Genomic DNA, 514330 nt, shown 5'->3' with positions numbered 1-514330 from the left:
ATTTGTAATAATGTGTTATACTTGAAGTAAAGCTTTCCATGAAGGGTAAAATGTTTACATGACGATTTCCCGTTTGATGATAACAAAGCGACCAAATACATTTTTCCCCGTTTTGTGAATATCAAAGTATGTTTTTTTTTTAGTCTATGTATTATTATTATTATTATTATTGTAATAAAAAAAAACATATTTAAGAAATTGTTGCAATTAAATATAAAATGTGTGATAATGTTCTACGAGTTTAAGAGTTTCAATATTAAAAATTTATTCGCATAAATATAATAACAAATTGTGTAACATTATTTGTCAGTGTAATTAAATATGTTTATTATATTTTAAATACAAATATTGTAAATATTTATATATATATATATATATATATATATATATATATATATATATATATATATATATATATATATATATATACATACATACGTAAAAATTGAACGGGATAACGGCGATGAGATGAGACGATGACGTACATGTAAAAAGTTTATAAACAGTTAATATTTATATATATATATATATATATATATATATATATATATATATATATATATATATATATAAATATATATATATATTATTATACGGTACAATAGTGATGCACTTTGTAAATGTACATAGTTTGCGTTTGTGTGTATATTATATACATATATATTTATATATATATTTAAAAATATATTCTATGGTGTAAATGTATACAGAGAACGGAAACTAATTAATGGCAATATCTAATATTTCGTAGTTGTAACAAAAATTTTAAGGACCATTTTTACACATGTGCGTGTGTTGTATTTTAAAGTCTTCATTACAAATGTTACATGGGAACGTGCACGTATGCATATTGATATGTATCGCTCATGGTTTTGTTAAGGTGTAATTCTGCAACATTGTATTTGTATGAGAAAAATTGCCAGGTGGAAAAAACTTTCCCTTGTACGATTTATTTTTGGCCATAATTGTAACACTTTGTATTCAAATTTTTTTCATATGCCCTGTCATTGTTTTCTAGTGTATGGAAGAAAACAATGACAGGGTTACAAACAGTTACAGGAAAACAAACAGTTACTATCGACCGTTCGGATTTAAATAATACAACAACACTTGTTAGTATTTTTGTTGGAGTCTAACGGAGTATCTTTTGTTGTCACCATCGAGACAACAAAAGATACTCCAGATTGTCATAGGACTCTTATTATTTTAATTGATAATCAACTGGTGACCGACCAACGATAAGTTAGCCATTGTAGCCACCTGAAATAAAGAACATTGCAAATCTTTTACGCCATTTATGTTGCTCTTGTTCACTACTAACTAACAACAATACGTTATTTTGCCTCTAAATACAGTTAGACCGGCCCAATCAGGACATGAACATACAATAAACTCAATTGGTACAATTGTGTGGTGATTAAACGCTTTGAAATTTGGTTATAATATGATAGACTCTATCATAAACATATATAATACTAGTGGTTTTACCCGGCTTCGCTCAGTATTTATAATATAAACAGCTTAAACATGGCTAATCTAGTAGTAAACATTCATTTGTTTTTTTATTAAATTTATTTGAACCGAAAAAAAAATATATTCAACGATATTGATATCGTCGTCATGGAAACTTTGATTTATTTTCGATGCTCCCAACCACACCTTACATACAAAGTCTCTTTCGAAATTATATATTACTAGTTGTTTTACCCGGCTTCGCTCAGTATTTGTAATAACAGTTTAAACATGGCTAATCTAATAGTAAATATTCATTTGTCTTTTTATTAAATTTATTTGGATTGAAAAAAATATAATATTCAACCAATTGAATTGTCTTTATAGAAACTTTGTTTTGTTTTCGAAGTTCCCAACCAAAAATACTTACATACATACAAAGTGTCTTTCGAAATAATATATTAGAAGATTTTGTCTCTTTCTTCGGTTTTTTTTAACAATTGAGTTCATGTTCTTACCATTTTGAGTGGAGCCGGTCTAATATTAATACTAAAAACGACGAGCGATACATTAAGTATTCATACTTATACAGAGAAATGTAATAATAAAAGTGGCTTCAGGCGTTATAATGACGTAAGATAGCGGTATGGCTATCGCCATACATAATTAGTTTCCGCCACAATCGTGTACCATGTTTGGTCTTAGACGTATGTTTGTTCATATTACTCACAAGATGGGGAAGTGCATCGTTAAAAGTTGCACAATGCACACCAAACATGACTGTGGCGGATACTAATTAAGTATGGCGACAGCCATACCCAAAGTTTTCAACACTATAACGCCTAAAGCCACTATTATTATTACACTTCTCTGTGCTTATATGTAAGTGTATAAAATATTTTTGTTGAATGTACATATTTTGAGTTTATGGGATTAGAATGTGTGTGTGCGTGTGTTGAGGATCATATAAATAAAATATAATAAAAACAGTTTTCAAGTCAGTGCTTTGTAAGCCGTTCCAAAGTTTGGTCAAATTGAATCATTTGGAAGTTATTGAATACAAAATGCTTTAGTTTTGGATGAAATGTGAGAACACAGTATTTGAGTGCGTACCAAACATTAATTAATTTAAATATATTATATTATCCGCTCTTCGGTAAGTGTGTGTGTATACTAAGTTCATTCAAAATGAGCTATTAAATGATAAGAACATGTTGATTATTGGGAATATGAATGATGCGTATTATAGTATTCCGACGTTGTTGTATTATCGATTGTTTTTTTTTTTTTTTTGCAGTATTTTATTGCTCGTTGTCGGTTATTTTTGTATTTTTTTTAGGTTAGGTTCGCAGTACATGTTTATCGAACGATTAGGAATTTATATGCATATATATTTTATATGTCCTTGCTGTGTTTAGTCGGATGTGGATTGAGTGAATGAATGCGTGATGAAAATGACGACGACAAAAAGAGATGAATAATAATGAAAACAAAAACATGATATTGTACATTTTAGAAATGAGTCCAAATTGTTTTATTTGTTTAAATAAATATCTATGTTAGATATGAATTAAGATTCAATTGTTATAAGATAAGGGACACAAGCCGTGGGCGACATGATCGATGGCAGACTTTTGTATAGGAACTTTATATAAACAAAATACATATATTTTACAATAAAAATGAATTAATTTAAGAAAATTCAATGCTGTTTTCAATTCTCTCACCCCAACATATCATGTTTTTATTTATTTATTGAAAAATCAACAGGCCTCAGATGTAGAAATTCATAAAAACAAAGAATAAATATAACAAAATTACATCCGAGCCCACTTGTAGATTTTTTCAAAATACATAATATATCTAGTACATATAGACAAACAAATGAAAATGAAAAGAATAAAAACTAAAATATATATATAGGACAACGCATAATTAAAGATAAAGTCATATAATATTGTTGCGTAGGGGTGGGTGGAGGATCCAAGTAAAAGGCCAAAGTCGTGGTACAGCATTGGTTGGTGATTAAGGGGATACACGCACTGCCCGTGCTCTATCCAGAACGTTTTGATATGGTCTAAGTACCTCCGTATAAAGGACAGGTTGCTCAGAGCATTTCGACGTCCGGTTACTTCTCCATTGTTTAGTCATGTAGTCGGATATGCAGTCCCACGCTTTCTCGTTGTCAGTTCTAAGAACTCCACGGGAATGCGACCGAGTGCCGTTACCGCCGCTAAGTGCATTAGGGGGTCTCCCATTGTTAGCCGACTTGCACTTAAGCCTGGAGATAATCATCGATACCAATTATAACGGCGGCTCCTTTTGGCATACGCTACAATATAATTGGATAAAGAATATGTTATAGAAATAGAAATGGGTCAATCAATCAAAACTCTCCTGATGGCAGTCCTGAATTGATGTAAGGAAATACCGAATAGATCACCTCAACACGCTGTAAATAGGAATGTTTTAGGGAATTAACAATTAATTAATTAATGAATTAATGCACAGAGACTTCTATGGATTTAGACTTGTATATAAATTTTTACATATTGTACATAAATCAAATTCAGATATTTGTGAAATAGCCTGTAGGATGGATTTTGCCAATTTGATGGAGGAACCGTTTCAACAATGAAATCAGATAAATTGGCAAACTCTGAAAAGAAACGATCGACTTGGAAACACAAATATCCAAGTCTAACCAGCAGTATTAAAGATTAGCACGGGATCAAACCCGGTAACCTCTCGGTGCTAAACATAAACATACTACTGGCTATGTTTATTATCTGTCACCAGCCTAAATCCTAGATAAAAGAAACATGGTATAATGGGCTGAATATAATAGCTCCGATTGATGAGTACCCGCCTGATATCCAGCCGTTCAGTCTGCATGTCAAGATCTTGAATTCAATTAAAAACTACGAGAAGCTTCACGGCTCGTCCATGACGAGTGCCACTTTCAGCTTTCCGCAGCCAGGGTATTGCACCATTTAATATGAATATTTTGGTATGACAAATATACAAAATAAATGTGTTTTGTATAATAATCATTCATACAATGTTTGTGTAGATGCCAGAACTCCTCACACATCATCTCCATTGCGTCCAAGAAGAAGACGAGATTCAACTCCGGCTGCAACTCCGATTCTGACAACAGCTCAACCGTCCCCTACATTTTCGTCTTTAATGGTTTGTTTTGAATATTATTTGATCATATCCACACATATAAGTAAGCATACATATGGATATGTAGTGTTTTTATTATATCACAAATTCCCATTTCTATTCTATTGAGTGGGTTAATTCGAATAGAAAAAAAATAAGTGTATCGACAAATAATTATAAAAGGATGTGGCTATTTGTACATACAGTATCGACGAATTATTGACTATCTATACATACAGTACATAGTACATAAGAATTAGGATTTAAGATTAATAAATTATAAGATTAGAAATTTAAAGTTGATTAAGAAACTTTTCCTTCGGCCGTTGCACATAACCTAAAAGCGCAAAATTTGACAGCGAAAGTGACGTTTGGTATAAACTTTTTAAAAGTCAACAAAACAGTTCAAAAACCGTATTCAAGACTAAGATTCAATTCAATCTCACTTATTTGATGCTCCTTTGCACTGCTGCCATAATATTACAGTGAAATTTTGGACGAATTATTGACTATTTGTAGGTACAGTACATATGAAACTTTTTCTTGACTTGATATTTTAGGAGTTTATATGCTTAGGAGTAAATTTAGAAATCAAATATTACAATAATAAATCAAGTTTATTTGTTTCATAAAAGACAGTTTACAAAAATCAAAAACAATATAAAGAAAATATGCATATTTTACCGTTATTATTTATGAGATAAAAATGGTATATGTATAGAATATAGAGGAAATTGTATTTGTAATACTTCTGAAGTCCGGGTACTTATTATATATAATCAAGATGTTGCAAGAAAACAAAGTCAGCAGATTTTGTATATACATTTATTGAATGCAAAATTTAATACGTACATATATATTAGTCAATTTTAAAATGAATTTATATTTGATATAGAATTACACATTAATATAAATACTTGATAATAATAATTATTTGTGCATTAATGTCGTCATTTTGTCCATCTTCGCTATCATATCATCCAAACGAGTTGACATTTCGTCTATTCTCTTCGACAGTTGATAAACAGTATTGTTGAGATCTGTTGAGCTATCGTCTTTCTCGTGTATTTCGTCAGCTAATACTGCCAACTCGTCCAAATTCGTCTCGCTCAACATCGCCAGTTTACTTCTAACTTTCAGCGGGAGTCTGTTTTTCCAAATTTTCTTCAGAATTGGTAAATTAAATTTGGTTTTCTGTTTTAGGCATTTCAGGAATTCAGATGGTTTTTGATTTTTCATCATTTTTTCATGTGTCAAGAGATCGCTGCACTCTCTTTCCAGTTCGCGCTTTCTCTTCGCTCTACGTCGCACGCCGTCCCTCAGTTCCTGATACGCAGTATGATCCACGATTGTTGGGATGATGTTAATGTATTCGAGCAAGTTTTCCGGGCTCATACAGAAAATAGCATTGCGGTAGCGTTCTGAATCTTCTAGTTTTTCCTGATCGAATTCTAAATCTATTCGAATTAACCATGCTTCGGGATAATCAGTCCAGAACGGCGTAAATCGATTAACCTTTTGTTTACTTTCGTCGGTCATCTTGTTTGACTGCAGGACTCAACAAATTGAGTTTCGATGTGGATCCGTCGATGACTACACGATTTCTGTTTGTTCGGTATGCCTTTTATATTGGGGCTGTCAAACCGAGGGCCCCATCCAGAAAAATAAAATATTATATTATATATATATATTCTTCTTCTTCTTCTAATGCCGAATCCGTATTCAGACGAAGGCGACTACCATGGGCAGACATCGTTTATGACCCGTGCGAATTCTTCCCTTCCCGGAGCCAAGAGAGCTTCTTTCTCCCAAGCCACCGTTTGCCTTCTATGATTGTAGGTAGAAGGCGATATTTGGGGCCGCGAATAATGTGGCCAAAGTATTCCATCTTACGGCGCTTCACCGTGTCAAGAAGCTCACTCTTTTTATGAAGAAGCTGGAGGACTGTTTAGTTTCTTACATGCTCCTTCCACGAGATCTTTAGCATCCTCCGGTAACACCACATTTCAAAAGACTCTATCCTGTTCATGGATGCCACTAACAGTGTCCACGTATCGCATCCGTACAGCAACACCGACCAAACATAGGAGTGCAGGACTCTTAAACGCAATTTCATAGACAACCTTCGACAACATAAAACATTTTTCATGCTGCCGAAGGCATTTCTTGCTATTTCGATCCTTCTTCTTATCTCCATTTCGGAACTGACGTCCGTATTGATATATATATATATATATATATATATATATATATATATATATATATATATATATATATATATATATATATTACATTATCAAAAGGACTAATAAAATTTTGTAAGAATAAAATATTATGAGGAAAACTAATCAAAGTTTTTATTGAAACAGTAGATAAAATATAATAATTGTTTATTCAATTTGAATGAAAACTTAACTTGGAAAAATCATATTTCGACTATTCTTGTGGATTAATAACATTAACACTCCGAATCTCGAGTCAATCAACATTTTTTTATTACCAGATTCGTGTTTACTGGGCATAGATCTATAAGAAAAGTCATATCTCGTCTCTGAACCATTTTTTGTGTCGAACAGAAAATATTCACATACCAAAAAAATTGTAGTGGTTCGTGGGCTGTTCTTCCGTCAAATACTAAATAAAAGTACGATTATTGAGATTTTCGAATTAAAATTTTTAATACTCGTTGGTGGATCCCACAAAAGTGGTCTGCGGGCTACAGTTTGGCAGTCCTGTTTTATATATGTATTTTGCTGACCGTGGAGTTAGACAACAATATACATATGGATGTACGTTGTTGTATACAGTATACGAGGCATTATATTTCAAAGACCACTTTCTTCATTTTAATATATTTAACATTTCGCGTTTTACAATATTTAATAAATTTATTTACTAAATACTGTTTTTGCAACTGAAAATTGACTTTCAACATTTTTTCAGCTATAATGTAACTAAAAAAAAAAAACAAACTACCGCCGAAAGTTAGAAATAAACTGGCGAATATGAATATATATAAAACCCAAGTATAGTTTTATACTGTAACAAATATCGATTAAAAGAAAAACATATACATAAATAAACATTTTTTTAAGATTATATAGAAGCTTAATACTTTATACAATTACATATCTTGAGCAAAATTTGTGTTTCATTACCGGGATCATTTTTCATTAATAGTTTTTATTTTATTTTTAAAAAGCTAGCCAGTTGTTACATATGTATAAGCACACTTCTGCATACACAATGTACACACATAATAGGGGTCTACGTGACGAGACAGAATGTTAAATGACAGAAAACGCAAATATCGGAAGGCAAAGATCGAAAATCGAAAGATCTTAAGTCGAAAGATCAAAAAAAAATGGTGCATGGTAAACGGTACATACTCACTTAATTTGCGCGAGCAGGATACAACAGGAACAAGAGGAACATGCTTTTCCTCCCGTATTCTGCGCGCGCACATTAATACAGGAGGAAAAGCCTGTTCCTCTTGTTCCTGTTGTATCCTGCTCGCGCAAATTAAGTGAGTATGTACCGTTTACCATGCACCATTTTTTTTTTTGATCTTTCGACTTAAGATCTTTCGATTTTTGATCTTTGCCTTCCGATATTTGCGTTTTCTGTCATTTAACATTCTGTCTCGTCACGGAGACCGACATAATAGGTATTGAATACGAATTTTCTCAAGAAAACAATACTTCATTTACTGACATTATGTATGAACATATATTTGATTTATTTATTTTTTAATTAAAAAAGGATAGGATATAATGGTATGTATAATGAATACTTCTAAAGTCTGTAGTGTACATGTGTAATATATCTATATAGTCAAGATGATGCAAGAAAACAATGTTCGGAGATTTTTTGTATATTTATTAATGTGCAAAATTTGATACATACATATATTATATCAATACCAATTTTAAAATGACAATTTATATTCAATATGGAATTACACGTTGAAATTCTTGATAATTATTTTTGGTTTCATTTCATCATTTAGTCCATCTTCGCTTCAACATTATCCAAATGAATTTCGTCCATTCTGTTTGACAGTTGTTCAACAGTATTGGGGACATCCACTGGGCTATCGTCTATCTCCTCGAATATTTCGTCGGCGAATACTGCCGACTCGTTCAAATTCGCCAGTTTATTTCTAACTTTCGGCGGTAGTTTGTTTTTCCCAATTTTCTTCAGAATTGGTAAATGAACTGGTTTGATTTTCTGTTTTAGGCATTTCAGGAATTCAGATGGTTTCTTTTTTTCATGTGCCAAGAGATCACTGCACTCTCTTTCCAATTCGCGCTTCATCTTCGCCATACGTTGCGCGCCGTTCCTCAGTTCGTAATTCGAATCAAAATCCACATTACTTGGTATGGTGAAACTGTATTTGAATACGTTTTCCGGGCTCCTACTGGAAATAGCATTGCGGTAGCTTTCTGAATGTTCTTGTTTCTCCTGATCCAAATCTAAATGTATTCGAAAAAACCATTGTCTAGGATGATCAGTCCGTAACGGCGTAAGTCGATTACGGCTGTGTTGATTTTCCTCGGCCATCTCGTTTGAGTGCTGAACTGAGCAAATTGAGCTTCGATGTGGATACGTCGATATGACTTCAAGTTCTGTTGTCCCGTATGCCTTTTATATCCAACCTCAGGTATCCTAAGGGAAAAAAAAGACACGTTAAAGCATCAAGAAAAAAATGAATATCCTTAGGCCGTATCCCGAACAATAAAAATAGTATATCTATATCAAATTACTATTATAGAAAAACTAAGAATATGTTGTAAGAATTAAAAAGTCAAACCACAGGTGGTGGGTCGGACAAAAGCGGTTAGCTGGCCACAGATTGGACAGTTCTGTTTTATTGCAGACTTATTATTTATAAGATTATTTTGCAGACAATGATATCATGTGCATATTTACATATGTATATTTGCTTTATATGTTGTGAAAAAGAGCTGTGCTATCAAATTTGACACCAGTGTCAGATTACCTTAGCTTGCATGTTTGCATTAGATTAACTTGCATTTTTGTAAAGCGATATTTTTGTTTTCAAACAAAAAACAACTATGTTGACATGGTCAAAAAAATTGATTTTCCTAGAATTATTCTCAAACTGTCTAATTATAGTAAATACATAAATATTTTGAGTTGGTGTTTCACAAATTTTTTTATTCAAAAAACACGGATTAATCATTAATAACACTGAGCAACAAAAAAATAATTACCAGAGCGGAGACTAGCCAATCTTTACTAAGTTTGAGCCACTGAATTCGAATATGATAATGATTTTTGTTGGTTGGTGATCGTTTACGAGATATGAGCGTTTAAAAAAATGCGCGATTTTTACACTTTTTTGGCTTTTGCGGTCTTTAACTCAAAATCTAGTATTGTTGTGCTCAAAGTGAGTATTGGAATCAATAGTCAGATGTTTTTTCTATTGATTTTGATTTTTTATTGTTTTAAAAAACTTATAATTAATTGTTTAGCTAATTTTAAAAGTCAAAAATAAATTTTTTCTCCATGCTATTTTGCGTTTATTTGCCCACTTTTTTATTTTACCACGTTTATAAGGATTGGTTTTCTTATAAACGTGGTAACTCAAGTGGTTTTTACGTAAGAAAATATATTTTTGACTTAAAATTCACTAGACAATTAATCATAATTTTTTTAAAACAATATAAAATCACAATTGTAACTTACGATCCAAAATGGCGGACACGGTAGTATTGGCAGTGCAATAAAAAACCGCTAGAATTAATTTTTCATTATTACGCACCTATATTGCGTAATTCTCTCCAATTCCGTTAGAAACACTTAAATAATCTTGGTGGAGGATCGAAACGAATTCCTAAACATAAATTCTTGCAAGTATGATGTACATAAATAGTAAGCGACTAGTACAAAATAGCTCGCATTCACACATATTCAACGTTTTGCATATGCAATTTGGATCCACAAAGTTGCCTTGGTGAACCAAAAACCAACACGCATATCTTCTTTTGTGAGCCGAAAAAGTATTATTCTCGAGAAATTCAAGCCGTTTTGTATTGGCAAACTGGCAATACTTTCATGGCAGACATTTTGAATCATTACCTCAAATCTGTCACCGACGCTATTGTTCACATTTACCGAATAAAACATTGTTTTCAAGGTAATAATTCCAAAACCTAATATTTAGTGTAAGCATGTATGCATTTTTTAAATACTGGTTCTCAAATTTTTTTTCGAGTATTTAATATTTTAATGATAATTATTCTGAAACATGACATTTATTTATAACAGATGCGTATTTTAGAAACACTGGTTGTCAAACTAAAATCTTTAATAAACAGACACTTCATTGCGTAAAAATAAGTATTTTTAAGTAGAATACAAAATATTTTTCTCGTTAATTATTCCAAAACCGTGTAGGAAATATATCACGAACTTGGCAAAAAAAAAGAAAAAATAACAACGATTTGCTACCTAGAACATGTATGTAATTTCAAATACTATGAATCTTAATCAGATGGATTATTCATTACTAGAAGTTTAGGTCAGACGAAACTGCAACAAGTTTAAGCATGTCGATGAGAAGCTTCTTCCAAAGAGCCAATTTCGCGGAAAAAGCCCCCCTGGAAAAAGTTGAAACGACGTCCCCGACAAACGAGAGCCGAACGCAATCAGTTAAACTAATAAAAAGCTTGTGATTAAAATATATGATATACCTCAGCGCCTCTGGTAACCGAAAAGAATCGCAGCTTGGATCCAGATACGAACAGAAGCAATTGCAACGGCTCTTCCTGACGCACTAATGCTTTGAGTGCATACGAAACGCCTACAGGTTGTGGGAAAAGTGAACTTGGCCAAAACAAATCTATTGACCCATCGCGCATTTCAATTTTTGAACAGGAATGTGTGGTGACCGGTTGTCCCAGTGCATCCCGGTCTATATAAACTTTTTGTCTTTTACAAGGTTATTATAAATAATGAAATTATACTTGTCGAGTTAATAAAAATGACATATACGATGTAAAAATTAGAGAAAATTGTATTCGCATTGGCTGGAAATCGAACCACTGGCTACATACCGATGTACTATCAGCTACGGGTTATCCCCTGACACATGTTTATGCTCTGTTTATTCATGGAACATATTTATGTATGCGTATACATGGGGATTAAATTGGTCAAATTGATTTTTTTTTATATCGGAATTAAAATGGAAAATATTCTTTGCATACACCTCATTGAGTTTTAAAATATAAAAAACCATGTGAACTGTATAAGAGGTATGTAAAAAAAATAAGCTTATTTTTGAAAAAATAATTATAAAAATATTATGTAAAAAATTAAAAAAGCGCCGCAGGCGAAAATTATTAATGTAGCACTTAAATGTCCCGTATCAATGCTTGACAATTATGGCAACCCTACCCATAAGCAAGCAAGGCGAGCAATAGTTAAGTAATTTCTTGAATAATCTTTTAATTTAATTTCTCTATTTTTTCTTATCAATTATATAATTTGAAATTTTATGTATGATTACGTGTATTTTTTAGTTTATTAATACCAGTGGAAACCTATAAAGGTCTGTTCATACTTAACAGTACTGCACGGCTTCACCACTGCACGACTCCGTTTCAAATATGTAATTTTATTACATTTCAATTCATATCTACCTACACGTCGCGGTTACGTCACGTTTACAGCAAGTTGGCCGAGTGCAAGGCAAAATCGGTTTACTTATACGTTACAGGCCATGACGATACGGCGCAATATTGCTTACGTCGTATTGTCGAGTACTTACAATATGAATGCATACACGTACATTCGTAGCTACGCGTCAGAATACAAGACAGCAAAAATGTTTCGGCGTTTATCGAATGAAAAATGATGTATAATCGCGTTGTTGTTGGAAGAAGAAGCTCAAGAAGGCAATAAAAAAGCACGGAGGCATTTTGATGTGCATCCCATGTTAAAAAATAGAAAAACCGAAGGAGAGCTTTGGACACTGTATAAGGAGCTTGTGGATGATGGACAAAAAATTTTTAAATATTTCCGTAAAAAATTTAAATTTTTTTTAAATATTTGCTCCAAAACCATGTCGAAAGATTGAACAGGTGTCAACTATCACTATCGATAATTGGTCCAAAACAGCAAAGCTGCAGACTCGTGGCACGTAATTCGCGTGTATATTTCCACGATGGCCAAAAAAACGGATACGATACTGTAGGCGGGGTACGATGTGTTGACCGTATCCCGGCCTAACGAAACACTGTTGTGTGGTTCAAAGATGGGGTCACCAATGTAGGCGGGGTAGCGATGTGTGTTGACAGCGCTGTTGGATGATCAGAAGGTTGCGTAGATCACGTCGGATTAGTACCAATGTAGGCGGGTTACATGTGTGTTGACCGTATCCCGGCCTAACGAAACACTGTTGTGCTAGTTTTATAAAGTTTTATTGTTTGCCTATGGTTGTACAAAGGTATGGTATTTGTGGGCAAAAGTATGTCGTTCAGCGGTCTCTGGATATGGTAGAGTGTCGCTGGCTCAGCATTCAGCTATGTACGGAAGGTCTCTGGATACGGCAGTGTGTTGCTGGCTCGTCCGGCTGGTTGATCTTCCAAGTCCGCGTAGTGTAGTGGTGGCTGGTCAGGAGCTGTATGTTGACTGGTCTGCTGCTGTGTGTCGACGCTTGCTGCTGTGGGTCGACTGGTCTGGTGCTGTGTGTCGACGCTTGCTGTTGTGGGTCGACTGGTCTTGTTTGGGTTGTACCTCCTTTTATAGTGTTTTTGGAATGCTTGGTGGAAGTGGTTATTGACGCGTACGAGAGGAATTTTGTTTTCGTCGAGGCGTCGAATTTTCTGGAATGCTTGATGGAAGTGGTCGTACGAGCATTTAGTTTATTGATGCGTACGAAAGGAATTTTGTTTTCGTCGAGGCGTCGAATTTTCTGGAATGCTTGATGGAAGTGGTTATTGACGCGTACGAGAGGAATTTTGTTTTCGTCGAGGCGTCGAATTTTCTGGAATGCTTGATGCTGTTCCGCTCGATGTATTTTGTTGTTGCGGAATATTCTCGAAGGTTTCGATGACGATGACGACGACGAGATTCCTACATGGCTCTCCGGTGAGTGTTAGCGATGTGTGTGATTTTGTGGGAATCTTGATGTGTTGGAGTCTATTGACTCGATGGCGTCGTTGTTTGTCCGGTTGTGCTGGAGAAAGTTGTCTCAACAGCGGGTCTTGTGTTGCATGCCGGTCCAAGTCTTGTTCTCTACCAGGTTGCTTATTTTGGGCGAGCTGCGTTGGTAGTGAAGGTTTGTGATGGCTTGGATGGTGCTGTTGTGCAGGCTGCTGTGTTCTGCGTGGAGTCATTCGCGTGACTGTTTTGCTGGTTGTGCTGGAGTTAGTTGTCTCGGCAGCGGGTCTTGCGTGAAGAACGTTGGTTGACGAAGTGCGTTGAGTGCTAGTCTTCGTTGGTTGTGCTGGAGTTAGTTGTCTCGACAGCGGATCTTGCGTGAAGAACGTTGGTTGACGAAGTGCGTTGAGTGCTGGTCTTCGTTGGTTGTGCTGGAGTTAGTTGTCTCGACAGCGGGTCTTGCGTGAAGAACGTTGGTTGACGAAGTGCGTTGAGTGCTGGTCTTCGTTGGTTGTGCTGGAGTTGGTTGTCTCGACAGCGGCTGTGTTGTGTTGGAGCTAGTTGGCTTAGTGGCGATTTGTTTCACCGGTTGTGCTGGAGTGGGTTGACTCAACAGCGGGTTGTGTTGGTAGCTGGTCCATATGTACTTTCACACCATGTTACTGTTTCGGTCGTTACAATGGTAGTGAAGGTTTGTGACGGTCTGGACGGTGCTGTTGTGCAGGCTGCGGCGTCCTGCATGGGCTCATCGAGGTGATGAATCATCGAAGGTGTGATGAGCGGTGCTGGCGGATCAACAGTAGTGGATCCATTTGGTTGTTGTCTCCGGGTTGCGTCTTGTTGTGGCGAAAGCTGCGGAGTTGTTTGACATGGTCACTAGTTGTGGGGACATGTAGCGGACTGCGTTTGAAGTCTGCGTTGAGGGTTGCGTTGTAGACTGCGTTGAAGGCTGCGGTTGCGTGAAGTCTGCGGTTGCTATGTAGGCTGCAATGTGGGCTGCTATGTGGGCTGCTATGTGGGCTGCTATGTGGGCTGCCGTGTTGACTGCTATGAAGGCTGCGTAGTTCAAAGATGGGGTCACCAATGTAGGCGGGGTAGCGATGTGTGTTGACAGCGCTGTTGGATGATCAGAAGGTTGCGTAGATCACGTCGGGGTCACCAATGTAGGCCGGGATACGGTCAACACATCGTACCCCGCCTACAATACGTTGACGGATGTTGCTGTAAGGTATGAACAGGAAATGTCGGGTACTGCTGTAAGCCTGCCGTGGCGTAAACGTGACGGTTGGTATGAATATACCCATACAAAATGTACCAAAGAATACTTTTCGTACGGCCGGATACCTGCTGAAGTCGGTACGTGCTGACTAGGTATGAACAGACCTTAATTGGTCTTTTGTTATGTATTTTATTATTTGTTCTGTTTTGAAATTAATAATGTTGGTTTTTAACTAGTACCACCGAACCCTTTTATTATGAGAGCCAGAGACGGAGTGGTGATAGCGCTCCGAACACGGCCGAGTTGGTCCCAACTCGCAGGATGGTACCCGAAACTCGCAGACCATGTCGCAGAGCCGCCACAGAGCGAAAGCTATGAATGTCTTACACCGTATGATAAGTCCAGGCGCCTTCCGTCGCAGTAACTAACAGATATTTCGGAGTTGGTGAATCCGTTTTCTTAAAAAAATTAAGCACTGAAGAACTTGAAGCGGTGGCAAGATCGGAATTTCTATGTTTTTCTGATTTTAAGTGTTGCTCAATATCACACTTTTTTTTAATTGTTACCGTGTGTTGCTCTCTTTTTGAAAACGGGACATGAAATAAAATTCGACGTCCTGAAGCTGTGCTTGGGGCCAACGGGACAGGCTACCTAAAAACGGGATGGTCCCGTTCAAAACGGGACGTATGGTCTCTTTAGGTATGTAGAGTTGTCGGTGCGCCGAGTTGGTGAGCAATGGCTACGTCCACACTACCGATATCTACACCTGATATTCTCGAATTTTCCATATACAGTTGCCATATTGCAACCTGTGGTTGCTATTTAGGAACTGGTTATGGAAAAATTCGCAAATATCGGGTGTAAATATCGGTAGTGTGGACGTAGCCAATGACTACATGGTACCAAATTTAGACCAAATATGTCACTGAAAAAAAATGACCCCTTACACGAAAACCATGTGAACTGTATAAGAGTAAGTAAAAAATAGCAATGCGAGGGCAAGTCGAGGGAAGTGGTTGCTGTCAGAGTTGATGGAGTGCAGGGACGATGGAGTGCAGGCTTTGTCTTGGACCAGCTCCAGCCGCATCTTCCGTCTCCATCTTCGGCGATCCTCATCCAGAGCGTCTGGAGCAACGCATTCGGACCTGCTGTCAAATTCAGGTCGGTGCTGGTTACAGCTTACAATTACATACATATTGTGGTTAACTCTTCTCACCGCTTGATCCTACTTTTTTCCATCTGCAGGTCAAAAGAGGCGATGGGCTGCCAGACAGGGTGTGTCTTTCGTGTAAGACCAGTCTGGAATTGTTGATCAGCTTTCGAAAGGCTTGTTTTCGAAACAATGAATCGTCTCAACTGAGATTAGACGATTGCTCAAAGATCAAGACTGAAGAAGTTTTATTGGAAGATTTAATATGGGACGATGAGCCTTCGCAATCGACAATTCAACGAAAGAATAGTGAAATGTGCTTAAAGTCATTTCCCAGTGAATCTGAACTTATTTTACACAAAAGATCACATCCTGGAGAAAAGCTGTTCAAATGTGATATTTGTTTAAAATCATTTATTCGAAAAAATGGACTTGTGTCACATTTAAGATCTCACAAGGGGGAAAATACTTACAAGTGTGAAATTTGTCTAAAAACCTTTACTAAAAAATCTTTCCTCGATAACCATAAAAAATTGCATGTTGTGATAAAACCACATAAATGTAAAATTTGTTTAAAATCATTTATTACTAAAACTAAACTTGTGTTACATTTGAGATCTCACACAGGGGAAAAGCCATACAAGTGTGAAATTTGTCTGAAGTCATTTACTCAAAAATCTAGCCTCGGGACACATACAAAATTGCATGCTGGAATAAAACCACACAAATGTGACATTTGCTTAAAATCATTTATTTATAAACTTGGACTTGTGTCACATTTGAGATCTCATACCGGGGAAAACCCATACAAGTGTGAAATTTGTCTGAAACCATTTACTCAAAAATCTCACCTCGTTACACATAAAAAATTGCATGCTGTGATAAAACCACACAAATGTGACATTTGTTTAAAATCATTTATTTCTAAAAGTAAACTTATGTCACATTTGAGATCTCACACGGGGGAAAAGCCATACAAGTGTGAAATTTGTCTGAAATCATTTAGTCATAACTCTAGCCTCGGGGCACATAAAAAAATGCATGCTGGAATATAAAAAATTGTTATTAAATATATATACTGTAAATATTCTTACATATTAGCTGCATGCGTGCCATGATGTTTCTGGCGCCCCCTCTCATTGCAGTTTATTTATATAATAATTTTAAGAGAAATAATAATTGAAAATTAAATACACAGATCTATTATTTGGCTTACTTGTTTTATTTATTTTAAATGTAATAATTTTTATTTATTGGATGAAATTGAGATAATTTTGGTTAACATACTTCTTCCTCCTAAGCCAGGGGTCGGAAAACCGTGGCTTTTTTTCCAAAGTACTCTAAAATTTCTATTTTGAAAGGAAAAATTAATCACGAGGCACTTGCTTACCATTGCATCATTCATCAAGAAGCGCTGTGTGCAGACATTTCCAGAAAAAATTTGCAAAGTAATGGAATTGGCGATTAAGATTATCAACTCCAGTATAGCTAATGCTCTTAATCATTGTCAATTTAAAGAATTTTTAGTTGAAATAGAAAGTGAGGTAACAAGGTACGTATCAAGGTATTAAGAGGAAACATTTCGCTTCCTTATTAACACAGATGAAAACATTTCTCCTTGAGAACATTATTCAGAACTAACCGACAATCAGTGGTGGATCCAAAAATTTTATTTCATGATAGAAGTTACGTCTCATCTAAATCAGTTTAATCCTAAACTACAGGGGATGGAAACCCAAATTTTTCGATGTTAGAAGAAACGGATACCTAACTTATAATTAAATTTCTATTAATAAATAAGATTATTAGTGAATATGATATCGAGTTGTATTCCGTGTTCCTATAGTTTAATTAAGACTTAAAACTTTAATTTTAATAAACAGTGTACTTACCTATGTATATAGTTTATGTAAGTTAAAACAAATTGGCTCTAAAACAGTGGTTCTTAACCTTGTTGGAGGTACCGAACCCCACCAGTTTCATATGCGCATTCACCGAACCCTTCTTAATTGAAAAGATAAAATATGATTTTTTTCAAATCCAAAACATAGATATATATTTTACTGGTGCACAAAATGAACCGCGAATCAACATCACTGTGTTCAAAGAACAAAATCATTAAAACATATGTAATTTTCATACAAAAACATAATAATGAATATTTACTGCAAATCAGTGTGACTTCTGCTGTTGCCTTTCAGAGACCAGTTCAGAAATGCGCGGCTTTACCTTGGCAAGTGCCACTCTCGTGTCATTTTCGCAACAAAGTCTGTTCCTTTTCTTCGTTTTTATGTCCAGCATCCTCGAAAAGGATTGCTCGCAAAGATATGTTGTAACAAACGGTATGAAAATCTCCAGAGCTTTCTTAGCAATAACAGTTGTTGACACCAAAACGTTGAGAGCGTTGTTGTTCTGAAGAGGTGCTGTTGAACCTGGCGCTGCTGAATTTCAATGATTTCATCGAGGTATTCATAATTGACATCTGTTGTCTCAACACTAAACGTGAACGGCTGTCTCACCCATGCTGGATATGACTCTCTTGTAGGGAAGTATCCGTAGAGAGACTTTGCAAGCTCATCTAAGTGCGTGGCAATTGCTTGCTTCAGTTCCGCGGGTACAGAAATGTCTCCGATTCCAGATGCATCTTCGATCTTACTTACACAGTCGTTTAGCAGGGGAAAGTTTGCAAAGTTATCGTTCTCTGTTCGTCGTTTCCATAACGGTAGCTTTTTTTGAAAAGCCTTCAGGTTTTCTTCCGCTTCGATGATGTTGACTCCACCGCCCTGCATCTGGTGATTGAGATGATTGAGAGCTGCGAAGATATCAGCCATGTACGCTAAAATGAGAATGAACTCAGAATTTTTGAAGCAATCTGCATGACAATGTTGGTGCTCTTGCAAAAACAGGGCTAATTCCACACGCACGGAAAAAACACGATTCAGCACCTGTCCCCGGGATAACCACTAAACGTTAGAATGGTACAGAAGTACCTCGAATTCAGAGCCCATTTCTTTACACAGCTCACTGAAGATGCGGTGCCTCAGAGCACTATTTCGCACATAGTTCACGCGGTGACACGACAACTCGTTCACAGATTTTCCGTAAACCGATGATGCGCTCCAGGCATTACGTATACGGCCATCTATTTCTCACCCCGTCTGTTCACCATGATCTCGTTTACTCTGCCATTACGTATGCAGCCATCTCTTTCACAGACCATTTTTTCACCGATAACAGACGGTCTGTGAAAGAGATGGCTGCATACGTAATGGCATAGTAAACAAGATCATGGTTAACAGACGGGGTGAGAAAGAGTTGGTCGTATACGTAATGCCTGGAGCGCATCATCGGTTTACGGAAAATCTGTGAACGAGTTGTCAGGTAACCAGTTCACGCATTCCACTACAATTTTTAATACTTCTGCCAGAGGCAAGGTTTTTGTTGCCAACGCATGCCTGTGCAGAATACAATGCGTAACAATGATGTGTGGTGCATAGGATTTCACTAGCGCACCAAAACCAGACTTTCTTCCCAGCATGACTCCGTCCGAACAAACTGCAGAAATCATATCCCACGAAATACTGTTGTCTTTGAAGAAGTCATCCACAAGTTTCTTCACATCCGCTGCCTTAGTTGTTGTAAGAGGCTTACAAAATAAAAAAAATTCCTTTATCACGTCGTCTTTCACATAGTGCACGAATACAGCAAGCTGATTTACATAGATTGGAAACGTCTGTGGTCTCGTCGAGTTGAAGGCTGAATTTTTCCGGGCTTGAAATCAGATCTGCAACTATGTACTTGAGCCAAGATGTCTTTGCCCATATCCCCTATTCTGTCGCTGATGGTATCATTTGAAAGAGGAATTTGGAATAACTTAACTTCAGCCGCTTTTCCCAGCATGATATTCGCCATCTTCAACATAGCTGGTTTTATGAGTGTTTCACCAATGGAGTGTGGTTTGCCCTGCTTTGCGATCAGATAAGCAACTTCGTACGATGCTGTGAGGATCGGTTGGTTGATGGGTACATAGCCGAGAACAGGCAGAGTAGCCTTTTCATCGAATCTGGCTCTCTTCACATTGAATTTACCGAGCGTTGTGTTCTTGTATTTTCCATCTCCATGCAGCTTAAGGAAGTGTTTTCTTAGTTTTGCCAGTGCTAGACTAGAATTGCTCAAATTGGCATAGCAAATCATGCAGTTAGGACGCTGACTCCCATCTTGTTCCGTTATACATATTGTACATATTCGTCCGACCACGTTCTTTTTTTGCTCGACATCGTTAGTATGAAGGGATTAAAATATTAAGAAAGAAATCACACGACGTAAATCACAGTCACAAGTCGACTACTGAGCGCACCAAATTCCCTGATAAGCCAAGCGATGTTGCGTGATCACCTTCAGACAGTGGCGGATTAAACTATTCAGAGGCCACAGGCGCAACGTAATTTAGAGCCCCCCCCCCCCCCCCCCCCACTAATAATAAGGTGACTTTTTTCCAATTGTGAATTGTAGGTTTGTACATTATAAAAAAATTGTGTTATTTTGTATTTACAATTGCTTATTAAATAATATAAATCTATTTACAAAATTATACAAACAAAAAAATATATATTATACAAGTATATAAACAAACATCTATTTACAAACAATCACGAAAAAAGGAAAACATTTTAAATTGGTAATTTTCATTACATTTTAAATTGGCAGTCTGGCCACAATACTAAATCCATAGGATAAACATTGGGAGCCATTACAGTATCATTTTCACCTTTACTTTCTTCCTCATTTTCTTTTTCAGAAAAATGTTCTTCAGTCCTTTCAGGAGTCTGTTCTTCAGACGTTGTAGGTTGCTGCTCATTATTTTTTCCAAAGAGATCTTCATCAGTTCTTCTACAGGGCTGCTTTTCGATCCTTTTCAGTGGTTGGTCTTCGTTCCTCTCAGAGAGCTGCTCATCAGTTTTTCTACAGGGCTGCTTTTCGGTCCTTGCAAGTGGTTGGTCTTCGTTCCTTCAGGGAGCTGCTCTTCAGTTCTTTAAGAAGACTGTTCTTCAAGTTGTTCCGATATTCTGCCATTTTTAATGTAATTAGTTAGCGAATTCTTTTGTAGCAGTTAAATTTATCTAGAGGAGGCCAAACGAGATGGCGAGAGCAATTATCGCAAAGTTTTGTACTTTACATAAAAAAGTAGTCGTAAACTCCAATATTTTACTGCAAAATGCATAGGAATTTCCGAATTATAATTTTTCTCAGAACGATTTTGAGGCCCCTTAAATTTAGAGGCCACAGATATGCGCCAATTTTGCTGTTCGATAATTCGCCATTGCCTGCAGACAATGATGGCCAAGTGGGACGTGTCATCACGAATAATATGAGTCGGGTGTGTGTTTTGACCTCCGCCGAACCCCTGAGACTGACTCACCGAACCCATAAGGTTCGATCGAACCCAGGCTAAGAACCACTGCTCTAGAGGTAACCCGTTTACCAATATTCGCACTGGCTGGAAATCGAACCTCCAGCTCCCGAAGCCTTGGCGGGTAATCCCCATGTATACGCATACATAAATATGTTCCATGAATAAACAGAGCATAAACATGTGTCAGGGGATAACCCGTAGCTGATAGTACATCGGTATGTAGCCAGAGGTTCGATTTCCAGCCAATGCGAATACAATTATATATAATTTTTACATCGTATACGTCATTTTTATTAATCCAACAAGTTTAATTTCATTATTTATAATAACCTTGTAAAACACAAAAAGTTTCTATAGATCGGGATGCACTGGGACAACTGGTCAACACACATTCCTGTTCAAAAATTGAAATGCGCGATGGGTCAATCGATTTGTTTTGGCCAAGTTCACTTTTCCCACCAACCTGTAGGTGTTTCGTATGCACTCGAAGCATTAGTGCGTCACGAGGAGTCGTTGCGATTGTTTCTGTTCGTATCTGGATTAAAGCTGCGATTCTTTTCGGTTACCAGAGGCGCTGAGGTATATCATATATTTTAATCACAAGCTTTTTATTAGTTTAACTGATTGCATTCGGCTCTCGTTTGTTGGGGACGTCGTTTCAACTTTTTTCAGTGGGACTTTTTGCGCGAAACTTGCTTCTTTGGAAGAAGCTTCTCATCGACATGCTTCTGCTGATCTGCGTGCTTAAATTTGTTGCAGTTTCGTCTGACCTAAACTTTTAATAATGAATAATCCATCTGATTAAGATTCATAATATTTGAAATTACACAAATGTTCTAGGTGGCAAATCATTATTTTTTTTTTTGCCTAGTTCGTGATATATTTCATACAAGGTTTTGGAATAATTAACGAGAAAAATATTTTGTATTCTACTTCAAAATACTTCTTTTTACGCAATGAAGTGTTTGTTTATTAAAGATTTTAGTTTAAGAACCAGCGATTCTAAAATACGTCTGCTATCAATAGAAATAAAGTTTCGGAATAATTATTAAAAATATTTTTTATTGCATTTAAAAATATTTGTTTTTTTCTCGGAAGATAAATTTTCCTTAAATTTAAGGTTTTGGAATCATGAAAACAATGTTTTAGGTTTTATTGAATATTTGAAATAACTCGTTTTTACTTACGGAAAATTTTTCTTTATTAAAAATGCAAGATTGGGAACCAGTGGTACAAAAATTAAAATTATTGAAAACTTAAAAATTATGTTGGTTTAAATAGGCCAAATTTCAAAGTATTTTGAAATAAATTTATGGTTTTAAAATTTCGTAATTTTCAAAATAAATATTATCTGTAATTATTAATGATAAATCAGTGTTTTTTGAATAAAAAAATTGTGAAACACCAACTCAAAATATTTGTGGTTACTTTAATTAGACAATTTGAGAATTATTCTAGGAAAATCAAATTTTTTGACCATTAAAAAATAGTTTTACAAAACATCGCTTTACAAAAATGCAAGCTTATCTGAGTTAATCTGTAAGGCAATCTTACACTAGTGTCGAATTCAATACATACGATCATATGTATTTACATATTTTGTCTTCGGATTTCATGGTGTGCAAAATTATCTTATAAAACAGGACTGTTCAATAACAAGTGACCAGTAACCTGGTTTTGTCAGACCCACTACCTGTGGTTTGGTTTTATTCTTAAGAAATTTTCTTAGTGTTTCTATAATAGTTAATTTGATATAGATAGCCTATTTTTATAGTTCGGGATATGGCCTAAGGATATTAATTTTTTACAAAGCTCTTATATTTTTTCTTGATGCTTTAACATGTTTTTTTTCCCCTTAGGATACCTGAGCTTGGACGGGCCTGAAATAAAAGACAAACGAGACAACAGAACTTGAGTAGTTATAACGACGCATCCACATCGAAGCTCAAGTTGCTCAGTTCTGCCATCAAAGGAGATGACCGAGGAAAATCAATACAGCCGTAATCGATTTACGCCGTTCTGGACTGATTATCCTGAAGCATGGTTAATTCGAATAGATTTAGAATTCGATCAGGAAAATCTAGAAGATTCAGAACGCTACCGCAATGCTATTTTCTGTATGAGCCCGGAAAACTTGTTCGAATACAGTTCCATCGTCGACAGTACGGGTTCGTATTACGAAATGATGGATGGCGTGCGACGTATTTCAAAGATAAAGTGCCAACTGGAAAGAGAGTGCAGCGATCTCTTGGCACATGAAAAAATGATGAAAAATCAGAAACCATCTGAATTCCTGAAATGCCTAAAACAGAAAATCAAACCAGTTCATTTACCAGTTCTGAAGAAAATTTGGAAGAACAGACTCCCGCCTAAAGTTAGAGATAAACTAGCGATGTTGAACGAGACGAATTTGAACGAGTTGGCAGTATTAGCCGATGGAATACTCGATGAGATGGACGATAGCCCAGCAGATGTCAACAAACAACTGTTGAAGAGAATGGAAGAAATGGTAATTCGTTTGGATAATGTTGAAGCGAAGATGGACAAAATGACGAAATTAATCCAAAACTCAATAATTATCAAGAATTCCAACGTGTAATTCCATATTGAATATAAATTGTCATTTTTAAATTGATTGATATAATATAATGTATGTATCAAATTTTGCACATTAATAAATATACAAAAAATCTCCGAACATTGTTTTCTTGCATCATCGTGACTATATAGATATACTAGCTGTATTACCCGGCTTCGCTCAGTGTTTATAATATAAACCGCTTCGCCCCTCCGCGCCCCCATGATAAACTGCCGTTTAGGGCTTCGCCCCCCTTAACTAATGTCTTTTGGGGCTTCGCCCCTCCGCACCCTCATGATTAAATGCCGTCTAGGGCTTCGCCCCCATGATCAGTTGCCGATAAGGGCTTCGCCCCTCCACGTCCCCATGGTTAAATGCCGTCTAGGGCTTCGCCCCCATGATCAGTTGCCTTTTAGGGCTTCGCCCCTCCACGTCCCCATGGTTAATTGCCGTCTAGGGCTTCGCCCCCATGATCAGTTGCCTTTTAGGGCTTCGCCCCTCCGCGCCCCCATGATTAACTGCCGTCTAGGGCTTCGCCCCCCTTAGTTAATGCCTTTTAGGGCTTCGCCACTCCGCGCCCCCATGATTAACTGCCGTTTAGGGCTTCGCCGCCCTTAACTAATGCCTTTTGGGGCTTCGCCCCTCCGCACCCTCATGATTAAATGCCGTCTAGGGCTTCGCCCCCATTATCAGTTGCCTTTTAGGGCTTCGCCCCTCCACGCCCCCATTATTAAATGCCGTTTAGGGCTTCGCCCCCCTTAGTTAATGCCTTTTAGGGCTTCGCCCCTCCGCGCCCCCATTATTAAATGCCGTTTAGGGCTTCGCCCCCCTTAACTAATGCCTTTTGGGGCTTCGCCCCTCCGCACTCTCATGATTAAATGCCGCCTAGGGCTTCGCCCCCCTTAGTTAATGCCTATTAGGGCTTCGCCCCTCCGCGCCCCCATGATTAAATGCCGTCAAGGGCTTCGCCCCCATGATCAGTTGCCGTTTAGGGCTTCGCCTCATAAGGCTGCGCCCCATGGGGCTTCGCCCCATGAGGCTGCGCCCCCTTCGGGGCCCCATGGGGCTGCGCCCCAGGAGGCTGCGCCCCCTTCGGGGCCCCATGCGGCTAAGCTCCATAAGGCGGCGCCCCATAAGGCGGCGCCCCATAAGGCAGCGCCCCATATGGCGGCGCCCCATAAAGCTGCGCCCCATAAGACAGCGCCCCATAAGGCAGCGCCCCATAAGGCGGCGCCCCATGAGGCTGCGCCCCCTTCGGGGCCCCATGGGGCTGCGCCCCCTTTGGGGCCCAATGAGGCTGCACCCCCTTCGGGGCCCCATGAGGCTGCGCCCCCTTTGGGGCCCCATGGGGCTGCGCCCCCTTTGGGGCCCCATGAGGCTGCGCCCCCTTCGGGGCCGCATGCGGCTAAGCTCCATAAGACTGTGCCCCATAAGACACCATAAGGCTACGCCCCATGAGGCTGCGCCCCCTTCGGGGCCCCATGAGGCTCCGCCCCCCTGCGCCCCTTTCGGGGCCCCATGGGGCTACGCCCCATGAGGCTACGCCCCCTTTGGGGCTCCATGGGGCTGCGCCCCATGAGGCTGCGCCCCCTTCGGGGCCCCATGTGGCTTAGCTCCATAAGGCGGCGCCCCATAAGGCGGCGCCCCATAAGGCTGCGCCCCTAAGGCGGCGCCCCATAAGGCGGCGCCCCATAAGGCTGCGCCCCTAAGGCTGCGCCCCATAAGACAGCGCCCCATAAGGCTGCGCCCCATAAGGTTGCGCCCCATAAGGCTGCGGCCGATAAGGCTGTGCCCCATAAAGCTGCGCCCCCTTTTGAGCCCCATGGGGCTGCGCCCCATAAGGCTGCGCCCTCCGGGCCCCCTTCGGGGCCCCACGAGGCTGCGCCCCTTGTGGCGCCCCTGGCGGGGCCCCATGAAGCTACTCGCCTTGCGCCCCCGCGGGGGTGAATCCATTGAAACGAAAAAAACAAATCGGCGCCCATGGATCGAAAAAAAAAAATCGAATCACGTGTTCGATGACGTCACCGATCTACGGACGACGACGACGACGACGACGACCAAGGATATTTACATACAAAGTCTCTTTCCAAATTATAGATTAGACTAGCTGTATTACCCGGCTTCGCTCAGTGTTTATAATATAAACCGCTTAAACATGACTAAGCTAATTTAATTAAAAAAAAAAAAAAATTAAAAAAAAATTTAAAAATTAAAAAAAAAAATAAAAAAAAAATAAAAAAAAAATCAAAAAAAAAAATTAAAAAAAAAATAAAAAAAAAATTAAAAAAAAATTAAAAAAAAATTTTTTAAAAAATCAAAAAAAAAAATCAAAAATTTTTTTTGCCTTCTAGGGCTTCGCCCTCGGCGCCCCCCTGAGCCTTTGCCTTCTAGGGCTTCGCCCCTCCACGCCCCATGAGCAATTGCCGTTTAGGGCTTCGCCCCCCTTAGTTAATGCCTTTTAGGGCTTCGCCCCTCCGCACCCCCATGATTAAATGCCGTCTAGGGCTTCGCCCCCCTTAGTTAATGCCTTTTAGGGCTTCGCCCCCCGCGCCCCCAAGATTAATTGCCGTTTAGGGCTTCGCCCCCCTTAGTTAATGCCTTTTAGGGCTTCGCCCCTCCGCGCCCCCATGATTAAATGCCGTCTAAGGCTTCGCCCCCATGATCAGTTGCCTTTTAGGGCTTCGCCCCTCCGCGCCCCCATGATTAATTGCCGTCTAGGGCTTCGCCCCCCTTAGTTAATGCCTATTAGGGCTTGCGCCCCATGAGGCTGGGCCCCCCGGGCCCCCTTCGGGGCCCCACGGGGCTGCGCCCCTTGTGGCGCCCCCTTTTGAGCCCCATGGGGCTGCGCCCCATGAGGCTGCGCCCCCCGCGCCCCCTTCGGGGCTTCACGGGGCTGCGCCCCTTGTGGCACCCCCTTTTGAGCCCCATGGGGCTGCGCCCCATGAGGCTGGGCCCCCCGGGCCCCCACGGGGCTGCGCCCCTTGTGGCGCCCCCTTTTGAGCCCCATGGGGCTGCGCCCCATGAGGCTGGGCCCCCCGGGCCCCCTTCGGGGCCCCACGGGGCTGCGCCCCTTGTGGCGCCCCCTTTTGAGCCTCATGGGGCTGCGCCCCATGAGGCTGGGGCCCCACGGGGCTGCGCCCCTTGTGGCGCCCCCTTTTGAGCCCCATGAGGCTGCGCCCCATGAGGCTGGGCCCCCCGCGCCCCCTTCGGGGCTTCACGGGGCTGCGCCCCTCGTGGCACCCCCTTTTGAGCCCCATGGGGCTGCGCCCCATGAGGCTGGGCCCCACGGGGCTGCGCCCCTCGTGGCGCCCCCTTTTGATCCCCATGGGGCTGCGCCCCATGAGGCTGGGGCCCCACGGGGCTGCGCCCCTTGTGGCGCCCCTGGCGGGGCCCCATGAAACTACTCGCCTTGCGCCCCCGCGGGGGTGAATCCATTGAATCGAAAAAAACAAATCGGCGCCCATGGATCGAAAAAAAAAAAATCGAATCACGTGTTCGATGACGTCACCGATCTACGGACGACGACGACGAAGACGACGACGACGAAGACGAAGACGACCAAGGATATTTACATACAAAGTCTCTTTCCAAATTATAGATTAGATACATATGTACACTTAAGACTACAGAAGTATTCATTATACATACCATTATGTCCTATCCTTATTTAATTAAAAAATAAATAAAATACATATTCAATACCTATAATGTGTGTACATACATATATGCAGAGGTGTGCTTATATATTTAACATGGCTAGCTTTTTAAAAATAATGGAAGATTTCTGTTAACTCGCCTTTGCTAAATCTAAAATTTTGCCCAAGATATATGTGCATATGTTTATGTATGTATAAAGTATTAAGCTTTTTTATGGTCTTAAAACAAGATTTCACCTAAAAAAATGTTTTCTTTTAATTGTTATTTGTTACAGAATAAAACTACACTTGAGGAAATAACACTTCTGTTGTTTTATGTTTTTTAACATAGGGTTTTTAGATTGCCCCGATTAAGAGGGCTGGATAGCAGCGCTTTGTCCATACAAACGTACTATACTTCTCCCTTCCTCAATTATGGAACTAGAGAAATTATTTTTTAATATGCTATGGATATCCACCATTGGGGTGCATCTATCGTTTTATTTTTTTCGATTAATTATTTTTTATAGGAGCTAGGAGCCGCCAAAAATCTATAAAATCGCTTCTTTTTTACATACATACGTATGTCTTTTTTACGTGTATATATATATATCTAATCTATAATTTGGAAAGAGACTTTGTATGTATGTAAATATCCTTGGTCTTCGTCGTCGTCGTCGTCGTCCGTAGATCGGTGACGTCATCGAACACGTGATTCGATTTTTTTTTTTCGATCCATGGGCGCCGATTTGTTTTATTCGTTTCGCGAGTAGCTTCATGGGGCCCCGCCAGGGGCGCCACAAGGGGCGCAGCCCCGTGGGGCCCCGAAGGGGGCCCGGAGGGCGCAGCCTCATGGGGCGCAGCCCCATGGGGCTCAAGAGGGGGCGCAGCTTTATGGGGCACAGCCTTATCGGCCGCAGCCTTATGGGGCGCAACCTTATGGGGCGCAGCCTTATGGGGCGCCGCCTTATGGGGCGCAGCCTTAGGGGCGCAGCCTTATGGGGCGCCGCCTTATGGGGCGCCGCCTTATGGGGCGCCGCCTTATGGAGCTTAGCCACATGGGGCCCCGAAGGGGGCGCAGGGGGGCGCAGCCCCATGGGGCCCCAAAGGGGGCGCAGCCCCATGGGGCCCCAAAGGGGGCGCAGCCTCATGGGGCCCCGAAGGGGGTGCAGCCTCATTAGGCCCCAAAGGGGGCGCAGCCTCATGGGGCGCCGCCTTATGGGGCGCCGCCTTATGGGGCGCTGTCTTATGGGGCGCAGCCTTATGGGGCGCCGCCATATGGGGCGCCGCCTTATGGGGCGCCGCCTTATGGGGCGCCGCCTTATGGGGCGCCGCCTTATGGGGCGCCGCCTCATGGAGCTTAGCCGCATGGGGCCCCGAAGGGGGCGCAGCCTCATGGGGCGAAGCCCCATGGGGCGCAGCCTTATAAGGCGAAGCCCTAAACGGCAACTGATCATGGGGGCGAAGCCCTTGACGGCATTTAATCATGGGGGCGCGGAGGGGCGAAGCCCTAATAGGCATTAACTAAGGGGGGCGAAGCCCTAGACGGCATTTAATCATGGGGGTGCGGAGGGGCGAAGCCCTAAAAGGCATTTACTAAGGGGGGCGAAGCCCTAAACGGCAATTAATCTTGGGGGCGCGGGGGGCGAAGCCCTAAAAAGCATTAACTAGGGGGGGCGAAGCCCTAGACGGCATTTAATCATGGGGGTGCGGAGGGGCGAAGCCCTAAAAGGCATTTACTAAGGGGGGCGAAGCCCTAAACGGCAATTAATCTTGGGGGCGCGGGGGGCGAAGCCCTAAAAGGCATTAACTAAGGGGGGCGAAGCCCTAGACGGCTTTGAATCATGGGGGCGCGGAGGGGCGAAGCCCTAAAAGGCAACTGATCATGGGGGCGAAGCCCTAAACGGCAATTGCTCATGGGGCGTGGAGGGGCGAAGCCCTAGAAGGTAAAGGCTCAGGGGGGTGCCGAGGGCGAAGCCCTAGAAGGCAAAAAAAAAATTTGATTTTTTTTTTTGATTTTTTTAAATTTTTTTTTTTGATTTTTTTTTTGATTTTTTTTTAATTTTTTTTTAAATTTTTTTTAAAATTTTTTTTTAAAATTTTTTTTTTATTTTTTTTTTTTTAATTAAATTAGCTTAGTCATGTTTAAGCGGTTTATATTATAAACACTGAGCGAAGCCGGGTAATATATATATATATATATATATATATATATATATATATATATATATATATATATATATATATATATATATATATATATATATATATATATATATATATATATATATATATATATATATATATATATATATATATATATATATATATATATATATATATATATATATATATATATATATGTATATGTTTTGTTTTTGTTATGTCTAATTTCTTTAGTTTCTTTATTTTCTTTTATGTTATATTTTTGACCATTGTGTCGCATTAGAAATTACTGTATTGCTACAATGGTCCAAACTTTAAATAAATAAAATCAGATGATCATGAAATCCCAATAGAGAGAAGATCTAGGGCTAAAAAAAGGTTAACAGAGACACTGCTCACTTTACAAGAAGAAAATAAGAGGTCAATGTTTGTATGCATTCTGAACTCCAGATCAGATCAAGAACCATTAAGGAAGTTGCAGCCATGTTTCAGGCCATCCAAGCCAAGAGTCTCATATCTGCAACTGAAGAAGAACATTGACCCTGAATTGGTGACACCCTGACACCCGCACCATGCAAAATTATAATGATTGTTAATATGTTTAAAATATATAAAATATTATTTTTTAATTATGTCGGAACGATGCCGAAGAGCTTAAAAGTAAAAAAATTACAAAATACTCTCACAAAAAGTGTGAAAAGTATAAAAAAAGGTAAGTTTGAATTTAAGTGTTTGTGATTGCTTTTGTTCCTATCAATTAATAATTAATATTACTAGTTACCAACGTAGTGGACTCGGTCTGAGTGCACTCGTTTCGTGTCAACCCGATATAACTATGAATGTCAGTTATGATGGGCTTCGATTGTTGAGTCTAATTGATCATTGGATTTGGTAGAAAATAAGGCTTTTTAGTTTTCTCAATCGTGCCTCAATTGACAGCTCTAAGAGTAGGAGTGCATTGTCAATTTGACTATTAACAGGAAAATTATTCAGGATTCTCAAAATAATTCACTTATAAAAATCATTTATTATAAATATAAAAATAAAAATACATCTACGTTAAATTTAGATTACAAAAAAATATGCAAAAATATTACTTTGACTAGTATTTATATTTTCAACGTGAATATGGGACGTATTTAAAAGCGTAAAATGGGAAGACTTAGCACTAAAGATATAATTCATATACTATTTAAATTAAATACTAAATTAATAATGCACACAGGTATTGGGAATCACCGCGTCTGACTAAGACAAATATCGTATCGAATCAGACGTCCGAGGAAGCTGTTCGGTTTGCACATATCCTGGAGCAGACGAGCTCCGTCGACCTTCTCCTTGATTTCGAAATGTAAATCGTCCTGATCACAACAGTCGGCCAGACGATCGAACATCTGCCGAGACTGAGCCTTCAGCTGGGGCACGTCGTTGCCGGCTGAGAACACATACAACCGAACACCGGGTCGAAGCAGATGAGTGAAGTTATCGAAGAGCGGCGACACTTTGTTCATGCCCGCTATGGCTATCTTCATATCTTCAGCGTCGTCGAACGACAACCAGGACGATCGAGTGGGATCCGTCTCTTCGGTGGAGTTGTATATTCCAGACACCAGGAAAGCAGCCTGAAGACGACTCGCTCGGGAATCCTTCACCAGGAGTTCTCGATCGGCTAATAGTTTGGCTGCGAGCAAAGCTCCAATGCCGTGTCCAACAAAGTATACATTGCTGAAAAAAAAATTTTGATTGTAATTCTAAGGTGCACGGCTTCGCCCATTCTGTGATTTATGTATATCAGAATATCTGTACCTATTGATCGAATAGTTGAAGACGAAGCTAGCCGCCTTTTCAACCAGTTGATACAATTCTGACGAAGACTTCAAAGAAGGCATTGTAGGAAAGTATATAAGGCGAATTCCGGTCTGTTGGAGTCCTTGCCATAAATTTTCACCGTCTTCACCCAAATAAAGTACAATCGGCGAATCTGAAAATAATAATAATTATTAACAGCGATCATGTGATTAATTTTTGATAAGCAAAGTTGAGACCTATTTTAGGGTGTTTAAAGTAATTTCATCAAAATTTTTGGATCAATTTTCAAGAAAAAATTAACATACGTGATAAAATTGTTTATTTAATATTAAAGAATAAATATAATATGATACACGGGAATGTTAAATGTTTTACTATCGGTCTGACTCAAACCTCCAACTGGTTGCTGATCATATATTCAGACCTTCAAATTAAATTACACCCTTATTTTTCATACGCATATTGCATGATTCAATAATTGAAAATTAAAAGTAAATTCAAATACCACTATTATTTAGACTAAGCGACAAAAAAATCATTCAATTTACTTACCGGAGCAGAGACTTATCAATCTCTACTAAGTTTGGCCCATTGAATTCGAATATGACAATAATTTTTGCTGGCTTGCTCTATAAACGTTTAAAAAAATGTGCAATTTTTACAGATTTTTGGTTTTTGCAGTATTTGGTTCAAAATCTAGTATTGCTGTGCTAAAAGTGAGAATTGGAATCAATAGTCAAGATGTTTTTCTATTGATTTTGATTTGAAATACTTATAATTAATTATCTATCGAATTCAAAAATAAGTAATAAAGTCAAAAATATATATTTTTTCCACTTTAGTGTTGGATTTAAATATTTTTTTATTTTATCCGAACATACTAATTCAGGCCGTAAATGATTTAAAATTACGATATGATATATTCTAGGCGAGACGCTCATCGCTCGTAAGTGAACGAGTGAGATGGAGTGATGCGCTCTCTATTCTTCATCTCGCTCTGCATTTTATGCATGCGGTCTTTAAACGACAGCATTTTTAACTCAATTTAAAATCATTTACCGCTCGAAGTACATTTCAATAAAACGAAAAATATTAGCACAAAGAACAAATCTTTTTAAACGTGGTAAAGTGAAAAATTATCGAAATTAGCTCATAATATTATGGAATGGATGTGAAACGTGGACTCTGAAGACCAACATAACCCACATAAGCCACATCGAAGCTTTTGAGATTTCGTTTATTTTATCGAGTTAAGCCAGTTATCAATAGAATTTTTGTTATTAATCCACAAGAATAGTCGAAATATGATTTTTCTAAGTGGAATTTTATTTAATTGTCATATAATGACAATTTAATATATTATACCTATTAATTCAATTCAGATTCGTGTAAATACTAGTATGAGTTTTTAGTTCGCAATTTTACCGATTTAAAATTCAGCACACTTCCAATTAACCCTCTTAAACGAAAACAAAAAATAGTGTGGCCAGAACACTATCCCAATAAACATGTTTTAATAGAAAATACTCAATATAAAATAGTATTAACAGTGGGAAAAAATCCCAAGTGAAAATACGTACTTTTGACTTTTGATTTGAACTGGACGACTACTTAGAGAGAAGCTGAAAAGTACTACAAATGAAAGATAAAATACCTGACTATAGATTCCAATAATCATTTTGAACAGTAAATCGACAGATTTTGAGACATCGACCGAACAACACCAACATATAGAAAAATCGCGCGATTTAAAAAACACATCTTTGAATCTCGAGCCAATCAACATTTTTTATTACCAGATTCGTGTTTACTGGGCATAGATCTATAAGAAAAGTCATACCTCGTCTCTGAACCAAAAAAAAAGTCATTTGTCGAACAGTGTTATTGTCATATTCGAATTCAGTGGATCAAACTAGATTGATTAGTTTCAGCTCCGGTAATACTTTTTCGTTGCTCAGTGTTAATAGTGAACGAGGCCGCCAATGTAGGAACACAATGTCATCACTGTTGTCATATTTAAATAATTACCATTGGATAAATTGGATCCGAGCATTTTCAACTTGCAACCGGATTCCAGCCCGTACTGCAAATCCAAAGCATTGAACGTAGTTTCAACATCTAATGCAAGCATAAATCAAAATTAACATACAATAATAATATAATATAATATAAGGCACATTTGTGATACGCAATTAAATATAAGCACCTTGATTGGGGGGATAAATTATTTCGTTGACGACACTATCTTGAGATTTGCACGTCTCCATCTCGAACTAGAATGTCTGCAAAATGAAACACACGTTCAAAATATAAATAGAACACGAACAATAAAAAAGTGATAAGGGAAGTGCACGATAACATAAAAAAATACAAGTCAACAGACAAATAGTTGATGACTAACTGATAAACTGCCGACTTGTGTTTACACACAATACCTTATGATAATCCAGATTAAGCGATTGTCATACTTTTTTTAAGAATTGTAAATATGTAGGTTTGTGAGCTCTTTTTCCTATTATGCTGTACATTAACATTAGAATAATATAATACTATGATTACTAACAAAATTAAATTAAAATTGTAATATAGAAAATGATCAGTAGATTAGTAGCTATTAAAATAGATATAAGATGTATTGTGAACATAATTTAGTAAAGCATTTAAAAATTATAATAATAATAAATATACGTACGCACTTATATTTATATAGAATCAATTACGAATCTATGTATGATCCGCTCAAGTTTGCAACAACACTTTCACCGAAGTTTAAGACAAAAATGACACGTCTAGAAAGCAGAGTGTGCTAACGCTTAATGATGTCACTTTACATAATGGACTACTATACTGGTTTTGCGTTTTATTTAAGCGTAGATAAAAACAAAAACGTGCAAAAAATACAATATACAAAGTAGTGGAACGATACGATATCGATGAGTCAACACGAAGACCTTGGAAGTGTGCAAAAATGGACACATTCGATTTCAATGGGTGAAAAGATTGCTTCAAATCAAAATATGTACTGTAGATTCAGATCAAAGAACGTAATCAAGGTAATTTGGACTCGGAACTAATTTCCGATCAAATATGACGAAACATAGTTGGATTATATGAGTAATGTAACTAAGAAACAGGGCCACTGGGTTGTGTATTGTTTTGATACCGATTAATCATAAGTACAGCTTAAATTTAATTAAACTTAAATTTGTACAACACCAAAGTTATTAGTTCAAAAATTGAAAGCGATTCATTTAGAGGATTTTCCATATAGTATATTGAATACTAGTGTTTTTACCCGGCTTCGCTCGGTATTTGTAATATAAACCGCTTAACCTTTCCACCGCGTACGACTACTATACATGTCCTAGGGAACATGCCCTCAGCGCGTGGGACACGCATAGATGTCTTGGAAGTTCCAACCTGTGTAAGAGCCGTCTATTGTGTTAAAATTTTATAACTTGGTTGAAAATATTACTAAATGTATACTTTACCAAATTCAATAGATGGCAGTAGTCAAAAAAAATTCAATATAGGCTAAAATAATTTATAAAATATTACAACCTATATTTATAGTCGAAAACGCGATAACAAAATCCGCAAAAAAGCAGCCGCGTACAGGGCATGTTCGCTAAATTTGGTGACGCGGGCAAAGGGTTAAACATGGCCAATCTAATAGTAAACATTTTACTAAATGTATTTGAATAGTTTTATTTTATAAAAATTTATATGAATATTCATTTGTTTTTTTTATTAAATCGAACGTCACGGATTCTACGAACCAAACGAACAAACAAACATACAAAGTTTCTTTCATCGCATGGATGTTGGCATATTAAGTTATTAAATAAAAAAAAAATAAAAAAAATGTATCGTCGGTCATGTGTTCGATCTCCATGCGGTCGAATTTTTTTCAAATACCTTTTAAATATATTTAATTACTTGATATGAAGAAATACTACCTACCTACCTGCATATAAACAATATAAAACCGATAGAAAAATTAATTAATTAAATAAATTTTCAATAGATGGCGGTAAATTTTCAGCCAAGCGGAAAGATTGGCATCGATTAGTATATTTATTTATTTGGAAAATTTACAGTTTATTAAGTTACATAGATTGATAGTAAAAAAAATATAATTATGTTAAGTAAACCATTAATAATTTTCACATATAGGTAAAAAAAAGAAAAGCTCAAACATTTAAAATAAGAAAAGAGTAGGAAAATAAAGCACATGGAAATAAGGAACATGAAAAGTACACAGAATAAAATATAGCAATGTAATAAAAATAAGATAAATTGTAAAACGTAAATAGAATTGGCAATTGATGAGTACGTAGTGATAGACGTGTAGATATCCAGAAGCATAAATATCAGCAGTTATGTGTATATGAATATAAATATACACATACATACTTGCATCCATAGAAGCGATACGGAATTACCGAGCAAACCATCACTCGTGATACCAATTGAGTTAAAATAAAATTAATAAAGCGAATTATATAGTTTTTTGGCAAGTATTTGTTCATAATATAATAATAAACAATGATTTAGATGACAATTGACGATAGAATTGAAAATAAAGTGCGTTTAGAAATATAAGAAAGAACCAATAATTAATAATGAAAACAAAAACCATAATATATGGGCAGAATTGATAGAGTGCGTAAAGATAGACGTATAAGCCTACATGCGTAGGTAAGCATAGACATATGTATACAAATGAACATGCATCAATAATTATAAACAAAGATATAGAACTATTGTTCAAATAATAATCATTGATGGTAGTAAATGAATCTGAACATATATTAACAAAGTGAAATATGGAATTAACCAGTTTATATTCTTTAACAATAATATTAATATTGAGACAATAATCAATAATAGAAGTGAAACTATAGTTATAAATAGAGCAAAAAGTATGGAAGAAATTACAGTAAAAAATGTAATTGCATGTACAAGTATATGTAATTATAAATGAAGATATAGAATCAATTATCAAACAACAATTATTGATGATAGCAATTGAATTGAAATAAGTATTAGTAAAATAAAATATGGAATTAGTTAGTGTATATTCTTTGATAATAATATTTATATTAAAATAATTATTATTAATAAAAGTGAAAATATAGTAAAAAATATGGTGGAAAATACAGTAAAAAAATAAAGTAAGAAATGTAGATATAAAATATAGAGAAGAGAATAACAGGATCGGTAAATATAATTATCACATAAAAGAGAAGGTAAGAAAAATATAAATAAAAAATTAGAATAGATTGCTTATTCATTGAAAAAATATTTATATAATCTTTTTTAGGTCGTCCAAAGTCTTTATGTGTAGAATCTTTGAAGTGGAGTTTTTTCTTAAAAGTATGTTTGAATTTCTTACCCAGACGTATTGAAACCCCTTATCTTTAGCATAGGATTTTGTTTTGGTCAAAAGTTGTTTATTGGCAATGGTTAATTGATCATTTATGTAGATTTTGGCATTATCAACACCAACACCTATATCATTAACTGTGAGATTCTTGTGTTTACGGGTAGTCGCAACAAAGTCTTCTTTAATATATCTATTGATGAAGCTCACTACAAGTAGTTTATCCGAAGTGCGGGTGGGAACTCTTGTGATATAATTAATTTCCGATTTTGGAATATTACAATTTACAGTTTTGGAGATCGAGTCAAAAATATTAAAGACGTTTTCATTATTTTTACAAGGGATTCCTTTTATTTCAACATTGTTGAGCCTTAATCTCTGTTCAATGCTTGCGATTTTATTTTGTAATACATCAACAATATTCTGAAGTGACTCGATGTCTTTCACTTTATCCTCTACTGCACTTATCCTACTTTCGGCCTCAATAATCTTTGAACTGTTAAATTCACATGTTGCTTTGAGGTCGCTAATATCAGTTTTTATCGTTTTTATGTCCTCTGCAAGCGACGGCAGGCATGATATGTTACGTTTGATATCAAGGATCTCCTTAAGTAGTGTACCCAATGAGGGCGAAGGTGACTCAGTCAAAGACTGAGGACTTTGTGGATTACGGCATCGTGGACACTTCCATGTAGCCCTTTTAGTAGCTCCCAATCTATTGTAGCCGCCTTCAGTAATTTTGGCACAATTAAAATCGTAATGCCTCTTACAATTAGCACATTGAACACCATTAGAAAATTGCGTTTCACAAGATGCACAACACTGCATGATTGCCAAATTGAATTGAACTAAAGGTTGACAATCTATGAAATTCACTCTGCGAACGAGAATGTATGGACTACCCACTTGAAACTTGAATTTATATTTTTTGTAATTATTATGAGTATATTGAGTATATTTTATAAGTACGAATTAAAAATAGCACAACAGGAACAAACTTTGTTGACAGATTTTTTTATTTTTTTTTTTTTTTTTTAAGACCGTTTAGGTACTTTAATTAAATATTATTTATGGAAGAGCTAATAACGGTGCGAATGCGTCATCGATCGACAACGAACGACGGCGAACTGTATATATATATATATAGAAGTTTTTCTTTAGTTATTATATCTTCGTATGAGTTTTAGCAGTGACGTACATATGTATGTCGAATCGAAACAACCATTATAGTACGTCGAGCGTTATCTCAAGAAAGACAGACAGACAGACTGTCTGAGAATAGCGATATTATATATAAAATAATGTACATATAACCAGTGACGTGGACTAGTGGTTAGCATATTATGCTTTCGGACTGAATGTCACGGGTTTGATTCCCATTAGAGTCCCGCTGTTGGCCAGACCTTGGTTTGTGACTAGAGGTCGATCGTTTCTTATCAGAATTTGCCAATTTTTCTGTTATTCATTGAAACGGTTCTTGTAAAATTGACATCTCCTTTCCTATCTCTCTTGGTAGAGATAGGAGAGTCTCAAGTTATTCATAGAATTGGGTCCGATACTTAATACTAGATGTAAACCAATACTTTATGACTGAATTATCTGAATTCAAACTGTTTTGATGCAGACAAGATAAAATACCAAGGTTGAATTTTTTACATATCGGCTGTATTTCAAAAGATGTACTAGCGAAGTTTTAGAATCGGTTGAATTATTATGATTTACTATGATTTAAACTACTTAGATAAAATATAATCATTAAATTATATAACATTGTAAATATTTGAAAAGAGCATTTGTGTACCAAGTACGTAAACAAACAAGATTAACGGAATATTTGAAATATAATCTTTTCCGCATTCACAATATAATCTAGCTAATATCAAATTACTAGGGATGTATCAGAAATGAAAGTCCAATTGATGTTTTATTTCTACCTTCGATTCTATCTGTTGCAATTTTCAAGGATATAAAATTGCATTTACCAGTGATACAATAATTTGCATATTTCAAGACGATACTTATTCAGCTGAATGGAGATTGAATGCCAGAAAAGACAAATGTGAATATCTGTTTTTGCGAAAAAGAATACAATGCTAAAATTATGTACTATCAACAATGATAATCTTTGGATTATTCAATGAAAACATGATTTATCAAGTCTTAAAAATATATATGTATGCATATGCTTGAAAAATCGTTGGCAAACAAAGAAAATTCATTATCTAAATATCAAAAATGTATTTTATTGTGATGAAAAATCTAAAGGTAAAAAATTTCTCATGAATACAATACTTTAATTATTGATACTTTGCACACAAAGTAAAAAATAAGTAATTTACTCATTATTTGTATAAATGTAGACATTTCGAAAAATTTGTTATGATCAATTATTCAATAAAGAGTAACCGCACCAATAGTCAATAAGTTAAGAAAGTTTTCATTTTTTTTTATCTACATACAAAATACATAATTGACCACTTCTGGTTGTTTGTATTGTGTTGGAAATACAAAAATAAGGCTTGGAGAGTAATTGTTTATTCCGCCTCTCACTCAATCTGCTCTTCTGCGACCTTCACTGAAGGTCGATTTCGATTAAAAACAATTCTTCTCAATTCTTGGTACACCCCTAACTTCACACATGTGCAATCAATCATCTGGAAAAACATTCTAAATAACACGAGATTAATTTTACAAGTCTGTAATTAAAAGCGGTAATTAGAATTAAGGCGCCAAACTCAAACATGGCGGCCATTAAACTAATACCACACGTACGAAAAGCAAACTTAATGGTAGGATTCAAATTTGATCGATTGTATAAGTACGCTAATGTAAGCACTAACGAGAGCAACAATAAAACCCACATTTTCGATCTCAAAAAGAGGTTTCATAAAAACCGGTCGCAACGTGCACAAACACACGGCCATGTCTTAATCTCTATTCTGATTTGAAAGAAATAAAACGGCACATTTTTATCGTCGTTGACATTCGGAAGATAAGATTGCACATGCTGCTATTCACATATTCAAACATTCTTCGGTCTTTATTCGTGCGACAAATCAGCGAAAAGCTATGTTTGTTGCACTATTTTTAAAAATGAAGGATTTTATTACAGTTCGTCCGAATGAAATGAGAATGTACGACAGGGGCGCTTACCATATGTCGGTCGGATGTAGTATACGATGTACATGTGTTGATGTAAACAAAGAGTTGTTTATGTTATGTGTGTGGAGTGGAGTGGAGTGGGTGCGGTCGTCGTTCCCATTCACACCTGCTGTTGAGGTTACTTCGACGACCGATGAAGATCTGATGATGGAGACGACTCTTTGCGAGTGTTTGCTCCCGAGTTTCGCTCAAGAGAAGTCCTTCTAGGATGCTCCGAGAAACACACGTCCAGCGAAAGTCGCGACCTCCGTGCAATTGAACGCCGCTATAATCACGTACGCTAGCAGGCCGACAACTGATGCACGTATCAACACATCAATATGGCTACCAACATTCTGAATATATTTTTACCTATCAAAAACGAATTCTAATCTGAATTATATTTGTGTACACTGTTCAATATGTAAACAGCATTATTTCGGGCAACAGTAAAAATAGAATAAATCAAATTTAATTGTAGTTATTATTGGTTAATTAATTGGAATTAAGTATCTAATGAAGCTGTCCTCGGCATGATAGGGAGAGGCAGGGAACTTGTTTCTGTCATCAGGCGGAGAAAGATGGAGTACGTCGGACACATGATACGGGGTTCAAAATACGAATTTCTTCGTTTGATAACCATGGGAAAAATAGAAGGTAGACAATGGATTGGCAGGAAAAAGTTATCTTGTTGACCGATATAAGCGCTGGAGAGCTGTTCCGAGTCGCTGAAGACCGATGCGGTTATCTTCAAATAATCGAAGAGGTGATCGCCAACATCCGGATGCAGACAGCGTATTAAGAAGAGGATTACGAAAAAAATGTCCTGTTAAGGACATTTCATCAGAGAGATTTAATTACGAATAAATAATTGTTGTCAATTTTACGTGATACGTCTCTATAAAAACGCTACATCGCACGGAATACAATCGGATCAATTTACTTATAAAAATGTATCCCATGTTGTTTATTGTGTGTTTTGAATGTATTGTGCAATTTTTACCGATGCTTGCCCATCTTGCGAGTAATATAAACAAACAGAGAAGTTTTTATCGGACATACGTCGAGCACCAAGCGTCAAATACGACTGATGCTAAAATTATTAAGATCTGTCCGTGGACAGAATGTCACTTGACAACAAAAGAACACCTAAAGCCACTTCTATTAATATTACATTTCTCTGCATTTCATATTGTAGTTTAAAATTATTTACCACTCGAATAGTTCAGATAAAATAAAAATATATTGAAATTAAAACCAACCCTCCCAAACGTAGTGAAATATAGAACTGGTCCAAAAAGGCGACCACCTCGTCGATATCCACATCGGTCTTCAGTGGCTCAGAATGCATCTTCGGCGCTCATATCGGTCCACATGCGCATGTTACAAAGCCAAGACAACTTCTTTCTGTCAATCCATTTTCTAACATTTATTTTACCCATGGATATCAAGCGATATTTGTATTTTGGACTCTGTATCATGTGACCGAGGTACTCCATCTTTTTGCGCTTGGCAAAAACAAGTTCCCCATCTCTTCCTATCATGCTGAGGACAGCTTAATTTGTGAGTTTTTTTGTCCATGAGATCTTCAGCATACGCCTGTAGACCCACATCTCAAAAGCTTCGATGCGGCTGATCATCCTGTACTTATACGAGTCCACGTTTCGCATCCATATAGCAGCACTGACCAAACATAACTCTTCTCGAATTTCAAATGCGTACGAAGATTGAGATGCTTGTTTGTAAGCGCCCCCTCAATTTTTATGAACGCTATTCTAGCCATCTCAATCCGGATTCTAGTATTCATTTGGATCCATCTCTTCATTTAACCAAGTACCCAGGTATTTGCATTTATATTTAGGATCTATGTGGAATAAAAATGAATATTATTAACGATAGGGTTTTCGTGAAACTGATGATGTATAAGTATTAGATGAGCATTCCAATGTACTATTTAAATTTGTCATATTTTATTTACTTGGTCCAATCTATCAAAAATACACGTATCAAGAAATTGTATTATAAAAATAAACAATACAATGAACTTTACTATCAATATTTAAATATAGCAATTGTGATTGTATTTTTCTTATGAGACAAATACATTTTCACGATTAAATTTCTTAGAAAAAAGGTTTACAAATGTACATATACATATAATATAATACAGGAAAAATCAAACAAAATGTAAACAACTTTCATATTTGTTTTATTGTATATCAAACCAAGCCAATTAATCAAAAATCTAAAGAAAGAGCACCTTTTATTATGTAAAAAAAAACGCAATTGAATTAATTGTGTGAAAAATGTATCGCTGTCTAGATGTGCCTATTAAAACATCAATTGGATTGTTCTATCTACCTATCTATCTATATTACAATTCTATATCTATGGCTGAAGTTGAGGTGAACGGCGAATAAAATTTGCGGAAAGTAATAAATTGGTATGGGGCAGTAAATTACAAAATCTCATAGATATGTAACATTATTATATAAAAAAATAATAATATCCTCTAAAAATAAAGTAATAATAGTAATAAATGACTGAATAGTAACACAATAGTCTTCTCTGACGATAAAACGAATGCAACAATTAACATTAAGAAATATTAAGAGATGATCACACGGCATTTCAAATTCATTTTTTTTCATGTTGTGTGAATTTTTCTTACAAAAAATAAATAAAACAACACCATTCAATGCTATCATAAATTTCACAAGTTAATAAATGAAAGAAATACCTTCGCTTCAATACAATAAATTATAATATCTCGATTTAAATCTAAACGCCTATTTTAAGCTCTTTTGATTCTATAATATAAAATACTTATAATGAAAATTTTTAATAAATTCTAAAATGACACTACCTACAATGTATTATATATGATTATCTCCACAAGCTTCAAGAAAATATAAAATTTCAATATTTTCATCTGATATCTTGACATTGAAGCAAAATCAAAACAAAAGGTTTACAAAAACCCATTTGTTGACAGCACTGATTATATGTACAAAATAAGAAGAATGCGAATCCAATTTATTATATAATAAACGTGATTATTATGGTTAAGAAGCATTTGCATATAATTTAATTGAATCTGTGAGATATTTCATAAAAAAATTCAAAACTCATCTAACGAAATGTCTTGACTAGACTTTTTTAATTAAAAGAAAATAAAAGCGCAGTCTTAATAATATATTAAGAATGATTAAAAATATTTATTTTGATCATGTGATAGGATTTATGCAAGTCTTCCGACTGCAAATTTAAAAATAATATGCAAAGTGAATATTCAACAATGCATAATTAAGTGCTAGATTGATTTAAATAGTATGCATTACAATTATGTTGGTTACTACTAGTTTGTGCGTTTTGCTTCCTACAATTAATTTTATTATATTTATATAAACATTAAATAGTTCGATGTTCGAAAATCATGAAGTGGAACAATGCCAAATTGAACAATCAATACAAAATAAATTTAAATCATAATAAAATGCCATATGATCATCTCTGTTATGTCACAGAACTGTATAATGGAAAATTGAAACATTATGTCTCGATGTAAATAAATCATTATGTCAAATAAATTTGACCTCGACAGTTATAGAAAAATATGTCATGACTATATAAATATACACTTACGAAAAATAACAAATTATAATAAAAATATTTACAAAAAATCATTAAAATTAAATAATAAATATACTTACAATAAATTTACAACATACTGATGATAAATATTACAATAATACTTTTGAAACTTCAATTACAAATGGCTTATTAAAATATAATATAATATAATAATCGTATTATAATAAAATTTAATCATAACGTTTTCATTATCACACATACATACATATTAAAAATAAATACTGATCGTTCATTTTATTTGTCACGTGTATTTATTAATACATACATATACGCCGTTTAATATACATATGCATGTATATATTTTAAGTAATAATTAATAATAAATTTCTTTATCAAAGCAACATGGGAAGATGCAATCGTAGCAATATTGATAAAAGTCTACGTGTCTCACATTTCGTTTGCATGCACTCTCGAACGAAAACAATGTGGCATATTTGAAATTGCAATTATGAATATGATATACGTATGTAATATAATACTAAATTACATTTGTTCGGCCATTTTATGTGCATATCTAAAGTTTTGTTCACTTTTATACATACATACATAAGTTATGTGAAAGATGAATATATGTAGTATTAAAAAAATTAACAAACAGTACGGTTTATATTAAAATAGTGATATAATGGTCTAATTTTAGTCCGTCGCAGGACTTTTAAGCCTCTTAACAATCAATCAAATCCGCATGATTAATAACTATTCCTTCACGAGAGACGAGGAAGTGCTGGCGCTGGTGATCTGATCACGCCACGCTATACTCTCCTAAAGGATTAAACTCTTTGCTCATGAGGTGGCTCTGATTGTGCGCCATGTTGTAACCCCAATGAGCCATGGCTTCGAAACATTCACTCTGAAATAAATAAATTTACGGTAAGTACATGGATTATATATAGTACATTCTGAAATATTCAAAATAATTCCAAATTTTCCAGAGAACTGACATGCATCACAATATACTGTTCAAGTGTGAACTTGAATACATATATTTTCTGATTCAAAAGTCGCTCAAGTTAAGTGTGAGGTATATAGTCAAGGATGATGACAAACTTTCATGCAATACACAAGTTTCTACTGTCTATCTAGGCAGGTTGGACCTGACGGACTTATCAAAGTTACAAGTATTGAATGGATGTTGGCTTGTTAAAGTTAACTAAAAGAGTTAATATCAGTCAATGAGGGTAGGTATACACGGGTTTATCTGCGCTTTTCATCACTGAACTGAGATCACATATAAGAAAAGCCTTAAAATACAAATAAATCATTAATGGTGGGGGGGGGGACACGACTTAAGCTAGTAAACTTCAGCTTGACTTGAATGTCATTTCCACCAGAGGCAGCTCGTCCTAAGGAGCGCTGATGAGGTAAACCCCCATTAAAAATTAACAAATTTATATTTATTTTGTTATTTTACATATGTACCAGGAAAGTCTAACAGATTAACCCCAATGTGCCTTCCTGGCCAATTATAAACATCTATGGATAAATATAAACGTATTTTTTTACAGAGCATCATAGAGACATCTATGGATAAATTTGCAGCATTTTACAAATCAGCGAATTCGAGAATCTGGACAATTCGAAATTTGCGAGAAATAGGTCAACATTGCCAATTTGTGGGAGCAGTTTCGATGAAAATCAGATAAATTGGCAAACTCTGATAGGAAACAATCGACCTGGAGTCACGTATCTAAGGTCTGGCCAGCAGCACCACGCAGGGATTGAACCTATAACCATTAGGTTTGAAAGCATTATATGCTAACCACTAATTTATGCTGTTGGATATCAATATACTAGCAGTAAAATAAATGAAAACCACAAGAAATGATTTTGGGCGTATTCTAAACTGATGCAACATGCCGGTGCGCTCTGTTCTACCAACTTGCAATAGTTCGAGACTCGTTTTATCAAATTTTCGTCTGCTTAAAACAGCAGTTTGTATATTGCAGACAAAAATGAGTTTTTGTATACATGTACATATGTAATATATTTAATATATATATATTGTGATCATTCATAGATTTTTAAGCTATTATACCCAAAAGAAAGGACGTATTTTACATTGTGTAACTTTGATGGTCAGTTGTGATTCATCTGTCGTTCAGATCGCACGGATTTCTTTTGTCAAGTGTTGGGACTACATCTGGAGTAAATATGTATACCTCTAATGTTGGGATACACAACGGTCTCTTGGACTATTTTGGGCCGAAACTGACTATAATTTATGAAAAAGGGATAAAAAAAACTTATAGAAAAAGGAACGTGTTAAATGTAGACGGTGACTACTTTGTACAATTATTTTTTATTAAAAAAATAATTTTCATATATAAAATACGTCCTTACTTCTGGGTACACTTACATAATATATTAACACACCTATAAAATATTTAAAAAAAAGTTTATAAATCAATTCTTACTATATTTTTAATAGTTGATGTTTATCTCGTAAAATAAGTATTTCACTATGTTAAACATTTACGTATGTGTATAACATATAAACAAACTCGACGACGAGATACACCAAAAAGGTTGGGAAAACGAGTCTTGAGATATTGCAAGTTGGTGGAACGAGGTAAACTCGAAACATACATATGGTAGGATGCAATTGTTCGTTTTGGGGATGCAATTGAAGCTTTTGAGATGTGGGTCTATAGGCGTATGCTGAAGATTCCGTGGACCAAAAAGATATAAAACGAAGCTGTCCTCGGCATGATGGGGAGAGGCAGGGAACTTGTTTCTGTCATCAAGCGGAGAAAGATGGAGTACCTCGGACACATGATACGGGGTCCAAAATACGAATTTCTCCGTTTGATAACCATGGGGAAAATAGAAGGAAAAAAATGGATTGGCAGGAAAAAGTTATCTTGGCTTCGAAACATGCGCATGTGGACCGATATGAGCGCCGAAGAGCTGTTCCGAGCCGCTGAAGACCGATGCGGATATATTCAAATAATCGACGAGGTGGTCGCCAACGTCCGGATGCGGACAAGGCATAAACAAGAAGAAGAAGAATTGTTCGTGCCGAGTCTGGTGCGTCAATGATCTATTTCGAGTGTGCGTTTTTCTTTGCGCTCTTATTAAAAAATTCTCCACACAAAATGTCATACAAAAACCAATGAAAGGGAACACTCAAAGTGATTTCGACACGTGAAACAGATATATTTCCATACAAAAAAGAGTAAAAAATATGGATCAGCGCTCCAAAGTTTTTACGATCAGTTCCGAAGGTCGCCAATCACTGTAAGTTAACTTTACTTAGTGAAAATCAACACCATGCACGTAGCTTTGGTAGATCCACTTGAGGAAGCCCAACTTTTAATACCGTGTATAAGCATTTTAATGATGAGCTGTCTTTTAGAAACATTTGCGTAAATGCTAGTGCAATATATATGTATATTTACTAATTATGGATGAGCCGAAGCGACTGATATAATTCAGAAAGGTATCCTATGCATTTCAACTCTCTTCCACAAGCCTATTGAAAAACTATACACGTTTTTTAATAGGCTTGTACATTAAAAAACATCTTAAACAGTAAAAAAGTCGTTTTAAAATTGATTAAAATTATTCACCTGTATGTTCCATACGTCTTCAAAATCTAAATCCTTGGTCCAATGGAAAGGTGCACTTTTGGAATTTCTGAACGTGGAACTGACACCACCGAGATCAAGTTTAGTATGCGTGTCTAAAAACTCTTTCACACTCGAATGAAAGTCGACACCGAAGAAATCCAACAACGATGACACTGTTTTATACGGGTCCAACGACAGATCTTCATATCGGAGAACTCTGAAAGTGCATTAGAAAATCGTTAATCTTAATTTGAATACGGAAAACAAACAAAAAGCAGATTGTAAATATGAACTTGTATGTCTGCTGGCAATTACCTGAATCGTCGAGGATGTAGTGCGGCCATTCGCACGGCAGCGACGTAGTCTGACACCATGTCGGCACACAGCAACGCCGGCTGATCACAGTCTGGCTGACCGGGACACCAGTCCCGATGTCTTCTGGATTGCAGCACTCCTCGAGGATCTCGCACCAGCAGCAATATCCGAGGCCCCTCTCTGGAAAAACAACAACACAGTTAAAACACTGATTAAATCTAAAAAAAAAAAAAATGATTGCAAGGCATATAACACTATAACCCATTTATGAATCAACATATTCAATATACAAATGAACAATTTAAAATAAAAAGCACCGTATATGGCATTGTTTTTGTGAACAAACTTTTTAAATTCAATACCTGGATAAGAGTCAATTTCGTGACTCTACGCTAATCTAATTAGCCGTTTAGTAAAATAGAAAATAGACATACTATAACAGATCCGAATATGCAGCTATATTCTTGTATCTATGAAATTTGAGCCGAGCGACAGCTACATAGGACAAGCCTGCTGCTCCTAGAGCTGTCAGTTTAGATGAATCGTTACAAATTATTATGTCTGTCACTAATGTATGTATATTTCACACACTAATGGATCAGCATGTGTAATTAAACACGAGTGTTAGATTGGTATTAAGGTTGATGATTGGACCTGAACACATAATGTTCTATGCAAGTTGAATAATACTCGACCAGTATACATCAATGTATAGAGCAAGTGGTTGTGTTAATGCTAACGACGGAGATTCCTGGGATCAAGCCCCGGCTTGAGTATTTCTGCAGTGCTGCTGATCAGACTTGGATATTTGTGACTCCAAGTCGATCGTTTCTTATCAGAGTTTGCCAATTTATCTGATTTCATTGTTGAAACAATTCCTCATCAAATTGGCAAAACCATCCTACCCACTATGTCCTAAATATCTGAATTTGATGTAAGTAAAATTTGTAAAAAAATATGTACAAGTCTAAATCCATAGATGTCTCTATGGATTATTTCATTAATTAATTAATTGTTAATTTCGTGTTCTTCGGCCTCTCGAAATACAGCGATATATATATAATAAAAAAAATGTCACCGCTATTTTAATATTATTTCAAATTTATATATGTAAAAGTTTAATACCTAAATGACGCTCAGGGACAACACGTAATGACATCATGGAAAAATATAAATTTTTCAAAAAAATAATTAAGTAGTGGGGGCTTGTGACTTGCGCTAAATAGACCACACGCGGACCTGGCAGCTTGACACTAAGTTAACATTAACAAGTCCAAACGTTGCATTTGCTTTTGATACGTCCACTTGCTTCACTTAATCTGCATTTCTACTTGCGTCGTGTATATATATATATGTACATATGTTACAGTCAAAGTGTATTTTCAGTTGTAATATATTCCAACTGATGTTTCAGGTCATTCATATTCGAATACAATTCAACTAGTAAATTAAATCTCTACAAGCGCAAATATACTTTCAACAATGTGCGCCAGTTGCAATATAACAGTTGATTTTTAGCAGCTTTGATGTTTTTACGAATGCTTTAGAATTCAATAATGCGTTAATATTTGCTAGGTATTAGGAAAAAAGGTAATGAGTATCATATTGCGACAACTCTAAGAATGAGTTCCAAACAAAAATGTGACGTTCTAATTCAATTTACTAGTCGAGTGACGTTTTCGTGTCGTGTCGCGTGAGTGATTTATCTGTGAGTGTAATGGCCGTGAGCCAATTGCCGCGTGAGTGAAATTTTGTGGGCGTAACGCCGTTGAGTGTAAAGTCCGTGAGTGATTTGTCGTTTTTCACCCGTTTTCCCGCAAATCTAACCTCTCCATCTAACCTGCTACCAACATATAGTTGAACTGTATTTTCAGTTGTAATATATTTTGATCAGTTGGAATGTAATTCGTCATTTGAATCGACTTACGCAGGTTAGACTGAATATATTCCAACTGAAAATACACTTCAACTATAACGGTAGTTGACACTAGGTTAGATGGAATATATTCTAACTAGTCAAAATATATTACAACTACATAGATGATATATATTTCGCTTGAAACTAAGCGCCACTAGATAGATTAGCTCGACGATTTAGCGCTTTGTCACGTTTCGGTCCACCACTACTTCTGAACACCGTTCGTTATACAAAGATCAGACCCAGAAAACTTTCGGGACACGGTCTGCGTCTACACATTTTGACCTTTAGAGCGTGTAACCGATTTGTCTGAAACGTTCTCACACGCGAAACGCATACAAATCGGTAACAGTTTCCTCCGACTACCTGGACTGTTGTTACGTCTTGTTTTCCTCAAATTCGACCACTTTTCCCCATTCGATTATTTAATTGGCATCGACGTGACGCAATCGACGTACACAAGATTCGGATGATTGCATCCATGTCGAAAAACCACGACTGCTTCGAGGTGAAGGCAAAAAGTCTCAAGATTGACAGGGTCACTCCTATGTTTGTGCACTTACACCAACCACGAAATTTCTAACCAATTCACATACGATGACTAGTTGAGATAAACACGTACGCCAATTGTATGAGCATATAGAATTCGTGGATTAGGCAAGAATTTGCCTAGTTCGTGAATTCTGCAAGTTCACGATTCATTCTTGTATTTAGCCCTTTGAGTGCTGACGTCTTTTATGTTGAAAGCCCGGCGCGCTGAAAATTTCGCCAACATTTCCAACTAGAATTATTTACAAATCCAATAGAAAGCAGGTATAAAAATTGTAGGTAATCCAAACAAACCCTAGATAACTGCCGTCGAGGATTTTGAGTTTTGTAAAGGTGTGTTTAGACTCTCTAATATATCTTGCAACGATATAAAATAAACAACAGAAGTCTATTAAAGAATGTATTTTTCCAAAACTAGTTCTATCTTCTTTATTGTTGTTAAAATGTAATGCTCACAATCTAAATGCCAAGCCACAATCTAAAATACTCAGCAGTTAGGGATTTCCATCGAGAAATTCTGCTATGGTTATAAATTCAGAAATTCCGATGTCAACCAGTCTTTATAAACATTGACACGGATTATACGACCCATGTTCAATGCATTTTTTTAATGCTACCTGGAAAGGCTTTAGCGGGTAGTATTCTTGTTTACTCTGTACATGTTCAAAATACAAAGCCTATCGGCGTTTTTCAAAATTTAGGCTAATGGACTTGTGGGCAAAACGCCGATCGGCGTTGGTCAAAATTCAAAGGGTTAAATGTATTTGTCAGTCTGGATTATGTAGGTTCGAGTCTAAAAGTTGGAATAAAACATTCAGTCGCCAGTTTTTCTCTCTTCAGAGGTTGGGGACCACTTAATTGAGTAACTATTGATCTCGCGCTGATCGTATCAACTTTTCAAACCCCAATAGAGGCATTTTCTAACTATGAAACTCTACTCCATTTTTAAATTAAAATAAGTAGGTCAAAAAAAGTTTTTCGTCTCTAAAAAGTTGCTTCCAAAGCCAACTGGAACTGTCATGTGCAATATTTTATATGCACAAGTTTTAGTACTAACTTTAGAGTGGCACTTCACGGAAAATCAGCTTTTATCAACTCCCAGACAAAAGAAAATGCATTACAGAGGGAAATATTGTTCTTAATCCTTTTTGTTGTCACGTTTGAAAGTCACCGCTACTCATGTATTATCCAATGCACAGTTTAGCCTTGAGAGCATCTATTATTGCACATTTAACAACAGTGATGTGCATGCAAACACTAGGCTGGGGCACTTGATTGGATCTATTGGTGATTGTTTTCACCATTCCGTTTGTCTCATAAGCGAGATAGTTGTCTCACAATCGTGAACTACTTCCTTTCACTTTTGCGCATCATGACAAAACTCTTCAGGCGACTGAATCGAGGAAGCATTACAATGAGCAAGGTCTGCATCGAGTAGTTGCAATCGAAGTTTGAGATTTTCTTCTTAAAAAAGCAACTGTGATGTTGGCATCCAGCATTGAAGCCACTCGGAGGACAATGGAAATGTTGTGAATTGGAAATTTCCATTATCAAATACAAAGGATTATTTTGAGGTATCGGATGTGCTTATATGTCAAACAAAAGAGAATACGATGCAATTTTTATGCATAACATGTTTTGAACAATGTTTGAGTTTTAAATTACAATACATACTAAGTAGAGATTGTAATTTACCGTCAAATTTCATTTACTAAATGAAAAAAATAATAATTAATTAGACAAATCTGTGTGTGGTTACTAAATTTAATCTTAAATAATTAGAAATAAATCTCAGATGACAAATTTAAATAACTTAATTCCATTCGTAATATAATATATATATATAAACGGACGCGATGTGTCTATGTATGTGCCAGACCGTGGACACAGCCAATCAGAGACGAGGAGACGCGGGGAAGCGTGGTACCGGGGAAGTGGGAGGGGGGGAGGGAGCGTTATGTGACGTCAGGCCGAGCGACGGATAACATACAAACACACATATTCATTCATCATTTCGAACGGATTAGATTGGTGAGCGTGTAATGCGCGCACTTTTTACAAGGCTCTTTTATTATCACGATTAATATTACGTGCGCATGCGCGCCTATAAATTACCTTACATTATATTTATATATAACATATAAATTTATTTTAATACCGTTGAAATCAACAAGTACAACACTAGTAATTAATAATCATAATAAAACAACCAACTTAAGTATGCATCAGTGTAGCCAATCTTACAAATGCATCAGTGATACTAATGAGAACCGTCAAACTGGCAGAAGGCTCGCTATTCGTTAAAACTTATTACATTGAGTTACTATTACGTTTGCAATACATCGCATTCGTATTAGAGCGAATCGTATTAGAGCGGGAATCATAAAAGCTGTGTTACCAGTTGTAAAAAACGATGGGAACAGTGTGGACAAATACGCCAATGTGGACAATAGACGTCACCAAGAAAGATGATGGAGTATTTTCAAACGATTCTTTTACGATTATTTTTCACCATCGTAATGGCTGACTTAATTTCCACACACATATATTGATGACCAAACAGAGCAAAATGGCAAAGTTTGAAAACGATCGAATAAGAACTAAATTTCGTCAGGCGAAGAAATCGAAAGTGAAATAAGAAGAGGCTAGTAAAAAAATCGAAAGTGAAGTAGTAAAAAATGCTGTTTGGACTAAAAACTTGATCCCGCTAAAATTTTTCATCATTTTGGACATTTAATACTGAAAATAAATAAATTCTAGACTACCTAATTCACAATACGCCATTTGCATCGATTTTAAATGCAATAATATGCCTGTTTATGGATTTAATTGCCAATAAAAAAATATCCGGTAACACTGACCAACAAAAAATCACGTTTTTGAGTTACCAGAGCGGAGACTAATCAATAGAGGTAGGACCGGAAGCGTGCCGTTTATTTTTCAATTGTTGTAAATCCTTTGTAAAAAAAGGTTCGGCAAACCTTTCACAATGCATTTACAACATTTGAACAATAAACAGCCCCCCAGGGTCCGGGCTTTACTAACTTCGACCCACTGAATTCGAATATGATAATGATGCTTAAAAAAATACGCAATTTTTACAGTTTTTTGGCTTTTGCGGTCTTTAACTCAAAATCTAGTATTGCTGTGTTCAAAATGAGTATTCCAATCAATAGTCAGATGTTTTCCCATTGATTGTGATATTTAAAAATGCGCTTTTTTTATAACGTTCATATCTTGTAAACGAGGGCGAACTAACAAAAATCATTATCGTATTCGAATTCAGCGGGCCAAACTTGGTAAACATTGATTAGTCTCCGCATTGGTAATTTTTTTTTTGTTGCTCAGTATAATTAACGATGGTTAATCGTTAGCATTTTAATCGTTAATCGTTGATTAGCATTTTAGCGATTAACCAGTAACGAAATCCGTAGTATAAATATATGATGTTAAGAGGGCTGGATACCCGAAACCTTAATATTGTTGCCGTTCCTTTCTTCGATATATATATATTGAGTGAATGTACATATATATTGAGTAAATGCGACAATATATATGTATATTGAGTGAATGCGACAGTTGCGCCTCGACCAGATAATGCCTATTTTAAATCGACAAAATCGAGGTTTCGTATTCTCCAGTTTTCTCCTCCGAAACTGGACCAATTTAAAAAAAAAATTCATCATCGGTATGAGAAAGATATTTTCTATGTTTGTGTCTTCGTATTTTTTTTAAAATCAACCGTTAAATTAGCACGCTGGACTCTTTTCGTGGGTGTAAAAAAGAGACGATTTTATAGATGTTTGGTGGCTCCTAGTTCCTATAAAAATAACTAATCAAAAAAATAAAGATAGAAACATGCCTATGGTGGATATCCATAGCATATTAAAAAATAACTTCTCTAATGCCATAATTGAGGAAGGGAGAAGTGTAATACGTTTGTATGGATAAGGCGCTGGTGTCCAAGCCCTCTTAAGTAATGAAATCCCCGTTTTAGTTATAAATTCCTCTTGATTATTATGACTAAGAATCCCGAAAGTTGGTTGACCACAAATTAGTTCTAAATATCCGTATAACTAATTTTGTGGTCATATAGACAGGATATGACAAGTTTTTTTGTATAATTCATATGTGATAAAGTCCTATTGTATACTTAGTAGCCCGACACGACACAATGCAACCAACTTATAGTGAGAGTGAAAAAATCGCGTCGACTACCATCTTTTTTAACATACTCGTATCGTGTCAACCCGGTATAAGGAACGTTTAGCTATCGTTACATGCATAGAAGCAATACATTTTATTGAATTCTTTTAGTGGTTTAGAAATAGCATCAGTTGGCAATGAAATTTTTCGTTAGAAACATGTTTACTATTCAAAGTCGAAATTATTCGTAAGTTGGACCACCTCAGAAACTTCCGATTCTTGAGATTGAACATATGTACATACATATATGTATTTTTACATATTGTTTATCATCAATTCATGAGTCGGTTTCAAGCGAAAATTTACGTAAACTAAACAACTTTTTTATTGCTGACGTCATAAAAAAAAGCAGTCTACATACAACGAAGCCTAAAATTAACTGTTGCAATAACTTTATTTTTTTTGGTAGCACAATTTGCGTTGCGATCAATCTACATGTTGCAAATATTTGTGTTGAATAAACATGCAAAAAAAAAATACTGTTTCGATAATGATAGCGATCTACGATATGTTATGTCAATTGCTTAGATTATGATTATAAAACACTTGACTTATCTTGTTTAAACTAAATTTCGAGCCTATTTAACAGTTCTTAATCTAGATTATACTGTGACTACATTATTGGCATCCCAAAGAAATTGAAGTGATTTTTAATTTATTTTTTTAGTTAGGGGGGGGGGGCTTAGGTTATAATTTCGAAAACTAAACAACTCGGTTGTTGCGATTATGTTAAGCACCGAGATGTTGCCGGGTTCGATCCCGTGCGAATCTTTAACCCTTTGAGTGCTGACGTCTTTTCTGTTGAAAGCCCGCCACGCTGAAAATTTCGCCAACATTTCCAACTAGAATTAGTTAGAAAATCTAATAGAAAGCAGGTATTAAAATTGTATGTAATCCAAACAAACTCTAGATCACTACCCAGATAACTACCGCCGAAAATTTCGAGTTTTGTATAAAGGTCTGTTTAGACTCTATTATATCTTGCAACAATATAAAATAAGCAAAATAAGTCTATTAATAAATATATTTTTCCAAAACTAGTTTCATCTTCTTAATTGTTGTTCAAATGTAATGCGCACAATCTAAATGCCAAGCCACAATCTAAAATACTCAGCAGTTAGCTATTTCCATCGGGGAATTCTGCTATGGTTATAAATTCAGAAATTCCTGTGTAAACCGGTCTTTATAAACGTGGACAAATTACTGACACGGATTACACGACCCATGTTCAATGCATTTTTTTCCAATGCTACCTGGAAAGGCTTAGCGGGTAGTATTCTTGTTTACTTTGTACATGCTCAAAATACAACGCCTATCGGCGTTTTTCAGGCCCATGGGCTTGTTAGCAAAACGCCGATTGGCGTTGGTCAGCATTTAAAGGGTTGATTATGTTATGATTCCAAGTTGATCGTTTCCTATCAGAGTTTGTCAATTTATCTGATTTTATTTTTGAAAATATTCCTCTACACAAATTGGCAAATCTACCCTATCCACTAAGTCACTTTTATCTGAATTTGATTTATTTACAATTAAATATACATATCAGTGGCGTGCGCTGAAATTCTCTCTCTTTTTGTCGCACAGCCTTATTTAATGTGCACGAGCAGGATACAAGAGGAACAGGCTGTTCCTCTTGTATCCTGTTCATGCACATTAAGTCAGGCTGTACGACAAAAAGAGAGAGAATTTCAGCGCACGCCACTGATACATATGTATGTATGTAGAAGTTTAAATCCATAGATGTCTCTATGGATTAATGAATTATTTTCCTTATGTTCATATTTACTAGCCTCTTCTTAGCGCGCTTTCGATTTTTTCGTCTGATGAAATTTTGTTTCTTATCCGATCGTTTTTTATGTACTCTTTTTCTTCTGTTTTTATCATTTTTTAATAAAGCGATTTACGTAAGAAAAAATGCTACAATGTTTGTAATTGGCCAGGAAGGCGCATTGGGGTTTCCCTTGTTAGGCCTTTCTGGTATATATCTATGTATAATAAAAGAAAAATACACCCCTTATTCGATATGTATAATAATTATGAAAAAAGCATGCGGATTTCATTACGATGTGAATTAATTATGAACTCCAAAAAGTGATTTCCAGACCGAGTCTTGGGTGAGGTTCGTTCAGCTGTTAATAGCAATTATGGTAGGTAGTTAAATGTCGATAGTGTTGTTATTTTCCAACCTGTATTTAACGATGGAAACTTCATCAATAATTCACTGGTTTGTTTATACATACATATGTACATGCCAAACATTGTGGCATAGGCGTATGTGTTTAGGTTTTCAACGAAACACGGCTAGAAAATATTTTAGAAAACTAATTTTTTCCATTTTTCTAAACTATGCCTATTAATCGATCTTGCTCAATAGTTTTCAGGTAAATCGATTTCGTAAGACCAAAGTAATGTTTCAATATATGCTTGATGGCATTTAATTAGATGATAAAATATTAGAAGTAGTCAATATATTTATATTAGAAGTAGTCAAGTATATTTAGTCCGGTAGAAATGCCACTTTGCCTGTGATGGCATATGGATGTGAAACTTGGACATTGAAGATGCCAAGATGCTACAGAAAGTCCGATGCACTCAAAGAAGCATGGAAAGCTGTATGCTTGGCACAACGAGGAAATACAAGAAGCGGAATACGTGGGTGAGAAGTATGACAAGGGTAGTGGATTTAGTTAATAGTGAAGAGATTGAAATGGCTATACACGTGGCTAAAAGAATGGACGAAAAGTGGACAAAAGAAGTGGTAGAATGATACCCGAGAGAACGCGAAAGGGTAAAAGGAAGACCGCAGGGAAGATGAGTAGACGAAATTGGGAAAATGTGTACAGTGAGATGGATGAGAGTTGCCCAACAGACGAGATATGGTGAATGGCTGTAGATGATGATTTGTTTATAAAGAGAATCCATTATATTTTATCAATTTGTAGGATAATGTTTATGTAATTGTTGGAAATTCAGAAAATCTTATAAAACAAAGGTCCACAGGTTAGCAACCGCTGTTATAGTGAATATATACACATATGTGTAGGTAGTTGCTGTGATCAAAGTTTTGCATTTGGAACTGGTTTTGAGAGGGTTGTTCCAAGTATTTTCGATTCGGACAGGTATGAAACACGTTTTCCAGATGTTTCCTTATAGGAGTTCTTCGATAATGTTTCTAAAAGACAAGCTAGCCGATATCCACTTGAAACTCCCCAATGCCAACTAACTATGAGTTAAAATATTGAGAAATGTGTATAACTAAAAAAAAACTTAATTAGCTATTGCATAAAACTTTCATAGAGTATGTATATTTGTGCCAAATGACCTATCGACTCGATGGGCCGACGAACTTACTTCAGAAATAGCTCAAAAACACTCAATGCGCAATATTGCGATGTTGACCCAAAACTTCAAGAACAAAAAAATGAAAGTTGCACGTACACACGTAGCAGAGAGTGCGACCCGCATGCGACCCTTTAATTTATGCATTCGCAATGTTGCAGATCGACCCACGGCAACATCCGCATTGACAATTATTGTCCTACATATCCTGCGGAGAAGGCTTTTACATACTTTTGCAGTCCATGGGACGCCAACGCAGACGCAAGAGTTGTTTTCTCGATTTACGACTGTTGACCAGTAGAAAGGTCGTGGGTTCAAATCCCACCCAGAATCGAAAAAAATATTCGCTGGAATCGATCCAAATCGACCGCCTTCTGTTACACTGTGCCAATTTATCTAAATTAATTGTCTTAACGGTTCCGATAAAATCGCCACCCTCTCCCTCTCTCACAAATTCGACTAGTCTGAATTTGTTGATTGTTGCAACTAGACATTTAAATAAAAGAACCTCTGACATGTTTCAAATGGATAGGTAGCAGTGTTGCCAGTAACTGTTTAAACTTAACATATACACAAGTTACCACTTCTCCCTTATCCCAAAGAATGTAGTTGAATAACCTTTCCACCACATGCTTATTCATTCATACTCTTATGCATTCGATCTGACACAGTTCGTAAATATGGACTGGGGTACTATAGTACCCAAACCAAATTGATTTTTGTGTCAACACACCATTGATGGATACATTTAGTCCTGATAAAAAGATTTTCCACGAGATTCTTATGCAGTCCTCAAAAGACGAGTTAACAATTAATAAGGGTACGATTTATAAAAATAACTTTGCTCCTTAGAACGAATCATTTGCGCATTATTATAAAAAAGAAATTGCGTATTAAATAAATGGGCTTATGTTAAATAAAAAATATTACATCGAGCAATATTTTCTTTTTAATGCGAAATCAAAAGGATGTTTCGACCATTTAACAATTAAAAAGTGCGCATTTAAAAAACCTGAAATGATGAATGAAAAATATGGTTCTTGGTCATTATTACGTTCGAGGACGTGTCAAATATGCGAGATGCGTGAATATATGCGATATGTGTTAATGCGCATTTAATTTATTTTAGGTTGCTTTATATTTTTCTGTCGTAAAAGTAAATTATCAAATGCCCGTATTTGATATTAAAATGCCGCCCTAATTAAAACAATGGATTTGTAGTGTTTTAAATGCTGAAGTCTTTTATATTTTTTATTTATGTATGAAAGGGCTTAAGTCTTATTTTTCATTTTTTTTAAGATTTTAAGAAGCATTATATTATATTAAAGAAACAAAATTTTTTATGTGTTCTTTTGTTTTATAATCAAATCATATATTTTTTCTATCGCTATTTTTTCTTTAATGCATTGAAAATATTTTTAAATGATATAATAAATTTTTTTTATTCCCACAAATTTTATAAAATGCTTACGATATATGCATAATTGTCCTCTATAATAAATGTCGATCGAAGTCAAACTCGCATATCAACCCCAGAAGAATAGCAGACCGTGTCGCTAATGACGATTTTGCATTCAATTCATACGCTAACATTATTTCTATTCGTATAAGTATTATATGATAGGTATGACAAGTGGAGCGAGTTCAGAGATTGCAATTGAAATGTTTAAAGAAGTGCTAAAATGGTACCCAAGATAGCGTAATAGTGCAAGGAAGACCACTAACGAGATGGACGGAGGAAGCAAGGAAATCGATGGACGGGTGTTGCTCAAACCAGATAAGAATTGAAGCATATTGGAGAGTGCTTCGATGATGATGACTTCAGTGCGTTCAAAAACACGTAAGCCTTGGCGGAAACTCATTAAGCGGATTGTAACATTAAAACAACCCTTTTATACTTAAAAAATGTTTTTTATTCAACTCTTACTAAATGAGCTGGATGAGCTACCGTCCACCATTCCATATTTGATCGAACGTCCATTTTCATCTGTCAGCTACTTACTAATGCTTCATTAGCACAACAACCATTCTGGGTCCGACACTCAAAGTGTCACAACTGCCGCCGATCCATTCACTGTCATTTCGTTCCTCTTCATCTGCCATCATTAACAATGGACAAATACAGACATATATATACATATACCTCTCTCTCTCTTTATCACTTTCTATGTACGCCATCTGACTAACATATTTATAGTTTCATGACTGTGGCTATGCACCGTCATTGTTGTTCAGAATATTTGACCTTTTTAATGGGCGCTTGTGTTTAGCAAGTTGAAAAGAGTCACAAAAGGCTGAAAAGTCTCATGCAAGTACATAATGTCTACATATTATACGTTAGTGCTTCCAATTCCGGAAGATTACTTCAGCACCGGGATTGCGATACTAGGAATTTCCAATCCCGGGATCCCGGTGCTAGTACCGGGAATCAAATGTACATATAACAAAAAAAGGAAAAAATTGTTCAATTGCATATTTTCCTATTTCAAAACCGTTCAATTGCATTTTGCAAACTCTCCCGAAGTTTCACGCAAAAAATACTCCTCATATTGGCGTTCTTGTTTCGAGAGTTTGGATACATTCTTTAAATTTTAGGTTCGCATCCATTTCTAGATTTCTAAGAGTAAATAAAAGACATCCTTTAATGTAATCAAATAAAGTAAAAAAAACATCACTTTGATTCATTGATTCGTTTTTTACAAATAGTTTGTATCGTCTAGTAATTATTCATCGACACAAAAGAGTGTGGATAAGAACCCAAATATTGTCAGACGAAAAAATCGAAAGCAAGCTGAAAAGAGGCTAGTAAAAAAGGGAGTTACTAAGTTTCAGTTCGATAGAACGAACGGTCTTCAAAAAATCCCCAAAATACACTGACGTACAGACAAACATACGGACACTCACACAAGACACACGTGAAAACGTGATCAGTGATCGATTCCGAGTTCGAATCAGTCAAAATATGCTACAAATATCATTGCAATTGAGCACAAAATCTGCGACACAATACAGGCCGTTGATACCATTTCGTGGGAATGGCAAGCCGGCGTCAAAACGGGTCAAATAAAACAAATGGACTATGACTGTCATTGCTCATCCCACCATTTTTCATTATATAATGTTGTTTTATGATTGTCTTTATTATTTTTGTAAAAATAATATTTAAAAAGAAATTTTGCCAGCACCGTAATCCCGGTATTCAGATTAGTTTCAGCACCGGGATTCACGGTACCAGAAAACACCGGGATCCCGGGGTTGAAAGCCTTATTATACGTGTATTGTGAACTTATCTGGCCTCCGTTGTCGCCTAATGAAGCAATGGTCAAAAGTTTAATTGTTTCATTGCCAGTGTGAAGTTTACCGCCAAAAATGGTAGCGATATTCGATGATTGGAAAATCATAGATTAAATTTATAGTAGCACACAAAGTTGGTATCAGTATTTGATATCACAGTATTTATTTGTTAGTCATAAAATGTATATAGCATATTTATGTATATTGAACCCATCGGATTGGCAATTGCAAATATCAATAGACCGTTCCATCATTATTTCAAAGTTATAAGCTTGTAAAAATGGTTTTTCTAAAATAATTAACAATAGTGCCCCGATCTCTATCCTACGTCTAGTCACTGTCATATCATACACATATGACTCATATGCGTATGAGCCGCTACATTTGAAAGTGGCGGAAGTTCAATTTTCAGTTCCAAAAACACTATTTCAGTTTGACTTAATGCACAAATTGTTATCCCTACTTTTAAATCGATATGTCAAGAATCTCGGAAGAGCAGAATAAACTTATTATAAGCCATCGGTATTTTTAAATTTTATAAAACCCAAAACATTATATCAAATGTTTTGCGAGATATTTCTTGAAATGAAGAAAAGTGGACTTTTTTTGCAGCATTTTATTATAGAAATTGGTGCCCCTTGAGACGTTGAATAGCTTGAGATTTTCAAGAGGAATTGAAAAGGAACTACCAATTTACAGGAACCGTTTCAATGAAAATCAGAAAAATTGCCAAACTATGAATAGAATCGATCTACCACAAACCAAGTCACAAACAAGGTCTGGATAACAACTACTAGTGAGAATCGATCCATGACCGTGCTGGTTCTCATAGCCGGTATGTATAAATGTGTGCAAAGTTTTATGTGCATCGTGTGCACTTCTTATATTCCTCAAATACATAGAAAAAGTCATGACATCAGAATTTTTTTCGATTAAAACATGAAAAAAAAACAGGAAAACGTAGTCATTTGGTGAATATGTACATATAATACATACATACATATGAAATGAAATCAATGTACATATATTCTCAGTAAATTGTCTTTGTGACTTTAATCATGGCTGTTTTGCTTGAATTTAAATAGTTCTAACTTGGAAAATCATGCAAGAATGAATGTTAATTTTTTTAATGAACTTTTCATATTATGTATGTAGTCGATTTGGTCAAACATTGTCATACTTGAGGAGTTTCTACTGTCTTTAGAAGACAAAGTGGAAAGTGAGAAGGAATAATGACGTATAGTAAGTATGTAGTGTTTTTCCGTTGATTGAAACATTTTTCGATTATAATCGGCAAATTCCAACAGAAGATTACGATACCATTCGCAGAAAGTGTTAACATCAATTCATATCTACAAGACCAGATGAAATTGAATCATTTTCTTACAATTACTAATCTCATCTAATGCGGGATTCAATTAGCTGGATGCAGTTGCAACACCAAGCTGGCAAGATATACGACTAGCGTTCCAACATTACATACTCTAAATCTACGGAATCAGTGGAGCAAATCGGATGATGTGACACTTGCATTAACCACATAGTAACGATTTATAAACACCTATACTGCTGTACACATTAAATTACACTAGAAAATCAAATGCGACTAGCACTTGCACCGCTAAGTAGTCCGACAGTTCCTGCTTGTCTACGAGCATGGAAATATTATATATATGCTATACAGACTCCGTGGATTGTCAAACTTTTGCGAGTCGTGGTTAATCAACCGAGATGAAACCCACTTTCGACCGATTGAACAAGTATAAAATAAACACATCTAAAGGCTCGTATGAATTGTGGAACATAACTAACCGTTGTGGTTCATCGCGCTCGCGAGACTGATTAATCAGTGCACAAAGCCCAAATTCAAAAGAGCGAAACGAAATTGGAGAAATCTACGAAATTAGGATCCAAAATTTTATTTACATATTAAATTCAAAATGTGCCATGTTTTTGCGACTTAAGCAAGCGTGACGACATTCGCCGTTATCGATGTCTCGAACGCCATGCACCATCGTATCTTGTGCGGATTATGGTCCATTTGGCGAACGGGTATAGTGTATACGGGTAGTAGTGCCGAAAGCCAAAATATAACTATTCAGAGAGAAAAAAAACGAAAACTTTTGTATTGTTAACTTAAATTTCACAAAATAAATGCTTCGGGAACGAATCTCCAGGTCGCAGACCATCGAAACGAGCCATAAAATGAACAATATTAAAAGGCCAATTTGATATTAAATAAGTTCCCTATAAAAAGTATGGTAAAATGGATTCATTCCATCAGCTGGGTGAGCAGTGAGTAATATCACGTGTGGGTAATGTTCCATGTGACCAATGTTCGTGGGAGCGATGATCACCAAGATTATCAGCTGATAGTCGATCGCATGTACACACACATATATCCGATGAAACGCATGATTTTAACGTTTCATTTCATTAAGCTTGGATAGGCAGCGTTTAGATCTACAATGAGGAATCTTTTTACAAGCCTCTTCTTACTTCAGAATCGATTTTTTACAAGCCTCATATCAAGCTGCTTTCGTTTTTTCATCTGACAACATTTTTATATGATAAATGTGTTCCATGGGATATCGCATAAAAAACTTAGTAGGGATGCGGTGCATAATTTTTATGGAAAAAGTAGGGATGTGTTCCAATGTGCTGTTCATTTAAGTTTGGAAAGGAGTGTCGCTCGGGATCACCCAATCTCGCCTGGCTTGGGACGCATTGTAATGAGTTTGCACATAACAAGGCCGGTTGGGCTTACCTTCCAACTTCCTCAACACCGACACGGACACATGACAATGTAGCCTTGCGAGAAAAAGGCGGGAAACATCGCATTTTGTAGCGTATGTAAAAAAACTAAAATAACGTTGCAACGCTATGGTAATAACGTTGGAAATTATAATTTTCATTAAATATTAACCGCAAAATAAGAGATATGAGTGAATTATATTCATATTGGTGGGAGCATTCATCGGAATTGCACATTTTTCTTCTACATGCTTATATGAGAATTTTGCAAGCGAGCTTTATTTTGTTTAGTAACTTTGTTTGTAATGAAGTCATCAGGCGAAAAGAGTGCAAGGATTGGTCTCGCATTTTTGATAAGATCGCATCAGACCACAAGTGACGATTGCAACTGTCCACTATTGCGGTGGAAACGACGAAAAATCTGAGCAAAACAACCGCAATGGTCAATTTGCACGCATTGGCTAAACTAGTTCTTTCGTAACTTTCGACCGATATCGGCTCTCTCGAGTGTCTCACTCTATCTGTGCCATCTGTTCTTTTGAGAGCGAACCGAATCGAGGATACGAAAAACGAGAGGCGTGATGATTCAGCTCGATTGTGCATGAAAACCGTTCGAAAATGCAATTAAGATAATCAAAATAAACGAAAAATGAATACATAATAAATTTAAAAAAAAAAAGTTTTTATCAAAGCGTGTGTCACGACTTTCGACTTTTTTTTTTCTTCAAAATTCACCGACGGTGACTCCACGCATGTTTTGGGAGAGGTTAAAAGTTCGCACGATATGCATGTTTGCATATCATCATATAAATAAAAATAGAGATTGACGAAGCTGCAATTAAATGCGACCCCGATAACAGTTGGCTCGTTGGAATTGACAATGAAACTGTTCATGACGGAAACGTTCTCGGAGTTTTACATAAAAGTCCCAAGTGTGCGACGGAAATGTGCGCTGAATGTAACTGCATAAATTGATCGTTCGATACGATGCTAATATCGTTAAATCGTTTTATGAATGTCATACCAAGGTGGGTATTAGCGTAGATATTTGTCTAGCAATCTGTCTGTCGTAGCGAGTGCTGAGAGACCAACAACTGGTACGAATTTCGATCACAATACAATGCAATCGGTCGGGTGATCCTAGATGTAACTGTCGCCGGCTTTCAAGGACTCAAAATATCATATAGTGGAACGGAAATTATAACCGAAGAAGAAATTAGCAATTTTCAGTGAACATACATATACATATGTGTACTTATGTATATAACTAAGATATGTTAAAGATTATTACATATACATATAATATAATATATTAGAAGGAGTAAGGCAAAGAGATATATATTTTTTGCATTTTTCTTAACTATGCCTATTAATCGAGCTTGTTCAATAGATTAAAAATTAACGTAGATACGACCAAACTAATGTTTAAATATATGCCTAGTGGCATTTAATTAGATGATACAAGAGTAGAAGTGGTCAATAATTATTTATATTTAGGGCGAATAATAAACATGTCTGGTAGTAAAGAAGAAGAAATAAAGAGACGTATGAAATTAGGATGGAGTGCATTTGGAAGAATGAATGCCGTTTTTAAATCAAAAATGCAGAAAAAGATCTTCAATCAATGTGATAACGTAAGGATGTAAAACTTCGACATTGAAGATGCCAAGATGCTACACAGAGTCCAATACACTAAAAAAAATATGGAACGCTGTATGCTTGGCATAACGAGGAAAGACAGGAAGCGGAATACGTGGGTGAGGAATATGACAAGGGTAGTGGATAGAATGAAGAGATTGAAATGTCCATAGGCGGGCCACGTGGCTAGAAGAATAGACGAAAGGTGGACAAACGAAGTGGTAGAATGGTACCCGAGAGAATGCGAAAAAGTGAAAGGAAGACCGCAGGGAAGATGGGTAGACGAAATTAGGAAAATGTGTGGGGTGAGATGGATGAAAGTTCAAAAGAGCAAAACAGAGACTAGTGGAACCGTGTTGGAGAGCTTTTCATCCAGCAGTGGATGGCGAGTGGCTGTAGATGATGATGATAGTAAAAATATCTGCAGATGAAGTTTCGTAATCAAATTTTGGCTGATTTGTATCAATTTTTATGAAATCAGTATAAATTTAATTTAATTTAATCAGTATCAATTTCGGATTTATGTAGTATCAATCTTATCAAAGTTGAAAAAAAAAACAATTATTATCTGTAACATAATCTGTAATTCACATAAACACTTAAGCATAGATTTCCGGCTTGTGAAATTATTGTATGCACGACTGATATTTTATTTTATTTTATTTTTATTTTACATATATACCAGGAAGGCCTTACAGGTAAATCCCAATGCGCCTTCCTGGCCAATTACAAATACAAATACAGCATTTTTATTATAAGTCGTTGAATTGCGAGACACTGAAAAAACTCGCAAATTAACGAGACATCTATGAATTGTACATAAATTTTTATTGTACATCAATCAAATTTTTCAAATAGTGGTGACATAGTAGGTAGGAAGGATTTTTAGCCAATTTTTTTTTCCGGGAACCGTTTCAACAATGAAATCAGAGAAAATTGGCAAACTCTGATAGGAAACGATCAACCTGGAGTCACAAATCCAGGTCTGACCAACAGCATACTCTGAAAACTTCATTTTCATTCAGGGATAGAACCCGGCACCTTCTTGACGGTAAGCAGAAGCTTAACGTCCGAGCTATGCTGCTGGCTTATATGAAAATTAAAAATTATATGAAAATTATCAGTGAGAATCCGCTAAAAAAATAATCATTTATTTTACACACAATGAGGATAATGCAAAAAAAATGGACAGTAGTTTATTTTCAATAAATATGTACTTTTTAGTTAATTTACCAGTAAAACGGTAACTTTTTAAAAAATATATCTGATTAACGGTAAATGAAAATTATGGTAAATTGGACTCCCTACATATGTACATATGTAGGTACATCAAAATAAATTATATATTTATTTATAATAGCCAGAGTGGATTGGCATACAAATAGCGAATTTGGTTGCATTCGCTAGTTGTATGCATGACATATATAATTAGAGTCGGGCCACACCGGTTGACTTTTTCGGCCGACTAGTTGCACGACCAGCTCAAAGGTGTGTAGCTACATGGAGCATGCCACACCGTGCAAATCACCGGTTTCTCAAGCAATACAATCCGCTGACCAGCGAAATCTGTCGCAGACGTTCGGTCTGGTCTCGATGATTTTATTGCTCGAGCGAACAATACGATCTCTCAAAATGTATGGCGTGGTATTAGGTGGTGCGACACTCGGCAATTAGTCTAAATAGTAGAACAGCTATAACCACGTGTGAATGTCTCGTCGAATAATAAGCAGATTCTTGGACACTTTTGGTCTCCCGAGTTGAGAGACCAAGAGCGACTACGAAGTCGCCGGGCTCTTACTCCGACTATGAATAGGTCTGTCGTAGCTTAAGACGCTACGATAAACCCAACAAGAGACTCATCTCTTGATTTACTTTCTGTGAATCGTTTATCGAACAGCAATTTATTTCTTCAGACATAATTTTTTAAGTGTTTCGATCCATTGCTTAGTAATATTTCTAATGCTTGAAAAACAGCGAAAATTCCAACTAGAATTAGTTAGAAATCTAATAAAAAGCAAGTATTAAAATTGTATGTAATCCAAACAAACTCTAGATCACTACCCAGATAACTACCGCCGAGAATTTCGAGTTTTGTAAAGGTGTGTTTAGACTCACTATTATATCTTGCAACAATATAAAATAAGCAAAAGAAGTCTATTAATGAATGTATTTTTCCAAAACTAGTTTCTTCTTCTTAATTGTTGTTAAAATATAATGCGCACAATCTAAATGCCAAGCCACAATCTAAAATACTCGGCAGTTAGGGATTTCCATCGGGGAATTCTGCTATGGTTATAAATTCAGAAATTCCTGTGTAAACCAGTCTTTATATACGTTGACACGGACTATACCACCCATGTTCAATGCATTTTTTTTTCAATGCTACCTGGAAAGGCTTAGCGGGTAGTATTCTTGTTTACTTTGTACATGCTCAAAATACAACGCCTATCGGCGTTTTTCAGGCCCATGGACTTGTTGGCAAAACAACGATCGGCGTTGGTCAGCATTCAAAGGGTTAACACTATTTATGCATGTGGTATGACATATAAATTTCGTCAGACGAAATCAGACGAAAAAATCGAAAGCGAAATAAGAAGAGGCTAGTAAAAAACGACATTTACGCGATAAAAAGCATTTTTACATACAAATGTGCCTTCATTGTATTCCAGTAATGGAGCAATATCTATGTACATCAATTTTTTGTCATTTATTCGTGAGCGATAACATAAGCCAGATTATAATGCGATATTAAATTTATGGATTAAAAGATCAGCCGAAAATTACATACACAAAAAATAGTGTACAATATGGTTTCCAATGAAATTTATGGATAGATAAGATGCGAAATTATTCAACGAATATTAGTTGTTTGTGTCGGAAAATTACTACATAATGTAACAAAATATTTTATTATCTATTATGTTACTAAAATGTATCAAATGCATTTGTATGAAATATATTTGTTAGCAAAAAAACGGATAAAAAATTTAGTACGTATTGTCAATTTTAAATTGTGCTGACGATATTGTACATATGAAAATTTAATCATATCTGATAAATCGGCATAAAAGTGTTATTTGATTCCAAATTATAAATCACACACTGCGTTATTGCATTCCAGTAATCCAGTAGTATTTTAAAACGCCTAGACTATAGACACACTAACGGATCGGAAAGGACTTGCTATGCAAGCTGTCGTATATATGGAAGATCACACGGTAGATCAGATATTCTGGAGTGAGCGACGGTTGGACTTTCTGAATCGTTGAATAAATGCTGTGAAGCGACTTTGGCCTTTCGTTTGGATCTTGAACCCACAATACTGTGCGGAACAATACTGTAGCGTATGCTAAAAGGAGCCGCCGTTATAATTGGTTTCGAAGATTATCTCCAGGCTTAAGTGCAAGCCGGCTAAACAATGAGAGACCCCCGAATGCATTTAGCGGCGATAGCGGCTAAATGCATTCGGAGTTCTTAGAACTGACAACGCCAAAGCGTGGGACTGCACATCCGAGAACGCGACTAAACAATGGGGAAGTAACCGGACGTCGAAGATGCCCTGAGCGACCTGTCCTTTATAAGGAGGTACTTAGACCATATCAAGACATTCTGGACGGAGCACTGGCGGTGCGTGTATCTCCTGAATAGCCAATAAATGCTGTGAAACGACTTTGGCCTTTTACTTAAATCCTCCACCCACCTCTACGCAACAATACCATATAAAAAAATATTCAGACAATACAGGAGATATCAAATTGGCTGTAAATAACATGTTCAATAGTATCATCAATAAAGAAATCACTCCAGTGTGGCAGTAGCGTGTCCTGAAATAATTGGATCACGCTTGGAATAGGAGCCATCCCATTAAGTTCTGTGCGGGAAGCGCCGTAAAATCGTGACACCAGACCACGCAAAGTCATAACCGTTCCATTAACGATCGCCACGTAGGAGCTAAAAATGCATAACTTTAAGATAATCAAAGTAAAAAAGCTTATATAAGAAAAAACATTGGACTATATAAAAATCTATACACACCGTATTTATATTGCGCAGTGTATTTATATTACACTAGTGTTGTGCCCGTTGATATTTCAGCGGGTGGTTTTAGACCCGAAGAAAATTTCAGGGTGTATTATACATACATAAGTAAAAACTACCCATCTACCTACCTACATATAAACAATATAAAACACCAATAGAATAATTATTTTTCAATAGATGGCGCTAAATGCTCGTGAGACTATTTCCTAGAGGAAATATTGGTAGCACAAAATATATATACAGGTTTTTCTTGATTGGCGAGCATTATCGCAGACACAGAATAGCGCTATTACATATACATATGATGATATTTGCCATAATTGGCTTGAAAACTATGAAATAAGATCGATTAATAAGCATAGCAGACAAAATAAATACTCCATAAAAAAAATTCACTTAGAAAATGATCATATTTGTAAGGTAACGTTTTTTAATTGAAATAATTTCAAGTATTAACAGTAATTATAAGGAAGCCGCCCCATGCAACATTTGGTAAAAGAAACAAAAATAATATCTACATCTTTTGCTTTCATTATTAATTTTTTCGCACAATCGAATCATCAGCAAATAATCATTGGATTAATATGATTTACTGATATACATATCGTTGAAGCTGTCTTTCAAGAGGTGACCGGAAAAATGCACTCGAGATAGTTCCACTCTTGAGACATCCAAACCTTCAAACATGTTTAAGGAGAACTAACGCAATAGAATTCCATAAAAAAGCGACAAGCGGTATTTGGATGTTATCCGAGTGTGATAACCTTTTTTTGTGGAATTCTATTGCGTAAGTTATTTTTGAAATTATGACTTCTCGAAACTGCGCTACTATTCAGTGCAATTTAGTGCATCTTTCCGGGAACTCTTTCAAATCTATGTACATACATACATACGTAATGAATAATACGGTATCATTTACCGTAAAATCCAATTAATTACCTTCGATTAATTATAAAGGTGACATAAGATTAAGCATGCATTACATATAAAATCAATTTCAGTGTCTTAACTTAATCTTATTGTGATGAAAATATTACGGGCAAATTTTTTCCCAAGATACTTTCCAATATGAAAGTGACACTTCCGATTGCGAAATTGATAGCCGTTGCAAAATTGGAGTGAAAAAACTATACAATTGATAATTTAAACTATCATCTGGAGGATGTCGCAAATTTTGAACACGTCTCGTACATCATTTCCTGTATTCATCGACTGTCATAAATAATGTATGTAAATGATTCATGTGGGAATTCGTATCGAAAGTGTAAGCAACGGAGGTTTCGTTCAAAGCTATCGTACGATACACTTAGCTGATTATATAATTTGAAAATTTTTATACTTTGATTACATTAGTAAATATATGTATAATAGATTTAACTTTTTCATAATTGAAAAAATATTTAGGTGTTTGAATCAAACATTTCATACAAAGATTGATTTTTTTTTCAAATAATGCAGATTTGAAGATGTTTGAAATGGAAGATATTGATATTTTTTGTAAGAACAATATTTCAATTTTATAGTTTTGAAACACATATGTATATTAAATAGAAATTCAAGAAATCAGTCGTAATTGGAATTAACTTAACATATAAATTTATATAATCTCATAGTGTTTTGTTCGGAATTAGTTTTAAAATAACAGTTTTAAAATACACCTGAAAACTTTACATGGATACAGTATAAAAAAATAATTAAAGCATAGTAAATCATATGAAAGAGTTTCTAAATCGTGAATACATAGTAATTCTTTGATAGTTTTCAAAAAGTGAATACATACATAGTAATTCTTCAAATTTGTGCAATTTTCTAAATTTTTCGAGTAAATAAGATAAGTTATCGCAGAGTTTGAATATCCCATGTGTTGTTGGATCGAAAAAAGATGAGACGGACACATTATCTAAAACTACAGTGATAATATATACCATACGAAATATTTAAATTCGACTTTTAATACCTTCGTTCCTCGCTACGGCTTATCTCATGATAAAATACACGGAGATTTCAAAAGCGAGAATGCATCGGCTTCCATCTTATCGATGAGTAATACACTTATTACAATTAGAATACAAATATTTGACTTCCTACGTATAGAAATGGTGAACATATTCAAATCGTCGGTCTTGAAACATGAACACGGTCAATCTTTCTGGGATTAAATGTATTTTAGAGAATTTGGGATGCCGTCTGAGGGTAAGATTTCGGTCTGGGTGATGTTATTATATACAAAGAAAAGATGGATCCATTCAACCTGAGTGTACGTGGACAAATGGATGATAGATTCCATGCAGGATAGAGTCCTTTGAAATGTGGTGTTACTGGAGGATGTTAGAGATCTCATGGAAAGAGCATGTGAGGAAGGAAACGTGCTCCTTCCATGAGATCTATTCCACGAGAAATATTGTAAAATAAAAAAGATACAAATATAAAATAAAATATTTAAATCTCTATTAAAGTGAGCACTGCAGGGTAATATAATGAAAACAAAAAAATTACATAGTAAATAGAAATAAAACAATGAATGACAACGAATCAACCGCATATTTGCTTCTTCACCTTAGCCCTAAAAAGTACTGGTAGAGTTAGAACAAAAATCAGGGCAATCATCTGACTTTGGTAATAAGAAGACCATATGACCGAAGCATATTCTATATAATCATATAAAAACTGACGTGATATATGTATGTTAATGGGTATGTGGCGGTTGCGTGAACAAGTATGGAGATTTAAAAAAAAAACTTATTTTAGGATGCCAGGAGTATTCGTTATGCATAGTCTTGACATGTGCTCCTGACATTGAGCGCCCGAGTTAAAACGGGTGACGTCAGGGTCAGATGCGCTTCCGCATGCGCAGGAGGCGCATCTCAGTTCTCGCGTGTGACAGCGAGAATGAATAATACCAACCTCAACAACCTAACCCTTAAATAAATAGGTGTTGCCTGCTAAGATAAGTTTTATTTCATCAATATTTTCACAAAAAAAAAAAACATCTTAGCAGTCGGCACCTATTTATTTAAGGGTCAAGTTAGGTCAGGTTAAGTTAGGGTTGGCCCTTGTTCATTTAAGATTAGGTTGTTAGGGTCGGTATTATTCAGTCTCAGTGTCACACGCGAGAACTTAGAGACCGCATATTAAAGTAAAAACGTGAAGGTAGATCGCATACTAAAGTAGATATGTGAAGGTAGACCGCATACTAAAGTGGCACCGACCAGTCTTATGGGATAAATGGCGCAGAAAACGCTTCTGAATTGTCAATGTATATGGGTTTAGTAATAAGGAGACCATAATATGACTGAAGCATACTCCATATTACCGGTCTCCGTGACGAGACAGAATGTTAAATGACAGAAAACGCAAATATCGGAAGGCAAAGATCGAAAATCGAAAGATCTCAAGTCGAAAGATCAAAAAAAAAAAAAAAATGATGCATGGTAAACGGTACATACTGACTTAATTTGCGCGAGCAGGATACAACAGGAACAAGAGGAACAGGCTTTTCCTCCCGTATTAATGTGCACGCGCAGAATACGGGAGGAAAAGCATGTTCCTCTCGTTCCTGTTGTATCCTGCTCGCGCAAATTAAGTCAGTATGTACCGTTTACCATGCACCATTTTTTTTTTTGATCTTTCGATTTTCGATCTTTGTGTTTTCTGTAATTTAACATTCTGTCTCGTCTCACGTAGACCCCCATATTACACTTGTACTACGAACCAAACTGTCATAGAGCAATATCAGATAAATCCCAATAGCTTATACGAATTAGACTGGCCGCGCACTAGGCAGCCAAGAATTCCTGGCTGCGGCAGCCAATAGATCATGTACAATTGCACGGCAGCCAGCTGGCTGCACGCAGCCAGAGCCTGCAAGGTAGAATGTATGTGGCTAGTATGTGGCTGCCTTCAGTCTCCGCGCACTTGACGTAGCAGCCAGAAGTTTTACGCCGCGGATAGCGAATAGAATCCCAGAGACTGTGTGACCTTTCAAGGATTATCTGTTAACGGATTAAATCGTAAGGCAATATGGGATATGTCTTCAGAAGAATATAGTGATCGAGATGTGAAAAGACGAAGATGGTAGGAAATCACAAATACAAAGTGTGAGGAAAGCTTGGTTTTATTAATCTTACATATATGTTTACCATCGATGGCACCAATGCAATTGGGAAAATTTGCATTTTTATTGAAACCATTTGCTATCTCAACCCATCTTTCTCCATTCAATTCTGGAAACGCTGTTTGTTTGAATGAATGAATCCAAAATCTTCTCTTTGCTTTGCGTTTCTTACGAAACAAGAGGTAAAGAATTATTTCTTCTACGCTTGACGGAAAGGTGACTACTGGCCGTCGACTCTGGCTGCCGAAACTGGCTGCTCAATATTTTGGCTGCGGCAGCCTGGCTGCCTAGTGCGCGGCCAGCCTAAGTGAGTATATGGGGAGTATATATTGAATGCTCATTGAATTAATTGTTATGATGAACCTTTTTTTGCCCTGATGCCCCGATTCGTGGAAAAAGCACACTTCCGGTCCATTATATTAGTAGATCAAAAAAAAAGAAGTAGGGAGGGGGGACTCACGAGTCGTCTCCGAGCAGCTCCTCGGCCAGCTTGAGCCTGAGACGGACGACCTTCATGCTCTGGAAGGGGAAGAGGCGGCAGAACTTGGTGAGGAAGGTGGCGTTCCAGCAGAGGTGGGGGTGGTCGGAGCAGTGCTCCCAAAGGCGCTCGTTGTGGGTGAAGAGCCAGACGTGAGCGCGGCCATAGTGCAGGTACTCCTCCATGCCGGGGCCGTGGTAGTCGCAGTCGAGGAGTTGGCGCAGGTTGCGCAGGGCGGGCGCGGCGTGCGGGGGCCCCCGGATCTGCACGATGTCGAAGTTGAGCAGCGGCTCGTAGTGGTAGTAGTTGGCGGGCAGCGCGTTCAGGATGTCGCCGACGAACGTGGAGCCGGAGCGCCACGTCGTGAGGATGAGGCTGCGCCGCGGCGTGCCCCCCGTCTCGGGCGTCAGCCCCTCCAGCCCCCTGGAGCCCGCCTCGAACCGGTAGTCGCGCATCTCGTGCTGGATGCGCGCGCGCTGCAGCGAGATCACCTCCTCGATCGACAGCTGACTGCGGTTGTGGGAGAGCGAAGAGGCCGGCGGGGGGGTGGGGGCCGTGGGGCGCGGGGGCGCGGCCGACTGCGGCTGCTGGGGGTGCGGGTGCGGATGGGGGCGCGGGTTGGCCAGCTGCTGAGAGGCGAGCAGCAGCAGCGACCCGCCGAAGACGAGGCAGAGGCCATACACGTTGAGACGGCGCGACATGCTACCGCATTCTGTCAATCGCCGCGATCTGTCACCCGCCCGCTACAGCCCTCACGCCGAGTGCGACCACCGAGGACCGCAGCCGGCTGCCGACTGCCGACTACTCGCTGGCTTCTGTGTACTGTCTGTCGTTTGACGGTTGTACAAACTCTTTTTTGGCCGTAATTCGCCTCTTCAGCCGTCGCAACTTACAACTCTTCGAACGTATTCGGTTCGGTGATTGCTGGTCATAAAGTCACTAAAATCTCTATAACGGAACATCTGGCAGCCTAAAAGTCTATCATACTCATATGGTCTCCTTTTATTACCAAACTCACATTGAGCAATTAGAGACAATTCAGAAGCATTTTTTGCGCCATTTATCATATAAGACCGATGCGGTACAAACGATTGAAGGTCCGGTTGAAACGATTGAAGCATTCTTTGATACATTTTGTATGGGTATATTCATACCAACCGACACGTTTAAGCCACGGCAGGCTTACAGCAGTACCCGAAATTTCCTGTTCATACCTTACAGCAACATCCGTCAACGTATCGTATCCGTTTTTTTGGCCATCGTGGAAATATACACGCGAATTACGTGCCATGAGTCTGCCGCTTTGCTGTTTTGGACCAATTATCGATAGTGACAGTTGACAGCTGTTCAATCTTTCGACATGATTTTGGCGCAAATATTAAAAAAAAAATTATTTTTTTTACGGAAATATTTAAAAAAATTTTGTCCATCATCCACAAGCCCTTACACAGTGTCCAAAACTCTCCTTCGGTTTTTCTAATTTTTAACATGGGATGCACATCAAAACGCCTCCGTGCTTTTTTATTGCCTTCTTGAGCTTCTTCTTCCAACAACAGCGCGATTATACATAATTTTTCGTTCGATAAACGCCGAAACATTTTTGCTGTCTTGTATTCTGACGCGTAGCTACGAATGCACGTGTATGCATTCATATTGTAAGTACTCGACAATACGACGTAAGCAATATTGCGACGTATCGTCATGGCCTGTAACGTATAAGTAAGCCGATTTTGCCTTGCACTCGGCCAAAGTGATGTAAGCGTGACGTTACCGCGACGTGTAAGTAGATATGAATAGAAATGTAATAAAATGACATATTTTAAACGGAGTCGTGCAGTGCTGTTAAGTATGAACAGACCTTGAAAAGCGCCAGACAGACTGAACCACAGATTAACGACACGTGTACCTTATGCGTGCGCACTACTCGCACTTACACTAAGCGAAATCTACCCGAAGTCCCGAAAGATCCAACTCAATTTTAATAATAACCATTTTAATAATTGCATCTGTCCACATCGAAAGGTTACTCGTCATCTGATGTGCAATTTTTCATTCGTGAAGTCGAGAATTGCGTTTAAAGCAGCCATCCGGTTAATCTGTGGTTCAATCTGTCTGGCGCTTTTCAATCGTTTGCACCAAACCCATATAAGACTGGTCTTAAAAAAGTGTTACCATCTTATAATGACAGACTTTCTTTTTTCCATATTGCAAGTTTGTCTCAGCGCAGAGGGGTTTCTGATTTGTTAATTTTATACAAGATTGCTAACTTTTGTACTTTTGACACATCTGTTTTAAATGAGATTAACTTAAACGTTAATGCCCGATTCACCAGATGCGCAAATCTTTTTTATCCACCAATTTGTCAAAACAACACTTCTTTCAATAGTGCAATTGTTTGTATATGCCGTATTTAAGATAGCTTAGATGATTGTCCCGACCTCTTTAGTGACTCTTTTAATATTTTTAGGACAAAGGTGAAGAAAACAATTGTGGTTGATTTGCTTCTTCACCTTCATTATCTTTTTTACTTTATCTGTTTCTTTTTTTTTAAATCTTGATGTTTTTGTAATTTTTATTTTTTATGTAACCATGTGGTGCTCACTATAAATGGAATATTATATTTTTATTTGTGTTTATTATTATTTTTTGTCTCACTATACAACTTTCTTTTTATATTTTATTTTGTATGTGTGCCTATTTAAATAAATAAATAAAAACTAAAGAAAACTTGAGTGCCTAATATTGCGTATTCGCGATTTTAATGGCAAAAATTGTCTTTGTGACCACCGCAATGTGACTAATAATCCAATTACCAAGGTATTCATTTATGGTTCGGTGAGTATTCCACAAAAAAAGCGATCTTTTGTAAATAGGGGTTTTATTAGAGCTCTTTTTCCTATTATGGTGTTTAATAGAGCTCTTTTTCACATTCGAATAATATAATACTGTGATTACTAACAAAATTAAATTAAAATTGTAAAATAGAAAATGATCAGTAGATCAGTAGCTATTAAATAGATATAAGATGTATTGTGATTATAATTTAGTAATAATAAAAAGCATTTAAAAATCAAAAATCAACAAAAACCGATCTCGCGCACGTCACTAAAATCTCGATCGCGGACATTTTTTTTTATTTTTATTTTGTTTTAACCCTTTGCTTCTCTTGATTTCCTTTCTGTGAATCATTTATCGAACAAAAAAATACATATTTCGTCAAACATACTTTTGGGATATAAAATTTTTAAGTGTTTTGATCCATTGCTTAATAATATTTCGAATGCTTGAAAAACAGCGAAGAACACAGCTAGGATCACTCGATTGATTGTATTGTGAACAAAATACTAGTCTGTCGGCCGAAAAGTTGCTGGTCTGTTAGAAACAGCTACAACAGACAGTCAACCAATGGCGTCGTCCACACACACGGTATCTACACTCAATATTTACGAAATTTTCCATATCCAGTCCCCATATTGCAACCTGTGGTTGCTATTTATGAACTGATTATGAAAAATTTCGTAAATATCGGGTGTAGATACCGTGTGTGTGGACGACGCCATTGGTCTAACTTGCGTGAATACCCATATATTGAAAATTTCCAATTAGAATTATTTGTAAATCCAATAGGAAACGGGTATAAAAATTGTAGCTAATCCAAACAAATCCTAGATAACTATCTACAAAACCAGCCTTATGGGATAAATGACGCAGAAAACGCTCTTTATGAGTCTCTAAACGATCTTTATGAGTTTGATTATAAGGAGACCATAGGACCGAAGCATATTCCATATTGCTGCGAACTAAACTGATATAATGCGCGCGCACATTAATACGGGAGGAAAAGCCTGTTCCTCTTGTTCCTGTTGTATCCTGCTCGCGCAAATTAAGTGAGGATGAACGTGAGTATGTACCGTTTACCATGCACCCTTTTTTTTTTTTGATCTTTCGACTTAAGATCTTTCGATTTTCGATCTTTGCCTTCCGATATTCGGTTTTTCGTGCATTTCTAATTCGTTCCTTTGGAGTAGACCCGTATTCATGCACTTTCTTAATAGGAAAAGAAAAAAATGTCTATTCTTTCTATGTGATAAATCGTTTTTTTTTTTTTTTATAAAAATGCAATATTATAGATTGACATTATTTCACAATGGTGCCCCGACGACTGTACATTATTTCCGGCTTTTCAGATAATTTCGACAATATATATACATACATATGTATACATGCTATATTTTAACACAAGATTAAAAAGGGCACCATTTATCGGCCCGGCAAAATAACCCTATTTCGGTATTTATCCTGACATTATATGCCCACCTCTAAAACATTTCACCTTGCATATAAAAAGAGTGTCCCTTTCTAAAATAGCTCGCACGACAGATTCAGTGTTACTGGCAACCCGTTTGGCGTTTGATTTGCCGAGCGAACGCCGATTCTGTCGTGCGAGCTATTTTAGAGACTAGTAGCTTATTTGACATTAAATGTCGTTTTGATATTTATCGTGTATTTTATTTTAAAGCCGTGCCAAAATTATTATACCAATTAAAAACATATTGAGTTATAAAAAAATAGTACTTTTGCGGTAATCCTTATCATAAATCTCGGTTTTATGGAAGGCTGCTATCGTTAAAATGTATGTACATACATACATAGATATGTATGTATGTACATAGGTACATTTGAAAAAGTTGTGTCGTTAAATGCATTCAAATTGTGCGATACAATCGAAAGTAGGGGGGGGGGGGGGGGTTGAATATTTGAAATTATATTTCTTGAGTAGGTACATGATATGTAGTTATATAATTATGTACTAAAGAATATTTTTTCACTTAAAGAATTGGGCTTTTTTTCAAAAAAATCATGTTTTGTACTATACATTCATCCAAAGAATTCATAATTGTATGCAAAATATGTCCGACCGCACGCACGCTTCGCGCCTCGCGATGTCATCCCCATCAGAGCACGAGTGAGTCGAGTGAGTCGTCTTGTTCGTTCTGTCGTTTTATTTCACGTAGAAAATTTGCTAATTACAATACAAACAGCCAAAATTAATACAATTATTAATTTGCGATACGCATTCTTATTTCAAATATGATAAATCGTTAATATCGTATTCATTACGAACGGACGAATGAATGGCTTATCCTCATATATGTACATAATATATGGTACTTAAGTATGTACATACTGTTGATAAGCACTCTATATACTTACAAAATCAAGTGTATACATACATACTTATGTATCTATTTACTATAAGTATTGCAAATTTGCGTATTTGTTATAATCATAATTCACTGTGCTTGTTATAAACACAATATTCATTGGTAGCATTAAATTATTGGCGAAGAATAGAAAACAGAATTTTCAAAAATTGAATTTGTTTATTTGTTTAAAAAAAAATGAAAACATTCAATTATGTAGTTTATAATATTTATTGCGTTGCAAAGCGTAATGGCGGAAATGTTTCAAAACAATTTGTCTGGAGAAAGTACCCGAAAAAAAGTTCATCCGAGTACCTTTAAACACTTGGTGAGTAGCTTTAAAAAGTTTCTTCTTGTTTGTTTGATCTGTGACAAGGTAAAGGGAACACAAAAAAACGAAAACACGAAACATAGATTTCTATTCAACGTCCATTTGGTTTTTATCACTTTTTTTAAACGTTTTTAAACATTCTAAACGTTTTTAAAAATATTAAACATTTTAGATCATTCTCCGAGAAATACAAGAGATTTGCCTTTATTAACTTTTGTTGTGTATGTATATATGTATGTACATACATATGTATACATTAATTAATTACACTGAGCAACAAAAAAAATTAAAGAAATACTTTCGTTCAGTTCCCGTATGCGTACAATGGAAGCGTTGGAGAAAGCGATTTGACTATTGATTCCAATACTAGCTTTGAGCACAACAATACTAGATTTTGAGTTAAAGACCACAAAAGCCAAAAAAGTGTAAAAATTGCGCATTTTTTTAAACGCTCATATCTCGTAAACGACCCCCAACCAACAAAAATCATTATCATATTCGAATTCAGTGGATCAAACTTAGTAAAGATTGGTTAGTCTCCGCTCTGGTAACTCAAAAACGTGATTTTTTGTTGCTCAGTGTTATTATTCATTAATTAATTAATTTATATTGTACCATTTCTAGAAGATAGAAGATTAACAATCTACTTGAATTTACCAACAATTATGATTCAGAAAGAAAAGATGAAGTACTAAATATATTCCACAGATATAAAAATTTCTTTTCTTAAAAATGTAACAAAAGTAATTTTCGAGTTGTGAATGATTTTCTTAACACGATTTTATTTTTCCTAATAAAATTAGTCTTAAAACAAACTTATTTTTTCGGCCAAATTTATATGTTAAAAAACGTAGAAACCACTGTCGAACATTTTCTATTAAACCAATCAGAGCTTGATAACTAACCAAGTGAAGTTGTTACGATTTTATTTCACCATTGACTTAGCGGACCCAATTGAAATCTCTATCGGCGGCCAAACCTTACAAAATGGCAAATCTTCAAAGCGATCAGAAGAGTGTAGGAAGTTTGTCAGATTAATTGGCGAAGTGAAATTAATATTCCTAAAAATCCTTCCTACCTACTATGTCACCACTATTTGAAATTTGATTGATGTACAATAAAAATTTATGTACAATTCATAGATGTCTCGTTAATTTGCGAGTTTTTTCAGTGTCACGCAATTCAACGACTTATAATAAAAATGCTGCATTTGTATTTGTAATTGGCCAGGAAGGCGCATTGGGATTTACCTGTAAGGCCTTCCTGGTATATATGTAAAAAAATAAAAAATAAATAAAATAATAAAAGCCGTGTAATAATAAATAAAAATATGTTCATATTACATATATGCATACATATGTTTAATTAAAATAAATAAATAAAAAAAGTCAGTGCGACATCTGTGGTCGCTTCTGCTTTGATGTGTGCTTAAAAAAGTTGAAAGCTGACAGTTGAGAATTACTGCTCTGTATTGTTTTCATTTTATTTTCACTGGAAATTGAAAATTAAATACATCACAAAAAGCAAAAGTATTTTTGGCAAGTTGAAAGTAATTTCTATTCGTACGAATGAATTTGACATGATTTTACATAAAATAAATGCAAATTGTTTCCAGTATGGATCAAACCAGCGCGATAAATTTGCGATAACGATGTAATCTAACTTACCGATGGTTAGCTCGAAGCTCAGCTAGAATTCGTTAAAAGTTTGCGTCGACGCCGCTAGATGTCGATAGCACGAATGCTAGAGCGGAGATCAAAACAAGCTGGTGTCAGTGCGAGTGCAGTGCTCGGAGTTCGCTGGCGTTCGAATGTGCGGTCGCGCCGTTCCCCTGCAAATCGTTGCGATTCGTGAATGATGAGTGGCGGAGCACCCCTCGGGTAGGCGCTGCGCCCCCCCAGGTGAGCCTTCGCCCCCCCCCGCCCTTAGGCCCCCGCCCCGCCGCCCGCGATTCGATTGGAGCGCACGTCTCACTTTCGTCCTCGTTCCCGCTGTCACTTTTCGGCCCGGAATTGGCTCTCGCCCCTAAATCCATTAACCCCTTCGTCGATGATTTTCGCCACTGTTTCAGTGTTTCGCAATCCACGGTGCGGATGTTGCAATATGTCGACTTCGCGATATGTCCACAACGACGTTGTACAATCTGTGGATTTGGATTTTTATTTGGTTTCGATTCGGACATCCTACTCTGAGGAGATCGTTCGTGTAACCTTCAACTTCACGGATTCGTCGATGGTCAATTTCTATCAATTTCTTGTACTCATAAATATTTCTTGTTTTTTTTTTGTATATATTTGTTTATTTACTCGTTCGGTAAATGGAAATGAAACGAAAACAATAAAAAAAAATTTCATTTGTTTTTTTATTAAATTTATTTGAATTGAAATACATTTATATTATTTAACGACCGACCAATCACAAACGTCTTTGACCAATCCAGCCAATCAGAAACTGCTTTGACGAGAGCCAATCGGATACGACTTTGACGACAGCCAATCAGAAACGAATTACATACGCCGTTTCGGTTTTATATATAAGAAGATAAGATATATATGAATAGCCAGGGTTTTTTTTTTTGAAAAAAAGGTGCCGGAACTCACTTCAAGTCAAGTTTTTTTATTGGAAAAGATTATATTCAAATTATATTATATAGAATATTCGTTTGAAATATAAAAAAAATGCTGAGAAAAAAGGTGCCCGAACGCCGTTCCACCGCGTTACATGGGAAAAAAAGCCCTGTGAATAGGTATATGTAATTTAATTCTACATACAGATATACTTATTTATAACTGGTGTTTTTACCCGGCTTCGCTCGGTATTTGTAATATGAACCGCTTAAACTAGGCCAATCTAATAGTAAACATTTTATTAAATTTATTTTAATATACATTTGTTTTTTATTAAACGTCATGGATTCTGCGAACCAAACAAACGAGCATACAAAGTCTCTTTTGAAATTATATATATATTTTATTATGATAATTTCAGTACTCAATAGTGTATAGTTGCTTATTATTTTAGCATTTTCACCTATATAGATATCATTTTTAAAATACATACATAATGATCAATTTAAATACTTTTTAAGACAATACGTGCAATTTAAAGCTAATAAAAACAAATAAACAGATACATACTAACACATAAACACTATGAAAGCGTGATCAGGGATCGATACTGGATACAAATTAGTCAATATCTCAAAATTGAATTTTAGCACTATTGCAATATGTAAGAATATACTTCATATATTGATGTTTCGGATATAAATAAAGTAATAATATAAAATAGCATTTAATAGGAAACAATTTTTAAGTACATTTGAATTTTTTAAGAGTTGACATTTTTTTGATACGTATTTTAGTATGTCAAAAGATTTGTTTATTTATTTATTTAAAATATATGGGGAAGGTGGGAAGGCCAAGCCGATAGACACACGGGGTTTGAATTACTATTAATAATAAAATAAAAAACAAAACATTCATGACGATAACAAAATAAAAAAAGAGAAAATACCAAAAGATAAAAAATAATAAAAATAAAAATTTATTGTAGCATTCGGGCTGGATAAGTCGGAAAAAAGGTCATCGTACATACAGGAAAATGGCTCATCTAAGCAATTATTTACAGTATGATCCATATTAAATTGATTTAGGTAGTTTTGTCTATGTATTTAGCTGAATTATTCAAATAATAATGGCATGTTTGCCAGTTAATTTCGTCTTGGGAGACGCCGAGCGTCATATGGGTGATAAATTTATTATACATATATGTATTTATTAGATGCAATAACTTTTCGGGATTCTGATGAATACTATTGATAAAATGTTGGTATGATAAATCCCGGACAAATATGCATATGTACTTTATATACATATGTAATATGTGGGAATGAAACATATGCAAAAGTATCTATCGGTGATGTGTCGTGTCGGATATGACGCGTAATTAATTATTTGTTCAATTAAAAGTCCATTATAATATTACGGGCGGCCGTCACACGACTTTCTCCGCGTGCGATTTTATATATGTATGTATACGTATTAATCGGCAATTTAGGCTTATCGCTAATTTTCATCAAGCCATAAAGTGGTAACGATCGTGTTTTGCCGCGAAAACTCAATTTTGAACCAGATGAACGTTGGAGATTTGCAATATATCAAGAATTTTCTCGGCGATTTTTGCAAAATTGCATCCCTTCGTTGCCGTGATGTTTTCGCATAATTTTGTGTTATACATATATTAAACGATGTTTAGTTTCATGTAAAATCACGATAGATGAAAAAGTGTATGTATTTATGATTTAAAGTTAGTTAGATTATATTATGTATACAATATAATAATTAATTGTCAACTTGACAGTTTGCGCAAAAGTCGGATCATCAGAATGCGATACATTTTGAAATTGGATATGTTTGATTGAAGTATGGCTTACAGAGCTGTCGCTGTCAAGAATATATGTAGTCGAAACATCAATTTTCAGTAGTTTGCAACCTCAATGTGGAATGTTGACAGTGCGGTTTGGAAAAATTTATAACTTCTTTGAAAATATTGTCGCAACCCTGACAGCTCTTATTTATTTATTTTATTTACATACATATATACAAATATACCAGGAAGGCTTAACAGGTAAGCCCCAAATGCGCCTTCCTGGTCCACATAATTATTACATAGATACATGTAAATCTAAATATCTGACATCTATGGTCAGTATACATATATTACAAACATCGTATTAATACGATAAATAACGATGAATAACTTTCATGTAACAATGCGAATTTTATATTCGATAAACAACCACAGAGACATCTATGGTGAGCATATGGCGAAACCTAAGATATAACAATAACTAAAGGTTCGCAACAGAAAATTGGGAAGGAAACGCCAATTTTACAGGAATCGTTTCAATGAAAATCAGAAAAATTGGCAAATTCTGATAAGAAACGATCGACCTAGACAAATCAAGGTCTGGCCAACAGCGAGACTTAGCGGGGATTCGAACTCGTAACATCAAGTACGAAATAATTCAACATTCACCACTAGACCACGCTGCTGGTTAATATATAGATCGCTGGAATCGAAAATGGACCCAATTTGCATGTAATATTTGTGATAACATTGCATATAATAACCAACAGCATAAATCAATGGTTAACTATATATTAGGTCACGTGTTCTATCCCTGGTGTCTGCTGCTGCCCAGACCGGATTTCATTGAAACCGTTTCAACAAATTGACAACCCTGTCTCATTTCTCGCAAAATTCATGTTTGCAGCATCTCCAATTCTCTGATATTTAAAAAGCTGCAAATTTTGTCTATAGATGTCTCCATGATTTTTAATCTCGAATTGAACATGTACACTCGCCTTTACAGATCGCTCCAAAGTGACAAGCGTACTAATACAGATACAACACAATAATTCAATTAATATGAGCATTTTGATACAATGCGAATCCATACAAACATCATCCACAGTGACATCTATGCAGAAAATTTTGCAGCATTTCATTATAGAAATTGAAGAACCTCGAGATGCTGAATAGCTTGAGAATTAAAAGAAAGATTGGAAAGGATATGCCGATTTGCATGAACCGTTTCAATGAAAAACAGAAGAAATGGAAAACTCTGCAAAGAAACGATCGACCTGGAGTCACAAACCAAGGTCTGGCCAACAGCTGCCAGTGGGAATCGAACCGTGATCACTAGTCACCGGACCCAGAAGGTGCCGCGTATTGTTCAAAGGTTGTAAATGCATTGTTAAAGGTTTGCCGAACCTTTTTTACAAAGGATTTACAACAATGGAACAATGGATAGCACTGTGACTATCCTACCTCTAGTGACCACTTCGTTTGAAAGCATAATATGCTACCCACTAGTCCATAAGCAGAAGAATTTATTATTACCTAAAGCTTTTGGCTTCTCGATAAATAGGAAGTCTGTTTCTAAAGATCTTACCTTCTAGACAGATCAATATGTATATATGACTTTATTATTTTAGAATTTGCCGCTACCTTTAATGATAATTATACTATGTACATATGTACGTAAATTCCAATTACATAACATTAGTCCGTTGTTCATTGTATTCAAATTACACGGTGGCAGTAAACTGTCAGACATAAACATAATACACAAGCCTAGAAATACATTCGTAAAAGTGTTCTATTTATATGCAAATAAACAGACGGACAGACGTGCCCATTCATTACGCATTCGTATAATATCTATTATCAAATGCAAACATACATACATAATACATTCTCATAATATGCTGATACATGATCACTTTTCCGATTATTGTGGAATATGTAGGGGTGGGTCTCAATTCTCAAGATGGACATCGCTTGAAAATGTATTTTGACAAATTTTTCGATCGAATTCAATTTCGGACGACGGATAGATGGATTTGTTCGAATCGTTTGGATATTAAATTACGCCCGAATCCGTCCGCTGAAGCTGCGTGCATATTGACGCGACGCGACGCGACGATCTATGTTGTTAGTACGTACATACATAGATGGGAAAAAGTGGGTCTGGTCTTAAATGCTCACACTCGCGCCAGTGTGATATTGTCTTCACAGTGTCTGTTAATTTCATCACGGTGTGTTTTATTGCAGTCGGTTTTATGACGGAATGGCACAGCAAGGGTCGGTAGTAAAATTGTCGCTGAGATCAAATGAAAAAGTGGTGCAGTTCGTATATGGCGACGTTTCAAAGTCCGCTCGCTAATCTCTCCAATTAACTTGTTTTTATTTGAAAGTCGCCGTTTGAACTGTCCTTTCCATGTGTAGTTAGTTGGTATTGTAATGTCTCTTGGGTATTGTCATTTTGAGCTTTTATTTATTTTTTATACCGCAGTGGCATTATGTTGTTGTTAAGTGTTGAAAGTATTATACAAAGCAAATACGAACATCAATTAACACCCACAGAGACATCTATGGTCAAATTTGCAGCATTTTATACAATTCTAGATGCTGAAAACTGGAAATGTGCGAGAAAATAGGTTAGGTTGCCGATCTATCTGTATCATTTACTGCTGGATGAAAGCCTCTCCAACACGCTTCAACTCGTCTCTGTTTTGCGCAACTCTCATCCATCTCACCCCGCACATTTTCCTAATTTCGTCCACCCGTCTTCCCTGCGGTCTTCCTTTTACTCTTTTGCATTCTCTCGGGTACCATTCAAGCACTTCTTTTATCCACCTTTCGTCCACGTGGCCCGCCCATTGCCATTTCAATCTCTTTACTCTATCCACTATCTCCACTACCCTTGTCATGCTTCTCACTCACGTGTTCCGCTACCTGTCTTTCCTCGTTATGCTAAGCATACAGCGTTGCATACTTCTTTGAGTGCATTCGATTTTTTAATCTACCTATATATGTATATATAAAATTGAATGTCTATTTGTCTGTCTATCTGTCTCGTATAGGCTCCTAAACCACTCGAACGATTACGATGAATCAGTCAGGATTTGTTGTATGCATGTTGGAAACCTTGTCCTCCTTTGTCCTTCTTTGGGGAGAACTGTCCTCCTTGTTGTCCTCCTTTAGTCAATGGCAGGAATGATTATAGTTAAATTTATATATAGGTATATAAATTAATGTATATATATATTTGTCTGTCTGTCTGTCTCGTATAGGTTCTTAAACCACTCAACCGATTACGATGGATCTTTCAGGATTTGTTGTATGCATGTCCGGGAAGCTTACTGTGAAAAAAAAACGGGGAAAAACCTCTTAATAATAATATTCGTACTTACGATTTTACCGACGCGAAAGTTTGAAGCGCCATTGTGTAGTCAAGGAAATATGTTCGTTGGTAATCCCGTTACCAGTTGGTTTATCACGACACAGCTTTGAAGAGACACGAGTTGAGCTCCAACCATCACTTGAAACGGGAACGGGAATTGCATGCACTATTGTGGCATTGCAACGCATGCCGGGTTTAGCTAGTTTGTTAATGAAAATTAGATAAATTGGCAAACTCTGGTAGGAGCCGATCGTCCTGGAGTTACAAATCCAAGGTCTGGCCATTAGCAACCAGTGGGATTTGAACCCGTGACCACTTTGTTCGAAAACATTATATGCTCATCACTAGTCTATGTTGCTCATATGCTGGTTAAAATATAATGATGATTGAGAAAGTGCTAAAAGCATTTCTTCGTTTCCTATACAGGAAAGAGTATGGGTATTACCCATATCTCTACCCCACTCCATTACTTTTGGGCATGCTTGGGTATAATTCCCTTGAACTTCGGAGAAACTTCTCATTACTTCGTTTTGTTCTCCAGCTTCTATGTACGTGGTAATACGTCATGCCCGTCGTTACTGGAACAGTGGGGACTTTATGTCCCTAATAATTATGTGCGTGGTAGACATCATTATTTGATGGTTGTACCTCCTATTCGCACTGCTATTTTTCGAATGTCTCCTATCCCAAGAGCTATCCGACTTCTCAATGAAATCGTTGCTGTTGAGCCTGAATGTGATAGTTTCCACCTAAGTGAGTGTAGGTTATGGGAGATTGTTTTAACCTATTTGTCTGGTAGCCTGCGCTCATCATTATTTTCATAATTGAATGTGATGTATGAGTGGAATTTTGATCTTCTCTCTTCCATTTGGGCCTCGCAGGGATGTTTTTTATTTGCGGCTAGTTTTTATGTATTGGTCTAATAAATTCCCTACTTTGTTTTTTATTATTTGATACTTTTACTTTATCTGCCATTATTATATATATAATGCTGTTGTTTTTTTTATGATTATGTATAAATGTATTTTTGTCTGTGTATATACATATGTATGTACATATGTATATACAGTGTGCTCTCGATTATCCGGATACAGATTATCCGTTTTGCGGATTATCCGTGCTTAAAAATTATTAATTATTTTTTTTAAATTTATTTTATTTTGTTCTTATATGATAATGAGACGCGCCGATTTATTGCGACCGTAAACATACGTGTTATTTGAAACAAATCAAATCATGTTTTTCGTTCCCTTTTTAAATGTATTTTACTATTGCGTCAATTCTTTCAGTCGCTTTTGATCATCGAAGAAGTAACAAGTGCGTGTATTCAGAGCAGATTTTTTTGAACATAGTATGGTTAATTATTATCAATTATAATACTTTGTTTGTGAAATTATTTTCTTTGCTATTAACTCGAAAATATTTCAGATTTACATACCTGTTCGAAATATAGTTAAACAAAAAAATAAGTTAGATCTGTTCGCGAGAGATTGTGATAGTTTTGCAGGTCCTTCGAAACGAAAAAGTATGAAAATGTCAAGATACGAAGATTTGGTTGCAACTACATATAATATACTCATATAGTTAAATCAAAAATGAGCAGAAGGAATACCAGTGTATGGAAACAGCCAAGTTTTTCCATGAAAATTTTGGATTAGTAGTAGACAACTTCAATGCTTCGTCTGGCTGGTTGACGAGATTTTTTTTATATTTTGTCAACAGTAGTACTAACTATGTACATATATGTCTGTAGGTACTAACGGCCACACATCTGCTGAACTATAAGCATTTTTCTTAATAAATAATGAGTATTAAAATTATGAAACAAAAATTTGTGTTGTTAATATAATAATATATTCGAAACCAAGTCAAAAAGTGATGATTCGGATTATACGTGTTTTTCAATTATCCGTGCCCTCCCTCCCCAGTATTAGCTCGGATAATCGAGATTGTACTGTATTTGTATTTTTCTCATATCTCTGTAATTTTTCGACCATTGTGGCGCATTAGGGACTCCTGTTATGCCACAATGGTCCAAACTAAACTTAAATACATATATGGAGCACATATTTCGGAACTTGGATTCGTCGTGCTTTTTATTACAAGCCTCTTCTATACTTCGCGTGGCTTTTTCGTCCGACAACATTTTGGGTTTGATATCCTACATTCTTCCGATCGCTTTGAAACTTTGCCATTTTTACTTACCTCCTTTACGTTTCACATGGCTTTCGTGTTAGTGGTCATTTTTATCTCTTATCCGATCGTTTTCATACTTTGCCATATTGTTAGTACTGTGCCCGTTCGAAAATTGATAACAATAAACGGCGCCGCACATTCTTGTATTTAGTAAGGTCGAGTAATTCACCATCCGCCCTGTATGTATGTACTTTTACATCTACTTTTGGGTTTCTGAAGCATTCTCGAAGCGGAAAGGCATCTGTCCCCGGAATTTTCGACACGCACCTCCTCCTCCTCCTCCTCATCCCACGTTTGGGCACGTTTCCTGCAAATTTCTCCATCGAAATCAATTTTCATCGAGGCTCGCGTGCGCTCTATCTTCACTCCCCTTTCGCTTTTGGGTTAATTCGAGACCGTTTTCCCTGGTTTGGCGACGATTTGTCATCCGGGCAACGAGGAAAAAGACGACTCATTGTCGAGACGTTTTTAAATAATAGCTTATATTCCAGTGAAGGTCGTTCCCTACACGTGTCGTGTCCAAACAAACCACTCGGTAAACTAGAAAGTTGCTCGCGGTGTTTAAAATATCAAGTATATTAGATGTACTCGTATCCGTGCGTCTACCCACTGGACCTTTGTAAACATCGCCCGTATTCTTCCTCCTCTTCGTATAATCGTTCCGTTTTATTGGAATTTATTATTTTGCGGCTCGGTCGTGAGTTTTTGTTTTTACATTTTGAAATTTGCACGTTTGAATCTTGGATTCACTTTCATATTTCCTTTCTCCGGTGCAACGAGCGTGTTGCGTTTGAGAGGAAGGCTTTCAGATCTGATCGGCTTGCTTTGGCTCGGGTAGTGGTTAAAATATGTACTGTGTAAAAATGCGACACGGTTCATTTAATTTTTATTAGCTTCACTCTGTTAGTTCAGTGACATTCTGCCTGTCCAAAATTTGTAATCTGATTTTGAACCACTTCCACTATTCAGATCGCTTTGATGTTTTACCAACATACGGGAGAGAGAGCTAACATTAAAGTAAGCTAATGAAGCTAGAGTTTTTGATCATTCTAAAGAAATCATTAAAAATTACATCGGGATTTTGTGTCAGATCGAAACGATGATAGCTAGCTATCCAAACGCGGCTTTCTTCCGTTCCTTTGCAACTCACATATTAAAAACTTGATCAGTGGTAAATGTTACTTTTTTCACACTGATTTATTTCCAAATATGTACAAGAAAGCAGTTATTTTAGGCTTAGACGAAATTCTCACCTTGTAATGTTGTTGTGAAGATGGAAATCTCTTGAAAGTTCAAAACCATAGTAGGAGACAATCCTATCTAAGAGTAAGTTAGAGGTCGTTCCGTTTATGATTGCGTACTGATTGTGAAGTAGGGGTGGGCCATCGCATTTAGAAAGATATTATGCATCTTCACAAAATTTATTTTTCTATGTCTTATTTATCTAAATTGATGTCAATTTCTGGTTATATTACAAGTAGTGAAAAAGTTAAAAAGATATTTAAATTGAAATGTTTAAAAAATATTGTAAATATCCATCCAATTGTTTTGAAGTTAAAAAGTGGTGGGGTGACTTTTAAGGGGAGGTACTATTTCTGATATCCGTATCAAACTTTCTCATGATCACAAAACTTCATCTATTGATACTTCGTATATGTACATATGTACATATACTTAGGGTAAAAATAGGATCAAACGATGCTCGAGTTATTTTTGAAATATATACATTTCTCAAGGTCGAACATTTTCACGAAAGTTATGCTCATTAAACACCGTAAATTATGTTTTACCCGGCTTCGCTCAGTATTTGTAATATAAACAGCTTAAAATGGCGAATCTAAAAGTAAATATTCATTTGTTTTTTTTTATTGAATTTATTTTAATCGAAAAAAAATATATCGAATCGTCATAGAAATTTCGATTTGTTTTCGATGTTGCCAACCAACATTACATATTTATATACTTACATACAAAGTCTCTTTCGAAATTATATATTAGATTTTCGATATGAAAAAACATAAACGACATAAACGTCGTAGCAGGGGTTGATTTATTTATTTTATTTTTATTATACATCAATTAATCAAGCACACTCGTCTAACAGAATGATCCAAAGCGACGAGTGTGCTAAACAGATTAACTACATGAAATTACATGAAAATACAAGTGAAAACACATAAATATGTTGAAGAAAAGAAACAGAGAGTGATGCATTATGAGTGGTTGAAGCGAATTACCATGAAAAACTTGGGAAACCGAATCAGAATTGTGCGCCTTTCCACATGATGCAGTGTCTCGATAAGCTGCATTCTCCATAGAATCGAGCGTAAAAGTGCATTGTGCCTTGGCGACTGTACAATGTACATAGACACTCCTGGCAATGCACTTGAAGTAAAAGGAATTGGTTGCGAGCCAATACAGGATAGTGAAAATGCAAGGCATATACAACATGCCCATTCTTTCGCGTCCTCCTTCGACAAATGTCGATGCTGTTTGCTGCCAGAAGATTTGCACAGTGACGCAATCTTGTGCAGTTAAACGTCCTTATTTATTTACCTCATATGCGTCACTTTTCTTAGATTGAGTGAACGAGAGGCGTGTTTTGTTTTTCAATAATGCATTTCTTTCGACAGTTGCTCGTTTCCTTCCAAGGTGTGAGTCATGTCGTCTTCTCTTTTTTAGAGGTTGCGAACTTTTGGGCCTGTCTTGTATTTTTCGTCTTCAAATTAGATTTTGACTCCTCTTGTCTCTTGTTCAATTTCGTTCGCTTGGGGATTTTAAGATTCCCCTGCGCTTAAGAGATTTCTTCCGTATGATCCAGTTTGATTTCTAGACGGGTGATGAATCATGGGTTGAAAAAATGCGGCACGTATCTTTTTATAGATAAATATATTTGGCAGGTCTGTGAATCATGGTAGTAATCGATGCTGTAAGTTTTTATTATATTTTTAACGCGGGGTCTGTAAGAATATTGGATTCAAAATATCAGATGTCGGTCCTTTGAGATATGGTAATTGGCTGATGAGCTGAGAATGGTCGAAAGTGATAAAACTGTGGATTGATTGATGGTCATTCTTGAAAGATAATCTACTGTAGTCAGAATTTCTCTTTTGACTATTCATAACTCGTCCTATTGGTATGCATACATTTGAGGTCTGCTCATTATTTCAAAATTTTCTATCTTCTGTGATCAGATTAGTTTCTGCTATTGAAGCTTATATTAGTAGCGTGGTCAGTACTGTAACGTACGCCGCGGATTAAGCGAATAGAATCCCAGAGACTGTGACCGTTCAAAGATTATCTGTAACGGATATCTGTTAACGGATTAACTAAATGCATACCGTGCGACTGGTATAAGTGGGTTTTAAGGATTAGCGACAAGCTAAGTGCATGAAACAATGATTGCACTTCTCATACCGTGGGAATACATATCCGAATACGTGACTATACAGTAGGTAAACAGATAAGACGTCCTGAGAGACCGTGAGACCGGTGTAAGTGGTTTTAGGGATTAGCGACAAGCTAAGTGCATGAAAGCTAAACAATGATTGCACTTCTCATACCGTGGGAATACATATCCGAATACGTGACTATACAGTAGGTAAACAGATTAGACGTCCTGAGAGATCTACCCCTTATAAGGCGGTACGTAGGCGATATCAGGTCATTCTGGACTGAACACTGGCAATACGTGTAACTCCTTAATCATCAATAAATGCTGTGAAACGACTGTTGGCTTTTTCTTGGATCCTCCACCCACCCTTACGCAACAGTACCAAAACTTTTGTTTTTTTCAAGTTTTTATGTATATTAATTAGGGTAATTGCTGGTGCGAGTGTCTACATATGTAGACTTTACTTATCACATTGATTAGTTGGATCTTAGTTTATAACTGTAAAAGCTAGCGCGGGGTGTACATATATACATACATAGGTGTATAGTTGTAGGCACTATAATGCATTGTTTACACTAGTTTTCTCGGCGTTGGTTTCGCTCGGCATTTGAACTTGCCTCTCTCCTTTCAGTTCTCCACTCGGAGAATTACCAAGAAACTTCCATGGCAAACACTCTGAAAATAATGTTCAAGTTTGCCAAGTATTCCGGCGAGCACGTTTACTTATTAACGTGAGATCTTTTTCATGCTAACTAACTGCTCTGTCCGCCATCGACCCGATTGCGAAAACAATTCGCGCGTCGTCGCCATCGGATTTTGTCTTTCTCGGCATATATGTACTTATTCATACTACATTGCAATTTTTTTCACACTTGACAGCTTTAATTCGAATATGTAATATTAACCTGTCGTAATTTGGCACTTTCAATTGAAACTTGATCTAATATGACACGAATTACTATATATTTTCTATAAAAACTACTTAGTACTGTTGTTGGAAAAGAAGGTGTAACACTCAAACTGAGAGAGGAATTTGCTTGAAATTCAGCTTGTGTCTTGAGAATATACCATGTGTTCTAGACAGGGTCCTTTTTTTGGCGTATTTGAGTTTTATCTCGGGATATTTAAGTGTCTAAATTATTTTACTTTTTTATGCTACCATTTATTTGTCGTTTTTTTTGGGCCCTCTTTGTGTGTTTTTGTCGACACGATTTTTTCATTTAAATTCACAATAAAATGACATCGTAAATGTGTTAATAAAAAATGTAGCTTTTGTGGAATTTCGAACGGTAAATTTTTATCAGATTTATCGGAATTCATCGTCTGTACGTTGAGACTTTGTTCCTTAGGGCTAGAGTCTTTATCACGTATCGCTTTTAAAGGCGTAATTAGCGCCTTGTCTACACGTTTCGTTTGACAATCGAGCACGCACACAGAACATACCCATTGAATGAACCAATCGAGAACTTGTGAGAAGACCTTGTTACCTTCTTATGTATGTATACCCAGATCCTCCTACTCCATATCTATCCTATCAGCGCAATTGTACGTACGTAATAAAGATGACCCAGAACGTAGGCTTAGGAGGTACATACTAAATATTTGAGAACTTTGAATATATTTTTTATTTCAACTACATATATGGGACTTGAAACCAAGAAGAATAGACTTGCGACAATCCATACATACATTCGATAACTTTATTCACGTTAGAAGTACACGATAAACTTCTATTTATGTATGTGCAAAACAAGTATCGTTGAACGAACTCGTTTGCTCAAAGTATTGACCGCTATACGAGGCATTTCCTATGTAATAAACTGTGTCACAGCTTAGAAATTTGCATCGTAGACCTTGTTTCTTTTTAATCTAGTTTTTTAATTGGTTCTCAGATGTCAGATTGTGTGTCAGTTGATACGCACACACATGCACACACTGGCCTTTGACCAAACTGCTATTTGTGCGGCGGCAACACTGATTAATACGCCGAGAAAGGGGTGGTTGCTAGAGTGTCGCTTTTCTATTGACCCTCCTCTTCCTCTCAACCCTCTACCTACTTGGTTTTATACCTAAATGTATAAGTGAGTGTATACTGGGCGGGGTTGATTTGTCAAATCGTACTTTGGAACCTCTCGATTTCACTTTTGTCACATTAAACTTCTGGGTACTCGAGCTCGCTCGAATCTGACACACATCTCCATAAGTGCAAACAATGATATATTGTAATGTTAGCGCTCAAGTTTAAAATTTTGGCACGCGTGCCACTCGTTGGTGGTGGCTTCGCCGGTTGATCTGCGTTGCTTCACCTTGATCCACTTTATCTGGTAAAATTTCACGCGTTCAATCATCTGCGTTTATCTCGTAACTCCTCTTCTATAACTGGTTCTTCTATATCTCGCACCGGTTTTTCTTTTGGACTTTGCGGAAGTATCAATTATCCAATTTTCGAAATATGCGGTAGCTCATTCCACACACAACTGTAATTTACGCTAGCGTGTTTTGGTTCTAAAAATACCTAAGTTTTGGGTGCATCGAAATGTACGCCTTGCAGGTTTGATAATGAATATGCTCTTTTTTTTTTTTATTTCTCACGTTGTAATCAAATCCGAATTCAGAATGGAGCATTTGACCCAAGAGAGTAAGTAGTATTAAGATATGATTATTTGATAGATTTATTTGATCAGTGCTCATCAAAATGACTTTATTCTGTTTGCTGGTGTGTATGTTTCGTTGCTACTTCGGCCCTTTTAAATCTGAACCGTTTTTGTTTATCTATCCGTCCGACATATTATGAACGTTGCGTTGGTTGGGTCAACGTGACGAAATACCACCTGGGTCCACTTCTTGTTGACTTTCATTCTTATTGTGTAAACGTTGTGCTCGCTCTCCGTTCGTTGCCTCGATCGAACCCACGCAACGAGATTCGACTAAAATCTTCCGAATCCGACTGCGAATATGTCAATGATCGATCCAATCTGCTCATCTCGATCCGCTCGTGCTTTGCTGGGTCCTTTTTTGGCGCAAAAATAAAAATTAACTCTGGGAAGGATGACTGGATTTTTCACTGCCAATGTCGCGCGCTCCTCGGTGCGGATAACAGTTTTATCGCCCACTTGTCATTGTAAATATTGGTGTACACACGATGCCACACCCGTTTGTTTGCCAATACCATTCCACACTGTTTATGTATATGTACATATGTATGTACATAATGCATATATGTATATATGTTGGTCTATATGGGTCGTTCCAAACCCACAATGTACATACCAAGTGCCACAATAATGACGACGGTAATATGTCCACGTGAAGCGATGGTAAATTTCAAAATGAGATTTTTACAACGTATGTCTGTATGTATGTATCGAGGACAGTCGAATATCAATTGTCAATTCATAGTTCAAGACCCCAATATAGTGAGCCAATTGGGGTTGCAGACAACTCTGTGTACCTTCAAATGATCAATTGATTTTATTATGGCGTCGACGTCAGATAATCAGTTTTTGAGATGCTTTTCTTTTTTTTTTCGTTTGCTCTTTCTCGGACAGTGTATCGATGCTCGCTGACGTCTGTGAATTTAAGCCGTTTGATTTATGGTCGCAGATGTTGATGAAGCGTTTTTTTTTTAATTTTGGCCCAACTTTATTGCGTGTTTATTCTTTTGGGTCAGCTGGATAGCTGGTGTTTATCATTGTGTATATTTCTATGAATGTATGATACTTTGATGGGTTGTTTGTAGAGCGGCGTCAAACAAGGCGAGCGCGACGAACATGGCGAGCACGAAGCGAACACAATATATGTATGTATGTGAAATGCTGAAACAAAAGCCAAGTCAATTGCTGACTCAGACTCAATATATGAGTGGTTTATAATTCTTACACAAATGGTGCCACAAACACTCATACGCTTGTTGACTTTTAGTTCCACATATGTATTTTGGAACTTAAAGTTCGACTTGTTCATCGTGTTCGTCTTGTTCGTCTTGTTCGCCGTGTTCGTCTTGTTCGTCGTATTTGCCTTGCTCGACGTGTTCGCCTTGTTCGTCGTGTTCGCCTCGTTCGTCGTGTTGCCTCGTTCGTCTTGTTGGCCTTGTTCGTCGTGTTCGCCTTAGGCCCTAAGGCTTAGGGCGAAAACACACAGCGAAACCCGCCCCCCCCCTTTCTCTGCTTTCTCATAAATTATCAAATGATTGAATAAAAATCTTAATTCATGGTGAATTAAAAATAAATTCATTATACCCTGTATTGTACGCGTTGATATTTGTGGTTAAGTTGAATTCCATTGTTGAGAAAATAATAGAATTTTCGCACAATGCCATAGGGTAGGTCCAGAAATAGAATTAGAGTGGAGAGCTTACTTTGAAATATTCAGTGTAAATTCATGATTGATATTGATTTTTATTTATGTTTAGTAACGGGGCTTTGGATCAATGCTGAAATCTTTTTAGGGCGAAAACACACAGCGATGAACGGCACATCGTGTGCATGGCTCCTCGTCGTGGGTGGTCTCCTACATTTCTTCAAATATGGGATACACCGTTATCGATCACTATCAAGCAAGCAATAAATACAAGCATAAAATTAGACCGAAAATGGTCCAGAGGTTCATTTTGGGTCGACGCGTGCTGCCCATCCCATGGATATGTGCATGGCACGCATCATTTTTTTCGCATGTTTAAAAGTATCTGAAAAACCACGTGCCACATTCACCGCTGTGTGATTCGCCCTTATTCGTCGTGTTCACCGTATTCACCTTGTTCGTTGAGCTCGCCTTGTTCGTCGTGTTCACCGTGTTCGCCTTGTTCGTTACGTTCGTCTTGTTCGTTGCTTTCGCCTTGTTCGCCGACCCCTTTGTTCATCAACACAGGGCAAATCCCATGAACGAGGTAAGCAAGGAGACACGAAATTGACCATAGTGGTTTTTTTATTGCAAAATTCCTATTGAAATGTTGTGTTCGTCGCGTTCGCTTAATCTGAATGCGGCTTTAGAAAGTGGGGAAGCCATCGTTGAGGTTAAATTATATGATAACTTTGTAAGTGTTCTTGGGGGCGACACTTTAAATATAAAGGCAATGAGGAACCATTGAATAGTGTCTTTTCACGTGCATTAATTAATTATGAAGTTATGTAGAATAAAATCCTTAGTGAGAACTATTCATACTTAACGTTTTGTGTAATTAAACTTTAATATAATTAAGGTTCAGTCTAAACAACGGGTAATATAATCACTGACTGCAAACAACTTTCAATGCGTTCTACGCAATCAGCGTTTATTGTGATCACGTCGATGTACATAGTTGACATATAATGTAATCAATGTTTTTTTCTAATAAGGTTTATTGTAATCAATGTTTAATATGATTGACTTTTGATGTAATCGCCCTTCCTCGCCATCATCTTTTGATCGCTCTATTGGAAACAAAGCAAGTTGACTGATTTAACCAACATTTTTCATCGTCTACTATGTTCGAATATGTACTGATGTTATCGAAGCTTACATATGTACATATGTACTGATGTTATCGAAGCTTATTGTAATAGATATGTACCTAGCAATTCAAGATTAATCTAATCCTCATTTACTGCGAATTTGTACGAATGTATGCATGACTGAAGTTAATCCGAATTGAATGTACTTAACATTTATTATAATCGACTACTACCCTCTATAGTTTTTTGATGGGTTTCCTTCAACCTAGCTTGTGCCATTCGCGTTCGCGATTTGAATTATTTTGCACGACAGGAAGCGAGTGTACAATTATGGGTGGCAGCATTTTTTTTTTCACGTCACCTTCGATCCACTTCGAGGTTTGCACATAGCCTTCATTGGAAACACTGTCGCGTGGTTTCGTTTTGTGAATAGAAGAGTGAGTGGTTTTCTTATTGCGAAGCACCTTCAGTATTTGTGATGATGCATCGAGACGGGGCGAACGGTTTGATTGCGCTGCGACAACGGAAGTTGCACAATTGGCGAACGAGATTGGGTTTTGTCGGCGTATTTCCATCTCTCGAGATAGGAAGTGTATACTATTATGGATGAGGATGGATGGTAGGGGATAGCTTGTTCACATTTCGAACAGTCATACATAGATATGTACATACGTACTTCTCATTTTCCTCCGAATATCAAATGTCGCGTGAGTGAAACACGCTGCAATGCTCTACTAAGCACGCGAGTCCTTCTCATAACTTCACTTCATCTTCCCCTCCCGTCTATAATTTCGCTATTAGATAAGGTGACCGGACGTCATCCTTTGAGGAGGATTGTCCTCCTTTTGGAAACTTTGACCTCCTCAAAAATTGTGTCCTCCTTTGTCCTCCTCTAGGGAAAATTGTCCTCCTTTAGTCAAATTTGGTAATAAAAATCCAGACTAGCGGTTGAAACATTGGCAGGAATGATTATACATAGTTAAATATGTATACAGGTTGTTTGGTAGCTCGATACAAAGCCTTGAAGGGTTGATAGCTTACATAATTTACAACATTTTGAGCCCATACCTCAGTCCAAAGTCTTACGGTTTTTTTTTATTTAATTTTTAAAGATTTTTAGTAAAAACACCGAAATTTCACAGTTAATTGCTGATACTGCCCAAGTTAAAAGATATATTATTAGTAGTAGGGCAGTATTAGGAATTACCTGTGAAATTTTGGTGTTTTTACTAACAAAAAAAAAACCATAAGACTTTGGTCTGGGGTATGTGTGGCTCAAAATGATGTAAATTATGTAAGCTATCAACCCTTCAAGGCTTTGTATCGAGCTACCAAACACCCTGTGTATATGTATATGTTACACCGAATCCGTGAAATTGTCTTTTACACGCATTCGGCAAGAGAATTGCCGAATGCGTTAAAAATGCAAACATGTTGCCCAGTTCACGGATTCCGTAAATTCTTTGGCGAATGCGTGTATTCGCCAAGAATTTGTCTGCTCAAAGCATGGAGTCGGCAAATAGACAGCAGCTCTCCGGTGTTGTTTTTTAGAACTGGACAGCGTGGACAAGTGTCAAAGTGACAGCTGAATGAGGATGTTTAATTTACATATTATTATGTATAATATAACTACATACATCTGTTTCGATCATCTCATATGACTTATACATAAATTAATGTCATTTTTATACATTTTGATCAATATTTTAACAGTGAAACATATGTATGTAGTCATATTATACATAATAATATGTAAATTAAACTAAATTAAACATCCTTATTCAGCTGTCACTTTGACACTTGGTTATAATATAACACGCTGTCCAGTTCACGCATTCGGCAAAGAATTTACGGAATCCGTGAACTGGGCAACGTGCTTGCATTTTTCATGCATTCGGCAATTCTCTTGCCGAATGCTTGTAATAGACAATTTCATGGATTCGGTGTAACATATATAAATGTATGTATGTCTCTTTGTCTGTCTGTCTGTCTGTCTCTTATAGGCTCCTAAACCACTCAACCGATCACGATGGAACATTCAGGATTTGTTGTATGCATGTCCGGGAAGCTTGAAAAAAAAACCTCTTAATAATAATATTCGTAATTACTGACGCGATAGTTTGAAGCGGCATTGTGTAGTCAAGGAACTGTGTTCGTTAGTAAAAATCGACGATATGATCAATAAAGAATGTTACTAAACGATATTTTTTTATCTACATTTTTAATCAAAGTGTCCTTTGACATTTTCAAAACCGGGTCACCTTATATTAGACCATATTTTTCTCTTCTTACTGCTTCTAAATCGTGTAATGATTCAACGTGCCTGGTAGTCCACCTTACGGAGTTGATGAAGACTCGAAAAATGATAAAATTACTGAGTGTGTACCAGCTCTAAGATTAGGAGTGGGGGTAGACGCGTGTATGAGTAAATCTCACGCATACACGCTTACTTGTCCCGTATTCCCTTCCAGTCTGGGATGTTCTCCTAGTACGAGTTCATTTTTCGAGTCTTCATCAACTCACAGTTTATGCCCTTAAAGGCCGCTGACGCAAATTGTATTATATCTGATGGCAATGAAATCTTGATTCTGAATTTCAACTAAATTTATTGAATTCTTCATAATCTTCTGGATTTTTGGTTGATGTTTTCGAATAAGCATAACATGTTGTTGTATCAGTCGATATAGTCAAATCTCGGGTTTGGATTTAAATTAGATTGGGTCTTAGAAATGCGGTCGTCCTTAACGAATAGTCGTTTTGACTTTTTCGTTCATCCAATAATAGCTCCAACGCAAATGAGGTTTTGCGAGACCGTGCAATTATATTTTTTGTACAATTCGCACCCATACGCACGTGTGTAGGTATGTATGCACTCGATACGTGTGTACATACATATGTACAACAAAAAAAATAGTCGGATTATTTCTTTTGATTTTTTGTTATTATTTTTTTTGTCAGCCTGTCTCCCGTTGCTTTACCTCGTTGACCCCCAGAGACGTTCGGCGAACGTGAAACGAAGAGGAAAAAAAGCAGAACCTGTTCAATTTTCTTTGCAACTCTTATTAGATTTCGCGCAAAAAAGCGCTGCGCTGCACGGATCGTTATCCAATTGTAGACTACAGTTTAAAAATAAATTTGAACTTCCCGATTTTCTTTCGTTCGTAGCGAAAGGGTTCAATCTCCGCCGATATCCTTCTTCTTTTTTTTACAAACCTCCTTTACGTTTTTTGTTGTTGTTTGATTCGCCTTTTCAGCTCCTCGTAGGAGGTTCATTGTACCATGCATATTTATTCGTCCTTTCCGTGATATTGATTTTTTGTTTTTTTGTCTTGTTTTTCTTTTTTTTTATCCTTACCCCGTTCTCTACGTTTTCCACTGCGTTATCCTGCTTTGTGGACTTGCTCGGTTTTTTTTCCACTCGTTTCGGCTGAATTATGACGTGGCAAAATAATGTATACCATTTCGTAGAATCATTTTTTAAAGTCGAAAGCATAATCTGCTATCGTTTCCCCCAGCATTCCGGCTCATTTTTGATTGATCGGAGGTTAAACGCCGGCTTATATTCTTCAAAACGTTTTAACACGTTCAATCAAATGCCCCGAATGGTACTTTTGTCTTCGATGTTTGTTTTTTTATGGTATTATATCATTATTTAAGTCTTAACTTTTTTTATCGAGGGGAATAAGTCTAGATCGGATGTGAATTAGCGAGTCGCAGCATCGGTTGTTTTGGAAAGTTCGACTACTTCCGCTTGGCCTCTGACTTTCAATGCGAGCAAAAATATATTTTTTTATTTTTTTGCTTTACTTTTTTAATTTATTTTCTTGAGCCATACACTGCTTTGTGCTGCCAAATTTTTATCAACCAGTTCTCTGATTACCCCCTCCACCATGAAAAAAATTGTTCTCGATACATTAAAAATTGTATTTTTTCTCATTTATTTATTTTTATATACATAATTATTTATAGCCAGCAGTATGGCTTAATGGTAGCATGGATGTTTAGCACCAAGTGATCAGTGGGTTCGATCCGTTATACTGCTGGTTAGATTTGGGGGGTATTTGTGACTGCAAATCGATCGTTTCTTATCAGAGTTTGCCAATTTTATCTGATCATTGTTGAAACGGTTCCTCAAAATTGTCAAAAATCATCTTTCCTGTTGTCACAAATCTTCTGTATTTATTGTATGTACAATTTGTAAAAAATATGTAGAAATCTAAAATCCATAGATGTCTCAATGGATTAATTATTTAATTAATTAAATAATTAATTTTTAATTCATGTTCTCCAGTTTATGGAAATAGAGTGATTTATGTAATAATAAAATGCTGCATTGTTTGTAATTAATTGTCCAGGAAGGCGCATTGGGATCTTCCTGTCAAGCCTTCCTGGTATATTTATTTATTTATATATATATTTTAGCTATCAAGCTAATTTAAAAATACATCTTAATTATTATACTTAACTCTAAAATTTATAATTAACTTATATGTACTGTCCCTCACAGAGGTGTCTCTTCTTCAATATATGTATCTATGTAAAAAAAAATTATATAATAGAAAACACTATTAGAAAAAACAACACATCTTTCGAATTCTAAAAAATAGACTTAATTTAAAATGATTATACAATTTAATGCATTTTCGGTCCCATTTTAATATAATTTTATTCATTTTTGAGAACTTTGGTTAATTATAAAAACTTTATTGTTTAAATTTATTAAAAAATATTTATTTAATTACTTTTTATCAGTAGGGTGACCATATTTCCCTGGACTAAAAACGGGACGCTCCTCAAAAAACATTACCCTCCCCCCTCCTCGAGAAAAATAAGTTCAAATTTTTTTTTATTTCTCCCTCAAATACAAATTAATAAGGAATTATAATTTTTTTCAGAATGTACAATTCCTTGGTCGCAACATGCTAAACATACGTACGTACATACGTAATTTCAATAATTTTTCCAAAACAACCCGTTGAGTTTCAGCGGGAAAAACACTTAAGTATGTACCATAGATATATAATACACATTGTATATACAGTGTATTATACGTCAATGGTATGTACCAAATATTTTTCTACTTAAAAACTAATATTTCTATAGTACAAGGCCTTCCACTAACTCGGGTTTTTTTTATTAGTTTTGAGAACTATGCTCACTGTCTATCGTAGTGAAAGATTTTATTCGGTGCAGTGATTTACCTTTGCTCCCCAGAGGTGAGAAAAAGGTAAAAGGTGGTGAATTTATGGATAAGATGTGGTGCCAAGTTTATATGTACGAGTAACCAACGTCGGGAGATAAAATATTAAAATTTTGTTTTGAAAATTTTGTCAGCAACTTAAGCAATTAGGGGCGCAGTTTCCGATTTTTTAGCATTCGCTTATTACAGGTCTACAAATACCTATATTTAGAAACGCGACAAAAGTTTGAGGCAAACATCTTCCTTCCGTAAGCGTTAGTTTATCTTAAGATACGATAGTACATACTATACAACGAAAAGGGATCTCGTAAATGGGAATATATGGGACAAAGTAAGTGCTCGCATGATACCCACGAGAATTGAAAGGAACCGAGGTCGGACGAATAGATCTTATGCAAATTTTTTGATTGCAATGAAAGTTTGCACTAGCACTGCACGTTCCAGAGTGCTAAATTGCATTAATACGTACATATATGTTTGTATGTATGTAGTGTGTTGTTTTGTCTACTCATTTGACTGTCCATAGTGTTCTTCGGTTTGGCAATGATGATTTGGCGCTTTTGCGAAACTTCATACATTTTGTCTGATTAGTTCCGAACTGGTTCTTTTCTTTCGCGCTTCGTGTTCCTCATTTTTGCCACTTTTTTTTCGTTTTTTTTTTTGACATCTCCCAGCTCCGACGATTTAGCGACTCTGTGCTCCACAATGGAATCTAGGAAGAATGGAATACAATTCGCGAATCGCCTCCGAGAAATAACTGCGAATCCGCTTTTTTCCTCAGTAACCCCCATCGAGTCGTGCTCTTTTTTTCCGTAACATCTTTAATTCTCTAACAAAACGTGAGTTTTCAAAAATCGATTTGACAAGATTCTCTTCTTATTTTTCGCACCAGATGCTATCTATCGTCTGCTACAAGCGGTTTGTAAGTACGTTGGTTCGAATAATCTTAGATACACGATAATTTGGATCAAGATCAGCGTTTGTGCAACTTCATTGTTTTGCCATGTGTATTGTTGTCGTGCAGTATTCCGCTATAATCCAAGGACTTTTTTTTATATCACAATTGTGTCGCTTTGGCTATATTCGGAAAAGTTAAACAAATAATCTATACGTTTTATATACTTACATACGTAGGCTATCTATGAGATTAGATTTTTCGGAATGAAATTAAAGCCAACGGGAGAACGAAATTCCGATGGAGGTCTTTGCCATTTTCAATTATCTGGTTTTAAGTTTGCACGCGTGATTCTTTCAGAATTGGCAAACCTTTTTCGTTGTATTAAGCAATGTTTTACATCCAAAATAGTGTGATAGTTAAAGGACAAACCCCCTGGTGAACTTCCTACACCCACGCATCAGTAACCCTCCTCCTCCCTGTATTTTTTTATTTAATTCTATGAGCCCAGCAGGGGGTCATCGACGCGTGGGCGTAGCATGTGCGTCATTTAGATTGTCCTTTTTAAGGCTCGTTCGCGGAAGCTTTGTTTTATTATTTTTATTTTTTTAATATAAGTTGCGTTTATACGCACACGCAGCGTATTACCCACACTTAACTGAGCTCTAGTAATAAACTAAGCCTTCAATAAAGGTGCAGACATCTGTAATTAAGGTGTTTTCGGTGATGTTTTATCCTTGTATTGCCATTGTTTAGAACAGGGTTTTTCTGCCTTGGAACACATTAAAAATTCTGAAATTTTAACGGAACACTTGGCTTATTTTAAAGTTGGGTAGATCTAAAATAAAATATATTATTAAAACACATTACATATAGTAAATAAAGCGAGTAACGACTTTGATGATATTGAGTGCTTGAATCGCAAATCTTATTGATATCAGGCACAATATACATAGGTAAGTTAAATTCTTGTAAGTAAGCATGTTCTTGCACTTTGACCGTTGCAGCATAGTAAGAAAATTCTACTTCGCATAAATAGGATGTAGAAAACGGAAATAAAACAAAAAAAAATAGCTTGTTTTCACATATTTGCGTATTCTTCTGATAAACTCGTTCAAAAATCATTTAATGGTTGATCTTTTGTATTTTTGTTTCAAAACAGTCACTGAGTAAATCAATTAAACCTTCATAATCACTTTCTCTAAAGGTTTAGCTGTCACGGAAAATGGGTTCCGAACCCAGGAATTGTTCTCACTAGTTTTCGGAAAATATTGCAAAATAATTGTTTTCAAGTTATGTAGCTGTTCTAAAAATACTTTGGAAACTTCTTCATCTACTATAAAATTTCAGTCATTAATATAAGGCAGGCAAACAATCAAAATTATGGATTCAACTGATGAAATCCAAAAATTGAATTTCATCTCTTGTCCATATTAATAATTGTATTACTTTTACCTGTTATTGTAATACTTTATCCACAATTTTTATTTCCGAATCTAATTCCTATTCAAACTTTCCGCATGTACTTACATTCATGACGCCATAAAAATCAGTGGAGATTGACCATCACTCGCCTTTTAATTTGAGATAGAATTTGTTTAAACGTGTTGAAGCCTATCAAACCGTTGCAAATTTTTCGCGGAACACCTATTCGGGAACACCAGTGTTTCGCGGAACATAGTTCGGGAAACCCTGGTTTAGTGTGATCGATAACAGTGATTCCCATATTTGAAGAGATGTAGGATAAACTTGTCGAATTAATAAGATTGTACGAATTAACATTGACATGAAGACATGCCAGTCACAGTTGTAGTTCTACCTAGACGTGCCGTGTTTCACTTTTTAGTGTATCTCCAACTCCCACTTTATTTTATAATACGACTAATATCAACTCTTTTTGCCAACGTATACATTTGTTAGTAATAAAATAATAGCAATTTTCAAAATATAAAAAATGAAAAATATCACTAAAAATTCACATATCACCCAATTTATTGAATTATTGGTAATAAAATAGGTATAAATAAAAAAGTAAGAACATTAATTGTGTGTGTATGAATTTCATACACAGATAACTCAATGCGAAAAATCAGAGTAAAAAAAATGTACGAGAAGGAGGAAACGATCGGTTTTGTCCACAAAACATCAAAATACGAGCAATTCAACGATTTTATTTGTATGTAATTTAAAATCATGATTTTTATAAATAATTTATTAAATTTAAATTTATTAGTGGATTTACTTCATTAAAATTGGAGACTAGTTTACACATATCGTATTGCAATGAATTAATGAAAATAATAAAAAGAGTTGGAGATTTTTTACGACTCCGACTCCGACTCTGCTTGAAATGCTCAGACTCCACGACTCAGATGAGAAGTTATAATAAATTGTGTGTATATAAGTTATAATTATTGTGTTGTGAAGGAGGGGTGGTAGAAAGCCGCGTTTGGATAGCTAGCTGTCATCGCTTCTACCTGACACAAGATTCCGATGTAATTTTTAATGAGTTCATTATAATGATTAAACTCCTCTAGCTTCATGTCGGAGACATAAGCTTACTTCAATGTTAGCTAACGTATGTTGGTAAAATATCAAAGCGATCTAAAGAGTGGAAGTGGTTCAAAATCAGATCACAAATTTTTGACGGGCAGGTATATCACCGAGTCTTTTAAAAAGTTTGATCCGTCATAAAGTTTCCTTGTGTTTGGCCTTGTATTCAATATTGTGTGCAAAGTGGCGCGACGCGACGCGATCTATGTATGTATGTATCCGACGCGACGCACCGTCGTGTCGCTTCACTCTCCCCGCGGCCTCAGAAATAAAGAACACCGACGATAATTCAACTTTATATGCAATTTAAGTGCGTAATATTCATATCTCATCGCATCTGTGATGCAACGGTGCGCATTTATGACGTGCACACGTGTCACGAACGCACAAAAGAATGCGACCGAACGATGGTGTGATGCAACAAGTGTAATATGGATCGATGATTTTACATTTTTGATGAAGTCACGTACGTTTCACAAAACGAACGGTAGACGTAATTCGAAACTTCATACATACATATTAGTTATTATTTTTACATACCTCCTTTACGTTTCACATGGCTTTCGTGTCAGTGGTCATTTTTATCTTTTATCCGATCGTTTTCATACTTTGCCATATTGCTCATTTTGGTCATCAATACACGTTAATGTATCGTCTGCCATTACGTTGGAGATAAAATATCGTATACAACGCGTTTAAAACACGCGGAAAGTAGATCTCCCTGACGTTTAATAAGCGTTCGTCCCTTATCTTCCACAACCTGTTCGCCTTGATATGGTGATTAATTGTTTAAACGCCTATAATTCACTCTATATTTTATGAAATTTGCTCTATAGGTTCTCGTTATCTCTAATATTTAAATATTTATAGTTTTAACTCTCATATGTATATATAAATTTCAAATTTGGCGTTTAGCTTCTTGTAGGGTAATACACGATATATATTGATATATTTATATTTAAAGTATATCTCTTCACGGAGTTTTATCTGCGAGATAAGTATTCAATAAGAAGTTATGTTGTATCTAATTGTTAATATGATTTACAATAAGCTTACATACATTTAGTTTTTTACAATAAGCTTACATACATACATCACATAATATTATTTTTAGTTATCAGCTGATTTAATATATTAAACTTTATGTTTCTCCACTCATACAATGCTCTTTCTCCGCTGCCTCAAAAATCATCAAATGATTTATTTTTTGATTTAATAAAAATCTTTGTTATTTTTTTAATTCGTGGTGAATTAAAAATAAATTCATTCTACTCTGTATGGTTATTTTACATTCACCGCTGTGTGATTTGCTCTTATTCGTTGTGTTCACCGTATTCGCCTTATTCGTTGCGCTCGCCTTGTTCGTCGTGTTCACCGTTTTCGCCTTGTTCGTTACGTTCGTCTTGTTCGTTGCTTTCGCGTTAAATAAATTCTACCCTGTATGGTTATTTTACGCGTTGATATTTGTGGTTATGTCGAATTCCATTGTTGAGAAAATAATAGAATTTTCGCACAATGCAATAGGGTAGGTCCGGAAATAGAATTAGAGTGGAGAGCTTACTTTGAAATATTCAGTGTAAATTCTTGATTGAGATTGATTTTCATTTATGTTTGGAAACGGGGGCTTTGGATCAATGCTAAAATCTTTTTATCCAAATTGGATGATTAGGGAATGATTGAACATTTTATACTTGGGCACCGCGAGATGAAAACTGAAGCAATGCATTACGGAAAATTTCAGTCGCCGTGTCGATTTTGTATGGGAGCCCTTCGATCCATGGCTCCGAGCCCTTCCGCACCCGGTCTAGGATATAAGCTGGTGTAAGGCGCAGACACGTTTGAAGAAATGTAGGAGAAACTTAATGAACAAAATTAACCCAGGTAGATTTTCACAGCGGGATGATAAGAACGTGCTGGTGCCGTTCTATTCAGTGTATTTTTGCCCTTATGGTACACACGCGTATACATATATGTACATATATATGTATGCATATGTGTGTAGAGGGTGCACGATTCGCTTTTCCATGGGGTTGAATTTAATTAATTAAACGTTCCTTCGTCGAATCGTCCACCCGTTTCTCGGATCCGCTTACGGTGAAATACGCTTTCACGCGATTCGCACTTAATAACGCATTCCCATAAGCTACTCTCTCACCTTCGATGGTAGACACTGGAAATCGTCATGGGTGGGGTTCGTAAATTCATGAAATGGGCTTTTAGCGAGGTCTTGCACGGGTGTCGTCTTCCTCAATCCGATTCGGAGATCGGCGGCAGGCTGTACTTCCGTTTGTTCCGGATTAGAGTTTTGGGTAGGGTTTGGAATTTTGCTACATACATATATTTAGCCAGCAGTATAGCTCGGTCGTTAAGCTTCTGCTTAACAAACCAAAATTTATCTGCACGTGCGCTGTATATATGAATGCATGCTGTATAGTATGAATAAAAGCAGTCTTTTCCGTGCACTGCTGTGCCGGTTTGTTACCTTGAATAGATCATTACCGCTCGTTGACTTAGTTCACACACATACCAGCAGTATAGCTCGGTCGATAAGCTTCTGCTTAACACCGAGAGGCGTCGGGTTCGATCCCAAGAGCTGACCTCGATTGAAAAGAATTTTCTGAGTATATCTGTAATGTTGCTGGTCAGACCTGGATATTTGGACTCCAGGTCGATCGTTTCCTATCAGAGTTTGCCAATTTTATCTGTTTTCATTTTTGAAACAGTTCCCGACTAAAAATTGGCTAAAAATCCTTCCTACCTACTATGTCACCACTATTTGAGTATGATTAATGTACAATTCATAGATGTCTCGTTAAATTGCGAGTTTAAGTTAGTGTCTCGTAATTCAGCGACTTGTATAATAAATCAAAGTGCTGTATTGTTTGTAATTGGCCAGGAAGGCGCATTGGGGTTTACCTGTAAGGCCTTCCTGGTATAAAATGTAAAAATAAATAAAGGTATGTTCATATATGACTATACAAGCAGTAACATTTTCAGAACATACATATTTTCTTTTAGCCTATGTATGTACTGTGTATGTGTTATTGAAGTGTAAACTTCTATTGACGCGATTCGTCACGGAAGTGGTCTCTAGTCGGGCTGTGCTTCCCATTTGGAAGTTTCATTTCTATTCTGTGTGACCTCGCACACATATCATACACTTTTTATTTACATTTTTTCATTGATTTTTATTTTTTTAGGTGCTTGTTATCGGAAGTTATCAATATCACGTAAGTAATTTTTTTTCATTCATAAAAAGTAGGTCATAAACAAATTTTAACCTTGATGCAATTTAGACAATTTAAAATCAATCACATCTTCTGCAATTGGGATGCTTTCATCAGGATATCATATATGTATATAATATCGCTATTCTGTGTGTCTGTTTAAGAACGCTCGACGTACTATAATAGTCGTTTCGATTCGACATACATACATATGTACGTCACAGCTAGGGTTTTGAGCGTTTACCGCCATCTATTGAAAATTTATTTAATTAATTAATTTTTCTATTGGTATTTTACATTGTTTATGAATATTAAATTAAATATATTTAAAAGGTATTTGAAAAAAATTCGAACGCGTGCGGATCGAACACAGTACCGACACATTACTTTTATTTTTTTAAATTTAATAATATGCCAACACCCATGCGATGTATTTCATCGGGTACAACACTATTTTGTAATAATTGTAGTATACATATTTACAGTCTATCGGATAAGTTCAGGAACGACATTTCATATTTTTCCAGGGAGGGAGGGGTGTCGTGCCAAAATTGGTCAGACTGGTATTTTTTTCAAATAAAATATTTTTCATATAAAAATAAATGTAGAAAATATACTTTGTACACCCCCCCCATACCCCCCGAAATGACGCCACTGTAAACTTTTATTTTACAGTTGTTCGTGAATACGATACGATGACTGATATTTTGTTGTGATTGTAAAAATATATTTATTTTAATGACATCAAAAATTGTAAGCATTGTAGCGTGGGTGTGTAGATGGGTTTCAGAGCTTGGATTGAAAGATGCAGTGAGTATTAGTAGGGGTTGATTCGTCGGCCAGTCAGCTCCGGTTGAAGCATGGAACAAAACCGCCGAATATTTATACACAGCGTGTACTCTCAGTATAGAGACGTCATTGGTCAATGTGTCGCGAGACCTTATTGGTTGTTGTATACAGATTTTTCATTCGTCGAATCCTTTTTGACGCAAACGCGCGATAAGGCAAGTAATTAGTGATCTTTAATCAGCGATCCACGAGCATATACCTAATCTCTACGTTACTGTACGTTTTGGGTTGCTGCGGTGTTGCGGTTTGATCTTTCAATTATAACTTTATAGTATCCTTCATTTTTGGACAATAGACGATGATATTTAATGTCGGGCATATATATGTACTATGTACACATAATTTTTTGATTTTAAATGAAGAATTTTAGAATTTTCTCGGGTTGTCGATCACTACTCTAAAGGAGAATGCTGCCCATACAGGCATGCACTGACCAAACCAGTATTTCCAATTGCCGATTTCGCGTCTCCTCCCCCTTTTCTTCCTCCCACCCACCCATTGGCTATCGTCCTTGAAAAAGTGAATCGGGGTGGCTCCGGATGGAAAGAACCAGTTCTCGACAAACAATAATAACACAGACCAGCTGATGTCTGCCGTTAGCCAAGCTGCGCAATCGTAGCCAGATAATTACTCGAATATTGTACCACGTTACGTACATATATTTGATCTATGAGTATATCTGGAAATCACTGGCTCTAGTGTCGCTATTCTCTTTCTTTTTAAATGTCAATAGTAAGTTTTTGGCTTGATTTGTTGTCAGTAATTAATTTGTTGCATATTGAAAATTAAAATTTTGCATAAGTTCAATGCACTCACACAAGCAGGGAATGTCAGATGCTCGGTAAAACGAAGAGACACAGAAAGCTAAACACATTGATGAGAGACATGGCTAGAATAGTTGACACAGTGAAGCGAGTGAAGAGATTAAAATGGCAATGTGGTTTGAAGAAAAGTGCTCAAATGGTACCAGAGAGAGTACATATAAAAGAAAGACGACCAATGAAATGGGTGAACGAATTAAGTAAAACGTGTGGGAAAAGTGTTGCTCAGAGCAGATAAAAATGGAAGCGTGTTGGAGAGGCAGTAGACGATGAAAAGTTAAGTAAATTATTATGTTAAGAAAAATATTTGTTTGAAAAAAGTGTACATATTTATATACAATACGACTCAATTTCGAGCGTGACTGCTTCATCACGAAAAACGTGTGAAATCTTCTGGGTAAAGCATGATTTTTACGTGAGCAGATACGTTTGTCACTCTCAGATTTCTTGCAGACTCGTTCCTTGACGAATTCCCCAAGGATGTAAGCGTCGGTTTGTCTTTCCATGTCAAAGCAAACTAATTTCCATAGTCCATACAAATGTACATATGCAGCTGCGGATGTTATGAATCCAATGCCACCGTGACTGGAACAACTGTATCGACCGATACATTGTTTCTAAACTGCTAAATGTTGTAAATAGCATTCAATTCTATCAACTACTTTTAGAATTGAGCTTGCACATTTCGATATTGAACAGCGAGATCTTTCTGTTTGGCATTCTTCTACTGATGTTGTGCTGTGTACATACCTACGTGTCATCCCACTCGCCGAGATAACTCGTTCGAATGAGGATGGAGCAGATTTGCTAAATTGACCACTCGACATTGTCGGCTCAAGACGTCCTCAATTTTTCGAAGGTTGTGGCACTCACTATAAACCGCGAATCATATGTCGTATACGTAGTAGATATTATACACATATTACATGTACGTGGGTTCTTGAAACAAGGAACTACCTCGACTTTCGCAGAACTCATGGTATGCATAGTGGCGTGCGTGCTTAGAAAGAAGAGTGGATGCACTTCTGTATTTAAAATTCTGATTGTGAGAACAGTTTCATCTCTGTTGCAACGGTGACCTTTTGGGTCGCGGAATATTCAAGTGTACGCTCCAGATGTTGGAGAGTCCAAGTGGTAAAGCTACCCTCAATTGGTTTTTGGAGTGAGTAAAAAGAAAGCAATGGTCGGAGAGTACTGTTCGGTAGTATTTTTCTTACTAGTCGTATTTTTGTGCTAATAGTTTGTGAAAACTCGTATAGTACGTGTGTGTTAGCTCGAGAGCGTTAGAAAAAGATATAAAAGTAGTGGAAGTAGTTGATGTTCTATTTTAGACGGTTGAATGTTGAAGTAATAAGGGGAAAGACTTGAATATATGTATATATGTACTTAGAATCTGGGATAAAAAAGGGAGAGGAATATACATATTTATGTATACATATACATAAATAGAAACATAGAACTAATTCGTAAAATGAGTGAGCTTAAAATTTGCAATTGAAAGTTTTAAACACACTTATATTCGTACAGATAAATCTTTATTTGTATATCGTTTTGCCTAATGGAACTAATCAATATGAGTATTTTTTTCACAAATGCTACTTTTTTAAGATTTATATGTTTTTTAATTACCTTTGATATTGTATAAAAGTGATATATGTACATATGTATGTCAATTTTTTTTCATATAGGTTGGTTCCATTAGGCAAAACTTTCCTTTCTTAAACGTTATTTGTATTTCTAGAGTGCTTTTAGGGCGCCTTTTGATTTGATGTAAAAAATGTGCGTTATTTTTTACTTATTTTATTTTATTTATTTTTATTTTACATGTACATACCAGGAAGCCTAACAGGTATAACCCAATGAGCCTTCCTGGCCAATTACAAACATCGATATAAAATTTCTAGAATAATTTTAACAAAACATCATAAAGACATCTATGGATAATTTTTTGATAAACTTACATTTTCGAAGCATTTTTTTTTAATATAAATCGTTAAACTTCGAGATGCTGAAAAACTCGAAGTTTGCAAGACATTTATGGACAAATTTGCAGCATTTTTATACGAATCAGCGAAATTCGAGATGTAGAAAACTCTAAAATTGCAAGAAATGGGTAAATGTTGCCAATTGGTTGGAACAGTTTCAATGAAAATCAGATAAATTGGCAAACTCTGATAGGTAACGATCGACCTGGAATGACTACCAATCAAGGTCTGGCCAGTAGCAACCAGTGGTATTCTAACCACTTTGTTCGAAAGCATAACGCTAACCACTAGTCATCCTAGAATAGATATCCAGCAGCATAGATCAATGTTTTGCTTGTAACGCTTTCAACTGAGTGCTTTTCAACTGAGTTCAATCCCAGGCCAGGTGCTGCCGGCCAGACCTACGATATGTTGACTCCAGGTTGATCGTTTCCTATCAGACTTTGCTAATTTATCTGATTTCATTGAAACGGTTCCAACAAATTGGCAACCTTGTGCTATTTCTCGCAATATTTGAGTTTTCATTTTCCGATTTAAAAAATGCAAAAAAAATGTTTGTCAAATTTATCCATAGATGTCTCCATGATGCTCTGTAAAATTGCTCTATAAAATGTTTATCAATGTTTATAATTGGCCAGAAGGGTGCATTGGGACTTTTTACATCTAGAGTTTGAAATCTCATTGAAGTTAGGTCAAGACAGGAACGTAATGGGCCACCGGAAAGCCGGGGATTTACCTCCGAGGATACTATACCCTTGAATTTTTATAATGAAAAATAGTAACAGTGTTGAAAAATGCTCCTGGGACGCTATAAAATTTATCGTTCCCGATCCTGAAAACATCTCAAGACAGTGTTGATTTATTCTTATTGATGGTTTGTCTTAATTATGCCTTCACATATTGTCATTTACATAAGTGGGTCTTTTCTGAATTTCGTTCTTGTCTAATATGTGGATATATTAATCGTTTGATAATTGTACTTTTCAAAAGTACTATATTCTTATGTACATATGTATATACTTATTACTTTTCAAACAAATGCTGTTTTACTCAACGCGAATCAATCTCAAGTATGCACGTGCGATAAGGTCAACCGGCACACGTTCACCATTCTGAACTTTGCATTTAACCTGCATATTTTATGTAACCGGCAGTTATGTTAGCCTCGGTTAATATTTAACCGGCAAGTGACGCTACCCACTACTTAGCGCCATTCAATTAAGACTGTCCTTTTTGAATATTTCAACACCGCATAACATCTTCTATCATCAAGTGTTTTTCATGGTTCATTTTTTTTCATAGTTCGACGTTATTCTCACTATTAGACTGCATTTCCATTTAAAGTTACTTTTATTATATTCGTACTAAAGCGGAAGAGGTCTTCAAAAGTGAAAAAAAGTAAAAAAAAATTAAATATATTACATCGTATGCCCCGAGCTCCATCCGTGTCGCGGAATTGAAAAAGTCTGGGTAATTAGAAACCCTACCTACCACAGACATAGAGGAGAAATGTTTGAAGAAAATCACTTATATCACGATCGATAATAATCTCTACGAAATTTTAGAAAACATCAGAAAAATAATACGAATATTTAAGAAGTCACCGGCGAAATAAACAATTTTTCCAAGAAATCATAATGAATTATTATTGGCTGTAAAAACGAGGTGGAATTCAATGGCAACTATGATAAGTAAAGCCCGGACCCAGAGGGTGCCGCGTATTGTTCATCTGTTGTAAATGCATTGTTAAAGGTTTGCCGAACATTTTTTACAAAGGATTTACAACAATGGAACAATGAGCGGCACTTTGGCTATCCTACCTCTAATGATAAGACGATTCGTTCAAAAGTCAATGGGCAAATAGTATGGGAGGAAAACCCACGGCGGATAGAAATGAAATTGTGAGGATATTTAGATAAATGTCTCTAGTTTATCATGGTAAGGGTCGCTTTCTCGTTGTGGGAATATTGAAAAAAAAAAACTTATTCATATTTCACATTATTTATTCGGCGTGATCAATGTCTACCGTGATTTCATCTAAAAATACTCCAGGGGCTTCGATTTGTTGTTGGTGCCTAGCCCAGGATTAAAAAAACGTACAGATCACAACGAAAGACTACGAAGGACTGCGATGACACGAACAAAACAATGCGCCAGCGCGACGCGACCTACTGTGTGAGAGAGAGGGAGCGAACGTATACCTGCCGATTTGATCACGCGGGACGTACATCAACTCGCCAAAACCCTTTACTTACTAAAGTTTTGTAAGCGTCGAAGGGTAGCTAGCTACCCGTGGAGATGAAACCAAAACAAACCCGGAAGAAAAACAAATCTGAGTATGGCTGCTTTAGTAGCTATTTAACATAACGACAACTTAAATTTAATAGTAGTATTCGATTTTTTGAATAAATATATTTTTGGTTCAAACTTTGTTCTCCCATGGATTCTAAATAAAATAACCATATATAATGTTAAGTGAATTTATACTCTTTCATTTTATATCATTTTTATTCATGTCCGCGACCGGGTCGGATTGCGCCCAATGACCTTTATTTATTTAAGATTCATTCAAATTTATGCTTGGTACATATGTAATTACCTTTTTTTTAATTTTCGAATATATTCGAATATTCGAATAGCTCTTGATTTACTATTCGATATTCGAATAGTTGAAGTCGATGAATATTTGAGATCCCTACTTACCTGCCGATCTGTCTGCACAATAAAAATCTCCCTTTAAGGTCTGTCTGCTCTCGGATGATGCATGACATTCATTCATCCATTCATTCATTTGGGCTCTTTTGATGGATCAATTGATCGACCTTGTTCCTATTGTGCCGTCACCGTGACCTAGGAGGTCCTGGCGGTAGCTGCGTCAACCGGTTGACGCCCCTTTTTGAGGTCAATTTTTCATGACCCATCGCTTAAAATCGATATATAATATAATATAAAAGTAGACACGCGTTGCGAGCGTGTTAAAAAGTTTGCGACGAATTTTTCACGAAAATGTCGTAATGCGGTCGTTGTTAGCAACGCCTGCGAACGAGGATCGATTCAACTAAACTATTATTAAACGTGCATTAGGATGTTTATATGTATGCGCGGGTGTATGTATATCAAGATAAAGAAAGTTTGTAATGATTTATAAATTTATTTAGAATGCTTGGCTAATTTTCCGGGCATGTTATGGTGCCTTTAAAAGGTTACTATGCATATTTTTTATTATTATCGTTACCGTGACTTTCTTTATGTAGGTTTCTATGAAACATGCATCTCGATTCAAATTCAAACTGTTCGAATTAGTTGGTTCATTAATTCGTACGAGTGGTTGAATAACTAAAAGGAGCGATTTGTAATTCGTAGAGATTCCATTTTGCGATGTTTGCATTTATCTATCGGGGCGATTTGTTTCTGGAAAAAAACTATACTGGTTAAAAAAGAATTTTCGACAAAAAGGTATTGAAGTCAAAACATGTGATATTTCTAATTTGAAAGATACGGATGTGTGTATAAATTTTATTTTATTTTATTACATTTTATACCAGGAAGGCCTTATAGGTGAACCCCAATGCGGCTTCCTGGCCAATTACGAACAATACAGCATATTTATTATACAAGTCGCCTAATTACGAGACACTGAAAACTCGCAAATTAACGAGACATCTATGAATTGTACATACATTTTATTGTATATTAATCAAACTCAAATAGTGGTGACATACTAGGTAGGAAGGATTTTAGCCAATTTTTAATCGGGAACCGTTTCAAAAATGAAATCAGAGAAAATTGGCAAACTCTGATAGGAAACGACCGACCTGGAGTCACAAATATCCAGGTCTGACCAGCAGCACTACAGATGTACTCAGAAAAATTATTTTCAATCGAGTTCACCTCGTGGGATCGAACCCGGCGCTTCTCGGTGTTAGGCAGCTATACTGCTGGTATGTGTGTGAACTAAGTCAACGAGCGATAATGATCTATTCAAGGTAACAAACCGGCACAGCAGTGCACGGAAAAGACTGCTTTTATTCATACTATACAGCATGCATTCATATATACAGCGCACGTGCAGATAAATTTTGGTCGAGTGCAAGGCAAAATCGGCTTACATATGCATTTCGGAGCGCGACGATACGGTGCAATATTGATTGCGTCGTATCGTTGAGTCAATATTGTCACTCTTGCACTCGCCAGTATGACGTCATGTCGTGCGTGAATTTTTTCACAGTGGTCAAGGAAAATCGGTTTTGTTTGATACGTTTCGGTGACACGTACTGCTGTATAGTATGAATAGATTTGGTGGACTGCTGCTGTTGCGTATACGCCACATACACATTACGGAGCATATTAGCCAGCAGGGTGGCTCGGTGGTTGCGTTGATACTAAGCACCGAGAGGCGCCGGGTTCGATCCCGTGAGCTGACCTCGATTGAAAATAATTTATTCTGACTATAATTTTAAATGCTCCTGGTCAGACTTAGATATTTCTGACTCGCAGTCGATCAGAGTTTGCCAATTTATCTGATTTCATTGTTGAATCGCCTCCTCAATCAAATTGGCAAAAACCATCCTACCCACTATATCACGACTATTTGAATGAATTTCACTATTTGAATGATTTCAAAAATTTATATTCTATATTCTATAACATAGATGTCGAGCTAATTCTTATATATAGTATTTGTATTATGTTTATAATTCTGGCCACAGTGACGCGGTAGAGTATTCTGTAATGTCACTGTGGCAAAATATGTAAAATAAATAAATATGAACGTGTCCATATAGAATATACCAAAGAATACTTTTCGTAATGATGTTTACGTGCAGTTGCTAGTCTGTGTTGTGTGAGTATGAATAGACCTTAAATCGTCTCAATCGTTTGTGATCTTGACAAATTATGCATTGCAGATGTGCATAGATATATATGTTATTTATTTAATTGAATATTTTTATCAAACAATCACAGGTTTGTTTGAAGTAATGAAGATTGTTATGACATCGTTTATTTGAAAATGAAGCAAGTGGGAATACGCGCTGTCGCTTTATTGGTTTTTCAATCAGTTTGTTGGATTTATGCGGGAAATAAATATGGATAAATTTGCACGGTGTTGCACTTCAAGCCGATGCGTCAGCAAAACAGTTTACATAACGTGTCTCATAATTATTTTAATTTATTCGTGAAAATAATAGATAATGCCGGTTTTGTGTTTTTTGGCGAGCGACCGCTAGCGATGCACAATGATGCTATTCGATCATCAAAAAAAAAAAAAAATTACATTAATATGAACATCTTATTTGTATGTTTTTCGGGAAAAAAATATGTCTAGGTAGTTCGATTTATTGCAGGGAAAAAAACTTAATGATGCTTTGATTTCCGTTCTTTATTTCATTGAAGGATTATTATAACATATTCCGTAATCTTTTGAATCGTCTATTATATAGTAGCGTTGTTGCAAAAACGACAATTGTCTTTTTTGTTGTGGATTTGTTTATATGATCTATTTTGGTTGTATGTATATAATATGTAAGTAGTATGGCGTTTCAACATAAAATCTTATCTCATCTTTCAATATCAAATTTTCACCAATTTTTGGATGTAAGCATTGTAGTGTTGAAGGCAATAAACTGAGAAACACCACTTGGTTGATGATTGAATGTATGTAAACTGCTAATAGAGTTATAATCTGCACTTGATATTTTCTTAGTCACGTTTCGGTAATAATAAGAATAGCTTTTTTTGTAAATAATAAGATTGATGTAAATAAATAAGTTTTGCCTATTTCTAAATCTGTTCGATGTTACAATATTACAATGTGCAAAAATAGAATTCGAACTTTTTATCTTGTTTGTTTACCTATCGACCTATAAACAGATTGACTAGCGACTGGTTGACAGATTAATTGCTCAAAATTTACCACACATTACTTTGTTGACTAAGGCCGTAGTTAATGGTGGACATTAGCGAGTTCAACGCGTCAAAATGATCGCATCCGTATTTTATGTAATATCCAAATAGGTAAACTATAAAGTACATACACACATACATAGTTCAAAGCCAAGAAAATCAGTTAAATGGAGAAAGCCTATTAAGGCGCAGACATATGTACATAATCGTACGGTACGGCATACATAGGTAGACCTCAGCTGTTAATAATATAATAATAATAATAATAATAGCTTTTATTCCAGACGATGAGGAGAATAGTGCAATCCCCAACGCCCATATAAATAATATATAGATAATAAAAAAAGTATTGAAAAATAGTAAACAAAAAAATAAATACATAAGTAAATATATAAATATTACTGATAATAAATAATAATAATAATAAATAATAATAATAATAATAAATAATAATAATAATAATTATAATAAATAAATAATAATAAATAAGTCTAATAATAATAAATAATAATAATTTTATGTCTATTCAAGGCGGTCGGTGTAGCAGTTCCATCCATCGAACATACAATGAAGAATGCAAATGAGAAGATGCAGCAGCAAGAAGACAATTAGGCGATGGGCGTACATATCTTATATCATTGTTAATTCGTCCGATCTTATTATTTTATCATGTTTCTCCTACATTTTTTCAAATATGGGAATCACCGTTATTGATCACTCAAACTTATTTCAATACAAGGAAAATATTGTTGCGTAGGGGTGGTTGGGTTCAGGATCAAAATGAAAGGTCGCTTCACAGCATTTATTCAACGATTCAGGAGGTCCACGCGGAACCGCCGCTCACTCCAGAATATTTGATCTACCGTGTGTATCTTCTTATAAAGGACAATTTGCACAGCAAAACCTTTCCGACCCATTGGCGGCACTTAAGGTACCTGTGGGTATCTATTGTTTACACACCAACTTAACCAGGTCTGCAAGAACTCCAGTGTATCCTTTGTTCGGGCATATACTGGGTCTAACTCACTCTGGGGTGTCCATTGTCCACCCACGAATCCCATTGGCTAATAGAAATCCTCTCTCATATTCGCACGTTACATTATTATACTTTTACAAATATACATTTTGAAATCATATTCAAATAGTGGTGACATGATGGGTAAGGTGGTTTTTGCCAGTTTCGCGAGTAAACCGCTCACTCCAGAATACTTGATCTACCGTGTGTACCTCATTATAAAGGTCAAGTTGCCCATCATAGCATCCCCGATTCGTTGGCGTGTCTATTATCTAGGCACGTAGGTCTACTCTGGCCAGTTGCACGCACACGCCCCGGTTCTGAGAACTCTAGCGTGTCCTTTCTTCGGGCACTTACTGAGTCCCGTTAGCCTAGTCCGGGGTCTCTATTGTTCACCTACGAATACAATTAAGCACACGCCGCTTACAGATCTTCAAGTTCACGAAGTCTTATCTATTAATAAGTTATATATGTATGTACATATGTTTTGGAAACAAATGCGTGTAAATTGCATATCGACAGAAACATCGTTTAGCCAGCAATAAATATTGTTCAGTTTAATTCATGGTACACATGTAGGCATAAAAAACACAATTAATTATCTTATTTTAATATAAAAAGTACAGTAGCTAAGTACAACAAAAAAAAAATTAAATCAAATCATAAGGATCTCCATATTCGGTACCCGAATTATTAGCAAGGTTTATTATTAGTATGGAAATAGTCACCGAAATATTTAAAACTCATGTTTCTGCCGGTGTACACAATCGCTAGGCCACAAAATGCACGCATTTGTTAGTAATACTTATGAATTGGTAACAATAGTGTTTTTTACACGATATGAGACTTCGTCAAATAAAAGACTTGTACCAATCTGTGTATCTGCGCCCTTAGGTGCGCAAAAGCGTAAAGCGTAAATAGCCACTATCCCAGTATGCCAACGCCCTCGATTTAATTTTAAACCAGGGGTGAACGAGCACCTAATCTCCACGCTACAATATTTTCAAAGAAAAAATATATATGTAAGAAGTATACAGTGCTCAATTTTGTAGATACGAATAGGTATTTTCAAATTATTTTTTTACTGTTTGAAATATGGCGAAGTTTTACGTAAGAAAATTTATTGGAAAATAGATTTTCTTTTATGGAAATGAGGTAAATCTCCGGTGTACGCGATTTATGGATGATTAACACCGGCTGGAGTCGTTTGACAGTCAACTCTGCCAAACACGCGATAATCTTTTTCACGGTACATTGACAGGGTTGTCACAGTTTACTGTTCACGTACTTATCCGTGTAATATAATTGTTTCAATATAATTTTACAGTCGAATGTGAACGTCGTTCAAGTAATTTGAATCGATTTAGACGCATTACACAAACATGAATGAGGGTACGTAATGACCATCGTGCTAAGCACATCGTTATTATCACCATCATGATTATTATCTTATAATAACGGTGCACTAAATATATATTGTTACGACCTCATGACGGCAACTATACATTCATAGATATTTAGATGATTTGACTGTCATTTGATATATGTTCTATCGTAATTCAAAATGATTTAATCATCTCTGATGAATATCATAATTTTCTATTGCTGTGTCAATAGATGAAGCTTTGTGATAGCGACAAATTCGACCTCGAGATTTTGACTGATTTGTATTCAGTATTCGTCTCTTATCGCGTGCGTGTGTGCGGAGATATTTTGTAGACAGTTCAAATATTGTTAATATTATCATACATTTGTATTGGTTATTGAGATTTTTTTAATCTTGATCTATTCAATTTGTGTCAACCCTATTCTCGCCGAGTGATTAAACACCGCGTTCTAAAATACGCACGCGTTATAATTTGATGCTCAGCAACCATGAAATTATCATATCTTATGTACATACATCTCATCATTCCGTTTTCGCTATTTATTTATTTACATATTTTTGCCACATTGACATAACAGAATTCTCTAATGCTTCACTGTGACCTGACATAAGCATAATACAAATACTATGTATACGAATTAGCGAGACATCTACATTATAGACAATAAATATTTGAAATCATATTAAAATAGTGGTGAGATAGTGGGTGGGATGGTTTTTGCCAATTTGATGGAGGAACTGCTTCAAGAAACATGGTTGTTTGGTTACCTAGTAACTAATAATAATAAGCGGAAATAGGTGCGAAAATGCGCTGAAACGGGATCCTATCGTTAATTTCTATTGTTAACCCTTTTTTTTACAAACCTCCTTTACGTTTCACTTACGATTACAATTTTGGAAAAAAATTGTCTCTTATCCGATCGTTTTCATACTTTGCCATATTGCTCATTTTGGTCATCAATATAAGTAAATGGATCCTCTGCCTTTACGATAGAGATAAAATATCGTTTAAGACGCGTTTGAAGTTTGCAAATTTGAAATCTGGGTGACGTCTATGTAGTCTTTAGTTTTATACATAGATGGCGGTAGTAAAATAAAATTATTGGTATTTTTATTCAAAATAATAATTTTTTGCTCTCTAGAGAGCAAAAAAAAAAATAGAAATTGACAAAAGAAACCCATTTATTTTGAGCTGGCGCATCCTAGGGCAGCTCACTGTTAATAAGTCGAAGTTTTGGTCGTCCGTTATTCGTACTAAATTTTACAATATTCGAATAGTGCAAAAATGTGTGTGTTTCGCAAAATTTAATATGTAAACAGTGTGCTTCATTTACTCTAAAAATATCGGTCAAAATCAATTGTGAAAATTCTCTTAGGAAAACGATTAATCATTTTCATTTGTTTTTTCGTCTAAAAATTAATTTGATAAACATTTTCATTTTTAAATTATTTAATAGTATCTTATTATAAATAAGTGGTAGTAAAAGGGCTACGGAATGCGATATTTGAAGTCATCGATGGAATATTTTCAAGGCTGGGCGATAACTATGACGATGTTATGTCGGAACAAGTAGGAAAGCTTTTCACCCAAACCAAAAAAAAAAACGTACGTGCAGCAGAATAAACTAGTGGTTAGCATAAAGTGCTTTGAAAAAAGTGGTCACGGGTTTAAATACCACTCGTTTCTGCTGGCCAGACCTTGGATTTTTGACTCCAGGTCGATCGTTTCCTGTCAGAGTTTGCCAATATATCTGATTTTCATTGAAAAGGTTCAAACAAATTGCCAACGTTTCCCATTTTCTTGCAAATCTTGAGCTTTTTTTTATCAATCTCGGATTTCGCTGAATTGTATAAAATGCTGCAAATTTACATATTTAACCATAGTTGTCTCTATCGATGTTAATTGATATGAATTTACTATGTATATTATTATCTATGTATCAAATGTACATTTTTTCTGGCCAGGGAGGCGCATTGGAGTTACCTGTTAGGCCTTCTTGGTATAAATAAAAAAAATAAATAGAATGAGGGAGGAACCGCTTCAACAATGAAATCAGATAAATGGAAAATTCTGATTGGAAACGATCGACTTAAAATCACAAATATCCAAGTCTGACCAGCAGCATTCAAGGTTATACTCAGAATTCTTTTCAATCGAGGTCAGCTCACGGGATCGAACCCGGTGACCTCTCGGTGCTCAATATCAACGCAACCATCGAGCCACGCTGACATTATTTATTTTCTTAACTCTCACAACTTCATTGACCAAATCATTATGCATTTCAATCGATAACGAATTTCGCAGTTATTCAAAATTATTGCAACTTGGCATAGCCGGGTACTTTATCATATCCAAACATACATATATACATTACATAGTCGTTTCAGTTTACCTATCCGATTGAGCGTGCGATGAACTCTGTGTAAGCAAATCTCATTAGCACATTGCGTAGGTTTCCTCGGGATCATTTTTGCCCGTGCATTTATTATGTATATGCACATGTACATACATTTGAGCATACACATGTACATTTGAGCATACACACACCAGTCCCACACAGTAAATATGTCACGATTGCAAAGTTCACGGTCAATGACGTCAAAGATTTGTGTGACTTTTGTTTTTGGTGATCGGAAGCGAATCGGCGAGTGGAGCAAATTGCCTACTTTGAACGTAAATCGTAGAAAAGGGGAGGCTTATGGTAATTTATCTATTGTTTGTAGTTTTGTGTAAGCTTTGTTTCTGTGCATCAATATGTATAGTTGAATTCTCATATGTATGTATGTAAATAAATGCTGATTTTTTTTTTGTATGACAACCTTAAATTTAACCTTAGCTGTAACCATGAATTGAAAGTCAAAATTGTATGTTGTTTTTAATAATATTTGTTTATTTTTTGTTTCTCATAGATTTTTGTTGTAAAAAGGCTTCATTTATATAAAAGAAAAATAAATGGCCGTAATTGCAAACTAAAGATTGCAATTTACTGGTAAATGAAAAACAATTAACGTGTGTTATATCATATTCATATATTGAACCGTAAATAATTAAAAATAAATCTCAGTTGAATAATGTCATATGACATTATTCAAGTCCATTCGAAATAATAAATAGTCAGATCGTATTTATTACGACCGGGTTGGTCTGTGTTGCCACTCTTAAGCATGCATTAGTGTAGCCAATCTTACGTATCAAATGAAAGTGGTACTGAATCTGTCGTGCGAGCTATTTTATAGAGGGACATTTTCAAGATTAATTTAGGGTTGGTTTTATTTCTCTAAGATTAGGTTGTTTTTTAAATTTTATTTTTGTTACCGGTATTTAATTTTTGTTAAATTTTATTTTTGTTACTGGCAATCCATTTGATGGGAACTCTTTTTATTTGCCGGGCATAATGTTTTAGAGATGGTCATTTGCATATTATGTCGTGATAAATACCTAATTTGTCTGGAAATAGGGCTATTTTGCCGAGCTGATAAATGATACCCAAAATAATATAACAGAAACCTCTACTTACTGGGTGTAGATGTTCAATGTTTTATTTATTTCTAAATAAAAATTCTTCCATTGTATAATATTCAGTGTACATTCATATCGTCAGTCAGTAGCGCATCGTAATTTTAAATCTATTTGGTATTAATTTTTGAACTTTCGTCGTTTGTGGACTTTTTAACTACCCTCGCTGCGGTGCAAGCCAGTGCTAGACGCCTTTGTGTCAACTTTTAGTCCGATTCGTTAAGCGACTCTAACTACCTCTACGTCTACATGACTCAACCCCTTTTCCCCCATCGGACGCATGATTTCATCGACCGACCCTTCCAATTTATACACATAATTATTTTTGCATCAATGCACACCGTGTCGTGACCAGAGACTGTCGTAAGTTACGCCACGTTAAGTTATGTATTGTGTTTATCGTACATTTGTCTGACTTATTTATTGCATTTGCTCATCTCTCGGACACGACGGATTTATTGCACAAGTGTCGCATTTTTATTTTCATTGTCAGTTCACAGTGCTAAAGGTTGACTTTGGTGATAAATTCATATTATGTGTATTTGCATCGCTGATTTATTTATCTGTACAGTTACTGAAATTTAATAATACATATTAAAAACAAATATACATATTAGTACTTCTTCTTTTATGAGATTGTAAATATATTTTCTTCGAAATATTACTTGATGTGCTTCTGTGATCGTCGGTGCGCGCCTTGGGTTTTCTTGCGCGCCTCTTTTTGTATTTATCTTTGTAACTTGTCTTCAACGTTCGCTTTCAATTTTCATTTCAACATTCACTTTCAACAGGCTAATGTGTAATCGTCCATACTTGTTCAATACCATTGACTGAAAATTGTTTCATCAGTGCCAGCGCCACTCTTGTTTGCGGTCTTAGTTTTTCTCTTTAAAATAATATGAGCAAAGATACTTGATTTTTTTCTTCGCTTCTTCAGGGGTCATATTATATTTTGAAGCGTCATTTTTTACGTAATTTTTATCCTTGCAGACCCATAGTAGCGTAAAATTTCGATAATGATAATATATAAAAACGAACGAGATGTATGTATATATGTATGTTTGTATGTTTGTGTGTATGTGTGAGCGTGTTGACAAGTATTGAGATTTCAAAAAACAAATTTTAGAATACCAGGAGACGATATGCATAGGGATGTGGCATGACGACCGATCATGAAGAGGAGACGTGGGGTAGCGGGGAGAAGGGGGGGGGGTTTAGAGCATCTGACATGTGCTCCTGATATTGAGCGAGTTGGAACTGGTGGCGTTAGCGTCAGATGCTCTGCGCACATACACACATTAATTCATCATTTTGAGAGTTTTATAATACGCGCGCGCGCCTATAAATTACCTTTCACTATATTTATATATAACATATAACTTATATTTCAATTCGTGTATCAATTCCTTTCTGAAGTCACCCGTTGAAATCAACACTAGTGTTCTATAAAATGTATCATATGACGCACGAAAAGTTGCAAGAATACCCGACTGGCTCGGGGGTCCGTGCGCTTCCCGTGCAATCTGTCAAAATGCGTCCATTCAATTCTAAGACGCATGCTTTCGCGCATGCCTACATGTGACAAAGCGCATGCGCTCAAGTTGCTCGAAAATGAACAAGTGGAGACAGCTGTTGTTAGTTTGTATTATGACTGTATACGTGATTTGTGTGTGGTCGATGGTTATATTTCGGCGATTGTAGATGGACAGTCGCTGCAGTAAGAAGTCAATCGACCAAGATATATATATATATGCATATGTATATATGGCATTTTAAAATTTTGCCGATTCACAGCTATCTACTTATCTAATATGGTTTTCTATCGCCGAAGAATATTCATATTGCATTGTAATTTCAAATCGAATTAATTATACCACGTGAAATCGTTTTGCATACGTGTGTGACTCTAAAACGATTGTCTTTAGAAAGTTTGAACACAATTACGTATAAATGTTATGATTTTTAACGGAAGTGTAAATTCACAATTGCTCGCTCGTTCGTTTTATGTTATGTTATAACGTACAAATTAACATATCTAAAAAAAATCCAGTAAATTACGATTATATTACTTTTTGGGATTATGTATGTATGTACATATGTACATATGTACGATATAATTTTGTGACAAATTGTATTTTTTCGATTAGTTCTTGATAATAAACACAGATTGATCGGTACGATTGTATCGGATTTTTTTACATATGTACATATATATATATATATATATATATATATATATATATATATATATATATATATATATATATATATATATATATATATATATGTACATACATATATGTGTAATGTGAATTAAATTAAATATGCAATATTGTTCTGCGGTTAAATTGTCATAACTGGTCTGATCGTATTATTATTGTTGCCCTCACTGGGATGCTGCTATGTCGATTTGTACAACCTTATGGATACTTTGCATATTCTCAATGTATCCAAAACTAAAGGTGGGTGCACCATGTAAAAATCTAGCAGTATAGCTTTGAGGTTGCAACAATTTGCCAATTTAACTTATTTATTTATGGAAACGGTTCCTCATCAAATTTGTAAAACTGAATGTTATAATCATACAGTGAGATTTTGTCACTGTATAACCGCCAATTTCAAAATAATATAATGGCTCATATCTACAAGTTAAATACCATAGGTGTTACTCAAGTGCAACTTGTAATGTTACCATGGTAATACATATATATGTATATATACATATATTTTTACTTTATCTATGTACGTAGTAACAATAGATGAAGTTTCGAACTCGAGATTTTGACTGATTCGAACTCAGAATCGATTACTGATCACGTTTTCATGATCTAGAAAAAATGTGTGTGAGTCTGTGTATTTTGGGGATTTTTTGAACACCGTTAGTCCTATCGACAAACCGTAAATTTTTTTCAAATTTTTAAGTTGACTGGAAATGGTACCTCCCCTAATAGGTGTCCTCTTTTTTTTATGTTTTTGAATTCAATTATCTCCCATACTGCTAACTGCATCGGACTGAATTTTTTCTACATATACTAAAAATAATAATCTTTATATATGTTTTTTTAAATATTTTTATCTAAACCTGAAGTAGTACTTTTAGAGAATCGAGGTTTTTTTTTATGTTTTTCTCAAAAACCTTTTGGTTTATATCTAGAAGTTTAACCGTAATAGCAAGTTATGTATAAAATTTGGTAAGCATCCCTCAACCGGAAGTGGCAGTTTACTCTTGTTTTAAATTAAAAAAGGCTTTGAACAATATGCGATGATGATTTTTTCGACAAAAGATTCTCAGAATATTTTATAGGAAATATATTATAGATAAATAAAGTCGAGAGATTTATCTCTCGTAGGGTTTTTAATTACGATGAATAATCAGTCAGAGTCTAATCTGAGGAAAATCTCTGGGTCAATGGTCACGCAGATGGTTACCGCAGACCGAATATACAATTTGTTAAGAAGTACAAGAAAATATCTGACATTTTAAGTATTTCCTTTATCTGTTCTATTGTTTAGGTTGCTATTCTTAGTTGTCCTTTTTCAAAACTCTTATTTTTCTATTTTCGGACAAAATTATACAACTAGACTAGTGTATGGAATTTTATTACGTCTAGACGACGAGTTCATCCGTTCACACCGATAAGAATTGCAGAATTGCATCCGACCAAACGCATGAATAATTTCAATAGATGCAAACTCGAACGAAGCACTTTTTCGAATCCAATTTCTTTCCATTAAAACGGTTCACTATAATAGATACGTAGGAATGTAATAAAATGAAACCAATCTTTGAAGCATTTTTATTAAATAGAGCACACATACAATCTGTCAGTGCTAATTGGTGTTGTTAAATATAATAGATCCTAGAAAAAATTGATATGTGGGCAATTATATAACCAGTATAACATTAACACCGTAATATTTTTATTCCGATGATAACCTCTTTCAATTGGCCTATACTTTTCATAGTGGTATAATTAAATGAATCGGAACGAAATGCATGTTTTTATGTGCCTTGATTCTATGGTGGTTTATTATCATATCATATTCAGAGTTCTATGTATAATATTATATGTACGAGACTTAAATTTCCACTACCGTAAACACATTGCGATTCACAAAGTAAACAATTTCATAGAGTATTGATCAAATAAATGTCGGCACTGCTCATTATGATGTAAATTGTCGCATGAAAATACCTCTTGTATACACGAACTATACAGATCGCAAAATTACAGGACTGAAGACGGTCTCGTTTGCAATCGGATAGATATTCACGTGTTTTTATTGGTGATTGTTGTTCGATGGGATCGTGGGCCGTTCTCCGATTTCACTTTCAGATGTTTACAAAAGAAGTTAACCGACAAACGGTGAAAGAGAGTGAAATTTCCTAGTTCACATGGTGTATCGATCATATTTTGTATATGTATTTTTTAACGTGGTTCAGAACGACTGTTTCACGGTGAATAATTAATCGTATTTTATACTTTGTGGGCGAACGAATCGATTTCTATTCTCTTCTATGTATGTATGTATGTACATATGTAGTATTCCCAGATACAATATTTTTCATGGCTAGTGGTGGAGAATCGAAATAAAAAAAAATGGTTAACGTTTCAGCCGTTGTATGTTTTTGCTCGCACTGTCTTTCTTTCGGTAGGTATTTTTGTTTCTTCTTCTTCTAACTGTCGTTTTTGCGCTTAAATTCCAGCTTCTTGATACCTCACTTCGACGTATGTAAGTATTCCGTGCTTGTTTTTGTTTGAAGGCAACTTTCAAGTGGTTTTCAATACATTAAGTATGCCGTTATAGCTGTTTTTGTCCCTTAATTCAATATTTTCCATAGGTGGCTTAAGTAGCAAACTCTCCTGTATCTTATTTATGGTGTGGTGTGGTTATTATTTTATGTATATTTAAATAACTCAAAATTTGCGAGAAAGATGGGGATAGGGATGCCATTTTTTGCAGGAACCGTTTCAATAAAAATCAGATAAATTGGGAAACTCTGATAGAAAACGATCGACCTGGAGTTACAAACCAAGGTCTGGCCAGCAGCAACCGGTGGGACTTAAACCCGTGACCACTTAGTTCGAAAGCATTATTTATTTATTTCTTTACATATTTTTGTCCCAAAACAAAATAATCTAATGCGTCACTGAGACCAGACATATAAGCATAATACAGATAATACATATACATATGTAATAATACAGACATATAAGCATAATACAAATACTATATGTATATAAGAATTAGTGAGACATAAATTAATATATTTTTAATAAATAAATATACGATAATTAATTAATAAATATACGATAATTAATTAATAAATATACGATAATTAATTAATAAATATACGATAATTAATTAATAAATAAACGATAATTAATTAATTAATATACGATAGTAAATTTTTGAAATCATATTCAAATAGTGGTGACATAATAGGTAGTATGTTTTTTTGCCAATTTGATTAAGGAAACGCTTCAACAATTAAATCAGATAGATTGGCAAACTCTGATAGGTTATGCGACAATTGGTTCACTTCCAAAAGGTTCAACGACAAAATGTACCCGACAATTGGTGCACTGGCAAAATGTACCCGCGACAAAATCTTCACGCGACAAAATTTCCACGGAAATAACGTTCAAGCGAAAAATTGTTCAAAAGTCATAAATTTGATATTTTAATGGAAAAAGTAACTTTTTATTGTACTCTATATGTATATCTATCGTACCAATTGTCGGGTACACTTTGTCGTTGAACCTTTTGTCACCATCTACACTGGTTACTGTATCGACTCTGCAACAGTTAGTACCCGGCTTAACGTTCCATATTTTTCTGGGTACATAAGATTTTATGCAACACATAAATTTTATAACAAAATGATCAAAAAGTTTATATGAATTTTATTTCAAATGAACTTTATCCTAATTCCATTCGCGTCTCAATCTCTTCTTCTATATTTCCGGTAATTTTTTCGAAATATGATATATTGATAAACCACTAGGAAATCTTTAGAGATAGTCAGTAGAAGTTGACAAAATATTAAAAATACTTTTTAGTGACTGTTTTCATTTAATCGGAACTCTAATTGAATTTCGAAGTGAATATTAATTCTTCGCTTCCATCAACTTAATTAATGAACACACTAATATGTACATATGTATGTATACGTAAACATCATCTTATCGATTTCTCGTTAAATTTTCATATTTTCGTTTCGAAGACAGTATGTCAACCTGTCCAAAATCATCGAACGGGAATACGGAATGCGTACTTTTCACGCCGTTCTCGTCGTTTTAGTTACGCAAAATGGCGCCATTATTGTGCAAATTTGTCTTAGGTATTTTAAAAGACGCCCTCTTAAGTATTTTTCAGCTCGCGTCTACCGGAACGAACCGGAACGGCCTATCGAATTGGAATCCTGTATACTAGTATACTTACATATACTTTTTCAGGTGCACAAAGATGCTGAAAGACTCGCCAGTGTGTATAGAAATGCGTCACTGCGTACGTACATACATACGTACTTACATATGTGACGCGACGCGTTCATTCAACGTGTGTCTACTCTATTTTAATTATATTTATTTTACAAAAAAAAGTGTTACCATTTTACGAACGGTGCGAATGTGCATTATGTGCATCGTCGATTTGTGCATTTATAATTTATGCACGCACGAAGTAAAAGTGCAACTCTGAAATGCGTGCGACACGCATTGTTCTGATAATGGCATGTTTTTGCTTCGTGTCTGTGATTTCCTACTTACTCAATTTCGTTAAATAGTACGTCGAATATATTCGAATACACTTATAAGTCTAGTATGTCGTTTTATGGGCGAAAAATACGTTTTACGATTTGATTTTTCTATGGTTTATAAAATTTAGTCAATTTTTCGTGGGTAAATGAAAGTTTAACAAATCCTTCAAGGGGCTTCAACCCCTTTCAAAACCCGTCTACAAAGATAAATACTAAAAAGGTTTGGTTCTGTATTAAAAACTGTGTATTAGAAACACACTTGCCTCACGTTGTCCGGGCGCTTTTGTTTTTGTTTTTCTTCTATTGCGGGCTCCTCAAAGCCCTTCTAAAAACGAGTAAATAAAATAATTAATTTGCAGTCCTGCAATGCAATTGAATTAGTATTATATTATATATTACATGAAAATCGTGTTATTTATCGCTCATTTCATGAAATTGTTCAAAAAAATGCTTATTTTACGAACTAAACATTTCGTCAAATATACATAATACATTTATTTCATATTTTATTTTATTTTTTCTTTATCAAATGTAGGCCATTGTGGTGCATTAGGTTCTTCCTGTAATGCCACAATGGTCCAAAACTATAAATAAATAATTACAAATTTTTACATGTACATATATGTACATCGCATCTGCCATGACAGGAATTACGACAAGGCGATACATATGATTAGATTAATATTTGTTTATACATACTAAAAAAAATTCCAAACAACCGTATATCGAATGCAAATAGAGACATCTATGGGCAATCAACAAATTTTGCTACAAAACAAATTTACGAGAAATACACTTTCACTTGCCTTACTGTGCTAAATAAATCCGCCAACCACTGTGCTGGCCGCCAAGCGTCCATTTGAAAATGTGTGTTTTAAGTTAAAATGATTAAGCTAAACTTTCGAGACTAATTATTTTAATTAGTTATACAAATAATTTTATCATATATTAAGCGTCGAATAATATAAAATAAGTGCCTGCATTCCAAAGCGGATTTCATTCTCTCACTGATCGTTGAGCGCGGCGTACTGAATTCCCCGTCTCTCATATATGAGACTTGTGTACAAGGGGCTTCTCGTGAAAATAATTATTCCTGTTGATATTGATCAATGTTTTTATTTCTTAATGACATAATTCGAATCATAGAGGTTTTAATGAGGAATACATAAAATATGAAGACCCTGCATTCAGTATATTTGGAGATATAATTCCTGGTCACTCGCTATCCATCACAGTGCGGCAAGTGTTAATATCCACAAGACATCTTTCAGCAGCGTATTTGACCGGGACTTGAACCCATCACTTACCTACTGGTATGCAGTAGCTCTACCAATGCACTTGGTTATGTGAAGATTAGCCCAAGCGGAACTGGATCTATTCGTTAGTATGCAATATTGATAGCGTGTCATTCTCTTCGCATTCTCTTCTTAATAAATATACAGATTATAATTATTATATTTTCATCAGTATCTTGGGTATACTATACATTTGTATATTTATTATATACTCGTTGCTGTTTCGCTTTTAATAAAAGTCGTTTTTTTGTATATACGTTTTAAACACGAGTTTGCTTCTTATTATGGTTATTCCAATTCCTCGTTTTTCCCCAATACATCGTCGTTATCGTGTTTTTTTTTTATCCAAACAGGAAGTTTCATATCTGAATTATATCGCTCAGAGCCGTAATAATTTATATGTCTGTATGCTTTTCCTAGATTGTTTTGGTTTACCAAAGTAACAAAATTTAACCTTATAGCTATATAGTAATGAAACAAATCAAGTAGCAAGTAGGCCAATAGCAATTGATACATCTGCATGATGTACCTTAAACTACATAAGATTAAATATTTTAAGTATCGGTTAATCGGGGCAGATGTTCTGTGTCTCGATTAACCGGAATGTGCTGTTCGTATATACATACTTCCTCAAATGCCTTTTTCGATCGATTCACGTACACGTTGTTATTATTTTTGTTGTCAGTCGTTTTGATGACCACATAGATGATCCATTTTTCCGCGATAATTGTTGACGAACCTTTTCTTTTATGTACATATGCAGTGAAGGTGTGCAGAAATGTGCAAGCGTTGCACAAATCGAACCGTGCAAAATTTGACGAATTACACGTCGTTTTCAGCGAAAAAATCGTAAACAAAACGTGGAAAACGTCATACGCTAGTTGTATAACTAGGGAAATTCTCGTCTCTCTCGGTTCAGTGTTCCACGTGTTGTTTTCTGAGAACCAGGAAAAGTCGACGTGTTTGATCTCTCGCTAATTGCTGTGTAATTGTAATCGTAAGTGCATTTCTTCGATTTTTTTTTTATATATTTGTCAGTTAAAGCTGTTGAATTTCCTATTTGATTGTAGTTCGGGAAAATGGTAAGACTAAATTCTTCATTGACTTAAATTATTTATGTTGTTTTATTAAAATTTTGTGTTCTTATTTTGTTCATTTGTGACGGTTGTAATATCAATTATTTATAGTTTTTGATACTAAAAACTGACTGATTTAATATTTCATTTGTGCGAGTTTCGTTTTGTTTGTCGAAATTGAGGTTTTATCACTTATTGTGTTCTGAATTAGTAACTTGTTTGATTCATAGTTTGCGGTACTTTTATCTCACGAGGGCGTTTTCGTGTTATTTTATTTTTACATACATTTGTAAATGTGCCATGACAGGAATTACCCCAAGGTGACACATATGATTATATTAATTTTTGTACGTTAGTAATGTACATAAGTAAATAATTTTCAAACATTACAGTAAGTAGAATACAATAAAATTGAAATAGATACATCTATGGATAATCAACAATTTTTTTGGTACATAAAAAAATTGCGAGAAATACATTATGTAGGTAGAATTTGTAAGACTCAACAACTTCGAGATGGCAATAATTCGAATTTGCGGAACAACTCAGGGTATGATACCGATTTATTGGATCCACCACGACAATTAATCTAGAAAAATCGGAAAATTCTAACAAGGGACGGTCGATCTGTTTTTTAAATAACCACAAGACCTCTCCAGCAGCGTATTTGGCTGGGACTTTAACCCACGACCTATCTACTGGTATGCAATAGGTCTACCAGTGGCTATTTGAATATAAGCCCAAGCAGAACTGAATCTTTTCGTGATTCTGTATATGTATACAATTTTTATTGTATTTATTTATTTAATTAATAACATATTAGCCACAGTCACAGTATAAAATTATCTAACGCGTCATTTTGACCAGACATAATCGTAATACAAATACTATAAGAAAATTCGCGAGACATCTACATATGTTATAGATAATAAATGTTTTGAAATCATATTCAAATAATGGTGACATAGTGGGTAGGATGATTTTTTCCATTTTGATGGAGGAACCGCTTCAGCAATGAAATCAGATACATTTGCAATCTCCGTTAGGAAACGATTGACTTGGAGTCACAAATATTCAAATCTGACCAGAAGCATTAAAGATTATATTCGGAATAAATTCCTTTCAATCGCGTTCAGCTCACGGGATCGAACCTGGCCAACTCTCGCTGCTTAGTATCAACGCAACCACCAAGCCATGCTGCTGGATATGTGTATGGTATAAGTTTTTAACAATTATTGGTCACTGATACAGTTTCGATGTATGTATGTTTACTTACATGTTTGTTTCCTATACATTTAAAACTTGCCAAATGGAATTTATAAAATACGCCTTAGTGAGATTAAAATACTCTGTAGTATCATGAATTCAAATAATATTTTATTTATTTATTGTATTTTATTATTTTAATATACAATGACGATTATGTAACATAACTGTTTTTAAATTTTAAATGTAAATATATATGCATCTTCGTGTGCAAATTCTCAAATTTTGTAAATTAATTCCTACTATTTTTCTAGTTAACATTCATAATATAACATTGAATTTTTTTTAAAATCTTTAGTCTTATGATATTCACTGTCAAAAGAAACACACAACCTAATTAATTATGTATGTATTTTGGGATTATTAAAAAAATCACCGCACGTGTAAATTAACACATTCGCCGCCGTACAAAAACAATCAAACGTAATTTTGACACTATTTACACGCGTTATTCGAAAAGTTTACTACTTCTATTATATCATCATCATCATCATTTACAGCCATTCGCCATCCACTGCTGGATGAAGGCCTCTCCAACACGCTTCCACTCGTCTCTGTTTTGCGCAACACTCATCCATCTCATTCCGCACATTTTCCTAATTTCGTTCACCCATCTTCCTTGCGGTCTTCCTTTTACTCTTTTGCCTTCTCTCGGGTACCATTCAAGCACTTCTTTTGTCCACCTTTCGTCCATCCTCCTAGCTACGTGACCCGCCCATTGCCATTTCAATCTCTTCACTCTATCCACTATGTCCACTACCCTTGTCATATTTCTCACCCACGTGTTCCGCTTCCTGTCTTTCCTCGTTATGCCAAGCATACAGCGTTCCATACTTCTTTGAGTGCATTGGATTTTATTTTGCATCTTGGCGTTCAGTGTCCAAGTTTCACATCCATACGTCATCACTGGCAAAACGCATTGATCAAAGATCCTTTTCTTCAGGCAGAGTGGCATTTTTGATTTAAAAACAGCATTCATCCGTCCAAATGCACTCCACCCCAATTTCATACGTCTCTTTATCTCTTCATTTTTACTACCAGACATGTCAATTATTTGACCTAAATATAAATAATTATTTACTACTTCTACTGGTTTATCATCTAAGGGGATGCTATCAGGCATGCAATAACTATTGAACATTAGTTTAGTCTTATCTACGTTAATTTTTAATCCTACTTTTCTACTTTCCCTGTCCAGCTGTGTTAGTCTGATAAGTAGGTCAGCTGAATCACGAGCTACTAAAACTATATCGTCTGCGAACCGAAGGTGACTCAAAAAGCGACCATTGATGCTTACTCCGGCTGTATCCCAATCCAATTTCCTGAAAACTCCCTCAAGCACCGCATTGAATAACTTGGGCGAGATTGTATCTCCTTGTCTTACTCCTTTTCCTATGCTAAATCTATCTGTACCTGAAAAAATTTTAACTGAAGCTGTGGCATTCTTATATATTGTAGCTAACAGTCCCACATAGGGTTCCGGCACTCCCTGTGTTTTTAGAGCGTTAAGTACTGCATTATGACTAACTGTATCGAAGGCTTTCTCATAATCGACGAAACCTAGGCACAGTGGCCGTTGATATTCGTTGGCGCGCTCGATTAGTTCGCCAACTACTTGGAGGTGGTCCATTGTGCTGAAATTTGCCCTAAACCCTGCCTGCTCTATAGGTTGGTTCTCGTCGAGGATATTCTTCAGCCTTTCTGTAATAACCTTCGTGAAGAGCTTGTAGACCGCTGAAAGTAGACTAATGGGTCGGTAGTTCTTGATATCGCTTTTGTCGCCTTTTTTGTGTATTAAAATGATAGTTGCGTTATTCCATCCTTCTGGTATAGCTTGGTTCTGGATGCATTTGCTGAAAAGCCTAGCTAAGATATTAATTAGGGGGGGGCCGCCACATTTTAGTAAGTCGATGGGAATATTATCTTCCCCTGGGGTTTTACCATTCTTTGCAGTTTTTAGCGCGGCCTCTACTTCGCTAGGCAATACTGCAGGAACCCTTTGGCCGTGTGTCGATTCCAGAGTGGGGAATTGGCCGTTGTCGTTCTCGTATAGTTTTGCATAGAACGTGTAAACTCTGTCTATGATTTCTTCTCTATTCCTAATTATTACTCCGCTCTCTGATCTGATTGCGATCATTTGGTTTTTGCCTAAGAAAAGATCCTGTTTGCACTTTTTCAGGCTACGGTTATTCTTAATGGTATTTTCTATTAGCTTGCTGTTAAAATCCCTGACATCCCTGACTATTCTCTTCTTAATTTCCTTACTTACTAGATTGTATTCTTGCTTATTATTATCCCTATCTAAATTCCTTTTATGCTTAATTAGGTTTTTTGTTTCCGCTGAAATTTTGCTTAATTTAATCTGTTTCCTGAAACCACCTAATTTCTTACCTGTTGAGGTTAGAACCGAACTAATTACAGTGTTCAATTCCTCGATGTCTGCTTCTGGGTTTAATTTCCCGTATCGATTTCCAAGTTCGAGTTCGAATTCCTTTTTCCTAGACCTTAGTTGAGCGAAATCTGGAGAGTTACTGCATCCTTTTATTAATTTCCTACGTTCGCAATTTATATTAATGGCCATCTTGGCACGGACTAATCTGTGATCGCTGCCTATATCTACTTTACTTAAAACACTAACGTCTTTAACGGAGTGCAGGGCATTTGTTAGGATGAAATCGATCTCGTTTCTGTCTCCTTTAGGACTCTCCCAAGTCCACTTATTGTTGGTGTTTTTCCTGAAAAATGAATTAGTGATGAAGAGCCTGTTGTGTTCTGCGAATTCTATGAGGCGATCGCCTCTGTCGTTTCTTTGGCCGGTACCAAAATTGCCTACTGCTCTTTCTGTGTTTGCCTTTTGTCCTATTTTTGCGTTAAAGTCGCCCATGATTATTTTAAAGTGGTGGCGGCTATTATCGTATGCGCCCTGTAGTTTTTCGTAGAAGTCTTCTATTTCCTCGTCTGGGTGGCTAGATGTGGGGGCGTACACTTGGAAGATTTGACAAGTGTACCTGCTCGAGATTCTTAATACTACATAGCATATACGTTCCGATATGTCGTTTATTTCTATAATATTTCTTTCTATTCTCTTATTGATAAGAAACCCTACTCCTCCTATTCTACCATTTGGTAGCCCTCTCCAGTAGAGACAGTTACCACTTTTTAGGATTATTTGGTTTTCCTGTTTTCGTCTTACTTCGCTAAGTCCTACTAAATCCCATTTGATACTTTCTAGTTCATTCTCTAATGCAAGCACACTTCCTTCACTCGATAACGTTCTTACATTGTACGTGGCTAAATACAGGTTTCTATTAGCTAAGCTATCATCCATCGTCACTCTTACCTTGTTGGAGGTTTGGATATTATTTTTCTCGCATTTATCCAAGATGTGTTGAGAAAAAGGCGGTACTTGAGAGAGATTTCCATTCAAGGAGTGAGTTCTTACCGCCATAAACTCTTCTCTGTGGTCAGCTTTGACATATAGTCATCCTAGGTATCACTTGGATCACTTATGAGTTATTACATGCCATTTAACAGGGTTACTTTGTAAGTGAAAGTAGTTAGTTATGATAATAATAGATTAGCAATTGTTATACTACTTTTTTACAGATCTTTATCGTGAGACGCCTCTTTGGAGACAACGGATTTATATATGTGAGTGCGGTTTGCAATTTAATATTTTAATAATAACTTTAGTAAAGTATATAAAATTACACGAATTACTTAATATAATTTAAATATGAAAAAGAACTGATAGACAGTTGGGAAACACCGTTTCTGTTTGCTATTATTCTATTAAGTAAAGTTCGTTAAAGATTTTTGGCTGGAAGCAATTATGTGGAAGATTTATTGCTTCTGTGGGACCGACTTGGCTGGCGAAGGACCCTTTTTTTGTATTCAGGTAGGGAGATGTATCTCGTTTGACACCGATTTGACACAAAAATTAGCACAAAATTTTTCGAAATAACTGATATAAAACCGCTTTTTACGACCGATTTGCTGTTTATTTTTACACTTAAATTATACTAGGATGCAATTAGTAAAATAAGTGATTAGATGGTTAAGTTAAATTTCGTGCAATAGCCGGGTTTAAGCGAGTAATAGCGGGAGGAACGCAGAAGCACGTCCTCCTCACATGACACGAAAGACCGAACTCCTCCTTCTATTATATACTGAGCGTTAAACAAACCGCGCTATAACGAAAGTGAAAACGAAACTCGAATGAGAGCAGATTATTATGAACTCGTTCGTTCGTGCACCCACATTTTTTTTTCATCTATTAGTACTACTACGATCTATTTCCAGATCGTGATCTTCGCATCAGTGGCTGTTCACAAGAAACTGTTCTAGAATTGTGTGTATATCAATTATGCTCCTTTCCTACTACTTTTTGACACTGACGCTCTTCATTGCCGTATCCACGGCTACACTGGCCGCGTCTGCTAAACTTTTCGAAACGTAACTCACGTTTTCCTTCAACGTTTCTAGTTTGATTTTGACTTTCAGCGATTCTGATAGTTCTTCGAAGTTCGGCGTGTTCATAGAAGGTCTCCTGATTTTGATGGTTTGTATTTTTTCTAGCACTTTCTTAGCTGCATCTTCCGCGTTGTTCTTCAGGGCGATTTTTAGATCTTCTGCTGCGACTTTGACGCTTTTGCTCGCCTCTTCAGCTTTTTCGTTGATGATCTTCTTTGTGTCTTCTACTTTTTCCGTCATAATTTTCGATATTATTTCCGTTTTTTCCTTGGCCACTCTCACGGAGTCTTCTTTGGTCTGAAGAGCGATACGCGTCACTTCTTCCGCTTTTTCTTTGGCGACCGCTCTAACACTTTCTGCATTTTCTTTGGCCACTTCCAATATCTCGGCTGATTTCTCTCTGACAACCCTCGACGTCGATTCCACTCTGATCTTCAGCTCCTCCTCTAATTCCGTTTTACTCCTGGCTATGTTCTTGTTCACGTTCTCCTTGACGACGTTCACGTTTTGGCTGAATTGTTCGTGTGCGGTTTTGACGCCACTCTCCATTCGCCTCTTCAGATCGTCCATTTTATTTTGTTTTGATTTGGATTCGACTCTAAGACATTTGTCTTTGATCCGTTTGTTTAGCTAACTGAGCTTGCTCATAACGAACGAAAATAAATACGAAATGTATAGCCAAAACAACATTGGCAAAAGCGCTATGTGGATAACTTCAAACGCAACGCTTCTCAAAGTGTTTGCCTACGAGGACAAGGTCGCCATTTTCGAAATAGACTGCGAAGTTGTGTTCGTAAATATTTAGAAACGATTCAGAACCATTGCTAATTCAATATTTGACCCAAGCTGATACGTGTATATTTTATTACTTGGTCTTTTAATTTTTGCATATGTACATTTTTATTTATATTTTATTTTATTTATTTTACATCGATAAATACCAGGAAGGCTTGACAGGAAGACTCCAATGCGCTTTCCTAGACAATTAATTACAAACAATGCAGCATTTTTATTACATAAATCACTGTATTTCGAGAAGCTGAAGAACACGAAATTAACAATTAATTAATTAAGTAATTAATTAATCCATTGAGATAATCTATGGAATTTCCATTGAGATATCTATGGATTTTTTAGATTTGTACATAAAACCGATCTCGCTCACGTCACTGAAATCTCGATTACGGAACATCTAGCACCCAAAAACTCCATCAATCGAAAGATAACCTCGCGAAATATTGTGCTAACGACATCTCGAGTGCCAGATATTCCGTATTCGCGATTTTTGTGGCAACGATTGTCGTGCGTGCTCGCAATTTGCGCAATAATCCGTTTACCGATTATATTATGTATACTAGTGTTGTACCCGATGACATATCATCGCATGGGTGTTGGCATATTAAGTTATTAAATAAAAAAAAAATTAAAAGAAATGTGTCGTCGGTCATTTGTTCGATCCCCAGGTGGTCAAATTTTTTTCAAATACCTTTTAAATATAATTTAATATTTATATTTTATTGTTTAATATGAAACAACTAGTAAAAACTACCTATGTACATATAAAAATATAAATACCAATACAAAAAATAATTAATGAATTAAATAAATGTTCATTAGATGGTCGTAAATTATCTGGCAATATTGGCATCGATTAGTATACATATATAGAAATTTATTTATTTTGTTATTAAATCTTCGTATACGTTTTAGGTGTGACATACATACATACATATGTATGTCGAATCGAAACGATTAGACATATTAGCGATATTATATATATGATAACATTAAAAAGCAAGTCATTTTGAGAAACGTCGACATTTAACACGATGTTTACAAAGCGTTTTCGCATATGAAAACAATATACATATGTATATGTATTTATATTTAAAACTGGAATGATCGTGGAGCATATGGTTTTTGCATGTTTTACAGTATTACTATGCAAAATGTAAACCATCTTTTTTTTACACGCCAACTCAATTTAACTGGAAATGTATTATTTGTTGCGTGAATTGAATTTCAATGTCTCTTAATTAATGGGAATAATAAATGTGAGGAAAAAAATCTAAATAGCACTCTTGAGACGAGCTTCAGATCACGATTCCATCAGCGACTGTCACCCTTGGCTCGATTCCACTAAAGGATTTTTTATTTATTAACACAATTTAAGCATAAATGCTAATAAACAATCGTGATTCGTGAATTAGAAGATGATGCTTCCTTCAATTGAGTTTTTTTCCGTATTACGAACGTTCTTTTTTAAAACACTTGGCACATGACATGTTTTTTTGTTCTCCCATTCTGCGCTTCTTCTTGTTCTATTTAGTCACACGAGAATAGATATATATATGTATGTATATAATAATGTGTTGCAGCTTCATAAATGCACCATTACGAATCGATCTCGAGCCGTGAAATTGTATGTCTCTCTCTCTCTCTTTCTTTAGTTAACACATCGAGGCCGTCATCGTTTGCGTATGAAAATTCCGTTTCGAAAAGAGTTTTCGTTGTCAACTTTCACGTCAACTTCTAATTAGAGCGCATGTGTCGTTCAATTTGGAACAATTGAAACAATTCCACTCATTTGATTACCTCAATAATCTGTTGACACTTTTTTTCGTCGTCTCGTTTTATCGTTACTGTTTTGCACTTCCGGTCGCAATTTATCATCAATTTCGCATCTGCCAGTTTGCAAATTGTGTCACGTATAATTCGGTGGAGTGTTTGATTGTAAACTGGGCTTATCTTTCGGAAAAGATATTCGATTTTTCCTACTGAATTTGAAAAATTGACAGTTATACAACAATACACGATTCCTTGAGTTGAAATGCTCTGAACAATAGTATTACATATTAAATGATTTGCTTATGCTCCAGGTTCATAACCAGCAGCGTGGACTAGTGGTTAGCATATTATGTTTCGAGCAGAGTGGTCACGGTTCGATTCCCACAAGTAGCTGTTGGCCAGACTTTGGTTTGTGGCTCCAGGTCGATTGTTCAGGTTTTTGATTTTCATTGAAACGGTTCCTGTAAATTGGCATCTCCTTTCCAATCTCTCTTGCAAATCTCAAGCTATTCAGCGTCTTGAGGTTCGCCAATTTCTATATAATAAAATGCTGCAAAAATTTCTCCATATATGTCACTGTGGATGATGTTTGTATGAATTCGCATTGTATAAAATGCTTGTATTATTGTATTGTATCTGTATTAGTACACTCGTCGCTTTGGAGCGATCTGTAAAGGCGAGTGTACATATTCGATTGAAATAAAAAATAAATAACAAAGCTCATTGACCAATAGGAATTCAGATCTAAAGTTTACTCACTGCCATTTACATTATATGAATGGAATAATCAAATACTGAACTTCATATTTTTCTTTTATTAATTTCTGATTCAGTGAAAAATAGCACTGAAAAACTCTACTACAAATTATTTTACTAAACTCTACTCTTTTCAGTTATTTTCATTGAAAATTGTAAAATTCTACCAACATATCTTGACAAACGGTATCAATGGAAATATACATTTCCTTTTGCCAAAAAGTTCAGACTTTATTCATTTATTCAATTTATCAGGCATGTCAGTTATTTATTTAAAAAAAATCCATTGTGACGTGATGAATATCTCCAATGCGTCACTATATATCTATATTCATCATAATAATACAATTCATGTGTTTATGTATGCCGAATGCCGAACAGTAATCGGGTCAATCAACTAAAGACGTAAACACACTGAATCGAACGGCACAGGCGCGTTCTTTGCCTCCTGTGGTGAAAAATCATCTCAAGTTTCTCCTACATTTCTTTATATGTATGTATGTCAATACAAATATTTTAAGCCTGGGTGTCATAGTATAGTTTATGCGTGCTAGCGTTTTTTTTACATGTGCAAAACTATCTATAAAGAAACAAAAATCGGCAGACTTTGAAAGAATACGATCGATTTTGATTTTATAATCATCCAAATAAAAAAAAGTCAGTTTGACCACTTTGTAGTTAAACTAAACATTGAGTTAAAATTTTCCAATGATTCGAGCATCGATATATCATTTCGCTCGTCAAAGAACCTACAGGTCATAAACAAACAATGGTCGACGCTATGTATAATTTTTTTAAATATTTTTGCGAATTTTTTGATCACAGAAATGAATTCCGTTGAGGTCTTCTTAGTCACATATTTGTACGTACACGTGCAATATGACCGACTCGACCCGGTTGATTCCTACGGCGATTTCACTGCGGGAATCCGTCGTGTCCGCTTTATCTGTTTGTGCATTAAAATTCGTAACTCTCACGGTATTATGATTACTCAAAAGGATGCAACTTTTTAAATATATTTTATAATAAATTGATAATTTTGCATTCTCTTTCTGTCGAGTACGTTCGCGACATATTTTTACTACCTCTCTATTTTTCGTCGATTTTCTTATACACACGTTTCGCTTTCTTCTCGACTAAAGACAATAGCGGTATTGTCGCACTTCACTTGCTCCACTTGGAATAATATTACGTGTTTTTCGCACACTTACATCGTTAACAATGGAGTTGTTGTAATTAATGTGATCTTTTTATTCTTCGCTGTTGTATTTTTAACACTGTAAACTCGTCCGTGTACAGTAACGTGCCGAGAAATTCCCGAGAAAGTAAATATACATATACGTACGATTCGGGCCAATGTCAAATTGTATATACGAGTGGGAAAACGAGTTTATGTAATAACATTTGATGAAAGCTTCTTTGCTAGTGTGATATTTCAAAAGGGGTTAATTAGGTAGACAAGTGAATTTATGAACTGTCAGGTTCACGGTTCGATTCATGATACGGTCTAAAGATTTCTTTGAAGTTTTGGATAGTGCTATACACGCTGACAAGATTTGGATTATTTAGTTGTATATATGTATGTAGGTACATAAAATAATGTTGCTACACATATTTCGTCCTTTTTTCTTCTTTTGAAATTCTTTTATTTTCTTGTCTTTTAAAAGTCAACAACAGTTATTGTATTGTGTTCATAAATATGATCATTTATAAGGCTTTTATTAGTTTCACTTCATCAATTAATCTGACAAACTTCCTACATTCTTCTGATCGCTTTGAAACTTTGTCAATTCGCGAGGTTTGTCCGCCGATAGCGATTTAAATTGACTCCGCTAAGTCGATGGTAAAATATAGTTGTAATAAACACGTTTAATAATGCAATTTTTTTTTAAACTTACCTTATTAATTTTTTTATTCAATTTAGCATCGGACTTTTAAGAACTATTTCTTGAAAGTTTCCATTCTGTATTTCAAAGACTGATTTTAGACAATAGGTGCAGATTTGATGAGGCTTAGCATTTCAGTAAAATCTTGACATTGACCATGAATGGGTCAGATCACAGATGGCTATTTATTTGACTAAAAAATCATGTTTAATCAGACTCAAACGCTGATCAAATTAATTTGGAGGAATTGATTTTAAGAAATCCTGACACTGAGAGATAAATTGCTATACTTTTGTTGTGGAACTAGTTTTGAGAAAAAATATTTTTTTGTAGCTTGCGATTTTTGATGTGCTTTTGAAAAATCTTCTACCTACTACTCACTATCGTGTAGAAGAGGTCTCCGAGCGATCTTCTTCACGATTAGTTGTACAACAATTTATAAAAGTTGCAGTAATTTGCGTACGCGGCTCGTGTTTTATTTAAAATAGTTTTGCACTTAAAGAATTCGTATATTAAAAAAATTATATTATAAAAAAAAAAGTTTTTTAAAAACATACCTCTTCTATAATTAATATATAAAATTATTATTTTGAATAAAAATACCAATAATTTTATTTTACTACCGCCATCTACATGTATGTTTAAAACTAAAAACTGGATAAACGTCAGGCACTTTTCAGAAATTCAAATTTCAAACGCGTCTAAAACGATATTTTTTCTCCATCGTAATGGCGGAGGATACATTTAATTACATTGATGACCAAAATGAGCAATATGGCAAAGTATGAAAACGATCGGATAAGAGGCAAATTTTTTCCTGAATTGAAAAAAAGAGGTATGTAAAAAACCGCTAGTCTTTACCGGCGCGATCTACCCAAAACTCGCCCCTTCAGTATTTTCGGTGATATTTTATCGTTTTATTGATATAGGTTTGACACAGTGACTGACAACGCTGATTCACATAATTGAAGAAATGTCGGAGAAACTTGTCGAAATAATAGTATCGTGCGATTTAATAATGACGTGAATATATGCCTATCAAAGTTGGAGTGCCGTGTCGTACTTGTCAGTGTGTTCTAACCATTAACTTGCGAATTTTTGTATCGTTAGCGCGACCCTTACCAGGCCTCTCAAATTTCTAAAAAATCTTATCTAAAAACTCATTATCATATATATCGCCGAGCATTTGCAAAACTTGGCTAATTGAATTTAACACACTCGCGCCGAACGGTTTCCGATACACATTTGAAGAGTTTAAAAGCGTTAATTAAATTTTGGCGATCGGGGAAAATTCTGCGGCGGGAAAGCTCGCCCGAATATTTATTGTTATTTTTCGATTATATTACTTTCCAATTAATATTTCATACAGTGGCGTCGTGTAATATAATACGGCCGATCGATAGGAAACAAATTACGGTCGAAAACTATGAATAATAATAAACGCGCCGAATCGGTCCATATTTAAAATCCATTAGGCGCAAATTGCGTTATAATTACGCGGTGAATTTAGTATTCGCACGAAGCCAGAAGCACAAATAAATCCCCCTCCCCCATCTATCCATCCCTTGCCGATTTTCCGTATTGTCTGGTGCTGATTGAATTTTGACTAATTTATTGTGTGGAACAAACCGAAATCAAACTGACTGTTTTATCTGGTTTGTTTGTTTAATACATATGTAATCTCGTGTAGTTTGCGTATAGATTATATATTATATACATATGTATGTATATACATATGTAATAACGGATTCATTGATTTTTTTTTTAAATTAAACTACATATGTATGATCAAAATTAAATTGTCAATCGGATGAATATGTCAAAAAAGTTTGAGTTTAAAAAAAAGACGTTAGTGGAGCCAATCAATATATGAGCCGTTATATTTGAAAGTGGAGGAAGTCCAATTTTTAGTTCCAAAAAAAATATTTCTGTTTGATTTAATTCACGAATTGTTATCATTTCTTTTAATTCGAATATCTAATAAAATAAAGATAAAAGTACATATTACAGGCCACCCGTATTTTTAAATATTGTTAAACCCAAAACATTGATTTTAATGTTTTTTTTTTTATAATTAAAAGTGGACTTTAGCCACTCTCAATTATAACTGATAATATGTGTAAAATAAAATTGGTATTTTTTTTACTTTACAAAATCAACACAAAAATTTACATACATATGTATGTATATACTATAAGTATTTTTTCATTATTATTGTTAATATTTTGATTATTATATTATATCGTAACTCAAACAAATGAAGATATTCTACATATATTATATTTAAAAAAATATTAAGGAATTTTCAGAATTTATTACATTATTGATTTTAAATTTGAAGTCATATCCAAATGGTGGATCTATCAAGTTTTATCTTGATTATCCAAACAGATTCGCATCCTTTGATGTATAAGTGGAAATGTTATTTCGTTATTGTTTTTTTTTTACTTGTAATTTATATTTTGTCATTTTATCGACACAAATCTATTTTCACTAGTGAAAATTTCTGAAAATTATTTTCACCTATTCAAGCAGTGAAAATGTAACAAACAATGAATTTACAACGTTTAACCCTAAAAACCAAATCTCAAATGAATATGGCCAACTCTGTCTTAACCTAACCTATCCTAACCCTTAAATAATACCAACCCTAACAATCTTATCTTAAATGAATAAAACCAACCCTGAAAATGTAACTGGTTATGATTTCAGTGCAACGTCAGTGAAAATATATATTTTTATTTGAAATATAATTTCACTGTGACATACATATGTACATACGTATGTGATGGTGTACTTTGAATACATTATGAATTGTAATGTATTATCTAATTCTAATATATAATTTCGAAAGAGACTTTGTATGCAACTACGTACGTATGTAACTTTGTTGGTTCGTAAATCTGTGACGTCATCCAATAAAATGAAACTATACAAATAAATTTAATAAAATGTTTACTATTAGATTGGCCATGTTTAAGCGGTTTATATTACAAATACCGAGCGAAGCCGGGTAAAAACACTAGTAATTTATAGTTTAGAATTCATTGTCATGAATTTTTCATACATACATACTTTTGTCTATTAAAAATTCTATTTTTCTTTCCTTTTAACCTTGATAGACACGGGCAGTAGCGATGTGCCTATTTATTTATTTATTTATTCATTCAATTTTCTACAAGCGTTTTAGTTTGAAAAATTGACTTATAAAATCGATACCATAAACTTGTGATATACTGTCGTCTTTTTTTTACTTAAGTGATTGGTTTAGTTATCATTACAATACATACATATACATATGTATATATCTTCTTATCCAATAATTTGTTGGTTTGATCTTCTTTTGTGTGTACATATTATTTATCAAAAACTAGGCATGCGTTGCAATGCCACAATAACGCACGCAATTCCTGTTCCCGTTCCCGTTCTCGTTCCCGTTCCTATTTGTCGGAAAAATGCAGGCAGTGAATACATTTGAAATTATTCAATTGTTTGTTTATTTTGGGTGACCGTCACCGCATCGAATGTTAAAAAGTTGAAAATGTTCGTTTACCATGCATACATATGAAAAACGGTTAGTATACATATCAGTGGCGTGCGGTAAAAGTCTCTCTCCCCCCGTCGTACATCCTCACTTAATTTGCGCGAGCAGGATACAACAGGAACAAGAGGAACAGGCTTTTCCTCCCGTATTCTGCGCGCACACATTAAACAAGGCTGTATGACCAAAAGAGAGATAATTTCACGCAATGCCACAATAAGGCATGTGATTCCCGTTTTCGTTCCCGTTCCCGTTCCCATTTGTCGGAAAAACGCAGGCAGCGAACACGTTGGCTTCGACGCGAAAACATTTGAAATTATAGCGTTGCGATGACACTCATTCCCGTTTCTGTTTTTTTTCACAGCGGTCTTCCCGGACATGCATACAACAAATCCTGAAAGTTCCATTGTAATCGGTTCAGTGGCTTAGCCTATTTGAGACACACTGACAGACAGAAATTTTTATATATTTATTAAATATAGATATAGATTATAGATGGTTAATATAATACATCAGGATTCGAACAGGTCAGAAAGGAATGTATGTTATATTATAATGAAAAGCAAGCTGAAGGGAAAGCGCATGATTCTCAGAAATTCTCAGTGCTCGATTATGAAACCGCCAAATACCTATAGTGAAATAAACGCACACCTTTGCAATTCAAATACTAGATTGCTAAGATAAGGTCGATCTCATGCTTTCTTCAACATTCGAAGACATCTGGTATAACCCCTCCCCCCCACTTTTAGTCGATCCTTTACAATACGTCGTGATCACAATGTACGACATTGTTCGCATTTTCAATTTCGATTTATATATGTACGTATATGTATAAAAAAACTCACGCATGCTATAAATCCATGACTTACAATGGGGTTACGTCGCATTGATTTATGTTTTGGTTGTTTGTATTCGTTTTTTTCCTCAAATTTTTTTGTACCTCGGCACTTTTTCCGGCAACGTTTTGATGGTTCATCAATTAGATGTTTTAGAAACCACGTAATCAACTTCTTATACCCTACTCCCACCCTCTCCAATTCGGTGTGAGAATTTTAAGAACCTCGTCGTGCTCATTGTCCGTGACCCTGCGGAAGACTCACGTACCTATGTATGTACATACACATGTTGTGCAATAACTTGTTTTTTTGTGGTTCCATGGTACTTGATGGTATAACGCGGTGAGTTTTAACTGACGGTACGCGTACCTGTGTATAGTAGTTTTGGAACGGATTGAAAAGTTCAAATATTTAGATGTGTTTTGAACTGTGGGTACGATTTAACGGCGCATTAAGAAAAATACATTTGCTTCTTAGAAGGAATCATTTGCGCATTAGAATAAAAGGAAATTGCGCATTCAATCAATATATTTCTGTTAAATAAAAAATGTTCCATTGGGATATATTTTATTTTAAGTATGAAATAAAAAAATGTTTTGATCATTTGACAATTAAAAATTTGCAATAAAAATTGCAAATTTAAAATTAAAATTGCAAAGCTAACGCTTCTGTTATACGCATACGGGAACTGAACGAAAGTCTTTCTTACGAAAAAACCGCTGGAGTTAGTACGTTTAGATAAAAAAAAAAAAATATTGGGTTAGAAAACCAATCCTTATAAACGTGGTGAAATAAAAAAAGTGGGCAAATAAACGCAAAATAGCACGGAGAAAAAATCCGTAAAAAAATATGTATTTTTGACAATTAAAACTCGCTAGACAATTAATTATAAGTTTTTTAAAAAAATAAAAAATCAGAATCAATAGAAAAAACATCTGACTATTGATTCCAATACTCACTTTGAGCACAACTATACTAGATTTTGAGTTAAAGACCGCAAAAGCCAAAAAAGTGTAAAACCCGCGCGTATTTTTAAACGCTCATATCTCGTAAACGTTCACCAACCAACAAAAATCATTATCATATTCGAATTCAGTGGGTCAAACTTAGTAAAGATTGGTTAGTCTCCGGTCTGGTAACTCAAAAACGTGATTTTTTGTTGCTCAGTGTAATTGGCTAAAATCCTTCCTACCTACTATGTATGTCACCACTATTTGAGTATGATTAATGTACAATTCATAGATGTCTCGTTAATTTACGAGTTTTCAGTGTCTCGTAATTCAGCGACTTGTATAATAAAAATGCTGTATTGTTTGTAATTGGCCAGGAAGGCGCATTGGGGTTTACCTGTAAGGCCTTCCTGGTATAAAATGTAATAATAAAAAATATATATGTGATCTAGAGCGCTCCAACTCCATTTAGGCGCGCTTTTTTTATTTTTTTATTGAAAGTTTCATCAAATGGTCTGACAAATTTCCTACACTCTTCTAATCGCTTTGAAACTTTGCCACAACTCAATTTCATGTGTAGTTGTAAAAGTTATTTTTTTCACTCTCATTTACTCTCATCTCATAGACACTTAATATTCTATTCTTTCCGATGTAATGTTGAGTTCTGGATTGGTTATTTTTAGTGTTGAGGGTTTCGATATTAAAAAATCCAAAACGTCCACTGCTTAATAATATATTTTGGGATTACAAAAGGCCCCCTTCCTTGTATCGTGTATGGATAAAGTCTGCGAGTTCAAAATTTTCTCGATAGATTTTACAAATATAATTTGAAGACGAATCTAAGATGACTCCGCAAAAAGAGATACTCAGTCAAAAGGTATAGAACCACTATGAGATGCTTAGATTCATCGTACGTATCAGGTATGCTGGATCTCACTTCTGGGTATCATCGTCGTCATCTGCCCAGTAGAGGAAATCCTCGATTCGCTATCGTTTCCGCTTCTCTATTGCGCGCCATTCAGATATCAGTTATCAACAACTTTTTGGACTACACTTCCATAAACGTGGGACCAGTGGACAGTTTTATTCAAATTGTGTTCAAAGAGACCTTGACTATTTAAATTTGTCGTGTGTCGTGTGTTTTACATTTTCAAATCGAGTATTAATTAAATTTGAAACCACACATTTGTTGCACGAAGAATAATATTGTTATTTTTATGCATACTCGGGAGTCCATTACCGGTAAATGAACAGAAAAATTGCTCAGTAATTAATTGTTTTACCAGTAAATCAAAAAAATATACTCCCTCTGTGTTTCATCACATTCCTCTTCTTTATATTATTTTCTGGCGACACTGGTCCGACCAGTGCTTCATCCAAAAATACAATAGTGAAAATAATAGTAGAAGCTATAGAACGGATTTACAAAGAATATGTAGTAAATCTATCAGTTTCAGATTCCGGTGATGATATTGCAATAGTTCCATCTATGTACTACTAAATGTATGTCATCAATAAAAGAAAGGCTGGAGCTAGCTATTAGAAATAAAACTGAAAGGTTTGGGAAAAAAAAAGAAATTGTGAGAAACGAAATAATGAAATGAAAAAAATACTTGAAAAATTAGATCACAACTATCGGACGATAGTATTCGAATACGTTATGTTTTCTCCGCTGTCGTTTTTTCAAATCTTACATATAAAACACTAAATTTTGTATGTATGTTTGTATTTACCTACGTATTTTTCGTCAATTTAATTAATAGTCGACAGTCTATTGCTATCGCTTTTTTCCGATTCAAAGGATTCGAAGTTCCCGGGGGCGTAGGTGCCGAGGGCGAAGCCCTAGGAGGCGCAGACCTCGGGGGTGTACATATAATTTTTTTTAAGAGACTTACTATATATGTTTTTTCGTGAAAGTCAATTTAATAAAAAAAACAAATGAGTATTCAAATAAATTTATATAAAATAGAACTATTCAAATAAATTTAATAAAATGTTTACTATTAGATTAGTCATGTTTAAGCGGTTTATATTACAAATACCGAGAGAAGCTGGGTAATAAAGCTAGTGACGAATAAAACAATAAAAAAATTTTAAGTCCTTTATAAAATATAAATTCATAAAGACTGCATTACCACTCCTACGTTTTTTTTGGACAATATATCTTCGTATATAATAAAAAAAGTTTATTAACGTGTGGTTAAATCAATTTAATGCAAAAAATCGTTTATTTTTGAGATAAAAAAATCCAGTAATTTACCGGTAAACCGGTTGGTAATTGTTAAAAAAATTATCGGATTACCGGTAAATGTCAATTACGGTAAATTGGACTCCCTAATGCATACATACCTTTTGTAATTTTTTTTTTCTAAGATTTAATAACTAATCTCATCTTTATCAAACACAATATCTTTGAATTTAATTTGTGTTTAAGTGTAATAAAATTATATTGTACAAATAATTTTATAATGCCTGAGCTATTTGAACAATATGAAATGTTTTTTTTTTTAATTTTATACATCCTTTATTATTAAACGAGCTTATCTTTTTATAAATATGTATTCATTAATAACCAGTGGCGTGAACTGGTGGTTAGCATATTATGCAGAGTGGTCACGGTTTCGAGTCCCACAAAACTTCGTTTGTGTCTCCAGGTCGATCGTTTCTTATCAGAGTTTGCTAATTTTTCTGATTGTCATTGAAACGGTTCCTGTAAAATTGGCATCCCCTTCCCTATCTCTCTTGCTAATCTCAAGTTATTCAGCGTCTCGAGGTTCGCCAATTTGATTACAAAAATGCAAAAATTCTATTGTATCTGTATTAATACACTCGTCGCTTTAGAGCGAGCTGTAAAAGCGAGTGTACATGTACGATGAAATAAAATAATAATTAATAAATTTCTCAATTTTTCCTCATTTCAATTCAAAATTACATATAACGATTTTGTCGAATATTTTTACATCCCCTAATTCTGATCTAAAAATCACAACAGAATATCTTGCATCCTGCTCGCGCACACCCAAATAAGACTATTTGCGTAATTGTATGGAAGCATAGATATGTATACATTTATTATTTTTTAAATTTGAATTATTTCCCTATTTTAAAAGTTTATTTTTTAATTTTCAGATTCCTAAGACGATACTCAAAATTCGCTCCGCAGCATAAAGGTAATTTACATTCGCATTAATTTGTATGACGCGAGCTTGCGTTGTGATTTTTTGACTTTCAATGAAACTTTGAGAATTGTTTTTTGGACCTTGAATGGACATTGACACGAAGATATGTTTTTGCACGCTGTTGTTCGCACACTTTGTTAAGCAAATGTACTTTAAAAATTGCACAACAAACTGCGAATGCAGCAGTGTGTACTCAATATGTTCGATGAATCTTCTCTGAATGTATGCAATGGGTCACTTGAACCATTGCCATATTTCAATTCAATTATATTCAATTTCAACGTATGTGTATTGTATTATATTATTTTAATAAAAAAAATTACGGCATTGGAGTATTACCATGATAATCAGCTTCGTTGTACATATGTCGACGATATATAACATATTGACATTTAATTTTATATAAAGGTACAAATTGAGCTTTTTTTTTATTTAAATCATCTAAAGTACGTAGTCGACCGTTTCATCGATAGAATGAATCTACATACATATAATCAAATTAGAGTGGGTGAGGAAACAAATTAAAATCAATTCGAATGGATTAGACACAGTCGTTATATTAATTTATTTGTCTGTCCAATTTGACAATGGGCTTTTTCGCCTACACTTCTCAATGTTTGCAGACACTTATGATAACATTACCGCGATCAATCAATCACAAGACGACATCTTCGGATGCGGGCAAAGTCGTGCAATTTCGCGTTTTGCAACGACATTTTGCTTTGTGTGTCGCCATTTCAATTGATAATAAATAACATAAAACGATGACTCGTCTCGTGCGTTGCTCAAGTGATCGAGCACAATCCGTCATGTCAATCGGTGTTAACAAACTGAAAACACAATCGCAATATGTCTGCACTTGCGTACGTACCTCCGAGTGTATAATAGGTACTGCTTGTTAAATGTTTAGATTGTGTAGGTTCGTGGAAGGTGTGAAACCGACCTTAATAAACCGCAGAGGTGACGACACTGGCGACTTGTTGAAGTGAAATGATGCTGCGAATCTAATTTATGTGATTCTGGCCATGTCTTTTGGAACAAACCTAACATGTCCTCATTTGTACTTACGGCACGAAACTGAACTAACCTTACCTTTGGTTATTTATTTGACCTCGATTGTGTCCATTCCTATTAACCTAATTTGATTACAATTCAACCAAAGTGGTATATTGGACATTTATAGTTGCTATGTTAAGGCTGCCATAATTGTCGAGATGCCGACCGGGACGTTTGGAAACTGAATGATAGAAGGTAGAATTGAGAAACTTATAATTTCAACTACAATCAACAAACTTGCAGTCGTATTTTAATATTCTTAGCTCGCGAATTATTTATACTAAACTATGGGACTACTTTTTTATTTTCATTTTAGTATCATAGTAAAAACAGATGGGCAAGGGAGTGTTGGAATAGTACCCGAGAAAATGTAAAAGGGTGAAAGGAAGACTTGAAAGAAAAATGGATGGACAAAATCATAAAAATGTGTGAGGGGAGATGGTGACACGACAACTCGTTCACAGATTTTCCGTAAACCGAGGATGCGCTCCAGGCATTACGTATACGGCCATCTCTTTCTCACCCCGTCTGTTCACCAAGATCTCGTTTACTATGCCATTACGTATGCAGCCATCTCTTTCACAGACCGTCTGTTCACCGATAACAGATAGTAAACGAGATCTTGGTGAACAGACGGGGTGAGAAAGAGATGGCCGTATACGTAATTCCTGGAGCGCATCCTCGGTTTACGGAAAATCTGTGAACGAGTTGTCAGGTAACCAGGTGAGATGGATGAGAGTTGCAAAAATGTTTGATGAAGATTTAGGCGCCTCCAGATTTTGAAGCCCGGGACCGTCACTCCTATACACACACCGGCTCTGCGTATACCTAGGTAATTCTAGGTATATCTATGTAGGTAATTGCAGGTCACACTGTGAAAATATCACATGATTGAAAGGTCACACGGTGAAATGACCGTGAAACGAGCGCAGAGACGACGATATGAATAGCTCTTTCGATTTTCATTCGCACTTGTCACGCCTTTCTTTCTCACGTTTACTTGTTTTTGTCTGACTGCTAGATAGAAAACCGGGAAAATTGACTCATGGACCGGGACTCATGGCAGCCCTATCTTATGTTGACTTCGATGATACGAAATGTATTATTTTAGCATAGTAGCCATACGTTTTCTTATTGCCGAAGTTTTCTTTACTTACCATTGAGTGTGATTATTATAATAAAAATTGTTCATTTGTTTTGGTTTTCTACTATATGTATATGTAACTCAAAATCTCAAAACTCTATGTTCAAAATGAGTATAGGAATCAACAGCGATTAGTTTTATTTGTTCACGTAGGAAGGCCCTCTCCTATGTGTGTAAAAAGATGCGCACAAGCAATGATCAATACAAGATCTTAGCTTGCGCATTATTTTCGTGGAGTGGGGGTGGGTCTTCGTAAATGGAACTGTTTCTACATTGTAGTCAGTAATTTTTGCGCCCTGAATCTTTATCGTCGAAAAAAATGCGTTTAATTAGTATAAAATATATCTTTTAGGCAAAGTTTTTGAATCACAGACACACTTGTACGTACAATGATGATTTTTTTGTACGGGTACACTCGGCGAGGATATCGAGATCATTGAGTGGACTTTTTTCCCCTCGTCCATTATCGACCTGCCTCGCATAATTGCGAATCGATTCCAACGTTCATATTTAATTACACATCGATCCTTACGACTCATCATCGGTCGTTGTTGTCTACAAAGGTATTCATCTTCATTTTTTTGCGCGCGTGGATGGATTTGGCGGTCTCCACCAACCAGTTTCTTGTCGATGAGCCTTGGCATCGACAATAAACGATAAGAATGATGACGCTTGAGGTCGAACCGATCACGAACCACCACCGTCCTGACCCCACGTGAGTCGATGATAATGATGATGATGTCTTGGCGAGGATGTTGGCGATGATTCATCGGAATCCTGTCGTGATCGCCGCGGATATGAACCTTCGTGACCTAGACCCGGGTTGCATGTTTTTTCAGCATTTCATGACGCAATCTTTACACAGTATTGTGTGACTGAACACACCATGAAAACATATTACATGTATGATACATTTTTTATTGATTCAATCTCTATTTCGGCTGTAAAGCTAGGATTACGATGAGCACTTGTCTATAGTGGAGTTTGATAGTGTTGGCGCAAAGCCTTGGAGATTACCGTTTGGTGCAACTTGTTGTACAATATTTGTATGAATATGACGGTTTATGTACATATTTTTATTTGTCCATTATACAATTCTACAATTTTCAACTGTATAACCATAAATTTAGCATAGTTATGGTATTTAGACCGTAGCCGGGATTTAAAAATCTCGGAGCCCAGAATTGAAGGATCCCGTAAAGAAACGCCCAAGCAACGCCGGGCAAAAGCCCTTTGACTTTTTACACGGCTATTTTAAACTTTCATTCGCTCGAACAACGCTGAATATTACTTTTAAAAACTTTTTTACTTGAGTATTTTAATCTGAATTGGTTTAAACATATTGTAAAAAGCTGGTGAGTAAAAATAATTCGCTTTGATTTGTGTCTTATGTGAGATATGCTGGTTTTTTTCGACGCCTATTGGTGAATAACTAATTATAGATATTTATTAGTGCTTCGCGTAATTTGGGTAGTTGACTAATTGAGTCAATATATTCTACATAGTATTTATTTATTTAATTTTGGACCATTGTGACATTACAGGAATCCCTAATGCGCTACAAATGGTCGAATCAAATAATCAGATAAAGTAAAATATCAAATAAACAATACACAGTATGGAATGTTTTGCATCTACATTCAGCACCAATATATAAGAACCCGGTCTCCGTGACGAGCCAGAATGTTAAATTACAGAAAACGCAAAGATCGAAAATCGAAAGATCTTCAGTCGAAAGATCAAAAAAAAAGGGTGCATGGTAAACGGTACATACTCACTTAATTTGCGCGAGCAGGATACAACAGAAACAAGAGGAACAGGCTTTTCCTCACGTATTAATGTGCGCGCGCACATTAATACGAGCCTTATTAATCTTTGCCTTCCGATATTTGCGTTTTCAAAAAAAACTATAGCGTTATAATAATAGAATATAAAGTAAAAATGTCAAATAATAAAATACAAAGTAGATAGTGTCTTGCACCTCTAGCCAGCACCAATATATTATATAAGAGCCAGCCGTAAATACAAAACATTCTTGCGAGGTACAGATGGAAAGAAAAAGATCAAAATTCCACTCATACATCACATACAATTTTTAAAATAATGATGAGCGCAGGCCCCCAGACAGATATGTTAAAATAATCTCTGATAACCTACGCTCCTGAGGTGGAAATGATCACATTCAGGCACAACAGCAACGATTTCATTGAGAAATCGGATAGCTCTTGGAATAGGAGTTATTTGATAAAGAACTGTGCGGGTAGGATGTACAACCATCACATGATGATGTCTACCACGCACATAATTAGGGATATAAAGTCCCAACTGTTTGAGCAACCACGGGTATGACGTATTACCACGTAGAAGCTGGAGAACAAAACGAATTAAAGAGAAGTTTCTTCGAAGTTCAAGGGAATTACATATATCCAAGTATGCCAAAAGGAAAGGAGTAGGATAGAAATATGGATAATACCCAATCTTTTTACTTTATTTTCTATATGTATAGGAAACGAAGTAATCCTTTTTGCACTTTCTCAATCATTAGGGAGTAATTTGCTTCGTGCGGATTCCACACAATTGCATTATGCTCTAGCTTGCTTTTCACAAGCGAGTTGAAAAGCAAGCGAGAAGACAAAGGGTTGGAGAATAACATTGCATATCTTAAGACAATATGAGATTAGTGTTCCAAATTAACAGGAATTTGCTGTGTTTCGATTTCAAACATTGTCTTTACACGTTTAGATAGTGGGATATATACAGAATTCGAGTGTATTTGATGTTTAAGCCGCAATGTAGATAGTATGTTGTTTGAGTCATAAAACGAACATAAAAATATTTACGCATCACTTGAGTTATTTCTCGTATGATAAACATGACGTCAAATTTGCAAAATCACGACTTTTTCCATATAAATTTGATGAAATGATGATCGAATCGTTTTTTAAATTTATATTCATGTACGATAGTCAAAAAGTATTATAAATTATTATATAATATTATATTATAATACAATGACGTCGCCGGAAATGACATTCTTACTGACGAATTGCTTAATATATTTTTTTAATTAATTTTTTACTATCGATTTATTTAAATATATTTTTAAATTCACATTTTCTATAGAATTGCTCTAGTATTTTTTTTAATTCACTTTTTACTGTTTTTTTTTAATTCACTTTTTAGTATCGAATTGTTTTAGTATATTTTAAATTCACTTTTTAATATCGAATTATTTAAATATTTTTTGTAATTCACTTTTTACTATCGAATTGGATTAGTATTTTTGTAATTCACTTTTTAATATCGAATTGTTTTAGTATTTTTTGTAGTTTACTTTTTACTATCGAATTGATGTAGTATTTTTTTCATTCCTGTTTTTAACTATTCAGCTTCTTCGAGAGTATTATTTTTAAATTAAACGAACATCCCTGCTGGAAGCTAAATAATGTCTTGCTTAGATATAAAAATATGTATTTACTTAACAGTAATTTCATACAAAAATAGTCTCATTGTTATTTATATACCATAAGTATTAATTGCAGTTACATATTTACTTTTTAAAGATGCGAGAACCATATCAATTTCCCGACTGGTATTCGTCCTTTATTAGTCGAAAAAAATTTTCACGTCCAAAATATATACTACATACATACGTCCAATAAAACTCCCGTGACCACCACAAAATATTATTATTACAAATAATAAAATTTCTATTATATATCACAGCCGTAAAATGGTAGATCCTGATTACGCACAAATAAATGATTTAAATAAGCTACTATCGAGAATATCTTAAAAATAATATATTACTTTCGAAAATCTGTAATCGTGGAATCGTGAATAAAAACACTGTTAAGATGAATTTGTGTTCGAAAACGTAATGAACTGAAATGAAAACGTAATATCTTTCAAAGATCTGTTTTAGCTTAAAACAGCAACGTTTTCTATACTTTTATACCTGAACGCGCTAAAACTACAAATTATGGAAAACCCAATTTTCCAAAATTCTGAAAGGCCTTGTGTAGGTTATTGAAACTAATTTCAATAATATTTTATTGGTTAATGAACCGCTAAGTTCTGTACCTTTTTTTGTTGTTCAAAGAAATATACGCCTATTCCTGAAGAAAGTTTGGATATACACTTTTTTTTTATCTTTCATAGAAATTTGAAATTTATAATTGTTAGTTTTGAGAAAAAAAACATTAATTCAAGGAAACCTTGAAAAGCCGGTTGATCAACCCGAAATAGCCGGTTTTCGGTTTTTTGAAAAATGATCATAATCCGGCTTTTCGGTTTCGGTTTAAACCGGCTTGGAAGCCCTAGTATATAGTAAAGTTTTTCAATTTGGTTACGATACCTGTTTTCATGTAAGACCATAACAACTATAAAAATACACATAATAAAAGTTGATAATATGATTTCGAAGTTCTACCCTTGTACCCGTACACGTAGCATATTCGCACATATAAATTCACATCCGTCACCCGATTTTGTGTTTGAAATTTTCGCATTAAAACTTTGAACATCCAAGTCAAAGCATACGTATGAACCTCTCACGTCAAATTAGGTAAACTTGAATTGAATTGAAATTTTCGCACTCTTCTTGCACATTGACCTCTACGATGCATTTACACATGTATTGCGACTAATGTAATATTAACTGTCTGTCGCCGGGTATTTCTTTTCTTCACACCTCGCCGACTCGACCACACATTGTTTGCGGTTTGGTATCACATACCCATAAAAGAACGTATTATTTTTACATTTCAATGTTATCAGTTGAAGGTCACCTTGGTATAATTTTCAAATATTTTCCTTACCTCGAAAACAAACGGTTCGGTGTGTCATCCTATTGACTTTTGTTCGATCGATTAAACGCAGCTTGAATCACTAACCATGATATCTTGTTGTGTTTTCGTGTTCGATTACTGCTTACTTCGGTTTCAGACCGTTCGGTTTTTCACAACCTTGGTTTTTCAACCGCGCAATTATATCCAGACCTGGAGGCGTTAAAAAGTCCAGTCGTTCGAGGTAAATATTGTACGCATAGTTCAATTATACTGTCCTTCTAATAGTATATATGTATGTGTGTAGAAAGTGAGCAAAACTATCGTTCTAAGCAAGAACTTCTAACTACATACATATGTATGTACATATTTATTTATTATTTTTTATTATAATAATAATAAAAATATTATGACCAATGTGTTCTGACAGGTTGCCCCAATGTGTTACACCAGTCTTACAAAAAAAAAAGAAAATAACAAAGAAACGAACAATAAAAATTATCAATCATTCATCTCATTCAAATAGACTCGTGTGGAATCTCATGAAACTGACTAGTTCATCAACATGACAATTAAACAGGTCTAAATGTTCACCTATCATATTATGGAACTGAATAGTCTTTACAAGAGACGAGTTATTGAAAGCAGACGTTTTCGCAGGAATAGGTTGGAAAAGTAAACGATGACGCAAAGCTCTACCGCATTCAGGCGCCCAAAATTTTAGTTCCAATAAAATCGAAGGGTTGTCTATACTTCCCTTTAATACTCCAAAGAAATATTTGGAAATGGCAATCATTCTTCTTGAAGATAGTGAGTCAAAGCCTAGTATACCTTGTAAAAAGGCAGTGGGAAATAAATAGGGGTAATATTTATATTTCCTATATATAAAGGCATCTAAGAAATTAATTTCAGCGGAACTCCAAATAACAGACCCAAACTATAATATGCTCTGGACAAGCGAAAAATAAAATCTTCTATCAAAGTCTGCTGATTTTATCTGACTTAGTTATAAAATTGGCCTACCTTCCCCATTTTTGTGACAGCAGAAGAAGTCTGCATTTCTGCTGATTGTTTATGTACATTGTACGTGTGTAATATGATATGAATATGAATTTCAATATGTACGGTTGGGTATGGTGACGTATTTAGAGAAGCCTTTTATGTCGCTGCGGTAATATATAATATAATCATTAGTTTAAAAGTACCAGGTTTTCATAAACTGAATGCTATTTTTTAATCTAACTCAGTATGTACTTTGATATGTTGAGTGTTACGAATATTATGTAGAGAAGTGGTCGATATTCGAAATTAGTTAATTAATTAATTCAAACGTGCCAACTATGATGGTGTACCGTTTAATTTATTTGATTGAAATACTTAAATAGGTCTGTTTTTTTATATACATCGATTTATTCAATTTCATGATTAATTAAATTAGTATTTGTACACCTATCTCAATTGCGACCTTTGTTCTTTCTTGGGTATCATTCGAGCACTTATCTTTTCCACCTTTGTTGGAATTATTTCTTCGTCCTTCCAGCCAATTCAATTGTTTTACTTTCGTCAGGTACCCGTTTTGCTTTCTGTATCTTCTCGTTGTGCCGACCATACAACGTTCCATACCTCGCTGAATGCATTGAACTTTGTACAACATTTTAGCATTCATCGTCAAAGTTTCGCGTCTATACGTCATTTTTTAATGTATTCATCTTCAGACATTTTTTTAAGTACATACATAATTACCGGTAAACGGAAATTGTGTATTTAATAAAATAATTTCCGGTATAAAATTTTAAAATAAAGTTTTTAAATTTACCTGTATTTATCGATGGCGAGATTTTGTCGATTTACCGGTAAACCGGTATATCGGTATTAAACCGGCATACCGGCATTTCAATCCCTAATCTTTGCCTAAGATTTCTTTTGACATACGTAGATATTTTATATTGAATATTTGGAACCTGGTGAAACTTTTCATATTTGCTTTCCTTAAGGCCCAAACACACCGAATCTTACGACACACACGCGTTGTTTGCCTCATGTGGTTAAAAAGCATGGCCATTTTCTACAAGTTACTTCTCGATTTCTTTAAATATGGAATATTTTTTGGCCTGGATGTCAAAGCATAGATATGTGCTAGCGTATTTTTTACATGTGCAAAACTATATAAAAAAAAACCTTGTAAAAAAAAACCGTGTGTCTGCGCCGTTAATCCTTCCTGGATTATTTCACAGGATCTAAACATACTTTTCGGCAACCTTTCTTAAGCATTTTAAGTACGAGAACTAACAAGTTTAAATATGATAATAAGTGAATTTCATTTCATATGTCATATTTCCTTGTTACCGATTTGAGCTGCCAGACCTTTGCCTCGGACACTTTCTTGTCCAATCCAAATTTTTCTCACGTTAGTAATTATCTTAGCCAGCAGCATAGCTTGGTCGTTAAGCTTTTGCCTAGCACTGAGCGGTGCCGGGTTCGATCCCATGAGCTGACCTCGATTGAAAAGAATTTTTCTGAGTATACCTGTAGTGCTGCTGGTCAGACTTAGATATTTATGTCTCCAGGTCGATCGTTTCCTATCAGAGTTTGCCAATTTTCCCGATTTCATAGTTGAAACGGTTCCCGATTAAATTGGCTAAAAACCTTCCTACCTACTATGTCACCATTATTTAAGTATGATTCATGTACAATAAAATTTTATGTAAAATTCATAGATGTCCCGTTAATTTACGAGTTTTCAGTGTCTCGTAATTCAGTGACTTGTATAATAGTAATGCTGCATTGTTTGTAATTGGCCAGGAAGGCGCATTGGGGTTAACCTGTTAGGCCTTCTTGGTATATATGTAAAAAAAATCTGCTTGTAATATTGTTTTTTTACATTTTTATCTCCTATTTCAAAACAGCCAGAAATATTCTCACCTGGACTCTGAACACAAAGAAGAGATTAAACGGGACATCGACCTTTTTTCCTTATAAAAATACACTCGAGTATTTTAATTTGTTTTAATTCACGCTAATGATTTTTTAAATTAATCACCTTCGCATCTAGCGTTTCCCGTCGTTAGTGTCGCGGAATTAGCAACGCGCAATAAACTTCATCTGCGAACCAGCATCCGGGGCGGTGGGAAAAGGTTGACGACCACTGCGATAAGCCGCAGAAGGCCTTGACCCAATGTGGACGAGTCTAATCTCGGCGGGAATGTCGCAACACCGGTTTCCAGGAAGTTTTCACACGTCAAGATTTTGAGAAATCAATGTGTGTACGTACGACGAGCATCTTAGCATTCTGCAGACGAAGAGCAATACACACGACAGAAGAATGAAAAAAGCTCACGCAATTAACCTTGACAGTATGGCGAGCACACAATTGTATTGTGATTTTTGTAGGCTCGAATGGTGCTTGAAAATCGCTGAAAAGCGATTAGCGTGTTTGCTTGTCGTGTTTTTCGTGAACGATTCTCTTCTTAACACGCTTTTCACCTTGGATGTTTTCCGTTCAATTAGGCAGCCACTGGTCTCGCTGGTCGAGATGATAATGTTCGTTCAGTTTCAGTGCGGAAGGTCAAACACGATTGTTTACGATCGTTTTGAAAAATTTGTTGTTTTATGCTATTCACGCATAATTCTTCTGATATTTATCATATAATGCCCACACCATTAACAGTGTTCTCTATTTATTTAATGTTTTTTCCTAGATCTGTAACCTTCTACATATTATACCTAAAATGGACTGTTTTTATAATTTAGAGATTTGCGCACTTTTACTGAGCTGGTTAAATAAATTGGTCGAGTAGGATACTTATACATATTTCCGATGACAATAAAATATAATGTTTATTTCAAAAACGTTATGTATGAAGTCAGTGAGAGTTAATAGAAACGTTGTTGGACATATTTTATATGTTTATTTGGAAACCATATTGTTTATTTTTATTTTATTTATTTTATTTATTGAAAAATCAACAGACAACAGGATGTAGATATGTATAAAAAACAAATAGTAAATATATAATATATGTAACATCCGAGTCCAATAACAGATTTTTACAAAGATTATAAAAAAAATGAAAAAGATACAGTACCCTGACATATTACTTGGTAATATGTCAGGGTACCAGAAGAAAAGAAATAAATTAAGGACTAATGGGTGCATACAAAAAAAAGCATTCAGTTGACGAGGGTGTTCTCAAATAGAAAAAAAATGTCAAAGTTTACGAATATGGCAAGAGTACCAAGTAATATGTCAAGGTACTGTAAATATAAGGAAAACAAATTAAAAAGAAAATAATAAAGACTATACATGACAAAATAGAACATTGCATAATTAAACTATAGTATTAAAATATTGTAAAAAGGTTATAAAATAGAATATAAGAAGAAATTGAAATTGAATTATAAAAGTGTTTTATATCATAATAATTTATTTCCAATATTTTCCAGTATTAGTTAATAATCAGAATCCATCATTTATTTATTTGTTAAATATATTATGATAATAAAAAAAAACAATCAACCTAACCTTATCAAATAGAAACACTATCGAAAGATAGGTAGTAAAAAAGCTATCAATACTAAATAACAATAAAATGCGAAAATCATTATAAGAAACATTGATTTTTCTACATTTTAATGGTTTTCTTGAAACTCGTATTATGTAGAATGTCATTTATTTATAGTATTGTCGTACATACGACAATACTATAAATAATAATAAAAAATATTATTACAAAATATGAACCTGCTGTGTTACAGGTAATTTCGTTTTTTAAATTATTAAATTAAATTTTGACGTGGTCTTAGATTGTATGTACATATGTATGTATGTACCTAACATATGTTAGATTTTTAACATTACTTTTATAAAAAATCACTGTTTAATAAAATCTTTTAAATGTTTTTTTTTTAAATCTTTTGAAATTGCTTTTTAATCAAATTTTAGATATGAGGCGTTATAATTGAAAGTGTCATACGGCCACTTTTCTTCATTTCGAGAAATATTTCAAAATTATAGTGGCCCGTAATGCGTTTATTCTGCTTTTTTGAGATTCTGGACCTATCAAATTAAAATAAGTGATAACAATTTATTAATTAAGTTAAATAGAAATAGTGCATTTGGAACTGAAAATTGGACTTCCGCTACTTTCAAATACAACGGCTCATACCCAAGACCCACGTGAAAAGTTTCCACTTAAAAAGCATTTCATTAATGCAAAAAATTATCCAAGTCCACAATATTTTCAATTTTACAAAATTTATATTTTAATAAAATGCTAAGATCCTCTGGCCGCTTTTAAAAATAAAGTAAAAATTGAAGAAATGATATGATATATATATATTTTATTACAAGTTTTTTTTTATCAACATAACAGTATAAATATAATAATATTTTTTGTATGAAGTAAATATCGTATTGTCGCTTTGATGATATGTCCGTGCGATTATACATACATACATACATACGTTCTGCTATCAAGTGTGTTATGAAATGTCAGTGAATTATTTGCACTACAAATTGAGTCGACTAAACGATGACTATCCAGGAAAAGGGGATCACTCATACAAGTGCGCCCAAATTTTAATCATTAGGGTAAATTACACGACTATTCGCACTACGCGTTCTTTTTTTCTATAGGTTGCGCTGCAAATTGAACGCTCAGTATTTGGCTTAATTAGCTTCGGCAATGTGCTACTGGATATCATGCCAACAGACAATTGCTGAATTACATCCGAGTAAACGATATTCAATGGCGTATTTAGCGCCCCCGCAACTATGCGTTGCGGGGGAGTGGTCTATCTCGATATCATAACAAACATTCTGACCAATTCAATTTATGCAGTTTACATAACGGGCAAATAGGGTACAGGTCAATGTGTGAGAGTGCTCTTGGAAATGTGATTATCGGTTTTTTTAAACCCCCGTAAGTACATATACTTCCATACGTGTTCTTAGAACGTAAATGTGAAAAGTAATAATTACATACATACATGAGTGTCAACGGGCAAAATACTTTTAGAAAACGATTGCGATTGAGATAGTTATCTGAAGTGAACAATTTAACTGATTTAGCCAGCAGCATGGCACGTTGGTTGCGTTGATATTAAGCACTGAGAGGTCGCCGGGTTCGACCCCGTGTGCTGACCGAGATTGAAAAGAACTTATTCTGAGTATAATCTTTAATGCTTCTGGTCAGATTTGGATATTTGTGACTTCAAGTTGATCGTTTCCTAATGGAGATTGCAAATTTATCTGTTTTTCATTGTTGAAGCGGTTCCTCCATCAAATTGGAAAAAACCATCCTACCCACTATGTCACCACTATTTGAGTATGATTTAAAAAAAAAATATTATCTTTAATATAGATGTCTGGCGAATTTTCTTATAATTAATAGGTTTTTGAGGTCTTTTTACTATTATGCTGTACATTAACATTAGAATAATAAAATTTAATGTAGATTATGCTGTATATTAACATTAGAATGACATAATGATATGATTACTAACAAAATTAAATTAAAATTGTAAAATAGAAAATGATCAGTAGATCAGTAGCTATTAAAATAGATATAAGATGTACTGTGAACATAATTTAGTAATAATAAAAAGCATTTAAAAATGAAAAAATAATCTATTCCGAGTATAATCTTTAATGCTGCTGGTCAAACTTGGATATATGTGACTCCAATTCAATCGTTTCCTATCAGATTTTGGCAATTTATCTGATTTCATTGATGAAGCGTTTCCTCCATCAAATTAGCAAAGACCATCCTACCAACTATGTCACCACTATTTGAATATGATTTCAAAAATGTATTATCTACATACATATAACATATGTATGTTGATGTTTCGCTAATTTTCTTATATATCGTATTTATATTATAATTATATATCTGGTCAGAGTATTCTGTAATGTCACTGTGGCTAATATGTAAATAAATAAATAAAACAATTAGGTATCGTGGTGTTATTGTTTCTGCGCTCTAAGGACGTGATATTTTATATTTCATAAATTCAGCTTCGTGATTTTCTATCATTATAGTTAGCTTTTGTAGCAGAAATGACAGGGTATAATCAATTTTAATTTTAATTTTATTTTTAGACTTGCGTCACGAATTCTATTATATAATACATACAATATGTACCTACGTATTATGTATTTCAATTGAATTTTTATTTTTATCTTCATTTCTACCGATAGTTTTTCTAAATGGGATTTTATTCGGAAATTGGTTTATCCATTAATACATACATGCAATATCCGAATTTTGTTATGTAATTTAATGTAAATAAAATAAAAACGTGATACGGCAATTGATCTAATAGTTTTTTTTTTATTTTATTTAATTTTTAAGGATTTTTAGTAAAAAAACCAAAATCTCACATTGCTAATACTGCCCATGCTAAAAGTGGTACGTTTGTAATTTTTTTAATGCTTCGTCAATCTATTAAACACAAATACAAGCTTCTGTATTTGTTTTTAATAGATTGATTGATTAGAACAAAAACCAGATACACGATAAGTCTTAAATTATCAGAATTAGGGTATAAATACGACCGCCATTCACAATGTCAAATAAAAGAAACACTTTGTTAAAATTATCTATTGTTTGTGTTCAATTGCCGATTTTTAATGCATTATTATGGTAATTTTGAGTTTTATATCAAAACTTGTGGAATATAAAACTGGCCCAATGGATACACAACCGTTCAAGAAAAGCATGTGTAAAATAAAGTATATTTTTGACTTTTAAAATTCGCTAGATAATTAATTATAATTATTTCAAGCAACAAAAAAACACAATCTATAGAAAAAACATTCGACTATTGATTCCAATACTCACTTTTGGCACGGAAATACTAGATTTTGAGTTTAAGACTGCAAAGCCAATAAATGCTCATATCCCCATACACAAGAGAAAACCAAAAAAATCATTATTATATTCGAATTCATTGGGTCAAAGTTAGTAAAGATTGATTAATCTCGCTTCGATATTTTTTTTGTTGCTCAGTATAATTAAAGTCAATATTATCATCCCCTTGTTTAAAAAACAATTTTGATTTAAAAAAAAATAATAATTCCTTGTAAAATATAAAGCAATTGCCCAGTTTGGCTTCTGAAGTGACCACTTTTTCATTTATGCCCTAATTATCATCCGATCCTTAGTATTTAGCCTTAACATAGCATTGACTCGAAATGCCATGCTTCTGAATATCTATAATAAGAATACTGAATAGATTATTGTTGTCCAACGTCACATATTATTTGATTTTGATTTTTAAATGCTTTTTATTATTACTAAATTATGTTCACAATACATCTTATATCTCTTTTAATAGCTACTGATCTACTGATCATTTTCTATTTTACAATTTTAATTTAATTTTGTTAGTAATCAAATCATTATATCATTCTAATGTTAATATACAACATAATAGGAAAAAGAGCTCAAAAACCTATTTACATACAATTCTTATAAATGCTCATAATATTAACTAATGACTAAATACTAAAGCAGATAACATCACATATTATGGAAACGCACCTCTATTCCGAAATCAATTGAATTTTATTTTATATATTGACGTCAATATTCTTCACAGTAATTTTCGAAGTTTACTTTGGAATGTTAATCGTAATGATTTTATAATATGTAGATATAACATATGTACATATGTCTGTGCTAATGATTATTGATTTTATTATTATCTATTATATATATGGGGCACAATATTACATTACATTACATATATGTTAGTATGTAATTACGTAAGTATGTATGTACAGTTATATAAAAAACTCCATGAAATTATGGATTAACATCCATAGCTGTTATTTCCAGTACAGATATCGATCGCAGATAAGATCCATTGTCCTAGAATCTAGATATAGCTCGGTAAATAAAAAAAATTCTATTGAACTAAGTACACATTTACTCTTTAGCAAATCCATTTACATACATATTGTATTCACGCCGTGACATAATTTTCCGATGATTTTCCACGGTTTGCTTTTGTATGGAACGAAAAGCCTGTTGCGTGTCTGCGACGCCCTGCACCACTTACATAAAACGGCTGCATTGCCGTTGCAACCGAATGCATTTCGCTCAACTCATCATTTATTTTAATCGTCATCGTCAATGAAATCTGCGCGTAAATAATCGTTTCCGTAAATACCACAGAGCTGTGCGAAGGGAGCGACAGTCCCGGGCTTCAAAATCTGGGGGCACCAAAATTGTCATCATACATTCACGCAATCACCTCATCCATCTCACTCAGGGTTGCCAGACGTCCCTATTTGAGTTGCCAGACTGTCCCGAGTTCAACAGGCAAATCCCGAGTCCTGCATTACCTCTGAAAATCCCGACTTAACAAAATATATACAAAAATGTACGTAAATAGAAATGATTTGACTTCAAAAGTAACAAATTTCATTCCATTAAAGTCTTGTCCTTAAGCCAAACATGAAAATCAAATTGTCTTCAATTGAAGAATTAACAAAATAATTTTATATTATGTATTAGCAATTTTGACCTTCTATACGAAGATGTCTGTTTATTAAACAAAATTTTACTGAAGCCAACGAGAAAAAAAACAATGTATGAGAAATGGACAATATTTTTTAAAGATCATTCCACTTGCAATAATTTGTATTAATATATAATTGTAGCTCACATCCTTTCAATTCTACGTTCTATTGCTATTTGCGAAAGAATATTTAGGATCATGAGTGCAACCTGGAGAAAGTAGAGAAACAGATTATTATTAAAACCCGTAGAAGCTGAATTGATGCAATTCTAATGAAATTTATTTCAAACAAAGCTAGCGAACATATTTTGAAATAAGCCAAAATCCTCGGAAAAATAGTTTTAATAAAACTTATGATTGTATAAATTTTTGCATTTAAATCAAAATGTAATTCCTGTAATTGTATCCAATATATTTTCATAACTGTGATTTCTGTGAATCAATAAGCGACTATTTTTTATATGTTCTTATCTACATATATTGCATGTGCATACATATAATATATAATTTCGAAAGAGACTTTGTTACTATGCATGTACGTAAGGTTTGTTGGGAACATTGAAAACAAATCAAAGTTTCTAATGACGACGATATCGATATCAATTCAAATAAATTTAATAAAAAAAATGAGTTCTTAAACGAAGACCATGTGAAACGTAAAGGAGGTTAGTAAAAAACAAATGAATGTTTACTATTAGATTGTTTTGCCATGTTTAAGCTGTTTATATTATATTACAAATACCGAGCGAAGACGGGTAAAAACACTAGTACATTTTAATTAAATTCTAATGTATTCTTCTTCTTATTTACAAACATCATAATTTAATTAGAGATATTTTTTTCTTAATTTCTTCATAAGAACACTTGGGAAAGGTATTATAAAGTTATAATAAATATATGTATAATAAAGTTATAATAAAAAATACAAATTTGATCAAATAATACAAAAAATAAAAGAAAAACTGAAATGAAAAATAGAGGACAATAAAAATAAGCAAATATTTATTGGATAGACTATTTCAAATTTTAACCACTATATATCTAATTATTTTGAAGTGAATATCTTTTTTGAGCTTGAGATTATCACCTCTCAGATGATTGTTATTTTTAAACGCAAGAACGTTTATCATTGAATATTTGTAATGGCTATATACAATTTTATAGATTTCAATTAGATCACCTCCATTCTTCTCGTATCCAAAGTGGAAAGATTCATTCTTTTCAAATCTCATATCATATGAAAGTGATTTAAGTTTGGAAGGCATTTTTGTAATTCTTCGTAAGACCTTTTCTAAACACACTACGTCTTTTTTCAAAATTAATTTTTTTTTTTGGTCGTTCGGAGTAGTGAATGATCCGATCTGTGATTCTGGAAATCTGGCTCCTTGATTCTCACTTTACACATTTTTCTAGCTTCTACCATCCATCTTCGTGGCCTTCCTTTCACCCTTTTACTTTCTTATGATACCAGAATTTTAATCTAAATAGCTCGCGAGCTGTATTTGAAATCATGAGTTTTTCAATTCTTCTTTCTATTGTAACCAACGTTCCCTATAAGACTTGGTTAAGATATGTCAGGACTTGTCCGAACGTGTCGAGATCATAGCAGCGCAGTGCAGTTGATCATACAAGATGTCAATAGAAAAAGTAATGGGACAACCCCTACCAAACAATATATGTTTCAAAATATAAAAATGGCTTAAAAATGTCAAAAACGCGTTGACCAATTCTGCACTTTCCACACTCGGCATGCGGGTAAAAGAAAAAACTAACATATCGATTTTTGGCAACAACCCACCAACCATCGATCGAATTTTCACTCTCGATTTTGCGGCATTTCACCGCAACGGTTGCGCAACGGACGGATCGAAACCGGGTGAAAGTTTCGCAAAAATGAACGGAAACAAAACGGACCCATCATCATCATCATGGTGGATCGATCGATAATAAAACCACTACGGTTCGGTTTCACCGATGGTTTATTACTACGTATTACTCGGCGATTTTCCTTCATCCATTTGTAGTAGCGAAGATTTTATTATGCCAAGAGTGTCCCAATGATTCGTGTCAATAAACAACGTTCGATTGTCCAACGGAAATTTCAGGAATCGATCGAGTGTTAATCAAGTTTTCACGCCTCAGACAATTGAAATTAGTTTATCGCTACAATTATCGGAATCGTTTGACGGTTGTGTCCGTTGTGTCCTTTTCCATTTCACTCCAAGGTGAGATTTGGCGACGAACGGTGGTGATAACGTCCACTGTGCGTATTGAGAATCGCTACAGTCGATTTTTTTTGTCCGATTCCAATTTGAAGCTATTTCAAATTGATATGTGTCAAATTTTCCTGAAATCATTAACAACACTAAAAAATACCGAACTAAAATTTTCATTCTATTTCTGGCACACTTACTTCAAACATGATATTGAAATTGTCTTTCTTACATATTACAAACTCTTTTATGTTTCACTTACGATTACTATTAAGAAAAAATGTTGCCTCTTATCCGATCGTTTTCATACTTTGCCATATTGCTCATTTTGGTCATCAATATAAGTAAAGGTATCAACCGCCATTACGATGGTGAAAAAATATCGTATTGGACGCGTTTGAAAATTCTCCCACGAAGATGTGCCTGACGTTAATCGCCCAAAATGTTCGCCTACTGCGATCGCTTCGGCGTTTTATTGGTGAATATCCCTTTTCGCCGTCATCTAGCTTTGTCAAATTTTAATCAAATAATAAACAATTATTACTTTATCTATGTGTGTCACTTGTCGCCATGCGAGCTATATATGGGCGTAGTTCATTTTTCGAACAATTTAAACGTATAAATAAATGTACATTTAAAAAAAAATTGTACATTAAAAAAATATTGTGTGCATTTCTAAATGACGGATACAGATTGCATTAGAAACTTTGCGTCGATCATTGAGAAAAATATTTGCTACTTAAAAAGCGGATGAAATTTGCATTAAAATGACAGATGAATTGTATCGGTGACGTCGCGAATACCAAAATACGAACCGACAACGACCAACGCTTCCCTCTACTGGATTCCTTCTTTTTACTAGCCTCTTTTTACTTTGCTTTCGATTTTTTCGTCTGTTGAAATTTGGGTTCTTTTCCACACTCTCCCGATCGTTTTCAACCATTTTGCTCGGTGTGGTCATCAATATATGTATGTATGTGGAAATCTTTGGTTGGGAACTTCTTAAACAATAAAAAGTTTTTATGACGAAAATTCAATTGGTTGAATATTATATTTTTTTCGATTGAAATAAATTTAATAAAAAAACAAATTAATATTTACTATTAGATTCGCCTTGTTTATGCTGTTTATATTACAAATACTGAGCGAAGCCGGGTAAAACAACTAGTAGGTTTTAATAAAATTGAAATGGCCGATGAGGGGTTTGTTCTTTGGCTAAGGCAGATTCTCGCCGCTTGTTTGACGTATTTCTTTTCGATCTCTTCTATATTCGTTTCAACCCTCTGACTTTTTGGATTGATTTTTTAATTTTGCAAAAACATTCCGCGCGAACTTTTCAGCCGCTCCTCTTGCCGTTTCCCAATATTAACATTACACAAAAGCGTGAAATAGATTAGTGTGGTTGTCTCAGTATAATTGTTGTTCCTCTTACGAAGACGACGGCGTCGATAATTAACATTTTCGTACGAAATTAAGTCGTGTCTTAAAAGCGAGCTAGAATGAGAGAGAAGAGACCTTAATTATGCCGATGTCCCAATCGTTTCTAAATTAGTACCATTCCGACGTCTGAATATTTTTATGCGTTTTCTAAAAAAGATTCGCTAATGTAACCGGTTTGTTCGTCCGTCGATCGAACGAACGTTTGCCATTTTTATCGCGCCTTTTATTTGTCTTCCAATTAAGTGTACGTTACTTTCGTGCCCTGGTTGCTTGCCTCTCTATATGTGGGTACGTATGTACATATGTATGCCTCTTTGAACCGTTGATTTCCAAACCAATTCGTTGGCCAATCTGAAATCTCTGATGAACGATTGGTTTGCATATTTCCATTGCTGGAATACAGAACCTGTGTAAGAACAGTTGCGTTTGGAGTTTATACTTACGAGCAAAGGTCTTCCTCACACATTGAGGACAGATTATGTTGAATAAATAATTTCTTCTACACATTGTAATATTTAGCATCGTTTGATATTCAGTTCTTCCAACCAATTCAATGGACTTCCACTAAATAAATAAAAAAACTTGAAAAATGGGGACAACCTTTCCGCTATGAAATATATTGTGTGTGGACAATGATTTTATTGAAATTTTGTAAACATACATAAATATTTCAAATGTACAAATTCGTCTTTGAATCGTTACCTAGAGTGATGGAACTGTCTTTTGAAAATTGTTTCTGTTGTTTTGGTTACTTGATCAATTAACATACATATGTGCAGTACTTATGTAGGTAGTGTGTGAATATGTCGAGTTTTCCAATAGTTGAGAGATGAAAAAAAAACATTTCAAAGAATTAAATTTTAAACTATTTTCAACATATTTATTTTCTTATTTCAATTGAACATGTACACTCGCCTTTACAGATCGCCTGATAAATTGAATAAATTAATAAGTCTGAACTTTTTGGCAAAAGGAAGTGTATATTTCAAGTGATGCCGTTTATCAAGATATATCGGTAGAATTTTACAATTTTCAATGAAAATAGCTGAAAAGAGTGGTATATAATTTGTAGTAGAGTTTTTCAGTGCTATTTGTCACTGAATTAGAAATTAATAAAAGAAAAATATGAAGTATAATAGTATTTGATTATTCCATTCATATAATGTAAATATGCAGTAAGTAAACTTTAGATCTGAATTCCTATTGGTCAATGAGCTTTTATTATTTATTTATTTCAATCGAATATGTACATTGGCCTTTACATATCGCTCCAAAGCGACGAGTGTACTAATATAGATACAATACAATACAAGCATTTTGTGCGAATTCATACAAACATCATCCACAGTGACATCTATGTAGAGATATTTGCAGCATCTTATTATAGAAATTGGCGAACCTCAAGACGCTGAATAACTTGAGATTTACAAGAGAGATTAGAAAGGAAATGCCAATTTACAGGAACCGTTTTAATAAAAATCAGAAAAATTGGCAAATTCTGATAGGAAATGACCGATCTGGAGTCACAAACCAAGGTCTAGCCAACAGCTACTAGTGGGAATGGAACCGTGACCACTCTGATTGAAAGCACAATATGCTAAACACTAGCCCACGCTACTGGACGCCCACCTATTCAGGGTTTGTGGTTGAGAAGGGCTATAAAAATAAGTCTCATGGTCTATATTTAAATAATGGACTATATCTCCACATCCGAAGAGATGTGGAAAAGTTCTGTACATATGAAACGGAATCAGGATGTACATAATTAAATTGATCTCAATAGAAATTAAATTTTAGTTTTGAGTTTCCAATGTATTTAAATATTCGTTTCATATTTTTGTCGTTTGACTTTCAATTTCTGCTTATAAAATGTTTTATAAAAACTGTCGAATTAGTTCGATAGACGTTCGAATAGTTCTACAGATATTCTATTCTTATAATTGGTTATTTTGTTCTTATACTTTGTCGGGTCTTCGAATAGTCCGAAAATACTTTACAATTTATGGAGATCATCAAATGTTCGAATAAGGAAAAGTTTTAAAAATGTCAGACGTAAAAATTATTTTTATAAATCAAATATTATAAAGCAACCGACATTTCCTCATGTTATGAGTAAATCATCGGTGCTATTGTCACAGAAAAAACAGCCAAATTAAATTGGAATTTGGGGAGGCCGAACTAGGCAACTGCTTTATATTTTTCACATAATTATTGTTATTTATAAATTTAAAATTGTTGTTTAAACAAATCAATGGACATTTAATATATGTATTAGCGTTGAACATTTTCCTAACTTTTAACCTTTTTTTTGCTGTAGAGAGCAAAAAAAAGGTTAATAGAAATTGACAAAAGGATCCCGTTTCGGCGCATTCGCCCGCCGAAGACTGCTTACGACTAAAGGGCGGATAGGAAGTGTGCTTTTTCCAGGAATCAGGGCGTTTTGGGTCTATTTACAAAGCTAGAGGGCAAATAAAAAAATGTTCTTCAAAAAATTGAACAAAGCACAGCGATCAATTAACAATGAACGGCACGCTTCCGGTCCTACCTCTACTTATAACCAGAGGTAGGCGTTCGGTCGATGCAATGAAAAAATGGTTCACTATTATCAACCATACTTATTTGCTCTCTTGCTTGAACACCAATGGAGCGATATATTGTTATTTGAAAAGCACCTAGGCGACCTAGATGTCGAACTTTGTTTCCCAACTTATTACGATAGTAATTTTAGAATAAGGTTTACAAATTAAAATGACATAACGTCCTCTCTCACACGACTCGTTTGAAATTCCTCACCGAGCACAACCTCAGTCCAGGAGAGCGTCCTGGAATGCGACAGTCCAGTGTGTTTAACCAGTTTCATTGCTTTAGGACACAAACGAGTAGGCAGTTAATTTAACCAGGTGTCTCATGCACAAGTATTTGTGACGCAATCATCATTTTTAATAATAATTAACCAGTCCGTTGACTCGATTATGGCTTCCTCGGTTTTGTAATGAATGGCGTACGACACGTGACAGTGTTGACCTTTTGTGTTTTAGAACGCATATTGCCATACTACGGGTGACATTTTCAACGTTCCGAAACTAGTTGTAATATTTTTAGATTTGACACTAGCGGAGTGTCAATTGATTTGTCATTAGCGATGTAAGTCGCGAACTTCAAAAAAGAAAGGCATCAATTCGGTTGGATTTTAGTACTGGAAAGTTTATTTTTATTCGATTGATTCATTTTTTTTAATATAATTTCAAAAAACAAATGGGGGATTTACTTATTTAATTACATTTGAGTGGGAAGTAGACGAAAACCTTAAAGACATGCACTTGTCCGAGCGTTTTTGTATGGTTGCCCTTAGATTCCGGGCTCCGAGCCTCTACTTATATATTTCTTCGTTATCTATTCCGGTCACTGAAAGACCGATGTAAAGTATATTGATACGATAACATATAATAATACATACTTTGCTACTTCAGATTATTATAGGTTTCATTGTAATTGTATTTATATTTTTTAATATTTTTTTGTTATATAAACCAGATAAAGAGCTAATTATCTACTCGTCGTTATATATGAATATAATGAGGTTAAGAAGGTATTTGAAATTTATAAATTTCTAATCTAATCTAATCGTAAGAAGTATATTTTCATTACTTATATCTCGATACTATGAAGATATATCTCTAGAAGCTATAAGAACTTAATAACACGTGATTTCTACATGTTGAAGCATATCCGAGTTGATCAATAAAAGTTGCGTATTTTTTTTCCTAGCCAATCCAATCATTGTGGCATTTAAAACACAAAGCAATTAAAAACATATTCTTCCTATGACATAAAACATCCGTCATGATCCACTTTGACAGACAGCAAAAGTGTCAAATGCCACAAAAGTGGGATTTGGATCACGCTTGTCACGGTCGACATAATCCTGGGTCACTTTCCCCAGTTTTGCAGTTTCCCAACGCGTGATCATTCATAGAGTTTTTGCACATTTTTTTCGAGTACGTAATCGACGCGTCTATTGTTCGCGAAGATTTGTGAAATTCTACCACCACCATCATCACCATCGTCATTATCATCATCATCATGTGAGCGTTTCTGGTTTACGCAAACCCCCACCTCCCCCTTTTCTCGCTTGTTGTCGTTTTTCTTCGACGTCTTCGTCATCAAAACCGGTCTGCTCTTCTTCTTCGACAATAACCACGTTCTCGTCGTCTTCATCATCATCCCATTTTCACTCGTTTCAACATACCTTAGCATCGGCGCCTCTTGCACTCCAAATGTGGCTCGCCGCATCCAGATTTTATATAATATATTTTCCACATAAATTTTTCTGGGAATAACATTGCACTTTAATTAAATAAAATGATTAGACAAAGAGCAATGCACTTATGAATGTGTCAACGCTTCTTTTCAATATATCGTTTTTTTTCCTTATCGAAACATCATTTTTTCGCATTCTCCACATTATAGTAAAAAACAGTTATGATTTGAAATCATTCAATGCGATTTTATAGACAATTTTTATTTATTTATGTTTTTTATTATCAATTTTTACCGTTAAAACTATTGAACTTCGCTTAGGTGACGTAATTTACAGATAATAAAATACATCTTTTTATAGTTTCTAGTATTTTATATTCATCTAAAAACCTTGAGATGTAATCTTTACATGTTGTAAATATTATATTATACCTACATACATATGAGCAGTTATATTTAAGAGTGGCGGAAGTCCAATTTTCAGATCCAAAAACACTTTCTGTTTGACTTAATTCAGACTTCTTTTAATTCGATATGTCCAGAACCTCGGAAAAGCAGAATAAACGTATTGAAGGCCACCAGTATATGTTACAGTGAAAGCATATTTCAAGTGAAAATATATTTTCACCAATTCAAGCAGTGAAAATGTATCAAACAATGAATTAACAACGTTTAAATTTATAAATTTAACCCTAACAACCCAATCTTAAATGAACAGGGCCAACCCTTACTTAACCTAACCTATCCTAACCCTTAAATAATACCAACCCTAACAATCTAATCTTAAATGAAAAAAACCAACCCTGAAAATGTAACTGGTTATGATTTCACTGAAACGTCAGGGAAAATATATTTTCACTTGAAATATAATTTCACTGTGACATGTATATAAAAACGGACGCGATGTATGTACATATGTTTGTGGATATGCGGCGGACGCGTCGTGTCGAGGAAAAGCGGGGTAGTGGGGAAGTGGGGGGGGTGATGTGGAGCGTCTGATATGTGCTCCTGATATTGAGCGCTGTCAGGCCGAACGACGGGTGATGTCAGCGTCAGATGTACCTAAGCATGCGCGGGAGCGTACACACATACACACATTCACGAAGACATTCACATACGTTAATTCATCATTTCAAAGGGGCGTACGGGTTAGATCGGTGAGCGTGTAATGCTCGCACTCAACTCTTTCTATTAATTCGTGCGCGCGCGCCTACATTATATTTATATATTTAATATTTTATCCATACCCTTACTCCACTGGTGTATTAAAGTTGTTTTGAACGGCAAGATGTCTGACAAACATTGGCGTTTCATTAGTACGGTTGCGTTACTTTCCAAACATCATGTCTGTGAGTGAGTTTCCGCAGTTTCGTCGAGCTTTCGCGAAACTCCCACGTTTAGAATTCCGCAAAATTTAATATAAAATATCAACAGCGTGCATTTTCCTCTTAGATCAGCTCGTTAATTAATAATTCTAACGCAAATTTCACACCGATATCACGGATACACGACTCGTATCGATCGATACTCGGTTTCATTGAATCGTTTCGGATGATTCAGCGCCTCTCAACCTGCGTTTATAAAGGCAGCTTATGTTATCCAGGTGCCGATTAGATAGATATTTGCCAAATGCTAAATTACATAATATATCATCACCGCCTATGTACGAGGTTCACATACGATTCGACGATTTGTACAACTTATCGAGACTTATCACTCATCGATTTTTTGCCAATTGTTTTAGCTTGGATACAGTCAGAACACGTGCCAAGTGTTTTAGCTTAGATACAGTCAGAACCGTTTTTGCAATTTCAAATATGTAATTTACTGTATGTAATTCCTAGATCAATTTTTTTTTCATTCAAAGTGTTATTTGACAGTATTATTTTCGAAAAATTAAATAAATAGCGTATTTTTATAATGGTATATATTTATTTATCAATCATAGACTATATGGTATGAAAAATTATTGTCGTGTGGGCGATCGCAATTTGCGCAATAATATTTGTTTACCGACTTATCATCGCATAGGTGTTGGCATATTAAGTTAAATAAATAAAAGAAATGTGTCGTCGGTCCTCAGTGTTCGATCCTCTCGCGGTCGAATTTTTTTCAAATACCTTTTAAATATATTGAATTTAATATTTATATTTAATCGATTAATATGAAAAAAACTGGCAAAAACTACCTACCTACCTACATACATATAAAAAATATAAACAACAATAGAAAAATTAATTAATTAAATAAATTTTCAATAGATGGCGGTAAATTCTCTGCGATGCGGAAAGATTGGCATCGATTAGTATATATAGAAGTTTTTTTTTGTTATTATATCTTCGTTTTAGCTGTGACGTACTTACGTACAGTGAACGGCGCTAGGAGCAGCGCCAGCTCGAAATAAATGGGTTTCTTTTGTCAATTTCGATATAAATTAACAATAGGATCCCGTTCAGCGCATATCTCTTGCTTATGTATGTCTAAACAGCAGTATAGCGGGATCGAACTCAATAATCACTTAGTGCTAAACATACACGCTACCACCGAGCCATACTGCTGGCTAATATTTATGACCTATGGACTAGGGATCCCAAATATTCGAATATCGAACATCGAATAGTAGCTTTAAATTATTTATTTGTAGTTTTAAGAAGTTCAATTTTAAGAGAATCATTATCTGTAACAATACATATAACTAAATGTGCTGTAGATTGAAAATAGAAAAATAAGTCCGTATGAAAAGTATTCGAATAACCAGTAGCGTGGTCTAGTGGTGAATGTTGAATTATCTCGTACTTGATGTTACGAGTTCGATTCCCGCTAAGTCTAGTTATTGGCCAGACCTTGATTTGTCAAGGTCGATCGTTTCTTATCAGAATTTGCCACTTTTTTTGATTTTCATCGAAACGATTCCTGTAAAATTGGCGTTTCCTTCCCAATTTTCTGTTGCGAACCTTTAGTTATTGTTATATCTTAGGTTTCGTCATATTGCTCACCATATATGTCTCTGTGGTTGTTTATCGAATATAAAATTCGTATTGTTACATGAAAGTTATTCATCGTTATTTATCGTATTAATCGTTATATCGTATTATCCTATCAATAGTGAGTCGGATTGCTTAAAATTACAATCCGACATTGATATAATATCTGGATGGTGTAATGTAAACCTTATGCATCTCAATATTTCTAAATGCTTCTCAATGACACTTTCCAGAAATCGTAACCTAATTGACTTTACTTACAATATTAATAACGTAGATCTTACAGCAAAAAATTGTGCCAGAGACTTAGGTATACTTATAGATTCCAAACTATCATTTAATGAACATATTAATCATATTGTTACTAAATCTTATAAACTCTTGGGATTTATTTGCCGAGTTGCGAAGCCCTTTAAGAATCCCCATACTCTGATTCTACTCTATAACAGTTTAGTTCGTAGTAATATGGAGTATGCCTCAATCATATGGTCTCCCTATTACCAAACTCACATTGAGCACTTAGAAACAATCCAGAAGCGTTTTTTGCGCCATTTATCCTATAAGACTGGTCTTAAAAAACTGTTACCATCTTATAATGACAGACTTTCTTTTTTCCATATTGCAAGTTTGTCTCAGCGTAGAAGGGTTTCTGATTTGTTAATTTTATATAAGATTGCTAATGGTATTCTTGACACGTCTGTTTTAAGCGAGATTAATTTTAACGTTAATGCCCGATTCACCAGATGCACAAATCTTTTTTATCCACCTATTTGTCAAAGCAACACCTCTTTCAATAGTGCAATCGTTCGTATATGCCGTATTTACGATAGCTTAGATGATTGTCCTGACCTCTTTAGTGACTCTTTTAGTATTTTTAGGACAAAGGTGAAGAAAATAATATGTGGTTGATTTGCTTCTTCACCCTTATAGTCTTTCTTTTTCTTTTTTACTTTATCTGTATCTTTTTCTTTATCTGTTTCTTTTCTTTTTTTTTAAATCTTGATGTTTTTGTAATTTTACTTTTTTATATCACCATGTGGTGCTCACTGTAAATGGAATATTATATTTTTATTTATGTTTATTATTATTTTTTGTCTCATTATACAACTTTCTTTTTATATTTTATTCTGTATGTGTGCCTATTTAAATAAAATAAAAAAATAAAATAAATACGATATTTGTAATATCTGACGATAGATGTCAGACATTGTTTACATTTACATGTATCTATGTAATAATTATGTGGACCAGGAAGACGCATTTGGAGTTTACCTTTTAAGCCTTCCTGGTATATTTGTATATGTAAAAATATGTATGTAAATAAATAAATAAAATAAATATTCGGATTTCGGACCCCTACCTCTGACGCGAGAGCCAGAAGACACGTCATATATGTAGTATCGTAGTTTGCACAGTGCTTGGATCAGATCCAGACATTTTCAAGGGGGGGAGCCACACACCTGAATGAAACTCAGATGTGGGCCGTAGATGGACGGAAAAAAGGTTGAATAGCACTGTTCTAATCGGCATTTTCTTTTTTTTTCCAGTCTGTTGAACGCGTGCAACGGCAGAAGCAGCAAGAGAACCAACAGCAGTGGTAGTATCGTAATAGTAGTAGCAGCAGCAGCAGAGCCAGTACTTGTGTCACTGGCGCGGTGGACGCCGAACGAAGCGGACGTCAGACGGCGAAACTGACACCGGTCCATCCACCGACATGCTCATCCTGTTGTGATGCAGACGAGCCAGGTCGCACACTGGAGGAACCTTCGACCGCGAGGTAGGAGACGCAGCATCACACCACCAACACCGACACCACCACCACCACCACCACCACCCTCGATGAACCACCAGCAATGTTGACGCGACGGAATCTGCTGCTTCGCTGCAGCATCATAGCCAACCTGGCAGTCCTCGTCTACATCGGCATGCACATCATAGTCAAGAGCGGCCCTGTGGAGTACGGCTACGAACCAGCGCCACTAGGCACCAGCTTCACCCTCCAGGGCACCTCCAAGGACCAACTACGCACCTTCATCATGGACAAGACCCAAGAACCCACAGTGGCCGAGGTCAAATTCAATTCCTCAGCTGGTGCTGTTATAGCTTTGAACAGTTCCTCCGTGCAGACGGAAGCTGTCTACGCCGAGCAACCGGAAGAGGAAGTAGGCGCCGGTTCCACGCAGTTGACCGTCGCACAGGACGAGACGATCCTGGACGTGGCCACTCTTGAGTCTTTGAGGAACGTCCTCAACTGCCAGGACAAGAGCTTCGAGCCCAGCACCCGGCAGAGGGGAGAGTTCTGGGTGCTGCACAATTTCGTCCGAGCCGAGCACGGGCCTCTGGGATGTCACGAGACCATCACGTACACCACTCATGGAGACTTCACGTTCATGGATAATCTGGTGCCGCTGCTTGAAAAGTTAGTGTCATTCAATTTTTGAGTTTTAATTTTCCACTATTACTTTTGTTAAGTCTAATGAAGATCTGGTCGGTGATAAGTGTGTAGATATATCCACATAAAGTGACATGTTTGGATGCAATTTGAGGGAAAAATAGGTGCACACTACACACATACATATGTAAATACATAGTTCGGTCTTTGGTGAAATGCAAGTGTGCTTATTTATTGCTTAGTATATATGTCACAGTGAAATTATATTTCAAGTGAAAATTTATTTTCTCTGACGTTTCAGTGAAATCATAACCAGTTACATTTTCAGGGTTGGTTTTATTCATTTAAGATTAGATTATTAGGGTTGGTATTATCTAAGGGTTAGGTTGAGTAAGGGTTGGCCCTATTCATTTAAGATTGGGTTGTTAGGGTTAAATTTATAGAGTTAAACGTTGTAAATTCATTGTTTGATACATTTTCACCGCTTGAATTGGTGAAAATATATTTGTCACTAGTGAAAATATATTTACACTTGAAATATGCTTTCACTGTAACATATACCCCAAAAGTTTCTTTCCGTTTTTTTTATATTCAAAAATTTCGGTGTATTACAGATGTGTAAACATTGATCAAATCAATGTCTTTAGAATTATATCTAATCCAACTCGGTTAAAAACCATTAAGATAAGAATTGTAAATGAAATGATTAAACTGATACTGATTCGAGTATACGATAAATAAAATATGAATCGAACGTTATGAATTTTCAAATTAATTTTTCATGGCCTAGGTAATAGTGTTGTTAATTTGTGACAGTTATTAAAGGTTTATATTATAATGATTATTAAAAATAATGTTTGCAAATCAATAATAAGGTTTTTTGTAATAATTAAATGATGAAGTGGTTTTTTTATTATTTTAATTTTAAAGTATAAAATTTCACAACGTATACAAGTTGTCATCACATTGATTTGTAGAATTTTTAATAAAGGTTAAATATTAACATTTCAATCTTTAAAAATATCACTGTATAATCGACCAAGTGTACATAGTATCATATATGAGCCGTTATAATTGAAAGTCCATTCTTCTTTATTTCGAAAAATATCTCGCAAAACATTACATATAATGTTTTGCGTTTAAAAATATTTAAAAAAATAAGTTTATTCAACTTTTCCGAGATTCGAATTAAATCGACGTATCGAATTAAAATAAGTGATAAGAATTTGAGAATTAAGTCCATCAGAAATAGTGTTTTTGGAACTGAAAATTGGACTTCCGCCGCTTTCGAATATTTTATTTTATTTTATTTTAAAAAATCAATACCACAGAGACTTGACAGGTTGCCCCAAAGCGTCAATGTGATTTTAATACAAATAATAAAAATCATAAAAATTACAAAAAAAACATCATAAAAAAAAATAATAAAAATCATAAATAAAAAAAAACATAAGAAAATAAAATATATGTATAAAATAGGTATATATAAAATATTAAGTGCTGCTGAAGTATGAGTCAAGCTTAAGTTCAAAATATATAGTGTATAAGCTACCAAGTGCTGATTTGTAAAGTCATCTTTTACTTACAGAATTTGAATGGATAAGTTGTATACTTCCTGTCTCTCTGATTTTGTTCTTTCTATGTGTCGCACATTATTATCAGGAATAATTAGAAGCAAACAAATTTATGCCATTATTTATATACATACATACAAAGCTCAAGGTTTTATTACGGTATTCATATTTTAAAATGTATAATTGCATATATTTTCAAATTGCATTATCTTTGATTTATTACGATATATATATATATATATATATATATATATATATATTTATATATATATATATATATATATATATATATATATATATATATATATATATATATATATATATATATATATATATATATATATATATATATATATATATATATATATATGATAAATCGAGAGTTTAAAAATCGATCGATACACAATCGATACACAATCGATACACAATCGATACACAATCGATACACAATCGATACACAATCGATACACGATCGATACACGATCGATACACGATCGATACACAATCGATTATTTAAAAAATTTTCCCATCAAAATATCTATCAAGTTCTTGGAAGGTCCAGTAATACACACCCCTATACTATAAAATATGTGAATTATGTGTTACAAACGTGTCAGAATTCGGAATTCCGAAACACATACTATGACCCACCCTTACAGTCGGCCTGCACCATTTATATAAATGTGTTTTCGTTGTTTCTTCGACTATTCACTATGCATTGAATGCAAGTTATTTGATATTTCCATATAGTATGGTTTGTTATCCATGGATGACTTTTCAACTTGATCCTGAAGGCACAAAAATATTTGAAAAAATCCAATGGACCATGTCAGAATTCGGAATTCCGAAACACATACTATGACCCACCCTTACAGTCGGCCTGCACCATTTATATAAATGTGTTTTCGTTGTTTCTTCGACTATTCACTATGCATTGAATGCAAGTTATTTGATATTTCCATATAGTATGGTTTGTTATCCATGGATGACTTTTCAACTTGATCCTGAAGGCACAAAAATATTTGAAAAAATCCAATGGACCATCGCGCGAATAGCATTTCGGTAACTTTTACTCGAGTGATTATTATTTCAAAAATATAAAATATTTGTGTTTTTTTCGTAGTTTTATAATAAATATAGTTATTTTTAAATATAGTGCATTCAATTAGTGTAAACGTTTTTATAAACTCATAAAAAATCGATCACGGAGAATACAGGAGATGATACGCTGTTAGAGGAAAATTATACCAGAAATATAAAATATTAGTGTTTTATAATAAATATAGTTATTTTTAAATATAGTGCATTTAATTAGTGTAGACGTTTTTATAAACTCATAAAAAATCGATCATGGATCATAATTTTATATTTAACATTTTTTTCATTATAAAAATTAAACATACTCAAATGGTCATTCTGATTATACATAAAGACAGTTTATGTAATAATAATAACAAGATTTAAGAAAAAAAAAAAATATGGTTTTAAAAATATTGATAAACGAAAATTTATGAAATGCTATTGGTTAGACGGCAGGCAAGGGGTTAATAACCAATGAATGAAAGACATCCCTCGATCCATTATGGTCATGAAAACATTTCCTGAAAATTTTATACATATATGTCTATTGGTTTAAAAGTTACAAAGTTTTTAGTAAAACCATTCGTATTTGCCGATTTTCGCAAAAAATTAGCGGTATTTGGCGTAAGTTTCTTTGGTAATCGCGCGGTCCCTAAAGTGTTAAGTTCAAAATATATAGTGTATAAGCTACCAAGTGCTGATTTGTAAAGTCATCTTTGACTTACAGAATTTGAATGGATAAGTTGTATACTTCCTGTCTCTCTGATTTTGTTCTTTCTATGTGTCGCACATTATTATCAGGAATAATTAGAAGCAAACAAATTTATGCCATTATTTATATACATACATACAAAGCTCAAGGTTTTATTACGGTATTCATATTTTAAAATGTATAATTGCATATATTTTCAAATTGCATTATCTTTGATTTATTACGTGTCACTTTATTGTTTATACTACTTATTATAATTACGTATCACTAAAGTGCAACTTATTATTATATTGCATAGTAGTAGATACGTACGTACATATGTATTGTATGGTATCACACGAATATAATACATACATCCATATGTATAATAACAATTAAATGGTATTAAATAATAATAATTTCGAAATGGGCGACGCCGGGTCAATACATATATATTATATATACGTATTTATGTATAATTTAAACCCTTTTCGGTATTATGACGAATTCCATAAATATGTAGTGCTATTTTTTAATAAAAAAGAAGGACATCTTTCTCACGACCACTCGCTCACGACAGTTCGCTCACAGACATACATACATACATACATAGATATTCGATCATTCCTTATAATTATTAATTAAAATTATATACACGTGTATTACCAAATCTATAAATCATATTTTTACTGCGATGCTAAGCAAATTTTCAAAAATAGCGAACCGGACCGAAACCATGTCATTTTTTTTAACTTGTTCGAAACCGGTTTGAATCTCTGGTAATATAGATTTAGATGTAAGCTTTTTCATATCGCGTACGTTTCATTTAGTATTATACACATTTATGTATAAGCATTATCTACATGTGTACATTCACCGGACGCGTGCCTTATGAATGAGATATAAAATATATAAAAAAATATATATAAAAATGCAAGTTTAACAAAATGCTATAAAATATTGATTTGATTCAAATTACTTAAAATTTAAACCTTAGATATCGAAATATATTATTAAAAAGCCAGTATATTTTTGAGAAAGTACATATGTAGTTGCAGCGAAACGTACATGGAAATGTACTGTGGTTTCCTGTTTCCTTTTGGAACGATAGTGTAATAGTGGATATAGATGGCTTATGCAGGAATCACACCATCCGATTTTGTGGACCAATCTGATTAATTTAGACTATCGTGACGCTAGTTAAATATACCTATAACTTGTATGTAATCGGTCAGTAAATTAATTAAACGATCAGTACATTCGGGCCAGTTGTTTATAATAAATGATTAGTTTATTTTGGCAGATGAATCAAATTTTGAATAAACTTTGTAATGATTTTCAAATTTTGTAAATTGAAGAATCCAAGCAAATTATTTACTGACCTAACTAACTAGCCAATTAATTTAAAAGTCGCTGAAAAATATTGTTCTAATTTAGTACATTGCCTAACTACTGTACATTTTCCTAATCGGTCCGGAAAATCGGATGGTTTGAATCCTGCATTAAGGCGTGTTTCTTTTTTTTTTTTTGAAAACAGATTATTTCGCACATTGCGATTGCGAATATCTCGGTTCTTTCTAGTATGGCACTTGTGTTCTTGCTAGTATTTATAGTTCGTGTGATGGTTGGAATTTCCGGGTGCTAGATGTTCCGTGATGGAATGGTCGCTTTGTGCGGAATAATCACCAAATCGCTTTTTTTTATATAGCTTTGCACACGTATAAAACACTAGCACGCCTGATCTATGCTATCCCAGGCCAAAAAACCTTGTATTGATAGGTTTGGCATTTATCGATAATAATGATTCCCATATTTTAAGAGATTTAGGAGAAACTTGTCGAAAAAAACATGCTCTTTCACCACAGGAGGCCTAGAATGTACCCGTGCCGTACGATTCAGTGTGCTTGCGTCTTTATAGAGCCGTCGAAAAGTTGAGAAATCCTTAATGAGGTTTCATCGCTCAACGTAAGTATAGTCGAACCGATCCAAGTCTTACGTGAAATGTACTATCACATTCACCCCCCACTCGATCCGCAATGGCCAATTACATTTCGTTTCAGTTTCGCATTGTATTTTGGTCAAGAAATACAACATAGTTCGTGCGTATAATTTGACTCTTATTTTTTGTTAGTTTTGAGTTCGTGTTTCGTGTTTTGAAATATTCACATTAATAAAATTTTAATATAAAATACGTAAGTTGTTGATATTATTAATTTATTTATGGAATACGTTTATATTTTATATTAATGGAAATTCATATTTTTTAGACGATAAAAGTAATTGTCAACGTTATGTTATGGACGGCAAAACTTACAGTAATATTATTTAAGACCTTTCATTGAATTATATTGTAACAATATTATATAGATAAATAATAAATAATGTATTAAAAATAAAGAAATTATTTTACGTCAAATTATTTTACAACACGAATGCGACAGCATGCTCGGTTCTCGTAAGTCTACCGCTACATCAGATCGACTGTATTCCGTCAGCTTTTTTGCCCCACAAATTAAAAAATAAAATCTAGCGACTCGATCGATAGAAGCGAAACCTCCGACTTGTATGTAATTGTACTTCTCAACAGCGGTGCGGGGCAAGCACAATATTTTTGATTTTGATTTTTAAATGATTTTATTATTACTAAATTGTGTTCACAATACATCTTATATCTACTTTAATAGCTACTGATCTACTGATCATTTTCTATTTTACAATTTTAATTTAATTTTTTTAGTAATCATTAAAGGGCGGACCGGAAGCTTGCTTTTTCCAGGAATCGGGGCGTTTTGGGTCTATTTACAAAGCTAGAGTGCAAAAAAAAGGTTCTTCATCAAATTGAACAAAGCGCAGCGAACAATTAACATTGAACGGCACGCTTCCGGTTCTACTTCATAGTATTTATTATATTATTCTAATGTTAATGTACAGCATAATAGGAAAAAGAGCTCAAAACCTATATACATATGTATATATACAGTAAGATGCAGAGAAATCGCATCACTTTTAATTGTTCGATGTTTTCGATTTTTTTTTAATTACATGAAGCTATCTTGCTCTCGTCAGTAAAGATTTTAAGACATTCTCCCAAAGACATTAAAGACAAAGATTTTAAAGACATTCTCCCAATCATCTTAAGTCCAAATTTTGTGGAATTTTTCGCAGTAAAACCATCTTTTTCCATATAACTGCCGTTAAAAAGGGTTTAGGGTCACTAAAATGACCCGACCCGACTTACAACCTATCGAATATTTATGGGTTATTATAAAGCTAAGGGAATAAAAACAACACCCTGGGGCAAATTATGAGTTTAAAAAACTGTTGAAAATGTATGGTTTGAAGAAATTTCGGACGACATACTAAAAAAAGTCGTATTGTCCCAGCCGGCAGGTACCATCCCATCATAGAAGCAAGACAATTGTCTAGTAATTATTATATTACTATTTATTGTTGTCATATGTCCATTGCCTATGTATTTTAATTCATAGAAAAATATATACTGTAATATTATTTTAGCTAGAGACATTTGAAATACATATAAGAAAAATGCCCTATTTTGCATGTTTTTTTTTAAATTCGTATCTCGCCTTAATGTTAAATAGTTGAAATCAAATAATAAAACCAAAAAAACTTGTGTATAGCTTCATGTAATTAAAAAAAAACGAAAACCTCGAACAATTGAAAGTTATGCGATTTCTCTGCATCTTACTGTATGTATGTATATACTCAATATAAGCGTACGCCGATCAAAGAAAACTTCCGCTACTTAACTATATAGTTTACACACTTTTTAATTGGAAAATTCCAACCAAACCGACGACATTTTCCTAACAATGTTGACCGTTTGATTTGCGGGTCTAGTTTTTCACGCGTATAACTTTCCTTCAAAGCGCACTGTTTGCCTTCTTACAATTTTCTTTGTTAAGTATCACCTCAATCACGGATTCTCCACAGGGTTTGATTGCAAAATCAATAGCCCCATGTGTGTGTACTCGTGGACGAGGAGTGGCGTGTTGACTTTACAACGAATATATATATACATACCTACATACATACATACATACATACGTGAGTATGTACATAAACAGAAGAACGCATATCTTGGCGATAATACGCGAATTAATCCACTTTTCCCTAATTGGCGCGAATCTATTGACTTTTCTATTGAAAATTGTGTTTACCCACTCGTATAATGTATCAGATATGCATGTATCGATATGTACTATATTTACATATGCGAGCAAACCGTTCCAATGATCGTATCTTGCATACATATTTACTGCTCGTATATCCATACATACATGCTATGTATGTTACTTTACTCTGTTTCGCCGATTTTATTCGGTTATTTCGCCGATGCTGTGTTATTTGCGCCCAAACGTTCGCTGTTGTGACACTTTGTTTTGTGCGAGGGTTGCTCTAATAGGTTTCAGGTAAAAACACAACGAAATTAGGAAAACATGTCGAATTATATTACCCATGAGTGAAGTAAAAATATATATATGAGAGATAATGAGAACGTATAATGCAAATTTTATAAGATAGTAGCTGAACCCGACATTTGAAATTATAGCGTTGCAATGACACCAATTCCCGTTTCCGTTCCGTTCCCGGACATGCATACAACAAATGCTGAAAGTTCCATCATAATCGGTTCAGTGGTTTAGGAGCCTATTCGAGACACACACAGACATTCATTTTTATCGGTCTCCGTGACGAGACAGAATGTTAAATTACAGAAAACGCAAATATCGGAAGGCAAAGATAGAAAATCTTAATATAAATATATACTTAAATCAAAGATCTTAAGTCGAAAGATCAAAAAAAAAAATGGTGCATGGTAAACGGTACATACTCACTTAATTTGCGCGAGCAGGATACAACAGAAACAAGAGGAACAGGCTTTTCCTCCCATAATGTGCGCGCGCAGAATACGGGAGGAAAAGCATGTTACTCTTGTTCCTGTTGTATCCTGCTCGCGCAAATTAAGTGAGTATGTACCGTTTACCATGCTGTCTCGTCACGTAGACCCCATTTATATATATATATATATATATATATATATATATATATATATATATATATATATATATATATATATATATATATATATATTTATTTATTTATTTATTTTATTCTAAACAGACCATTGTGGCATAACAGGAATTCATAAAGCGCCACAATGGTCAAAAAATATAACACAAAAAAAAAAATAACAATTAAACATAAATTAATACATGACGAAAATAATATACTCATCAACTATACATAAAAAAATACATTTGAACATAAACATAAATACATCCATACATAAACATAAAAAATAGCATTTAATAATAACAGATTAAGTAAAAATATCAAATAAAAAATATAGCATAAGGAATGCCTTGCACCTACAGCCAGTTCCAATAAATATGTAAGAAACAACTACAAATACAAAACATCCCTGTAAGGCCCAAATGGAAGAGAGTTAATCAAAATTTCCCGTTCCCGTTGTATGAAGTGATGTTTGGAGCTCAACTAATGTCTCTTCAACGCCGTGTCGTCATAAACCAACTGGTAACGTGGCTACCAACGAACTCATTTCCTTGACTACACAATGGCGCTTCAAACTTTCGCGTCGGTAAAATCGTAATTACGAATATTATTACTAAGAGGTTTTTTTTCACAGTTTTTGCCGTTTTTGGCCTCCAATGATGAAAATTCATGTCTCACATAGGAGTTTTTTTTTTAAGTTTCTTCTACCTTTCTTAAATAATGGGAATTACCGTTATATTAAGATTTTAGCCGTGGGTGTCAGCACAGATTATGTTCGCTAGCTTTTTTTTACATGTGCAAAACTATCTAAAAAATACACGCGCATCTCTGTGTGGCTGCGTCCTTATTCAACTTAAGTCGCTTTACTTAAAGTAGTTACACACGTAACTGAATGTTTGACGAGCATGCATGATCAATCAATTTGCACAAGCACGCTTGTGTAAATTGATTAAACCCTAGTACTAGGATTTCTGATTTCCCGGGACACATGATATAGCTCAAAATCGTTCCTGGGTTAATTGTGTTCCTTTTGTTATTAAAATTTTTTTTAATAACAAAATTTATTTATTAAAAAAAAAATAACAATATATCTATGAACTGTAGTAGTACTAAAATATTTAAATGAGAACCCGAAAGCCTATTTCTAGATTTGGAACAAATATTTCCCGCAATGGAAAAAACTGATTTTATAGTTATAACATTGTTTTTTGTATGTATATTTTCTTTCTTTTTTAAATCGAAGCTATTTTTATTTACGCTATTTTTCGTTTTGCATTTGATAACTCCTTATATGATTCTTCATTCATCATTAAACACAATATTGTCTCATCTTCATTAGAATTTAAAAGACTTTTCTTCCATTGTGGAATCATCAATAAAAAAATTCGGGTGTGACCAACCCATGACTTTATCTATGTATTTGATGAATATAAGAAGGTTACAAAACAAAATTCGATATTGAACTGATGACTATGATAGCGATACAAATTGAGCGCAAATGTATGGAAACTTGCACAAAACAAAAGATCTACTTCCGGTTATCAGATTTTGTTCAAATTTTTTTTATTACTAAAAATCACTATCAGTATAATTATACTCATTAAATATCAAGAAAATAAAAATAATTTTAAAGGTCAAAATAAAATAATGAAATATTGTTTTAAAAAAAAATACTACTTCCGGTTTACAAATTCTGACCAAAACCCTACCAGCTCTAAGTTAGTACATAAAGGATAGAAATATAAATTTTCAGCTTAATATGTTCAGGGGTGCGGACAGAGTAGTGGGCACAACATTTTTGACCTTTCTACGAGGAAAAAAATCCCACTTCCGGTTCATTAAATTAAGTAATTTTTTTTTATTTTAACTTAAAATCACTATTTTTATTATACACATTAAATATCAAGAAGCTTAAAACAATTTTAAAGGTCAAAATAAAATAATGAAAAAATAATGAAATATTGTTTTTAAAAAAAATACTACTTCCGGTTTACGAATTCTGACTAAAACCCTACCAGCTCTAAGTTAGTACATAAAGGATAGAAATATAAATTTTCAGCTTAATACGTTCAGGGGTGTGGACAGAGTAGTGGGCACAACATTTTCAACCTTTCTAAGTGAAAAAAATCCCACTTCCGGTTCATTAAATTAAGTAATTTTTTTTCATTTTCATCAAATTGCAAGAAAAACAAGAATTATACTTGAATTTTTTTGTGACGAAAACACATGTTAAAGGGGTCGAAAAAAATAGTGGAAGAAAAATCGAACAAGAGTAAACTGCTACTTCCGGTTGACGGATGCTAACTAAATTTTATAATTAACTTGGTATTAAACTTAAACTTCTAGATATGAAATTTCAGTTCAATAAACCAAAAGGTTTCTGAAAAAAACATAAAAAACTTCGATTCTCTAGAGTAAAAGTACTGCTTCCGGTTCAGATAGAAATATTTAAAAAATATGAGGTTATAAAAATTATTATTTGTATTATATTTAAAAAAAATTTAGTCCGATTCAATTCTAGGTTTGGGAGATAATTGAATTCAAAAACTTAAAAAAAGAGGACACCTATAAGGCGAGGTACCATTTCCGGTCAACTTAAAAATTTGAAAAAATTTTAACGTCGTGTCGATAAGAATTTCAGTAACCGATACTAAGTTTCAGTTCGATAGGACTAACGGTGTTAAAAATATCCCCAAAATACACACCCACACAGACACATTTTTTCTAGATCATGAAAACGTGATCAGTGATCGATTCTGAGTTCGAATCAGTCAAAATCTCGAGTTCGAATTTTCGCATGATCACAAAACTTCATCTATTGTTACTACGTACATAGATAAAGTAAAAAGGATACACTCGCTTCATAATAGTTTCATCGTAATTCGTAGGATATACACTCGCCTTTATTAAACCATATAAAGAACGTTTTGATTGAAATATTTTTCCCGAGATTCAAGATAAAAATTCCCGGGACACGGGACAACCAAAAATTTCCGTCTTGAATCGACCCGGGCAGAAACTCTAGTTTATACTGTTGCGTAGGGGTGGGTGGAGGATCCAAGTAAAAGGCCAACAGTCGTTTCACAGCATTTATTGATGATTAAGGAGATACACGCACTGGCAGTGCTCAGTCCAGAATGACCTGATATCGCCTACGTACCGCCTTATAAAGGGTAGATCTCTCAGGACGTCTAATCTGTTTACCTATTGTATAGTCACGTATTCGGATATGTATTCCCCGTACCGATTCTGAGAAAGGACTAATAACGGTCATTGTTTAGCCTAAATGCACTTAGAGTCCAGATATAATCCTGGAAGTAAGTGCAAGCACTTAGTTAATCCGTTAACAGATATCCGTTGGTCCTAAGTGCAGCACTTAGTTAATCCGTTAACAGATAACCCTTGAACGGTCACATAGTCTCTGGGATTCTATTCGCTTAATCCGCGGCGTACGTAACAATACCATTGCGTCTGGTACTAAGGCATGCTTGTACAAAATAATTGATCATGCATGCTTGTCAAGCATGCAATTACGTGCATAATAGTTTATATAGTTTAACTTTATGAATATCAAATCGCTAGCAAAAACATTCAATATGTGTACAAACATACTAATGAAACTGGCCAAACTTGGATTTATTTTCAATCTAATAGAATTTTGATCGTTTGAATTGCATCTTAAATTGGACATGTTTGAAATTTTATCATAGATATCGGTTTAAATTTGGCATTAGTTCTTCAGAAACAGGTTGTGAATATTGATAGTGTGTGAAAAAAGCATGTCGCCAAACCTCGCTTCAGACTATTCTCGTTCGATCGACGCGAGAGTATATATCTAGTTCTCACAGAATTTCAATGTCAGCGATTGGTAAACTTTTTATAAACTTGGACGGCTGCATATTTGCAACGAACTATGTATTTGCTTATTCAGAGCGCGGCACGAAAACTATTTGCAATTCTGAAAGAAACATCCAGAACAGACGTAGCGAATCGACGACACGCGAAACGAACTTCATTGATCAATTCCCTCATCCAATATTGGATCTCGATCTAGGGGTTCCAAAAACCCTCCCGAACGAAAAAGCCGGTTTTCGGCTATTTTACAAATAAAAAGCCGGTTGACCAACTTTCATCGGTTTCAGAAAATTTCGATTTTTAAATTTTATATCGAACTAGCTGGACCCGGCATGTGTTGCAATGCCACAATAACGCATGCAATTCCAGTTCCCGTTCTCGTTCTTGTTCCCGTTCACATTTGTCGGAAAAATGCAGGTATCGAACATATTTGAAATTATTTAATTGTTTGTTTATTTTACCCTAACAACGCAGGTCGTGACGCGAAAACATTTGAAATTATTGAGTTGCAATGCCACTCATTCCCGTTTTTCCCGTTTTTGGGCGATTTTTTTTTACATTAAGCTTCCCGGACATGCATACAATAAATTCTAAAAGTTCCATCGTAATCCGTTGAGTGGTTTAAAAGCCTATACGAGAGAGACAGACAGACAAACAGATATTCATTTTTATATACGTAGGTAAAAAAATTGTAAATATATATTATATTATGCAAAAAAATAATTGCTTATAAATTAAATTGAGTTATAAACTTTATGAACTTTCATATGATCATTAATACATATATGTATATTATTATTAAAAATATCACAGCCGTAAAATGGCAGATCCTGAATATGCACAAATAATTAAATGATTTAAATAAGCTACTATCAAGAAGAAAAACTCAATTATGGAAAACCCAATTTGCCGAAATTCTGAAAGGCCTTGTGTAGGTTATTGAAACTACTTTCAATAATATTTGATTGGTTTATGACCTGGTCTTCGTCCATTACTATATCTCAAAGCCACCGCTAAGTACCGTACCTTTTTTGTTGTTGTTCAAAGAAATATATACGCCTATTCCCTAAGAAAGTTTGGTCCGATACATAATTTTTTTTTGATCTTTCATAGAAATTTGACATTCATAGTTGTTGAAACCTTAAAAAGCCGGTTGATCGAGCCAAAAACAGCCGGTTTTTCAGTTTCGGTTTAAGCCGGCTTGCCCTAGTCTCGATCAGATGCCTCCAAAAGCACATATCATCTTCCGTTCCTACTGGAACCTGCTCCCAACTTTCCGCAGTTTGAGCTCATCTGAACTTTTGAAAACTTGAATAGCTTGACCACCTCTGATGTGTCGTAAGAGTTGCAAAACAAGCATCGCGTACAATGTCATGGAAGTTTACTTTAGCTGCATTAGAATCATCAGCTCGGTTCGTAAACTTCGCACGTTCGTTTCTGCTATACATTCAGATTGGACTTGACAAGGAATTGTAAGTAGGAAATTCTCACGCATCTACTAATTTAACATTGGATTCGCCAAAGCCGGAAATTGTTATAACGGCTCTGCGGACAATTTGCTTAAAACCAACAATGCCATACTCGTCGGTGTAATCTCATTAAGATTATACACAAACATAAGTATACGTATAAAAGGTATATGAGGTGCAAAAAAAAAGCAAAACTAGAAAAGTAACAAACAAAATGTTAAATTATGTAAATTAAATCAAGGCTGGTACTCCCGTGTACAAAAAGTCCTGTGTTTAGCAAAAATAAAATACAAAAATTACACAGAAAAAAAAACTTCTGTTTAGACTTTTAGAGGACATAACGGCAACTGGTAATGTATGCAACGATCGTTTTGACTTGCCCGTGTCGAATTTTTTTCAGAGGTCATTCTGAAAAAACTTCAATAGATTCTGAACCTTATCAATTCTGATCACGTCTGCTGAATGTTTTTGTTTTGGCAAAATTATTTGCGTAACATACATAGCTAGGTCAAGTTAAGCCAGTTTCATTAAGGTGACTGAATAAGGCAGACATTTTTCTCTACTATTCATTTTTTTTTAAGTTTATGATTTTTTATCTAAGAGAGTATCTCCTGCTCGTACAGTTCTTTATCAGATGGCTCCTATTCGTTATTACTAATTCGTTTAGTTCTCCTGCTTCTACGCGGTAATACGTCATGCCCGTCGTTGCTGGAACAGTTGGGACTTTATGTCCCTAATAACTCATCAGATATTAGGTAGACATCATCATTTGATGGTTGTACCTCCTGCTCGCACACTTCATTATCGAATGGCTCCTATTCCAAGAGCAATTCGACTTCTCAATGAAATCGTTGCCGCCGAGCCTGAATGTGATATTTTCCACCTCAGTGAGCGTAGGTTATCGCAGATTATTTTAACCGATTTGTCTGGTAGCCTGCGCTCATCATTATTTTCACAATTGAATGTGATGTATGAGTGGAATTTTGATCTTCTCTCTTCCATTTGGGCCTCGCAGGCATGTTTTGTATTTGCGGCTGGTTTTTATATATTGGTGCTGGCTATAGGTGCAAGACATTGTCTACTTTGTATTTTATTATTTGACATTTTTACTTTATCTGCTGTTATTATAACGCTATTTTTTATGATTATGTTTAAATCAGTGACGTGCGGTAAAAACCTCTCTGTTTTTATCACACAGCCTTAGTTACGTGTGCGCGAGCAGGATACAAAGAGAACAGCCTGTTCCTCTTGTATCCTGCTCGCGCACACGTAACTAAGGCTGTGTGACAAAAACAGAGAGAATTTCACCGTACCCCTCTGGTATAAATTTATTTTTTGTCTGTGTATACATACATATGTATATATTTTTATTTGTCTCATCCCTCTGTATTTTTTCGACCATTGTTTTGCATTAGGGACTTCTGTAATGCCACAATGGTCGAACCTTAAACTTAAATAATAGAAACAACCGTCTAATCGCATTAATTACGATTTAGTTGGTCTGTTTTGCTACTCTTAGGGCGAAAACACACTGAATAGTACGGAATGTCAAGTCCTGAGCTCCACAATGTGACAGTGGATGTTCCCCAAACCGAATTCGGGTGTAGTTGCACGTGCAGAGTGCATATTTTATTTATTTTATTTTATTTTTATTTTATTTTATCTTTAATTTATACCAGGAAGGCCTAACAGGTAACCCCAAATATATAAATATAAATATTTCTCCTACATTCTCCTTCAAATATGGGATTCACCTTTATCGATCATTGTCGAGCAAGAATAAAATATCACCGAAAACACTCCAGGGGGTGATTTTTGGGACTGTGTACCATGTATATGGGGGCAATTGGATTATTAGTTAATCTACTTCTTAATCTACTTTATTGATTCTTAATCTACTCTCTTCCATTTGGGCCTCGCTGTGATTTTATTTTTTATTCATATTTTGTTTTATATTATTTTATTTTTTCTTTCTCCTTTGTACATTTTTATATACTATTTTAATTTTGCTCAGTGTAAACAAAGAATGGGATTTATGGATTTTATTTTTAATTTTTACACTTTTGTTATTTTTTTTTCTCTCTGAATGATGTATTATTTTCCTTTTGTTACTTTTTTTTTATTATTTTATTTTACCATGTTTTCTGCTTTTGCTTTTTTCCTTTATTTACAGTTTACTTGTTTTTATATCATGTTTTTATATCTTTTTCAAATGTAGGCCATTGTGGCGCATTAGGTTCTTCCTGTAATGCCACAATGGTCCAAAACTATTAAATAAATAAATAAATTAGTCACATTGTGATCGCCCAATTTTTGCCATGAAAATCGCGAATACGGAATATTTGGCACTCGAGTTCTCGTTAGTATGATAGTTATCGTTAGTATGATGGACTTTTTGGCTGCCAGATGTTCCGTTATAGAGATTTTAGTGACTTTCGGGCGAGCGCTTTGTGACCAATAATCACCGAACCGTATATGGGCTAGGAGTATTTAAAAATATCTAAAAAAAAAACACGTACCACTCAGTTTGTTTTAACATAGCACATAGCGTAGCCACTCTTACGAATGCATATTTTTGGACATTTAACACTGAAAATAAACAAATTTCAAACTATCCAATCTTATCCTATCTTTTAAACCGGTATACCGGTATTGCAATCCCTAGTTCGTAGTCACAGAGTGCAAGGGAGAATGTCTTGAGAGAGAAATAGAATTCTTTACATTGAAATTTAACGATATTTACTTATGTTTTCAGATGGAGAAATCCAGTAAGCTTGGCAATCCACGCACCAGGTACGGATCTTGCCGCCGCCGCAAACTGCATCCGATACATGCGAGATTGCATGAACACCGATCTCGTCAAGATGTATGCTACCTTTCACGTGTTCTTCAGCACCAAACATATCCCTAAGCAGGTGAGATTTCCTCTTTCTCACAACACGTATACATTATTACAATATGGTAGAAAGCGTGACAGTAATATGCATATAACACATCGATCTGTATTGGATTTCAGATTCCGAACATGAAGAAACTACTCACCGAGCAGTACAACTGCTCCTTGCCTGCGCCGTACAAGGTGGACTCCAACACTTTGTATAAGACCCAGAAGAAACTGCTGTATCCGGTCAACGTGGGTCGGAACATAGCCAGGGAGTCGGCTCTGACGCATTTCGTCCTGGCTTCTGATATTGAACTGTATCCTAGTCCTCTGTTAGCGGAACGATTCCTGAACATGATCGCCAGGAATAGGCCACCGTTGAACATGACCAATCCTAGGGTGTTCCCGTTGAGCATATTCGAAGTCGAAGGCAATCAGACGGTTCGCTTTTCAATATATTTTACAAATATTATATATGCTAATTCAACGGGTGGTTTGTAAAATAATTGTGTACATAATGTGCGATTTTTAACCCTTTGAATGCTGACTAACGCCGATCGGCGTTTTGCCAACAAGTCCATGGGCCTGAAATACGCTGATAGGTAGAGGTAGGATAGTCACAGTGCTATCCATTGTTCGGCAAACCTTTAACAATGCATTTACAACCTTTGAACAATCCACGGCCCCCTCAGGCTCCGGTGACTACTGATAGGCGTATTTAGCCCATGTTGGAAACAATAACTTACATACTTTAATGCTAGCTAACTCCCATATGTCGGTAAGGGGTCTACGTGACGAGACAGAATGTTAAATTACAGAAAACGCAAATATCGGAAGGCAAAGATCGAAAATCGAAAGATCGTAAGTCGAAAGATCAAAAAAAATGGTGCATGGTAAACGGTACATACTCACTTAATTTGCGCGAGCAGGATACAACAGGAATAAGAGGAACAGACTTTTCCTCCCGTATTAATGTGCGCGCGCAGAATACGGGAGGAAAAGCATGTTCCTCTTGTTCCTGTTGTATCCTGCTCGCGCAAATTAAGTGAGTATGTACCGTTTACCATGCACCCTTTTTTTGATCTTTCGATTTTCGATCTTTGCCTTCCGATATTTATGTTTTCTGTAATTTAACATTCTGTCTCGTTACGTAGACCCGTCGTTAAGATATCAAAGTCGATAAGATATCAAAGTCAATTATGTCAGGCCGATGATTCACACGGAATTTAAGTTACCGAAATTTAGACTATCGATATGTACATATTATATACAAACATACAAACGTACAAATAAAATTTTTCAAGTATATCTACATGTACATACATATACATTTGGCCTGGTCAGTAAGTGAATTCAAATGCTTTTGGTCAGTTATTATAACATTATAATTGGTACTTATTAAATTCGTCTAGATAGTTACTGACCAACTGTAGTCAATAACTAACCAAAAGTTTAGTTCTAGTACAAGTATGCTATATGTAATACATATATGCACGGGTGACCGTCACCGCACCGAATGTTAAAAAGTCGAAAATGTTCGTTTACCATGCATACATATGAAAAACGGTTGGTATATATATCAGTGGCGTGCGATAAAACTCTCTCTCCCCCTGTCGTACATCCTCACTTAATTTGCGCGAGCAGGATACAACAGGGACAAGAGGAACAGGCTTTTCCTCCCGTATCCTGCGTGCGCACATTAAACAAGGCTGTATGATAAAAAGAGAGATAATTTCACCGCATGCCACTCACATATATTATATACATATACATAGTACCGTTCACCATGCACCCTTTTTTTTGATCTTTCGACTTAATATCTTTCGATTTTCGATCTTTGCCTTCCGATATTTGCTTTTTTGGGCTTTTCACTTTCGGTTCCGTGAGGTAGGCCCTTATCAGTTTGTTGAAAGATAAAGAATAAATGAATAAGTATTTGAAAAAAAAAAAAAAATTAAAATTCCAACAATATGTACCTTTTTGAAGTATTTTATTTATCTTCATATCTTATCAATTACTTTCGAAATATGACTAACACTCTGAGTCAAAGCATGTGCTATATTTTTGCTACGATGTTTAGCACAATGTTTTGACAACCATTGAACGGAACCACAATTTTTTGGTTCCTTTCACTGTCATAGAGTTACAGTTGATTTAATTACTACACAGGTGCCAAATACGAAAAATGAACTATTGGATTTGCTCAAGCGAGGATTGGCGATACCGTTCCACAAGAAAGTGTGTTCCGGATGTCACAATGTGCCAAAAAGTAAAGAGTGGATGCACGAGAATGAAACGCAACGTTAGTATCATATAAACTAGTACCGTCGACATGCAACGAAAATCCATTAAATGCATGAACTGCAGCTATGGATTTTCATTGTATGCCAACGATTATAATCTGGTTTATTTATTATTAGACTTGTGTAACGAGGATTTGATTTTCATTTATTTTTTTCAGAGCTTGATATATTTCACATAGGCAAAAGAATAGGAGCGTTCGTTCATTGGGAGCCTATCTTTATCGGAACCAATTTTGAGCCGCTATATGATGAAAGACTGAGCTGGGAGGGCAAAAGTGACAAAATGACACAGGTATTTTATCAGAAATATTTATATTCTTTATTTGTTAGATACATACATCATATGTGCCATGACAGGAATCATCCCAAGGCGACATATATGGTTAGATTATTTTTGTACATACTAAATAATCTAACCAAATATGTACATAGTACTAACAATATTTCAAACAGTATATAGAATACAATAGAGACATCAAAAGCAGTATATATGTAGAATACAATAGAGACATCTATGGACAATCAACAAAGTTTTGATACATAGCAAATTTTGTGAGAAATACATTATGTAGGGGGCATTTTATAAGATTCAACAAATTCGAGATGCTAATGACTTGAATTTGCGAGAAACTGGTGAGGATACGGATTTATTGGATCCGTCTCAATAATTAAGCTAGAGAAATCGGAAAATTCTAACAGGAGACGGTCGATCTGTGTTTTTATTTCAACAACTCCAAGACCTAGCCCGCAGTGTATTTGGCCAGTGCACTATATAGTATTTGTCGAATAGTTGCAAATCCTATTAAGGAGTAATATATCATACTCGAAATACTTTTGCATTTTTTTAATCTGTCTAATCCTCTATTTTCAGGGATATGCACTGTGCGTGATGGACTACGATTTCATGATCTTGAACAACGCATTTCTTGTACATCGACCGGGTATCAAAACCCTGACGAAAGACGATCGTCGAGCTCGTCTCGCAGCCAAGACGAACCAGCTCATACGACGTATCATATTCCCCGAGCTGAAAGTCCTCTACGGAGTGAGAAAAGGCTGCGCCGTATGATCAAGGCGAACTTTAGGCTAGGTTACACCATTAACCTTACCTAAAGAGTCTGTTACGATACTGTAAATACGCGTAGAGTGAATTTTTAAATGTAGACTGTGTGTGTGTGTGTGTGTGTATGTGTGCGATTGACACTTTAAAAATTAATTATAGGGATGCCATAACCGTACGGTGTGTTGAACAAAAATAATTGTATTCAATTTGAGTCCATCCAAATTGTGTTAATGAACAAATTGTATGTATATACTTTTAAGGTGTAGTGCAGCGTTGCGCGTAGACTGCATACTACCGTAGCGCAAATCATAGTTTACGTTTATTACGCAAGTCTGAAGTGTTGCATTTAGTCCAGTCATATTATACTACAGTTGATGTGTATGTGTGTGTTTTTTTTTGTTTTTGTTTTTACTCTTCTTACGTGTTGAAATTTGCATCTTGCATTTGCATATTGTATTCAAATTGCGAGAAGAGTATGCGCGGTTCAACGGCCGCAGTAATACGTCCATTAATTATTTCAAATCGATGCATGTAGGCTTGGAAGCGTAACTAGCGCCACCCTTTTATCAAGATTTAGCCAGTTTGTATGCAAATTTCTTTACGATAGTTACGCTACTGATTGTATTATCTAAAAATATTAACTAGTCGATAAATATGAAGACAAGTCTTAACTCACTTTTCTGCTGAAAGTCTGTAATGTATTTTTTTTTTTTTTTTGGAATGTAATCTTCAGTGAAAAGCCTTATTTATAAACCTTTATAGATTGCGAAAGCATATTTCAAAGTGTTCATGTTTGTATAAAAAAAAAATGATAACGGCGATTCTTGTTTTATCCTAAAATAATTTAGTACTGATGAAAATCAATAGATGTCACTGAAACATTTTTTAATTGTGCCTACTTAGTGCTTCGTTATCTATATACATACGTATTCATAAACTTTTATTTCTATTTTTTCATCAACGTTTATGTAATAATTATTAATAAGATGAAAAATATTTTAGCTAAATTTTCAGGCACATTATTGTTTTCTTGAAATAATTGATATTTTTTTCCTATAATTTTCATTTGTTCTTTTTTTTTATTTAAATACAAAACAAAAATTCATCGCACTGAAGTGTTGTAGAAAATAATTATATATATAAAAATTGTTTGTTTTCATGTTAGAGAATCATTAGTTTGATAAGAGTGTATAGAATATATAAATAATATTAATATATATACATAGATATTGAAATATAATTCATAAATATTTTCGTGTATTGATTGTATACTATTAAATTATTTTATCGTAATAATTGTTATTATGAAAATGTGCCTCACATTATTTATATATATATAATATTATATATTATACAATTTATACGATGATGTGTATAATTATTACATATATATAAATATGTATAATATAAATTTTTTTTGTCGTGTACGTACATGTGTGCTGTAATATAATCATGTATTATATATATATTATTAAATTATTATTCGGTTAAACTGAATTTATAACGGAGAGGTGCGTATATTGTATATTTTATTTAAGTAATATTTTTTTTATTATTTATCTATTCCATGTGACTGATGTGAAATTAATGTCTCGTTATTCCGCCGTATTAAATAACTTTTCTTTTGTTTTTTTTTTTAGTAGTGAAAGTTTATTTATTTTTATTTCAAAATTCCATGTTACCATATTATTATTATTATGCAAAGTCGATCGCTTATTTATTCCTATTTACGTACAATTTACTGTCTGATGTGGTCTTTTAACCGGACGCATATCATCGAAACGTCAACATTGATAATCATAGTGATAATCTGAATAACAATGCTTATTTCCTATTTATCCTATCATAAGTTATTATTACATATTGAAAGCTAGTGGAATTTTCAATTGTTTTTATATTTTTGGAAACGTTCCATTGAAATCTTTTTAGTACTTAAATTGTTTCAAAATATTTTGTTTGATAGGAAAAACATTTTTTTTTACTACAATATATGTAAAATATATTTGTAATTCAAACGCTTTTTGTCAGTATTTTTTGTTTTATTAAGCTTTTTTTTATATATATGCGGCAGAATGTAACGCTGTGTACCTAAATGTGCCTTACGTGTATTATAGGAACATAGAGTGTTTAAGAAATTAAATCTATTGTTCATTATTTTGTATTAAGACGGTATTTTAGTTTTTGTTTTATTTTAAGTACATTTTTTTTTTTTGGATAAGAATGATTATATTATTTGTATTGTAAGACATTAATTAAAAAAAAAATGTATGCAAAAATTTATACAAATTGAATGTATAATAAACATAAATATCCTTTTATTTCATAATGTTTGTATTTTTACGAAAACCTTTCCAATTATATCACATACTTAAATCTATATAATATATAATTTGAAAAAGACTTTGTATGTATGTAAGTTTTGGTTCGTAGAATCCTTAACGTTATCGAAAAATATTTAATTTTCTATTGCAACGATATCAATATCGATTTCGATTCCGTTTTCAGTTCCAATTACAGATTCCTTTTTCAGTTCCGGTTCAGGATTTCTTTTTCAGTACCGGTTCCGGATACATTTTTCAGTTCCTGTTCCGGATTCCGTTTTCAGTTCCAGATCCGGATTCCTATTTCAGTTCCTGTTCCGGATTGCCGTTTAAGCGGTTTATATTACAAATAATGAGCGAAGCCGTGTAAAATCACTAGTAATATATAAAATGATAATTTTTTTCTTCAAATTTGAAAATAAATGATAAATATTTCGCATACCGGCAAACAAATATATGTATATATATTAATAAGTTGACCTTTCAGCATACATTCATACATATATATAGATATCTTTATGTGTTTTTTTATTACCTGATAAGTGTTCTATTCTACAATACACAGTAGAACAGTACACCTAAACAGTAATTAGGACAATGCCTAACAATACTCATCGAATTATAAAAGCAAAAACTGGAAAACCGGTGATGCTAAAGCCAAGGAATCGTTTGCTCCGTTACCCCTTTATAATATATCTAACTATATTGATCTACATTGGACTATATGTTGTAGTTCACACAGAATTTGACTTCATATTCAGGTCCAAAAATCAAACTATTGCTTATCCCATAAATTTAGCAGAGATGGACCAAATTGCTAGTGCGACTGAAGATGAGACCGTTCTAGACAGTGCCACTTTGAAGGTTCTGGAGAGTATCCTCGGATGTCAAGACAAGAGTTTCGAGCCCAGTGTCAAGCAACGCGGTGAGTATTGGGTGTTGTATAACTTCGTCAGAGCCGAGCACGGGCCTCTTGGATGCTACGAAACCGTCACATACACTACCCACAGTGATTTCACATTCTTGGATAATTTGGTGCCTCTTCTTGAAAAGTTAGTGTTGTAACGGTCTTTCTATTAGTGTTTTCTTCAGTTTTAACTATAAGTTTGAGTTATTTCAGGTGGAGAAATCCGGTCAGCTTAGCGGTCCACGCTCCGGGTGCTGACTTCGAACGTACTGTCGACTCTATTAGATACTTAAGAGATTGTATGAACACTGATCTTGTGAGGATGTATGTTACTTTTCATATATACTTCAGCAATGCACATATTCCTTCACAGGTGAATTTTATTAGTTATTAGTTAAAATATTAGGTGCTAGTTTAGTATGCGATCTACCTTTGAATTGCAGTCGACTATATACACAATCATGTATTTTTTTCGCTATAAATGTAATTTTTGTTTTTTATATGGCCAACCTTAACTTAACCTAACCTATCCTGACCCTTAAATAAATAGGTGTTGGCTGCTAAGATATGTTTTTTTTTTAATTTTATTTTATCAATATTTTCACAAAAAAAAAAAAACATCTTAGCAGCCAACACCTATTTATTTAAGGGTCAGGATAGTTTAGGTTAAGTTAAGGTTGGCCCTATTCATTTAAGATTAGGTTGTTAGGGTCGGTATTATTCAGTGTCAGTGTCACACGCGAGAACTGAGACAGTGAGAGAGCATATTTAAGTAAAAACGTGAAGGTAGATCGCATACTTAAGTCGATACGTGCATGTAGACCGCATACTAAATTAGCACCAACTATTAGTTGAAATCCCAAGATCGAATTTTAGCACGATCGGCTATCTAATTGTTTGTTTTTGACAATTATTTGAAGAAGCTACTTTATTACAAGCCCTTTTTTTCAAACGAGGGTTTTTGTTTAGAATAAAAGGTTGAATTAAAGTACATAAAAATTATTTATATGTATATAAATAGTTATTACATTTCTTTATGAGACAAAATATTGCTACATACAAATTATCCCGGTGTGTTCAAAATTGTTACATAAAGTTGCACTAAATGAATTTTCGACTATTTAATAAAACATAACCTACAAAACTTTTATCGTAAATATGTATGTATATTACAGCCGAAGTGTATTTTCAGTTGTAATATATTCCAACTGACGTTTTAAACCTTCTTCTTCTTGTTAATGCCTTGTCCGCATCCGGACGTTGGCGACCACCTCGTCGATTATTTGAATATATCCGCATCGGTCTTCAGCGGCTCGGAACAGCTCTTCGGCGCTCATATCGGTCCACATGCGCATGTTTCGAAGCCAAGATAACTTTTTCCTGCCAATCCATTTTTTTCCTTCTATTTTCCCCATGGTTATCAAACGGAGAAATTCGTATTTTGGACCCCGTATCATGTGTCCGAGGTACTCCATCTTTCTCCGCTTGATGACAGAAACAAGTTCCCTGCCTCTCCCCATCATGCCGAGGACAGCTTCGTTTGATATCTTTTTGGTCCACGGAATCTTCAGCATACGCCTATAGACCCACATCTCAAAAGCTTCAATGCGGCTGATCATCTTGGTTTTCAGAGTCCACGTCTCACATCCGTGTAGTAATACTGTCCAGACGTAGCTCTTCGCGAATCTCAACCGCGTATGAAGATTGAGATGCTTGTTTGTAAGGGCCGCCTTCATTTTTACAAATGCTGTTCTAGCCATCTCGATGCGAATTTTTAGATCTTCATCTGGGTCCATCTCTTCATTCAGCCAGGTACCCAGGTATTTGAATCTTTTTACTCTTTCTATCACCTCTCCATCCAAGGTTAGATTCCCGGTGTCTGTTTGCATTCTATCTACTATCATAAATTTTGTTTTCTTTAGATTTATGCGCAGACCTCTTCGATTGCTTTCTTGATGTACACGGTCTAGAGATCTTTGCAGGTCTGCTAAATTTTCAGCGACTAGTGCCGTGTCATCAGCATATCTTATATTGGTGATCGTCTCGCCGCCCACCTTGATGCCCTCCGCCTCTTGGAGAGCATCGTGGAAGATGGATTCGGTGTAGGTGTTAAAAAGAGTAGGTGATAGGATGCATCCTTGCCTGACGCCCCGTTCTATAGGAATCTCATCAGTGAACCATTTTAAACCATTCATATTCAAATACAATTCAACTAGTAATTTACATATATCTCTACAAGCGCAAATACTACAATCAATAGATCATTCCTTTTGTATGATGGGGCCGAAGTGTATTTTCAGTTGTAATATATTCCAACTGACGTTTTAAACCATTCATATTCAAATACAATTCAACTAGTAATTTACATATATCTCTACAAGCGCAAATACTACAATCAATAGATCATTCCTTTTGTATGATGGGGCCGAAGAGTATTTTCAGTTGTAATATACTCCAACTGGCATTTTAAGCCATTCATATTTGTATACAATTCAACTAGTAAATTATATCTGTGCAAGCGCAAACACACTTTCAACAATGTGCGTCAGTTGTAGTATAACAGTTGACTTTTGACAGCTCTGATTTTTATAGGAATGTTTTAGAATTCAATAATGCGTTAATATTTGTTAGATATTACGAATAAAGGTAATGAGTACTGTATTACGATAACTCTAAGAATGTGTTCAAAACAAAAAATGCGACTTTCTAACTCAATTTACTAGTTGAGTGACGTTTTCACGCAAACCTAACCTCTCCATCTAACCTGGTACCAAATTATAGTTGAACTGCATTTTCAGCTGTATTATATTTTGACCAGTCGGAATGTAAATGTTAGTTGGAACATATTCAAACTAGTCAAAATATATTACAATTGAAAATACGCATCAACTATAACAGTAGTCGGTACCAGGTTAGATGGAATATATTCCAACTAGTCAAAATATACACTTCAACTGTGACATATGTATGTATATACTATTATTAACATTTCAGATTCCCAATATGGATCAATTACTTAGTGACCGTTTCGATTGTAGTTTTCCTGAACCGTACACCGGGAAACAAAACATTTCTTACAAGATGCAGAATCGTCTCTTATATCCAGTGAATATCGGGAGAAACATAGCTCGTGAATCGGCTCTCACACACTTCGTCCTAGCATCAGACATTGAATTGTATCCCAGTACGTTCCTGGCCGAACGTTTCCTGAACATGATCGCTCGGAACAAACCTCTGCTGAATAATAACAAACGGAAAATATTCACATTGAACATATTCGAAGTAGAATCGTATCAATCGGTAAACTTATTACAACATCGCTCCCAATGTAATTGTTGATTGGTTTATAATCTTCATCATAAAACTGTTTTTATATATCATTCGTGCCATTTCTTATCAATATTACAAATATTTCAGGTTCCAAACACTAAAAGCGAACTATTAAATATGATTTTTCGAGGCTCTGCAATACCTTTCCACAAGAAAATATGCGCCAAATGTCACAGAGTACCAAAAAGTAAAAAATGGCTCCAAACCAACGAGACTGACGGTTGTTATTTATTTATTGTTTACATTTAATTAGTAATATATAGAGACACGTATTTTGGGCATTTTGCTATTAATGCTTAACTTCGGAATAGATGATAAATTCGTAAAATATGCGAATAGATGCTAAAATAACAAACAAAAGTGAAATTTGCAAAAAATTAGAAGGGTCTTCCTATCCCTTTGCCCATTTATTATGTGAAGAAATTGAGGGGATAAAACAGAGCTTGCAGTTTACCATAGACGGTATTTTTCCTGTCGAAACCAAGCAACTGCTTTTTTCTACTACTGTAAAGAAAAGAAGACAGTTGGAGCTGTGTATCCAAAAGGCTGCTCAAAAAAGCATCTTAAAACTAGACTCGCATTCAAGATTAAATGATAAAAATCTATTCCTCCAAACATTGAGTAAACTATTCAATCCATCTATGGCAGGTACAAAATCTAATATTAATGTTAAAGTAACAGTTTTGTTTTTTAGAAACCTGCCATTGTTTAATGTATTAACAGAGGCCCAATGTTTGGAAGGATATCAGCACTTTTTTAGACAATTATAGAGAATATAAAAAGTGAATTCACGCCAAATATATTGCTATTATTGATGGCAACAAAAATTAAATATGAAGAGTTTGGTTGTGCAACTCTATAATCTATTTGGTGTCCCGTCAATAATTTGGATGCTAAAAGGTATTTTAGTAAATACAAGATAATTGTTACATGCTAATATGCTCCATGTTGAATTTTAATTGGGATTATATTTTTATATTCATATTTTTTGTCTTTGTATTTTTATATTGATGTTTTATTCATTGCAATTTTAATTCCAAAACATTTTTGAATTTTTTAATTGTTGTGTTGTCTTTAAATTGTATACATATATGTATATAAATTTTATTAAAATTCATCGAATTTTTTTATTATTTAAATTAACTCTACATAAAAATATGCCCTAAAACGCTAAAATTGACAAAATAGATGCTCAAAACACGTGTTTCTAGTAATATGTAATCAATATTGACGTTGTATTCAACATTGTAGAGCTGAATGTATTTCATATTGTAAAAAGAGTTGGTCGGTTCTGTCAATGGGAGCCAATCTTCATCGGAACCAATTCAGACCCATGGTACGACGAAAGGCTGAGCTGGGAAGGCAAGAGTGACAAAATGACACAGGTATGATTACAGCTAAAGTTTTGTGTATTAATAATACATATTTTGATGCGTATTACAACTTTAAGGCGTACTCATTATGCGTAATGGATTATGATTTTGCGATTCTGAACAACGCTTTCCTCGTGCATCGACCAGGAATTAAAATTATGACGAAAGCTGATCGTTATTCTGCTCGTACTCGCTTCTCTAAGAAGATTAGTATATATATACGCCAAGTGATATTCCAAGAGCTAAAAGTCCTCCACGGAGCTAGGAGAGGGTGTGTATTGTAAGTTTTGAGTTGACATAACCTAAAAAAACGTTTGATATGTACATACAATCTATAATACTTTTCAATATACAGTAAAAATGCGCTTACATGTGTCTTATTCTTATATTTTATTATCGAAATAAACAATCATTGAGGAGATTTTGGTTTATCAAGCTTCAACTGTTTTCGTAGTCCCTCCATTAATGCTCCTTGTATATTCCATTTGGTGATGTTGTATAATTCTAAGTTTCTTATTTCTTTCAATTGTTCACTTATGATTTTTGCAAATGTATCTTCTTTGGATTCTGCGTTGCAGTTGCACTGATGTACATTAGGTTCAGGAGTTGGTATTGAAGAATCTTCACGTAGTCTCAACGAAGGCTAAAATAAAAATAAAAAATAGTTAATATTAAATCTGTATATTATGTACGACAAAAGTTTGTAGGTTATGTGTTTTAGATTCATTTAATGCAACAATTAGGAACACACCAGGATGATAACTTGTATGAAGCAATACTTTGTCTCATGAAGAAATGTACATAATTACTATATTTATTATAACCAGGGCCCGGCATTTTAAATTGTGCCTAATTTTTATGCCAAAAACTTAATAAACCCGGAAAAAAACAACAACTATGGACGATCCGATGTAGCGTGAGAATTATGAGAACTGAGGATGCTGTCGCATTCATGCAATATATATTTTTAATTATTTCTATTTAACTATATATATAATATTATTACAATATAATTTAATACAACGTCTTTAATAATATTACTGTAAGTTTTGCTGTTCATAACACTGTTCGACAAATGAAGACTTTTTTTTTGGTTCCGAGACGAGAAATGACTTTTCTTATAGATCTACGTTCAGTGAACACGAATATGGTAATAAAAAATGTTGATTGGCTCGAGATTCGGAGGTATATGTATTTTTTAAATCGCGGGATTTTTCTATATCTTGGTGTTGTTCGGTCAATGTCTCAAAATCTGTCAATTTCCTGTTCAAAATGAATATTGGAATCTATAGTCAGGTATTTTATCTTTCATTTGTAGTACTTTTCAGCTTTCAAATCTCTCTGAAGTAGTCGTCCAGTTCAAATCAAAAGTCAAAAGTACGGATTTTCACTTGGAATTTTTTCCCACTGTTAATACTATTTTATATTGAGTATTTTCTATGGAAATATGTTTATTGGGATAGTGTTCTGGCCACACTATTTTTTGTTTTCGTTTCGAAGGGTTAATTGGAAGTGTGCTGAATTTTAAATCGGTAAAATTGCGAGCATTAACGCAACCAGGGCCCGGACTTTCTCTTGGCGGCTCTGTTTATATATTACTAGTTGTTTTATCCGGCTTCGCTAAGTATTTGTAATATACACAGCTTAAACGTGGCGAATCTAATAGTAAATATTAATTTGTTTTTTTATTAAATTAATTTGAATCGAAAAAAAGCAATATTCAACGAATCGAATCGTCGTCTTAGATTCCCAACCAAAAATACTTACAAAGTCTATTTCGAAATTATACATATATTAGAAGATTAGAAGATACATATAAATATAAATCTATATTTACACTATACTTACATTTTCTTCATCACAGTCTTCCAAATCGCTTAAAACTTCACATTTGATAGGCATTTCAGAATTGCTGTTGAAAACGTCATCATCATCATTTTTTTCATCGAAATTTACCATTTCTTGTTCACATTTTACCATTTCAATTTCCTATTAAATAATAAAAAAAATTATTGTTACAAAATATGTACATACATATATTGAAAATAACAGTTTTCCGAAAATAACAAATAATATGTTTTTTTTTACATACATTAAAACTCCCACACACTGTAGACAAACTTTCAAATGCTTTGGATTCTTGTTTTAGTTTCTGAAACAATTTTAAACACATATAAAACCTATTCACCGTATATTTCACACGACAGACGAACTCATACGCTTTCAAATTTTCAAGCCGAACCTTCAACACGTCTATTGTAACATTATTATCATCCCCGCTGAACGTATCGTCATCAGTCATCGTCGCTTCAACATCGACGGAGCTTTTCACATACAAACGCCGATTGAACCTATCCAACCATCCATTACTAGCACAAAACTGCTCCACTCGGCTACCCCTCGGAGCGTCTTTGCTCAGCTGATGATGCAGACTCACGGCCTTGGTCCGTATGGTCCAAGAGTTCAAGTTGACACCCCGCCGGACGTTTTCTTCGATGTAATCGTTGAGCAGCTTCTCCATCTCGAGCATGATCCGAGGTCGGGTGCGGTTCAGCTTCATCGAGCCGAGCGGCGTGGCCACCCTGCTGCACTCCAGAATTTTATCTTTGTTTTTGATTATGGTCCGGACCGTTGAGCCAGCCAGGCCGAAGGATTTGCACACGTCCACCTGTCTCTCTCCAGAGCTGATCCTCTGCAGCACGTCCAGCTTCTCCTTGAGCGTTATACTTTTTCTAGCCAGCTTGGCACTGTTTTCTTTCATGATTAAGTGGAAAAGTGGTTTTAGTTCACTTTTTAATGAAGGGGTGACAGAACAGGGGACATACCACGCCCATGAGACGCACTGAACGCTCAAACAGCGTTATAGCGAGCGCAGCGCTCTCTATCTCCGATCGAACTAAACATAAAATAACATAAATACACCTAAATATGCAAGTAAACGAATGTCCGCCATTTTGATTTCAAAATTATGGCGCGAAAATACAGTGCGCTTTTAAATTTCAATTTTTTCAACGTGTGCTGTTATATAAAGATGAAGTTAAAAATAAATTATTTTAAAAACAATAAAAAGCTCGATTCAATTATTTTATTTTCTTCATATTAAACGAAACTCTTAAAGATTTTTGTTTATGTATAATTCCGATGTAAATATAAATGTGTCAAAATTTTTGAAGTTATTATTTTTCTATTCGATCATAGATGGCGATAATTTTAAACTTTCTGGAAATTTAACGGTACTTTTCCGATAACGGAATAAAATTACGTGTTGTGTGCGAAAGAAAGAGACGTTGCTATCCAAGTGACCAAACGAAACGTGCGAATATTTTAATCGAATACGATGTTTTAAACATTTTCCAATACGTTATAATTTAAGACCCGTGTTTTTGGTATATATTTTTGCATTTTCGTGTTTCATTTTAGCGAATCTGTTCAGTTTTATCACCTGTTTCTTCATTTTACATACATACAAAGAAGATCGTTTAATAATTTGTAACAAAATTTTATGAATTATAAAAAAATTGAAACCACAACAAATATATCTATTTATAAGCGGTTATTCGAAAATTTAAAAAAATTAAAATTATCGGTCTGCAATTTATTAAGCATATTGTAAAATATGAAGCGAAATAAATTGAATTAAAATATAAATGCAATTTATACGAACGCAGTATTTGCTTTAAATAAAAATTACAAAAATCGCGTTTCATTATCGATTTTTCATACTATCTAATGTTGTAATGTAATATCTTATAAATTAATTTAATGTTGCGGAACACATTCACTTTATAGTTCACTAGTGGTTTTACCCGGCTTCGCTCGGTATTTTTAATATAAACCGCTTAAACATGGCTAATCTAATAGTAAACATTTTATTAAATTTATTCGAATATTCATTTGTTTTTTTTATTAAATTTAACGTCACGGATTCTACGAACCAAAACTTACATACATACATACAAAGTCTCTTTCGAAATTATATATTAGATGTGAGTTGATTATATTTCAAATAAATAAATTACAAGGGCATGATAAATTCTATATATTAAATTGAAAAGCAAAATTTTCAGCATACCGAATTTTTTTCTTAGTCCTTTAAAAAATCATTTTCCAGTTTTATTATAACGTTTATTTGATTACTACGTTACAATTTAATAAATTCATAAAAGTTCATTATAACGCGATGTATATTTGCATTATATAAAATTAAATTGACATTTTATAAATTTACTAAAGATGGCTTGCCCTCAGAACTTCTAAATTTAATAATGTGAAATTAACTCGCATTGACAGTGATTAAATTATTTATTTATAATTTTCTTGCTTTTGAATGCCTCTCGACTATGGCAATAATTAAAAACATTTATCATATATAATAATAGCCTAATGCGTGTGTGTGTGTGTGTGTGTGTGAAGAGCTGTCTGTTAACCATGCTCCGTCTCTCTTTCTTCGTTTGGAATCGTATATCGTGGAAAGAGACGCGGCATAGTGTGGGCATAAGAGTGCTTTGCATATGCGCGACGCGCTGTCACTTTGGACAGTGGGTATCGTATATAATAATTATTTTGTTTATGTCGGCCGATTAAATGGCGGCTTCAGTTGATACGAATTGCGATCTTTTACCGAGTGCACAAGTATGTGCACGCAGGCCACTAGTAAATGATATTATTATAAGAATCATCTTCCAAGAGGGTCCCACGTTGAGCGCCAATATAACCATCGTCTTCTTCCGAAAGGGCCCCATATTATTTGGGCCGATATAACATCCACTCCTTTTGGGCATGCTTGGGTATAATTCCCTTGAACTTCGGAGAAACTTATCTTTAATTAGTTTTGTTCTCTTGGTTCTACGCAGTAATACGTCATGCCCGTCGTTGCTAGAACAGTTGGGACTTTATGTACTTTATGTAACTCATCAGATATTAGGTAGACATCATCATTTGATGGTTGTACCTCCTGCTCGCACACTTCATTATCGAATGGGTCATATTCCAAGAGCTATTCGACTTCTCAATGAAATCGTTGCCGCCGAGCCTGAATGTGATATTTTCCACCTCAGTGAGCGTAGGTTATCGCAGATTATTTTAACCTATTTGTCTGGTAGCCTGCGCTCATCATTATTTTCACAATTGAATGTGATGTATGAGTGGAATTTTGATCTTCTCTCTTCCATTTGGGCCTCGAAGGGATATTTTGTATTTGCAGCTGGCTCTTATATAATATATTAGTGCTGGCTATATGTAGGTACAAGACATTATCTACTTTGTATTTTATTATTTGACATTTTTACTTTATATGCTATTATTATGAGACTATTGATTTTTTTATGATTATGTATAAATGTATTTTTGTTTGCATATAATGTATACATATGTTACAGTGAAAGCATGTTTCAAGTGAAAATATATTTTCACCAATTTAAGCAGTGAAAATGTATCAAACAATGAATTTACATCGATTAACTCTATAAATTTAACCGTAACAACGCAATCTTAAATGAATAGGGCCAACCCTTACTTAACCTAACCTCTCCTAACCCTTAAATAATACCAACCCTAACAATCTAATCTTAAATGAATAAAACCAACCCTGAAAATTTAACTGGTTATGATTTCACTGAAACGTCAGTGAAAATATATTTTCACTTGAAATACAATTTCACCGTGACATATATTTTTATTTTTCTCATCTCTCTGTATTTTTTCGACCATTATGGCGCATTAGGTACTCCTGTAATGCCACAATGGTCCAAACTAAAACTTAAATAAATAAATAGTAATCGGCGTGACGGGAAAATCCCACGTGTATCAATATGACGGTGAAGGCTCCTGGAGACGTAAACGATGTACATAGTTAATTAAGCTCTTTATTAAACTGTAGGACTTTAAAAATTTGAGGTGGAATCGTCTTGTCGAAGATCAGCCAACTGTTCGAGCTGGCGGGAGACGAGAGTCCAGATCAGTCATCATCACGAGGTGCCCCCTCGTCGATGATGGACTATGACATGATGCTATTTACTACAAACAGCGCTAGGTAGGGAAAATGGCGACAACCCAGGAACTCTTCAAGCTACCACTGGATCTCGACCACCGTTCTCAGCAGCTGGTGGAGTTGAGGTATTGATAGTAGACGTATCAGCTTAGCCCTTTGGTATGGTTACCAATCATGTTATGGACGATGCATAGGACATGGCGTTACAATGCTGATTTTACGTTGAAGAAAATCGAAGTACGTGTAATTGTGTATTTACATAGGATACGTGTGAAAATTTGAAACACATAGAGTTTTAATTAGTTCAAAAGGCTATTGAAATGTTAGACTTGTGAGTGATGAATTAAGAATATAATGGCAGGAAGTAATTAAAGCGTAATACCACTTCCTCGCTAGAAAACATGTCGTCTTGTTGATGTTCTCCCTGCATCAATCCATCTTCAGATATGGTGTCCTGAAATGCATAAGACGACACTGATTAGTTAACGATTGGAGATTTGACTTTGACATTAGATTCAGGTGAACGGTCGAATCATTCGGGTATATCTTCTTTTTTTTTTTTATTATTGGCTGTTGGCGATGATCTTTTAACAAAAATGGAGGAAATCGAGAGTTCAGATGACCAACGGAGCGACAGACCCAGGGTCAACTGGTTCCCTTTCATCAAAGGTCACGCTTATCGCATACGAAGAAGAACCGCTTTGAATTTTTTAGTAATTTTGCGAATCATTCAATCGTTACGCCACTTTTTACGCGGAAAATGCGTACATTTTAAATTCGCCTAGTAACGTTTGGTTATGGCAATGTATTATAATATATGTTAGAGAAAGGGTGTAAAGCGCAAAACAGTATACACTGACTAGTAAGTGTATGCATCATCAAAATCACCCAGTAACAGTATACACGAGAGAATGAATGAACACGTTTAGTAGTAAATTCGTACACTAGCTATCCGTACGCAGTAAATGCTTAACGAAAGGAATAATAACCTTTTTATTTGCTCTCTTGCTTTGTAAGACAATTGTAAATGACAGCAGTGAACCATTTTGTTGTGGGTCAAAGCATCCTGGCCACCTAAGGGCGATAACACAATGAATGGTGCGTGGTACCTGTTTTGTTAGATACTTTTTAAACATGCGAAAAAAACGCAGCACCCCTAGCCCATATTCATGATGCACAGTCCCAAAAATCACCCCCTGGAGTGTTTTCGGTGATATTTCATCTATTCAGAAGACTATTCAGAAGCGTTTTCTGAGTCATTTATACCATAAGTCTGGTTTTGTAAGATTGTTCCCAACATATAGGCCGAAAACACACTGAGTGGTATATGGTACGTGTTTTTTTTTAGATACTTTTAAACATGCGAAAAAACGCAGCACTCCCAGCCCATATACATGGTACACAGTCCCAAAAATTACCCCTAGAGTGTTTTCAATGATATTTTATCCTTGCTTGACAGAGATCGATAACGGTGAATCCCATATTTGAAGAAATGTAGTAGAAACATATGAACTCTGCACGTGCAACTACACCTGAATTCGGCTTGGGGAACAACCACTATCACGGCGGGGATCCAAGGACATGACGTTCCATACCACTCAGTGTGTTTTCGCCCCAAGTCTGGTATTGACCGTGTGTGCAGTGTGCACATAGAGAAAGTCGTTATCCCGATTGTGTCAAAGCCTAAGGGCGAAATCACACAGCGGTGAATGTGGCACGTGGTTTTTTTAGATACTTTTAAACATGCGAAAACAATTATGCGTGCCGGTCATTCATGGATCGCCTGGCACGCCCAGCCCCACAATGAACCTCTGGAAAATTTTCGGTCAAATTGTATGCTTGTATTTATCCTTGCTTGACAGAGATCGATAACGGTGTATCCCATATTTGAAGAAATGTAGGAGACCACTCACGGCGAGGAGCGATGCACACGGTGTGCCGTTCATCGCTGTATGTTTTCACCCTAATTCTGTGTATTTGTCCCAACGAAAGGTACTCATTTGATCCACGTGTTCCAATTCGAATCTTATACGTATAATTTTTCACTGTCAATTGAAATTACTGTACCGCTCCTATACAAAAATATGGGCATGGATTATTTCATTCGTATTGGAACCAACTGGGTTTTACCACCCCCATCGTTCCTTGAAGTGGGGTTGGATTTAAACATCGAATTAATCATTCAAAAAATGCTCAGGTATGTTTCGGCAGAAGGTCGTCGAGATGAAGAGGCGTATGTTACGCCGCAAATTTTTTTAGTATGTGTCGTACGGCTCGTTTGGTATCGAACTCTGAATGAAAATTACCCAATCCGTGGTCTACCACCTCTTGTCCAAACAATGCAAATGTTAAACGGTGTGGAAGATGAGCCTGATGTTCATCTTGTTCGGCAGTTGTGCACAATCCTCAACGAGAACAACACACTACTGACACAGTGGACCAAGTCGAAATTTAAATAAAAAAATAAATTAGGACAGAACGAAAACGAAAATGTTAAGACAAGTGTTTTTGACAGCATTGGTTGGATTAGTATGCGTCGTATATGGTATGTTTATTTTTATAATTTTTTATTTATCCGCTATGAAAATCTACAGTTTTTACTTTATTTTATATAAAATCGTCAAATTCAGTATAAAATAATAATTAAATATTGGTTTTCAATTATCATCCACCCGAGCAGCGCCTAGTCGTTAAATATATGTATGCTAATATATGAGTGTCGAAATTGAACTAAAATATATTTTTTTATTTGTTCGTTAATGAATTGATAACACAATAGGTGTTGCACAAGTTGACTTTCTCGTCTCGTTTAAAATTATGTGATGTATTTTATTTTGTGTTTAAAAAACTAGTTATACTGAGTGTGTAAATTTGCATACATAGTTAAACATTTAGAAAAAAAATGCATAATATTTTGAATTATTGCAATAAACTATTGTTTTTTTTTTAGTCTTGCATGAAGCGACTGTTGACTAAATTAAATATGGATTTATTTTTCGGCAAAATTATCGCGTTGCGAATGTGTTAATAATTTTCGCCATTTTTTTTATGAAAAACAATCACTCAATGCCTGTTTGCTATTCTTGGAAAAATACTTGGTGTTTAGCTATCGGATAAAAGTATCATTGTGATATGCAAATAAATCTATTTCGTTTGTAAAAGGGATTCAATTTAAGCAAAATTATGTTACAAAATAAAATTTTGAAAACGAACATTTTTTCTGAAAGGAAAAGTATAGCAGAAAATTGCCATATAATAGTTTTTGTTGAAATATGATAAAAATAATAAAGAAAAGAGCCTTTCATTTAATGAGTCGCCTTACAAAGTGTAACCCACACCTGCAACGCACTTGGGAAAGGAAAATGCTACTCTCATTATTTATATTCAAATAAGATAAATTCAAATAATATAACTATAAATACAACTAATGGAGCTTATAGGCAATTACAGTGGATCCGATGTAGTGTGTTGTAACATCAAAAGGACGTAAAATTATTTTTAATTATTTCTTATTTAACTATGTAATATTATTACAATATAATTCAATGCAAGGGCTTTAATAATAATACTGCAAATTTTGCTGTCCATAACATGACGTTGACAATTACTTTTATCGTCTAAAACATATACATTTCCATTTATATAAAATACTAGCTGTATTACCCGGCTTCGCTCAGTGTTTATAATATAAACCGCTTAAACATGACTAAGCTAATTTAATTAAAAAAAAAAAAAAATTAAAAAATTAAAAAAAAAAATAAAAAAAAAAATTAAAAAAAAATCAAAAAAAAAATCAAAAAAAAAATAAAAAAAAAATCAAAAAAAAAATTTAAAAAAATCAAAAAAAAAAATCTTTTTTTTTTTTTTGCCTTCTAGGGCTTCGCCCTCGGCACCCCCCTGAGCCTTTGCCTTCTAGGGCTTCGCCCCTCCACGCCCCATGAGCAATTGCCGTTTAGGGCTTCGCCCCCATGATCAGTTGCCTTTTAGGGCTTCGCCCCTCCGCGCCCCCATGATTCAAAGCCGTCTAGGGCTTCGCCCCCCTTAGTTAATGCCTTTTAGGGCTTCGCCCCCCGCGCCCCCAAGATTAATTGCCGTTTCGGGCTTCGCCCCCCTTAGTTAATGCCTTTTAGGGCTTCGCCCCTCCGCACCCCCATGATTAAATGCCGTCTAGGGCTTCGCCCCCCCTAGTTAATGCCTTTTAGGGCTTCGCCCCCCGCGCCCCCAAGATTAATTGCCGTTTAGGGCTTCGCCCCCCTTAGTTAATGCCTTTTAGGGCTTCGCCCCTCCGCGCCCCCATGATTAAATGCCGTCTAAGGCTTCGCCCCCATGATCAGTTGCCTTTTAGGGCTTCGCCCCTCCGCGCCCCCATGATTAATTGCCGTCTAGGGCTTCGCCCCCCTTAGTTAATGCCTATTAGGGCTTGCGCCCCATGAGGCTGGGCCCCCCGGGCCCCCTTCGGGGCCCCACGGGGCTGCGCCCCTTGTGGCGCCCCCTTTTGAGCCCCATGGGGCTGCGCCCCATGAGGCTGGGCCCCCCGGGCCCCCTTCGGGGCCCCACGGGGCTGCGCCCCATGTGGCGCCCCCTTTTGAGCCCCATGGGGCTGCGCCCCATGAGGCTGGGCCCCCCCGGGGCCCCACGGGGCTGCGCCCCTTGTGGCGCCCCCTTTTGAGCCCCATGGGGCTGCGCCCCATGAGGCTGGGCCCCCCGGGCCCCCTTCGGGGCCCCACGGGGCTGCGTCCCTTGTGGCGCCCCCTTTTGAGCCCCATGGGGCTGCGCCCCATGAGGCTGGGCCCCCCCGGGGCCCCACGGGGCTGCGCCCCTCGTGGCGCCCCCTTTTGAGCCCCATGGGACTGCGCCCCTTGTGGCGCCCCCTTTTGAGCCCCATGGGGCTGCGCCCCATGAGGCTGGGGCCCCACGGGGCTGCGCCCCTTGTGGCGCCCCTGGCGGGGCCCCATGAAGCTACTCGCCTTGCGCCCCCGCGGGGGTGAATCCATTGAAACGAAAAAAACAAATCGGCGCCCATGGATCGAAAAAAAAAAAATCGAATCACGTGTTCGATGACGTCACCGATCTACGGACGACGACGACGACGACGACGAAAACGACGAAGACCAAGGATATTTACATACAAACAAAGTCTCTTTCCAAATTATAGATTAGATAGCTGTATTACCCGGCTTCGCTCAGTGTTTATAATATAAACCGCTTAAACATGACTAAGCTAATTTAATTAAAAAAAAAAAAAAATTAAAAAAAAATTTAAAAATTAAAAAAATAAATAAAAAAAAATTAAAAAAAAATCAAAAAAAAAATAAAAAAAAAATAAAAAAAAATCAAAAAAAAAAAATAAAAAAAAAATAAAAAAAAAATCAAAAAAAATTTTTAAAAAATCAAAATTTTTTTTTGCCTTCTAGGGCTTCGCCCTCGGCGCCCCCCTGAGCCTTTGCCTTCTAGGGCTTCGCCCCTCCACGCCCCATGAGCAATTGCCGTTTAGGGCTTCGCCCCCATGATCAGTTGCCTTTTAGGGCTTCGCCCCTCCGCGCCCCCATGATTAAAAGCCGTCTAGGGCTTCGCCCCCCTAAGTTAATGCCTTTTAGGGCTTCGCCCCCCGCGCCCCAAAGATTAATTGCCGTTTAGGGCTTCGCCCCCCTTAGTTAATGCCTTTTAGGGCTTCGCCCCTCCGCACCCCCATGATTAAATGCCGTCTAGGGCTTCGCCCCCCTTAGTTAATGCCTTTTAGGGCTTCGCCCCCCGCGCCCCCAAGATTAATTGCCGTTTAGGGCTTCGCCCCCCTTAGTTAATGCCTTTTAGGGCTTCGCCCCTCCGCGCCCCCATGATTAAATGCCGTCTAAGGCTTCGCCCCCATGATCAGTTGCGTTTTAGGGCTTCGCCCCTCCGCGCCCCCATGATTAATTGCCGTCTAGGGCTTCGCCCCCCTTAGTTAATGCCTATTAGGGCTTGCGCCCCATGAGGCTGGGCCCCACGGGGCTGCGCCCCTTGTGGCGCCCCCTTTTGAGCCCCATGGGGCTGCGCCCCATGAGGCTGGGCCCCCCGGGCCCCCATTCGGGGCCCCACGGGGCTGCGCCCCTTGTGGCGCCCCCTTTTGAGCCCCATGGGGCTGCGCCCCATGAGGCTGGGGCCCCACGGGGCTGCGCCCCATGTGGCGCCCCCTTTTGAGCCCCATGGGGCTGCGCCCCATGAGGCTGCGCCCCATGAGGTTGGGCCCCCCCGGGGCCCCACGGGGCTGCGCCCCTCGTGGCGCCCCCTTTTGAGCCCCATGGGGCTGCGCCCCATGAGGCTGGGCCCCCCCGGGGCCCCACGGGGCTGCGCCCCTCGTGGCGCCCCCTTTTGAGCCCCATGGGGCTGCGCCCCATGAGGCTGGGCCCCCCGGGCCCCCTTCGGGGCCCCACGGGGCTGCGCCCCTTGTGGCGCCCCCTTTTGAGCCCCATGAGGCTGGGCCCCCCCGGGGCCCCACGGGGCTGCGCCCCTCGTGGCGCCCCCTTTTGAGCCCCATGGGACTGCGCCCCTTGTGGCGCCCCCTTTTGAGCCCCATGGGGCTGCGCCCCATGAGGCTGGGGCCCCACGGGGCTGCGCCCCTTGTGGCGCCCCTGGCGGGGCCCCATGAAGCTACTCGCCTTGCGCCCCCGCGGGGGTGAATCCATTGAAACGAAAAAAACAAATCGGCGCCCATGGATCGAAAAAAAAAAAATCGAATCACGTGTTCGATGACGTCACCGATCTACGGACGACGACGACGACGACGACGAAAACGACGAAGACCAAGGATATTTACATACATACAAAGTCTCTTTCCAAATTATAGATTAGATATATATATGTATTCCACAAATAAATTAATAATATCAACAACTTACGTCTTTTATATTAAAATTTTATTGATGTAAATATTTTAAAATACGAAACACGAACTCAAAACTAGCAAAAAATAAAAGTCAACATTCTACCGACCGCTATACGCCCGAAAAATGTTGTATTTCTTGATTAAAATGCAATACGATATGTAATTTGATGACTATAATCTACTCAATTAGTTGCAAAACTTATCGCTCGTAATATAGTATATATTCCAAGGATTCAAAATAAGTTTTAAGGTCTATTCATACTAGAATAGCGCGTACCAGCAACTACACGTAACACTTATGCGGACACATTCATGCCTAACGTGGCGTAGACGTAACAGCAAGTAACAGTAGTAGCCGACAAAATCTATTCATAGTATACAGCAGTACACATCGCCGTAACGTATCCGGTTTTTCTTTGGCCATTGTGTACATATTCACGTACCACGTGACAATGCGCATCAATGAAAATGCGCATATGAATATTTTCGGAAACAATATTGACTCCGACGCAAGCAATATTGCACCGTATCGTAGCGTTCTGCAGTGTACATGTAAACCGATTTTGCCATGCACTCTTCCAAAACTTGTCTGAACGTGCCGATACGTGCGTTACTGTATATTATTTTTAATTCATACCAGGAAGGCCTAATAGGTAGCCCCAGTGTGCTTTCCTAGCCAAAAACATTGTACATTTGATACAAGTATTATTAGTACTATACATACAAAGTAAATACATATCAATTTACACCCACAGAGACATATATGGTCAAATTTGTAAATTTGCAGCATTTTATACAATTTAGCGAAATTCGAGATTTGCGAGAAAATGGGTAAGGTTGCCAATTTGTTGGAACCGTTCCAATGAAATTCAGATAAATTGGCAAACTCTGATAGGAAACGATCAACATTTATGGACATATTCGCAGCATTTTTATACGAATCAGCGAAATTAGAGACGCTGAAAACTCGAAAATTGCGAGAAATGGGTAAAGGTCGCCAATTTGTTGGAACCGTTCTAATGAAATTCAGATAAATTGGCAAACTCTGATCGAACTGGAGTCACAAATCAAAGGTCTGGCCAGCAGAAACCAATGGGATTTGAACCCGTGACCAATTTGTTCAAGGCATTATATGCTAACCACTAGTCTATTCTACTGGTTATTATGAATATAAACTGTCGTTTATGTGAGCTGCTGTGCTGTGCTGCAGCCATGACATTCTAGATACATAATATCAATAGACCTTTAATCGGGGAGATTATCGTTCCGTATGCGGTCTCCTTAAATAACGATTTTTCATATTTAAGAGTATTACATTTTAGAACGAAATGTCAATAAACAAATTACATTTTACCTTGGATAGAACTTTTGAAGTAAGGTCAATCAATCATTCAATTCATTAACAATCAAAAGAGTGCGCCAAATTCAAATCTAACTAAAAACTACCAGAATCAAAAATTAATCAACGGAATTGAACTTGACCCACTTATATGAAGCGAATATCCAGACAAAAATCTTCCCAAATAATCTAAATCCAATTTGAAACGAGCGAATTGCATCAATTGAAGAGACGACACTGTTTGAATGTTGAGCAACATCACACATGGCATGCAACATCACATTCGGTATTTTTAATTATATAACGTTTGAATTTCGTCACTTTCAAATGTCAATAGTTCTACTTCTTCTAGACTCTTCCGAACAACTCATAATGGAATTATAATATATATACAATACCGACAGTTTTACGTTTCGAGTGCGTATCGGCATAGTAATGTACAACGTCAAAAGTGCATAGCGCAGCATCCGAGCCAAGGCCGCTGCATAATTACACATTTGCCTAGTGAAATTGAAGATGCTTATAATTGTGAACGTCTCTTATGGTAATCTGGAGTTTGACATTTGAATATATAACCGTATTTTCATTGTGATGGTTTGAGATACAAGACTTTTCAATAGTCTGTTTTTGGAAACAATATTGCTCGAATCCAAAAGTAATGGAGCATTCTGCTTTCGTTCGTTGGGTATACCATTGTACTATTAGACATGATTAGTAGATTAATTTCATTACATTATGCTTTGTATAGCTGGTTTCATTTGCGAAGGCCCACCCCCACCCCTCTAAAAAGTGCGCATAAGCAACTACCAGTAGGCAACATCAGCATGCGCATCTATTCCGTAGAGTGGGGGAAGGCCTTCGCAAACAGAACAGAATATTTAATATGTCAATTGGAGTTGTATATATAGCGTGAGCCTTACGAGAACCGTGCATGCTGTCGCATTAGTGCAATGTGTTGTAACATTATAAGGACGAAAAATAATTTATTTATTTTTATTAAATTATTTCTTATTTAACTATGTATATAATATTAATACAGTGTAATTCAATGCAAGGTTTTTAATAATATTACTGTCCATAACATGACATTGACAATTACTTTTATCGTCTAAAAAATATAAATTTCCATTAATATAAAATATATACGTAAATAAATGAATAATATCAACTTACGTATTTTATCTTAAAATTTTATTTATGTAATATTTCAAAACACGAAACACGAACTCAAAACTAACAAAAAATAAAAGTCATATTGTACGCACGAACAATGTTGTATTTCTTGACCAAAACGCAATACAAAACTGAAACGAAATGTAATTGGCTATCGCGGGTCGAGCGGGGGGTGAATGCGATAGCATGTACATTTTACGTAAGTCTCATGCTGGATCGGTTCAACTATAGGTGTTTGAATTCCATTGATGCCTCCTATGTTTGTATGTTTACTGGTCAATAATAGTTTTTTTTTATTTTAGAAATTTTCAATTCTATGAATAGTGTAATCATTAAGTGGCGGATACCCATCAGAGCAAAATGCTTTAAGGGAAAAATGGCCATTGGCAACTTCGTAGAAAACTTATTTTTTTGCTCTTTAACTTTCAGCACTGATGGAACGTGTATAGTTGTTCTTTAATGACTATCCGCCCCATAGTTATTATATTGTTTTCCTACTCTAATAAGGAATGTTTGTCAGTGAGATACGCCATTAAACGTCATCTAATTAGATTATCATCTGATAAATATTGTAAATTCATATGAGGGCGCAGGGAGAGGTACGTGGCACGTTTTTTTTAGATAGTTAAAAGCGCCAACACGCATAATCTATGCTAGGGCACTCATGCCCAAAATGCTTTTATTGACATATGTACATATGCAGGCGTGACAGTGATCAATAACGGCGATCCCTATATTTGAAGAAATGTAGGAGAAACTTGTCGAAAAAAACCCCTGCGGATTTCCCACCACAGGAGGCCAAGAACGTGCCCGTTCGCCTTCCTTGGTTTGAATTCAATATTCCATACTAAGGAAATAATGCGGAAGGATGATCATGTACATTTCCTATGATGTAAAATTTAATGTATCATTCGCTTTAGGCGAAAAATTCACTCAGTGAATCTCCGCCAAGTTTCGCGTACATATTTTAGCACTGCATGCTGGCTAGACGATAAAATACGTAAAAGTATTTTATCGTCTAGTGCAGAGCATCGTAACCTTTGGATATTCGCGGCACACATTGTTTACGACTCGTAGAGTTTGTCAGCTACGTACATACATATGTACTTCAACGGCAGTCGCTAGTTATTCCGTATATGCGTAGGGACAAAACACTAACTAACATCGGTTTTGTCCCTCACGCGCGATCTCACTCGCACGCATTAGGCCGAAGTGCTGTTCAGAGAACACATATTATCGCGGTGCACAGGTTACGATGCTCTGGTCTAGTGTAGCCAATAGAATAAAACTTTTTCAGTAATTGTCAGAGTGAATATTACGAATTGGAACCCAAGCAGATCTGGATGAATTCGCTAGTTTTATCACTTTTGATCCAACTGCGATGATAGATTTTCTAGTTGGTAAAATTTGAAGATGATAAGTCGTTTTGAATATATTTTTTCAAAAATATCACACTTTGATCTCAGTTTCGACAAAAAATCGAACTGTCAACAGCATGTTTGCGTTTTTACAACATTACATCTACATTTTTTGAAGGGTATGCCATCTGAAAATGCACGTCTTTAAATTATCACTCAGAACATCATACACGGCGGTTTCTCAATGCGGTTCATAAGAGTAGCGAGGCTCTTCTTTGACCTGTGCTATTTCAAAAAACAGGGTCGTTTCGTTGTAATGAAAAAACAAACATTGAATGAATGATTGATCACTTAAGAACACCAAATTAACACTAACGGCAATATGTGGCCGGTTACCCAAAGGTCCAATATCGAAACAAAATGAGCACCTTTACATAACTGAAGTTACGTATGCATATGGAAACTAAACATGGTGGTTTTCTTGCCATAATCAGATTTGATCAATAAACAATATCCACATTAGAATCATTTTTAAAACCAAGCCACAGTCGCTGCTCCTGTGAATACTCTTAATAGATAATCACGGATTTAAATATGTTAGCATAGTGACCTTCACTCGTAAAGGCCAACATATGCCTGGCTTCGTTTGATTATTCAACATCCAACTGCTTCACAGTTCATTGTTTTGGATTTGGCCTATATATATGTATGTATGTATGTAGTTTCAGTTGGTTCACATTTTGATTTGCTTTCAGGTCAGAGATACAATCAATTAAACAGTCCGTCTCCAGGTCTCCAGAACTATGGAGGACAACAACAGCAGGCTGCTAGCAGAGGAAGCAGTGCCGGTTGCCAGGAGAAAAATGCAAGATATCCGGTTTCTGGACAATGTGACGCCTACGTGGAGTGTCGGGTTAGAGCGCAATTTCTTATTTCACCATTTCACAATTTCACCACGCGTGAATGTCACCGATGATGATGATGTTGCAGCATCCGTTGCCACATCGATAGGTGTCGATGGCCAACTTGCGCAAATTAACCGTTGCCCTCCCTCAATTGCTCACGCACCACTATAGCCAGACTGATCGACTGCATTTTGATTTGCAGTCGATTGAAGTTATGAAACCTTATATTACATACACTTGTAGAAGTCTATAAGTTCAAGGCTAACGATATATACTAGAAGGGATTCATTCGATTATATTCTTTTAACATCGACATACATATCATCATCATCATCATCATCTACTACAGCCTTTCACCATCCACTGTTGGATGGATGTCTCTGCAATGGGTGACCGTCACCGCACCGAATGTTAAAAAGTCGAAAATGTTCGTTTATTAGTGCGGTAAAACTCTCTCTCCCCCTGTCGTACATCCTCACTTAATTTGCGTGAGCAGATACAACAGGAACAAGAGGAACAGGCTTTTCCTCCCGTATCCTGCGCGCGTACATTAAACAAGGCTGTGTGACAAAAAGAGAGATAATTTCATCGCATGCCACTCATATACATAGTACTGTTTACCATGTACCCTTTTTTTTTGATCTTTCGACTTAAGATATTTCGATTTTCGATCTTTGCCTTCCGTAATTTGCTTTTTCGGGCTTTTCACTTTCGGTCCCGTGAGGTAGACCCCAATGCAATACGCTTCTACTCGTATATGTTTTGCACAATCCATCTCACCCCACATTTTTTCCTAATTTCACCTACCCATCTTCCCTTCGGTCTTCCTTTTACCCTTTCGCATTCTCTCGGGTACCATTCTAACACTTCTATTGTCCACCTTTCGTCCATTCTTCTAGCCACGTGGACCACCCATTGCCATTTCAATCTCTTCACTCTATCCACAACCCTTGTCATACTTTTCACCCACGTATTCCGTTTCCTGTCTTTCCTTGTTATGCCAAGCATACAATGTTCCATACTTTGAATACATTGGAGTTTGTGTAGCCACTTGACGTTCAATGTCCAAGTTTCACATCCATACGTCATCACTGGCAAAACACATTGATCGAAGATCATTTTATTCAGGCAAAGTGGCATTTTTGGCACATATGTATGTAATTCTGTCTCCAGATATGACAGTAAATACTGTCGAAAAAGTTCTAGTTCTTCTTTAAACTTTATTTCAGCTTGGGTTGAGGTTCCTACGAACCTACCATCTATCTAACTATTTCTGGATTACTTTTTCAATCATTTAATCTTACATCTTAAGTATGTGCCCCGGCAGATTTATAAAGATCAATTTGTAGAGATTTCTTTAGACCTGAATGTCTTTACTTTTCTAATGATTTAATCACCAATAAATTTAAATATAAACAATACAAAGGCTTTTGATACATTTTTAAAGTTTTCTAACATCATATTAATTTGTACTTTGATGATTGCTGTATGGATAGCCTTGAAACTCAATAGGAGTATTTCACCTCCACCACATCCTTTCACTCATCACTTTCTTCATATTTAACCATCCAAATGGACAATTCTAACATGAAAGGACTTCAATTTATAAGACAAACCATTCTGCAGATTCTTGATACACAAGACTCTGTTTTTTCTAGACCCCCGTCTCTTTTCCATGTTTTCTCATATTATGAGCCAAAATATTCTGTAACGACTGTAGTGTGGAGAACATTATGGTAGATTCTTCTTCTCAAGCGTGTTTTAATTTATTTTTAATTAAAATGACATCATCTATTTGCCCTTGAATTTCAGTGTTAAAAGTAAGTGATTCACTCGATTGACATTCTAATTTCAATTAAAAATGGTCACAGATGTATTTAAACATAGACCTACCAAAAAATGTAAACAAAATGGTTCTCATCCATTTTAGCCCACTTTTTAGTTGTGAAAAAGCATATAATATTTATATTCTTCTTTTCAGGATGGTGTAGGTGAGGAGAAAATGTGTCCCGACGGCTTGTTCTTCAATCCAAATTCATCAGTATTCTCTTATCCTTGCGTATATCCAATAGATGTTGATTGTGCCGGAAGAGCAGCCACACGTGAGTCATACAAATTGAATTCAATTGCAATTTTGCAATGGCTACACCCCCGCAAAATATCTTATCCATATTTTTCAGAAGCAACTAATTTCGCAAACCTCAGTAATTGCATTCAAAATTAGTCAACGTATGACATGTCGCAATACACCTACTGCTTGCATACTTCAAGCAAATGGTGCATAACCATTTTCTGAAGAGACTATCATCTGCTGCTTCACCGTCTTTTCAATCTTTGATTTTTATTAATTTATATTTTAGAGTCTGCCAACCCTTCTGACGACTGTCCCCATCAATATGGTTACTTCAGGAAAAGTGCTGTTCCTTCAGAGTGCGGCCAATTCGTGAACTGTGTAGAAGGACGGGGATACATCTTCGACTGTCCTGAGGGTTTGGCCTTCAGCAGCGATACATATAGATGCGATTGGCCAGACATGGTTCCTGATTGCGACGCTGAAGGTAAAACTGAGCACAAAATCTTGAACAATCTTTCCCATACATGATACATATTTACAATGTTATCTTAAAATTCCAGCTTTCTTGGGATTCTCATGTCCTCCGGAACCAGTCGATCCATTCTTCGGAGCTCAGGAGTTCAGGAACTACAGATCTCCCGAAGACTGTCAGCGTTTTTTCACATGCGTGAACAACAAACCTCGATTGTATAACTGCGGTGAGGGAAATGCTTACAATGACCTGATCCAAGCTTGTGACGGAATCGAAAATGTGACTTCTTGCGCTTCCCAATATCAAAGGAGTCAAACTGGAGTACAGCTACAGCAGTTACAGTACCAGCCAAATCAACAAGTCAACCAGCCGGGCAGATCCAGATATTGATATGATTTAAATTCTAATTTTTAGCTACAGCCTAATCCAAAGTCGATCGAGGGAATCAAATTCAGAACAAGTGAAACTTTATAATTTCGTCCTACGATCGACTCAATCATAACTGGATAGTACGATTAACAAAAAAAGTCTGGTCACCATAAATTTACAATTTTTATCCCATTAAATCTGATTTTGTAAGAATATACATTTATTAAAGTTCTACGAAACATTGTTTTATTGACTTATCCAAGAACCTTCCTTTACACATGATGCAACTTAAAAATGCTAAATTGTAAGTGAAAGTGGACCTATCAATGTATAGTGTGCACGTCTACTTGTCACTTTCACTTTCACCTGTAGTGTCGATCAAGTCAAGTCGATAAATCCATAAGCTCTACTTGCTTCATGTCACATCTACATATGATCAATAAAATTGTATATATATCTATCTAAAGATTCAAAATTTTTAGATAGATATATATACATAAATAAATAGCTTATTGAGTACTTACTGTTATGTATGAGGAGTCTCCACTATCTGGAAATTCTTGAGCGGCCATTCTCTTTCTGTAGTGATCCAGCCATTCGAAGCTGGCCACAAATACCTCGTCCGAGCCTGTTTTTGCCTTCAGATCTTCAAAAATAGTTCTGGCTTGATGTTGTATCTCCGAGTAGCTGGGTTCGTGCCAAGGCTTGGTTTGTTCACTGATCCACCGACTTAGTTCTAGCTCCATCTTGCCTATGAGCGACTCGCGCATGCAAAGCAGTCCCATGGTCATGTCGGACGGTTTATGTATCTTCATGAATGTGAGAATTTGTTCTTTCCTTGCCCCTATGATGCGAATCGTTGACTCCGGAAGCATTGTCATCTCGGATAATTCCTCGACGGATAATCCCCGTTCCAACTGATCCAGTACAGCCATTTTCAATTTCAACGTCACCGGTCTTCTCCTGTGGATCGGTGCAGGTTTTTTATAAAGCATACCTGTAATGATACAAATTGATTATTCTATCAATAAATACCAATTGAATTTCGAATAGCACATTATTATTATTTACAATTTTGTGTGATATTTTTCATTGCTTCAGAAGATGACTCGTCAGTTTCGTCAGTGCTTTTCATAACTTTCAATTCTGCTTTCCTTTTAGCATCCACTTCCTGTCTTTTTTTCTTTTCTTCTTCAGTTTCATTAGCTCTTTTATAAGCCTTCCTTTGTCTATCTAATTGTCTTCGCAAAATTGCTTGATCTTCAGTTTCATATAATCTTGCCACAGCTAAACTTTCGGCGTTCAATTGTTTCTGAAATTCAAGTTCTTCTTCGGATTTATAAGCTCTCCTCAGTGCCGTTCTTTCGGCGTTCAATTGTTTCTGAAATTCATGTTCTTCTTCAGATTTATTAGCTCTCTTTAGTGCCGTTCTTTCGGCGTTATACTTTCTCCTAGCCATCTTCTTTTCTTCGCTTTCATTACGTCTCAACTCTGCCATCCTTTGAGATGCTCGTTGTCTTCTTGCGATTTTCTCTGCATTAGTTTCTGCCTGCCGCTTCATCCTCGTATTTATACGATTTATTTTCTGTCTTTTTGTCTTTTGTTCTATAGTTTCCTTTTCTCTATTTTCTGAACGATATTTTCGTATTTTTTCTAAAGATTCTTTATTTTGTTTTGCTATCCATCTTTGTTGTCTTAACCTCCCCAAACGACGCTTACGATCTTGTGGAGACTCCACATCCATTTTAACTGTAAAATTTCAAAAGGATTTATTATTGTATACTTATACATATTTTTAAGAATTATCCTGTTCATTTTTATTAAAAAAATATTACATAAACAAAATTATTATACACTAGTGGTTTTACTCGGCTTCGCTCGGTATTTGTAATATAAACCGCTTAAACATAGCAAATCTAATAATAAACATTTTATTAAATATATTTAAATAGTTTTATTTTATTTCAAATTAATTGAATATTCATTTGTTTTTTTTATCAAATTTAACGTCACGGATTCTACCAACCAAAACATACATACATACAAACATACAAAGTATCTTTCGAAATTATATAATAACTAGTGGTTTTACCCGGCTTCGCTCGGTATTTGTAATATAAACCGCTGAAACATGGCTAATCTAATAGTAAACATTTTATTAAATTTATTTGAATAGTTTTATTTTATTTAAAATTATTTGAATATTCATTTGTTTTTTTATTAAATTTAACGTCACCGATTCTACGAACCAAAACTTACATAAAAAACATACATACAAAGTCTCTTTCGGAATTATATATTAGACTAGATACATATATTTTAGATTCGTTCATGCGTTACCGACAAACAGACGTACAAAATATGTTTGAATGGCCTTTTTGAGGCTTATAAAGGCAAAAAATTATTTGGTTAGTTTATAATACTAGGAGTCATAATGCGGTATGGCAGCACTGACGAGTTTCTGCCTGTCAAAATGAAATGACATTACTGATCATCTTATAGTAATCATCGACCGTTTCGTTACATTATCTGATCATTTTGGTTTAATAATTGATTATTTAGTTTAACAACTGATCATTTAGTTTAATAACTGAGTATATGACAACTGATCACTGACAACCGATCATTTACATAGAACACTCACTGATAATTTCGAAACATTTACTGATAATTCAGTTATTTTTGTTGATCAAAAGCTGAATAAATTACCGATCAATTATATACACGCCGCTTGCAAACAATAGATGGCGCTGTTACAATGTGTCAAGTATATGTCAAAAATCTAAATTGCGGTGTGATTGGTTGGACACACGTGTACACAAGATATCAACCAAAACGCACGCTTTATAATAAAACAAACTATGAAATTAAATGCGATTCAACGATGCGATGGAATGTTGTGATAGGACACCAAACAGTTTTTGACAGTTGCTACCGCTTTAGCGAGGTCGATTTAGACAGCTCAAACGTGAAAACATTACAGTTTTAATATACAATTAGTACCTTTTAACGACGCCGTGTACTTCAATAACGAGAAATAGATGACCGCGTTAAATCAGAAGATAGTGACGCGCGTTCCGCGAACTGCGACAAAAATCGTTTTATGACCATTTTGACAGGAGAACACTGCGCCTGCGCGGAATCACGGGTTAATAGCCTTTTTTATATATGTAAGATAACGTATGGAAGTACAGTAAACTCTCGATTATCCGGTTGCGGATTATCCGTGCTTGAAAAATATTAATTAATTAATTTTTTTTCTTACATGATTATGAGACGCACCGATTGATTGCAATCATAAACACGCGTGTTTTTTTGAAACAAATGATGTCTTTTGTAGTATTGCGTTAATTAATTATAATAAAATAAAATTAATATATAGGAAGAAAAATACAAAGACAAAAAACATGAATATGAAAATACAATATCAAATTAAAATGCATTAAAACTAAGCATAGAGCATAGAGTTTCCAAATATGCTTTTTTAAGATTTGTGAAACGATTAGTTACAATAAAATTTTTTAACTATCAAAAACTATTTAAGATAGACCACCAGTCAAATTTAAGCATATTATTAACAATATAATTTGAATTAGCGAATAATATAATAAGAGACTTTGTTGCCAAAGCCAAAGCATCGAAAACTCGACTTTAGATTTACATATTTAGCACGTTTTCGTCAGACATTTTTGTACCTTGCTATCACTTTCCGAAACATTTTTTAATTAATGAGTTGTTTTAATCCACAAAATTCAAAAACTGATATGTTTACGTACATGGTTCGGTGATTATTGCCCACAAAGCGCTCGTTCAAAAGTCACTAAAATCTCTATAACGGAACGGAACATCTGGCAGCCGAAAAGTCCATCATACTAACGAGAACTCGAGTGCCAAATATTCTGTATTCGCGATTTTCATGGCAAAAATTGTCTTTTGGGCTATATGATGTGACTAATTATCCAATTATCTCACAAAATAACAGTACACCACTGGGTTTTCTGATAATTTTTACAATATGATAACTAGTTGTTGCGACATTAGCAATATAGGGCATTTATAATATTAAAATAAGTTCATTTTTGATTTGATTGATTGTTCAATTTTATGTTTCAATATTTTGTTTAATTAAAAAAAAAAAATGGGCACCAAATCAAATACTTGCCAAGGGAGCCAAAAACATTGCTACGGCTCTGCGTGTCTCTAATGATTACATACATAAACATTATATTAGTAAATATTATAAAAATTGTTTTATTTTAATAAATGTATAAATTTTAATTTCAACAGTATATAAAAATGCATCTAGATAAATATGTATATACGTAGATTCTAGTAAAAACGGTAAAATATGATGAATAAACGGTATTTAATATTTATCATAATCGCAATGTTAATTTTTCGTTACCAATAAAGCAAAAAGTTTTATAATTATTATTTAAATTGCGATGAGAGTTCTTAAATTGAAATGTAGATCTCGCTAGTGCTAAATTGTATACACTGAATATAATTACTTGGGCTTACTTACAAAATTTAACCAAAGTGATATTATAATGTAAAACTAAAAATATATGTTTATATTTTTATAATTTCAATAAAATTTTTTAAATAATTATTTAAAAAAAATCTAAATACGAACAGCATTTAGACAATGTAATGAAACAATTGTTAAAATATTTATTATAATGCAATACAATTAACGGAAAAATATTAAACTTGTTCGAGATTAATATTCACTTGGCGAAAATAAAATAATATCTAAAAGAAAAAAAAATCAAACAACATATTATAAGTTTGCAATTTAAATGCATGAAATCGTTTTATGACCAAACATAAGACGACAAGAATTTTAAATAAAAAACAATTGAACGCCGAAACTATAATTTCAATTGCGATAATATTTTCAACGATGAAATGAAATCAAAGATGGCGGACTTTATGAAATATAAAATAAATTGACTCATTAATATTTAGCAAGTTTGTTTGGTTCGCAACTAGAAATCGAGTTGTGTAATCGATGTGTTTGCGTCGCGAGCGAGCTTGGCCATTTTGTGTCATTATAGAGGGGCCATTGTGTGAAAGAAACGAGAGTGGAGAGGGGGCAGGGGGAGGGGGAGGGGGAATAACTAGCGCCGTCTAGCGGACAATAGACTATCCTGTCAAATTTTTATACATTTCCAAATTTAAACTGCATTATCCCGTCGAAAAAAGTCAAATAATACAAATTCGGGGATGCAGAAATGGCGTTTGATTGCCGTGAGGCTGAAAATTCGAGCAATCGTTCGATAGCCCAAAGTACCGATCGAGACCCGTTTTAACACGCTAGCGCCCGTCTTCACCCCCGCGGAAAGGTTTAACAATTTGATATTTATTTTTTATCTATTCCGTCATAAATGCTAAATGGCAAAAAAAGATGGCATTTTTTAATTTCGTAATTATTTTATGATAAATTTGCGAACAGGTAAGGATGGAAATTTCGAACGAACAATTCAAAATATTTTGCGGATGACTAGTGTTACGAGTATATATTACGAAAAGTAATATAACAGGGTGAAGCTAATAAAAAGCTTGAAAAAATTGTAGTGATGTACAGTAAAAATTAATTTATATTTTATTTAAATTTAAAATGATCAGAAAGTCAAATTTTCAGTGTTTAAAAATTTTCAAAGAAATTTTTAAGATGAAAAAACAACGTATATTAATTTTTAAAGAATTAATCGATTTTAGAAATGGGGTGTTAAAAAATACCGTTATCATTATCTTATACAATATAATTATTTGAAGAAAATATCATATACAATATAATTATTTAAAAAAAGTTAAATCGTGTAAATTACAAAATAAATTATGAACAATTAAAATGAAAAATAATTAATAATTGTATTTTTTTTTATAGATGTATTCATAATTATAAAATAAAATAAAAAGTTGATTTGTAATATATTTTTTATATTTTAAAAAGAAGTTTATGATTATGCTTCGTCATATCGTATTGTTCATCCAACGGCTAAAAACCTCGGATATAATTTTGTTTTATTATTGAATTTGTAAAACTTTCGTGAATGTATGTATATTTATCAAACGTAATTTTTTTGTTAAAGTAAGCGAGTCGTTTTCAAACATGACTGAGTTATTTGATTTTGCTTTTTACGTTATATTTATATGGATATGCGGTTTACGGAAAATAATTTTGTGGGAGTTGCACTTATCCATCTATATAACCAATAAAAACCGGTTTGGTTGTGGTGCTGCAGTGCCTCAATTCTCACGGATAAGTCGCGGTTGCACACATCCATAACGATTAGGTATTGTAATAACGGTTTACCGGTAAAACGTCAAAATGTCGCCATCGGTGAATACCGGTAAATTTTAAACGTTACCAGTAATTACTAGACACTATTTTATCGAAATTAAGTACATAAACACACATTTATTTGCATAATATTAACATTAAAAGTCGATGCAAATTGTGTATTGTGGATTGGGAATTTATTTGTTTTCAGTATTAAATGTGGCTATTTTAAATCGTAATAAATGCGATTAGACGGTTGTTTCAAATGGTCCAAACTTTAAATAAATAAATATGATTGGTTGAAAATAAGAAAATTAAATTTACTTTGATGCATTTATGACAATATTTACCTGATATGTATTTTTAATTATTTACGATTTATTATAGGTTAACGTTTTTAGGAAAGTAACCACGTTAAGTTTAACCACACCCACAAAAACAAATGTACAACTTACAAATTATTATCATTGTCTACAATACAATACGTAATAAATGAAATTAGTACCTATTTTACATAGTATTTTAAAATATTACCTATTTTATTCCAAAAACTGTTAATTTTTCAAGAACATATGTATAGTAAATAAATAAATAAAAAAATGGTTTTGTAAAATTAAAATGAAAAACCATATACTGAGAAGCATGATAAAAACAATGACAGCATTTTTTTATTGAAATGGGGGGCCTCAAATTTAAAATGCGCTATATATATATATATATATATATATATATATATATATATATATATATATATATATATAAATAAATTGCTATTATGTGTGCCTGTGTGCGATAACGCTCGCCATACTATAATAATCGTTTCGATTAGACAGATGTACGCCACAGTTAAAACACTGCCAACAAAATGTAGGAATATAATATCGAAAGAAACTAACTTCTATATACATATACTGTTTGTTACCAATGTTTCCTCTAGGGTAATAGACGATGCTAATATGACCATTTAGCGCCATATATTGAAAATTTAGTTATTTTTTCTATTGGTGTTTTATTTTGTTTATATGCAGTTAGGTTGGTTGGTAGTTTTTCCTTTTTTTCTTATTAAACAATTGAATATAAATATTAAATCCAATATATAATTTCGAAAGAGACTTTGTAGGTAAATATGTATATACGTATGTAAGTATCTTTGGTTGGGAAATTCTTAAACAAAACAAAGTTTCTATGCTGACAATTCAACTGGTTGGATATTATATTTTTTTATAATCAAATAAATTTAATAAAAAAACAAATGAATATTTACTATTAGATTCATCATGTTTAAGCTGTTCATATTACAAATACTGAGTGAAGCCGGGTAAAACAACTAGTTAAATATAAATATTAAATTATATATATTTACAAGATATTTGAAAAAAAAAATATGACCGCGCGCGGATCGAACACAGGACCGACATATTTCTATTAATTTTTTTTTATTTAATAACTTAATATGCAAACACTAATCACTTACTATAATTTTAATCAGTCTTGTGGAGAATTTCATAATAGTATTCAAGAAAATAAATATTTTCATATTTTTTTTAACCCTTTCCGCTTAACTTTTTACTATTACTTATGCATTTTTCTTTTTGTATTCTTTTATTTTTTTTAATTGGCAAATCCTTCCCAGCAAGTTCTACTTTACTTGTAATTGACTTATGTATAACTATTAATTTTATTATTTTCGTACTAGCTGTTTAAGTTTCTCTTAAAAATGTTAAAATAAAATAAATAAATAAATGTGCGTCCATGATACTTTAATATTCGTTTTAAATAATTAATAAGTATTTAGAAATGTTTTTTGAAAAATGTCCTGACTTTGAATTTGGAAAAAATGATCACCTTAATATACGCGTATATATATATTTACGTAGCGGGCGACGTGACATGTCGTTTCATATTCGAAAGTGATATACATAGTAGTAGTTTTAATAAAAAGTGTGTAATATGAGGCGAAATGGTTGAGGAATTTGATAATTTGATTTTGATAATAATTCGAATGAATGGCGAGGCGAACCAGTGTCCGCAACCACGGCAGGAAAGCGAGCGTGCGAAGTCGGCCGTTGAGGGGTTAGAGGAGTAGTTGCCGAAACGGCCGCTAGGTGGCGAACTCACTTCGCAGAGTGGCGGCCGGCGCTTGCAGTGCGGTTGCTTCGCGTTGGCGCGTCTTTCGTCGAATTGCTCCGAGTCGGGGGCGGAGGGGTAGAGGGGTAGAGGGAATCCGCCCTCGCTGGGGCGCCGGGAGTAGCCTCGCCCCGAGAATGAGTCTGAGCGAGACGGAGAGGAGGCGCGCGGGGCTGCGGGCGAGACGCCTCTGTCGCTTTTGCCTGACGAGCGACGAGCCGCTGAGCGACATCTACCGGGACGCGACTCGGGATCGGGATCGAGATCGAGATCGTGATCGTGATCGGGGCCGCGGTCGCGCTCCGCTCGCCGTGTCCGTGCCGCTCCCCATCCAGGTCATGGCCTGCGTCGCCATTGAGGTTAGGATCAACGGAACCCCCGCTCCCGCTCCCGCTCCCGCTCCCCACCCACTCCGCACTCCGCTCCCGAGCGCATTGATCCGATACGCCTACCCCTCCCCCGCACTCCGCTCTCCGCCCGCCCAGCCTTCTGTCACTTTTCAATAAGATCGTAGTTCACAACCATGTCCGTTTTGTTTGTTTTTTTTTTTTTTTTTCAGAAAATAAATTTTTCGACCGTCAGAAAATAAATAATAATTGATTGAGTTTTATTTATTTATCTTTTATATCACATTTTGTTGGGTTATTATCATCTCACGTTGTCTCACCTGTCGATTGAGAAACAATCGAATCGATTAATTAAAAATTTTATATCTAGTCTAATATATAATTTCGAAAAAGACTGTATTATCAGAAAAATATATTTCGGCCGTCAAAAAATTAATAAAAATTGATTGTTTTATTTATTTATTTTTTATATCGCCGTCTTTCATTTTGTAGGGTTGGTTTTTTTTTTATCATTTCATGCTGTCTCGCCTGTCGATTGTGAATCAATCGAATCGAATGATTTAAATTTAATATCTAGTCTAATATATAATTTCGAAAAAGACTGTATTTTCAGATAATAAATTACAAATGATTGAGTTTTATTTTTTATATCGCCGTCTTTCAATTTGTAGGGTTGGTTTATTATCATCTCATGTTGTCTCGCCTGTCAGTTGCGAAACAATCGAATCGAATGATTTAAATTTTTATATCTAGTCTAATATGTATATAATTTCGAAAAATACTGTATTTTCAGAAAAAAATATTTCGACCGTCAAAAAATAAATAACAATTCATTGTTTTATTTATTTATTTTTTTATATCGCCGTCTTTCATTTTGTAGGGTTGGTTTATTATCATCTCATGTTGTCTCGCCTGTCGGTTGCGAAACAATCGAATCGAATGATTTGAATTTTTATTTAAAAAAGACTGTATGTATTTAAGTTTTGGTTTGTAAAATCTGCAACGTTAAATTTAATAGTAATTAAAAAAAAAATTAAATTAGTTTAGCCATGTTAAAGTGGTTTATATTACAAATACCAAAACCACTACATAATAATCTTCAGTTTTGATTATAAATTAAATTATTGTTTTTTAAATTTGTTTTAATAAATGAAATAAATACGAAGAAAAATAGATTTTATTTTATCCTTTAGAATAAATTTTTTATTTTAAAATTAAATACAAAAAAAATATTTTGTAATTTTTTTTTTTAATCATAGATGATACTCAAAATTTAATTTCAATACTCATACTATTTGATTTAATTACTAAATTAAATACATTTCTTTTTTGTTGAAAAATACTTTTAGTGAGTGAGGGTTTGCACCGTTCAAATTTTATTATTTATATTATACATTTGAGATATTTATTATATTTTTTATTTGTTGTTTTTCTTTTTTTTTTACTAACTTAAATTTTTATCAAAACATATTTTGGCATCAAAATTAAATAATTCTGCTATGTCTAAATGGTTAGAATCTTTAACCACTTTAATAAAATAAAAAATTCATATCGTATGATATTTCAAAACTTTGAATTTAAAAAAATAAATAAATTTTACATTATATTTATTTTTATTGTTTACTAGTGTTTTTACCCGGCTTCGCTCGTTATTTGTAATATAAACCGCTTAAACATGGCCAATCTAATAGTAAACATTTAATTAAATTTATTTGAATATTCATTTGTTTTTCTACGAACCAACAACAGTTAGATATAAAGTGTATTTCGAAATTATATATTAGATATTATTAATTATTTTCTTATGTTCATTTTTGTTCATCATTTTTATTTTGTTTTTTATCGTATTTTTCTTCTTTCACTTTTTTCATTTTATTCTTTCGTATTTTTAATTTGTATTTTTTTCTTATTTTATGTAAATCATTGTGGCGCATTTGGTTCTTCCTGTAATGCCACAATGGTCCAAAACTATTAATAAATTATAAAAAAAATTCTAAATTCAAGATGAATCCGTTTTTTTCTGTCAAATTTCAATATTAATTTAATATGATCAATATTTTCTAAATATCTAATATATAATTTCGAAACAGACTGTGTATGTATGTATGGAAGTTTTGTTTCGTAAAATCTGTGACGTTAAATTTAATAAAAAAACAAATAAATTTAAATGAAATAAAACTATTCAAATAAATTTAATAAAATGTTTACTATTTTATGTTTAAGATTAATTATTATTTTTAAGATTATTTATGTTTACTATTAGATGTTTATGCGTTTTATATTACTAATACCGAACGAAGTCGAGTAAAACTACTAGTATTTAATAAATTAAAACAGCCACAATTTCTTAATAGCAAAATATTAAATGGATTATTTGTTTTATTTGAAGGTATTCCCATCGGACGGTATGCCAGCGACCATTTGCGATCTGTGTCGACACTTCATGGACCAATCGTACCGATTCAAACAAATATGCAAACAAGGAGACGAAGCCCTGCGTCAATATATCGTTCAAGGCGAACTTCGGAATCCTATAGAATGGCCTTCGGACATGATCAAGGTTTTTATTACAACGACAAATATAAATCTTGCCAATTCATTTTTTTAACAATTTGTTTTAATGTTTTTTTATAGCACATACCACAATCTCTAATGAGGAATATCGAAGTAAAAAAAGAATACATCCCTAAAAAAGATGACAAACAAATATCAAAAGTAATACATACATATATACTTACATATACATATATTCAATATAATATTTAAAAAAAATAATTTTAAATGTACTTTTGCAATTACAGACTGTACGTGCAGTAGGACGTCCTCGGAAGCATCCAATCGACGAATATTTGAAGAAAGAAACTACAAAGATAACTATCGAAGATGAAGATGACAAGGAGCCGCCTACTAAAATAAGAGTGACTCAACTCGGTGACGATTTAGTCATTTCTACCGATGAAAATGTTGATACGGCTGAATATGTCATCGAGGATGATAATGGATGTTAGTAAAAAAACATACGAATGTCTGTAATTTTTTTTAATCTTATTTTAAGTAATGTCTTCTTTTAGCTGTAATTGATTCGCGCAACAAAGATGACGGGTCTGAAGTTCAGACAGGAGTGTTTCCGTGTCCTCATTGTGAACGTTCCTTTCCTCTGCAACAGTTGCGCGACATTCACATGCAGAATCATCTGCGCAAACGGTCACATCACTGCAAAGAATGCAATGGGTATTGACATTGTTTTTTATTTTTTTTTACATAGATATATACCAGGAAGGCCTTACAGGTAAACTCCAATGTGCCTTCCTAGACAATTACACACATTGCAGCATTTTTATTAGATAAATCGCTGTATTTCGAGAGGTTGAAGAACACGAAATTAACAATTAATTAATCCATAGAGACATCTATGGATTTAAACTTGTACATAATTTTTTACATATTGTAAATAAATCAAATTCAGATATTTGTGACATAGCGGGTAGGATGATTTTTTGCCAATTTGATAGAGGAACCGTTTCAACAATGAAATCTGATAAATTGGCAAACTCTGATAGGAAACAATCGACTTGGAGTCACAAATATCCAAGTCTGTCCAGCAGCATTAAAGATTAGCACGGGTAACCTTTCAGTGCTAAACGTAAACGCAACCAGCAAGCCATACTGCTGGCTAATATATATGAGAATAATTTAAACGTCTATTTTATAAAAAAAAATTGTTCATTAAAAAAAGTTTCCGTACATTACAAAAAAATTGTGTGCATTTCTAAATGACGGATACAGATTGCATTAGAAACTTTGCTTTGATCATTGAAAAAAATATTTGTTTCTTGAAAAGCGGATGTTTGCTACTTAAATGTGTATTACAATGACCAAAGTACGAACCGACAACGACCAACGCTTCTCTCTACTGGATTCCTTCTTTTTTACTCTTCGGCTTGTGACCTTCGACACCTACGACCAACGCTTCGACTCTACGACCTGACATCATCATGCATATTCATACATAATACGTAAACAAAAGTAGAAAGTTGTCAATAGAGGAAGACTGCAACGTTGCCACTTTTAGTATCTATGTATTCTAATGCTAAAATCTATTTTTTCGAATGATCGTTTCATATTTTTTAATGCACAAACATTTTTTTTAAGATACAAAGTATCTTTCTCAATATACAGTTAAATCGTACTCAATATACATATAATATATTGAGTACTATAAGACAGTATACCAAATGTGATGGTTCGAATCAAAAATAAATTTTATATATCAAATTTCAGATCGTTCTTCAATAAATATGATTTGCAAAAACATGAAATGACTCACTTTGGAGAAAAGTCATTCCATTGTACCGTTTGCAACAAATCATTCCATAGAGCTGCTATGCTGCGTAGACATGAAAAGGTTCACAATTTTTTGTGCATTCTGTCTTATATGTGGATGTTTTTAAAAATTAAATAATGCTAATTTGCAATTTTAGCTTCATACAGCCGTGCCGAAGATCGCCTGCTCCGAATGCGATCAGACGTTCCTCTCCCAGGATATACTGGCGTTGCATTTCAAGCGACGGCATGAGAGAAAGCGGGACTTTGCTTGTGCTCTGTGTCCGAAGAAGTTTGCGTTCAAGCAAGGGTTGGACCGTCATTTTATGCAGCACAAAGAGCAATCTTTCAAATGCAATTATTGCGAATTGCGTTAGTTTTTCATTATGTTTGTTGAGCTGATGTATATACATGTAATATGCACTCTCATGTGTTGTTTGTCAATTTCAGGCTTCAACACCAGAAAGCAACTCATACGTCACGTTCAAACTCACGCAGGAATGAGACCGCATCCTTGCAAATTTTGTCCGAAATCGTTCATATTATCCCATCACTACACTAGGTAATAATCAATAAATTGAATTAGACATGTTGTTTTTCGTGTATAACACATACAACAAACAATACACAATTGTCATCATAATCGCAATCGTAACCAAAGTCGCAACTGAAGTTTCAACCGAAGTCGGAATTGAATTTGGAACCGAATGGAAATTTTATGCTCAAGAATATAACTGGTTGTGTTCAAATAACTAATTTATTGTTGAATTGATACGAAACAGACAATAATTAACCCTTTGCCCGTGGCAGTAAATATAGCGAACAAGCCCTGTACGGGCACCTTTTTCGCGAATTTGGCAATCGAGTTTTCGACCTTAAATACAGATTTTAATATTTACTCAAGTAACCAGATATGTTAATTAACACAAAGTATTATTTTAAACAATAAAATACATAATATATCTCGTAGTTTTGGCTTAATTGTCAAATAATCATTCTTCATACAATTGAGACGTATCGTCGCCATTGTACAACAGACGTGACGTCACATAAACGAGGTTTCAGTATGGTTCCACAAAAAACTAATTTTGACTGACAATATTCATTTTAAGCAAATTTAATAGATGGCATTCAACTCTCAATGATATATTCAACCAATTTTGAACCTTAAAACAGTTGAAATAGGCGCATATAAGGCTCAAAATCCCGTGCAAAGTTCAGAAATTCTATGGAAGACAGCCGCGCTACAGACTTGTCGCGCAAAGCTTCCATAGAAGACTGTAGAAGTTTTACAATTATGTACATCAGTATTACCTACGATTTTAGGTTATATTTTATTTAGTTCATTAATAATATGTTCGATATAATGTCGCATTCTTTCAGTTTTTAGTTTAATCCGTCATAGGCCGACTATATATGTAATTGTTAAGAATGTCAACTTGTTATTCCTTTAGTTAAACATTTACTGCATACGTACAGCTAGTGTATGAATTGAATTTACTAGTAAACGTGTTCATTCATTCTCTTGTGTATATTGTTACTCGGTGATTTTGATGATGCATACACTTACTAGTCAGTGTATACTGATTCGAGCTTTACACTCTTACTGTAATATATACAAACTCGATCCCACATACATATAATAAAATATATATATATTTATTGTTTTCTTTGATTTAACAGACATCTTCGTTCGAGTCATCTCAATCAGGCCAAGGTGATTAAGCCAGATGGAATTTTCCCTCGTTCCGAAGACAGCTATAAGTGTGTGGAGTGTGACGAGCTATTTACTAAACAAGTAATTTTATATTCAATTCGTATTTTTATATATATATATATCTATGTACATATTTCGACTGGCGTTTTATACTTGTAAATAAATTTACAGGACGATTTAATTTTCCATTCTGCGATTCACGCCACGCAAAACCTCACCTGTCCCATTTGCAAGGAGAAGTTCCATGACGTCGACGGAGTCACTAACCACATCAAATTGCATGTTGACGGTGCGTATTTTCAAATTGTTGTTGAAAATTTTTGTTTCGTATTGTATTTAATTCGATTTTAATTCTAGGCGAGCAATTCATGTGCGAGTGGTGCGATTTGGTGTTCACATCTGAGGAAAAGTTGGACATGCATATCGATTCCGAGCATCAAGAGGCCATGTCGGCCGATCCGTTTGGTGAGATTTCGTATTTGGAAGGCAAATTGGTCAGTTTATTCACATGCATATTTTATTTGATTGATGTTTTTTTGTATGTGTGCTGATTTATGTATATTCTGTTTAGATCGGCCAATCTGAGGCGGCTGAATTGAATGAAACTTCCGAAGACAGCTACGACGAAGAAGATGAATTATACGATTCGAGTAATTCTCGTTGTTTGTTTCATTTGTTAGATTAATATTGTATGTGTGGTTTGTCTAATTGATATATGATTTTAGCTCAACAGTCCGAGGCGAAGAAGCAGGCTGAGATTCAGGAGCTGCAGTCTAAAGAAGATGAACAGGAATTCGAGGTAAAATATAAATATAAGGCAAGCTGGGCTAAGTTAGACAAATGAAGGCAACCGATAGAGCCATAACGATTGTATTTGAATGTATCGTTCACAGGTAGCAGTTGAATCGGAGGTTAAAATAAACGTTTTAGAAGTCGATATTTCATATGATCCTCCTTTGATCAATAGCACAGAAACAATCGGTATGTTTATACATGTATTTTTAATTATTAATGATTCTAATCATCGACTTGAGTTCAATTAGCAACTTTTATATTGCAGAGGACGACGATAAAGTTACATACACTGAGTTGAAAACCGTTGATACGGTCGAATTGGTCAAGACCATTCCGGAGGTTGCGCAGAAAATAGCCGCACAGACCAAAACTTCCATTCTGGCCAAAGCCGAAGAGGTTAAAAAGCAAATGATGCACAAACTGTCAAGTCAAAAGACAGAGAGCATGTCGGAGTCGTCTAGCGTCAATCAGAAGACGGAAGAAAAATCCAGCCCTCCGGTTAAGTCTTCGTTGAATTTCACCCAAAGACTCAACGAACACGTAATTTCAATCTGAATGTGTTTCAGTATTCAATTTTTAGGCTATTCGTTTTTTTTTAATATTATTTGTATATCGTAGAAGGAAAAAGGAACGTCTCCGTCTAAATCGATTCAAAGGGAGATCAAAGCGGAAGTGGTACCGAAAGAGATTCCGTCTAGAACTAATGAAAAGTCTCTCAAGCTATTGGAGAAGGACTTGATGGAGCTGACGAAGGTCGCCACATCTGGTGGGAGTCCCGACAGGTCCATATCTGGTCGATTCCCTTCGTTTAAGTCTACTTCTTACAGGAAAGATTCCAATACAAACGGGAGGGGAATGCACAGGCCGCTCTTTTCCAAGAGAGGGCCCAATGAATCGGTCATCAAAGTGGAAAAAGGCTTTGAAAGGTACGCAGTGTTGCCGAGTCGACTCCTCACTCTCCTGCTTTCGCGTGTTGTATAGTATTTGTCGTTTCGTTTCAGAGAGCACAAGAAAATCATCACGAGTACGCCTCTCCCCAGCTCGGCCAGGTCCGTTCAAGATGACGATTCTATGGTGAGTCCTGTTTTATCAATATTGATGTTTTATGTTGCTCTGCTTTGTTATGTTTCGTTTCGTTATCACAAAAATGCTTTTTTTTTAAGTATATATCTGTAAAGTGCTTGTTGAGGTTGGGTCAAACCTAATTATTTTCACTATGCACTATGGAGATACAGTAAAACCTCGATTATCCGGATTTTCGATTGTTAAAACGAACACAAATTTTACGATTTTGCTGCTTTGAAATACATATGAATAAAATTCTAAAATAAAATGGAGAAATGAGTCTTCAATATTCAATACTCAAAGAACGTCTGTTTCTTGAAAATTTGAGCGCGATTTAAATATTTATTTTTAATATTTCCAATATGGATAAGAAAACGTATTGTATTATCACTAAAAGACAAATTATATATATCACTGCTCGACACGAAAAATGGTTCAGAGGCAAGATATGACTTTTCTTAAAATTTGAGGTAATCCAGTTATCAATAGAATATTTGTTATTAATCCACAAAAATAGTCGAAATATGATTTTTCTAAGTGTAATTTTATTTCATTCTCATATAAAGATAATTTAATATATTATTCCTATTAATTCAATTCAGATTCGTGTAAATGCTAGAACGAGCTTTTTGCTCGCGATTTTACCGATTTAAAGTTCAGCGCACTTCCAATTAACCCTTTTAAACGAAAACAAAAAATAGTGTGACCAGAACACTATCCCAATAAACATGTTTCAATAGAAAAAAACTCAATATGAAATAGTATTAACAGTGGGAAAAAATCCCAAGTGGAAATACGTACTTTTGACTTTTGATTTGAACTGGACGACTACTTAGAGAGATTTGAAAGCTGAAAAGTACTACAAATGAAAGATAAAATACCCGAATATAGATTCCAATATTCATTTTGTACAGGAAATTGACAGATTTTGAGACATAGACCGAATAACACCAAGATATAGAAAAATCGCGCGATTTTATATACCTCCAAATCTCGAGCCAATCAACATTTTTTATTACCGGATTCGTGTTCACTGGGCATATATCTATTAGAAAAGTCATATCTCGTCTCTGAACCAAAAAAAAAGTCGTCATTTGTCGAACAGTGTTATCAATGCTTTAAAAAGCGGTGTCTTGGACGTTTTTCGTCAAATGAATGTGGTGTTGGAACGTCAACGATCTCGGAAATAAAAATTATGAAGTTTACTGATTCTTTAATGTCAGAAGATGGAAGCTCAGAGCGTAAGGTTTTGAAAAAATCAGGAAAAATAAGTCGAAGAGTGTTTTTTTATGTGGTTCATTCAAAGACGATCGTCTGGACAGCCAATATCTGGTCCATTATTGTATGAAAAGTATTCGCGATTTGGCAGCTTCAAAAAGAACAATTAACTTTAAGAAAAAATCGACAATTGAATTTCTTAATAAAGAATAATTTAATATTGATCTTCATGTTGTTATATATGTAAATGTAGACAAATAAAAATTATTCATACTGAATGTACACGTCTTTCCCTGTCAATTGTGATTTTTTTCACTATCCGGACTACCTTCATCCCCAATTAGTATGGATAATCGAGGTTCTACCTTATGTTAGTTTCTGCTAGATGGTTCAAATTTATAATAGAGCAACTTATTATATGTTTGTTCAATTGATAGTTCTACATAGCAGTCTACCTTAGCTTTTGCATTCAGTGTATCGCGACGGCTTTGTGTTAATGTAATCTGAATATATACACATTTTGACAATTTATTTGCAAGATGTCTGATAACTCGGAGATTGACGTTTTGGTACGGCGGTCGACGAGGCCTTCTCGGGTTAAAAACTATGCAGCGCTCGTCCGCGATCAGGAAGGCGCCACCGATATCGACGATTCCGACTACGAGCAGGATGACGAAGAGGAAAAGGAGGAATACACTGAAAAGGAATACAAACACAAACCAATCAAGGTATATACTCGTATATACATTATATATATTTCGACTTTTTCATTATTATTTTTTGCTGAAGCTTTTTATTTGTATGATATTTCTTGTATGCAACTAAACTAATCAATCTGTTGTTAGCCTATCGTTTCCGTCACTCCGGACGGGGTTGTGAAGCGGAAACGTGGCCGTCCGAGAAAGAATCCTTTGCCGGAGAACGACTCGCAAGACTCGATCCCGGCTCCGGTGATTCCATCTCCGGAAATTGCACCGCCGAAGCGAAAAGTCGGACGACCGTCTAAAAAGGAGATGATGGAGCGGGCGGCTCGGTTGGGTGTGACTGTCGAAGAGTTGAAGTACGTGATGCTGAAGTGTAGTATAATGTATATAATGTCGTATACGTTTTGAATAGTGTGCTGATTGGTTCGTTTTTGAACTTTTTTTTTAGGAGTATGCCGAACAAATCAGATCTGAAGACGACGCCTGCAAAACGGCCTACGGAAATTTCGACGAGCGATCGTATCCAAGAATCGCCCAAGACTAATATAAAATTGAAGGTTTGTATTTTTTTCACATTTATCGGCCCGGCAAATACAAAGAATGTACATACTTTTCTAAAATAGCTCGCACGATAGATTCGGTTTTCGTCCGGAAAATCAAACGTCAAATGGGTTGCCAGTAACAAAAATAAATACCGACCCTAACAACCTAATCTTAAATGAATAGGGCCAACCCTAACAACCTAACCTAACCTAACCTAACCTTTTAATAATTAAGTGTTGGTTGCTAAGATACTGTTGCGTAGGGGTGGGTGGAGGATCCAAGTAAAAGGCCAAAGTCGTGTCACAGCATTTATTGGTGATTCAGGAGATACACGCACCGCCAGTGCTCCGTCCAGAATGCCTTGATATGGTCTAAGTACCTCCTTATAAAGGACAGGTCGCCCAGGGCATCTTCCTCGACACGTTTGTTTACCTATTGTTATAGTCACGTACCAGATATGTGGTCTCACGCTTTCGCGCAGTCAGTTCTGAGAATTCTAGCGGGAAGTGGCTGGGTGCCGGTACCGACCGCTAAGTCCATCCATTGTTTAGCCGACTTGCACTTAGTCTGGAGATAATCCTCGAAAACAATTATAACGGTCGCACAGTGTCGGGGATGCGCTGTCTCACGCTCGTCTGGATTCTGGGAAATAGCGGGGATGCCACTCGGCCTAATCCGATTGCACTTAACCGATGACTCCTTTTTACGCATGCGTTACAATACTATGTGTTTGGATGGATGTTACGATGTGTGGACCATGAGGAGAGTGGGAATGGACAGGTGTGGGGCGACGCGCTATCATCCAACTGTCAAAAATTATAATTTCACTAATAGGTTAATGTAATTGGTTATGATTTCACTGAATCGTCAAATTTTATTTTTGTCACTGACAACCCGTTTAAGGTTTGATTTTCCGTGCGAGCTATTTTAGAGATGTTTATTTGACAATTATTGTCATGTAATTTATTTTACAGCCGTGCCAAAAATCTTATCCCTATTTCCTCATGTATTAGATGAACGTTTTTATCCAATTGTAGTTAATTAATTTGATATTTCACATTAATTGCCAAGTGGCCAACGACTATATACAAGCTGGCCAAATTCTGTGTATTAATTTGTATGGATTTTTTTGATGTTTTAGTCCATCAGTTCGTCGGATATTATGAAATCTACTCCGATGCTTAAAAAGGTTTCAATTTATTACATTTAGAATATATTGTGATGTTTTATTATTGTTGAATTAATCGTTGATATTTTTATTGATCGTAGGTATCTGCCGATATGGTTAAAATACTTCCGCCCGGAATCAAACCTTTGCCCCTGCCTCCAGAAGCTGGCGCTCCTCCCGGAGTCTGCCAGATGAGGATCGGCGAAAAGGTGGTCAGGGTGCAGAAGATCGTCATGTCCAAAGCTGAAGTGGACGCCATCACTAAGAAGGGACTCGTTGAAATCAAGGCATGCGAATGATTATTATATACCGGAAGGCTTTATATTTTATATTTATTTGTTAATTTAATTTAATTTTTATATAACAGGACGGTGCTATGGTGTTGAAGGCCGGAGTGAAGTTGCCGACGAGCGGAGACACCAAAGCGATCAAGACATCTTTGTTGAATAATATCGGTAGCGATAAGAGTCAGGAGGTGTCGTCTCCGGGACCTTCGAGCGTTCAGACCGTGTCCGCCTCGCCTGTAGCCACCGCTATCAAGAGCGAAGAGACGGCGAAGCCGACCCGCTTCGGAGGAAACTCACCGTCTGATGATGAAAACGACTGATTTTAATAGCGAAGATGCGACACAATTGATTTTTAAGTAGTACGACACTAGGAGAAGTTTACGTTTATAGAATTAATGTTGCTTTTACAATCATCGTTATATATATATATATATATATATATATATATATATATATATATATATATATATATATATATATATATATTTTTGTGTTTTAGAATCATTTTTATGTATTTTTTATATATTATACATATTCATCGCATTGATTTCTTTCGACGAATGTTTTAACGTTATTTAGATGTTGTAAATAAAATACAATCCCAATCATGCATATTTATAAATATTGAAGGAATCATGATGTTTTCAAATAAGCATACATTTTTATTTTTATATATAATATATTTAAAAAAAAATCAAACGATACAAAAACAAGAATTCTGAAAGTGTGAAATAAAAGTTTTATCGATCATATTCATTATATGTGTAATATAATATTATGTAAACGTAATCATTGTTCGGATTAAAATTAAAACAAGTGACCTTTTATTATATTGTTTTTATTAAAAGAAAACGAAAGCGGTACATACACACACACACACACACATATATATATATATATATATATATATATATATATATATATATATATATATATATATATATATATATATATATTTATTTCGAATGTTATACATGTTTTTAGTTTTGCATACATAAATTTTATTCGTACAGTTAAATAATGGACGAGTACACATTTATATGATCGATGTACATGTAATTTTTTGGTTTCGACGATGTTTTGTGACTGAATACAAATACGACACGCACAAATTTTGCAAACGGACAAAGTGTGGCGTATCTTTTTCGTATACGAAAGAGTACATGTATAATATCTGATATAAAAATATTTAATTAATAAAATAATAAAAAATTTGCTTATATTTTTGTACTATAGGTCGTTGAATGAACAAATATAATCGGTTGTATTAAAGCGACAATTAAATTATATACAATTAAAATGAGAACTTATGTAACTATGTATGAACTTTCATGTTTTGATCGTATACTGATTTTACGTCAATCATTTCATACAGTTTTTTTTTTAATAAAACTTAATAATAATTTACACACAAACACTTAAAAAAAAACCGTAAAAATCAGACGCGATAAGCTTTAATATTTATATGTATATAAAAAAAAAAGATAATTTTATACATGTATGATAAAATATATGGCAGAAATTGAAAATTTTAAGCTCGTTCAATTCTTAACAATTGGCAGTGAATAATATTTCCAAAGCGAATATTACAATATGTCTTATTTTAAGGCATAGAACGGCTTTAGCCAAATTTCACATACATATAAAAATATACGAGAGATTTTACTGTTTTTATTGCAATAATTTGATCTCATCTCATGATGTATAGACATTTTTCACCGATGCCTTACTTTAAGGGAGCTCGTCGTGCTTGCTTCCGTTGCCGTCCAGTCTCTTCATCTGAAACAGATCAAAATCACATTATATTAAAAAAATTATATAAATACACCTCATATGTACATATGTAATAAAAATTGACATCAGATTAAGTAAGCTTAAAACTTACTCCATCATCGGGAACCGTCCATACTTTAATTTCCGGCTTCGGAAGCTTGTAATTGAATACAAAGTATAAACGCAAAGATTACATCAAATCATTGACTGTGTAAAATGATGTGAACTTTTACCTCTTTTTCATCTCCGAGCGCCAACGAGTATCTCTGCGGTGGCGGAGCAGCAAAGCCTTGGCAGTAGACGAGGGATGCGGCGATTCCTCCGAGGATCGGACCGACCCAATAGATCTGAAATCACAACACATGAACATTATAAACCAAAAGTGCTTCGAAAATATTAAAAACCTTTTCAGGTACGGTTTCAGTATACATATATTGACAGGTGATGAGTTTTGAAAATGGCCGCGTAATTACATTGTGTGCTGAACAGAATTAGCCGTGAACAAACGAGATTGACAAACTAATAAAAAACTAATTGTGACTTTATTGAATTATAGCCGTATGTATAACTATTGTATGAAACGGGTCGTGCAAATATTTAGCTTGGCATTGGAAAACTGCTCGGGCCCTGCTTTTATACACGTATTAAATGAGAATTTATGGTCTTTAAGTCAATATGCTTTTTTAATGATTATTATGGAGCTGCTAATTACAATGCACATTGTTCATTAGTATGAATTTCATCGTGTGTTTTGAAAGTGAGCATTGTGATGAGGTATGCTCGTATACATTTGATTATTTTATTTTATTTTACACTTGTAAATTTGGCTATATCCAATCAATAGATCATTCCTTTTGTACAGTCGAAGTGTATTTTCAGTTGTCACATATTCCAACTGGCGTTTCAGGTCATTCATATTCGAATACAATTCAACTAGTAAATTATATCCCTACAAGCGCAAACACACTTTCAACAATGTGCGCCAGTTGTAATATATATATATATATATATTTTTTTTTTATTTTTTAAATCAATATACACTCGCCATTACAGATTTGCTCCAATGCGACGGGTGTACGTTAACGAAATACAGAATACATAAACAATCAGAAATCAGAAATACAGCAATACATACATATACAATCAGAATATATAGCATATAACAATAAATCAGAAATAATAATCATAGAGACATCTATGGATTATTTTTAGATTTTTTTTTGTATACAATTTTTATACATATAATAAATACGAAATTATAGAGATGTCTATAGAGATATCTATAGATTTCAGATTACTGTGTATAATTATTACAAATTATACACAGGCAGATTTTGTGACAACAGGATTAGATCTAATACCAATTTTCAGGAACCGTTTCAGCAATGATCAGATAAAATTGGCAAACTCTGATAGAGAAACGATCGATTTGGAGTCACAAAACCCCCAAATCTAACAAGCAGTGGCGAGGACTCGAGCCTTTGACCTCAGTGGTGCTAAATATATACGCTACCACTAAGCCAAACTGCTGGCTAACAGTTGAGTTTTGTCAGTTCTCGTATTTTTACGAATGCTTTAGAATTCAATAATGCGTTAATATTTGTTAGATAATGAGTACCGTAGAATGTGTTCGAAACAAAAATATGACTTCAACTCAAGTGAGTACATATATTTCAAGTCGAGTGACGTTTTCACGAAAACCTAACCTCTCCATCTAACCTGGTACAAACTTATAGTTGAACTGTATTTTCAGTTGTAATATATTTTGACCAGTTGGAATGTAATTCGTCATATGAATCAACTTGTGTGGGTTAGACAGAATATATTCCAACTAGTCAAAATATATTAAAACTGAAAATACACTTCAACTATAACGGTAGTTGGTATCAGGCTAGATCAACTAGTCAAAATATATTACAACTGGAATGCACACTTCAACTGTAGATACATATGGAAGCGCTCAGCTCTGTTTGGGTTAAAAAATGTATATAATAACAGCTTTGATTCCTCTCTTATTAAATTGACAAAAGGGAACAAGGCTAATTTTTATTACGATCTAAAGACAGTCTAAATTTGGTTAAGATAAGATTTTATGAGCTGATTTGTCGCCTATATTGAAAAAACTAAACCGATTTTCACAAAAATTCTGAAAAGTGTGTGGAATTTATAAATATATACTTCAATATAAATAATAATAAATTTGAACGGAATAAGTAATTCAGATGTAAAAAATTTGAATAATTTATCCGCGTCGGGGAATGAGTTAAGACATTAAAATGCAAACGCGCTGCAAATTTTTTCGCACAGATTAGATAAAACGCCATTAACCACCTACTCTTCAATTATGCAATAAGCTAAGGGTACATTTACGGATGATGTCATGCGCGTCATCATCTCCAATGCTATTACAAATTGTTAGTAACGTTTGTCTAAACTTTGAGCAGCATATTATTTTTGTCACATACAAAATAGTTACCGCTCCGCTACAAATGGCTGCAAACCACTCGGCCGCGTGTTCATTTCATACTTTTGTCTCGGCTTTTGCCGTTTTAAACTTGCCAGAAAGATCCAACTCAATTTTAAGAATTGCCAATCATCAATGTACATCGAAATGTCATCTGCGCAACCCCATGAATATCTCGTCTTTCGTACATGCTGAAATTCAATCGAAATGAGCATGCAGTCACGTAGTTTGCAACCATTTGTAGCAAACCCCTCCGAAACGACAAATCGATCAAAAGGCAATTTGGTCTTGCACACCGTGCAAGTTTGCGCGCCATTGTCGCGTTTCAACAATCATGCCGCGCGCAGCTGGGCACAGAAACAATAGTTCAAACAACCCGTGTATATTATATGTAGAAGATTAAGCAGATATTTTTACAATGGGAAAAAATGCGGAACTGATTCAAAAATAAACTTTCCCAGTCACGAACGATTGCTTACAGCTGTTTGTGTATATTTATTTTCATTGCACAAAACAAAACAGAGTGTGCTTTTATCATTTCAAAATGGCGGATCATGTTTCGCGGAAGTCGTCCATTACAGATGGTTATGAATTGAGCCACATTCATTATCGGCCACACTCCTTGCAACCCACTCTACAATGTGGTCCACACACGAAGATTCGTCTTCTTTTTTTATTTATTTTCTACTACGGTCACTCACCCAGTGGTTCTCAAAGTCTCCAGCGATGACGGCCGATCCGAATGAGCGGGCCGGGTTCATGGAGGATCCGGTGTAGTCGATGGCCATCAAATGACCCAGAGTCACTGTCATGCCGATGGCCAGAGGCGCCATGAATTTGGAATCGGGTTTGTGCTCGTCGCATACCTGTCAAAAACAATGTCACAATTAGTAAACGCATGACCAAAAGTAGTCGCCATTATATATATATATATATAAATATATATATGTATTCGGTTGGTTATCCTTCGGATGGTTTGATATGAAGATGAAGGTTGCTAGTTTTTTAGGACGGCTAATGTAAGGGCAAACCATTAATAATCCGATGAAAAAATCATAATGTTATCATCAATTTCTCCAATGGATCACAATAGGCAATCATGAAAACCAAGCAAGGATTATATTGGGCATGGTAAACGGATTATTCCGCAAAAAGCAATCTCGCACAAGTCACTAAAATCTCGATCACGGAACATCTGGCACTCGAGTTTTGTTTATTTGTTGAAAAATCAACAGGCAACAGATGTAGAAATTCATAAAAATAAAGAATAAATATAACAAAATAACATCTGAGCCCAATTATAGATTTTTACAAAATACATAATATATCTAGTACATATAGACAAACAAATGGAAAATAAAAGAATAAAAACTAAAATATGACTAAATAGGACAATGCATAATTAAACGTAAAGTGATATAATATAATTGGATAAAGAATATATAATAGAAATAAAAATGGATCAATCAATCAAGACTCTTCTGATGGCAGTTCTGAATTGAAGGGCTCGGGGCAAGATAGTGTCAACCATAATTTTGATTCAAATTTTCCCGAATATGCCATCTATGTAAATTAATCATTTTACATAGGATGGCATATTCAGGAAAATTTGGACCAAAATGATGGTTGACACTATCTTGCCCTGAGCCCTTCAATTGATGTAAGGAAATACCGAATAGATCAACCTCATTCAGCTTCCCGTTAAGCATACGATAAACACGCTGTAGATAGGCATATTTTAAGGAATTCGTTTTGAAAGGATTAAGTGAAAATAGTGCAACGTGTCTAGAATACCTAACTGGGATCCTGAAACCAACCTTACTCGGTAAATCGGAACAATCCAGGAAACCATTTAGGAGCTTAAAAAATAATGTAGTATCATTGAGTCGTCGCCTGACAGAAAGATTGTTCTCGTTAGTACAATATTCCGATTGATGGAGTTTTTGGGTGCCAGATGCGCCGTGATCGAGATTTCAGTGACTCGCGCGAGATTGCCTTTTGCGGAATAATCATCGAACGATTGGATACTTGTTGCTCATTGGATTTTCATCTCATTTCAGAAAATTGGCAGCAAGTAGACACATTTTGTTACGAAGCATAGTTGAAACTTTAAATTTACGATTGCTATTAGTCAGAAAATAGGAATCGCATATTTTATGGAGTGGTTCTCATTTTGATCAAACATTTTCATCTTCTCATCTAAATATATGTAGGATTTAGTTGTATACCCTAGAATAATGCATGTATGAATGATTAAGTTGGCATGCATGAGTAGAATGAATGATGAGGTTGGTAACATATAATGCGGCAGCCAGATCGTTGTAGCGCTCCGCCGAGTAAACAATGTTTTAAACCGCTGAACGAGTCTCATTTCACTCTACTGCCTATGTCTCTTAACAATTTGATTCTACATTTATTGGTATATAAAATGCAAATCTACAGCTTTCAACCTTAAACTTCTTATAGTATCATAATGTAGATGGATTTTTTCTGCCTGAGCAATGCTGGGTGCTATATAATATATATGTAGGTACATAAGCATTAAAATATTTGATTAAATTGGATCAATGGCGAGTAAGGTAGGTCAATTTGTCTCGACAGTTGATTTGACAGAACTCTGACAGGAGAATTACTCTAAATTGAATTATTCTTTCAAGAAATTGAACCCAATTTGGTTCAATCTCTTGATAATAGCCCACGTTCTGGTTTTTGTAAGTCAAACTTTTTGACTTGGGATTAGCATACTGAAGAATGTCCGTTTTGAGTGGTTTGAGCAATCGTTAATAGCTAATGTGGGTATAATGCGTTCGTGCGTCAATATATCGAGAGTGCGTTCACATTAACTACGTGCCAAATGTATCCACAATTGGGTTTCAAGAGTTTGCGAATGGTTAATGTGATCGATAGACAGGCAGTTTGAGCTCATCGAGCCCGTAATGGAAGAACGTTTCTTGTGCAATCAATATTTATGGGTTCGTAATATGCACGGGGTAACTTAAGTTGCGCTACAGGTATGAAAAAGTCATAAATCTAATATGATTGAGATGGCTATTACTAGAGAGCTATAAATTATTAATTTAGAACACATTACTTTAAAAGTTTTGGGTACCATCTGAGCACTTATTTCGTTTATCTTGCACGTGTGAATCTATTGTGATTCTTGTCGAGGACTTTATGATGATTTTATTTGATTTAATGTTAGAATTCACCGATAGATTTTTCAAAAGATAAGTCTCTTGTAAGATCTCTAGCTACGATTTTTACCGTAGAGACATACATTGTATTTCTCGATATTTTTTTGAAAAATCTTTAGGTCAATCGTAATTTCGGAATTATATTTGTAAAAAAACTAAAATTCCATACCAATATAAAAAAACCGTGAAAACTCATTGTTAACACATGCCGAACTGTGATGGATAGCGAGTGACCAGGACTTATATTTTATTTTATTTCTCCAAATATACTGAATATGAATACATATTTTATGAATTACACATCAAAAGCTCTATGATTCAAATTATGTCATTACGAAATAAAAATACTAATCAATATCCCTTGTATACGTGCTTCACAGATGCGAGAGAGAGGGGGAATTCAGTACGACGCGCTCAATGGACATCGTGAGAATGATATCCACCTTTTAATGACGGCTCTGTTTCAGCCGTTATTTTTTAATTTTTTTAATTTCCTGCACTTATTTTATATTATTCGACGCTTAATTATATTAAATAGTCTCGAGGATTTTGCATTATTTTAACTTAAAACAAACATTTTTAACTAGACGCTTGGCGTCCACCACAGTGGCTAGCGAATTTTTTTAGCGTAGTAAGGCAAATGTTAAAAATTATTACTATAAATTCAATTTTATTGTTTAATAGTATTGTCAGTCAAAGACAGAAACTGGGATCACCCAACCGATTGTACCTATTGTGTCGTGACCAATAGTCTTAGGGCGAAAACACACAGCGATGCACGTGGCATGTGGTTCTAAGAAAATGGTCCGTGCCCAGCCCAAATTGAACGCCCAGCATGCTCCACCCCAAAATGACCCTCTGGAGTATTTTTGGTAAAATTGTATCTTTGCTTGAGCGTGATCGATAACGATGTATCCCATATATGAAGAAATGTAGGGGACCACTCACAGCGGGGAGCCATGCACATGATGTGCCGTTCATCGCCGTGTGTTTTCGCACATCTATCAATTTGTTGGCTTTTGAGTATCAGAATAGTACACAGACGATTTGTCTGTGGTCAAATTTTCACTTAAATGCCCACCTTTACTTATTAAGACAGCTCCATACAAAATCTTACTACATACAAGTACACCTGGTTGCTGGTGTTGAAATAAATTAAATTAGGAATCATATTAAAGATGTTGAAAGTAATTACCCCGAAGACGACGAGTACGAGGACGAATCCTAAGAAGAATTCAATTCCGAAGCCTTGGATGCTGGAAACCTCTTTTCCCACGGAGGTTAAACCCAATTTTCCTGCAACTGCTTCTGGTGTGAGTGCCTATAGAAGAAAATAAAACACAAAATTAACCTTAAAAATGCTATTTAATCAAATACAATACAAAAAAATGAATGAAAACTACCTTCAAAATGGCTGATCCTGCAACTGCTCCCATACATTGTGCAATCACATACAAAACTGCTCTGGCGATGCTGATTTTTCCAGCTGCCAAGACACCAGCTGTCACAGCAGGATTTACATGACCACCGCTCACGTGTCCTATCGTCTGCAAATACACAATAATACCATGATTATAACAAGATCAAATTGATTTTGTCAATATGAATCATCGCACACGAGGAGATTCCATTTCCGACATGATGACAGCTCAAACACTATCTTCATGAAAACAACGTTCATACGAAGCACATTTGTTCTAACAAAAAAATTACTTCTAAAATTAAATACCAACAGCATCCAAATAAATATGCTTAGAGATTAATTAGCGAATACAGTATTGCGCATGCGCAAAAAAGTGTCTCGGTGAGCCACTGAATTAGGGTGTAATCACACAGCGGTGAATGTGGCACGTTTTTTTATTTTTAGATAGTTTTAAACATATAGAAAATATGTGAAGTTCATGGCACGCGTTCTTTCAAAACGACACTTTCAACCTACATATGTCGTTGAAATTGTATGGTAGTATTTATCCTTGCTTGACAGCGATCTACATATACCAAAACGACTCTTTTGATAAGGTGCATCCCATATTTGGGGTACACTGTTATTGATCACTGTCAAGTAAGGATAAAATATTACCGAAAATGATCCAAAGGGTCATTTTGGTATATATCACTGTTAAGCAAGGATAAATACTACCATACAATTTCAACGATATAGGTCGAAAGTACCGTTTTGAAAGGACGTGTTCCATGCACGCATGCCTTGAACGTCACATTTTTTCTATATGCTTAAAACTATCTAAAAAAACCCACGTGCCACATTCACCGCTGTGTGATTCGCCGTTATAGGCGCATGCACAGTTGTAACACACATGTTAGTTTACTTTTAAATAGTGGGTAGGATGGTTTTTGGCAATTTGATGAGGACCGTTTCAACAATGAAATCAGATAAATTGGCAAACTCTGATAGGAAACGATCGACTTGGAGTCACAAATAAGTCTGACCAGCAGCACTACGGATAATACTCGGAATAAATTCTTTTCAATCGAGGTGTGCTGCTGGTTATGTATGAAGAGAACAGCGGAACGGATTGAATTATTTAATTTATTAAATGACGTTACATAATTATGTATGCACATGTAATTGCTTAAAAGGAATGACCTTTGTGTATATGTATGTGTGGATTTTAATCAGGATTACATTAAGCGGCGGTTAAAGAATGCAGTTGAACTCGATCGCCTATTAAGTCATCATTCCAAAGATAATATTATTCGAATTCGAAATCGACTTGATTGATCTGTGGTGAATGACTTCAATGAAAAGGTTTGGAGTTGAGGATAAATTTTACCAAAAATATTATATATGTATGTAAATCTAAGTATGATTGGATATAAGAAGTTGACCTTCGAAATTAAAGCTTGTTTATTTGGTAACCCTTGACAGTCGCAATGTTTATTTTAATTTTTTGGATGCAAAACTTATTATGTAAGATACTTCAGTACCTACTCCAGTGTCTATTTTAAGCTTGAGGATGTTTGTTTAGAGAATTTTAAGTTGAAATGACGGCTTTGACATTGTACAATTTATTGCAACGAGGTTTCATGACTTGGCTATGTATCAAACTCATCATTTGATTTGATTTGTGTCAAGCATCTGTGTCAAGCGTTGGAAGGATTGGAAGAAAAATATCTATGAGTGGATGATAAGAACTTCAAAAGTTATTTCTACATCTTTCTATCTTCCTGATTGTTTTGGCAATCGAACGTTAATAAGAGAGAATAATACTAGAAATATTCAAAGTTGGATTATTTTTTAATTTTCTTACAGCCTTAATTGCACTGAGGAACAAAAAATTACGTTTTAATTTATTTATCGGAGCAGAGATTAATCAATTTTTACTAAGTTTAACAAAATTGATTTCATTCACCGCGGGCGCCGGGAATCGAACCTCGGACCCTCCGATCCAAACGCAATGTCCTCACGAGCCCGCGCCGCACGCCATATCCTCGCCCAGAATACGTGTTGTAAATACACATCATATGTATATGCACGTAATTTGTTGTGTAATAATAATATTCAAGGTTACGAGATTAATGACCGTTTGTGTATAATCGGAAAATATTACATTTTGTTAAAGTTAACTTTAAGAATTGAAAATTATTACAAATAAAGAATTGAAAACTATCTATGAGAGTCTACGAAAATAACAGTTCCGGTTCCGGATTTTTTTTTTAGTTTTATACGGGTATATAATAATTTTATACCTATGCGATGATATTTCATCGGGCTATTCACTAGTTATTTAAATAACAGTGGGCCAAATTTAGTAAAGATTGATTAGTCCCTGGGAGGTAATTTTTTTTGTTGCTCAGTATTATTAGGATATTTTTCCGTATCATTCTATCGTACATAACTTGAGACCAAATCAAAATCGCAATCCAATCAAAGATCATCAGCAACCACTTGTACGATACCTTCCCAAAACAATAAAAACCCAACAAAAACATTCAATTCACAAAAGAAAAGTCTGACATAAACATCACCCGGTCGAGCATACATATGTACATAACATGCACCTAAGGCGCACCTGTGCCTTTGAAAAAAAAACAAGATACAAATTAACATTCCCGCCATTGTTCATTATTGACGTATCACGTATACATAGATTTGCATTGTCGGGGTGTCATCTTTGAGCGTCCTGAATGTTAAATTCGCCGCAAGGAATGCGAATAGCACATATTGTGTATGTACCATGCAGTATGCAAAATGCACACGACCCGGCAGATTGACAGCGATGCAAAAATGGCATACTCGTATCTAAAGGGTCTGTCGAAATAGGAGTGAAAAATTCAAGGTTCGTGGAAATGTGGGCCAAGCGGAATGGTTGACACCTCGAGCCATTCGCGTTGACGTGATAACGCGCCATCATACATTTTAAATTAGACTAGATAAGCATCGTTTTGATGTCAATGCTTTCCAAATTTAGTAGGCGATGTGCAGATTGAGAAACTTTTAGTCGTGGATTGATCGGAAGCGATGGAATAATTAAATGGCGGGATGCTCGCTATTTATGTTGTTAAGTATTGAAGTCAGATTGGATGGTGATGATGATGATGACTATCTACATACATATACATATGTATATATGTGATAATTTTTGTATGGTCGTAGATATTTTTGGTCAATTGCTGAAGTAATATTTAAGATCCAAATATCAACTGATGTCTGATGACTCATTGGTGAATAGGAAAAATGCATGTACATATATACATAATGATTTCAAATGATGAGACTTGATATTTCGAAGAAGATGACGAGGTGGCCGAAAGAAAATGTCAAGGGCACAAAAGAAAATTGTTATTTCCTGAACCTATAGTTTATTAGTATATTTTGAGGATCCCTACATACAGATGGTTATACCGGTTTGACACGATTCAAGTAGCTTGGACGAGTAATTTGGACAACCGAATTGTCAAAAACGGTTGAATCAACTGTTGCCACGCTGCTAGTAACGTCCAAGTTACTCGCATCGTGTCATCTCGGTATTATACAATATTACTCCCAATTCATGAAATTGTTAAATAAAAACTGCTGTTTTTTTCATAAACTGGTAAAAAAATTTCGCATTTTGACATATTGTTCAATTTATTAATCACGTCGTCAAGTTACTCGTCCAAGCTATTCGCTTCGTGTCAACCCGGTATTACACAATATTACACGTAATTTAAGAAATTGTTAGAAAAATGCACAAGCCTGTTGCTTTTTTCATGAATTGGTAAAAAATTTGAAAGTTTTACATGTCGTTTAATTTATTATTCAAGTCGTCAAGTTACTTGTCCAAGCTACTTGCATTGTGTCATCCCGGTATTATACAATATTACAGCAAATTCATGAATTTTTTGAATAAAAATGCACAAGCCTTTTGCTTTTTTCATAAAATGGTAAAAAATTGACATTTTGACATATTTTTCAATTTATTATTCACGTCGTCAAGTTACTCGTCTAAGCTACTAGCATAGTGTTAACCTGGTATTATACAATATTACAGCAAATTCATGAAATTGTTAAATACAAATGCATAGGCCTGTTGCTTTTTTTCATGAATTGGTCGAAAAATTGACACTTTGACATGTCGTTTAATTTATTATTCAAGTCGTCAAGTTACTTGTCCAAGCTACTAGCATCGTGTCAACCTGGTAGTATACAACACCCAATTAATGAAATTGTTAAATAAAAATGCACAAACCTGTTGCTTTTTTCATGAATGTGGTCAAAAAGTCATTTTAACATATCGTTCAATTTATTATTCACGTCGTCAAGTTACTTGCATCGTGTTATCCCGATATTATACAATATTACAGCCAAATCATGAAATCGTTGAAAAAATGCAAAATCCCGTTTGCTTTTTTCATGAGTTGGTCAAAAAATTGACATTTTGACGTATCGTTCAATTTACTATGCACGTCATCATTTTGTTATTTCAGATTTTTTTGACAACCTTAATTGAAATAAACATAACTATGGTTAGTTAGAGTTGTTAGCCTGTTGATAGTGAGGCGCCATAGTTTCGTTTGCTAAATTCATGAAATAAGCAAAACAGTTCATGCGCATTTCATGAAATCGGTAGATAATTTGAAAATTTCACTAATTGGTTGTAATATACATATGTTAAGGTAAGTTGTCAGAAGGTAGTTGTCAAATTTGTATTAAATGTCTCCACATCACAAGAGAATGATCGCGTGTGGCGAGGAGCGCGACTTATGTATAGGTAAGTTAACAGCGCGCGAATCATTCGACTTGACTTTACTGGCGAGTTAACTTTTACAAGCTATGTAGTATACGACACAGCTCGTCTTCAATAAACACAATGGTCATAATTATTTAAATGATGCATTTTGCATTAGATTTAGTGGCCATTAAAAATGAATAATTTTTATTGCAAATTTATACAATGTCGAATTCGTCATACATTTTTATCGAATTAACGCACAAAACCACAGTAAGATAATACATTTATTATATGTATGTATATTTAAATTTTTATTGCATGTAAAAATGTCAAGGATAATTTTACTAAAATCGCCATAAAACATAAGAATTTTAACCCATTCATACATTTATATACCTATAAATAATAAACGCGTCATCGGTCATTGAAGAGTTAACCCGCACATCACGAACGACAGATATAAAACAATTTTACACTTCGTGATATCTACTTTTCATATTATCGATTACAATATCCCACCGTTCACGAATATTGTGATCGACTTGTCAATCGGTCGGTCAATAGTGTGACTAACAATGGACACGATCGCGAATAAATCAAATATGTATATGAATGAAAAAACCTTGAAATGCGTAATTATATCACGAAAAAAAATAATCGCGATGATTAATGTAAACCAGGTGTGCGCAACGTGCGTACTTTTTAATTGATTCCTATTTACTTATTCGATCGGAAAAACTTGATGTGAGAATTAATTTAATTTCGTACCGAGAATGTTACAATGTCAGTATAAAAATATGTACTAACAAGACAGCAATTGAATACAAATTTGGTATTATTCCTATTCTTTTTGTTTTGTGAAATTAACCCCTTATAGAATGTAAAGAAAATTTAAAATCAAATTGTTCATTTTTGGAATAGTGTATAGTTGAGTAATTTGAGCCATATTGAATAATATGTGTGTTGAATAATAATTGAATAATAAAGATGACCCTTTAATATTAATCAAAGCAAAAAAAAAATGCCGTTAAAGATGACCACTCAAATATGAATATCAAATTATGAACAATCCATATTTTCATTTCATTATATAGGTATTTAATGATTATTATAATATCTAACAAGTAACAATAAGTTAATACATATATGTATATTATATTTATTGTCAAAACGTAAATACCTTGTATACATATATTTATTATTTAGACAAAACTTTACACTCATAAATGAAACCGATTAAACTTAGAAAAGTAATAATTACGGAATATTTTAATGGTCATTATCAAAGTTTATCTATTTGTATTATTATAAAAATTTTAATTCAGTAAAATAAATAAATATTAATTTCTTTGTCGCTATTACATATATGTATATATGACGACTTGAAATGAAAATGGTTATTAATTATAAAAAAATTACAATGTGAATAATTAATAATAATCAACATTCACACTTAAGAAGTCATTTATTCTGTTACTTTATTTTTAATTAAATCCTTCATTAATTATCATTAAGGCTTGGAATATTTTAATTTATATTGAAAGGGTCAAATTGAACATAGTGAAGAATTTAAATAAAATAATATTTTATATTTATTTATAAACAATTACGCAATTGTACTATATGCACAAAAATTTATATATAACAGATTTCATCTCTATTAATATATGTACACATAATACATACATACCAAATTGGTCATATTTAACGGCAATTTACAATTAAAATAACTAATTATAAAAAGTTGGTCAATCAAGTCGTTTAGAAAAGGGTCACTTAAATCATATGTTGTAGCAATTCGTCGCGGCTTCATTACAAAATAATTTGAATTAAATACAAAACATCTATGAATATTTAAATAATCATTTCAGTAAAATAAAAAATTTGAAAATTATTAATGACCGTGTATCGATCAAATATAAATTTAACGGTCATCGTTCGATTCTTGCATCCAGTCGAAATGACCCCGAATGACCACACAACGGTTAAGACCCACACAAAAACACATCATCGACGATTAGGCGTTCTATTACATACAATGAGGTAAGATTTGCGGATTGCAACAAAACATGAGGTAACACATTGATATATGCATTCGCGTAAATAAATTTTTGACTTACCGATATTATCATGAAAACTGTCAGACCAAAGGTGAGGCCAATGAGGACTAGATTCGGAGGAGATGACCCATTGTCGGCAGCAATGTTGATCACGGCTCCACATCCGAAGAAGTTCAACAGAAGGTTACCTGGTGAACAATGCCACTTGTAAGTTCAATCAAAGATTTGTTTCAAATTAATGGTGTGCAGTCAACTAAATGATTATTTCTATAGGAAAAGTCGTTGACATGCTAAGATGCCTACAGATGGACCGATAATCTTTGCGATTTATCGATTGTAGTTATGGCTACCTTCATATATACATACATATATATATATATATATATATATATATATATATATATATATATATATATATATATATATATATATATATATATATACAGTGACGTCCCTAGACTACGTATATAGCGCCCTCAGGCGTAATTAAAAAAATTGCACTTTCTAAAAATATGATTACTAAGAAATTTGTTTCATAACTTACATTTTTTATACATTTTTATACGTCGTTTGATACATTTTTAAACGACTTTTTTATACCGTAAATATTTACATATATTCCGAAACACAAATTTATTTAAAATATAAACACATTTTAATGAAAGAATTAAGTTGTACTCATCTACATTGTACAAATATATGTACATAGATCAGTTCTGAATTTGTGTTCCATTTTAAATGGCAAATTATTTATAATATAAAATTTCAATTATTTTTTGTACATTTTTCTGTTTTGGTTTGACGCCCCTCTAAATGTGCCGCCCTTAGGCGCTGCCTTACATATCTATGCCCACGGAATGTTTCTACATATATTCAAGATAGCGATAGATATAAACCAAATCAAAATAAAAAGAGTAGGTTATTAAGCGTTTTAGAGAATCTTAATTTTTAATAAAATATTTACAAATTGAAGTATTAAAAAATTAAAAAAGGTTGACACTTATAATTGACGGTAGTGAACCATTTTTTGTAGGTAAAAGCAACTTGGCCGTCGATCTCTGCTTATGACAAATGGAAAGATAAATCGTCCAACTTTTTTTCATAAAAAAGTTCTTATAAATAAAATTTTGTAACCATATTGGAAAAAAATTGATCGCAGAAAGTAGGTCTTATAAATTTTATATATACATATTTTAAAAGTTTTATTAAAAATGGTAATGTTTAATAATATTTTGCATCTTTCAAAGACCTGCTACCTACTACAATGTCTACGAGCGACAAGTTGCACAGCTAATTGGGAATACAAATCATTTAGTCTGTTTACTAAAGCAGTAGGTTTTTAATTCAGAGCTAGAACTGATCATGTGCTTATTTCCCTATAAAACGACCGTAAAAGTTTAATTTTGAATTACAAATTATATAAAAGCTACATAAAAAAGGACAAAGAATTTCTTATTCAATTAAGCTACATAAGTTTGGAGAATTTCATCAACACCCTCTGAAAGCAGAGCAGTTACAATATTTCCAACACTTCTTAAGTCACTCAATATAAACTAACATAATTATTTATTATGACTAAATAAACAATAAATTAAGAATATTATACCTGTGAATTCGGCTAAAACAGCTCGCCACATCTTGCCGTCTTTCGACATCAATTCGTTGATACCCAGCTTTTCTTGGAATTTTCCCATCTCGATCGATCTGCTCTAGAAGCCTTTCTGAAATGATAAAAAATGATTTCGTCATTAATGGATTGCGTCACAGCAGAGCTAGAGCATATAAAGAGGCAAAATACATGTCGCATTTTGCAACACTAAGCCGAATTTTCGGAAATACCCAGACGAAATCTTAAGATTGTTCACACATGTTACATACATACATAGATGCTATTGATTTTATATAAAATTAATTACCACAAAATGTTCAGAACCTTCACTTTGTTTTGCGGTTTCTACACAAGCCATATTAGATGCGTGTGTGCTATTTTTAATATGACTTAACGAGGATGATATGAAAATTCGCAGTATGGATAATAATATGTCAAAAAAACTGTCATTTCAAGGCTATATGAATGTGCCTACGTATACTGTCAAAACGAATTTTAAACGTGACACGGCTTTTGGAAGTGTTATGAATTGATATAAATATTCATTAGTAGGTATATACATACATGCATACATAGTTTTCATTATGAAATTTCATTCATTCGCTATAAAAATCTACAGTTTTCAGTTTCGATTCGTCGAATTTGGCATATGTATATTATATGTAGTAGTCTAACTTATATAGTCTTTGCCCTTTAGACATATTTTATAGACTGATGAAAGTTAGATTAGGCAATTCAGGTGAACCGGACAGTTACCATTGACCCTACGACCATATGTAACATATAGTGCGAATCGATTATACTAAAAGTGTTCTCTAAGCTCGTTTGCTTGACCTTATCATGCACACATGGAGTTCTGAATAAAGCATCGCGACTGATTATGGCGATTTTGCCCACTTAAACGGTCGTACGTAATCCGTTTGCTCCTGTCACGATTCGAATTTGCCGCCAAAGGATGTTGCGTCACCGGATCGCTATGTTTTCCACAGCAATGTCTAAACATGGTCATAAATACATACATAATGAAGTATCTCGAAGCGCTTGTTATTCATCCTTTACGTTAAATTCGTAACAACTCGAGATTATTCCATGTCCATACACATATTCTCAACACGTGTTTCGCATATCCGCGCACGCTTACGCTGCCGTGTGAAACCTACCCTTGACTAATATCCCGAATCGACACTGCAGAGTGGAATTACATATATAAAATACAAGTATACGATGCAAGTCGTACGTCAATTTGAAGGTTAAGTTGCACCTTCAGTATTAAGGCGAAATCAGACAGCGGTGATGTGGCACGTGGTTTTTTTTAGTTAGTTTTAAACATATAGAAAAAAATGTGGCGTTCATGGGATAGTTCTTTCAAAACGACACATTAGACTTATGTCGTTGAAATTGTATGGTAGTATTTATCCTTGCTTGACTTGACAGTGATCTACATATACTAAAACGACTATTTGGACCATTTTCGGTAAAATTGTATCCTTGCTTGACAGTGATCGATTACGGTGTATCCCATATTCGTTATCGATCACTGTCAAGCAAGGATAGAATTTGACCGAAAATCCAAATAGTCGTTTTAGTATATGTAGATCACTGTCAAGTCAAGCAAGGATAAATACTACCATACAATTTCAACGACATAGGTCGAATGTGTCGTTTTGAAAGGACTATCCCATGCACGCGTCCCATGAACGCCACATTTTTTTTTCTATATGTTTAAAACTAAACAATCTAAAAAAACCACGTTCCACTTTCACCGCTGTTTGATTTCGCCCTTAGAATCAAGTCAAGTTAGGACTTCATGCACAGTCTACTTAGCGCAAGTTAAGTCATATATTGATATATATCTGCTCACATGTTGAAAGTTCCAAAATATATATTCATTAGCTGTTTCCACTTGTTTATTTTTTATGCAAGCGCTTGTCAGACGTAGTTCATGTGTTTTAGAGTTGAACACATAAAATAACGTCAAGCACGCGTCAAAAATTATTGTACTTGAATGGAACTTAATTATGTATTATATAAATGTAACAAATAACTTTTTAAATAGTTTTTACTAGCTTCATTCTGTTAGTTCAGTGACATTTTGCCCGTCAAAAAATTGTGATCTAATTTTGAACCACTTCACTCTTAAGGTCGCTGAAATTATTTATTTATTTTAACATAAATATATACCAGGAAGGCCTAACAGGTAAACCCAAATGCGCCTTTCTAGCCAGCTACAAGCATCGATATACAATTTTTAGAATAATTTTAACAAAGTATTATAGAGACATCTATGGATAATTTTTTGATAAACTTCCATTTTCCGAGCATATTTATTTCAAGATGCTGAAAAGCTCGTAATTTGCGAGACGTTTATGGATAAATTTGTAGCATTTTTATACGAATCAGTGAAATTCGAGATTCTAAAAACTCGAAAATTGCGAGAAATGTGTAAAGGTTGACAATTTGTTGGAAGCCTCCCAATGAAAATCAGATAAATTGGCAAACTATGATAGGAAACGATCGACCTGGAATCACAAACTAAGGTCTGGTCAGCAGCAACCAGTGACTACTATGTATGTTCAAAAGTATATATGCTAAGCACTAGTCCATATTGCTGGTTAAATAAGTTAATGTCTCCGATATGAAGCTCGAGGACTTTAATCACTAACGATGTCATTAAAATTACATCAGACTTTTGTGTCAGATTGAGGCGATGGCAGCTAGATGTACGAACACGTCTTTCTACCACCTCTTCACATTTCACAGTTAATTTTTCAATCTCATTTTTATGTGTATATGAACCATAATATTTATGTATTGAATTCAGACTGTTATAAATATTGAAAGTATTATAGTTCGCATTGATCCAAAACTTTCAATGACAAAATAAAAACACGAACGGAAAGTGCCAACAATTCTCAAGACAGCGATGATCTGTATATACAATGTAATTTGAGAATCGGAATGCGAATGCTTGAAAAAAAATGGCAATCAAGTTTTATTTACCGATGCATTTACGATTTCACGATGCATTAAACACTGCAGTTTCCGTTCCTTTGATTGCACTCGCATAAAACGAAAATGTGCGATAAAACGATATCAAACGAACTTTGAGCACATTAAGCGGAAGTCGGACTATAAAGTAATCACACTGAAAAAAATCACCAAACGAAATGGTAGACATTTGCTCGACTCAACATGTATATGAAACGGCTTACATATATTAAGCAAATTCTCATTATAGCATTTAATTAATCCCATATAGTGGAGTTGGCCAACGAAAAACTAACATTTGATTCTTGGAAAGTTGCACAATTTATACGTATTTTTGGTAGCTCGAATAAAATTGTAAATAGTGGGCGACCACCATTTTGTCCCGCCGCGAAAACAATAAGACTCTAAGCGCGAAAGTGAGCCAAGTCCCGATAAAAAACGTACACAAAACACGATTCGAGTTAAAAACAAACACTCCGAAACGTTTACACGAACTTAAGATGTGAGTAATTAGCGAAAATTTAACAAAGTTAATGATTTTTGAAAAAAACCAAGCATAATACATTATACAGCTGATACTTATTTAATGACGCGTCCAACACAATAGTAATTAATAATAAAAACGCGTCGTGCACAGCTCAGGTCCAATTATCCATAATGCCATAACTGTGCAATTGTTGCACTTTTCCGAGAATCGATTAAGTTATTGCCGTTGTGAAAATTCTGCGGTACTTTTCCTACGAAGCCTTGGATCGGTTGCAATGTCAAAGAACAAAACAGTGGTAAAAGTAAGCCGGAAATGATTATAATATTGTCACGATTATAATATGACTAGATCAGTGGTTCTTTGAATGTGAAATTTTACCATGGCCGAGTAGTTATTTGGCACCAACAGTTCAACATATAGTGACTTAAGATCAAAGCTATCTATTTTTCCCATATATTGGATATGTAATAATTATGAAAGAAACAATATGCGCAGTAACCATTTTTTTCCCCTTATGGTAGTATTTAATTTACTTGTAAAATCAATATATTCTTAAGTTATGCTTAGTTAATTAATTCTAAAATTATATACAATTGCAATTATATAAAAAATATAATTCAATAACGTCATGCCCCTCATTTCTGGAACGATCACCGTTTGACGGTTGTTCCTCAGCCCGCACGGTTCTTTATTGGACGTCTCTTATTCCAAGAGGTCCTTAATGAAATCGTTGCTGCCCTGCCTGAATGTAATGTTTTAAATCTCAGTGAGCTTAAATCATCAGAGGCTATTATAATATATTTTTCTGGTAGCCTGCAGTCATCACTATTTTTATAATTGGATGTGAGGTATGAGTGAAATCTCTCTTCCATTCAGGCCATCTCGGGGATGTTTTGTATTTACGGCTGGTTCGTATACATATTTATTTTTACAAAGATATATACCAGCAAGTACGATTAATTATAAACAATGCAGCATTTTATTATTACATAAATCACTGTGTTTCGAGAAACTGAAGAGCACGAAATAACAATTAATTAAATAATTAATCTATTGAGACATCTATGGATTTTGATTTTGTACATAATTTATACAAATTGTACGTACAATAAATACCTAATATTTGTGACAACAGGAAAGATGATTTTTTGCCTATTTTGAGGAATCGTTTCAACAATGATCAGATAAAATTGGAAAACTCTGATACGAAACAATCGATTTGGAGTCTCAAATACACCCAAATCTAACCAGCAGTATAGCGGATCGAACCCACTGATCAGTTGGTGCTAAACATACACGCTACCATTGAGCCACACTGCTGGCTAAATATACATTCTCTACTATGTATGTTTGATATTTTTTATTGTGTATTTTTTTTTTGATTTTGAGATGCACATAGACAGTGGAGAGAGTATCCACTGTCTATGTGCATTTGTGGGTGAATAATAGATACACCGGATAGATACCCAATAGATAAATACCCGAAAAAAGGATACGCGGGAGTTCTCACAGACTCGGGCGAGTGTGTGCGACTCGCCAGGGTAGACTACGTGACTAGATAACAGACACATTAATGGATCGGGGAAGCTGTTATGGGCAACTTGTACTTTATAAGGTATACAGATTATTCTGGAGTGAACGGTGGTTTCATGTGGACCTCCCGAATCCTTGAATCCTGTGGAGCGATTTTGGCCTTTCATTTGCACCCTGAACCCACCCCTATGCAACAATATTTTTCTGCATTTGTTGTATTTTTTTCTTGTATTCTTATGTAGACCATTGTGGGGTGGGGGTTACAATGGTCTAAAACTATAAATAAATAAATAACTATTTAGATGTATGCACAATGCAGACGTGCTAAAAATAAACATATTTTCATAGCTTTCTCTAAGATTTCAACCAAAATTATAATTCCAATCTTATACTTTTTATGCATATTTTCACCCAGGCTATGTAGTGACTGTACTTGAGAGCCACTGTACTAAATATTGGCGTAATGTAATAATATATGCGAGCATTAACAAGGGTTAACGTTTCGTATTCAAAGTCGAGTTATTTTTTTTTTATCAATTGATAACGACTTCGATAAGTTTGACGGTTCGAATATATTTATGTACATTCTAAGTGCAAATAAAAGGTTTGGTAGATAGCAAATTTGCTAAATAAATAGTTACAAGAAAAATTCAGTGCACGGGTAAAAGTATGTACTTATAAACGTTGACTAAAAACCAAGTGCTTGAAATATATCTCTTTTTATTGGCCCTTTTAGAATGAGCGTGGGAAGTCGTGGAAAATTTAATTAGCAATAAGTCGTATCTCAAATAAGCCAATTTTAGATTTTTGGCGAACTAGCTGAAGTGTCAAATGATATCCTGTCCATGAAAAAAAATATATGTCTGTTTGATGAAAGGCCAATTCTAAAATCGTATTTAATATAATAAGGAGACAAAAGTCATTTTGAAGACGATACATATATTTTTTTGATCAAAGTTTTATTTTTATACTGCAAAATATGCCTACAATACTTAGTATGTAGTGTTTCTGGATGCTTTTTTTTGGCTTCACAAACCCCTTTTATAAGAATGTATATTTGATTGCAATATATGAAGCAATTGCGATTTACAACTGTTAATATACGTTCAGGGGTACGCGGAAAAAATAATAATTAAAAAATGGCTAAAATATAATATAAAGATTGAAACAAATGGACAAACCAAAACATTGCAATCATTATTTACGAACTTCCCGCGAATCGATCATTCTTTTTTACCAAACGTTGCATAGTACCGCTTCCTAGACCTGTTCAATTAAGCAGTTCTTAGAAATATTATATTATGTAACGGTTACAATAAAAAACCAAACAGTTTAAATAGATTCCAAACATATGTTCAAATGATTTGTATGGTTTTTGTTTGAAACCATCATCATCAACAGCCACTCACCATCCACTGCTGGATGAAGGCCTCTCCAGTCGTCTCTGTTTTGCGCAACAACTCTCATCCATCTCACCCCACCCTATTTCGTCTACCCATCTTCCCAGCGGTCTTCCTTTTACCCTTTTGCATTCTTTCGGGTAACATTCTAGCACTTCTTTTGTCCACCTTTCGTTCATTCTTCTAACCACGTGGCTCACCCATTGACATTTCAATCTCTTAGCTCTATCTACTATGTCCACTACCCTTGTCATACTTCTCACCCACGTATTCCGCTTCCTGTCTTTCCTTATTATTCCTAGCATACAGCGTTCCATGCTTCTTTGCATGCATTGTGCGTTCAATGTCTAAATTCTACATTCATACATCAAATCGCATTGATCGAATATCTTTCTCTTCAGAGTGGCATTTTTTTTGTTTGAAATATAAGCTATGTACTAAATGAATCAATTAACATGTTTATAATATGAAAGAGTACAAATTAATGGAACTACTGCTGACATAATAAGCAGATATAAATTCAATGCGATATTTAAATCTTCATGATAAGTTTCAATAACCATCACAAAACACGATACCTTGAGGTGGATATTCTTCAAAGATAGCATCGTGCAAATTAAATCACACTAAAAGCAACCCACAGATGTGCTAAGAACGTGTAATATAATGTGAATTAGCGTCGAACAACATACTTTTCATGAAGAACTTCGTTCGTCCGAAACAAAAACAAGTAATATATATAATGCGAAAGCAGGTCTTGAACGGTAACTACCCAGAAAGGATGCTTGCATCCATATTATTACTGATGAAATTTTCTCACAGCGTTCGACCAACCACCTTTTATAGTGTGCAAGAATGCTTCTCGAGAAACGATTAAGCCTTTGTGGCGATTTTTTTCTCTACTATTTTGTTTTAATATTGCAGGTGGGCAAAACCCGTCAAATGATTTACGAGAACGGGTCGAGGTGGGTCTTCGACCTGAGGAAAGGAATTATATACGGTTTTTGTATGTGCCTTCAAATCATGCAAAACAAGTCGATTTCAAAAGTGATGCAGATCGACGATGTGTTTCCAACAAAATAGATTTATACGGTTGATTGTCTTTTCCGTGTGCCGTTTTGATGAAAAAAATTTCAAGGCCTTTGCCAAATCTGATATACTTCTATCTCTGTATTTACAACAATGTAGTGTTCCATTATGATTTATTATTGAGGAAAATCTTTTCGGATAAAGTGGACGTAACCGGTTTTCAAAGTAGCGGTATTATTATGCATATTGATAGTATTATTGTTTGAGCGATAGTGTTACGCTTGCGGTCACGATAATTGGGCGTATGCTACAATTAAGCGGTATTTTGGCGGATTAATATGAGTTCGATTGAATTTAAGGGCTATGTTCATAAGTATTATTAAGATAATTTGAATATTTCTTAGTAATATGTCAAAATTTAAAAAAAATCTGTCAATTATATAATTGAAGTCAAACAATATTTTTTTCATTCTTTTATTTTATCTTAATTTGACGGTTTAAATTTTGCCTTTTGAATAAATAATCAAATATTTCGAAATTAGCGTCAAAGAAGAATTCAATAAAAATAAACTATTTTATAAATTGTCAATATTATTTTACCAACAAAAGTATTCAGGTATGTTTGAGTTAAAATTTATACAGAATATGTACAGTAAATTCATTTCAGATTATTATAATATTAAATAAATTGATACATATATATAGAATTTTTTAAATTAATCACACAGCGTAGTGAACTAGTAAAACCGATTGCATACCAGTAGAGAGGTCGTGGGTTCAAGTCCCGGTCGAATACACTGCTGTCGAGATCTTGTAGTTATAAAGTATATGTATACTGTCTACATATACTGTCTCTTGTTAGAATTTTCTAGCTTTGTGTTGTGACAGAATAAATCGGTATCCTCCCCCTCAGCTTCTCGCAAATTTGAGTAATAAACCATTTCGAATTTATTGAACGTGTTTCTTGCAAATTAATAATACCACCACTTAGAGTTTTCTCCTGTTAGAATTTTCCGAATTTTCTAGCTTAATTTTTGTGACCTATCCAATAAATCGGTATCCTCTCCTTCAGTTTTTCGCAAATTCGAGTTCTATCTACACAATGTATTTGTTGCAAATTTGCTGTGTATCAATTTTTTTTTGATTTTCCATATACATATGTATGTACATACATATGTCTATTGTATGTATTATATGGTTTAGTGAAAAATCACTCACGGACCTTTCACTCAACGACGTTACGCGCACGACATTTCACGCGTAACGTCTTTGAGTGAAATGTCCGTGATTGATTTGTCGTGACACCGTATTATATGTCCTATTATATTTGAAAATTGTTAGTACTGTACAAAAATTATCTAACTACATATGTATATGTATTTACATATGTGTGCATATGTCACCTTGGGATATTTCCAGTCATGGCTCAAATGACGTATGTTTATAATAAAAATAAAATAAAATAATTAAGAGTAGCTTATTTAAATACAATATATGTATGTATTAATATAAATAAACCGAAAAATAAATTCAATATACAATGTAAATAAACCGAAAAATGTTCCTCTTTATATTATACATATATCTCTTACTATATTTAAATGAAAAGCCAAATAAATACAATGAATAAACTTGTGATAAAGCGGTTCTTTGAAACCTAAAAATGAGGCAAATCAAAATGTAGTTTAATATGCTTAAAATTGTAAGAAATCTCTAAAATTTTTATGGAAATCTAATGTAGACTGCGTGCGCTCATATCAAAGTGTAAACTAAAGCTAAAATCAAACCAGGACAGCCCTGACTAGAGTCCTGCGAGTTTTCGAGGTAAGCAGGATGCGGTCAAACGGTTCATTTGATAATAAAAAGCGACCGCGCGCTGATTAGATATTGTCCTCATTTTGCGGGGAATAAATTTGGGGCACGTCGCAATTTTAAAAATTGGAAGTCTGAAAACCGAACGAAGGTCGTTTAACCGGCACTTGGTTACACACGACAATCGAACTGTTTTGCATGAGGTGCTGCTGTACAATTGAACGTACCACTTTTGCACCAATTGACAATTTTCAACGCATGGATAGTGCTATAGAAAAAAATCAAAAGCTTGTATAGGCCAATTGTTTTGCAGAGACAAAATTATATATATATATATATATATATATATATATATATATATATATATATATATATATATATATATATATAAATCTATCTGAAGGTGGTCGTTCACGTGGTGATTTGTCTGCAGATGAGTATCTACATATACATACATAGTATCTGTCGATCGTTGTAGTTACTTATTTGCATAGATAGATAAAGTTTTCGTTCTCATACTATATATTGACTTTGTTTGAAGAAATAGATCTTGGATCAATGTGTTTTGCCAGTGATGACGTATGGATGTGAAACTTGGACATTGAACGCCAAGTTGCTACACAAAGTCAAATGCACTCAAAGTATGGAACGCTGTATGCTAGGAATAATGAGGAAAGACATGAAGCGGAATACGTGGGTGAGAAGTATGACATAGTGAAAATAGTAAAGAGATTGAAATGGCAATAGGTGGGCCACGTGGCTAGAAGAATGGGGGAAAGGTGAACAAAAGAAGTGCTAGAATGGCTAGAGAATGCAAAAGGGTAAGAGGAAGAGCACTGGGAAAATGGGTAGACGAAATTAGGGAAATGTGTGGGGTGAGATGGATGAGAGTAGCACAAAACAAAGACGAGTAGAAGCATGTTGGATAGGCTTTCATCCAGCAGTGGATGGTGAATGGCTGTGGATGATGATGATAATGACTATAGGTTGGTTGATTCTTATTACTAAAGAGCGGACCAACTTTGCGCAGTTCATTGTTCAATGTTCGCCTTGCTTTGTTCATTTTTATGATGAACCTTTTTTTTATGCTCTCTAGCTTTGTAGTTTGCCCTGTTTCCTGGAAAATAGACCCAAAACGCCCTGTTTCCTGGAAAAATCACGCTTCCGGTTCTACCTCTACTTATTACTAGACTGAGGCTAAGGGCAGTTACTTTTGGCACAAAAATTGGTACACTATTGTTACTTTTTTAGAAAAACAGTACATACATGATAATAAAAAATATGAAGTTTTCTGATCATGCGAAAATTCGACTTCAAGATTTTAACTGATTTGTACTATAAGATTTTAATCGATCACTGATTTCATGGTTTATTTTTTATTTTTATTTATTTATTTATTTTTATTTTTACATACATATTTTCACATACATATATACAAATATACCAGAAAATATACATGTAAATCTAAATATCTGACGTATATGGTCAGTATACATATATTACAAACATCGTATTAATACGATAAATAACGATGAATAACTTTCATGTAACAATACGAATTTTATATTCGATAAACAACCACAGAGACATCTATGGTGAGCAATATGGCGAAACCTAAGATATAACAATAACTAAAGGTTCGCAACAGAAAATAGGGAAGGAAACGCCAATTTTACAGGAATCGTTTCAATGAAAATCAGAAAAATTGGCAAATTCTGATAAGAAACGATCGACCTAGACAAATCAAGGTCTGGCCAACAACGAGACTTAGTGGGGAATCGAACTCGTAACATCAAGTAGGAAATAATTCAACATTCACCACTAGACCACGCTGCTGGTTTATATACATACTTTGACATATGTATAATAATATGCGACTATGAACTCTCAAAATTGCAATTGAGAAGTATTTTTATCTTTGAAAAAGGATTTTCAGGAATGAAATGTCTCTTGTAGCTATGTAAATGCTCTGCGAAAGATTGTATGCTTACAAATTTCAAATACCTTTACATTCGAAAGGAAAAAATCAAGCAAAACGTTATATAATATAATATACACACAGAACATAATTAAATTTAATTACAAGCGTAGGAAGACGTCATTGCTAAAAAAAAGTTAAAATGAACGATACGAGAACAACTTTTTCGACACTGCAATTTGTAAAGTAAATTATAGTATGAGCTATTTTTTTTATCAGAGAGAAGTGACCTCACAGCCGGAAATGATCTACAATTTTTGGAATTCAAAATCAAAACAAGAAGTGTCTCAAAAACTAATAATAACAATAAAAAAAAAACAAATCAATAAATTCAAATCAATCGATGACGCATATGAATGTGTGTGAATTCGTTCGGCACAAAGGCGGCGCGTTATAACATTTATTTTTTCATCTGTTATTGTAATATCAATACGGCAAGTGAGTAGGTACGTATCTATTGTAAATGAGTGATGTAGTTTTGCTATATTTGTTTTTTTATGATGTATTTATTCTTTTTCATATTGAAATGAGCAATTAAAACATTGTGTGATTATTTTCATGGACGCTTGTCAAGCATTACGCAAATTGTTCTTGTACAATTGTTGGAGTGCTTAGAGTTGGTTACGGTGCTACCTCCGATACGATATGCTCCATTTCATGGAAAACGTGTCGAGAGATGTAAAATATCATTTACGAGGTTGCTTTGCGGTTGGGAATCGTTGAAAAATATAAAGTATCGATTCAATAATCGTTATCGCTGCAAGGTGTGTTTGCTTTGAAATCAAAGTGCCCAGAATTTGATTTTTATCGTGTTTTAACAAATATATAAATATAGAAATACATAAATGGCGGGTAAAAGACAGTTGTCGTATGTGAAATTTAATAAAAAACTGTTTGCCGTAGATTAACTCGTTGGAACAATATCTACGGAGACGGTTTTACTGTGTTTTTTACGAGTGTTTGGCCGAGATTGGATGTTGATAAGATAAAAAAATAATTCAAGCCATTGAAAATAGTGTGATCAAAAGATCATTGCTATTTCACAACGATGCAAATCTTTTGAGATTATTGCTTAGTTTCTATTGTTGCGATTTTAATTGATTTATTCAAGTCCACAAGATAAATATAATGTATGATATTAGATCGATATATTCATTTATTAAAAAATTATAAGAAAAAAAGTGTAATACATTGACTGTTTAACATGGAAAATTCGTCAAAGGAACAATTCATCGAAGTTCGCGCTCAATAATGAATACATTTTATAATGGTAATGAATAAAAATGACATATGTATATAATTTGGTTAAATATGCGGATATTTAATATGCTAAAAAATACCTTACGACAAAATTTATTGAATAAAAGTTTATTTTTATATTTGTTACGGATCATTTAAATATTTTTCAATTAAATTATTAAATTTAACGCGACCTTCGTTTTGGAATGTAAGGGAAATAGCAATTATACAAATAAGAAGGTTATGTAAAGTAAAATTACTTTTTTATGGTTATCAGATATATCAATTGGAATTAATTAACGGTAGATACTTTTAAAGTAGCACGAGTGAGATTATGTTAATTAATTTTGATAAAATATAGAAATGTGGAAAAACATGTCAGTATATAGACGTGTAATTCTATTAAAAATAACTTTAAATGTATTCAAACAAAGACCAAAAGACTCTTTTAAGATTAAAACATCATTTATACATTAATTAAGTCTTATCAATTGAAAAAAAATGAAACACAATAAACAATAATAATTCCAACATATAAATGTAATATTTTTTAATATGAACGATAGCAAAAAAGATTGAACGCCCAATTACTGAAATGAAATATTATATTTAGACATGAAATGCGATAAATTTGTGGCACGCCAATGTTTAATTAGCAAAAGGACGCGTTTTAACGTAATTATTAATGATGAATTATTTATTACTATTTTTATGATTATTTTTAATACATTCACATAGATATAACTTATTGTTTGAAAAAAAAGCAACAATTGGGGTATCTATCTGTCTCTTTGGAACGATGAAAAAACGATTTTTAAACGGCCATCATTGAAAATGTGTCAATTGAATTGTTGAAGGTCGATGTCACCAAACGGTCAAACTTGTCATTGACCAAGTGCACGTAACGGTCAGTTAGAAAACAATACAGATATAGATTAAATTGATTAACCTATTTATGTCTTGTTTATTCGACTACATTCGAAATCGAACATATCCTGTCAAACAGGTCAATTGAAAGAAGATATTAAACATTTCTGTCATTTACAGTATGCCAAAAATATATATGTTAATAAGAGCCGTGTAACAAGTTACCATTTCTAAGACACGTTGCTACGTGATCGAAATAGAAGTGTTTGTTAAATTAAAGTCTACACGGAAAAATACAGCATGGATGTGAATTAAAATATGGCTTTCAACTGAAACAATCGGAATTTTTCCTGAATTTTCAAGGTTGTGAAATTGCCCGTTTATTTATCATGAGAAACTTGTTTTGGGTCGGAAAAATATTTAGTTGTGCTAATTCTGCATGGAAACTTAACATATGGTATAAGTCAGGCAGACTTAAAATATTGATGTAACAATCTTTTATTATAGAATCTTTTCCGAAAGCTATATACATATTCGAAAGTACTATATTTTTGTTTAATGTTCTTTTTGGCACATTTAAAGCTTTAATACACGTACATTAATTTTGCAATAAAATTTTGACAGAATGAAAACTTAAAATTACAATATTTACATACATATATATGTTGCAGTTGAAGTGTATCTTCCAGTTGGAATATATTCCATATAACCTGATACCAACTGCCGTCATAGTGTATTTTTAGTTGAAATATATTTTGACTATTTGGAATATATTCCATCTAACCCACGTAAGTTGATTCATATGTCGAATTACATTCCAACTAGTCAAAATATACTACAACTGAAAATACAGATCAAATATAAGTTGGTACCAGGATAGATGGACAGGTTAGGTTTTCGTAAAAACGTCACTCGACTAGTAAATTGAGTTGGAAAGTTACATTTTTGTTTTGAACACATTCTTATAGTTGTCTCAATACCGTATTCATTACCTTTATTCGTAATATCTAGCAAATATTAACGTATTATTGAATTCTAAAGCATTCGTAAAAATATCTGAGCTGTCAAAATTCAACTGTTGTATTACAACTGGCGCACATTGTTGAAAGTGTATTTGCGCTTGTAGAGCTTATAATGTATTAGTTGAATTGTATTCGAATATAGATGGCTTAAAACGCCAATTGGAATATATTACAACTGAAAATACACTTCGGCTGTAATATAAATATATACATACATATATACGATAAAAGTTTGTAGGTTATGTTTTTTAAATAGTCAAAAATTCATTTAATGCAACTTTATGTAACAATTTTGAACACACCAGGCTAATTTGTATTTAGCAATATTTTGTCCCATAAAGAAATTTAATAACTATATAAAATATCTGAGCTGTCAAAATTCAACTGTTATATTACAACTGGCGCACATCGTTGAAAGTGTATTTGCGCTTGTAGAGCTTATAATTTACTAGTTGAATTGTATTCGAATATAAATGGCTTCAAACGCCAGTTGGAATATATTACAACTGAAAATACACTTCCACTGTAACATAAATACATATGTTTTTTTCCAAAGTAATTTTACAAAAATGTTTTGTCAAATTTTAAGTGAAAAATATCGCAGATGAACGATAGAAAATTGTAGAAACAAATCATAATTACCATCATGATGATGAAAGGCAAAATCCAAACGAACGGAATTGAAAATCAAAACTTTAGATATTATGAGAAGGCTCAAGTAAAGATAGTATATCCAGTTTATCTGAGGATAATTCAGATTGTACTGAAGTGTGATGTTAGTCGACGACCGAGTTAACGACTATAGTGAACGAGGATTATGATGATATGCGTTTTTATACCGTGTAGATTGTAGCCAAAGTTTATTATCGTTGGATTTAGATAAGGCGGAAAAATTACCATGTTGAATCAACATTAGACTGATATTAGTGAAAAGTGAGCGACATTTTTACGATACTACTTCACTTTATTGCACTTTTTACTACCATTGTTGCCGCAGTAGTACATAGTACTAAATACCTATTTGAATATGTATTGTACCGACATATATATATAAAATTTTTAAATTAAAATAATCAAACTTGAAAATTCAATGCGAAAAATGAAATGGCGTACATCGAAAATTCTGCACCATATAAAGAGTAAAATATATATATATTTTTGTAACAGTGAAATTATATTTCAACTGAAAATATATATTTTCACTGACGTTTCTGTGAAATCATAACCAGCTACATTTTAAGGGTTGGTTTTATTCATTTAAGATTAGATTGTTAGGTTTGGTATTATTTAAGGGTTATGATAAGAAAGGGTTGGCCCTATTAATTTCATATTGGGTTGTTAGGGTTAAATTTATAGAATTAAACGTCCATAAAATTCATTGTTTGATACATTTTCACTGCTTGAATGGGTGAAAATATATTTTCACTTGAAATATACTTTCACTGTAACATATACACAACCAGCGGCGTGGACTAGTGGTTAGCATATTATGCTTTCGAGCAGAGTGGTCACGGGTTCGAGTCCCCCTAGAGTCCCGCTGCTGGCCAGACCTTGGTTTGTGACTCCAGGTCGATCGTTTTTTATCAGAATTTGCCAATTTTTCTGATATACATTGAAACGGTTCTTGTAATATTGGCATCTCCTTTCCTATCTCTCTTGCTAATCTCAAGCTATTCAGCGTCTTGAGTTTCGCCAATTTGATTATAAAATGCTGCAAAAATTTCTCCATAGATGTCACTGTGGATGTTTGTATGAATTCGCATTGTATAAAATGCTTATGTATATTGATTGATTGTATTGTATCTGTTAAAGTGCACTCGTCGCTTTGGAGCAATCTATAAAGGTGAGTTTTCATGTTCTATGAAATAAAATAAAATAAAAATATGTATGTATTTAATCATTCTCACTCACTGTCGGTCATTTTTTGATGTTTTATGATTTTTAATAATTTACATATACAATTTTTACGTGAAAATTATCAGTTTCGTTAAATGATTGCGTTATAACAGATATGTCGTAAAAAAGATTGAAACGGTCAAAGTAAGCAAATAAAGCAGGATTTAACGGTTCAACTTAACGACGTCGTTGGAAAATTGATTCATTTTAAAATCAACGCAATAAAAAAGACATTAAAGCCCATCGTAAACGTTTCGTAAACATTTTATAAAAACTTAAAATATATGAAGAATATCGCAAATATACGACCCACTTAACAAAAGTGTTACAATGTGCATATAAATTACCGAATAAGTCGAATTCGGCGAATCGATAAGAAAATCAATAAAATATTATATTAGGTAATATGAATATATCGTGTCGTCGATCATCTTATGATGTGGAAGAAGCAATGACGAGTTTCCAGCCGCAATAAACTAGATAATTCGACAGTAAAATTGAGTCACGACGATTGACATCAGAAAACAACGTGAATTTTCCACGTAAAAGTTCCATACCGATGAGAAAAACATGGGTATTATGTATGGTGACGTAACCAGCAAGACTAATGCCAGAAGTTAGCTGGTCCAGACAAATAGTATTATAATAGTATAATATATGAACAGGAGTCGACAACCAGAATATTGTATATATGTATGTCTGTAAGAAACTATAATAAACCGAAAAATATCCTTATAAAGGTCAGTTTCACTGCACGTCAACAGCTCGACACGACACTGCACGGAAAAAACTACTTCTATCCATACTATACAGTTCCGTCCGTTTTCGGCACCACATTCATACTTCTTTTGAAGAGCAAGGCAAAGTCGGCTTACATATATACATACATAGGTACATATGTATATACATTACAGAGCACGATATTTTCATATGCACATGGTAGTACTTTCGTTCGTACGGGTGCACTCGCCGCTATGGCGTTACGCCATGCGCGAATATTTCCACAGTAGTCGATGAAAACCGGTTTTGCTTGATACGTTTCGGTGACATGTACTGCTGTTTGATATGATCGTGTCGACTACTGCTGCTAAGATTACGCCACGTATATATTGCGGAACATATGAGCGTATCCTACATATATTCCTCAATACATATAATGAATAGTAGTATAGTACATAGAATAGAAAAATATTCCTTAATACATATAATGTATTAAAGAATATTTATTTCATTTATCGAGGCACTATGAAGATACATAAGCTTTCGCTATTGGCAATCTATGTAAGTACTAAGCCTTTAACACGGTGTAACTTTTAAGCCAACCAAAATATAAAAGTAAAACAAAAACTACATTCAGGATTTAAGATATGTGCAATGTTTGCTTCTAATAACTCGTACTGTTCCGCGACAAAATTGATGTAGTCTACGTTTTATGTGATCTAAACTCAATTAAATCTGCATTTAATGCGATCAAAGTGTATTTAAAGTGATTAAAAATTAATGTTTAATCAGATCAATAGTACACATAATTAGCGTTAAATATGATCAAAGACAACATAATCAAAGTTTAAGGAGATAAAAAAGATTGCTTATCAGTGTTTAACCTACTTAAAAATAAGCGTTATCATGTTTAATGTGATTAAAAATCGACGTAATCAAGTTTAATTCAATTAAAGATAATGGTCTTTGAATTTGATCGAAATCATTAGTTTATTGTTTAATAGTATTTGTAAGTCATTGAAAGACAGCAACGATTACAACTAGGATCACCCCACCGATTGTACCTATTCTGTCGTGAACAAGAGAGTCATATCTGTCAATTTTTTGATTTTTGAGTATCAGACTAGTCCACAGACAATTTGTCTGTGGTCAAGTCTTCACTTAAATGTCCACCTTTACTTATTAAAACAGTATCTAACTACATACAAGTTCACCTGGTTGCTAGTGTTTAAATAAATATCTAGAACATTATGTTTATAACTGAAATTAGGAAGCAAATTTTATATTATTCAACGTTTAATATTCGATCGAATGAATTTTATTGCTAATTATTATATTTAACTTCGCAAATTTTGCATTATTTTAACTTATAACTAGAGGTAGGACCGGAAGCGTGCCGTTCTTTGTTTATTGTTCATTGTGCATTGTTTATTTTTATGATGAACCTTTGTTAAAGGTTCGCCGAACCTTTTTTTTTTGCACTCTAGCTTTGTGAATAGACCCAAAACGCCGTGATTCCTAGAAAAAGCACGCTCTCTATCCGCCCTTTACTTATAACACACATTGGACGCTCGGAGTCCAGCACAGTGGCTAGCGAAATTTTTTTAGCATAGTAAGGCAAGTGTTAAAGTTAAAGTATTATGATCAAAGACATTGCAATTAAATTTAATGAGATCAAAGTCAATGTTTAATATGATCAATGCAATCATCATTGTAGAGCATTTTTCCGTGGAATGTTATTAACATAAAAATAATAACCGGTTAAATTCATATAATCCGACTGTTTGTTGTGGATTTGAGACGGTGCACGAACCTCTGAAGTACCAAATTTTGGATAGTATGGATGAGAAGATGAAATTGATAAGTCTTGGCAAATGGCTCTCGAGTCACAATTTGTCAGCCCAGAAGCAAGCGGACAAAATTAGAAATTGGAAATTAGTTAATACGAAACATTAACTTCAGTTTAGTCTCAGGCGACGAGACCACCCAATGCCAACGATTCAAACCAGCGAATTTAATTCGAAACCTTGACTTTAACTTTGTGCGTTTTCGCTGAAGGCCCATGTCACCATTTGGTATGCAAACACCTCAATTGAGCGGTGATATCACGAGGAGAATTTCACCGATAAGGAAGCATATGTATTAATACATCGCGGAACCGCAACAATGGCATTCCTATAATATATGTGTATGTATGTATATCAGAAATTGCCTGAAAAATATAATATACTAGCTGTATTACCCGGCTTCGCTCGGTATTTCTAATATAAACCGCTTAAACATGACTAATCTTATAGTAAACATTTTATTAATTTTTTTTTGAATATTCATTTGTTTTTCTACGAATCAACAATAGTTAGATATAGTCTCTTTCGAAATTATACATATATTAGATATTATTAATTTTTTTCTTATGTTCATTTCTGGTAAAAATCTTATTAAATTTATTTGAATACTCATTTGTCTTTTTTTTATTAAATTGACTGTCACAAACAAGCAAACATATATAGTAAGTCTCTTATAAAATATTATATCTATACGAAATTATATGTATATCAGAATCCGGCGCCTGCGCCCCCTAGGGATCCACACAAAGGTGGTTTCGCCCTCGGCGACTTTGCCCCCGGGGACTTTGAATCGAAAAAAATCGAATTATTTGTTCGATGACGTCATGGATTTACGCCCCAACGTACGAAGGTTACATACAAAGTCTCTTTCCAAATTATATATTAGGTAACCATATAACCGAAGGGTGAAATGATTCGATGCGGTTAAATTATATAAAAAACCTACACATTTCTGAAAGGAAGCTCTGTGTTGAAGTGCTTCCTTATTATCTCGATCGTTTTTTTAACGCATTGATAGTAGGTTGATAATACCAGTCTTTAGTGTTAGGCTCCGCCCAGGAAACCGCTTTTAATTCGGTGATGTATTTAATTTTCCTATGAAAGGATCAAAATCAGAAGTATATGAAGGGATGGGAACAATTTTTAGTTTTATGGGCGCAGTCACAAAACCGCGCGGACAAAATGGCGCTTTTAAAATTCGCTAGATAATTAACTATACGTATTTTTGAACAATAAAAAATCACAATCGCTAGAAAAAACACATGACTATTGATTCTAATACTCACTTTTGGCACGGGAATACTAGATTTTGAAAAAAATGACTGCAAAAGCCAAAAATTGTAAAAATTTCAGAAGGATTTTATTAGCATCATTAAACGCTCATATCTCTTAAACGAGAGTAAGCCTACAAAATCATTGTTATATTAGAATTAAATGGGCCAAACTGAGTAAAGATTAATTAGTCTCCGGTCCGGTAAGAAGAAAACGTGATTTTTTGTTGCTCAGTGCTATTTTTAATTATTATATTGAGTTATTCGAGGCGTTATTATTATTAATTTTATTATGTTTTTCTTGTAATTTTTATTAATATGTAAATTTTTTATCTATAATTTATATGTCAAGACTTTATAATTAGTTTTTTTTTCTAACTTCAGCTTTTAGTTTTCCTATTTTAATTAAATAAATAAATAAAATAACATTATAATATATCTTGATAATCGATGGTGATAATGTCGCTATACGCGTGACAAGTTTAAGAAAGATAAATGTTTATTGGTTTTCAAAATATTTTAAATATATTTATATATAGTTAATTTATACCGTTCTATTTATAAATTGTATCATGTATCATGTATCGAGTAAATTTGATTTATATTAATTAAAATTATATTTTGACAATATTAAAATCAAAATCTTGGATAGTGGCACAATAAAGTTGATATTTTTTTATTATTGAAGACAAGTGAGTCTTCTTTCAATTGGAGAAAATTTAAAATTAAGCTGAATAGTCACAGAAAATTATGTAAAATTAGCTTGAAATTTTCATTTATAAAATGCGAAATTGATTATATCTAACGCTTTCCAATCGCATATATTATATATTATATTCATTTATCAAATTCGTCATAAATGCAATCAAATCTTCTGCATAAAAAGAAAACGAACAAAAAATAATGGTAATGTTCACGAATAATTACAACGTTATATTGATTACATTATAATTTGCATTTAAAGTACAATAGATTACAGCTATTAAAATTTTGCACAAAACGGGCATTTTTGCTAACAACAAAGGCGGCAAAATTTCAGCAGCGATCGTCAACATATGTGTGTATATAAATAAAATGAATAATGCAATGCATCAGTTGTTCAATGGTCAGATTTTGCACGTTTTTTGTTTGCACAGTAGCGGAAAGTTTTTTTTGTATTATAACTATGCAACTTCATATATTTGCTTCATTCTGTGTTTAAAGGCGAGTACACACTGGGACACAATGGTGAGGGTACTTTTTTTAACGATGTGTTAACACGGAAAGCATTTCAATTAGGCTAGGAGCGTGGACAGGTGCTCGTTGGGGCATAATAAAATAGGTCATAATTTTTTTTTATGTACGATTTGCGAACGCGTTCTTCGCTGTGGACTTTTGTGACCTTTTTAATGAGCCTAGTTGACGGACGTCAATCTAGTCGAGATTTATCATCACGCAATTTGCGTTCGGTTATTTGTCAACATTATGACAAGTATAATACTTCCTTGACAATAATTGTAAAACATGGAATCTACGTTTACTATGACCGAAGTTCAATGTGGTCAACATTAACCGCAACATCGAAACTAATCCACAACATGTAATCATTGTCAATGTACATAATAGTCCAAGTTGAATCATAAACATTACATAAGGGTAGTATTAAATGCAATTGACGATTGATTGAACACTTAATGTGTTCAAAATTTTATATAATCAACGTTCAATGTGATCAAAACCAACACAATTTACGTTCAATGCGATCAAAGTCTGTGAAATTATCGTTTGATGTGGTTGAAAGTAAACTTTATCAATGTATAATGTAATCAAAAGTAAGCGTTATCAAGATTAATGTGATCTAATTAAACGAAATGAACATTTAATTTCATCAAATATAGCAAAATCTACGTTCAATGTGTTCGAAGTCAATGTAATCAACGTATACTAGGAACGAAAGTAACCATCATGGATGTTTAATGTAATCAAAAGTAAATGTTATCACGGTGAATGTGATCAAAGATAACGAAATCAACATATAGTGTGTTCTCTATGTTGTGTCAACGGATAAAAGTCAATGAAATCAATATTAAATGTGATCAAAAGTAAGCACTGTTAATTTTGATAAAAGTTAACGAAATCAACAAATAAATAGTGTGATCAAAACTTCATTTAGTCAGTGGATAACGAAGTCAACGTTTATGTTGTCATAGTTAACGAAATCAATATATTAACCAGCAGTATAGATCAGCGGTAAGCATTTACTACTTTCAACTGAGTGGTCACGTGATTGATTCCTGGCCCGGCGCTGCTGGCCAGACCTTAGATATGTGACTCCAGGTCGATCGTTTCCTATCAGAGTTTGCCAATTTATCTGATTTCATTGAAATGGTTACAACAAATTGGCAAACTTGTCGTATTTCACACAAAACGAATATTTTATCTAATATTTAATTTCGAAAGAGACTGTATATATGCATTAATGTAACATTGGTTGGTTGGTTGGAAACAACACGTTCGATTTTTTTTTTTTCGATTCATAGGATCCAAAGTCCCCGGGGGGGGGGGGGAAAGGTCCAGGGGGCGAAGGCGCCGCCGGATTCTGGTATACATATAATTTCGAAAGAGACTTAGTATATACATATGTTTGTTTGTTCGTGACAGTCAATTTAATATAAAAAAAACTAATGAATATTGAAATAAATTTATATGAAATAAAACTATTCAAATAAATTTAATAAAATGTTTACTATTAGATTTAAGCGGTTTATATTACAAATACTGAGCGAAGCCGGGTAAAACCACTATTATAATATAATTTGAATATTATCTTTTACAATAAAAAACTTTCGGTATGTATGTATAAAAAGAAAATATATTGGGTGAGGGGGAGGGGGAAGTCAAACAAAATGGCTATTTGCTGTTGGCCATGGGTTAGCTGTCACCGTCTTCAAAATTTTCGAATTTTCAAACATGTCTATAACGATTATATTTGACTATCGACTTAGCGAACCCAATTGAAATCTCTATCGGGGGCCAAACCTCGCAAAATGACAAAGTTTCAAAGCGATCCGAAGAGCTTGGGAAGTTTGCCATATCATTGGGCAAAGTGAAACTAGGATAAACCTTGTAAAAAAAATACTCAAACATCAAATCTTCAACTAAAAAGCAGCGCACACGAATTTAACCATCGATATATGTATGTGCCTTTTTCTCAGTACGCTTCGACAACAACTCGAGCGTGATTTGTCGACATAGTATAAAATTTTATCCATCATAAATACATTTTAACGACATTTGACGTGCATGCAAGGGAAGCTCGGACATGACGTATTGCTCAAGAGACTGGAAAGCTTCTGATGTAATTAGCAGATGGGTTTGTCACTGTGGTCGTCGCGTGACCTCCCACGCCCATTTCCACACTTTTAGTCCAATTGATCCAGCTTTTAATTGATCCCTGCCCAGCGAAAACAATGCAGAAACACTGGACGACCGTAAGAAATAACCCCATAGCGAAGAACAATATTAATTCAAATTATACAGCCGTACCGATACGCACGGACTAATCTATGTAACTACATACGTACATACATAAGTATCTTTAACGGAGAATAAAATTACGATTTTTTTTGCGATTTCGTAGAATTAGACCCAAGAGGCTCATTAAACACGTTAGACTTACATACATACATATATGCGCAAAAAAGGATTGGCTTTGTATGCAACGGCCGTTATAAAGTGTGAAATTAATAATACCGCCACTTTGGTTTCACCCTATTGAGTTGAAATATCATCGTGTCTAATGGAAATTCATATGTCGTGGGTTCAAGTCCTGGTCAAATACGCTGCTGGCGAGATATTTCGGCTATTAAAACACAGATCGATCGAAATTAGCGTAAAAGAAAAATTCAGTTAAAAAAATTTATAAGTCAATATTATTGTACTAACAAAAGTATTCAGGTATGTTTGAGTTTAAATTTATACAGAACTAGCTGAACGCCATAATAACGCATGCAATTCCCGTTCCCGTTCCCGTTCCCGTTCCCGTTCTCGTTCCCGTTCCGTTTTTTCCCGTTTTTTTTTCACAGTAATCTTCCCGGACATGCACACAACAAATCCTGAAAGTTTCATCGAAATCGGTTCAGTGGTTTAGTAGCCTATTCGACACACACACACACACACACAGACATTCATTTTTATATTTTATTTTATTTTATTTATTTTATTTTAAAAAATCAATACCACAGAGACTTGACAGGTTGCCCCAAAGCGTCAATGTGATTTTAATACAAATAATAAAAATCATAAAAATTACAAAAAAAACATCATAAAAAAAAATAATAAAAATCATAAATAAAAAAAAAAAATATATATATAAAAAAATATATATAGATATGTACAGTAATTTCAATATTATAATATTAAATAAATTGAAATTCTAATATTTAAAGTCATATTATAAGATATATTTTTAATATTATATATTATTATTATTATTATTATTATTATATATATATATATATATATATATATATATATATATATATATATATATATATATATATATATATATATATATATATTATTATAATATTATATATATATTTTTAAATTAATCACACAGCGTGGTGAACTAGTAAAGCGATTGCATACCAGTGAAGTGGTCGTGGGTTCAAGTCCCGGTCGAATACACTGCTGTCAAGATCTTATGGTTATAAAAATATCCATAGTCTGTTGGTAGAATTTTAGGATTTTTCTAGCGAAATTTTTGTGACAGATCCAATAAATCGGTAACTTCTCCCTCAGTTTCCCGCAAATTCTAGTTATTACCATCTTGAGTTTATTGAATCTTATAAAATGCTACCTACATAAAGTATTTCTTGTAAATTTGATGTGTATAAAAAAAATGTTGATTGTACACAGATGTACATATCTATTGTATTCTATGTCCTGTTATGTTTGTAAAGTTTTTATCGCTTACGTAAAAAAATGATCTATGTCGTCTTGGGATATTTCCTGTCATGGCACATACGCCGTATTTTGGAAGTCGGTATCCTCTACTTAGCAAAAAAAAAATACCGGAGTGAAAACTCTTTACTAAAACTAGCCCATTGAATTTGAATATGATAATGATTTTTGCTAGCTTGCTTTCGTTAAAGAGAAATGAGCGTTTAAAAAAATGGGCAATTTTTACAGATTTTTTCCTTTTGCAGTTTTCAATTCAAAATCTAGTATTTCTCTACCAAAAGTGAGTAATCAATAATCAGATATTTGATTTTTAATTTTTATAAGTTTTAAATGCGTATTATTAATTATCTACCAAATTTAAGTGTAAAATATATTTTTTTTAACTAATCCATATTATAATGAACTAATTTCGCTCATTTTTCACATAACCACGTTTATAAAGATTGCTTTTTTATGTAAATTTATTTTTTTATCGAAACGTACTAATTCAAACGTTAAATGATTTTAAATTAAAAGATGTAACGATGATTTATACGGTGGAAGACAATAGTAGAGAAGCTGCATTTCTATTTTCAATTTAATTGATAAAAAGGTTTAGGAGCTAAGTTTAATTTACAAAAGCTATTATTTTCACCGTTACATTGCGAAAAATACTTTCGCAGACTGTCATAGAGGCTTTTCGTACAATTCGGGCAGTCCATAATGAGTTAATATACTATATTATGAGCCTTATATAATGAGTTAAGTATAATATGAGCCGTTATACATGGTTGAAAGTGGCATAAGTCCAATTTTCTTCATTTCGAGAAACATCTCGTAGATATTTAATATAATGTATTGCGTTTAACAATATTTAAAAATACTGGTGACTGGTGTAATACGTATATTCTGCTTTTCCGAAATATAGAATTAATCAATTTGTGAATTAATTCAAACATAAATGGAACTTGAAATTGGTCTTCCGCCACTTTCAAATATAACAGCCTATATATACATACATATGTATTATTCTGAAAGTCAAGACGTGTATGATTAATTGATTACAGTGTGTAATTACAAATTCGTAACATCTAAAATTGTACGTAGCAATCGTGTAAATCAAAACCACATAAATGCATGTAATTTTTTTTTAATTTTACATTTAAGGAATGAATACGAATACATCATAACTTAGCATAGCACGACAGCAATATATTTACACATTTGACTATTTAAAAAAAATAAAAAATAAATCGTGTGAAAGAGAAACCGTATCAGTAGACAACCGTGCAAATCGAGGGATGGGTGTATTCGCTTTAATGCGTAGAAAATTTGATTAAAAACGCAACAAAAACGACCGGTCGCTAATTAATTAGCTTGTAATATAAAGATAAACACGTTGTTTCAATAGACGTCCATATAAAACAGTAATTATAATCGCTGGTATGCGTGATAAAAATATTACTACGAGAGTTTTACAATTTACAGCTCGTAATATTCATATATAATTTTCCACATATAACTAATTATAAATAGTAATTTCATTCGATTGTATAAAGGCAGCCATTGATAAATTGGTGGAGACTTTGTTTGCAGACACATCTATACGTCGATACCCACCTTAAAGATCACGACAACTATTGTAGTAGTTCAATCAAGCAATCCAAAGATAAGCAAATAATCGGATTTAGTATTTGTATTTCGGAATACAATGCGTGGGTTCTTTCGCCGAGCAGATTACAATCAATGGAACAAAGTAATGGATGTTCAAATTTGATTCTCACATCATGAGTGCTCAATTCAACGTACAAAATGATCAAGTACAATGGCATCAATGGCATAAGCGGGGATTAATAAAACATTCGTATGGTTCGAAATGATTCGAGCCCAGCATCGAAATGGTTGCCGATCGCTTCAAAGTTGAGCGAAAGTTCATGGCTATTGCCAAAATGCATCGCAAATAATCAGTCGTCCATATATTAAAATTATTAATTTCCCTTCAATTGTGAACGCGTCGGTGAAAATGTATAAATTGTGAAATTGCCCACGTTAACACTTTCACTGGCACTTAAATTGTATTATGTATTTTTTTTACAAGTTAGTTACAAGTATTACAGTTAGCATGATTATAGTACATATCATGGATGACTCGTTTACAACGACGAACGCATAAAATGGACACTTTGAAGCGCCTAATAATTCTACACTAATGGTGAAGTTAAATTTCGACACTACGTAGGACAGGTATTGAAAGCTTACTTTTTGTAAATCATAAGGAAAATCTGATTATTATTAATCAAATTCCTGTATTCATTTTAATAAATTAAGCAGGTACAAAATTGTCGCATGTGTAACCTTGAAACATTTTCCTTATAAGAAAGTCATTATAATAAAAACATGGATGTATATTTTTAAAGGCGACAAAATCTTTGTTAAAATTAAATACAACTAGTCAGTTTAACTCAGTCAGTTTAATGCTCGGTTTTTGATGGGTAAATACTTTTATTTCATTTATTAAAATGTCCATATTATAAAATTAGTATATCATTAATAATACACGAATTCCATTTAAGTTTCAAAAAATTACTTGTGTCAAATTGAACTGACCATTTAAATAAAATACTGACCGACCGATACATATGAATATACAAAATGTTTATTTTAACAACTAACCGTTTATGTTCCCAAAAAATATTTTATTTTACTAAATAACCGTTTATTGAACTGAAAAACCGTTTATTTTACCGCAACTAATCGTTTATTTGACTGAAGAACTGTTTATTTTACTAACTAATCGTTTATCTTACTAACTAACTGTTTATTTTACTAATAAATCGTTTATTCTAATAGTCATTTATTTTACTAACTAGTTATTTATTTTACTAACAAACAGTTTTTATTACTAACTAATCGTTTATTTTACTAAATAAATGTTTATTTAACTAATAAATCGTTTATTCTAATGGTCATTTATTTTACTAACTAGTTATTTATTTTACTAACAAACAGTTTTTATTACTAACTAATCGTTTATTTTACTAAATAACTGTTCATTTTACCATCGAACTGTTTATTTTCATGCTAATCGTTTATTTTACTAACTAACCGTTTATTTCACCACTGAACAGTATATTTTCATACTAACCGTTTGTTTTACTAAATAAGCGTTTCTTTACTAAATAAGCGTATATTTCACTAAATAAGCGTATATTTTACTAATCGACTACTTATTATAATAACTAACCAAAAGCATTTGAAATCAACGATAAATTAAATACAGGCCATTTTCAAATTGATTACAAAAATAATAAACCAAGGACGAAAATTTAAATAGACAGTAACTTTTACCAAAATTTGCTTACATTATAACAGTGTGTGAACAGTCAGTAAATGACTTAATAATAAATAGTATTTTTTGATAAAAGAAAATAGTATCAGTGACCGATAATATAGCCTACTGATATTTACTGACGAAATCAAGCGAAATTACTGACCAAAAAAAATTCACATCATAAACTTATTAAGTACTTATTGAAAATGTATTTAATCCTTTAAAGTAAAAATATAGTTTTCTTAATTTTAAATAAAAACTTTTTTTAATTAAAAACGAATTTTAATTGATTAATATCTGTCTTTGAACTTGCAACTTCGACTTGAAAAGTTTGAACCCGTCACTTATGTACGTATATATTTAAAATAATACTAACGAAAACAATCAAGTGTATAAAGAACATTATTATAGATTGAATAGAAAACGCATACATATATTAATAATAATTAACACAATGAATTCAATCCTAGTCTATGTACATAAATCTCAGACCCTCAACAGAAAGACGCTTTCTTAAAAAGTGATCAACATCACAATCAACACACCCGGCGAGACGATTTCTCAAATAAACATCAGTTAATAGTAGCGAATAAGATAACTGGGAAAACACCCACGAGTTTTGAGCACACTTGGCAAGTCCCAACACTGTCGATGAAAAAAAAAGAGACTACAAACAAATGAGACTTACATACGAGAGGTAACGAAGAGTGTCTGGCGTGCAGGTACTGTCGGTACAACACTTGACTGAAGACTGGTCTCGTTGTTGTTCTGGCTACCACCACCTCTAACCACTTCCACTGACGCTACCCACCACCAAACTGGTCTAGTAGATCTGAAAAAGGAAAATCATAATCAGTGCTGGCTGATACTACCCTGCCAATATGTCAAAATATGCCTGCTTAAATTCCACAAAATTCGTATTTTTTTATATCTTGATTAGAGATAAATACCCAAGGATACTCTCAACGATTTTTATACTCAAAATTATAACGGGAACATGACAAAAATGACGATTTTTCGAAAAGACCGCTTCCTCTATACATTGAATAGCCGTTGCGAGCGTGGCGCGCTTTCTATGGGAGTTTCTGGCAAAACGGCGACATTGAATTATTGTTAATCAGTCGAAACTTATCATAATTTATTTATTTAAATATTAGCCACAGTGACCAGACATATAAGCATAATACAAATACTATATTTTATTTTATTTTTTTTTTTATTTAATTTACACCAAGAAGGCCTAACAGGTAAACCCAATGCGCCTTCCTGGCCAAAGCAATTATATAAACATATATGTACACCATCCATATATACACAAATACTTACACGTATACACAAATACACATACATACATACATAAATATAAAAATACACATATATACATATACATACATACACACCTACACATATATATATATATATATATATATATATATATATATATATATATATATATATATATATATATATATATATATATATATATATATATATTCACATATACATACATATACATATATATATATATATATATATATATATATATATATATATATATATATATATATATATATATATATATATATATATATATATATATATATATATATATATATATATATATATATACATATACACAAACACATACAATACATACATCCATATACAAACAAACATTATACATGCATATACACATAAACACATAAATAAAGATAAATTACTCATATATGTATATAAAAATAAAAAATGGCATACATATATAAATAAAGATAAAACCAACATACATACACATTATGCTGAATAATAAAATTAAAAAATGAAAACAACATGTGTAAATATGTATGTAGCTAGAAGTCATTTAAAATATGCTGCCTGACAGAACTGTATGATGCAGTAAAAACATCAAGGCTCCCAGAAAGCAGGTTAAATAGTCGAATGGCTCTTGAAAGGGGTGAGTCATCAAGCACATTAGTTCTGGATATATAAGCCAGCAGTTTGGCTTAATGGTAGCGTATGTATTTAGCACCACTGAGGTCGAAGGTTCGAGTCCTCGTCAAACTGCTGGTTAGGTTTGGGGGTTTTGTGACTCCAAATCGATCGTTTCTCTATCAGAGTTTGCCAATTTTATCTGATCATTGTTGAAACGGTTCCTGAAAATTGGTATTAGTTCATTTCCTGTTGTCACAAAATCTGTGTGTATAATTTGTAAAAGTTATGCACAGTAATCTGAAATCTATAGACATCTCTATAATTTCGTGTTTATTATATGTATAGAAATTGTAATAATAATTGTAGACAAAAATCTAAAAATAAATAATCCATAGATGTATCTATGATTATTATTTCTGTACTGATTAATTGTTATATGCTATGTATTCTGATTGTATATGTATTATTGTATTTCTGACCGTTATCGTACACTCGTCGCATTGGAGCGATCTGTAATGACGAGTGTATATTGATTGTAACAATAAAATAAAATAAAATAAAATAAGAAAATTAGCGAGAGGTCTATGTACGTACATATATGTATATATGTAGATAGATAGTACATTTTTGAAATCATTTTACATAGATATACATACGAGGAAGGCTTGACAGGAGGACCCCAATGCGCTTTCCTGGACAATTAATTACAAACAATGCAGCATTTTATTATTACATAAATCACTGTATTTCGAGAAGCTGAAGAACACGAAATAACAATTAATTAATTAATTAATTAAATAATTAATCCATTGAGACATCTATGGATTTTGATTTTGTACATAATTTTCACAAATTGTACATACAATAAATACAGAATATTTGCGACAGCAGGAAAGATGATTTTTTACCAATTATGAGGAACCGTTTCAACAATGATTAGATAAAATTGGAAAACTCTGATACGGAACAATCAATTTGGAGTCACAAATACATCCAAATCTAACCAGCAGTATAGCGGATCGAACCCACTGATCACTTGGTGCTAAACATACACGCTACCATTGAGCCATACTACTGGCTAAATATACATACATATGTATGTATATTGGTGCTGTTTCAACAATGATCAGATAAAATTGGCAAACTCTGATAAGAAACGATCGACTTGGAGTCATAAACTTCCAAGTCTAACCAGCAGTATATTAAAGATTAGCCCGGAATCGAACCCAATAATCTCTTGGTGCTAAACATAAACGCAACCACTGGGCTATACTGCTGGCTATTCATATTCAAATTGTGGTCACATAGTGGGTAGGATGGTATTTGCCAATTTGATGGAGGAACCGCTTCAACAATGAAATCAGATAAATTGCCAAACTTTGATAGGAAAAGATTGACTTGGAGTCACAAATATCCAAGTATGACCAGCAGCATTAAAGATTATACTCGGAATAAATTTATTTCAATCGCGGTCAGCTCACGGGATCGAACCCGGCGCCCTCTCAGTGCTTAGTACCAACGCAACCGCGGAGCCATGCTGCTGGCTAAATAATCGACCCAAATAAACGAAAAAAAAAAATTGTAAATACATTATGTATGTAGGTAGCATTTTATAAGATTCAACAAATTCAAGACGCTAATAACTTGAATTTGCAAGAATCTGGGGAGGATACCGATTTATTGGTTTCTTCAATACAATTAAGCTAGAAAAATCGGAAAATTGTAATAGGAGATGGTCTACGATCTACGTTTTTACAATAACCACAAGACCTCACCAGCTGCGTATTTGGCCGGGACTTGAACCCAGGACCTCTCACTGGTATGCAATAGCTCTACAAGTGGACTGCGCTGTGGCTAAATAAGCCGAAAAAAAATGTTAACAAAAGCCCAGATTTCTCGCGTCAAATACGCTTACGTCCTTTGGACTCCAAGCCGCTCGCGTCGATCCGTTTTGATTCTATTCAATCGATCCGCGTGTCCGGCAATAAATTGGTGGGTCTCCCACGTGGAACTGACGCGAAAATTGCCCAACAAAACGATCGACCCACGTGTCCTATTCTCGGGGACCCATCTTAACAGGCTCTAACCCGAAAATTGGTCCGACAATTGGTCCACCCACAAATAAATATACATTTATCTCAGCAATAAATGCAAATTGCATCGGTTCGTATCACGCGTGCAGCAAACAAACACCCTTCGAAAAAAAGACGACTCTCAAAGTGCAGTAGACCGCAAACTTCATCAAATAGGCATTTTACCAAATGTTTTGCTCGATTCTGTATCGGTTAAATTGTTCGGGCTTACACTTATCGAATACTAGCTGTATTACCTGGCTTCGTTCGGTATTTGTAAAATAAACCGCTTAAAACTGACTAATAGTAAACATTTTATTAAATTTACTTGAATAGTTTTATTTTATATAAATTTATTTGAATACTCATTTGTTTTTTTTTATTAAATTGACTGTCACGAACAAACAAACATATATGTATAGTAAGTCTCTTATAAAAAATTATATGTACGCCCCCTAGAACTCCGCCCTCAGGCCCCCCCTGAGCATTTGCCGTCTAGGGATACGCTCCCTGCACCCCCCTGAGCATTTGCCGTCTAGGGCTACGCCCCCTGCGCCTCTCTTAGTATTTGCCGTCTAGGGCTACACCCCCTGCGCCCCCCTGAACCTTTGCCGTCTAGGGCTACGCCCCCTGCGCCCCCCTGAACCTTTGCCGTGTAGGGCTACGCCCTCTGCACCCCCTGAGCATTTTCAGTCTAGGCGAATCAGCGCCTAATCGAATCAGCGCCTAATCGAATCAACGCCTAATCGAATCAGCGCCAAAATAGAATCGGCGCATATGAATCGAAAAAAATATAAATCGAATAATTTGTTCGATGACGTCACGGACGTCATCGAACGAACGAACGAAGGATACATACATATAAACAAAGTCTCTTTCCAAATTATATGTATATTAGATAGGTATAATTTCGAAAGAGACTGTAAGTACATATGTATGTAAGTATATAATGTTGGTTGGTAACATCGAAAACAAATCAAAGTTTCTATCCAAAGATTCAAATAAATTTAATTAATTATATGTACATATGAGAGTTAAAACTATAAATATTTAAATATTAGAGATAACGAGAACCTATAGAGCAAATTTTATAAAATATAGAGTGAATTATAGGCGTTTAAACAATTAAAATCTGAAATAGCATATCAAGGCGAAAAGGTTGAAGATAGATTATGGTAGCCTTACGTACCGTCATAAATAGAGCCCGGAATCTGAAGGGGCTGTTTATTGTTCAAAGATTGTAAATGCATTGTTAAAGGTTTGCCGAACCTTTTTTTACAAAAGATTTACAACAATGGAACAATAGGCGGCACGTTTCCGGCCCCTTCAGATTCCGACCTCTAGTCATAAACGTCACCGTATCCGAGATTCTGGATATTTGTTACGCATTGTATACGATATTTTATTTCCAACGTAATGGCAGACGATACATTTACGTATATTGATGACCAAAATGAGCAATATGGCAAAGTATGAAAACGATCGGATAAGAGATAAAAATGACCACTGACACGAAAGCCATGTGAAACGTAAAGGAGGTATGTAAAAAACAAATGAATATTTACTATTAGATTCGCCATGTTTAAACTGTTTATATTACAAATACTGAGCGAAGCCGGGTAAAACAACCAGTATATTATAAAATTATAATTAAAAGTAAAAAATAAAATGTCCAAACACATACATAGTACAATGTAGGTATAAAACTACATATACACACATTAATTACAAACCGCAGCCATGTGTATGCTTGCAACAATCAACAAATTCATATTGGCCGAATTGAGATTGTGAGAGAGGAATAGGATGACGATTTTGTCAGAATTGATACAACAATAAAGTTATATAGATTGGAAAATTATAACAGGAGATCTGGATTTATTAACCATACAGCGATAGACAAACTGGTAGTAATTGAAGAAATTTTTCAATTTAGGTCGGGATTTTAACCCACGACCTCTCTCTCTCTCTCTCTAAGCAATGTGTTTTGAATCATTTTCGAAAGCGAACCGCATTTGGAAACGTTTCCTAGTTGAATTTTGCAACGAGGGTTGTCAATTGGTTTGAATGACTCAAAATTTATCTGTCGAATAAAACTAATTGTAGTGCGAATAAATAATTTGTTATAAATTCGATTAGAATGAAAAAAAAACAGTCCAAATAAATGAAAAAAAAAATGAATCTATCAATGAAAAATGTTTGTCAAGGGTTTCGTTTAACATATTGACTATTGCATAAGATATATTATGTATCATAATATGGTATAGTTAAAAAGCACAATGAAGACTTGCTCGGGCGTTTTTATATATATGTACATTCATATTTATATACATAGGTAGGGGAATGCTTCCACTCCTAGATTCGGGCCCTTCCAAAACTCCTATACGATACAAGCATTGAAGTAGAATGGGTGGAAGCGCAACTTCCTATGGGTCAAAAGCTGTTAATATAGATAAAAAGTGATATTTTGTATTTTTAAATTGAATTAAAATTAATTTTATATCTATCTATTGATACTTCGTAAATAGATAAAATAAAAATATGCCCAATGCCACCCTGAACGTCAAGGGATGATAAGCGACGATCACTTCCACGAATTTTTTTTCCTCACTCTTTTGTCTCTCTTCTGACTTTCCGTCTCTCTCTTCGATGGCTCGCTTTTAAGCGATACTTTTGCTAGGAATGACTATTCTATACATTATGCTTCAATGGATACAAGCTTTCGTACTACTAGATGTGTGCTTATAATATATACCGAAATTGTTTATCATAACTGTAGATTTGCATAACGTACAAGCATACAAACATTTTATATATACAAATGTATGCAAATTTCAACCCAAGCGCAGCTGGGTACATTCATTCCACATACCTATGTATATAATACATGTGTATTTATTTGAGTTAATCTTTTAAATATACCAAATTATTTGTGTAGAAATCATTTTATGTAGAAAATTATAAAATACGATTGTTACATTATCATATTCGTACTATTTTTGATTAGATTATTTTACTTTGTCACTATTCAATGTGATCGATCGTAGAAGTTATATATGTAAGTATTTTATCTAGGGCTGTGAAGTCAGAGTCAGAGTCGCGGAGTCGGTTTAGTATTTTGGCATATAGTTTTCTAGCCTAGAAGAACGTATGTATGGATGAACTCCTGACGCTCAACGAGTTTCCTGACAACCAAATCCTACAATATTCCAATATATGCTAACTATTCTTCAATTTTATTTAATTAAATCCACTGATATATTGAAATTTAATTAATTTCTTTATAAAAATTATGATCTTTATAAAAATTATTATCATTTTAGTTATCTAATTTTTTTATCTCATTATATTTTCATTTATTTTGATATTTATTTTTTTTGTTTACTTTTTCCTCTCTTATTCTTATTTTTTTTATTTAATTATATTATTGTTTTAATTCTTTTGTTATTTTTTTCCCATTCAATTTAAACAAGTCAAACCCTCTTGGATATATCGATTTTGCCGTTTCATATTTAATAAATAAATGAAATGAAAATTTTAGAAGAAAATAAAATAAAACGATACATATCCCATTCTTAGAGCATTGAACTTTAATAAACTTTTTTGATGATTATAATAAATCGGGCGGATTGAATAATAAAAACGATAATTTTTCATTATTCACTTCATTTCTATTTTAAGTTCCTTTTAATAATATTTTATACTACATAGTATTTTGCCCGTTGACATTTTAATTGACCATTTGTCCATTTTATTGAAAAAAAAGTCGAAAAATGGTTTAAAAAGTTATCAAATTACTCTCATATAATATGAAAACAGGCAAGATGCATCAATAACTTGGCTCAAGTTGTGAAGTTATCATTTTTGTTCGCTAAGGACGGGATATATGTATATGTACATACATATGTACGTTAGAATATATAAATTAATAGTAAATATGTACTTACCGATGGAAAACAGTAGTTGGGTCTGCCGTTCGAATGAGAACTGAAGAAAATTCCGCCATTCGCAGACCAGATGAAGCCAATGCCCCACCATGAACGCCAGCTTCCGGTTTAGGGCTTCTAACAGGCCGGGAAAACCCGACCGAGAGGCTTCCGGGAAACACCCCCTCCAGAGGATTCCGAATAACTGCGAAAATTATTGTCTCGCGAACCGGTCATCTGGCCTTGAACAGCATGGAATAGTTTTTGCTGAGAAACAATTACTCATGTGAGATTAATTTGTAAAACAATTCCAAAGAATGTGTCGGCTTGGGATTTTCATGCGTCAGTGGTGGTGCGGCTTTGCAAGGCTTCGCCCCTTTCGTTTGGTTCGATCGTGAAAATTTCAAAGGTGACAGTTACATAAATACATACATACATACATAGGTGTTATACGAGGAAATTGATTCGTTAGATGCGTACGCTGTTTATGAAATAATAGCGGGCAAATGTGCGAATTTGATGAGCAAACACGCTTATCGAGAAGGTTGCGTGACGCGTGACGAACACGCACGTCTTTTTCAGGTTTTTCTCATTTCATGAAAAACTAAAATGTTAGTCGAAGAAATTATATTTGGATTCGGAAAATTTGCCGTGAAAATGATTATAAAGAGACATCTAATATTCAATAGAACAACTATATTATTATAATAGCTATATTATTATTTTAAATATGTAGTAAATATTTTTAAATCTATAAATATAAATATTGATAGATTTTTTAACAATGATGATGCATTATTTTATTTAAAAAAAAATGTATAAAAACTGAGACAGAAATATTTTTTTAAAATAATAGCATACAAATTTCCAAATCCTTACAAATCAACATGCAGTAATCAAATTTTTTTAATTAATATTTTGGACTACAATACAATACTATGTATATACATATACATACATATGTATTTAGTAATTAATTCAAATTAAATTTCAAACCAAATACATATAATATAATAATGAAATGTTCATAAATTTTCAATATTTTTTTATTATGTCAATTATATTTAAAGTATAATATGAGGTAAATTAAAAAAATTATTAAATTTCATTCGATCACAAAATTAAATTAAATTAATCATAATTTACACAACCACTAATTTATACTATACTATACGATACTAATTTATTTAATAATTTCGTAACTTTCAATTCATTTCAATATTAATTATTTAAAATATATAAATAATAGTTTTGCAGTTTTTGTCGCCCCTCAAAATGTGCCGCCCATAGACATTGCATAATTTACTTTCATTTATCGGAAGTCCCTGTATTAAAATTGAATTATTAAACAAATAATTTAAATTTTAAACATATACATATTTATTTACAAATTTTCCATAGTGACTTAACAGATCAACTTCAAGTCTTCACTAAGGCTACATAAAAAGAAAATTAATAATTATTATATTATATTATTATATATGAATTAAAAAACAAATATGGATAAAAAAATTATAAAATATAAAACAAATATAAAAACATTAATATAAAAATATAAAAATAAGAAAAATAAAAATATAAAAATATGAAATATATAAATACAAAAATTTGGAAATATGAATATAAAAATATAATATGTTATAAAGTGCTACGATCTCAAACTAAACAATACCTCAACCAGATAAGTATATTTTAGATTAAACAAATCCAATTTAATAGAAATCCGGTTGAGGAGCTTGATGCCCCTGGCGATAGGGGACGAAAGCATTAAATTGGTACGTGCCTCAGGTGAGAAGAACAATTCGCGGTATCTAGTAGATCTGAATTTGCTGGGAACATTGAAGTTCAACTCAGCAAGACAGTATGTACATCCACAATAGGAAAAAAATGTACAAAATTAAAAAAAATACGCCGCAGATGACCAAATTATTAAAACTTCAATGAATCTACACAATAACGAATTTTTTGTGTAGATCATTTGCGTTAAAAATTACAAATAAATCTGATGCGCATTTAAACAAAGAATCTTATCAAAGTTTGTGGTCTTTCTTTGATAACCAATTTGCAAGGTTTTTATCGGGTTTAACGGACGGCGAAGGTCTTCAAAGAAAAACGAACGACTCGTTTGACCACAACTATTCGGCGTCGTAAATTTTCCAAAGAATTTAAAATCGCCCCATTTTCAATTAAAATCGAAAACTCAATAATCATCATTACATTGAAAATCGACTCATTTTATGAATAATCTACATTTATATTAATTTTATTCAATTTGTACACAACAAGTGACATCTATCTATATTTTTATTCAAAATAAAGAATTTCATGAAACCTACCCGCTACAAATAAAGAGTGTTTGGTAAAAATCATCTTTTAGTAACATTTTCATTTTGATTACCAACAGTTAAATTTTCTCTTCGAAATCGTTCTTAAAACAAATTTGCTTTCAGCTTGTGATTGTTAATTATTAATTCTTGACTCTTAATTAATCAATCGGGCAGCATTTCTTCGTTTCCTTTGTAGACTTGTAGTATATGTTATTTTCTTCAGCTTTTACGCGGCATTACATCATCCCCGTCTTTGCTGGAACAGTTGGGAATTATTGTCCTTAATAATTATTAAGTGCGTGTAGAAGCCCGAAGCAAATTACTCTGTAATGATTGAGAAAGTGCAAAGATTACTTCGTTTCCTATATAGGAAAGAGTATGGGTATTATCCATATCTCTACCCTACTCCTTTCCTTTTGGCATTCTTGGATATGATTCCCTTGAACTTCGAAGAAACTTCTCTTTAATTCGTTTTATTCTCCAGCTTCTAAGGGTTAATATATATTGTGCGTGGTTGCTTAAACAGTTGGGACTTTATATCCCTAATTACACTGTTCGACAAATGACGACTTTTTTTTTGGTTCAGAGACAAGATATGACTTTTGTTATAGATCTATGCACAGTGAACACGAATCTGGTAATAAAAAATGGTGATTGGCTTGAGATTCGGAGATATGTGTGTTTTTTTAAATCGTGCGATTTTTCTATATCTTGGTGTTGTTCGGTCGAGCTTTTAGCTTGCAATTTTACCGATTTAAAATTCAGCACATTTCCAATTAACCCTTTTAAACGAAAACAAAAAATAGTGTGGCCAGAAAACTATTCCAATAAACATGTTTCAATAGAAAATACTCAATATAAAATAGTATTAACAGTGGGAAAAAATCCCAAGTGCAAATACGTACTTTTGACTTTTGATTTGAACTGGACGATTACTTACAGAGATTTGAAAGCTGAAAAGTACTGCAAATGAAAGATAAAATATAGATCCCAACTATAGATTCCAATATTCATTTTGAACAGGAAATTGACAGATTTTGAGACATCGACCGAACACCAAGATATAGAAAAATCGCGCGATTTAAAAAACACATATATCTCCGAATATCAAGCCAATCAACATTTTTTATTATCAGATTCATGTTTATTGGGCATAGATCTATAAGAAAAGTCATATCTCGTCTCTGAACCATTTTTCGAGTCGAACAGTGTTATGTGCGTGGTGTGGTAGACATCATAATTTTATGTTTGTACCTCCTGTCCGCACAGTCTTTATCGGATGGCTCATATTCCAAGAGCTATCAGACTTCTTAACGAAATCGTTGCTGCCATGCCTGAATTTGATGTTTTACACCGTAGTGAGCTTAAGTTATCACAGGTTATTTTAAAATATTTTTCTGGTAGCCTGCGCTCATCATGTGATGTATGAATAGAATTTCGATCTTCTCTCTTCCATTTGGACCTCGCAGGGATGTTTTATATATATATATATATATATATATATATATACATATTTCTCATCTCTGTATATTATCGACCATTGTGGCGCTTTAGGGACTCCTGTAATGCCACAATGGTCCAAACTTAAACTTAAATAAACAAATATACATCTGTATACACGTATGGATAATACGAAAAAAAGCGACAAAATGTATTTTATACATGGTAGTATTTAGGCATGTTATGAGGCCAGACCACAATACCACAGGACCAGATTTCACACGTACATACAAATGTAGATTGTACCATTGTGCTTGCACGTGTGCAATCGGACGTACAAGTGCTAGAGAAGTACATACTTACATACATATAAGAGATAACTCAACTATTTTTAAAATTTAGTCAGAATTTTCACTTCCTTATTACTTGATGATTCACAAATCTCGCAAAGGTACATGTACATAAGTGGTGTCACCCTAATGGTGTTCATGGGTTTCCGGAAACCCGTTATTTAATCTAAATATTCATATATTTTTTGTCAAAAATTATACAAATCTTGAAAATTAAATGAACTTTCATGTAATGGCGCCTTGTACGAAAAAAAATGTACATATTTTCAAATATTTTTTTTGAAAAAAAAATTTGGAAACCAGTTGTTCCAAAATTGGGGCGACACCATTGGGTACATACATATATAATTTATGTGTATACTTTTACTACAATATAATATGTCTCCTAATGGAATAATTTCCGATTTCAGTTTTCGGAAAGCCATAAAAAAATGATGGAATCAAATAAAATAACTACCGAAGAGATTGAATTCGATTTAAACAGATCAATTGATTCAAATGATCGACTTCATTTCTTTGTTAAATGCTTCGTCAATGAGCTAGAAGCGACGTTGACTTATCATTACAAAATTCTATTCGGAGAGTTGAAAAAAGTTGGAGAAATTGAAAAAGTGCTCGGGAATGTTCTGGGATCTGGTATGAAATTCTTGGGAGTAAGTGGATTGGATAACTTGTTGAAAAAAGTATTGTCAATGCCTTTCGAAGAGTATTATAAGACCAAAAGCTACAAATACTTTGAAATTGTATACAACTTTCACAAATACAAATCGCAAGGAAGGAGTCTGTTCGTCAGAATTGCCATCGAAGTGTTTCAAAGCTTCGAATTACAATTCATGGAAGTGACGGGAGAGCGAACCTATCACGAAGCCATGAAAAACCTAGCGACAGATGCTGCTCAAAGATTTCTAAATTACACAAAAGCAGACGGCGAAAGTTCTTCCGCATCGGAAGATCTGCCGGCGAAGAGATTGGAAGCTCAAAATGTGGTGTTTGGAAAGTCGAAAGAAGAATTTTTCGACAAATTAAAGATCGAAAAGCGAACGCTCCAAATAAAATCAAAAAACATTCCATGTCTAAAGCGCAAGAAGCCAGGTTTTGAATTTTTACGCGGAAACGAAATCTGGAACACGGCTAGTTTATACGAAAAATCTGGTATAGTAAAAAATGATCGGGATGGAATCAAACTATACGCAAGAAAACAATCAAAATATGACAAATATTCATTTCGCAGACCTTTCAATGAAGAAAGTTGGGAGCAAGAATACAATATTTCTGTAAAAGATGCCAATTTCAAGGCAGATTACTCTCTAGACTGCGACCATTATAAATTACAGCATGCAGAGATATTGCGAAAGATCAACGTTCAAGATGGAGCTTTCGTTCAGAGGAGAAGCTTAGAATTGATCGAAGAACTGTATATAATTCTCAGTGATGGATTGGAATCAGTCACCAATGAGACGCGAAAACACTATGAAGACGCAATCGAAATTTTGCACGACGAATTCAGAAGCATTCGAAATCATTTCGAAGAAGTGAATCGGAACATCAAAGATGTAAAAAACGTAGTTTTGGATCTCGAGAAAACAATAAAGCAAAGCCAAACTGCCGAAAAGAAGAAAGTAATATTCGGATTGACGAATCCTGTTAAGTATTTTACAGGAAGACGAGAACATTTAGAAAACATCCACAAGACATTGACAGAAAGTAAAAAAACTACGATTATATCAAATGCAGTTTCTATTATGGGACTCGGCGGAGTCGGAAAGACAGAATTGGCTGTAAAATATGCCAACGATTACATCGATTACTATGACAGTATTGTTTTCATCAACTCTGAGAAGAAAGAGAACATCGAAAGGTGCTTCAAATCTTTGGCGCAAAAAATCGACATTCCAGTAACAGACGAAAAAACCAAAGGAGATCCATCTTCACAACAAGAAATCAACATTCAAGATATAGTTCAGAATATTTATAGACATTTCAACGATACGAAATTGTTGATCATATTCGATAATGTGGAAGATTACTGCTTCATAAAAGATTTCATATACAGAGCTAACTCAAGCGGTAATAAGATTTCAACTCTGATCACATCTCGAAATCGGGATTGGGACGTGGGTGGACATGGAGAAATCGGATTGATTTCATTGGAGAGATTCTGCGAAGACGAGGCGTTGGATTTCGTGCAGAATAATCTAGGAAAAGAAACCGAAGAAGACGTGAAAAGATTAATCAAAACCTTGGACAGCTTACCACTTGCTATGAAGCAAGCTATTGGATACATCCGGCAACAGATCGAAAAGAACAGCTTGAGAGGACTGACAAAGTTCACAGTCAAAAAGTATTTAGAGTTGTACGAAAAAGAAAATCATCTGTTGCTAGACAGAGGTCACAATTTGACGGATGACGTTTACAACGAGACCGTGGCGACGACTTGGATGATCACCATAAAGATGATCGAAGAGAACGCACAGTGTGGAAATTTGGCTTTGGATATTTTCCATACATTGGCATACCTTTCGCCGGAAGACATCCACGTCGAAGAGTTGTTCTCAGATTTGGCAACGGACGACGAGACCATGTGGGATGCTGTCAAGCTATTGCACAAGTACTCGATGATCCATTTGGACAAGGGTATCGTCCACATACATCGACTAGTCCAACAGGTGACTCAGAATCATTTGAAGATAGCAGGAGAGGAAGAGAAAGTTTTGAGACAGGCTCTAGAACTATTGAACGGATCTAATTTTGAAGATCATGCCGTATCCGTTTGGGAACACTCTTGCCAATATTCCGAACTGATTGATGATTTTTATTGCATATCGGAATACGGCAGATGGAAAAGCCCTTTGGAACTACTATCCGCTTACAGAAACGACTGTAAAGCAATCGAACGCTTGTACCAAAGCTCAAACAAAGACATTCGCCAAGCTTTCATTCTAGATTCTTCCAAATTCGACCCATTGAATATAGCAGCTGAAAATGGAAACATAAATGTAGTCAAGTTTCTTTTCGAAAAAGTAGAAAATTTAGGCACTTGTTTACTAAGCACACCAAGATTGCGCCTAGCAGCGATCAATGGCCACTTTGAAGTCGTAAAATTTGTTCAAAATAAGATCAAAGCACTGCAGTATGATTATGAGATTGGAGTCAATCTGCTAGATGAGGTGTCTATAAATGGTCATATAAATATCATTGAAATTTTGAAACCGAATGACAATGAAGTGCATTTATTTTATGCAACTTTGATGAGTGCTTTTTTAAAAGGAAACTACGATGTTTGTAAGTCGATGATTGAAAGTAGCCCAAACATCTTAAAATATAAATTTGGAGATGAAGACAATAGTATATTGCATATTATTGCTGGAAAGGGAAACATTGAAATCGTCGAAAGCCTCTTGGTCTGTATTGATGTGAATATTTGTAATAGTAGGAATGAAACACCAGCTCACTTCGCGGCAGGTGCTGGAAATGACGATGTGCTGATTTTATTGCTGAAGAGAGGAGCAAATTACAATGCGGTGAATTTTTTCGGAAAAACATTGCTTCACTTTGCAGCGTCTGCTTGCAATGTCGAAACACTGAAAATGCTCATTGAAAAAGGATTGGACTGTCTTGAAGCTGATAAGTTTAAAAGATTTCCGATATATTATGCTGTGATTGGAAATAATAACAGTGCTGTACAATTTCTGATAGAAAACGGTATGGAGATTGAAAATAAAACAGCACTTCTTGACAAAATGTTTACAGTGCGTCTCCACAAAGAGACAATCAGTCTTCTGCTCGAGTTAGGAGCAGATATTAATACAGTAGACGAGTATGGTTATACTTCGTTGTCGTATGCTTCGTTGTATAATGGATATGATGTTGTGAAAACTCTTTTGGAAGCTGGTGCTGATCCTGATTTTTGCGATTTTGACAGTCCCCAAAGTGCACTGCATTTGGCCGCGTCACGGAACAACTTGAGGATTGTCAAGTTGTTGTTGAAAAGAGGTGCTGATCCTAATATTTTGGATAAAAGTGGTAATACTGCTTTGCATGTGGCTGCTTTGTATTGGGGCAAGCTTCCAGTTGTGGAGATGCTTGTCCGATATGGATGCGATATTAGATTTGTTAACAAAAATGGAAAAACTCCACTTGATTTAGCCGCTTTGAAGAGAAAAGAAGCAATCTGTGATTATTTGAAAAAAAGAATGGACGTTGCTCATTTTGAATTACGTTCGATACATTTTTACTCATTTGTTTTAATAATGATAGTAATATACAATAGTTTAAATAAAATTGTTGATGTATTATGTGCATGCTTTTCCTAATATAAATACATATATACAATTTTGCTGTTTTTTTTTAATTTACCGATACATCTTCTTTGAACTTTGTCCGGACTCACATCATTGTTCTGAGTCATGTAGAAAAAGCTCACCAGTTCGTATTCCAGCCCAATTTATTATTACATATTTTATTCAAGCAGTTTATTTTTTGCCGATTTTTTTGCATTCTTTGAATTTTTTTGTATTATAATATTATTCAGATGCAAATTGGGCTTATTATTGTGAATGATTACTTGCGTTTTGAATAAATATTGTTAAAATGTAATATGTATACGTACCTAAACAAAAAAAAGATAGATAAAATACAAACAAACAAAACAAAAGAATAAATTTTAGAAATTCAAATCAAATGTAATGCTTCAAATTAAATAAAATTCATAAGAATAAGATAAAAAAATAAACTAAAAATAACCTTTTAAAAAGAAATGAGTCTCTTACAAGTGGTCTTTTTTTAATATTTTATTTTAATACTTGGAGAAGGCAGCCTAGCTGATGGACCCAATTTTATATTTCCTCATGTCAATACAGGTTGCTCCGAGCGAACCTATGTACATATATAAATTTATATGTAGATTATAAATCATAATCAAATAGTGGTGACATTGTTGTTGGGATAGTTTTGGCTGATGCACCATTTCAACAATGAAATCAGATAAATTGTCGAACTCTGATAGGTAACGATTGACTTGGAGTCACAAATATCCAAGTCTTACCAGCAGCACTACGAAATATTCGGAATTAATTCTTTTCAATCGAATGTCAACTCGAGGATCGAACCCGGTAGCATCTTGGTGGTTAGCATAACGCAACCACCAAGTTTACGGTGCATAAGTATTTGGAAAAAGGAAAATTTATGGAAACAATGAAAGGATGGCTGCGTTTGGTGAAAGATGAACACATTTAAAAATAAAAAGTTTGTATATTTGAAATGAATTCATTGTTTTTTTTTTTTAATATAAAACTAACTATTCTAAGCCACATCAATTATTATATTAACTACTTATATTGTATGTAATATAGTTAAACAAAAAATGAAACGCCAAAATTGTTCTATATATATATAATATGATATATAGAAAAAATGTTTCATTTGTAGAGTATGAGTACATATGTATATAGGAAAGATTTGGTATATTATTGTGTGTAAATGGAAAATGTAAAAAATAAAACATGTAAAATGAAGTGTATGTGTAATACTACATTTATGTTTTTACCTATTATTTTAATCACAGATTATGGTTCCATTTTCAATATTATGTCTATTGAATTACAGTTTCGATAAAATAAAATGTATATGACAGACGATCATTGCATGAGATTCATATTCAAAAGAAATGTATTATTAAATAAAACCTAACATATACTTATATACAGTGGTGTCACCCTAATGGTTTCCATGGGTTTCCGGAAACCCATTATTTAATTTAAAAATTCATATAGTTTTTGTCAAAAATGAAACAAATCTTGAAAATTTAATGAATTTTCATGTAATAGTGCTATGGACGAAAAATTGTATACATATACATTTGAAAAAGTTTGGAAATCCGTTATTCCAAAATTGGGGTGATACCACTGCTTATATAATACGTCGGAACGATATGGAATGAATCATCAATTATAATAAAAATAGCAGAAAAATTAGAATACATAATGCAAATAAAACGTAAAAAAAGACTCATGTAAGTAAGAAAAGATAATTACAATAAATTGATAAGAACGTATAAGATCGGCACCGTCCAGCCCGTTTGTCTCATGCTGCTTCCCATGAAGCATGAAGATATGTACCACAAACCAAAGAGAACCAACGCTTTTGTAACTAAATGTAAAATGAACAATCTGAAAAAAACAACGAGTAATGTATATTACATTAAAAAAAAGTATTCACATTCAAAAGACAGAAAAATTACTTGTTCATCTTGGCTCGAGCGGCCGGCAACGTGTCCATAGTCTCATTTTGAAGATATCTTCGAACTCCTCTACTCATATTCGTGAAGTAGTCCTCCCACTAATGACAGACATATAACATTAACCTCATATATGTATATATATGTACATATATAATTTCAATTTAATGCATTCGTTTACCTCAAGCATTTTAATATCCAGTTGAAATTTGCCTTTATCTACATCGTTCAATGACGCGTTCAACTCTTTCGTTTTTGTACTATCAAAAGTCCATTCGGTGAAAATGAAACGTTCCAGTCGATTGATTGAGGAACTGACGTTTTTGTGCAATCGCATTAATCTGTAATAAAAAAAATTAGACATAATACAACTTTTTTTTTTAATGTACATATGTATATATGTATGTATCAAGCAGTAATCAATCCACATGTACATATGGATTGATTACAATACTCAAAAGTAAATACAAAAAATCGTACATTGGTCTACCGCCGCCAATCCTGGTGACGAGATCTAAGAAGAATGCCGGAATGAAGTGAGCATATAAGGCTGATATCTTGAACATGAGCACTGAAGAGACGAATTTCAAATTAGGATACCTGAGAAAAAAAAATTGTAAGACAATTGTGTGAGCCAATTAAAAAAAAAAGATTCTCCAGATTGTTATCTATGATTCAATTTACCAAACGGCACTTTTGATCGGAAAAGATTTCAAATTTTCGTTGACCTTGGACTCAACGGTGGCCCATCGGAATGGATTAACAGTCGAAGAAGTGCAATGGTAGATCGCAAGTGGTCCTCTGAAATGAAAAAATATATTGTTAAAAAAAAATACGGGAAGGGATAAATAGAGTAAATGCTTGAGAGAAGAGATATGGTATCCAAGAAAATGTGGATAAGTTAGAACGAACATTGAGTAAATTAATTTGGGACATAAAATTGGAGCATCTTTGCAATTACATAGTTAAATAATAGATGGCTCAAAGACTTGAAGCGACGGACTAGTAAGAAGCAAGACTTTCGTGGACTTTTTGAAGTTAAGTTAGCCAGCAGAATAGCTCCGTGATTGCGTTAATGCTTCCAATAAATTCCCCGGTTCAACCCCTGGGTTGACCTTGATTGAAGAGAATTTATTCGGAGTATTTCTACAGTGCTGCTGGTTAGACTTGGATATGTGTGATCCAAGTCGATCCTTTCCTATTTTCATTGTTGAAACGGTTCCTCATCAAATTATCAAAACCATCTCACATATGTACTATTTGAATATGACAAAAATTTATTATCTATAAATGTAGATATGTACAAGTTTAATACCACAGGTGTTATTAAGAGGTAAACCTCATGGCAAAATATAAATGAAATATTATATGTAGGCACTGGTGTAGTGCTAAATTATGATTTTGCCCAATTTTTTTGTACAATTTTTACAACACATGCACTTTCATTATCGCCCGTTTAACTCAAAGGATGAGAACGAATGAAAGAAAATACAGTTTTTGGCCATATTACTTGAGCCACTAGCAATATGCGGAAGCTTTCACATTTTTTTTCTATTTGAGAGCACCCTTATCTACTGAATGCTTTTTTTATACGCACCCATTACTCCTTAATTTATTGCGTAACTTCTCGTGACCATACAACAAAAATCAGACCCTTTTTTTTGCATTATGCAAGAAATGCATCAAGTGTATCCTCAAAGCAATCTTCGAGCGATGAATGTATCCTTCAGTTCATGACACAAAGCTGTTTGTTTGTTCGGTGCAGCCCCCAAGAACGCTACCTATCCTCATGTATCAATAGCACAATTAAACATCAACCCTAGACAATGGTTTGAGCCTTCATAAGCGAAAAAAAGTCCAGGCCATTTATTTTGTTAATACGTCCATGAATGGGGACCAATATTTAAATGTGCTAAAGACACATCTGGTGCCTCACATAAAGCCTGGAGGTATTCCTGATCCAGAGAGCATTTTTATGCACGACAGCGCTCCATGTCATCGAGCTTGGGTGAAAAATATTGCAAGTGGTAAAACTTTTCGAAAAAATTAAAGTTTTATACTGTTTTGATTTTTGAAATTCTTATGCCGCGTTGCGTACCGGTGCCGATAAAAGGTGGCGGGGCGCCGTACCGGCTATTCTACAACCCTGATTATAGATACTGATATACCTATTGTATGTGTAGACACAAGATGTGTCGCCTACCATTAAATTGAGGCAGTGGTTCTTAACCTTGTTGGAGGTACTGACCCCCACCAGTTTCATATGCGCATTCACCGAACCCTTCTTAATTGGCACCCGAATCATATGTGTCTTGACCTCCACCAAACCCCTGAGACTGACTTTGACTTACCGAGCCCCTGGGGTTCGATCGAAACCACGTTTATTACCACGTATGTATTATGAAGAGAATATTACTCACTTGTCTTCTGCCGCTTTAAAACCAGCTACGAGTAGTTGGTTAACGACAATGTCGACAGGTATGTAATCGGTGATGATGTCTTTGGCGATGGGCAAACGACGGACAACGCCCTTGCCGGCACCCATGAAAAATCCTTGGGGTCCATTTTTGGAGTTTGTCCATCCCGGTACGGGTTCTTTCCAAGCGGCAGTGACTGTAAAAAAGTGTACAGTTAATTTAAATTGAAATAAACCATGAGCATTGTATGTAGGTCCATAAGTTCCACTGGCATTTCAAATACCAATGATACGATAGCTTTTCTGTACAGTCCATTAAAACTTGTGTAGATACCGATTGAAAAATAATCATACTAACTCATGCTAGGTCGAACGATAGCGCACGGGATCGTCGAAGCGCAATTCGCCACTTCGTGCTCGGCCAAGTGCTTTGTGAACGTGTACGTGTTGGGATGATCTTCGAGTAGTCTGAAACGACAAGCGAATTTACAACACATCCTTTGGTCATATTCGTTTGATGATTATTATGAATGTGTATTTTTACGTTTTCTCCAATGCATCCAAAGCAGCATCGGTGAGTGTGGTAGCGAGGTTTATGACCTTTTCGGCATCTTTCGGAGCAGGGTATAAGATTTCTTCGCAGGCTAGTTTGAAAGCGTTTACGTACGCACTGGACACGTGAACCATTGCCTAAAATATACCAATACAATGTAATCAATACGCTTTATGTAAATTGTATTGTATTTTGATTGACTGTTTTGTTTACCTGTATTTTTTTCATTTCTTTGCAAAGCTCCATGACTCGGCGAGTTCCGAGCAAGTTGATGGTAACGGTCGGCCTTAAGTTCTGTTGGAAATCTAGCGTGGCTGCCGAGTGAATCACGATGTGTACATTGTCGGTTAAAATTTTTTTGTCTTCAACGCTCAAGCCTAAGTTTTCTACGCCGATCTCTCCGGCGATGGGTATTAACTTTTGGAAAACGTCTTGGCTGTTCATCTCTACTAATTTTTCAAAAATCTAAAAAAAAAGAATATTAAATTTAGTGCACAATTTATTAAAATAAAAAGTTGATTATTAAGTTTAAAAAAATAAAGGAACTATGAACATGAATTACACTAAGCGTCAAAAAAAAAAAAAAAATACCGCAACGGAGAATAACCAATCTTTACTAAGTTTGACCCACTGAATTCAAATATGATGATGATTTTTATTGGTTTGCTCTCATTTATGAGATTTGAGCTTCCAAAAAAATGCGATTTTTTTTTTGCTTTTACAGTATCTAACTTAAAATCTAGTATTGCTGTGCTAAAAGTGAGTATTGAAATCAACAGTCAGATGTTTTTTTTATTGATTGTGATTTTTTATTGCTTTAAAAATACGTATAAATAATTATCTAGAAAATTTTAAAAGTAAAAACACTTTTTTATACATTTTTTTCCCAAGCTAATATGCATTTATTTATTGGGTCAGATTTATCTTATAATGTAATTTAAAATGATTTACCAATCGAATTAGTACGATTAGATTAAAAAAAAAATTGGAATATAAAACTAATCCTTATAATAACTTGTAGTGCAATCCCCATTGTCCATATAAATAATATAATATAATAATATAATAATAATATAATATAATATAATAATAATATAATGCATATGGATAATAATACAAATGAATGATTAAATAAATATGTCATATATGTATACTATCGCTATTCTGTCTGTATGTCTATCTGTCTGAGATAACGCTCGCCGTACTATAATAGTTGTTTCGATTCGACAAACATATGTACGTCACAGCTAAAACGTGTATACGAATGCAATAACAAAAGAAAAAAAAACTTCTATATATACTAATTGCTACCAATATTTCCTCTTGGCAGAGAATTTACCGCCATCGATTGAAAATTTATTTAATTAATTAATTTTTCTATTGGTTTTATATTGTTTACATGTAGGTAGGTAGGTAGTTTTTACCATGTTTTTTTTCATATTAAACAATTAAATATAAATATATTTATTTTAAAGGTATTTGAAAAAAATTCGACCGCGTGTGGATCGAATACATGACCGACGATACATTCCTTTTAATTTTTTTTATTTAATAACTTAATATGCCAACACCCATGTGATGATATGTCATCGGGTACAACACTAGTATAATATAATGATAACGATAATGATAATATTTGTACATATGTATAATATTAACTAATAATAATAATAATTAACTAATCAATTGAGAGTCGATTTATGGCGGTCTGAAATGAGAACTTATGAATGATGAAATATGAAACATAAAACATAAAAAGCCAGCAGCATGGCTCGGGCTTTTGCTTAACGCCGAGAGGACGCCGGGTTCGATCCCGATCCACCTCGATTGAAAAATAATTTATTCCGAGTATTTCTGTAATGTTGCTGGCCAGACTTGGATATTTGTGACTCCAGGTCGATCGTTTCCTATCAGAGTTTGCCAATTTTTCTGATTTCATTGAAACGGTTTCTGATTAAATTGAATACATTGAAACGGTTTCTGATTAATCTGAACCTTCCTACCACCACTATATGATTTTATACGCTACGATTAAAGTAAAATAAAATGTATGTACAAATTTGAAGATGTCTCGTTAATTTTCTCGTTAGTTCTCCCGTTAGGCCTTCCTGGTATATTTGTATATATGTATGTAAAAACTGGCCCAATAAATGCATGATAGCATGGGGTGGGAAGGGGGGGGGGAGTATATTTTTACTTTTAAAATTTGCTAGGTAATTAATTATAAGTATTTTAAAGCAATTAAAAATTAAAATCGACAGAAAAAAAAATCTGACTATTGATTGCAATACTCATTTTGAGCACAGCAATACTAGATTTTGAGTTAAAGACCCCAAAAACCAAAAAATTGCCCATTTTTTTAAGCGATCACATCTCATAAACGAGAGAAACCAACAAAAATCATTATCATATTCGAATTCAATGGGCCAAACTTAATAAGGATTATTTAGTTTCCACTCTCGTAACTAAAAAGCGGGGTTTTTTTGTTTTCTTAGGGTTATGGCTGATTACATTTACAAATGTATTTATTTTTTACCGTGTTCATAAGTAAAAAATCTAAAGTCAGATTTAAATATATATTAATATACTTAATCAATATTGGTAAAGTGCCTGCTGATATTTAAGAGCTGATTTAAAAAAAAACTTTATATAATATATTGTTCCTACGTACATAGATAAAGGAAAAATAAAGTCATTCAACTTTAAGAAGTTCTAATACAGTTTTATACCATCGATTGGTAGTGAATATGAATTCTTTAAAATCCAACTAGTCGATAACTGTAATCTAGGTCAATTACACTCCTACATTTATTATGCACAAGATTTCATAGATAATGAATAACAATACTTACTGGATTCTTTGATAGTTCTTTTAAGCGTTCGGATATTTCTTTATTTTTTTTGGCTCTCATCAATAAGTAGACTTTGCCGATATCAGGCATAGTTCTTAGTATTTTTTCAATTAGACATATTCCGAGGAATCCCGTTCCTCCTGTGATAAACAGATTTTTTCCTTTGTAGAATTCTACTATTTCAGACATGATTACCTGGAAAGAAAAACACATACATAATTAATGAAATCCAATAAATTAAAAACCAGCATTTAAATAAGTGCGCTTTAATTATGACCGGCTTAGCAGACCGATGATCCAAAGACCAAGGTAAACCACAACGTAACTAATAGCTGCAATAGGAATTCAAATCACATCAAATTAGAAAAAAAAATGAAAACGATCAGTGAAACATCGACACAGCATTCGGAACGAACAATTGACATAATCAATAAATAAAAAAAAATCTATATGAAATTATTATTATCAATTACGTCGTCTTCCTCATCGAGAGGAAATATTTTTACGTCACGTATTTACAATACATACGTATAAATATGCATTTGTTTATGACGAGCTTGCACGGTATATGCAATGCATTAGTCGTTGCACCGGTTTTGTGAGGATCTTAGCCGAGCAAAGACCAGAAATGCATCATGATGCAATCCAAGACGACTGCGATATTTTAACATTGAAATATTAATTTAAAACCAGTGTAAATTAATAATATAGGTGTACCGGAAATTAATGTCGTTTTTTAAATGAAACAATGAGTATTAAATGATCTGAAATATAATTTCCATCATTTAATACTACTTGCGTACGTGCGTACAGCGCACACAACACAAAACCGTGCTCCACTAGTACGAGTTTTTAGGTCGCAATTTTACCGATTTAAAATTCAGCACACTTCCAATTAAACCTTTGAAACGAAAACAAAAAATAGTGTGGCCAGAACACTATCCCAATAAACATGTTTCAATAGAAAATACTTAATATAAAATAGTATTAACAGTGGGAAAAAATCCCAAGTGAAAATACGTACTTTTGACATTTCATTTGAACTGGACGACTACTTAGAGAGATTTGAAAGCTGAAAAGTACTACAAATGAAAGATAAAATACCCTACTATAGATTCCAATATTCATTTTGAACAGGAAATTGACAAATTTTAAGACATCGACCAAACAACACCAAGATATAGAAAAATTGCGCGATTTAAAAAACAAATATATCTCTGAATCTCGAGCCTATCAACATTTTTTTATTACCAGATTCGTGTTTACTGGGCATAGATCTATAAGAAAAGTCACATCTCGTCTCTGAACCATTTTTCGTGTCGAACAGTGTAATGAGTCCTTCTGCTTTTTTGTGAGTCCTTTGACTTTTTATCTAGTTTTATTTCTATTATACACCTTTCTGACTGTTCTATGTCTAGTATCGAATTTCATACATTTCATTCTTCCGAACCCAAGTCATTTAAAACTTGATACATTACGAACCATCTGAATGCCTGCAATCAAACTAGCAGCTTCGATGATAAGGGAGAAGACTTTCACAACGAGTACGAAGCATATCGTGCACAATATTCAACCAAACATTAGTGTGCTCCATAGCAAAGTTCAACATAGTACGCGGTCTACGGGCGAGTTTTAAGGAAATACAAGTTTTGACAACGGGTAAAAACGAGTGAATAAAAGGCACTATAAATTTCCAACTGAGGTGGAATGCTCACTTTCTACTTTCTTAAATGCAACGTTCGAGTAGGTATAACACTTCCGCGAAAACTTCTTCTATAACAGTTGTCGTATCGGTTTGTCATCCATGCGTACAACTCGTTGTCTTCCTCCAATAGACAAACAAAAAAACAACAAAAAGTTCAACACGAACTTTTCGCATAATATGCAATGATACACTATTATGAAAAACGTGCTATTAACGATCACTTTATTACATAATGTGTGCCATTATATAATATTTTATTCATAATTGCATTACAGTGTACTGTGAATGGTACAAGAGTGTAAATTAAACTATTCGGATTAAATTACCATCAAAATTGTTTGCAGGGACAAAAAGTGTGTACATACATCGAATCGTACAAATTTATGATCTTTTTTTATGATTTATAATAAATTTACATCTGTATCTATTCGCTAAATGTTGATCATAAGTAAAATATGTCATAGTATCTGACGGATAATATTCGTTTTCTATACATTATTAAATCTTCTACTTGATAAAGTAAAGATAAAGATAAAGTGTTTAAACACGAAGATTATATTTTTGTATAATTCCAGCTTGATTTTCGAACGTCAAAAGAGTATACTTTCAAATTTGAAATGTTAAATTGGCACGATCGATGCATTTATAGATGGACCAAAACCTGGTTGACGTCAAACGTGGATCGAATCAAGAATAGCAGGTTTTTTTTTAAACTTCTATTTTATAATAGCGGAACAGCACCGACACTGGTAATGTATGTATATAAATATAAGGGGTGCACCTCACGGGATCGAATTAGAAATGCACGAAAAACCAAATATCGGAAGGCAAAGATCGAAAATCGAAAGATCTTAAGTCGAAGGATCAAAAAAAAAAAGGGTGCATGGTAAATGGTACATAGTCACTTAATTTGCGCGAGCAGGATACAACAGGAACAAGAGGAACAGGCTTTTCCTCCCGTATTCTGCGCGCGCACATTAATTAATTAAGTGAGGATGTACGTATGTACCGTTTACGATCTTTCGATTTTCGATCTATGCCTTCCGATATTTGGTTTTTCGTGCATTTCTAATTCAATCCCGTGGGGTAGTAGAAACCGAAAATCATTCCAGTTTACATATTTTATATGAAGGTATTTGAATTGATCGCTCGAATTATGCATAGTAATTAATATTTCGATCAATTACGATGACCCAAATCACAAAACTTCAAGGCCCTTTTGAAGTTTCAAATGGAAAATGTAACATTCATGTTTTTTACACAATTATGTATAATATATTGTCGAGGTTGGAGTTTGGACGTACCCAATTGAATTTGTTTTACCATGAATGATGGATATTTATTATATACGGTTTGCATTATAATACGAGTTTTTTTTAGATTTGAGATAATGCAAGGTTTGCATTAAAAATGTCGCAATTGTATGCAATTTACTGCGATCTTTTTGCACACGGGTCTACTTCACGGGCCCGAATGTGAAACGCCCGAAAACGCAAATATCGGAAGGCAAAGATCGAAAATCGAAAGATCTTAAGTCGAAAGATAAAAAAACGGTGCATGGTAAACTCCTATACTCACTAATACTAATACGGTAATACTCACTTAATTTGCGCGAGCAGGATACAACAGGAACAAGAGGAACAGGCTTTTCCTCCCGTATTCTGCGCGCGCACATTAATACGGGGGGGAAGAGCCTGTTCCTCTTGTTTCTGTTGTATCCTGCTCGTGCAAATTAAGTGAGCATGTACCGTTTACCATGCACCCTTTTTTTTGATCTTTCAACTTAAGATCTTTCGATTTTCGATCTTTGCCTTCCGATATTTGCGTTTTCGGGCGTTTCACATTCGGGCCCGTCACGGAGACCGGTACAATATACAGCCGTAGACAAATGTATTATGTAGGCCATTTGTAATAAAAAATGCTTTTGACCGAAAATATTCGGGTATTTGAAACAGCCACTATCTTCATCGCATCTTACTAGGAATTCCTTTACTGTTAAAGGGTCGGGATTAGGGTTTCTAATTTCCTGGACTTTTTCAATTCTCGGGACATGGGACGGAGCTCGAGATCGTTCTGTATAACTGAACTTCCATTGTGGAATCGTTAATCCAAGAAGAATACACTCGCTTCATAATACATAGTTTCATCGTAGGATATACATATGTACATTCACTTTTATTAAACTATTGAAAGAACGTTTTGATTGAGTTATTTTTCCCGGGATTCGAGAAAAGAATTTCCGGGATATGGGACACCAGAAATTCCGAGAGTTCCCGGGAATTTCTTTCCCAGGTCGACCCGGACAGAAACCCTAATCGGGATAGATGAAAATTTCCAAACAATCGCGATGTGCGGTCCAAACGACATTAAAAAAAATACAATAAGATTGGTTCTATACAAAAAAAAATCGTCAAAAACGGGAAGAATAAGGAAGAGAACATGGTCAAGATCTGATTTTAACTACCATGTCTTTCAAAATCCCAAAAACAGACTTTCTGAATTAGCCGGAGAAGTAAAAGGGGAATGAAATTTAAAAATTTAATTCGCAAGCCGTCTGATGTAAAATGGATTACAAGATTGTATTTGCAGGGTCAGAAAGAAGCCACTGATCTCAATATAGGAAACATACATACATACATACGAATATGTATGTACATATGTTTCGAATCAATGCTTTAGGATGACATTGGGGCTTTTACATTACACATTACTAACAAACTAACCAGTAGATTCTATGACAGAATCACTAATAACCATACTAACACACTTGTGAAGAGTCTCGGTGATTACAACAAAATGTCTATACCTTTCAGGTATAACACACAGATTACCTAAATACAATCTGCTTTAGGTCATCGACTTTAGAGAGTCTTTAATTAATATTATGTATTAGATGTATTATGAACATTTATAAGGATTGTAAATAGGTTTTTGAGCTCTTTTTCCTATTATGCTGTAGATTAACATTATAATAACATAATACTATGATTACTAACAAAATTAAATTAAAATTGTAAAATAGAAAATGATCAGTAGATCAGTAGCTATTAAAATAGATATAAGATGTATTGTGAACATAATTTATTAATAATAAAAAGCATTTAAAAATCCAAAAAATCGGATTTGATTATCGATGAAGTTCAAAATAGACCTGCAATTTGGAACATGGAAGGTCCCGAATATAAAAACGACGATAGAGAAGCCACACACAGGCTATCATCTCGACTTTTCCTATTTCCCAATTCCCAAGTGACGAATGCGCACCCTACTCTAGTCCAAAAACACGGCAAAAAGCGCGTCGTGTGTACGCTGCCGTCGGGCACTTCACCGGCGCTCAACGCCGCGTTAAGCTCCTAGTGTGTACTAGCTGTAAGTCTCGTTTTCGTATACATATAGTATTATATGTATACGAAATTATATGTACACCAGAATTCGGCGTCTGCACCCCCTAAGGCTTCGCCCCCGGCGCGAAGGTGGCTTCGCTCTCGGCGCCTTTGCCCTCGGGGACTTCGAATCCTTTGAATCGAAAAAAATCGAATTCTTTGTTCGATGAAGTCACGGATTTATACAAAGTCTCTTTCCAAATTATATATTAGATAATATATTAATGTCAATTTGTACACGTTAAAGTTTGCGTCGTAGTATGTACAAAGTATATATGTACATACATACATATATGTATATGTATGTATGTGTGCATAAATTGGCTGCGAGGAAAAAGTAAATATTGATATAGCCATCATCTGAATTTATGTACATATGTATATATAAAGTGCGTAAGCGGTTTATTTTTACCCTGGCGACGACACGGAAATATTTTTTTACAAAATTTAAGCAAGACAATAAATAATTAATGCAATCAATAAAATTAATTCAATACGGAATCTCTTGGGATTGTCTTTGTCTAAATTAATGTATGTAAAATAATTGATAAGGACTCGGCCGAGTTTGGTCCTGATTGAATACAATACAGAAATATATGTATGTAATAGACCGACAGCATCAGCAAATCAGCGGTCACCAACCTACGGCACGCGAGAGATTTTCATCCGGCCCAAGGAAAAAATTGACCTGATTTTTAAAAACAAACTTTAAATGTAAAATATTTAAGATTATTAAAATTTTTGACCTGATCGTCATATTTTATACAAGAAGAAAGGTCAAATTCCTTCAAAATTTATATTGCAAAAGGCAACATTCCGTTCTTCTTTCGTCAACATGTTAAATCGTTTGATTTAAATAAAGCTGGAATTATTTAAAAATCACCTTGTGCAAAATAATTTTACTCCCTTCCCTTTATCTGATTTGTCTAAAACTATACCTATCAGAATTTTCCGATCGAAAACTGTATTCACAATATTAACTGAACTAGATCGATTCTACTGTTGATCTTGGGGTTGCATTTCAGAGTGACCTAAATGTCTCTGATCATATTGACTCTGTGTGTTGCTCTGCCTCAAGAATGTTTGGGTTTGTTTTTCGTAATTCTCGACACATAATCCTTCTGTTTTGATGCTGCTGTACAATGCTCTAGTTAGGAGTATCTTGAAATACGCCTCTAGGATTTAGAATCCTTCCACTGAATCTCTATCTATCAAACTTGAACTTATCCAAAGACGCTTTATTCGACTGCTTTATAAGGAGCAATATGGGATTTACCCATATTTATTTCCTTCACAATTCGTCATGGGTATGGTCGGCTACACTTCTCTTGAACACAGGAGGAGTGTTGCCCTCATCAAGTTCTTGTTTTCCATATTTAGAGGCTTTATCTCCTGCCCGTCTATCCTGGCTGAGTTGGGCCTTCATGCTCTGGAGAGTGTGATATGGACCCGCCATCGTCCCCCTATTCACACTCCTCTGGCTAGAACTGTGGCTTATAGTAATTCTCCCATTCCTCGTGGCCTCCGTTTCTTAAATTCAATGGATGGTGCCATTGAAATTTCTCGTGCCATTGAAATCTCTCGTCATTTTCTGCACCACTTCCTAAGTTACATCGCAGTAATCAAAATATTGAAATATTTCAGTTCAGTTGAGTTCAAAATCTTCTACTATGTAATACTAAGTTTTTTTTTGACAAAAAATAGCTTTTATGTTTTGTGAACTTTAGAGCAGTGTTTCTTAACCATATTGAAAGAATCGCCCCCTTTACCACAGTTAAATTATCCAGCGCCCCCCCCCCCCCCCCACAAAAAATTACTCTATTTTCTATGTATGTATTTCATGGAATGATTTTCTTTACAAATAAAAAATTATAAGAAAAACAAATAAAAAACATGATTATTTTTATAAACATTATGTATTAATTGTCATTTATGTCATATTAACATTACATACATTATAAAGTTATTTCAATTTAAAAGTAAATAATTCAATGGAAATGTGAATTTTTTATAAATAAATAAAAAAAAATTAATGAGATCCTTGAGCCTCATGTGACTGCGCTATTTTCGTAAAATTAGGCTCAAATTTAGTTAAATACAGTCTCAAATCTCCCTTTGGCTTATCTGTAATTTGATTTCGGGATTTTTTTAATATATGGGTTACTGCGCTAAAACCCTTTTCTACTAAATATGATGAAGGAAATGCTACGATGGGTAATTTTACCTCTTTCCACAGAAGAGGGTATCGATAGCGAAAACGGACCCAAAAAACATCATAATCACATTGATTGAATCCTATTTTAGCTTCACAGTCATTTTGTAGCTCAATAAACTACTCTTTTAAATTTTGACTGACACTTTCTACATCTGATAAAAATGGATTAATTATCCAATCTGGTTTTAAAAGTTCATACAAGTCTTTGAATCGTATTATCATATCTTCGATAAGGGCGTCAATGTGGCTACAGTATGTTTCCAAATCAGAATCTTTGAGCATATCTTCTTTTAATTTTGCAAAGAAGGAAACTGATGAAGTTCTCGCCGACGAAGATTATTTTTAAATAATTTGAGTTTGTTGATAATGCTCAGTATAATGCCTCTGGCTTTAATAAGACTGATATTGCTTCCTTGAAGCTTCAGGAGATTTTCATTTATCTTTCCGAATATATCCGAAAGATAGGCCACATCATTTCGTAGTAATTTTAATTCAATGCACATGTTTTCTTTGTTTACATCCAAAAACTCCACAATTGTATCAAATAGTGCATAAAATCTTTTTAAACAATTTCATTTCGATAGCCATCTTACTTCTGTATGTAATATAAGTTGTTCGAATTCTTCATAATTTTCTTTACACAGTTGACGGAATAATCTATCATTCAAGGGATGGGGACTTTATTTTATTGATGACAATTATAACGATACTCAGCGATTTATGAAGTCTTCCATTAAGCTTCTTTGCGACTAAATGTTGACGGTAAATAATGCAGTGAATTGTTAGAACATTTGGTGCAACGTTCTTCAACCTTGATATAAAACCACGATGCCGACCAACCATAGCTGGTGCTCCGTCAGTAGCACAGGTAAAGGGTCAGTTACATTATTAAAGGGCATATTTTTTTCAGTGAAAAAATTTTCAAGCGTTTCAAATACTGACGAACCTTTCGTGTCAGTATTAAGTAATTTTGAAAATAACATTTCTTCGATAATTTCTTCATTCTTCACAAATCGTACATAAGCAAGTAGTAGAGATTCATTATCACGCAGAGTACTCTCATCCAATTGTAATGAAAATTCGTTAGATTGCAGTTCATCACATAATTGAATTTCGATATCATTTGCCATCTCATCATTTCTTTTTGAAACCGTGTCATTGTTCAATGGGACTGAAGAAAGAATCTCTTGCTGGTTTTGTCCGATCATATTATTAATTAATACACGTATAGCTGGTATTATTAATTTTTCTCCATATGTATGTATATGGTATAATCATGCGTACATGTATGTTTACTTGAGGTGTGCGTGCATTCACACGGCACATCTCAGGTTTTGTTTCCTACCGCATGCGCGCTTTATGTGTTCATGCATTGTTGTTAATTTTGTACTTGGTTATGTACAGTGTGGTTTTTTTATAGAACAGTGATGTGCGGTTGTTCTTATGCGATATTCATGAACAACCGTCTCGTTCTCCGACGAAAGGGTCTCTTGGACTGTATTCGTCGGGGGGGTGGTGGCCTCATGTTGAGGGCTTTAAGGGTCAAATTCCGTGACCTTTAAAGCGGGCTTAGAATGTATGTATATGGTGCACCACATTTTGCAATAATTTGTGCTATTTCATAAGATACCATTAGTCCTTTTTCGTTCCGACTTGAAATCTTCTTAAAAACATTACTGAGAGTATTACGGCTTTCAAATGTTTTCTTAAGTTCTTGAAAGTACAATATGTCTTTATTATTCTTGTCGGGATGTTTCTTTAAAAAAAGTTCATTTAACCGCTATGGCTTCATTGCCTCATTAGAAAATACGTGTTGACAGATTAAACACATTGGCAATTGTTGATTTGTAGGAGATGGAACAAAACCGAATTTTAAATAGTCAATAGAATATTGTCGACATTTTTTTTTCTGATTGGTTGTCATCTTGAGTGCATGATGCAATAAGGCCTATTGACACTTTGCGTTTTGAGGAAACCCATTTGGGTACAGCAATGTAAGCGATATACATATATATAAAAACGAGAGGTAACTGCAAACGGCTGTACTCAATTGCGTTTCCTCAAAACGCAAGGCAAACGCATAATTCATTATGTAATTAATATATAATGAATTATGCATATTTTTGACAATTTTCCTCAATTTTGTAATATATTACAAATACATACGCGACTATGAGACATTTCACAAAAAAGGGAAATCTGTTCCGTTGACCCTTATACTGCACGCATACTCAAATTGCACAATTTTACGAGTGGCCATTTTCAAATTTGAATATACGTAACATATACAAACAGTTACACAAGAAAGAGCTGTCTCATTGTCCGATAAAAAGAAAACAACTAAGCATTTTCCACGACTCGCCCAATTTACAAGATAAACTATTGAGAAATTTGCACCGCTGAAATAAAAAAAATGACGCCTAAAGTGTTAATTAGGCGAAAATTTGCCAACCCAATAAAGTAAAGTCAGCCATTTTTTTTTCGCTTTAAACCGTTTAAAAAATTTGGGACACTTTAAGAAGCGAGTTTGAGGCCACTTGGGTCAAACACACCGCGCGCGGATTCACCAGCTTGACAACGATACTGTCAAAGGTGAGTATTTTTGGAATATTATCGAAAAATAAAATAAGCTATCGCAGCACTATACTTTCGTTATAGTCAATATACATACTTTATTTACAAATCAACCTCAAAAACAACACAATCAATGTATTTCATAAGATTTGACTTCATTTTTTGCACGGTTTGATCGATCGTTTCTCATTACAAATTTGGCCAACATACGAAATGGCGAGCAAGGCGATCAACAACCAAAAGAAGACCAAGCCTACATATATCTGCATATCTCAATAATCATTAGTGGAAATTTACATTCCGTCAAAACAAACGTTCAGCACAACTTAATGGGTACAAAAATATAATCATTTGGAGACAACTTTTTCATCTTGGATTTTGTATTAATATGCGGTGTCGTTTAGATCATAAATTACGATTTACTCCGTGTATAAGTACCAAAATTACTTCGGTAAATGCCAGTGTAATGTTTACTGAGGGTCATGGGTTCATTCCCTGGCCTGGTGTTGCTGGCCAGATCTATAATATATGCGACTCCAGGTCAATCGTTTCCTATCAGATATTGCCAATTTATATCATTCATTGTTGAAAACGTTCCAACAAATTGGCGACCTATTATGTTTCTCGAAAATTCCGAGTTAATAGCATCTCATATTTGTTATTATAAAAATATACTACTCACATACAAACATACATACATTAAACTACACTAAACATTCGCCTAGGGTCCCTGATCCGTGGGGGGGGGGGGCGACCGCCAAAAACTATAGATTATATTATTTAAGCTTTAAATTGTTTTAATTAAGTAAATATTTTTGAATGTCTTTAAAAATATGGCATTATTTATTTGTAGGGGGGGGGGGGGCAAAAAGTCAATTTGCGCCTAGGGTCCCTAATCGACTTGATCCGCCACTGGATGCAACTGTATTGCAAAAAATTGCAAAACTAAAAAACTTAAAAAAAAACTATTGAAAAACAAGTGCATCAATACAATATTTGCATTTTATAATAATATTGTGTAATGATTTTCAGACAAGTGATATTGGCCTCCATTCCATCTTATAGGAATCACTTTATAAAACATTTGAGTTAACTTGGCAGTTCCTACTGGTTTAACCCTTTGAGTGCTAACGTCTTTTCGGTTGAAAGCCCGCCACGCTGAAAATTTCGCCAACATTTCCAACTAGAATTATTTAGAAATCCAATAGAAAGCAGGTACAAAAATTGTAGCTAATCCAAACAAACCCTATTTGGATTTCGAGTTTTGTAAAGGTGTGTTTAGACGCTCTAATATATCTTGCAACAATATAAAATAAGCAAAAGAAGTCTATTAATGAACCTATTTTTCCAAAACTAGTTCCATCTTCTTCATTGTTGTTAAAATTTAATGCTCACAATCTAAATCGCATCGGGTAATTCTGCTATGGTTATAAATTCAGAAATTCCGGTGTAAGCGAGTCTTTATAAACGTTGACAAATAAATGACACGGATAACACGACCCATGTTCAATGCTAACTTTAAAGGCTTAGCAGGTAGTATTCTTGTTTACTTTATACATGCAAAATTTACAACGCATATCGGCGTTTTGCAGGCGCGTGGGCTCGTTAGCAAAACGTTAGTCAGCATTTAAAGGGTTAAACATCTTAGCTGACCCACAGTATTTTTACATACCTCATTTTAGCTTCACTTATTCCTCCTATCGTTAATTTATCTGAAATGAAGTATAATATAATAATTCTCTATTGTATCCACTTTATAATGACATTGGCGATTAAATGTCACAGATAAGCACAAGCGAGTCGCATTTGCACGAGTTGGACTTTGTGAGAAGTGAGAACAAATACGAAGAACAGGAGGATGTATATACATAGTTGACAGCAGGATAAAAAGATCTGTATATAATATGTATATGTATGCCAAATAGAAGGCAAAGTGTTTGTACACACTCTAATAAAAAAAATACCAAGGTTCAAAAAATGACGGACAGTTTTCCTTTTATGCGTATTGTACGGTCAAGGTCCGCAGTGCTTTCAATAGTCATTTAAAAATTAGTAATGATGTTGAAATTATCCACAAGCAAAGTGAGAAGAATCATGTACGGCCGGTTCAATAAAAAACAACTATTAAATTACTAAAAAGCGCAGTCCAGTAATCATAATAAAACTAACGTAACGATTATCGCATGTAGGTTAATAGCAGGTTTGTTTAAAAAAAAAAAACAGTTTTGTAGTGTTCCGCTTTTTGCATTAATAAATTGAATGGTATGTACCGATATTTTTACATGCATATTTGGCGATGTCCGGTATGTTTATTTGTTTGTACAATTCAGACCATGGATGCGGATGCACTTGGCTTTGCGACTCGTTGAATTTAACATCCATAAATGGGTAAAAGTTTTGTAAAGCCTTGTAAATTAAGTTTTGTAATGACATGCGACTATGGCAGACCGAAAATTCAAATGATAATGTGTTTGTATACAAGTAGGCTATGATTTTAAAAGGGTAAGATTTGACGATTGTCACGAACGGATTTACGCGCGCTTATCTGATCTCGCGGTGGGAGTGCAGAGGGCGTTTACGTCGTTCTTCCAATGGTCGGGTTCTATGGAAACGTGGACTAACCTTGGGATAGTGATATATATATATATATATATATATATATATATAGTCGGGGAGGTTCCTGACTGCAAGTCGTCTTCGTTGATAACAGCTTCCTCGTGCTCGGGAAGCTGGCTCTGCGGTCGTCTTCTCGTTGAAGCACCGCTGGCCAGGTCACAGCAGCGGGAGGGGGAGACAGGAGACAAACTCCGTACTGCCTCGGGTGGACACAAGATGGCGATCTCTGGGCGTCTCTGAAGACGCTCGGCGGAGATGCCGGATGGGGAGGTCCTTCCCGGATGACGGCTGGCTGTAGAGAGAAGAGGCTCTGCGGTCCTCTGATCAATCCTCTCACGGCTTTTTCTCCGGAAGGTTTCTCCGGAAACGGCGTGAGGAATGCAGGGGACGTGGTGCTGGAACCCAGGGGAGGGAGTGATGCTACACTCGACCTCAAAGCGGTTCCTCAGCACTGATGGTGGATCTCTGGGGCCCGTCTTCCCCTGGAGACGTGCACAGGAGAGATCTTTCTTCGACGGGCGATCGCGGGTGAGAGAGGGCGCTCTACATGCGCGCGCGCCTATACGGCTTTTCCCTGTGTGGCCACTCGAAATAAAGGGCGAGTGTTGCCCTATGGGACGATGGGAGAACGTCGCGTTACACGATGCATTTAAAAAATAGCTTTGCTAATTAGAAAGAATCATTTGCGCATTAGAATAAAAGAATTGCACATTAAATAAATATATTTCTGTTAAAAAAAATCTTGCATTGGGCAGTATTTTGTTTGTAGTATGAAATAAAAAAAAAGGTTTCTATTGTAACGTGGGTACATGGTAGAGAGTATCCACTGTCTAAGTGTATTCGAGGGTGAACAATAGAGATCCCGGATTAAGCTGACGGGACTCAGTAAGTGCCCGAAAAAAAGATACGCTGAGGTTGTCACAGAATGGGGCGAGTGCGGGTAGATATACGTGCAATAGTCACGTCAACGGATCGGGGATACTATGCTGGTCAACTTTATAAGGAGGTACACACGGTAGATTAATTATTCTGGAGTGAGCGGTGGTTACGTGTGGACCTCCTGAATCGTTGAATAAATGCTGTGAAGCGACTTTGGCCTTTCATTTGGATCCTGAACCCACCCCTACGCAACACCATAATTTAACAATTAAAAAGTGCGCAGTTAAAGGCAGATTTAAAAACTTCCATGATTTAAACTACCGCAAATTTGCAGTTTAATTCACAAATTCTTAGCTATAGAATTATTAAGATTAAACAAGCGGGCCAACTTGGACGGTTGCCGCTTGAGACGTTGCAGATCCTACATACATGTATATATATATGTAGGATCTGCATATGCGAGATCTTTAATGCTCGGCGTTAATGCGCATTTAAATCATTTTAGGTTGCTATACATTTTTACATACCTCCTTTACGTTTCACATGGCTTTCGTGTTAGTGGTCATTTTTATCTCTTATCCAATCGTTTTCATACTTTTTTCTGTTGTGAAAGTAACTCATCAAATGCCCGCATTTGATGTTAAAATGCTGACTTAATTAAAACAACAGATTTGTAATTTTTTTAATAATTATTTATTTATTAGAGGTTTTTAGTCTTATTTCTTATTTTATTTTTTTAAGTGAACAAATATTATATTAACGGAACATAAGACTTTTAATGTGTTCTTTTTTTTTAAATCTAATTATATTTTTTTCTTTTCCTGTTTTTTTTAATACATTAAAAATTATTTTTAAATTGTACATTTATATTAATTAATATTTTTAAATGATACAATATTTTTTAATACACACAAATTTTATGAAATACTTAAAAATAAATGCGCATTTGAATTGTCCCCATTTTTATTAAATATGATTATATGAATGCAAAAACATAAAAGAGTTGATTACGTCAAGTCGTGACACATATGTAGTTGCCATAGAAGTAGAATGCATAGAATCGCTCTCAGCCTCCAAAAATGTTGCGAAAATGTTGCAAAAACTCGCAAAAAATGCGCGGCAGAGTTTGTTCATTGTTTGCTAAACTTCGTCTCTCTCTCTCTCTTGTCTCTCTTCTGACTTTCCGTCTCTCTCTTCGATGGCTCGCTTTTAGACGATACTTTTGTTAACAATGACCATTCTATGCATTCTACTTCTATGGTAGTTGCGCCAATATGTCTGCAGCTTGACGAAAGACTATTTACTTTACAAAGCAGAGATGTACTGTTGATCGGGCCAACAATATTATATATCGAAAAGTTTCGCTTTTTTAGGCAATTACATATTTTATGTAAATCCAATTCATGAAAAACATCAAGCAAGTCGAATATATGTAAACGTAATTCGATAATTTTTCTAAAAATAATTCAGTAATTTACGGTAAACAGGATATATGTACATATATATGTATGTATTTTAATCGAGGTCCATCATGAGGTTTCAAAGTACATCATCATCATTTATAGCCACTCGCCATCCACTGCTGGATGAAGGCCTCTCCAACACGCTTCCACCCGTCTCTGTTTTGCGCAACACTCATCCATCTCACCCCGCACATTTTCCTAATTTCGTTCACCCATCTTCCTTGCGGTCTTCCTTTTACCCTTTTGCATTCTCTCGGGTACCATTCAAGCAATTCTTTTGTCCACCTTTCGTCCATCCTCCTAGCTACGTGACCCGCCCATTGCCATTTCAATCTCTTCACTCTATCCACTATGTCCACTACTCTTGTCATACTTCTCACCCACGTGTTCCGCTTTCTGTCTTTTCTCGTTATGCCAAGCATACAGCGCTCCATACTTCTTTGAGTGCATTGGATTTTATGTAGCATCTTGGTGTTCAGTGTCCAAGATTCACATCCATACGTCATCACTGGCAATACGCATTGATCAAAGATCTTTTTCTTCAGGCAGAGTGGCATTTTTGATTTAAAAACAGCATTCATCCGTCCAAATGCACTCCATCCTAATTTCATACGTCTCTTTATCTCTTCATCTTTATTACCAGACATGTCAATTATTTGATTCAAAGTACATACATACATAAAATATATACAATCTACATGTAAATTACGAATTAAAATAACTTTTACAGTAATTACAATAAATATTACTCGCTAAGGTCAAATAATAATAAACTACATATTATACCATAGTTGTAAAAAATCTTGCACATTTGTATAGATCGTTTCGATTACTTAAAAAGTTTTTCATATTTTAGCATAGTCTATGTACATACATATTTCATGTCATAATTCAATGAAAATCATCATCATTTACAACCATTCGCTATCCATTGCCGGATAAAGGCCTCTTCAACACACTTCCATTCGTCTCTGTTTTGGGCAACTCTCATCTAACATATTTTTATAATTTCATCTCCCCATATGGCCTATCTTGCACCCTTTTCGAGTACCATTCGAGCACTTCTTTCGTCCATCTAGTTACGTAACTCATCTATTGCCGTTTCAATCTCTTTAGGCCCTAACGTTTAGGGCGAAAGCACCCAGCGATGTACGTGGCACGTGGTTTTTTTTTTTTAGATACTTTTAACATGCGAAAAAAATGGGCCGTGTCTTGCACATATTCATCGAACGCCCAGGACGCCCCGCCCCAAAATGACCCTATGGAGTGTTTTCGGTAAAATTGTATTCTTGCTTGACAGTGATCGATAAAGGTGTATCCCATATTTGAAGAAATGTAGGAGACAACCCACAGCGGGGAGCCATGCATACGACGTGCCGTTCTTCCCTGTGTGATTTCACCCTTATTCTCTCCATGATATCAATTATCCTTGTCATACTTCTTTCTCACCCATGTATTCCATTTTCTGTCTTCCCTCGTTATGCCTAGCATACAGCGTTCCATATTTATTTAAGTGCATTATATTTTATGCAGAATTTTGGCGTTCAATACCCATGTTTGAAGATATTGATACGAATATCATCAAAATTGATCACTTTGTATAAATAAAGAGAAAGTAAATTGCTTAGAAGCCGCAAATTCCGTTAGAATGCCGCGGAAAATTTATGATTGCGAGTTTTATCTTACATTTCCAAATAAATTTTTAAAAAGAAGACTAACGGTAACACATTTTTTTAGCCTTCTTTATTGTTTTAGCATGTCTAAGGAAAATAAATAATGAGTTGACCTTATTAAACCGAACAGGTAATGATTGGGTAACCGTTTCTGCAACACCATGTTGTGTTGCAATTAATTAACACAACGGTCTCTCATTCAAAAGATAAATGATAAGACTGTGACAATAATAAAATGTACGAGTTATCTGCTAGCACATTAAGAAACATTTAAAAAAATATTTTATGGTTATCAATTGTACCGATAAACACAATCAGTTTATTTTTTAAAATATAAATATATGTACGCTGTTTTTTTTATATTAAAATATCGTTATTCTTTACTTCCTTCCCTTTGAAAAAAGTGTCCATATTAAATTATAATTATTGTCCACTAATTTAAATCAGTTCTTTTCTAATATTTTCCCATAAAAATACCCTTCCAAAAGGGATACTTATCTTCGGTTCGGTGATTACTGGTCACAAAGTCAATAAAAACTCTATAACGGAACATCTGGCAGCCGAAAAGTCCATCATATTAACGAGAACTTGAGTGCCAAATATTGTGTATTCGCGATTTCCATGGCAAAAATTGTCTTTGTGACCATCGCAATGTGACGAATAGTCCAATTACCCTTATCTTCATATATATATTTTGGTCAGGGCTGTTATTCGAAAAGTTATGACTGTGAAGCCAATTTGATATCAATTTGACAGCCGGTATTGACATATATCAATTTGACGCATTGGAGCGCCAGAACTGTCGGTGCAGGAATAGAGCGTGACAGGAAATTCTATATAGGGTCGCCATTACCGGAAATCAGTCACGAGATGACAACTACCCGTTTTCAAACGAAGGGTGGTTGCACAATAATTCCGATTGCTCATTATGAAAGAGAAACATTTAAATGGTTAATGATCATGCTTACTGTTGGTGATTGATGATGTTGGCTTTTTCAGGATTTGTGTAGAATTTAAAGTAGAAATAATACTTATGTACGACGACGAACGACACTAGAACAACCTACCGACTCGGCGTACGCCGAACGACTAGTTTCGTTCGAGAACCGGCCGGCAAAACAATTTATATGCAGTTCTACCAACCGAACCATTCGTAATAACCAACTTAATGTAATAATTTATATCCATTATCTTGCAATTTGGACATAATAATATAATAACCAATTTAAGTGTTAGATATGTTTTTGCATACATATTTTTTTAAATTAATAAAATATTATTACCAATTTTTTTTATTTCTTGCAGTTATGAATAAAGATTGTTTGGCCAGTCATTGCAATTCCGGGCTGCATATCTAAGTTTTGATTACTTTATTTGACGTTTAAATTGAATACTTTATTTTATGTTTTCTGATATATAATAATATGCAGTTTCTCTATTTACATACTTTTCTTTTTTGTGGACATAAGTGAAGATTTTTTCTTAAAATAATAATAAATGGTAAACGGACTACTAGTCACATGTGAACCAGTCACAGGACAACCGGTCGCTCTAGATCGGTCACACGTGATCACCCGTCACACTAAAACTGGTCACGAGAAAACTGGTCACACCCTAAAACTGGTCACACCCGAAAATTAGTCACGAAAAAACTGGTCACACCCAAAAATTAAAAATTGGTTGAATTTTTTTTGGTTGTCCTGTAACCGGTTCACATTTGACAAGTAATCACCGAACCATATTAAATATATAGTATTATGGATTAATTTTTTGTACCTTACAGACAAAAATAAATGACTGAAAAGCATACTCAATAAATGATAATTTGCATGTGGTTTCAAAATGATTATTTACATTGTGGTCTCAAGTTTTTTTGTTTTGCAAAAAATTGCAAAACTAAAACACTTAAAAAAAAACTATTGAAAAACAAGTGCATCAACATAATATTTGCATTTTAGAACAATATTGTGTAATGATTTTCAGACAAGTGATATTGGCCTCCATTCCATCTTAAAGGAATCACTTTATAAAACATTTGAGTTAACTTGGCAGTTCCTACTGGTTTAACCCTTTGAGTGCTAACGTCTTTTCGGTTGAAAGCCCGCCACGCTGAAAATTTCGCCAATATTTCCAACTAGAATTATTTAGAAATCCAATAGAAAGCAGGTATAAAAATTGTAGCTAATCCAAACAAACCCTAGACAACTACCGCCGAGGATTTCGAGTTTTGTAAAGGTGTGTTTAGACTCTCTAATATATCTTGCAACAATATAAAATAAGCAAAAGAAGTTTAGTAATGAACCTATTTTTCCAAAACTAGTTCCATCTTCTTCATTGTTGTTAAAATTTAATGCTCATAATCTAAATGCAAAGCCACAATCTAAAATACTCAGCAGTTAGGGATTCTGCTATGGTTATAAATCCAGACATTCCAGTGTAAACCATTCTTTATAAACGTTGACAAATGAATGACACGGATTACACGACTCATGTTCAATGCGTTTTTTTTTCAATGCTACCTGGAAAGGCTTAGCGGGTAGAATTCTTGTTTAATTTGTATATACATGCAAAAATTTCAACGCCTTTCGGCGTTTTGCAGGCCTGTGGACTTGTTAGCAAAACGCCGATCGGCGTTGGTCAGCATTTAAAGTGTTAAGCATCTTAGCTGACCCACAGTATTTTTACATACCTCCTTTACGTTTCACTTACGATTAAAATTCAGGAAAAAGTTTGCCTCTTATCCGATCGTTTTCATACTTTGCCATATTGCTCATTTTAGTCATCAATACATATAAGTAAATGGATCCTCCGCCATTGCGATGGTGCAAAAATATCGTGTAAGACGCGTTTGAAATTTAAATTTCTGAAAAGTGACTAATGTCTATCCAGTTCTTAGTTTTAAACATAGATGGCGGTAGTAAAATAAAATTATTGATATTTTTATTCAAAATAATAATTTTATATACAAATTATAGAAAAGGGATGTTTTTAAAAAGCTTTTTTTTTTCATTTTTCACTGTCGACTTTTTCATGGTCAGCTTCACACATACATAGTAAGTGATTACAAAAGAAAGCTCCCTCTTCAACAGTTATGTGCAAAATTCTATATGTAGAGAATTCTATATTTTTAAATGAAACGATTTAGAGCAACGTCACGATTGAAAAGAAAATTTAACTTAAGTTTTGTATTTTTTTTAATAGTGTAAGCAGGTGTGAGATATATAGAAATAATAGCAGGATGACACAACATTAGAAACAGGATAAATTTGAAATATTTTTATTGCCAGCATGATAAAAACAAGCTTTATATTCACAATAAATGAGATTAAATTGTGATGGCCTATTCTGGTATGGGGGCCAAGCCGACTTGACAAGCCAAACTCGCCTCTTATGATAATGCTACTATGTTCTTTCCAAAATGCTGCTACTACCTAAACACTTTCTGAAAATTTACTAAGCGAAACGATTTTCCAAAATTCACATTTTTTTGGTATCAGTTACATTATAATGCCTTACGATCAACGTCATAGTTTTACACATGTTTTTTTTTTTTAATTATTATTTCATAATAATTCACCGACTCAAACTTAACAACAAAATCACACTTAACATATTCACAATTGAAATGTTCATCTTAGTCAACTCTTTGGAATGGATAACAAGGATTCGTTTAAATTTAGATATTCCTTTATTTTAAAAAAATATCTCACATTTCACCGTTTACTGGCTTTTTTTCTTATTCGTTTTCAACATAACAAAGATATTTTAGCATCATTTTTTTTTTGGTTAAATTATTATTATTTTTTTGTTACATTTATCCATATATTTCACAGGTATTTGGCTTTTCCTTGAGTATATATATTTTTTTTGCTAAACAACTCCGGCGGAACACACGTCTTATTTAAACCTTTTTAAATATAAATATAATCTTCACTACATCGAAAAGTATGTAAAAAAGTAAAAATGCACAAAGTTTCATGTCAAATTAAATAGTTACGTTTTACGCTAATAGATTTTTTGTATTTAAATTCCATTATGCAAATTTCATTAAAAAACATTTCTAATGTACAAACCTCCCTATAATGAAAACAATATTAAATTCACAATTCTAGAATATCCAGAAATTTCATGACATTTTGTGATGCATTTCATATATATCAAGTATAAAAAACAATACTAACCATCTTTATATTTGCATGAAATGCATTTTGATAGTATAAAAATCAAACGAAAAAAGGTGATACAAATTTATTTACATCAACAAACACATATATATTAATTTATTAGTATTTGAGGGGGCTCTTTCATTCGTGTAAGTCAATGTAAATGCATCGTCACCAATTGTTCTATTGTAACAAATTATATTATTAAGTACTTTTAGCCTTCATGAAAAATTTCTAAAACTATAACAAAACAAAGAGAAAATTGAACACGTTACAAATTTGGTGCAATATTTCATTTTTTTTTTAACATTATTTAAGTTCACATGATTTATCTAATTGAATAAAAAAAAACTTAAAGATTAAACAAAAGCGTGCTAACGTTTGCATGCTATAATAATTAAAGGGATAGAGATTTATATGTAATATAATATAAATGCACAGTTCGAATATATGTATGTATGTATGTAATTCCAAACAATAAATAGCAGTTTATTTATATAGTTGATGGCAATCGAGGACATATTGTATAATCGAAAACACATTTTGGATTGATTATTGATTGTTATATGTAATAGCTGTAGATGGAAGCATAATCAAAGGAAGACTATTTTAAAAACATTCGGAATGGAAAAGGAAAAATCTATTCCTGAAGTACTATCGATCTTCAGTGGACTAATCCGAGATTTATACGATAGATATAACGTTCGAAAAAGCTATGTCATTAATTATTTGTTGTATAAGATATGTATAATGCACCATAAGCCATAAGTAAGGATCATGTCTGGAAATAAACAAAGGAAATTTGATTTAATGCAATAAATAATTAATATAATAATAATAAAAATTACGTAACCGTTTTGAGCAGTGTCACAAAACCTATCATGAGTACATACCCATGTTATATATATTCAATAAATATAAACCTAGTATATTTTTTTTATCCATTTTTCTCGCTTATAGCTAGTTCAAAAGCTATGAATAAGAATTGCCTTACGAATAATCACATAATCAATTAAAAATGTATTTTGAAATGTATAAGATACAAGAAACTATTTAAAATATATAACTTAAGTATGTATAATATATTATACTTAATTTATCTATTCACATTCATTTTGAAGACTTACCTAATAATAGTTTTAATTTTTAATTTTTTTTTTTTTTAGATACTTCTGGGGTCATCTTTGTTAACGTCGACTAACGCTAACAATTCACGCATAGTTTTTGATCATATACCAAAAATATTATTATGAACATTTAAATTATATTAGTTTTTGAGATTCGTTATGACAATATCAAAGTTATATGATCGCCTATGTATACACAAGAAAAGACATTCATTTTTAGATTCGTTTCAACACGCAAATCCACTTCTGTATATAATTATAATTTTTTTTTTGATAGTTTATTATTTTTCATTTGAAAGATGATTAATTTTAAATGGTACATACATAGTTAAATTGAAAATGAGTGATGAAATCGAGTACGAAATATGTTACAGTGGCGAATATAATAAAAAAAGAGTAGAACACTTTCCTGAATATAATTAATTGATAACATTTAATTCCTCACACTGTCTTGCATATTTATTCACACTTTCCTAAATTTAAGTGTGTCAAAAACCGACGTTCGAAATATTTCCATATATATATTTACACCCAATCAAATTGCTAATTCAGGCGCTAATGTATTTTTATATCATAATTAATCTTTTCCTTATAAAAATAATAGTAAATCGAATAAGAGAAGCTTTTTAATGATAAATAAAAATGTATGTGTGTGTGTACATGTATAAGTGAAAATGAAAATAAAACACGTATGAATGAAAAAGCATTTTTATAATATTTGTAAATAAATAAATAAAACAAAATCAACAGAAACAAAACAACTAACAATAAAATGAGCTTATTTATTTAAAAAAAAAAAATTGTTGTAACTGCAAGATATTTTATCATAATATAATATGTACATTATTAATAAAAAGATGTTCATCGAAGAAGTACAACTGGTAAGTCTGTACGCTTTATTAATAACAATAATAATTAAAAAAGTGTTTATTTATTTATATGATGTTAAAAAATAGAAAAAAAAATGAAAATGCCCTCACATATGTAAAAAAACACTTCTTTCAAATACATAATTGTATATATTTATTTGAGTCTTAATTAAATAATAATATATGATTACATACAAAGATAATTTTGTAATAAAAAGGTGACGATAATGATGGTTTGAAAAACTTGGAATGTGTTAAAAATTATTAATAAAGATGATGATAATATATTAATTGTGTGTATGTAGATACTTTTTTTCAAAGAGGAAGTTAGGATTTTCGCATTCAAAAATCGATCATTCTCTATAAATATATATGTATGAATATTTGGAATTTATAAAATTTCATATAAAATAAAATAAATAAATTTGAAAGTCATGTATAATAAGTAAGATTTACCAATATGAACTGAATCACTAAATAATTTTTATAAATAATACAATTTTATATACACAATAAACTAAACTCAACGACAAAATACATACGGTATATTATTCGGCAAGCACTGTCTTTAAGTTTTATTTACAAATAAATAATGAAACGCATTTATAAAACAACAGGCTTTGAAAGCACGACGAGATACGTGTAAAAGAAGCATGCTGTTATCGTTATTGTCATGACAAATTACATTTTGAGTGTGTGATCTTGAAGAAGAATAAAGAAGGTTCGGCGTAACTAGCGCCCTCACAATTGCATATTTAATACAAATGTCAACCGACACATATGTATATAAAAGTGACAACAATTTCGTTGACATTTATAATATATGCATTAAAAATTTCATGCACAATACAAACTGGCAGAACAAATTGTAAATGCACCGAGTCTACATGTCACAAGTCGGACGTTCAATTCACAACTCGTTCACTCTTTTAAATAATATATATATATATATATATTTATATTTACAATTTATTCTGCAAGGTTTATAATAATGATTGAATTAAAAAATTCTATGTATGTAAATACGATCATGCTCCTACAATTTGTATAATTTGTTTCGCTTAGAAGACTTGATATTTATTGCAATGTTTACGGTCAAAACAGCAACAATTGGCAAGACATCGTATTGAAAGTACTTTGAAATGTTTTTTAATAATAATAAATGATAATAATAAAAATTAATTGTAAACATTAACGAAAAAAAATTCTATATATGTATGTATAATATATTATATAATATGAATATGTACATTGTCTGCGATATTGTTCAGCACAAATGTTCATACGATTATTTTAATACGAATACGTTTATCTTTAATGTATTTTTTTTAAATTTATTTTTTAAATATATTATATAATATGTTAATTTGTGTGTAGTCTGTATTGAAAGCTAAACTATATAATAATCATAATAATAGTATAACATCAGTACTGTATCACGGCAACGGCTTTAATTAATTAACAAAAAAACAACTAAAAAACCAACACAACTTTGATGAAAAATGAGTTCAAGCTTGAATAGTGGCCAGTTTATAAAAACCGATCTCAAAAAAGCATGCTCAACACAATCGCCGTTATCATAATCACACGGAAACATCATTAAACATATAATTCATAGGTCATAAATAATTTAAATTGCATTTCAATTGATTTTCCGTTGTGAAACAATATCATAAATAGACGATCGGTTTTATAATAATAATAATATATAATGATAATATGTATGTATTTTATTATATATGCTTTTGTCTACGTTTGCTTTATGGTCAGAGCGGTCGTGAATGGATCTTGTTATGAGGTTTGTCTAACTTAGTGATAGTTTGAAGTCAAAATCAAACTAGTGGAATTAATCTAGCCATATTGAAGAGGTACTGAACGGAAGTGGTCCACAAGCGTCTCAAGTGGGCCGATCTCATGAATACAAACCGCCACGCCAACAATACCAAAAAGACCTGCGCCAGACAATGCAACCAGTGTAATCTGAAATCAAGGCAACGGGAGCTATTAGTCATCCATATACATGTGCTGATATAATAATAATATCAATAGATATAAAAACAGAAGGGATGTATGCAGAGAAATGTTATAATAATAGAAGTGGCTTTAAGGTCTGACCGCACTATGCGTCAAACGAACGATCCGACACTTCACAACAGTGTGCGACAATATTAGGTAAAGGTCTGACCGCACTATACGACAGCCGAACGATCCTTCACTTTACAACAGTACGCGACCAAATATTGTTGGTATGAAATTGTATAAGACATATGACGTAGAACGATACCTTGCGTCAAAGTTGACTTTTCGACCAACTGTAACGCAAGGTGTCGTTGAGTGGGGGGTTGCCTTGCGACAATTATTCTCCTTCTTCATATCGTGACTTTGAAATAGCATGTAGCCATAATCTTTTGGGTTTTCTCGATTGTTCTTCTTCCTCGCATATCAAAGATACTATAATAGCGTCCGTTTCGTCCATTTTGCTTCGAGGTATCGAACGAATGATTGACATAATTTACTGCAGAGTGTCGCATCGCTCGGTTGTCGTATAGTGCGATCAGACCTTTAGGCGTCATAAGGTCTGAACGCACTATGCGTCAGTCGACCGCTACGACACGACACGACACGGCAAAGTTGATACAAAAGACAACTCTGTCGCGTGACGCGTAGTGCGTGATGTCTCATACAATTTCATACAAACAATATTTGGTCGCGTACTGACGTGTCGTGTCGTATCGGTCGACTGACGCATAGTGCTTTCAGACCTATATTGTTGTCAAGTGAGGAATGTCCACAGAACTTTTCAAATAATTTTGGCGTCAGTTGTATTTGATTGGCTTGGTGCTCGACTTATGTATGTCCGATAAAAACTTCTCTGTTTGTTTATATTACTCGCAAGATGGGCAAGTGCATCGTTAAAAATTGCACGATGCATTCAAAAACACACAATAAACAACATGGGATACATTTTTATAAGTAAATTGATCATTCAATTATCATATTATTCAATTAAAATCGTAGTTTTGACAGTTTTTAAAAGTGTCAAGGCGATAGCTCGCATTCTACATATAATTTCAGGGGTGGCACCAGAGAAATGTAAAAAATATTTTTTAAATAAATGTAAAAACATTTCTCTTGGTGGCGCCGAATACTCAATTATATTAATAACCAATTATTTAAGTTAAATTTATATAAACATCGTTCATTTTATATTATACATATTTTTGTTGAAACTATACATTACACGTCAATTTAAGAGTTCCCAAGGACAGAAAAATACAAAAAAATGGATAAAAATAATCCGCCAACTGAGAAAAGAAACAGATTGGCCACCGACGCCCAACACCACCTTATACTCAAATTGTAAATAAATCTATATCAAAATAAAACTTTAATTTCTGTAGTGAATATGTGATGACCCTGATTATATTCCGTGCATTATAGCGTACAATCTATTTATTCGTAAAGGCACTTCTATTACATATTATAACATATCTCTGGATGTATGTATATTTTTTGCTCTAGCGACAATAGCCTCGGGTGTGGTTCATGTATCAATTCCATTCCAAAACCACCATAGAAATATCAAATGAATGACACGGATTACACGACCCATGTTCAATGCGATTTTTTGCAATGCTACCTGGAAAGGCTTAGCGGGTAGAATTCTTGTTTACTTTGTACATTCTCAAAATACAACGCCTACCGGCGTTTTTCAGGCTCATGGACTTGTTGGCAAAACACCGATCGGCGTTGGTCAGCATTCAAAGGGTTTAAGATTCTTAAAGTTAGGAATGAATGGTGTTAACCTGTTAATTTGGCTTCTAGCTTTGGGTAAAGAGCCGGGATTCTCTTTGAAGATAAACCTTCTGATGCCCAATATGTAGCTCTGAAGGTAAGAGTCCCAGTCAATGTTCTTCACGTCGAAGTCGAACTTCATCTGATCGGTCGGCGACATGTAGCTGCATAACCGACGCACGTTGTCGTCTCTGAACTTCCACTCTTTGGTCGCAAAGTATTCTAAGCACGTCGCCGCTTTCGACAGCTTATCTTGGATTTTTTGCATGCTGAAAACAAAACAAACTTTTATTGCATCGCTATTTTATTGTCGATTTGAGTTAAAACTTCCGACTACCATATTAAAGAAAGACGCATACAGAAAGAAGCTTCCTATATGTACATGAAAATTGAACTATGTTTACCAACTTCACCTCCTATCGGTTCATCATTAAATAAAATAATTTTTATTCTTCTTCCACTTCATTGCCTTGAAATTATCAACAATAAATCTTTTATGACCATTTTATAGTGTTTCTTTTGTATGTATTAATATCCATCTACTTGAATAAGGGCCGGGCCGCACCGTGCGACTTGCAAGCGACTTGGTTGAGGGCGGCCAGACCAATGCATGCAGGTAGATGGGACATGCCACACCCGTCAACTTGTTTGTCGCACACATTTCCATATATTTTTTCGTGTCGCGCAACTAGTCGGCCGACAATGTTGCACGGTGCGGCCCGGCCCTAAGTGTCAACAATACAATTTCAGCACACTGCAAGAAGCTTCTTATGTATTATATATGTTACAGTGAAATTATAACGACAGTAAAACTATAATTATACTGACGTTTCAGCGAAATTATATCTAATTACATTTTTACTGGGTATAGCTATATTTTCGCTACTGAAATTACATATTGACTGGCCGCTATTAGTGAAATTATAATTTTTGACAGTTGGATTAAAGTGAAATCCCATTATTTTGAGATTATTGTGAATGCGTCCAACGTCACAACCCCGCTCTCAATAGAGAGTAGCATCTGTTTCGATTTGTTTTTTTTTTGTGTGGGACTGGACGCGGCAGCAAACATCATAATATTACAAATTCACTGACATTGAGAAGTGAATTTTTTAATTCTATTGTTACATCCATACTTGAGTTAACAATTTCACTGTAACATACATATATAAAACACTATTTATAAGAAACATTGAAACGGTTGAAAGTATCTTTTTAGTGTCTCAATTTTTTTAATGAACACATGGTAAGAAGGAATTAAGCAATTAAATATACTAATCAAAGCATTTATAATATATAAAATGACTTTTATTGAGTTTACAACACGTTAATCTCTATTGTTTCATATCTATAGGTAAGTTTCTTGAATATATCAGCCTTTTTTGTCGTTCTGTGTGATTTGAGCCTAATGATTACGGTGAGTTGCACAAATTAGTTCTACTTATCAAATTAACTATACATTTTTCAATTACAAATAGATTTCAAGTGAATATGATATACTATTCATTGAAATTTTGGTAATTGGTCGATATATAAATAGTGATTACACTGCTTTAGTCAACAAGAATACTACTTATATGTTATTTTAACTCCCTTGATCGGACAAACTCATTCATCATTACTTACATTGGCGGTTTTCCGGCTACTCTAGCAAAAAAGTCTAATATAACCGCTGGGAATTGGTGATAAATCGAGTTTTCTACAGTGTGAATTAATCTACTAGACCGAACGTTTCCACCAGGCCACCAGACTGGATCGCCTGAAAAAGCACAACAAGAGCATTACAAGGCAAGAAGTCTAACGAACAACATTCCTCAAATATTGAGATACATACTAAATGGATGTTTTCTTATATATGTGAAGCATAATCCGACGAAGTCCTTCCAGACGATAGGTTTCTGTTGACCGGTACAACAGTTATATACAGTCAAGCCGTCGGATCTGAAACATTGTGTACAAACACATGAGCTATTGAACTATCAGGTCATATTAGATGTCCGGAGAAGAATGGTACCGAGCGGTCGCGGTTCTCCATGCGGCGACGACCATTAAATTAATAACAGTATCAACAGGTACTAGATCGGCAGTTTTGTTTCCGTGACACAACATGGTGCGGAAGAATCCTTTACCGGCTGCGGCTATGATACCGGTTGGTCCGTTCAAATTATCTAGCCATCCATCGACGGGTTCGTGTCTTGATGACAGTACTGAAAACATACAATAACAATGCTTAGTTTTATCAAAAGTTTTCGAGCAAATTAAGTCATATGTCTAATGGTCAGTAGAATAGTGATTGAATAGGGTTGTCAGGCGTCCCGATTAATCGGGATTGTCACCAGTTTGAAGTCTCGTGTCACGGTGTCCCAAACAAACCTCTCGGGACGCCCAAATTTCCCGGTTTACTACTTTTTAAATTCCTACAGAAGTTTTTAACTCAGAATTAGCATAAACTATAAACAAAAAGTCGATGTCTGGACCAGGCAGTCTGGTAAACACTGCAGCAATATTCAACAGTGAACTATTTGTCTCTGTCTTATACTTTCTAGAGAACTATGTGTAGAAGGAAGACAAAAAATGTGAATTAGGCATCAATCAATTTATCTTGAATCGATAATTTTCTCACACTCAGAATGATTAATCACACGCAGACGCGGAAAAGACACCGTCAGAACAGAAAGACTAAAAGATTTCTGTGATTTTGCCAATATTGAATATAAAAATCTACTCTCACATTCAAAAACTAGGTGGCTATCACTATTACCTGCAATATTACTTTAAAAACTTGTAAGTGTATCTTCCAATTATAATATATTTTGATGAGTTGGAATATATTCCATCGAACCTGGTACCAACTGCCGTTATAGTTGAAGTGTATTTTCAATTGTAATATGTTTTGACTAGTTGGAATATATTCCGTCTAACCTACGTAAGTTGATTCAAATGGCGAATTTTCAGTATATATAGATATATTACAGTTGAAGTGTATCTTCCAATTGTAATATATTTTGACTAATTGGAATATATTCCATCGAACCTGGTACCAACTGCCGTTATAGTTGAAGTGTATTTTCAATTGTAATATGTTTTGACTAGTTGGAATATATTTCGTCTAACCCACGTTAGTTGATTCATATAGCGAATTACATCCCAACTGGTCAAAACATATCACACCTGAAACTACAGTTTAACTATAAGTTGATACCAGGTTAGATGGATAGGTTATGTTTTCGTGAAAACGTCACTCGACTAGCAAATTGAGTTGGAAAGTCGCATTTTTGTTTTGAACACATTCTTAGAGTTATCGTAATACGGTGCTCATTGCCTTTATTCATAATACCTAGCAAATATTAACGTATTATTCTAAATTCTAAAGCATTCGTAAAAACATCAGAGCTGTCAAAACTCAATTGTTATATTACAACTGGCGCACATTGTTGAAAGTGTGATTGCGCTTGTAGAGATATAATTAACTAGTTGAATTGTATTCGAATATGAACGACCTAAAACGCCAATTCGAATATATTACAACTGAAAATACACTTCGACTGTAACATATACAAACAAATCGATTGAAAATTAGTATCCTCCGCTACTTGTAGTTCAATTGTGAATTGGACTATATGTTGAAATTTTAAATATACTGGCACAATTGATTTATAACGTTATCGTAAGCCTCCTTTCCACCAACAAGTCATGTGATACATTTTCGCATTAAAATTTTTAACAAAACTATTCATATAAAATTCTATTACATTACCTATCGAAGGTCTCACAATGGTGACTGGCAAATTTCCACATTCTTTCAGTAACATATCTTCGGCTAAAGCTTTCGTGAAAGTGTAAGTGTTTGGTCTACTTCCTGCAATAAATTCATATGTTACATAAAGTTTCAAACATTGCGGCAAGTTTAAAAATCTTTATCGCTCGACAAGTACCTATTAGGCTAGGTGTGACTTCATCCAACAAATCTTCTCCCATCCAATTTACAAGGTTGACTATGTGGTCCGGCTCGAACGGTGGCGGATAAACCATTTCGTCTACTACGGCTCGGTCGCAGTTGCAATAAGCAGTCGACACGTGAACTAGTGCCTGAAATTCCACAATTCAAACCATTAATATCAAATTGGTGCATATTTGATTTTCAGATGTTACTACTTCAGGATGACTATTTGACATGTAATGAAAATTATTTCATTCTATACAAGTATGTAGCAAATTATATGAGTATATATAGGATATAATTATTATAAAAGAATATAAGTACTTCTAATTTTGACATCTGCAGACACAATTCTACCAGTCTCTTCGTCCCGAGCATGTTGATCGATACGGACAGTTTGAGCTTTTCGTCGAACTTGACTGTTGCCGCAGAATGGAAGACGATGGATACCTGAAATTTTTAACGAATAGATGCGTTAATTATTTATTGCAGATAATTGAAAATGTAAAATATAGTATAGTATTGTACCTTTTGTATGATTTTGGCTTGATCGAACTGCGATATGCCCAATTCCGGTTCGGTAACGTCACCTAGTATCGGAACTATCTTACTCAGCTCGGAAGGCCTCTCTCTTCTTATCGTTTCAAAGAGCTGAAAAATCCAATAAAATAATAAGTATACATTCTATACAATTGCCTGAAAGTTATATTTATTATACTATTTTTTTATTTTAATACATATGCTTTATTGAATTTCGGAATAGTTTTATTTGACTTATATAGATGTCTCTTTAAATAATCTACAAAATTTCATTATAGGTTTTTAATAATAGATTAAGATATAGGTTTTTCATTCCAAATTGACCCTTTTTCATTTCAAATTGACATGAAAAACCTGTATCAAACAATAAAAAAAATATTTCTTCTGTATTCAATATAATATATTAATTTGAAATCTTCGTATGATTATTTTTGAATGTTTATTTTTTTTTCATACAACGCTAAATAATTTTATTTAGTTTATGAAGTAGAAATGAATGTGATAAAATATACTTAAATGAAAAATTATTTTAATTTATTTATGAGTCGCTGAAATGTTTTTATGGAATGTCTATATTTTGATGATGATAAATAGCATATACTAATAATAAAATTATACAAAAATTAGACATTAGAATACTAACCGGCGAGCTCGTAAGTTCGTTGAGCCTGGACGTAATGTCTTGCCCTTTCTTCGGTCTCATTAACAAATATATATTTTTGATCTTTGGACAAGATCTTAACAATTTTTCTACGAGTACCTGAAAAAACAACATTAGAAATTTAAAACATAAACTTAAAAAAAAATGTATATATTATTTTAATAATAATGATAATAATATTACCTTTCCCATGAATCCCGTACCACCAGTAATAAAGATGGATCTGTCGGCGTAGAAATCTGCAACCGGAATATATTCAGATTTGTTGTAGCCCTGGTGCGAAGAGTTCGAAGCGCCGATCGGTCTCGTCTCCATGGCCGACGTTGACGAAGCCATCTTTCTTCACAATTTATTTTAAAATGACAATATTATCAACGTTTAAAACGCGCACGCACACACGTCTTTATTATTATTATTATTGAAAAATCATATTTTCAATAAATATGTATATAATAATATAAAATTCTAATTTGAAACTATTTGTATCATACAATTTTCACTATTTAAATGTCTCCCATTTAACAATATTTAATTTAATTTTTCACTATTTATATTATTATAAATACAAGTAAGCACAGCTCATTAAGCTTTTACACATACAAATTGGCGAATGATTAATTTTAAATCGGAAAGTTTCGGTTTAATTTGGCTGACAAATTGGAAAGCACTAAATTGTTTATAAATAATTTATTTTTTAAAAAATTGTTTTTTTTTGTTATTTCTTCTTCAAAACACTTGATTTTGATTGTTTTATAAAAGTTTTATTAAAAAAAATATATAGTCCTCTATACTTTTGTATTTTTTAATTATTTTTATTACAAAATATAGCTAAGGCAATAAAACCGTTTAACGAACACTAATTTTTTTGTATGTCACAATTCAATTGATAAGATGTGCGTTTAGATCAGAAGACATGTACTATGTTCATAAGAGCTTTGTTGTTTTGTTTATATTCCTGTTTATAATCAAAAATCAAAGGGAAAAAAAGTCTCAAAAAGGAAGCTGATGCGGATTATTATTCATACAAATAATTTAAACATTATAGTATATATTGTACCATCGACAGGGCTTTAAACTATTGGACGTTTGGTTTCAAAATCAAAGTCTACACACACACAACGAATTGATTATTGTCATATACATATATATGTATATATATATATATATATATATAGTATATATAACGAAAAACAAAAAACACTATTCGTTGCTTCCTTACACGTTTAAAAACGAAACTGAAAAAGTGCTCCGTGGAAGTGGTTCTCCCGAACGCACATAATATTCACTAACAGATACATCCAATCGATTTGCGGTAGTATTTTAATTTCGTTTTTACCATTTGAGACATCGCTTACTTTGAACTGTTGGGTATTTATAACGCGCAAGTCACTCGGCGCACTCAAGTCGGTCTCCGAGTTGTGCGATGCTGCGAAGTGGGCTTTGGCGCCAAAATAACTGGTGGTCACACGGAGATTGCCCTTTGCCTCATGCTGATGATGCTCATGCGCAGACGACCTGCAATGACAGGAAGTAAAATTACAGTTCGTTTAGCTTTGAACCACGCACACACACGGGCGTGGGCCGCACTCGAATCAGTGTGCCCTAAAAATATACATATATACGAGGCCGGATCAAACGTCGGCCAAGACTTTTTATTATTAGTACGATGCGAGCACTTCTGCTGTAATATTCGAATGATAATGGTGGTGTAAAAGTGCGATCTGGTTATGTCATTGGATGTATTTTTGCACGTTACATATGTACGTTGGCCGACTGTGCTATAAATATTTTGATATGCTTTCATGTTGGATTTGAGATTTGATACATTTTGAAAATTTTAATTCTGTGATCGTGAACAATTTTACTGATTTTTACGCAGAAGAAGAAGAAATAAGTTAGGGCGCCGCTCGATGCGATTTAAAATTTAAAATTAGAGCGCCAAAAGCCATACAAAATTTTAGATTAGAGTGCAAAAGGCGAAATTTTTTTCTAAGGGTGTTTAGAAAAAATTGCCCGAGGGCGCCATTGGTTGTAAGGCTGGCACTGCGCAGAATCAATCACTAATTATGTTTTTTTTAAAGATAAGTGTATTTTTGTACATTTTTTATAGATAATTTGACCAACATTACTTTTTGATTAAATCTTTGTAGTGGTAAATTGAATTTTGGGAATGGTGGCATAGTCGATGGACCCAATTTTATATTTTCTAAAGATTCCAAATCTATAAATATTTTGATATGCTTTCATGTTAGATTTGGGATTTGATACATTTTGAAAATTTTAATTCTGTGATCGTGAAAAATTTGATTATGTTTTTCAGAATCAATCATTGATTATGTTTTTTTTAAAGGTAAGTGTATTTTTGAACAATTTTTTAGATATAATTTGAGCACCATTACTTTTTGATAAAAACTTTGTAGTGGTAAGTGAAATTTATTTATACTTGGGAAAGGCGGTATAGCCGATGGACCCAATTTTATGTTTTAAAAAGATTCCCAATATATAAATATCAGTGACGGCTCGTCAATATAGGCTGCGGGCTGCAGCCCTTCCAGTACAGTACATATGCGTGCTATTTTGGTCGTTAACATTAACGTAACCACCAAGTTATGCTGCTGTCTAAATGCTAATCAGTAAATTTTAATTTATTTTTTAGATTTTTTTGGAATAAGTAAAAGTAAAGCAAACATTTCATTTTAATTTTGGATAGAAAAAAAACTATACATTTATGAAATAATATTGAATTTTATACAGAATAATGGAATGTACTGTTTTTACCTTACGAAGACGTATTTTACACATTTTATTTGGTAGATATTAAATGTAAATTGTAACTGTAATTGTGCAATCATTGTAAAATTACTAATTGTGAAAACTGTGATGGAAAATACGCCATCGTGTAGTGAAAACACTGTGTGAAATATTTACTATCATTCAATTTGATTAATGAAATTAATGATTCGAAATTAGAAATTAATGAAATTAATGATTCGAAATTAGAAATTAATGAAAATAGATAAAATTAATAGAATTCAATTTTAAAAATGTTAAATAAAAAAATGCATTTAAACAAGTCAATTTTATCTTTTTTTTTTTTAGTATGTATGTAATATAATTATATAAATAATTAATTAAAAATATTTTTATTTGTGTATAGATAGGAATTCTTCTTATTTGTTTGTCAAATGTATATTTGCATGAAGCAGTTTGAAATGAAAATATTGTCTAAAGGTCTAAATTTGATTGGTTGAATATCAAAGCGTGTATAGTGGAACGAAGCGACGCGACGCGACAGGCTTTCATTTCAAAAGTGACACTATACCCACTAGAAGCGCGTAACCGTCATCGGTCATTAACTTATATTAGAAATTTGAAAAAATATATATCACATTTTGAGTAATAGCACTTTTCCTATGTCGGCCTAATTCATTATTGTTGATTTTGAAAGCGACCCGAATATTTCGAATTGAAATGCATATATGCAACGGCTAACATTGTAAAGATTTATTTTTTATCTTCCGTTTAATTACATAAATTACTAAAATATATTTTGTTTTTATTTATCATTCGTAGCACTTTCAAAAATCAAATGAGGTTAAATTTTTTCGACGAAAGTACGCCGAATTTAAAAAAAGATTCGGCTAAATTTTCGCAAATTAGCCTTAATCTAGTCCATTCGCACATACTCGACCTAACCTTAATGCACGCATTGATACGTTTCAAGGTCGTTTTTGCACATGTCGGTTGAAGTAATTTCCTTGAATTTTGCCATTTTACACACCCTTTAGTGAAAATAAATAAGCATATACAAACATTATTCATTTTTATTTTTAAATACTAAAATATAACAATTTATGTATGACTTCTATTAATTAAAATGATCAGTATTTATATTGACTTTGGTTAGTAAAAAATTGGCTTGGCTTTTATTCAAAAGTTACCGCGGTCAAAAGAAAACTGACAAAAGTACATAGCCTAAATTACTGACCATAAGTCATAATTGATAACGGTCGCTAAACAGATTCTCCCCTGGAAAAAGGAGGGGTAAGAATCATATGTATGTATGTGACGAGATATGCGCTAATTTGAGAGCGCGTAACAAATTGACGCACGTGGTCAGTAATGTTGCCAGGTTTTAATAAAACAGATAATCTATATATAAAGTTAAATTTATGTCTGTTTGTATTTTATACAATCCTCAAAATATAATATTCGGCGAGAAATTTTGTAAATTTTCTTCGAATTGACGAAGAGATAAGTGCCTAGCAATTTGTCTGTTGTAGCAAAGAGTAACTTGTCTGTCAACAGACCGGGCTTTGTTCATGAGCAACAACATATTTCAATGGTTATAATAATGCTATCAACTGTGGGGTCATGGGTTCAATCCGTGGCCCGGTGTCGCTGGCTAGACCTTGAATATATGTGACTCCAGGTCCATCTTTTTCTATCAAAGTTTACCAATTTATCTGATTTAATTGCTGAAACAGTTCCAAACGAATTGGTCTATAACTATGCTCATTTGTCGTCTTTATTTGAATATAATTTCAAATTAATAATGATAATGTTATAAATTTATATAAAGTACATATGTACAAATTTGGCAATAGGTATAATAATCGCCTTGGGGCAAAGCCCGTATTGGCATAAAAAATAATAATACGTCCGGTTGAGTGATTATATTGGTAATAATTGCTGTATTTATGTAAGTACTTAAAAAGTGTAGAGATTAGGTGATTGGTGCTCGTCGACCACTGGTTTACTATCGCTAATTACCCAATCTCGCGTTCCCGCCAAAAAGGCCTCGACGTATGAACAAGCTGTATACAACAGCCAATAAGGTCTCGCGACCCATCGACCAATGACCTATCTATGTTTAGAGTACCCGATGGGTATAAATACTGGGCAGTTTTGATCCGTGCTTCATTTGGAGCTGGCCGGCCGACAGATCAAGAAAAATAACTCTACCACTACTACGGCGTCTACGGCGTACTACGGCGTCTTCACTCCGATGTCGAAAACCCCTCTACACATCCACACTACAATATTATATTCTGAAATACTAAACGGTTTTGGTCCGTGCTTCATTCGGAGCTGGCAGGTCGACGCACCAAGAAAAATAAACTACCACTACACTGCGTCTTTAAATCCGATTTCGGAAACCCCAATATATGCACGTCCAAGCTACTAATGAACTGGATATTATAATCACAATAATATATTTTTTTTAAACAAAGGATATTAGTTTGTGTGAAACCAAAATTGCATTTCACAAAAGGTTCTTAGAGGCCTTACGAGAGACGGTTCCGTGAAAACAGGCTCACGGACCTTTCACTCAACGGCGTTACGCGCACAAAATTTCAATCACGCGACAACTGGCTCACAACAGTTATTTTGAGAAATCTGTGGATTTACAAAAGCATTTATTTAGTTTGTAGTACCGGTAGTTCCAAATGCTTGTTTTCGGTCAAATACTGATACTATCAGTATTGGTACTTTCGGTAATGCCCGTGAGCCAGTTGTCGCGTGAGTGAAATTTCGTGCGCGTAACGCCGTTGAGTGAAAGGTCCGTGAGCCAGTTGTCGTGATACCAGGAGAGATTTGTCTGCTGATAGTTTGCCTAACTTTAGTATGTATGTATTTTTGGATTTGAAACTGAGCTTTGGACTTGTGAGTACGTACGACAAGTGGGTTGTAAAATATTTTTTGTAAATTCTTTCCATAATAAAGCTCTGTAATCGACAGTGCTCGTTCTCGAGACTGCAAAGCCTACCTAAGCTGGTGTTTTACAGGAAACTTAAAGGTGTCGACGTGTGTCAGTAATGCAGATTACCTGGTCGAGGTGTCTGAAGTAATGCGGTCAGAGTCCATTTGCGAGCTATAATTCGATTAGTGAAAGGTTTATTTTATGCCTCCTATTGTCAGCGAAAGAAATAAAAGGATGGAGATACTAGTTCAACCGGAACCAGATTTTAGGATACGTGTGATGTATTTCAAGGAAGCAACTATATATGTATGTATATAGTACCAGATATAATTCTAGTCACATTTCTTTTAGTCTGGGTTTCAAATGTTGGATGCTTCTCTTTTCTCTTGTGTGTGTACCCAATTGCTGCATTAAAGCGAACTTAATAAAAGCGAAAGTTACTTAACGTGCCAGGAAAATAAAAGTGTTGAGAATGACGCTACTAGATTATACATCGCTAATAAATGGCCGAGAAATAATTTTCACGTCACAGAATGGCACTATAAAAATGAGAGTGTGCAGGTCATGTAGCTAAACAAGAGAGACAAATGGCCCGGAAGGCTATAATAAAGAGTATTAAAAACGTGTAAAGAGTAAGCTTCGGATTAAATAAAAAGGCTGCGCATGATATAAGTGTAAACAAACGACATTTTTTTAAAAAGAGGAGGGGAGGGGTAGGGAAGTGATTTTTTTTGTTTGTTGAAAGTTGAGTTCGACAATCCATGAGACCAAATATCAAATTCCATCACCCCTACATCTTCAAGTGCAAGAGAGACAATTGATGTATAATACACTAGATGGGCCCAGACGTGTTATTTTGGTCGGAGATCTTGTCTTCACTAACTGAGGGGTGCGGGGGGTTTAACTACCGGGGAAGTTGGGTTTTTTTTCCCTAAGACGCAGCGGTACCTACCTACCTACTAAGAGAAACTATGCATGCACCATAAGGGAGACAAGTATAGCACGTGAGGGCGGATCTAGTATATTCTAGATCTATGAGAGAGACGAACCGATCTAGCACTTGTGTAAAATGTATATCCAAGGGCGTCATTTCAGCTTTTCCCAGGGGGGGGGGGGCAAAATTTTTGACCGGTAAGGAATGACTTTCTAGGGGGAGGGGAGTGTATGATGAGTGTATATGAATTTTAACTATTTCTTTTAATCATTTTTTTATTTATATATTTTTATCAACAACATTAACAGTAAAATAATTTAAAAAAATCTATAATATTAAGAGATTTGGTTTGTTGGTTTAGTATTTTAGTATTTTAATTCATAATAATATATTAAACAACGTGGATAGTCCCGTTCAAATCTAGAGGGGGGCGGCTGTCCACACCAGTTTTTTTTTGTTAGTTTTGAGTTCGAGTTTCGTGTTTTGAAATATTTACATTAATAAAATTTGAATATAAAATATCGTTGATATTATTAATTTAATAGTGTTGTACCCGATGACATATCATCACATGGGTGTTGGCATATGAAGTTATTAAATAAAAAAAAATTAAAAGAAATGTGTCGTCCGTCATTTGTTTGATCCCCACGCGGTAGAATTTTTTTTCAAATACCTTTTAAATATATTTAATTTAATATTTATATTTAATTGTATAATATGAAAAAAAAATGTTGAAAAACTACCTACACATAAACAATATAAAACACCGATAGAAAAATTAATTAATTAATTAAATAAATTTTTAATAGATGGCAGTAAATTCTCTGCCAAGCGAAAACATTAGTAGCGATCAGTATATAAACAAGTTTTTTCTTTTGTTATTGTATTCGTATATACGTTTTGGCAGTGGTTTAGCTGTGGCGTACATATGTATGTCGAATCGAAACGACTATTATATTACGGCGAGCGTTATCTCAGACAGACGGACACACAGACGGAATAGTGATATTGTATATATGATTTATGGAATCCGTGTATATTTTATATTAATGGAAATTAATATTTTTTAGACGATAAAAGTAATTTTCAACGTCATGTTATGGACAGCAAAACTTACAGTTATATTATTAAATACTTTGCATTGAATTTTATACATAAATAATTAAAAAAAATAAAGAAATAATTTTACGACCTTACAATGTCACAAAACACATTGCACGAATGCAACAGCATGCTCGCTTCTTGGTAGTCTCTCCGTTCTTCCGCTTATCGAATCGACTATAGGCATATTCTGATACGCTAAGCGGAAGTTTTCAAACTTTTAAAAACAATCGCAGTGTTTTGCTATAAACATATTTACTTCAAACATCTCACGCGGTGCTCCATCAGCTGGACCGCCCTTAAAAATGTATGCGCCCTTCAATACAAATTAAGCTAAAAATATATTTCCATGCGCTATTTAGCTCCGAAAAACTGACCAAGGGTAAATTTCACACGGGAGCGTATCCTCACGCGGCTATTATTTTAGACTTGAGTCTCATCAATATTCAGCACCAATCGAAATCGATCTCGAGCGAATCTTCGGGCTAGAAATTTGCGCTCCGGCGATCATTTCGCTCGGAATTCCGAGAACTTTCGTTCGAATGCAATTCCACGCAAAAACCGATAGACATACCGATGCACTGCGATGCAGCCACGAATGCTTTCTATATATACATACACTTGATCATACTTATTGCGAATATTTCGCAAGGTGTGAACGTCTCCATTTTTTTCAAAATTTGCACATTCGACCAAACGGCCCGCAGATCGATCGAGTCGTTTAGAAAGTCGCAGAAGCTCGATTTTTGCATTTTATGACCCAGATCTATCAAAAGTCTCTAGAGTCGTTCAGGGTCTTGTTTGAACTATCACGGCTGTTGTCATGTTAAGTATTAAATTCGGTAATTGTACGTGACCAGAGCAACGTCACACTACCTACATACATATGTAAGACTTTGAAGGAATTGATACACTTAAACCCAAAACGTACTCTTCTTTTGCCCAATTACCCATTAGCATATTGCCTTTGATTGAATTCACCCGATTTTCAGACTTGTACGTCATCCAAAGAAGCAAACTTGGAATCTGTTGATAGAAAGTCAAAATTTTGAAGAAACGAATAGAACTGCTTCCATAATTTTTGAATAAAATTTGCATTTGAAATTAATCGGTGTTTTTATTCATGATTGTCTTCATTCAACATGAGACATTTTAAACGAACATCTGTCTACTAGAAACTACTGGTTTTAACTGGTATCGTTTATTAAGTTAGAAGGGGTGCTAAATGTTTCATGATTTATGCTGGATCCAGACAGAATTTGGAAAACATAGGAAATGCGTATTTGAAATAAATGATACATTTTTAGACTCTACTGCAAAAGTTTCAGATGACAATCTAAATTCTAGTAAAAATAGCATACTGTGAAATGTAAAAAATGGTATTCTGATTATCTATATAAATAATCCAGCAGTATGGCTCGGTGATTGTGTTAATTCTAACCATCGTGAGGTTCCGGGATTTATGCCCTGGGTTGACCTCGATTGAAAATAATTTATTCCGAGTATTATCTGAAGTGATGCTGGTAAGACTTGGATATTTGTAATTCCAAGTCAAATTTTGCCAATTTATCTTATTTCATTGTTGAAACGGTTCCGCAAAACCATCCTACCTACTGGTTCATCAATATTTGAATATTATTTTAAAATTCATTTATACATAGTTTATGGAACGTTGTATGCTTGGCATAACTACATGGGAAAGACAGGAAATTGAATACGTGGGTAAGAAGTATGAAAAGTGTAGTGGATGTAGTAGATAGAGTGAAGAGATTGGAATGGCAATGGGCGGGCCAAGTTTCTAGAATAATGGACGAAAGGTAGACAAAATAAGTGCAAGAATGGTACCCGAGAGAATGCAAAAGTGTAAAAGAAAGACCGCAGGGAAGATGGGTAGACGAAATTAGGAAAATATAATATGTGGGGTGATGAGAGTTGCACGAAACAGAGACGAGTGGAAGCATGTTGGAGAGGCTTCCATCCAGCAGTGGATGGAGAATGGCTGTAGATGATGATGCTATATACAAGTTTAATATCATAGATGTCGTTCAGGGCAACCCGATAACGACATCTTGAAACATAAAGGAATGTTTTTTTTGTGCAAATCTACAGTTTTCAGCTCCACCAAATTTGGTATGCTAACTCGGATCCGAGACGGGTTTCTAAAGGGGTTGAATTACTTGGAGGGGTTTTTTTTTCAGCTTCTATCTACATACTTGAACCGGGTTTTAAATTATAATCAGGATGACTCTAATGGTCTGGGGCTGGACTGAGGTACTGCAGTACTGCGAGAACATTTTCCACGAGCCGCTACAGCTCTGGGGCTCTTTTTACAATGAGTATACCAAAACAAGTAGCGCACTTTTCCTTTCTACCAAATTTATTTGTTAAAACGAGTGTGGGTTTCATTTAATTAAGTAGGTAACTGTGAATCTTAAAACAATAAGGTGTTTAAGAAATGGAGTCAGTCAGCGGTCGCCGACCCGCTAATTCAATGACTCTTGATAACTTAAACAAATCATTACCTAACCCAACTACTGTAACGCGGGCGACGATAAGTCGGGCACATAAAATCAAATCTACCTCGAGAGCTTCTTATCGCTCTGTCAAAAAAGTATTTATATTATCTAAAATTAGATAAGGTTAAGGCACTTAACTAGTTCGACTGAAATAACCGAGAGCTAAACGTTGGGAGTCGGCGGACGTACACACATAGATACAACGAATTAATCAGCCGAGACGATGAGCTTCTTAAAAAAATCGGCTTTCAGTCCCGGGACATACCATTTCTCGTTATAAATAACTGAAAAACTCAGAACCGAAGATGCGACACGACAGTGCGTGACGTTTGGTCTCGGAAAGAGGAGATCTTGCGGAGAAATTTTCGAAATATGACCACGTTGGCAAACAGGCATTTCCTGAATTATCAGATTGTAGTAGCACTGGCTTTCTACTCATTTTTTCCTCTCTTGGCGTATGCGTATGGTGGATGAGCTCATAAACTAATTTGTCTTTAATTTTGTATTTTTTCTCAAAGAACAACCGGAGAAAGCGCGTGCTAATAAAACACAATAACAACTATGGATCTTTGCCGTTCGATTCTGAGGAATTGCTCTAAGTGGTGAATGATTCTCATTAGTCACAATACTGGCTGATGCACGCCCACTTGCATGAGGATTCTGCTTTCTTATTAATTTGATAAGTGTTGAGTTTTGAGTAAGACCGATGTTCCACGAGATGAACTTGACAGAAAAATACATGACGTGACATCTTGTGGGACACCGTGCAACATCCATAAAGAATTAACTGCGAAATAAAGTACTGGGAAGCTAATGAAGATTTCCTCAACATAAAAGAGACGATTAATTTGTAATATGCTCACAAAAATTGCTCATAAAATACTCTAAACACTAATAAACCAGCAGAATAGACTAGTAGTTAGCATATAATGCTTTGAACAAAGTGATTACGGGTTCCCTGGTTTCTGCTGGCCAGACCTTGGATCTATCAGAGTTTATCAATTTATCTGATTTTCATTGAAACGGTTCCAGCAGATTGGCAACCTTACCCATTTTCTCGCAAAATCTCGAGTTTTAAGCAATCTCGAATTTCGCTGAACTGTATAAAATGCTGCAAATTTACAAATTTGACCATATATATCTCTGTGGATGGTAATATTGATATGTATTTATGTACTTTTTATGATACAATACTAATAACGCATATATGTATGTATCAAATGTACAATGTTTCTGGCCAGGAAGGCGCACTGGAGCACCTTATTTGTATAAATTAAAATAATAAAAAAAAAATCCACTTACGAGCAATTTTAGTCTAAGATGTTCACTTATGTAAGTTGTGTTTCCGAGGCCTGTGACAAGATGTGTCACAAGACGTCAAATCTTTCAATATTTCCGGATTTTTTTTGCACTGCAATAATTTTTTTAATGGATTATTAATTATGATTATAATTATTTTTTTTATTAATTATGGAATTTAATAAATTAATTGCCAGCATTAGTAACAGTGTAAAACAAAAAAAATATCCGGGAACGCGGTAAGATTTATACATGATGCGCAGACTTTGGAAAAATATCTTTAGTGATGACGTTTTGTTCCACAGAAAATCAAATGCTAAAAGGTTGATTGCATTACTAAGTAAGGATTACTCATTGAGATTATGAATACATAAAGTGTTTGTAGATAAGACTGAATACACAGGAAGCATGGAAAAACAAGGACACAAGAGAGTGAAAAGTTGTGTGTACATATGTATGTAGTTACATGACAGATGAGCATATAAATGGTATCATTGAGGATGTATAAAAAATTGGATGTTCGTAGTTAAAATTGAATAAAAAATTGTTAAATAGTAGGTGCCTGGCAGAGATAACAAATACGAGTTAGATAAACAAGCACCTTCGAATGGATGTTGGTAAGTAGTTGGAGCTATTTTCACAATAAATTATATGATCCGAGATGGTGCAAAATTGCATCAACGTGATGTAAGAATGGCGGAACATGTCGTGGAATGTCATGGAGTACCGTTCTTAATTTTTCAAGTGGCGTGAATCAGAGAGAAGACATGACATGAGCGATCAAATTTGGAAAGTATCAGAAACCACGATAAATGGATATTCTTGTATAGGGAGATAAAATTTCAAGGCTTCTGTGCTACTCAAGTTAATAATGATGTAGTATAAAGTTTTGTTTGTATGAGATTCAGATACTCTAAAAGTTTTTGTTCATATGTATCATTGAAAATTATAATTTTTTTTCAAGTTGGAATAGCGAAGGCTGTCAAAACTTATTTTGCTTAAAAACTAGAAGGCTCAGTCCAATCCAGGTGGAAATTGAAAGATTATTCTGCGATAAAATAGAAATCAGTTTGTTCCTTATACAATATTCTAAGTCGATGATCTGAACCAAATTCTGCAGTTACCGTTTGAGATCCATTATTGGATTGGCTACACGATATTTGGATACGTCACTCCTATCATCGGATTTCACATACATACATATGTGACGTGCATCGAATATATAATATAAAAATAACTGTATATAACCTAACTTACAATCGAAAATAAAATAATTAAACTAGTACCTGAGCGAAGCCGGGTACTTTGGATAGATTACATACATAATATAATATCTTATATATAATATATATATATATATATATATATATATATATATATATATATATATATATATATATATATATATATATATAAAACCGAAACGGTGTCTGTAATTACTTTCTGATTGGCTGGATTTGTCAAAGACGTTTGTGATTGGGCGGTCGATAAATTATATATTTTTTTTCAATTCAAATAAATTTTATAAAAAAAACAAATGAAGATTTTTTTCATGGGTTTCATATCATTTCCATTTACCGAGCGAAGTCGGATAATATAAGTCAAAATAAAATAAGTATAATATAAGTCAAAAATGTATATACGAGTATATATTATATTATCAAATCATATGTATAATATCGCTATTCTGTGTGTCCGTCTGTCTCTATATGTGTATGCCTGAGATAACGCTCTCCGTACTATAATGCTCATTTCGATTCGACATATATATGTACATATGTACGTCACAGCTAAACCACTGCCGAAACGTATACGAATATAATAATAACAAAGGAAAAAAAACTTCTATATATACTGTTTGTTACCAATTTTTCCTCTAGGCAAATAGAGAATGGGTAAAGTTTCCAAGTTGTTGGAACTGTTTCAATGAAAATTAAATACTCTGATAGGAAATGATCGACCTGGAGTCACAAATCCAAGGTCTGGCCAGCAGAAACCAAGGATCACTTTGATCAAAGTGATCCCGTGATCACTTTGTTCAAAGCATTATATGCTAACCACTAGTATATTCTGCTGGTTTAGTTATAAAATAATTAATAATATAATTTCGAAAGAGACTTTGTATGTATGTTTGTTTGTTTGGTTCGTAGAATCCGTGACGTTCAATTTAATAAAAAAACAAATAAATTTAAATAAAATAAAATTATTCAAATAAATTAAAAAAAAAAATTACTATTAGATTGGCCATGTTTAAGCGGTTTATATGTCAAATACTGAGCGAAGCCGGGTAAAAACACCAGTAATTAATAATTTACAAGAAGTTGAAACTATGAACTTTCCAAAGGGACATGAAGCATGTACGCTCAATTTCGACTAGAATATTGGATTTCTCCATTTCAAATTTCATATTCAACGTTAAGGTCTCTTCACACTAGCGAAGACATCTCCACCGGAAGTCGTCTGGACGATGAGATCAGATTTGATCCGAGCATGCGTGCCGGACAAATTGAACTTAATCGTTAGCGACCCATTTTCCAGTTTGCATTGTGACACACGGACGCACTTGAAATACCTCAACGTCAAGTGTCAAACGTCCACGTGTGCTAATTTCGCGCACCGAAAAGTCAATGGCGAAAATGTAAAAAAATTTTCGCAAAAATTCTTACGACAACGTCAAATGCCCACCCGACCGCATTAAGAACCGAATATTATTAAAGGCGAATTGATTCGATTGCACAACCGATCGAAACTCAGATAACATTTTGCAACTATGAGTGTTTTGCATTAATATATATATATATATATATATATATATATATATATGTATATACATATGTATCTATGTCCAAATATATTTTATGACATATTAATTTTCTAGTTTCTCAGATCGGACATTGCATTATGCGAACGGATATTATTATCATTCGCGAAAGCAATGTGGTATACCGCCTAGTTTGAACATTCTCAAAGCGTGTGCCGCGGGCCTAAACACGTGATAATTGATTAATGAAATATGAAAAAAACTTATAAATATAAATTAAATGTTTGATGCACATAAAACCTGTTGAGTAGGAGTAAACATGGCTGAATGCGATCGACCGATCGACCTCGAACCAATTTTTCGTAGATCACAAATCGTTCAACTCGGAGAATAACTTAGAATAAACATATGAACTTGAAGTCTATTACTATAGTGGACTAGCCAGCGCTGCCTGGTGAAATTTTTACAAAAAGTTTTGCGTTGGGGCCTCTTGATCCCTTTTGAAAGCCGTCTAAAGATGCATATACACAGAATCGTACGGCACAGCATGCCTAGGTAGATTCCAGCTGTAAATGGGCGTGTCCTATGTCATTATTGATTCGTACAATTCTATCATTTCGACAAGTTTCTTCTACATTTCTTCAAATATGGGAATCACCGTTATCGATCACTGTCAAATCTATGTCAATACAAGGTAAATATATCACTGAAAACAATCCAGGGTGAGTTTTGGCCTAGCATAGATCAGGCATGCTACCACTGTTTTTACATGTGCAAAACTCTATAAAAAAAAACACGTCCTGCGTAATACTCTGTGTCTGCGCCCTAAGGGCAAATTTTATATGAGAGCTCTTCGATTCTGCTTCGGACACTTCATAAGCCCGTTTAAGGTTCAAAGTTAGGTATGAATCTGTAGGTAGTCAATATTAGGTTAGGTATTTCATATTAATTTTGGATAAACGCACTTGCCTGGCGTTGCTCGGGCGGTTTTATATGGGAGTGCTTCGATTTCGGACTCCGGGTTCTTCTAAAACCCGTCTAGGTTCTAAGTTGAATCAGCATATCAATTTTGGCGGTTATGAATTAAAAGCGGATAAGCGCACTTTGCCCGGCGTTGCCCGGTTGTTTTCGAATGGGATCTCTTCGGTAAACCCCTCTAAATTAGGATACCGAGAGATATTATGTAAGTTCAACAAATCTGGTGGTTCTAAATTGATAACTGTGGAATTATATAGCGAAAAAATATACTTGCCCGGCGTTACCCGGGAGTTTTTGCATGAGAGTGCTTCGATTTCGGACTCCGAGTTCTAAGTTTGGTTATCATGAAATATTATGCCAATTTCGGCAGTCGATTTAAATTTAATTAAAGCATATTGAAAACGGATAAACAAACTTGCCCAGCGTTGCTCGGGCGTTTTGTATGGGGTCTTTTACTTCGGGACTCTGAACCCTTTAAAAGCCTTCTACGGTTCAAGTTGGCGTACATTGATATAGTATACATACATACAAAATTTTACGGTTAGCAATTGAAAGCTAAAGACTTACATAGCGGACAAATACACCTGCCCGGCGTTGACCAGAAGTTTTGTATGAGAGTTGCTTCGATTTTGGACTCCAAGTCCTTCCAAAAGGTCTAAGTTTGGTTATCATGAAATAGCATGTCAATTTTGGCTGTTAACCACTTAGCTGCCCAAAGCGCCTTAAGGCGCAAACAGCCGTATCTATTATACGCTCAGCGCGTCGGCTGGGCGTCTAAGCGGTTAATATAAATTTAAATAAATCAATAAATTGAAAACGGACAAACAAACTTGCCCAGCGTTGCTCGTGAGAATTGTGAGGTGTTCTTCTTTTTGGGAAGATTTGGGGTACCTAGAGATAGTATACAAAATTTTGCAGTTATTTGTATGACACACTATTACCCGGCGTTTCCCGGGAAAGTCTTTTTAAACTTTTCGACTCCGTAGCATTTTTAAAAATCATCTATAGTCTAAGTTTAAGTCCCATGAAACAGTATATTAAATTTAGCAATTACAAATTGAACGCTGTGGATGTGCAGAGTAAAAATATGTGTTATTTTATGGGAGCGGTCATTTCAAAAATCGAGTATGGGTGAGCTTTCGTAAATAAGATGACCTCTAAGAGAATAAGGGTGAGCTTCTACTGCACTGAAAAAAAATTGGTCTAAGGCGTATTTTATATTGCATGTGTACGTATACGAAAATGCATTCTGCATTTTTAAAACTGTATGTTTACGTTCGGGTTTGTGTATATTCTTCTATAACAAAATTAAAACGAAAGGATTGGAAAGGCACTGACTCGTTTGTACCGTTATGCTCGTATATTTGATCGCTTACGAGCGACGTCACGTACCGGTTATATTAATTTATTATTACTATTATTATTATGTTTTCATTATTACTACAAATATCGTACACTTCTTATGCTGCTAAATTGGATTGAGTTGTTAAAAAAAATCGCGAGTTCAAATCAATCTTAACGGTGATTAATAGGCTGGTACAAATCAAATCTGCCTATCTTTTTCATTTTATTTAGTCATCATGTTCGTATAGTCTGTAGTTTCAAAAAGTGACAGCTAAAACAGACCTGTTCTTAATTATTAAAAATGAACTGTGATTAACATCGAATAAATATTTTTTTTGAAGATACTAGTCTGGGGTTTAACTATATCTAATTATTGTATGTCGGTATGTCATCTGTCAAAGCGATCGAAAGACTGGAAATTGTTCAAAATCAGCTCAGGAATGTTGTAGTGTGAGCTAGCATGTTTGTGTTTGTTTTCGCCCTAAAAGGTTGGTAAAAAAAAATGGGAGCTGCTGCTATAATATATACGCTGCTATGATATATACGTAGAAACAATCATCTTGGTAAGCTTTTTCTAAAAATTCTAAGGGGTGAATGTCATCTTCCTGAAGTTCTGTGTAATCTTAAACTTAGAGTACCTGAGAAACTGAGAGAATCTCGCTCCAGAACTCTATTCCTGCCTATTCGGGCCAGAACTAATGTGCTTGATGACTCACCCCTTTCAAGAGCCATTCGACTATTTAACCTGCTTTCTGGGAGCCTTGATGTTTTTACTTCATCATACAGTTCTGTCAGGCAGCATATTTTAAATGACTTCTAGCTACATACATATTTACACATTTTGTAATTTTATTATTTAGCATAATGTGTATGTATGTTGGTTTTATCTTTATTTATATATGTATGCTATTTTTTATTTTTATATATATGAGTAATTTATCTTTATTTATGTGTTTATGTGTATATGCATGTATAATGTTTGTATGTTTATGGATGTATGTAATGTATGTGTATATGTATATGTGTATGTATGTATATGTGAATATATATATATATATATATATATATATATATATATATATATATATATATATATATATATATATATATATATATATATATATATATATATGTGTAGGTGTGTATGTATGTATATGTATATATGTGTATTTTTATATTTATGTATGTATGTATGTGTATTTGTGTATATGTGTAAGTATTTGTGTATATGTGTAAGTATTTGTGTATATATGGATGGTGTACATATATGTTTATATAATTGTCTTTGGCCAGGAAGGCGCATTGGGTTTACCTGTTAGGCCTTCTTGGTGTAAATTAAATAAAAAATAAATAAATAAATAATGGGAGAATGCTATAATGGGAGCGGCTCATAAACCACTCAAATGATTACGATGGAACTTTCAGGATTTGTTGTATGCAAGTCCGGGAAGATTACTGTGAAAAAAAACGGGGAAAAACCTCTTAATATTCGTATATTCGTAATTACGATTTTACCGACGCGAAAGTTTGAAGCGCCATTGCGTAGTCAAGGAAATGTGTTCGTTGGTAACCACGTTACCAGTTGGTTTATGACGACACGGCGTTGAAGAGACGTTAGTTGAGCTTCAACCATCACTTGAAACGGGAACGGGAATTGCATGCCTTATTGCAACGCATGTCGGGTTCAGCTAGTATATTTATAAGAAATAGCTCAAGTTGTCAAGAGTATTCTTGTGGGTGCATCTGTTCTTGCATCGGCATCCGTATGAGTCAGGCATTTATGTACTTTCATACTGAGTTTGGAAAAAGTGTTGACCCTAGCCATGACAGAAGTAGCAGTGTAAAAGTAGTGGACGTAGGAAAGGTGAATGTATGTATGTATCTGGAAGGCAGTGTAGGAACGCGCCAGGCCAAAACCGGTCTTCCGGTACTGTGTTTATAGGCCAAGGTCGGCCAGCAGTCGCGGTCAATAAACGGATTATCTGGTCGTGCGAGCAGCGCGCGCCGCAACCACTTGCTCATCTTCCTATGCTCTCAATTACACCTATCACATCCAGCGTAACATACACTGCCCCTTTGCGTAACATACGCACCTCGTCTGCTTGTACGGACAAATCGCCGGTGATTCAAAACAGAACTTCTGGAGCTGCATATGAGAGGAACCAAGCTAGCGTTGGAACCACTCGTTATGGACCACAATCTCCCATCGCAACGTTCTGGGATCGATACGTCCCCGAAACTCGTAATCGACTAGGCGAAAACTTGACAGGCTTCCAACTTTTTAAGTAATAGACTTTTGAGACCCAAAACATACATATAGCATGCATATTTTTTGGGGTTTGAAGAAGTACTCGTAATATTCAATAAATAATAAATATGTCGAAGGGGTGGGACACAAAACACAAAAAAAGGTCTTTAATCAGTGATAAAGTATAGAAAGTTGCATTAAGTCTAATGTGTTCAAAAAAGTATGGAACTTTGTATGATAACTTGATTGTTTTAAATATGTTGTTTGTGTATATATATCTATGTTTTGTTTGAGTGACCGTAAAAAAGTTGAAAAATTTCGTTTACCATGCATACATATGAAAAACGGTTAGTATATATTATGTATATATCAGTGGCGTGCGGCAAAACTCTCTCTCCCCCCATCGTACATCCTCACTTAATTTGCACGAGCAGAATACAACAGGAACAAGAGGAACAGGCTTTTCCTCCTGTATCCTGTGCGCGCACATTAAACAAGGCTGTATGACAAAAAGAGAGATGATTTCATCGCATTCCACTGATATATACTATATATATATATATATATATATATATATATATATATATATATATATATATATATATATATATATATATATATATATATATATATATATATATATATATATATATATATATATGTACATAGTACCGTTTACCATGCACCCTTTTTTTTGATCTTTGAAGCAAATATTTTTGCCTTCCAATATTTGCTTTTTCGACCTTTTCACTTTCGGTGCCGAGAGGTAGACCCGTTTTGTTTTCGTTATGTCTAATATCTTTAGTTATTATTTTGTTTTTTTTTGTTTTCTGTTATATTTTTGACAATTATTGCGCATTAAAAATTCCTGTAATGCTACAATGGTCCAAACTTTAAATAAATAAATAACGAGAAGAGATAGGAAACGGAATTGTTGGGTGAATAGTATGATAAGTAGTAGAATAGTGATATAAAAAGAATAGTGATATAAAGATAATGTAGCTAGAAGAATGGATGAGAGAAGCGCTCGAATAATACCCGAGAGAATGTAAAGGGGTGCAAGAAAGGTCAAAAGAGAAATGAGTGGATGAAATTAGAAAAATGTGTGGGATGGTGTGGACTAGAGTTGTTCAGTACAGAGAAGAGTGGAAACTTATTGGAGAGTGAATGGCTGCAAATGTTGATAGCATATCATTCTAAAAGATTTTTCGTATTGATTTGGACTTTGTTTGTACAGGTTGTTTTAAGGTTGGTGATGGTTATCAAAAAAAAAATGTCATGTCATAGACCAAGCATGTGCCAGAGTGCTTCAAAACTGCTCAAATCATAATGTTGAAGAAACCAGAAAAGTCACCCGAACAAGTAACATCATACAGACCAATATCCTTGTTGCCTGCAATCTCTAAGCTATTCGAAAAACTATTATTAAAAAGACTCAAGCCCTTAATCGATGTTCCCGACTTCCAATTTGGATTTAGGTCGAAACATTCTACCATCGATCAAGTGCACCGTGTTATTTCAAAAATAGAGCAATCGCTAGAGGAAAAAAAGTATTGTCCGGCTGTATTTCTTGATGTCTCACAGGCCTTCGACAGGGTATGGCACGAAGGACTTATCCACAAAATCAGCAAGTCATTACCTGGAAATTATGTCAAATTACTGGAATCATACTTATCCGGACGCAAATTCAGAGTTGCTCATGAGGAGGCATTCTCTAACTTTTTCACAGCCTCTGCAGGAGTACCACAGGGAAGCGTAATAGGGCCTATACTGTACCTGATATACACTGCTGACATCCCGACAAGCGAAGAGACATTCATTGGAACATTTGCAGATGACACAGTCATTATGTCATCGAGCGAGTCACAGGAGGAAGCATTCGAACGCCTGCAGCGTGCACTGGACAAGATCAGCAAATGGACCAAGGACTGGAAAATGAAACTCAACGAGCTAAAATCAATGCAGGTCACATTTGCACTGCGACGAAATAGTGTCAGCACTCAGACTTTCATAAACGGAATCCAAGTTCCACAAGCTTTGTCAGCTAAATATTTAGGACTGCATCTTGACTCAAGGCTTACGTGGAGGCATCACATTAAAAAAAAAATAGAACAGATTCGAATTAAACAAAGAGAAATGCATTGGCTAATAGGAAGACACTCCAAATTAGACCTACAATGCAAAAAACTGATATACCAGGCAATCGTGAAGCCAATATGGACATATGGCATACAACTGTGGGGATGCAGTAAGCCATCCAATATCGAAAAAATGCAAAGATGTCAAAACCAGTTTTTGAGGATTATCACCGATGCATATCGCTTCGTCACAAATGAAGAGATCCACAAGGACCTTAAAATCAAAAAAGTAAAAGAAGTCATCCGAGAATGCGCCGGGAGGCACGAGTTGAGACTGCACCGTCACCCTAACATAGAAGCGTTGCAGCTATTAGACACAACTCACCAGCAGAGGCGTTTAAAGCGAAAAAAGCCTCACGAATTGGTGTTCTGAATGTGAGAGATTCAGAAGCCCAATTCACAATTTTGGGGACGGAGTGATGATTCCGTAGTGCCCGTACATGATCTGAAGAGCAACGATATCGCTGGTGATGATTTATCGGAAATCGATAAGATGGCACCAAAAAAAAAAAAAAAAAAAAAAAAAAAAAAAAAAAAAAAAATGTCATAGACTCCAATTTATGAATTGGTTAATAAAAGTTGATATATCTTCGTATATTAAACATAGATTCATGTGTACAACAAAAATTATGGTGATTTATTTTTTAAATAAATAATTTTATGCATAAAACTATCAAGAAATTCGCCCCAGTAAGATTTATATGAAAAGTATTAGTGGAATAGAAACGTACATTAGAAAGTATAAAAGCTTGTAATAAGCACATTTTTCCAATTAAAATTGCTTTAAATGACAAGAAATTTATTAAATGGTCAGTAAAATTCATTGCTGACAATTTATTGTAGTAATATCGAAAATCAATGGTTAAATTTTACACAGAAAAAGATGCGTTTCTAACGAATGCAAGAAAACATCTTGACTCTTCGTCAACATGTAGTAAACTATTCCTGTATGAATTTATCAGATTTTCTTCAATATTCGAACTTTTTGAAACTTTATTTGGTTTGCGGGAAAACGTTACAAGTCATATCGTATTATTTTTTCACGAAATCATCGAATATTTTTCGCAAAATACTAATTCGCAAAAAAAGCAACGGGCTTGCTCCGATCGTAAGCTGAGCATTTTTTTGACAATTTCATGAAATGAGCAATTTTACGAGTTGTGTGTATTATAAATATATACAATTTGAACATGGGAAATATTTCGCAATATAAAATTTTATTTTATGTGTATTTACCAGTCGACACTAGTAATTATGATATATAAATTGTATGTGAGAATGTATTTTTTTATTTTGTATGATACAAGTTTCTTTTGCAAATTGCTATTAATCTTGTAATGCATTTATTAAATTGTTCAAATGTATGTAAGTAAATCCTTTCAGAATTGAATAAAATTTTCCTCATTTTATTCATTTTCCAATCGCTATTTTATCCATACATATTACAAAGCAATGAAGAAGCATCGCTCACGTACTTTCTATTAATAAAACAGATTTAGCAACGAAGAGAGCTACAGGTCAACATCGGCTCGAGGGATAATGTTATAAAGATTGCACACCACTGCCATAAGCGATGCCCAAATCAGGGGTCAACAACCTTTTCAAGCGCACAAACACCACCACCACGTGTTCCATTGAAATTTCGAAAGCTTTTTTTTTCTATTTAACCATTTTGAAATATAACAACCAGTGAAGTAAAAAAATATATCTAATACGAATATACATATTATGAAATATCGTTTATATGGCGGACGAAAATTCCAACTGTCAATTTTCTGCAAACTGTTTATATATCAGTGATATTTCCACGCACAATCGATGCGAATCATTCGCACGTTGAATTTTATTTATGGAGTAATAAAGGTTGTAAAACCGAGCGATGATTTTTTGTGGCACGTTTTCAGAAATTTGTACATAATATATTTAAGTATATGTATATAGATTTGGTACTGCACCTGTTGAGGCGATTTATCACGACCGATATCGGTATTGTTAGCGATTTCTGGCCGTCGTTATCGCGTTACGCCGAAATAGATTTATTGCGGAAAAGTAGAGCGCACGTCAAGCGCCGTGGCGTCGTGCAAACAATGCTAATTAGAATTATTTGCGGCACGTATGAAATGTTTAAACTCTCTCCAGAGTGTACGAATTTTTTAGAGCTCGATAGGTATGTTGATAAATGAGTTAATATATAGTAATTTGTTTTATGAAAGTCTAATTATATACCTACATACATACATATGTATATAATTTAGCTTTTGAAGGGGTGAGTGTAGGGAAGAGGGGGGGGGGGGTGCTAATTTTGATTTAACAGGGGACGATGAAAAAAAAATTATTATTAGTGGACTTGTTTCTAAGATATCGGAATTAAAATATTATTTAATATGTTTAGTAAAAAAAACATGCACCGTCGACGAAATTTTTTTTCAAATATTCTAAGTACACATTATATCTAAGGTTGAGATTAAAATTGTAGCTTTACGTTAATAGATGCAATTTTGTCTATTGTATTGATATTTATATTTCTTCGTGGAACAGGAGAATTTTACGCGGAAAATAGTATAAGAAAATCTGGGCGCACCGACATCTCAGCGCAAACCAACTTAGCGCCGACCTTTCGGCGCAGACAACTCAGCGGATGGCAATTCAGCGCATGGACTATTCAGCGCAACGACAATTCAGCGCAAAATCATTTTTTTCGATAAGTTTTAAATGCGTTTTCGAAAATAATTAATCTATTGAAATTGTCGGCCATATCTCCATGATAATTTTATAAAGTGCGAAATTTATTTGATACTCGTTAAGCAGATAAGTGGCCGTTAGTAGTTAGTACTAGTGTTGTACTGTTTTATGACTAATGTAACCACTGGTACAGTTTGATATGATGTTAAATAAATAAAATCAAATAGTTATTGACCTATTAAATACAGACCAAGCTTGCACTTTAAGTCGTAAAAAATTATATTGCCGAAGCTGCAACTTTCAAAACAAATCGCCTATATTTATGACTAATTAAAGTTTAGCGTAATTCGCAATAATTCCTATACGTGCCAAACACATTCCGTAGCGTGCCAAGTCTGACATACGTGCCACCTATAAGCCACCCCTGCAGCAATTACTATTATATACATATACTGTAGAAAACTGTCTGCTTGGCTTGCAACGGAACGAATCCACGACATGTAAATGCAGTCACATAAAAAAAATCATCTAATATTTAATTTAAATTTTTTTTAATACAAAAGTATTTATAAATATTATTATACATATAATATATATATATATACATATATATAGAGTGTAAAGTTTTTTCGAATGTATTCAGTGCACATTACAGGGTTGGATTGATATCGCTTATCGTGTGATGCAACCATTAGTATTATCGCCATCGACACGATAAGAGATAAGAGAAACGGAAATCAATTCGTAGACACGATCAATCATCGTATTTTTCATATTAAATATTATACAAATCGGTTAAATTTACGAAATTTTCCCTAAGTGGTTTGTATACATTTCTAAATCTAGAATCGTTGCCTGGAAATTTTGTTACGTGGCTCAGGTCTCAGAGGGCGAACGACGTTCCGAGAAATAAGGGTTGCATGCAATTTAAATAAATATTTTATTATTCGTGACGCGTGTACGTAACCAAATACAGAGCAATACAGTGGGGATCTTTCATATGATTTTGCACGACGTGTCCAAATTAGTTGTACAATTTTTCAGGATGACTTTTCGCTCGTACATTTTGTCTACACACGATATAATGGTATAAGTGGCAAATTAATAGGTTTTGGATTTTATGGATCCAAAATATTACAATATTATTAAATAATGAACCAGGCTTTTTAGTCTTAAAGAGAATTTTTCCTCGTTCTATATATGAATTTTTGTTGAAAAATTCTTGGTAAATTGTAAACCTTTTTTTAGCTTTAGACTACTTTAAATATGATCTCTAAATTGTAATACAAAAAAAATTCTCATTCAAAACAAATTGCCCAATTTAAGTAAAATGGTAAGCTATGATAAAAAAAAATACAGTAGGATGCGATTTTTACGATCGATAGATCGGCGATATTAATAATGAATTTGATTAATTTTAAGAATTTTTTCGTAAAAATAAGAGTCAAGCTTTGTGTGGGGGATTTTTTATTTTCGGAATTGTAGATGGTTCCTTTTTACATATTTACCCACCTTTTTACATATTTACCATACTCATGATTAAAGAGCGGACCCACTTTGCGCCGTGCTTTGTTCATTTTTATGATGAACCTTTTTTTCCAGGTTCGGAAAAAAATCGTTTTGGGTCTATTTCCAGGAAAATAGACCCAAAATGCCCTGTTTCCTGGAAAAAGCACGCTTCCGGTCCTACCTCTACTCATGGCCAAAGTTTACGAAGAGAATTAGTGATTTCCCTATTAGGTTTTTTTATATATATTTATTTTTTATTTAATTCTTATTTTCAATTTTATAATTCATTTTTCCGACCATTGTGGCGCATTAAAGACGTAAATAAATTATTATCTGTATACCGTGGTACATTGTATAATGTGCTAGGATATGTATACAGATCGCCATAGTGTCGAATTAGGGTTATGTGTCATGGCCCTATAGCATACATATGTATACATGAAAAAAGGAGAAGAAAATTGTTTTCCATTCCTTTCCTTTGACATTCAAATAATTTTGCAGGTAGACGAGTCGAATGCTACCATATTGCAAATTTTCACATCGTGCATCACATAATACAACGCAAACTCGAATATGACTCCCCCTGAATTGGACATATGACGTTTCGCAGCCGAGTCATGGCAAAATATTAATATTAGTTGCGAACAAAGCACATTCCGTACGTGCGACAATAATTATATTTCACCCCCGCGTTTCGAACGGCCTGCACGCTTTACTAAACTTGTTTATCGATTGTTAGACGCGCGGGGTAGGGGTTGAGTACGCACCGCTCTTTTGCACGATTCGCAAAATCTAATAACTACATATAGGCAGTGGCGGACTGGGACTGAAATTAGTACATGCCAGGAGTCAAAGGGGGCCCACCCAGGGTTAAAAAAATTTGTCCCCCCCCCCATATAACAAAATTTTCTTCTTTCCATCACGCTAAAAATCAAGGGAAATTTTTTTTTTTTTTTTTTTTTTTTCAAAAATGGGAATACATAAATTTAGGTACAAGAAAAATGGTAAAAGCAAAATAGATCCATAAATTACATTGTATATTTCGTTATAACCCTTGTCCTAGGTAAATAGAATTCATCATAAAAGAATGCGGCATAAAAGCGGCTTTTACTTTCGGTAGAAAACAATCAGGGACGTCATTTCAGCTTTTTCTTGGGGGGGGCAGGCAAAGATTGATCAAATTCAATTTTTTTTCAAAAAATCCTTTTTTATATCGGAATAAAAATGGAAAGTATTCTTTGCATAAACTTTATTGAGTTATAAAATATGCAAAAAATAAGCTTAATTTTTCAAAAATAATTATAAAAAAAAATGATGTAAAAATTTAAAAAAGCGTCGCAGGCGAAAATTTTTTTCGAAAAATCTTCACATGGTCAACAAAAATTGACCATCAAACTGTCACTAAAAAATTATCAATTAACTTAATTTCTACCGACTGTCTTTTCACTTTATCTACTTATGTATGTACATACATATGTACGTAATAACAATAAATAAAGTTTTGTGATCATGGGATAATTCAAACTCAGAATCGATTACTGATTACGTTTACACAATATAGAAAAATGTGTGTGGCTCTGTGTGTCTTTTTATTATTTTATATATGTATATGTATATATAAAATTATTTTTATCTCAACCAGAAGTAGTCCTTTTACCCTATAAGATTGAGATATTTTTATGTTTTTCTCGGAAACTTTTCGGCGTATTGAACTGACATTACATATATAGAATTATAAATCTAATGCCAAATTATATATAAAATTTCGTGAACACCCGTTAACCGAAAGTGACAGTTTACTCCTGTTGGCAGTTTTCTTCCACTATTTTAATCGAGCCTTTAAATATGTGTGCTCTTCATGATTTCATGTATAATTCGTTGTATTAATGTGATGAAAATATAATAAAAAAAATCATTAAATTTAATTAACCAAAATTGGGATTTTTTCCTCTTAAAAAATTAAAAAATGTTTTCTACCACACCCCTGAACGTATCAAGCTGAAAATTTATATTTGTATTCTTTATGTACTAAATTTGATAAGGTTTTGGTCAGAGAGCAATTTTATTGAATAACTAAAACGTTTTTTGGACCGAATTCGTTACACATGAAGTTTAAATCCATCTCATTCATTGTTTTGTGAGAGAATGGACGTCTGCAAATAAAATAAAAATACGAGAAATAAAATCATTTGTGATTGAACCGATTCAGTAACATATTAATTTAAAACCTTTCTTGATAACAAATAATATACTAACTTTTGGAAAAATTAACGTTACACATGTGTTTTTGAGACAAAATAAAGTAAAGAGGACCTTTCTAACGATTCGCTCCATAGGATGAACAATTTCTAAGAATTTTACCCAAGGCATACCACTTAAAAACCAAAATATACTTGCTTCGAAATAATAAAATCTTTTTTTTTTTCAAAGCACATAGCCCAAAAATAACATACATAAGAAATAAACGTAGCATTCATAGATCCGTAGTATCTCATTAATCATTAAATTTATAATATTTTATAAATTCACACTATTCCTTAATTTAGGGGGGCGATTACCCCCCTAAGCCCCCCCCCCCAAATTACGTCCCTGAAAACAATGCATAATATTTTCAATTAATGTTAATCGAAAATCGGGATTTTGGGGAGGGGGCCCCTATCCTATATTTCTATATACATGGATGTGTCTAGATTACGAATAGATTTTATATTCGGAAACTGTTTAAAATTGTGTATTTAAATCTTACTATATCGTCAAAGTATAATCAAATGTTATTTTGAAAGTATGAAGTAAATTTAAATCGCTGGTTGATGATCAATCGTCCTATCAAAATTGTTTTAAGCAATTCAGTTTATATTATTGACGGAAATTTGTTTATTCCCATTTTTATTTCAGTAGGTAGTTGTTACATAGGTATTGGTATATATATAATCTTGAGGTTGGAAATGGGCCCGGCAAAAGGCCCCACGCAAATGTTGAAACTTACATTTCGAGCCTAATAAAAAGTTAACCGATCCTTGGGCTGTAAAAGCATGTATTAGTTGTTTGTGTATATCGTAAGAAATTTGTTTTGTTGAAATACCTAAACTTTAGGTCCCAAAGTGCAATATCCTATAAATTTTTACACACGTGAAATAGTTGAAAAGTTATTTAATTTTACTGAGGGCCCATATTTTCTAACAGATAGTGGGGCCCACATGCCATCGGGCATGTTCGCTTGTATGGCCAGTCCGCCACTGTATATATACAGTGGCGGACTGGGACTGAAATCAGTGCATGCCAGGAGTCAAAGGGGGGCCCCCCAGGGTTAAAAAAATTTGTCCCCCCCCCCCCCCATATAACAAAATTTTCTTCTTTCCACCACGTCAGGGACGTCATTTCAGCTTTTTCTTGGGGGGGGCAGGCAAAGATTGGTCAAATTGAATTTTTTTTCAAAAAATCTTTTTTATATCGGAATAAAAATGGAAAATATTCTTTGAATACACCTAATTGAGTTATAAAATATGAAAAAAATAAGCTTATTTTTGAAAAAGTAATTATAAAAAAATATTATGTAAAGAGAAAAAAGCGCCGCAGGCGAAAATTTTTTTCCACAAATCTTCACATGGTCAACATTAATCGACCATCAAACTGAGTCATCAAAAAACTATCAATTAACTTAATTTCTACCAACTGTCTTTTCACTTTATCTATGTACATGTACGTAATAACAATAGATAAAGTTTTGTTTTGTTTCTCTTCAAAGCACATAGCAGCGATTATTTTATTAGTTACCCAAAAGTAACATACATAAGAAATAAACGTAGCATTCATAGATCCGTAGTATCTCATTAATCATTAAATTCATAATATTTTCTAAATTCACACTATTCCTTAGTTTAGAGGGGCGAGTGCCCCCCTATGGCCACCCCAAATTACGTCCCTGAAAAAAATGCATAATATTTTCAATGAATGTTAATCGAAAATCGGGATTTTGGGGAGGGGGCCCCTATCCTATATTTCTATTTACATGAATGTGTCTAAATTAGGAATAGATTTTATATTCGGAAACTGTTTAAAATTGTGTATTTAAATCTTACTATATCATCGAAGTATAATCAAATGTTATTTTGAAAGTATGAAGTAAATTTAAATCGCTGGTTGATGATGAATCGTCCTATCAAAATTGTTTTATGCAATTATGTTTATATTTTTCACGAAAATTTGTTTATTCCCATTTTTATTTCAGTAGTTAGTTGTTACATAGGTATTGGTATATACATAATATTGAGGTTGGAAATGGGCCCGGCAAAAGGGCCCACGCAAATGTTGAAACTTACATTTCGAGCCTAATAAAAAAAGTTAACCGATCCTTGGGCTGTTAAAGCAGGTATTAGTTGTTTGTGTATATCGTAAGAAATTTGTTTTGTTGAAATACCCAAACTTTAGGTCCAAAAGTTGCAATATCCTATAAATAGTTAAAAAGTTATTTAATTTTACTGAGGGCCCATATTTTCTAACAGATAGTGGGGCCCACATGCCATCGGGCATGTTCGCTTGTATGGCCAGTCCGCCACTGCATATAGGTAGTATATATGTATGTACATATATCCAATTTTTGAACATTCAGAAAACGGGCGCCGGTGCCCAGCGTGCTAAGTGACGGATAAAAATGGAAAAGTGGGTGTGGATATTGTGTTGTCTGTTTGTATAGTGCGAGGCTGCAGCTGCATTTCTCGTATGTTTTCAATTGGGTACATTTATGCCCGATCGGGACCAATTCCGTGCAATTTATTTTTTAAATAAAACTTCTTTAGAGTAAATTGTATGAAGCTAATTCATATATATTATATATATTTTTTTTATAATCACTACATATATATATATATATATATATATATATATATATATATATATATATATATATATATATATATATGTATATACTTATTTTTATTTTATTTCATGAAATATGAACACTCGCCTTTACAGATCACTCCAAAGCGACGAGTGCACTTATACAGACAATACAATCAATAAATGTACATATGTACATAATCAACCAGTAGCTTGGACTAGTGGTTATCATATCTTGCTATGTTCAGTGTGGTTATGAGTAGTGATAGTACCGGAAGCGTGCCATTCAATGTTTATTGTTCACCTTGCTTTGTTCATTTTTATGATTACCCTTTTTTTTTAACTCTAGCTTTGTAAATAGACCCAACACGCTCTGATTCCTGGAAAAAGCACGCTTCTGGTCCTACCTCTAGTTATGAGTTCGAATCACACTGGTTGCTGCTGGCCAGACCTTGGTTTGTGACTAGGTCGGTCGTTTGTCAATTTTTTTATGATTTTCATTGAAACGATTCCTGCAAGATTCGCTTTCCCTCCCCATTTCTCTCGCAAAATCTTGAGTTATTATTTTATATCTCAAATTTCGCTGGGTTTCTTTCCATAGATGTCTCTGTGGATGATTATTATATAAAAAAAATCGTATCGTTGTATAAATATTTGTTAATCGTATTGTATACGATGTTTGAAATGCACATTGCTATGTTTGACCATCATGTATAATTTCGAATTATGTAAATAATTTGGTGTTTCTTGATCTGTATAGTATACTCGTCGCATTGGAGCGATCTGTAAATACGGGTGTACATAGATTGATTGATTGAATAAAAATAAAATAAAATAAAAATAAGCATTTTTATGCAGTGCGAATTCGTACAAATATCCACAGTGAAATCTATGGCTGAAATTTCGCAGCATTTGATAATCAAATTGGCGAACTTGAAGACGCTGAATAACTTGAGGTTAGCAAGAGCGATAGGAAAGGAGATTATGAATTTTAGAGGAACTGTTTCAATGAAAAATTGGCAAACTCTGATGAGAAATGTTCGACCTGGAGTCACAAACCAAGGTCTGGTCAGCAGCGGGACTCTAGTGGGAGTCGAACCCGTGATCACTCTGCTCGAAAGCATAATATGGTAACCACTAGTTCACGGCGCTGGTTAAACTATAGGGTTCCTCTATAGGGTTGGAATCAATAGTCTTTTTTGATGTGTGGCAAAGTATTACGAGTGAATTTTTAAATTCAAAGGCTTGATAGAGCTAAAGACGCAATTTATATTTGCCAATTTTTTGGACAATTTATTGTTCATATACTTGAAGCGATAAGCAAGTACATACATATGTAGGAGGTAAGTTTTTTGAGAATTCAAAATCTTATTAAATATTGAATTGTATTGAAATGGTTTGTTATCTTTTTTCACGATTATTTGGTCAGTTGTAATAGTTATGTACATAAGAACGAGAGTTAAGGAAACGTGTTGTAAAATTTACTCTTATAAAAAGCTTTTAGTTTCATATTTGTTTTCATGTCACATTCGGTTATATTATTGTATTATTTTCATTACTAATTTTTGCGATATTTCCGGCCATAGTGGTGCTTTGGGGCAACCTATAAAGCAGCTTTGGTCTAAATTTTTATTTGAAATATATATGTAAATAAATATTCAAAAATATTTAAAATAAAAGTATGAATAGTTGGGTGATCATTAAATTCAACTTATATTATTTGCACGTCATACTAAATCGTAAAATGATAATTTTATACTTTGAAAACCATAAAAAATCGCGCCAAAACTGAGCTCTGGATATTTTAGTTGCATCAAATCGACGACAATATACATATGTTATTTATTGATTTATTATCAATAATGACATATCGATGACGAGTGCACTTAGATTATACATCATAAAACTCAAGGGCTTTCGAATTAAATCATAAAAATATGCTAAACCATTAGAAAATGAGAAAGCCAAATACATACATATATTATATTATACATACATACCTATATATAATCAGAAAGTGACTTTTGCCTCACCTTTTCTACAAATACCAGAACTTGTTTGTACCAGTATCGGAAAATGTATACAAAGCGACAGGACTTTAATTAAAATTATTTTTAAACAGAAGGAAAATTTATACATGTCTAAGCAGGAGCTCGATCAGAGTACATATGTATATGCCACCAAGTTTAATTGCACAAAGACACGGCGCGGAACTTGAAATGTATAAATGGCTTTCGGGGAGCAATTTTCTTCGTTAATAACCCGTTGTGAATAAATATTTATGACCTGAAAGTGCTTATCCTGTGCTTTCTGTGGATGTCACCCATTAAATTCGACACAAAACTATGTACATTCTTCTTACAAACAAAAGCGACGTTTTCTTTACTCTATTTGCACATAACACATCTTATGCAAGCACTTTTCCTGGTTACATAATCGACTATGTTTGTCAAAAAGTGAAGAGGCATCACTCATCTGCGCCACTCCAAGACGATAAGTCGGATATATTGCACAAAAACTAAACGAACGGGTCAAAGTTTCTTAATCGAGCTTTACAATCGGATTACCGGATTTTAGATAGTGCAAAGAGATTCGAATCGTACGATTTCAGATTGTAGCTGGAATCGAGTAATACACACATACGATAAGTGATTTAACGGTAAATGTGACGTATATACATATGTATATATGTATATATAGAACAGAATGGGATCGAGGCGCTTACGTCCTTTCACAGCTAATGCCTTGTTTCAATGTCGCTTAAATCGGTGTGGGAACAGGAAACGCCTGGAATCGTTGGCTAAACTTAATAATCGCATAAAAGGATACAAAGTTTGAAAGCAATTTTTTGTAAAAAATTCAATGTCTATTTTGAATAATATTGAAATGAGACGGAGTGGCCGAAACAATTAACAAAAACGCTAGAACCATCAATTATTATTTCACTAGTTGTTTTACCCGGCTTCGCTCAATATTTGTGATATAAATAGCTGAAACATTGTGAATCTAATAGTAAATATTCATTTGTATTTTATTAAATTTATTTGAATCGAAAAAAATATACAATAATATTCAACCAATTGAATTGTCGTCATAGAAACTTTGTTTTGTTTACAAAGTTCCCAACAAAAGATACTTACATATATTCATACTTACGTACAAATTCTCTTTCGAAATTATATATTATCTAATATATAATTTGAAAAGAGACTTTGTATATATGTATGTATGTATTCTTCGTCATCGAACAAATAATTCGCTTTTTTCCGATTCAAATGATTTGAAGTTCCCGGGGGCGTAGGCACTGAGGGCGAAGCCCTAGGGGGCGCAGACGTCGGGGGCGGAGCCTTAGGGAACACCGAGGGCAAGGCCCTAGAGCACCGCCCCCTAGGGGGCGCAGACGCTGGGGGTGTACATATATATTTTTTATAAGAGACTTACTATATATGTTTGTTTGTTCGTGACAAGTCAATTTAATAAAAAAAACAAATGAGTATTCAAATAAATTTATATAAAATAAAACTATTCAAATAAATTTAATAAAATGTTTACTATTAGATTAGTCATGTTTAAGCGGTTAATATTACAAATACCGAGCGAAGCCGGGTAATACAGCTAGTACTACATAAGTACATAATATGTGCCATGACAGGAATCAAACTCGAGGCAAGACAAGGTTAGATTATTTTTTACATAACTACTAAATTTTTTTCAAACATTACATAGAATACAATAGCGACATCTATGAACAATCAACACATTTTTTTGATATAAATTTGCGAGACATACATTATGTAGGCAGCATTTTTGAGATGCTTATAACTTGAAATGCGAGATATTAGGGGGAGGATAATGATTTACATCACAATAATTAAGCTAGAAAAATCGGAAAGTTCTAAATTAAACGGTGTTTTAATAACCAGCGGCGTATTTGGCCGGGAATTGAACCCATGACCTCTGTATTGGTATGCAATAGCTTTAGCAGTGCATTACGCTTGTGGTAGATTAAATGTATGAAAATAATCTTTGAAAAGAGGATTTTCTTAATATCTTAACTATTTATTTATGTACGTATGTATGTTTGCCCCATACACAAATCTATAGTTTTCAATTTAGGACTAACAAAAATTTTAGTGTCGTTGAAAGTAAACCTGGTCTTAGAGATAATAATAATTCTGGGTCTTTTTGTGGGGAGGATTAATTTTCCGGAATGTTACATACTTATATAAAAAAGCATGCGCCGCAGACAAAAAATTAGCATTATTTAATTACTTTCAAGTTTATGTAGAATTTTTTATGTAGAAAATTCTAGAAATACTTTATGTAGAATTTTTTTTATAAAATAGCTCGAAAATTTTAAAGATTTCAATAAGTGTAGATTTGTTATTTGTTGTCTTATTCTAAGTTTCTCTTGGATAGGGGCTTCTCAAATAGCACGGGTCCCGGGAAATTGTGCCCAGTTCTTTCCTCTTGTCAGTCCTGAAGATGGTATACATACACACTGTCATGATTAAAGAGCGGACCAACTTTGCACCGTTCTTTGTTCATTGTTCGCCGTGCATTGTTCATTTTTATGATGAACCTATTTTTTATGCTCTCTAGCTTTGTAGTTTGCGGTGTTTCCTGGAAAAGACCCAGAACGCCCTGTTTCCTGGAAAAAGCACGCTTCCGGTCCTACCTCTAGTCATGATATAAATACTAGTCGAGTTTTGGTAGAAGTTGCAGCCCATTGAGGGTTTTTATTCCAATCAATCTCCGATTATACCGGTCAATTTCAATTAAACTTTAATATATGTGACACATTAAATATCAAATGATCAAGATATGAGCCGTTATAATCGAAAATGGTACTTATCTTAACATACCACGGAAAACATTGAATACATATAATGTTTGGCGTTTAGTAATATTTAAAAATACTGGTGGCCTGTAATACGTTTATTCTGCTTTTCCAAGTTTCGGGACATATCGAATTAAAATAAATGATAGCAATTTGTGAACTAAGTCAAACAGAAATAGTGTTTTTGGAACTGAAAATTGAACTTCAGCCACTGTCAAATATAACGGCTCACATTTGAGACTCAAGCGAAATTTTTCGATAACATTCCTGTAACGGATTCCATAGAAGCTTACGCTTTCCACTATACCACTTAAAGCAATCAACCGGTATTTACACGTATAACTCCATCATACTATGAAACATACATTAAGTATGTAGGCTAAGGGCAAGTATACGAGTGTGTGGAGATAATTAACAAAAGAGCAATTACTCTCCGTAAAATTTCACGGACTGAAAACGTACATAGGTGTGTGTATACAACGTTTTATGTAAAACTGTAATAATCACCTGTAGTTAATTAAATTGTGACGTCAGCGATACCTCTCCGTACATAATTATTTTCGTCACAGGTCTCGAGATAAATGGAGCAGTCGTGTTTTGACGTTTAAATCTATTATTAAATCGCCATTTTCATTGACTATACACATGTATGTATGTATATATAGACAGACAGTTATCGTAACAGTAAAAAAAACGTTTCAGCAGACGTTCGCGTGGTCTCTCTGTAAGATTCTGTAAGAGATTTTCACGAGAAAATCTGCATCATTAGTTGGCTTTTATTCTTGTCATTTTTCATCACGAGAGCCACACTTTCTCTGTACATATTATTATTGTTGTTGTTAGTTTCAACGTGTGTGTGTGTGTGTGTGTGCACTTTATGTTTGCATCAGATGTCGTTCTAAATAATACTTTCGTTGAATAGAAATCCGCTTTCCAGACTTCAGCACTTCTGAACAAATTTTTAATATTCATTTCAAAGAATGGTTCCTATGAAGCATACATACATACATTATATACAATTCAAATCATGTTCGTTCTGTACTAATGAAACTCTCTGTATAAAATCTATCCTAAGATTTATTTCATATAATATTTGAATGTTTGGTCCTAACAGTGCGAGTGGCTGGCATTGAACATCAATGATAATAACTTGATGTAATCGATAACTTTGTCCATCGTAAGTGCTACAAAATATATACGTGTATACGTAATATTAATATTGATTAGGTAATTGGGTTCAGGTAAATGTGAATATCGATTTGAGTAAAATGTGGCATTGACCCCCTTGAGACCAAAAACAATTTTCTAAAATGAAATAAATTAAACGAGCGTCATTAATTAAAAATCCAATCTTCAAAAAAAAAGTCTTGCTCAAGGTTGTGTCAAGTTTTAGCTTATCTTCTAAATCATACATACTTAGTTCGAGCATATTGATAAAACAACTTTTATATATTTCGTTATATTTGTGATAAAAAAACCAATTGAAAGTAATCATACAATGTTGTTTAATAAAAACAATATTTTACATTACATTATATGCTTATTTTTATATCGGCGAAAAGACTGCACGGGAAAAGCTCCGCACGGGATAAAACATGGTGTCCCGACAAAGCCGCGCCGGACAAAATCGTTTGGACGAAATCGCGCAAACCAAAATAGGATCGCGCAACGCATATGTATGTACATATATAAACAAATATAAGGAAGAAAATATATGCAAAAACAAGGAATATAAATATTAATTAAAAACGGGATAATATTTTTGTCAAAGCGACATTTAATGTCAAATCAACATCTCTATAATAGCTCGCACGACAGAATCGGTGTTCGCCTGGCAAATCAATCGCCAAACGGGTTGTCAGTAACAAAAATAAAATTTGACGTTACAGTGAAATCATAACCAGTTACATTTACACTGGGTAATCGTAATAACTTAGCAGCCAAAACATATTTATTTAAGGGTTAGGGTTAATTAGGGTTGGCCCTATTTATTTTTGTCAAATTTTATTTTTGTTACTAGCAACCCATTTGGCGTTTGATTTGCCAGGCGAACGCTGATTCTGTCGTGCTAGCTATTTTAGAGAGGGGCATTCTTTTTATTTGCCGGGCCGTTAAATGGTACCCATTAAAAACAGGTCCAATATATCAAAAAAATCCAACACAGTAATCATAAAATAAGAATCTTTATTTTGAAAGTGTACTTATGAATTTGTGAATTAATTAATCCCTCGATATTATTTTTAATCTAGGACATATTATATATATTTAACATGTCTATTATTGTTATTCAAGTTTCAATAAAGTGTGAATAAATTCAAAAGTACACTTTAATTAATAATAAAAGATTCTCATTTTATCATTACTGTGTTCTATCAGATTTTTCTTACACATTAGACCTGTTTTTAATTATTATTTATATTTCTTGTTTTTGTATTTATTTTCCTGCTTATATTCGTATATATACAATATATATGCATTGCGCGAATTTGTCGCCATACTGTTTTGGTTTGCGCGGTTTTGTCGCTGCGCGGTTTTGTGACGACGAATTAAAAAATATAGACGAAAAAAAAATACCCGGTGTAGCTAAAATGCATTTGACAGATTCATTGATCGATTCGTTTCGATGCTACGCAACTATTTTTCAACAATCATTATATTAACACGAGCGTTACAAAAATTGAATATTTATATGAATAAACGAACGGACACATTTTATTATTTATTTATATGTACATATATTACACATCATAGAATTTGATTTAATAGTAGATATGAATAATTTTTACACAATGAATTTCGCAAATGATTTAATGCAGCAACATCAATTTGAATAGAAAAGCTTTGAAATAATCTTATTATAATAGGAGTAAAATTCATTATCAACATTTGTATTCAATGTTAATGACTGTTGTTAATATTTCGCTCTACACGTAATTGCGCAAAGAGTGACTGTGAAAATGATATAAAAATTGACAAACAAAAATAAAAAAATATCGCAACGAAACGACCGTGACAGTGCGGAGAGATTCGCAACGATTGTCGTACCGTTCGTTTTCGCGCGGAACCGTTAACCCTTTACGTGCCGTTAAATTTTCGATAACAATTTGGGTCGACGACTCCAATTATTGTTCATGCATAAATTATGCCGCGTATTTGTCAAATCTGGAATCGATAATGGCATTTGATTGATATGTCGCTTACCCGCCCTTCGCGTTACCACCACTTATTTAACCTCCCCACTCCCCCCCCAATCATTAAACAAGAAAAACAAACAAAACAAAAGTGGGTGTCAAAAATCGAACTTCTATTCGACGTGAGGTAAATTTTTTATAGAATTGCTAAGTGAACTCATGATTAGTCACCGGACCCAGAAGGTGCCGCGTATTGTTCAAAGATTGTAAATGCATTGTTAAAGGTTTGCCGAACCTTTTTTACAAAGGATTTACTACAATGGAACAATGGATAGCACTGTGACTATCCTACCTCTACTCATGATATACCAGAGCGCACGCTAGTAAACAGGTTTTCATGATTTTTTAGGGATATCACACTGTCACACTGGTTGCTGCTGGTCAGACCTTGGTTTGTAACCAGGTCGGTTGTTACCTATCAGAGTTTGCCAATTTTTCTGATTTTCATTGAAACGATTCCTACACAATTGACATTCCCCTCCATTTCTCTCGCAAAATCTTGAGTTATTATGTTATATCTCAAGGTTCGCCGGGTTTCTCTTCATAGATGTCTCTGTGGATGATTGTTGTATAAAAATTCGTATCGTTGTATAAATATCTGCTAATCGTATTATATACGATGTTTGCTATGCACATTGCTATGTTTGACCATAGATGTCATGTATAATTTCGAATTATGTATTTCTTGATCTGTATAGTACACTCGTCGCATTGGTGCGATCTGTAATTACGGGGGTACATACATATATTGATTGATTGAATAAAAATAAAATAAAATAAAAATAAGCATTTTTATGCAATGCGAATTTGTACAAACATCTTCAGTGAAATCTATGGATAAATTTTCGCATAATAATTAAAAAAAAAAAAAAAAAAATGATTTTACATCCTTACAATGTTACAACACATTGCACGAATGCGACGGCATGCTCGGTTTTCACGCTTCATCGGATCAACTATAATGGATTGTATGAATATTTACGTCAATAAAAAAACCAAACAGAATTGATAAGCTATGACTTAATTTTTTACTTTATCTATGCACGTAGTAACAATAGATGAAGTTTTGTGATCATGCGAAAATTCTAACTCGAGAATTTTTTTATTTAATTACTAATTTATAGGCCAAATTTTTAAGAATAATCCAGAAAAATTAAGTGACAGTTCATCCTCAATACCATGCTTAGTCCTAAACCAAGACACTTGCCCCCCGGACACATACCCCCGGTCAAAAACCTCTGGACATTAACCCCTGTGCACATAATCCCCCCATCAAGGATAAAAATCTATATATATAAAAATTAATTTTTGTCTGTTTGTCTGTCACGTATGCGTTCCTATACCATTCAACCGATTGCGATGAAACTTACAGGAGTTATTATGTGTATGTCCGCGATAGTTTGTGTAAAAAAAATCACCCAAAAACGGGAACGAAAACGGGAAAAATGGGAATGAGTGGCATTGCAATGCAATAATTTCAAATGTTTTCGCGTCTCCACCTGCGTTGTTAGGGTAAAATAAAAAAAAACTATTGAAAAATTTCAAATATGTTCGCTGTCTGCGTTTTTCCGACAAACTATCATTACTGTAATAACGGGAATTGCATGTGTTATTGTGGCATTGCAACGCATGCCGTATTTTATAAAAATTGTCTATCTTTAATCAAAAGTCAGTATCAATGCTAATTTATTTGAGCCAGAAAAATACAGCATGTTCGGCAATCAGCTGTTGATTTGAGTTCGACCTAGTAAGAGTGACTGCTGCACAATGGCATTCACTCTTACTAGTGATAAAAATGTATATGTAGTATAATCAAATTGTTATTTGAAATGCTTACCGGTCAGCAAATGTGGGTGGGGGAAGGTCTTTGGTTGTTTCACATGCGTTAGTTATGGCGTAAACTGGTAGTAATAACACTGTCCGTGAAAATATAGCGTAATTATTTTGAGGTCAAAACATTACCTGCTTGGGCCATATACGGGGCGAAAATCAAACGAAAACAAAGCTAATACATAAAAAGAGAAAATGCGTGTGAGAGGCGTGGGAGATGAAGAAAAAAAAATATGACCATGATCGTGTATACTTAATGGTGTGTCGGTCAGTGAGTTTCCCACAGTCACGTGACCGCTCGAAAGTTGGGGTTTTTCTCACCCGTCGACCCAAAATCTGCAATTAAATAGCTCTAATTTCGCTTTCAGAGCTTTCTCGCTCTCTATAGCACTGTTGCTTTTTTTTAATGAAATTTTAATGCAATTATGACCACAGCGTCATAGTATTAGAATCCATTTGATACATTACAAGTATATACGCCCGGTGCTGTCTGAGAATATATGTGTGGTATTTAGTTTTATATCCTAGAAGAATTAAGTTGGCAAGCATGCGTTGAAGAATGGTTGAGTTGTCATCTTGTCATGTGACGCTTAACCCTTTGATAGCTGACGTCTTTTCTATTGAAAGCCCGCCACGCTGAAAATTTCGCCAACATTTCCAACTACAATTATTTAGAAATCCAATAGGAAGCAGGTATACAATTGTAGCTAATCCAAACAAACCCTAGATCACTACCACTGAGGATTTAGAGTTTTGTAAAGGTGTGTTTAGACTCTCTAATATATCTTGCAACAACATAAAATAAACAAAAGCAGACTATTAATGAATGTATTTTTCCAAAACTAGTTCCATTTTCTTCTTTGTTATTAAAATGTAATGTTCACAATCTAAATGCCATGCCACAATCTAAAATACTCAGCAAGTGATAGAAATCATGCTTCAAATTCATAATTAACCCTTCGAGTGCTGATGTCTTTTCTGTTGAAAGCCCAATAGAAAGCAATATAATAAAAAATGTAGCTAATACAAACAAACCCTAGATAACTACCGCTGAGGATTTTGAGTTTTGTAAAGGTGTGTTTAGACTCTCTAATATATCTTGCAACAATATAAAATAAACAACAGAAGTCTATTAATGAATGTATTTTTCTAAAACTAGTTTCATCTTCTTCATTGTTGTTAAAATGTAATGCTCACAATCTAAATGCCAAGCCACTATCTAAAATACTCACAGCAATTAGGAATTTCTATCAGGTAATTCTGCTATGGTCATAAATTCAGAAATTCCGGTGTAAACCAGTCTTTATATACATTGACACGGATTACACGACACATGTTCAATGCATTTTTTTCAATGCTACCTGGAAAGGCTTAGTGGGTAGTATTCTTGTTAATTTTTTACATACTCAAAAAACAACGCCTATCGGCGTATTTCACGCTCAGGGCCTTGTTGGCAAAACGTCGATCGGCGTTGGTCAGCATTCAAAGGGTTAACGAACGCTCAGTTCGCTGTGGCTCTCCGAGTATTAAACAATGTTATAAAGCACCTAGCGAATCTCACTTCACCCACCGTCCATGTATCCTAACAAAAAGATCGTATACACCAGTGGCGTGCGGTGAAATTCTCTCTCTTTTTGTCGTACAATCTTACTTAATATGCGCGAGTAGGATACAAGGGGATCAGCCTGTTCCTCTAGATAATTTCACCGCACGCCACTGGTATATACACACATGAGGGTACCTACGACCTGGTTGAGTTTCGGTCGCTCGCCATACTATGAGCTAAAACCAATTCGACTATGTTGGTGGCTTCTACTTAACTTCCTTCCCGGCCATCATATTAAATAGTTGTGTATTGAACCACACCATCGTTTTATTCCTTTCGCACGAGAAACTATTGCATTATTTGTATTACATAATGTTGGGATTGAAATAATATGGATATAATAATTTTGACTTAATGAACCCGAGTAAATCGTTATGATTTGTATTAAAAAGTTTTCTGCATATATGTATGTATGTACGTTTTCTATTATCAATTCCGAGCAAATATATAAACAAACTTTCAATTTTATTTGTAGATTTACAAGTTCATACGTACGAACCAAAATCGAACAAATTTATGTAAGGTTAGGTGAGGTTATTCTTCGTAATACGTCCAATAAATTCAATACTGAGCAAACCTATTAAATGGCTAATAATGTTTTGCATTCGTGTGTTGTGATAGTTTGTCCAAATATAGGCCAACGCCAAATAAGAATTTGCATATACTGTATAGATATCCCAACAGACGTTTAAAATTAGAAATAAACATATTCCTTACCTCTCCCCTCCTCTTATTAATGCACATGTCGAACATTATTCTAAGATAATGAGCAATTTAGACAGCAGCATAGCTTGGTGGTTGCGTTAATGCTAACCACTGAGAGGTTGCCGGGTTCTACTAGGTTCCACTAGGTCACCACTATTTAAATATGATTTAAAAAAATATATATGTATGTACAAGTTAAATATGTGTGCTCGGAGGCAATATTAAATTGGGTCCATCGGCTATGTCGCCTTTCCCAAGGTATAAATTAATTAATTTTAAAACGAGTATAATTAAGAACAATTTAATACAAAAAAATGATCATGTCAAAAGGATCGAAAATAAAAAATGTGAAAAGTTTGTTGGTCGTATCCAGGAAAGGTTTTCATACAATAATAGATCCAATGTCGCGAGTCAAACGGCAGCCACATAAGCGCAAGTGATATATTCATATTATATATGTAGGTATAATAAGGCGACATTAGCTTCGATTCGATTCTCTATATATCAATATTACTGATTATGCTCGGTTAGATTACCTTTCATAAAATTTAATTCAAAACGTCACGCAACAACACTCATTTAGAGAAAATATGATACTAATTTCAACGATAGATGTTGGGTTAGGTTAGGTTTTTTTTATTTTTTACGCATCCAGTATCAGAGGATGTCGATTTCAAAAAGTAGTATGGCTCGGTGGTTGGGTTTTTGCCTAGCACCAAGAGGCGCCAGGTTCAATCCCGTGAGTTGACCTCGATTGAAAAGAATTTATTCCGAGTATATCTGTAATGCTGCTGATCAGACTTGGATATTTGTGACTCCAAGGCGATCGTTTCCCATCAGAGTTTGCTAATTTTTCTGATTTCATTGTTGAAACGGTTCCTCCACTAAAAGATTGGCTAAAAACCATCCTACCTACAACATATGTCACCACTATTTGAGTATAATTAATCTAATATATAATTTCAAAGGAGACTTTGTGAGTATTACTGGTTGGGAATTCGAAAACAAGTTCTCGGGGTAGCGGGGGTGAAGGCCCGGGGGGCACCGGGAGCATTCGCCGGGGGGAACTTGGTAAATAAAACAGTTTCAATGACGATTCGATATATATATATATATATTGTGGCGCTTTAGGAATTCCTGTTATGCCACAATGGTCTGTTTAGAATAAATAAATAAATATATTTTTCGATTCAAATAAATTTAATAAAAAAAAACAAATGAATATTTACTATTAGATTCGCCATGTTTGAGCTGTTTATGTTATAAATACTGAGCGAAGCCGGTATTTATTAAAAAGTTAGTATGAAGTAAGTTTATCGACACGCCATTCGTACAAAAAAATAGGATAAAATCAAACAATCCAAACATCCATCGAGACGACCATTTATTTGGACGCACTAGTCAGTTTCACAACACAACACACCCGACAAAATCAAAAGAAAGATGTCCAAAGCGAATTGGTCAACCATTATCATCTCGAGTTTTCCGCATCGCAAGGGGCAAGGGGGGGGGGGCATTAGTTACGCCACCTATACACATTCACAAGTGTACGTATACGTATTATAGTAAATCCCATACGGGTGTGATTTACAAAATTTTTGCCACTTTCAAAATCCGCATAATTAATTAACACACACACAAACAGATTTGTTTTTGAGCAACAGCAACGTGTTGGTCAACAATGTTGACAATGACATTTCGTGGAGTTGTAACTGTATTAAGAGTCAACGAAACTCATTGGCCAACTTACACCGGCTCGACTATGACTATGTAAATACATATATATATATATATATATACATATATATATATATATATATATATATATATATATATATATATATATATATATATATATATATATATATATATATATATATATATATATATATGTATATATATATATATATGTATTTATTTATGTATTTATATATATATATATATATATATATATATATATATATATATATATATATATATATATATATATATATATATATATATATATATATATATATGTATATAAATATATGTATGTATACTAGAATTAGATTTTATGATGCATCCATTCACTTGAATTGTCGGTGCAGCGATAAAACTGCTCGATGCATGTGTAATAAATCAAAAATTTAATTTAAATGCTAATAAGTTTTTTTATTATTTTTATTATTAACAGTAATTATAGACGCTCTGACTACTTTAAAATGATGGATGGATAAAATGATGGATTTAAAAATAAATGATGTAAATTGCATTTAACAGCTAATTTACGCAATTTTTTTTGAATCGTTTCTGCAATCCTTGAGACGAATTGTGCAAATTAAATTTCGCCACTAACACTACTAAATGCTAGTTCTGAAAATGTGAGGTTTTCCGCAGAAATTTGTAATGTCTTATTCGTCGGAAAAGATTTCGCTTTCTATATTGGACTAGTGTTGTGCCCGTTGATTTCAACGGGTGGCTTCAGAAAGGAATTGATACACGCATTAAAATAAAGTTATATGTTATGTATACATATAGTGTAAGGTAATTTATAGGCGTATGTGTGTATGTGTACGCTCCAACGCATCTGACACTGACGTCACCCGTTGCAACGCTCGCTCGGCGCACAGTATCAGGAGCACATGTCAGACGCTTCACACCCCCCACTTCCCTGCTATCCTACTTTCCCGCGTCTCCTTGACTCGATTGAGCGTCACGCCACACCCCAATGCAGAACGTATACTCCTGGTATTCTAAAATTTGTTTTTTTGAAATCTCTATACTTGTCGATACACTCGCAAATACATACATACATCTCGTCCGTTTTTATATATATATTGTAAAATTGAGTTTAAGTAGTATCAAACTACATTAGTAGTTGGCTGTAAATGTGTGCCCAACTTGATCGTTAAAATCTAAGTGGCTTATTAGTATATATATGTATATATATATATATATATATATATATATATATATATATATATATATATATATATATATATATATATGTATATAGACTGGCCAATCACAGTCGCTTCTTCTTTATTAGTGTGCAAACTTGATCTAAAAAAGTGTTAAATTTTATGATTGGATATGCTTAAAATTATATGCAATTTATCAATCAAAATGACTTTTGATTGATAAATTAAAAAAAAAGCTTAGACTATGTATTACAATTACAAGATCAAACCCTGTATTCACACAATTAAAATTTATAATAAAAATAAATAGTTTTGTATAAAGGAGTTAAGCCAAATAAAAATAAAAAGAAGAAATGCTGTAAAAGTTTTGATTAAGATTTGAAGCATTTGTGCTAGAAATACGACACAAGCTATGATAATCTTGCAAGGAAATAAAAATCACTTGCGTCAACGGTGCGTACTTAATCGGGAAAGCAATCGGCAGGCCATGATAATGACCGCTTGAGTCCTGTAAGGACAAGGTACGATGATATGAAGGTGAAGATCTTGATGTCGTTGCGACATTTCGACAAACGGCAGGTCATGATAATGACCGCTAAAGTCCTGGAAGGACAAAGTATGATACGAGTACGAAGGTGAAGATGTTTATGCCGGTGTAAATTTTTGTGACGCAAACTGAAACCTAGTCGAAACTCACTGATGCGACTTGTAAGTATGCCGTTGACATTCTCGGTAAATAATGGAACACATGCTTTCAAAATCACGTTGAACATTCTTTCTGCCAAGTAAAACTAAGCCGTTTAGAGAATCTCTTCAGTCTATTTTCAGGACAGAGGAAAGCACTCGCCGGTCGATACGATCAAAATTTGAAGTATCAGCTCGTAAATTATTCAAGTAAAAAAGGCACAGAAAATTATTTGACTTTCACGCGAACGTAAATACGTATGTTCGTGTAAGAGGAAAAGTTTCACGGTAAAGTTGGGGCAATGCCATTATCGAGACAAACTTACTTTCGGCGTTGGGAGCAAATTGCGTCTACTTTAGGGCGTGGTCTGTGATAATTGGTACTATCATAATGTATACTTTGGATACTGGTTGTATCTTTCCAGTTAATCAATCGCTAAACAGTGAAAGATTTCGTCAGAAGCGGGTTTCAACATAATAATTGTGACGCAGAAAGAAAAAAGACGAATTTTCTGTTCCTAATATGCAGTTCTGTAAGTTGAGTCGTTAGTTGATTAGTGGGCGTGCGAGGTTTCAGAAGTTTGTGAAAATCTTTCAAACTTCTTCAGCGCCGTTTTGAAACTGGAAAAGTTTCAGCACGCATGTATTAGGAAAATCTCAATTCGAATGATTGATCAATTTTATAACTCGATTGCAATATATCGATTTTTTTCGTACTATAGCCATTTTGAAACTCGCCGGGTTTCAGAGCGCGCATAAAGTATCTATAAGAATAATATCGATTTAAAAACAAGATGATGACATTGGATAACCTTGTGAATCGATTGCAATATTGTTGTTTTTTTTTCATTCTAATTTCTCTTATGTTTTGCAATTTAGAAAATACATCTGTAAGAATGATTTCATTTTAGAAGTTGAAAGTTCATATGTGTGAGTGCCGTTTCGAAACATATGAGGTTTCAGCATGCTATGAAAAGTTTATGTATAAAATTTTAGCTTAAAAACGAGCGATTGATCAACTTTATTGTGATACGTTTTGTATGTACATGTATATTAACACGTATGGCCAACTTCGTTGTGAAACTTGCGAAGTTTCAGCACGCATTAAGTTATAAAAACTTTCAGTTAAATACAAACTAATGACCGCGACAGATATGTTCACTACTAAGAATCACATTAGAAACTTTCGAGGTCTCTGAAAAAAGTTTTACATTTAGAACAATTATGAATTTGATATACAGACAAGCACATGTATGAACTTAAAAACTTTCAACAAGTTTAAAGAAGAGCTTGAATCCAACAATGTATTATTACAGCAAGTTAACTGTATTCGTAAACTTTTCAGGGCCGATTTGAAACTCGATATTTCAAATTTGAATGATATTTTCATAAGTTTCGTTTTACTTTTATATGTACTATCGTTTTGAAACTTGCGAAGCTCAATTTGAAATATTTAAAAACGTATTTTTTTTATGTTGTATAGGTATTAATTTGCAATGTGAGTAAAAATTTAATTGAAATGTTGAAGTTTGACCAAGTTTAGATGTGAAACTTGCGAAGTTTCATTTTGAAAGATTAAGAAAACATATTTTTTGACATTATATATGTAGGTTTTAAATTGGCAATACGAGTGAAAGTTGGATTGAAATGGTCCAGTTTGACCGTCTTTAGATTTGAAACTTGTAAGGTTTCAAAGTTAAATCTTGAATTTGAACTTACTGAAAGTGGGCCAGGGGGTATCCGGGATCGACGCACTGTTTTCCGAAGAACCAGCAGCAGCACCACTAAAAGTCTCACTTTCGGTCAAGAACGAACAGAGCGTTGAGTCGCGTCCGCGAGCAACCGCGAACCGGGACTGTAGTCGGAGTCGAGCGAAGAGAGAAGAACTGGTAAACGGGGTTCCAAAGTGGGCCAGTGGGCCGGTGTGTGCCAGTTGGTCTCAGCGGCAGCCGCACACCCTACCCTCCCGACGAACACTGAGCCGAGTCATGGCCCGCGCTCAATTGTTATTGCGACCGAGTCTCAGCTTCTCAAACTGTGGCGCGTCGAAGCCCATGGCTCCTCAAACTCGGAGGAAAGGAGAAAGCGCGGCGAAATGCGACCCGGTTCCGCTGCCGAACGCACCGCTACCTTTCAAACGAGGTGAAATTTGCGTCACACTAACGGCGCAACTTACGCGGTTTACACAAGTAGAGAGACAAGTCAAGTCGGAATGTTAAGTTCAAAGTTCATAGTTGAAACTCGGGGATGAAGGTTGAACCACCACGACGAAAAGATTTCAACGCTTAAACGCAAAAAAATCTTATATATGTATAATATCGCTATTCTGTCTGTCTGTCCGTCCGTATGTCTGTCTGTCTGAGATAACGCTCGCCGTACTATAATAGTCGTTTCGATTCGACATACATATGTACGTCACTGCTAAAACGTATACGAAAATATAATAAAAAAAGAAAAATACTTCTACATATATATGTATACTAATCGATGCCAATCTTTCCGCTTGGCTGAGAATTTATCGCCGCCTATTGAAAATTTATTTAATTAATTAATTAATTATTTTTTTCTATTTGTGTTTTATATTGTTTACATGTATAATACATACATAGGTAGGTAGTAGGGATCCCAAATATTCGAATATATTCGAATATCGAATAGTACCTTTAAATTATTTATTTGTAGTTTTAAGAAGTTCAATATATTATTAAAATTTTAAGAGAATCATTATCCGGAACATCAAATATAACTAAATGTGCTGTAGATTGAAAAAAAAAAAAAAAAAAAAAAAAAAAAAAATATATATATATATATATATATATATATATATATATATATATATATATATATATGTTCGTATAAAAAGTATTCGAATATTCGGATTTCGGACCCCTAGTAGGTTTCATATATAAATATTAAATTAAATATATTTAAAAGGTATTTGAAAAAATTCAACCGCGTGGGGATCGAACACATAACCGACGACACATTTCTTTTAATTTCTATTTATTTAATAACTTAACATGTCAACACCCATGCGATGATATGTCATCGGGTACAACACAAGTTAATAAATAATCATGATACTGGCTTATATTAGAAAAATATCTCTATTTGAATTAAGCATGCTGTAGCCGAACCTATCTAGCATAAGACTTACATAAAATGTACATGCCGCATTCACCCCCCACTCAACCGGCGGTAGCCAATTACATTTCGCTTCAGTTTCAGTTTCGCTTCAGACATTATTCGTGCGTATAGCGTCATGTTATGGACAGTAAAAAATACAGTAATATTATTAAAGACCTTGCATTGAATTATATTGTAATAATATTATATAAATAAGAAATAATTTAATAAAAATAAATAAATAATTTTATGTCCTTACAATGAAACATATTGCACGAATGCGACAGCATGCTTGGTGTTACAGTAGATGCTACATCGTATCGACTGTAGCACTACATATTGAACAGTAAAAAATATGCAAAATTGATTTGAAGAAAGGCATGATTGTCTTAGAAGAATTTCGTAATATGACTAAACATAATATAAAGTTATTTTAACTAACTAACTGTTCTAATGTGTGTTGAACTGACAGACGGTTCTGATGTATTATAATTTTAAATGATTTTAATTTAGTCCCTCTAGCCTTACTTAACACTTGCCTATTCTATTGTTAGTTACCTCTTGTATGTTTGTAGAGTTTCAAATCGATCGGAAGTGTGGAAGTGGTTCAAAATCAGCTCACGAATTTCGATTCAATAACAAACTTCTAGTGAAACTAATAAAAAGCTTGAAAAATCGCGTGTCAAGCTACGCACTATAAAAGTGAAACTTCCGCAAATTATTACGGCAGTGGTGTAACTGTGTATGTACGTATGTAGCCGGCTGATAATACTTGGTTTTGGTTCACTAGACAAGGGTGCATTATGGCTTGTACAAATTAGGACACAAAGCGTGCACGGAGACACAGAGACAAAGTGGTTGTACGAGTCTCAGATGATTCTGTGTGTGTCCTCCGTGTGCATTTTTCTATGTATATATGTATATGTATATTCTGAATTTCTTTCAAACAATGGTATATTTCATTAATGGATTTTTGATGTACATATGTCAAGTTGTGTCATCTAGTTTCCATAACAATAGGTTATTGTAAAAAACTCGTTTTTGCAATGAAATTATACCATTTTAATATTTATGTGAAGATCCTTGGCAACCTGATTCTTATGAGATCAATTTAATGGTACACGTTGTTTCGTAGATCTTAACTTTTTGTAATATTAAAAAAATCATATATTCTGTCAAGCGGAAGTTTATTTATGAAAGTTTACTGAAACTTTTGGAAACCCACTGGATGACAGTAACGCAGTACGTCAATAATAAGTTCATATATATGTATGTACATAATATATGTATGTACATACGAATATATGTACATAGTGAGAACTAATATATCAGTCATTTTCACAAATCAATTCCCTAAATAATGTTAATGAAAAACCACTATCGAATCAAGTACCATTTATCTGATTTCGATCTGAAGTTTTATCAACAGATACTATGTATATTTATAGCTTCACTTGTTTGGGTGTAAAAATTAATAATATTTTATTACATATAAATGGTATAAGTTTTAACACTTTATTTTGAGGGTTTAATAATATCCCTGTCAGTTTAAATATTACAATCAAGATTCAAATAAATGATTAGATAACGGCCAGCCGTCCATCGCTTTATAACACACGACATTTATTTGGGTATAAATTTTTTATTCGACAAAATCATGTTTTATTCGACTACGAATCGATTAAATATTAATTTAGCGCCATTAATAATATCAATATATGAATATCACGATTATTATACAGTCAAAATTTGAAAAATTATTCTCGTCAATTACAACGATGCAATATTTAAGTTATTAAGTATTTTTTTTATTATTATTAGTTACCTTTGTATTATGTATAAAATTATAGAGAATTGTAAAATAATCAAATTAAAAAGGGGTATTTATATAAATTTATATTTAAATGTAATTTTATTGAAAAAATACTTTTTATTAGAAACCCGGTGTTACGGAAATTGAATGACACCAATGCATTCTATACTAATGAATAGAGGTAGGACCGGAAGCGTGCCGTTTATTGTTCAATTGTTGTAAATCCTTTGTAAAAAAGGTTCGGCAAACCTTTAACTATGCATTTACAACATTTGAACAATATACAGCCCCCTCAGGGTCCGGGCTTTACTAATGAATTAACTTTGAATATTTTTTTATATGTATGTACATACATCATATGTGCCATGACAGGAATTACCCAAGGCGACCCATGGTTAGAATTTTTCTCTAACATATGTACTAACAATTCTTCAAACAACCAGTACATAGAGTACAATAGAGACATCTATTTATTTTATTTTATTTATATATATTTTAGCTATCAAGCTAATTTAAAAAAAAAATACATCTTAATTATTATACTTAACTCTAAAATTTATAATTAACTTATATGTACTGTCCCTCACAGAGGTGTCTCTTCGCACCTCGCAGGAATGCATCCATGTTTTTAGCAGACCTGACGCACTCAGGGAGGGCATTATACATGAGCACACCCCTGTGAAAAACACCCCCAGCCGTCTTATTCTTTCTTACTCTACTTACAACTAGTTTGTCCTTATTTCTAGTATAAAAACTATGTTTATCTCTATTCCTTATTATATAATCATCAAAATACTTAGGTAATAACTTATGATCTAACTTATAAACAAAAGACAATGTACTAATATTTAGACTAATTCTAATACTCATCCATCCTAATTCATCTAACATACTTCCAATACTCTTAAATCTACTCACATTCAAAATAGCTCTCATAGCTTTATTCTGTATTTTTTGCATTTTTTCTAAATCTTGGCCACTAAACAAATTAAGCACAGTGGCACAATAAACCACATGTGGCAAGACAATTGAATTAAACACTAAAATTTTACTTTTTTTACTTAAAATATTTCTTAATCTACATAATACACCAACTTTTCTAGCCATTTTTTTTATTATATAGTCAGCGTGCATTTTAAAATTTAGTCCTGAATCTATGTATACACCTAAGTATTTTATATTTTCAACTTTTTCAATTAACTTATCATCAATTCTAATTTCATTCAATATATTTTTATTTTTACCATTCAACCACATCATTTTTGTTTTATTCACATTCAACTTTAATTTATTTTCACACAACCAGTCATTCACATAATTTAATTCTATATTTAAAATCTCAGACATTACATCAACATTCTTTCCAATTATATATATCAATGTATCATCTGCAAACAAATGTATTTTACACATCTTAATTACCTTAACAATATCGTTTATATATAATATAAATAATAAGGGTCCCAATTTGGACCCTTGCGGCACTCCATGAGGTGTTACAAATTCAGAGGATAACACCTTATCAATTTTTACTCTTTGCCTTCTATTATTTAAGTATGATTGAAGCCACTTTAATACTATACCATTTATTCCTAACTTATATAATTTTTGTAATAAAATATTCCTATCTACTGTCTCGAACGCTCGCTTAAAATCTAGAAAAACTGCTCCAACAACCATGCTAGATTCATCCATCGTCTCCATCCAATCAGAAACCACCAATTGGATAGCGGTTTCTGTTGAATGTTTCACTCTAAATCCAGACTGTTCCACAACCAAACAATCATTTATACTAATGAACCCTTTCAATTGAATCTATGGTCAATAAAAAATTGATACACAGCGAATTTTGCAAGAAATACATTATGTGGGTAGCATTTATACAATTTAACGAATTAGAGATGCTAAATACGAGATACTTGGGGGGGGGGGGAGGATACCGATTTATTGAATCCGTCACAACAAATAAGCTAAAAAAATCGGAAAATCTTAACAGGAGACGGCCGATAGGTGTTTTAATAACCACAAAATCTCGACAGCAGCGTATTTGGCTGGGACTTGAACCCACGACCTATCAACTGGTATGCAGTAGCTCTACCAGTATTATACAATACGCTGTGGCTATGTATATGTTTATAATTTTTTTATTTTTGGAAACTATAGTAAAGATTGCTGATCTTTTCAGATATATCCTAATTCTGGTCTAAAATTAACAATATAATGGGTCTCGGGCTTGAGAAAATCCATTTTGTTGGTTCTTTTTGGCGACACTTTGACTAACTTGCATTTTAATCGTACAGAGGAAAGAGGCAGAATGTCTAACGTCTAAAAAAGAGTCCCGTCAGTTTTAATACTTACAAAATATTTTGTTTTTCTTCTCCCTAATCACCTCATTAATGAGAAAATAAATATCATTTTTCCCAGTGTTTATTTATCGTGTATCAACGATGAATCGATTGTATATTAATTCGCGCTATTAAAATCGCCATTTTATTAAATGGCATAATTATTGTACAGTCAAAAGTTGAAAAATTAGCCCTTCAGCTTCCAATTACAATTTTAACGATGGGAATTTATTAACTGCAATTATATATTTATTTGTTGATTCATTCATATGTATGTAAATATAAAGATTACATATGTACATATGTATTTTCAATGTCACTCTATTCAATTTTATTTACATATGTTTGTCTGCTGACAACAAATTTTATTATATTAAAATAACTTTTACGATATATAAATATTATGTATATTGACGTCGAGAATTTAATCGAATCCCACATTTGTATTTCCATTGTTTCGACATTTTATAATGCCAATATAAAGTCATTTGTCTTTTTTATCGACAGTAAAACGATTCGATTGTAAATAATATACATGGCCTCCCGCTTATCCGGGCTAAAGGCTCATATAAGAATAATCGAACAAGTACACCACATAATTGCACATCGGTATGTAATTTTATGCACGTTTTTAACACTGAATTTCGATTCCTATTGGACGAAAATCTTTGATATGAACAAGCTCGATTCCTATTGGTCGAAAAGCTTTGCTATGAACAAGCTCGATGTCTATTGGTCAGAACGTTATAGCTGATCAATAGGAATCGTGTATTTTGCTCCTTGCTGGAATCAGGCTTCAAATGAGCTATAGTAGACTTAGGAAGAATATCACATGACGTAAATGTCAAAAAATGGGCAGATCTTACATGCGTGAGCGCGTTCCATACTCGAACAAGGCCGAAAGTAAATTAATTCCCATGCGATGGTAAATTAATTTGTTTTTTTCTAATAAATTCTAAAAAAATGCTATAAATTGCATTTTAACCTGGTTCAAGTGTTTCGATGCATAATGCGTCGATTAAAAACAATGGCTATTAATTATAGGATGCATAATTAAATGTCGACATACCCGTAGATTACATACTCTTTGAACTGTTAGTTTCCACGAATGTACTCATTGTAATGTGTAGGGCTTGTTTCGGGTCAAGAGTCAAGAATCAGGAAAAAAACAACTCATCAAAACAACAAATGGATGAAACAAAGTGTTGACTAACTGACGTGGAGTATCGTAGAGATCTCTCCAGTAGTTAGAATATAACTTATAATGAAGCAAAAATACTTATTTCTTTAATTTTCGACCATTGTGGCATTATATGAATCCCTAAGGTGCCACAATGGAAAATATAACAAAGAGAAGAGAGAGACAAAAAAATACGTATACAGACAAAAATACATTTATACATCATCATAAAAAATGAAGCATTATAATAATAGCAGATGAAGTAAAAATATCAAATAGTAAAGTACAAAGTAGGGAATGTCTTGCATCTACAGTAGGGATCCCAATCGAATATTCGAATATTCGAGTATTCGAATTATTCGTCTGATTTTTCAGCCATTCGTTATTCGAATATTTCATCAACTATTCGAATATTACTCGTGTATATATTTTTTTATAAACTAAATACACAAAGTCAACATGAAAAGAGTGATGAAGAAGAAGAGGAAGATTATGAATAAAATATAATACAACCGCGTACATATGTGTAATGGGGATAATTGTGATAAAAATGAAGATAATGAAGAAGATTTTTATTAATTACATAAATACGGAAATGTTTGAAGAAAATCACTTTTAGATCGATAATAATCTCTACGAAATTTTAGAAAACATCAGAAAAATAATATGAATATTTAAGAAGTCACCGGCCAAATATATAATTTTTTACAAGAAATCATAATGAAAAAAGAAAATAAAAAATTTAAATTATTATTGGCTATAAAAACTAGTTGGAATTCAATGGCAACTATGATAAGACGATTCATTCAAATTTATGCTTGGTTTATATGTAATTACCTTTTTTTTAATTTTCGAATATATTCGAATATTCGAATAGCTCTTGATTTACTATTCGATATTCGAATAGTTGAAGTCGATGAATATTTGGGATCCCTAATCTACAGCTAGCACCAATATATAAGAACCAGCTGTAAATAAAAAAACATCCCTGCGAGGTCCAAATAGAAAAGAGAAGATCAAAATTCATAATATCATATGTACATATGTTGAAAGTAATTAATTATATGGTAGTTATTTTATAAAGGGGAGGTGGGGGGGTATGAATTAAAATTGGAACTCAAATGGCCTGCCGCATAGCTATGTTAGTGTATCGATTCGTGTGTTAAAAAAACTAAAATGAAAATATTTTCGTTGTGGAAAATTCGGCGTTTTCCGAGACTCAACGTCGAAATTTTTAATGCGAATTCGATAATCGAGGCGACGACTCTCAAACAATTAACGTTATAAATATTCATCGACTGCCATTCGCGTTGTATCGTAGTATACCTACTCGCAATCGCATCGACCGTAATTCTGTTTTAATTCCTCGAATTTTCCTCGGGAAAATCTCCGAATTTTCTCACCCTTTTAATTGCATTACGTCCGTAGACCATTTATTCAACGCTAGATAGCCCGGGGCGGTTAATGCCATGATACGCATCGATAAATGCATATTTAAACCGACTATACCACGTATATCTGCCAATACTGTCGTAGCACGCTATAACATTTTCGACACTTTATGTATATTTTCCCCGATAGGACATTTGTTGGTAGGTTAAATGTGCGTACGCTTATCGGCCGAATGATATGTTTGCAGTATCTACAAATTCTCACAAACTTTATTTTTATTTCAAACTATCCGGCGTTGCCCAGGCGGATGAAAGTTAAAAATAGCGATTAAACACTTCTAGCTGCAAATCAGAGACATTAGATTACTTCAACGTTAGCTAACTCCCGTGTGTCGGTAAAATATCAAAGCGATCTAAAGAGTGGAAGTGATCTGAAATTTTTTGACGGGCAGGAATATCACTGAACTAACAGAGTGAAGCTAATAAAAAGCTCGAACAAGTAAGAAATCATCAATGGTTTAAAAAGTACCATAATATGATATTCCAACTTTTAAGGCAAACTGAAGATTTACATGGTGGAATTTACAAACATTAATTTTTAAATATGATGGTTGGTTCATGTCTTCATGCCCTGTTGGAAAGTTCACAGTAGTTTCAACTTCTTGTAAATAATTAATTATTTTATAACTAAACCAGCAGAATAGACGAGTGGTTAGCATATAATGCTTTGAACAAAGTGGTCACGGGTTCAAATCCAACTGGTTTCTACCTTACCTTAGATTTGTGACTCCATGTCGATCATTTCCCATCAGAGCATTTGATTTTCATTGAAATGGTTCCAACAAATTGGCAACTTTACCCATTCTCTCGCACAATCTCGAATTTCACTGATTTTTGAAGAAATTTGACCATAGATGTCTCTGTGGGTGTCAATTGATATTTATTTTAACCAGCAGCATGATCAAGTGGTGAGCGTTGTATTCTTTCGTGCAAGGTGTCACGGGTTCGATTCCCACTACAGTTTCGTTTTTGGCCAAACCTGAGTTTGTCGAGGTCGATCAGTTTGCCAATTTATCTGATTTTCATTGAAACAGTAATTATTTTCATTGAAATGTAATAATTATGTATTTAATATATGTAATATATAATTTCTCGAGTCTTTTATTTATTTTTACACATACGTAAACCAGGAAGGCCTTACAGGTAACCCCAATGCGCCAATTACAAACATTGCAGTTTTTTTTTTTATTATACAAGTCGCTGAACTACGAGACACTGAAAACTCGCAAATTGACGAGACATCTATGAATTGTACATACATAGATATAGATACAGTAATCAATCTCAAATAGTGGTGACATAGTAGGTAGGAAGGACATTTAGCCAATTTTACCGGGAACCGTTTCAACAATGAACTCTGAGAAAATTGGCAAACTCTGATAGGAAACGATGGAACTGGAGTTACAAATATCCAGGTCTGACCAGCAGCACTACAGATATACTCAGAAAAATTCTTTTCAATCGAGGTCAGCTCATAGGATCGAACCCGGCGCCTCTCGACGCTAAGCAGAAGCTTAACGACGGAGCTATGCTGCTGGCATAATGGTCTTAATCTGTTTAGCACACTCGCCGCTTTGGAGCAATCTGTTAGGCGAGTGTGCATGATTAATTGAAATAGAATGAAAAATTTACTTCGTATAATACAATGTGCAATGTTTCTGGCGAGGAAAGCGCATTGGGGTTACCTGCTAGGCCTTCCTAGTATAAATTAAAAATAATAAAATAATTGACGAATTCCAACAGGGTCATCCAGCAGCGATAGACGTACTCGTAATCATCGATTTTTTCTTTATTTTGGCCGAGATTTGAATCAAAAACTTCTCTACTGGTAGACGTCGCAATGGGTAAGCAGTGGGCTGCAAAGCCAAAAGCTTTGAATCAAAGCGAATAGTGAATAGTTTTTTCAACGCACCACAGGGAATTTGTTCCAGGACACACTTTGAATACGAAATGCCGAACTAATAAAAGCGACAAAGTACACTTACACGAAACAGACAATGTTCCTGAAATTGTTTCAGTCCGGGGAGGGATCGCGACCAACGCAACACTGGCTTGGAATAGATTCGTCGGTTATTTTGTTTATTTTTGGGTCGTCGCTTTACAAAATCTAAAATTGTCAGCGTCGTTGAATGCGACAGTACAATTGTATGTTTGTTCATGTTCTTTTGGAAACAATTTTGAGGTTGCCGGGTTGCGACAACTAACGGGAAACCCTTAAATGTGGGAAAATTTTCAATTTTATATTTTTAATTTTTTTTTTTTAGCAAATTGAAAAGATTCCATGATAGTATTGGTATCCTCCAATAAATCGGTATCCTCCCCCCCAGTCTCTTGCAAATTCGAGTTATTAGCGTATTGAATTTGTTGAATCTTATAAAATGCTACCTACATAATGTATTTCTTGCAAATTGCTATGTATCAAAAAGTTATTTAATTGTCCATAGATATTATTTGAAAACTCTTCGCACAAAGTACATGTTCACCTACCCTGTGTATAAAATCTATAAGCGAAAGAACGTATCAATAAGTTGTACAACTAGTTGGTACACTTCATTCGAATTAATATCAAGAAAATTCAACCAATCGATACCAAACTTTACAAAATCCCTACGATTCAAATAACTTCAACTAAACAATAATAGTTTTTTGAGCTCTTATGCTGTACATTAACATTAGAATAATATAATACTATGATTACTAACAAAATTAAATTAAAATTGTAAAATAGAAAATGATCAGTAGATCAGTAGCTATTAAGATCGATATAAGATGTATTGTGAACATAATTTAGTAATAATAAAAAGCATTTAAAAATCAATGATTGTATTGTATGTATGCATGTATCATCCCTGGTTAGACCTCAGTTATTGAAAATAATCATACTGCTGGTCAAATTTGGATATTTGTGACTCCAAGTCGATCGTTTCCTTGCCAAAGTTAGCCAATATATCTGTTGAAACGATTTCAAGATAGTACATATATTGTATTAGTATCCTCAGAGGTTAGCACATTCTAAATGTGACTGACAGGTTAGACCTCAATTGAAAATAATCATACGTTGTATGATTTCAAGTATTTCAGCAGTAGATTTGGATATTTGTGACTCCAAGTCGATCGTTTCCTATCAGTGTTCACCAATTTATCAGATTTTACCGTTGAAACACCCTCTATTTATCATCACTATCTTTAATATTAATTTTATATAAATACATACATTTTTATATAATGGTTTGCCCACTAAAGTGTTGCCTATTGGTTTTCTGAGTGTGAATAAATTTTATTTCATACACTCATCTTTACAGATCGCTCCAAAGCGATGAATGCACTTATATGTACAGATACAATACAATCAATCAATATACATTAGCATTTTATACAATGCGAATTCATACAAACATTCACAGTGACATCTATGGAGAAATTTTTGCAGCATTTTATAAGCAGCGAACCTCAAAACGTTGAATAACTTGAGATTAGATGCAAGAGAGATGCAAAGACAAGAACCGTTTCAATGAAAATCAAAAAAAAAAATGGCCAAATTCTGATAAGAAACGATCGACCTGGAGTCACAAACCAAGGCGTGGTCAGCAGCGGGACTGTAATGGAACTCGAACCCATGATCACTCTGCTCGAAAGCATAATATGCTAATCACGTGGGTAATTCTCTTGCGAGGAATAACCATAGAACCGTATAGAGTACATACAAATATACAAGTTTGACCATTAAGTATCGATTTGGGGTAACCTGTTAAGGCACTATGGTGAAAATTAAATGAATAAAGTACTCAATCCCTAGAAGGAATGTTATTTTGTTGAATTTTTAGACCACTTTCCATATGAAAGTTATTAGAATATACAAAAAACACTTTTTATACAGAATTTTAAAGGAAAATTCATATTTTATTTAGAAACGATTTTTCCATTTTTGATTACTTATTTACGTAAAAACGGTGTCAATTGTTCATCGGAACAAATTCGGAATCTATTCCACATCCTGCAAAACTGTACAATGCCCAATTCAGGAAGCTTCATTGTATGTATGTATGGGTACAATATTTATACAACTCATCAATTGTTCAATGAGGCGTTAAAAAAAATTGGATACATGTCAATGTCTTTCAGTTTCTATATAGCTCTAAAAATTTTTCGTTGCTTATTCGGAATTAATAAATAATAATTCGATACGATTAGTATTTTTGAGATTTTCCGATTGGAAACATTTTCGGGACGGGGGCGTGGCGTCCTAGCGATTGACGTCCACTATGACGATTCCATTAACTGCCGATAAGAATCTCGACAACATTGTATATGTATGTATAAAGCATTGTACACAAATCGAAAGAACAATACTAAATTGGATGAGCTTTCACAATAATGTGGAGTGACTAGCGCCTCCACTAATGACACATTCAATATTCCATTGCGTCATTTTACATAACGTTGGAAAGCCTTCGTACAAAAAAGGGTACTATTTTCGATCAACAAATTGAACGGACGTTCCTGCACACATATAATATGATAATTATAATTTTCGTGCGTCGAGCACGCACATGGCGCAGTGAATGTGTCAATATTTGATAAATCGATTTTATATCTAACCATATATATTATAATATCGCTGTCTTATATGATTCTAATTGGAAAAGTATATCGAATAAACACACTGAAAATGTTGAGACGCTTCATTCAATTCAAATTTGTAAAAATAAGAAGATTCATTTGTTTTAAAAAAAATATTTTTTGTTTTATATTTGGATGGATACTTTGCAATCGTTTCATGTTCTCGTGATTAAGAATTTTTGGCGTCGTGTATATATGTATATGTATATTGGCTAAAATTGTCACTTCACAAATTCGCACAATATGGAAAGAAAATTTTTCAAACGAGGAAAAATTCAATTCTTCATCCATTTGCCGATCGATGTTGCCACGCGTGAAAAAAATGTGGCGCGTAAATTCACGTTCAATTGTTTAAATTTTTTTACTATCGACCGCACATAACCTCAAAATGATTTTCATGCTAAATCGGAGGCTTTTATCTCGTTTAAAGGGCGGCTAGGTTTAAAAGGCACGTGGAGATGATGGGGGCGATGGGGGCACTCACCAGTCACGAGTCACGAGTCACCAGTGAAGAGTCTCCAGTGCAGAGTCTCCGCGGGCCGCGCCGTGGTCTCCCGTCTCCGGTGCGAATCGATAGGGGGCGGTCAGCGTGGGGCTCGGGGGGTCCGGGGGCGTCGGCTCGGGGGGCCCATCGCGGGCGCGGGCGTGGGCGGGGGGCGGAGGGGGCGTGCGGAGTTCGGCCTGAGCTGGCCTCTCGCCGGTGCTGTCCGGGCGGCGGCTGTGGGCCCCTAACAAAAATCGATGCGAGGCCGGGGGGGGTGCGAGGCGGCCATGTTTGGTCGGGCCCAATCTGACGGGAAAAGCCGGCGAGCGCTTCGGCCGGTCCAAAATCGCCCTTATGCCTACCGCGCAAGGGTGGGAATCGCGTGAGGGGGTGCGCTCCGCCCGCTTCGCGATTGCACCCGAATTCGCACGAGCGAAAGCTCCGATTGGCAAAGCGGCTCGCGGAGGGTGCGTGGGAATATCCGCCTTGCGCCTACGGGGTTAAGGGTGACTTTGGCGAACGGAAGTGGCCTCGGTCCGGGCGCGCCGCTCGCTCGGCCGATTCGCCCCGTCTCGCACACAGATGGCACAGCGTGCGAATTTTCGCGGGCGATTGCTCAATGTTGCTACGCGAAAAAAATCCCTTTCAGCATAGCGCACGCTGGGCTGAAACGAAAAAATTCCTACTCGAAAAAACTACCCATCACGATTCTTATACCAACTAAATGCTTTTAAAAACGACTTTAGCCCTTTGAGTGCTGACGCCTTTTTGTTGAGAACCCCCCACACTTGCCAACTTATATTATAAAAAAAAACCAACATTATAAAAAAAATGGCTAGAAAAGTTGGTGTTTTATTTATTTATTTTATTATTTATTATTAATAGTTTTGGACCATTGTGGCATTACAGGAAGAACCTAATGCGCCACAATGGCCTACATTTAACAAAGATAATACAAGTAAAAAAAAAACAGAAAAATTAGAAAGCAGAATAAAAAAATAGTAAAAAGTAACAAAAGGAAAATAATAATACAAATAAAATAGTACATAAAATGTACAAAGGAGAAAGAAAAAGTAAAATAAATCAACAAAATATGAATAAAAAATAAAATCACAGCGAGGCCCAAATGGAAGAGAGTAGATTAAGATTCCACTCATTCATCACATTCAAATTAAGAAAGTAATGATGAGCGCAGGTTACCAGATAAATATGTTAAAATAACATCCGATAATCTACGTGGAAAATATCACATTCAGGGACGGCAGCAACGATTTCATTGAGAAGTCGAATAGCTCTTGGAATAGGAGCCATTCGAAAAAGAACTGTGCGAGCAGCAGGTACAACCATCAAATGATGATGTCTACCACGCACATAAATATTAGGGACATAAAGTCCCAACTGTTCCAGCAACAACGGGCATGACGTATTATCACGCAATAGCTGGAGAACGAAGGTTAAGAAATTAGTTTTATGTAGAAAAAGTTTTATGTAGGTTAAGAAATGTTTTAAGTAGAAAAAGTAAAGTTTTAGTATATAATACAATTGTCTTTCCACACGTAGTTTATTGTGCCACTGTGCTTAACTTGTTTAGTGGCCAAGATATAGGGAAAATACAAAAATTACAAAATAAAGCTATGAGAGGTATTTTGAATGTTGGTAGATTAAAAAGTATTAGAAGTATGTTAGATGAATTGGGATGGTTGAGTATTAATAATAATTTAAAGCTAAGCACATTATCGTTTGTTTATAAGTTAGATCATGAGTTATTACCCGATTATTTTAAAAATTATAGAATAAGAAATAGAGATATTCATAATCATTACACTAGAAATAAGAATAATTTAGTTGTAGGTAGAGTAAGAAAAAGAAAGACAGCTGGGGGTGTCTTTCACAGGGGTGTACTAATGTATAACGCCCTCCCTGAGTGCATCAGGTCTTCTAAGACCATGGATGCATTCTTGCGAGGAGCAAAGAGACAGTATATATGTACTGTCCTCTGTGAGGGACAGTACATATAATTTAAATATAGAATTTTAGATTTAAGTTATTGAAATGTATTTTTTTTTGTAAATTAGCTAATAGCTAAAATTATAATTAGCTAAGCTAAATTATAAATAAATAACATTTCCAACTAGAATTATTTAAAAAATATTTTATTTATTTACTAGCTGAACCCGGCATGCGTTGCAATGCCAGAATAAGGTATGCAAATTCGTGTTCCCGTTTCAAATGATGGTTGGAGATCAAATAACGTATCTTCAAAGCCGTGTCGTCATAAACCAACTGACGCTTCAATTACACAATGGCGCTTCAAACTTTCGCGTCGGGAAAATCTTAATTACGAATATTATTATCAAGAGGTTTGTTCCCGGTTTTTTTTTCACAGTAATCTTCCCGAACATGCATACAACAAATTCTGAAAGTTCCATCATAATTGGTTCAGTGGCTTAGGAGCCAATTCGAGACACACAGACAAAATACATTAATATTTATATATGTACAGCAGTGGCGGACTGGCCATACAAGCGAACATGCCCGATGGCACGTGGGCCCCACTATCTCTTAGAAAATATGGGCCCTCAGTAAAATTAAATAACTTTTTAACTATTTAACGTGTGTAAAAATTTATAGGATATTGCACTTTGGGACCTAAAGTTTAGGTATTTCAACAAAACAAATTTCTTACGATATACAAAAACAACTAATACCTGCTTTAACAGCCCAAGGATCGGTTAACTTTTTTTATTAGGCTCGAAATGTAAGTTTCAACATTTGCGTGGGCCCTTTTGCCGGGCCTATTTTCAACGTCAATACTATGTATATAACAATACCTATGTAACAACTACCTACTGAAATAAAAATGGTAACAAAACAAATAAAAAAAAATAATATAAACTGAATTGCTTAAAACAATTTTGATAGGACGATTCATCATCAACCAGCGATTTAAATTTACTTCATACTTTCAAAATAACATTTGCTTATACTTCGACGATATATGTAGTAAGATTTAAATACACAATTTTAAACAGTTTCCGAATATAAAATCTATTCCTAATATAGACACATCCATGTAAATAGAAATACAGGATAGGGGCCCCCTCCCCAAAAATTAATTGAAAATATTATGCATTTTTTTCAGGGACGTAATTTGGGGGGGGGGGGGGCATAGGGGGTAACTAATAAAATAATCGCTAAAGTGAAAGTGAAAAGACAGTCGGTAGAAATTAAGTTGATAAATTGATAGTTTTTTAGTGACTCAGTTTGATGATCGATTTTTTTTGACCATGTGAAGATTTTTGGAAAAAAATTTTCGCCTGCGGCGCTTTTTTCGCTTTTTACATAATATTTTTTTATAATTATTTTTTCAAAAATAATCTTATTTTTTTCATATTTTATTAGTCAATAAGGTGTATGCAAAGAATATTTTCCATTTTTATTCCGATATAAAAAGATTTTTTGAAAAAAAGTTCAATTTGAGCAATCTTTGCCTGCCCAAGAAAAAGCTGAAATGGCGTCCCTGATTATTTTATGATGCATTCTAATTACCTAGGAAAAGAGTTAAAACGAAATATACAATGTAATTTATGGATCTATTTTGCTTCTGCCATTTTTCTTTTACCTACATTTGTTTATTCCCATTTTTGGAAAAAAAAAAATTTTCCCTTGATTTTTAGCGTGATGAAAAGAAGAAAATTTTATTATATGGGGGGGGGGAGACAAATTTTTTCAACCCTGGGGGGGGCCCCTTTGATTCCTGGCATGCACTGATTTCAGTCCCAGTCCGCCACTGTATGTACATATGTATATAGATGTAGATTAAAAAGTCAACAGACAATAGATGTAGAAATGCATAAAAATAAAGAATAAATGCAAGAAAATAACATCCGAGTCCAATTATAGATTTTAACAAATTACATAAAATGGTACATAGCGACAAACAAATGAAAAAGAAAAGAATAAAACTAAAATATGACAGTGCATAATTAAACATAAAGTGATATAATATTGGATAAAGATTATATAATAGAAATATAAATAGATCAACCAATCAAAATCCTGATGGCAGTCCTGAATTGATGCAAGGAAATACCGAATAGATCAACGTCATTCAGCTCCCCGTTAAACCTGCGATATACACGCTGTAGATAGGAATATTTAGGTTTTGAAAGGATTAAGTGAAAAGAGTTCAACGTGTCTAGAATACCTAACTGGGATCCTGAAACCAACCTTACTCAGTAAATCGGGACAATCAAGGAAACCATTTAGGTGCTTAAAAAGTAATGTAATGTAAAGAGAAATCCAATAGAAAACGGGTATAAAAATTGTAGCTAATCCAAATAAACCCTAGATCACTACCCTAGATAACTACCGCCGAGGATTTCGAGTTTTGTAAAGGTGTGTTTAGACTCTCTAATATTTCTTGCAACAATATAAAATAAACAAAAGAAGTCTATTAATGAATGTATTTTTCCAAAACTAGTTCCATCTTCTTCATAGTTATTAAAATGTAATGCTCACAATCTAAATGCCAAGCCACAATCTAAAATACGGATTTCCATCGGGTAATTCTGCTATGGTTATAAAGTCAGAAATTCCGGTGTAAACGAATCTTTACAAATGTTGACAAATGGATGACAGGGATTACACGACCCATGTTCAATGCCTTTTTATTTACTAGACTTTTCTATGTTTCACTTCGCTGACGATTCAGTATCTATTCCTACAGTTTTCCGATCGTTTTGAAACTTTGCAATTTTGCGCGGTTTGGTCAACGATGAAAATTTAAATCGATTCTGATAGTTCGATGGTGAAAAATAATCGTAATAATCTTGACGTTTAGTGGTCAGTAACCTTATATGTTTGACTTTTCGCCACCCTCTCGTTTTGTCAGATTTTAATTGTTTAGACGCCTATACTTCATCTTTTTTTTTAATCTTGTAATTTTAATGCTACCTGGAAAGGCTTAGCGGATAGTATTCTTGTTTACTTTGTACATGTTCAAAATACAACGCCTATCGGCGTTTTTCTGGCCCGTGGACTTGTTGGCAAAACGCCGATCGGCGTTGGTCAGCATTCAAAGGGTTAGCGAATTTGAAAGTCGAAAGCTTTTAGTTGTAGAACACTGGTCGCCACGCGAGCTATATTTGAGCGTAGTTAATTTTCCCAGGATTATCCTAGTGGCCTATTTTTTCTATAGATGCAGTTGACAGGGGTTTTCAATATAAGATGCAGTAGTATTGTACTATTGTAATAAAATAAATCAATAACAATGTCAATATTTTAGATAAGATCTGTCGTTTCCCTTTTCTTTCTGTCGGGGAGGTATTTACATACATACATATATACCTACTTTTATATTTAGGCTTGCACTTACATTTAATGTTATCAGTAGAGATAGGCGCGCATTTTGGATAAAAAATGGGAGTTTTCAGGCTTTATTCCAGGAAAGAGGGCAAATTACAAAGCTAAAGAGCAAAAAAAAAAGGTTCACTATAAAAATGAACAATGGTACGCAGGGACGCGCCGAAGCTTAGTCATCAGTCTCTCCGTCCGTAATAAACATTATTTCCTGTTTTTAACAATTCAGCTCCTATGAGAGTATTATTTTTAAATAAAATGAACATCGCTGTTGGCAGCTAAATAATAATGTCTCACTTAGAGAAAAAAGTATTTAGTTAAAAGCAGTGGCGGCTCGTCCTAATGGGCTGCCGGGCTGCAGCCCCTCCTATAAAATTCTAAGATATATGTTTAATAATACATTTAATATTTTATTTATTAATGATATTTTTTTTATTAGTTGGATGGACGAACTATTGGGGCCTTCGACAGAGTAAATATTACTTACAATATCACCCATATCCAAAAGGGTGATATTGTAAGTAATGTTGACCGTTTCGAAGACCCCACTAACTTGTATGGTGACAGATGAATTAAAATGTTGCTGTACTGGCTGTAAAGTGTTACAGCGCCGCGCTGAACGCTGCGCAGCCCGGAGTTTCGGAACGAGAAAGAGAAAGAGCTATTTGCAACTGCAGATAGCTCTTTCTCTTTCACTCACTCCGCCGTTTTAGGCTGGACATTCGGCAGCCTTCGCCTGTTAAACGACATTCATCTGTCAGTTTGTTTAAGATTTCGCGCGCTTGATCTTGCATTTGATTAGTTGAATCGCACGATCACAGCTTTATTCGTTTTCGTTACTCTTTTATTGGTTTACTTTAATTGGTTGTGTACGAGCCCTCATCAAATCTTCGGTGAGTCGTTTTCATTTTGATAACAGCAAACTTTTTTCAAATCTGTTTAACTTTTTCTCGTAATTTTTATTTAAATATATTAAGATTTTTTTCTTTTAAAAATGGAAGAACAAAAGAATTCAGTAAAATATTTACAAAATTTGCACTTTTCGAGACTAGAACTTACCGAAAAAGTCGCTATCAAAGCATTAGGCTGCCTCACGCCCAATTTAATTATTTCACAGCCTGCAATTAGTAGATCTTTTAGTTACTCGCGAAAATTTAATCCAGACATTTATAAAAATCACAATTGGTTAACGAGATGTACAGAAAAAAACGCGTTATTTTGTTATTCGTGTCTTTTGTTTGGAGGCGAGTCGCCAGGCGAAGCATCTTGGACGAAAACAGGAGTTATTGACTTAAAACATTTAAACTATAAATTTAAAAACACGAGGGAAGTGTCACGATTTTGGGAAGCTTGTCGGCGGGAAATAGATAAGCATAACGAAAACGTCAAAAAAAATCGGGATGCTTTATTTAAAATTATCGATTGCGTTAAATTTTGCGGTAAATTTGAAATGCCAATGAGGGGACACGATGAAACAGATAATTCAAAAAATCCAGGAGTTTTTCGGGGGCTTCTAGAATATTCACAAAATTTCGACGATTTTTTAAAAAAAAAATTTCAAACTTCTTCGATTTTTAAAGGGACATCAAAAACTATTCAAAATGAACTTTTAGATTGTATTTTGAACGTGTGTAGGGAACAAATAAGTGCTGAAATAAAAAAAAGCAACTTATCTAGCTGTTATGGCAGATGAAACAACCGATGTATCGATGCATTGTCAACAGGTTAATGTTTTTCGTTACGAATTAGGGGGTTAAGTTTTTGAAAGGTTTTGGGGTTTTTTTAATCCGCGTCGCGAAACCAGCAAGCACGAATTTTTTTTAGCAATCTTACTGGAGTACCAGCGTATTTTTCGAAATCTTCATCGCGTTTGGACGCACCCCTTTAATGGGTGGTGAATTTTGCTAGTTTTTTTTTCAATAATACTTAAATCCACATGTAAATGGTCGTACACGAAAAATTGTGCTTATTTTGTCCTGTTATGACATGATAGAATAATTATGGTGACATTTTTTCAGTGCAGCCCCGCCACTAAAAATTATCACGAGCCGCCACTGGTTAAAAGTAATTTCATACAAAAATAGTCTCAATGAACGGGCAGAGCAGGCAAATACTGTTGTAAAGGTTTTCCACATAAATTTTCGTAATATGAAAATTGGGCATAGGAAAAGCAATGATAATTGGCTACTTAACTAAAACAATGTACTAACATTAAATGACGTTTAGTACAATTAGTATTGTGCATGTGTACTACCGAAAGCATATGAAATTGGTTCGTCATTCATATTATTTTTGTAACGCTAAAATCCAACATTTGTACAATAACTACGTAAATAAATATAAATCCCGATTTTGAATATATAATTACGTATCGTTTTATAAGATACAATTATATATATTGACGATACCAATGGAGCAATACATACGGTCATAAGATGATTATTCCGCACACGTCACCTGAAAATTCCATCCATCACGCGAACTATCATACTAACGAGAACTCGAGTGCCAGATATTCCGTATTTGCGATTTTCGTGACAACGCTTGTCGTGTGCGGAATAATCCGTTTACAGATCAAACTTCGCTATAATGATTTTTTTCACAGTCCCAAACATTTTAATATGACGAATTTGCAGTATGAAACATCATTTATTTAATTTCTCTAGCGAATCATAATTTATTTAATTCTCTAGCGAAAATTTGACTAGCCTTCACCTGAATCACCTTGGTTTCATCTAATCTATAATTTCGAAAGAGACTTTGTAACTATGTATGTAACTATTGCTGGTTCGTAAATCCGTGACGTCATCGAACAAATGAATATTCAAATAAAATAAAATTATTCAATTAAAAATAAAATGTTTACCTTTAGATTCACCATGTTTAAGCAGTTTATATTACAAATTACAAACACCGAGCGAAGCTGGGTGAAAACACTAGTAACCAATAATTCTACTCTATTTTTCCTACCACTATTTAGATTTATCTGTCCCTGTTAAGAGATCGATAGAATGTCCCAGAAGAGACTGGGATGGGATAATCGGGTTTGGTGCAAACGATCGACAAGCGCCAGTCAGACTGAACCACATATGATTAACTGGATGGCTGCTTTAAACGCAATTCTCGACTTCACGAATGATAGATTGCACATCAGATGACGAGTAACCTTTCGATGTGTACAGATGTAATTATTAATATTGAGTTGGATCTTTCTGGCGAGTTTAATAAGGCAAAATTCGGATCTAAAGTATCAGAAGCACATAACGTATACAGGGTAGGTATGTCGGGACTTCGGGTAGATTTCGCTTAGTGTAAGTGCGAGCAGTGCGCACGCATAAGGTACACGTGTCGTTAATCTGTGGTTCAGTCTGTCTGGCGCTTGTCGATCGTTTGCACCGCATCGGGGATAATCAAATAAGCTTTCACGATACTTAATAGAAAGATGGGTTCTGACCAAACCTTAGAACCCCAAATATTGGAAAAAATTGCTATTATGGAGGATGAACGAATGAGACGACTGGCATGTTAATGCACGTGTTTATTATATGACAGCTGAAGACAGAGTGAGTAGTGGCTCTCCGAACCCAGCCGGGTTGGTCCCCACTCGCAGGAAGGCAACCAAACTCGACCATGTCGTATAAGCGAGCCGCCACACTATTATCCATTAAACTGATTTTTTTATTATCATATTACAAGTCAGTGGAACCAAAATAATAATAAATTAACCTCATTATGAAATTGCAGCACCATTCTAAGTTTGTTTCCTTGCAAAATTGATTTGTTTCAGGTATGAGCAACGAAAAAGCCTTGTTTAATTATACATACCTATATAATCTAGAGATTCCTTGATAGTGACATCACATTGGTCAAACTTTATAACAAAAGCTTAACATTATTGCGGTAAGTTTGTCAATGACCAATGTCATAAACATTAGAGGCGACGACATTATTTCAGATGAGAAGCAGATGTACAGGAATCATATTGTCGAAACATCTCATTTAAGTTCTTTAAAACGAAGTATATGTATGTATATGTAACTTAACCTAACTAAATAATTAAAATCTTATTTGCACTTCACTGTACAGTGTGTACACACAAGATACAACCATCTTCAATCTGCCAAAGTGCTGTATTGTTGAATGTCTAACAACAGGTAAGTAAAATAAATGCCAAGAGTGTGTTTTATTCTTGTAACAGCTAAGAGCCAAGACAGCTCTTTAGATTCAAGAAGACGATAAGTTATTGTCTAGACATCGCTAATTAAAATGCCATGGGATATAAATACGTACATACATATGTACTTTAAAACACTATAAAAACATAACCTTCATTGATCAAATGTGCAATATAATGATTTGCATATTTCAAATGACCTTACAAAATAAAATGACTAGAAAATGGATGTATAGATAACATAAAAAAAGCAAAATTAAAAAGACATGTTTATTTTATTACGCAAAATATGAAATTAAATCAAAATAAGTAAATAGAATAGATGTGAAGTAAATTACAAATAAACTATATTTAAATTATGCATCGGCGATAATTTCTTTTCCCATATTTTCTAACGTCTTGATAGCATTCGATACGTTGAGTCTCCAGTGGTCGATGTTATACGCGAGTGCCAATATACTATCTCGTTCTTCAGCTCTCGGTCTCACCCATTGAATGCGGATTTCTTTCGATACCTATAATAAATCAAACACATCCACAGTCCATTTATTGTACAACCAACGTATTTGAAGATGAATTATGCAATATATACCTGGTCGATAGCTCCTTTGACGAGTTTCTGGGCTAAAGCTTTCATCACAAGTGGTTCTACATCGTCCTCACTTAATCTAGTCTTTTCGGCGATTTCTTCGAAAGTAAACGTTCGCTTGTCTGATAGTCCATTGGAAGCCATCTGAAATGTTGCCGAGACGTTGAGAAAATTAATCCGAGATATACCAATATTTTAATCACGACGATTCAAATTGGTAGAAAAATACCTCCATCAAACGGAGCAAAGAAATCTTTTGGCGGAGACGAATTTCGTGCGCTGCAAGATCGGCGACTGTCGACCAGCGAGGTCGGAGATTTTCGAACGCTCCAACATCTCCACGATCCACGGCTCGGACAACTTCTACGAGCCATGCATTTTCTGTATGTTTCAAGCTCTCCACAATTGGATGTGATAACTGAAAGTGAAATGAATGATTTTTTAAACATTTTCACTCGTACGGCTTTTAACCCTTTGACCACCAAATTTAGCGAACATGCCCTGTACGCGGCGCGGCTGCTTTTTTGCGGATTTTGTTATCGCGTTTTCGATTATAAATATAGGTTGTAATATTTTAGCCTATATTGAATTTTTTTTGACTACTGCCATCTATTGAATTTGGTAAAGTATACATTTAGTAATATTTTCAACCAAGTTATAAAATTTTAATACAATAGACGGCTCTTATACAGGTTGGAACTTCCAAGACATCTATGCGTGTCTCACGCGCTGAGGGCATGTTCGCTAGGACATGTATAGTAGTCGTACGTGGTGGAAAGGTTAAGGTAGAAGTTTGTTAAGATTGTTTCGCACGTTTCGATAATCACAATCTCAAATTTGAAGACAAATATAAAAAATTCCGTCAGTTTCGTCAAAATGATCTTTGCTTATACATTTTTGAAAACAAATTTTACACGGTAGCAATATTTTACATGGTAATCATATATATATAATAGCACTATTGTGTGTCTGTGTGCAATAACGCTCGCCGTACTATAATAGTCGTTTCGATTCGACATCTGTACGTCACAGTTAAAACAATGACAACAAAATGTACGAATATATGTAATACGAACATAATAAAAGATCAAGAAAAAACTTCTATATATACTGTTTGCTACCAATATTCCCTCTAGGACTGTATTTATAAGAAGAATATTCAGAATATTATTTTTAGGAAGAGGTTTAGATTCTCTGTTATTTTATTTTAAATTATTAATATTATCTTTTATATTTATTTGAATTCGAGAATTGAGCGCCATCTATTGAAAATTTATTTAATCAATTAATTTTTCTATTGGTGTTTTATATTGTTTATATGTAGGTAAGAATTTAAAATTAGCACCAATTAAAACTAGATCATGAAAACGTGATCAGTAATCGATTCTGAATCAGACAAAATCTTGAGTTAGAATTTACGCATGATCACAAAACTTAATTTTTTGTTACTACATACTAATAATCTGTACTTTGTGAATAAATTGAGATTAAACTGGTTTGTATATATTTTATTTATTTATCTGTGATAGGATAGTGTGTTAATTAGTCACGATACGTTTAATTGAGTTTTGAAATAATTATTGTGTAAAAAAAATAACCTTTTTTGTACGCCATTTTAATATTTCCGTGAGCGAAATGTCGCGTGAGTGTAATGGCTGTGAGCCAATTGTCGCGTAAGTGATTTGTTGGTGAATTTCGTGCGCGTAACGCCGTTGAGTGTCAAGTCCGTGAGTGATTTGTCGCGGAACCGTATGTAACTATCGTTGGTTCGTAAAATCCATGACATTAAAATTAATAAATCAAAAACTAACGAATATTCAAATAAATTTTAATAAAATAAACCTATTAAAATATATTGTTTACTATGAGATTGGCCATTTTTTTGCGGTTTATATTAGAAATACCGAACAAAGCCGGGTAAAACCACTAGTTACTATATATAATATGTACATTTAAAAATGTATTTGAAAAAATACGACTGTGTGTGGATCAAACATAGGACTGACACCATTCTTTTAATTTTTTTTAAATTAACAGCTTAATATGCCATAACCCATGCCCTGATATCTCATCAGGCACAACACTAGTAAAATATAATCATATGTTCAATTCATTTCAGATTAAGTTTTAATTTGGCTTTCATTATAATTTCAATTCATTTTGTAATTGAACAAGTAAATTTAAAATTTACAAATTTAAACCCAATTCATATAGAAAGTTATTCCACCTAGAATTGATAGTTGAAAAAAATGGTACAAGTGTAACATTTATAAACTTACAAGTTCTCCGAGATTGTAAATATCATCGCCCAACAGCGCAGCGAGGCCGAGGAAGAATGCCTGCTGTGCCCTTTCTTCTGGAGTGCCAAGATCTTCTCCGGCACAACCCAACTGACGCAGTGCCGCTCTGTAGTACAAAGCGTGCGATCCTTCCAAACTGAAAACATATCATGGATATAAAAAAAATTTGAAATACACCTCATATTAAATCCCAAACCATTCACGGTTCATTGAAATAGTACCGATAATATTGAGCGGCGAGCTGATAGTATCGTCCGTGTACTGATGTGACACCGTCGGCGTCTTCCAGAGTGTTCTCCAACACTTCGATGATCTTTTTTGTGCTTTCCATGTCTTGTAGATCCTCCAAGTATATCTGGCCTTGCAGTACCTGAACAATATTTTGATTTTAGTATATGGATAAGTGCTAAAAAAAAACACCGTTGAATTGATTAATGACTAACCTTGCATAGAGCTAACGCTTCTCCATTATTTTTAACTTTAGGTTCAAATTTTTCTAGGAAGCTTATAGCATCCTTTTTATTTTTATATTGTCGTACTACGTATGCTATGATTTCGATTAATGATAGAGGGTTGATTCTGCAATAAAAAAATTAAAAATTAATAATGTGAAACTTAAATGTAATAAATATAAACATATAAAAAAAAACGGCATACTTTGTTTCAAAAGTTGAAATAAATCGGTTGTATATACTGATGAGTTGTTCGTCTTCTTGCAATTCCGGAGTGCGTACAAAGGTTTCCAATTTCAACGTCAATTGATGCCATAATCTGAAACGGTTTAAATATTAATCAGTAATTTAATTTCAATATGTCTGTAGTGACAATTTTTATAAGGAAGTTTACTGTATAAAGACATATTTTCTAGTTCCATACAAGAAAATAAATGTTCTACTGTATTACATACATTTTTTTTATGTATATATGTATGTATCATCATCATCATCTACAGCCATTAACAATCCACTGCTGGATGAAGGCCTCTCCAGCACGCTTCCACTCTGTTTAACGCAACACTCATCCATCTTATCCAACACATTTTCCTAATTTCGTCTACTCATCTTCCCTGCGGTCTTCCTTTTACCCTTTTGCATTCTTTAGGGTACCATTCAAGCACTTCTTTTGTCCATTCTTCTAGTCATTTCAATATATTTACTCTATTCACTATGTCCACTACTCTTGTCATACTTCTCACCCACTTGTTCCGCTTCCAGTCTTTCTTCGTTATACCAAGCATACAGCGTTCATACTTCTTTGACTGCATTGGACTTTGTGTAGCATCTTGGCGTTCAGTGTCCAAGTTTCACATCCATACGTCATCACTGGCATTGATCGAAGATCTTTTTCTTCAGGCAGAGTGGCATTTTTGATTTAAAAACAACATTCATTTCATTCAAATGCACTCTACCCTAATTTCATACGTCTCTTTATCTCTTCATCTTCACTACCGGACATGTCAATTATTTGACGTAAATATAAATAATTACTCACTACTTCTACTGGTTTATCATCTTATGAGGTGCTATAACCATTGAACATTAGTTTGGTCTTATTCCCTGTCCAGCTGTGTTAGTCTGTTAAGTAGTTCAGCTGGATCGCGAGCTATTAAAACTATATCGTCTGCGAACCGAAGATGATTCGTTGTAACGTATATATACTAATAAAAGAAAATGTCTCCGACCACTAAAAAATTACATCAAATTAAGTATACGAAACTTCTTCTGCTTTTAGTCAAGTCTGAACAGATCATCGATGATATGCTCGTCAATCATCGAACAAACTACAATCGATCGATTGCATTCAAAGGGTTAATGACGAACATAATTCTAATCATACATTGCACAAAACAGACTAGCAAAGTTCATTTTCATTAAAAAATTGCTCATATGAATGATATCCATTAGGGAAGAGTACTCAAATGAATGTTTAATATGACGAAGTGAAATGTGTTTTGAAGTCATATTAAGTGACATTGCAGTCGATTTTGAGTGGAGTTCTGAATAGTTTAGTGTTAATTAGAATGTGTCGAGTGTGAATACTTCTTGTTGTAGAATTCGTCTAGTTGTGCCCAATGTGTGGCGAGGGGTGAAGAGGCGGCAGCGGCGGCTCTCTCGGCCAGGAAGTCTGCGGCGTCGCCCTGAGGAGGCGCTGCGCCCCCCGCGCCCCCGCTTCCGCTTCCACCGACTGCAGACATCTCGAATCAAACAAGCCGACCGAAGAGTACAGACACCGAAGTGAGCGTGACTGGCACTTGCACTCGCCCCAAACACACAACGCACGCTTGACGTACGGCCATGACCCGGGCGTGATGATTTTTCAAAATCTTCATTTTCGATTGGAATTATCGTCTCTATTTGCCATTTATGATGATATGAAATTTATTTAAATTATTTTCTTTGATTAATAATCGTCTGTGGGCATCAATATAATAAATATGATAAATAAAATTATTATCGTGTGAAAAAGAGAATCGCTACTTACAGGTCGATTTATACTCACAACTTCTTCCAGCATACAAAAAAAGAGGCAAATATTTATAATTTCAACAATAGTATCATACTAATCAGCGATAAGTCAACAATGTGATGATTTTTCACATTGTTGAACTAGCCTCTGTTTGGTATTTGGGTTCGGTGATTACTAGTCAAATTTGAACCGGTCACAGGACAACCGGTCGCTCTAAATCGGTCACACGTGATCACCCGTCACACTAAAACTGGTCACGAGAAAACTGGTCACACCCGAAAATTGGCCACACCCAAAAATTAAAAATTGGTCGAATTTTTGGGTGTGACCAGTTTTAGTGTGACGAGTGATCACGTGTGACCGATCTAGAGCCACTGGTTCACATATGACTAGTAGTCCGTTTACCGGTATTTGTGAGGGGTAAACAAATTATTCCGCAAAAAGTGATCCCAATAATTCCCACTTCACAAAAATCTCGATTATGGAACATCTGGCACTCAAGTTCTTGTTAGTACAGTGTATCTCGTGGATAGCTTTCGTTTGATGGAGTTTTTGGGTGTCAGATGTTCCGTAATCCAGATTTTAGTGACGTGCGCGAGATCGCTTTCTGCAGAATAATCACCGAACCTTGTGAGGTGATAATACTTATATCTTGCCTTTCAGTGCTCAAGTTAAGTCCAATGCACTGAAAAAATTATGGAACGCTGCATGTTCGCCATAACGAGAACTATGCGAAGCGGAATGCGTGAGTGATTTTTTTGATTTTTAAATACTTTTTATTATTACTAAATTATGTTCAGAATATATCTTATATCTATTGTTGCGTAGGGGTGGGTGGAGGATCCAAGTAAAAGGCCAACAGTCGTTTCACAGCATTTATTGATGATTCAGGAGTTACACGCACTGTCCCTGCTCAGTCCAGAATGACCTGATATCGCTTACGTACCGCCTTATAAGGGGTAGATCTCTCAGGACGTCTAATCTGTTTACCTACTGTATAGTCACGTATTCGGATATGTATTCCCACGGTATGAGAAGTGCAATCATTGTCTAGCTTTCATGCACTTAGCTTGTCGCTAATCCCTAAAACCACTTACACCGGTCTCACGGTATGCATTTAGTTAATCCGTTAACAGATATCCGTTACAGATGATCCTGTCCCATAGGTTCGGTCACACAGTCTTTGGGATTCTATTCGCTTAATCCGCGGCGTACGTAACACTATTTTAATAACTACTGAACTACTAAACATTTTCTATTTGACTATTTTTTTTATTAGTAACTATAGTATTGTATTATTTTAATGTTAATGTACAACATAATAAGAAAAGGAGCTTGTGGCGGCTCGCTATATGACATGGTCGAGTTCGGTCACCTTCCTGCGAGTTGGGACCTACTCGCCCGTGTTCAGAGTCGCTACCGCACTCCGTCTCTGGCTTCCATAATAAAAGCACGTACGTTAACATGCCAGTCGTCTCATTCGTTCATCCCCTATAAGCTCAAAAACCTATTTACAGTAGATATGAGAAGTATGACAGAGGGAGTGCGTATGACATATGACATAGTGGATAATGAAAAGATTGAAATGGCAATGGGCGGGTTACGTAGCTAAAATAATGGACGAAAGGTGGACAAAATAAGTGCTAGAATGGTACATGAGAAAACGTAAAAGGGTAAAAGTAAGGTGATGTATCGTTTTAGCGGCTTTGGTACCTAGACAAGTTTAGGTTGGTAACATGGCCTGTCTGTATTATACACGAACACTTATTTATTCGTAGATTGACGTTTAACGTTGACCACGCTCGACTCGCTTCTTTAACAACACCACACTTCCGACCTTCGCTTCTCTAATCGACTCTGCCAGCCACCCAACCATCAACGACCCGATACGATACGATAGTCAAACGTAAACAAACTTGAAAGAGCCTTGCAAAAAATAGTTGTGTGAATGTGTAGTGGTGCCAACTTAAACAGGTCTAACCATTATGGCAGCAATACGGATCGTGTGATAATATTGATAGTGTAATATGCTCCATTGATGCCATCCGTTCGTCGTATCATCTGTCGAATTGGTGGGTAAACGGATTATTCCGCAAAAAGCAATCTCGCGCACCACTAAAATCTCGATCACGGACAATCCGGCACTCGAGTTCTCGTTAGTACAATATTTCACGTGGATAGCTTTCGATTGATGGGAGTTTTTGGGTGCCAGATGTTTCGCGATCGAGATTTTAGTGACGTGCGCGAGGTCGATTTTGCGGAATAATCACCGAACCGAATTGGTGTGACAAATAAATATGTCATCATTAGACACCGGATAGTCACAGTGCTATCCATTGTTCCATTGTTGTAAATCCTTTGTAAAAAAGGTTCGGCAAACCTTAAACAATGCATTTACAACCTTTGAACAATACGCGGCACCTTCTGGGTCCGGTGACTAGTCATCATACATATGTACATATTTGAAAAAAATACAAGATTTGACGTCAATGAGAAATTTATAAACATGTCAAACTTGCAGAAACATTTATTCAAGTGCAATACAAATAAATAATACATATTTATAAACTTTGTTTTATGTTTTACTTAAAAATAAAATATCAAAGTAATCGTTAAGTAAATTTTCAGAATAGTTTTTCGAAAACAAATGGCGCCGTTCGCACACACGATATTTGCAATCTTTTCCATATCCAGTTCCTAAATAGCAACCACAGGTTGCAATATGGGAACTGGATATGGAAATATCGTATGTAGATATCGTGTGTGTGTGGACGGCGCCAATAAGTGTTCACTGGTATATGTAGGTTAATTTATATCTTCGAGTTAAAAGAGCGTTTCGATGAACCACAGTAACCAATTGCTGGTTCTGGTCGGGGAACTCGAAAGCTCGACTTGGTGGTCTTGGACGAAGCCATGGCTGAACAACAGTCCAAAGGTCTGACAAACGGTTGCCAGGAAAGGTCTGACAAACGCCATACGAAAGAGGAAGGCAAGATGCTTGGTGGAACTATGTAGCTCGATGGGCCAACTCCAGACTGGAACTGTCGATCCATCACTTGAAAATCCAGCCAGTCTAGAGTTGGTCATAGACGGCTTCTTCCCGCAGTATCCAGTGATGGAGATGAGATCGCTGAGCCTCACAAACGACGAGATGCATACGTTCACGGAGGAAGAAGCATCAACACCGCGAAGGCACCAGGACTTGACTGCATTCTGAACGATTAAAAGTAGTGCTCAAATTAAAAAATAGATGGATGACGCAAGAATATGGCGCTTTTGATTTTAACTTTTTGTTTCTCAATTACATCTATTATATACATATGTATAACAAACAGTATGACCTATTTAAATTAAATACATACATATAATGTATGTAATTTAATTCCATTTAAATAGGACATGGCTCGTTAAAAGATAGACAGTCGCTACAGTGATAGAACCCAACATAATAGGAAAACCCATCTTGAAGAAGGTCGTAAATGAAATTCGATAGCCATGTTTCTCGGCTATCCCGGCACAGACAATATTGGCAGACGCACCTATTAACGTGCCATTACCTGAAAAAGTAAACAAAAAAATGAGCACTTTCTACAAGTACATTGATAGTTGATGTAAAGAATAGTTTCCAACCGCCTAAACATGCTCCGAAAGAGAGCGCCCACATGAGCGGTTGTAACGGTAGTTGTAAAGTTGGATTACTTCCTAGTGATATGGCTATCTTTATCATCATAGTCGTCAGCGGAATGTTGTCGACGAATGCAGACGTCAACGCCGAAACCTTCAATATCAATCAACGTAAAATTTGTTCAATATTTATGTACATGACTATATTTAACGTACCCATAGAATAATTAGAATTGCCACTGTCAATCTCGAATTTTCAGATACGGACATGATTATGTTCTCGGTTTGTTTTCCGATCAAACTTATCAATCCCAATTTTGTTAATGCCTGAAAATTATCAATAATTATACTAAATGGCACTTTTTTTACATTATTGCTTTTTATATATCTACATATATTAACCTCCATTAAAATAAACAGCGATGTGAAAAAGAGCAAAGTTGTCCATTCAATTTTTGACAAAATGATTTCCATGTCTTGTCGGTCTGTCAGCAATATCAATAAAATGGCACCTAATAGAGCCGTCCAACCGAGAGATATACGTTCTGGAATATATCAAAATATTATATAAGCATTGTCTAAGTGTTGCACTACTTATAATATAATACATATATTGAATTTGTTAATTTAAAAATTATACTAACGTAATTCAGGCAAAGAATGCAGGAAAAATATTGTTATTACAAAAGCTATAACGATGGCGCATTTTGCTAACAAATTTTTATCTCGTATGCCGTACTGGAAAAGAATATTTTTTAATTAATTATTATAATAAAATATATTTTATATCATTACGCAAAAAAACTAGTTTATTATACATATAAAAGTTGGTAATCAAACATTTTACTTTTTATGGGAACTTATATATTTTTTAAAAATGTTGTTCTTTTGATACGGTATTTACATGGTCAGAAGGGGGGGAGGAGGGGCTATAGAGGCGCCAGCCCCCCTTAGATTAAAAAATAATACATATTTAAAAAAATCAATAATAATTTTTATTTTAATTCAATGCCCAAGTGAAATTTTTTGAAATAAATAAATGCCTAGATAAGTATGAAAACGTAAAGTTAATTATTCTATTCAACTTGATATTCTAATTGTACGAATTCACTGGATAAATATTTTTTTATAGTTATTGTATATATGTAATATACTAGTGGTGTTACCTGGCTTCGCTCAGTCTTTGTAATATAAACCGCTTAAACATGGCTAATCTAATAGTAAATATTTTATTAATTTTATTTGAATATTCATTTGTTTTTTTATTAAATTTAATGTCACGTATTCTACCACCCAAACCTTACATACATACATACAAAGTATCTTTCGATATTATATATTAGATACCTAATATTTACAATGGTCCAAACTCAAACTTAAATAAATAAATATAACCCCATTTTTTATGCGAATTCTAAGATAGAAAAAAAGTTTCGTTTTTTTAATTAAAATAATTAAATAAGCTTGTGGGGGAGGGTGCGTCTGTGCTTCACCCCCCCCCCCCCCAAGCTTCGATATATGTAACATCACCATAGAAGTAGAATGCATAGAATCGCTCTCAGCCTCCAAATATGTTGCTACAAAAACTCTGCGCGGCAGAGTTTGTTCATTGTTTGCTAAACTTCGTCTCTCTCTCTCTCTTGTATCTCTTCTGACTTTCCATCTCTCTCTTCGATGGCTCGTTTTTAGACGATACTTTTGTTAACAATGACCATTCTATGCATTCTACTTCTATGAACATCACCCGTAGAATCCTTTTTAAAAATTGGTTTTAATATACATACATACTCGGTAATCCTGTATATAAGCTCTCGTATTTGTGAAACCCTCTGTATATCATACCCGTTTAGAGATTATATTTTAGGTAAAATGTAGATGTAGATACCTTCTCGGTCAATTCTGCAAGAGTCGCATTATAAACATCAGCCTCAATTTGACTTGAATCCATTGTTTTTTTAAGTTGCCATTTTAGTTTATTAATTTTATTAAAAATCGCATCAACGATTGATTTATTATGAGACAAGTCTTTCGAAAATTCAACTGATGCTTCTTGCCATAGATATATCATACGATTTTGTTCTGTAATTAATAATAATTATAATATATTACTATTAATTATTTATTACATTATTAGCATATAATTGTTGTACGGTCACTAACCTTTGATTTGCTTACATTCTGGATTTTTTAAAGCAGCAATGTTTTTATAATAGAATCGGAATTGAAAATATGTTTGTAAACATACAAATATTAATCCGACACCCATGTGGACGGTGAATATTCCAAAGTTTACACCCTAAAATAATCAAAATGTTTTTTAGAAAAATCAAGTAACATATTAAGTAAATAGGAGTTGAAGATTTACCGAGTCTATCACGTGAGGATTTGAAGCTATCATCACATTGGGAGGATCACCGATGGGAGTTACCGTCCCTCCGATGTTAGAAAAAATCACCATCAATATGAGAATAGGAACGGGAGTTATATTCATCACTTCACAAAGCCTAAAAGTGCAAAAAGTTAAGGAAAATTTCCAACTTTGCTTGGGTTAAAGTTGAAGTTTCATGCTATAAATTCATATATATTAGATGTACACTATACCTGATTGTTACCGGTGTCATTAAGAGTATTGTGGTGACGTTGTCTAAAAGAGAAGCTAAAACCCCGGTAAACAAACTTAAACATGTAATGAGTGGCCATATTTTTCCGTATGTTATCTAGAATCAAATGACAATAATTTTAAAACATTCACACATTATATACTTTGGTGTATTATTCAATGAATAAAAATTCACTTTGTATGCAAACACAGCCATATAATCAAAGATTCCAGTCTCGGTCAATATGGCCACAATGATCATCATGGAAAACAGCAGTAGAAGTGTCTCCACATCAATCCATTCGATGACTTCTTTCATAGTTGGACGCTGATCTAAAACAGCCAAAGCGGCCAGCGCTAGCGTCGACGAGAAAACGGCCGCAAACGTTCTATGCACTATCTAAAATAATGACAATACATTAAAAAATGGGAACAATTTAAACGTCCTTTTTATAAAATAAATGTGCATTTAAAAAGATTTTTGTGCATTAAATAGAGTTTCTGTACATTACAAAAAAATTGTGTGCATTTCTAAATGACGGGCACAGATTGCATTAGAAAGTTTGCCGTGATCATTGAAAAAAATATTTGCTACTTAAAAAGTGGATGAAATGTGCATTAAAATGAAATATGAACTGTATCGGCAACGTCGCGAATAACAAAATACGAACCAACGTTTGGTTAGGTTTTATTTATTTATGATTACATTTCACTAGTGAGAAACAACACTTTTGACAGTTGACAGTTGTCAATAGCGGAAGACTGCAACGTTGCTACTTTTTGTATCTATTCTAATGCTAAAATCTATTTTTTCGAATGATTTTATTTTTTATTTATTTTATTTTATTTTATTTAAATAGGCACACATACAGAATAAAATATAAAAAGAAAGTTGTATAATGAGACAAAAAATAATAATAATCATAAATAAAAATATAATATTCCATTTACAGTGAGCACCACATGGTGATATAAAAAAGTAAAATTACAAAAACATCAAAATTTTAAAAAAAAGAAAAGAAACAGATAAAGAAAAAGATACAGATAAAGTAAAAAAGAAAAAGAAAGACTATAAGGGTGAAGAAGCAAATCAACCACATATTATTTTCTTCACCTTTGTCCTAAAAATACTAAAAGAGTCTCTAAAGAGGTCAGGACAATCATCTAAGCTATCGTAAATACGGCATATACGAACGATTGCACTATTGAAAGAGGTGTTGCTTTGACAAATAGGTGGATAAAAAAGATTTGTGCATCTGGTGAATCGGGCATTAACGTTAAAATTAATCTCGCTTAAAACAGACGTGTCAAGAATACCATTAGCAATCTTATATAAAATTAACAAATCAGAAACCCTTCTACGCTGAGACAAACTTGCAATATGGAAAAAAGAAAGTCTGTCATTATAAGATGGTAACAGTTTTTTAAGACCAGTCTTATAGGATTGTTTCATACTTTTGCTTTTTTCTTTTTATTTTATGTATTTTACTTATTTTATATTTTGTTTTCCTTCTCTTTTTCAAATGTAGGCCATTGTGGCGCATTAGGTTCTTCCTGTAATGCCACAATGGTCCAAAACTATAAATAAATAACGCCTCAATACGAGATTGTTTAATGCACCGAAAATAATGCATGTTTTTAATGCACAAACATTTTTTTTAAGATACAAAGTATTATTCTCAATGTACAGTTAAATCGTACCCTTAAAAAATTGGACTTTCAGAAGTAAAACGACAACTCTTTCACATCAAATTACCTCAGTTATAATAAGAACATACAATCCTATCAAAATGCACCCTGCAAAAATCATCCCGAGTGTTGCATTGATCGGTTTCAAATCGTAGTTCATATCTAATGAGACCGCTTCGTTCATATTGCTTTTCATAGTTGCCGAAAGCACTGCCGCATTCGCATTAGAATCCATCAAATCGAAGATGTTATATCGTTTGACTATGGCTATTTTCGAAGTCGGCAGATTTTTAGATGCAAAGGCAACTCGCCACACTTCAGATACCTTCTAAATGAGTGAAATTCATAATTAAATACTCGTAATATATGTATTCTTACGCGAATATACATATGTACGATTGATCGAAACCTGCGTAGATTTGATTTGACTGTCATTAAAAGTTAAGGCATCGATCCACATATCAATCCATAGTGCAGATATCTCGGCATCTTTATCGGCTACGAACGGTCCATACACTTCTATGAGGATTTTTTTTGTATTGGGTTGATTGATGATAATATTGTCTGAAATGAATTATTTAAAGTTTTATGTATGTATATATGGTTAAGATTATTTTATTAAATTTTAGGATATTTTACATCTGTTCTGATCGACGGGGACGAATGTCGGTCTTGTATTATCGTCTTTTTCGTCTTTGACTATTAGTATTATTGTGAAGGCGAGCCAAATTATAGCCAGGATGATGATCTTTGTATATTTCATCAAATATTTTACCTAAATGTAATAAATTATTAGTAAATAAAGTTTTTAGTTGATATCATTTTTATAAACCTCCTTACTTTACTCTTCAGCAAGATTGTAAAACTGTTCTTTTTTAAGTCGAGGTCATCATCCAATTGAAGCGTGGTCATACCTATGCTTTAAAGTTGAGAAAATCTCTCAAGTTATGATGGAAGTTCCTACGTATATTATATATAATGGAATAAAATTATTGGTAACTCACAGGTTGTATTGCCTGAGTTTGGCGTAGATAGAAAGCTGATTTTGGTCTCGTCGATTTCGGTCAGATCATTTCTTGATTCATCGATAGACCTATTGTCTTTTGCATCTGCAACATTTGTAGTAAAAAATCGTATTGATTTTGGTACGTAAATAAAGTCATAATCAATGTTTCAATCACTCGTCTACATATTATCAGCATACAACGGGAAATATCCAGTTCATTATTTGGACATTCATTCACTAATATAATACATATATACATAAGTATTATATTAATGAAGCTTTATTTGCATATTCTATATTGTCTCAACCATCAAGATTGTGATTTGACTTAATATTTGTTTTGACATTAACAATAAGTATCACACAAACAGACTTCAAGTGGCGCTAATTGATTCTAATCATTTTCAATTGCTTACTATATTCCAGGCTCGTTCAAGCACTGATAAAAATATATAAAAAAAAAATTCACCATCAACATAATCATTGAAGATGGACATGATGGAATCTTTTTTTATTTCCTCAGGTAACCTTTTCCAGATTTCCACAGATGCAGGAGAGACGGCACTTGCCGATATAAAGACATCATCAGGTTCAGTCATCGGCTTTCGAGATTTAAATCGATCTAAAAACTTAACGTTGACTTCGTTTTCCATCTCTGCAAGTCAAATATATACATATAATACAGTATTGTACAAATTTTAAATTAAATTTTAACGACACCTGGTTACAAATTCGGTGGCGCCAAAAATTTCTTGGTACAAATGAACCAAACTATTATATACAAGTAAGAAATTGAGATATAATAATTTATTTATATATGTGTTAATAATCTATATATTAATAATAAGATAAATATTATGAAAATATTCAAAATAATTTTTAAACAAAAATGTGTGTATGTATTATTATCTGATTATCATCATATACACGTTTTATAATATGGGCTAAATTATAACCCCAATTTGGCGATATGTAAAAATCAATAGAGCTATGCTTTTTTATTTAGGTATACATATGAATATTCTAAAGGTAAATTTCTCATTTGTCGTAACTTAACTTACTTAAACGTTGCAAGAAACTCAACGAGGAACTGAACGTCTCAAAGCAGCTTTATTTTTAAATGTGAAGAGATGGAGTTGACGTTACCATATAAAAATATACACTTCTGAAAATGTTGCCATAATCATTAATCAATGAAACACGATAGAGCTTTTCTTTAATGGCAATTTTATTAAAACGTCTGATTTTTAGGTTATTTCTTAATTAAGCTCATAGGGTTTTATAAAAGAACACATTTAAAGGCACAAGAGGTTGTTCGTTATATCACAAGAACTATTTTCTGATTTCAAAATTTAATTGGTCAAAATTTAATTCATGAGACTTTTAATCTTTAGTTTAGTATAAATATGTATGTGTCTTTGAATGGAGATAGAAAAATAAAGGAAAAATTGAATACATGTATCTACAGTGTATAGTCAAACAGCACGTGTTGAAATATGTATCCGTCAAATTTGACGGACAACCTTGAACAATGTAATGCCGTAAAATATGTCTTTTGTGTACGATTTTCTCACGTGCATACGTCTTTTGTCGAAGAGGATAGATAGATAGATAGAGTGAAAATTTCCATTCAAATGTTTAAAAATTTGATTGCACGTATATCGTTCTCCATGGGAATAAAAATAAAAATAAATTGTCTGGCACATATACATATTTATCCTTTTTCGAAGGTTTCCCTATAACGGTTTAGTGGGTCGGTATGGGTGAACTAATTTCTTTATAATCTGAGTCCGAACTCACAATATAATCGATAAGATAAGTGTGTTTAACCCAAATAGTATGTCACAGTGAAATTATAACAGCAGTGAAATTATAATTTCACTGACATTTCAGTGAAATCATAAACAGTTTAATTTCCACTGGGTATAGTTCAGTGAAATCATATCCAATTAATTACATTTTCACTGGCCCTTATTAGTGAAATTATAATTTTTGACAGTAGGATGATAGTGTTATTAATTATATTGTAGCGTATGCTAAAAGGAGCCGCCGTTATAATTGGTTTCGAGGATTATCTTCAGGCTTAAGTGCAAGCCGTCTAACAATGAGAGACCCCCGAATGCACTTAGCGGCGGTAACGGCACTCGGTCGCATTCCCGTGGAGTTCTTAGAACTGACAGCGATAGCGTGGGGACTGAATGTCGTGGGAATGCATATCCGGGTACATGCCTAAACAATAGGGAAGTAAACGGACGTCGAAGATGCCCTGAGTGACCTGTCCTTTATAAGGAGGTATTTAGACCTTATCAATGCATTCTGGACGGAGCACTGGCAGTGCGTGTATCTCCTGAATCACCAATAAATGCTGTGACACGACGTTGGCCTTTTATTTGGATCCTCCACCCATCTCTACGCAACAATATATTTTTTTCTGTAATTTTTTTCTGTTTGTATCTTTATTCACTGGGAGAGGAGTGATATAGGAGCTCTACGACATGGTCGAGTTTCGGTCACCATCCTGCGAGGTGGGACCAACTCGGCCATGTTGGGTTTGCCGCTACTTCACTTCTTTCCCGCCCATCATCTTGATAATAGTGCTAATGGGGGGATGGAACAAATGAGACGACTGGCTGGTTGATGCACGTGTGTTTATTCAATTAACTTATATGTTTCAATTTATTTAAAACATATGTAGGCGGGGTAGCGATGTGTTGACCGTATCCCGGCCTAACGAAACACTGTTGTGCTGGTTTTATAAAGTTTTATTGTTTGCCTATGGTTGTACAAAGGTATGGTATTTGTGGGCAAAAGTATGTCGTTCAGCGGTCTCTGGATATGGTAGAGTGTCGCTGGCTCGGCATTCAGCTATGTTCAGAAGGTCTCTGGATGCGGCAGTGTGTTGCTGGCTCGGTGTTCGGCTATGTTCGGAAGGTCTCTGGATACGGCAGTGTGTTGCTGGCTCGTCCGGCTGGTTGATCTTCCAAGTCCGCGTAGTGTAGTGGTGGCTGGTCAGGAGCTGTATGTTGACTGGTCTGCTGCTGTGTGTCGACGCTTGCTGCTGTGGGTCGACTGGTCTGGTGCTGTGTGTCGACGCTTGCTGCTGTGGGTCGACTGGCGTTGTTTGGGTTGTACCTCCTTTTATAGTGTTTCTGGAATCACCTGATCGATGGTGGTGGTTTGTTGATACGTAAGAAAGGAATTTGCTTTTGTCGAGGCGTAGAATTTTCTGGAACGATTGGCGGAAGTGGTTGTTGATGCGTAAGCGCATGTGGTTGTTGATGCGTAAACGAGAAATGCACTTTTGTCGAGGCGTAGAATTTTCTGGAATGATTGGCGCCGTTCCGCTCGATGTAGTTTAATGGTGGCGGCGTGTTTCGACCGTTTTGGTTCCACTCGACTGGTAGGGGCGTTCCGCTTGAGTTTAATATAATGACTGCAGGTGTACGACGTCTGGTTTTCGGGAATGTAGTTTGTTGTTGCGGAATATTCTCGAATGTTTCGATGACGATGACGACGACGAGATTCCTACACATATAAGTTAATTATAAATTTTAGAGTTAAGTAATTAAGATGTATTTTTTAAATTGGCTTGATAGCTAAGATAATATATAAATAAATAAATAAATTCCGACAGCCGAGGAAGAAGTAATGGTAGCAACTCTGAACGCGGCCGAGTTGGTCCCAACTCGCAGGAAGGCGACCGAAACTCGACCATGGTATAGAGCGAGCCGCCTCAGTGCTATTATATACATACATATGTATCCTATATACACTAGTGTTGTACCCGATGACATTATGGAGGATGAACGAATGAGACGACTGGCATGTTAATGCACGTGTTTATTATATGACAGCTGAAGACAGAGTGGGTAGTGGCTCTCCGAACCCAGCCGGGTTGGTCCCCACTCGCAGGAAGGCAACCAAACTCGACCATGTCGTATAAGCGAGCCGCCACAACATATTCTCCGATGCGGTGCAAACGATCGACAAGCGCCAGTCAGACTGCACCACAGATTAACAACACGTGTACCTTATGCGTGCGCACTGCTCGCACTTACACTAAGCGAAATCTACCCGAAGTCCCGACATACCTACCCTGTATACGTTCTGTGCTTCTGATACTTTAGATCCGAATTTTGCCTTATTAAACTCGCCAGAAAGATCCAACTCAATTTTAATAATTGCATCTGTGCACATCGAAAGGTTACTCGTCATCTGATGTGCAATCTATCATTCGTGAAGTCGAGAATTGCATTTAAAGCAGCCATCCAGTTAATCTGTGGTTCAGTCTGTCTGGCGCTTGTCGATCGTTTGCACCAAACCCCATATTCTCGCATAGGTGTTGGCATATTAAGTTATTAAATAAAAAAAAATAAAAGAAATGTGTCGGTTCGATCCGCACGCGGTCGATTTCTTTTCAAATACCTTTTAAACATATTTAATTGTTTAATATGAAAAAAAGGTAAAATTACCTACCTATGTACCTACATGTAAACAATATAAAACACCAATAGAAAAAATAATTAATTTATTATTTAATTAAATAAATTTTCAATAGATGGCGGTAAATTCTCTGACAAGAGGAAACATTGGTAGCAAATAGTATATATTTATATGAGTTTTTTTTCTTTTTTTATTGTATTCGTATATACGTTTTGCCAGTGGCTTAGCTATGACGTACATATGCATGTCGAATCGAAAGGACTATTATAGTACGGCGAGCGTTATCTCAGACAGACAGACATACAATTGAGACAAATAATTAAATAAATGCATTTTTATTCATAATAATTGAAATTACACAATAGTAATTGAAAAATTTCCAATCTACAAAAAGTGTTTAATTTATTTACAATTTATAAAATCACTAAAACAAATAAATATTTACAAATTTTCGTAAAAAATACTCTCATTATTATATTCTAATTAACATACAAAATAATTAATTGTTCTAAGATTTTCTTGTTGTTGTTTTTTTTTTGTTTTCTTTTCATATAAAGTTGGTCCCTAGAACCGTTAAAATAATAAAAATGGCGGTTTTCTTTCACTACAAAACTAAAAATAAATATTATATTTATACATTGCATGTATAAAATAAAATTACTTGAGCTATAAAATATCGGATAATATTATACGTGCACGTTACAATATTTTTTATTGTATCAAAATAATATTTTTGTTCAAAATGTTTTCAATCAAGTCACATTACATACTTCATTGTATCAATACATTATCACAGTAATTAGCCCAACATTTAACACACATACGAGTTACTTAAAATCTTCAATTTGATGCAAGAATAAACTTAATATTCTTCATTAGAAGATTAAAAACTTGATGATCAATGGGACCAGCCATTTTTTTTATAACAGTGTATTTATAAATATATATATGTATATAAAATGATGGCAACCGTGCACTAGTGCCACTCTAAAGCTACGTGGCAAACTAGAAGATATCCTGTTATGACGGTGATGGAACCTAACATCACAGGAAAACCAACTTTGAAGTATTCCATGAATGTGAAACGATAGCCGTGTTGCTCTGCCACACCGGCACATACGACGTTGGCCGAAGCTCCGATCAACGTTCCATTTCCTAAAAGTTTCACAATTTTACAACCACATTCAAACTTTCAGAGACATTATTAATTGAGTTGTATTGATTGTACCTCCTAAGCAAGCTCCGAAAGCGAGCGCCCAAATCAACGGTGTTAACGGCAAATTCAATGCAGGATTGTTTCCGAGCGATATTGCTATTCTGATCATCATTGTCGTTAAAGGAATATTATCTACAAATGCTGAAGCAATTGCTGATACCTAAAAATGACAGTTATTAATGATTTAACTTTGATTATATTATATATGTAAAATGAACTCTGTACTTTAAGCAAAAATAATTTTACCCATAATATCAGCAGGATGGCTACCGCCAGTCTTGATTCTTCAGATACAGACATGATTATTAGTTCAGTTTGTTTACCAATCCAATCAATCAGTCCAAGTTTTGATAGAGCCTAAAAGGAAAATTTATTATTACTTTTATTGTGAAAATTTTATTTTTACTAATAATTTAATGAATTATTCACCTCCATGAGAATAAAAAGTGCAGCAAAGAATAAAAGCGTTGACCATTCTACTCTGGCGAGGATGGCTTCCATATCATTTTTATCAGCCAAAATCAGCAAAAGCACAGCTCCGAGTAGAGCAGTCCATCCCAAAGATAGTCGTTCTGAAATGAGTATTTTACTATTACTTAAATATCAATTCTAATTGATAGTTCATATGTTTGAATATAAAACTTACGCAATTCTGGTATTGAGTGCAAAAAGAAGAATGTTATCAAGAATAGTAAGGCAATTGCACACTTTACAAGCAGCACTCTATCTCTGATCGGATACTGAAAATGGAATACATGTATATATATTATTTTATACAGTTATCGATACATTTCTGGTAATATTGGATAATGGTTTTTAATCAATATTAAAGTTGCATAAATAATAGGCATTTTTGTATTGAACTAACCTTGAGACTTAATTCTTGTAAGTTGGCTTTGTAGGTTGCAGTTTCTACTTTGCCAGAATTGACTTTCTTCTTCAACTGGGCCAAAAGACGGTTAACCTTTTTGACCAGAGCTTCTCGGACCAAATCTTCATCTCTGGAATAGCTTGACAGTGAAGCCGCCGCACGTTGCCAAATCGAAATTTCATGTCGCAGTTCTGAAATTAGCATCATAATATTGTATAACGAAAATGCACTAATTGATAAATGAAAATGAGAATGTAATGCAAATTTAGGTACCTCGCACTTCTTGAGGCTCTGAATATCTCAAACTATTGATGTTTCTGAAGTAGAGACGAAGTTGGATGTAAGTTTGGATGCCGACCAGCAGAACACCGAAACTCATATGCATAGTGAAAGTCGTGAAATCAATTCCCTAAAATGTATTTCAATTATTAATAAATCAATAAAAGTGTGTTAAATTATTCACAATGTATAATTAGACTTACAGCTTTTCTTATTTCTGAATTGGAAGCTATAATAACATTTGGAGGATCGCCGACTGGAGTCAGCGTTCCACCTACATTTGAGTATATTATCATTGACATCAAAATTGGTACGGGATTCAGTTCCATCACTTCACATAACCTATGGCACAAAAGTATATTGAATTATAATATGTACAGAAGTATTCAAATTTAATTGATGTGCAAGTTCAAACCTTATTGTCACCGGAGTCATCAGCAACACTGTTGTAACATTGTCCAAAAAGGATGAAACAACAGCAGTAAATATACAAAGGCAATTGATTAAAGGCCACACCCTTCCAGCTGTTACCTGTATGGATAAATAAAACATATTATACTAAGAAAAATATTAAATTAATTTTAAAAATATCTATCTTCGGTTAGTGGCCTGTGTACAATGAATTTTAATGTAAAAAATAAGAACCTTGTAACATTACTTAAAAACCTTTTATGTCTTTGATGGTACTCACACTTATTACAAACTGTTAGTAATGTATCACTTTAATGCTAGTATATTGTTTTAGTTTTAGTTTGCCAATAGCTGTAAATGTAGGATTCTACTTTTAATGTAATTAAATAACTTTTTTCTCCTCTATTACGAAACCATCAAATGCAGCTTTAAAATGATTCAATACAAAACTACTGCTGAACATATTTATTTTAATATAATACAACATCTTTCAAATTTAAGAAGAAGGCTGTGATCAAACCTTGTATGCATAAACGGCCAAGTAATCGAATATTCCCGTCTCCGAGAGTATAGCAACAATGACCATCATAGCAAATAGTAACAGCAACGTCTCAACGTCAATCCAAGATATAACTTCAGCAGTCGTAGGTCGTTCTCCCAGTATAGCCAAAATAGCCAGCGACATCGTCGAAGCCAACATGGCAGCAAACGTCCGATGAACTATCTACATATATTATTAAACATTAGTTATTATCAACTGTTGACCAACAAAATTCAGACTTATGCTTAATTCAAGTTACCTCAAATATGATCAGAATGTACAGTCCCAATAGGACGACAGTGGCGTAGCATATCCCTACGGTAACATCTATAGGGTTCATGTTATAGCCGACGGAGACTGGAGTGATCGTTTCGATATTGCTCTCCATCATGACTCTGAGTATAGTGGGCAATGATGAATTCTTTTCATATTCTTCCAGGTCAAAAATCATGGTCTTTTCTGCATTAGGCACAAAATCTAAGTTGTCTCCGGAAACTAGTAGTATCTCCCACATGGTTGATATAGTCTGAAATGAGCATGAAAACTGGTTTTAGTACAATATATCGTGGACATGTTAAGGTTATTTGTATGTTTTGTGTACTTTTTCGTATACGATATCTTCGTCTTGTAGAAGGCTTATGTTCGACGGACTTATGGTGCGATTTAATTGGACGGCATCCACCCACACGTTTACCCAGTGCATTGAATAGTTGCTAAAATCATCAGGAATGAACGGTCCTTTCAGTTTCAGCAACATTTTACTGCCGGTGGGATTTTCAAATATATAATAACCTGAAAATGTTGATACTCTTTGTGAAAATTATGTATTCACAATATATTTTATTTTTTTCTGCATTAAAATCTACTTAAAAATATATAAATATCGCTATTCTGTGTGTGTGTCTGTGTAAGATAACGCTCGCCATACTATAATAGTCGTTTTGATTTGACATACATATAGCCAGTAGCATACATAGCTCGGTCGTTAAGCTTCTGCTTAGCATCGAGAGGCACCGGGTTCGATCCCAGGGCCGGGCCTCGAGTGAAAATGACTTTTTCAGAGTATGCTGTTGGTCAGACCTGAATTTGTGACTCCAGGTTGATCGTTTCCTATCAGAGTTTGCCAATTTTCTCTGATTTCATTATTGAAACGGTTCACGGAAAAAATTAGCTAAAATCCTTCCTATACAATATGTCACCTATAATTTGTGATTGATTAATGTGCAATAAATAAGTTTGTGTACAATTTGATAGATGTCTCATTGATTTGCGAGTTTTTCAGTGTCTCGTAATTCAATGACTTATGTATATAAAAAAAAAAATGCTGCATTGTAATTGACCAGGAAGGTGCATTGGGGTTTACCTGTAAGGCCTTCCTGGTATATATGTAAAAAAAATAAATATGTAAGTCACAGTTAAACCACTGCGAACAAAACAAAAATAATATCGAAAGATAAAAACTTCTATATATATACTGTTTACCAATGTTTAGCTAATAGACGGCGCTAAGTTTCTGAGCATTTAGCGCCATCTATTGAAAATTTATTTAATTAATTAATTATTCTATTGGTGTTTTATATTGTTTAAAAGTAGGTAGGTAGGTAGTTTTAACTTTTTTTCTTATTAAATATTAAATTAAATATATTTAAAAGGTATTTCAAAAATATTTGAACGCGGGTGGATCGAACACAGTACCGACACATTTCTTTTAATATTTTTATTTAATAAATTAATATGCCAACACCCATGCGATGATATTTCATCGGGTACAATACTAGTTTTATTAATAATATAATACTCACTTTTACTACTATTAATTGGAATGGAAATTTGTCTTATTATATCTTCTTTTTCATTTTTCAACAACAGGATTACAGTGAAGACGACCCAGACGACGAGTAATATAGCTATTCTAATATTAGTTATCCAGGGCTTAGGCTGGAATTCAATTTGTATTAAATACATTAGTTGCTACGTGTGCTAAATAAGTGATACATAAATAAATAAATCAATTGATAATTTGATAAAATTACCTTTTCATGACCTGTCATAGCATCAGTGTCGTCTGTCCCCGATGGCTCATGGCCACCGTTCGGTTGTCCATGCGGTTTATGTCTAGAATTTAAAAAGGAAATCTTTAATATATGGTTGTGGCTATTTGCAGGTATTATATCTGCGAATTATTGGCTATTTGCAGGCACTATATCTGCGACAGGCGCAAAGCCTTCTGCGCATGCGCGTGAACTTATATTCCGATTATAATTTCTTACATTTAATGTATGCTAGACTTGATTGAATTAATAATATTAACTAATTTGGATTATATTTTTACTCTACGTCACTTTACGAGTTCGAACTAAATTTTAAGAGGTTTAAAACAAAATTTTAGCAGTAAACACGCAGATATAGTACCTGCAAATAGCCAATAATTTGTAGCTATAGTACCTGCAAATAGCCAGAACCTTAATATATTCGAAATGCAATTTAAAATAACAATAGAACAGTTTTATGTACTTACGGGTTATTAGTCAAGTACGTTGACGTCTCCAATAGGTTTGAAGACAGGAAACTGACTTTCGCTTGGTTGTGTTGATCATGTACTTTCTGCTGATTGTTTGAGAATATCTTCTCACCGCCATTTCGCTGTTGACTTTCAGCATTTGGCTGATGCTTGGCATAGTCGGTGTTCTGCGGGACATATGGATGCTGCAGTTTGGCAAGGCCCGATTCAATGCTGCTAATATTGTTTGTGTGTGCTGTTGAAGATATTGCAAAATTAAAACTCGATCACGTCTAAAAAAATATTTGTTGATGAAATAGTTCAATTATCTTTCTCTTTTTGCATATATAATAATTTCATTTAATGTCACCACAGTAGACGCTATAATCTACTTTCGTGCACTGAATTCTAGTTAATAACATGCATTTCAACTGGAACTTTGCTTTTAATAATGTTGAAAACTTTGTTCGAATGTAAAGTGCAATTTAATTGTTTAACTTTCACTACATGTACATACATACTTGAACAGTGGCTAATAGATTTGCTTTCGAGTGTTTGTGATTCTTTTTTTAGTTCAGAACACTCACTTTCAGTCTTCATTTGCTCTTATTGAAGATAAGATTGCAATACTGAATTACATACATAATTAAGCTCTACAATGTCTAAAAACTTTATTATAATTTTGGTTGATCATGAAAACTAGATTATTTATTTAAATAAATTTTAACCTGAAAAGCGAAACTTTTATGCCCTATATTTTAAATTGATGATGGACTATATGGATCTGTTGATTATTTATAATTAGAAACTAGCAAATGTACTCAGCATCTTCCAAGTCAAAATTAAACCTTTATAAACTTGTTATTTATCGGTCTCCCTCAGGGCCGGTCCGCACCGTGCGACTTGCGAGCGACTTGGTTGAGGACGACCAGACCAATGCATGCAGGTAGATGGGACATGCTACACCCGTCAACTTGTTTGTCACACACATTTCCATACATTTTTTCGTGTCGCGCAACTAGTCGGCCGACAAAGTTGCACGGTGCGGCCCGGCCCTCACGGGACCGAAATGAAACTTCCGAAAGCGCAAATATCGAAAATCGAAAGAACTTAAGTCGAAAGATCAAAAAAAAGGGTGCATGGTAAACGGTACTATGTATATATAATATATATGAGTGGCATGTGGTGAAATTATCTCTCTTTTTGTCATACAGCCTTGTTTAATGTGCGCGCGCAGAATACGGGAGGAAAAGCCTGTTCCTCTTGTTCCTGTTGTATCCTGCTCGCGCAAATTAAGTGAGGATGTACGACGGGGGGAGAGACCCTTTTTTATCTTTCGACTTAAGATCTTTCGATTTTCGATCTTTGCCTTCCGATATTTGCGTTTTCGGGCGTTTCACTTTCGGGCCCGTGAGGTAGACCCATATTTTTTAGATTTTAGCAACTATTATTTTCAACTGGTATATCTGTTAACAGTCATAGTACGATTCAGTACCTATATTATTATTTTCCGATGTGCATTTGTGCTGAGCCGGAACTCCGTTAGGTGCTTGGTTCGCTGTTGCAGATGTGTCCTGGAGACATCCATCGTTCAGCTCGCTAGGCTTAACATTGTTGCGCTGTTCTGCTGATCCTGCAACACAATGGAAACAATAAATTGAATAATCGTCCAGCTGATGACAATTGAGATGAAGATCGATGACCCTACTCGTCGAGATGCCGACAAAAAAAGCATAAGTCGCTATTGCTAAACCACTCATGAGTTATATGTAGAAAGCAACATTAATCTTTCCACGCGTTGGATTATTCAGATTATACAATCAGAGTGGGTTTGGTATTATTCTGCACATAATACATAGTATGAAGTGAAATTTTGAAATTATTACAATTATATCACATGGTTTGGGTATAATCTTGTTAATTAATGGTTTTGTTTATCGTCGACTTAACTGTAATAGGGTAAAATAAATTGGTTTTGAATAATTGCTTACAGTTTTTAAAACTAATGACTGCATTTTGATATGAAAACATTGTTTACTGTTTAATGGATCATATGCTAGGGTTTGGATATAAAACACATAGTAAAATCGATATATGTATGTATTTACTCCATCAAAATGGTGCAAATCTAGGTTCTATTTACATATTTATTTTTTCAATAAAGCAAAATAATTTTGTTAAACGAAAACATATAACAAATCCATTGAATATTAATTGCCAACAATTAAATTTATATATTATTGTGAAAGTTGCAAAATTAGAACATGTCCAATTCAAGTTATCTGATTGAAATCTTATCAATTCTATAAATTAGGCATTAGAAACATAAATATAGAGCTTTGATTGATTTAAGCCTTATTTTTTTAGAACAAAGAAGTATTTCAAGTACATATTGTGTACATTAAAGTGACACTCACTTGATTGATTTACAAAAAATAATTTCTAAATTGCCTAGATTTAGTAAGTGGGAGTATTTAGATACATAGTTGAAGTTATTTCTTTTAGAAATAATTTGTTATAACTTAGAGATGTAGAATTTAAAAAAAAAATGTGGTTGAGAGAAAAATTAATGTTGAAACTCATGGGACTGAACAAAATAACAATCAAATTTATCAAAACAAATGCGTTAAAAATGGGTCAAAATGGTTACTAAATTTAAAACAGTTGTATTAAATCATTGTTATTATTTAAAGTTGAATTCAAATAGTATTTAAAATTTAAATATTTACAATTATCTTTACAAATCTATATATATTGGATGTTACAATTAATATTGGCAATATATCTTATGACTCAATTGCATTTTTTATGAATTCAAAGAATAATAATAAATCAAAAAGGCATCACAAATTGTATTTAAGAACTTGAAAGATGACTAAATAAAATAAACCTTGACTCACTTTGTATGTACGTACATACATATATAGAATAAATAAAGAATAAAAATATGACATACCAAACTGCTTCTCGTAGAGGTTTTTGAACGGCGCCAACGACGGGTCATTCTTGATCTCCTCTGGCAGGTCTGACCAGACTTCCAAAGACCCAGGTGTCACCTCACTGTCAGCAACCAAAGAATAAGCTCTATTTAATCTGTCTCTTTTGGTCCTGTGACCTTTCAGCGGTTTCAAAAGTTTGCTGAGATCCAGCTTGGGTCGGACCGTGCTCTCCTTAGCGAAACTCATATCGACCACTGACTACAAACACACTAAAGAACGACTTGAACACGACACTTTCGTCCTTATCCACATTTTATAAATGAACTATAAATGTCGGTAATGTTCTCGACCGGTCGATCGGAGACAACTGAAAGTTTCCTAAGGTTTTTCAACAATGCTTTAAGTACTGCAGAGCAATCTGGGTCAATTAGTAAATCTGTACGTGTGTTTGTGTCGCTTGTTGGTTAATTGCTAGATCTATTTTGCAGCAGGTTGAATTTTTTGAACGAAAACAAGTTCTGGAAATTATTTTTAGACGCTGATAAAAGGTTAAACAGCAGTTAGTAACCAAAGTGCCAGACAATGAAAAGAATATTACAAAACTAACGGATGCACTCGTCTCGGTTTCAATTTGCCTCTGGTTAAATTTGGCGCACTCTCAAAATAAAGACAGCCGTCGACCGGCTGTAAAACGGTCAGAGACGTCAGCTCAGGTATGTTTCCGCACTGCTATGATCATTTTTGAATGAGAAAACCAAACTTCTAACTAAATTTCATCTTATTTACTAAAACATTATGAAGATACAAAGGATTTCGCTCTCAAAAAACGAAATCCAAATTCTCCACTTGAGATACAAAAGTTTAGATACAAGCATTGATGTATAATACATCAATGGATACAAGACATAACTTTCAAACCGTATTTTGATGTTTGAGGTCACGTACGACAGAAGTGAAACTTTTTAGATGAAAATGAAACGTGACAATATTCGATGCAAATAAAAGAAAAGGCATAAATGATCATTACCACAAAGAAGTTTACACTTCAATAACCAAAAAGTATCCATCAAATGAATACGTGTAACTTTTTTATACATACATACATACGTATGTAAGTACATACATTGTTCTTAGATATCTTCGCCATTTAATTTAGTAATTAATTTAAGTTTTTTGGATTAATCATCATCATCATTATATATATTATATCGCTATCCTGTCTGTCTGTCTGAGATAACTCTTGCCATACAATAATAGTCGTTTCAATTTGACATACATATGTATGTATGTATCTCACAGCTAAACCACTGCCAAAACGTATATACGAATATAATAACAAAAGAAAAAAAACGTCTAAATATAGTGTTCGATACCAATGTTTCCTCTAGGCAAATAGACGGTGCCAAATCTCTGAGAATTTAACGATATCTAATGAAAATTTATTTAATTAATTAATTTTTCAATCAGTGTTTTATATTTTTTATATGTAGCTAGTTTTTACCATTTTTTTTTCATATTAAAAAATTAAATATAAATATTAAATTAAATATACATATGTATTTAAAAGGTATTTGAAAAATATTCGATCGAATTCATGACCAACGACACATTTCTTTTAATTAATTAATTAATTTAACAACTTAATATACCAACACCCATGCGATGATATGTCATCGGGGGTACACGGTCTACTAGTCATATGTGAACCAGTCATCGGGGGTAAACGGTCTACTAGTCATATGTGAACTAGTCATATGTGGACCAGTCACAGGACAACCGGTCGCTCTAGATCGATCACACGTGATCACCCGTCACACTAAAACTGGTCACGAGAAAACTGGTCACACCCTAAAATCAGTCACGAGAAAACTGGTTGACCGATTTTAGGATGTGACCAGTTTTCTTGTGACCAGTTTTAGGGTGTGACCAGTTTTCTCGTGACCAGTTTTAGTGTGACGGGTGATCACGTGTGACCGATCTAGAGCGACCGGTTGTCTTGTGACCGGTTCACATTTGACTAGTAATCACCGAACCGTCATCGGGTACAACACTATTTAATTAAATAATAGCCAATGGCGTAAAAATATGTAGGGCTTTTGTAATTTATTCTTTAAAGTATGTAGACAATTGTTGCTATTTTCATTTTCAAGCTTTGCAAAGTTGTCCGTTCGACTGCAGTGGCGCCACCATTGCTCGCTATCGATTCTAGCTCAATCCCGCAATATGTATTTATGAATATTAAACAATTTAATGAAAAGAATATATATTTTAAATATTGTTTGCGCGAGGTCGTTAAAAATAAGTTTCGCGACGTAGTTTCATAAAGGTTAATATATATTTGTATATGATATTCGATAGAGAATTTTTCAAGTAGGTTTAGGCGCATACATCCTTTTAAAAGTTATATTTCAACATTAATAAATTGCAATTATTCCAAGAAATGCAATTTGATCTCGTTCAACACATAACCCGTGACCACACAATCGAAAGCATCACGTGCTAACCATTGATTTATGTTGTTGGAAATGCGCTGAAGACGAAATTTTTGCTAATTAAAAGAAATTAAAATTGTTGTATTATTAATTGCAAAATTTTATTAAAATAAGCACATGTTTATTCACCTTATTTCTAACCCTAATAAGAACAAAGCTCAATCAATTCCAAATAACGACAGCACAAAATTTGAAACGCATTATTTAAATTGATCAAACACGTCTTCACGACACGGCCAAAAGTTGCTGTAATAAAACTTCACTTTATCTAATTGGAACCTTCCTGGTATAAATAAAATAAAAAAAAAATTGCGTCAACTTATCAAGTTCACTGAAAAATATGTACATATTATATGTTATACGGGGCGATTCGTTATTTACGTACATACTAGACACAAATACACATATCTACCCCAAAGTAGGACACGTGTGTCTAGACGTGATTTGCATGTGCGATAACAGTTTCGAAACGATTATAATATGTGTATCATTCTAAAATGTGTAAAACTATGCAATATAGTAAAGTATGCGCTATAATACATAGTTTCATGGTCACATCAATCTCGATTAACGCGATATTGTCTTATGAATTGGGATATTTATTTATTTTATTGACTTGAAATGATTTTACGAGGACGATTGGTGAAAGGAGTGCAGGTCTATCGTTTCTCATAACTATTTACAATAATTAAAATTGTGTGTACACGCAGGAAGTGCGCAAGTATAAACGTCGAGTTTAGATAGCGTTAATTAACACGCTGCTGGCCGTGCAAAGGTTGCAGCGATTCAGCACGAGCCGAGTTCTCAATACTGCGTCAATTGAGCTAAATCTAACGTATGTACATACCAGTGGCGTGCCGTCATTGGAATAGAGGAATCTAGATCCCTCTATTCCAATAAAGATCCTATATCTAAACTAGGCTAGATTTAAAAAATTAAAAATATCACCCATTCAATTACAATAAATTCAAATCGTCCAAAGTCTCTATTGATATTTTTCACTTGGATTAGCGAAGTTCGGAAATCGGAATCGGCTCTACCCGAGGCATTGGTAGTGGTAGTGGATTGTTATTTTATTTTATTTTAATCGAACATGTACACTCGCCTTTACGGATTGCTCCAAAGAGACGAGTGTACTAATATAGATGAAATAAAATAATACAATTAATTCAAGAATTTTTATGCAATGCGAATTTATACAAATATCGTCCACAGTGACATATATGGACAATTTTTTTGCAGAATTTTATTATAGAAATTGACGAAACTCAAGACGCTGAATAATTTGAGAGTTGCAAGAGAGATTGGAAAAGAAATGCCAGGAACAGGAACCGTTTCAATGAAAATCAGAAAAATTGGTAAACTCTGAAAGGAAACGATCGACCTGAAGTAATAAACCAAGGTCGGGCCAACAGCTACTAGTGGAAATCTAACCGTGACAATGATGTGGTCCACCGCGTCATTTGCTTGCACGGACTCGAATCTGTTCTCTTCGGAGTACTGGCGAATTTAATTTACCCATTTCATTTAACCCTTTTTAATGTACCCATCTCTTCAAGCATTTACGGAATTTTCACTTTTTAAGCACAAATATGGGAAGGGACTCGGCTTGCAAAACGATTCCCTCAGAATAAATCAGTGAAACAAATGACAAGGCTTTGGAATGTTGCATTCTCGATCGATCATTCAAAAGTTAAGTTTTGAAGACAGACAAGATGTTATTACGAAAGGTAGCTCACTTAGGATACTGTAGTATCTTAATCGAACCAGTTTTTGTTTAAATAAAAAATGGTTACATGTAGTATTTTCCGCCACTGCAAACTACACACCAGAAAGCAGAATGGCAGATTTTTTCAAAAAGCAAAAGCTTAGAAAAATAATAATTAAAACATATATATTCAAAATTAAACTTAAATACAGTTAAAATTTATTTATTTATATAATTAGATAAGTAATGATCGATATTATAATATATAATATAACTAAAACTGTTAATTTTAGCCGATTCTGTTTATGTAAGTTGTTATGTATCTGTAAAGTGTTACGATTGTATCATCATTATTGATCCGATAAGTAGCGTGTTAACGTAACACATAAACCGTTCTGTCAATACTGGTTAATTAGCGTGAAAATAATACCATGCGTCGCCCGGCTAACGTTTCACAATGAAGTTTTGACATAGTCACAATGAAATCGGATCAATGTTAAGGTCATGTGTGATGTTATCCAATATATACACATTTTCAGTGTAATGTGAAGTTAGCGGTCTTCAAATTGTATAATTGAAGTACCCGGTATTCCCCGGGAATACATTGTATATTTAAAAATCACTGTAACTTATATTGCTAATATATTCCACAGTGGAAACATAAAGAAGCCGTAGTATTCAATTTAGTAGAGATCGGATAAATAAGCCAAATTCAAATTCACTCCGTATAAAATGGTAATGAGTTACTAAATAACATACAGATACAACAAATGCACAAATAAAATAACAGACTTGTATTTATGAATCAGAAATTTTTTGCCCATTTCACGAAATAGCAAATTATTTTTAAATAAAAAAAAATTGGTTTTATACATATGTATAATATAGATTATTCTATAAACTATAATATGTTTAATTTATCTTGGCATTTTTGATTACTGGGATTAGTGCGATAAGCCGGCTAATCAAACATCTTACACTAATTGGACACTTTAATGCATGTTATTTGACAGGTTTCGGAACTGTTTTGGGCCAACTGGTTCGGTTGCAGATTATTCTCATTAGTCGTTATCTTATCTGGTTTATGTAGTGTGTTCGCGGGAGGCTCTATCATTATCATTCCGGTCATTGTCATTAGCACTTTATTAATTTGCATGCGATGTATTGTTTTTGTATTTAGCATGTACACATGTACAATCTCTCATACATACAAATGTATGTATGTATGCACATATGTAATCGAAAAGTTTCTGTAGTTTCCCAATGCTCAAAGTGAAAACAATAAAATCAATACGATTGATCTATGTATGTATGTATATTCTAAAGCTACGAATAAATATGTATTCAAACTATACAGCAGTTCATGGCTGTAGCAAAGTACAGCAGTTCACGTACACGACAGTTTCTATTCATACTATCCAGCAACTCACGGTTTTGGCACGTTCAGACCATTTTGGCCGAGTGTAAAGCAAAATCGGTTTACATATGCATTACAGAGCGCAAAGATACGGCGCAATATTGCTTGCGTCGTATCGTCGAGTCATATGACGTTTCCGAAAATATTCATATGTGTATTTTCGTTAGTACGCGAGCACTTGCTACTATGACGTCACGTCGGGCGTGAATATTTCCACAATGTCTAAAGAAAACCGGTTTTGCTTGATACGTTACGGTGACATGTACTGATGTATAGTATGAATACACTTTGTCGGCTACTGCTGTTACATCTACGCCACGTTAGACATAAATGAATAAACCTTAAACTGTCATTTCAAATGTCAGTACTTTTAGCGTAGGTTAGGTTCGAAAATTTAAATGTAAAACTGTTTGCGTATACAAATTTAAAAATGATTTTATACCATACAATTTTTAATGTATAGGTATAATGCTTCGTAAAAGCTTTAAAATTTTAAGGTTCAAATAAAATATTATTATTTTACATTCAAAATGTCCGCCATTAAACTGTGAAAGTTTATACGATTTATACGATTGTAATTAAACGAAGAATATGAAGCAATCTCAGAATGAAAATTGGCGCAATCAGTAGTTCTCAAATAAGCACCACATATCTATTTGTTATATATTATTGATTTTATTTCTACATAGATATATACCAGGAAGACTTGACAGGAAGACCCCAATGCGCCTTCCTGGACAATTAATTACAAAGATTTTTATTACATAAATCACTGTATTTTGATGGACTGAAGAACACGAAATTAACAATTAAGTAGTTAATGAATTAATCCATTAAAACATCCTTGGATATAGACATGTAAATAAATTTTTACATATTTTACATATGTATGTAAATCAAATTCAGATATTTGTAGGATGATTTTTGCCAATTTGAGAAACCGTTTCAACATTGAAAATCAGATAAATTGGCAAACTCTGTTAAGAAACGATCGACTTGGAGTCACAAATATCCAATTCTAACCAGCACTATTAAAGATTAGCATGGTATCGAACCCAGTAATCTCTCAGTGCTAAACAAAAACGCAACCACTGAGCTATACTGCTGGCTACATGTATGTATATAACGGTAATCGGACTATTCCGCAAAAAGCGATCTTTCGCACTTCACTAAAATCTCGATGACGGAAAATCTCGCACTCGAGTTATCGTTGAGATTTTGGGTGCCAGATGTTCCGTGATCGAGATTTTACTGACGTTCGCGAGACCGCTTTTTGCGGAATAATCACCGAACCGTATATAAATCGAAATAATATGTGTATTATTTTAAGGCGAATCACAGTCCCCTCAAAACTATTTTGATGTTTTTTAAATAAATTATAATGACAAAATACTTAATAATAGATCCCATGTCATGTTTTTTTACTAATTTTCTTTAATTCGGGTGACGCCGGGTATATCTTCTAGTCTAAGATCGTTATAACAAAGATAAAGTACATATATTTGTATACCTAAACGTAATATTGAGTTTTATATTAATTATCGAGCATTAATGCACAATCTGTAAAGTGCATTTATACATATACATACATACATATCAGTGGAGTGCCGTCCATGGATGCTGTGGATGCTGCGCATCCCTTAAAAATTACGTCAAAAATATTTTCTTATCGTTTGTTTTCTGAATTTCTTAGTTTTATTTATTTTTCATTTATTTTTGATTACATGATTATGATATATACGATCTTTTGTTTGATGCAAAATTGACATAAACGAGCATCCCCGTTGAAAGGCCGTAGCCATACGCGCGACCGGTGCTTGTTTCCCATCAAGCTTGTATTACTATGGATGCTGAAGTTCTCTACAAATCTTTTGCGCATGCGCACAAGTGAGCTGTCACTCTTGCGTATGCGCATGAGTGAGACGACTCTATACAGTCGTCTCGTTCGCGCGACACTTGCTCTAGAAGTAAAATCTCCTTTTGCGTATGTATGGACATGATTCGTTGTTTATGTATGGACTTTCGCTTGATTCGTTGATTGATATTTCGTACGCTATGACAAAGTTATTTACTTTTATTATTTTATTGTAATTTATTACGTCCTAAATTATTTATTATGGCCCTAAATAGCCAAAGTAACAATGCAAGTGGATTTATCGCAGTTCTTAATAATAATTGCAATTGTTTAATTAGAAATGTATTAAAAAGGACATTTGCTTCTCTACCATATAATGAAAAAGAGATTATTGTTAAGAGCCCAAAACCCACAGCAATATTGAATATTTATTCTGAAACGAAAACATATCAAAGACATTTTAATAAATATAAATATGACAATGTTTGAAGAATAAAATAAAATTTAAAAAAATAAACTGATCGTGTTTTGGACAGCATCCTCGGGTTGAAAAGTCATCGCCAAAAAAAAGTCAAATTGTATTCAAGATGGCCGCCATTGTATGGATTTGACAGTTCTATTTTCAGCTTCAAATCAAATTTATACGAATATATTGATTATGTAAATGCTTTAAATACCAATCCTACGCAAATCCGATCGGCTTTGGAACAACGACGTGATTTAGCACAAAATTGAAAGCTTTACACGTATGAAAATTCCGCATGCGAAAAAGCACTATGCTTAATGAAAATTTTGATGAATGTTCCAAAGCTTCGCCGATATGAGCGATACTGATCTGTTTGCGTGTTGTTTTCGGAACGATGCTAATTCTATTTATTGAAATCGAACTGTGAATTAAAATGAGTCGAGTCTGAAAACGGTCACACCTTTTGAACCGACCTTTACAATTGCTTAATTCACGGTCAAACTGCAGCAACGCCGATAACAATAGTCAACATCTATATACATATAATACATAATATGTATTGCGAAAATTTCAATTGAACCATTAGATTTCCCTACGGTTAAATGTTTGTATAGGTGTAAAGATAACGATAAAGATCAGTTTCGGTTAAAATTTCAGTTAAAGGTTGAACGAGTCGTTGCATTATTCAGATGCGTATCTTTGCTGAATTTGCATCTGTGATTGCAGCGAAAAAATCTCAATTGTAATTTTAGATCCGAGATCAATATACATACATAGAAACATTAATAGAGCCCAATTATATTGCAGATATATTATAAAACGTGTTAGCATATAAACGTGTTCATTTTAATGTATCTACCGTGTGTTATTTATTATTATAAATACTGATGCACTTTGAAAGATTCATATAATATATAATATAAGTTTATTCATAATGGGATAATTTGAGTTATAGTAAGTATGCAATTGTTATTGTTAAAGATCAAACGATTAATCAATAGCTGATTGTTGTATCGAATCGTAAACTGTACGATTATTAGACGCAAGTTTTCCTTAAACAGTTTGTCCACACGTGTAGTTACTTCGTCATTAATGACCGTGTAAATCAGCACATAAAACTTTAGTTTATATTATCTGTCGCAATAAATCGGATTACGTGTGTCGCAAAGATGTCAATAAATTAAAATAAGTGAAATATTCGCATACGTGAAATATAATGTATAGTCAAAAAGTGTAATAGGTGCTTTTAAAGGTATCTGTGGAAAATTGTGTCGTAGTTTTAGTCGTGGGAAAAATTCTAACGTAGTATTCTAATGATAGGGTTAGTTTTTGTATATTTTAAACACAAAGGAAAATATTGATTCGACGTTTGGAATTTAAACAATGACGTTTATATTTAGAGTTTTATCAAAAAATACATCCATCACATACGTTTGCATGTTGCACGTAAGCGATAATTTATAGTTTTATATTCAAAATTATTTTTCATTTTAATAAAAAAGAGAACATACCCTGTAGTTTTGTTTATAATTTAAAAAAATCTCGAGTTCGAATTTTCGCATGATCACAAAACTTCATCTATTGTTACTACGTACATAGCTAAAGTAAAAAAATAAGTATCCATATAAACAAAACTGATTATATATGTAGGTATGTACATATGTATATGCAACACACTTTAAAAGTGCGTGTATTTTAATATTCGTATGAATTGATTTATTATAAAAATATAAAACCAAGCCAAGAATTTTGAGAAAATTACTTTTGCTAACCATTCGGGCTCAAAAACAATTGAAATATGTGTCAACTTTGAAAGATTGAATAATATAAAATTTGAAAATTAAACATTATTATATATATTAATAATTATGTTATATATCATGCCTTTACATTTATTAAGAAAGGTTCAGTCTTTATAATTAAATATCTGAAAGATCGATCGAAATGAATTCGATATTCAAAACTTGCTTAAAGATTTTTTTTACGAAATTTAATATTATGTTGCTTTAATTGAAGCGATAGATACATTTAGGGATATAAGCTATCATATTTTTAAATTTTGATTAGAGAATTCAACAGGATTCAAATAAATTATCCATTTTAAAAACCTGGGCAAATCACACTAATTTTAATTAAGCCGAAAATGCCAAACTTTGATATGCAAAATAAATTACAAAAATATCGGTATAATAATAGTTTTTACGACTAATTTTAAAAATAATAATTAATATGTTTATATGTATGTATGTAATGTGTTAAAATATAAATTTTTATAAGTACAATCGCTAACAAACACAACGAACAAACGTACACTGCACCGAACAGCTGATACGCTTTGCAGTACTATAATACATAAATTTAACATAGATGTGAATGTTACAAAGGCATACAATTATAATAAAGATAATTTAATTTTATAAACAAAATTTAACAATTACTATAACAAAAAAAAAATCACATTGACGTTTAAAAGCACACGTCACATTGACGTTTAAAAGTTCGTAGCGAAATTTTACTATAGCCTAATCCGACATCCCCCTCACTTTAACACTCACTGCAGACGGGTTAGGTTATGTTGCTCGAAAACACGTGATTAAATTTCAAAGTTTGCGAATTTTCGCGCGCGTGCGGCGTGCGTTGCGCGCGCTGCCCGAATTAGTACTGGAGCATCGCGACGAAACCCGATACAAAATTTTCATGAATGCCAGGGGTGGCCAATCGCGGTTCGCATGCGCGAATCATTGACCGGGGGGGGAGACCGAGGCAAGGTCGGGAGAAAGTCTAAAATGGGTCGTCGCAATCGGCGGCGCCTTGTCCAGGGACGGATAGGGGGTGTGGGGTTGTTGGCCTGGGGGAAGGGGTGTCGGGGAGGGGTGGGGAAAGTTGTCGTTAACCCTCTAATGGCTGTGACGGAAGTCGTAATTGATATTGTGTCAATTTAATACGGTAAAATTGTGTCAAAGGGTGGGCGTGTGCGAATTACTGTGCATCCCTCGTGTGTGTGGTGTCGGCATGCACGGTTCGACTGCAGTAGGAATCATACCAAGGGTACACGCAGTATCTACGAAAATCAATGAGGTTTTCTTTTTATTTATTTAAGCAAATATATAAAAAAGCCTAGTGCGTCAAAGGCCGCGTACGCTAGAAGTGAAAACTTTTGAGTTGTATATGTACTAAGCCCAATTTAAAGGTCATGACTCCCCCAATGAATACAGTCTAAGAGACCCTTTCGTCGGAGAACGAGACGGTTGTTTATGAATATTGCACAAGAATAACTGCACATCACTGCTTTAATGAAAGAAGTTGTATATGTAGAAAATATATACAGACACCGGTGATCTAATGTTGGATGGAGAAGTGTTAGAAAGAGTGAAAAGATTCAAATACCTGGGTACCTTAGGGCCGGGCCGCACTGTGCAACTTTGTCGGCCGACAAGTTGCGCGACACGAAAAAATGTATGGAAATGTGTGCGACAAGTAAGTTCACGGGTGTGGCATGTCCCATCTACTTGCATGCATTGGTCTGGTCGCCCTCAACCAAGTCGTTCGCAAGTCGCACGGTGCGGCCCGGCCCTTACTGAATGAAGAGATGGACCCAGATGAAAGTCTAAGAATCCGCATCGAGATGGCTAGAATAGCATTTATCAAAATGAAGGCGGCGCTTACAAACAAGCATCTCAATCTTCGTACGCGTTTTAGATTCGCGAAGAGCTACGTCTGGACAGTGTTACTACATGGATGTGAAACGTAGACATCGAAGCTTTTGAGATGTGGGTCTACAGGCGTATGCTGAAGATCTCGTGGACCAAAAAATATCAAATGAAGCTGTCCTCGGCATGATAGGGAGAGGCACGGAACTTGTTTCTGTCATCAAGCGGAGAAAGATGGAGTGACTCGGACACATGATACGGGGTCCAAAATACGAATTTCTCCGTTTGATAACCATGGGGGAAAATAGAAGGTAAAAAATGGATTTGCAGGAAAAAAAGTTGTCTTGGTTTCGAAACATGCGCATGTGGACTGATATGAGCGCCGAAGAGGTGTTCCGAGCCACTGAAGACCGATGAGGTGGTGGAGTATTAACAAGAAGATGTAGAAAATAGATTTCATGAAACTTAACGGATTGTTTTGTAGAAGAATTATATTGCACATATGAATGTATGCATTGCATTCGCATTCGCTGGGGGGGGGGGGGGGGTTGGTGGCCTCATGTAGAGGGCTTTATTGGTGGACTTCATTGACCTTTAAAGTGAGCTGTGATTTGAGTCCGTTTGGAAAAGCTGATCTTTATACATTCTATGGTTTGGTTTGTACTATGCTAAAGTTAAGTTAAGTTATATACGAAAGTTAAGTTAAGATGAGTTTTTTCAATATTTTCTTTTTTTTTGATTTGAATTCATTAAATTCAAGCTTATTATCAAGTAAGATTTAATATTCGAAATAAAATGGGAGAGGGCTGCTTTTGCCCCTCCTTAGATTTGATCAGGAACATTAATGTCATTTGATGAAATATTATAAATCTTAATAAAATATATGTCAATTAGAAGCATATTTTACCCCCCCCCTCTCCTCTGGAAAAAACTCAAATGACATCCTTGATATAGATATAACTGATTTCATAAGAAAATCGCTCAATTATTCAAAATCAAACAAATACTGTTTGTAAACTATATACATATTGACTTTTTCTCTTTTTATATAAATTCATGAGTTTTGTCATAGAACTTCTATTATAGAAGTGTACCATTAAAATAAATGGTTCATTTAATAAATTCAATGCGATTTATCATTAGGGGGAGGGGTCACCCACAAGTGCAGTAGCCTTATATCATAAATGTGTCATAAAATTGATTAAATTATAATCCTTATAATAGATTCTCAATATTTCGATGTATGTAAGCTTCGACTGAACTTTAAGACAATTTCTAAATAGAATAAGAAAGCAGAAAAAATGTATTTTAGCAAATAATAAGATATTGAACTTGTGGGAAAAATTTGAATCTATGTAAATACACGAAAGCAACAAAAAAATTTTCAGCGTGAAAAAACATCTCGAATACAAATAAAATGCACCACAATTTAATGCAAATCGGAAAACTTTTCAAATAAAATTCGACACGCAATTTCAAAAACAATTTTTTATTTGAATAAAAATCTTTTGTTTGTGTAATTTTTTTCAGCTGTTTTGTTCAGATATACGAATATGTATAGTTTTTTCAATCACAATCTCCGGTACGGATCGATTTCATTATAAAGGTAAGATAACCTCATTTATAATAGATATATCGAGTTCCGTGCGTAGGAACATATTAACCTTTTGCACACAGGACAAATATTAACCCTCTCTAAGTCTATGTTCTAAGATAATCGATTTTAAAATCAATACGATAAACGTGCGAGAGGACTTTCTAAATCCAAACCATTGCAAAATATCCTTTCCCAAACGACACAATTGATTCAATTTAACTTTCGAAACATTTGGCAAATACATAGTATATGACCGGTCTATTTCGGTCTGACGAAAATTCGGTTTATTTCATCCAGAGATAAACGTCCCTCTCTCTCTCTCTCTCTCTTCCCGAATGACTTTAGTATTCTCTGGCGTGAATGTCAGATAGATGTAGAGCGGTCGTTGGCAAATAGAGATTCTCTCCGGTGTATAAATAAATATTTGAACGAAATTATTGCGGTTTCAGAACGCCTGGAGAGCCGTATTCTAATATATATGTACGTACTACATACTTGCAATGACGTCTCCGTGGTTTAGAGTGTTTGCCTTTGATTGTATCGCGGATGAGATGATTAAAATGATTAAAACTTTATGCAGTGATAACCATTTGATGGGAAGATTGTCGCGATCCTCCTAAAACTGTTTAATGTTGATAAAATCAATATAATATTATCATGATTTCTTATGACGCTATTTGATTTTTGACTGAGATTAATTATGAAAGAATTTCATAACAAAATCAAAACATATTTGTCAAGAAAATATTACGTATGTGCAATGTACGTGGGATATATTTTAAGTTTATACTTTGGAATTTGACCGGCGTTGCTCGGACGCGTGTCAAAAACCATCCATGATAAGTTGGTTCTGACATTTATCTTTATGTATTGGATATAACATATATAATTGCATTAATCCACATTTCAGGATGATTTGATGTTAAAAACATGATTTTAAGATTTAGCTTTTAGAATTCTCAGCATAGAATTGGGTTGTTCGTACAAAAGCAACATTAATCTAATACCGTTTAAATTAAGTTCAAATTCTTAATAGGACTGAGCAACAAAAAAATTATATTACCGGAGTGAAAACTAAACAATCTTTACTTAATTGGGACCCACTAAATTTGAATATGTGAATTATAATTATTTTTATCGGTTTCTTCACTTTATTCTCGCTATCGAAAAATGCGCAATTTTTACAGATTTTTAGCTTCTGCAGTCTTTAGCTCAAAATTTAGTATTGCTGTGCTAAAAGCAAGTATTGGAATTAATAGTCGGAAGTTTTTTCTAATAATTGTGATTTTTATTAGATTAAAATTCATATAATTAATTATCTAGAGAATTTTAAAAGTCAAAAATATACCGTGTTTATACATTTTTGTCCGTTATATTATGAGCTTATCGTACTTATTCGAGTGGTTTCAAATTTTTTGAGTTAAAAAATTCTGTTGACCGTATGTAAGAGCGAGATGAAGAATGGAGAGCGCATCATTCGATATCACTCGCTCATGCTAACTTACGAGCGATATTGAAAATATTTAGATTGAAAAAAAAAGCCTTCTAAACGTAGTGAAATATAGAAGTGGCCCAATAAATAAATTATAGCTAGAGAAAAATGGGTAAAACTTTTAAAATTCACAATCAATAAAAAAAAGCATGCGACAATTGATTCGAATCCTCGCTTTTGGCACATACATATTGCAGTATTTTGAGCTAAAGACTGCAATAGCTAAAATTCTGGATAAACTGCTCACTGCTCATAAACGAGAAGACAATAAGGAAAATCATTGTTACATTCAAATTCAGTGAAGATTGATGTCTCCGCTACGGTAAGTAAAAAAACGTGATTTTTTGTTGCTTAGTGTAATCATAATTAAATATAAATCCACTCGTTTTGAGTGAAATTTTTTGAAATCGGGGTTGTGAAATCGTTTTATAATTTTTATTCGACTCTGGTTCCCATACGAGGGTTTTGGTAATTGACTACAATTTGGAAAATTTTGGAAAAGACGACTTATCAATGCTATCTCGTTGACAGTTTATCGTTTGGGATAATTAAAGTCTTAGGTGTATGTATAAGTATGAATTTCACATAAGTCGAGGTCTTATACTATACATATTATATAGCACCTATTACTGAATGTAAATCCGATTAAGATACTTTTTTCAGCTATTTACAACATAAACCTATAAAATAGCGTGTAAAAAACACTTTTTAAGTTTATGATTTCATAAAGTTTCATTTTCGTTCTTTTGATCAATGGAAGAACACGCCATATTCACATATATTTTCATAATTTTTTGACCATTGTGGCGCTTTAGGAATTCCTGTTATGCCACAATGGTCTGTTTAGAATAAATAAATAAATAAATAAATAAATAAATAAATAAATAATAAAAGTATCCAATTAATGTATCGATCGACTGTCGTTGACGATTCAAAAGATTTTGAGACATATTTTGAAGGGGGAAACTTCAATTTTGATCTCATATAGGCATTGGAAACCTGTGTATTGGAATTGGGTCAAAAGTTGAACTACACAAACAAAAATATCAAACTGAAAACCGCGTGAAAAGTAAGAAAAAAATGTAGCAATATCTTTTATGAGCCTTAATATGCTATGTATTAAAATATAAAAATAGATATGGAATATGTCTGTTTGAATCGTTTTCGATTGTCGAGTATACCGATCGACATATTGGAATTTTATTAACGTAAATATGTATGTATGTATGTAAATACATACAAAGGTTTAGCATAACAATCATCCGAAGCTCTTACGTTGTTGTAAGTGTGCTCGCAGTAGGTAAATGTCTCAACCTTGTCGACACACAGAGTAATAATCCGTGGAAACCATACTAAGGTACATACTCTCGTGTATTAAATATACTTGTGCAACCTTTAAAGGGATCGAATGAGTCTACTTTTGGCCCTCGATTTTTGTATAACAAATAAAATAAGTTCAGTTTCAATTAGGTAGGATTAGAAATATTCTTTGATAATTCAGAGAAGATCAGGTTAATTTCAGCTCCGAGTGTGCATTATTTGGGAGAATTCACTTGAACTTGATTCAACTCGAGCCGAAAGACACAACGAATCGGCCGGGAGCCAAGAACTTGAAAATTTTCCTCGTAAAGTGTGTATACGTATGTATGTATGTACATACTAGGAAACGCTCGAATTGATTTATCTCGTAACTGGGCTTTCGCTTTTGTGCCCCTTTTGGCAGCGCTTTCCATTTCCGATGAAAATTCGTATGTAAAATTTTTGGATCATCTTCTGTCGTGTTTCAATCTGTTGTTTTTGCCTAATGGAAAGGTGTGACTTTATTTGTTGATTTTATCTTTAATAATGTATATTTTTTGTACGATTTGTTCAATCTGTATTGATATCGAATTTGTGAACTAATGTTGTATAGAAAATTTAACAATAGGTGGAAATTGGTGAATAAAATTCCTTTTTAGTATGAGGAATATACATACATATATTTTAGATATAAAGATAGTAACAAAAAAATATATAGTGTACAATATACACTTTTATACTACAGTAGGTGAAGAAATTTATTTATTAATTAAGCATACTTGGGGGTGGGGGGAGACAAACCCAATAAACCCAAGGGGTTTGATTAGGTAAATTAAATGAAAAAAAAAAAAAATAAAACACTCAATATAACGATAATGAAATAAAAATAAAAATAAGAAAAGAAATGTAAGAACAAAAAATAGAATTTGGGCTATTTTATTACAAATCCGCTTAAATTTATGTATATAATTTACGGTATTGAATAGTTAATAGATTTTAAGCAGCTTTCCCGTGTATCAAGGAGATGAAATCAGAAGATAGCTAACGACCGAGAGGTTAAGGCCCTGGGTTGACCTCAATTGCAGATAATTTATTCGGAGTATTTCTGCAGTGCTGCTGGTTAGACTTGGGCGTTTGTGACTTTAAGTTGATTGTTTCCAATCAAAATTTGCCAATTTATCTTAATTCATTGTTGAAACTTCTGTTCTTCGTTGAATAGGAAAACCCATCCTACTATCTATGTAAAAATTTTCACTACTATTTAAATATGATTAAACATTTATAATCTATAAATTTATATGCATATGCACATACAAGTTTAATGCCATAGGTAAAAAAAACCCGTAATGTTTTTTACCCTTAATTTACCATTAAGGGTAAATATGAAGGCATGACGTAATAGCTTGATGGTACAATATATGTACATTTTTTAAACAAATAAAATAGTTAAATGTATATATATATATAATGTTTATAAAGATTTGAACTAAGATCGCTAGTTACGTTATGTTTAATATGCGTTTGAAATATAATTTTAAATAAACTATAAACCTTTACTACATACATATTTACGTATATAATACATATATAGTTTGGCCAATCGTCAAGTATTTTTCCAGTAGCGCCCAACATTTTTTCACGTAGCTATTGAATGTCGGAAAATATCAAACTACAGCATGAATCATATTCATACTGAAAAGCCCATAATATTATCAAGAAGTCAGTGATTCTCAAAATTTTATATGATGTGTCCGAATATTGGCATTCTATTCGAGACATATGTAGACCGCAAACTCCAATTAATTTGGAAAATAATTGAATTGCCCTCAGGTGAACAAAGTGGACATACTTGAACTTGAAATCGATATATACTACCAGGTGTGGTCAAGTCGGGGCGAGGTCTTCGACATTTCGTTCGTGTGATTCAAATGTCATAGACTTTACGAGGCGAACAATAAAGATATTTTGCGTCGCCAAAGTGTATTGTTTTCGCACGATAACATGCCCATGTAAACGTGAAATCTTCAGACGAAAAATAAAACCGGGCGTAGGCGTTGTTTATTATTTAGGATTTTACGTCTCAATTTTATTCTTCTCTTTAGCATTGTACATAATACGGAGTAGGTGTATTTACGTAGTTGGTTTTCATTACGATTTGTTTACAGCTTTACATTTGTGCGTATGTTTGGAATTGCGATTCTTAAGCTATATATATATATATATATATATATATATATATATATATATATATATATATATATATATATATATATATATATATATATATATATATATATATATATATATATATATATATATATATATATATATATATATATATATATATATATATATATATATATAAATATATATATATATATATATATATATATATATATATATATATATATATATATATATATTTCTATGTATGTATGTATGTATGATGCAGTTCTAAATTGTATCTATTTTGACGTACCCTTATTGAAGTGTGAGCTTCGGTTACGGAAACTTCACTTCATAGTATCATTTATTAATTTGCTTAAATTCTCAATTCACGAATTTGGCATTTAATTTGCCTAATTCACGAATTACGCGACGGGTTTGAATTTTTTTTATGAATGTGAAATTTTTTTGCCCATTTCACGTAATAGTCAATTTCACAAATTCACAATATATGTACACACAACCAGTGGCGTGGACTATGTGGTTAGCATATTATGCTTTCGAGCAAAGTGGTCACGGGTTTGATTTCCACTGCTGATCAGAGCGTGGTTTGTGACTCCAGGTCGATCGTTTCTTATCAGAGTTTGCCAATTTTTATGATTTTCATTGAAACGTTTCCTGTAAAATGGGCATATCCTTTTCTATCTCTCTTGCTGATCTCAAGTTATATGTACAGCGTCTTGAGGTTCGCCGATTTGATTGAATAAAAATGCCGTAAAAAATTCACCATAGATGTCACTGTCGATGTTTGTATGAATTCGCATTTGTATAAATGCTTATGTATATATGTATACTCGTCGCTTTGGAGCGATCTGTAAAGGCGATTGTACTGTTCGATGAAATAAAATAAAATATGTATGTATGTACGTATGTACATATATATGTAGATTTGTGCATGGAAGTGTGATCTGATTTTGGACCACTTCCACTTTTTAGATCGCTTTGATGTTTTACCGACATACGGGGGCTAGCTAACTTTGATGTAAGGCAATGTTTCCGACATGAAGCTAGAGGAGTTTAATCATTAACGAACTATTTAGAAATTAGTGTCAGATCGAACGATGACAGCTAGCTAGTCAAACGTGGCTTTCTACCGCCCCTTCACAACTCTTTTTATCACTGTTAAAAGTCTTTCACAACAAAAAAAGCCCCTTCACAACTCTGTTCAATCTCATTTACTCTTTTACTTAAGTAATTATTACAAGCTTATATACTTCCTCATAAACGTTTTAAATTCAATATTGAACATTTTTGTTCTACTAGGTTTTTATATATGACAAAAAAATAAACTCACACCGAATAATTAGTTACTCTGAAAATCTGTCAGTATCTATCTTTTAAAGTTATGTTCTATTTTTGCAGACAAATTAGGCTGGTCCATTTAAATAAGCTGGTCCAGTCACGAATACATCAGTTTTGGCAAAGTAATTCTGCTGAATAAAAAAATAAACTTCCGGTACATTGCTACAATAATAATACGAACGTCAGTGAAAATGTACCTACTCTTCGTACTTTTTTCAGCAAATGCGCGATGCTTCACAAACCACTTTGAAGCAAAATAAAATAATATTAATGTTGTATTTAATAAATTTCCTCACTCTGTATATTATTATGTAACGTCTGTATGTCATTCAATTTTTAAAGCTCTGGTTATATGTACTATGTGTACCTGTGCTCGTAGATCGCGTTCGTTTTCGTCGTAATTTAATTACGTGCGTGCGAAAGGAAGTAAAAATAATGCGCGTGGGTGTTTGGCATTTGATGATCTTACGTGTGAATTTTCCTCGTCGAAGAAAACGGGGAAAAGTCTCTCGGAAAATTCCGTTACGCGGCGTAAAACGATACGATTAAACGGCCACCAATTAGTTCCGTCCTCTATATTTACGATATCCATTAACTGTACAAATTAATTTTCACGTACATACATACTAAGTACTGTACCGAGATGTATGTATACATACATTTGTACATATGTATGTATGTATAGGTATATACGTATTTATGTGATGATTCTCAAACTTTTAATGAATCAAATTTTCTTCTTTTAAATCAAGCTTCAAAAATTTTAAGAAAAAAATCAAATTTCATGAAAAATTTTAAGCTATCTACATATGTATGTGCAAAAAGTGCAATGCACACAGGCGGCCGAATTCGGAGGGCTGCCGTCACCGCGAGGATTATAAAAGTGGATTCTTGACTTCAAATGACCGATTTTTAAAAATTAATTCATATAACTTCTCCGGTCTTTATATTGGCCGCCGATAAAGATTTCAATTGAGTCCGCTGGTGAAATATAATCGCAATAAACACGTTTAAGAATTCTAAAATTTTGGAGACGGTGACAGCTAACCCAGTGGCTTTGTTTGTTTGAATTTCAGCCCCCCCCCCACTCGGTTTGTCAGATTTTAATTATTTAAACGGCCATAAATTTATCATTTTCTCACTATATATTATAAAATTTGCATTATACATAGTCTTTTATTATCTCTCATTTATATTTTTACTTCACTGATAGTTGTACATATAATGAATGTTAAAATGTTGATATTATAATGTTGATAATTCGATATGCATGCTATGGCCAACACGCATATGATGACTTTTTGACGTCTCTCTGATATTTAAATTTATAGATAATAAATTTAAAATCATATTTAAATAGTGGTGGCATAGTGGGTAGGCTTTTCAAATTTGATAAGGAACCGTTTCAAAAATGAAATCAGATAAATTAGCAAATTCCATTAGGAAGCGATCAACTTTGAGTCACAAATAAAGTCTGACCAGCAGAACTAGAGAATACTCGGAAAAAAATATTTTCAATCGAGGTCAACCCAGAGCTCTATGGTAGCCAGCAGCATAGCTTCCCATGAAGCTTTGCTGCTTATTAATAGTAAAAAGTCGAGTGCACTCATTAATAACTCGCCGTTCGCCCCCGCGGAAATGATGAATGAATGTGTGTGTACGCTCCTGCGCATCTGACGCTGACGCCATCCATTCCAACTCAGGCGCTCAATATCAGGAGCACATGTCAGATGCACCATACTCCCTCTACTTCCGCATATATCAGAGCACATGTCAGACGCACCATACTCCCTCCACTTCCCTGCTACCCTGACGTCTGATCGTCTCCTCGACACGATCAGACGTCACGCCACATCCCTATACATAATGTATACTCATGTTATTCTAAAATTTGTTTTTTTGAAATCTACATACTTGTAATACAAAAAGTAATCGTATGCGTGTTGGCCATAGCATGCCTTACATACTTGTCCACGCATCCGCCACATACATACATACCCACAAGCATACATACCCAAAAAATCGCGTTCGTTTTTATACATACATATAATTGATTACGGTATTGGTGAGATTAAATCGCTTAGATATGATTACATACATAGATGGCAAGATTTTGAATAAAATTGCATTATTTGTAATAAATCAGCATTTAAAATCCGCAACGTTCTAGTTTCAATCAATTTTTTACATATAATCTTAAGATTTGTATACAAGATAATATACAGCATTCAATAAATCAATGCTAACGCAATCTTAAGATGTTTATGCACGTTTCAGTTGGAAATTTATCAATGAAAAATCTCAAATAAAAAAAAATACGAAATATTCTTACTATCGGTAGGTACAGATATTAAAAATTCTCGAGTACGTTTCCGTGCCGTATCTAGTGCGACCTACATACATGCATACTACATATTATATGTATGCACATTCGATCGCTCAATCGCACTTGTACAATTGCGGATTAAAACCGGGTCAACATTCATTTTTTTATTTTTTTTTGATTATGTTGACGAATCTTATCGCATCGAGATTCGTGAATTTTGTGGGTCAAGTGTAATAAACGGCGACGATAATTCGCAACGGACGAATGGCGCGCGCTCAAAGGGTTAAAATGTATGTACGTATGTACTAGTAGTATTCGCGTCGAAAGTGGAACGTCGTAAAAAGTGGAACGACGTATATCTGTATAGAAAAACCCGGATAACCGCTTCCTTCGAGAAAACGAAGAGATCGATTGAAATTTTAGCGATGACGTTTCGGCGGCTGCACGGTTTGAGAGTCGGCGGATTTTCGTATTATACAATCGCGACGGAAACGAACTGCATGGAATTTGATTTACGCACGAGTTTGTATTAGAAATTAAAAATACTGTTGCTCCTTATTGGGGGGCGCATTGAAATAATTTCGAGTGGACGACTCGAAACTTATTTATTTATTTATTTTGAATAAGATTCAGAAAAGGTCGGCTTGAAAAAAAAAATTACTTGGCCTTTTTGTATTATCCAGCAGCGTGGACTAGTGGTTAGCATATATGCTTTCAAACATACATACATAGTGGTCACGGGTTCGAGTTCCACTGGTTGCTGTTGGCCAGACCTTGGTTTGTGACTCCAGGTCGATCGTTTCCTATTAGAGTTATCCATTTATATAATTTTCATTGAAACGGGTCCAAAAAATTGGCATCCTTTACCCATTTCTCGCAATTTTCGAGTTTTCAGCATCTCGAATTTCGCTGATTCGTATAAAAAGAAAGCTCGGTCGTTTCAGCTTCTGCTCAACACCGAGAGGCACTGGGTTCGATCCCATTAGCTGACCTCGATTGAAAATAATAGTATATCTGTAGTGCTGCTGGACAGACCTGGATATTTATGCTCCAGGTCGATCGTTTCCTATCAGAGTTTGCCAATTTTCTCTGATTTCATTGTTGAAACGGTTCCCGATTAAAAATTGGCTAAAATCCTTCATACCTACTATGTCACCACTATTTAAGTATGATTAATGTACAATAAAATGTATGCACAATTCATAGATGTCTCGTTAATTTGCGAGTTTTCAGTGTCTCGTAATTCAGCGACTTGTATAATAAAAATGCTGCATTGTTTGTAATTGTTTACATTTTAGACCATCCTGGTATATAAATATGTATATGTATGCATATACTATGTAAAAATAAAACACCTTTTCGAGTCGAATTGTATTAAAATGAGGGAAATTTGCCTTTCGGAAGGTATTTATGGAGATATTCATCAGCGAGTTTAATGGAGATTAGGGTCGTGGAGTGGTAGTCGGAGTTGTTGAAAATTCGAGCAAATCCAACTTCGATTTCGCGCTTTAATCGCACTTTTTTAATCTTGAAATTTTTTTTATTTAAATGCTAATGATATCGATGGTCAGAGTTGGATTGTGGGAATTCGGAATGTTGATTTTTTTTTAAACGATTCTGATTTGAGTTAATTTTAACATTCTGCACGTCATTAGAAAGCATTTATGTAGTCATATGTTTCAGCTTGAATTGTTCAAAGTTCGCCATTGGCCATTTACGTAGTACATATAAGAGGAAACGTCCACTTCCGGTTGACGGAAACGATCAAAATCTTAACTAATTTAAAAAGCTCACAAAAAAGTCATGATTGCTTCTGAATTTTCAGCTTGTGTAATATAATAGATAATATGTACATATGTTCGTCCGCTTCCGTCACACAGCAGGTGAAACGTATTCAGGGTCAGCTTTTCTCGATCTATCTCTAGTGCATATTTGTTTGTTATTGCTTTTTTTTTGTGAAGGAGGAGGTCAACGTGTTGTACGTTTTATTTGCGATTTTTAATTCGATTCGATGATAATTATTATACAACTTATGATATGTAACGGTAAAAGCTTGCATGTATTGTATGTACCTATACATGCATAATTACTGGCTTTCGAAGGCTTTTTATTTATTTATTGAGACGAAATGAATTCGATGTATTTTTTTTCATTGCTATGATTCATCTTATGGATTATGAGAAGGCATTGCAATATTTTTTTATCATTTTAAATAATTAAATCTAACGACTTATATGCATCGCAAAAGTAATCAAGTTTTTTGCCAGTGAGTTCTCAGTAGCGGGTTGCGTCAACGGACTTTTACTTTTTTAAATGAAAAAAATGTATGTATGTATGTACATTGTATATGATATTTGTAATGACTCGTTTATTGTTATCGTCCTTGTGTGAAACCAGACGTTTGTAGGATTGATTACGAACTACGCCTATGGTATTTAATTACAACATAATTTAGATAAAGTGTAGCTTTGTCGCATTGCTGAATAGCGTTTCGTTCTTTCGTTTCTTTGGCACGCGTGTGCTTTTCTTTTTGTTTCTCTTCGAAGTACATACATACGTATATATATCTGAAATATATGTATGTTTTTGCAAAAAAATTAAATAAAATGAATGAAGCTTTTTGCGTATTCCAGAAATACTTTTCTCCAAGGTGATCGTATCCCGATGGACCGACGGCAAACTTCTATTCCGAACTTGACAAGTCATTTCCGCGCTTTTGACGTCATTGTGATGCGTGCTCGTGCAAATTTTGATCAAAATTAATGTTCATTGTTTAATTTCAATTTAAACCTCACATATGTATATGTATAGAATCAGAATACAATGAAACGAGTAGTAAAATCCGGTCAAATTAAAATGTTTTTGTGAGGCAACTTTTAAATGTCATTTTTTTTTGTATATACCTATACAAATACCTGTCTGCTTGCATTAAAAATAAAATTTTAGAATTTTTATATGTGTGACTTGTGTTTAATTACTAAACAAAGCTACGATTCTCATATTTTTATGTACATTGTACATGACCCCTACGTGACGAGACAGAATGTTAAATTACAGAAAACACAAATATCGGAAGGCAAAGATCGAAAATCGAAAGATCTTAAGTCGAAAGATCAAAAAAAAAATGGTGCATGGTAAACGGTACATACTCACTCAATTTGCGCGAGCAGGATACAACAGGAACAAGAGGAACAGGCTTTTCCTCCTGTATTAATGTGCGCGCGCAGAATACGGGAGGAAAAGCATGTTCCTCTTGTTCCTGTTGTATCCTGCTCGCGCAAATTAAGTGAGTATGTACCGTTTACCATGCACCTTTTTTTTTTGATCTTTCGACTTAAGATCTTTCGATTTTCGATCTTTGCCTTCCGATATTTGCGTTTTCTGTAATTTAACATTCTGTCTCGTCACGGAGACCGATTGTACATATGTATGTGCTATAATAAGTTTCCATTGAAATGATATTTTGCAAGCCAATATTGATTTCATCTGCTTTTGCTTCAGTAAAAAGACATTTTTTAACATTGAAATATGTATATCTAAGTACTGTCATTAAACATTCGAATTTGTTTGTAATGGTGTGATAATTTTAATATCTTCGATATTAAAATTACCTGAAATACTTGTATTGAAGTTGACTATTTTGTAACCCATTATATGTATTATCGAGATTGGTTTTTTTTTTATTATGTAAATGAAATGTATTTTTAATAGCGTGATAATAAAATTTGATAGTGAATACTTGGTCAGTAACATTGTATGGTTTCATCAGTATATATGCATGTTATTGGTTTCAGAAAATTATGAAAGTTAAGTTATTGGTTTCAGAAATTTATGTATTTATTCCGATTTCTTAACTATTTGTCAGAAACACTGACTGAAACTCAGAGCGATTTATAATTTGTATTATTAATTATTGTAGGTCATTATTTTTGAATTTTAGTTACTAATCATTTCATTTATTACGCTTAGTAAAAATTTAATTCATATTTGCACCATATTTATTGGAGTACTTACTGATTTGTCGTAATTTTATTTGCTAAAATGAATTACGGAATTATCTTCTATTAATATATTGAATATAAACTTCATAAATACTATATTATCGATAAAATATTTAAATAGATTCAATTTAATTTTATGTGTATAATTACAACTGTCATATTTATGTCTAAAAAAATATGCATAATTAATTTATAATAAAATCAACATATTTACGATGCATTCTAGAATATTTTCGTTGGCGGGAATTTATTTCGTTTCGCACACTTTCTAATATAAAATCGATGTGAATATGTATTTACGCGCACACTTCGTTTCGCCACATTTCTAATCTCACTAGGGTCGTTTTCAAGATTTTTCAATTTGGAAAAATCGACAATTTGAGCCCTGCAATGGAATTTTAAAACGATTACAACACAACAAAGTTGGCAGAACAACCTCGACCTTAACGAGAAGCTGTTGAACGACTATGGAAATAAGCAAGACCGAATAATGCACGTGATACCCAATACATGTCCAACAACTATGTAATATGTAATACTAGAAAAGCAAAAAAAAAAAACAAGAGGAAGAAATACCTATGGTATGAAGCAAGCATAACGAAATTTTCAAGTTTTCGTATAATATTATGTGTGTGTATAAAAGGCAGCGTGTGACAAAATTTAAATCACACAATGGCCTCGGTCTTCTTCAAGCGATTCTTCTCTTTATTATTATTTTGTTCTTCCTTTTCAAATAATACACCGATTTTTTTTCCAAATCCCATTATGCATCAACACGTGCTCTCGAATTCTATTCGGGCCACAATGGAGTGAATTTTACAATATAATATGTATGTCGGTTTATACAGAAGCGAGTGAACACTGTGTCGAAGGCGCAGATTGGCGAAGACAGGAAAGAAAAGAAAATTAAAAAAGAAAATGCATACCATTGTACGGTAAACCGTCGATTGTCTGACGGATTATTTGCGAATTGTATACGCTGCTTCGTTTCATTCATAAATACGTATTATACATAAATGTATATGTGAATAAGAGGAATTTCCCGGCGTTGCTTTAGACGGATGGAAAGTCAGAAAACAACCCTTCAAAAGGCTCTGACTAATTCTTAATTAAAGTTAAATTACCGTAAAGAGTAGTGTTGCGTCCAAATGATAGGCCAAATTCGCTTCACATCATTTATTCGACGATTCAGAAGGTCCACAGGGATCCACCGTTCATTCCAGAATAATTGATTGTACCTCCTTATAAAGGACAAGTTGCCCAGCATAGCATTCTCGATCAGTTGGCGTGTCTATTACCCAGGCACGTAGGTCGCCCCGTTCTGTGGGAACCCCAGCGTATCCTTTGTTCGCGAGCACTTACTGATTCCCGTTAGCCTAGTCCGGGGTCTCTATTGTTCACCCACGAATGCACTTAGACAGTGGATACTCTCTCTCTCATGTTCTCACTTTACAGTACTATACCAAATATGACGGTCCTAATTTAAATCTTTGAACGGAGAGATTTTTTGTCAGTAGATAAATCTCTTGTAGGGTATGTATAACATATGTATGTAAAGATATTAACTATTCGGTCCATTACTTGATAGTAATATTCGAATTTTTGAAAAACAGCATTACTCGATCGATAGAATTGTGTTTTGAACGAAAGTTTCAGAGAAATTTCTACGTCCAACAAATTACTCAAGATTTGTATGCTAATTATCTGTAACGGTCGTAAATTAATGGGAGTGGGGATTAATTTCGAGATCGGATTAATAATGAATCACTTCAGTATGTAAATATTATATGTATGCATGTATATGTATTTCTATTTGTGCCATTTAAAATATTTTAATTTGTCGGTCTGAAAGTTGCCTGGGTCTATCTTATTTGTACCTATACAATGGTGTACTATCGGAATACATACTAACAGAGCAAAATTGGCAGAGTCACTTGTTTTCTTGATTCATTAAACGTTTAGCTTTTAGTAAATGTGAGAATATTAGTCAAATTACCTGGCGTTTCTCAGACAGATGAAAATTAAAAATAAATAAATAAAAACTGAACTTTTTCTTTAGCTGTTAGCAGTTAGCATATTAGTCACAGGTTCGAGTGCTACTATAGTCCCGCTGCTGGCCAGACCTTGGTTTGTGACTCCAGGTCAGACTTTCTTATCAGTTTGCCAATTTTTCTGATTTTCATTGAAACGATTCCTGTAAAATCTGCTTTCCTATCTCTCTCGCTAATCTCAAGTTATTCAGCGTCTTGGGATTCGCCAATTTGATTATAAAATGCTGCAAAAATTTCTCCATAGATGTCACTTTAGATGTATATGTATGTTCTATGAAATAAAATAAATTGAGAGTATAACTGGATATTATACTTTATTTGATATTTTATCTAAATATGATATTTCTTCACATATTAAAAAAGACCATTAATCGTGATGTATAACAGTTCTATAATATAAAAAAAAAAAAATTGTATTTAGCCATTGCACTCGTGCGATTCGTAAGTTTGTCCTTTTATATCCGTATTGCACTCAATTTATATAAAGGATTCACATGTTTTTGACATCAGATATGTACAATCCGGTTTTTTTGTTCGAAACCGGAATTCAACGAGGTCGCACGAAGAAAAAAAAATAAACGAAAACCGGTCGCAAAAAAGTTCTTCCTTTATCAGCGAATTCGCGAGATAAAAAGCTCACGACCCAAATTGTTCCTGAACGCACCGTAACTCACGTTCGCCAAAATGTAATATAATGCACGAAGGCCACTCCGTAGCAAAATTCAAATGAATGTAAATCTTTTCTATTTTTTTTTATTATTATTATGATTTGTACTCATCAAGCATCGTTGCAATATTCGAGCCAAAGGTCACAGCTAACAAATTTTCCATCTTTCAGGAGACCTTTCGAAAAATCGCTCGTTGAATGTCAACGGGCGAAACACCAGTGAAGTACAAAATGTAATATGAGCTCGAAAGGATATGTTTGTTGTGTACATAATATGCGGTATACTTTTGCGTGTAATTGTTTTGAATTGGATGACGAACACATCCTGTTGTGCATATTGCCGTTTTTAGAAGAAGCCACTCTAGTACTAGTACATAAGTACAAAGGTGTATCGTATATAATAATACATACATGTTGAATAAACGTTCCTTAATAGACCTAGAGCACTTCGCATAGCTGGTATTGTTGGTACTTGAGCAGTACAAATTTTACTATCAACAGTAGGTCAATTCACGGTTTCCGTCCCCTACGTTGTGAGTGACTTCAATATCACTTCCATGAATTGATCGTCGGTAGAGTTCAGGTCGAACGTCTTGGCTCGTTCGAGCCAAGAATCTTGAGAATCTTGAGAATCGCTGGCGCTAGCCGCGTCTCTTGACATATTCTGGCCTGTGAAGTCACTGTATTCTCACTTGAATATCGATAAATTTGATTTCATCGATTCTTTTCGGTATACAGTGACAGTCCACCTTAAAAATTGCGATTTTTTTTCATTTTAACGTTCTATGTTGTGATTTTTGCTATGCATATATTTTTTAATTTGTAACTGAAATGATTTCTAATAATTATTTAATGATTAATTTACATATTAGTCACAGTGACATTACAGAGAAATATAATATGACCTTTGAATAAGGGAAGAAAAAAAGCAAAGTGTCTTATTATCGTAAAGAGAAAGAAAAGACAGTAGACAAAAATGCGATGATCAATTTTCAGTTTTGAACAAGTGTAATATAAAAAAAATTATTATTTTGAATAAAAACACCAATATTTTATTTTACTACCGCCATCTATGTATAAAATTAATGACTACCAACTGTCACCGAGATTAAAAATCTTCGGACATGAAATGCTTCTTATACGATATTTTATCTCTATCGTAATGGCGGAGGCTCCATTTACTTATATTGATGACCAAAATGAGCAATATGGCAAAGTATGAAAACGATCGGATAAGAGGTAAACTTTTTCCTGAATTGTAATCGTAAGTGAAACGTAAAAGAGGTATGTAATTAATAGTCAATCGTCTTGCTTTTATGACGGGATCGATACCTGCCGGCACGTCCGTCATAAAAGGAAGACGATTGTCTAGTAATTATTATATTACTATTTATTGTTGTCATATGTCCATTGCCTATGTATTTTAATTCATAGAAAAATATATACTGTAATATTATTTTAGCTAGAGACATTTGAAATACATATAAGAAAAATGCCCTATTGTGCATGTTTTTTTAAAATTCGTATCTCGCCTTAATTTAAAAATATAAATAATCTTTTTTAATCGTAAAACATGTTAAATAGTTGAAATCAAATAATAAAACCAAAAGAACTCGTGTATAGCTTCATGTAATTAAAAAAAATCGAAAACATCGAACAATTGAAAGTGATTTCTCTGCACGTTACTGTATGCCGGAAAGCATGCCTCGTGTTGAAATAAAAATTGAAAGCGAATGTTAAAGACGAAAACGCATTGATGTATAATACACATAGATAGGCCCTGACGTGTGATTTTGGTCGGAGATCTTGTCTTCACTAACTGAGGGGTGCGGGGGGTTTAACTAGCGGGGAAGTTGGGTTTTTTTCCCTACGACGCAGCGGTACCTACCTACCTACTAAGAGAAACTGTGCATGCGCCATGTATTTTGCATGCGCCAAAAGGGAGACCAGTATAAGACGTGAGGGCGGATCAAGTGTATTATACATCAATGCGAAAACGACTAAGTGGAGACATACATATGTAGCTTTCGAGATTTTTTGCCCATACGTTTTACGGCATTACTCAATTTTTTAGTACTAACCTCTTCTTATATCGGAATCGATTTTGTCGTGTGACGAAGCTTGGATTCTTATCCGATCGTTTTCAAACTTTGCCATTTTGCTCGGTTTGGTCATCAATATAAGTGGAAATGACGTCCGCCATTACGCTGGTGGAAAATAATCGTAATATACACGTTTGAAAATACTGTATTTTCGTTCACGGTGACGTCTATTGTCCACACTGTCACATTTGTACACACTGTTCTAATTGTTTTTTCCCTTTTCGCCCCCCTCTCGCTATGGCAGATTGAGCACTTTCAAAATACTCATTATCAATGTTTACGGAGAGAATTGGTGATTTCTCAATTAGGTATTTTTATATACATTTATTTTTTTAATATATTGTCTTAATTACTCATTTAGACAATAATTTATAATTTAATAATTTTAAAATTATAAACTATATTTAATTATTTAAATTATAATATTTTTTATTAATTAATAATTAATTTGAATTTTTAGGATAGATTTGTTTTACTGTTGATGATTTTAGTTAAATGAAGTGGTTTTTTTTTTAGTTCAGATCTATTCAATAAAAAGTAACTATTCAAAATGCTAAAATTGAATTTCATATTTCGATAGTAGAGTGATTGATTTTGATGATTTAAGATGTGTATAAAATTGGAGGAAAACAACTGAGCTTTTTTTTATAAATTCTGATGGGTTGTCTACAAAATTTCAGTTTTAACTTTTGACGTTAGTTATACGAATGGTAAGATAATTTAGCAAACGGGAAGCGTTGTCAATTTTGCATTTAGTTTGTTTCGAACTCGTCGTCAATCATTGAAGATAAATCGAGTGTTTAAAAATTTCAGTAATTAACACTTCAAGAATTCACTATTAAGTTTGCCCTTCAAGTTTTTTTTTGTTTTTTGTGAGAAAAACTGATAACTAATAATGAATTATAAGCTTATATCATATGAATGTATATAAAAAAATATAACGAGATTTAATAATGTTTCAACTTTTTTTATGTTATTAGGAAAAGGGGGCTTAAGTTTTTATTTATTATTTTTTACATATGCAGAGTTCAAAAAACGTATGGTATAGCACGTGCTTTGGACGAGTTAATCAATCACTTGAGTCATAATATTATTTGTGATGTTAATCGGTTAATTGGACGTGATAACCATTACACGATAATATTATTATGTTAATTGAAATATAATAAATAACACTCAAACCAGAGATATTCAATTATGTACATGAACATTGTACATATGTTGTTGACTTTCGATTATATATTTCCGATTGTTGGAGTGATTCAGCTTTAGTTTGATATCGTGTCAATCAATTCAACACGAGCTTATGAATTATGTATATAATGTAAAAATTGCAACTTTTAATAGATAATTGGATTGACTATTGTTTTTCGTGTATTAATCATGCATATTTATATATATTGGATTGACGATTAATTAATTGGGGAAGCATTTATATCAGGTATAATTATGTTTATTCAATATCCTGTCTTTAATCGGAAAATATTAAATTGGCAAGCGAACTACCCAGCGTTTTACAAGTTGGATAAAACTCTTAAGAGTTTTGATTCCTTTCAAAAACCTGCTTGTTTTGTTTAGAGTACCATTAGATGGTATTAGAAATTTAATTTTCGATCAGATGTTAATTTAAGTTGGTCGCCAACTTTTGAATTGAATGATCAGTTAGTCTATAATAATTTGGTCAGTTAACTTAAGAGTTTGGTAAGTAATAACTTTCATCAAAATGTTCATTTTCTTAAATTAGAAAATCATTAGCGTGGTTAAATTTTAAAAAATCCGTTCATTATGCATAATAACACAATAGAACTCTATAATATGTTAAATTATGAAGCAACTGACATAATTAGCCTAACATTTTATTAAAATCCTGACTTTAAAATAAAGTGACCAATTAATATATACAAAAATTTTTCAATTTTTAATTTTTATTGTTTTTTTTCTTTAATATTTTTTGGTAGCTTGTGAATATGTGTAAAATAAAATAAATTGTGCTTTTGTGTATTTTCTATTTATGTGTTTTTATATAAAACAGTTATTTATATATTATCTGGCCACAGTGTCATATTGTAGTAACCTGTAAAGATATTTTTATTAAAATAAAAAATATATATTCGACCATTTATTGTATGTAATTATGTACTAACCGTTTGTTTACTAAACCGAATGTAATGATTTGCAATTTTATTTAGGGATCTATTATTATAATAACTGACCAAAAGCACTTAAAGTTTCCGACCAATTGAATATATGTATAATGATGTGTGTACATACAAAGAACTAATTTTGGTGGTTTTAAATTGAAAACTAGATTTTCTCTGTAGATAAACATTTATCTTTATATACATATGCATGTAATAGGAAGATATTGATCTAATCAGAAGGCCTACATTTTAATACACTGAATTTTTTTACAATCCAAATCAAATTTATTTATTTTTGATAACATATCAAATTTGAATCAGTCAATAAAAAAAAATACGATCTGTATCTGAACACGTAACGATCAATTACTCGTGCGTCAATCATCCGTCAAAATATCGTAATTAAATTTTCAACAGAGGATAATCATAAGGTGTGTGTGTGTATGTGTGTGTGTGTGTGTGTGTGTGTGTGTGTGTGTATTTTTCCAGAATTTTGCTAAGGTCGTGATTTTCTTACACAACAACATGCAAAAATACAGTTCAAAATTGTTTTCGCAAGGCAATAAAATAGTAACGATAGTTCAAGGCTCGAATAAATCTTGACATTTGAATGCGAGAAAATTGTCATTATTGCTATCGGGCGTAAAATGTCCTTTTTTTGTGGCCCGAATCGAGGTCTTGTTTTCGCTGAAAACCAACAAGACAAGGCCCAGACTGAAATTCAGACGGTCAATCGGTCATCTTCAAGGATGAAAAGCTTAACATCGAGAACAAAAAACGTGGAAACGTGCACAAAACAAGAAACGAATCTGGTCTTCCCCGTATTAGCCGGTTATTTTGTGTATGTAGATTTGCAAACGAGCTCGTGAGTCAACAGAAGATGATTTTTTTTTGTTTTGGTTTTACCAAATTATACGTACGAATGTTGTATAAGTAATTTAACACGCGTCGATTTATCTCCGAGAGAACAATGGCTCGGTTAAAAATCGACATTATGCGAGTTCGAACACACATAGAGATGGTTAAAATACGTGACGAATTCGTCAACGTGTCGTCGATTCGTTTAAACTTGGAAAATTTTAGGTAATTATTTGCGCGATTCGTTTAGTATTGTGACCTCTTATGTAAAAACGATAAAAAAATGCTGATTGCTAATTTTTTTTTAAATAAAGTGCATTTTTATAGCTACAAATTTGTATGGGGGCAATCAAAAGTAATAGCGATGTAGATAAATTGACTAAATTATTCAAAATTGGTCGAAGCCTTCGTTTGAGATGCATTAAGTGAAGCGAAATGACAAAATTGAGTAGTTATAAGTGTGTGATAAATTTGGGAAGCGTTTTTGTTCACGTAAAAATATGTGCTTAATTTGACTTTTATACACATTGACGTATGTATGTATTTTTAACAGAAATTTGACGATTTTTGTGTCAACTGTATAGTTCAAGGCTTAAACTATGAGTTTATTTTAATATAATATGTATATAAATGATTGTGTCATTTTATAGTGATATATTTATTAATAACAAAATTGGATATAATTTTTCTCATAGAAGATTGACTCAATTATATTAGTGTGTATGTATAATATTATTGCACTTATTATAAACACGTAAAAATATTAAATCTGTGTAAAAAAGTATTTAAGTGAGGGTTTTTCGTCTAAAAATTGTTTTGAACGTCGTATTGAAATATAATTGATTACTTACGTTTTTGTTTAAATGTATGTATATGTGGTATCCGGACATGTAAACCCTGGACACGTACCCCCGGATACAAACCCCCGGCCAAAAACCCCCTGGACATTAACCCCCCGTGCAAATAATCCCCGCCATGGATAAAAATTGTCTAAAAATAGTAATAAATAAGAATAAATTGAGTGTAGTAGAGCATATTGAATTCCAATTTATATACCATATTTAATTTCAATTTATTGTAGTAAATATAATAAATATCAATTAAAAAGACTTTTAGCCACCAGTTAGCGTTCTGTGGTATTGAAAGTAAATGTTAATAAAAGTATATATTATTATTGTTATATTTTAAATATTTTTAGACTATCCACGACGGAATTTGTAAAATCGAGAAAAGGGAAAGAAAAAAAGAGATTAAAATACAATTGATTTGGAGTTTTGTATATTTTAAATTATTATTATTGATTACTGATTTTTTATCATTTATTATTGATTATTTATAAAGAATTTGATATATGTATTATTAATATCTGTATTTTTCTGGCTGGAATAAATTAGCATTGATACTGACTTTTTATTAAAGATATCTACTGTCAATTTTTATAAAATATTTTTTATCCTTGACGGGGGCTATTTTATCCTTGACGGGGGTTAATGTTCAGGGGGCTATTTGGACGGCGGGTTAATGTCCAGGGTGTTTCTGACCGGGGGTATGTGTCGAGGGAGTAAGTGCCCTAGAACCTGTATATGTATTTGAAATTTTTTGGAAAATAGGTTAAAATTAATAATAGATATTTATCTTATTAGTTAATACATTCATAGAGAAACTGGAAATTCAATTAGTAAATAGTTGAGATGATTATTTATAATATATAACTAGTTGTTTATGTAACATAATAATAATAGGGTGATAACATTTTCAATTAAAAAGTCGTTAGATATGTATTCATTAGTTATATTAGTTAAAAATATGTAAGTAGTTGTTGCGAACTAGATATTTGAACTGTCCTACTGTGCTTCATATTAGCCGTGAATACAGATTTTATGCTTTGTCACATTGCGAAAACGCTTGCTTGCAGTTTTCTAATGAGAATTTTGCTGTTTTTTTCCAAATAGATTTAATTGATTCGATTTCCTTTTTGTCCAGAAGGCAATGCCAACCACTATAGTGTATCCTTACTGAAGTTACTAAAGCTATGATGAAATAGTCTTATGAAGGATTGTATGGGTGAAATGGGTCTCGGAGGACAAAAGGACACGTAGTCATGACCCAAAAGTGTTAAATCAACACTTCGGTTCAATTTCGTCGTGACTGGGGAAATCAGAGGTCATCATAAATACATACATAAATACATAGCTCAAGTATAGCACTTTGCATATCACGAGCACATCTGGCGACTTGTTGAGGATAACCGGTCTCATCGGAGAATGCACACATGAAAATATTACACGAAATATGCGATAGTTTGAGAACGGTTGCATTTTACGCTTTTCAATAGACATACGACCTTTCTGATTGTGGAAGAAGGCCAGAAACGTGAAGCAGTTTCGGATGTGTCAGAGTTGAAATTGAGCCTGCGTGTTTTTATTTTTTTTATTATTTATTTTGCGATGTGCTCGATTCGTGCGAGAAAGAAAGGCAACTGACTGGTTATGGTTAACTTTTTTTTTGAGTAGGCTATTCTTTATGAAGTGGCGTACTCGATTTAAAGTGTTGCCAATTATCTGATACTGCCTGTCATATTTATGTAGGAAAATGTATGTACATATGTACTACTTTTAATGAGAATTTTATTTTGCTTTTGTACTTTTCCGTTGTAATTAGCCAAAGTGAATAGTGCTCAAATTTGTTTCAGAAATTAGTATAAACATTTAGATGTTTAATAGGTAAATTAACGTATGGCAAATGCGAAACTCATAGCACTGAGCGAATGCAAATTCGCAGAAGCGTTAAAGTTGTGTTTGAAAAAGGAGGAAAACGAGAAAGAAGAAGAAATCGATTCTGAGAATCCGAATTGCAAAACGCTCAAGAAGAAACAAACATTGGAAAATATGACCTGAAACTTCAACTAAGAAAGTTCCAAGAAGTTTAATTAGCTTGATTTATTCAAATTTTACGATTTTTTCACATTGTTAAATTCTGCTTATTAATGTTTAATTCCCTACGTATGTATGTATATACATAAATATATGCATATATATTTATTATACTTGTGTTGTTTTGAGTTATTCGCTATCAAATTATACTGTTTTATTTGAGAAGATTGAAAACTTAATTTCTATAATCATATTTGCACCAGATTATGACTAAAGTTGTAATGGACACATTGAGTGCTGAAATGGTACTGATAGGATGTAGGCGAATTGAAGAAAATGTATAGGACACATAATATGAAGATAATAGTAGAAATGAAAGACAATTTAAAAAACTTTCACAAAGCAGTGGATAGCGAAAGGTTGACTATGCTGATGGCGATATCAAATCCATACAAAATCTACTGATTGTATCTAAATTTATCTCAATGTAAAATCGGCACCACCAAATATGATCTTTCTATCATATCCGCGCTAGAAGATTTACATAGTATAAAAATTTATCAACTTGATCCCAAATTGTAATCTTAGACTGTTCCATACAAATTCTGCACCATTAATCTATTGTTCGCAAAGAATTATACTACATATGTATGTAATTGAAAAATAGATATAATTTTATATAATTACAGATTAAAGTATGAGTTTTAGGGCAAAAATGTCCTTAGCCGGTACCGCAGCATCTATTCTCGTCAGAAGATTGAATTATATGACGGTCAAAGTTATCAAAAAATCACCCATTTCGTAGAATCTTAATCAAATGATTGACGTGATTACCGCCAATCCTAACCGTTCAGAATTTAACCACGGCGATTAGCATTGTGCAAGCGATGATGTCGCAAAGAGATCGCACGATAAAACTCCAGTACTACCATTATACATACATATTATAGCAGTAGCCACAGCATGGTGGGTATACTGTGAATTTATCACTATAATCAGTCAAGTCGGTCAAGGTTGGACCTGTGTTTGAGGTCAGATACGAGAGAGACATCCTCTCCCTGATTGGGCTGGATCGTCAATCCAGCAGGTATATTAGTCTAAACACTTCAGCAATGGCGCGCCATAATAATCCGCATAGTATTATCGCGATGATGATAATGATTGCGAAATTGTATTCGAGTGCGTTAACTCGACGGTTGTTAGACTTCGATGAGCGTCACTTTCGTTGTTTCGTGGTTTTAATTGTTAGCATGTCGTTCGTACTGAAAAATTCTAGGTTCAAATCTTAGTGGTAGATAATAAGTTATAGTATTGAAAAGTATCGGTTGTTTGTTGGTGAATGAGCTATAGATGTCTTTTAAACTGTACAAAAAAGGAAACAAAATCAGGAGTCCTACATGGATACGGATGGGTCAATTAGTGGTGAAGGATTGAATGTATGTATTAAAAACAAGACTTCTTGGATTTAGTAATTAGTAAGGTAGTTAGTTAGAACTTTAACTATGTAGAGTGAGAAGTGAAGATTTATGTTGTAATATTTTACAAATAATATGTAGAGTGGTTCTTAAGCCACTTTGTTTTTTTTTTTAATTGGAATATTTCAAAAATGGTATGAATTATTTCAGACTGGTCTCATTGGTCAATATAAACAACATGTTAGAATGTTGTTTTCGGTATATGCACATAGCCAAAGTGGACGTTTGAACTTGATATTCGATTTTCCGTCAAATTTGACCGCAAATCTTCAGACGGTTTTATGTTCAGAAATTGGCGCAATTATTAAACCACACATCGATTCGTTTTTCGTTTACACTTTTAATTTTGTTATCAACCACAAAAGTTTATACTCGTCTCTAGTATATCGAATTCTCTATTCAATTTGACTGTTTGAAACCTTAACCATTATATTTCAAGTGAAAACAAATCTTAAACTTATTTTGTATGATTTTTCTATTTTGAGTTTAAGCATATGATTCATAATACAGGTTCTAGTGTAAATATTTAAAAGTTTCAGATATTAATATAATACGTAGAAAGCAGATCTTCAATCAAAGACGATCTTCGATGAAAGACGATCTACCATCAATGCGAGATCTTTGATCAATGCGCTTGCCAATGATGACGTATGGATGTGAAACTTGGACTTTGAACGCCAAGATGCTATACAAAGTCCAATGCACGCAAAGAAGTATGGAACGCCGTACGCTCGGTATAACGAGAAAAGATAGAAAGCAGAAAATATATTGAAATGGCAATGGGCGGGTAACGTGACTAGAAGATTGGACGAAAGGTGGATAAAATAAGTGCTAGAATGGTATCCGAGAGAATGTAAAAGGGTAAAAGGAAGACAACATGGAAGATGGGCAGACGAAATTTGGAAAATGTGTGGGATGAGATGGATGGATGGAGTTGCGCAAAACAGAGACGAGTGGAAGTGTGTTGGAGAGGCCTTCACCCAGCAGTGGATGGTGAGTGGCTGTAGATGACGATGATGATGATATAAAAAGTTAGTTCAAAACACTTATGTAGATTTTAAAGAAAATATGTATACATTTATCAACATAATAATTAATAAGAAAAGACCATTTTAGAAGACACATTGTTAACTACATAAGCTGTTAGTAATTTTAAAACGACGTTGCTGAAACTTTCTCTGTCATTTTTGACGTATAAAAACATTAAATATACACGGATTAGATATACAAATAAGGCTTTAGTCATTAGTGACAAGGCAATGAGTTTGAATTAGAATCACTTTCATTGTTTGTTTGTGTGTTTCGTCAAAACTATACATAATTTATGATTGCATCACGTTTAGGAATTGGAGCATTTTTTTCTGTTCATTCTTACTATTCGTCTTCAGTAGCGTTGATCGCTTTTTCAATTACGCCTCATTGTAAAGGTGTGTTTATTATCATATTATGTATTTTTTTCTTACTTTTCATCTTCATTTGCGCTTTCACCGCATTGTTGCGGAGCGTTCATTAGATGAAATCGTGACCGGCGGGTGATTAAAATTCGCATAGTAGAGGATTCGAATTTTGCAACTGTGCATAATGTCCATGTGCATAATAGTCGTTCACGTGCGATGATGTTTTATAAAGAAACGAGCACGTTTTGGAATGTTTCGAGGAAACAATGCATTATTCATATGTGTGTGTGTTTTTTCTTTTTGCTCAAGCGATCAAGGGCACTGTGGGGAAAAAGTCATTATGAAATGCGTTAGAGGTCTATACGGTGAAAAGGTTAACGCACCCTACCCTTTAATGGATTAAACGTTGTGGTGACGACGCACTATGGGTCGGTGTGTTCTTTGTATGGAGAATATGTATTGTAAGGAGAGTATATAAAATTTGGTGTTGACTCGGCGCATTGTTTTCGCAAGTTCGCAAAATGTCCGATGATCGATCGGCTATGAACGGAAAGTAGTGGTCTTACCATTAAACTTTTTTTGGAAAAATAGTGACTTGAATTTTATTATATTTAATTGCCTCATAACTTTTTTTATAGTTTTCACTTCTCTAATTAATTAATTATATTATTTTCAACTAATTTATCTCTTGTTAATTAAAAAAAAATATCTTAAACTTTGAAATTTGTATGAATCTTTTTATATTTTTGTTATTTTTATTTCAATTAATCATGTACACTCGCAGATTGCTCCAAAGCTGCAAGTGTGCTAAACAGATTAAGACTCGAGAAATTATGTATTACATATATTAAATACATACACGTGTTAATCGAAACAACACTTGACATCTATGGTCAGACATTAAAAACCTCGAAAAAAATACGATCAATAACATTTTTCACGTAACAATACGAATTTTTACATTCAATAATCATCCACAGAGATATCTATGGAGAGATATCTGGCGAAACCTGAGATAACTCAAGGTTTGTAATAGAAAATTGGAGAGGAAAAGCCAATTTTACAGGAACCGTTTCAGTGAAAATCAGAAAAATTGGCAAATTCTGATAAGAAACGATCGACCTTGACAAACCAAGGTCTGGCCAACAACGAGAAGCTAGTGGGAATCAAACCAGTGACACCTTGCACGAAAGACCACTAGAATATTAAGATTTTTTTCGAATGCCTATTTATTAATGTATGTTTTCAAGTCGATTTTGTGCTGTATTATACATATATCATTTTGACGTGTTTTTGGGTAACAAATTGAATGCAAAGTTATTTTTAGTATAAAATATAATTTAGTTGTTTTGAAATTAGAAGTGTATTGAAAATTACAACCGAACGCAACACGTGAAATTATTACAAAATTGGTTTGAGTTCATCAATATTAAAGTACTATCTATTTTTAAAGGATCAGGATTCACGTTTGGATCAGGATCAGGACAAAATTACTCTTAATAATATGAAAATTAAACTTCAAATATCTTATCTCTATTTTTATTACAAGGAGATTCTTAAAATACACGTATTTTAGTTTTGAAATATCCCCTTTAGACAAAAAGTCTACTCAAATTCTCATCTACTAAAATCCATATGATTGATTTTGAGCCTAACGGGATTAATTTAATGTAACAAATTGAAATGAAATAAAGTAGAATTCTTATAAAACCTATACTTCAAGCATAGCTGAATCCATTCGGCAGTGTTGTAAATATAATATGTACATTTATTCATTGATCTACTTAGAAACCTGATTTTATTAAGATAATTTACATACAAAACATGTAATTTTAAAATTAAAGTTTTGAAATAATAACGTAGTTTAATATTTAATTTGAAAAAGGTTTGATTAGTGGAATCAGCGAAATAAAAATTTATGAATCGTTGCATGTGAGTTTTGTGCGTAAATTTCGACTATCGGAGCCATCGTGCGTCAGTTCGAACTCGCCCTTAACGGCAAATGACATCAATGACCCGAAACATCCTTTGTTAATTGAACAAAGTGTCGCTTCGTGTTTTTAGACAAAACATGGCGTTGTTCTTTGACGGAAATTGGTTTGAAAAAAGTGTCGGATATTTTCCGCGTGACGTCTATAACGGCACCTGTCAATGTTAACCTTCATCAGCTCTTTTGAATTTAAAATGACTTTCTCCATAATGGATTATTGCATAATGTAAGTGAGGTAAATTGTATTCCGATGAGGAAAAACTTGCAGTTTTAATATTTATATTTTAAGATTATTTCAATATTACTGATCAATATTAGACAGAAGTTCCACTTCTAATTACATTTCCAGCTAAAAATTCAAAAATGATTATTAATTTTGATGAAATGATTTATTGCAAACTCTCCATCTTGATTTTAATAATAAATTTTTATTTTTAGGTTTTTGTATTGCTTGAAAAAATGCATAATATACATACAAATATGTACATATACTTAATGAAAGTTTTTGATAGGTTTGAGAAAGTTTCAAATTAAAATATCTTTAAATACAAAAAAAAACCTTGTAAAAATAAATCATTTAAGTTTCGCAACATATTATATTATATTATTATATTATTTTTATATTATATTATTTTTCAAATAAAATTCAATTTAAAATTAAGCATATTGAGTAATATATCTAATACTAATCGATGAAATTAAACACAAAATTAATTTTTACACGCACCGTATAATTTTTTGATTAAGATTTGGTGAAGATTTAAATGCGCATTTCATAAAACAAATGCGCAGTTATCGTAAGCATTTCATAACATTTGTGTGAATTAAAAATACATATATTATATCAATCAAAAATATAAATGTACAATTTAAAAACAAAAAATATATATTTTTTCATATATTCAAAGAAAAAAAACAGCAATAGAAAAAAATATGGTTAGATTATGAAAAAAAAGAACTAATGAAAAGTCTTATTATGTTTCTTTAATATAATATTTAAATAAATAAAAATAAAAACGAAATTAGACTAAAAACCTCTAATAAATAAATAAAAAAATCACTCGATAATTTGAAAAATTACAAATCCATTGTTTTAATTAGGTCAGAATTTTAATTACTTTCACAGCAGCAAAATATAAGGCAACCTAAAATGAATGAAAGGCGCATTAACGCTGAAAATGAAATATCTCGCATATATGTATGTAGGATCGTCAATGTCTCAACCAGCAACCGCCAAAGTTGGCCCACTCTTTATAATAGGTGATTAATCTTAATAAATAACGAGTTAAGAAATTGTGAATTAAATTGCAAATTATTTGTAATTATTTGTTTTTGAATTTTACCTTTAGCTGCGAAATTTTTAATTGTTAAATGATCGAAACGTTATTTATATTTCATACTATTATACAAATAAACTATTGCTCAATGTAACATTTTTTTAATTCAATAGAATTACATATATTTATTTAATGCGTAATTTATTTTATTCTAATGCACAAATGATTCCATTTCAGCAAATTTATTTTTTAAATCCAACGTAAAACGTAAACCCTTAAGATATTATTTTATCTAATTTTGATCATATGCACAAGACGTATATAATAATAGGATCAAAAATGAGAATTATTGTTACTCGAGATAAAACACGTATTTTTATAAGACTCATATCAGCATGCTTTCGATTTTTTAATTTAGTATAATAGCACGTACTAACACAATTTGACTGATAAAAGCTCAAGTTTAGTATGCTTTTGTTTAATATTCACTTGTAGTGTAAGAAAAATAAGTCATTATTTTATGTTTCTAATAAATATTCACAAACACACATACAGGAAAACTTTAATTTAATTTCACAAAAGCATTGTTCAGTGTTGCGGAAAAATATGTCAATAATAATATTATATTATATGTACATATGTACGTCAATCAACAAGGATGTTAATGCTACTTAGAGTGCTTCTGCCTTTGAATCATTAGATTCGGTCTTTGAAAAAGGTAATAATGTATATGAAATCAATTAAAAAATAAACCGCAAGTATTATTTACTATTGTGGTATGTATTATTTTAAATTAAACAATTCGCCATAGGTATTGACCGAAGGTTATTCCTATACGGTTGCAATAATTGATGAAATAATGCTTTTTGAAGTAAACGGATGAGTCGATCATCTCATATCAATTAATTGATTGGTACCACTTGAGTGGTTTTCCAACAGTTTAATATCCCTCATTCTACATATGCATGTAGATTACATTCGCAATATTCGCAGTTTTATCAATAAGTTAGAAGCTCTTTGAGGTTAAAATGCATCAATAATATCCCATACAAGTCGTGCTCTGCCTCATATCAATTAATTGATTGAACCACTTGAGTGCTTTTCCAACAGTTAAATATCCCTCATTGTACATATGTAGATTACATAAGCAATATTGTAGTTTTTATCAATAAGTTAGAAGCTCTTTGAGGTTAAAATGCATTAATAATATTCCATACAAGTCTTGCTCTACATTTTATAACGTTCATTTAACATGCCTTTATTTAGATCTTTATTTAAATAAATAAAAATCCTTTCCATTTCAAGTTTATGAATGTGTTTTCATTTATTTACTATTGATTGTTTTATTTTTTTAACTTATTAATGTAAAAAAAGGTTTTTTTATTTGGTACAAATTTTGGTTAAGATGTTGTTTCTATTACTGTATTTAATAAATCGATAAATTAAAAATATATTCGTTATTAATGTAGATATAACGGTATATGATTTTATGTTAATATACATGGTCAGTTGCTTTAATATAATAAACGATCAGTCAGTAATATAAATGGTTAGTAATCATAATAAAACGCATCAGACGGTTAGTAGTTTGCAATTTGATAAACATATGTACATTTGTAGTTTCATTATTTTTATTTTAAGCTACAATGCGCCTTCCTGGCCTATTACAAAGATCGATATACATAGACATCTATGGATAAATTTTTGATAAACTTACATTTTCGGATCATTTTTTTTTTATATAAATCGTCAAATTTCGAGATGCTGAAAAACTCGAAATTTGCGATAAATGGGTAAAGGTTGCCAATTTTTTGGAACCGTTTCGATGAAAATCAGATAAATTGGCAAACTCTGATAGGAAACGATCGATCTGGAGTCACCAACCAAGGTCTGGCCAGCAGCAACCAGTTGGGACTCGAACCCGTGAGCCACTATGTTTGAAAGCATATATGCTAATCACTAGTCCAAGCCGCTGGTTATAATTAAATTAATTTTTTGAAGACGAAATCAAATTTATTTTTACAAAACTCCTTTTAGCTTCACTTACGATTACAATTCAGGGAAAAATTTGCCTCTTATCCGATCGTTTTCATACTTTGCCATATTACTCATTTTGGTCATCAATATAAGTAAATGGATCCTCCACCATTACGATGGTGCAAAAATATCGTGTAACACGCGTTTGAAATCTATCCCTCGAAATAGTGCCCGACGTTAATCGCCCAAAATGTTCAGTGGCATTGTTCGCCCACTGCGCTCGCCTCAGTGTTTCTTGGTGAATATCCGTTTTCACCGTCATCTAGCTTTAATTGCTTGAACGCCTATGACTATTTATTTTTTCACTCCATATTTTATTTATTTTATATAATATCTATACATTTTGATGAATACAATAACGACAAAATTCGTATACAGTTTCTGACCGCTTAGTTTAAAAGTTACTGACTAACTTTAACATGATTAATCAAACATTAATTTGCTCTATTATAATGTTATCTGTATTTTTTTAATAAAAAATTGAATAATTTGTTCGGATATTGAAGTACATACATATATGTATGTAAGTTCGAGTTTAATATAAAATACAATTTGACCTTAAATTGTAACGATTTTTCGGAGCGGATGTATTTTAGGTATATTATTTTTATTATTTCCTTATATGAAGGTACAATTTTATAATACTCATAAGTATGAGTTGTAAAAATTTTACGATATCTGTACAGATTAATTACTATCATTATATATAGCAGCAGTTTCAAAATACAACAACATCGAATATTGAATTGCCAGTTTATCTATTATACTACTACTACTACGTATTTAGAATGATGTACCTATGCTATATGTACATATATATGTATGTATGTATGAAACAGACATTATAAGTCGTTACCTCTAAACATATGTGTTTATTTAGAATTTCTCTGTGTCGTATTGATGTATGTATGTTTGCATAAAATATTATAATAGCTATGTAGCTGTAGTTAACGAAAAATATTGTTTTTCAAAAGCAGATTGGGAATTTCTCCTGGCAAACATTTGTTGGAAAGCGCAGTTCTAATGTCAAAATATAAAAAAAAAACTTCATATATATAATATGAAGATGAAAGCAAGAGATCTGACGAACCCATAAATCGCCTGGGTGCCGTCATTTTTGACGGATGCCCGTAGAATTTATAACGTACACGTAACATACCTGTGGCATTTTGATTGGTCGCGGCGAAAACTAGGACGTTCGCATTCAACACGTGCAATTCGCAATTTGCACTGATGTATATTAATGATCGATCAAGCGAATAAGTACGTACTATACATTCATGTATACTGATTTGTAGATTCGCGTAACTTTCACCGTTTTAGAATCGGTAACAAAATTTCAACCTTTTGAACGGCACGGCACGATTTACACGAACAATAATAAAATAACAAAAAAATATATACATATACATATATGCACTGCGATTCGAATAACCTTGCATAAATTTAAAATGCAAATTCTTACCGCAAGGATATCGGACGTTCTAGCGTCCGTCAGAATTGACGGCAGTCGATGCTGTGCGTTCTTATTTGATCGATGGTTTCTTTCGAGGTGCGGTTATTCGTAAAAATCTTGACGGAACACTTCACTAAGTGGAAAATTCAAGTTAATCAAACCAAAATAGACGCCATATTATTTAGTGTTAGAAAGCCTAAGCCAGGTTCAGATCTGAAAATCCCCTATGGAGAAAGTCTGAAATGGCAGTCAGTAATAAAATATTTAGGAGTAACGTTCGATAAAAGTATAAGATGGGCACCTCATATTGAGGGAGCGAAATACAAGGCGATGCGGGGTATATCCTCAATATACCCAATATTTAATCGCCATAGTGTTTTATCAACTCAAAATAAAATAAAATTACATCGCGCGCTCATATTACCATTAACCTATGCTTCACCTGTATGGAATAACGCCTCGAAGACTAATCTTTCCAAGCTTCAAGTAATACAAAATAAATCCCTAAAAATAATTTATAATACACCCATATATACTAATTTGAAAAAACTGCATGCCATGTATAATATTCCGTTTGTTACAGACATTACTAATAAACTAACCAGTAGATTATATGACAGAATCACTAATAACCATACTAACACACTTGTGAAGTGTCTCGATGATTACAACAAAATATCTATACCCTTCAGGTATAAACACAGATTACCTAAACACAATCTGGTTAAGGTCATCGACTTTAGAGAGTCTTTAATTAATATTATGTATTAGATGTATTATGAGCATTTATAAGAATTGTAAATGGGTTTTTGAGGTATTTTTCCTATTATGCTGTACTTTAGAATAATATAATACTATGATTACTAACAAGATTAAATTCAAATTGTAAAATAGTAAATGATCAGTAGATCAGTAGCTATTGAAATATATATAAGATGTATTGTGAACATAATTTCGTAATAATAAAAAGCATTTAAAAATCAAATCGAGGTGCGGTCCGAAAATTTGGTGAATGCACGCATTAAGCATGATTACAATGATCGATTGACGGAATTGCTGATTAGATCGGGTTTATACTATTCTTCTGTATCTTCGTGGAGGATTTTAGTGCGATTGGTTTGTTGGGTAGGCCATGAGAATCATTTTGGTGACTTTTTTAGTCGTTGATCTCATGGTGGATTCGGTAAAATTTAAAAATACATATATTTCCCACCATATTTTTAGTATTGAAAATGTATTATTCTAACAGAGAGGACTACGACAAAATTTTATCGTGTGAAATCTATATTGATTTTGATTATTTTAGCTGGAATTTTTTTTAATAGGAATTTGAATGACATTCATAATGGTAGCTTATTAGTAGAAGTTAGTATATAGATTTCTTATGTTGAAAATTTCCATACAATATTTTTTTTAATGAGTGTTGTTTTACTGTAGTTAATGATCGATTTGATGAGAGTTCCAATCAAATCGTCATCAATATTTCAAAACCAGGATCAATACTATGTATAGTCGAACCAATGTTGTATTTCTTGACAAAAATGCAATGTGAAACTAAAACGAAATTTACATGTTATCGCATTCACCCCCCACTCGACCCACGATGGCCAATTACATTTCGTTTCAGTTTGACATGCCATTTTGGTCAAGAAATACAACATTGTAAGTGCGTCGGTAGAATTTGACTTCTATTTTTTGTTATTTTTGAGTTCGCGTTTCGTATTTTGAAATATTTACACTAATAAAATTTTAATATAAAATACGAAAGTTGTATTTATTATTAATTTATTTATGGAATACGTATATATTTTATATTAATGGAAGTTTATATATTTAGACGATAAAAGTAATTGTCAACGTCATGTTATGGACAGCAAAACTTGCAGTAATATTATTAAATATCTTGCATTGAATTATAATTTAATAATATTGTATAGTTAAATAATAAATAATAAAAAAAAAAATTTTAAGTCCTTTTAATATTACAACACATTGCACGAATTCGACAGCATGTTAGGTTCTCGTAAGTCTACATCGCTAAATCGGATCGACTATTGATACAAATCAGTCAATGTTGCAATGATTTATCTATTCATACTTCGTATAGAGATAAAGTAAAAACGGTGAATTAATTTGAAATATTTTAATCTAATTAGATTAATATAAATAGTAGCATAGCTCAATAGTTTTCGTGAAATGCTTTAAACTGTGGTGTCAAGGGTTCAGTCCCTGGCCAGGTGTTGCTGGCCAGCCTATGGATGTATGACTCCAGGTTAATGGTTTTATATCAAAATTTGACAATTTATCTGATTTCGTTGTTGAAACAGTTCCACCAAAATTGGCAACCTTTATTGTCTCTCACAAATTCGGGTTTATAGCATTTCAAATTTGTCGATTATGATATAAAAATATGCTACCCACTCTGTAAAATGTGTGAATATATTTCTCGACGTATTAGTGTTATCGAATTTGTCCATATATGTCTCTATAGTCTATGATGCAGTATAAATATAATTGTTTATCGATGTTTGTAATTGGCCAAGAAAAGCCTGTTAGGCGTTCCTGGTATTACATGTTAATTAAAGGTATATATGTATGTATGTAAAATAAAATAGTACAGTCGAATTGCTTGGAATAGTTCTATAAAATAGCATAACAATATTGTTGTCAACTAAAATGAATTTGTAAAGATTGCGAGTTAGAGTGACGATATTATAAAATGATCGTATCGACAAAGAGATCAAAAAGGATTTTATGTTTGGAAATTATATGTTTTGCACAAAGTTTTTTGTGTGATCATTGCAAATAAAAAAACTCAAGTATGATTTATTTCTCACTAAACATCTACATATGTAGTCAAATTAATATTGTTTCAGTTGAAATATCGACATGTTTACAAAAAGATTCGCATGGTGTGAAATATGCAAATAAGTATATGCACCTGAATAAATTAAATTTTGAATTAAATTGAAATGTGACTTATAGAAGCATATATGTATATATATGTACATACATATTTCGTGCACTCACAAAGAGACGTATTAAATTATGATGTAGTGTATTTGGACGAATGAATGTTTTTTTCAAATCAAAAATGCCACTATGCCTAAAGAAAGAGATCTTCGATCAATGCGTTTTGCCAGTCAAGACGTATGGATGTGAAACTTGGACATTGAACGCCAAGATGCTACACAAAATTCAATGCACTCAAATAAGTATTGAACGCTGTATGCTTGGCATATAAATGTCATGTAAATCTCTTGGATTCCTACTCCGCTCAACAAAACCCTTTAATGTTCCTTATGTACTTAAATTACTTGATTTTTCCCTTGTAAGGTCTCACCTCAATTATCTGGTAACCTTTTTAATTATCCCATATTAATTGTATTGATAAAGTCCAACTAAAATTTATTAAATCCTTACGATACCGTTTTCCTACCTAAGCCCATACTATTCTTTCCGATATTTTAAAAATCCTATCCTTTAACAATCTTTCTGTCAGGCGACGACTCACTGATGCTATATTATTTTTTAAGCTCCTAAATGGTTTCCTTGATTGTTCCGATTTACTGAGCAAGGTTGATTTCAGGATCCCAGTTTCGTATTCTAGAAACGTTGCACTCTTTTCACTTAATCCTTAAAATATTCCTATCTACAGCATTTTTATCGTATACTTAAGAGGGCTGGACAGCAGCGCCTTGTCCATACAAACGTACTATACTTCTCCCTACCTCAATTATGGCACTAGAGAAATTATTTTTTAATATGCTATGGATATCTACCATTGGGGTGCATCTATCGTTTTATTTTTTTGATTAATTATTTTTTATAGGAGCTAGGAGCCGCCAAACATCTATAAAATCGCCTCTTTTTTACACCCACGAAAAGAGTCTAGCGTGGTTATTTAACGGTCGATTTAAAAAAAAATACGCCAATAGATGCACAGAAAATATCTTTCTCATAACGATGATGAATTTTTTTTTTAAATTGGTCCAGTTTTGGAGGAGAAAATAGTAGAATACGAAACCTCGATTTTGTCAATTTAAAACACATTTTATCTGGTCGAATCGCAACTGTCGCATTCACTCAATATATATATTGATATATATTGTGACATTCACTCAATATATACATACACTCAATATATAGATCGAAGAAAGGAACGGTAACAAAATTAAGGTTTCGGGTGTACAGCCCTCTTAACGGGGAGCTGAATGAGGTTGATCTATTCGGTATTTCCTTACATCAATTTCGTACTGCCATCAGGAGAGTCTTGACGGATTGGGCCATTTCAATTTCTATTTCTATTATATATGTATACTTTGTCCAATTATATTATATCACTTTATGTTTAACTAGATGTATTACCGGGCTTCTCTCGGTATTTGTAATATAAACCGCTTAAACATGACTAATCTAAAAAGATTTATTTGAATAGTTTTATTTTATACAAATTTATTTGAATACTCATTTGTTTTTTTTATTAAATTGACTGTCACGAACAAACAAACATATAAAGTAAGTCGCTTATAAAAAATTATATGTATACGAAATTATATGTATACCAGAATCCGGCGCCTGCGCCCCCGTGGCTGTGTCTCCTAGGGCTCTACCCCTGGCGTCTGCGCCTCATAGGGCTTCGCCCTCGGCACCTTTGCCCCCGGGGACTTTGAATTCATTGAATCGAAAAATCGAATTATTTGTTCGATAACGTCACGGATTTACGACCCAACGAACGAAGGTTACATACATATATACATACAAAGTCTCTTTCCAAATTATATATTAGATTATGCATTGTACTATTTAGTCATATTTTAGTTTTTATTCTTTTCTTTTTCATTTGTTTGTCAGTATATACTAGATATATTATGTATTTTGTAAAAATCTATAATTGGGCTCAGATGTTATTTTGTTATATTTATTCTTTGTTTTTATGAATTTATACATCTGAGGCTTGTTGATTTTTCAATAAATAACGAGCAGAGATAGTGAACCGAATACGTGGGTAAGAAGTATGACAAGGGTAGTGGATATAGTGGATAGAGTAAAGAGATTGAAATGGCAATGGGCGGGCCACGTAGCTAGAATAATGGACAAAAGTTGGACAAGAGAAGTGCTAGAATGGTACCCGAGAGAATGCAAAAGGGTAAACGGAAGACTGTAGGGAAGATGGGTAGACGAGATTAGGAAAATGTGTGGGGGAGATGGATGAGAGTTGCGAAAAACAGAGACGAATGGAAGCGTGTTGGAGAGGTCTTCATCCAGCATTGGATGGTGAGTGGCTTTAGATGATGATGATGATGATGATGTAAACCCAAAATCGTTTGTGTTGTCCAACATACTGGTTGACCAATTGCAAGTATGCATAAATAAATATTCGACGTTCGAATTCCTCCACGGCTGATTTTGAGTGAATTCATAAACACTGCGATGATTTTGAGAATTTTTATTGTTTGTCAACAGTGAAAATGATGCGAGCCACTGTGCGGCGCATTAATTCTAACCCTTTCGAATCCGACACTTAAAATCTGACAGTCGGTAAAAAGTATAACGTGTGAACGTCCAGTCTCGGAATTGTCTGGGTTAATTTGAATATTTGAATGTGATTTGTAATTAATGTCATAATATTATTCTTCGTATGAAACACTTCTCGATCGACACGCATGAATAATTCAACGTGTACATATTTTTTTGTGATCACATTTTTTGAATTGTTTCCTCATTTTTTGTATGCATATGATTATGTTATTATGGCCGTTTGTTTCTATTCGGTTTTGAGATACGACTCGGTTGAGATCGTTTAAAATAAATTAAAAAATAATACATATATGTAGGTATCTAGTGTGCGATTCTGCGAACAATGGATTTTCTCGGTAGTTTGCATTAATTTGAAGATCGCTCACTATATACAATGTACTAGTTAATAATGATCAATATAAAATATTGATTGTTTCTACTTATATATGTTTTAATGCAAGCAATCTATGTATGTTGATGTCATAAATAAAATATTCAGTCATAATATTATCATTAAAATTATGTATGAAATGCTCATGGTATAATATTGTATACGAAGCTTTTGATTGATTTATACTATAGGTTGTTATATTATTAGTATAAATATAACAACCTGAATTGTATTATAATTTATAATAGAATATTACATTTAAAATCCATGCCAAATAAATATTGAATATAATTTACAATTAACAATAAGTTGAAACAGTAAATATATGTATTTGGCTTTCAATACGAGAGATGAATTTTCCGATTATTATTGCGAAAGTTGCACGTATTTGTCTCATGATTTTTTTTTAGCAAAAATAATAAAACTGTTTTTTTGCCAATATATTTCTTGATAGTTGATTATTATTGTAATATTATTCAAATGTCAAAAGTGTCACAATATAAATCGAAGTATCGTAAATTGTGTTTAAAATGTCAAATTTAAATCACCCATCTTTCAAATGGTTAGATGGATGTATCCAGTTTCGAATAAAAAAGGTTCCAACCCACATGAATAACATTTTGATCTTATCTTCTCAATTTAAATGATATGTAACAGTCAACAATGTATATGTACATATGTATATACATACACACACATACATATGTGTTTGTATATTTTGTTGCCTTTGTTTACGATGTACAATACTATTTAAGTCGTGGCTATCAAAATGGTATTCATATGGGTTGGATCGTTGTTGCATAATATTTATAAAAAAAAATGGCAAAATTAAATTGTCATGTTAATGAACAATTCTTTGATTTAATTTTGTCATATTAAATGTACGTTTGAGTGTAACAAATCGCTCTATTGGTCGATCGCACAAGTTCATGCCCGTCTACTCTTAAGATCATGTATAGAAATCGGGCACGGACTTATGCAATCAACTACATATACATAAATAAACCTTATTAAGTGTAAGATTTTGTTTTTAAAGCAATTATATTTATGAAATATATTAAAGCGATGCTTTTTTCATTTATTTTTTTTTTCAATTTCAAAAAGATAATATTTTCGAGTCTAATTTAAAGTTTTTGTAGTTTAGATTACGTGTCGTACATTGCAAATACGTATAGCTATTCTACATATAATGCCATGTACCATTTTTTTTATGCATTGCAATAACGATAACAAAATAAATAAACATATAAGTAATAAAATATGATATTCAAATTTTTATAAATAAATTCGAAAAATAGATTTGAATTCAAACGAGTATTTACATAAGAGTACAATAATCTTTCGCGAAGGCAAGATTCATATGAAAACTGCGAGTGTGTCGATGAATTTGAATCAAAAACATGAATTGCATACTATAATTGAAATCCTCGATACGTTTATGTAATTGTATGTATAATCAACTATTGTTTCCCACACTAGGTTTTTTTTTATATATTTTTGAGTTGTTTTCCTATTATTGTGTTTACACTTACATTAGCTAAGGTAATATTAGCAAGAAAAATAATGTATAAAATAGACTATGATCACTGGATCAGTAGGTATTAGGTGTATTTTAGACATTAAGTAGCATTTAAAAGTCAAAATATAATAAATATTTGAATGGAACTCACCCATCGAGTACTATGGTGTCTGCGTTGGTCGCGTTTTTCGAAACGCTTCCGTTCAAACCAGTCGAGCTCGATATACGTCTATAGGATGCTGGCACTTCGGCCCCATCGGGACTCTCCGACATCTGAAATTCGAAGCAGATCCAACGGATAAGAAGACAGTCGAGGCGATTGGAAGAATGTGCAAGAAGGGCGGGAAGAATGTGTGCGAAGGATCGGAATCCGCACCTGTGCAATTTCAAAGGTTCTGCCTCGCATATTCGATCGCTTCCGTGTATTCGACTGTCTGGTTCTTCTACTTCTTGAAGACGTCCATCTCCGACGGTGGGTACACTTGAACTTGTCTCTCGGAACTCGTTTCGGTGGAGGATGATGCACGCGAAGAAGTGAACGGCGTGGAAGCTGCTCTTGTATGAAGTATGTACGTGTGAATGTGGTGTGTGCTTTGCTAACCGCGTTTGGAGCAACACTGATTGGAGTGTGTGGATGGATCGGCCATCGTGAGGTATCGGCGACCTTGGCCAGAGCCTCTGGTGGTGGTGGTCGACGACTTCCAAGCGAGGAAGTGCTCCCAATCCAGAGGATCCGGTGACGCGTGCGATTTGGGGGTGCACTTTTGGGGTGAGGGTGCGCGAAAGCGACAACGTTTGAACCTTTGTAACTTTGAAACTAAGCAGTGAAATTCTTCAAAATTTTGAACATGCATTCTAAAGGCTCAATTTCATTTTATTTTATTTTTATTTTTTCAATTAATAATGCACACTTGCCTAACAGATTGCTCCAAAGCGGCGAGTGTGATAAAAAGATTAAGACTCGAGAAATTATATATTACACTAGCTGAACTCGGCAAGTGTTGCAATGCCACAATAACGCATACAATTCCCGTTCCCGTTCCCATTCCCGTTTGTCGGAAAAACGCAGGCAGCGAACACATTTGAAATTATTCAATTATTTGTTTATTTTATCCCAACAACGCATGTCGCGACGTGAAAACATTTGAAATTATTGCGTTGCAATGCCACTCATTCCCGTTTTTGATCGATTTTTTTTCACAGTAAGCTTCCCGGACATGCATACAATACATCCTGAAAGTTCCATTGTTCCATCGTACAATAACGCATGCAATTCCCGTTCCCGTTCCCATTCCCGTTTGTCGGAAAAACGCAGGCAGCAAACACACATTTGAAATTATTCAATTATTTGTTTATTTTATCCTAACAACGCATGTCGCGACGCGAAAACATTTGAAATTATTGCGTTGCAATGCCACTCATTCCCGTTTTTGACCGATTTTTTTTCACAGTAAGCTTCCCGGACATGCATGCAATAAATCCTGAAAGTTCCATTGTTCCATCGTACAATAACGCATGCAATTCCCGTTCCCGTTTGTTGGAAAAACGCAGGCAGCGAAAACATTTGAAATTATTGCGTTGCAATGCCATTCATTCCCGTTTTTCACGTTTACGTTCCCGATTTTGACCGATTTTTTTCACAGTAAGCTTCCCGGACATGCATACAATAAATCCTGAAAGTTCCATTATTCCATCGTACAATAACGCATGCAATTCCCGTTCCCGTTCCCATTCCCGTTTGTCGGAAAAACGCAGGCAGCGAACACACAATTTTATCCTAACAACGCATGTCGCGATGCGAAAACATTTGAAATTATTGCGTTGCAATGCCACTCATTCCCGTTTTTCACGTTTCGTTCCCGTTTTCGACCGATTTTTTTTCACAGTTAGCTTCCCGGACATGCATACAATAAATCCTGAAAGTTCCATTGTTCCATCGTACCATAACGCATGCAAGTCCAGTTCCCGTTCCCGTTTCTCGATGCGTTTCGATAAGTAAATGTTTCTGTTTCAAATTAATACTTAATAACCAAATTAAATTATACTCTCCTAATAAATGTATAGAATGAAATATAATCTATGAAAGTACGCATACATACATAGATATTTTTTTACTATAAAAAAATACGTTTTAGTACTATTTCAAAGCAGTTTTTGAATGTTTCTAAACATCATTTTATATTTAAATTGTAATAATTTTAAGAAATAAACGACTTTGAAATCAAACAACACAATGCTTACAAATTTTGAATTTGATACATTCAAGAGTCATTTTGATTGATTTTTTTAAATTTAATTTAAGGCATGATAATATTGACTTCCTTCGTATACATACATACCGGTGAGCGCAGATTATTTTAAACAATTTGTTTGGTAGCCTGCGCTCATCATTATTTTCATAATTGAATGTGATGTATGAGTGGAATTTTGATCTTCTATCTTCCATTTCAGGCCTCGCAGGCATGTTTTGTATTTGCGGCTGGGTTTTATATTATATTGGTGTTGGCAATAGGTTCAAGACATTCCCAAAATTGTATTTTATTATTTAATTTTATCAGTTATTATTGTAATGGTATTATTTTTTTATGATTGTGTATAAATGTTTTTTTGTCTGCGTATTTATGTATATATTTTTATTTATCTCCTCTCTTTGTATTTTTAAACCATTGTGGAGCATTAGGTACCCCTATAATGCCACAATGGTCTAAAATTAAACTAAAATAAATATATAATGTTCGAAAGTATCCGAAGATTAAATTTTTATCATAAAAATTGAGATTTTAGTCATTTGATGCACTCATTTTAATTATCAGTGTTTCTCAATTGTTTATTATTAATCAATAAGAGAAAGATGTTTATTTTCGATCCTATTTTACATTTTAACTATATTTATTTTATTATATTTAAAGAAATTATCTGAATTTTGAAGATGCATTTTAAGATTCAAATTAATATTTTTTTTATATTTAATACATATAAATATGATGCTTTTCATATATAGGTATAAAGCTTGAAAATTATAATATAACGTATGAAATTATCCATATTATTTTTATAATAAAAAAATAAGATTAAGAGTTATTTTAATGCAATTTCAATGGCAGCAACATTTAAAGGACTTTCATCGATTTCTTATTAAAATTAAAACAATAGGTTTAAATTCTCAATTTAAGATATGAATTTTTGAAAGTGTGTGCTATTTATTAGATTTTGCAATATGCATTTTATTGACATATATAGATAATGTTTAATGTCGCTTTCTATTTAAACACTTCATAAAATGATACCACATTTATTTTTTGATATAATAAAGTATGAAAACTTCTTTTGGAATGCATTTTTAGCAATATTTAAAAATGTTTAAAATCACTTTAGTATATGTATGTATTTTGAAACAACCATTCTTTTTGACATTCCATAATTTTATTTTGCAACCATAAATAGTTTTGAATATGCAAAACGAATAAAAAATAAATTCACCCAAGCTTTTATGTTGTCGTCGAACGGCTAACAAAAAGAACAAAATATAAAACAACAAGTTTAAGATCGGGTACTAAAATGATACGTAACGTTGCATACAGGCAAGCATGGTAGCGCTATGCGTCGACCAACATTTACGATTTTTTTTCACCCATCAAAATACAGTTTTTGTGATTGATTTTTTTGCAAAAAGCACGCACATATGTTTGGTTATGTAAGGGTAATTTTTATTTTGTAACTTTCTCAACGATAAGTGTATATTTTTGACGTTTAACGTGAACAAGTACGACGGCCATTAAACCGTGCGGCCGGTCAACGACACTTGCTTTGCGCATTGTGGTCATCGCATCGTAAAAAACACAAATAATTAAAGTTCAATTTCGTGTCAAACGTTGCAAATAATGATGCAAAAAATGAAAATATATATATATGGACATACATGTATTTATAATAATGTTGCAATTGTCATTACCGCGAATCTGTTCGTCAGTTGACATAATTTGTACGAACGGATCGTTCTGAAAATTGTTTTCAAGTCGACATCGTATATATGTTTTTTTTTTGTGTTTGACTCTCTCGCTGTTGTGAAATTATTGACGAGGTGAAAAAAAATGGCGTTAAATTGTATGGGAAAATGTCGTTGTTGTTTCACGTTAAAATTTGGACGTTTTTGTTTCAGGCGAATCAAAATCAAGGCCTGAAACTGAGTCTGTAGCACGGAACGCTTTCCATTATAATCGATTATGTTATAGTTAGCGAAAATTTGAGATGAATATATAAATAAAATAAATTTGTTTGATTTTAAAAATTTTGAAGGATTAAGGTCTATTTATACTAACAAGCAGTTCACGGCTACATAACAGCACGGCAGCTCACGTAAGCGACAATTTCTATTCATACTATACCAAACTATAACCAGCAGTGTGGTTCGGTGGTTGCCAGTGGCGTACCTACCGCACCCGCAGACCCCGCAATGCGGGGGGGGGGGGGGGCGCCACAAAGTGGCGCGCCTTTTTTACGGATTTTTTAATTTGTTCTGTAATTTCTTTGTAATATTTTTTTAAAAACCTCTTATTTTTCTACCTATTTGCATCTCGTTTTATTGTATGTACTATATGTAAATACATTATTATATTTTGAATTCATCCTCATTGTGTAATTGATCTATGCCAATAGTCTTTTTCCATTTTTTGAACGTCAGTGCCATTTTTCAAACTATTTTCTGAGAATTCTCTCTTATTCTAGTATATTTACTTTATCGATTTACGTAGTAACAATAGATGAAATTTTGTGATCTTGCGAAAATTCTCTTTTGTCATACAGCGTTGTTTAATGTGCGCGCGTAGGATACGGGAGGAAAAGCCTGTTCCTCTTGTTCCTGTTGTATTCTGCTCGCGCAAATTAAGTGAGGATGTACGAGGGGGGGGGAGAGAGAGTTTTACCGCACGCCACTGATATATATATATATATATATATATATATATATATATATATATATATATATATATAGTAACCGTTTTTCATATGTATGCATGATAAACGAATATTTTCGACTTTTTCACGGTCACCCAAATATATGGGGGGGGGGGGGGGGCGCGCCTTAAAATATTTTGCGGGGGGGCGCCTGGAATTCACGCTACGCCACTGGTGGTTGCATTCATGTTTAACACCGAGAGATTACTGGGTTCAATCCCGTGCTGCTGGTTAGAATCGGATATTTTAGCCAGCAGTTTGGCTTAGTGATAGCGTATATATTTAGCATCACTGAGGTCATAGGTTCGTGTCCTCGCCACTGCTGGTTAGATTTGGGGGTTTTGTGACTCCAAATCGATCGTTTCTCTATCAGAGTTTGCCAATTTTATCTGATCATTGCTGAAACGATTCCTGAAAATTGGTATTAAATCTAATCCTGTTGTCACAAAAATCTGCCTGTGTATAATTTGTATTAATTATACACAGTAATCTGAAATCCATAGATGTCACTATGATTATTATTTCTGATTAATTGTTATATTCTATATATTCTGATTGTATATGTATGTATTACTGTATTTCTGATTTCTGATTGTTTATGTACTTCATTAACGTACACCCGTTGCATTGGAGCAAATCTGTAATGGCGAGTGTGTATTGATTTGTGACAATAAAATAAAATAAAATTTGTGACTCCAAGTCTATCGTTTGCCAATTTATTATTTATTTATTTTACATATATACCAGGAAGACCTTACAGGTAAACCGCAATGCGCGTTCCTGGCCAATTACAAACAATGCACCCCTTTTTTATTACAAGTCGTTGAATTACGAGACACTGACTTAAACTCGCAAATTAACGAGACATATATGAATTGCACATAAATTTTATTGTACAATAATCATACTGAAATAGTGGTGACATAGTATGTAGGTAGGAAGGATTTCACCAATTTTAATCAGGAACCGTTTCAACAATGAAATCAGAGAGAATTGGCAAACTCTAATAGGAAACGATCGACCTGGAGCACAAATATCCAAGTCTGACCAGCAGCACTACAGATGTACTCTTTTCTTTCTTCTTTTCAATCGAGGTCAGCTCATGGGATCGAACCCGGCGCCTCTCGGTGTTAAGCAGAAGCTTAATGACCGAGCTATGCTGCTGGATTAATTTATCTGATTTTCATTGTTGAAACGGTTCCTTAAAGTGGAAAAAATCATCCTACCCGCTGTTACAAATATTTGAATTTGATTGATGTACAATATGTTAAAAAATATGTCCCAATGGATTCATTAATTAATTAATTGTTAATTTCGTGTTCTTCAGTCTCTTGAAATTTTATATATATATATGTATAGATAGATTATTTATAGCATATGCAATGTGATTTCAATTAAAAAAGAGTTGATATTAATTTTTTATCTGATTTGTTGGTAGATAACTTTAAAAAAAATGGTTGAAAGATCCATAATAGAAGTCGAAAGGACTTTATTCGAAGTTTTCAATTATTATAAATTGACTCTATCAAACGAAAATTATTGGAAAATTAAGCCCAACGTACATTAGCGACAAAAATCGTCGATTTTTCCTCATCACGGATCTATGTACGTAGTATGTATTAAGTTGACTTTTTTGACATGTCATGGCCCTTGCGAATTGCGTCAACTATACTCGGGTAAAAAAAAATATACATATATACGTTCGAATCGAATCTAAAAATTGAAAAATAAAAATGTCCCATAGAATAAACATGCAGCGTCGTACGTCTCGAACTTGACACGGAAAAGTTCGAGGCTTTTGCTTATCCGAATTACAAATTGAAAATACAGAATTCCGAATGAGCAACAATAAGAATATAAATTTACGAAGAAAGTAAACAGAGTGACCTTATTCGATGAAGTGAAACCTATTTCCAGTTTTCCACAAAGAGCCTTAAATATATGCGCGAAATTTTTTCCTAGATAAAGAACAGCACGTTTAAAAAACAAGTTTTTTAAAAACACACCTCTACTATTATTTGTATATAAAATTATTATTTTGAATAAAAATACCAATCATTTTATTTTACTACCGCCATCTATGTTCAAAACTAAAAACTGGATAGACTTCAGGCACTTTTCAGAAATTCAAATTTCAAACGCGTCTTACACGATATTTTTGCACCATCGTAATGGTGGAGGATCCATTTACTTATATTGATGATCAAAATGAGCAATATGGTAAAGTATGAAAACGATCGGATAAGAGGCAAACTTTTTCCTGAATTTTAATCGTAAGTGAAACGTAAAGGAGGTAAGTAATAATAAAAATTCAGTTGTACAACCGACATATTACAATACAAGGGCAAAATTTGTATAAGAATGATTTTTTTTTTAAATTCAAATAATCCACTTATGGAACGTGTTTCAAAAATGGTAGTGATAACAATACCAGGGTGATTAGGAATCACTTGTTATTTCCAGCGTTTTAATGTTATTGCCGATTGATACGTGCAATTATTTAGGTTATACGTGCGATTGTGCGCTTTGGACAAAACACGTCAGTATAGAACAATCGTGCGACAGTTTTATGTCAATGAAAATGCATTACAGGTATGTCGTTTTAAATTGGCAGGTGAAAATCGGCGAATGTAGAGGGCGTTAATAGCGCCGTTTGACGTTAAACGGGACGCGCCGTTTTCGAATTTATCGCATGTTTTATGGTGTCGGGTGGGGGTGATTGAAAAGCCGGTTTCCGGTTTAAAATTCCGGTGAACGGAGGATGTGAGGGTCTGATCCTGTTCCTTGGCACGAAATTTTCGGTATCCTCGCTCCGGTTAGTCGTGGCAAAAGTGCGATTTCGCAACTTTTCGACGGAGACAATATGCGCGATTTGTACGTAATCGTGAATCGAATGAAGGTTTCGCACTTAATTTCCGATCGAAATGTATTAACTATAGCGGCCGTCAGTCGGTGAGGCCGTGTCTTTGCTAATTCGGATGCAATTTATATGCCTCTTGTGTCTCGTGAGTAATTAGACAGTCGTGGCGAGTGTGTGGTAGTTTATTTTGAAATTGATTTTTGAGAAGGTTTTTTTCGTTCAGAAGCATTCGTTTAAGTTTTAATAATATTCTTATTACTTTTTTTATTATCTAACTAACTGAACACAATAACGCATGCAATTCCCGGTCCCGTTCTCGTTCCCGTTCCCGTTCCCGTTCCCATTTGTCGGAAAAACGCAGGTAGCGAACACGTTGGTCGCGACGCGAAAACATTTGAAATTATAGCGTTGCAATGACACTCATTCCCGTTTTTCCCGTTTTTGGGCGACTTTTTTTCACAGTAATCTTCCCGGACATGCATACAATAAATCCTGAAAGATCTATCGTAATCGGTGCAGTGGTTTAGGAGCCTATTCGAGACACACACACAGACATTCATTTATATATATATATATATATATATATATATATATATAT

General features: G+C 34.2%; 18 protein-coding genes across 31 annotated transcripts; 6 read left to right on the top strand and 12 right to left on the bottom strand.

Annotated features, from left to right (window-relative positions):
* Window positions 1-8480: 8480 nt before the first annotated feature.
* Window positions 8481-11469, bottom strand: LOC143909420 (uncharacterized). Its single transcript, XM_077427403.1, has 2 exons — window positions 11340-11469; window positions 8481-9288 (listed from the first exon to the last, which is right to left on the bottom strand). The coding sequence occupies exon 2, from the start codon at window positions 9181-9183 to the stop codon at window positions 8626-8628; it is 558 nt and encodes a 185-aa protein (XP_077283529.1). The 5' UTR covers window positions 9184-9288; window positions 11340-11469; the 3' UTR covers window positions 8481-8625.
* Window positions 11470-15881: 4412 nt separating this feature from the next.
* On the top strand, window positions 15882-17335 carry LOC143909422 (uncharacterized). Its single transcript, XM_077427405.1, has 2 exons — window positions 15882-16132; window positions 16217-17335. The coding sequence occupies exons 1-2, from the start codon at window positions 16019-16021 to the stop codon at window positions 17174-17176; spliced, it is 1074 nt and encodes a 357-aa protein (XP_077283531.1). The 5' UTR covers window positions 15882-16018; the 3' UTR covers window positions 17177-17335.
* Window positions 17336-17910: 575 nt separating this feature from the next.
* Window positions 17911-20315, bottom strand: LOC143909078 (protein FAM200C-like). The gene is made up of 5 exons (XM_077426978.1): window positions 19920-20315; window positions 19540-19767; window positions 18619-19084; window positions 18351-18562; window positions 17911-17961 (listed from the first exon to the last, which is right to left on the bottom strand). Exons 1-5 carry the CDS (start codon window positions 20313-20315, stop codon window positions 17911-17913), a joined length of 1353 nt encoding a protein of 450 aa, XP_077283104.1.
* A 10607-nt stretch (window positions 20316-30922) lies between these two features.
* LOC143923255 (kynurenine formamidase-like) lies at window positions 30923-40567 on the bottom strand. 4 transcript variants are annotated; one of them, XM_077446847.1, is made up of 5 exons: window positions 40262-40567; window positions 33929-34004; window positions 33751-33840; window positions 31720-31894; window positions 30923-31638 (listed from the first exon to the last, which is right to left on the bottom strand). In XM_077446847.1, exons 2-5 carry the CDS (start codon window positions 33987-33989, stop codon window positions 31149-31151), a joined length of 816 nt encoding a protein of 271 aa, XP_077302973.1. In that variant the 5' UTR covers window positions 33990-34004; window positions 40262-40567; the 3' UTR covers window positions 30923-31148. The 4 variants fall into 4 exon arrangements, with proteins under 4 accessions (XP_077302973.1, XP_077302975.1, XP_077302974.1 ...); XM_077446849.1 differs by having other exon boundaries at window positions 40377-40567; XM_077446848.1 differs by lacking the exon at window positions 40262-40567 and adding an exon at window positions 34419-34553.
* A 3939-nt stretch (window positions 40568-44506) lies between these two features.
* On the bottom strand, window positions 44507-74819 carry LOC143909759 (carbohydrate sulfotransferase 3). The gene is made up of 4 exons (XM_077427925.1): window positions 74101-74819; window positions 47788-47967; window positions 47473-47689; window positions 44507-44753 (listed from the first exon to the last, which is right to left on the bottom strand). The coding sequence occupies exons 1-4, from the start codon at window positions 74817-74819 to the stop codon at window positions 44646-44648; spliced, it is 1224 nt and encodes a 407-aa protein (XP_077284051.1). The 3' UTR covers window positions 44507-44645.
* Window positions 74820-81420: 6601 nt separating this feature from the next.
* Window positions 81421-205209, top strand: LOC143909758 (beta-1,4-glucuronyltransferase 1). 2 transcript variants are annotated; one of them, XM_077427923.1, is made up of 9 exons: window positions 81421-81554; window positions 110274-110303; window positions 154318-154358; window positions 183327-184198; window positions 200633-200792; window positions 200894-201199; window positions 202928-203060; window positions 203220-203353; window positions 203933-205209. In XM_077427923.1, exons 4-9 carry the CDS (start codon window positions 183633-183635, stop codon window positions 204128-204130), a joined length of 1497 nt encoding a protein of 498 aa, XP_077284049.1. In that variant the 5' UTR covers window positions 81421-81554; window positions 110274-110303; window positions 154318-154358; window positions 183327-183632; the 3' UTR covers window positions 204131-205209. The 2 variants fall into 2 exon arrangements, with proteins under 2 accessions (XP_077284049.1, XP_077284050.1); XM_077427924.1 differs by lacking the exon at window positions 110274-110303 and having other exon boundaries at window positions 81427-81554.
* A 977-nt stretch (window positions 205210-206186) lies between these two features.
* LOC143909756 (beta-1,4-glucuronyltransferase 1-like) lies at window positions 206187-212492 on the top strand. Its single transcript, XM_077427921.1, has 6 exons — window positions 206187-207497; window positions 207566-207725; window positions 210347-210652; window positions 210770-210902; window positions 211934-212067; window positions 212133-212492. The coding sequence occupies exons 1-6, from the start codon at window positions 207043-207045 to the stop codon at window positions 212337-212339; spliced, it is 1395 nt and encodes a 464-aa protein (XP_077284047.1). The 5' UTR covers window positions 206187-207042; the 3' UTR covers window positions 212340-212492.
* Window positions 212070-235740, bottom strand: LOC143909755 (uncharacterized). Its single transcript, XM_077427920.1, has 8 exons — window positions 235600-235740; window positions 233668-234345; window positions 233121-233593; window positions 218427-218498; window positions 214148-214207; window positions 213904-214044; window positions 212426-212698; window positions 212070-212357 (listed from the first exon to the last, which is right to left on the bottom strand). The coding sequence occupies exons 2-7, from the start codon at window positions 234338-234340 to the stop codon at window positions 212465-212467; spliced, it is 1653 nt and encodes a 550-aa protein (XP_077284046.1). The 5' UTR covers window positions 234341-234345; window positions 235600-235740; the 3' UTR covers window positions 212070-212357; window positions 212426-212464.
* LOC143909757 (protein obstructor-E-like) lies at window positions 220302-232833 on the top strand. The gene is made up of 5 exons (XM_077427922.1): window positions 220302-220589; window positions 229532-229689; window positions 231663-231783; window positions 232042-232239; window positions 232316-232833. The coding sequence occupies exons 1-5, from the start codon at window positions 220535-220537 to the stop codon at window positions 232615-232617; spliced, it is 834 nt and encodes a 277-aa protein (XP_077284048.1). The 5' UTR covers window positions 220302-220534; the 3' UTR covers window positions 232618-232833.
* Window positions 235741-240994: 5254 nt separating the features above from the next.
* On the top strand, window positions 240995-253541 carry LOC143909754 (uncharacterized). The gene is made up of 23 exons (XM_077427918.1): window positions 240995-241371; window positions 243749-243919; window positions 243994-244074; window positions 244161-244362; window positions 244431-244590; window positions 245641-245764; window positions 245841-246054; window positions 246133-246244; window positions 247366-247480; window positions 247571-247688; window positions 247757-247893; window positions 247971-248049; window positions 248125-248198; window positions 248293-248380; window positions 248460-248734; window positions 248813-249120; window positions 249196-249268; window positions 251017-251205; window positions 251323-251537; window positions 251630-251738; window positions 252866-252913; window positions 252994-253179; window positions 253260-253541. Exons 1-23 carry the CDS (start codon window positions 241150-241152, stop codon window positions 253497-253499), a joined length of 3540 nt encoding a protein of 1179 aa, XP_077284044.1. The 5' UTR covers window positions 240995-241149; the 3' UTR covers window positions 253500-253541.
* An 842-nt stretch (window positions 253542-254383) lies between these two features.
* Prip (aquaporin prip) lies at window positions 254384-299615 on the bottom strand. Of its 3 annotated transcripts, none has more exons than XM_077427915.1 (8): window positions 299484-299615; window positions 270450-270564; window positions 268904-269031; window positions 262014-262157; window positions 261806-261931; window positions 258118-258282; window positions 255186-255299; window positions 254384-254958 (listed from the first exon to the last, which is right to left on the bottom strand). In XM_077427915.1, exons 2-8 carry the CDS (start codon window positions 270535-270537, stop codon window positions 254911-254913), a joined length of 813 nt encoding a protein of 270 aa, XP_077284041.1. In that variant the 5' UTR covers window positions 270538-270564; window positions 299484-299615; the 3' UTR covers window positions 254384-254910. The 3 variants fall into 3 exon arrangements, with proteins under 3 accessions (XP_077284041.1, XP_077284043.1, XP_077284042.1); XM_077427917.1 differs by having other exon boundaries at window positions 254407-254958; window positions 299488-299556; XM_077427916.1 differs by lacking the exon at window positions 299484-299615 and adding an exon at window positions 285450-285615 and having other exon boundaries at window positions 254407-254958.
* An 11181-nt stretch (window positions 299616-310796) lies between these two features.
* Window positions 310797-315152, top strand: LOC143923146 (uncharacterized). The gene is made up of 2 exons (XM_077446680.1): window positions 310797-310940; window positions 311250-315152. Exon 2 carries the CDS (start codon window positions 311271-311273, stop codon window positions 315150-315152), a length of 3882 nt encoding a protein of 1293 aa, XP_077302806.1. The 5' UTR covers window positions 310797-310940; window positions 311250-311270.
* A 919-nt stretch (window positions 315153-316071) lies between these two features.
* LOC143910101 (putative fatty acyl-CoA reductase CG8306) lies at window positions 316072-340501 on the bottom strand. The gene is made up of 11 exons (XM_077428474.1): window positions 340372-340501; window positions 322896-323090; window positions 320257-320508; window positions 320035-320180; window positions 319849-319958; window positions 319495-319687; window positions 317759-317875; window positions 317555-317674; window positions 317256-317415; window positions 317078-317175; window positions 316072-317006 (listed from the first exon to the last, which is right to left on the bottom strand). The coding sequence occupies exons 2-11, from the start codon at window positions 323082-323084 to the stop codon at window positions 316868-316870; spliced, it is 1524 nt and encodes a 507-aa protein (XP_077284600.1). The 5' UTR covers window positions 323085-323090; window positions 340372-340501; the 3' UTR covers window positions 316072-316867.
* On the bottom strand, window positions 331005-331406 carry LOC143923142 (protein FAM200C-like). The gene has a single exon (XM_077446670.1). The coding sequence runs from the start codon at window positions 331404-331406 to the stop codon at window positions 331005-331007; it is 402 nt and encodes a 133-aa protein (XP_077302796.1).
* A 6836-nt stretch (window positions 340502-347337) lies between the features above and the next one.
* Window positions 347338-363242, bottom strand: LOC143923183 (putative fatty acyl-CoA reductase CG5065). Its single transcript, XM_077446734.1, has 12 exons — window positions 363203-363242; window positions 354682-354737; window positions 354481-354597; window positions 353826-353948; window positions 353622-353747; window positions 353293-353446; window positions 353115-353216; window positions 351372-351564; window positions 351192-351298; window positions 350984-351116; window positions 349369-349626; window positions 347338-347542 (listed from the first exon to the last, which is right to left on the bottom strand). The coding sequence occupies exons 1-12, from the start codon at window positions 363240-363242 to the stop codon at window positions 347395-347397; spliced, it is 1557 nt and encodes a 518-aa protein (XP_077302860.1). The 3' UTR covers window positions 347338-347394.
* A 60972-nt stretch (window positions 363243-424214) lies between these two features.
* On the bottom strand, window positions 424215-430051 carry Rpn9 (regulatory particle non-ATPase 9). The gene is made up of 8 exons (XM_077428405.1): window positions 429790-430051; window positions 428408-428521; window positions 428194-428329; window positions 427972-428120; window positions 427730-427886; window positions 425680-425868; window positions 425454-425594; window positions 424215-425376 (listed from the first exon to the last, which is right to left on the bottom strand). Exons 1-8 carry the CDS (start codon window positions 429942-429944, stop codon window positions 425218-425220), a joined length of 1200 nt encoding a protein of 399 aa, XP_077284531.1. The 5' UTR covers window positions 429945-430051; the 3' UTR covers window positions 424215-425217.
* A 2675-nt stretch (window positions 430052-432726) lies between these two features.
* LOC143910051 (P protein-like) lies at window positions 432727-440667 on the bottom strand. Of its 3 annotated transcripts, none has more exons than XM_077428404.1 (18): window positions 440591-440667; window positions 440196-440299; window positions 439604-439789; window positions 439133-439237; window positions 438969-439047; window positions 438768-438903; window positions 438538-438692; window positions 438196-438456; window positions 436636-436839; window positions 436442-436557; window positions 436206-436344; window positions 436001-436136; window positions 435726-435919; window positions 434485-434578; window positions 434243-434385; window positions 434057-434167; window positions 433847-433994; window positions 432727-433773 (listed from the first exon to the last, which is right to left on the bottom strand). In XM_077428404.1, the coding sequence occupies exons 5-18, from the start codon at window positions 439038-439040 to the stop codon at window positions 433595-433597; spliced, it is 2088 nt and encodes a 695-aa protein (XP_077284530.1). In that variant the 5' UTR covers window positions 439041-439047; window positions 439133-439237; window positions 439604-439789; window positions 440196-440299; window positions 440591-440667; the 3' UTR covers window positions 432727-433594. The 3 variants fall into 3 exon arrangements, with proteins under 3 accessions (XP_077284530.1, XP_077284528.1, XP_077284529.1); XM_077428402.1 differs by having other exon boundaries at window positions 438969-439042; window positions 440591-440622; XM_077428403.1 differs by lacking the exon at window positions 440591-440667 and having other exon boundaries at window positions 432729-433429; window positions 433579-433773; window positions 438969-439042.
* A 3105-nt stretch (window positions 440668-443772) lies between these two features.
* On the bottom strand, window positions 443773-506902 carry LOC143909751 (P protein-like). Of its 6 annotated transcripts, XM_077427909.1 has the most exons (19): window positions 506296-506902; window positions 506071-506192; window positions 452352-452455; window positions 450891-451028; window positions 449414-449651; window positions 448929-449010; window positions 448698-448833; window positions 447497-447687; window positions 447155-447421; window positions 446875-447078; window positions 446359-446474; window positions 446147-446285; window positions 445938-446073; window positions 445662-445855; window positions 445440-445533; window positions 445223-445365; window positions 445040-445150; window positions 444806-444953; window positions 443773-444732 (listed from the first exon to the last, which is right to left on the bottom strand). In XM_077427909.1, exons 1-19 carry the CDS (start codon window positions 506323-506325, stop codon window positions 444554-444556), a joined length of 2772 nt encoding a protein of 923 aa, XP_077284035.1. In that variant the 5' UTR covers window positions 506326-506902; the 3' UTR covers window positions 443773-444553. The 6 variants fall into 6 exon arrangements, with proteins under 6 accessions (XP_077284035.1, XP_077284040.1, XP_077284036.1 ...); XM_077427914.1 differs by lacking the exons at window positions 506071-506192; window positions 506296-506902 and adding an exon at window positions 462816-462975 and having other exon boundaries at window positions 452352-452701; XM_077427910.1 differs by lacking the exons at window positions 506071-506192; window positions 506296-506902 and adding an exon at window positions 462828-462975 and having other exon boundaries at window positions 452352-452712.
* Between the last annotated feature and the right edge of the window lie 7428 nt (window positions 506903-514330).

The sequence above is a fragment of the Arctopsyche grandis genome, chromosome 3 (assembly GCF_051622035.1).
Source record: "Arctopsyche grandis isolate Sample6627 chromosome 3, ASM5162203v2, whole genome shotgun sequence".
In the NCBI taxonomy this organism is placed as follows: Eukaryota; Metazoa; Arthropoda; class Insecta; order Trichoptera; family Hydropsychidae; genus Arctopsyche; species Arctopsyche grandis.
The sequence above is the reverse complement of the archived record's forward strand: the minus strand, read 5'-3'. Positions and strand labels throughout refer to the sequence as shown.

Bases quoted from the DNA above. Each gene is read 5' to 3' on its own strand.
- LOC143923183 (XM_077446734.1), bottom strand. From the start codon at position 363,242: ATGACGTACAAGTCTGAAAATCGGGTGAATTCAATCAAAG. The intron at 351,565-353,114 runs GTAATGTAATAG...GTATGTTTTCAG, and splicing joins CATTGTGAGACCTTCGATAG to TACTGTCATCAAGACACGAA. The intron at 351,299-351,371 runs GTACCATTCTTC...ACAATGTTTCAG, and splicing joins TGGAGAACCGCGACCGCTCG to ATCCGACGGCTTGACTGTAT.
- LOC143910051 (XM_077428402.1), bottom strand. From the start codon at position 439,787: ATGGAAAACGAAGTCAACGTTAAGTTTTTAGATCGATTTAAATCTCGA. The intron at 436,137-436,205 runs GTAAATCTTCAA...TGATTATTTTAG, and splicing joins ATCCTCACGTGATAGACTCG to GGTGTAAACTTTGGAATATT. The intron at 433,774-433,846 runs GTTGGAAACTAT...TTACTTTTTCAG, and splicing joins TTTCGGAGCATGTTTAGGCG to GTAATGGCACGTTAATAGGT.
- LOC143923146 (XM_077446680.1), top strand. From the start codon at position 311,271: ATGATGGAATCAAATAAAATAACTACCGAAGAGATTGAATTCGATTTA.
- LOC143909420 (XM_077427403.1), bottom strand. From the start codon at position 9,183: ATGGCCGAGGAAAATCAACACAGCCGTAATCGACTTACGCCGTTACGG.
- LOC143909755 (XM_077427920.1), bottom strand. From the start codon at position 234,340: ATGGATGTGGAGTCTCCACAAGATCGTAAGCGTCGTTTGGGGAGGTTA. The intron at 218,499-233,120 runs GTAAGTACTCAA...TATGCATTTCAG, and splicing joins GAGACTCCTCATACATAACA to GACACCATATCTGAAGATGG. The intron at 214,045-214,147 runs GTATGTAAAAAA...ATTATTTAATAG, and splicing joins CAGTGTGTGGGAGTTTTAAT to GAAATTGAAATGGTAAAATG.
- LOC143909078 (XM_077426978.1), bottom strand. From the start codon at position 20,315: ATGATTTGCTATGCCAATTTGAGCAATTCTAGTCTAGCACTGGCAAAA. The intron at 18,563-18,618 runs GTGTTGAGACAA...ATTGAAATTCAG, and splicing joins GAGACAGCCGTTCACGTTTA to CAGCGCCAGGTTCAACAGCA. The intron at 17,962-18,350 runs GTAAAGCCGCGC...ATTAAACTATAG, and splicing joins CGAGAGTGGCACTTGCCAAG to GAACACGGAATACAACTCGA.
- Rpn9 (XM_077428405.1), bottom strand. From the start codon at position 429,944: ATGTCTGCAGTCGGTGGAAGCGGAAGCGGGGGCGCGGGGGGCGCAGCG. The intron at 427,887-427,971 runs GTACTATTTCAA...ATATGTTTTCAG, and splicing joins CTCGCCGCTCAATATTATCG to TTTGGAAGGATCGCACGCTT. The intron at 425,869-427,729 runs GTAAGTTTATAA...TTTCACTTTCAG, and splicing joins TTTACAATCTCGGAGAACTT to TTATCACATCCAATTGTGGA.
- LOC143910101 (XM_077428474.1), bottom strand. From the start codon at position 323,084: ATGTCTGAAATAGTAGAATTCTACAAAGGAAAAAATCTGTTTATCACA. The intron at 317,675-317,758 runs GTAAATTGAATC...TTTTTTTCTCAG, and splicing joins CCGATCAAAAGTGCCGTTTG to GTATCCTAATTTGAAATTCG. The intron at 317,007-317,077 runs GTAATTTTTCTG...TGTTTTTTTCAG, and splicing joins GCTCGAGCCAAGATGAACAA to ATTGTTCATTTTACATTTAG.
- LOC143909757 (XM_077427922.1), top strand. From the start codon at position 220,535: ATGTTAAGACAAGTGTTTTTGACAGCATTGGTTGGATTAGTATGCGTC. The intron at 231,784-232,041 runs GTGAGTCATACA...TTTATATTTTAG, and splicing joins TGCCGGAAGAGCAGCCACAC to AGTCTGCCAACCCTTCTGAC. The intron at 232,240-232,315 runs GTAAAACTGAGC...TTAAAATTCCAG, and splicing joins TCCTGATTGCGACGCTGAAG to CTTTCTTGGGATTCTCATGT.
- LOC143909759 (XM_077427925.1), bottom strand. From the start codon at position 74,819: ATGTCGCGCCGTCTCAACGTGTATGGCCTCTGCCTCGTCTTCGGCGGG. The intron at 47,690-47,787 runs GTAATTGCCAGC...ATGCACTTTCAG, and splicing joins CTACATCCTCGACGATTCAG to AGTTCTCCGATATGAAGATC. The intron at 44,754-47,472 runs GTGAATAATTTT...TATTTATTTCAG, and splicing joins AAGACGTATGGAACATACAG to AGTGAATGTTTCGAAGCCAT.
- LOC143909751 (XM_077427909.1), bottom strand. From the start codon at position 506,325: ATGCGAGGCAGAACCTTTGAAATTGCACAG. The intron at 447,422-447,496 runs GTACACAAAACA...TGCTCATTTCAG, and splicing joins AAGATATCGTATACGAAAAA to ACTATATCAACCATGTGGGA. The intron at 445,151-445,222 runs GTGAATAATTCA...TTTTCCTTTTAG, and splicing joins CACTTTTTATTCTCATGGAG to GCTCTATCAAAACTTGGACT.
- LOC143923142 (XM_077446670.1), bottom strand. From the start codon at position 331,406: ATGATCGGACAAAACCAGCAAGAGATTCTTTCTTCAGTCCCATTGAAC.
- LOC143909758 (XM_077427923.1), top strand. From the start codon at position 183,633: ATGTTGACGCGACGGAATCTGCTGCTTCGCTGCAGCATCATAGCCAAC. The intron at 201,200-202,927 runs GTTCGCTTTTCA...ATTACTACACAG, and splicing joins AAGTCGAAGGCAATCAGACG to GTGCCAAATACGAAAAATGA. The intron at 203,061-203,219 runs GTTAGTATCATA...TATTTTTTTCAG, and splicing joins GCACGAGAATGAAACGCAAC to AGCTTGATATATTTCACATA.
- Prip (XM_077427915.1), bottom strand. From the start codon at position 270,537: ATGGGAAAATTCCAAGAAAAGCTGGGTATCAACGAATTGATGTCGAAA. The intron at 269,032-270,449 runs GTATAATATTCT...ATTGTTCACCAG, and splicing joins TGTTTTAGCCGAATTCACAG to GTAACCTTCTGTTGAACTTC. The intron at 255,300-258,117 runs GTGAGTGACCGT...TTGTGATTTCAG, and splicing joins GAGACTTTGAGAACCACTGG to ATCTATTGGGTCGGTCCGAT.
- LOC143909756 (XM_077427921.1), top strand. From the start codon at position 207,043: ATGCCTAACAATACTCATCGAATTATAAAAGCAAAAACTGGAAAACCG. The intron at 207,498-207,565 runs GTTAGTGTTGTA...GAGTTATTTCAG, and splicing joins TTGGTGCCTCTTCTTGAAAA to GTGGAGAAATCCGGTCAGCT. The intron at 210,903-211,933 runs GTTGTTATTTAT...TCAACATTGTAG, and splicing joins CCAAACCAACGAGACTGACG to AGCTGAATGTATTTCATATT.
- LOC143923255 (XM_077446847.1), bottom strand. From the start codon at position 33,989: ATGGAGACGTGCAAATCTCAAGATAGTGTCGTCAACGAAATAATTTAT. The intron at 33,841-33,928 runs GTGCTTATATTT...TGCTTGCATTAG, and splicing joins AATTTATCCCCCCAATCAAG to ATGTTGAAACTACGTTCAAT. The intron at 31,895-33,750 runs GTAATTATTTAA...TATTATTTTCAG, and splicing joins CGGATCCAATTTATCCAATG to ATTCGCCGATTGTACTTTAT.
- LOC143909754 (XM_077427918.1), top strand. From the start codon at position 241,150: ATGAGTCTGAGCGAGACGGAGAGGAGGCGCGCGGGGCTGCGGGCGAGA. The intron at 247,894-247,970 runs GTCAGTTTATTC...TATTCTGTTTAG, and splicing joins CGTATTTGGAAGGCAAATTG to ATCGGCCAATCTGAGGCGGC. The intron at 252,914-252,993 runs GTTTCAATTTAT...TATTGATCGTAG, and splicing joins CTACTCCGATGCTTAAAAAG to GTATCTGCCGATATGGTTAA.
- LOC143909422 (XM_077427405.1), top strand. From the start codon at position 16,019: ATGGAGTGCAGGCTTTGTCTTGGACCAGCTCCAGCCGCATCTTCCGTC. The intron at 16,133-16,216 runs GTCGGTGCTGGT...TTCCATCTGCAG, and splicing joins GGACCTGCTGTCAAATTCAG to GTCAAAAGAGGCGATGGGCT.